Here is a 576716-nt window from a genome sequence, read left to right on the forward strand (position 1 = left end):
AGCCCAGGGCAGCGTCTACAGCCTGGAGGCAGTTCCTGGGTCCGCCAGCAGAGGTCTCCAGAGCAGAGGGCTAGAGGGCTTGGGGGCAGGGCAGGTTGCACACAGCGCTCTACCACAGGTGTCCACATGCATGGGTGGTCTTTACTCATGCATAGGTGTGTCTGTGCTTGTGTGTACCCTTGTGAGTGGGTACAAAATGAATGTCTCTGTGTTCGTGGGCGTGAATCTACAAACAAGACCATGACTGCTGGTCTGTGTTGCACGTGTAGGCGCTCTGCCGGAGCCCCGTGAGTAAGCGTGTGCCTTGGGTGCCGGGATAACTTATGCATAGCCATGCATGCTTGAGCTTGTGAGCAAAAAGGAAAAAAATAAGTAACGCGAGCTAGGTGTGGTATGCACACCTGTAATCATAGCACCGTGAAGGAAGAAGCAGGATTGCCCAGGAGTTCCAGAAGCCTGTCTGGTCGACAAAGCTAGTCCCTCCCTGAAAACGGAGGAGAAGCTGGGTGTCGTATGGTGGTGCACACCTTTAGTCCCAGCATCCAGGAGGCAGAGGCAGGCAGATCTCTGAGTTTGGGTCAAGGTTATATTGTGAGACCCTAAAAGTGTTGGGGGGGACAACAAACAGAAGTGGTAAGTCAAAGGAGGATTTTGACGTCTCAGCACCGCCCCGAGTTTGTCTGCTAAAACCCCTTTGTCAGTGGGTGCTTCTGATGGCCAAGGTTCTGGGCCTATTCTGATTCCATTTACAATGTGTAGGCCTTGTTCTTTGGGGGAGAAAGGTAGGCAGGAAGAAGGTAGGTGACTGGTGGTGGCTGGTGGTGGCTGGTGGTGGCTGGCTTGCCCATAGAGGACAGAGGGCCGCGACTGTCGGGCAAAGCCAGGGCCAGAGACCAGCTCTGCCCGGCTGCTGGAAGCCCCAGGTGCAGGCAGCCATTTCTTCACTGGGGCTGAGGGGACAGATCAGCCCATGCCTGGTCAGGGGGCTGTGTTAGTTCCCAGTGTTTCTATAACAAACTTCACACAGAGAGGCTTAACAACATCACAAAGGTCTCAGCAAACAGCCCCTGGGACCAGCTCCCAAGGGCAGCATCCCAGAACTCAGCTTAAGGGTCGTCGGGGCTGCCTGTACTGAAGCAAAGGGCCCCTTGCCTTTTCCAGTTTTAGGGCCTTCCTGCTGTGTGTGCTGCGGCCCCTTCTGCCTTCAAGGCAGTGCCTTCAGATCTCTCACTGCTCCCACGGGCTTCTCCTCGCTTGCTGCCCTCTCTCTTCTGAGGACTGTTGTGACAACAGAGACAGACCCCCACATAATCCTGACAATCTTCCTGTCTGTGGAATCTTAATGTGATTACACCTGCAAAGCCCCTGCCTGTGTGATGACCTGTGCCCAGGTTCTGGGCACTGGGATATGCACATCTTTCTCAGGTAGGGTACATTTTTCTGAGTATCAGAAAGAATGGCAGGCAGAAGAGGGTAACACTTTTTTTTTCTTTTTTTAGTTAATAGGTATTGAACCCAAAGCCTGATACATGCTAGGCAAGAGCTCTACCGCCTAGCCTTTATTTTGAGATAGTCTCGCTAAGTTAGTTGCCTAAGCTAGGCTTGAACTCACCTCTTGTAGCCCAGGCTGGCCTTGAATTTGCAATCCAACTACCTCAGCCTTCTAAGTAGCTGGGATTACAGGCCTATACTAAGAGGCCCTGCTAGGATTGAGGAAGGACATTCTTTTTAGATTTAGTTTTTAAATGTTTAGTTATATGTCTGTGTGTCTGTCTGTGTTGGGACATGTGCACGTGACTGAAGTTGACCACAGACACCAGAAGAGGACATCAGACCCCTGGAGCTGGCGTTACATGTGATTATGAACTACCTGAAATGAGTGCTGGGAATCCAACTCAAGATCTCCACAAAAGCAGTCTTGGCTCTTAGCCACTGAGCCATCTCTCCAGCCCCACAGCATCCCTAACCCTCCCACAGTTTTACTGAGACTCACATGAGGATACACTCCCCTTATGAGGACACTCTCCCTTGCTGAGAACCCTTTGACCCTGGCCATGCTATGCAGGGAGCTGAACTGCTCCAGCTCTAGGAACCAGCTCTGACTGGTGAAGGGCCACCCCTCATCTTGCTCTCCAGCAGCCAGGACCAGGAAAAGGAACTCTTTATCACTGGGTATTGATCGCTGGGCCCCTCTTCCTCCTTTGTCCCTACCAACCCACTCCATACTCCGCCCCTAGTAGGGTCTGGGTCTGTATCCATGCCCTTTGGAGGCTTTTCATCAGCTCTCCTTTGGTCTTTCTGGCCACCTTTTGACGACGGGGCTGTACCCTGCCAGCTTCGGCCCTCTTCACGTGGGCAAAACCACACCCATGGGCTCTCCCACGGAAAGCCCAACCACACAGCCCAGCATGAGGAAGGGGGACAGTCATGACAGCATAGGTCAGCACTGGGGGGCCAAGGAGACTCCCAGCGTCCCAGACGCCTTCCAAAGCCCAGTCGGCACCACATCTGGAAGCAGGCTGGAAATTCCAACCAGTCTCCCCTGCTAGGAAATGTGTCAAATCCTCCCAGAGATTTCATGGAAGCAGGAAACCCTGGAGAGGGGGGGTTGACTCCACAGGACCCCAAGAGCGTCGGAGAGATCCAGATGTCACCAGGAGTCCACAGTCCTCAGCTCTGCCCTCAGCTTTACTCCCTGCTTGCCCCCAAAGAAAATTAAAGCCGCCTGGAGCAAATGACAGAGCCCGTGTCTCCCTGGGACCCACAAGTCCCTGTGTGCGTGTGAAATCCTGAATTCTTCATAGATACTGAGTTATTTTTTCCTGGAGAGAAAAATGTTGACATGCCTTTGGAGGGTCATCCGCCCAGAAAATCCCCTGATACATGAAGAAGGCATGGTCTCTCTTTGACACACACACACACATCTCCCAGAGGCCCCCGGCTTATCCTCCTCAACATACTGGTGTCCTCGGGGTCTTCTCATCACTCCTCGCCCAGCTCATCCATTTCTCAAAACTGGGGTCACTCAGCAGGACTGGCCACTGGCTCCTTCTTCATGTCCAGCAAGTGTAACTCTCCAGTGACTGCCGTAGCCACAGATCAAATGGCTGCAACCAGCCTCGTTCTCCTCTAGTTCTGGAAGCTGGAAGTTCAAATTCAATGTCATTGGGCTAAAGTCAGACATCTACAGATTGGAACTCCCTGAAGGCTCAGGAAAGTTCACTTCCTTGCTTTTTTTTAGTGTCTAATAGATGCTTATATCCCCTGACCTGTAGCCCTTTCCTCCACCTTCCAAGAGCATCTTCCATCTCTGCTCCCTTCATAACATTGCCTTCTCTAGTTCTACCTTGTCCTCTGTCCCTCTTATAAGATCACTTGTGATTAGATTAGACCTGCCTCAAACATCACCACCTTAATCTATGACTTAATCACACCCATGAAGTCCCTGTTGCTATATGAAGATAGCACATTCACAAGTTGTAAGGTTGGGATTCACTGTCCAGCCTTCTGTAGCAGAGACCTCTCCCTTGTTAGCATACAAAAGAGTTCCATACTAGCTTGAAATGGAGTATAGCAAAGGTTTATTTATCTGGGGATAAACTCACAGAAAGAGTAGCAGTCTGCAGTCCTCTGCGTGAGCTGGGAACTGGAACTGAATCCAGCAGCCAAGGGGCCGCTCATACACTTTTCATCTGCATTTACAGTACATGAGACCACGCCCAAAGTGGGCTGGTATCTTAAAGGTTATTGACTGAATGAGTTCCCACAGCACCTCCCCCTTTTGTCTAAATACGAGAGTTCTAAGCCAAATACAAAACTATATACAATAAGAACAAATATCAAGTATTGTCCAAAGAAAAGAAGAGGCAAAAACATACATAAAAATTAGAATTAAAACCAGCATGAACAACATCAAACAAGAAACATATGCTAAATGTTTCAATAGTTATTCTAGCCTAAGGAGTCTAAGTCTTATACGAAAAATGGCTTGACTAAGTCATGAGAGGAAAGTAACTAAGACTATCTAATCTTCAACCCCATCAAAGACCTGAGAAGAGAAATGATATTACTTGAGTGAACAGGAAGTATAATCAAGCAACTTCCAAAAGGTGCAAGAAATGACAGAGACAACCAGCTACCTGGGCAATCACCCAAAGTCTTATTTGCAATGTTGGGGCAACCAACTTTGGCCTAGAGTAACCGACAGACCATTTTCAGAGGCAGGAAAACTTAAAAATCCATCTTACCCTGTCTTGGGAAGGTTTGGCAGTCATTTTGCTTCTATCCTGCTTGTCCAGTCTGGGCACTGTGCATTTTATCAGTGGTCAAGGCATGGGCAGTTCTTTGCCCAAAGGTCAGTTTTGCCAAGAAGAAAACAAACTCCACATGGAATGACTCTGGTGCCCAACATTCTCTCGGGAATAGATCAGTGTTGCCAGGAGCAATCATGTCTCACGTCAACAGAGTCCTAAGTTATTTAAATGCCATGTTTTACAGTTCTTTGAAGTGTTTGAAGATTATATAACTAACTGAAACATTCTCTGAATATCTAGAAAACCCAACTAATATGATTACAAGTTTGACTATCATATATACTATCTCTTAATCTGTAATTTTAAATTATACATTACATTTTAAATGATCTGCACAAATACAAACCTTAAACAAGAACAGAAATACATATACTCAGTGTAACAAAATCAACCTTAAATTTTTATCGATAGACCAAGATCCATACCAATGCAAAGTATTCATCTCTATATCATATACCCCTTATTTCCATTAACCATTTGTAACCCTTTTAAAATGAAAATAAACTTTGTTAAACAATCATTTTGGGAATTGGGCATAGTTTTCTCCAAACTGCTTTCTGGTGTTTGTTGGAAAAAATATTTTTAGGGTTCACATAGATCTTTCAGAGGGTCTTTTTTTCCATCAAACCACATTAGCCTGGCAGGAATCCAAAAGTTCTCATCTTCTATGGAAACAAAAGCAGAAACTCTTTTCCAAAGAAACATATCCTTAGACCAAAATTTTGAAGATAAGATATCTTTATGTTTATTTAACTTAGCAGACCCTAGAATCAAATGTCTCTCTGAAGTCAAAAAATTCAAAGAAAATCCAATAATATACATAATCCAGACTGTGTGTATAATCCATCCTTGCATGACTTATTTTTCTTTACTTCTATTATCTATGACTGTCTGTATTCTTTTATATTACTTTTACTGTCTTTTTAAGGACTTTGTTTTATTTTTAAAACTATTTCATTTCTTTAACTATCTATACTATTTTTCTTCTCTCTCCCAAGCCTACATAATTTATTCAACACTGTAACCCATTCAGAGGTCTTTTTCATCTGAACCTGTCTTTATTGCATATCTGTATCATATTCTGACCAGGAGCATCTTTTTTTTTTAATGCTAAGTGGGCATGGCTAGGACCAATTCTAAGGTCCTGCCTGCTTGCTTTGCCCACTCCAACATGGCAGAGGTATATTCATTGCCTCGGTGAGCCACACTCACTGTCCCGACTCCAGGGATGCAGTGGGTCTATGTCTCCATTAAGCAATTTGTAACACGGTGCTCACAGACCCCATTTAAATGCTCTGTAACAGGACCAGCACGAACCAGGAAGCTGGATCTTCAAGTGTGGCTCTTCTGCTTGCAGCCAGCAAACAGAGCCTATCTGAGAAAAAATATGTCTACCAAGAACCTGTACTTGGCTCCCATTTTTTGTGGGTCTAGAAGCCCTCTTTTTCTCTTAAACATTTTTTTTAGGTCTTAAATGGACTCATGCCCCAGACAGTGGGCACACCAATTTGTTGGAGTACAAAAGAGTTCCACACTAGACCAAAATGGAGTGTAGCAAAGGTTTATTTATCTGGGGATAAACTCACAGAAAGAGTAGCGATCTACAGTCTTCTGTGTGCTCTTGGAACTGGAACTGAATCCAGCAGCCAAGAGGCCCGTGCATGCTTTTCATCTGCATTTATAGTACATGAGACCACACCCAAAGTGGGTCGGTGTCTTAAAGGCTATTGGCTGAACGAGTCCCCACAGCACTCTCTGGCCATCAGTTTTTTCACTTGTTGCTTCAGGGTAGGTCTTCCAGTTCTGACACATCTCTCTCCTTATTGGATTTCTAGTTAATTAGGCATGGCCTCTCCACTCTGCTCAGAGTGGTTTCTGAAATTCACATTGCCTCCTTTCCATTATTAGAAGCAAGGCTTCTCTACCCTGCATGCAGTACCGGGAGGCCATGCCCACTGTAGGGCTCTCGGCCTACACATGAGCAACATCCTCTACTCAAGAAGAGTTTACTGGAACCCCTGTGTAGTTTAGGATCTTAGTTCTAACTTTCTCCAGGGCTGGGCCTCCCTCGCCCATCCATTGTTTGGGAAGAAGAATCTTAGACCCTCTGGTGGATGAGATTGGAGAGGTTGGGAAGACAGATGTTCAGGAGAGGGAAGGGAAAGGTGTAGGCTTCCCTCATAACACTGTTCCCAGTGCCTTGGTCTCTTGGAGTTCAGCCATCCAGGGCAGCCTGACCTCCTCAACACTGTGCTGACATTGCTTCCTAGGGTTCCCAAGAGCTCTTGGAAGCCAGATGAGATGCTAAGGTGCCCAAAGGGCTGGAGGAGGTGATGCTGCACTTTAAACCTAGAGACAATAGAACATGGAGGTCATTGGGCAGGCCTGTGAGGCGATGCAGCCATGGCTTAGACCATGCTGTTCCTACTGCCCACTCTGCTATCTTTGACTCAGACGTTACAGCCTGCAGAAAGTGTTCCATCAAGTCCAAGGGAACTAAAGCTCCTCCACAATGTTCCCAGAACAGTGAACTAGTGGAAGTTTCTGTGCTGCCAGACATTCCCAAGTAACCACACAGGCTTATATTAAGTACAATGCTCAGTCAATAGCTCAGGCTTGTTATTAGCTAACTCTTGCATTTAAAATTAACCCATACTTTTTAACTACACTTTGTCATGTGGCTTGATATCTTTTCTCAGTATGGCGTGCCCATCTTGCTTTTCTCTGTGTCTGCCCGTGACTCCAGACTCTGCCCTTCTTCCCATCATTCTCAGTTGGCTTTCCCACCTAACTTTATCCTGCCCAGCTACTGACCAGAAGACCCGGCTCTGACTGACTTCTCCAACAATGGCTGCTGCCTCCCAGCTCGCTGTCTGCTGCAGCCCCTCCAGTGTCCATATTCCTCACCCCAGGACCTTTGTGTCTCCTGCCGATTTTCTTGGGTCCTCTCTCCACCCTCGGTTTCCATTTGGCTCCAGTTCGCCCTTCAGTTTCAGATTGTTTCTAAAGAGGAGCAGCCTTTGTTCCTCAGCCTAAATCAAAAATCCTCTCCACCCAGCTCAAGACTCCCCAGGACACCCTACCTGATCAGGCAGCGATGGTATGCTGGCTAGTTTTATGCCTACTTGACACCAACTAGAGTTATCTGAAAGGAGGGAGCCTCAATTGAAAAAAAAATGCCTCCATAAGATCCAGCTGTAAGGCATTTCTTAATTAGTGATTGATGGGAGGGCCCAGCCCATGGTGGGTGGTGCCATCCCTGAGCTGTTGGTCCTGGGTGAAAGCAGGCTGAGCAAGCCATGGGGAGCAAGTTAGTATACAGTACTCCTCCATGACCTCTGCATCAGCTCCTGCCCTGTTCGTGTTCCTGTCCTGACTTCCTTCAAAAATGGACTATGATGTGCAAATGTCAACCAAATAAGCCCCTCCCTCCCCAACTTGCTTTTGGTCATGGTGTTTCATTCCAGCAGTATAACCCTAAGTGGGAAGTACTCTAGAAGTCTTTTGTTTTTATTAATATTTATTTTTAATGAAATCTTCTTATGGACTAGGGATGCAAAGTCATTGGTAGAATACTTGCTCAGCATTCAGGAAGCTTTGGGTTCAATTCCCAGCACCACATAAACCAGGCTTGGTGGCACACATCTGTAATCCCAGCACTTGGAAGGTAGAGACAAGATGATCAAAAGTTCAAGGCCATTGTCAGCTTCATGATATATGACATTCTGTCTATAAATATTTAGTTAATAAACCTCCCAGGTGGTGCTGGAATTTAGACAGCTTTGGAAACCACTAGAATAAATGATGGAGGGGTTTTATTTTCATCAAAGCCAACTTGTATCTTCCAACTGAAGGTGCAACTTGAAAGTAGTTAGCTGCCTGTGGCCACAATAGTCATAGCAAGCAATGTGAGGGCTGGCATTCCTCCAGATGGTCCCAGTGACGGGGGAGACACAATAACCTAGTCCCCTCCATGAAATTGGTTCTCCATTCCTCCCAAAGCCAGACCAACAGGCAACTGGATACTGGATGAAACTGTGGATCCCACCAGAGGAGGGGACTTTGAGAGCCAAAGAAATCCAGCCACCCCCTCCACCCAGCTCAGGTTTCTGCCAAATTCTGTATCCTTCCCTCTCGATGGGGACACTTCATTAGGCCTAGGGAAGCTTCTGGTTGTTGAATTTCTGCGAATTAAGCCCAAGACTGATAGCTGAGATGGGGGTGGCTCCGGCTGATCCCCTGAGGCCTGGAACGGAGCCTCTCTGGAGCAATAGGAATGCATGAGGACAGTGAAGATACAGACAGGGCCAGTGTGGCCCTTGGTGCGGTGTCCCCCTGTGATTTGTTGGAGATGGGACTAACCCTGCCTTTAGTGACCGGGCCTTGATCCCCACAGGAAGGTGCCAGCAAGGATAACTGAGGAAGAGGAAGGGCATAAAATGACAGCCCTGTCTTCCACCAAGGACTCAGGGCTGTTGACGTGGGAGAGACAGGCCTGCACGGCCTTGGTCTGGCGCTGGTCCAAGGTGAGGAGGAAATGGTTTTCACTGAAAAACAAAGTTGAAAAAACAGTTTGCTGAAGGGTAATGAAAGAGGGAAAGGGGAAAAAGGGAGGGGGAGACGAGCTCAAACTGTCTGCTCATCAGAATCACCTGGGCAGCTGTTAAAAACACAGATTCCAGAGCCCAGGCCAAGTCAGTAAAATGTTATTCTTGGTAGCCAGGCTCTCTCTTCCTTACAGTTTAAAGACATAGACTCAACCAGGTTGGAAGACCTGGGTGCCGGGTGTGCCAAGGCAAAAGGATGGCAAGGGCTCACAGTCCTTAAGGAAATACCAAACCAAAGAGACCCAACCGACTCCGGGAAAAACTCCTAAAAGCCACTCACTGCACTCCTGCCAGTCTGGGGCTCCCCTAACTGTGACACTGCACCTCCTTTCATTCACATTTGTGTCCTCAGAGAAGGGTCTCAGGACTCTGCTAAAAAGCCCCCTCTTGTTCCTGCCTCCTCAGCCCCTGGCTGCCTGTGGGAGGCTCGGGCATTCTGACCCTAGCAGGTCTCCTAAGAGGACTTTGCACTGTGGTTAGTTAGGGACCTGGACTACCCAGGTGGCGCGTCTTTGTAACAGGGAGGCGGGGTAGGAGAGAACAACAGGTGGAGAGAGGCAGAGATCAAGGAAAGGGGGACCGCAGAACAGAAGACACAGGCCAGGGTGACACTGAAGAGGCAAGGATAGGCTTTCCCCCAGAACCTTCCAGAAGGACCAGCCCTGCAGCCACACTGATTTTAGCCCAACAACACTGACTTGGACACACAGCTTCCAAAGAGAGTACAAGCATGCTGTTTCAGCCACCTGCCTTACAGACTTGGGCAGCAGACTTCAGCAGGCTCCACACTACCCGCGTCACCCACCAGCTCACATCAGGAACTCCAGGGTCCCCACTCCCCCACCACCCAGCCTTCCTCTGAGCCTCCCTAGACCCCTCTTGCACGTTTTCAATGTTCCTCGCTGCTCCCGTCTGTCTGGACGACCAATCCACTGTGTCCCTCTTTTCTCTTTGGTCTCATTTTGGGAGTGGCCCCACGGTCAGGATTCTGTTCTCACCCACTACATTAAAAGTGAGGCCTGGTGCCCCACACCTAACACCCAGCGATAGGAGGCTCTCTCCACATTCTTCGTTTTTGCAAGCACAGGTCCCACTCTCTTGATGAGACCCAGGGCACCCTCACCCATAACTCACCCCTCCAGGAAGTTCTCCCTGCCTGCCATGCCATTTCCCGAGTGCTTTGCACACAGTAGGTATTCAGCAAACATCTGGGGTCCAGGTGCCAGCTGATGGGCTTTTAGGAAGTGGTTGGATTCCAAGGGCTCTGCTGTCAGGAATGGATTAAGCCACTGGTGGTTCCTGATTGGATGGCACTATGAAAAGGTGGCTGAAGCTATGAAGGTGGAGCCTGGTTGGAGGGAGCTGGTCAGTGCACCCTTCGCCCCAGTGGGTTCATTCCCACAAGGCTATTTCCTTGCTTCTTTCAAACCTCCATTCAAATGTCATGCCATTTGCAAGTCACCTCCCCCTTAGAAGGCTCTCTTGTCCCTGGTCCCTCTGTCTGCCCCGAGGGGAGCTGCTGAGCTTTCCTACCCAGCATCCTGTGTTTCTGTCACCCTGCTCTGTCTCACCAGAACGAGGCAACAGCAGAGCAACTCAGCACGGACTAACGCCTCTAAGACCAAAGAAATGCTTCCTCCATTTAGATGGTCTCTCGGGCGTTTATCACAGCAGCAAGTCTGACTGACACACTGAAAACACTTTTATTATAGTTTTAAGTATGGCTATGGGAGGTGGGATACGTACAAGTGAGTGCAGATGAACAGAGAGGCCAGAAGAGGATGTTGGATCCCCTGGAGCTGCTGACGTGGGTGCAGCAACCAAACTCAGGTCTTCTGAAAGAGCTGTGCACTCTTAGTGTCTGAACCCTTTCTTCAGTACCCCAAATCTTTCTTCTTCCTCCTCCTCTTCCTCTTCTTCTTCTATAGTTCCCTTTATTTTTATTTTATGGGTGTGCATGTCTATCACCATGAATGTGCAATACCTGTGGGGGCCAGAAGACAGCATTAGATCGCCTGGGACTGGAATTACACAGTTATTAGCTACCCTCTGGGTGCTGGGACTCAAACCCAGTATTCTTAACTCCTAAACCATCTCTACAGTCCCCCAACTCTCTAATTCTTATTATACTGTTTACAAAAAAAATCAGGACTTGGCATGTGTATGTTTGTATGTGCATGCAGATATGCACATAACGTTATCCAGATTTTACTTAAATATGTGGGTATATGCTAACAATGGATGTCTCCATTGAGTGTGACGATCATGGGTGTGTTGTTAAAGATTCGTTTCATCTTCAGTTGTGTGTGTGGGTATGCTCACATGTGATCTGCCCAGTATGGTTGCTGGGAACCAAATTCAGGTCCTCTGAAAGAGCAACAAGTGTTCTTAAGCCCTGAGTCATCTCTCCAGCCCCGGTTGTGGGATTTTTGTTTTATTTCATTGCACTTCTTTTAGTTCTTTTAATCTTATTTATTTGTTTACTCACTTATTCTCTATTGGGGTGTGTACGTGTGTGTGTGAGAGAGAGAGAGAGAGAGAGAGAGAGAGAGAGAGAGAGAGAGAGAGAGGGAGGGAGAGAGAGAGAGAGGGAGGGAGGGAGGGAGGGAGGGAGAGAGAGAGAAAGAGAGAGGGAGGGAGGGAGGGAGAGAGAGAGAGAGAGAGAGAGACAGAGGGAGGGAGGGAGGGAGGGAGAGAGAGAGAGAGAGAGAGAGAGAGAGAGAGAGAGAGCACTCCTGGTGATGTTGAGCATACCGTGTCACACATGTGGAAACACAGGACAGTTAGTTCTGTGCAATGAGTTCCCTTTTTTAACTTTTATATGGGTTCCAGGGTCAAACTGAGGTCACCAAGCTTTCAGAGCGAATGCCTTCACCCAGTCCCCACCATTGCCTTTTAAAAACTCCATTACTTTCTAACTGCTGGATGTTGTATCATCTATTTAATGAATACCTCTTGTTGGACACTTGGGCTGCTCCCAGTCTTTCAGATTTATAGGTAACAGCGAGGAACAATCTTACAGCTAACTCTTTCCTGGTCTTCCGTCTCTACTCTTGGACTAGATTCCAGAAGTGGACTCCACTGGGCTTCCTGTCCATCCCAAAGTAGGCCCTGAGCTAGCCAACAGATTCTAGAGGCCTTGGCATTGAGCCTTCCCCACCACGCTCCAGGGGCTCCCCTCTTGCAAAGGAGGAGGGCCTGCTTGTCCGTCCTGGCTGCCCGACTAGCTTAGCCCCGAAATAACCACACAGAAATTGTACTATTAAATCACTTCCTTATTGGCTAACTCTTACATCTTAGTTTAACCTATTTCTATTAATCTGTATATCTCCATGTGGCAGTGGCTTATTGGCAAAGATTCAGTGTGCCTTACTCTGGCTGCGGCTGCATGGCGGCTCCCTGACTCTTTCCTTCTCCCTCCCAGCATTCCATTTACTTTTCCCCACCTCTGCTTCCTGCATGGTCACCCCACCTATACTTCCTGCCTGGCTACCAGCTAATCAGCAGTTCATTAAACAAATACAAGAAACAAATGTTTACAGGGTTAAACCATTGACCCACAGCACTTACCCCCTTTTTTTTAAAGAACAAGAACTCTGAATCTAATATTCTTTGTTTAGCTTTTCTCCTGACTATTATCCATAACAACTTGTAACCAACTTTGGTGTAGGAGGTCCTTCTGTCTTTGTGTTGCTTTCATTGGTTAATAAAGAAACTGCTTTGGGCCTGTTGATAGGGCAGACCTTAGGTAGGCAGGGAAGACAGAACTGAATGCTGGGAGAAAGAAGGGTGGAGTTAGAGAGATGCAATGGCAGCCACAGGCAGAGTCAGACATGCAGAATCTTTGCCAGTAAGCCACTGCCACGTGGTGATATACAGATTAATAGAAATTGGTTAAATCAATATGTAAGAATTAACTAATAAGAAACTAGAGCGAATGGGCCAAGCAGTGGTTTAATTAATACAATTTCTGTGTGGTTATTTCGGGGCTAAGCTAGCTGGGTGGCCAGAACAAGCAGCCCCTCCATGCAAATGTTGATTGCAAGTTGTTATGGATAATGGTCAGAAGAAAAGCTAAACAAAGGATATTAGATTCAGAGTTCCTTTTTTTAAAAAAAAAATAAAAAAGAGGGGGAAGTACTGTGGGACAATGGTCTGTATCCTGTCAATTATATTTTAAATAAACGCTGATTGGCCAGTAGCCAGGCAGAAAGTATAGGCGGAACAACCAGACAGGAAGTAGAGGTGGGTCAATGAGAACAGGAGAATTCTGGGAAGAAGGAAGTCCTAGTCTGCAGTTGTGACTCAGCCACAAAAGAAGCAAGATGTGACTGCCTCGCCAAATAAGGTACCAAGCCACGTAGCTAACATAGACAAGAATTACGGGATAATATAAGTTATAAGAGTTAATAAGAAGCCTGAGCTAACGGGCCAATCAGTTTATAACTAATGTAGACCTCTATGTGATTTCTTTGGGACTTAACGACTGTGGGAACCAGGCAGGACAGAAAACCTCAGACAACACCCCCCCTCCTGCCGAGTCACCACAGGTTCTCCTCCCCTAAAGCTGTCCTATCTCTTGTCCTCCCCACCCTTCAGCCTTCATACTCCCCCATGGAGGCTAAACCGCATCTCCTAGCTAGACAGGAGGCCACTTGTCTTATGGGAAGGAATCCCCATTAGATAGACTCTGAAAAGAGAACATTTATTTATTTATTGACTGTCTTTCTGGGTAGACAAGTCCTAGGCTGGGGGCATTACCTGGGTTGAGAGTCTCTAGAAAACAGAGGCAGGTCATGTGACACAGAGCAACCACTCCAAGGACTCACTCTATACAAGACAGAGGGGACCCCCTATTCCCACCCCAGGCCCAGCTCATCTCTAGCTCCAGCCTCATGAATAATCCCATACCCCTCTGAGGTACAGGGACTTTTAGGGATGCTACTTTCTCCTTAGGAGACTGAAGCTGTAAAGAAGGTGCTTCCCTTCAGAGGAGTTGAGTGCCTAGAGATACTCTAGGCTGGCTTTGTGACTGCAGCCCTGGCCACCTAGAGGCATCCACAAGGGCTTTGGTGCCCATCTCTGGGGACTGCTCAGGCCTCTGCTTGAGCACATGCAGTTCTCCATCTCGGGGGCTTCAGCCCTCGTTTAAGGCTCAGAGGACAAATTCCTTTGAGACCTCTCGGTGACCGAAGGACTCCTGTCCTCAGCCAGCCAGAGCTCTCCTCCCAAGGCCACCTGCCCACATTTGCCCACAGTGTGGGCCAAGTGTCCTCAAGGTGGAGCTTGGGTCCCCAGGGCAGCTCTGTAAATGTGTGGGTACCTGGGGCCTCTCCCCTAAGACACAGACTCTGTGTTTTCACACTGGGTGGCTCCCCTGGCTCTCTTTCAGAGCTGTCTTCCTGCCTCACCTCTTCACTGATGTGGGGCAAAGTCTCTTAAGCCCCATAATTAAGCAAGCCCAAAATAGTGATCTAGAGGGGAACAGGCAAAGGACAAGGCCGCTTCTTCAGGTAGGTGCTTCCGGGAGGCTTGACGAGGTTCCAGACAAGGACAAGCTGCTCGGGGCTTTCCTGACAACCCCTATCCTGAGGGGCCCTGGTACTTGCTGCCAGGGCTAGGCCTCTGGCCTGGTGGCTTGTGAGGGTTTGTGGCTGGAACAAGCAAAGCCACCATCCTCAGCTCTCTGACCACTTCCTCCTCCACAGGGCTCTGGTAACTGAACAGGAAGTGCCTGTACTCCCCTCCTCTTCCACACATCCCTGCCTTGTTTCCATCTCCTGCCAGCCCAGTGCACTTGGGAGGGTAGGAGAAGCCTTCTGTACCACTGTGCGCTGTCCAGCCACAGAGGCAGGAGGTAAACCTCCCTCTTCCTCCACAGGGGCCTCAGGGAACCTTCTCAGACCAGGGTGGGCGGTGAGCCCACTGACAGCCTGCTCCGTTCTAACCACGGATGATTTCTGACTGTTTAGCTATGAATAACGGCAAGCTTGCGAGTAGACAACAAAATTCTTTCTCTTTTTAAGCCAAGAGCAAGCCCACCCCTTTAATTCGAGGGGCCCAAACTCTTGAAGCACAGCCCTGAAGTCTCTTCTCTCATAGTCCAGTCAGTCAGTAAGTTTATCTACTGGATCCCAACATTGCCCAGACCCCAGACTCCTCACCTCTTCGGCTGCCATGTCTAACCTGGCTTACTGTGTTAGATCCCATTGTTCCTTGCTCAGGGGATTAGTAGGTTTGGGGTAGAGAGAGCCCGACAGAGTTGAGTTGGGAGGTGATGGCAGAAGGCCAGTCCACAGCTAAATTACACCCGGATCCCATATGCTAAAGATCTTCCTGCCTAGAATTGGTCTCCTGACTACCAACAAGGAGAGAAAGGGCTGGAGAACTGGCTCGGCAGTTAAGAGCATTGGCTGTTCTTCCTGAGGACTGGAGAAAGCACCCACGTCAGGCAGCTCACAATCACCTGAAACTCCAGTTCCAAAGGATCCAACACCCTCTTCTGGCCTCCATGGGCACCGACATACACATGGCATACACTCACACAGACATACAAACACATAAATAAAAAGATAATTCTTTAAATAAGAGAAGAAAAGCAGTCCCCCAGTCACAATGAAATACAAATTCTTCTGAACCCCTTTACAAGGGATCACCCACCTCCAACAGTGGTTTTCGTTTTTTAATCTCCTGTTCTAATGTAGGATTTCTAAAGTCTACCATCCTTGGGAACTCCTCTTTGACACAAGGACTTTGAGCCTGGATTGAAAACGAGGCACAAAGCTGTCAGGAAACCCCTCTGATGAACTAAGAGCTCCCCTCTGCAGCCAGCTTTGAATCTGCTAGAGCGGTCTCCAACAGAAGACCGGAAAGGCTGGGAGAGCTAGGACCCAGCCCCCACGGGACACATCATTAACAAGCGGAGTCCCTCAATGGCTCAGAACAGGCCGACTTTCTGTGAAATCCCGGGAAGAACTGGGTGAAATGGACAGAAATAGTTTTCCTAGCAGGCTTCTGCGTGTGCGCAAGCCCACGTGTGATTGCATACCCTTCCCTGCTCCACTTCCTCCAATCCAGAGAAGGCAGTGCTTAAACCCAGCCAGTCCCTACCGACCACTGAGCCCAACTCTACCCCCAGGGAAGGTGACAGTATAATATTTTTGTTATTAAAATATAATTATGTCATATTCTCCATTTCCATTCCTCTCTCCCTTCCATGTAACCCCTGCTCTCTTATTCTATAATTGGTGTGTGTGCATTCCTAAATATATAAATATAGCCTGATCATTATCTATAATACATCTATAATATCTAATGTTACATAAACGTGTGTGTTTTTATGTGTGTGTGTGCGCGCGCACGCACGCGCATGTGTGCGTGTGTTTTCAAGGCTAACTATTTGGTATTGGCTGAGCAGTTGGTGTACTCTTCCCGAGGAAGACTCCTATCAATCTCTCAGCATTCCCAGTTGCCTGTGGCTCTGTCCAGCCAGGGTGTCATCTTGCAGTGCCTTCCATGGGCAGTTCTTGGGCAGTGACTCAAAGCTGGCGTTTGCTTACCCTTGTTCACCAGGACACCACCCTCAGCCCAGACTCCTAAATAGGTGAATCTCAAAAGCAAAGCTAGAAAGAGGCAGGCCAGCATGCCTAAAAGAGGGCTCGAGGGTCAGCGTACTGTCGGTGCTAAGTCTAGCCACCCAGTAGGTCCACCACAGAAAGGGTGTCAGATACCAGGTCATACAGCCCAGCCCAGGCCCTCTGAGGAAGGGACAGGGGCCAAAAGCATGTACTGCCTGGGTGTGGAAACCAGTGGCATTTTTCACTGCTAATTAACCCTGAGGCTAGCCAGGACCACTTCCTTGCTGGGGAGGGAGTGTCCCAAACCTCAGGGACCCCTAGTACCTAACAGGTTTTTTTTCCCTTTGGCCATCTTCCATGAGCCTCCCTTTCTTGGCTGCTCCTTTTGTAGACTGGGAAGGGGAGTGTTAATGAAGACGGAGGATCTCTTCTGGACCCAGACCAATTTGCTTGCCCTTCCCTCAACACCGAAAGCCCCCCACCCTATACCACCAGCCCATCCCTGCTTGTAGCCTGACTCAACCCATAAATTACCTAGGGAATAGTCGCTGACTCAGCCAGGAAGCCCAGTGTCCCCAGCCCCAACCCTAGGCCTCAACCCCACAGCTGGCTCTCATTCCCAGAGTGCAGGCCCCTCCTCTCAGGAAATTCCTGGAAAATATTGGGCTTCTTGGAGGGGAGATCTCCTTAGCACAGCGCCAGCATGGACCGAAGCCACTAGGGCCCATCCATCATTCTGCTATCTTCTTCCTCCTCCCCCAGTCTGCAGGTTTGTGTGGGACTGAATGCGGACGTGTGAGTCTCCACAAGTGCCAGACACACGGGCCTGAAGGGACTGGGAATACAGCAAGGCATGGGGTATCTCAGCATGCTTTGCAGGAGTAAATGACTGGTCCAGGGCAAGGGAAGATGTTGAAACCTGGCAGGTGACAAGGTGGGAAGGGTCCTCCAGGCCCCAAGGCAACATGAGCAAGGTTCGGGAACACAGACTAGTGTGTGTAGGAGCAGGAAGGGAGTGATGAGTCACCAGGAGAAAGTGGCAAGGGAGGGCTGACGATTCAGGGGGACAGGACAGTGCCGGGGTGAACCAACAGGGGAAACAGCGTTCTGCCAGCATCCTCAGATCATCTACTTAGACCTGGGGACAGAGCGCAACCTCTGTATCACCACACTCAGCCACATGACAGGGACAATGCTCTGCCTTCTAGGAGTCCAGACAGAGGCTAGGACTCCTCTGGGAGTCCCCAAACTGAAAAGAGAACAAGTCACTTTTTATGGACACTTCATACCCTGAAGGACCAGATTCCCAGATCATTCCTACCTCCCTTCAGCCTTGGGGCTCCTTGAATCCCTTCCTTAGAAACCCCACATGTTTCGTGAGGAAAGCCAAGTCCAGGTCTCAGAGACACTCCCCTTAGAAAATAGGTCTTTAAACTATGCAAATGCCCAGGCCAGCTTTCCCCTTAGGGATGCTCTAATCACAGACGAGGGGTTCCCTGAGGAGGGGCTGGAAGTCGCTCTGCCCCAGGCCAGGGTGCTGACAACAGGGCATAGATTTGCTGTCTTCTGGGAATAGTGGTTTTCCAGTGTCTTGACCAGGTCAAAGAAGACAAAGACACAGCCCTCTAGACATGCCAAAAGGAGATGGGGAGAGGAGGAGGAGCACTGGTTTGAAATGCCATGAAAACAGGTTTCCCAGTGTGTCCTCAGCTCTGAAACCAGGGCACTGCTTGACAGATGGTGTCACGGTAAAGCCTTTCTCATGCCCAACCCGGTATCAAAGCCTTTAAACCACTTCATGGATGTTCCTAGGTTACCTGTAACCAGCCAGCTCCACCCAGCTCTGAAAGGGCAGCTTCCTCTCTGGTCACTGAGACATGCCAGCTCCCAGCAGAGTTCCTCCTCTGTAAAATAAAGAGGGAAGAATGGAGCCAGAGAAAGCCAGACAGGCCTACCCTAAGATTTAGCCTCCTTCCTATTCTACATGAAGCCCTGTTCTGTCCCTGGGGCCTGAGGTGAGGAAGGGTAGGACGGTCAGACACTTCCCACTGTATTGGGGTAGGTCAGGATAGCGCGTCAACCCCAGGCTGCTCTGGGAAGCAGGGTGGAGACATCCTGTCTCATTGTTACTGCTCCCCTTCATTTCCAGAAATCTATCCTACCATTAAGAAGAGTTGATGGTGGACACCAGGACTGCCAGGAAGGGGGTCAAAGAGTTGCCAAGAGGCAGCAGGGGACTCCTGACTGGGCTGGTTCAGCTCTGAGACAAAATTCTGCCAGGAAGATCTGATGGATGGAACTGGGTTCACCAAGCTCGTGCTAGGCCAGGCCACACCCCTGTGGGCACAGGTATTGGGAGAGAAAGGCCTGGCCCTGGCTGGATTTTCCATGGGTCTTTTGCATCGTGGAATCAAGGAAGACTGAAGGTTCTATGTTTAATACGGGACACTGTTTTAGTGGCTATGCCCTCTGTTTTAATGGCTAGCCTTCTACTAACTCCAGTGACATAGGAATACTTACAATTATTATTGTCCAATAAAGCAATATCCAAAGCCATTCTCTACTTAGCCTGAGGGATGGCCACTGTTTAACAGGTGGTCTCCATACTGCTAAATGAGTCTCCTCCTGAAGATTCCCAGGGGACACTGTAAACATCCCCAGCTTCCAGATCCAGCTCAGTTTTGATTTATTATTTCTCAAACTTATTTGATTACACAATCCCTTCATCACAGGACACATCGTTATGAAAATGTCCCATACATTTTGGGAAATGCTGCATCCAAGCTTACACACACACACACACATACACACACACACATGTCTGCAGATCCTTTTTTCTGAGGCAGTCTGCTTCGAGTATCCAACAGTGCGTTTCCACTTGGAAGGAGTCAGTTGCTAGAACTAAGCCAGAGAGCCACTGTCATCTGTAAGCTGACATTGCCCCTGAGAGTCATGAGCTGGGGCCTGTACTCAGTGCAGTAAAATGAGGAGGTGACGATGTGGTGAGGATGGACCCCTCAGAAACAGGATCCGTGCCCTTCTAAAAGTAACCCAAAGAAGCTCTCCTGTTCCTTCTGTCATCTGAAGATCAACAGGAAGGTGTTGTCTGTGAGGGAGAGGGGAAGCCTGCACCAGCCCCCAGATCTGTTGGCACCTTGACACCAGACTCCCCAGCTTTCAGACATGTGAGTAATACATCCCATTGTTTATGAATTACCCCATCTGAAGTATTAATTTATAAGCCATCTCACGTGGATCCCGTTGGATATACTAAGAAAAAGGAAAAGGTGGGTAAAATTGGAAGGAAATTTAGAAATAGAAATAGTGAAATTTGAAGTTGCAATGCAGCAAGTGACCTGAGTGGGACCTAGTGTCTGAAGAGTCACCCAGAGCATCACTCTCAGGGGGATCGGGCCAGAATTTCTAATGTCTCATTAGCTAAAGACCCAGGAAGCTCAGGCTGCATGCTGAGGGCTCTAGTTTCTGACTGTCCTTCCTCAGCACCATGAGTTTAAGAGAACTAGCTCCCAACAGCAGGAAGCTTTCAGATTCAGGGAAGAGGCAAATCATGGCCAGCACACAATCACCAAGGAAAGCTGTCTGCTCCTCAGTGCAGAAGTAAATAGTCCTGTATGAGAGCGGTGGGAGGGCTGAAGAGAGCCATTTAGGGAAGGGAGGGGGCGGGAGGGAGCTGGCGCTGCCTCGGGGCCATCAGGAATGTCAGCAAGATACGGCCCAAGGCCCAGCTAGTTCTTCTGTAAGAACCTTGCATTTCTGTTTTTGTTTTGTTTTGTTTTGTTTTTTTAAATTTATTTATTTATTTATTATGTATACAATATTCTGTCTGTATGCCTGAAGGCCAGAAGAGGGCGCCAGACCTCTTTACAGGTGGTTGTGAGCCACCATGTGGTTGCTGGGAACTGAACTCAGGACCTTTGGAAGAGCAGGCAATGCTCTTAACCACTGAGCCATCTCTCCAGCCCTTGTTTTGTTTTTTAACCTCTTGAAATTGTTTTTTTCTAGACTGAAAAGATGGATTGTCAGGTAAGAGGCCTTGAGGCTCTTTCCTGAGGACTGGAGTTCAGATCCTGATTCATGAATGCCGGTAACTCCAGTTGCAAGGGATCTGGTGCCCTCTTCCAGCCTCTGTGGGCATCTGCACATGCATGTGCAGATACACTCAAACGTGCATGCACATGTGCTCTTGCACATAAAAAAAGAAAAGGAAAGAAAAGTAAACGTTGGACTTTATGGTTTTCTGCAGTCCCCGCTGATCTCTGTCGATGGCTGGTTGTGTGGTCTCAGACACATCCTTTGTTCTCATTGAGCCTCTGCTTTTTCATTTGATAGCGATGAATCTGTACTTGTCTTCCTATCAGCTGATGGAAGGATCATGTGTGAAGCTGCCATGTCAGACATGTTGAATCTTTCCTGGTAAGCCACGGCCTCATGGTGGCATACAGATTAATGGAAATGGGTTGAATCAAGATGTGAGAGTGAGCCAATAAGAGGCTAGAACTAATGGGCCAGGCAGTGATTTAATTAATACAGATTTCCATGTGGTTATTTCAGATGTACGCTAGCCAGGTAGGACAGAACAAGGAGCCCACGCCTCCACTATAAATTTCCAATTGCTGCTCATTATTTTAGACATGCTATAGTCTGCCTTTTGAGATTCAAACTCCAGGAACACTAAGTCTGTTTTGTAACATGCCAGACACTAAAGGGTAGTGCTTGGGATTTTCAGAGTCCGTGGGCTGCTTCTAGCTCCCCCCAGCCTCACTCCTGTCGTAAGCCAGTGTTCGGGTGACCATTCACATTATCTAAGCACACCTCAACATCCTAGCTGAAGGAGGTCGGAACAGAGCTATGTAGCAGAAGAAAAAAATCAAGGGAAAATACTACTTTGAACGTTTTCAAATATTCTCCCAGCAGTCAATCTACCACCGTAGATTGTAGGTAGTGCTGTGTCTACTGTGAGGATTCTGATTCTTCCATCCGACCTTGGGCGACCTCTGGGAGCTAGCCCTAGCCCTCGCCAAACGCCAAACCTTGGCCTCTCTCCTGAGGCTATACCGCTCAGAAGCATCGGGAGCGTGGTTCTTCCCCCTCGCCAGTCCTCAGTTTCCCTTCCCTTGCTATCTGCCCTTGTCTTCCCCTTCCTCTCGTCCAGCGCAGGGTCTAGGCTGGCCTTGCCTGGGCCCAGATAACAGCTGAACAATGGCTGCTGTAACTGAGAGCAAGGGAGGCCGTGGGAACCGCCAACGTTCTGGAGTGAGGGGCCGGAAAAGGGGAGGAGGAAATGGGCAGCTGGACGGGCTGGGTGTCCACCCCCCAGCCCTGCCCTGGAAGCCCCGTATCCGAAGCTGGTGGAAACGGGCCTGTTTCCCTTGGATGGCCCCTGCTGGGCCTCTCATTCTTTCAACAGCTATTTACTGGACACCTACTAGGTACTGGGCTCCAGGCCAGGAACAACCTTGCCCCTGGGGACAGTCCCTTCAACTCTGCAAAAACATTCCCACTGTTGGCCCTGGACTCACCCCACAGCGTGCTGCTGCGGTGGCGAGGCCGAGGTCCACAATGCCTCCTGACAACTCAGAATGGAGGCTCAGTGAGCTGCCCTGACTTCTGCAAGCTTTCACAGTAGGGCGGGCTTTGTCCCTCTCTGTCCCCAAGTAAAATCCCCTAGACAGCTTTCCCTAACAGCAGTTAACAGAGGTTAATTTGCCTCCCTCTCTCCCGCTCCCTCCCCCATCCCTCACATGTTTAGGTCTCCAGAGTGCTGGAACAGCCACCTTTACCCTGAACGGCTGTTCTGGAAGCTTCACTGCCTATCAGCTAAGCACCACTACCATCAAGCGTGCTCCCTAGCTATCACAGAGGTTCCAAATCCATTGTGCTGGTTACTCAACTTTCCTCTGGACGGCCACTGGGACCATTTTACCATCTTCGCTGAAGGGGGATGAAACTGCAAAGCCCACGCTTTTGAATCCAGCTCCGTGAGCTGGCAGTTGGTCTTTGCCGGACTCGGGTCTCTTGCTGCTTATCTGTGTTTCACAGGATGTGTAAATCAGACTCCACAAACTCCCGGTTTCCTCCTGGAAGAGGCAACCCAAGAAAGTGACAGGGCTCTCATTTCTCTGCTATGTCCCTAGAGGAGCTGTTTCAAATAACAAGGTTACTTTGAGTCATCACCAGGCCCTGTCTGGAAATCAGTTGGTCACAGAGAAAGGCTGCCAGAGGCCTCTCCAGATTGTACGTGTCTCACCCAGGCCGCACGCACATACAGAATACACACGTTCATTCTTTACTACTGTTTTGTTTTATTGAGACAAGGTTTCATAGACCCCAGGTTGACCCCGAATGGAGCCAAGGATGACCTTGAACTTCTGATCTTCCTGCCTCCTGAGTGCTGGGATTTCAGGTGTGTGACATCATGCCTGGTTTATCAGACAGGGCATTGAATCTTGGGACTCTTGTACACAAGGCAAGCACTCTACCAGCCGAGTTACATTTCTAGCCCCGTAAAAGACACTGTTTATATGCTTACTACAAACAGTCTGTATACTTCATATATGCATGCTAAATACAGATGTATACATCCATGTTCTCCAAACATGCCTGCTATATGTCTCATACACATGATTCATACCATCTTTATTCCACATGAACATTCCCTTTGTACATTACTATGTACTATACAGACTGCATTCATAAATACACATGGCAATAAGAAGGGCTCAGTGGTTAAGTACCGTCCTTCTTCCTCCAGAGGACCAGGGTTCAATTCTAAAATCCCACATGGAGACTCACAGCCATCTACAGCTCCAGTTCCAGGAAGCCCAATACTCTTCTGTATTAAGGGCAGCAGGCAAGCTCGTGATAAACACAGGAACATGCAGGCGAAACACCCATACACATAAAATAAACCATTTCTAAAAACTGCCCACATATTTTGCAAAAATACTCTAGCTTCCCGAGTAAAATTCTCCTCAAGGATTGTTGTTCTAAACCAGATAGGGTCCCAGCTCTCAGAAGGTAGAGGTGAGAGAATCGAGAGGTCAAGGCCAGCCAGTTAAGATGTGCCCTTACATCTCAAAACTCAAAACGCAGAAGCAGGCAAATCTTTGTGAGTCTGAGGTCAGGCCTACATAGTGAATTCTAGACCAGCTAGGGCTACAAAAGGAAACCCTATCAGGAAAAGAAAAGAGAGAAGGGCACTAGAGAGTGGTTAAGAACATTTGTGCCAGCTGGGCAGTGGTGGCGCACGCCTTTAATTTCAGCACACAGGAGGCAGAGGCAGGCAGATCTCTGTGAGTTCGAGGCCAGCCAGGTCTACATAGTGAGTTCCAGGACAGCCAGGACTGTTACACTGAGAAACCCTGTCTCAAAAAAACAAACAACAACAAAGGAACACTTGTTGCCACTTCAGAGGAGCTGATTTTGATTCCCAGTACCCGCGGGGAGGCTCAGAACCACCTGTAACTCCAGGTCCAGGGAATTTAACGCCTTCTTCTGGCATCCATCTTGGGACACCAGGTATGCATGTGCTACACAACACAGATATACATGCTTCTTGGAAAGCATCCATACACTTCAAATAAAAACAATAATTTAAAACATTTTTAAAGAGTTTAAGGCCATCCTCAGCTACAAGGCAGGCACAAGGCCAGCCTGGGGTAGTTATGACCGTGGGCTACACCTCACCGGTTCTCCTAGTCTGTTCTCTACTTACTCAACAATACTGACATGTTTTTTTTCTGTTTCCGAAACAAACAAACGAAAACAACTAACTTCCCTCATTATTATCTATAAATAAATGCAGCTGGGCACAAATCTCTCAAAATGCCAGAAAAACAAATGGACCAAGAGTTCTGATTTGGGGGTTCCTACCCGCCCCCACCCCCACTTCCCTCCCGGAAAGTCGCTTGTGCTTCTGTTTGCATGCGACCGGGCGTCAAATGCCTGGGGACACCTGTCTCCCATTAGATGTCTGGCCCTGGGGAACACACATAAGATTTGTCACAGTAATGAGAGAGCCATCCATTTCTCAGAGAAAGCTGGTCCTCTGCCCACTGTTAGAGAGCACAGGATATCACGGGAGGGTGTAATGACGTTGGGGGGGAGCGAGACCCAGCATGCATCGCTAATTGATCACAGCATCTGTCTCTCAGAGCTTGGTCTTGGCTTTGTGGTCTTCTGCAGGACTCCCAGCCTTGCCAGCTACTCAAGGCAGGCAAGGGAGATGGGAACTGTGTGACCCGAGAAGCCCTGTGTCCTCATTCTATGAATGAAAACACCATGGCCTGAGAGGTGAGATTTTTGTGAGGTCACACTCCAAGCTGCTCAGCCAAAAGGAGACCCTCATAGCGGCTCTTGTCCTCTGTGAACTCCATAGATAAAGCCTCTGCAAGGTCAGGAGCTCCCTATGAGAACAAGAGAAGGAGACAAGGGAAGCCAGGCAAGCCTGAAATTCCCCAGACATGGGGACCCCTTATAGACGCCTTGGCCATCTTCACTAGGTCAAACTGAGGACCCCTGCTATCTTCATACATAGTCTTTCTGCCCCTCAATCCCTAGGGACTCTGGCCTTCAGGATCATGGTGGGATTGGGGAGGCCTTCCAAGAGCTCGTGCATTTTCTGCTGAGGTGTCACTTTTACCTTCCCCCATCTCTCCTCCTCCCCCAAAGCCTCCCCAGCCTTACTAATCTACCAAGTGCCTCTCCTCGTTCTTAGAGCCTCACAAGCAGATGTCTGTCCCTATGCTGACCCTTACTGGTCCCTTAAATGGTCATCAGGTTTAATCCCACGCTGAAACCAGAAGGGAATTTTAGGACCAGGTCTTCATGCCTATTGTGCCTCTTCCAAGCTCCCGCTCTCCACTTTCTCCTCTGCCTCCTACACTGGCAACACTATGCCTGCCTCTAAAGCACAACTCACCTCCGTCTATGGCACCCAAACTGCGTTCCTCTACGTCTCTCGCAATCATGTTCTACTTGGTATTGACACAAGAGCAAGTTTTTAATCGTCTTCATGAGATTGTTCTTAAGAACCAGTCCCCTTTTCTAGGAAGAGGCTCAACCCATACCCAGCACCCCTGGGAGGCCCTGTCTTGGGGCCAGCTGGACACATTGTACCACCCGTGCCTCTGCTCGCAGCCTGTGGTGGGCATCGGGGCTGCCAGGAACATTCCTCTCCAGGGGTGGGAAGGACACAGCTGCCGTGAGAGCTGCCAGGCTGTAGAGGAGAGGGTGACCGAGGAACTGTAAGGCTCAGCCTCTGAGTCACCTCACACCCAGACAGATGCGTGCTTCGGACAGACAGACAGATGTGTGCTCACTCGGAGTCACACAGACTCCCCCACTCAGTTAAACACTACACAATGGCGCCTGCCCACCCACCTGCGCCAAGCAGCATGGTCAAAGGCCACCACTGGATTATTTCAAGTGATCAAGGCAGAGCAGGAGCAGCTCAGTCTCCAAGCACAAGAGGGTTTTTCTTTGTGTCCTGATATTCCTATCGCAGCTCAAACTCAGCAGAGCAAAAATGGAATTGTCCTCATGGGCATCGTCTTTAGGAAATGGCCTTGGGCAGGGGCTGTAGCTCATTGGTAGAGTACGTAATACATATGAAGTTCTAAAAGAGAAAAAAGGTTTCCAACAATCTGTTCAGGACCCAGAACCGAGAGTGCATAGCTCAATCAAGCCCATTCCCATGCAACCCCAGGATGGGAAAACATTGGATCTGAACCTAAGAAGTCTGGGTTCTCAGGCCCAGCTTACCTTTGACTTTGAGGCTACCTGATCTCCAGGTAACAGGGCAATGCCATGGTGCTTCCAGCCTTAAAAATGCAAAAGGAGAGCCAGGTGGTGGTACTGCACACCTTTAATCCCAGCACTCATGAGTCAGAAGCAAGCGGATCTCTGGGAGTTCAAGACTAGTCTGGTCTACAGAGCAAGTTCCAGGAGAGCCAAGAATATCTACGGCTTCACAGAGAAGCCCTGTCTCAAAACAAAACAAAACAAAAAACAAGAAAAGAAAAGAAAGAAAGAAAGAAAGAAAGAAAGAAAGAGGAATAAAAACAAACAAACAAACAAAAACAAAAGAAGAATTGGAGGGGAGGGTGCTTATGACTGAGAACCTCACAGACACCTCTTAGAGATTTGCTAGAGAGAGGACAGATGGGTGGGGTGTGTATCAGGTTCTTCTCTCTTTGCTATCACAAAATACCCAGTAATTCGAACATACAATCCATCATGGCAGAGAAGGCAGGCAGCAGGAACACGAGGCAGCCAATCACATTGCCTCCGTGGTCGGGAAACAGGATGAGACAGAGTGTTCAGCGCATGCGTTCCCTTTATTGGTTCTCATACTCCTGCCCACACGCGGGTCAATCTTGACACGTCCATTAATCCAATCTAGAATTCCCTCACAGACACGCCCAGAGGTTTGCAGTCTTCTAGGTGATCCTAGATCCTGTCATTGATAACCAATATAAATCACCACAGAGTGAATGGAGGAGAGAGATGAAGGAATAGGGGTGATGTCAGGGCAGCAACAGCCCATTCAGGAAGCCGGGGCACAGGAAAAGGGAGCGAGCCTTCCACCATTCCTTTCAGAGGACCCTTCCTGTGTCCAGCCCACCCTGAACCATCATTCCAGTGAGCCATCTCATCAGGATTTCCAATCCCTGCCTGAGAAGCAGCCCCCGGGGCTGGTTATGGTGATTCATGACACAATATAATACATGGATTCATCTAAAGCGAAACCCCGTGAGATGCATCTGGCGCAGAGGCTTAAGCAACCATTGCTGTTGAGCTATTGTCCTGAGACCTGTTCCAGGGACTCTCACTTTTGTATTTCCAGGAATCTGTTCCCATCCGAGGCTGAGACTAAACTGATTTCCAAAATATGTCATGACTTAAGCAAGTCATTTCTTGCCTCTAAAATTTTTGAAAGACACATTGGCTTTTTTTATGATTAGAAAAAGATGGTTTCTGTGTATATTAGTCTTTTCCACCTTCTCCCCTATCCACTCCCAAACTCGATGATTCCGGACAAGGCTATGGCAGCTCAGATCTGTGGGTGGAGCTCTGACCTACCCTCAGCAAGCGACTCTGCTGGCCTCACACAGACTCACTCATCTACAGGGATGGTCCGTAGGAAGCTAATGGGTTCGAAGGGTCGTATCCTGGGTCTGATATTTGGAAACCACCGCTGTGTGGTTGCTTGCCACGCAAGCAGCTAGGGCTGGTTTCCAGCAGGGTAGTCAGGGCTGTTGCAGTCACAGGAACAGCACGAGCAGATAAGGCCAGTGTGCAAGCTCTTTTCCAGCCCTCAGCTTCTTCAGGTTTACCAATATCCAAAGCAAGACATGAAGCCATTTTTTTTTTGAGATAGGATATCAGTATGATATCTTGTCACTCACAATTTTTCTGTCTCCATTTGAGTTCTGGGATGCCAGGTGTACATTAACCAAGGAGAAAAAGGAGAAAAACAAATATTCGTGCTTGATGGGAAGGGCTAAAAGTCACACAGAGAAGGTGATTTTGCAGGAACAGAGGAAACACAACTACTGTTTTTTGTTTGTTTGTTTGAGACAGGGTCTCTTTGTGGAGCCCTGGTTGTCCTGGAATTTCCACTAGACCAGGTTGGTCACGAACTCACAGAGATCTGTTGTAGAACATTATTTTAAGACGTGTTACATTTGTTTATGCTGTGGAACAGTTGTTCAATGCTGTAAAGATGCGTTGCGTTCTTTTATATAGCATTTGTTTAACTCTGTGAAGCTGTGTTACTTTGCCTGCCTAAAACACCTGATTGGTCTAATAAAGAACTGAGCTACCAATAGCTGGGCAGGAGAAAGGATGAGCAGGGCTGCTAGGCAGAGAGAATAAATAGAAGGAGAAAAAGAAGGAGCAAGAGAGATGAGGGAGTGAGAAAAGAAGGGGCCAGCCACACAGCCACACAAGAGTGAAAGTCAGATTACAAAAGTAAGAAGGAGAAAGGCCAGAAGCAAAAGGTAGACGGGATGATTTAAGACAACTGGCTAGAAAGAAGCCAAGCTAAGGCTGGAGAATTATAAGAAAAATAAGCCTTCGTGTGATTTTTTTTTGGGGGGGAACTGGGTGGTGGATCTCCCAAACAACGACAGAGATCTGCATGCCTCTGCCTCCTGAATTCTGGGATTAAAGGCCTATGCCACACCACCATCCCGCACACAGCCACTGTTTTTGCTAAAAGTCACACATACTGAGTGCTGGGATTAAAGGCGTGCGCCACCACCGCCCGGCTAAAATTTTTTTTATTTTGTTTTGTTTTTCGAGACAGGGTTTCTTTGTAGCTTTGGTGCCTGTCCTGGAACTAGCTCTTATAGACCAGGCTGGCCTCGAACTCCCAGAGATTTGCCTGCCTCTGCCTCCTGAGTGCTGGGATTAAAGGCGTGCGCCACCACCGCCCGGCTAAAGCTCGCTTACTGAATCTTAGTGCTAGAGATTCAAGCTCAGTTCCCTCATATGACGTTGGATATAACTTTAATTTTCTGTTATTTCTCACACACACACACACACACACACACACACACACACACACACACACACACACACACCATTGAATATTGGAGAACAAACCCAAGGAAGAGGCAAGTACTCTAACATTTAGCTCCCCTCCCTGGGCCCTGATGCTTTTGAACCAGGTTTGGAGGGGACGGTAAAACCCAACTCATCCAGCACTCTAAAGTAAAGAGGTCTTTTCAGCTGGGATCATCTTGTTTCCTTTTGCTTCTCTTTGACAGAACACAAATGAGACTTTATGCACATGGCCAGCCTTCAAAATCTAGAAAACACTGCTCCTAAGGTTTGGGTTTTTTTTGTTTTGTTTCTTTCTTTCTTTGTTTTCTTCTCTGGTTTAGATATTCAAATATTCTCTGTTTCCATATTCTATGATTTATAGCCCCTGGCCTGATCATGCCCTCCAGACGCACAGCTTTGTACCAGCCCTTTCAGAGGCCATACTAACAGCTATGCCAGTTGGCTCCCTCTGTGCTCCCCCAAATCTCTCACCCCTGTATGACTTCGCCTGTGCTCCCCTGAATCTCTCGGCCCTGTATGATTTCATCCGTGTTCCCCCAAATCTCTCACCCCTGTATGATTTCATCCGTGTTCCCCCAAATCTCTCAGCCCTGTATGATTTCATCTGTGCTCCCCTGAATCTCTCAGCCCTGTATGACGATTCCAAGGCACTGTGAACCCTTCAAAAGCATCATTCGGTACAAATCACATGTTCATGTTGGTGTGAAATGAGATACACTGGAATCTGGCCAGACAAGAGCTCATTAAGGAAGCCCCCCCCCCACACACACCTGTCATGTCCATAGACTTTTGAAATGCACCTTTTACCTTAAATTTTTTAAAACTTAATTCAAATTTAATCAATACAGAACAGTATATTCCCCTTTGGTAAATATTTTAATTTTTCCATGTAAATATATGTTATAGGCCACAGTTTCTTAAGCTATATATCCAAACTCCTTATAGGATCATGTAACTGGATGTGGGAAAAATTCATACCTTCTTGGTGGGAAGAGCTAAAATTGTTTTCAATATACATCAACCAAAAATGAATCCGGAATTAAACACATAGTGGAGCAAAGGTATTTCTGGCAGTGTCCGTCTCACTCCAGCCTAGGTTCTGAATATAATCTTTGCATTGCGCATGTCCTCAGGCCACTCCTAGCTGATCAGCACAGTCCCACACACCTCGGTACAGATTCAAGACGAGGGCATGTTGAGAGTTGCAGTGTTTTTACCGTGCACGCAGGTTTTCTGCTCTTACAGAGACATAATGGTCTAATTATAAAACACACACTCTCGATATTCTCTCCCCATCATTCCTCAGTGTGTATCAAATTAGCCCACGTCTGGATTGGATTATGATAGAATGTTGATCTTAAAACTTGATGCCTGAGTTGCTGACACAAGTTTTATTTTTAAAACAATGTCCAATGAATTTTAGTTTGGGGATTTGGGCCAGAAATTCCAAAATATCCCCAAACATACCTCTGCCATTTTATGGTCCGAAATTACACAAGGTGGTGTTCTTAGCACTGACAATTTACAATGGAAACATCAGTGAACTCTGAAACACATCGAAGACGCTCTCTATCCTGCAGTATAAAACATTCAGTTCAAAAGAAACGTGTCAACACATCCCTATCATGACTAAGTAGATCTTCCTTTCTCTTTAATAAGTGATAAGATTATAAGTATACCAAAGAGTCATTGTAAAATTCGTTTTTTCTTTTTTTTCAGAAATAATTTTTTATTGATTTTATTGAGCTATACATTTTTCTCTGCTCCCCTCCCTGCCTCTCCCCTCCCCTTTAACCCTCTCCTATGGTCCCCATGCTCCCAATATACTCAGGAGATCTTGTCTTTTTCTATTTCCCATGTAGATAAGATTCATGTATGTCTCTCTTAGGGTCCTCGTTGTTGTCTAGGTTCTCTGGGATTGTGAATTGCAGACTGGTTTTGCTTTGTGTCTAAAAGCCACTTATGAGTGAGCACATATGATATTTGTCTTTCTGGATCTGGGTTACCTCACTCAATATGATGTTTTCTAGATCCATCCATTTGCCTGCAAATTTCAAGATGTCTTTTTTTTTTTTTTGCTGTGTAGTACTCCATTGTGTAAATGTACCACATTTTTCTTAACCATTCTTCGGTCGAGAGGCCTTTAGGTTGTTTCCAGGTTCTGGCTATGACAAACAATGCTGCTATGAACATAGTTGAGCACATGTCCTTGTGGCACGATTGAGCATCCTTTGGATATATACCCAAAAGTGGTATTGCTGGGTCTTGAGGAAGGTTGTTTCCTAATTTTCTGAGAAATCTCCATACTGATGCCTAAAAGGACTGTACCAATTTGCACTCCCATCAGCAATGCAGGTGTGTTCCCTTTTCCCCACATCCTCTCCAGCATAAGTTGTCATCATTATTTTTGATCTTGGCCATTGTTACAGGTATAAGATGGAATCTCAGAGTTGTTTTGATTTGCATTTCTCTGATGGCTAAGGATGTTGAGCATTTCCTTAAGTGTCTTTCAGCCAGTAAAATCCATTTCTTTATGATTTATTTTCAGTAAAGGTCTAGTTTGCATACCTAGTTTATTAAAAAACCAAGATCATGCAAAAAGATCATTAATGATGAGTGGAAATTATATATTTGCTCTGTTATATACAGCAAAGCTACTAAGTTTCATACATTTATTTACTACTACCTGCACTAAGGTCACCAAGGTATTGAACATTTTCAATACTCTAGCAAGATCTCTCATCCTCCTCTTCACGACTACCTGTCCATCCCTTTAGGCAACGGTTCTGACCTAGATTGCCTTTCCTGGTTTTATAACGTTATATAAATGGAATCTTGCATACACTCTTTATATAGTTCCCATCGTTTTTTTTTGGGGGGGGGGATTGTTTGTTTGCTTGCTTGCTTTTTGTTTTGTTTTAAGGTTTGTCCATGTTAGCATGTGACCTGGTAGCTCATTCTTTTTTCGTGCTGTGTAAATTTCCATCTTATAAAGAGAAACAATTTGTTTAGTCATCCTCTTGTTGGCAAATGTTTAGAAATGCAGATTAAAATCACAATGCAACTCCTCTCCCCACTCACCAGAAGAGCTGAAACGAAACAAGTTGACAATATTAAGTGTTGGCAAGGCTGTAGCAACTGGGGCTCTCATTAGCTGGGTGTGGGTGTGTGCAATGGAGCAATCATTGATTGGCAGCCTCGACTCGCAATGAACATACACAATCCTTTGGACTCAGCGATTCCATCTCTACCCCAGAGAAAGGCAGTTTATGTCAGTCAAAGGACATGTGCCAGAACGTTCTTGGCAGCTTTATTGATAACTCCACCACGGTGTGAACAAGTCTCCATTGTGTGACTGCTTCAGTCTTTCGCGGAGTGGTGTCAGCCCTAAACGAGGTGGAGGCAGAGTGTCCTCGTGCACACGCCTTGCGTGAACTCACTATCATTTCCCTAGTGTCAGTTCCAAGAAGCGACTGACTCCGTGTCACAGGTTACAGGTTTCACTACACACGGCTGAGCTGCCGCCAGCCGGCTGACATCACCTCCTCTCCTGCTTCTCACCTGTGCCTGGAGCAGGGAGCTTTCCTAAACCCCCAAGCCACCCTGTTTAAACATGTCCTGTCCCCTCCCTGGAACCCAGACAGCCCAGGCTTTCCTAGATAGCAGTGAAGGGAAGATATGGTGTCTATGCTGGACAGCACAGTGGTCACCGCTCCCGGGATCAGGCCGCTGGGTCGGCAAGGCCGCTTTCCTTCTGCTGCTGACGCCAAGCTTATCGGAGCAGCCATGAGCAGAGCAGCTGTGTGCTGGTGCTGGCAGCTTCTGTCTCTACGGTGTCCCCACAAGCCAGGCACAGGAAGTATGACCGAGGCATGCAAGTGAGCAGCTGCAGTGGCGTGGAGGTGCTGATGCAGGCCTGACCAGAGGATGTGTTCCAGGGTTGGAGCATCAGCCAGCACTTCCTCTTCGCAGGCTTTGGTTCTCTCAGTTGGTCACCCAGCCTCTTTCAGTTTTCCTTCCTCAGCACCCAGAGCTTGTCCTCACATCCCTGTGATGTTCAGGCAGGCAGTGGTGGGGTGGGGTAGGACCAGCCCAGTGTCCAAGGCTTTCCCCCCTCTCTGAAATGAGGGCAGGGAATGTGTGACATGGTGGTGGAAAAGGACTCCAAGAAGTCCTCTGTCCTAACAAGAGTTTCCCAATTTTACAGTGGCATTGTATGTCCCCATTGTACCCCCGCCTTTGTGCTGGATATTGCTCCACCAATGCTGGCGGCAGGCAGAGTGGCCAGAGGGAGGGAAGTTATGAGCAGGAAAGGGGAAGAAAGGAATCAGGAAGGCTGCCTCCCCAACTTCCCAGCCCAGCTGCCATGGGGTGGGTCAGGCCATCTGTGTCAGCTCTTCTAATATAGCCAGGCCTTTCTCCATGCCAGGAAAGACCCAAGACTCAGTATCTTCCAAGTTCTCTGCTCTCAAGTGTCCGACCCCTGCCATTAGCGCGCACACACACACACACGCACACACACACAAGCATACACATATACACACACACATGCACACACATATACACATACATACAAACACACACATATACACATACATACAAACACACTCACATACACACACATATATACACATGTACAAACACACACATACATACACACACATACACACATGCACACACACGCATGCATGTACACAGGGTGAGGGGAACAAACCTGGGCAATGGCTGGACAGTGAGCCGAGGCCTGATCACAGGACAGACCTTGAGTAGAAGAACTCAGTTACTGATTGACCCAATAGTTGGAGAAAAAAAAATGAGTCGAAGTCATGGCTGACAGTTCTGTGAGATGGGACAGATGACTGGCTCCTGGAGCCTAGAATGCAAGGCGGAGCGGGAGAAAGAGGAGAGCATCCAAGGAGCAGACTACCAAGGCTGCTGCTCGGCTCTGGTTCCTTGTTCCCCCTCCTCTCATCCACTCAGAGATCCTCTCCTTTACCAGCTTCATTCCCTTGGGTCAGGTGATGCCCTGGGTCAGAGCAGGGCGAGATATGGGATGGGAGCCTGAGAGGATAACCTCCAGACAGTAGGGCCAGGAGCCCTCTCTGAGGAGGAGGACAGCGGTGAGCATTGGTGGCTCTCCCAGACACCTAGGGTATGTACCTGGTCACCACAGCAGCTACTGCACCACCTGGCTCAGAGAGAAGGCCAGCTAAGAACCAGTCTTCATCCTCACATGCAACCCAGCTAGGAAGGATCAGACCTTTGCTTGATGATGGAACACAGAGGCCCAGAGAACACAGCGGCTGGGCCTGAACCCTGGACAATCTCAGGGGTCTTGAACGTGGGCCACCCACTTGTGCCTGACCTCAGTTCACATTACTTGTGGGGCTGTGTAAACTGGCATTTCTACACAGAGAATCCACCGAGTCACGGAGTCTCAAAGGCCAGGCAAACTAAGCCTGCTCCTTGTTGCTCACCTGTATCCCACAGGTAAGTGACTGACCAGTCTGGGGAATGTGACAGCAATTCTCAGCTTGAAAAAGGACAGAGAACTGGAGCAGCCGTCCCCAGTGTCCGTCCCCTCCAGGGCTTGCCGGAGTGCGTGGTGGACTTGAGGTGTCAGCTGCTTTGGTGTCTGGATGGAAAGTCTATCTTTCCTTATCTGGGACTAGAGAGAGGTAAGCAAAGCCTCAGTCTCCCACAGGGATGGTGGGGCTAGGATCAAACCCACAAACTGCAAGAGGACGATTTAAGCACTCAGTGACCATTAAGAAAATGGCACCCTAAGTCAAGGCAAATAAACGAAGGAAGAAAAATATTCCTTCTCAGTGAGCAAACATCAGAAAGGCCCTTCAGGGTGGGCCTAGCCTGGGGCCTCTCCACCACTACCCATGCTGACCCTGCTTCAGCTAGGCTTTCTTTCCCCAGATCAGGCTGCCTGCTCCCTTCCCATGGCCTTTCTGGCCCCCCATTCTCCCTCAGGCCACCAGTCACCAAGAGCTGTTTCCAGGGTGACGAAGAGAGCAGAGGAAGGCTGGGCCAGGGGGCTGAAGCCTCTGAAACGCTGAACTAGGGCAGAGCTGGGGCAGCATCTCAATGAAGCTGCTGACAGATTCCAGGCCCCCAGCCAGCTGCAGTGCAAGACCTACAAGGGGGACCTTCGCCCCTCCCTGCTCCAAAGCAGCTGAGGCCCAGCAACTCCAGAGGCCTGCCACAGAGAAATCTGGAGCCTCCATTCAATGCCGGGCTGTCCTTGCACTCTGCTAGGGGCCAGCAGCCGCCACAGAAGCCACTGACTGTCTCCAGCCTGGAGGGAGCTGGCCATCTTGTATCTCCTCACTCCAATTCTGGCTGCTCACCCCAGTATGCCTTGGGTTCTGGGGTCCTCAGTTCTGCCTGCTCTTGAGAGTCATCTGGGCTTTAAAAGCAGCCCTATTCTGGGCCTTGCCCTGACTCCTAACAGTCTGCAATGGGCAGCCAAGGTGGGGTGGGGAGTCATGACTATTAGCTTCTAGAAGGAACCTCCTCTCCAGGAAAGGGCCTGAGATTCCTTCACTAGCTTCACTAGCTTCACTAGGCTTCATTCACTAGCTCCTTGCTGAGTCACTGGATACATTGACGTTATCAAAAGCCTTTCAAACAAAGAAACTCTTCTCCTGTGAAAACTGCTCAGGGGTGGGAGGGTACGCACACGCGCAATGCTATTCCTAGTTTATAACCGGAACTCTGAGCGGCGACAGAATTTTCCTTCCATCATCCTCACGGCCAATATCAGTGGGGACTCAGAGTTGGGGTTCTCTCCATATGTACCCCATCACACCCTGACTCAGAGACTGGAGCTTGGGCTCAGGGGCCTGCTGTGTCCATGCCCCGCCAGCTCGCCTCTTGTTCTCCCTGAAGCCAACCCTGCTGTGGGCAGGCCTCTCCTGCTTCCTTCCCATCTAGGCTCCCATTACCTCAGCCCCCGAAGGCATCCTGCTTTCCCGTTCCAAATCCTAAACCCGCACTGACAATCAAGGCCAGCACATGGCTTCCCCTAGCTTGAAGAAGTGGGTCGTTTCTTTCTGGCTGATGGAGGCTGGAAGACCAATAACTGCCTTCCAGGGGTCGGTGATTCATGCTTCCCAACAAAGACCTTCTCTCTTGGTGCCCATCTTGGTTTGAAAAGCTCTAATTTGAGGTCACAGTATCCCTGCATCCCCTAGAGCCAGTGACACCTGAGTCCTGGGGGACAGCCGGATGCGAAGCACCCCTGAGTTCTCAGAACCTGTACCAAGGCGTGTGGGAAAGTCGCATAGAGTATGTTCGCTTTTCTCTAGCTAAATCTAATTAAGATGAAACTGGAGCTTTTCTGAGGAACATCCAATGTCATTGGGCATTTCTTAGAAAAACTAAATCTCTGCTATATTCCTCAGCCAGACCTGCCTACCTTATACCCTTTCTCTCCGGACTCTTGTTTCAGCAACAAAACCCACGCCTTGGCATGAGGTGGATGGGAAGGCTTCTGTTTCCCAGTGACCTGAATAATAAGCCAGAATGGCCACCCCACCCCCACGACAGAGTCTCCACTGCCACCTCACCTGACCGTGCTTCCTTACATTCCAAACAAAAGGCAGCCCCAGCAGTGGTCAGAACAGGAGGGGTGAGAGAGACCAGTTCAGAAACGGGAGTGGACAAGGCCAATCTCACAGGCAGAATTTGGTACTGCGAGAAGGATGCTAGGAACCAGGCAAGGGTCATCCTATGTAATGGAAGGCCTGGGAGGCCCACATCCCGGAACCCAGAAAAGTTGACATCTCAGCTTGGCAGAGTAATTATGAACATGCTAGATAATTTTCATTTCACCATGCTGATAATTCTAGGATGTCTGTCATTCTCTCCGTTTTCCAGATGATTTAACGGAGGCACAGAAACACTAGCTAGCTTGCTGAGAATTACACGGTGATTGATACCTGGGAGAGTTAGGATTTGAACTCAGGCAATCTGGCTCCAGGCTCCCTTCACCACCACACCACACTTGAGCACACAGAGGAGTCCAGGACTCCACCACTGCATGTGCAGATGACCATGGCTGCATACACGCAAAGTCAGTAGCTTGATGCATCACCTATGACCTCATGAATCCACATTGGGCAGACCCTGGCGAGAGGGGTTAGTTTCTGCTCTGCAAGATGGTGACTGTGGCTACTTATCTGCGGATAGGAGGAGCCATTTGCAAGACGGTTCACATGGTTAGCAAGTGAGGACTGACTGGGAGCACAGGCAGACCCGAGAGCTGGAGGCCTCTTCCTCTGCACACGGGCCTCTGGACCTCCGGGCGCCCATCCCTCCACCAGCTGGGGCTGATCACTTGGACTTCCTCTCAGCATGGTGTCTGCATGCCAAGGGGGAGCAATCCTACAAGACAGGAAGTGGAAGCTGACGGTCTCTAAAAGCCCAGGTCTGCACACACCATCGCTTCTCCCAATTTATTAGTCAACGCAACCATATACCTCAGACTCTGCGGGACAGGATATGAGCCCCATCTTCAGATAGAAGGAATACTAGAATATCTTCCCACCCACTCACCTCCTCCAGACACCCTCCCTGAATAGTGAAGAATCTTAAGACACCCTTGTCCCATGGCACCTCTTCTCAGGCCAGGACAAGCACAGACCTTCTTCCTAGACCCTATCTCCAGTGTCCCCAGATTTTTTTTTTCTGAGACAGGGTTTCTCTGTACTGTAACTCACTTAGTAGACCAGGCTGGCCTTGAACTCACTGAGATATCTCTGCCTCTGCCTCCCGAGCACTGGGATTAAAGATGTGCGTCACCACAGCCCAGTTATAGTTGGATTTCTTAACCCTGAAAGTTCTTGGGACCTCCTTGACACCTTCTCAAAGCAGACTCCCAATTCCAACCATCTTAACCACAAGCTGAGGAGCTCACACAAGGCCTTCAGATTTCTATATAAAAGGTTTGTTTTGGCAAAGTTTTAAATGTATGGGGAACAACCACAAAGATGGCGTGGAGTGTTCCCACATTCTCTGCACCTGCTTCTCCCCTTAGTGTCTCCTCTCACCGGCAGCACACATTTGCCACAGTCTGAACACACACACACACACACTCACTTCATTGAGGCAGTCTCATATAGTTGCCATTCATTTAATTCTGATTTCTGCCGTGTTCTGCAAGGCATCCTGGCATATCTGACCACCTACATGATTTTTAAAATTTGCATAAAAATTCACTCCCTATGCTATAGAATACTGTTTTTTAAAAAATATACTTCTCTTTGTTTGAGTGTATTGAAGGAAGAGTATGTGCTTGTCATAGCTCAAGTGTGCAGGGTAGGAGCCAGTTCCACCATGTCGGTCCTGGGTCTGACATGAACTCAGGTCATCAGGTAGAGGCATTATTTTCTGTCCTGCCAGCCAGCTCCCAAATAACCACACAGAGACTTGTTTAAATAAAATACTCAGCTGGTAGCTTGGCTTGTTACTAAGTAGCTCTTACAACTTAAATTAACCACATTTCTTATCTATGTCCCATCTACCATGTGGCTCAGTCCCTTTCCTCAGCACAGCATCTTGCCTCTCCCCATGTCTCCTGGCAACTCTGCCCTTCTTCATCCCAGGGTTCTCTCCCTGTCTGCAAGTCCTGCCGTTATAACCCCTTCTGTCTAGTTATTGGCCATTTGACTCTTTATTAAACCAATGAGAGCAACACATCTTCAGAATGTACAAAAAGATTATTCCACAACAATCATGCCTCATGACAAACATTTTGACCAGCTGAGCCATCTCTAGAGTCCAGTGCTGTGGGTTTTGATAAATGTTAACAAGCATGAACAAATATCCATAAAGTGTTCAATGTCCAACTCAAAGTAACTACACCATCCTCAGACAATCCCTAACCTTCCCCCTTTCCTCCCATATGTTTAAACTTTTATTTCAAATCCCTTTTGTGCATGTATTCTCATGTGATCTTTAAAGCATTCTCAACTGTTGGAAAAAGCAAAGAGGTCTGAAGCAGAAAAATTCTTTTATATGCGCTCATTGGTTTAATAAAGAGTCAACCAGCCAAGAGTGAGGCAAGAAGAGATTTTGCGGGAGACTCAGGCTGAGAGAATGTTGGGAAGAAGGAGGGCAGAGTCACCAGTCAGATTCAAAGCAAGGAGAATCTGCTGTCTGAAGAAAGGTACCGCCACACGGTAGAGTGTAGATAAGAAATATGGGTTAATTTAAGTTGTAAGAGCTAGTTAGTAGCAAGCCTAAGCTATCGGCCAAGCATTTATAATTAATAATAAGTCTCTGTGTGGTTATTTGTGGAGCCAGAGATCCTGAAGAAAAACACCACCTACAGAGGTCCACTCCAAAGAGGAGACTGTTCTTCAGAAGAGCAGCAGGCTTGCTCTGACCTCTTAGCTAGTAGAACCTAGACCAAGCTTGATACAACACCTGAGCTTTCATTCTGGATCTGACACATGTTCACTGAGTGGCTCTGAGTTAATCACTTCCCTTGGCTAGTCAGCTGGTTCTCATATACATGAGAGACAAGGTGATTCATAAGGCCATGTTTATGTCTAGCTGATATGTCTGGCGTTTGGCATGAAGCTGATTTATCGCCAAGGAGATTTGATGGGGCTGACCGGAAGAGATGACTGGAGGAGCTGGGCCCAATCAGACTTCAGAGAAGCAGGTCTAAGCCAGGTCAATGGCAGGTCGCCCAGGAATCAGAGTGGATGCACTCAAGCGGGCAGCTCCTAAACCTACGTCAAGTATGACAAATCCACAAAAATTTGATGCCTCGTTCTGCACTGCAGTCCCAAACCTAATGGGCTATGACCTGCAACTTGTGAGAAGCAGAATGAAGAACAGCACACAGGAACTCGTGCGTACCATGTATCGTTATCTGTCTGTGCTCTGATTTAGAGGCCAGAATGTAAAATGTGTAGGTCAAAGGAGACTGGAAGCTGCCAGCCAGCAGAAACCTTTTGACATTCATACCTTATTTATACTGACCATAATTCCCATGTATATAATTGTTTTGTTTTATATTATACCTAGTTTCTAGCCACTTTGCATGTAAACCAACTAACTAAGGCCCAGAGAGGTAGAATGGTGAATCCATGGTTTCCCCAACTGATGAGAGAGGGACAGGGTTATGAAACTACTCACGGCAGCAGGAGTCTCCTGCCTTTGGTCCTATACGGAACCAAAACACTTGCCTGGTTCACACAGTCCACACATCACAGCCAATGGGAGATGATCCAGTGCGAAGTTGCCAAGGCCCCTGACCCAGGCTGACTCCACTGAGGCAAGGCAGGATGAGGGGCTGCTCACACTCATGGGTACTTTAAGCAGAGCCAGGCTCCTCTGTATTTGTCCATGAGAACAGCAATGAGCTGGCGAGAGAAGAAGAACAGTCACTGGCCTCCGCGGCGGCCCCAGGTGGTACCCATACTACATAGAACCAATGCCTCCCTGCTAAGATAGTCAGGCTAGGGCTCTGAGTACCAGTAAGTCCTCCTGTAACATCCTGTCTTCTGTCTCCCGCCTTCTATTTTCTCTAGGTCTCCTGGAGGCCACATTTTGCTGCTTATTTCTGCCCCCTGCTCTGAATACCCACAATCCTGGGTTGTTTGGCTCACAAACACACTAATCATTTGTCCTCAATTACCTGGGTATAAAAAAGCCCACACAGGAGGAACCTACTTCTCCCTGGGACACACAGACCACCAGTCCCTGTCTACAAGCCTTCCCCCAGCACTGTGTCTGTTCATCCAAGGATGCCCGTGCGGAACATCTGCAGCAGTAGGAAGAAGGACGGGGAAAATGAAGGGCAGGAATTTAACCACAGCCTAGGTTTTCTCATCAGACTCTTCCTGCTGCTGCCCAGTGGTGATCCAGGCACCGTTCAAGCACCACCAAGTGTCCTGGAAGAACCCTGTGGCAGTCCTGGTGGGAACCTGCCTGTAAGCCCGTTGGGTTCATCACCCTGGAAAGAGCCCCAGACATTCACTGAAATGCTACCAACCAGAAAAGCCAACCCTGACTACCTTCCTCAGCTTGGTCCCAGCAGCCCTTCTCATCTTTCCTGGGTGCTCTACCCCCCTCTAACAGCCTGTTCTCCCATGGCCCCCCAACTAGAATGCAGCAAAGCAATCTTCATGCTGTTTGGGATGTTTCTCGCCCACTGAAAATCACCCCTGTACACATTTTTGGAGATTAAATGCTGTTGGGTGTGCTGGCGCAATCTTTGATCCCAGCACTCACGAGGCAGAGGCAGGAGGATCTCTGAGCTTCGGGCCAGCCTGATCTACATAGTGAGTTCCAGAACACGAAGAAACACTGTGTGTGTGTGTGTGTGTGTGTGTGTGTGTGTGTGTGTGTGTAATCCTTGGGTCCTAAAATTTCCAGAAGTAGCCAACCCACGACTTGCCCAGCACTCTTTGAGCATGCTCTCCCACTGAGTTCTAAACTATTGTCCAGATTCAATCAATGGTGGCTGCACCAGACTCAGGCAAGCATAGCCCAGGCATTCTCCTTGGCCAGCCCAACTGAGGCTGATGGCAGTTCCCTCAACGCTGGGAATTGAGGCACTCTGGCCACAAGACATTGAGTCTTCAGGGGCTCTCAGCTAACCCCTGTGCTCAAAAGCTGGTGTGTGTGTGTGTGTGTAGAGCTCAGCACGTACTGTTCATATGCTTCTTACTATCTCGGAGTTGCCCCTCATTAGAGCAGGGGCGGGGGGGGGGGTCAAAGCTTCACCCAAGACTATTCACGTGACAAAGCTGGGACCCCAGAATAATTAGCTTCCTGCCTCCTTCCCTCTTGCCTGCAGTTGGACTTATGCACGTTACCACTTTGTTATCCCTAGCTCTCTGCAGAGCAGTCCCGATTCCCTCCATTTAGGAAGGACCAAACTTCTGTGGTCCTCCGTAAGGCCAGAGGCCTGAGACCTGAAAGTCAACATGGTGGGGCTCCCAGAGTGGACCCTCAGATTGGAGAGATTGATCCTGGCATGAGAAGAGTTCAGCGAACAGACACATTAAGCCTCAGAATGAACAGCTGTAGAAACGGACCGGGTCCAGAACCTCCTAAGAAAACGCCGCCGATCAGGGAATGAGCTGAAGAGACCCATGGATGGAGACAGAAAATCATAGCAAAAAGGGGGTCTGCACACTGCCAGACAAGGACAGGCAGAGGTCGTAGGCAGAAGACACGAAGGCCCAGGGTGGCAGAAGACGCTGAATCGTCCTCTGTTCTCCATGCGGCACTGAGGGGCTTTCTTCGCGGCCGTGGGAAAGTGGTGGGCGAGCGCGCACCCCGACCGCCCTGTGGACGGTAATTAGCCGGATTAGGGCGGGAGCTGCGCGGCCCCGGAGGGCCAGGCCCCAGGAACAAAAGGCCCCTTTGCCCGCTCAAACATGGGTCATGAGGTCACCAGGCAGGGTCCCCTAGGAACAGGGCAAGGGGTTGGATGCCCGCAGAATAGGTCTCTGTGCACCTGGTGGGGAGCGCACTGGCTGGGAACTCCTTAGGAGGTTGTGGCCCAGTTTAGGGTTCAGACTTGGGGGTTGGGGGGAGAAGAGAAGAGAAGAGAAACACAAATATAGAGAACAGAGGGCAGGGCCCTAAACCTCTTTAGTGATAGTCATCGCGATGTCTGTGATTTGGCTAACAACTTTCCACAGAGTGCCCAAACCACAAAAGCCACCCCATTAAGGATCTCGGAAAGGCTCTTGCCGTGCCAGACACCTGTAATTCCAGCGCTCCAGAACAGGAAGCAAGAGGACTGGGCATTCCAGACCAGCCTAGGTTACACAGGGAGACTCCGTTTCAACGTGATGCTGTCATATCCATGGGTTTGACAGACGCTCAGAGGGGTGCAAAGGGGTCTTGTGGAGAAGAGTCTCACATATCCACTGGCAAACAGTAGGCATCCAAGTATGTGGTGGGTGGGTGACCAGGTTGGCAGGAACTGGAAATGACAGAGATACCCAGTGCCCTTGACTTACCCTCCTTGTCACCCCACATAGCCATGAAGCTTGGGCAATAGAGACTCCCAGCCTCTATGAGGTCTATTTCCTTCCAGGGCAAGGCTGTATCAGTGTTGATTTACTCACCGGGGGTAGTGCAGGGACACCAGAGTCAGTAGATGAGGGGAAGCGGTGAGAAATGGGGCTAATTTTTATTCTATTCCCCATGGCCCAGGAGAGCAGTTCTCCCAAAGCTCCAAGTCTGCAGCCATTGGGAGAGCACCACCCCACCCCCACCCCACACCACACCACCCCCCAGGCAGGGGTCAGAAGAGAAAGAGCCCGGAATTTCCCCCACCACCAGCTCTCTGGAACTATATAGAGGACAACAGAGTTTGTGGGTGCTCACCCCTACAGCTGCCCACAAGTCTCTCCTCACAGGAGATGGCATCAGGGACCGACACACCTGTCCACAGCAGCAGGGAGGTGATGGCTATGGGAGAGGTGGGCAGGCGGCTATGGTGTGTGGCGTGGAGGGTTGTAAGGACTTGGGCCACATGGGCCACACTGGCCAGGTCTGTGCTTTCCCGGTGAAAGAAGAAATCTGGCCTTTCAGGTGCAATTTCCAAGCAGGAAAGAATGGTGTAGGCCACATCAACCTAGGCAAAGTCCAGTTCTGCTTCCTTCTACGTTCTGAGAATGCCCAGGGCCCTCCCCATAAATCTCTCTCAACCTTGTCAGTGAGGGAGAATAGGGTGTTGAAATGGGTCATGTTGGATGCCAAGCCCTGGACAGGATTCCTGTGTCTTGGCTGAGGTTATCCCAATGCAGAGGCTCTTGGATCTGCAGGCCAGCCAGGGCTCAGGCAGACAGATTCCAGGCCAGCAGGATCTAGGTGTAACTAGGCTCATAGTCGGGGGACAGAGATTCTGACTGACACCCAACTCAGCTGAGGAAGCTCGGTGAACCGTGGAATGAGTTCTTTCTCCAGGGAGAGCATCATTGGCTTGGCGGCAGGCTTATCCTCTTCCTACCCTTCCTCACACACTACCCTCCTCTCTCCTCCTCCTCTGGCTCCTCTGGGCTATCTGAAATGATTTTTTAAAAGGCAAAATGGTATTTTTCAGTGGGACCTGCCAAGGTATTCCACTGAGCAAACACGCCTCTTGCAACAGATTAAGGCAAGAGGGTTCCTGGGGCCTGGGGAGAGCAGAAGGCCGTCTTGGAGTGGGGATGTGAGAGAGGCGGACAGGCAGGTAGACAGACAGAGAGAACAGGTAAGAGGAGAGACAGACAAGGGAGGCAGAGAGGGAACTGTGTCTGGAGGACACTTTCCAGGGGCTAGCATGGTGACGGTGATGACAGACTGCCAAGTCAGGCTGCTGCCGCCACAGGACCAGCGCTATCTTCTTTTCAGACCTAAACTTCTCCCCTGGTAGCTGTTTCCTCTGGCTCAGTGGTTCTCGACCTTCCTAACGCTGTGACCCTTTAATATGGTTCCTCGTGTTGTGGTGACCCCCCCCCAACCACAAAATTATTTCCGTTGCTAATTTCTAACTGTAATTTTGCTACTGTTATGAGTCATAATACAAATATCTTGTGTTTTCTGATGGTCTTAGTCGACCCCTTTGAAAGGGTCATTTCACCCCCAAAAGGGTGGTGACTTTGGGGGTTGGACTTTGGGGCCTGAGAACTGCTGCTCTAGCTAGAAAGGGGGACAGGCCTGGGTGGGAAGGAGCTCTCAGTCTCCTGACCTGGCTGGGGGAGGGAGGGACGTGGACTTTGGACTAGTAGCTAAGAGGTGATGGTGACCAAGATGTCAGAGCACCCTCCCTTCTAGGAGCCTGGAGGCCAGGGAGAGGGCTTAGCTCTAGCTGGCCTCCTCCAGAGAGGAAGAAGTTCTCACCTCATACTCCCATACCCCCACACCTTCACTCCCACCTGCCCCCCATCCTCTCCATCCCTATCTCCCCTTAGGAAGGAGGAGGATTGGATAACTCAGCCTGAACTCTGTGAAGGAGTCTGTGACAGATGCAGGAAAAGCTGAGCCTCTGCAGCCGCAGCTGGTGTGGCCTTGGGGACTCCCCACCTCTCCAAGGCTTCCCTATTCCTCCCTTCTCTGTAGCCCTGGACACTCTCCAAAACAGCCAGATCTCTAGACATGGTAAATGCTTGCTTTCTGTCCCCCCTGTAACCCACTAAGGTGGGGACAGGAGTTCTCCACAGAATGTCCTCCGGGAATGTGGTCAGGAGTTGCTTCTGCCCCTGACCAAATTTCTAAACTCCGAGGCCCGAACTAGAACACATCAACAGGAGTCACCCCCCGTTTCCCTCCCCGCTCCCCCACTTTATTTTGCAAACAGACAGCAGGTAGCTCAAGTTCCCAGTCTGGAAGGTCCAGGCTGGAGCCTAGCTCTTTCCTCCTCCTGAAAGGAACAATTTTATTCCATGACTCATGAACCCTGAACCCTTACCCAAACCTCCAGCTTGAAGGAAAATCACTCAGAGTGACTCCTTTTCCCCACTCCAACTTTCACTTCATCTTCTGGGTCATAGGTATGTTCATGAGTCTCCTGGCTTAGAGATCTCAGGGGACAATGTGGACACCCAAGGAGGACCCCAGAGTGCACGGAAGGCAAACTAACTGAACTCCAGCAAGCCCTTCAGGTCATCCCCCACAACGGAGACCTGGGGAAGAGGAGTACAGACTCCTAGCAGAGCTGCCAATGCCCTTCAGTTGGTACAACTCCTGCCTAGCATGCATAAAGCCCTGTTTTCAGTTCCTCTCTGGTTTAAACAGGATGCAGTGTGCTTGGCTTTCATTTTAGCACTCAGGGGGCAGAGGCAGGAGAATCAGAAGCTCAAGGCCATCTTCAGCTACTAGCAAGTTCAAGGACAGCTGGGCTACAGGAGACCCTGTCCAGCAGTGGACTGGAGAAATGACTCTTGGTTAAGAGTCTTTTACCGGGCCAGAGTTCACTTTCCAGTACCCATGTAGTATGTCTTCCAACTGCCTGTAACTCTAGCTCCACGGGATCTGACCTCCTCCGAGGACACTGCATTCATAAGCACAAGCTACCTGCCAAAAGACTCACACATATATAAACGTAATAATCCCAGCACTTGGGAGGGAGAGGCAGAAGCAGGAAGAGTTCTGTGTGTTTGGGGCTAGCCTGGTCTACAAAGTGAGGTCCAGGACAGCTAGAGGGCTACACAGTGAGACATTATTTCAAAACTAACAAATCATACTTATAGTGCATGTCTCTTTAACCCCAGCACACCTCTAAACAGAGATAGGAGCAGAGACAGGAGAATACCCATCATTTGCAGCTGGATAGCCTGGGGTAACACAGCAGAATGTAACAAGAGAGACCCTGTCTCAAAGTAGGACCCACACATAATGTTGTCTTCTGACCCTCACAAATGCAGCACACTCTTGGAGGGAGAGAGAGAGAGAGAGAGAGAGAGAGAGAGAGAGAGAGAGAGAGAGAGAGAGAGAGAGAGAACAGATGGTCGCAGGGATTCAGTCCAGGACTGGCTACTCCCATGCTGACTCTTCCCAAATGTCAGTCATCTCTGGGCATATTAAAGGAAGTTTTATTTTGTGTCCATGTTGTTTTATATAATATTGGGAATTGAAACCAAGTTCTCGAACATGTCAGACAAACACACTGTCACTGATTTATATTCCCATAACCCTCTTCCTCACCCCCATTTTTTAAATGTTTGAGACAGGGCCTCACTTAAGTTACCCAGGCTGGTCTTCAAGTAACTCTATAGTTCAGATAGGCCTTGAATTTGCATCCTCCTGCCTCAACTTCATAGGTAGCTAGGAGTACAGGTGCATGCTTCCAGGCCTGACTTATATTCATTTCTTATCCATCTTCTGGCCACCCACATCCAAAGCCTTTGGGTCTTGCTGAAGAATCAGAGTCCTGAGCTCCCCTCTCCCTGCCCCAGGGAGACTCTACAAAATGTGGCCCCAGAACAAGCATTTTGAGTAGAGTTGAACATGATTGTGGAAGCACTCTCGGGTCTCCTTCCCATGCTAAACCCTCCTAGCCGGGCCAACACCTGGCAAAAACAAACAACAACAACAACTAAGCCAACAACTCTCCCTGCCAGAAACCTCACTCTCCCAACTTTCTTCCCGTGGGCGAAGACCCTGCTCCTATAAATGGCCTTGTCAGAGAGGATTTCTCAGAAGAGAAAGACAAGCTAGCTTATAGCAAAATTGCATTGGGGGCACTGGGTGAGGACACAGGCTGAACTTCCCAGACAAAGAACAAGGCTTAATCATATTGCCCAAGGGCTATGATCCAGCTCTGCCCAAAGCCTTGAAGAGACTGAGAAATAAGCCATTTGTTCCTCTCTGGCGTGGGAAGAGCCCTGGTTGGAGAGGCAGCCTGGTTAGAGTGTAAGTCCCTACTTAGGCCTCATCAGCTGTATGACCTTGAACACTGACTCCGTCTTCTCTAAGGCTCACTAGCCCTCATCCCCCCCCCCCATACACACATACAGGGAGCATTCCTCACGCAGCTGCTGTGAAGAGTAGCTGCAATAATGTGAGGGATGCTCTAGGCTGCTTGTTGAATGTGTGGATGTCTAAGTGAAAAAGCGTGGAAGGAGCCTGGGGAGATGGCTCGCCAGTTAAGAGTGCTCGATGCTTTTGCAGAGGACCCCAGTTTGGCTCCCGGCACCCACACGGCAGTTCGCTATAGTCCCAGTAGAGATCCAGTGTCCTCTTCTGGCCTCCAAGGGCACCAGGTATGCATGTAAGACACAAACATGTGGGCACTCACACATACCACAAAATAAAAATTTAAAAAGCAGATGAATGGATGGGTGGGTGGGTGGCTGGATGAGGGGGTGGAGGGGGTGGATGGGTGGGGGTGAGAGTAGAGAGGTGGGAGGTTGGGGGACAGGCCATTTCACCTTTCTTGCAAGCAATCAGCGTGTGTCTCTGAATCGATTCTCTGACATCTAGCAGACGTCCCAATTTGGGGTACACATCATATCTCCTAGTGAAAACGTCATTTCTTCCCCTGTTGCTCTCTTAGCCACCATGCTGATGTCAAGGCATTCTTGTCTGGGACCAGGATTCCCCCGTGCAGAGTACACATCTATCAGAACACAGCAGCAAACTACTGGCTGAGCTCAGGACACCTTTCCGGCCAGCATCGAGGCACAGACCTGTTGCTGGGCCTTGTAGAGGAAAGTCAGCTGTATGGGTGAGGCGCAGATCTTGGGTCTTAGGATTCAGAGTCCAGGAAGAAAAAGATAGGAGACACTTAGCAGGTGGTCATTGCTAAGCATGAGAAAGCACTCCTAAAGGGGAGACCTCTCCGTCCTCAAGACCAGGTGGATTTGGAGTATCAGAGTTGGAAGAGAAGCATGCGAGGAGAGGACGCCACCTATGCAAGGGCAGAAAGGGTGGAATGGAATGATTTTGGTTATTGGTTTCTGGTTTTCGAGACCAGGTTTCTCTGTGTAGCCCTGGCTGTTCTAGAACTCACTGTAGTCCAGGCTGGCCTGGCACTTGGAGACCCACTGCCTCTGCCTCCTGAGTGCTGGGATTAAATGTGCGCTCCAGCACTGCCCAGCGAATGGAGTGATTACATCTGGTAGGAGTTACAGGGCAGGGAAAGCGGATGAGAAGAGGCATGTCTTGGGGAGGTTATGGCAAAAGGTGGGGAATGTAAAACCAAGATTTTCTAGATGAGAACTCAGAGACAGGGTCCAAGGTCCACGTCCGGTCTCTCACACTCCCTTCAAGTCTCTAACCACAGTCTCGTTCTGATCCCCCTCTCCCCTTTCCCAGCAGACATTGCTGAGCTTTAGGCTGAGTGGAAGGGATTATTCACTGGGTCTCCAAAACTTAAGAGCATCAATCATGGTGGGCTGTGCTTTTTGGCAGCTGTCAATATTCATAAAGTTGTATAAACCATCACTAGTTAGAAAGGAAAAATGGAGAAACACAGACCTTGGACACCCCAGTCTGGACTCTACTAGAATCTGTGTTAAGGGTGAGATACTCCCAGACCCCAGACACAGGCAGTTTCTTTGGCCACAGATTCCCTTACTTCCTGCAGTCTGCAAGCGGCAGGGCTCTCCCCTCCTCTGCATTTTCCCCAGCTACTCCAAGCCGCACAGCTCGCCGCCAGCCCGCCAGCCAGCGGGTCTTATTTCAATGGAATGTTGGCATCAAACTCGAGATCGGAAATGAACTCATTATCTGATTATTTTTATTTATGAAAATATAACTGCTCTGGGAGAGAGGCCTTTCTTGAAAAGTTCTCTGAGTGGATGAGTAATTCTCTCCCTTTCGCCGGCATACAGATACGCACACATCAAGAACTTCAGCTGTTCAGAGCCCTCTTTGTACATGCACATGGGTACTCCTACACACACACACACAGATGCACATGTGCACGCGCACGCACACACACACACACACACACACACACACACACACATACAGAGGTACGGGGGAGAAAACAGCTGCATGCTCCAGCAAGAGGCTATCATCAAATGTACAGATATCATGTGGAGATGTGTTCCGGCACACAATAACCTCCTCTGAGGTCAAGGACTTTGTCTCATTTATCCACTGTGGAAACCCCAGTGGTACATAATAGGCAATTAGTAAATACTTGCAGAATGAATGAACAAATAGCTAAGTAATAGATGCTTATGTACACAGAGACATTATTCAGACACGCACTACAGACATGCACGCCCAGCCTCTCTCCCTTCCAGGAACAAAGCCAGAGGATCCCTAATTCCACAGCCCGGAGTCTTCACACCATTAACACAGCTGTTATGAATTTAGAATGAACCATGCGGAATCTTCCAGTAAAGATGTCCACTGTCAGTTGCTAGGAGGCCAAGGTAGTGTTTCCCCTGACCCACTAAACTTTCCCTACAACTTCAAAGTCAACACAGAGCCTCCCAACCTAAGATCAAATAGTGAGTCTTACCAAGAAAGCCTGGGGGGGGGGTGTTACTAAAGGCAAACTATTTTTCCAGGAATGTTCTCAAGAGCTGCCCCCTCATACCCATGCATGCATGTCTTGTTATGGGGTCTTAGGCAATATCAGCCTCCCCCCGCCCCAGACTCAGGCTCACTCCCCTACTCATCCAGCTCACAGTTATGACCCAGGCTTTTCATGGCTTATGACTTTCTCCCTGGGAGCAGACGGAGCCAGATGCAGAGCAAGAGGCCAGGCATGGGAGAGCAGCCTATAAAAGAGTTACCTGGAGGCTAATCTGCTTGCAGAGCTCCCATCTAATCCAGGACAGCACCTCTGGCTATCCCTAAGTGCCTCCCCTATAAGGGTCAACCTGCTGTGACTAAGGTGACATCCCTGTCGGCCACATGACTTCGGACAGGTCATATGACTTCAGATAGGAGTCACGTGACTTCAGACAGGTCAGTGGCTCTGGAGCTCCAGATGCCTTCATACCTTGGACAGTTTCGTCTTTCTGTCTAGGATGCTTCCCCATCCTAGACCCCACTGCTCTCTGACCCTCTTTCCATCCCAGAAATGATGAAAGAAGTCACAGCTTCTCCTAGCGCATCTCAAGCCCTGTCTCGTGGCCCCTTAAAAAGACGCAAGTGCTCTGGCCTTGCCACCCAGTTCTTTACCTCCAACAATGTGAAGTTGCTACCTGACCCACCAGAAGCTGTATCTGGTGGATACTGAGGACAGGGCCAACTTGTTTTGCTAAAGCCATCTAGTCCCGAGCCAAGCCAGCAAGAAGGATTCTGTTCCACGAATCCTGTACCCTAGAGAAACAAACGTGCATGTCCGGAAGTAGGTGTGGACACACGTGTTTTTATCATGAGGCTCAAACGGGAGCAACCCAAATACCTGTGCACAGTGGGTGGTTAAGCCAACTGCGATGCTCTCATATACTCGAACATGGTGATTAAAACAACAAAATACATCATCGTGAGTCTCCAAGGCATTGTGTTGGATAAAATAAACCACACACAAAGCACCATCTGATACCATTTGTATGAAGGTCAACAACCTATGATGGTAAAAGTCAGACTCTCGGGTGGTCTTCTCTGGAGAGGAGCACGGGGTGGGGGGGTGGTCTTGAAACATGTATTGCCTTAGTCTGTGGTTACACGGGCAGAGTCACATGAATGACAACCGAGCCAGATGTGAAGCGATATTCAATAAGCTCAATTGTGTGTAAATTATCATGAGGAGTGGACCCAAGTCACAGAGGATCTAAGCAAACAGAAAAGAGTCAAGGGGAAGAAGAACAGGGAAGGGAAAAGAGCTAGAGAAGTAAGATCCGGAGCAGGTCAGCCTAGAAGAGCTGAGTGGCTTCACCGGGGAGCAGCCAGAAGTACATGGACCTAGTCAAATCCCTTCAGTGGCTCTCCTGCACAGGGCTGACATCTCGGGATTAGGGGCCATAGTGGTAACCTCTTCAGTGCACACTGTCTGTACCACCCCTCCCTTCATTCTCCCTACCTACAGTTATAGAACAAAGAAAAGACTGAACCCCATATCTGTCTTTTTTGTTCCAAGTGATAGCCAAACTTAATTTGCCCAAATGAGCTTGAATAAAAAAAAAGGTAAAGAAGAGTTTGAGAGTCTGATGTGGCTGGTGGAGAACTTGCCTGGGATGCACAAAGACTTGGGTTTGATTTCCAGCACCACATAAACCAGGCATGGGGGAGTATGCTGTAACTTCAGCACTCGGGAGGTGGAGACAAGAAAATAAACTGGCTGAGTAGTGGTGGCTCACACCTTTAATCCCAGCACTTGAGAGGCAGAGGCAGGAGGATCTCTGTGAATTCAAGGCCAGGATAGGCTTCAAAGCTACAGAGAAACCCTGTCTTGAGAAACAAACAAAAGCGAAAGAAAGAAAAAGAAAGGAAGGAAGAGAGAAAGGAAAGAAAGAAAGAAAGAAAGAAAGAAAGAAAGAAAGAAAGAAAGAAAGAAAGAAAGAAGCTAGACAAGGTGCAGCAGTTAAGAGCACTTGCTGTTCTTGCGAGCACCTGAGTGTGCAGTTAGCAACCATCTCTAACTCCACATGCCGAGGATCAGACTCCCTCTTCTAGCCTCCTCAAGCACTGCACACACATGGAACAAAGACATACATGCAGACAAGATACTCACTCACATAAGATAAAGATTGTTAAAAATGTTTAAGAAGTTCAAGATCATCCTCAGCTTCATAGTGAGTTTGAAGCCAGCCTGAGCTATCCAAGACCCTGCTAACTATAGTTGATAGATGATAGATAGATAGATAGATAGATAGATAGATAGATAGATAGATAGATAGATAGATGATAGTAGATAGATAATAGATAGATAGATAGATAGATAGATAGATAGATAGATAGATAGATAGATAGATAGATAGATAGATAGATAGATAGACCGATCAACATAAGGAGGGAATGTGTGTTTTGTTTCAAACTAGACTCCTGGGAAATCTGCAATTAGAGAATATTCTGGAAAACTGAAGGGAGCCCGCCATTCTCTGAGCTCTGAGGAAGGTAGTTTGTGGGCTATAAATGGAAGAACAAATGTCTAGGTGTTAGTCTCCTGTGCACACTGTTTGCTTACTTTGGAGTTCTCTGACCGGCTGCTCCTCATCCCGACCTGCTCTTGTTCAGCATCCCTGACCCATTCCATCATAATCTAGGCTTCTCACTGTCCCTCGACTTCCTTGCTTTGGTCCTTGAGTCTGAGTAACCTTTCTACAACAATATGGAGAGACCAATGCCTGTCCTTGCTAGATTTTTTTTTTAAGAATCAGAGAAAGTGAAGTCAAACTTGAGGCATTGCCTTCAAGTATCCAGGCGGTCAACTCTAAATCTGATCACACTGTTCATCCTAAAGTGTGGCCATGGCTAACAGTAGGCTACCAGCTCATAACCAGAAACCTGGAGTCCAATGGAGGGCGGAATTACCACGCTCTCTGTACCTGTATGAATTTGCCAAGCTATGGGAGACCGCGAACACATCTTCCACATGGTCATCCCTGAAATGATGGAGGACACTGAAGCCAACGTCAGGCTTGTCCTCCCCTCCTCCCTGGACAGGCCCTGTTCCAGCTAGGCTGGTCTATCTCATGAAGCCTTCAGTAAGCCACTCCCATGCCTGCCTCTCCCCGCCCAGCATAGACCTTTGTTACATACAACCAACCCCGGTGCCAGGTGAGTCAGTTTCCCCAAGGAGCTGCCCATCTTTGCTCATTCCCCAGGTGAAGAAATCTGGGTTGGGAAATCAGCTGGCGTCCCTGAAAGAGCACAGCTGGTAATCAGTGGCGTCAAGATTTGAACCCAGCAGCCACCTGCTCTACCAACTCCTAGCTGGTCCTGCTCTGTAGCCTGCCGTAGCGGCTCCCACTCTCTGCGGTATTGACCTAGATACAAGCGGAGGGCCTGGAGACCTGAGCTCATGATCCCAGACCCTTCCCTGCCTGAGGAGACTCTCAAGCCCCTAACAGCCCCTCTGTCCCCTCATCCACACCATCCAAATGGGCTGGCATAGGATGAGGCCTTCATTGCTGCTCACACAAGTTCTTGTGGGTATTAAAATCACCATAGGCTCTACACATGGCCCAGTCTGGAGCTAGCCACATGTATGAGGGAAGGTAAGCATTCACGGCACATGCTCCAAAGAGAGCCATGGGACCAAGGGAGCTAATGTCACAGCCCCGCCTCTTTGCAGCAGTAGCCAACTCTGAGGACACCGAAGGTCACAGCTCCTGCTCCGCTGACTCACTCTGAACTCCCACCCTGCCATTCCCACTACATGCTTCTACCGTACCCTTGAGTGTACCCTAGCAGAGTCTCTGGATCTCAGACACAAGTTTTCTTTCCCCCTTTAGACTGCAAGTTCCCTAGGAACCACAGCCAGGTCTCTCTGGAGGCCCCTGTCACAGGCTGCTTCCCCATCAGGCCTTTAAACCACCCTGAAATGAATGGGATTTGGTTTAAAGGCTTCAATGTTACAACTTTAATATTTGGCTTTCATAGAGGAGGAGAAGGAACAGTATGAGGGCGCGGCTGCGGAATGGAGACAAATGTATGCCAACCACTGTGCAATGATATGCAGATGTGCACGCTGGATTTGTGCAAAGGAGCCCCGTGACTTCACTGTTCTGGTTCTGGTGGGCTTTGCCCTCTGAGGAAGTCTGCCTCCTGGAGACTTTACAACCTCATGTGGCAACAACCGGGAGACGCCACCGCGCGGCATCCTGGCGCCAGTAGAAACCGTTGGGGAGCCATGTCTTCTGGATACTCTGCGAAGTTGCTCCCGCCCGCCAGGTCAGAGGATCCAAGACCGAGGCTGAGGACAGAGGCCTGCCTTGAATGAGGAGTTGGGCATAGTCAGAGCTGGGGACTTCTGAGTTCTAGAGACATAGTTCTTGGGCAAAGTAAAGACCATTCCTCGGCTCCTTCTAGGTTTTCAGATCGTTCCTGTAGCCGGCACTGCCAGCACTATCCCATGCTGCCCACCAGTCCTGTACCCCAAGAGGGCAATGGGCCCCAACAGCCAGAATAGCCAGGGGCTTTCCCACTGATGACCACCACATGTGGGGCACCCTATCTGTCCAGGTACTTCAGCCTGTTGTATCATCTCATCCCCAGCAGGTCTAGGCAGTACTGGTAGGAGTCCCACTTAATTATGAAGATAGAGAGGCCACGGTCACTCAGCATCATGGCACTGGACTCCAGGTTTCAGCCTGACTGGTCATGGTGGCTCAAGTCCTTCTAAGGCCAAGGACTCTAGAGGCTGAGGCAAATGAATGGCTGTGATGGGCTATGTAGTGATTTCCAGGTCAAACTGAGCTGTAGAGTGAGACCCTGTCTCAAAAATCAAAGAAGCTGGGCCATGATGGCTCTAGAGGTAAAAGCACTGTCACCAAACCTGACAGCCCAAGTTTAATTCCCAGGACCCACAAGGTAGGAGAACCGATTCTTCTCGGTTTGTCCCCTGGCCTCTCTCTCTATATATATATAGTATCTGTGCATGTGCGCGCACACACACACACACACACACAGAAGCTACTTTAAAAACCACACCAAACCTGTCACACTTCAAATAAGGCCCTCTTTACTAATTCTTGCCTCTCATGAGTCCCTTAACAGACACTAGACACACAGTCCCAATGGCAGCCCACCAGGGAGGGAGCCAAGTTCGGTGCAGGGACTGGGGACCCCTCCATGTGAGATCAGTTGGCAAGCATGAAAGGGCCCATCCTCTAGCCTAGACTCTCCACTAAATCCAGGCATCAGAGCCTCATTCCTTTGGAACAAGCTATTGCTTTCTGTGCGCTCCTATATTAAAACAGAAATGCTACTGTAAGACAAGAGACCCAGGTCAGCAGGGGGCTCCTGGTGCCTGCAGACAGCACGGTAACATGTCCACAGAGAGGTCTGGGGCTTAGCAGGCGAACCAAGTCATCATTCAGCAATCTTGTGGCTTGAAATGACGTTGTGGGAGACAAAGATCTTCCCAGGGTACCTTGTGCTCTTTCCAGCCAGTCCTACCTCACTTTTCACACCCAAGAGAGACCAGATGAATATGAGTTATTCTATAGCTTTCTATAGGTGGATGGTCCTAAGGCGGGGACACAAACCAGGATCTTTATCCCACTGTGCTGTCAAGGAAACGAAAGTTCAAGGAGATTGTAGTTCAGAACTGAGAATGGATCCGGATGAAACCAGTTCACTTGTAGATGAAGGCTACTTCTTCAGAGTCATGCATGGTAGGTAGAAGGAGGAGAGAGGGAGGACAGGAGCCAAGTGGAAAGCCCCGGCGCCTGGGAATCTTCAAGCGGCTTTGCAAGGCAGTCTACCAACGGGGTTCCCACAGTGGCAGGTGGGCACCAAGCAGGCCAGGCCGGGTAGGGCTGGCACCAACGCGAGAAGGGGTAGAGATGCCAGCTCTCACCAGCCAGCCGGCCTGCCAGCTGGGGAAGCTTAATTAGAATTCCTCAGCCCTCCAACCCATTTCCTTCCTGGCATACAGGACAGCTAATGGCTTCTGTCGCCTGCTGCCAGGGTGAGATAGGCCGGGGCTGGCTGCTCCAGGCTGAGTTGGGGGTGGGAGTGACCTCGAATGAGCCCAGAATCATTCTTCTCCCCTATCTTGGAGTAGGGGAGCAGCCCCTACTGTGACATAGTGTTTCCCCAGGTCAACAGCCCACCTGCCTGCCTGTCTGTCCAGCCCCCTCACCCCTGCCAGGGCCCAGGGGTTGTTGAGTGTGGACAGACAGACACAGGCTGTGGGAAGCACCAGTGATTAATGGGTGATGAAAAGCAGACTCCGGCAGGATGGGGGTGGAGTCAGAGGAGCAGAGAGAGGCTGTCTGTTTCAGACTTGGTTCAGCTCTGAGCCCAGAATTGGGGGTGGGGGCCACAGCTGAAGGCAATGCCTGGCCCTGGCCTCCGAGTCCCAGCCTGAAAAAAAGATTCCACTGTGGACATGAACCAGCACAACTCAGATTCAGCCCTCAGGGGAACCCTGGGAGGAAGCAGCTTTGCTCCCAACCCCCAGGGACATGTAGTTACCCTTAAATACCCTCTTTACCTTTAAATGCCTCTTCCAGTGGTAAAAGGCTAGAAGAGCAGCCATACATACCCCCACCCTTCATCCTTCTCACAAGGGACCAGACGCCCGCCCCTCTCAACCTTCACTCTCCAAATACATGACAACTCTCAGGGTTTACTGGCAACCCTAAACTCTGTCCCTGGGATCTACCTAGCCCAGCCTTCACCTTGGAAACCAGGGAAAGCGTAAATAAAGTTAATCCCCCGCCTGAGAGAGACTTTGACAGCAAAAACTGTATCTGAGACTATATTTAGGCTAGGGATAGACAGTCAAGACGACAGAAACCAAAGGCAAGAGCTGGACCTGCATAGGGGTGCTGATGGGCCCTACTGGGGATCCCTGAAGCCTTACCTTCCTCTCCTGTACCTAGACATGTCCCAGTGTGTAGGACACTAGCGTCAGCCCAGGGTAACCCTTTGTACTATGAGAGTCTTCCAGGGCTTTCTCCCCAGGTCCAACCCAAGGGTCTTGGGGTCATGCCAGAGTCCTAAAAGAAGGAACCAGCTACAGATAGAAGAAGTGGCTTTGGGGGGGGGGGGCGACAGAGGCACAAGCTGACTCGACAATTTGCTTATGACTGACCAGGCCTGCCTCTCGTGAGAACAAAAAGTATTGTCTGCTTGTCAAAAAAACTAAATAAATGTCCCTGAGCGGTAGTACAGACCACAATCCCAGCACTCAGGAGGCCGGGGTAGGAAGTGTAGTGACAGGCTAGCCTGGGGTACTTAGCAAAAGCCTATCAGAACGAAAACAAAACAAAACAAAGCCTGGGGTGATCAAGGCAGAGGGTGAGGCCTGCCATCTTCTTGCCTGCCAGGCAGTTCTGTGTGCCTGTTGGCTCGTGTGTCTCTGGAACCGTCTATCTGGAGACAACCACGCCACCTCCCCCGGAGGAAAACTGCAGGGGGAGGTGCCAAGTGCAGCCAACACAAACTCTCTTTCTGAATCCGCACCCTGCTCGGAGCTGCGGGGGGGGGGAGAGAAACTCTTCACCATCTGGGATGTGTTAGAGAGTTCCAGAAAGGGTTTGACACGGGAATGAGAAAACCTTTATTAGAGCCTTCCAATCAGGAAAACAGAGACATAAACTGCTCCCTTGCAAATAATCCTGGATTCCCAGGAGGCACCTGACCACGTACCCAGCAGTTTGTTAAGGACGCAGGCACACAATTTTTTAAATTATTTTTCGTGTGTGTGAGAGGGCAGGGGTGGGGGCGGGGGAATCCACAACACTTGTGAAGAGGTCAGAGGACAACCTGTGTAAGTCAGTTTTCTCCTCCCACCACACCATTCCAGGGATCAAACTTCAAGAGTCAGCCAAGGCAGCATCGGCCTTTTCCCTCTGAGCATCTTCCCTGGCCCAAGCTCAGGATTATAAACATCACCTGTCCTGCCCAATCAGAGAACTCTTTGAGCCAAGGTGGAGGAGGGGTGAACTTTACTGAGCTTTGGATCACAGTTCCTGTCTCTTGCCTTCACAGAGCCCAGACTTGTCATCTGAGAGGAAGGGGGAGGCTGAGGTCACTACCCTTCTCCTGTTTCTATTCCGAGCCCTGCACTCCCCCCTACCCCCAGGGACATAGCTGGGTTGGGGCAGACTTGTACCCTGTAGGCTGTGGTCTGGGAGCAGCTGCAGGGTGGTTCTTAAAAAGGGGGACTCTGAGGTGCTGAGGGCCTCACACCTTGGGGCAGGGGACAAGGCACCCTTGCCTAGAGCCAGTGGTCGTGGCTCATCTGTGGTAGAGTGTTGGTGATACAACGCATGCTGGAGGCAGCTGGGCTCAGACAGAGAAGCACAGAACTCTTCTAGGGGACAGTGAGAAAGTGGGAGAATGCTCCGCTTCTGTGGCTATACAGCAAATCGCCTACAAGTTAGCCGCTTAAAACACCTGTTCACTATCCCCAGCTCTGCAGATCAGTAGTCCAGGTGGGCCCAGCTGGGCTGTCAGCTCGGATGTCCAAACAATCGAAGATTCAGCTGGCTGGGCTGGTTTCTAGAAACTCCGAGCTAAACGGTTCTCGCCTGTGGCAAAATTCAGTTCCTTTGGCTATAGGACCAAAGGTCACAGCCTTCTGCTGCCTCTCTGAGGTTCTTTCCTCCATGTGGACCCCGGTCTTCACCAGCAGACATCTAAGCTGGCAACCGATGATGTCATGTCCTGATGTTACCTGGAGACCTCTGCTTCCAAGAGGTTGATGGGAAGAGATTCTCCATCCTTTCATGAGATCACAGTTGCTAATCTGTAACCTTAATTACATCTTGGGATTTGTTTTGCCTTCTGAGAGTCCCTGAATGAGTCTGAGATCTCAGCCTCGTCTGGGAGCTGCTGAGAAGTCTTGGGAATCTGGTTAGAATTCCTCCTCAGAGGGAACCAGAGCGCTGTCATGGCTGCAGCACTGGGGCAAGACTGTGACTGCCTTTCCTCCCCGCCACCCGGGGAAGGGCCTGGCTCTGGGCTTTCTGTGACTCCAGAAGGAACCCTGCCTCAGCACCCGGGGCCTTGGCCTCCCATGTATCATGTCTTTCTTTCCGAGTGGTGGTATGTCAATCCCCAAGCTCCTGCCTGGGCTCTGCCCTTTCGTTGCTCTCCCTCGACACCTTACAGCTCTGTGCCTTCTCCCTTCCCACTGCTGGCATCTGTTACCTACCAATTCTCTGCCCTTACCTGCTCTCTCCCTTACCCTAGTGGGCACCTGCCAGGTCACGTGTCCCAGGCGCTATGGTGACAACTGGGATGGAGTCTCTCTTGCTGTTCTATTCCCAACGCCCGGTTCAGTGCCAGGAGTCTAGCAGACATTCTAACAGACTTACTCTGTGGTTTCTCTGGGTTATCTGTGGGGTCCATCGACCCCCTGACCCAAACCTGAATATTTGTCACCACTGACCTCTAAGGGTGGAAAGTCTCGGTCCTCCCCCTCAGACTAGGAACAAAGCAAAGCTTGCATGTGCAGTCCAGTGGGATGAGATGTTGCCACATACCCTGCCTGTCCCCAGTGAGCATCTCACCTGCAGAGATACCACACACCACACAGAGAGGGACCCTGTGTTCTCCTTGGCCTGTGTCTAGGAAGGCAAGAGCTACCACCCACAGCTTGCGTCCCTTTGACATACCTGGGACACCTTCAACTGACCTCTATGGATTTGGTCTGCTGGTCTTGATCCATCCCTGAATTTCGGCCTGTGTTCTCTCCCCCAGTGACCCACCCTCTTCCTCTTGGGAGGCCAGCCGAAGACAGTGAGGTTTGAAGAACATCCTAATCCCGCTCCAAAGCACTGAGAGAGCGAGAGAGAGAATGACTAAAAGCCCTGGAATGTAGAGCCTGTTGCTTCCTGCTGGGCATTCTGAATGAAACATGTAACCCACAGCTGCAGTTGAGACAAGAAGCTGCTCCCCGCCAAGGGATGCCACCGGACTCCAAGCAGAGCTACGAGCAAAGCGAGCAAGCTCTTGACTTGGAACTAAGCCAAAATGCCGTCCCGCCCGCTCACCATTGAGGAACCAGATCCGACACACCAAGCGCATGTTTCTGCTGGTCTTATCTAAATGCTCCCCAGCTCCCAACAGCCTGGCTCTTTAGGTGGTTGAGAGGCAAAGAGAGAGACACTCTCACATGCTCACCAGCCTCAAAGAGCATTTCCAGATCTCCCTCTCTGTCATCTCAGGGGCTGCAACTCAGCAAGGTCTAGGGGTGTGGGGTGCAGGAGAGACTTTCAAGGGGAGTAGAAGGCTGGCAGCTGGGAAATTCCTGAAGGAACTTCCTGCTTGAAGGGAGGGTACATTAACATGCTTCCAGCGTCTCTGGGCAAAGTCGAGATACACACTGGTCTTGAAGGTATAGTCCCATGAACTTGGATAGATATATACCCCATCTGCATCAAGTACAGAATATTTCCAGAATGCCCCAGAAGGTTCCATGGAGTCCCTTCCTACAGGGATCATCCATCTAATTAAATAGCCCCATGTACAAATTTCTCTTGCCATCAAATAACTCTGCCTAGCTTGAATCTTATTCACGTGGGACTGGGGACCGTCTATGGCTCCTGTGCCTGAGTGAGTCCCCTGCCTCTGCAACCCTGGGACACTGCCTCCTGTTCATTATGACTTCCTTCCAGAAAAGCAGCCACAGCATCCCCAGGTCCCTGCCTGGGCTCTGTCCTTCCTTCACGTTCCCTGGACACGGTGAGTCTAAGTGACCTTGTGGCCATTGTCACTCACCTACTTCCTTCCTGGGCAGACACATTCTAAGAGCCCTTAGCACCTGCTCTGCCCCAGATCTATATATGCTGTCCACTTCTTGTCCATTTGAATGATAAGGGAGTTAGTTAAATCAGAAGTTCACTGTCACATGACCAGGGCATGGGCACATCAGCTCAGGAGCACTAAGCTAGGGGAAGGAGGAGTGGGGAGAAGAGATTCATTCATCTAATTAGAATTCTTATCAAATGTCTCCTATATACCAAGCTCTGTCCTCGGCATTTATGGGGGAAGGGAGCATTGCATACACATGGAGGTCACAGTATAACACTTTGGAAATTGGTTCTTTCCTTCCGCCTTGTTTAAGGCAGGGTCTCTCTATGTTTATATGGAGTTGCCTACCCTAGGCTAGCTGGCCACTGGCTGACTCTCCTGTGACCACCTCCCATCTCGCTGTAGGAATGCTGGGATTGCAGATGTATATAGATGTTCATAGCAAGCACTTTTACTCTCTAAGTCATGACCTAAGCCCAGCACTTGCTTCTTAATAATCTACTATTTGATGTTTAAGACACACTTGGGCAAGCAAGATGGTTCAGTGGGTAAAAGCACAAATAGGCAGGCCTGGCAACCTTTGTTTAGTCCCCCAATCTCACAAGGTGGCAAGAGAGAATGAATTCCCAAAAGAGTTGTCCTCTGAGCTCCATATGTATCATACACCCACACCCCCCGACACACACACACACACACACACAAACACAAGCGTGCATGTGCGCGCTAAATTCAATATTTTAAAATTAGCAGTAAACATGCATTTTTCTCTCATGACTTGCTGAGTGGCTGAGCAGTTCATCTACAGATCTCACTGGAGGCAGACAAAGTCTTTCATTTGGACCCGAGCAGCAGCTGCAGCTATCTAGAAACTTGGCTGGGCTCATGGAGTCAAGATGGCCCACCCTTAAGTTTGGCATGCTGGCCAGGACTCTGGAAAGTCAGGCTGAGCCTAGATGAAAGGTTAGGTTACTGCGGCTCCTTCTCCTCACTAGATATTCTCTGTAATAGGAGACTGCTTGTTCGTCCCGGCCACCCAGAACAAAATAATCACACAGAAACTGTATTAATTAAATCACTGCTTGGCCCATTAGCTGTAGCTTCTTATTGGCTAACTCTTACAGATTAATTTAACCCATTTCTATTAATCTGTGTATCTCCACCTGGCTGTGGATTACCAGGTAAAGTTCCAGTATCTGTCTCTGGCTGGGCCACATAGCATCTCTCTGACTCCACCCTCTTTCTCCCAGCATTCAGCTTAGTTTTCCCCACCTAGCTCTGTTCCCTTATAGCTCTGCTATAGGCCCAAAGAAGTTTCTTTATTCATTAACCAATAAAAGTAACACATAGACAGAATGACCTCCCACACGAATTCTCGGTCTCTTTTCTGTGTGGATTTCTCCAGGAAAGTAACCAGACGCCTCCTGGCTCCAAAAGTGTCACTGGGATGGCCCTATGGGTTGCATTCTGTTAGGTCAGGTGAACAAGCCCAAATCAATTGAGAGGTTGGGGGAAGGGCATCAAGAGTTGAGTGGCTGTTATCTTTGGAGACTAGTTATCACTCCCTCCCACCTTTTTTCCCTTTTGGTTTCCTGAAGCAGGGTCTTATATAGCACAGGCTGACTTCGAACTTGATACATAGCCAAAGCTGACCTTGAACCCCCCTATCCCTCCAGCCTTCATCTCCTCAGTAGTGGGATTATAGATGTGTACCACCACACCCATCTCTACTTTTTTAAGAACTGGTGTTTGCTGGGTAACCCAGGCTAGCCCCAAGTTTTCCAAGTACTTGGCTAATAGGTGTGTGCCATATGCCTTATAATATGCCAAGTTCCTTCTTAAATAGAGTATACTTTAACTAAATGCCATTTCCCATGAATTCACCTACATAGCAGCCACAGGGTTTTTTTGTTTGTTTGTTTTTGAGGTCAGGTTTCATGTAGTCCAGACTGGCTTCAAACTCACAGACATCCCCCTGTCTTCGTGTTCTGCAAGCTATAATACTGTAATCCCTACACCTGGCTCTTTCTGAGGTTTACACAAATTTTATCATTTAGTTCTGGGTTTTATTTTTGACCCTGAGCTTTTTTCTGTTTTGGACATGTTTTTCCATTTGTGGAGGCTGAAAATGAGAAACAGATTCGTTTTTAAACCCCCACAAGTCCTTGACTCTGTTAGAATTTCTATAAATTTTATTTGAAAGTTAGTTTCTTTTTAAATTCATTCTTCTCCATCCTTGTCACATGCAACTCAGTCATACAACTGACACTTCCAAAAGCTCATCTTAAAGTCCCGTTAGTCAAGTCGGGCATGGTGCACACTTGTGATGCCAAGTACTCAGGAGGCTGAGGCAGGAAGGTCAGGAGTTTAAGGCCAGCAAAACCATCTCCTTAGCCTAAACCATTAATTCCTCGGGTACCTTTCCTATGATCCACATCACTTCCAGTGACAAGTCAGTTCACCTTTCTCCTACAAATCCACAGAATCAACTAAGCATGGCTCATAGGGGCTCACAGAGACTGATCGACAATCAGGGCACCTACATAGGTGTGACCTAGGTCCTCTTCATACATGCTATAACTGTGTAGTGATGTCCTTGTGGGACTCCGAACAGAGGGAATGAGTGCCGTTTCTGACTCTTTTGTCTGCTTTGGGGACCCTTTTCCTCCTACTGTGCCTTGTGCAGCCTTAATATGAGGGAGGTGCCTAGTCTTGTTGCAGCTTGATACTCGATAGGCTGTGTTTGGCTGATAGCCCTGGGAGGCAGGCCCCTTTCTGAAGGGACATGAAGCAGGAGAGGACCTGGAGTCTCGAGAGGGGAGGTGGGTTGGAAGGACTGGGAGGAGAGGAGAAACTGCAGTGGAGATGTAACATATGAGAGAAAAATAAAAAAGCAAGCAACAGAAAAAAACTTCCTTTACCATTTAATTAATGCTCCCCCACTGTACCCTACTTCTAATAACATCTCCCCCATTTTCCTCTAAGTCCTGTCAGCAGGCTCCTTGAAGACCATCAGGTTCCCAAGAGTAGTAACAGACACTCAAAGCCCCGAGAATGTCTACTCATATCCAGGCCCGAAGCCATAATTAGGTTTTGTTATGGGGCAGTTTACTTCCAGGTCTGCATCAATGTCTGAGGCGTCCTAACAGACCAACCCAAGCAGTGGGCTTAGAACAATGGCGACCGTTTCTCTTGGGTATGGATTTGGGTGACTGGGCTAGCACCATGGTTCTCCTTGGGGCCTTGAGTTTGCAGTTCATCAGGGACAGAGGAAGCTGCAGGGCTTCATCCCCACACAATAGAGGCTCCAACAAAGATAACACAGGCAACTCAGGCTGGGTGGTGGCCAAGGCCACTCAGGTGTCTCCCTAAGATTCTGGGTAGCTGGCTTTCTTTCATGGCAACTGAAAAATCCCAGCATGATTGTCCTAAAAGGAGCACTGGAAGCTACATGAGTTTTTCCAGTTGAGACTTAAAAGTCACTAAGTCATTTGCTATATTCGGGGAATGTCGTGTGCTCCCAAATCCCGATCCAGGTTGAAAAGGAGAGGAGAGACATGCTTGCTTGCTTTCTTTCCTTTTTTTTTTAAATCATGTATCGTGTGTGTGTGTGTGTGTGTGTGTGTGTGTGTGTGTGTGTGCGTGCGTGTGAGTGCCCACAAATCCCAGAATAAGACATGGATAACCTGGATCTGGACTAACAGGCAGTTGTGAGCCGTGAAGCATGGATACCGAGAATCAAACCTGGGGTCTTCCCTCCAGGCCTAGACCTAATTTCTTGATGGTCGGAGAGCCAAAGAATAATGTAAATGTTTTAAAGTCCATAAGAAGCCAGGTATGATGGTGCACACCTTTAATTCCAAAACTCACTCTCTCTCTCTCTCTCTCTCTCTCTCTCTCTCTCTCTCTCTCTCTCTGAGTTCAAAGCTGGCCTGGTCTAAATAGTGAGTTTGAGGCCAGCCAAGGTTTCACGGTGAGAACATGTCTTTAAAGCCCTAAATAAACAAATAAATAAGAAGCCATACGAGGTTAAAATGTCCAGGCCACAGAGTTAGAAAGGGACAAAGTTGAGATTTGAACCCAGATGTACCTTGCTAGACTCATCTCCTTAAATCCGCTCTCAGTTCACAGTGCTGGGCTGGGCTGGCACCACTGATTCCGTCCTTCCAGATCCCCACACGGCCTTCCGCAGCGACAGAGGCAGACAGCCTACCCGATGTCCCCTGACGTGACACAGTCATGACTTATGTATTCAGCTACCCCACTGAAAGCAGCACAGCTCACAAGAGGAGAGAGTCGTGCTCTGGGTACGGTGTGGCTGCCTGGCTGTGGAAGCAGCTGGTGAGCCTTCCTCTTCTTCCTACAGTCACCAGTCCCTCGGGGGTGATCCCCACGTCACTGTCACCATTGCCTGCAGGCACTATCTTGTCAACTCACCCCTAGGATTTTTGCTTGTACTTTCCCAACTAGTTTTGTCCCCGTGTAAGAGGAAAAAGTATCCACGGGACCTTTCAGGACAGTCTGTCTGTCAGGCTGGGGGTGAAGCTCAGTGTGGAGTGTGTACCAGGTCCGTGTGAGGCCATGGGCTCAATCCCAGCACTGGCGTGGAATTGTGCTCAGGAGATGTTTCCTCCAAAACCCAAAAGTTGTCCACTAGATGGTTCAGAGCACTTGGGAGGCTGAGGCAGAAGGATCAAAGCCAATCTCTACAAGAGACCCTATCTCAAAAAACCTGGACCAATACTTCATATTACGATGGCACTTTGAGACAGGCGACAAATGGTCCAGGAAACACGTGTGGGCAGGCAGGACCATTGCAATGACCATGTAGCCTGTGTGCTGCACAGAGGGACCTGACCACAGACGGGACTGGAGGGAAGCCTGAAACCCAGCCTCACATTCCATCCACCCAGCATTGTGTCCTGACGAGAGGCTCTGTCTGCCACAGGGAAAGCGCAGCTTTTTCTAATTTGCCTACCCAGAAAGGGGGCTCCTTTCTCTAACGTGATGAAGACACCGTATTCTGAGCAGCAGCAGGGGAGGGCTGGAAGGTAACAAAATAATATTTTAACCTACTTCATAACCCAAGCCATAGAAGTCAACCTGACAAACCATAATAACAGATTTATTAAATTTCTAGGGGTAAAAAAATTGAACAATTGATCCCCTGGGAAGGCAAAGCCATGGCTGGTCCGAGGAGTTAAATACCTCTCCTCACTAGAACATTCCCACTAAAGCAAACAGGCCAGCATTTCCCAGGCTCCACCTCAGGTCAACATTCCAGTCTGGAGAGGAAGATCTTGGGGGGTGGAGTACTCATAATACCACAGCACACCGGCCCGTAAAGGCCAGGCAGTGTGTGCTAGGAACAAGAGGCCCTGCCTGGAGCAAGGTGGAAGTGAAGACCTACACCTGAGGTTGTCCTCTCCTTCACATATGTGCCATGGTACATATAGACACACACACACGCATGTGCATGAACACACACAATACTGCAAGCCAATGTGACTTTGCCTCACTTTGATCTCCTCACAGCCTCTGCACGGTGCCACAGAGGAGAAGGACTGATGTCCTGTCTTTTGTCTTCAGTGACAGTTCTCCTAAGGGAAGAATAGTATTCTGAGTCTCTGTGAGTGCTAACAATGCTGGTACCCAAGAGCTTTGGAGACTGGTAGCTGTCTTGTGTTGCTGTATCTGGAGGGACCCAGGGATGTCCTTTGTGGATGGTTACATCAGGCTGGCCTCTCAGGAGGTTGTGGGGAAACCATCTACGATCTATTGGCCTTCCTGGAGACACAAATCCTAAACATGGCATGGGACTTCTGTAGGCAGCTCTTGGAGGCCTGCATGGCTCACAGTCGGGACCTTTCCTGTGGGGGCCACCCTGACACCCGTAAGGAGTTCTTTCAGGGGCTTGCCCCGGAGTTCTCTTGCTATTCAGTCCTGGTCTTTGCCTTCTCCAGGAGTCCTCTCTGCTCACTCCTGCAGTCCTTTCTGATCACCCCTGCAGAGCTCTCTCCCTCCTGGGAGCTACAAGTGTCATTTAATTAATTATTTCTTCCTCTTCCTCTTCTTCTTCCTCCTCCTCTTCTTCAGCTTCCTCTTTCTCATTTCTTTTGTTTTGTTTTTGAGACAAGGCTTCACTATGTATCCCTGGTTGTTCTGGAACTCATGTTGTAGAACAGGCTGGCCTTGAGCTCACAGAAGTCTTGCCTGCTTCTGCCTCCAGAGCGCTGGAATTGAAGGCATGCTGGGTTAATTATATCTAATTCTAGTCTTTGTTAGTCTCCTTAAATCATGTTGAAACCACAGTGTAGGGGAAACTATCCCTAGTTGTTTTTTAAAATTACACTTACTTATATTTTATTCTCTGTGTGTGTGTGTGTGTGTGTGTGTGTGTGTGTGTGTGTGTGTCTGTCTGTCTGTCTATCTGTCTGTCTGTAAGACAGAACAATTTCCAGGAGCTAGCTCTCTCCTTCCACCATGTGGATCCCAGGGCTCAAGCTCAGATCATCAGGTTTGGCAGCGGTCACCTTTACCCACCCGGTCATCTCCCAACCCAACAAGCTACTTTTCAGCACTTAATGTGTGAGATTTTTTGAAGTCTAGAGAAGAGGGCCTAGAGAAATGACTCCGCACTTGGGCATGCTTGCTGCTTTTCCAGGTTGCCAGCACCTACATTGGGTAGTTCACAATTGCCTGTAACTCTAGCTCCTAGCTTGCCGCTTCTCCTCAAGGGAAGAACATATGTACAGTAGTGTTTTTATAAAGGGGCGGGGCACCTCCATCTCCATCTCTCTCTCTTGGTTCTTAAGGACGAGTCCTGTTCTAGGCATCTCTTTGGCTTGCCTTTCTCTTTTACTTAGATATGGAATGAAGCCAGGCGATTGTGGTGCACACCTTTAATCTCCGCACGTGGGAGGCAGAGGCAGACAGAGCTCTGAGTTCGAGGCCAGCTTGGTTTACAGAACAAGTTCCAGGATAGCCAGGGCTACACAGAGGAAAGCCTGTCTCGAAAACAAAACAAAACAAAAGAAATGGAATGGAATGAGTAGGGTGGATAAAACCAAGTGGATGTACAATTAACTAAAAAGCACACCCAGCAAGGTAGTGAACCCTAAAAATATGGTGCAGTATTACTTAGGTCAGCCTCTGGGCACACCTGTGAGGGGTCAGGTTAACTGAGGTGAGGAGAGGGCCTAACAGTGGGCAGCACCATTCCTTAGACTTGGATCTTAGGATGCATAAAAAAGGAGAAAATAGCTACACAAGGGCATTTATTACTCTCTGTTTCCAGAGTGTAGATGCAGAGTAGCCAATTGCCCCAGGCTCCTGCCTCCAGGAGCTCCCCAGCACAGCCCACCCCACCTCTGGACAAACCCTTCCTTCCTTAAGTTGTACTGTCAGGGTATTCTATCAGGGCCTCAGGAGAAGTCACCAAGACAACACCCAACGTTGTGACGTCAAACACGTTCATGTTTTTAACTTAGGGACAGGGGCATGGGCTGGTAATCGAAGAATGGGGAGGGGGGGATATTTAAAGGGATAAATCAGACAAGTGAGGGTGTTTGTGGAGAAGATCCCACAGGCTGTGCAGCCTGACCCAAATGGCAAGCTTCAAGTCAGTGAAAGACCCTGTCTCAAGGGACTAAGACAAAGGGTGATAACGGAAGACACTAATGTCCTCTGGCTTCCATGTGGGCATGTGCAAGTGCACACACATATGAACATACACACACGTATGTACATACACACACACACACGGTACTGTACAGTCCTTGGAGCTCAGGCACCTGCCCTCCCAAAGAAAAAAAAAAACAACAGTGAGATCCCATGTTAGAACAGCTAAACTCAAAACCACCGACAACACCAAGTGCTGACAAGGATGTGGAGTAACTGGATCACCTCGTACGCTTTCCGTGCAGTATAAAGATGCACAGATCACCGATGCTTAAGAAAAGAAGCCAGCCACTTTCTCTTAAAACGAAGGCACTCATAAAAAGATCTGTACAAAACAATCGCAGCCGCTTTCCTTCCAACAGCACAACGTAGAAGCACTCTGGATGTCCGCTAACGGGCGAACAGATAACGCTACGAATACACACTGTGTATGGATTCCCCAAACACTGCTGAGAAATCAGAGCTAAAACAGGACACACTGTGTGACTCCATTGATCTTCAAATCCAAAGCCAGCTGAAGTTTAAGGGATGTGTCAACATTCAGAACAGCAGAGCCTGGAGGGGGGGGGAGCGCAGGAGAGCAGGGAGTGGAAAGAGGATTCAGGGAACCTTCTGGACTGATGGGATTGTTCCGAATGTCAGTATGATACAGGCGACACAGAGCACACATGTGCACACGCTGTGCGTTAGAGGGCCTTTAAGAAGGTTCTGCAGGTAGACATTTGCTGCAGATCTAAAGACTGTAGCCCAGGAGTCACATGGTAGAAAGCAAAAGCAGACTTCCACAAACGGTCTTCTGACATCCACGTGTGCGATGTGCAACGAGGCAAGTGTGGGCCAGTGTATATGTGCGCACACAAAAGGATGATAAATGTAAATACTTTTTTTAAAAAATTAAATCTATACATTATGTTCACTATTCCACACTAAGTTTTAAAAATAATACCTGTGGGGCTTAAAGGGCACCCCAACACCGACTAAATCGGGGAGTCCTCTGGGTGAGGCCCAGGAATATGCACTCTGAACAAGGCTCCAGCTTTAGAGAAAGCATCAGCCCTAAGGTCCTGGTCCCCAGGGGTGACACCCTCCCGCCCTTCCCCCACCCCGGTCCGGACCGCTTCCAACTGGACAGGCTTGGCATGCCCCCACCCCTCTCCACCCCAAGCTCCCAACCCCTCCGCCCAGTCGCCCCTAGCAACCAAGAAAGGACTTGCAAATCCTCAAAGTGCAGCCGCCCAGAGAGGGGCGGCGCGGTGTCAGCGAGACAAGGACACATCCAAACTGTGGGGTAATTGCCGGGCTCCTAATGCGCGGCTCATTGTGCGGCGGCGCAGAGCCGGCGGCCGTGCTCCCAAGCCCCGGCCTTTCAGGCTCGCAGGGGGCCGGGCGGCCGCGCTCCCGCGCTCTGCGGCGCATAATTAATCGGCCTTCAGAGTCGGGGACAAAGGCGCCCATTCACCCCGCCGCTCCAACCCTCCCCGGGATATTGTTATTGCGAAAAAACTGCAGCCAGCTGGGCCGCAGGGCAACGTCAGCGCTGTGGGAGAACCGGGGCGAGGAGACCCGAAGTTGAGTTCTCTCTTCTCCCGAGTCCCTCGAGGGACCAGGGTGGCCGGGAGCTGGGATGAGCAGGACCCAGAGTCTCTTCTGCCGGCTGCAAGACGCCTGAAAGCCTCGTGATTTCCGTCGGACCCCCAGGAGCTGAAGCCATGGAAATGCGAATGGCTTTTAGCAGAGCATAGATGGACGTTGCCAGCCCAGGCTAGGGCCCTACCGGGATCAGGCCCTCCCCAACAGCAAGAAGAATGGGTCTAAGGGATCAACAGTTAAAGTCAGGACCTCAAAGGAGTGTGGGGGACTTGCCTGGGCCTCACTGTACCCTTACCAAATCTAGCTCCAAAGTGGGAGTCTGATACATGAGGCTCGGTGGATAACGGGGCTTGCTATTGAGTATTGAGCCTGGAGACCACAATCCCTGTAACCCACATTAAGCACGGAAGAAGAGATGCATGCATCTCCGCATCTCCCCCGCAAGCACTTCCCCACCCATCCACCTACCCCATGGTAAAGGTATAAAATCATTTTTAAAACAAAATAAGGTGGAGGTCTAGACATCTGTATTTTCTTATTTGTTCTTCAAGCCCTACAGCCGACGACGACGACGGCTCAGTGCTCTACAGTTCAGGGGTGAAGAGACAGTCAACAGAGGTGAATTGACTTGGCCTGGATCGCAGAGCTGAAAGTGGACCCCGGGCGTTCTGATTGTGAGCAAAAGCAGAGGAGGGTAGAAGCTGCTGGAGGAGAAGGCTGTGGCCTTCTGAACCCTAAGCCTTCCCCGGTTGCTCAGTAGTGGGCTGGGTGTCTCAGTCCCTCACTGAAATTGCTCTAGCTGATCAGAAGACTGGCATGTTCTGTTCATGGGGTCACTGGGGGTTCTCCTACCCGCTTCATCAGAGGTGCCTTGGAGATGAGGCCCAAAGGCTTCATGGTTTTGTGTCAAGCAAGGTCACTACCCACCAACCTCAGTCATGGCTGATGGTGACACCAGCCTCTCACTGTTCACAGGGCCAGGCCTGTGTGTTCCATTCCTCTTCAAAGTCCAGTGCCCCCCGCCCCGCAGGCCTAACAGAGGCCCGGGTTCCAGGCTGGCAGGGCTGGCCTTCACCTTTACTGCTGAACCCAAAACATTAGGCACCCATCCAATCCTCCCCAAAGCAGCAACAGCTGTGAAGAACCACCATGGTTTTCCAAAACCTCAGCATTCTGAATACCTCCCAGAACAAGCAGGGGTTTTCCAAAACCCTGCCTGCCCAGACCAGTCCATTTCCCTGAGACGTTCTGTCCCTCGGCTCTGGAAAATGTTCCCTTTGCCTAAGACTTCTAGTCTTGAGCAGGACCACAGGACAACAAGCCAGACCACCACAGAGCCCCATCCTCCTGGCCAAATAGAGACGGGAAGCCTTCCTTGTTTGCCGAGGGACCTAGTCTTGCCTCCAAGGCACAGAGGGTGCCTGACCAGACTCACTCTGCATCCAGCATACCATGCCGGACACTGGAAAGCCAATGTCATATGACAGCCACCTCTGTGGGTGGGAAAATGCACAGAAAATTCTAGAACAAAGTGGAGGAAAACAAAGTGAAACAGAGTTCAGCCAAGGCCCAGCCAAAGCCTCTAAGGAAGCAGACTAGCTGTCCAGTAAAAAAAGCTAACTCAAACACGGCTTCTAAGGCCAACACAGTTTTGAGGAGACTTGGGGCCTAGGCAGGTCCCAGTGGCCAGGACACCAGCAGAACATCACCCAGAGTGATAAATAAAGAAGCTTTATTAATCGTCTGGAATAACCACGGGAGGCTGGAGTAAGGCTTGGCAGAAAAGAAAGCAAGCGAGCGATGTTACAGGATGGCATTGAAAAATCTCCCCTGACGTAATTAAAGCCGAAAGGTCAAGGTGCCTAGCCCTTTTCTCAGATGGTTTCAGAAATGCAGAGGGTGACTCTGGGGGAAGGCTACACTGCGATCCCTAACGCTAGCCTTCCAGTCTTCCGTAGCAGCTGGGCACACATGCACACCACAGTATCAGCATTCCCACGCCCAGGCTGCCTGCAGCCCCGTGCCCTAACACACTCCCGCTCAGAAGCACCTCCCACTGTCTTCCGTGGAAGCATTCTGTGAACTCCAAATTGCTTTGACAATCCTCAAAGGAATGCCCTGCGTTCCCGGCCTCTGAATCTCAATTCAGCCAACATCATGCGGGGATGCCGAGCACTGCCCAGACCTGGACCCAGACATTTGCCCAGGGTTAGTGCTGAGAGAGGAGGAAGGAGGAGAGAGAAATGATCAGAGATAAAAGCAAGTGTGGTGGTGTAGACCTCTAATCCCAGGACTCGGGGTGCGAGGGCAGAGAGGGCAGAATTTAAAGGATAGCTTTGGCTACATAGCAAGTTAGAGGCCAGCCTGAGCTACAAGAGAACTTTTCTCAAAAAGAAAAGAAAAAGACAGCGGAGCCCACACAGGTTTTCCAGCCCTACACACTCATGTTGGAACTGGAGGGTCTTTCCGTTTGCCAAGGCTAGTTAGTGGACGGGCAGTCAGGCCCACTTACAGGACCACCAAGCCTGAATCAACAGGTTTCTTAGCTCTCAACAACGCACGTCTTCATCCTTGCCTCATTCTCTCAGCGTTTCAAGTTTACGATTATCTTCTCCTCGATGATATCAAAGATAGAAGAAACACGGCCCTCCTGCCTTCGCCTGGCCATCCTCACAGTTTGGGAGAAACGCTGACCCACGAGGAACCCTCACTGGACTCCAATTCCATGAGGAAAGGAACCACGTTGTTATCTAACCTCTGGCACTTAGCATAGCCGTTGACACACAGCTGGCGCTCGGGCAGAGTCCTAAGCTGGGCTGAGGTGAGCAGCTGTCCTCACCAGGGCGCACTGAGCTGGCTGTTTGAACGTGGATGATCCACGGTGGAGTCAGCAGGAGTGAAGCCTGACATTAACTCCCATCCTCAGAGCAGGTCCTTCTGCTACGGCTTAGAGAAAGACTATGGCCAGCATACCGTGCCCCATGTCGGGATGGGGTCCTCTCCTGGGCATAGGGACACCCCTGGAAGAGCAGCTCTGCTCAAGTACATTGTAGGTAGGGGCGAGACCTTCTGGAAGAGAGTTCTAGGTTGAAGTCACGGTCCCTCCATCACCACCCATCACTGCCAGCCCCCAGAGCTTGAGCAGTGAATGTCTGCTGTCAATCAACCATCCAAGTTAGGGCATCTTATGATGGTGACTTGCGAGAACAAAAGTTCTTCCCTTGACCTCGGATTTGGGACTGAGCACTCAAAACTTTCTCCTTCCCAGCCTCTGTCCTACCTCTCTGCCCCCTAAGGGACAGTCACTACCTGGGCCTCTGGGGCAGCTTGGCACGTGGCTGGCACTTTTACCCTTTGCTTCCAACATTAAAAAAGCCAGGCGTGCTGGCTGAGAATTCTTTCTCCTCCCCTTGCCCTTTTCCTTCCTCCTCTTCATTCTGCCCCACCCCATCCTCTAGCTCCAAGAGCTTCCCAAGTGACGATGTGCGGATCCAAATCAAACCTTTATCCTCAGGCCCCTGCTGGATCCCTTCTGGATGACAGCCTGCCTTCCTCCCCCAGCTTCTCTAGCCAGCTGCCTTCCTCATCCTCACCACCACCCCCGCCGTTCCTATTTATGAGCAGCTTTCTAAATACAGCCAAAACTTCCCCTTTCTGCCCAGAGGGCCTACGAAGTAGCTGCAGAAGTCCGGCACCTCGGCAAAGGTTTTCTTGCCAAGTTTGCCTAAGTCCCATGCCCTTCAGCTTAGGCGCTGTTTCCCCACCCAGACTCCAGAAGAAACTATGCCCTCCTAAAGTGGAGAGAGGCGTATGCGCAGTCCCCCTACCCTCTGTCCACTTTGTCCTGAGAGGAGAGGGTAAAATTTACAAACCAACTCGCTGAGGGTCCAGGATGACTGGGCTGTGTAGAAAAGCAGTTCAAAACTTAGCCTGGCTTCTGCCTGGCCCTGTCCCCACGTTGGGAGGCCCTGGATGGTTACCAGACCCTTCAAAAGTCCCCTTATTTCTCAAATGAAGGGTTAGTTTAGTAGATTTTCCAATCTCTGATTCCCTTACTCAGCCATTTCTCCCCAGGGTGCTCTTGTCCAGTGACTGGAGATCGCTGAGCCCGGGATTACTCTACTACCTCAGGGTAGTCACCATTCCAGCCCAGGTCTCCTGCGCTGTGCCCAGGGCTCTTTCTGTGATACTTTCCTCAGGAAAACAGTTCTCTCCAGCCTGGTCACAGAGTCAGGGGAGAATCCTCCTGGGGAGACTTGATAAGCATCCCCGGCTGTCTTAGGTATACTTCACATCAAAGAAACATCTAGGAGGTGACCAGGTTACTCTGACTGAGCAGTCTGAGTGAAGGCCACTGCGAAAGCTACCAGAGGCAGAAAGGCTCCCGGTGTTGTCAGCCAATGGCAACAACATCCATCCACCTTCTCTGCTCAGCAAGGGTTTGGGGCTATGCAAAGAGCCTTAGTTTAAGATACATGTCTGTCATGAGAGGTGAGGTGGGTCTGGGCTGTATATTTGCCACCTAACCATGGAGGCCCAGAGGCCGTGCTCTAAGGATGTGATCCAAGGCCAGCCTTCAGGCTGTGGCCAGCAGGGAGGGCTTCACACAGACTGAGAAAGGAAAAATAGAGAAGAGAAACCAGAGAGGGGCGAAGTGCTGCGAAGGAGATAAGGACAAGAGAAAGGAGAAGAGCTAGAGTCGAGAGTCACGTGAACAGCATGTGCACTGCAAACCTCTCCATCCTATCCCACAGCCTCTTCTCCATTAATCATTCCCTAGGCCAGGAAAAAAAAAAAACACTCTGCTAGCAGGGCACAGAGTACAGGACACAACACCCCTCAGGGTCCAGGACAGACAATCTAAAGGAGACGTTGCCACCTTTGAGCCTGAGAGCTCTATGTGTCCCCTCTAAGCCAAGAGCCCCCATATATAGAGACACAGAGATGCGACCAGCTCCCCCTCTCCTCAGTACACCAGAACCATGGTCTCTTGCAGATATAGAAGCAAAATAACTTGGTCATCCCTATGCTAAAGGGAATGTTAAATCGGGTTCCAGAGACACTGGAATCAGGGGACCCAAATGCAGCTGTGGCTGAGCCCTGTGACCCTCCCTGGGAGACATCTCTCCCCTACCTCTAGCTTCAGCTGCCTTCTGCAATGACATACCGGCAGGAAAGGCAGGCTGTAGACTCCGCTGCCAGCCAGCTCCATACCTGTTCTCTGTACCTGTACAGTGCATCGAACAGACAGAAGGGACCACAGAAGACCCGCCCCCAAAGTGTTGCATTCATTCCGACGACACAGGGCTGCCCTTGACAAACGAAAAATAGATACAACCTCGACAGAAAATGCGTGCAGAGTGTAGCTCAGGGGCAGAGCACTTGATTAGCATGCACAAGGCCCTGAATTTCATCCTCTGCACCACAAGGAGGGAGGAAGAGGCAGAGAGAGAACTGAGCAAAGGGTGTGAACGAGCAATTATCAGAGCTGTAGGGGTGTGTGCAGCTAGGAGGATATGGAGTAAGTTCACCCAAGAGGCCTCCGTCAGTGTGGAGTGGGGGCATCCGGGATGCTGGTTCTGAGTCTAGGGGGCTTTTATTTTCCTCTCCTCAGAAGATGTTTGGCAATGTCCGAATTCATTTCTAGTAGTCTCCATGGGGGAAAAGATACTTGGTACCAAGCTTGATGACCTGAGTTCAAATCCATAAGATAAAAGGAGAGAACTTGTTCCCAAAAGTTGTCCTCTGACCTACACACACACACACACACCACACACACACCACACACACACATACACACCACACACACACACACCACACACACCACACACCACACACACACCACACACACACCACACACACACACCACACACACACACACCACACACACCACACACACACACCACACACACACACACCACACACACACACCACACACACACACACCACACACACACACCACACACACACACACACACACCACACACCACACACACACCACACACACACACCACACACACACACACACCACACACACACACCTTGGCGCTGTATGTGTATACATACAAACTAAACTTTTTGTTGTTGTTTTGGTTTTGGTTTGGTTTGTTTGATCTTTGTTTTGTTTTCAGACAGGGTCTCTCTATGTATCCCTGACTTTCTGGGAACTTGCTATGTAGACCAGGCTGGTCTCAAACTCAGAGATCCTCCTGCCTCTGCCTCCGAATTACTGGGATTAGAGGCGTGCACTGACATACCCGGCCAAAAGGATTTTTAAGAAGCTAGAGTTCTTGCCCGGCGCCTGATAAAAGTGCATCAGGAGCCGAGCCAGGATTAATGTAAACAAACAAAATGGAAGAGCAACAGCGGCAGGTGTGTAAGCGGCCACCGTGCATGTGATTGTCATCTTTGGATCCATGGCCTCTCGTCTCAAGTCATCTCAGCTTCTTGTGTGGAGCCTCGGCCCAGAGGGACCCCAGTTTTACCCAGAGAGGGAGGAACGGTTTTGGTACGCAGCTCAGCAGCTGCCTCGGCAAGCGGATGGAGGGCAGGACCGAATGAGATGTACTCAGGGAGAAAAAGGGTGGGCGAGAGTGACTGGGGCCAGGGGAAGAGGAAGAGAAAGGGTGCTGCAAGTTTCAGTGTTTCACAATGAGACAAAAATACCAGACAGCCTTGGGGCCATGGGGAGAAGTTCAAGTTGAGCAACAGCTGTACTGCTGCTTCTGATCCATGGAAAATTCTCTTTTCATTAGACCCCCCCCCCCCCCGCTCTAGTGAAGCCAGACCCTTCATTACCACCACAGTGGTGAGAAAAGGACATTTGTCCCGTGCCACCAGGCCCTCTGCCCTCCCACACACCCAGGCCAATACTCCACCCTGACTAAGCTTCTCGGGATTACCAATTATTGTACTTACTGACCCCCCCACACTCTGGCCTCACTGGACCCCGAAACAATTTACACATGAAACGATCACTATAATGATGTATATATTATGGCCCAGGATATGGAAAGAAGCCATCTCTCTCAAATGACAGCCCACAAGGTCCACCAAGAGTCTTAAAGGTAACCTCAAATTCGCCTGTAGTTTTCTGGCAACCGAGATGAGAAAAAGTTGGGCATCTATCATAAAAGTCTTGGAGTCCTCACATCAGAATTCCTTGCCCACAATTCATCAGCAGATTTGGTTTTTTGATGGAATCCAGAGCCTAAAATGTCTTCTGCCTGGTGTCTGAGGAAAGGACCAACTGGACAAAAACGTCCCAAAGTGTACACCACTTGGGGACCTCCTCTTCCCAAGTCACAAGGGAGAGGCGGATAAAAATAAAGATTCTGTGATGACCAAGACCGCTCCGTTTCCTGACCCTCTGACTAGTTGGGGATAAGTATCTGGAAGAATGGATGGAATGCGTGGCCTTTAAGTGACCCCCCTTGAACTTTATTTCCCTCAACTGAGCTTTTGATACAACTCAAGCAGCAGGAGGCAGATGGAGGTTGTAACTGCTGGCGTGGTCGGGCTTCAGGATACTGGCATGAGGCAGGGTGGAGCCGCGGGATCCTGGCACCTGCCGAAGTGAATTCATGAATTGAGCTAGTCACAGACTCCCTGAAAGGCTCTGGTGAAGTGGTTGGGAGAAACAGAAAGAAGACTGAGACCCAGTGGGGGCTTTGGGTCCATACCCAGCTCTGAGGCTCCACCTCACTTTGGGTTGTCATGAGACACCCTCATTTTACTGTGTGACCAGACACTATGTCACGGTCTCCAGCTATTAGCCCAATACTACGATTGTGTTCATTGTGTGTGTGTGTGTGTCTGAGAGAGAGAGAGAGAGAGAGAATCATAAGGTTTTTGTTTTTGTTTGTTTTTTTAATATTTATTTATTTGTTTATTATGTATACAGTATTCTTCCTGCAGGCCTCATTACAGATGGTTGTGAGCCACTATGTGATTGCTGGGAATTGAACTCAGGACTTTTGGAAGAGCAGGCAATGCTCTTAATCGCTGAGCCATCTCTCCAGCCCCAAATCATAAGGTTTTGATAGCAGTTATGGAGGCAGACAAGTCTAAAATCTGCAGGGCTAATATCTGTTTCAGTATAGAGTAGCAGGCTGCTGCAGAACAGAACCAGGAAGAGCTGTCAATCAAAGGCTCTCAGATGGGGGAATTCTCTTATTCGGGGTTAACCTTCTGTTCTATTCAGTCCCCCCACTGATTGGATAAGCCCCACCCACATTTTGTAGAATAATCTGCTTGTAAAGGTTTAAATGTTAATCCTATTTAAAAAAAACACCTTTATAGAAACAGCCAAGATATTTGACCAAATAACTCGGTACCTAGTGACCCAGTCAAGTTGACAGATAAAATTGGACATCACAGGAATCCTATAAGAAAGTAGCTGTGATCAAAGCTGGATAAATATCCAAGGCCAATGAGCAAGTGAGCAAGAGCACTACCGTGCTGCTTAGTCATCCGCTCATTCCAGAAACATTACTCACACACCTGTGACGAGACTCCTGCTTCTTTCTGCTGTGTAACAAGCCACTCCTAAACCTAATGGCTTAAAAGAACAAGGCTTTATTTGTTTATAATTTTATAGGTCCATAATTGGGGAAGGGCTCGGCTTGTCTTCTGTCTCAGGCAGCTTCAGTTAGCTTGAAAAGTGCACACAAGCCATAGCAAATCGTCTAGTGACCACACTGTGTGCTGGGTGATCGTTCACTCACGAATCCAGACCTTAATCTCTTTCCAGATCAGTGGCTGTCGTCCTTGAGAATGTTCCAGGGCAGGGATGAGAAGAGGCAAGGTTCATCAGAACTATGGTCAGCCATAGTTTGATGTCATATTTTGTTTTGTTGGGGGTTGGTGTTGGTTTTTCAAGGGTTTCTCGTGTCACTCTGGCTGTCTTGGAACTCCTTCTGTAGACCAGGGTGGTCTCAGACTCACAGAGATCCTCCTGCCTCTTCCTCCAGAGTGCTGGGATCAAAGGTGTGCACCACCACTGCCCGGTCCTGATGTCACGTTATTAATAGCAAGCCATATTCCCACAATCATGGAGGAATAGAACTATATGAGACATTTGTATCAATATGTGTGGTTCACTGGGGGCCCCAATACAGCTATCTACCACAAGATACAAGGGACTCCATCCTTCCTCCTGTTCCCCAAGAATCTGGACTCCGAGTGAAGATCAGTATTACTCATGCATCAAGCAAGTCCTTATGACTTACTGACATGTTCTGATGGCTCCCACTTTGTTTTGTTGTTGCTGTTTTGTTTTTGGTTTTTGAGACAGAGTTTCTCTGTGTAGCTCTGCTGTCCTGGAACTCCCTCTGTAGACCAGGCTGGCTTCAAACTCAGAGATCTGCCTGCCTCTGCCTCTCCAATGCTGGGATTAAAGGCATGCACCCCCATACACAGCTTAATTTAATTTTATTATTATTGTTGTTTATAGTATGTGCATATGGTGGGAGTATGGTTCATGTCATGACACATCACATGTCTTGAGGTCAGAGGACAATATCAGTTCCCTAGTTCCACCTGTGCATGGAGTTCAGGTACTGAACTCGCATCATCAGGAAGCAAGGACTTGACCTGCTGAGCTCGCTCACGGGCCTTAGAATAACTGTCCAAAGAAAATGTTGCTACTTGTACACATTTGTGGGAGAAGATGCCTAAAGACTGAGAATTCTGAGCCCTGCTTTGAAAAAAAAAGAAAAAGAAAGAAAGAAAGAAAGAAAGAGGAAATTGGATTCTGCTTCCTAGTGGGAGGAGGCAGAAGTGAGAGGAAGTTCAGGAAAGAGAAGAGAGGCACAGATTTCTAGAAACTTCCTCATTGCTCCCTCCTCAGTGTCTATGCCTACCCTTCTTCTGCCCACAGTTTTCTCCTTCCATGCCTCCCTCTTCCCCCACTTTAGAAGCGGGGCTTTGGCTTGCCCACGTGCATCACACTTCATGAGGCCCTTCTCTCTCCTTCCATATTGCAGGCCCCAGCCTCAGGGATGCTGGGCAGGCTGCTAAGGGAGAACAGAGGAGTCTGACACACTCTCCACACTGCAGGACAAGGACCTCGGAAGGCACAGCTCAGCTTAGAGCCCACTGTAGCAGGCTGCTAAGGGAGAACAGAGGAGTCTGACATACTCTCCACACTGCAGGACAAGGACCTCGGAAGGCACAGCTCAGCTTAGAGCCCACTGTAGCAGGCTGCTAAGGGAGAACAGAGGAGTCTGACACACTCTCCACACGGTAGGACTAGGACCTCGGAAGGCACAGCTCAGCTTAGAGCCCACTGTAGCAGGCTAGCCCGGGCTGGTGAGGCCACAGACTAGGTGCTCCCAGCGCCCACACCGACCCACGCCCTCAGGCCACCCTTGACTCCCCTGCATGTTTCAGCATGGACAGCCCTGGCCTCATTCTTTCCTCCTCTCAGAACCTCTGGGCCTCTTCGCCTGGGATCCACAGCTTCCCATCCTCAGAAGTCTGTGAGGAAAACCCAAAGCTCCATGAATTTGGATAAGGGCGCTGGGGAGCAGGGGAGCTGTGGGTGCTCATTTTCACTAGCCTTTAACTGAAGTCTGCACTTCCTTTCCAGGGTAGGGAAGATCTCCAGTAGTATCAGACACTGAGACTCTGTCACCAGAAGCCATCGGGTTTAGATCACTTTAGACTGGCTGCAGATCTTTGAAGATGTAACACATACGCATCACCATTGCAAAGCAACCACCTGTTAGTGCCGCTAAGGTGAGGGGAAACGGCTCCATCGGTAATGGCGCATGAGCCTGATAACCAGGGTCAGATCCCTGCAGTCTTCCTAAAAGCTGGGTGTGGCTGCTCAAATCTGAAATCTCAGCACTCCTCTGATGAGATGGGAACCAGAGAACCACCTGGAAGTCTGTGGGCCTTTGCCCTGGAGAACAAAGAGCAGCCACAGAAACTAGAGAGTCCCTGCCGCAGACAGGCAGTGGTGGCGCATGCCTTTAATCCCAGCAGGGGCAGAGGCAGGTAGGTGGATCTCTGTGAGTTCGAGGCCAGCCTGGTCTACAAGAGCTAGTTCCAGGACAGGCTCCAAAGCTACAGAGAAACCCTGTCTCAAAAAACCAGAGAGAGAGAGAGAGAGAGAGAGAGAGAGAGAGAGAGAGAGAGAGAGAGAGAGAGAGAGAGAGAGAGAGAGACCTTGCCACAAGAAGGTGGATAAAGAATGAGGAAGGATGAGGACTGACTCTCAAAGGCCAGCCTCTGACAGCAAGTCTAATGACCTGAGTTTAATTCCTGGGAGCCATATGATGGAAGGAGAGGACCAGGTCCCTCAAGCTGTCCACTAACTCCAGAGAGTGTCACGGCACACATACATGTAGGCAGAGACTGCCTGTTCATTTCCTGGCCACCCTGACACGAATAATCACACAGAAACTATATTAACTCCAACACTGTTTAGCCAATGACTCTAGCGAATTCCTAGCTAGCTCTTACATCTTAAATTAACCCATTTCTATCAATCTGTGTCTTGCCACGAGGCTGTGGCCTACTGGTAAGATTCCTAAGGTTCCAGTGTGTCCTTCTCCTTCAGCAGCTACATGGCATCTCCCTGACTCCGTCTACTTTCTCTCTATATCTCTGTTCAGATTTCCCGCCTGGCTTTACTCTGATAAACTAATGGCTGAAACAGCTTTATTCATTAATCAATAAAAGCAACACATATAGAGAAGGACTTCTCACCTCTCTCTCTCTCTCTCTCTCTCTCTCTCTCTCTCTCTCTCTCTCTCTCTCTCACACACACACACACACACACACACATGCTAAATTAAAAATAAACGAATTGTAAAGTATTAATCAAAACGCACCTCAGGGGACAGGGGCTGGAGAGATGGCTCAGCAGGTAAGTGCATGGCTGCTCTTGCAGATGACATGGGTTCAATTCCTAGCACCTACACAGTGGCTCACAAACACCTGCAATGCTAGTCCCAGGGGATTCCATGGCCTCTTCTAGGCTCCACAAGCACTGTATGCGTGTAGTATGTAGACATACATGCAGGAAAAAACACCCAGACACATATGAAAATAAAGACAAGCCTTTTAAGAAGTACCGCAGCTACTCTCAGAGCTGGCTCCCGTTTGGAGGTCTGCGCGTCATTGTCATAGTCCTGACTTGGGTCTGCATATTTGAAACTACTCGGCAAAGGACCCACAACTTTCCCCAATGCCATACAGCCCAGGGTACACAGAGGTCAAATGCTAGGATTCTCACCCTCAGTATGAAAAACCACGCACGCGTGCGCGCGCGCGCACACACACACACACACACACACACCAGAAGTGCCCTTTGGTACTTCTAGCTTTGCATTTCTGATGTTCGCCTGATGGACGACAAGCCTTGGGAGCCGAGAACTGTTACATAATGCTGCCTCAGCACAAATATGCGTTCAGTTCCCTATAACCCTATCTCTTGGTTTTTGTAAACCAGGCCAAGCTGCTTCCAGAGCTTCTAGGAGTGACCCTGACCACTGCTTGGGTCCATGGAGTTAGGATTATGTGAATCCACCTGGTAGAGGCCATGGGCCTCAGTGTGAGCCAAACCCAGCTTGAGCCTCAGGAGACACAGACAACCAGTACACACCAAATGGGGGTGATCTGGCTTGGCTGTCTCTGGCTGGAACACAGCTTGAGCCTCTCCAGTTCTCCATGAACCCCCTAATCTCACTTAGGTGTGGGGAACCTGTGAGGAATATTGCCTGGATTAAGCAGATGCATAGAATAGTTGTATAGATTTTTAGCAAGTAATAAATAGCCTTTAATGTAAATATCTCCATGTAATATTCTGAATATACTGAAAAAATATATCACGTGGAGTCTTTCGGAAGCCTTGTTTCCACTCTAAGCTAAAGCGATAGATTACCTTAAAACTTCATTCTAGGAACCAAAAGGGCAAAGGTGAAGGTATCAACAGACACAGTCACTGCAGCAGAAGCAAAGCTCACATTTGGCAGCATTTATTGAGCACACACATACACAGAAACTCTGCTAAGTCCTTCCCTCCTAGAACAGCACAGGAAGAAGTGTCACTAAGCCCATTTATGAATGAGCAAACCAACGCTCTTGTCTCCTGCATATTGTAGCATCTGGCTTCAGGGCTGACTCCAGAACATACCCTGACCCACAAGGTCATGGGGTAAGACCCAAGGACATTGGGCCTGTTCCCATTCCTCAGGTACACTCCTGGCCCTCAGGAGGCTGTGGGTGGGGCTTAGCCATGGAGAACAGTGGGATGTCAGGGGAGTTTGGCTTCCTGTTCTCCTTGAAGCCCTGCTTGTGCTTTGCATAGTCAGGTTTGGGTTTTGGTGTGAACTAGGAGACCGCACTTTGAAAGAGAAGCGTGAGGCCCTCATAGAGAGGTGCTTCGGATGGTCATGGCTTGAGAGGGTGAGAGAGGCTCCCAGAGCCCCATCCCCAGGAGAATGAGAGCCAGGCCCTCACAGCGTTCTCCACAGGAGGCCTCCATGTGGGCACCAAGAACCCTGGATTGCCCAAGCCCACCTACAGTTGTGCAGAGGAAGGCTGTGTCTGGGTGACCAGCCCCTGGGACATTCCTAACCCCAGCTAAAGGGGACGCCTCCTGGGGCCTCCACGGCTGCACTGGGGCCTGGCCAACAGCTGTCCCACCCACCCAGTCGGTTCCTAGGAGACATGCAGCTTTGATGCGCCTGTCAAAGCATTCTTGTTCTGACAGCTGTTTCCCAGGAGGGCAGTTACTGCCACAGTCACCTCCCACATCTGGCTATGGGACTGAGACTAGGTGTCCAGCCCATCAGCAGACAGACACACTTAGCCCACAGGGACAGTGGAGGACCTCATCCCATTGGGACTAAAAGGGGTCACTTCCATCCCCATTTATAGATGAGGCCAGGCAACTGGCTACACGACCTCAAGGATTTTAACCCAGGTCTGGATTCTCCTCCTCGACTCAGGCCACCTCCGCTTGCACAGACCCTATCAGTTCAGAAAAGTATTTAAGTATTTCAAGCCGGGCTGTGGTGGCACACACCTTTAATCCCAGCACTCGGGAGGCAGAGGCAGGCGGATCTCTGTGAGTTCGAGGCCAGCCTGGTCTACAAAGAGCTAGTTCCAGGACAGGAACCAAAAGCTACGGAGAAACCCTGTCTCGAAAATCAAAAAAAAAAAGGTATTTCAGGGGCACCCCAGTACTCTAAAGGATGGAGAAGGGCAGTTAGAGTCTACCCAGAGTTCCTTGATCTGTCCCTCTCAGAGGAGAGGACTCTGTGTGACAGTTACTGCATCCCTGACATTTATTCTTAAGATGCCAGTGACACCCAGCCCCCACCCTGACCCCCAGGGGCAAAACCACACACCAGGTGAGTCCAGCTGATTCTAAAATGACTTTAGTCCCAGCACCTGTGAAGCTGAAACAATAAGTTCAAGGCTAGCCTGGGTTACCTAGTAAATGTGAGGCCAGCCTGGGCTAGGTGAGACCATGTCCAAAACAAAACAACAAGACGTATGATGTGTCCCCTGGACATTTGCAGAGGTCCAGGAGAAGAGGCAGCATTAGCCTGCCCTCCTACAGTCCCAGTTTCTAAAGAAAGATGGGGTAAGATGATCACACCTGCGCTCAGGACACGGGAGCGTGTGTGCAAAGTCATGAAAAACCCTGGAGCCAGAGAAAATCACTCAAGCCTGGGGCCATCCGTGAAGGCTTGGTGGGGAGGGATTCGTTCAGATACAGGTGTCCTGGGAAGGACATATGTGTGGGGGAAGGCTCAAGAGCAGTAAATGGTGCTCGTGGTGGGGGATGGGCTTGCCAGTTTCCCCAGAGGCACTTGGTAAAGCCGCGGCTTTGACTAGACCCTGACAGAGGAGACTCACAGGCAGGGCTGAAGACCGCCTGACCTTTAACAAGGAACAAGCCCAGGGTAGGCAAGCTTGCTGCTGTCTGATGTTTCTACGAGCCCATGAGGGCTTAGGGCCAAAGTCCCCATCAAGGGAACTCTTCCGGGCTTGCAGAGCTTCCAAAGGCCCCGGAGCCTAGAAAACTTTGTCCTGAGAGCCCAGCTCCCCAACTCTACCCTCAACCTGAATTTCTTGCTGCCTAGGTGTACTTTTTACTCAAAGTGGGTTTCCAGAGTGACAGACCCCTACTGGGGCGGGGGGGGGGGGGGGGGTGACAGCAGAGGAATGTGGGAGACTGGCTGCCCACAGGGAGCCTCTGAGAGAATTCGCCAGCAGGGGGCGCTGTGGATTCAGGCACACAGCCCAGCCTGGGGGAGAGAGGCGAGCTACGGCCACGTGGTGAGGCCTCAAGGCTGCTAGCCTCTCTCTACCCCAGCAGGTGCTCAGCAGGGTGTCCACCTCTCCACAGCTTCCCAGGCTCACCCATCCCTACCTTCCCTCCCCCCACCATCCAAAGAAGGAGAAGCAAGTGTGGTGCCCACTTGGCAGATGGTCAGTGAGTGCAAAAAAATAATGGGGGACACCACAGCCTGCAGAGAAGCAGCTTAACCAGCATGCCTCCAGGCCCACGTGGCCGGGGCAACCTTTCAGCCTTGTTGGCAAGCCATGGAAGTGACAGCCTACCCTGTCCTCAGGCTGACACTGCACGCTACAGGATAACGTGGACAACCCCACGTCCTGATTGGAAGTGCTGGCCAAGGGGAAGAAGTGCTTGCCCAGGCCCAAGTCTGGTGGAGCAGGGTGTGACCAGCACAGCGGGAAGAGGGTGACAGGGCACTAACCTATCTGCACTCTCTCCCAGCTGCTAGCATTGATGCCAAAGAGCCATGGATGCTACCATGGTGTTATTGGCACCCCTGTGGCTTCTGGGTACCATGTCTGTCTGGTACCCCTCTGAGAAGCAGATGTGACTACGAGCCCATTTGACAGATGAGGAAACGAAGGCTCAATTAAAGTGGCCTTGGAGGCCTGCTCTGAGGGTCCCAGTAGGGAAGTGGCCTGCCTGGCACTTGCCTGTTCACCACCACGTTCTTGGTGGGCCTAAGGGTTTAGGTGAGGAGACAGTGGAGCCTGTGGTCTGTGGCCAAAGTCAAGGCAGAGTTTGTGGCTACGGAGGGTGCCACTGAGGATGGAAGGGAGAGGGTGGGACTTCCTGGAGACTGAAGAAAGGAGCCTAGCAGGCCAGCTGACTGTCTCTACACAGAGACCCTCCCTTGGGACGGGATGCATGCTTCTCCAGCAGCCTGAACAAAGGCAAAGAACCAGTCACACCGGCCATTTCCATGGTGCACCTGGCTTGCCTGTGGCCAGCAGCATCAAAGTCCAGCTAGAGAGGAAGGCAGGAGTACCACGTGCCTGGGAAAGTGAAGTCTGGAGATGAGTGGATTCCACTGGCCCTTCTTGGTAGACACGGACCTGGGGAGGACAGAGGCCTGGGCCTGGGGAGGACAGAGGGGTGGACCTGGGGAGGACAGAGGGCTGGGCCTGGGGAGGACAGAGGGGTGGACCTGGGGAGGACAGAGGGGTGGACCTGGGGAGGACAGAGGGCTGGGCCTGGGGAGGACAGAGGGCTGGGCCTGGGGAGGACAGAGGCCTGGGCCTGGGGAGGACAGAGGGCTGGGCCTGGCTGCACACACCTATTTTTTCCTTCCTCGGGAGGCTGAAGCAAGGGGATCTTGAGTTGAAGGACAGCCTGGGCTATATGAAACCCTGCTTCAGAAGATCAATGGACAAAACCAACACAACCAAAAGGGAGCTATGGGTTCTTGCCTGACATGTTCAGGGTAGTGGGTTTAATCCCCAGTGTGGTAGGGGAAACAAAGAAAATGGGGATGAGAAAGAAGGACAAAGCCACTAGACATTAAACTGTCTGAAGAAATGGGTAACTGGCCTGTAATCCCAACTCTGGGGAGGCTGACACACTGAGACTGCAAATTCCAGGCAAGCTTGGACTATTCGGTGAGACACTGTCTTCCCCCCCAGTATATGGCTAATTGTGTGGCAGATGGAAGATGGGGCAAGAGTAACAGCTGCTAGCTTGAGTAATGGAAGAATGTGACTTTGAACCAAGACCTAGCATCCAAGTAGAGGAATGAGCTGGAAAGAGATTGCCAAATGCAGTCTGGAAGACGCGAATAAAATATGTGCGGATTTTGAAAGCAGTGGTGAGCATTGAACACAGGGATGAAGAGGGCTGGGCTGGTGAGGGTGGCACATTGGATGTAAAGGTGCTCGCTGCCAAGCCTAGCGACCTGAGTTCGATCCCCAGAACCCACCTTGGAAAGAAGGAAAGAGCCAACTCCCACAGGTTGTCCTCTGACCTCCACACAACCACCATGGTGTGTGCGCTCACACACACCCATACACACACACATACACACATGCACAATAAGACAAATATTTGTTTGTTTCCTAAGTGGGGTGGGGGGAATGAATTCAAAAGACCAGGTAAAGCCATGGCGAACTCTCTCCAACAAAGACAATCAGGGTTGAGTGGAATTTGAACTGGGTCTGCAACCAAGGGAGGAAGTACAACGGTAGCGACCCCCAGGAGACCTGGCTAGGCTGTGTTGACAAAATCTGAAGGTGTCTACCTCTCCAGCATCATGAATGAGAATTCAACTCAGGGCAGAAAGGGGACCCAAGAGCTCTGAGACCAGGCCTACTCAGCTGGCCTTAACCCAACTAAGGAGTAGGCTCTTTGTCCTCTGAAACTCCTCCTGCCACCCTCTTCCTGTGCCCCAGGACTCAACCTCTGTATCATCGCAGTGCTTGCTTAGCAGCGGCTCTGTGTGACAAGCAAGCACTGAAGTTGGGGAGGCTACAGTGAGTGGGGCCAATGTCCCAGGAGAGACAGGAGGAGGGCCAGGGTGCTGGGCACAGCCGAAGGCTCCAAGGGTCTGGCATGGACGCACCAGGCTTCTCTTGGGCTCTGTTTCTCAACTGATGGTGAAGATGCGACCTTAGTGTTAGGCTCTCTTGATTTTGTGGTTTTCTTTCTTTTTTTTGTCTCAGGAACAATTTCTTTTGGTCAGATAACTAGAGGAAAAGTGGACGCTGCTTAAAAGCCTATACTTGAGGAGCTGTCTCACGGGGTCCCAGAGGACAGCTTGGTGGGCTGCTGTTTCTCCCTGCCTGTCCACTCATGTTCCCTCTGCCTCCTTGCAAAGGGGCCAGCCTTTCATGAAGCTCAAAGGACAGGGAAGACGGCTGCGGACCCGCCCTTCTCTCTTGCCTCTGCAGTCGAGCCCCATGAGCTCCTGGTCACTCCAATCCCTGCTCTACTGAGCCTCTGGCACCTTCCATATGGCACTGGCCACAGGTCAGCATTGAGAATAATAACAAGCGGAAGGAGGAAAGAGATCTTGCAGGGCTGAGCTCAGCTCCCCAGAGGCTGCCAGGTACACATGGGCAGAAAAGGCAACAGTGGGTCCCCGGCAGGGTGATTGTGCAAAGGTGCACAAAGGCCAGTACAGTGCCACAGTCTGGGCCTACGTGAGCTGGGAGGCCCTGTGACTACATCCCAGAAGCTCCAGGGCTACCAGGCCAGCAATAGGCAGAACTTAGAGAGCCCAGGCCCAGACCAAAAGGTATGGAATTCAGGGCTTCCATCCAACAATGCAAGTGGGCATCCTTCCTAGGAGATTTCTGGTTGAGGAAAGAAAGGGAGCAAGCTTGGGTCAGGGTGGAAAAGGGCCCACTGTGCTAACTTCCATCTTGGTAGCATATCCCTGTAGGTAGACTGGGGACCCATACAGCAAAACCAGCAGTAAGAAGCCGAGCCTCCTGAGGCCCTGGGGAGCTGCCCTGGTGACCTGCCCTGGTGACCTCTGGCAAGAGCCTTATAGGCCAGTGCTCCGGGACGTGCCAGGGCATTAGGCTACAGAGTCGAGAAGGAGAAGACAGAGGTGGGTGATGTCACCCAGGAATGAAGCAAGCAAGGCCACTGATAACATCGCCAGCCAGGCTCACTGTGGGCAAGGTGACTCATCGGAGACAGCCGCAGCCACCGGGCTATTGTTGCTGTGCCCAAGCAGTGGAACTGGGAGGGGTGGCTCCCGCAGCCGGGACAGGTCCCCACTGAGGCCTCTGTTTAGTGAGACCTCAGAACACAGTGTCCCCAGCCTCCAGCACCCTACCACCTCAGGAAACAACCCTCCCCACAGCGGTTGCCATTATCTTGGTCCCCAGCATTTGGTGGGTGTCTGTGGGGTGTGCTCGGTGATTTCCCTACCCACCCGCTCAGCACAACAGGTACCAGAGATCGCTAACAGCACGCCAGTGGCTCTCCCTGGGTTGGACAACTGTCTTTGGAGACAACACCGGATGGCAAACTGCTAACCACGACCGCGTGGCACCCTCGTGGAGGGTACAGCCTGTTCCTCCTGCTGAAGACACCCGAAGCCTGCCTCCAATCCATATACTCACGCCACCTCTGAGCCTGCTGAGGCCAAAGCTCTGTCCTCCCCCACCTGTGGGGGTACCACAACCAGGAGAAGACACTGCTCATCCTTGAGGTCTCTGGTGTCAGATCACATGACTCTACGCGGTGGCCCTGTTCCTTCTCTTTTCTACAGTACTTCTTGTTCCCCTCAGCTGCCTAGAATTATCTCTTTGGCTTGCCTTTAGTAACTTCGCCCTCCCACTGAACTTTCCCCCACTCAGCCTTCTTCCACGGCCTGACTTTCTTCATTCATTCCTTTACCCATCCCATGAAAGAACGCCTGAGTTTCTGCTGGATGCTCTTCTAAGCAAGGGACCAGACAGACGCAGGCCTCTGAAGGTCACGTTCTAGCTGGGGCATGAAAAATAAGCAGATTAACTGGATGCAGAAACTAAGTAGGCTGTCCCCGGGGCCCAGGCAGGTGATCCCCGCTATCTGGGAAGCCGAGGCAAGAGAGTGGAAAATTCAGGTGGTGCCAGGCCTATAGAGTGAGTTCAAGGTCAGTCTGGGCAACCTATCGAGAATAAACTTGTATACAAGTACGATGGCTCCCAGCTTTAATCCCTGTGCTTGCGAGGCAGAGGCCCCCTGATGTCTGCATGTTGGAAACAGACAAATCTGAATCACAATTTCCAGGTTAGCCGGGGATATACAGTGAGACCCTGCCTCCAAAGGAAAAGCAACAACAACAACAACAAATAAACAAACAAACATAATGAGTTTCCAATGAGAGAATATTGCTTAATGGCAGAGTGCTCCCTGGCCTGGCACAAGAGAGACCCTGAATGCGGTTCCCAGTACTGAAGAGAGCAAACCGGACCAAGCACGGTAGGTTATGGTAAAAAGCCAGGGAGAGGCCGGAGGAGGAAGGGCCTGCTGCAGCTGGGGTTTTCTGAGGCGAGCCCTGGAGGTAGTGATGGAGGAGCTTTCCCAGCAAAGCCCCGCCCACCAGGTTCCCTTGCCAAGGAACATTATCCACCCAGCGAGGTACTGCCAGGAGCCCATGGCATGGCCTGGGGCACTCGCTTCCTTCTTAAGAAACAGGCAGCCTCTGAAGACTGCTCCAGGATGTATGAACTCGACCACCCCTCCACACATCCCAGCTAGCAGGAGGGCGAGTGGGCGGGCAGGCGGGAAGGCCTGCTCTGCCACCATACGCGGCATCACCTCAGGCAGGTTCCCTGGCCTCACTGAAATGGCTTCCTCACCCATAAAGGACAGGGTGGCATAGAGGCTCGAGTGAAGGTGTGGCTATGAGATTATCCAGCCCACAGTGGGTGCTAAGCTGTCTTTCCTAGGTTAGCCCTTGGGGGAGGGTGGTCATGATGGGGTTGGGTAACAATGAGCCTGCTGGTCATCCAAAGTCTCAGTCACTGCAACCTGGTGCCCTGCCACTACCCGCCAGGGTCGGGCCACCAGGGGCGGGGGTGGGGTGAGGAGGCACTCCCCATGACATCAGCAGGGTTGGAGTCAGGCCGGAGATGCGTGAGGCCCTGGAACTGTCCTACCACAGCCCAGTTCTGACTTCCTCCCAGCAGGGCACTTAGCACGCAGCTTCTCTTCCTTCCTTCTGCATTTGGAGAGAGCTACCCACCCTTTGAGGTTTGGCTCCCAGGATCCAGGTCGAGAAGGTAGTAGCAGTATGCCCAGGTGTTGGTGGCAGACAGTGACAGCCACGGTACGGTCATCTGGTGTCACCTGTGCCGTGGGGATTCTCAGATCCTTCACACTGGAGGGACCCAGGCTTTCAAGTTGTATACAGCTGCAGGCTTCTAGATAGCAGTAGAGAAACCTGGCAGGGCAGAGGCTTGGAGTGGGGTACAAGCTGGGGCTATGGAAGTAGACCGAGGCTGGGTGGAGATTTGTAAGTGGTTCCTGTCCCACGGAAGATTGGAGATGGAGTTCCCACTCCTGCAGCATCAGGACCCTATGGGGTGCTAGAGCCTCCATGGGGCCCCCTGTGTCCTGGAGATTGGTGGGCTGGGCCTGCTAGGCCAGAGCTGTCAGGTCAATACTGGCCCCTTCTGAGGCAAGGACCCTTAGCAATGGTGACCTGCCTTTGCTGATCACAGTAGACTTGAAGAAATTCACAGAGCTCTGCAGAAACAAACGACATGGAGAGACGTGTGCCTGCCTCGGGTCCTACAGGGCTGGCACCGAACCTGAACCCTGTTTCCAAAGTCGCCCCTTAAAGCCAGGAAGCCCGAAATAGAAACTGCGCTGGGGGTGGGTTCCAACCTGGCGTGGGCTGGAGCGGGTCCACTGGATTTCTAGGCATGAGCAAGTCTGGCCAACATGAATGTCCATATTGGGCACAGAGTAGGCAAGAGAGGCCCCACTGAGGGCTGAGTGTGGAAGCTGGCCCATGGGGAAGTGGTTTTGATATGAGAAGGTGAAAGAACCATGCTTCCCCCCCACCCCAAGACAAAGACTGATAAACAGCTGGGTGCCCTCTGTGCGGCACAGAGAGGTAAAGGTGGAAGTTCAGAGGCAGGAAGGTGCCCTCACCGCTTCCTCCACCTCTCTGTCCTTGGCAGGGCAGCATGCAGGGTGGTGTACCTGAGTCTAAGGTCTAGGGGCTGCCTGGCCAGAGCCGTTGTCTGTTCACATGTGCATGCTGGGAAGTGCAGGAAGGGCAGGAGGAGGGGCTGCTGCATGTGTGTGCGCGCATGTGTGGCCAGGATCTTCTTTTACCCCCACCTGTACCACAGCCTCAAAGGACAGGACGCTCTGTCTCTGGTCTACACTAGGGGCTCCAAACCACATGCGAAGAGGCTGGGGGGGCACCACCACAGGATTCATAGCTTGGCACCAACATGTGTGTACCGGGCGGCATGCAGGTTGGTCACACTTCCCTTCTTCTGTCCTGTCTAAAGTTTAGCCAGGGCATTGGGGAGGGAAAGCCCTCATTTCTATATTGGGGGCTCTCCCTTCTTGTCTCCTGTCTAGACAGCAGCAGATGCTGGAAAATCTTCCATGGCCCAACGAGATTCTAGGCACCTGGAGACACCAGGGAACAGCAACGCCCCCTGCACTTGGGTCCTATTTATGTGAGATACAGTCTAACCAGGCAGAGATAAGAGCAGCAGCAGTCAGCAGTAGCCCCAGGTGGTCCTCCGTGCAGCCCCATCTCAATACCCTAGCGGAGGGAGCCACACAGGGTCTGGAGACCTTTCCCTCCCTCACCGGCTCCTGAGGGCCCCAGGGGTCTCCCAGCACCGAAGTCACCCTCCTGGTTCCTCCTCTAAAACTGACTTAAGGAACAATCTCTAAACAAGATATCTAAGCCACACCGATCAACTGCAGCCCATGTTTTTTCCTTCTTGACTTCCTTCATCTCAGCCCTTACTTCCTGCCCATCGACTGTTTCTCTTAATATGAACTCTGGGAACAACAGAGATGGTCATAGTCTCTGCTATGATCCCTGGCTTCCGGAATGGCACCTGGGTCAAAGGATCTGAGAGCTGGAGGATGGACGGACGGACGGACAGATGGATGGATGGATCGGTGGGCGGATGGATGTGTGGAACAGCAAACAGGTAATCATCTATAAAACCAGACTGGAGGATGGGAGCAGAACCCAGGCCGAACAAGGCATCATTCTGGTGCAGAAATTGTTGTCCCAACATTTATTCACCTTCACACACCGTACCTCTGGGAGGTGAGAATTGTCATTATCATTTTACAGATAAGAAGCCTAAGGATCACAGAGGTCACCTAGGTGACTGGGCTGTCCCAGCCCTCCTCCCCTCTCTGTGAGGAAGACTCTTTTTCCCATCCCCACTACAAAGCTCAGGGCTGCCCTGTGACTTGCTGTGACCAACAGAATATGGTAAAAGTGACGCCAGCCACTCAGTTTGCAGGGTGTAAAACCAAGCCCCCACACAAATATACACACACCACATACACATGCACACTCATACACTCACACACCCAAATAGATACATACACCACCCACATTCACACACACACATGCTCACATACACACCCAAATAGATACATACACCACCCACATTCACACACACATGCTCACATTCACACACTCATATACATACTTATACACACCATATACTCAAACACACACATACACACATGCTCACACACACTACACACACAAATATTCACAGGCATGCTCACATACACACACCATGTACTCACACATTTTGAGGCAGGGTCTCCCTACATGCCCCACTGTTTAGCTCACTCTTTAGCCTAGGCAGGTTTCCTAACTCAGCCTCCCCAAGAGCTTGTAGTTAAAGGCCTGGCCCAGTGACTGTCTTAGATGCAAAAACATGGCCATCCTCTGGGACCACCACAGTGACATCCAGCTGCTGGGGTGGCCGAGCCACACTGACTCCTGGCCTGGCCTGTTCTCATCTTCCACACCTTCTACCTGCTCCCTCCACCCTTAGCTGAGGAAGAACAGAAGACAGACAGTGAGACTGGGAACAGGTGTCCCTCGGGGCCTGCCCTCCCCTGCCCCATCAGACGTTCTGAGGCACACTGCCATGTACAGACAGGATGAGCTGTCCCCCTAACCCTACCTAAGTGCTAGGACCACGGGCAGATGAGCTCCTAAGTTTATACTTTCTTATTTCCCTTATTTTATTTATCTGTTTGTTTATTTTGGAGACAGGGTCTTCATATATTCTAGATTGGCCTCAAATGTAGCTGAGTATGACCTTGTACTTTTTTTTTTTAAGATCTCTTGATTTTGGTGGGAGTAGTGACACATGCCTTTAATTGCAGTGCTTGGTAGACAGAGGCAGGAGGATTTCACGAGTTCGAGGCCAGCCTGGTCTACATAAGTGAGTTTCAGGACAGCCAGAACTACATAGTAAGACTCTCTCTCAGATTTTAAATAAATAAATAAATATATAGATAAAATGAATAAATCTTTATGTGTATGAGTTTTTGCTTGAACGTTTGTCCGCACACCACGTGTGTGCCTTGCAGCTGTGGAGGTCAGAAGAAGCTTCAGACCCCTGGAACTGTAGTTACGAATGTTGTAAACTCCTTTGGGGGTGCTGGGAATTGAACCTGGATCCTCTGGAAGAGCAGCCAGTGCTCTTAACCACTGAGCCATCTCTCCGGCCCACTGTTGCTTTAAAAAAAATATTAATTGTGCATATGTGTGTTTTGTTGCTGCGTTTGTTGTTTTTGAGACAAGGTCTGGATATGTAGCCTTGGATGGCCTGGAACTCATAGAGATCTGCCTGCCTCTATGTCCTGCATGCTGGAATAAAAGACACCACCTGGCTTGTGCGTGAGTATGTGCATGCATCAGTGTGTGTATGGGGGGGGGGAGAGAAAAAAGAGAGAGACAGAAAGAGAGAAAGAGAGAGACAGAGAGAAAGAGAGAGACAGAAAGAGAGAGAGAGAGAGAGAGGAGAACGATTTGCAAGACTTGGCTCCTTCTACCGCGTGAGTTCCAGGGAGCAAGCTCAGATGATCCGGCTTGGCAGCGAATGCTTTTACACACGGAGCCATCTCTGCAGTCCCAGCCCTGAACTGACCGTTCGCCTCCACAGTCCCAAGAGCACTCATGTGCCACTATCCCTGGTTTAACTGACTCTGGGGTTCGAACCCAGGTCTTTATGGCATAGTAGGCAAACTCTTCGCCAACTGAACTACATCCCTAGCCCTCTAGCTACTAAGTCTGTGGCAGCTAAATTATACAGCAGGTGATGGCTGACGCAGGCCTTAGGAACTCAGCACGGGTGACGGAGCAGGCCTCATCTGAAGCTCTCTGCTCCAGCTCCCACATCCCTTTCACCAGCCCCCAGGTCTGCTCATGACTGAGTTCTTCCCCTGGGGGCTTAGTAAGTCTGAGGTTGAGCTAAGGCTAACTGTGGCTGGACTTTGACAAATAAGGATCATGAATACACGGAAGCAGCCACATCTTGATGTGGGTGGATCAGAGCTGAGGATAGGTCCACCTCTGTCCAGGCTGAGCCTCGGCCCAGCGGGGTTCCTGAGCATCTGTTTTCTACCCTGACTCAGTGAATGAAGCCAGTCAGCCCCCAGCCTTCTCCTCTGCTGACCCCACAGGCCATAGGAGTCAGACAGAGTGTGGGCCCTTTTGATGGAATGAAGGGGATTCTGGGTATAGAACCAAGCTGGGGTGCTCTCTTCCCCTCTGAACCAACAGGAGAAGGCTGCTCAAGGCCTCCCTCGGTGAGGGAATCTGATTGTCCTCGCCTAACGTGGTTCTGCTCCTGTGGGCAGCTATGGGTTTGGGTGGTGGTTCTCCTGTTTCCATCTCAGGCCTCAGAGGTCTTGACAAGACAAGAAACGGGAGATCTCTATGAAAGTCCTTGGATAATAAAGACAGCATATTTTCTCAGAGAACAGTAAGTTCAGAGCAAGGGCTGCTTCAAGACAGGTTGGCTCTGGAGCTGAGCATCATCAAGGACCCAGGTCATTTCCTCTTTCTCTTCCCTCAGCTGGCTGTCTTATCCGTGGCTGCGAGATGGCTGCCACCACGCCAGACATCACACCACAGCACAGCAATGTTCACAAGCAAAACAAACAAACAGCAGGAGGAATCTTGCCATCTGTCCCACTGTAAGATGAAGGAAATGTTTTTTTCCCAGAAGCACCCACGAAACTGACCTGACTAGACGTTGGCTAGAACGGTGCCACATCTCTGGTACTGTGACTGCTTCAGCAATGACCGTCAGCTGGGGAGGGGGACAGACACCTGGAACGATGACGAAGATACATGGACGCACAGGAGAAGCCAGTGGGTGGGAGCTGGGCACTGGGGGAAGCCCCTGGCAGTGTGCTTTGCAGATCAGAGAGCCGCACAGAAGACAGGCTTCCGCACAGTGAGCCCTGGTCCATTTGCTTCCAAACAGCCTACTCACAGGGACGGTACTCTCCTGAGAGAAGTACACCCCAGAAATATATAAAAGCCTGCAACTGAAGCAGAGATGGCTCTCTCTCTCTCTCTGACCGTGGACTTGGTTCTTAGGAGCATAGGTGTTGGAAGATTTGTTTACAGATTTGTTGCTGTTGTTTCGCTTTGAAACAAGGTCTGTCTGTCTCACTTTGTAGCTGGACTTCACTCTGTGGCCCAGAATGGCCCAGAATTCACTATGTAGCTCAGGCCGGCCTGGAACGTCACAATTTTCCTGCCTCAGCCTTCTACACGCTGGGATTTTGGGAATTCGTTATTGTGCCTGACTTTGCCCAGATATGAATTCTGGCACTATTCCTTTCTGCTCTTTTTAGACATGGCGTCTTGTTTTGTAGTCCAAGTTAGCCTTGAGTTCAAGATCTGTTCATCTCTGTGTCTTGAGTGCTGGCATTACAAGAAATTCCTTATTCTCTACCACCCTTTCTTTGTATCAAACAAAATGTTTAAAATACTCAACCAATGTCCAGTGGTGGTAGCGCACACCTTTAATCCCAGCACTCGAAAGCAGAGGCAGGCAGATCTCTGTGAGTTCAAGGCCAACCTGATCTACAGAGTGAGTTAGAACAGCTAGGGCTACATACAGAGACCCTGTCTTAGGATGGGGTGGGGGGGACAGAAGGAAAGAAGGGGGAGGGAAGGAAGAAAGAGAGAAGGGAGGGGATTAGGGAGTAGGGGAGGGAGGGAGGGAGGGAAGGAGGAAGGAAAAGGCTAAGACCAACTCAGTCTAGCATTTGAGGCTTGTTTCCCAGCTCAGTTTCCCAACCTACAGAGCAGGAATGAGTGGCCTGGGGCAGGGCTGGCGATCTGCTTACGCCCATTGTGGAATTATCAGTCAGGATCCAACAGGCTTCTTGCTCCAGGCCCAGGTCCTTCTACATCACCATGCTGTCCCCAGAAGCTGAAGTCATGAGGAGAGATAGGGAGGGCCAGGCAGGCCTGGACAAGGGACTGGGGCCTGGGTACCTCTGCCTGATCCCCCAAGGGTGTATTCCTTCAACTCTCATTCCAGAAAGTCCATTAAAGCCAGCAAAGAGGGCCAAGAATTGGTCCCTGCGGCTAGGGGTGGGAGAGCAGTTACCTAGGACCCGCAGGCCTGGATTCTAGCACCAACACAGAGTAGAAGTTGCTTTCATTCCCATTCTCCCTCCCCCTTCCTCCCTCCTTCCTTCTCTCTCTCTTCCTTCCCTTTCCTTTCTCCTTCCCTCCGTCCCTGTTTTGAGACAGGTCTTACTGAGTAGCCCACGCCCACTGGAGCTCAAACTCCCCTGCATTAGCCTGCCAAGTGTTGGTATCTCACGTCTGTACCACCATGTCCAGTGTCAGACTATGTTTATGTATCCTAAATGCAGCTCTCTCTATCCTTTTAAATATACATATATATGTATAAATCTGGTATAAATATATATGTAATAGAAAAATAAAGCAGAAAAGATGGAGGGAAGGAAGGATGGAGGGAGGGATGATGGATGACAGGTGCCATCTGTTGTTGTGGAATATTATTTTAAGTGGGTGAAGATGTGTTATATTTGTTTATGCTGCAGAATATTACTTTAACTGTGTAAAGGTGTGCTGTATTTGTTTATGCTGCATTTGTTTAACTATGTAAAGATGTGTTGCGTCTGTTTCACCTTGCCTGCCTAAGGTACCTGATTGGTCTAATAAAAAGCTGAATGGCCAATAGCTAGGCAGGAAAGGAATGGGTGGGACTGACAGACAAAGAGAACAAATAAATAAGAGGAGAAATCTCAGAGATGAAGGAAAGAAGGAGAGAAAGAGGGAACTGGCCAGAGCCAGAAGCCAGGCAGATGCCAACCAGCCAGATGTGAGAAGCAGGGGAGGTAAGATATATAGAAAGTAAGAAAGGTAATAAAGCCCCGAGGCGAAAGGTGGATAAAGAGAAACAGGTTGAGTTAAAAGAGATTGCCAGAAAAGAGCTAAACTAAGGTCAAACATCCAAAACTAATAATAAGTCTCCATGTCGTGATTTGGGAACTGGTTGGTGGCCCAAAAGAAAAAGCCTGGTACAATCTGTAGGAAAGGACTTTGAAGGAGACAGAAGGACAGAGACAGGATCTATGGGAGTGTGTGGTTCTCTCAGGAAGCCTGGAGCACAGAGAAGGCCCAGCAGAGGGAAAGGTCTGTTGATGGAGTTCTGTCCCAGAAAGGCTGTCTGTCCTGTCCCCACTGAAGCATCTCCCTAGAGTAGATTTCAAACCTGGAAAGTCCCAATTCCCAGTCTGATACTTGGTGTACTATAGAAAAGAAAGAAAGAAAGAAAGAAAGAAAGAAAGAAAGAAAGAAAGAAAGAAAGAAAGAAAGAAAGAAAAACAGGCTGGGAGGTGGTGGTGCATGCCTTTAATCCCAGCACTCAAGATGCAGAAGCAGGCAGATCTCTGAGTTCAAGGTCAGTCTGGTCTATAAAGTGAGTTTCAGGACAGCCACAGCTACAAAGAGAAACCCTGTCTTAAAAAAATCAAAGAAAGAAAACAAAACCAAAGCAAAGCACTGGTTGATGGGATGGATGGACTCGGTCACCACTTGATCCTTGATGAAAGTATTAGTCACTCCTGTCTTCTCCCCAGACACCTTCCTCCAACTCAACAGATAACTCTACAGACTGTCATGCACGGCTGTGCAGGCTGCCTGCTGCCCACTGCCATCTGCGGTCATGTGACCAGTGCCTCCTGACGTGGGGCATGCGATGCTTTTCCAAACATTGTTTCTTCCTCTTCAGAGCTTGGGGATGGTAATGCCACATCAGTGATGGTAATGCCACCCAACACCAGGGGCTCTTCCCAACTTTATTCTCTGGTTCCTAACGCCCATCCTTTGCTTCTTTCTAGCCTGGGCTTGAGATGACTTTAGGCCAACGGGATGGTTCTCTGTTCCTAGACTTGGGTTCAGAGCTTTAGTATGATCCCGGGTGAGTCCTAGGACTTTGCTGCATCTCGGTTTCCTCCCGAGAGAAATGAGTTAGGGGAGAGAGCAGTTGATCATTGCTTGCCTAGCATGCTGGGAGCCCTGGGTTCCATCCCCAGCGCCAGGTCCCTGTCCTCCTGTGTCTTTCAGCCACAGAGCAGCCTGCCTCCCCGGGGAAAGCATGGAGATCTTTAGGATGTGGAGTCAGTCCAGGGTAAGATGCGGTTCGTGCGATGATGCCACGGGTAGCATGAAGGAGGCAGAGCCAGAGATAGGAAGAGACCAAACTGTCCTCGAAGACACGGTGAAACTGTCAAGCAGATGCCGTTTTCTCCTTCCTGCTCTCATTTTCAAAGGAAATGGAGCTCATTGTTGGAAGGGGTCAGGTTAGGGAGCAGTCGAGCGAGCATTGAGGGTTCAAGACTGGGGGGCCATGAGAATTCCAGGCATCTGTACTTCCGCCCCATCTGCCTTCTCTCCCCGCTCCCCAGCCCAGAGGACTGTCCCATCTCCCTACTACTTGGTGGGGGTATCAGAACCCTGCTCATGTATATGCACACATGTGTGTGCATGCATCTGTTTTAGTGTCCTTCCAAAAGTCTGCCTCTGTCTTAGTCCTTCTCATAGGGTTTAGCCCAAAGTCATACAGTCAAGATCTATGCATGATGGGGAAGCTCTGTCAACCATCACATCTAGTTAAGGCATGGCTACCTGGAGCTCCTCTCTCTCTCTCTCTCTCTCTCTCTCTCTCTCTCTCTCTCTCTCTCTTCTCGCTCTCTGCTCTGCTCCCGCTGGACAGATAGAAAGTCGGACCTCCTACTCTTGTAGCATGAGTTTCCCCTTATAACCATTAAAATATAATTGTTATTCTTGAGCTGGCCTGGTTATTTATCGTACCAACCTAATTCGCAACATATGCAGTCCCACTGAATTACATGACCGAGTGGATTCAGGTGGGACCAGCCTGCATCCCACCCGTGCTCAGTTCTAGCTGGATGATCTCAACCAATTGCTGCACTCAGCTTCTCCGTTTTTATACAGAGCATAAAGAAAACGCCACACACAGATGCCCGGGGAATGCAGAGGCACCCTCTAGGCTCTAGCCCTAACTGCTCCTCGGACCTTGCTTCTCAAGTTTCAGAGACAGAGAGGGGCCTGAACAGAGCCAGAGGCACAGCAGGACTATGTCTGTACTAGTCTGACTGAGGGCTTCTGGGGCGGGATGGAGCAGCACAGAGGCTACGTGCCCCCCACCTGTCTCAGTTAGGCTTCCTATTGCTGTCATGAGACACATGACCAAAAGCAGCGTGGGGAGGCAAGGGTTTATTTCACCCAACTTCATATAACAGTTAGTTCATCATCAAAAGCAGTGAGGGCAGGAACCTAAGCAGGGCAGGAACCTGGAGGCAGGAGCTGATGTGGAAGCCATGGAGGAGTGCAGCTTACTGGCTTGCTCCTCATGGCTTGTTTAACCTGCTTTCTTATAGCACCCAGGACCACCAGCCCAGCAGTGGTACCATCCACAACAGGCTAGGCCCTCCCCTCCTCCATCAGTCAGTAATTAAGAAAATGGCTTTGCCTACAGCCAGATTGGGGGGGGGGTGCTGTTGTTTTGGTTTTTTGAGACAGGGTTGTTGGTTTTGGGGTGGCGTTTTTTTTTTTTTGTTTTTTTTTTTTCTGTTTTGTTTTTATTTTTCTGAGACACGGTTCTCTGTATAATAGTCCTAGCTGCTCTGGAACTAGCTCTTGTAGACCAGGCTGGCCTGGAACTCACAGAGATCCACCTGCCTCTGCCTCTCGAGTGCTGGGATTAAAGGCGTGCGCCACTACTTAACCTACAGCCAGATCTTATGGAGGCATTTTCTCAATGGGACCCCCTTCTTTCTGCTGACTCCAGCTTGTGTCCAGGTGACATAAAATTAGCCAGCACACCACCAGAGCGAGCTTCAGGCTGGCCTTTCTAGTGAGAGCCATGGACGGTTCTTCCGTAGAGGAGGGCCCAAAGGATATAACGTACCTGGATCCCGTGCCTGCCGCTTCTCTGCTCCCACGTGGATTCTAAAGGTGGCTGTCATTCTACAGGGAGGGGCTTCTGAGATACAGCTCAGCTATAGCAAGAATCATCCATCCGGAGACCAGCAAAGACCAAGGACCCAGGTGACTAGGGACTCTGGGACAAGCTGGATCTCCTCTGTGACATTTGACCAGGAAGTGGAGTCTCTGCTGGCCCTAAGGGCTGTTGTAAGGGTTCACAGGTATGAGACATGGTGCACAGGCTGAGGCCTGGAAGGCTCCAGAGCTGGGTGACCTTCAGGGCACCCCAGTCTGGGAGATAGACTTGCAGATGTGAGCAATAAGGGAGAGGAGCTGGGGCTTCCCTGTCAGATCTGTAGATTAGCAAAGTCCTGTTCTGGCCCACCCTGATGAGCTGGGCCCAGAGGCTCCTCTGTCTGCATGGCAGAGACAGCTGTGTTGGCGGAGACAGGTTCCCTCTACAGGTAGGCTCGCTGGGCTCTCTCCAGCAGCTGGGCACCTGAGCAGGTGTGGAGGCTGACCCTTCTAAAAATAGAGCCCCACAGCCTGGGAGTCGGTCAGGTGTGTCTGCCTCGCAACCTCCCCAGCACAAAAAAAGCCAGACAGGTCCAATGGACACTGACTAGGCCCTGCTGATGGTTAGCCCCCCCCCCCATCCAAACTCCCATAAACAGCCCCAAAGTCTCTTAAGACCTCTGGTCTGGGACACCAGCCTCCCGAGGTCAAGCTTAATGGCTTCCTTTGCCACTGTGTCTTCCTTGTCTACGGAAGTCCTGGCCTGTGGAATGCTCAGGAAGTGAGTGTTCCTATCAAGCCGTGCAAGTAATGAGTGCGAGAATCTCTGCTGGTAAAGACATTTCAGTTTAACCAGCAGGAGCTGTGGCTGTAGCTCCGTTGGTAGAGCTCTTGCCTAACAGGCGCAAAGCCCTGGGTTCGATCCCCGGCACTACACAAAGCCGGGTGCAGCAGCTCATGTCTGTCATCCCAGAACTTGGAAGGTAGGAGCAGGAGGAACAGAAATTCAGCGTTATCCTTGGCTACATGGAGAAGTTGAGGCCTGCTTGGGATACGTGAAACTCCATCTCAAGAAATCAAAATAGACTTAATCAACAACAGTATGTAGGTATATTTAAAAAGCATGTCATGGAGGCTGGCAAAGGCACTGGCTCTGAAACCTGACCCAGGAGAACCAACTCCTGGAAGCTGTCCTCTGCCCCCCACATGCCGCGGTGGCACCGGTACACAAACACACAGCAAAGAAATAAAATTTTCAAAAATTATCTCATATGTTCACGAAAATGCTGCATTTGTAAAGTGTCGGCTCTCCAAAAGTGTGTTCAAATAAAATAAAAATTAAAAAAAACAGAATGTTTGTCCATGTCTGACATCTACGTACATGGCAACTGCCTGGATCCCAATGTCCTCATTCCCCATGGAGCGGCTCCTGAGACACGGAGTATGTCGGCAACAACTGTAACCCCAGAACTGGAGAGGTGAAGAAGACGGAGGGAGCACAAGGCAAGGTCATCCTCAGCTACACTGACTTCTAGGTCAGGCCGAGGTCACATGAGACCCTGTCTCAAGAAAGAAGAGGAAAGAAAAGAAGGAGGGAAAAGGAAAAAGGGACGGAGAGAGGGAGAGAGGGAGGAAGGGAAGGAGGGAGGGAGGGAGGGAGGGAGGGAGGGAGGGAGGGAGGGAGGAAAAGAGAAAAGGCTAAAGAGATGGCCCAGCAGTTAAGTGCACTGGCTGCTCCTACAGAGGAATTTGGTTCTTAGCACCCACACTAGATGGCTCACAACCTCCTGTAACTTGAGCTCCAAGGGATCTGACGCCACCTTCTGGCCTCCATGGGCATTGGCATTCATGTGCACATACCCACACACAGGCAATCATGCATATGCACAACAAAGAGTGCTCCTGGGTCTCTGCTCCTACTGTATTGCAAGTCCAGGGATGCCCTGTGATTCAGTAAGGAATCAACACTTGGGTTCATGCAGCAAGCACAAAGTACAGCTCAATGGAAAAAAAAGTGAATTAGAATCTAAGCACCACAACCCTGGCACACGATCTGTGTTCTGCATCTCCATGCAGTGCTCAGAACTCTATGAAGCCCTACCTAGGGCACTGGGCTGCCCCTCAAACCCAGCATGCAAACAGCTCAGGGAGGGGGGAATACCCAGGAAGCAGGTTGTGGGGAGCAGCAGCTCTGAGCCTTGTGGGAGGTAAGAGGGTATAATGGAAAAATTAAAAATGCTGCAAGATCCCCAGTGGCAGTAGGCAGCAGAAGTGCTGTAGGTCCCCAAGCGATGGTAGCCGGCCATGTGGCAGCAGGCAGCAGGCCCTGAGAGCAGCCAGTCCCAGACAGAGATGGCTGCCCGTCCTCGAGTGGTGGCTGGTCACAGGCAAGGAGACACGTGGCGGGCGGGCAAGAGACAGACATGGATAGGGACAACATGCAGAGTGAGGTTAAATATTTATTCGGGGGGTTATGGAGGGGAAGGAAAAGGGGAGAATGGGGGAGAGAGAGAGAAACAAAGAGAGGGGGAGAGAGAGAGAAGAAAGGGACAGAAGTGGGGAAAGGGGAGAAGTTGGTAGAGAGGCAGAAGTTGCCTCTCCAGAGGAAGACAGAAAAGAGAGAGAGCTCAGGCTGGAAGCTGAAGATCAGCCTGCCTCAGCGGATGGGGGAGGGAGTGGGCATGGTTTGTCTCTTAAAGAGATAGGACAATCATTACAGAGGGGACCCCCATTTTTATTTTTATTTATTAAAATGGTTTATTTTTTCATGTATTGGTATTTTGCCTGCATGTATGTCTGTCTGTGTGAGGGTATCAGATCCTCTGGAATTGGAGTTACAGACAGTTCTGAGCTGCCGTATGGAAATTGAACCTGGGTCCTCTGGAAGATCAGCCAGCGCCCTTAACTGCTGAGCCATCTCTCCATCCCTGGCACCCCCATTTTTGACAGGAAAACCCCCTGAGCCAGAAGCACTGTGCTGGGAGTAAGAGGTCACAAGTCACCCCGACAAGCTTTTCTCTAGCCTGCCGGTGGCTGTAACAGTGGGAACCTAGGGACACCTGAGCTCATGGCCCATGGGCAGGGGTGGCCAGGAAGACACCTTGGAAGAGAGGAACTGCAAACGCAAAAGGCCACAGAACCTGCTGGAAAGGGAACGGAGACATGGAGGCACAGCCAAATACATTGTTTTCTGTTTTGTTTCATTTTTCTATTGTTTTTAATTTCAGGACTGACAAAGGGGCCATATCTGTGATGGGACCTCATGAAACCCACTAAGGGGCAGAGGGGAGGACTGGGCATCAGGAATGAGGAGGGTATGCCATGACAAGGGAACCAATCAACAGGTCAGGCCCCAATCCCATCCTGACTGGACGCCTTGAGAATGGTGACGATGAGGGGAGGGAGCCAGCAGGCAGCCACTCGCCTTACCAAAGCAGCTTAAACATCCCACTCACAGTACATCATTAAGGGAAGCCGAGGCAGGAACTCAAGCAGGACAGGAACCTGGAGGCAGGAGCTAAAGCAGAGACCATGGATGGATGCTGCCTACTGGCTTACTCTTCAGGGCTCCCTCAGCTCACTTTCTCATACAAAACCCACGACCATCTATATAGGGGGAGCCCTCCTGTATCAATCATTAATCAAGAAAATTCCCCACAGACTTGAATACAGGCCAATCTGATGGAGGTATTTCCTCTACTGAGGGTCCCTCTTCTGTGACAACTCCAGCTTGTGTTAAAGCTAACCGGCACAGCATGTTTGGTGTTTGTGTGTGGTATACGTAGGTATATGTGCACTTGTGCGTATGTGTGAGAACAGGCACAAGCATGCCATAGCGTGTGTGTAGAAGCCAGACGACAGCCCCAGCTGTCCATCCTCACCTCAAGGCTAGCCAGTATGGGGACTCCCAGTGACTCTCCCATCTCCACAGAGGCCTACTGGGATTACAGACCTCTGGGAGGCTATGCCCAGCTTTATGTGGGTTCTGAGGATCAAAGCTCAGAGTCAGGATTGCATGGCAAATGCTTTAACTCACTGAGCCATCTCTTCTGCCCTCCCCGCCTGCCTCCTGGCCAGCATGAGGTGAACATGTCTGTTCTGCCAAGTTCTCCCCACCATGACAGACTGAAATCTCTGAGACCATGAGCTTAAATAAATCCTTCCTGACGCTGTTTTTCGTTTTGTTTTTCATGCATTTGTCAAAGCAAGGGAACTCTGGCCAAGACAGGAAGAGGTAAAATGTACCTCGGGTTTATCTGTATGACACACAACTGGGCCTCCGGAAATGTTTGTTGACTAGGTGAAAACAGAGCCGTAAGGCAGGTAAGAACCAGCCTGAGAGGTTGACACGGCCCAGATGTTAGAATTCAGGCATCTGTATTGGCCTGAACTTGGGTATATGTCCTTAGCTGCAGCCACTAGGAGCCCCTCCTATGCACATTCACTATGTTCCCTTTTAAAGGGGCCCTGCCCACTTCCCATCTCTCTCTTTCTCCCTCTGTCTCCATCTGTCTCTCTCGCTCTCTCCTCTCTCCGGCCGCTCCTGTCCCCAGAGGCTAGTCTACCCTCTCCCTTTCCCTCTTTTTTTACTCACTTTCCCCCAATAAAAAACCTCTCCACCTGAGCTCCTTGCACAGCTAGCATCATCTTTCTCTCACGTGTCACCACCAGAGACTGAGGTTCCAGTCAGGGCGGGGAGTCCCCACACCCCTGTGCTTGCTCCAGCACTAAGGCACGACTGACACCTGACAGCAATGGTGAGGGCTGTGGAGTGTGAGTGAGGACTTCAGCCCATGCTGGGGGCCCCCCCGGGCTCCTGCTCCCCACCCGCCACACCTTGGGGAAACACAATTACTTTTCTAGACTTGGGGGCTAAGAAGTGCCAGGGCAGGCCTTCTGCCAACTCAGCAGGGGACTTTGGATATATGGGCAGTGGTCACCCTGCCACACCCTCTGCCAGAGCTGTGTACCAGCCTGGGCATAACAGGACAGGTAGTTATATCATTTGTTCAGCGAGGACCAACACACCTATATCATATTTACTCTGTGAAAAAAAAACAAACAAAAAACCTTTCCTAAACAATTTTTTTTTCCGTTTGATTATTGTAATGAGCCTATGAGAGAAACAGTGTTCCTGTGCCCATTTTATAGTTTTGGAAACTGAGACCCAAAGATAGATGAGCTAAGTTCCTCACTGGGTAGTCAGGCTTCAAGCCCAGGCTGCCTGCTGCAGGCCATATTCCCACTCTCAGCTCTTATACTATATACCTCTCTTTTTCCTCCTTTCCCCTCCTCTTCCTGTCTCCTGCTCCTCCTCTCCCCGCTCCTCCGAGACAAGGCCTTACCGTGTAGCCCAGTCTGACCTGACACTTATTCTGTGACCTGCCTTAGCCTCCTGAGTGCGGGGATTGCGGGCATGTACATCTACCTGCCATGTTCCAGTGTGTGTGGTATGTGTATGTGTGTGGTGTGTGTGATGTGCCTATGTGTGTTGTTATCTATGTATGGATAGTGTATTGTGTGAAATGTGCGTCATATACAGCGAGTGTGGAGACTGCGTGTGATGTGTGTGGGGTACGGTAGATGTGTATATTGTGTGTGATGTGTAGTTTATGTGTATGTTACATGTGTACAGGGTAGGTGTATATGTGTGTGGTGTGAATGTGTGATGTATAATAATATGTGTGTGATATGTGTGTGTTGTGTAGGACGTGTGTATGGCATATATGTTAGAGTGAACTGTATGTGTGTGGGATATGTTTATAATGTATGTGTATGTGGTATATGTGTGTAGGGTGGGGTGTATGTGTGAGTATGCTCACCTATGTGTACTCATGTAGAGATCACCTATGTGTACTCATGTAGAGGTCACCTATGTGTATTCATGTAGAGGTCACCTATGTGTACTCATGTAGAGGTCACCTATGTGTATTCATGTAGAGGTCACCTATGTGTACTCATGTAGAGGTCACCTATGTGTATTCATGTAGAGGTCACCTATGTGTACTCATGTAGAGGTCACCTATGTGTACTCATGTAGAGGTCAGAAGTCAACATTGTTTTCTTCTATGGACCTTGTCCTGGCTAGTTTATATCAACTTGACACAAGCTGGAGTCAAGGAAAGGAGGAACCCTCAGCTGAGAAACTGTCTCCATAAGATCCAAATGTTGGCAAGCCTAGAGAGTATTTTCTTAATTAATGAATGGTGGGGGAAGGCCCATTGTGGGTGATGCCATCCCTGGGCCGATAGTCCTGGGTTCTATAAGAAAGCAGGCTGAGCAAGCCAGTAAGCAGCTCCCTCATGGCCTCTGCATCAGCTCCTGCCTCCAGGACCCTGCCCTGTGTGAGTTCCTGTCTTGACTTCCTTCAGTGATGAACCGTGATAGGGAAGTGTAAGCCAAACAAACCCTTTCCTCCCTAAGCTGCTTTTGGTCATGGTGTTTCCTCAACGGCAGTAGTGACCCTGACTGAGACAGATCTATCTCTGCCTTATTTTTTGAGGCAGGTCGATCCTGGGGCTTGCTGCTTTGGTAGGACTCACTGGCCGGCAAGCCGCAGACCTGCCTGTGATGTCGGCCAAAGGATGCTGTACAAACTCCCCATAGATCTCCCTCGTCAGGGTTTCTGATTCCAAGACTCAGCAGGAAAACTTTAGGGCTCCTTCTTGGCAGGACCTGCCAGCCCCTCCTCCTCACTCTGCTTAACTCAGAATTAAGCAGACTACTGCTTTGCCCAAGTTCCGGTGAGCTCTGGGAGGAAGGAGCCGTGTAGGGTCTAAGGACAGGGGACTGACCCGGCCTTAACAATCTGAACTGGAAACACCATGTATGTACGGGCTGGTGAGAGGGTTCACTAGGTAAGGGAAACTCGGTGCAGAGCCTGAGGCCCTGGGTTGGATCCCCCGGACCCACAAGTTGGAGGGAGAGAACTGACTCCCTCAAGCTGCTCTCTGACCTCCACACCCACACCGGGACATGAGCGCCCACACACACTCTCACAAGCTCACACCCAGCTGTGTTCTGACGACATGAAACGTCCCCGCATGGGGCTGGGGCAGTGAGGAAGAAGAATGGGGCTGGGTGAGAACAGGGTGTGTGGAATTCAGCCTTCCGGGTCACCCACTCAACTATGCTGTTCTATGCTCGAGGATCAATGGCTGAGAGAGAGAGAGAGAGCTGTGGATCCCTCCCCAGAACAGACAGTGATCTCCCATCTACCTCCCAACACACACTCCCAGACTCCTCTTCACCCAAGTCCTGTAGAAAGAGCATCTAGGCTAGCAAGATGGCGTCCCGGGTAAGGGTGTTCGCCACCAAGCCTGACGGCCTGGCTGTGGTCTCCAAGACCCACACAGTAGAAGAACACAAGTGACCCCCAAAAGTTGTCACTGACTTTCATGTGCATGACGTGGCACTTATGTATCCACACAAACAACGTGTGCGAACAAACAACAGATTAATAATAATAATAACAACAACAACAACAATAAGGCTATCCAAGGTTCCCAGTCTTGGACCTTCCCTCAGCTCTGTAGTCTGGACAGGACCTGGCAGTCAGTCTCAGAGTCTCTCCAGCCTGGGAAGCCCGACTCCGCCCCACCACCACGATGCATGCTGGGTCAGTGCTCGCTGATGCACGGCTCTCTTTGTATATATAGCTCCACACACCTTGAGCAGTCAATTCCCGTCACTATTTCCAGGGCGGCAGACTCGTCCGCCTTTGAGTTTCCTCGTTTTTACCCCCGTGCTGTTGACTCTGCCCTAGACAACCCACGCCCACTCCCCCACCACCATAACATCAGCTATCCACACATTGGATGGATCCACAGCTATCCATCACCGGTCACCAGCCAGGCCCTGAGTGCCGTACTTTATACGCACGGATACATGAAGAAATACCAATGACACCCGCTGTTTAGATGGAAACCGAAACTGAGGGAAGCTGTTCTACCATCTGCTACTTTCCCAGGGTCACTTTGGGCATTCCTTCCCAAGGACTCCCCTTCTAACACCCGCCCCCAACACACACACACACACACACACACACACACACACACACACACACACACACACACTGTAGGCAGGCATAACCTTTTTTCTTCCGGCCACTGTCCGCTAAGGTATGTCTGTGTACTCCATCCTCAGAGACAGACTTTTGCCTTTCTTTCTATGGCACAAACTTGTGAGAGCTGGCCTGAGTCACCAACCACCCTGGACCCAGCTCTGAGCTAGCAAGCTGAGTCCACAAGTAACTCGAAGGGGGGAGGGCAGGACGGGAGAGCCTTCTTCCTTTACTACCCTCTCCCACATACACATCCCCAGCCGAGGTCTGTCTCTTCATCCACGCACAACCGGGCCACACGTCTCTGCTCTTGCCTTGCTCTAGGGTTGAACCCTGCAAACTATGAAGGGGAACCCACACTGAGCTCAGTCTGGGAGGAGCTGGAATCAGCAGTAACCTCATCCAATCACCTCCCCAGCTCAAAGTGGGTTCAGCCTGGCCCAGCACCTGGTCACCTGTAGGCTTTGGGCATGTGTGTGTGTGTGTGTGTGTGTGTGTGTGTGTGTGTGTGTGTGTGTGACAGGGGAGGCACACAGAGGAGGAACAGGAGAAGAGCCAATCGGGATCCTTCTCCAGCAACACATGATTTAATGACCATGGAGTTAAAAATAGTGGCCGAGAGCAGGCAACAGACAAGGGAGCATTCTGGAAGCCCTGGGGACAGCAGAGCCTCCTCCTGACTCCCATCTTCCCAAGAGAGATGGGTTGGGGATTCGGTCGAGCGTCACACACTCACCCTACATTCCTGGGTGGCCCTAGTAATAGGTTTTGTGCGTCACAGCCTGTAGTGTGTCACAGCACGAAGCGCGGACTTCAGACCCCATCAGAATCCAGCAGAGGATGACTGAGTAGCTGTCTCATTGCCACACCACTGTCCAGAGTGAGGGACTGAGGTTCGGGGCGATGTGTCTGGCTCAAGGTCTCGCAGAGACAGCTAGGACACCATGGGCTCTACACATTGTGCTATGCTGTGTCAATGGGATGAGATGCCACAGGCTGGAATATGTTTTATTTCTTGCTGTTATAGCAGCAGTGGGGAGCGGAGTGTCTAGGAATAAGGAGTGGAAAGAGGGTGGCGACAAAAATCCAGGAAGGCTGAGGCACGGGCAGGGAGCCCAGTCCTCCCCTCCTCCCGTGAAAAATCCGGTCAGGTGTAGCGGGTGTGGCCAGGTTCAGCACCCAGTGCCCTAATTAGCTCCTGGTGACAGATTCTGGTTTGTGTGTTATCACCTGGAGCCTCTTATCTTTATCAGAACCAAAGGTTGACTGGAGGAGGCCCTGGCCAGGCCTCAAAACAACTCTGGTTCTACAGAGCAGAGCATTTATGACTGCGGTGAATGAATCTCTTTCTCCAGACGCAGCTCCCTCCCAGAGGCCTCTGCGATCACTCCCTGAGAGGACAACACCTCTCTCTCTCTCTGTTCTCTGTTTGTTGTTGTTATTTTTGTTTTTCAAAATAGGGTTTCTCAGTAGCTATGTATGGATCCAGTCCAGGAACTCACTCTGTAGATCAGGCTGGCCTCGAACTCACAGAGATCCACCTGCCTCTACCTCCCTCCCCAGTGCTGGGATTAAAACGTGTGCCAACACTGCCCAGCCACACCACTCTTTCTTATCTGGTCCCTGGAGAACCGCAGGACCTAGGTTAAGCGGCTGGGGCAAGGCTCCTGATGGCCACTTTCAGCACCCCACAACTGTGCCCTCAGCCAGGGACTTACAAACTACCCCTCCGTGTTTGCTCTACAGCCTCTCTCACTGGGACAAAGGTTCTGGGTCTTATCAACGGAGAGGGAAAACATTGATCTGACCATCTCTGTTCTCGCCCTGACCCCCCGATGGCCACTACTTTCCTGGGGACAGGATTCTATGCCTGACCAGAGGTGAGGTAGGAAGGAGATTGTCCTGAATGAAGTACTGTCCTCTCAGATTCCTGTTCGGTCTCTTGGGGGAGTAGCCCCTGAGTTTGTAGCACAGAGAATTCCCGAGTCCTCCTTGCTCAGCCATGGTCTCCAGCATCAAACCTATGGCAAGTCCCTGCACACCAGATCTCAGCTGCACCACCCACAGGTTACTTGAACTTTGAACTGTGGTGAGACCCTTATTCCTCTGAGACTTGGCTCCTGGGCCAAGTGATCTACCTAGGAAAGGAACCCGACCTAGGACAGGATCCCGACCCAGGACAGAACTCTTTTGTGTTTCACACTCACTGGGGCCCCACCATACCCTGGGCATCTGGTACAGAGACCACCTGGGGAGGTAGGGGTGCCTCACAGGGCTGTCCTAAAAACCTCAGCGAAGGCAGGCTCCTACTTGATAGCAGTGTAAGTGTGTGTCGGTGTGCTTATGTGTGCATGTGCACAGATGTATGTGTGCCCGTGCCCACGATACCCTCCTGAGACATCCATCGTATAGAACGACACTGTCTGTAGGCCAGGCGGTTGCCTTTATGGCCAAGCATAAAAGGTAATCATTGACCGCACGAATGCTGCCCTGCGCGTCACAACCACCCAACCTCGACCCTGCCAGGCCCTGGATTACTTTACAGTCACATAAAAGGAGCCTCCAGACTGTTCCCTAAGGACTTTGGCCCTCAAGTGGGGAGCAGTTCCCTGGAGACAACCTTTTCTTATATTTACTTGACCATAGAGGAAACCCATGCCTTTTATAAAACCCTGGGATTTTCTCTGCACAGCCCACTGAGCCAAACAGCCTATCTACATCTGTCCACCACCTGCTTCTTCCGTTAGGACCCTCCAGAAGCCCAGACCTACTCAGCAGGGCCCTCCCCACCCTAGAGCTCGGGCAGAGCTGGCAAGGGTGGTTTTCTTCACATGGTGTGTCTACTAGAGTCCTTGCTAACCTGTGTAGCAGGCACCAACATAACTGCCCATTTTACAGACAGAAAAGCCTGGGATCAGAGAGGTCAACTGACTTGCCCCCACCCACACAGCTTCGAAAGAGTCAACCCCCACAACAGCATGGTCTCCAGACTCATCTATGAGAATTGCAGTCATTGAAAAACAACTCTTTTTTTAAATTTTTTATTTTATGTGCATTGGTGTTTTGCCTGTATGTATGTCTGCATGAAGATATCAAATTTTAGAGTTATAGACAGTTGTAAGCTGCCATGTGGGTGCTGGGAATTGAACCCAGGTTCTCTGCAAGTACAGTCAGTGCTCTTAACCACTGAGCCATCTCTTCAGTCCCTGAAAAACAGCTCTTAGCTACTATGTTTACTTGTACTCGTAAAGCTCATGTCCTGTGATCAGAAGTCTGCGTGTCTCATAGCAGTCAATGTCAACACCCAAACCAACTCAACACTCTTACCAAGTCTCAGACCAAACGGGGGCCTCTGGGCTAAGCTTGGAAGGGAAGAGCAGCAGGTAACATGTTAGGAAACCCCATGCCCACAGAAGAAACAACTGAAGCAATCACAACAGGCACAAAATGGCAGGGAATGCTTGGCACAGGTTCAGCCCCGGGTACTGGTGTAGTCAGACACTTTCAGCAGAGGCTAAAGTTACCCACCCGATAGTGCTAGGCCTTGTCTAGATGGTAGCTGGGAGTCATAGAGGGTTCATGAGCAGGAGCATGGCTTAACCAGAGCCGAGTTTCAGAAACTTCTCTCTAACCACAGAGAAGAGTGGGGTTTGCAATCTTAGTCTTTCCCAAGCTTTGTAAAGCAGACCCTGTGGGGAGAGGCACATGGGACAGAGGGTCAGTTGGGGTCATTTCCCCTCTGGATCTAAGCACCCACACTGTGTTTATCAACTGCCCAACCCTGGGTGGGTTCTGTCACCTCGGTGGCCTGGGTATCTCAAGTGACAATAGTCCACAGCCTACAGCTACCCGGCCTCCTATAAGAAGGGAGAAGTGCCTGCCTCAGCATCCAGCACACAGCAGACACCGAGTAGTGGTGGCCTTCCTACCTGCTAAGAGACACCACGGTCTTTGCTCTGCTTGAAGGCTCAGCCCAACCCTTCGTATTCATTCTGAGCCCAATACTCTCACTGCTTCCTCCTCTGGGCTTGCTGAGGCCTGGATTCCCGCAGGCGCTAAGAACTTAGCACACCGTGTGACAGGGGCTTGCCCAGGTATCTGTCGCCCCCATCACCTGTGTGCCTCCATTCCACACACTAGGTCTGGGTAAAATGTTGTGTCTTGGCTTAAAGAGACCTAACAAACGACATAGCATCGGAAGACAGCTAGCCCCGTCACGCGTCACGTGCAAAAGTTCTCAAACTCCCATCACCCCATGAGGGATGGGTGGCAGACAGGAGGAGGAAGTTTACAGTACAGCTACGAACATTTCAGGGGTGGGATGCAGTTCAACTCAATGGTAGGGTGCTTGCTTAGCATACTTAAGGCCCTGGGTTCCATCCCCAGCTCTGCAAAACATTTATAATAAAAAATCCCAAATATTCTAGAGGCTTAAAACAGCAGAGAAACCGATGCCATGGTGCATACCTGTAATCCTTGCATTCGGGAGCCAGAGGCAGGAAAATCTGTATGGGCCCAGTCTATGTCACACAGTTGAGTTCCAGGCTAGCAAGGGATACATAGCAAGACAAGACAAAACAGAGTAAGTCGCCAGGCTGTGGTGGCACACATGTTTAATCCCAGTACTTGGGAGAAAGAGGCAGGCAGATCTCTGAGTTCGAGGCCAGCCTGGTCTACAGAATGAGTTCCAGGACAGTCAGAGCTACACAGAGAAACCCTGTCTCAAAACAAAGAAACAAAACCCCATAACAAAGAACAGAGCATTGCAAATCCCTGGAAGATTCTGAACTCTACTGTCCTCACTAGGAGACACTGGTGAAGAAACACAGTGGCTTCTCTGCTCATGACTGCCATGGCAGCAAGGTGAAAGGGATACCCATGCCTTAGCCCTTCCGGCTGCTACTTCCTGCAAGTGGCAAGCATCCATTCAACTCAAGTTCTCTGGCTCAAACCATGTGACCATGCTTACCTCAAGACTCCAGTCAAGTGCAGCTGTCGGCATGAAGACCACCACCTCCAGCTAGCTACTCCCACTGGGACCTCAAAGCCTTCTTTGTGGCAAGGAGTTGGCTCCACCCTTCCAAGGGACACCCATCTCCTATATCTAGAAATGTGTCCCACATCAGAGTCTGGGCCTTTCCTTTCCAGAAAATCTGAATGTGTAGAGGACTCCAGCCTTGACCCTGGCGAGGCACAAAGATCACAGCCAGATTTTGCATCCGACACTGAGACATTACAGGCCTTACCATGATGAGTGAAATGCGGGTGTGTGTGTGTGTGTGTGTGTGTGTGTGTGAAAGAATCAGGAATCGCTGGCTGGCTCCGGGTTGGAATGGGACTTATTGCTAGGTAAGTCCACGCTCTCAGCGCTGGGATCACACACGTGAGTTTGTCACAGGGAGAGTATACATGTGGTGTGTATTCCTTAGGTATTTTACCTGATTTTTTCCATCTTCATCTGTAATGGGGATTTTGCAGGCTCTGAAGGGAGTCAATGGCTACGTCTGGGGGTGGGGTGAGGAGTGGAGCACACCAGAGAGAGGTTCAGACGAACTCGGAGTGGCACTTGAGAGAGCAGCCCCTGCTGTCACCAAGGACAGAGCTCTGTCTAGTCTAGGATTCCAAGTCTAAAAAAAGCCTTCCATGGGGCTGGGAATGTAGCTGGGTTCAGAGAGAGCTTATGTAACTAAACAAAGCCGTGTGTTCAGTCTCAGCACCGAGTAAGCCAGGAAGGATGGTGCTCACCTGTGACCCCAGCCCTAGGGAGGCTAAAATTCACTGTCATTGCCTGCTCTGCCAGTCAAGCTCAGGTCAGTCTGGCTACCTGAGTTTCACACTAGGTAAAGGTAGAGAGAATGAACTCTAAATTTGTCTTCCAGCCTCCAAACATAACACACACACAGCATACAGAGACAAACGCACAATGACAAAGAAAACAGAGGGCTCGCCACTCCACAAATGTGTGCTTAGCCCAGCTCCCTGGGAATTCCAGCACACTGGAATGGCCTCAGCCAGGGCATTCTTCGTTTGGCTCTCTGCTCGGGGTGAGGAAGGAGAGGACCTTGGATGCCATTAAGCAAAGGGTTAGGGGGTGATGGAGAAAGAAACAGGCAGAGGTTCAGACAGGAAGTTGGAGAGGGACCAGAAAGACTCGGGCAAACCGAGAGGGCAGACACTGTCAATGAGGGGAGGGGCTGAGCACCAGTGAGAAGAAGGGACATAGACTGGAGTCTCCTGCTTACCCATTTGCTCTCCATGCCTCAGTTTCCCTCGGGTTTAAAGGGGTTAATGAGAGCCCGAAAGCCACAAGGCTGCTGTAGGCAGGAGTGAGCTTGTGAGGGAAGCTAGTACAGGCTTGACCCCAAGGTACTGTGTAGACAGAGCCCTACCCTGGCAGCTAAGCCAGTGGCCGGGCTTCCCCTGGCCCTGGGGTGGGGTGTAGCCTGTGAGCAACCTTTACTGCCTTAGCCTCTGGTGATCTAATGGGGGCAGACTGGCCCAGGAGATCTGCTCCCAGACAGTAGAGTCCAAGAAGAGCCTGTCTGGACTTCCGAGTCTCGCTCTCCTCCTGCCTGGCTCTCAGGACTTCCTGCACAAGAAGAGAAGCAAAAACAAAAACAAAGAAAGCAAACAAAACCCTTTAGGAGCTCACAGGTTAACTGGCTCACTAGTCAGAAAACAAGAGAAAGCAGTGGGTTTGGAGAATAAGGAGTAAGTGGAGGCAGGAAGGAACAGGAGCCTGCGCACTGTAGAGTTGGGGTGGGGTACCACACACTAGAGCAGAGGCCTGGAAGGCTGACTGCGAAGCAGGTGAGCTATGGAAAGGAACAGTGGCTGAGCTGCACGCGGCGGCTGGGGAACCGTGATAAGGATAAACAGAAGTGCCAGGGGGCCATGTCTGGTCGGCCGTGGGCGGGACAGTTAGAGCACCCAGGTAGTTTTGCAGGCTAGGATGTAAGACAAACACGGGGGATTCAGAATGCTGATTTCACAGCACTCCCGCCACCCAAGTGCACACAAACGCCCCCTCTCAAGAAGGTCCTAGCTCCTCCAACCAACACGCCAGGGACAGTTCCCCTCCACCACTCCCAGGCCCTGATGGTGTTGACAAAGAAGCCCTTCCTCCCCCCTGGAACTGAACTGTAAAACTGGAAATGAGTCATACTGTTCTTCCTTCCTGCTCTTCCTCTCTGCTTTGCTTGCAGATACCCCTACATTTCCATTCTCTCAACCAAACACCCCATCTTTTAAAATCCATAAACTTATGTATAAGAGGCCAGCAGCATAAACGTCCCAATCCAGGCTAGGGATACTAAGGAGCTTGCCAAGGGCCCTGGATGTGGGGACTGCATATGTGGGTAGGCAGTCTGGGACACAGCAGGCAGCTGACCTGTGAGCGTGCTAAGATCAGTAGGAGCCTGAGCCAAGTCTGCCTGGGAGGTTATGGGTGAGGTGGAGCTTCTGGGGGCACTTTTGGGCATTTATCAAGCGCTCTGCTACTGAAGAGGGCTGTGTGAGTGGCGTGTGTATATGGGCCCCAGGTGTGTCGTCATGAACATCTGAGCACTTACGTGTGGTATGGAGGAGGTTACCATGTATGGTGGAGTGTCCCTGGGAAGGGAAGGGGTTGGAGAAACAGGGATGGGGGTCTGTAGCTGGACAGCCTGCCTTGGCCTTTGATAACACAGGATGTGAGCGGGCTGTTCTTGGAATGAGCCCACCATTACGCCCTCCAATTCATTTCCCTCAGCAAGGCCAGAGTATCCGTTCGCTAAGGTTGGAAGATATGTCACTTTCCCAGGGAACTGCAGTGGATAGGGAAGCTCATCTCATATCCTGAGGTCCTTACAACACCCCCCTTGAAGTCCGTGGGTTATCTCCAGGAGGTACTGACAGGCAGCCAACCCAAGCTTGAACGCGTCTACAGATGAAATGGAAATTCTAAAAACCCATAGCAGGCCTGGAGGAGCCAGAGAGGGGTTTAAGGAAGTTCAGTGGGGGCCTGACAGTGTCTGTCTGTGGGATGTGTGATTTCTTTCACCCCTTGGCCCGAGGAAGAACACAAGAAGCCCTCTAAGGATAAAGGCCCAGGGTAACAAGGGACCAGAATACAGCATCACCTTGTTTCTGGGAGCTCCACTCAAGAGGTGTGGGGTAGAAATTGGGTCTGTCTTCTTTCCCTCTTCAGTGCTGGCCTCCTATCTGTCAGTGCCCCTCAGAGGGCCATCTTTTGCCTCAGTCCCAGGGACTGGCAACAATTGAGTCACCCTCCATCATGAACTCTGGAGGGAGCTCTCCCCAGGGTTCTCTAGCCTTCCAAATATGGCTGGCTGCCTTCTCCTGGGAAGAAAGTACCCCTGTACCCGGGGTCCTTGGAACAAAGCCAGCCACTCCCTAGGTTCAAGTATCCCTGGGTGCCAACGTTGCCCGGAAGGTGGTAACTCCAGTGTCAAGTCTGAATTATGAATTCTGGGAGTGGTCTTACCTCGGGGGGCGCTGTCTTCCCCTGTACCGCCATCCATAAAGGGCATTTGTGCCCAGGCGACACCCTCCCACCTGGGGCTGCTGCTAACACAGCGTGGCAGTGAGAGGCGACAGACGTGCCTGTGTGCGCCTGGCTGAGGTGCAGAGGAAGCACGGCTCGGGCAGAAGTGTTAACGGGCCTCCTTCCCTCACACACTGAGCCAGCTCCTCCAGGTTCATCCCTTCTCCCCAGAAATGCCTCTTCCTCCAAGCCCCAGCACGCTCCCTCCATGTCCCTGGCTGCAGATCTGTCCTCCTTTGACAAACATCCCACTCAACCCCTGGGTTTATGGCTTTTCCGCGCGCCTTCCTTCATGTGGTTGGGAACTGGTGCTGTGGTCCTGGCAGGGTGGAGGAGTCTGGGCTAGGAATGGGGGCTGGACCTGGTCAGGAAGCCAGAAGGAGAAGAGGGCCAGGAGACAATGTGGAGAGGCACATTTGCTGGGCCAAGCTGTGTGCAAGGACAGGCGGGGGTGGCCAGGTGGGGATCCCAGAAGGGTAGAGAGGACACAGGAGCACATTCCGGAAGGGGCAACAAGTAGCAAGACATGAAGCTGGGGCCACCAGGGGTTGGTTTGTTTGCTTACTTTGAGACAGGAACTCACATATTCCAGGTTGTGCAGGCATTCACTTTTATTTATTTTTTATTTTATTTTTTTTAGTTTTAGCTATTTACTTCTCTTATGCATAGAGTGTTTTGCCTACATGGACATTTATATGTGCAAGGCATGCGCCCCTAGTGCCCATGGAGGTCAGAAAAAGTTGATGAATCTGCTGAGCTAAAGTATGGATGGTTGATAGCCACCATGTGTGTGCTGGGAAACCAAACCCTGGTCCTCTGGAAGAGCAACAAGTGATCTTAACCACTGAGCCACCACTCCCGTCCTGGAACTCACTAGTATAGCTGATGATCACCTTGAACTTCTGACCCTACTGCCTCCGTCTCCCAAGCACTGGGATTATAGGCATGGACCACCGTGCCTGCTTTTATTGGGTGCTGGGAATCAAACACAAGACTCCACCCAAAGGCTGAAGAGTTACATCTTCAGCCCTTCGGTTTCTTTTGAAATGTCATATTTGTTAAGTACTGACTGTCTCATGAATTCCTTATCTCATTTCCACAAATAAAATAGATAAAATAAAAATAAAAAATACTGGGACCCAGAAAAGTGAGGCAGGCCATGCTCATGGTAGAACTGGTTGGTGGTAGAACAAGCTCTCAGGCCTGGGCGGATGGCTGAGAAAGCTGCACAGTGCTGGAGAAAAGCCCCCACAGTGTTCATTCCTGCCAGGCACCGCAGAGTGTTCACATCTGGGCCACTGACTTCTGGCTTAGTGTTCCAGGAAGGTTGATAAAAGCTCATTTATCCCAGAACTATCTGCGGTATCTGTGATACCCCAGGCTCCAGGGTCCCTGGGAGCCGTTAGTCTCTCAAGTATCCACATCTTCCATAAACTAATGTCTCCCACACAGGGTACCACACGTTCAACGGGCATAGAAGTCACTGAATAGAATATGCACTCTAGGGCTGGGAATGTAGCTCAGTTAGTAGGATGCCTAGCCCTGGGTTTGATCCTCAGTATCACATAAACCAGGCTTGGTGGTGCATGCCTGAAATCCCAGCACTCTGAAGGTGAAGACAGGAGTGCAAAAAGTTCAAAGCCAGCCTCAACTACATAGCAAGTTAGAGGCTAGCCTGGGCTCTACAGGAGACACTGTCTCAAAAATAAGTAGATAAACCAACCATACTCTACATATGTTACTTACTTAGTCATGTGAACATTGCTCTGTCAGGATTCCAAGTGTAGTGGCTACCCGAGGGACCAGGACTGTAATGTAAACCATGCTCACTGTAAAAGAGCATTTTTATTTCAAGAGTTCAGGGACGACTTTGCAGACAAAGATGCTGAGGTAACTTTTGGGCCAAGTTTCAGAGTAAAATGTGAACAGTAGGAACAACCAGGGCCCCTGGGGCTCCTTGTTTGATAGGTCAGGGCAGTCCCTTAGTCCCAGGAAGAAGCCCCCCTCCCCCGTTGAGGTGGTACCTGGTAGGAGGAGCCACAGGAGCTTAAACCCAGGCTGGATAGCCAAGGCTAGGTAGTGAGAAGCAGAAGTGGGGAGAAGAGGAAGGTCTTGGCAGAAGCTGAGGCAGGAGGATCAGCTTATGGTCAAGACCAGGCTAGTCTACATATAAAGTTCAAGGCTAGTCAGGCAAAATAGCAAGACCCTTCTCAAAAAGGTAGAAGAGAAAAGAGGATAGAAGAGAGAAGGGGGGTGGGGGAGAGAAGGCCTCTGTCTGGTGGGAGTGGGTTGAGGCTTGGAGCGCCAGAGACTAAGAAGCCAGGAGATGTTCTGGGAGAAACTCAGCTGGTCTGCCAACAGAGCAAGGACAATTCCAGGAACAAAGCAGCCCCTGGATTCACCTGCCAGCCATTTCTTGTTTCTCAAGCTGCTTAAAAGTCAAACAGGGTCAGGCCAATATTTGCAAGTCTGCTGTGGACGGAACCAGCTTTGTATGGAAAGATAAGAGGAGCCCCATTTTGCTTCCCTGACTGTCCTGGGCCAAACGTTTTTGCTCCTAAGGGAAGGAGGCAAAGGAGGGACCCTTCGGGACCACCCTCTGCGTGTTCTGAGCAGTCCTTTGTCTTTCCAAGTTCGGAGCTTTCGTTTATTTATATATTTATAGCCTTGAGAACCTTCTCAAGGGAATCTGAGGGCTCCCATTTTTACTCAGAGAAGTCGACGCAATTCAGAGGTGAAGCAGCCTCTCTAATCAGCCTCTCTAATCAGTGGGACCTGATCCTGGTGGTGGTGGTGGGGCTCGAGGTGGGGAGGGGAGAGGAGAAGGTGTGGGCTTGGCGGGGGAACATCCTCCTGCCTGCCTTTATTGTTCACAGAACCGAAAAAGTGAAGAGAGCTTTCCTTCCTGTCTTTAAGAAAACAACAGAATCAAAACAAACAGAGAAGGGGAACTCCCCTCCCGCAGTCTTTGCCAGAAATAAAAGGAAGGACTCCTGCTGCTCGCGACCTGTGCTACCTCACGCTGGGACAGAGGCGACTAATCCAGCACCCACAGTCAACCCCAGGGCTCCAGTGTCCCCTGCATACTGAGTCGTAGTTTATATCCAAGAGAGGACACAAACACACAGCCGGCAACTTTGTACGTCCAGGGGCCAGGAGGAAACGGAAATATACAAGTCCAAGATCTGAAAGCAACCGCTTTGCAAATAATCCCCAGTTATCACTCAGGGCACCCGGGCCCCACCTCATTTCTCACGCCTGAACTACCAACACTTAATGAAGTCAGGAGAGGGGAATCACCTCCCAATCTACCTGTCCTGGACTTGCCTATATGTTGCCTTGGTGATCTTGTCAACAAAGTCTAGAATAGCCAGGGGGGGGGGAATCCTGGTAATGTAAAATACCCCATCTTACCTAGATCTCTCCTACTTGTGTCTTTTAGCTTGTGTCTTTTAGCTTGTGATAATTGGTTGTCTAAGACAACGAGTAGCCGAAATAATCTCTGCCCCTTAGGACACAGGGCTGAGGCCTTAAAGGCCAGCAGTGTCGCCCCTGCTAAACCCACAGTGGCAGCGTTTCCACCCGACAGGTTCACTGGGTCAGCCTGTGCTTTCAGGCCATTTGCACACGCCGAAGGCTTTGGTTCAGTTGAACAATTTGTCTGTGGTCTGGGTTCTCTGTGAGTGGGGAGCTGGGAGAACGGTTATTCTCCACTGGGGTTAATAATCTCAGAAAACACTAGGTGAGTCCTGCATTATGTGCTCGGGCCTGCACCTGCTCTTCTGAGAACTGTCAGGTGTCTCCCAGGCTCTGAGAGCCCTGGCGGTGTGGAGGGAGCAGTCTAGAGGGGAACTCGGAGGCAGCCGCTGGACCAGGGAGAGGCGCCCTGTGATGTTGCTATGGTTGAGCAATTGCTCTCCCCTCCGGCCTCCCAGGCAGGGACTGGCTTGTTCTTATCCCAGTCCTGCACTTAAGTGTGGCTGGACTGACGTCAGCTGAGCAGATGGTGGGGGGAGGCCAAGAGGGGCTGCTCTCTGGAGACCAGGCCAGAGCAGAGCTAAGGCTGGGTCTTCTGAGCTCCTGCACGTTTCCCCCGTGGCCTCCCTATCGCCTGACTGCATTGCCATCAGTTCTCATTTAATATTTAAGGGTCATCTTCCTCTGAACCAAAGCACAGGCCAGACTGCCCCGCCCTCCCTCCGAAGTGTTTGCTGGCTTCCCATGGCTCAGCGGGTAAAACTCTGGCTCCTTGGCCCAAGGGATGAAGAGTATAACTGTTCCTTTCTTGACTCTCAACCCCTGTCCCGCATCTGGAATGAGCACAGTGGCTGGAGGGCAGAAGTGTTGGGAGAGTTTACCCAGCACATTGCTGCTTCCCCAAAGGCCCGGTTCCAATGGTCACTGTAGGTACTTATGCCTTTCTCTTTTCTCCTCCCTGAGTATTGTGACTCTAGAACTGTGCATATACACGGCAAACCATCCCAAAAGCTGATAATCTCCTCTTCAGCCCTAGCCTTAGACTCAGAATAGCCCAAGCTGGCCTCCAGCTCACAGAGATCCATCTGTCTCTTCCTGGGATTAAAGGTGTTCACTACCCACTGAGCCTGACTTTACTTTTTTTGAGATAGGTTTCACACTAAATTTCCCAGGCTGGTCTTGAATCCTCCTGCCTCGGCCTCCCAGGTAGCCCAGGCCTGGCTAAGACCTCTAGAAAACCTCCCGACCCCTCAGGCCCCTCAGCGTCCTCCCTGCACACAGGGCAGATAAGGCTCGTCCATGCTCTATTGTAGAGGAGTTATCTATTCACACAGCTGGCTCTCTGGAGCCTGAGCCTCCCAACCGCCCCATCTCTGGAGTCTGGCTCAGCCTACCCCAGTAAGCTTTTGACGAATGAATTTGGTCTGTAACTTCTAGCCAATTCTCTCTGCCCTTTCACCAAAAGCAGATTCTTTCTGGATCAGTGGGAAAGAAATAGAGGACTGGGGTGTTTGTGACACCCGCTAGGGTCTAATAGGAGTCACCAGGAGTACCCACAACGACTCATTAGTAGATTGTGTGCTAAGTCATGGTCCTGTCCCCTCTTGTGGCTCATGAAAATGCGTGGGGCCTTGACAATGGTAATACTTTATTGTCGTTCTTGTTTGGTTTTTCGAGACAGGGTTTCTCTATGCAGCTTTGGAACCTGTCCTGGAACTTGCTCTGTGGAACAGGCTGGCCTTGAACTCACAGAGATCCGCCTGCCCCTGCCTCCTGGCTGCTGGGATTAAAGGCATGTGCCACCACCTCCCTGCGACAATGGGAATGTTTTGAAGAAGTCTGCAGTAGGGCTATATTTCAGAGGTAGGGCCCTTGCCTCGCATACATGAGATCCTAGGTTCCACCACCAGCAACAAGCAAACAAAGAAATAAATACATGAATAAATATAAAATAAAATAAATATAAAAAGGAAATCTGTCCAAACCTCCCATTATCTGCCTCTCTCCCTCATCCATGTGGTCACCCACTGCCCCCCTCAAGTCCTCACCTCCACTAAAGGGGCTTCGGGCACCACCCTAAGAAGAGCCTGGGACTGGGGCCCAGAACGAATCCTGGCTAGCCGTCCACCTCCAACTGGGGAGTTGGCGCAGGCCACTGGGTTTCAGGTTTCAGCTCTCAAGAGTGTTTTCCTGTCTAGGGCACTTTCTATTTTTCAATGCTTTTCCTATCACAGCCAAATAACAGAAAAAGGAAAGGGCTCGGGGGAGGGGGAAGAGGGAGGGCAGGACAAATTGGGAGATGGGAAGAGTCCGCTTGGGAAAAGCTGGAGGCTAGATTGCCGGGTCCCAGAACCACGCCCCCTTCCCTTCCGTGGATGACTCACACCTCCTCTCCTTCCAGGGCTGACTCATTGTTTTTCTCCAAACAGCAGGTCTTTCAGGACCAGGCTCTTTCTTAAAGACCAGCCCAGGAGTAGGCTGGGTGCAATCCTGGACTACAACAGCTGGGCCTGACCCCAGAGCCACTGAGTTATCTCTGCCTGCAGCCACTTCATGGCGACAGCCACTTGTTCCCTCAAGGGACCAAACCCAAGCGCACGCGTGAGAAGAGAGGGGACGTGAGCAAGGTGGTTTCCTCGGAGCAGTCACTCTAACTAAACTCAGTCCTCTCAAAGATGGGGGCGGGGCAAGTCAGCAAGCCCCAGACTCCCAGTCCATGAAATGTTGGACTAGTAAGTTTCTTAGAGGTATACTTCAAATCAATAACTTCATCTTTATGAAAGCCTGTGTCAGTCATGGAATTTTTTTGCATGTATGGCGTGCATGCAAGCATGTGTGTATTGCTCACATCAAGCCTTGAGCTCTGCACCCTTGACTCTAAGGATGTGTTCTTTTTTTTTTTTTTTTTTGAGACGAGATCTCATGCGGACAATGGCCTTTACTTCCTAATCCTCCTGATTCCACCTCCTAGTGTGCTGGGTTTACAGGTAGACACGGGTAGACATCACCGCCCCCGTTTTAATGACACTTTTTTTTTAAGAGCTGCATGTAACTTTTGTTAATGTGAATAAGAAGGTGTGTGTCGGGGGGCCTATGTTAAATAAAACCCACCCAGGACCCCAGGCCAGGATCAGAAGGGATATTCAGCTGTGCGAGTTGGATGAGGAGGTTCCCCCCAGGTCCCAGCAGGCCCAGCTCCTTCCCTCAGCACCCTTGAGTGAGAGTATTGATGGTTCCCAGCAGGATCTGCCCAGAGCCCCTAAACCCCTTTTCTCATGGAAGCTGTGCTGGGCAATCCTCTAGTGAGCTAGGCGCCAGCGTCCAGCTGGCAAGCTGCCCACCTGGGCCATCGCTGAAGAGGCTTTGGGTTTCCATCCAGAGCTTTTGAAATGTCAAAACGATGGGCCTGTGGGGGATCATGTGGTGGGGGAGGGTAGCTGGGCTGCAATCCCCCAACGGTGAGGTCATCTGAATTGGTGATCCAAATTGCTAATTTGGGGGGCAGGAGATACAGCTCAACAGGAGAGCACTGGCCTTGCATGCCCAAGGCCCTGAGTCCGATCCCTAGGACCATCTAAGAAATGGAGGGGAACCGTTAGTGGAATCAACCAAATAGCTGATTTCTCGGGCTTGAGTTGCAGGTTTGAATTGGGCTTGATACTCTGGACTAGAAGTTTCTGGCATGTTAGCTCCTATCTCTAACCATCTGTTTCCTTATCAGTATCAAGAGAAGAATCCTTGCCTTGCGTTTGGGAACGAAACAAGGCGCTATAGACGTCGCCAAGTGGCTCCGTCAACTTCAGCAGGCTCTCCTGCCTCCATCCCCAGCCTTATTCAACCTGTTCTGTCCCTCAGACATCTTCCCTCAGGCCTTGTACAGGTCCCGCCGTGGAGTTTGTGTCCCCTCACCATCGCCTGACTCCATTCCCAGTGGCCCAGTGGCTGTTCCCACCTAACTTGTCATTCTGACAGCCCGGCTTCTCAGCCACTTTGTGCTGGCCACTCCATGGTGCTGTACTACGGACGTTAGTAAAGTTCACCTCGGTGTTTATTTTATACCTACTACATTTTGGTTTTATGGGTGTTTCTCCAGAATGTATGTCTGCACCCACCATATGCATGCCTGGTATCTTAAGAAGCCAGAGAAAACACCAGATTCCCTGAAACTAGAATTAGAGACCGTTGTGAGCCACCATGTAGGTGTTGAGAACCAAATCGAGGTCCTCTATGAAAAACAGCCAGTGCTCTCAATTGCTGAGCCATCCCTTCTGTTCCAAGACCTATTTTTAAACTTTATTTTTGAGGTAAGGTCTTACTCTGTAGCCTTGACTTCCAAGACCTATTTTTAAACTTTATTTTTGAGGTAAGGTCTTACTCTGTAGCCCTGACTTCCAAGACCTATTTTTAAACTTTATTTTTGAGGTAAGGTCTTACTCTGTAGCCCTGACTGTTCTGGAACTTGCTATGTAGAACTAGGCTGGCTTTTAAACTCAAAGAGATCTGCCGGCCACTGCCTTTCCAGTTCTGGGATTAAAGGTATATACTGCCATACCGTGTGTGTGTGTGTGTGTGTGTGTGTGTGTGTGTGTGTGTGTGTGTGTGTGTTTGTGTGTGTGTGCCTGAGAGGGCCATAAGCCTTCCAGTGTGAGACCTAAGACCTGTGTGAGAACACTAGGTACCCTTAACTACTGAGCCATCTCGCCAGTCCCAACAGTGGCCAATTTAGAGCCCAAGAGATTAGGATGGTGTCTGGGCCTCTCCATTGACTAGCAGTGGATCCCCCACAAGTCCTGAGTCATCTCACACCTCCCGGGGGGGGGGGGGGATGAGGTAAATGATGCAAAGGAAGCCAGCAGTACAGGCCAGGAGCTGGGAGGGTCCATTTGGTGAGCCCAGCCTTCACTCACGAGAGACAGAGCTCAAATTGGCCTCAGGAAAAGAGGAATTCCTTCAAAGCATCCAGTAGCTCCCTCCAGGCAATGAAGAACGTACCACCAACCCACATGCCATGAGGGCCATAATGTGCCCTTGTGCTGTCTGTGACAGCTCTGTGTGACCCGAGAGGAGGGTGACTTTGAAGGGAGCTTCCCGAAAATCCCTCCTAACCTGCTGCAGACTCAAGCCAGTTCTACAAACCTGCCTAGGCTTCTTTCCGTTTCTTTTCTGTACAGTGGAGGGGCCTGTCCAATGGCCTTCAGGCTTCCCTGAGGATACAATGAGGGAGCAGATGTGCACACCAGTGTCACTAGTGTCAAACCAGACGACCCAACGGAAGCTTGCTGTTTGCTGTCCTCTAGCCACTCCGGTTTACAGACGGGCGTTCTTGTTTTAAAGTGTACACGTGCTGCAGTGGCTTTAAAAGGCACCTACGGCCCACAGTCTAACTCAGCAAATATCAAATCTACCCTTGGTTTTGCTTTGGGGCAAGAAAGGAGGCTGAGGAAGGAATGGCAGCAAACAGGGCTCCCCAGTCCTTCCCTGGCAGCTTGTCAGAGGGAATCCTGTTCCTAAGGAAGGGCTGAGTCCTAAATTTTAAGACCTTCCAGAAGACAACCACCTGAGAACTCTACCTGAAGCCCCTAAAGCAGGCTCAAGTGGAGTGCGGGCTATGTGGGAACAGGGAGAGCAGAAGCTCCTACTGTCCCAAGACAACTTCTGGAAGTCCCGGAGAGAGGCCACTTCCGGGGCCACAGAGGTCCCTTGGAAAGGGTGGCAGTGCAGATCTCCCGGGCCCGAGCCCTCTGGAAGCAGGGCAGTATGCTCTATCGGAATACGCAGAGAAGGCCTGGGCTGCCCCAGATCCAAGCAGGCTCACCAGTCCTTGATTCCCAAACAAGCAATGTAGAAGGGTGCTTCATGATTGGAGACCACTGGCCTTGGGGCCCAGGAGAGGTAGTGAGAGGCCCTGGCCAGGGCTTGTCCGCGGGATGCGCATATTCATTCTCTCTCTCTCTCTCTCTCTCTCTCTCTCTCTCTCTCTCTCTCTCTCTCTCTCTCTCTCTCCCTCCCTCCCTCCCTCCCTCCCTGCCTAACAGCTTGGCCGCCTAACAAAAGGACAGTCCTTAAAAGGCCTATAGGGTTGTTAAAAGCTTCCGGCAATGGTTTAATTGGGGGCGATTTAAAGTGTCCTCCTGAGGAAGGCTGGCCCTTCAAAGGCCAGGCAGGCCTGGGTCTCCTGTCCTCAGTGCCCACTGCTCCGCCAGTGCTGGGTCTGCCCCAGCCTGTCCCTCCCCCGGACTCCCTGCAGACCTGGCAAGTTGGTGGACAGACCCTTTGGCCAGCCTGTCTGAGGGGATTCCGTCTTGGCCCCTGGCCCAACAGCACCATTTGTTCACACAGTTTGGCCTCGTGGCCGGGTCTGGAACGGGAGAGAGGGAGAGAAGGCTAGGCTAGACACACACAGGAGTTGGGGGCCACTCAAAACGCCTTGGCAGTCTTCTCTCTTACTACCCCCCACCCCCGCTTTCCTCCTCCCTCCCCCACTGTCTGGAACTTCATGGCCACTGCTGAGTTGGGGTGGGGGGTACCTATCTATAACAAAATGCTAGCACTTAGCCTTCCAGACACGACATCGGCTAAGCACAGCAACTGAATGGTACTGATGACTCAGAAGTGAGCAGACGGGGACCAGGCCCGTGCAGAGGGAGATAACAGAGAAGAGGCAGGCAAAAGCCTTAGGGTGTGAGGCGGGAAGTGGGGCTGGGTAGTGGAGGGGCGGGCAGGGCTTCTGGAGGCACAAAAGGTCCAGCTCTGCTGGGATCACAGGGCGACCCTGACATTAACAGCAGTACCAAAGGCAGCTTCATCAACAGGCTTTGGTCACTCAACCAAGTTGGGGTCCGGAGAGAGGAGTGGGGAGACTTTGCACTCGGTCTAGAAGTGTCCTTCTGTAAGCCCAGGGACACGTGTCTGTCCCAGAGCTCAAACACATCTGACCTGCGGGAGCTGTCTGAGGAACTGCCACTTTCTCTTCCCTCCAGCTCTCCCAAACCCTTCTCCCTCAGGGTGTCTGCTCCCCAGTCAAGCCCTGCCCTTGCCTGTCTCCCTGTGGGTTTTTGCATAGAGTGAGATGCCCATTGAAAAGGGGCTGGGGGCCAAGAGTCTCTGGGCCATGCTTGCAGGGTTGAGTGTGGGGGTGTGCCCTGACCGTGATTTTGAGCAACTGCTGTCTCAGCTCAGCTGCTCACACGTATGATATACAGCCACTCTCAAACCAGTATAGCAACAGAGGGGTGCACAGAGCCCCTATGGAGAGAGGTCTCTGTCAGACACCAGAAACAGACCCCCTCAACTATGGCAAATCTGCCCATCCGAGCCTCCATGGGCACAGAGGCCCTCTGGCAGGGAATCCAGCTCTATTGGTCACCTCCATATGTAAGCCTGTCCCTCTAGTGCAGGTACAGGATGCCACTGAGCCCCCCAATCTACTGTCCCACCTCCATCCATCATCTGCTTCCTTCATCACCCACTCTACATTCATCCGTTCACTCCAGAAGCGACCACCTCTCCCTGCGTGCCCAAAATGAAGAGGGTTTCCTGGATGAAGGTCTTTCAGCTTTAAGACCTGACAAGTAGGCCGGCGGAATTTCCCAGGAAATGTGGGGAAGCCCCAGGCAGAGCCTGGAGAGTTAGTTACCTTGTGATTGCTCCAGACCGCTCTCCTTTGCTATTGGTTCCCTGAAACAGTGGCCAAAGGCCACCACTAAATGCCTCTTTGGGTGGGAATGCTGGGGTTGCACCCAGGGAGCCTGGAGGGGTCACAGGAGTTAGGGGAAGGATCAGGGAAGTGACAGTGTTAACAACTCCAGCTTTGCACAGCTTGCTGTCCCTGCCTCTTTGCTCTTTATCGCCCTTATGCTATCTGGGCTGCTGGAGAAGCACCCCCTCCTCACCCACTCCAGCTCTGTCAGGACACAGATAAGCTGAGGCCCCCCTCTCACCCAAGCCAGGGAAGAAAGGAGGTGAGCTTTGGCCTGGCTCCTCTCCCAACCCTGTACCTCTCCACTTGACCCGGGGCCATGCATCCTTCAGAGAGTAGCCACTGTAATCCATAGCCACCGTTCACCACTGCCGTGAGGGTTCTGTGCCCACATGACGGATGACAAGACAGAGACTGGAAAATGAATGGCCTATGATCATCGGGCCAGAGGCATAGAAGGTAGACTCTGAAAGGGACCTCAGGGGGCATGCCAGAGGAACCTTGTGGAGGTTATGCTCCAGGTCCAGCCTGGCAGCCCATAAATGCAAACCCTACTGATCCTGGACCAGCTGTCCATCTCCATTGGAGCCCAAAGCTTTGGGTCCCTCTTACCCCTTCTTCTGTCTAGCTGTCTCAGACGGCTACGTTCACCACAGAGATCCCCTTACCATCCCTGTCCCTAGCCTTATGTTGTCTCTTCCTGCCTCTGCTAGTCTCTCCTCAGGAAAAGGTTACTTCCCTTCTCCCTTGCTGAAGGGATCCTACTAACCCTCCAAGGGGGTGTATGGCTCCTCCTCCAGGAAATCTCATCAAACATGCCAGTAAGGAATGCTCTCCTTCAGGCCCCCCACTCACTGTACTCCCGGCTCTTGGGCCCTGGGTTTCATTACAACTCAGCCATCGTAGGCAGTTGGTACTTTATGACAGGTCATTCCTGGTCCCCTTACACAGCTCTAGCAAGGCACAGGAATGGAGACATAGTTCAGGGCTTATGAACGCTTGTTCTTGCAGAAACCAGGTCCGGTTCCCAGCACCCACATGATGGTTCACAACCATCTGTAACCCCAGTTCCAGGGGACCTCTTCTGACATGGGCACCAACTACATGTATGGTGCATGTCCGTACATGCAGACAGAACACACATAGTAAAATAAGTAAAAGTGTTTTTAAGAAGAAAGAAAGAAACAGAGGCAGAGAGGGGTCAGGCCCAAGGTTACAGCTGGAAATGGACAGGCAGGATTTAGGCTCTGGACTCAGCATTCAGTGTGAACTCTTAGATAGCAATAGCTTGCCTGGTGGCATCTGCCATTCCCTTTGGGCCCCTCCCTGGGTCACTATGCCCTTTTATTCCCTGTCTTTTTTTAAATTTATTTAATTTTATTTTATAAGCATTGATGTTTTGCTATGGTGGGTGTTTGGTCCCCTGGAAATGGAGTTGCAGATAGTTGTGAGCAGCCATGTGGGTGCTGGGAATTGAACCCAGGTCCTCTGGAAGAGCAGTCAGCAGTCAGTGCTCTTAACTGCTGAGCCATCTCTTCAGCTCCTTATTCCCTGTCTTGTCCACACTGGACAAGAGTCCTCTGAGCAGGGAGCCCACATAAGGCCTGACTTCCTGCAGAGGATCCTTCGTGAGACAAGCTTCACAGATAGCTCCAAGTAGCCCTCCCCACCCCCAGTACCCCCCACACACACACCCTGCAGAGCCTTGCTAGGAGGGGCACAGGGAAGGGCAGAATTCTGTTTCTTTTGATCCTTAGCCTGATTTCTTAGGTGTCTCTGGCTTCTTTTTGCCTCTGTGAATCTGGGCCAGAACTGAGCTTGGGGTGTGGTCAGAACAGGGCTGAGGGCTTAAGGTCTGGGAAGCTACAGGAACCCCCAGAGCCCATCCCCCCTTCTTAAAGACCAGTTTTATACCCACCTCCTCCAAGGAGCCCCATCTGCCTCCCTTCCAAGGCTTGGCTCACCCTTTCCCATCTAGGAGTGTTCTGAGTCCCTGCGCCCACGCTAAGCACCTCCCTGCAACCCCTATCAGGCTCGGGAATTACACAGTCCTAGCTGTGCTGCTGTGTCCTGTGCTCACTGCTGTGTGTACCTGCGTGGGGACTCGCTGATTGCAACAGGGTGTGTTTGGGGACTCAGTGTGTCCCAGCACCTATCAGGAGGCATATAATTCCCACTCATCTCCCAGGACCCTCTCTCTCTTCACTGATTGGGCTCTGACCCTCAGCCTACACTGTCCACCTCCCCACGTCCCCACCCTGCTGACCCTATGGTCCTGACCTGTTGACCGTCCTTACAAACACTGCCTCTCTTGTTCTGGTTCAGCCTTGGAAACCTGGTCACCTTTGCTCCCCCCACCCCACTCCCCAGGGCGGGAAAAGTTAGCTGTTTTTTGTTTTTTGTTTTCCTTCACATTAACCCTGCAGCCCAGTTTGGGACCTGAGCAAACAGACTTGTTAATAACCATTTGATTACCCGAATTAAAATCAGCTCCACAGAGCAGGCCACCATCTGAGTGGAAATAACATCGCTATCTTTCTTCTTTCATCCTTGCGCCTTTTATGACTCTGCCCTCGCGGATCTGCTTTCAGCTCTGCGCCTTTCACAGTGACTGCCCTTTCGGAGCTGATACTGTCTCTAAGCAGCTTGCTATCTCAGTCTCCCGTCTAGAAAGTACTTCCTTATACACTCGCATCTCATTCAAATCTCATGACAATCCTTCAAGCTACGAATACATTTCCTCACGGTGAAGATGAAGGGGAGGCTGTGTGACTTGCCCGAAGTCTTAGGGCCTGGAAGGAGATAGCAGCTTTGGAACCCTCATGCCTAAATGGATATCACTCCCGGTCACTGGCCACCACAAGAGCCCCTGGGTTAGGAGACCCAGGGGACTCCTTCTACTGTCTCCAAACCCTTAATTACCACAGAAAGAGCCACACCAGGAACCCTAGGACCATGGGTGCCTCCCACCCAGGCAACACCCCCAACCTAGCCAGGAGGGGCAAAGAAATCTGTGAACATTGTTCCCCTGGCCTGTGGTTACTGATTTGACAACAGCCCTGTCCTCCCCAGCCAGCCAGAGAGTTAATGATTAAAGAGGGGATTAAACATTAACCACCTGTCGGTCTGTGGCGTAATGTCTCAGTTTGTACCTGAGCCTACCTAAAAATACCTGCCCCAGCTGTGGGCCAGCCCCACACTGGGCCTCTAAGCCCCTGTGCCTGGCCACCTCCTCCCTAGGCACGCCATCTGGGGCCCTGGACTTGCCTTTGGTCCCTGGCCATCCCATGCTCTCTCTCTGCACCCTGTTTACACCCTACAGCTCCATAGTAACACCACAGGCACTCCTAGTAGGCTTTCTGGAAGAAGCACCAGCTGCTACTTGTTCCTGGGAGGGGATGACTTAAATTCCTGTGTGTGGGACCTTGCTTATCAGCATTCTTTATCTCCTCTTGACCCCTCTGATCTCAAGGATGCTTCACTTCCCAGGCCTCAGCAACCCCAGCCTATAGCAACTGCACTTGTATTTCACTGAAGAATCGCAGAAAAGCCCTTCTTGACCTTTCTTCTGGAAGTTGGGACCTGAGTGGCCGCCTCCAGGAAGCCCTTCAGATCAGCTCAGATCAGTTCAGATCAGTGCTGTAGTCTCATTCCCCAGGTTTTCAGGCCTGAGAGACTCAGGGCTGCTCAGCTCCAGGAAGCCACATCTGTTAGAATGGTCCTCTGAAGTTCAACTGTGTGGTCCTGGGACCCTCCACAGTTAGGAGCAAAAACGCTGGACCTGAGGCCAGTCCATGGCTCAGCTTCCTGGCAGCAGGAACTGCAGGAGAGGGGGTGCACTCAGTCTTTTTCTAGAAAACTGCCTTCTTATTCAAGTCCTAATATCACAGATTAGCTCTTACTTCTGCTCCCTGGGGAACCCAAAAGGAACCACACAGTCTCAACCACCTGCCCAACATCTTGGTGAACTGCCCTATGCTACAAACCTAGTTATTGATGTTCAAACTCCTTTGAAGCTGGGGTGACCGAGGCAGGTCCAGCCAGTAAGGGGCAGAAGCTGGTCTGTCAGACTAGAAATCTGTAGGACATTTCAAATATGGAGGACCTGTTTCTCTCACAGCTGCTACAACCAGACTTGACTATTCCCAGGCCCTCATTTCCTAGACCACCCCTGTGTGGAAGATACCAGCTCTCCAGAGGTTGTGCTCCTGGCCTCAGTACCAAGCATGTGGTTCCAGGAGAGGCCATGTGGAGACCCGGGGACTGCAGATGGAGGTCCCAACTTCCTTGGCAGAAAGGTTTGTGACTTTCAGACCCTTCATTAACTCCTCACAGAAGCTTCTGAAAGGACCCTGGGACTCAGTGGGTTAAGAGGCTCAGCAGTTAAGGGGCCCTACTATTCCAGGGGATCTGAGTTCGGTTTCCAGCACTCACGCTCAGGTAGGCTCACAGCTGCCTGTAGCTCTGCGGAGATGAGGTTCCACAACACCTCTGGCCTCTGTGGAGATACGCACTCATGCAGGCATGCACGCATGCAGGCACGTACACACACACACCAGTGCACACAATCAACAATGAAAATAACACATCTTTAAAAGGACCTTTGAGCCGGGTCTCAGCACTCGGGAGGCAGAGACAGGTGGATTGAGTTTGAGGCCTGACTGGTCTACAGCAAGTTCCAGGACTACAGGGTAACCCTGTTTTGAAAAACAAAACAAAAACAAACAAACAAAATGAACCTTTGGTCTCCTTCCTACAAGAAGAGCACAGCAGCCCAGGACCAACAATGCAGTGGGGAATGCCTCAGTGGCCCCCAACCCTACCCCTGAGTCACTCTAAGCAGTGATGGAATTGAAGAGAGGTTTCCAGTTAGCACGGATGAGCCCTCCTTTTGGGGTCACAGTCTTTTGTCTCAGACACCCCAACTCTACTCCCAGTTTATCTTTGCAGCTTCCAGTTGCTCCTCTCTGCTCCGGGAGAGGAATATATGTTGTGAAGTACTTGTTTAACTAGGCAAAGATGTTTAAACTGTAAAGATAGGCTGCATTTGCATTTATTAAATAGAATTAACATAGGTTCAGAGAGGCGGAGTTATCAACTAGTTGACAGGAAGTAGCGGGGAGGAGCTAAGTGTGGTGGTATTATTATTATTATTATTTGGGGTTTTTTTTCGAGACAAGATTTCTCTGTGTAGCACTGGAACCTGTCCTGGAACTCGCTCTGTAGACCATGCTGGTCTCAAACTCACAGAGATCTGCCTGCCTCTGCCTCCTGAGTCCTGGGATTAAAGGCATGCGCCACCACCACCAGGTTTAGTGTGGGTTTTTAGTTGCGGTGGTGTGGAAGGAGAGAGGCTTCTGGGGACGCCAACTAAGAGAGAAAGTTAGCCAGTTGCTACTCTCACTCTGAGCTTACAAGTTTTCAACTAGCCTTTGAATCTTGAGTTTTATTAGAATGATAGAGATTCAATGAAAGCTGCCTCTAGGGGCAGCAACAAAGCCATTGTCTGGGGGAACAGAACTCCCCCCAGGCTAGGGCCTCAGAAGTCCTGCTGCTAGAGGTAAGGAAGGTAAAACAGCACATCCCTGGACTTCTGTCTCCAGCATCCTACCTACCTTACCCTTGGCAGTGACCCCAAGGTTTCCCAGAGCTCAGGAAATATGTGTCCGCTATAAACGGGGTTCCTACCCTACCTCCACCTCACTCACTTACCTCCTCCCCACTCACTTCTACCAAGTCACAAGTCCAGGTGGCTAAGGCCAAGTAGTGAGGTTCACAATACCTGAGGGTTTCCATGGGTTTTTTTTGGGGGGGGGGTGTTTTTGGGTTTTCTTTTTTGTTTTGTTTTTTTTCTTTTTTTTTTTTTTTGAGACAGAGTTTCTCTGTTTAACAGTCCTGGCTGGAACTCACTTTGTAGACCAGGTTGGCCTCGAACTCACAGAGATTCTCCTACTTCTCCCTCCCAAGTGCTGGGATCAAAGTCATGCACCACCACCGCCTGGCAGTGGCGTTTGTTTTATCAGAGATGTTCAACCAGACTTTGTGTACATTTACACACACAGGCTTCATTGAAAGTTCCCCATTTCCCTAAAAGAAGTAACAGATTAATGAGTCCCGGGGACATGAAGGCATTGGGCCCCATGACAGGATCCGGGCCTGAGATGATGCAGGAACAGAAGGAACAGGACATTGGTTCAGTAGGTCAGTGGGGAATGAGGGAGAAACAGCAGCGTTTAGCCTGCGTTGGAGCAACCTTGGGCCTTGGCTGCCGTCTGATGACAAGGATCCCTGTTCTGGACATTCATTTGGTTGCAGGCTACTGCCTGGCCAGACTAGAAGTAGCAGGCATGGAGTTTTCAAAGGTCAGAGAATGGTGAGGTCCAGCTCTAGGGGGCCAAGTACAGGAAGTAAAAATGAAGGTGATAGCAGAGCCAGAGGAGAAAGGACCCAGGGCCTACAAGGCCACGGTCTGGAGCTCATGAGGTCAACGGAGACACTGGAGGGCCCGTGCTAGCTGCCATCTGAGGTATGGAGTCTCAGCTTACTCTCTGTAGAACTGAGGATAAGAGTCTAGGCAAGCAGAGCTCTGACCTGGCCATGTACTCCTCACTTGGTAACCTGGGCCACACTCCTCCCTCTCTGGGCCTTGGTTTCCTCTCTAGTAAGTGGGGATCAGGCCCTCTCAGGCCAGAAAACAGGTACCCCCCTGGCCCAGCCTCTCTTCCCTGTAGCTCAGGAATCTTCTATGTGTACTGCAAGCTCAAACCCGAGCATCCTAGGCTTGGCCTCACCTGAGCAATCGGTCTTATCCGTCTCTGGTTTGTATATTCTGGCAGGGCCAGCTCTTCCCTGTCCCTTGGGTCCTTGCTCCTGCCTTCTTTTTTTTTTTCCCTCAGTAAGATCCCCATTGTAGGAACCTTGTCCCTCAGCAAGACCAGCTTCATGGACACACTTCCTGTGCAGGCTCACGGGGTCCCAGGATAAGACAAGCACAGTGGTTGGTTAAATGCTCGGTTGAGGCCATTCTAAAAGGTTTCTTTACTGCGATGCTGAGTCTGAAACCACAGCCTTGCACGTGGTAAGCAAGTGATCTACCACTGAGCTACACCCCACCCCCTTCTGAAATTGAAAACCTGTGCACGAAGCCCCTGTTACTTTATAGATCTTTATTCAAACTCTTTAGTTGAATTTTTTTGTTTTCTACACAGGGGTTTTATATATATATATATTTTTTTTTCTTGCTAGATTTATTCCTGACTTTCTTTCTATGTATTTTGAGATAGGGTCTTATTCTGTAGCCCTGGCTGTCCCGGTAATCGCTCTGTAGACCAGCCTGGGTCAAGCTGGCCTTGAACTCTCAGAGATCTGCCTGCCTCTGTTTGCTGAGTGCTGAGATTAAAGGTGTCTTCTAATTTTCTATTTAGTTCTCTATTTAGTCCACATCCTCTCTCCAAGAACTCCTCCTCAGCCACACCTCCCCTGTGGTGTCTTCATAGGTGCGTTCAGGAAATGTGGCTCTGGGTGGCCAGTCTGACAGCCCATGGCAGAGAACCTCCCACCCCCACTCCCCACCTCCTGCACATCACAGGCCCAGGTTTATGTCACTTGGGACAAAGGCACAGAACTGCCAGAGGTGTGGAGAAGAGAAGCAGGCTTTCTCAGGAGACAGGGGTTCTGCTGCCAGGATGCCCAGAACAAGAGACCAAGTGCTGGCCAGGAAGGTCTTCACCACAGGGCAAGCACATTTAGTGCCTCAGTTTCACTCTCTTTAGGACCTTTGCCAGAAAGACTACATTGTAGCTAACTCTGGGGCCAAAGAAGCAGAAGCTGGGCGCCTCTGTACCCCAACTCTCACCTGCAGCATGCTAATCTCAAAGCACCTCTCCCTTTGTGTAATCCCAAGTGAAGCGTCTCTCTTCCACACTCACTGAAGAGAAGATGCCCGTCTGCCCCATCTTCCATGGCTCCAGGTTGAGTGCTGTCTCCAGGGATCATGTCAATGGTCTGTGTGCTCCCCTCCCCCACAGCCTGGACAATTACTTCAGCCTCTCTCCACTAACACTTGACTGTAGAAGCTGACTGCAGGCTGGCAAGGGAATCCAGGCCTGCAGGGGCTCTGATCCCATAGATCCCAGGGAACAGAGGGAGGCCTTGGGCTGCTGGACCACTCTCTGGGGATGGGAGTCAAGTTGGAATGAGCAAATGCAGTCCTAACTGGCCTTGGGATTTCTTCTCCCAGTTGCTTCTTCTTCTTTTTTTTTGGAGGGAGATAGTTTGAGACAGAGTTTTTCTGTATATCGTTGGCAGTCCTGGAACTTGCTCTGTAGACCACGCTGGCCTCGAAATCAGAGATCTGCCTGCCTCTGCCTCCCGAATGCTGGGATCAAAAGTGTGCACCACCACGGCCCTGCTGTCTGGTTGCTTCTTTAACTACATCCCTGTCAATGCCTGGTACTTGCCTCTCCACGGGCCTTTGCAATTGAAATATCCTTACCCTCTTTTCCAAGTAACTCTATTCACCCTCGAAATTCTGACTATAGGACATTTCTGTCTGACACTGAGTGCCCCTCTCTGCTCTCTGAATAGGTACTTGGCACCAAGACTCTGCCTCCAACCTTAACTCAAGACTCCTTCAGGGTAGGTAGTGCTGTCTACCGCTGGAGCCTGTCATAAGGCCTGGAGTTGGAATCCAGTCTGTGGATGGGAGGGTACATCAAGGCTGAGGTAAATGGTGGGGGGGGGTGGCACAGAGAGCCCACTGCAGTCCAAGCTGGGGCTAGATTAGATAAGTGGCCAGCAGGAAAGTCTGCCCACAGAGGGAGGTGATGTCCCAGGCCTCAGTTGCCTAGCTCAGATACATCCCTCAGGGAGCCAGGTGCCAACCAACCCACCAGTCGAAGGCTGCAGGGCTGAGGGGTTCGGAACTTGTGGGGTTTGTTTCCATGCTTGTCACGCTAGCAGCCCCCCAATCCACTCCCTCCCAAGCGCCCCCACCACCACCATCAGGCCAACTGGCTCTGTTCAGCTGCAGAAACGGCCTAACCGTCTCTCTGGAACCCAAACAGGAAGCTGAGGAGAAGAGGGCCAACGGCTGGGGATCTTTGAGCCTCCTCCAGGAAACTGTGGGAGACGGGAGGGAAAAAGATGGGCCCTGCTCTCCTGCCTTAGTGCTGGGAGCCCACCAGAGTCTCTCTCACTTCCTTAATTCTCCTCCAGTGGCCATTCCCACCCCAATTCCCTGGTGGCAGAAACCAGATAGGGCCCTAAAGGAGAAAATCCAGAGGGACTCCTACTCCTGAGCCATGATTATCATTGACTGGTTCTCTAGCACAGGCTGGCCTTGAGCTCACTGTGTAGCTGAAGACCATCTTCAACTTTCTTCTGGCCTCCACCTTCCAAGTGTTGGGATTCTGGTGTGTTGTTATTATTATTTAAATAGATGGGTTTTCCAGAGTCTTCTGTTCTGGAGAAATAGCAAAAATAGCAGAGATGCCACATTCCCCAGGGCTTCCTGGGCGATCAGCATCACTGCAGAGTGGTCCACAGGTTGCAGCAGATAAGGCCACATTGACACACTCTCACCTACAATTCATAACTTATATTAGGGCTCACTGTTAATGTGGTGTATTCTGAGGTCATTATAGGACCACCATACAGATAGTTTCCTGCCCTAACAACCCTCTGACCTCACTGACTTGTCCCTGGCCCTGCCCTCAGGCAACAGCTGATATTTGATGGTCTCCACTGTCCTTTTCCAGAAAGCTCTCCAGCCAGTACTGTGAGCAGCCTTTTTCAACCCACTTCTTTCACTTGTTAATTAATATACAGGAAGCTGAGGCTGGAGAGGTGACTCAGTGGCTGAGGGCAATTGTTGCTCCTACAGAGGACCCAGGTTCTATTCCCAGCACACACAGGGCAGCTCACAAGCATCTATAACTTCAGTACCAAGAGACCCAACACTCTCTTCTGAACTACGAAGGCAACAAGTGCACATGTGGTATATTTATAGACATGCAAGCAAAACACTCATGCACATAAAATAATAAAGTAATATAAAAATATGCATAGAACTTCATGTCCTTTCAAAGCTTATGGCTGAATAAGAGTTCATTGTATGGATGTACAGTGGTGAATTTGAAGTCTTGGAGAACATTTTGGCTGTTTCTAAGTTTGACAAAAAAGTTATTTGCCAAAAAAAAAAAAGAACCAAAAAACAAAATTACAAACAAATAAACAAAAACTAAGCATATGTGTAAAGTTTGGTAATGGGTATGTTCTCCATCCATTTGAGCAATGCCAAAGAGGACCACAAGAACATGTTTCCTTGTATAAGAAATTGACAAATTACCTCCCAAAGTAGTTATCCGCCTTGTGTTCCTACTAGCAAAGGATGAGAATTCCTTTATATCCTGGCCAGCCTTTGATGTGACTGTGGTCTGGATTTGGGCCATTCTAATAGGTGTGGAGTATCTGTCATGGTGTCTTTTTTTTTAATCCTTAAAAAAATGTGTATGTAGCTAGATACTGTGTTTCATGTCTTTAACACGAGGCAGAGGCATGCAGATCTCTTTGAGTTCAAGGCCAGCCTGGTCTACGTGCCAAGTTTCAGGCCAGTCAGGGTTACATAGTAAAAACCCTGTCTCAAAAATAGATAGATAGATAGATGATAGATGGGTGGATGGGTGGATGGATGGATGAGTGTCTATGCTGAGTGTGTGTCTGTGCACATGAGTGCAAGTGTCTGAGGAGGCCAGAAGAGGGCATCAGCTCACCTGGAGCTGGAGTTGTAAGTGTTGCTAGGCTCCTGACATGGGTCCCAGGACTTGAACTCGCATCCTTTGCAAGAGCTACCTGTATACCCTCTTAATTGCTGAGCTATCTACCCAGCACCTTATTATTCTTAATATTTGTGGTGCTGGGGTTGGAACCCAGGGCACTGGAGATAAGCACTTTATACTGAGGTTATACCCCACACATATCCCAGTCCCGTTGCGCTACACCCCAACACCCCAAACTTGCTGGTTTACCCTGCAACACCCCAGCCCTGCTATTTCACCCCTCTCTAGCCCTGCTGGTTTATCCCACAGTACCCCAGCCCTGCTATATTACCCTACATATATCCCAGCCCTGCTGTTATTGATTTATTTATTTTTTTTGACCTAGGATCTCATGTGGCCCACGCTGGCCTTGTACAACACACTGTGTAGCCAAGAATAACCTTAAACTTTTCATCCTCCTACCTGCTCCTTCGGAATGCTGGAAATACAGGTGTGTGCATCACCACACCATGTATGTGGTGCTGGGGACGGAACCTGAGGAGTGTGGGAATTATGGGTGTGCACACACCACACCATGTATGTGGCTCTGGGGACGGAACTCGAGGAGTGTGGGAATTATGAGTGTGCACACACCACACCATGTATGTGGCTCTGGGGATGGAACCTGAGGAGTGTGGGAATTATGGGTGTGCACACACCACACCATGTATGTGGCTCTGGGGATGGAACTCGAGGAGTGTGGGAATTATGGGTGTGCACACATCACACCATGTATGTGGCTCTGGGGACGGAACTCGAGGAGTGTGGGAATTACACAGGTGTGCACACACCACACCATGTATGTCACACTGGGGATGGAACCCAGGGCTTTGGGTCCTGTCGACTCACGGAGCACTACTCACTGACCGAGCTACACCTCCAGCCCCGGTGCTTCATTTCTGAGTTGATGATTCCAGAGCTACATTTAATGTTACTCGAGTCATTCCTTCCTGGAACACTCTGGAAGCTGAACGCTCTAGGACTCAGGCCTGTGCCATTCTCAGCTCGTCTTCAGCTTGATGGTCACCTTCCTGATCTGGGCCTCAGACGCTCAGCTTATGAAGTGGCATGGAGGTTGGCAGTCTGTCCACGTGGGCCGAGAGCAGTGCCTTGGCACAGTCGTCAGCCACAGCCACGGACACCAGAGCCTAGAGGCTGCTTCACCACGCTAGCCCAGCAGTGACTGCCAACTGGGGGGGTAGGCAAACAGAACTGAGGAGAGAATTGAGTGCTGCAGCTGAAGGCTGTAATCTTCCACACACTCAGAAGGTTGAGGCAGGAGGATCTAAATGAGTATGAAGCCAGCCTGGACTTGCAAGCTACAAGAGCGTGATCCTGTCCCCAAAACACAAAACCAAACAAACCACTGAAAGATCGGAGGGGAGAAAAGGGCTCAGCTCCCCAGGCTCTCCCCAGCTTGCTGGTGGAGGGACCCCTGACCTTACATCTGCCATAGAGATGTAGGCAGGTTCCTATGAGGACAGGACTTGGCATCGGGCACCTGGCCACTGTCCTCGGGCACGACTGGGCCACGGGCTCAGGAAGCACGGACAACGGGCAGGGCTCAGACCAGGGGCAGATCTGAGGCAGAAGAAGGGAGCCTGGCTCTTGCCCCATAGCAAAGGAATCAAAACTCCTAGAGACCCAGCTCACTTAGGGGAGATGGCCCCAGAGCCTAAAACCTGTGTTAGGTCCCTCAGAGACCATCCCAGTGAGAACTAAGGCACAACAGTTAGGTGGGACTGTTCCCCAGAGTGCCAACTCCTTCAAACCCCTTCCAAGGTCTCCAGCCTCTGGCCCCCAGGAAGTCCCCGTCTTCAAGAGCAAGAACTGACGAAACCACACCCCCTCCTCACCAGCTCCCGGTACCAGTACCCGCTTCCTTTCTGACTACAGACAAAGAGCGGCATGAGTCCGATAACATCTGTTGACGTTTAAAAACAGTAATAATATACGCACGCGGTAAAAGAGTGAAACAAGAGAGAAAGGTTTTGAGTAAAAGGAAATAGCTCTCTCCTGCTTGCCTAGCCGCACGTTGGAGGGGACCAGTTAACAGTGTCTGGTGTAGCCTGCTGGAGAAGACAGGTGCCCACCCCAGCAAATGCGTGTGCACATGTCTGTTAGATGCAGGTTGCCTGGCCCAGAGCATCAACGCCCCGCTGGAGCAGGCTGTTCTTCCTTCACTCTTTCACCTCCACCTCAACACTCTCCACTCTGCACACAACACAGACAACCCTACCACCATTTCCTAGTCAACTGGAAACCATTTCACGGCCCGGCTATGGCAGCTGGGCCCTGCAATTAGGCCTCTGTTGAGGGACCTGAGAGAGAGTTTTAAACGTTCGCTTACCTCTTTCCTAATCACCCTGGGGCACTACCAGGCCAGAATCTGGTTGGCCCACCTCAGAGCCCAGAAATCTGAGCACAATTAAAGCAAGACAGGCAGAGAGGCCTCAAGGCACAGGGGCCCAGTGGCCTTGGGCAAAGAGCCTGCTCTACTGAACTCCGATTCTGCCTTTGCAGCTTGGGGTGAGCCACGAGATTTCACACAGAATAGTTTAATGAATGGGCTACCTAGACCTTTCTGGAACTTACTGGCTGTTTGATGAGACAAAATCTGCACACCTGGGTTTCCAGGGAATGGTGAAGGCGGGGGTGGGGTGGGAGGGCGGGGGGTGGGGGGCAGAGATGAAAGCCAGGGAAGCAGGGGCCTAGGGAGACTGAGAAGCTTGCCCAAGGTCACACAGCTTGTAATTGGGAAACCCAGGCTGGAAGGAGTCAGTCAGTCGGGCTCCTAGGCTGCATTCTGGAATGTTGGGTGGCCAGTCCAGGGAAAGCAGAGCACGCACGAGTGTCCAGGGAGGGCTAGACCAAATTGGGAAGGAGGACAGCAGGTGAACAGGCGCTAGAACAAGGCATGTACCCCCACACCCCTCTAAACGCCCCTGCTCTCCCCGCTCCCCCAGACACTAGACAGAGTGAGGAGCTCTCAAGTTCCTGTAGACTTTCTCTCCCAGAGAGCCTGAGGCCAGGAGGAGTTCTGTGGGGTCCAACCATGTGTGAGAAGTGACCATGAGGCTTGTGGGAGTGTAGCTGCACGGAACTGGGGGAAGGTCCTGCCGTTACTGAATAACATTGTGTGCCAGTTAGGTATATTTTACACATTTTATCTAATCTTCGAAGCCAAGGGAGGGTAGCCATTCTAGTTCACAGACCATAGTCTGCTTCTTCCACCAAAAGGCCTGGAATGCCAGGGAACAGAGGAAGAAGACAGTGTGACCCTGAGTCCCCGGGACCTCCCTCTCTAGCATCGCTGAAGGATGCTTCCCCGGAGCTTCAGAGCAAGCCAGGTTCAGACGCCTCTCCCCAGCTTCTCCGTTTCTGCTGCTGTGTCCAGGGGGGCCACAGCTGTCTCCTAACTCCTCGTCACTTTCCGGCTCTTTGGCTTTCACTCATTTACCTCCTCGGTTTAGGAGTTCATGTGGCAGAGAGAATTCGATCTTTTCTCCTTCCCTCTCATGCACAGGAGGAACCTCAGCCTTCTCCGTGGCCACGGTGCTAACGCAGTTTCTGGAAGGACTTCAAGGTACTGGAAACCTTTGGCCTTCCTAAAGCCCCCAGATGGAGCCTTGGCTGCTGGTGTCTGGGTCAGAACCCAGCATTCCTGGGGCCTAGAAGCCCACCTTCATCTCCTACTTCACCCCCACAATGCCCTGCCATAGGATGGCTGAAGTTGAACTCAAGCAAAATGCCTCTCTGGGTAGAAAAAAATACACGGTCCTCATCTCTTGCCCTTAGACCAAGCTGGTGGGAAACAAGAACCCTGACTTCCTATAAATGGACTGGTCTACGTGGCTGACCTTGTTACCTCTGGGATTTTTCCTGAGACTGAAGAAGAGGAAGAGGATGGGGCTGGGTGCTATTGGCCTAGTGATGATGTTAGAGAGAGGAGACTGGGCTATGGCTGATGGAATCCCAGAAACCTTCCTGTAAGAGCCAGGAGGTTGCTGCTGTGGGAGACGCTGGCGCCGAACTGAAAACACCTGGCCTGAATCGGACCGCAGAGGGGTGGAGAGGCGGCAACCATTCCTTTAGCAGCTTGGTAAGCATCTGCTTTTCGCCAGGCTGTTTGGAGAATTTGGAGGAGGGCTGGGGGCGGAGGTGCGAGGTAGAGCACCTTGTACAGCATGTGCCAGGTCCTGGGTTCCGGCCCCAGCACAGCGGAATGAACGGAGCACACAGTAAAGGAGATCCGCCATTCTACTGCTTGCACATAATTCTCCTGCAGAGCTGACCTTTTAGAGGCAGCAGACTTAAAAGACAAGTATATAAAGTATGTCATGTGTTAGGGATGAAGGTGTTGGAGGGGGAGTAAAAGCAGGAAGGAGAAAGGGTGAGAGAGGGCAGGGGTAGCAGGAGGTATATAGAGCCAAGGATGGGGGCTTGATTTGGACGCCAGGTGCAGAAACAGAACGTGCCCCTAAGCAGCACGGGAGAGATGACAGAAACAGAGTTTAAGGGGATTCTCCCGCAACCCTGGGCAGGGAAGGAAGGGGGGCTGGGTGGTGTGACTGTCCAGGAGCAACAGTCTGTGGCTTACAGACCTTTCCAGGGTGGTCTGCTGGGCAAATCACCTTAACTGGGTATTCCCAGTAGCGCCTAGACCAGCGGTTCTCAACCTATGGGTCGCAACCCCCACAGGATCGCATATCAAACATTTATGTTGTGATTCATAACCATAGCAAAATTATAGCAAATGAAGTAGCAAGCAAATTATAGCAATGAAGTAGCAAGGAAATAATTTTATGATGAGTGGTCCCCACACACAACAGGGCCCATAACGCTCTTGGAAACTGTGAGGAAGGACACTGGCTAGTCTCATTTTGCACTTGAGGAGACAGGCTCAGCGATGCCCAGGAACTGCTTAAAATGAGACTTCTCTTTACATGCCATTCAGGTGTGTTCTGTTCCATGCCCCCCCTTCACCCCCAGTGCAGGGGATCAGTCAAACCTAGACCTTGTGTATGGCAGCCAAACGCTAGCTCTACCATCGAGCTGTATAACCACTCTCCCGCTCTTGTTGTGAATAAGAGATCTCAGTTAATTCTATCCAATCGGTTATTAGATTAGTAGTTCAAAGTCGCAGAGATAGCCACAGGCTCTGAGTGTATAGAAGCCAGCCAGCCAGTCAACTAACCAGGTGGGTAAGCATCAGGGAAGGCAGGCCTGGGTGGGACTTCCTGCCTTCATGGGCCTGGAGGTCTGAGGACACAGGGCTTGGACACGGAGGCTGCCAGCTGCTTGCACAACCATGGCCATGGTTAACCCCTCTCCATGGGGATCTTGCACGTAATAGCAGGAAATGCATTATTAGGGTTGGTGTGAAGATGACATGCCCGTATGAGGACACCTCCAGGGACTGGGCTTGGCAGAGCCTGGCCATTATTATAAACTGTGGCCATTATTATTAAAAGGCACAGCTGGAGAACAAGGGACAATTGTGCAAGGCCAGATGTCGAGCCGGGCATTCAGAGGTGCCTGAGGGGTTCAGAGCAGAGAGCAGGCCTCCAGGGCTGCTGTAGCCCACATACAGAACGGGTGTGGGGGTGTGGGGTGTGCAGTGCGGGGCGGGGAGGAGGAACACGGAGTTTGAGAGAGAAAGGGAGAGTTGGCCCTGAGGTCAACAACACAGGTGCAAACAGATGAGGTCCCCACTGCTCCAGGAAGGCCAATGAGATGGTGGGCTCCAATGTTGGGCCAAGGGAACCTCAGAGGCTTTAAAGGGAGGACCACTGTGGGATGAGGCAGGCAGTGGGCAGCAATTGTTGGCGATGCATGGCCCACAGCAGGCCAAGAGAAGGCAACAGTGATCACAGTCCTCAGGCCAGTGTCAAGAGCTGTAATCCAAGCAAGGACTGCAGAGTTCCTGTGACCCTTGGCCTGGGCCCGCGTGCCCAGCCCAGCCCGCGGGTCCTTGGGCTGTGGGAACAAGAGAACAGGAAGCGCCTGGCTATCCGGGGCTGCCTGCTGGAGGGCAGCAGGGACAGAAAAGACTCAACATCTCCCCTCCTTTTCCTCCCCAGGCGACTGGCAGTTACACCACTGTGGTTTGTTGGCCCCAGGGAGCATTTGCATTACATAACGCCGGACACAACCGCTCCTAAAATGTGAACATTCTCACACACAACCACAAGACCCAGTCACTTGACTCACGCATGCCACCACTACACACTCATGTATGTGTCTCCACACACCCTAGGTCACGCTGGAAGGGCCGCCCCTCAAAGATCAGTGAGGCATCTTCCTAGTCTTTTGTCTCCCAGGCTCCAGGAGCCCTGAGCCCAGTGGGACTGACCCAGGCCTGTCCTGGTGCTCCCGAGTCAGGGAGGTAGGGAAAGAGCAAGAGACTCCAGGGTGGAGACCTTGTCCTGTAAACTTCAGAATATATAGGCCAGGCCAACAGGGAGATGAAGGGGGAGGGAATATGGAGGAGGAGTGTGGAGGCACAGAGAACAGGAGAATCGCTATGATGGCGGGGACTTTGTATGGGGTGTGTGTGTGTATGTATGTATATGTGTGTATGTGTGTGTATGTATGTGTGTGTTATGTGTGCATGTATGTGTGTGTATGTATATGCATGTGTATAATGTGTATATATGTGTTATGTGTGTATGTATGTGTTATGTGTGCATGTATGTATATGTGTGTATATGTGTGTATGTATGTATGTGTGTATGTGTGTGTTATGTGTGTATGTGTGTAAGTATGTATGTGTTATGTGTGTATGTATGTATACATGTATATGTGTGTATGTGTGTATGTATGTGTGTGTATGTATGTATTGTGTTATGTGTGTATGTGTGTATATGTGTATGTGTGCATGTATGTATGTGTGTATGTATGTATGTGTATGTGTTATGTGTGTATGTATGTGTCTGTATATGCGTGTATGTGTGTATGTATGTATATGTGTGTGTGTATTGTGTTATGTGTGTGTATGTATGTGTGTAAGTATTGTGTTATGTGTGTGTATGTGTGTATGTGTGTGTGCGTATGTATGTGTGTGTTTAACTTTTTTGAGACATGGTCTCATACAGTCCAGGCTGGTCTAGAACTTGCTATGTAGTTGAGAACGAATGTGAACTTCTGATTCTCCTGCTTGCCTTCAGCGAGCTGGGCTGACAGGCGTGGGCCTTGTGTGTGGAGATCACTCTGCTATTGCACTCCATACCCAGACCAGGCTTTGAGCTTTCAAATGCACATGCCTGTGCCACTCCACAGACACGTAAGAAGCACCATGAGAACTGGCATTGTATAGCCAGGACTTGTGATATGAAGTGCTTGCCCCAGGACCTGAGATTCAGCTGCTCAGGCTGTACCACTTAGAAAGGAAAAACCACTGGAGCTGGGGCAGTGAGCATCCGTCACCAGGGTTATCCCCCTAGGCATGGTACAGCAGTGACAGGGGGCTGACAGAGAGCTCATTTGTGGCCCTGAACGTGCGTGTATGTATGTGTGTGTATGTATTGTGTGTGTGTATATGTGTATATGGTGTGTATGTGTGTATATGTGTACTATGTGTTTATGTATGTGTGCATGTGCATGTACATGTTTGTATGTGTACGTGTGTGTAAATGTGTGTATGTGTGTGTATATAAGTATGAGGAAATGGGGGCTGCAGAGATGGTTAAGAGTACTTACCGCTCGCTCTTGCAGAGGACTTCAGTTCCTAGCAGCCATTACGAGAGGTTTATACCTACCTCTAACTCCAACTCCAGGGGTATCCAAACCCTCTTCTAGCCTCAGAGGGCACCTGCAGCTGTCCAGGCCAATGCAGGGAGGCCTGCCCTACAGAGGAGAGGGGCTGGAGTTGGAGAGCAGACAGGAAGAAAAGGACTAGAGGGAAGAGATGGAGGAGAGTACCGGGGGCCTCTGAGGATGCCTCCATCATGGGTGTCACACATTTGGAGACGGAGTTGGGTAGAGGAGTTGGTGTGAGGAGCTGTGGGGGAGGAAGGTCCAAGGCTGCTGGGTAGAGCCCAGGCTAGCCCCTTCACCAGACAGCATGGTCTTTGGGATGGAATGGTGGCACACGGTATTCTGAATTCTCTGTGACGGAGGGGGGAAGGCTGGAATGCTCCCGGATAGCGGGAGAAGCCAGAGGCCTTCTGTCAGCCCCCTGTCACATGTCCCAGGGCATGCTGTGACAAAGGACAGTGTCTAAGGGAAGGGTAACAAGCTACCTTCCATCTTGCTGTTTGTGTCTATTTTATTTTTTTTATGTTTGCAGTGCTGGGCTTGAAATCAGGGCGCCAGACATGCCAAGCCAGCTCTCTTCCACCAGCCCACGCCCCAGCCTCCACGGTGAGTGCATGTTTTGTTATGTTTCTAGGCAGGCTCGCATGCAGATTAGGCAGGTGTTGAATTGGCTACGTAGTCAAGGCTGACATTGAACTATACACCGTCCTGCGTCACTGCCTTAGCCCACATTTGGTTTCACTGTACTTACCTCAGGAAAGCCCTGCAAGGAGTGACCTTTGGTGTCAAGCCTCTGGCACATATGCATGCTCACCTGCAAAAGAAAGTGCTGTGTGTGTGTGTGTGTGTGTGTGTGCAATTTGAAAAAAAACATAATTTGAAAAAATAACTTAAAAACGTAATTTGAAAAAATTAAAAATAAATAAGTAATCAGGTACATGAGTTTGGGGGATATATCATGGGTCCTTCGTGACACCCCTCAAATTGGAGGTTGCAAAATAAGAATAAAACAACCCAAGGCTCCTTTTCTGTAAGTTGGTTCTCTGGGCAGTGCTTGAGCTGACACTCTTTTGAGAAAGGCCACATCTCGGTTAGGGTTTCTATTGCTGCCATGAAACACCATAACCAAAACAAGTAGGGGCGGAGAGGGTTTGCTCAGCTTACACTTCCACAGCGCTGTTCATCACTGAAGGAAGTCAGGACAGGAACCTGGAGGCAAGAGCTGGTGTAGAGGCCATGAGGGTGCTGCTTACCGGCTTGTTCCCCATGGCTTGCTCAGCCTGCTCTCTTATAGAACCCAGGACCACCAGCCCAGGGATGGCACCACCCACAGTCAGTTGGGCCTTCCCCCATCAATCACTAATTAAGAAAATACCCTACAGTTTTGCCTGTTACCTCATTTTATGGAAGCATTTTCTTCTCCCAGATGTGTCAAGTTGACATAAAACCAGCCAACATAGGCCCTGACGTTTACAGTTATAAACCCGAGGCAGCAAACGCAGAACTTTCCTGCTTGGATGGAGAGGACAGGAGACTCACACAGTCGCCAGGAACAGACTTGGCCCAGGACACATCGCTAAGCACACTGCTTAGTGGCTGAGAAGGGAACTTGGCTAAACATTTCACACTTAAAATCCAGTTTTGACCCTCAAGGGGATTTGGAGCCATTGGGACTGCATCCCCCTCCCCTGTTCATTATGAGGACGCCAAGGTTGGAAGTTCCACAGGTAGGGAGCAGCAGTGTGGCCAATCCAGGTCTGTGCCAGCCTGCTGTGAGCCGAGGCCTCTCCACAGCACTGCTGGGGCCTACTCCAGTTCTGCAGCAGGGCACAGCGCACGCTCCGCCCATGGGCTCACTGATCACTTCAGTCAACCTCCCTGACCCCTGTAACCCCCTGGTCAGGACACAGAAACTAGTTAGAAGAGAGACGTGACGGGGGGATCCTGGGTGGAGCGAGGGATGAGTATGACTGAGATATATTGTACACGTGCATGAAATGTTCAAAGAGTAGAAAATTGACAATGACCGTTTTGAGTTGTGAGAGTTTCCTAAAAGAACAAACATTAAATGAATTCTGGACCGGGGTTAGGATAGAATTTCTAAAATTTCTGAAGAGCCTTAAATGTGTTTCTGTCACTCTTTGTCATCAAAGTGCTGCTCTCAGAATTAATGACTATAAAATCCAAATATCTTCAGTGTTTGTGTCCTGCACTATCTACTATTCGGCCAGTATTTGTCAAGAAACAAACACATCCGCAGCATGTAAATTTGTCTTTAGTAAGCTGTAAAATACATGTACGTGAAAGACTTGTCTTCAAATGAATTCCTTGCCAGCGGTGGTGGCATATGTCTTTAATTCCAGGTGGAGCGGTACAAGCTGGGGGCCAGCCTGACCTCCATAGCAACAGCTGGGGCTATATAGTGAGAACGTGCCTCCAAAAATAGGAACACTGAGGAGCCACCCCTTGAGCTGAGCAGCCTGCTGGGTGGGCAGAGAGACACCTGGAATTCAAGGTCATCTCTGCTATAATCGAGTTCAGCCTGTGCTACCCTTTCTCAACAAAGAAAAGAAAGTCCTAGTGAAGCAGGTCACAGCGCTTGGGAATGACACCTGGGGGCCGGAGGGTCTTCCGGGACAGCCAAAAGAGGCAGAGTTGGGTCAGCTGACTTTTGAGGACAAAGCGGGGGGGGGGGGGGGGGGGGGGCGGTCCTGAAGACAGCTCGGCAGCTCCTCAGAACATTCCCTACCCTTTGAAATGGAATAGTGACCCAGGCCCAGTTCTGGCTGCCGGGAGAGCCATTAGCATCTGTAAAGCCTCGATGGAGGGTTGTGGTACAGAATCGCTATAAAGGGGTGCTACTAGAATTTCCAAGGCCTTCCTGGAGACCCTGGGCTTGAGGCCCCGTGGGGGTGGGGTAGGGAGGAGGTAGGGGGTTGTGGGGGAGCCGAGCTGACACACTAGGAGCAGTTGGCTTTTCCTTCCGGACCACAGACACCCCTAAGCACCTATTAGTTCACTAATCCTTAGAGCAGCTATGGAGCAGCACAATTCTCAGCTGGAAAAACTGGTGCTCAGTTTGAGTCCTCGACCCAAGGAGTCATTGGCAGCACCTGGGACCCTTCTCCCTTGTGGCAGTAGAGTCCCAGCTGTTTCCACCTGGAGAAACATTCTGGGCTCTGGGATGGTAGGTCCAAAGGAGGCGTGGCATACAGAGGCGGGGAACTGAGGGCAATTTCTGTATTTGTGTTTTGAAAATTTATTTTATTATTTTTATATGTAAGTGCTTATGTGCATGTGTGTCTGTGCACCACACGTAGATGGGCCCTTGGAAGCCAGAAGGGGCTTTGGGCCCCCTGGAACTGGAGAATTTCAGGTGGTGGCAAGCTGCCATGTGGTTGCTGGGAGTTGAACCCCGGTCCTCTGGAAGTGCGGCCAGTCCTCCTGACCACTGAGCCATCTCTCCAGCCCTGTATTTGTTTAAAATGGACTAGTTAATCCTTTTGCTTTGAGATTTTTTGCTGTTGGCCAGGCTGGTCTGACAGGTGTGAGCCACCATGCCTGATTAGTTTTGGTTCTGCTGTCCTGCAGGGAGACAGGACTACCAGCTTGTGCCACACCTGGCTTGAGTATGTTTTTCTGGGGCTGTGAGATGGAAAGCAAAGTCCGTCAGCTTGCATGTACACTTTTTCCCCCCTTCAAGACACGGTTTCTCTACGTAGCCCTGGCTGTCCTGGCATTAGCTCTGTAGACCAGGCTGGCCTTGAACTCACAGAGATCCGCCTGCCTCTGCCTCCCGAGTGCTGGGACTAAAGGTGTGCGCCACCACACCTGGGTTAGCCTATGGTCATTTAAGAAAATTATTACTACTACTATTATTCTAAGTCATTTATGTGTGTGAGTATTTTGCCTGCATGCATATATGTACATCATGTATCTCTCTGTGTTTATGAAGGCCAGAAGAGGGGGGTCATCAGATTCCCTGGACTCGAACTCATTAGTTCATAGATTTTTGAAGTGCTTCTTTTCCTTCCTTCCTTCCTTCCTTTCTTCCTTCCTTCCTTCCTTCCTTCCTTCCTTCCTTCCTTCCTTCCTTCCTTTCTTTCTTTCTTTCTTTTTCTTTAAAAAAAGGACAGGATCTCATGTAGCCAAACTCACTATGTAGCTTAGGATGATCACCTTAAGTATCTGATTGCCCTGTCCCTGCCTTGCAGAGGTAAGTGCCAGCCACCATACCAGTGGTGCTGGGGATCAAACCCAGGGCTAGCCAAGCACTCTACCATGTGAACTACATTCTTAGGCCCCTGATTCTATCTTTTGGCTATTAGGAATAAATTTCAAAAGTTCCCTTTTGGGGCTGGAGAGATGGCTCAGCAGTTAAGAGCACTGGCTGCTCTTCCAGAGGATCCTGGTTCAATTCCCAGCACCCACATGGCAGCTCACAACTGTTTGTGACTCCAGTTCCAGGGATCTGACACCCTCACACCAATGCACATAAAATAAAGTTAAATAAATTATTTTTTAAAAAAGTTCTTTCTGGGGTTGGAGAGATGGCTCAGCGGTCAAGAGCACTGGCTTCAAGTCCCAGTATCCACATGGCAGCTCACAACTGTCTGTCGCTCCAGTTCCAGGGGATTGAACCCCCGTACACAGACATACATGCAAACAAAACACCAACATACATAAAATAAAAATAAATAATTAAAAAAATTTATTTCTTGCCTCCCTCTCTTTCTTAGACTGGGTCTTGCTTGGCCTAGGACTCACTTTATGGCCAAGACTAGCCTTGAACTTAGGGCAATCCTTTTGCCTTAGCTTCCTGAGTGCAAGGATTAGGCTAAGTACCACCATGCCTGGCTTTTCTTTTGGTGTTTCAAGACAGGGTATCTCCCAGCTCGGTCTGGCCCTGAACTTGCTGTGTGGCTGGGGATGCCCTTGAGTCCCTGGCCTCCTGTCGCTCCTTCTTAAGACCAGCTGGAGTGAGTTCCAGGCTAGTCAGGAGAACCTGCTCAATAAAACAATTCATAAAGTATCTATTTTGGCTAGGCATGGAACTTGCGGTGGAGTGCTAGCCTTACATGTCCTAGACTTCAGCGACTTCCACCAAACAGCCGAAACAGACAACAAACAAAAAGAAAAAATTCTGATATATTACTTTGAAAATGGTGTGGTAGTTCCCCCAAACCTAAACGTGGGTCTGGGGTGTGGCTCAGTGGTAGAGCCTGAGGCCTAGCCTGTAGGAGGCTCTGGGTTTGATCACCTATGGGCCAGTAATTCTAGTCATAGGTGCCTACTCCCCAGGGCTGAAATCATACATTACCACCAGACTTGGACCTGATTATTCCCTAGCAGTGCCTTTTAACACCGCCAGGCGTCCACCGACTCTAGTTAAACAGACTGCGGTATATCCATACAATGGACTACGTCTCAACCATGAAAAGGAATGAAGTGTGGATGGCTGATACACCACGGGCAAACCCTGAAACCTCATCTGTCCACTCCCTGCAGGCAGCAGCAATCAGTTTACCCTTCACCAGACAGTGCGAACTCTCTGTGGGACAAAGGCGACGTCCTGCCCCTCTGTCGGTCCGCCCAATGGGGACTCTGCCATCTGGTGAATCACGGCAGGCTTGGCCTCACCCTCAGTGGGGTCACCTACAGCAGTATCTTGCATCTATTAACAACAGGTGGCTTTGGATTTCTGTTGGGTTCCACCCACCTCTGGGGCAGGCATGCTGATCTGAGCTTAAGGTAGGTGTAAAGTCCCGGGACAGCGACCTCACTATCCTGAGGTCTCAAGGGAGTTCTAGGTCAGGGAGAGACATACCAGATAGGAATATCAATGTACTTATGCCCTTACCTGTTTTTCTTCTTTTTGAGACAAGGTCTCTCTCTATGTCCTGAATCTCAGTATATAGACCAGTCTGGTCTCAAACTGAAAGCCTGTGCCTGCCTGCCTCCTCAGTGTTGAGTGTAGGGATTAAAACTGAAAGCCAACCCCATCTAGCCTGCGTGTCTCCCTTGAAGTGGACACTCTGCCTACGGTGTTAGATGGTGGCCATGGGTAGGGCAGCAGCTTTCCAGTTACCTCGAGCCGTAAGTGTGGGAGTCTTAGCATGGTTGGGAGCACTGGCCTAACACCGACCAGACCCTGGGGTTCAGCACCAATACAGCCAAGCAACAACAGCAAAGTAAGTTATTCTGAGTCTCTTTTGGAGACTTGAAGGTGACCCACCCTGCAATGGCTGCTGGAATTTACTCGGACCAGGCCCAGTTCTCCTCTCTATAAACAGGCCTTGAGCCCAGAAGAGGGGACACAGGCTGCCCACAGCTGGCTTGGCCTCCTGCAGAGGGTCACTGGGAATTCTGTGTTTCATCAAATATTGCTGGGCTACAGAGTTTTATTTGAAAATAATTTTAATTAGCCGGAAACTAGGAGTTTAATAAATGGAAAACAGAGAACTTTCCAAGGCCACAGCTGGGAAACACTCGCTTTTTTTAAAAAAAAAAATTCCGCCCAGCTTCCCAGGCCAGCTAAAGCACCCTGACCGGGGGACCCCAAGTGCCAGACAAATCCACAAGAAAAACAAAGCTTATTTTTAGAGAAATATTTTAAACTCGGTTTCAATGATCTCAGGAGTTTCCTTCCCCATCCGTCTCGGGTCCTTACATCTTCTCTCTATTTTGGGGCGACTTCCCCGGGTGAAGAATGAAGATCTGACAGAAGTTATTTCTGCCCAGATGGAAATCAGAGGCCCCTCCCTCAGCCCCCGAGAATGAACTGTTGCTAAAAATGTCCCTGCAGACAGCAAGGGGCCCATGAGGCCTGCCCTTGGCAGGTGTGCCCAGCAGTGAAGGTGGCCTGGGAGGCTGTGGTCACTCTCCCACCGGGCCTGCTCTTGCCCCCGCCCAGCAGGAAGTGGATAGCAGCCTGGCAGTTATTTCCGGGTTTTGAAAGCAGTTTTAAAATTGAAAGAGGTTTGCTAAGAAGGCCTGCTTTTTCTTTATAGGTGTTGGTAACCCCCCGCCCCACACGACACACCCCGTACCCCTGTTGACACAACCGTACCCAAACACAAGCTGTGCGTGCCTCCTCACACACTGGAGGCCCCCACCCCACCCCCACAGCTACAGCCACACACCGTACACGCCCAAACCCACAGTCACTCACACACAGCAGGGCACAAGGACACACCCACCAGGGCCACTGACACTCGCAGGCACCCACCTGTTCACACGCACAGCCGTGACCCTAACACAGAAACACACCCCCACAGACTCCCACACCCTCAAACCCTAAATAATACACAGCATAAACCCAAACCCACACTCCCCTACTACATGCAACCGGTACATCACAAGATGCACCCATACTCACCAACACCCACAGACTCTTAGACTCTGCAAGAGTCAGAATCCCTTGCTTGCATCAGCTTTGTGCAGAACCACACACCCACCAGCCCTTTCTGAACCCATTACACACATAGACACAGAACACCCGGGGCTAACAGACACAAACCCACCTCCCACGTGGACACACAACTTCACACACCTCCCTTCACAGATGCCTTGCCAAGCACACCCATGAATGCTCTTTCACGTCCCAGCTCCTTTCGTCGTAAATTAGAAACAGGGTACCTCACTGCCTGCTCGGGCGCCATGTTCCCACTCTGCCTCAACTTCCTTTTGCCTTCTTTCCCTCCCTCTCCGGCTTGCTAGTAGCTCAGATTGCAAACTGCACTGTCTTAAATCCCAGCAGAGGCAGGAGGGACTCTGTGAGTTGGATGCTAGCCTGGCCTACAGAGTGAGGTCCAGGACAGCTAGGGTTACACCGAGAAACCTTCTCTGGAAAAACAACATTAAAAACAAAACAAGACAAAAAACAACAACAAAAACCCTGCGAGTGTCTAGAGCTCACTACATCCTCCAGAATAGTAAATACAATGAAATGAGATTACAGCTGGGCGTTGTGGGGCACACCTGTAGTCCTGTATCAGCTGGAGGCTGAGGCAGGAGGATCTGCAGTTACAAAGACAAACAAACAAGCAAGCAAACAAAAAGAGCTTGACAGGCCCTGGCCCAACAACGGGTCAGCCTGAAAGGGCTGCAGAGACCCAACTTCCGGTTTTAAAAAAACTGGGGGCGAGTCACATCCGCTGCCTTCATTTGTCACCCGAAGCTGGAGGACAGTCTGCAGGTGGTTTTCCTCCCAGCAAGCTTTCAGTAGACACCCACTCGAGGGCTTTCCTAAGACCCTGAAGCAGGCTCTAACGGCAAGTACCCTCCCTCAGGAGCAAGCCCGGCAGCCAAGAGCCTGGCCCACCATCTTTCCTGCATCAAGGGCTTTCAGGCCTGCTCCCAGTCCTCCACCTCCTCACACAGGTCAGTCAGCTGTGCTCTGTCTTCTACACGTCTGGCAGGAGACCCAGGCAGCGGGACCTGTGCCTGCACCGCATCCTCTTCTCAAACAGTTTGTAAGATGGGGCACACTAGTCGGATCGTTCTAAATCACCCCCGTCTCCAGTCAGTTGTAAGGCCTCCTTGAAGCAGTGGGTTCTGAGCCCACAGCTGCCTGGACGGATTCTAATGAGACTCAGCCTGGAGGGAGCCTCCACTCTCTCAGCTCCACAGTGCAGCCTCCGATGCAGCCTCCCCCCCCCCCCCCCCCCCCCCCGTGGCTCGTTCCTACTTCGCCCTCACTTGCAAGTTTTACTTTTAGATCCTGGATGTACAAAACAACAAAAAACCAACAAACTGTCCTAAGTGTGATGGAGGAGAAGGCTATTTGCTGTTTATTCTGGTTGCTGCAGGACAGTGACCCAGAGTCTCCATTGATGTGTGGGCGAGAAAAACTCTCAATGACCACCTACCTCCCAAGCTTTCCACGCTCTGGACGCATCGAAAACACAAAAAACTTCAGGGCCTAGCAGTTGGGTTTTCAAACAGAGCCGTTTTTAAAAAAAATGACTGTGGCTCACCCCAAAGAGAAGTCCAACATTCCAGCTGATCAAAAGTACTTGTCTAGAAAAATAAGTTTGGGAATGAAGTGGGAACACGGTCTTTGAAATGCAGCCGGGCCTAAATAGCTCCACAGTGGGGCCCTTTCCTCCCCAGTGCACATTCTTTATGGCCAAGAGGCCAAAGAGCTGCAGGGGCTTCACTCAACCCCAGGCCTTCTTGGCCTCCGGCTCCCTCCGCCCCCAAGGCCCAACATCTGGGAGAACTTTGAACTGTTCCCCACTCAGGCAGCAAGAACCAAAAAAAAAAAAAAAAAAAAAAAAAAATCGCTCCAGTGAACACCAACTCCATCTTCCTTAACTGGAAACATCTGCCCCACACGGCGCATCCCTCAGACACCCCCACCATTCCTCTCAGCTGAGTCGCAGGAGACCCTGGCCAAGGCAGGGGCAGCCAGAGCGGGGCACGGATCGACTGATAGAGCCCAGCTGTTATCGATAAGAAAGCAACTATGGCTGGATCTCCCGGCTCCTTCGGAAAAGTTGTCCGAACTGTGTGTATGCAGGAGGGGGAGAAAAACCCAATCGTTTTAGGAGTTTAAAAAGTGATTGTTTTAAAATGAACAGGGTAAAAACAAAAAAACAAAAGCTCCAAAACCACAAGTGACTTTTGAGAACCAGGCAAATGAAGGCAGCCCTGTGTCCCTTTGGTAGAAGCCTGGGTGACTTTGCTTTCTGGCCTCCTCAATCTCCCTTTTGCATAAATAGCCTGAACACGCTCATTCCCAGAGGAAGTTGTCTGTGTAAACAAGGCATCACCCAGATAGAAGTTTAACCCGCTTCATCTTCCGTCCTCCCTCTCTGAACAAGGACGTAACCCAGCTTTCCAAAGTCCAAGCAAAACCCCAGATTCCCAACCTGGTCCAAATCTCCATGTCCAGCTCCTATCAAGGCTACAGGCCCTGGTCAGGCATTGCGGAGAAAAATCGGACCTTTTAGCTGCCAGAGCAGCCATGTGACCCGCTGGGTGACTCACAGGCCGGCCACACCCCTTGCGGTCTCCCGCCAGGCCCTGCCACCAGCCAGTCAGCCAACACTGGGATGCATCTTATTACCAGAGGGAACAGCCAACAAATGCCCTTGACAGCCAAATTAGCCTTTCAGCTGAAAGGCTTTGCTATAAAGTAAATACAGGTACAAGTGGATACAGGCTCTGCTGAGATGGGCCAGCTCCTCACATCCTCTCCCCACACCCCTCCCCAGACCTGGCGAGGCCACGGGAAGCCAGGAGAGGAGACCTACTAGGGTTTAAAGAGAACACTCCTTTTATGCACAGGAATACTTTTTTCCCAGAAAATTTTATTGGGGGAAACTACAAAACATTTACAGTACAATGTTTACAGTCACAATCTGTAGTGAACTGATTCCCCAGAATATATTACAAACTCAAGTTGACTCATCTTGTTACATTCAAAAACCTACTTCTGTCAGAGTAGTCCAGAGTCCGCACAGGGTGTCCACTGTACCTACATACGAACTAAGCGCCTGCTCATTCATTCGCCATCCAGGAAGGCCTAGGAGACGTTCCTACCTTTTTACATTGAAAACTAATAGTACAAGTTTTGGGCTGTCGTGAAACAAGGCATATTCATGTTCTGCAGACCATTTCACCGCTAGGATGACCCTCTTCACTTTATAGCTAGATAAAAAGAGTGGTAAAAAACTTTTCCTTTTGTGCAGGTGAACCCATCCGACATTCAAAAATTCTCTCAAACACTAACGAAATACTTATTTGGTTGAGGAAGATTTAAGGCAAGTTCGGGCCCTACGAAGGCACTGAGACCGTTTCCCCATTATTGCTACATGTCTTCATACTCAATGTCACAGTAGAACGGGTGGAATCCTCACTGGTGTAGAAAGCGGGACTGGCAAAGCATGCCACATGTGAGCCTGGCTGCCGACTATGTGGTCATTCTTTCTTTTCTCTGTAAAGCTGGATGGGCCACAACCATTATACATTCTAAGAAAAACTCAAAATGTTCTCAAACTACTTCCACAGCATCAAGATAGATAGATTTCCGTAAAGAAATCATGCAATCTTTTGAAATTTACGTAAACAAGGAAAGAAATTAATGAAATAAATATTACATACAATCTCTTAAATTAAGATTTTCTTACTCATTTACAATAAAATAACCAAGTGAAGTTACAAAAGGCATATATTACTGTGAAAAGAACATACACTCCACATTTTGCCGATTAATAATGGCAATTATAATTTAACATAATAAAAGAATATATATCTATTGCTTTTCATCATACTCGATAAATACAGTATGAACAACACCCTCAATGTATACTTTTCACAAGATAATAAATAAGTTAAATAGTTTTTTTCATATTGAGTTGTGGTGCAGTGGTGCGAATCAACTCAAGACAGGTAAAAATGAAGCACTTACTTCCCAACAATTACGAACTGAGCTCTGCTCGAGGCTTCCAGAGAGCAGAGGAAATGGTTCTAAGCGAAACACCCACCAAGTGGTGGCAACGAGACCAGTATCAAACTTTGGAATGCAAGGGTCCCCCCCACCCCCAAACACATATAACTTTTTAAAAAACAAACATGAAAAACAACCGCGACAAACGGGGCTGAAGGCTACTCGTTTCAAGGCATGTTCCTGGCATTACACAGAGTCTAGACTCTTAGAGTTGAGGGAGGTGGCAGTGGGCTGGCTCGCACTGGTCTGAGACAAACATTAGGAACCCCTTCCAAGGTAAGAGTCCTCACATCTGGACTGTAACTAAGGCTTTCAAGTGAAAGAAGAGACGGAATGTGGTTTTAGCTGCTGGTGCTGGGCTGATGTTTTGTTTTTTGTAACTAGAGTTTCAAACTCAGAATCTGAGACCTAAACAAGTGTTTGGTATCTTTTGTTCTATCGCATCACAACCGCCTGTTGTGAATATTTTGTTCATCCATACAAAAAGTTCGTTGGCTTCTATTTCAACAAGAACGAAACTTTGTAATAATAATAATAAAATAAAAAAACCAAAACAAGAAAACCGAAAGGAGAGGGGGCAGGGCCCCTCCCAGCAGAGTTCGAGTCCAAGTGCTCAGCCGGGACCTGCAAGTCGGGCCTGCGGGGCAGTGTCACCCCTACCCGGGGCTCCCTGCAGCGCCTCTCCCAACCCCTCGCGGGCGCCCCCTTGCCTCAATCGTCGGAGATGGAGAGGCGGCTGAAGATGGGCAGGCGGCGGCCGGGGTCCAGGCTGGGGGACTCGGAGCCGCTGAGACTGCCGGAGCTCAGCGAGCCGCTCAGGTAGCTGTCGCGGTCCGACAGCGAGTCCGGGGGGCTGGGGGGCGCGTCAAACACGGGCGACTCGGACAGACGGCGCGGCAGCTGGAAGCCAAAGGGCGGCGAGGAGGGCGCGGGGGCCGCGGGGGGTTGCGCAGAGGGCGGCGCGGGCCCCGCCAGGCCCTGCTGCTGGCTGCGGTAGTAGGCGGCGGCTGCGGCGGCGAAGTTGTGGGTCTGGATGGCAAGCGGCGTGATGAGGCTGCTCAGCTCCGGGCCGAAGGCGAAGGCGTTGTTGGCACACGAGCTGGCCGAACAGGTGGCGCACGGGGCTCCGGGGGGCAGCAGGTCCTCGGCGTTCCCGGGCCCGTAGAGCAGCGCGGCTGCTGCAGCAGCCGCCGCCGAGGCGCAGCACGTCGGGGCGCCCGAGGGCGTAGATGCCGCCGACGTGGAGGAGCAGGAAGAGGCAGAGGAGGAACAGGAGGAGGCCGAGGAGCAGGAGGGCGGCGGCGGAGTGCGCGATGTAGGGCTGTCGAGCAGCAGCGGCGACTCCAGACCTCCCGGTGGCTGGTGGTGACCCGAAGGGAAGCCCGAGAAACTGAGGCTGTGATGCAGCTTGGGCCGCGGCTCCCGGGCAAAGCCCAGGTGCAGGGCATCGCGCGCGCCAAACGCTCGCAGGTCCCCAGAGGCGCCCCCCGATGGCGCGGGCCGCCGCTCGTCTGCGTTGTGGATGAAATGGCAGCGCGGGCCGTAGGGGCAGAAGCCGATGGTGTGGAAGGTGCGGCACAGCTCCGTCTTATACTTGGGGTGCCGAGTGAGGCTGCGGAGCTCGTGGAAGCCGTGCGCGAACTGGCACTTCTCGCCGTACTTGCACGTGCCGCTCTCCTCGAAGGGGCGACACAGCTCGGTCTTGTAGCGCGTAGAGTTGATCTGGGAGCCACTACCCCCCTTCTGCTGCTGCTGCAGGTGCAGGAGGTGCTGGCTGCGATCGCCGTTCTCGCTGAACGAGCGGTCCCGGAATTTGCTCTCCTTATTCACCAGCGCCGTGCCGCCGCTGCCCCCTGAAGGCTCCTTGAGCTGGCCATAGGAGGCCGGGCCACCCGCGCCTGCGGGACCGCAGCTGCCGCCGTTAGGGGCGCCTGGGAACTTGGGCGAGCAGCTGCCCGGGCTGGGAGCGGGGTGAGCGAGCGCGTGGAGGTTGCTGGCCGAGTGGCGTCGCAGGAAGCCCGGCGTGAAGCTCGAGCTGTTGGCAGCAGCCACGGGCGTCCCCACCGCCTTCTTGTCCAGCATGTTGTTCAGATTGAGGCTGGCCAGGGATTTTTCCGTCTGCCAAAGGGAGGGGAGTGGGGAAGGGATGAAGATCGGAAGGGAAGAGTTGGGGAGGACTACAGGGTGAACACCTAGTCCCAAGTGCCCACCTTCTTTTCTCCTGCCGATTTCAATTCAGCCTCCACCGTTACACTCGCAAAAAGCAGGCCGGCGAGAGCGGAGGACGCCCACCCGGGCCGCGCCGGGTCTAGCCATGTGATCCTGGGCCCGTGGCCACGGGGTGGGCGGCGCAAACACTGTCCGGGAAGTCCCGGGAGCGTGGCCGCAGTCGGCTCGGGAGGAGCGCCGCAGCTCCAGCCGCTACTCCTTCCCTCCCAGCTCTCCACGCCCACAGTCGCAAGCACACACGGCTGCTAACTCCAGGACTTCCCTCCACCCGAAAAGTCAACTTGGAAGGGTTCTTCCGCCCCAACCGGGCCCGGCAGCCAAGTCTCGGAACTCTTAAGGGTTCCAGGCAACCCGTCATCCTTCCCCGCTGTCTTACCTTGCATAAGAAGTCGATATCGTAGAAAGCGGACAGGAGTGTGGTCGACATTTTTTCTGGGTCCTGTAATGGTCGGAAACTGCAAGCGGGGAGGGATGGGAGGAGCCCTCGGTGCGGTGCGGCCCGGCTCGAACGGAGACGATTAACGGGCGAGAGGCGGGGAGAGACGGAAAGTTTGCTTGCGGGGCCGTGCAGAAGGAGGCGGGAGGAGGCCGCGGTGCGGAGTGGGGGGGCAGAGGAGAAGCGAGAGCGCAGCTCGGCGCCCCGGCCCGCCCCCCGCACGAGCCGACGGCAGCTCGCGGACTGGTGGAACTCCGAGAGCTGCGAGCGCGCGCCCTATATAGAGCCCGGGAGCCGCGAGGCGGCGGAGCAAAGCACACCGGGGGAGGGGACTGAACGCTGACCCGCCGGGGTCTCCAGGCAACGCCGCCCGCCGGCTTGCGGGCGTCAGGCGCCTTCTCGGCCTCTCATTGGTCGCCGCCAATTTTCCCCCACTGGGGGGTAAGGGGCGGAGCTGGCAGCCCGGGCGTCCGGGCGGTGTTGAGAATGCGGCCCCCTTTGGGTGCTGCTGGGGTGGCGCTGGCGGGAAGATCCCGCTCTCCACCGCCTCTGGGTCTATAACGTTTGAAAGCGCTTTCACGTTCTGTCTGTGACCGCCAGTCCTATCCTGGACGTACCTTTTCCCGCCGGATCCTGCTAGGCGGACTGGGACAGTTTTTTCTTTCCCACCCTTGGTTTTGCACGCGCGCGGGAATTGCAAAATATAACAGTATTGCAATGATGCGTGTTGCCAGACTGATTGGCAAAGGGTGCTTGGGACTAGAGGGCGGGGGGGGGGGGAGGACGACACGGGCTCGCGGCCTGTCCCGTAGGTGGCAGCTAGAACCCAGCTGCACGTGGAGACACAGTAGGGGTGGGGGCGGGAACGGCCAGCCTGGAGGAGCACTGGCCCGTTTCTCCGCCCTTCTCCCCGCCCAGGCTTAGTAAACAGGGCTTGAGCGCTGGGGCCTGCGGGGCAGGGTTGAGTGTCTAAGGACAAGGCGCTGGCTTTGCTAATCACATCACAAGACCTTGAGCCTGGGCCAAAGGCGCGGAGTGGCGCGGTGTGTCCGGGGCGGGAGAACCCGCTCGGGGAACTAAAGGGAAGTCGGGGGAGCAGTATGGACATGGAGGAAGTCACTTCCTTCACCTTTGTCTGCCGGTTGGCTTGGCCTCCCCAATCCTCTCTGGTGGGGGTGCAGCTCCTGGCCAAGGCTTCCCGCCCTGCACAGCCTTAGCCTGTCGAGTCCTGCAACCTTCTCTCTTGGGCTGTGGGAGGCACCGCATCAAATCTAAGCTCTGTGCTTGCTGCAGGAGGCGGTGGTTGCTGAACCGCCACTAGGGTTTGTGTGTGTGTGCGCGCGCGCGCGGGCCGGGGGAGGAGGGTCCTAGTCTGTTGTTTTTGGTGTAACCCCCACTAGCTTCCAGTAGAAAAATGAGCTTTCCCAAAAGTCGTCCGGCTCTTTCTGAGAGGGGGCAGACACCCCCACCTAGCGCCCAGTGAGGCTAAAGCCACCCACAGCTTTTCTCTGCCGACCGATCTGGAGTCAGGTCTTTTTCCTCTACACTGACTCCATACTGGCTGCCAATAGCTGGAGCTGGGCCCATGATTTCACCCAGCTGGCAGCTCAGGCTGCCCTGGGTGGAAGGCCCAGCAGCTGCCAGGGAAGGACGCTTGATCTACACCCTTCCCACGTTGCTCTTCCTGTCTGCTTGCACTCTGTCCAGTATGCACCTGGGCTGTATCAGTTAACCTGCAAGGGAAGGAGGTAGGACCTGTCACTCAACAGGCTCCCGAGTTCAGCGTGCATTTGCCAATATGGAGGCGCCTGCTGCCCCTGTAGTTACAGCCCAGGGCAAAGCTGGAGGGCTTCAGGGTCAAAAATTAGTGCCGAGTGGGTATAGCTCCTATAAGCCCAGCACCTGGGAGGCTGAGTTGCATTTTAGGCCAGCCTAGCACAGCTCAATGGGAGACCGTACCTCAATAAAGGACAAACAAAAAAATATGGATCGGAGCTGAGGTGCTAACCCCGGTAAGTCACGTGGTCTGTTTGGTACTTGGGTTTTCTTACTTTTAACACGAAGATAAAATTCATCCTTTACACATCCCTCTGTCACTTCTGTCCGGGCACAAAATACCCAAGAAGGTGTCCAAAAGGTAGATAAAGCCCACACCATCTTACATAGTCAAGCAAACTGGCTTTTGGCTGTGGCCTGAGCAGAGGGACTGAGGGTCACCCAAATCTTAGGACCCTAGAACTTGGAGTCAAAAGTAAGTAGTAACTTCAAGAAAGATGGCTGCTTCACTGTTCCCATCAGTGTTGCTTGGTCCCCTAGACAGGGCTGGGTACCTGTGGCCTAAATGACCCCAAACATGTTCTCTGTGACTAAGGTTTTCCAGGTTCCTCTCAAGAAAGCGTGGAGTAACCATACACCTAGCTGCTGCTAGAAGGATTTCAGATACAAACACGTGGAAACATCCATCCCTCCTGCCCCCACTCCACCCCCCAAGGCTGGTCATAGCCAGTCAAGATCCAAATCTGGGGTAATTCCCAGCCAGCAGCAGCGAGAACACCCACTGTAGACTTGGTAGGATGCACTTGGAGATAAGGTAACCATGTTCTGGTACAGCGTGCAGCGTGCCTGCTTGTGTGAGATAGATTTATTGTTATGTAACTGCTTTTATTTCATTCGAGATGGGAGGGGAGAGGGACGGTTGGTTTTGCTAGTGAGTTGGCCTTTGTTGGGCCCTGATCAGAATTAATGTCCCACAGTTATCATCCCATGACACCACCAGCCCCTCTCACCAAGTAGATCTTATAGTAAAAAAAGTAGTATAAAGCTGGGCGTGGTGGTGTGTGTCTGTAATCTTGGCACTCGGAAGGCAGAGGCAGGAGGGTTAACACAAGTGTTGAGGCCAGCTTGGGGTAAACAGCTAACCCCTGGCTCTGAAAAGCAAAACCCAAAACAAACTAAAAAACACGAGGTGTTTAATTTCTCAAGGCTGGCTAGACTGGTGCCTAACTAGGTAATTACTACAGGGTCATACAAATACCTGGTGCTGAATGTTTGCAAAACCACCTAGGGGGTTTCTGGTCTTCCACAGAGATGCTAGAGACACTGTCCTGTCTTTCCTCTTCCTAAAGACAAGTTCTCTACCTTTTGTTTTTTTTAAATGGTGCTGGATGGTATTCTTTTCAAGGACCAATTCCATTCGAAATCTCAGCTTTCCTGCAGAAGGGAAGGGCCTAGTAAATGCCTCTCTAGTCTGCATTGGATTCCCTTTCCCCGTAACCCTAAGTGACCATTCATCTGGGAGCGGATTTATAGCCCCTACAAGTTTCTAACTATTGCTGGCATGGTCTTTGTAGGTAACTAGGAATGTGGATCAGGCTACAGCACATCCAATTTGATGGGACCTGTCTGTGGTGAAAGTATGCATTACCAGTGGTAAGCCAGGCCAGCAATGCTATGGCTCGGTGGATAAAGGCTCTTGCTATGCAAGCCTGAACCTGAGTTGGATTTCTGGAACCCATGTAAAGGTGGAAGGAGAGAACTGACTCTGACTTCCACAGACATGCATGCTGTGGCATGGGTGCCCGACCATCATGCACAGTGCTGATAATAGTTTAAAATAAGTTTTAAGATAGTAAGCTAAAGAAGTAGACTAGCTGCATAATGTGTGCAAGGGTGCCACCTGCTGGTTATCTGGGGAAGCCTCTTGGCTGGGCTTGGAACTGAGGAAAACCCTTAAGGTTTCTAGATGGAATCACTGAAGTGGATTAAATGTGTTTATTAACATCTGAAATAAGAGTCATTTCATTGCATCCACCAATCACAGCACAGTAAACAGTGTAGGCGTCAAACTAATCAAGCAACTGTTCAGGCTTCTCTTTTGCCCAAACTCCTTCAAATAGCTGATGGCAACAACCAGGTTTCCTAGCATTCACAGGCGTTTCTGGGAAAGACAGGAGGGACTTGTGCACGTAGATAATAAAGCACAAGTATTTGCCTGGGGTGGATTCTTAGTTCTTCCAGAACCCAACACTTGGGACATATTTCTCCATTGCTAAAATGGAAGAAAGTTTAGAAATATGGCCAAATAGGCTGTTTGGTAAGTATTCCAGCTCCTATACAGAGCCCAAACCAAAACAGACAAAAGAGCAGTGTGTGTGCGTGTGTGCGTGTGTGTGTGTCTGTCTGTACGTGGGGTGGGGGAACTTGTGTGTGCTAAAACTCACAGTCAGTGTATGGAAAATATACTCTGGCTGGACTGGCAGTTCTTCATGATAGAAAAGGTTAATTCAGGCCTGCAGGTGGCCTGCACCTGGGAACAGAGTAAATATTCAACATAGCAGCCTCACTTCCTAGAGGAGCTATAAACTGGGCTGCCCTGATGAGTGTAAAGACAAAGCACTCTGCAGGAAGAAGCTTAGGCTCCCACAAGTGGGGGAGGCACAAAAGGAAAGAGTTTCAATTTCTGTCCAACATGTTTCTTGTAGAGCAGAGCTGGGAGAGAATCCACTCCCTGGCCCAGCCAGCCGTCTCTCAGCATGCTGCTTCTGTTCTTGGGGCCATCAACTGTCTCCATTCCCTAGGACAGTCTTCGGCTCTGAGAACTTCCTTTCCTTCCAGGAAGGCCAGCAGCCTCAGGACAGCTGAAGTCCTTTCCTCCTGAATGCGCAGTCTTGTGTACTCCACTGTCTTCAAAAATTCAGCCGAGAGTGGAAGTTCTCTGAAGAGCTGAGAGACGAGGTGACGCTGCTCTGATGCTATAGTTTGCAGGTGACAGAGCTTCTGGGAGTGAGGGGCCGGCCAGCCAGACTGACAGAGGAGATGGAAGAGTTGCCTACATAGGTATTTCACGAAGGTCAGCGTCTCAGCCCAAAAGTTGACTTCTGATTTTTCGAATATGTAGTCATCTTCTCCCTACATCAAATGAAAACCACCCACAGTGAGCCTTATAGGGAGTGCTGCCAAGCCCCAGGCACACCACATAAGGCCTTGCTAGATGTGAGATCTGTGTCTCCTCCAAAGCTGACAGAGGGCCCACTCGAGCCTGTCAACACTGTGCCCACCGCCTGAGCTCTCAAGGTCACCCTTCCACTTTCATTCTTTGTACTTCTCTACCAGAGAGGAATGTCTCACTCCAGACGTAACATGACCTTTGATAAAGATGTGTAAGTAGCTTGAAGCCAACATATTTTGGGGAACTAATGGTGAAAAGAGGACCTTGCCAAGGAAGCGGATCTTAGATTTTAAGGTGTACTGAGAAATCAGAGAGGGAGCAAGGGAAATCTCGGCAGCAGACCAAAGACATACTGAGAACATGCATGACACCAGTCTTCTGAGAGCAAATTTCCAGGGTTTTCAAGGTTATTTTCTCAAAACCACTTCACTACATGGCCACATTTCCTATAAACAGACTGGGGTTTGAACTCTGTCTGCTCAGGATGCCGAGGGAGTGAGCAGAATCGCATGAGTGGGCACAGATTTCTGTCTCCCAATGCCCGTGTTGCCTCTGCTGGTCTTCAGTTTCCAGATGAGTTCCCTGTCACACGGGAAGAGGAGTCAAGCACCATGTTTCCTGGAAGGACCCTAATTCTTGGGAAATGCTTACACCCAGAGCTGTGAGGACTGTTGCCCATGCTAAGATCAAATGATACGCATTTCTCAGTTTTATTTCCAATATTGAAGGTGTATTTTTTTAAAGTGCCCTTCCCCACTATCTGAAAGCTTGTCATGGAAACCTCCAAAGTAAGCCTCAGTGAGTGTGTGCTGTGTGCCTCCCCCAGGAGGTTTTCTCAGTGAGTGTGTGCTGTGTGCCTCCCCCAGGAGGTTTTCTCAGTGAGTGTGTGCTGTGTGTCTCCCCCGGGAGGTTTTCTCAGTGAGTGTGTGCTGTGTGCCTCCCCCGGGAGGTTTTCTCAGTGAGTGTGTGTGTGTGCCTCCCCCGGGAGGTTTTCTCAGTGAGTGTGTGCTGTGTGCCTCCCCCGGGAGGTTTTCTCAGTGAGTGTGTGTGTGCTGTGTGCCTCCCCCAGGAGGTTTTCTCAGTGAGTGTGTGCTGTGTGCCTCCCCCAGGAGGTTTTCTCAGTGAGTGTGTGTGTGCTGTGTGCCTCCCCCAGGAGGTTTTCTCAGTGAGTGTGTGCTGTGTGTCTCCCCCGGGAGGTTTTCTCAGTGAGTGTGTGCTGTGTGCCTCCCCCAGGAGGTTTTCTCAGTGAGTGTGTGCTGTGTGCATTCCCCAGGAGGTTTTCTCAGTGAGTGTGTGCTGTGTGCCTCCCCCAGGAGGTTTTCTTAGTGAGTGTGTGCTGTGTGCATCCCCCAGGAGGTTTTCTCCTAGTCAGTTTCTACTCTGAATTAGAGCGGCCCAAACACTTTTACCATCAGAGACTGTTGGTGCTACATCCAGAGGCCCAGGACACTGCCTGCCTCCCAGCTCCCTGAGTAGCTGGGGTTACCTGATGTGGGCTCTGCACAAGGTCCTGTGGGTCATCATCCTCTCCTAGCATCCATCCCAGGAGAATGGGCAGTGCTGGTACCAGCTGGTCCCACTGCCGGAGCAAGTCACACAGAACAGCTAAGGCCAAGGCCAGAGCAATGGAGGCATTCACTTGGCAGAAGGCAAATTCTGTAGAGAAAGGAGGGAGGCAATCAATGAATGTAGCTCAGGAAGCCTGGAGGACTCGGGACATGAAGAGTCTCAGATCAAATCCCGGTCACCACACTGGGAGTGGTGGTGGTGGTGGCACTGATCATTGAGGGCTCCTAATCCTCTCTTGGGTCCTTCTCTCTATACTGCTAGAATGAGTCCTAAGCCTGAATCCCAGCACGCTATCCTATTCTAGAGCAGCCCCATCCATAGGACTAGACTTTTGTCTTAGCCCCTCCAGCACAAGTGGAAAGAGAGGGAGCTGTCATTTTAAGAGTGGCATCACACGCCCCTCACCTGTTTTACATGGTCCATGCATTAGAGACAGTGGCTGTGTGCCAATAAAGTGTTATCTATACACGCTGCCATTCAAATTCCATATGTAAAAACTTAGTCTTTCCCCCTTCCAACTTTCTTCCTCCTCAATACATGGCCCAGTGCTAGGATTCCAAACATGTGCACCATGTCTGGTTTGTAGTCAAGGATCTCCTTGTATTTTTGATCTTTTCTGCCTTCACCTCCCAAGCATTGGGACCGTGGGTGTGTGCTACTATGTCCACCCAATGTTACGTGATACTGGGGCTAAGTGCTCTAGCAAGCATTCTATCAACTGAGCTAATCCCCAGCTCTCAACCCTATGCGCCTCACAGGCCACCCAGGAGGTGGTGCACTGGGTTTGGGTCCTAATTTTTTGTGCTTTACAAGTTGTCTTCCACTGAGCAATGGCCTCAGCTTAGGGTCTTGCTGACATTTTGTTGCCTTTTTATGGCTAGTAATTCCCTCTCTGCCCTCTGACTTCTTGAGGGTGAGATGCTGAAAGAGCAAGCGTAGGAAGAGGAAGTAGGTGTCCTGGGGAAACCCTGCTCACTTGACTGTGTAGCCTTAGACCTAAATGTGGAGTTGCAAGCAGGTTCGGGGTATTGACACTTCTACCACTAATTCAACCCTTCTCACTCCAATAGCAGGTAGCCTGAACCTCAAGACTTAAGTTTCTCAACTCAGAGAGTAGGTCTTTTTGGAATCCTCCTGTACTGGCACCCCCTCCCCTCCGCCATTTAATGATGCATTTCTATTGAACCCTCCTATTTCCCAAATCTACAGTCCCAGCTCCAGCCCAGATATCCCTGGCCATCTGATACCCAGATGAACCTGCTCAGTACACAAGAAGGAGGTTGAAGTCTGGAATAGAAGGCCGAGCCCCCAGGGTGTTGCTATGGGAAGGTCTACGGCACATCTAGGCCTATCCAGAGTTTGGTCTCCAATCTTTTCAGGAGCTATGCTTTTTTTTTTTTTGGTGGTGCCAGGGCCTCTCAGCTACACCCTCAGTCCCCCGAAGTTTGAGGACTGGGTGTCACTACTTCTGCTTCACATGTAACTCCAAGTGGCTCTCAAGAATGCAGAATTGCCAATAATTTCATGTTCGTCTGAAGCAGTGGAGAGCACCGGGCACATTCCAGGAGCAGGGGTGTTTCTATGTGAGACAAGCAGTCAGCGACTGTCCACTGGAGCAGACACAGGGCTGATCCCCTTGCTCTCAGATGCTCGCCACACTTCAGCCATGCTGGTCTCCGCATTCTTACTCATTTAAAAAGGCACAGGTGTGGGGTCAGCATCAGGCTGGCTGATCCTGAGACCTTCCAGAAAAGTTTACCTTCTGCCTGAGCTTCCTCCCTTTTTTTTTTTTTTTTGTTTTTTTTAATTTTAAGGCAAGGACTGAAAATGCTACAGGAAAGGTAAAAAGTTCTTCCACCAGGCCAGGTGTGCTGGAACACACCTTTAATTCCAGCACTTTGGAAGCAGAGCTCCACAAGTTCAAGGCCAGCCTGGTCTACCTACATAGTGGTCCAGGTCAGCCAGGGACACACTAAACAACATTCGCTTAACAGTAAAATCAGTGCCTGCAGCACAGATGACAGACACATCTGTTGGGTGTGACTGGACATGCCACCAGGAGGGCCATGTTGCCACACTGGTCCCACGTGACAACAGAATGACTCCCTCTGTGCCATCAATCATCCTTAGGAAGGGGTCGGAGAATGCTAGGATGACAGGCACAAAAAGAATGTGTGTGGAATGACTGGAGATTATCACAACCCTGTGCACTACGGAGGAAGCCAGGAAGGCGGGATGTTGGGATTAGATGGAGTGGGTCTCCTGCTTCTGAGCCAGGTACAACCTACACATTCCCTGGCTAGCTGACTTACCTGGTCCTAGACTAAACTTAGCCAGATGAGCCCAGATCTCTGCTGGCCAGGCTGCCTCTCAAAGGGAGAAGGGGATTTTCCACTTAGCACTCAAGTCAATCAAGGAAATGAGAAAGCCGGCAGCCAAGCAACAAGTGTGGTCAGGAGTCTGCTCTGAACTCAGCAGACCCAAAGGAGCTTGAAAAAACAGAAACTAAAGACTAATCCAAGAACTCTCCTCTTTGGATTTCAAAACTTAAAACAAAGCTATGGGAATCAAGGCAATGCGGGGGGGGGGGGGGGCAATGCAGGCTGTGTGCGCCTGTGCTACTGCTGGGCACCGAACTCGAGGCTTCATGCGTGTTAAGCAATCACCATCAGTGAACTACAGCTCTAGCTTGGTAGTGTGTTTCGGACAAAATGACAGACACATGAATTAGTGAAACTCAAGTGCAGAATCAGGGTCTGGGGATGTAGGCCAGCTGATATAGGGCTGCCTACTATATCGAGTCCTGAATTTAATTCCTAGTACTTTATAAACCAGGTGCATGTCTGTAATACCAGCATTCTGGAGATGATGGTAGGAAGATTAGGAATTTATGGTGAGTTCAAGGCTAGCTGGTTAACCAAGATGCTGCCAAAAAACAAAACACCCCAAAACGAGAGGGCTTGAGTGAAGGCTCAGCAGTTGACACTTGATGCTTTTTCAGAGGATCCGATTTCAGTTCAGTTCCCAGACTCATGTTGGGCAGGGCACAACCACCTGTCACTCAAGCTCCAGGGGATCCAGCGTCCCCTTCTGACCTCTGAAAGTACCTGCAGGTACACACACACACACACACACACACACACACACACACACAATTTAAAAACAAAAGACATATTACCAAATCAAACAAAACCAATAAACCCCACAGAGATTACTTCTAAATGACCAGGGTGAGTGCGGAGAACAATAAAAAGACAGGTATATTTTTAGTCAAATAAAAAGACAGGTATATTTTTAGTCAAGGTATAGAGAAAAAAAAAAAAGAAAGGACCCCCTCCAGTTTGCTGGTAGGACTGTTGAATGGTGCGGTTCCACTGGAAAACAAACTTTCAGTTTCTCACAGGACTGAGCACAAGACCCTGTCTACTCCTGGGCCTATCAAGAGAAATTAAGAAAGAGCTTGTGTTCCAACAAGCATCTGATGAGCATTCATAATGGCCTTGCTCACAGTGCCAAAGAGTAGAGAGAAACACCTGCCACCTGAAGTAGACACATCCAATACAGTCTGTCTGCAGCAGACCAGGTGGGCAGATCCCAGGAGTCATAGGAGACGGAGATAGAAGAGGTTAGCGTAGAGGAAATCATCTTCTAAACCAAGAAGAAACTAGTGGCCCTACCCCTGTGAGCTCTTTCTACCCAAAAGTGGAGAAGTCCTATGTCAGAAGGAACATCATACCACCATTATTTGACATTTAAAAAATACTTGGGGAAAAAAAAACTTTTCAAATACTAGAATTTTGATTTTGCCTTCTTTTCCACCTGTTTCCAAAGGAAACACATGGCCTAGGCTCCCAAAGTTCTTGCAGTCTTTACCTCTCCACAGTGTGAGCTGTGCAGGTGAGGACCTGGTACTACAGATAAAGAAACAAATTATCTTCTCAAACACTGTCACCCTCTCTCTCTTCTTTTGTTTCTTCTCTTCCTCTTCTTTATCCTTCCTAAGACAAACTTTCTCTATGTAATAGCTCTGGCTGTCCTGGAACTCACTCTGTAGACCAGAATTGCCTTGAACTCAGAGATCAGTCTGCCTCTGCCTTCCAAGTGCTGGTATTAAAGGTGTGCACCACCACTGCCAGGCTCAGCCTGAATTTTTAAGATTAAATGTCACTTATGAATTTGCAAAGCCACTCTAGCCCACAGTGTCACTGTCTAGCCCTTGACCCTTGACTGACACACACGCGCACACACACACACACACACACACACACACACACACACACACACACACTAATATACTATAAATAAATGTTTAAAAAAAAGGACTTAGAAACTCTGTTCAAAATGTTAAGTATCTATGATTTCAAAGTTTTTGGGAATTACTGCTCTCCATTTGGGACTGAACCCAGAGCCTGTGGATGTTGATGCTGGCCAAATGACCCCACCACTAAGCCACATTCTCAGCCCTAGGAATTTTCTATCTTGAAACTGAATTTATGCTCAAGCCCTCTCTTAGCAGCCTTATCTGTTCCACATCACCCTTATTCCCCAGCAGCTGCCCTGGAAATACAATTCCCCTCCCAAAGGCCTGGTACCCACCTGCTGACATGGCCCTAGACTGCTGGAAATGGGGAGCAAAACTTGAAGAAGGCCTGGGAGAGGGAAGAGAAGCAAAAAGGACACAAAAACCTCTTAAGAACAGGCATGAAGAAATGTCAGTTCAGAGAGAAGTCAAGTGAGCAGGAAAAAGGCACAGGATGGACACATGTACTGATCTTTAAATTTTCACAAACTGTGTGTGTGTACATGTGTAGGCCAGAGGACAATCTGCAGGAGTTGGTGTTCTCCTTTCCCCAGGAGTGGGTTCTAACTCAAGGTCACCAAAGCTTAGTGCTCCAACTTCCTGCCTCAGCTTCCTGAGTACTTGTAATACAGGTGTATGTTGTCACCCTACTTGAAGGATGGGCTTGTAAGAAGGGTTCCGATTTTGCATCCAGTAAAGGTTCCCCTTTCTCCTATCACTGTCTAGAAGAAGCAGGTTGTTTCTGACCTTGCTGTGAATATCATTAGCAAAAACCATCAGTACAAAGTTAAACTGACTATAACAATACCACACAACAGTCACAATAACCAGAAGTCATTTTGTTAGTGTCAACGAAAGCTGCAAATAGGAGAACCCAGGGCACTGAGACTTGGTAGAAATAAACACAAAAAATAAGTCAGACACAGTCTGCAAGTGGGAGTGGAAAAGCTTTTCTTGACTACAAATCCTGACAAGATAAGATATTCCCCTATTAAATTTACACAGAGGAGTCGCTACTCAAGAAAGGAAACCATGAGACTTGGTCTGCCTCTGGAAAACTCATCATGAAGTTATGATGAGAGTCATTTCTTGAAATTACCTAAAAAATAATCCATGTTGTATAATTCAGATTACATTTTTTTTTTTTTTACAAAGTCACAGTGTCCTTCGGGTCAATGATGTGGTCAAACACACTGATGTTGCTCAGGAATGTGTGTAGGCCTGTGAGAGGGAGGAGGCTGGCCGCTGTGTGTCCAGTTATCACTCTGGAAGAGGCAGCCTGGCCTACACCAGCGCCTTCCTGTCTTGGCATTCAGGCCTGCTGGGCTCTAAGAGGTGCTATGCTTTGGGGCTCTCCAAAGCTCTTTCCCTCCAGTGACATCTCATCTTTTGTCCTGGTCTCTGTCACAACAACAGAAGCCCTGGGAACCCTTTCAGATTTGCCCCAGCTCTGTTCCACTGGTGCGGCTTTGCTTCATCCTTGCTACTCTTGCCCTAGAAACAATGCTGGATTCTCACCAGCCTCCTGGTTTCCAGTTCACCCTCCTTTAATCAAAGCAATTCCCCTTTCTGCTGCTGAGAATGACCTGTCAAAGCAGCCCTGACCTAGCCCAAGCCTGTGATCTCTGCACTTGGGAGGCTGAGGCAAGAGGACCAGGCGTTCAAGGTCAACTAGGACTATGTGAGACTGTCTCAAAAACAACTGATTAACCTCAAACCTAAACCAAACAAGTCCAAACCATCCCACAAACAAATGCAGCCCTGCCCGACCAAATTGTGCCTCCTTCCACGGCTCCTCTGTTAAAGGAGTATGTTCACAGGTCTCTGGGCTGCTGCTCAGCTCCTTCCCTGTCTCAGTCAACCCTTCTCTAGTCACCTTATACCTTCTCAGCCTCCCCCTCTGCTTACTGTCATCTCCCTGGAGCTCTTACTCAGTCATCTAAGGAGACTGGAGTACCTTGCCTTTATTCTTTTTAATATTTATTTATTATGTATACAATGTTCTGTCTGTGTGTATGCCTGCAGGCCAGAAGAGGGCACCAGACCTCATTACAGATGGTTGTGAGCCACCATGTGGTTGCTGGGAATTGAACTCAGGACCTTTGGAAGAGCAGGCAATGCTCTTAACTGCTGAGCCATCTCTCCAGCCTTTATTCTTTTAGGTTCTTCCCTGAAGTAGCAATCAGGGTAATGTTCTGACTCCCAGTGTTTAGGGGTGAAGAGGGGTACATTCCTGCTGTGCCTTGTCAGAGGTGACTTAGGGAGAATAGCCATGAAAAAAGACCTCCACTATCTCAAAACAGTTAAAATATATAATTGCCATATGATCTGAAACTTACTCCCAAGTACATACCCCAAAGAACTGGGCCTTGAACAACAACATGTAGATGGACAATCAAAAAACTTTCTTTACAACTGCTAGAGGGAGGTATCAACTCAATGCCCAGGCATTCACAAATGAATAGAGAAACAAAATATGGCATATCTATATAACGGAATATTACTTAGCCACAAAAAGAAAGAGCTTGGTTCAGCCTACAAAATGAATGTGCCTTATAAACATTATGAATAAAGACAAGTACAAGGGTGTATTATAGGGTCCATTATATGAAGTATCTGGAGAAGGAAGGTTCCCAGAGACAGGAAGCAGTCTGCTAGCCTTTAGGGGATGCCTAATAGCTGTTTTTCTTTAGGGGAGTGATAAAATGTCCTGGAACTGGATAGTGGTGATGGCTGCATAACACTGCAAATGTATTAAATGTCACACTGAACTGTATACTTTCAAATGGCTAATTTTAGGCTGGCGAGATACTGGATAAAGATGCTTGACTGACAACCTGAATTTGATCTCCAGATACCATATAAAAGTTGTCCTCTTGTCTCCACATGCAAACTATTGCACGTGCACGCTCCACCCTCAATAACAAATAAAGATTTTAAAATGTTTAATCAAAGTTATATTTTACATTTATTTTCTTATGTATTGGATCCTCTGGAACTGGAGTTTTGGATGGTTATGAGTCACTATGTGGGTGCTGGTAACTGAACTCAGGGCCTCTGCCAGAATAGCAAGTGCTCTTAATCACTTAGCCATCTCTCCAGCTCCTAAAATGGTTATACTCTGATGTTATATAATTTTCATCTCAATCATAAACAAACAAACACATACATAAATAAAAGGAGCATCAGGAAAATGTAGCAGGGAGCATAGCCAGAAAACAGGAGAGCAGTCAAGAAAAATGGGAGCTTAAGAAAGTGTCTGTTAGGGCTGGAGAGATGGCCCAGAGGTTAAGAGTATTGCCTGCTCTTCCAAAGGTCATGAGTTCAATTCCCAGCAACCACATGGTGGCTCACAACCATCTGTAATGGGGTCTGTTGCCCTCTTCTGGCCTGCAGGCATACACACAGACAAAATATTGCATACATTTTATATATATATATATATTTTTTTTTTAAATAAAGTGTCTGTTCTCAGTGAGTTGGAGGCCAGCCCGGTCTAAAAGCAAGTTCCTAGACAGCCAGGACTGTTACACAGAAAAACCCTGTCTTGAAAGACCAAAGCAAACAAATAAACAAACAAATAAAATAAAGTACCTGTTCAATGAGCACTGTTCCTTAGGACATAGTCCCTGACCCTAAGAAGGGCACAGATACAGGATTAAAAAGAGTGAGGCTTAGAAGCATAGCTCAGTGGTGGGGTGTGCTTAGCAGGCATGACAGCCTGGATTCCATCCTTACAACATCCAAAGAGAGAAATGAAAATTGGGTGGGGCAGTGGGGAGGCTAGTCCTCTTCCCTGTTGGTCAGGGCCTGGGAGCAGACTAGGACAAGGTATAGGGCAGGAGCACTAGAGTGTGTGCAAGCCATGGAAGGCTGGCACAGTCCCTAAGCAAGGCTGCTTCCCTGCCCTCATCCCAGTCGGCAATAAAGCCAGGGTTTTCCCATCTGAAATCCCCTGCATGGCCAGCCTTGGACAGAAGTGCTGAAATCCCCTTGTGGCGAGTCTCAGATGAAGTGTACCCCCAGGACTGGAGCTGGGATAGCAGGGATGGAATCATAAAGCTCCAGGAGCAATCTCTTGCCCCAAGTTATGCACGCTCACTTATCTGATTTCTATTTCATTGCCCTAGTCTGCTTTATAGTTGCTTTTCATGAAAGTTTTTAAGGAAGAGTATTCATTGACATCACACAGAAAAAAATGCCAAATACAGTCATATTACTGAGAGTATTCTTGGAAGAGAAGGCAGCCTTAAAGCTGTCTAGCATCCCGTCTCTTTTCCCTTAGAGCCATTTGCTGCTCTTGATCCCAGCCCTCTCTGTCAGCTCAGCTGTCCAGCGGCCCTCGTCTGAACAACACTGAAGAACTGTATACTCCCCAGAGATGCGGTAGAGTTTCTAGAGAGCCAGCCTACAGTGGGAGTGAAGGAAGGGAGCCTTTCTATTTTTTTTTAAAAAAGATTTATTTATTTATTGTGTATATAGTATTGTCTGCACGCATGCCTGCAGGCCAGAAGAAAATACCAGATCTCATTACAGATGGTTATAAGCCACCATGTGATTGCTGGGAATTGAACTCAGGACCTTTAGAAAAGCAAGCAGTGCTCTTAACCACTGAGCCGTCTCTCCAGCCCGGGAGCCTTTCTATTGGTGTTCTTAGGAGTCCATTGTTAAACTGCCTTTCCACTTCCCAGTTCATTCTGCATCCAGAAATGTCTCAAGCTTAGGAAAATTTCTTTCTTTCTTTCTTTCTTTCTTTCTTTCTTTCTTTCTTTCTTTCTTTCTTTCTTTCTCTCTTTCTTGAAACAGGATTTCTCTGTGTAGCCTTGGTTGTCCTGGAATTGCTCTGTAGACCAGGCTGGTCTTGAACTCACAAAGATCCGCCTGACTCTGCCTCCGGAGTGTTGAGATTAAAGGCCTAGGCCACCACTACCCAGCTTGAAATAGTGACTCTTATTAGCCTATATTATTAGATGGCTTTGGAAGGTTCAGAGATTAGGGCACTTGCTTAGCATGTGTGAGGTCCTGGTTTTGATCTCCAGGGCGAGGGGAAGTCATTAAGAAAACACTTCTTCTCAGTCAAAATCTGTTCTGGGAAAAGGTTGGTTTGCTACTTTCTGTGTCTCCCCTTCCTCCTGGCAGAAGCTGATGTAGACTGTACTCCAACTCTCCAGTTGGAGCGATACCTTCTTCTCTTGCTTCTGATTCGGATACCCTGGTACTCTCCTTTGGTCACTTCCGGGCAGCACCTGCCTGTCTCTCCCTTTGCAGTCCACCCTAAGCACTTTCTATTCTTGTGGACCTGAGCAGCGGACCAGGCCTTCTGCTGCAGGTTAGCCATACTCAGTGCCCTTAACATTCAGAAAGACGTCCCTGCTGGCCTTTGCTTTCACAGCCTTCAACTCAACTACAATTTCTGTGCTCCCAGTAACCACTATGGTATTTGGATTATTCTGGTTTATGATTCCAGAGGCTTTGCGGCTACAATAGTAGGGACAGCATGTCAGCAGGTGGCCAGAACAGGAGGCTGGTGGATCACATTTTGCGGGCACATCAGGAAAAAAAGAGGGAACAGCAGTGGATGAGTCTATGAACTTGTGAAGCCCACCCCCCATGATGTCCTTCCTTGTTCTAAAAGTTCCATAACCTCCCAAACAGCATCACCAACTGGAATCAAATGTTTAAATATATGAGGCTATGATGGGGAGATACATATTTAAATTTATACACTTGTTCAAACCACCATATTTGGCTCCTTGTCCCCATGGGGTTGAGGCCATCTCATGATACAAAATGATGTTAGTGCAACTTTAAAAGTCCCTAAACTGCGAGGGGTGCACCCACACACTGAGACAATGGGGATGTTCTATCGGGAACTCACCAAGGCCAGCTGGCCTGGGTCTGAAAAGGCCTGGGATAAAACCGGACTCGCTGAATATAGCAGACAATGAAGACTACTGAGAACTCAAGATCAATGGCAATGGGTTTTTGATCCTACTGCACGTACTTGGCTTGTGGGAGCCTAGGCAGTTTGGATGTTCACCTTATTAGACCTGGATGGAGGCGGGTGGTCCTTGGACTTCCCACAGGGCAGGGAACCCTGATCGCTCTTTGGGCTGACTAGGGAGGGGGACTTGATTGGGGGAGGGGGAGGGAAATGGGAGGCGGTGGCGGGGAAGAGACAGAAATCTTTAATAAATAAATAAATTTTAAAAAAAGTCCCTAAAGCCTTTAACAGCTTCAACGCTGTTCAAAAGTTCAGTCTCTCTCAAGTCTCAAGATAACCTCTTTGACTGTAACCACAATAAAACAAAATACAAATTATGTACTGCCAACATAGAATGGCACAGAATATACATTCCATTCCAAAAGGGAGGAAATTGGCATAGTAAGGAAATACTAGGCCTAAGCAAGACTAAAACCCAGCAGGGCAAACACCAAATCTTGCAGCTTCATGTCCAGTATCTGGACTTTGGTTTTAAAGGGCCTAGATGGCTCTGCCCCTCCACCTTTGCTGCCTGGAACATACATTTTTTCTTTTGGGCTGGTTCCATCCACACATGCAGCTCTGGTATCTTCAGCATCTTGGCATCTTCACTGCAACCCAGGCTTCACCGTCACAGTTCTGTGCAGTGTCCTCTCCTGGTCTTGTGGGGACTCTAGCCCTGTCACACATTGCTTGGCCTCAGTGGCTCTTGAAACCATACAGGAAGAACCTACAACTCCCTCCTTGTATCTTTCAAGCCTCCAGAGACAGTAACACAGGGACAGCACTGCACGTGTGATCGCCGGCTTGGGTGAGCCTTCGCCTCCTTGAATCACACTAGTAGAAGCTTTGTGTGCAGTCTTGCTAAACCAGAAAACTCCGTAGGTTCTTTGCCATAAATTGGAGGCTTTAACTGGGTGGGACCTTGCCCTTGGGGAACCTTCCTTATTGTTTCAGTAGAGTATAGAGGCCTCTTCTTACCTCATCTTAACAACCACGGACTATCAGCATACAATTTCACTATACATTAGCTCCCTAGTGCTCTTTCCTCTGCAAGCTGTATTCTGTACCTTTTCCTGTCCCACTTACCTACTCATTTTAGACCTGCCTAAGAGTAATCAGTAATAACCATGCCACAGACTCAACATTATATCATCCTGAAATTTAATCCAGCAAATAAATTAGTCCATTACATTTAAATTTTGCCCAAGCAAGTTCTTAGTATATGGGCAGAAAGCAACCAGAATCTTTGCCGAATAACCACATGGATGGCCTCTAGGCCAGTTGCTAATAGACCTTGTTTCTTTCTGAAACCTCATCAGCTGGGCCTCTGCTGTCTGCATCACTCTTAGCACTTCTACTAGGCTGGACTATTCAGCTCTGGTTACAGCTTTCAACTGTTGTTCTAGGCAGATGTTCTAAAATCTTACACATTCCTCAAAACAAAAAACAAAACAAACAAAACCCCATCATGGTCAAGTTCTCCACAGCAATAACCCCTTTCTCTGGCACCAGCTTCTGTAATGCTTTACTGCTGCTGTGATACAGCATCATGACCACAGCAGCCTATAGAAGGGAAGAACTGATTTTGGTTTATGGTTACAGAGGGTTGGAGTCCAAAAGGGCCTCCATAGGCTCATGTATTTTAATACCCGGTCCCCTGGTGGTGGTGGTGTTTGGGGGAGAGTATAACTTTTTTTAAGAGAGAGAGAGAGAGGCCTTCCTGGAAGCACATCCCCACTTGCAGTTTGTTTTCTCTGTTGTGTACTGACAAGCTGTGATCAGCCAGCCCTCTGCTCCTCTGTGCAGGTTTAGCTCTAACGTACTCCTCTCCTCTGTACAGCTTCTCTCCTCTACCTTCTCTCCGTGACAAAGGTTTGTCCAGCAAACTCAACATGAACCAGGATCCCAGGTTCTACGTGATGCAGAAATGGGGGCTTCCCACACACACTCCTTCCTCCTGGCTACACAGGGCCTGGGACTTGCTTTCTTCAGTTATTCTGGCTTCCTATTCCCATAGGGCCAGATCACAAAGGTTTTCCTTAATACGCTGCTTTGCTTAGAGGATTGGTAGATTTTTAAAATAAAATATACTACTACTACTACTGCTACAACTGCTTGGCCCATAGAGAAACGGAGAAGGAGCAGAGCATGTGGCCTTTCTCCCACTCACTCATAAGCTGGGTACTGAGCAGCGGGAAGTGCCACATTCCTCTCTGAAAACATGTTTGGGTTTAATGTAGGTACAGTTAATTTATATACACATATAAGTATCCTACCTTTTGTTCAAGGTGCCTATTTGCTCTGTACAGAGACCATTATAAATACAGAAAAGTGTTCATTGTTAAATGTGGCATGCTAAATGGCTTTGCTTCCTGGCAAAGCTCCAAACCATAATTATTAGGGGACTACAGCTGCTGAGAAATTCTTGGGTTACAGGAGGCTTTGATCCCATCCTCTCTTCTTCTCCCAACATGAATGAATTCCTACAGGTGTGGTTGCTGCTCAATGCTGGCACATTGGAGGTGCGGGTCAGGCCTGAATTTAACTGCAAGGTGACCAGGCACTTCTCACTTAGACCTCAACTATCAAGAGAAGGAAAGTTCTGCACTTCCTTTTTGCCTTGCTGAGACCCTGTAATTAAGAAGATATCCAAGATGAGTCTTACTTACGGAAGCTGGAATGCTGTGGTCTCTCACCTTCAGACCCCCCACACGCAGTGGGCATCCTTTTCACCTTCAGACCCCACACGCAGTGGGCATCTTTCTCACCTTCAGACCTCCCACACAGTAGGAAGTTTCTCACCTTCAGACCTCCCACACACAGTAGGAAGTTTCTCACCTTCAGATCCCACACACACAGTAGGAAGTTTCTCACCTTCAGATCCCATACACACAGTAGGAAGTTTCTTACCTTCAGACCCCCCCCCCACATACAGTGGGCAGCTTCCAGTGAAGTCTCTGCCCTAATGAGCTCTGTAGGGCTTTATTCAGGAGAAGGCCAAGGGCTTCCAATGGGTGAGGTGGTTATTTCATTCCAATCAAAGAGAGAGAACTGCTGTCAGATTCTCTAGGTAACATATCTGTTTGGTAAGCATGGTCCTCAAATTCACCCCAATGACTCCTTCAGAGGGTCAAAAAGACACCTTGCTGTCATCACAAACATCAAGTTACTACTAAAATACAGCAAGAAACTGAAGAGCAGATTAGTCTTTCAGTCCTTTAAACTCTTTCCTGCCTAAAAGAGACAGGAACAAGCACCCATAAGTCCCTAAATCCCCAAGAGACCTCCAAATTAATGTGCTAGGGATCCCTAACTTAGCAAATAAACAGGATTTTACAACAAATAGAAAATTGATGATTTTTTAGCATCAAGAAAATACTATGTAGCATTTGTTCACGAGTGGAACCCTAATCGACTTTTAAAGCAGATATTCTGTGAGGTTTATGGTGACACTGACGCCCATAGAATGATGCTGACGAGTTCAGACAGAAGTCACTTCTGATCCTAGGTCAGCATCCTCTCTGGGAGACAGCACTGCTCTGGAGAGCTCTCCTTTCCACATGGGAACCACAGAGGAGACAGCTCTGTGCACAGAGAGGATGGGCAGCAGAGTTCACGACAGTAAGTGGAAGGAAGCCAGCAGGTTCTAATGCACAAGGGTTTTCCAGAGTAGACTACCTGGGTTTTGGAGGAGCCAGAACAGGGAAGCAGAAGACTGAGGAATCTACCATAATCAGGAGAGGAACAGACTTCCTTAGTAACCTGGGCCTAGGAGGATTCTAAGGATTCTTCTCTGATCAGGGCAACTTAGTGCGAATCTCCCCTACCCATCACAGTCTATTTTATGCCTTCCTCCATCACAGTCTATGGCACCCCCTCCTCCCCATATCACAGTCTATGGCACCCCCTCCTCCCCCTCACAGTCTATGGCACCCCCTCCTCCCCATATCACAGTCTATGGCACCCCCTCCTCCCCCTCACAGTCTATGGCACCCCTCCTCCCCCTCACAGTCTATGGCACCCCCTCCTCCCCCTCACAGTCTATGCCACCCCCTCCTCCCCCTCACAGTCTATGGCACCCCCTACTCCCCCTCACAGTCTATGCCACCCCCTCCTCCCCCTCACAGTCTATGGCACCCCCTCCTTCCCATATCACAGTCTATGGCACCCCCTCCTCCCCCTCACAGTCTATGGCACCCCCTCCTCCCCCTCACAGTCTATGGCACCCCCTCCTCCCCATATCACAGTCTATGGCACCCCCTCCTCCCCCTCACAGTCTATGGCACCCCTCCTCCCCCTCACAGTCTATGGCACCCCCTCCTCCCCCTCACAGTCTATGCCACCCCCTCCTCCCCCTCACAGTCTATGGCACCCCCTACTCCCCCTCACAGTCTATGCCACCCCCTCCTCCCCCTCACAGTCTATGGCACCCCCTCCTTCCCATATCACAGTCTATGGCACCCCCTCCTCCCCCTCACAGTCTATGGCACCCCCTCCTCCCCCTCACAGTCTATGGCACCCCCTCCTCCCCCTCACAGTCTATGGCACCCCCTCCTTCCCATATCACAGTCTATGGCACCCCCTCCTCCCCCTCACAGTCTATGGCACCCCCTCCTCCCCCTCACAGTCTATGGCACCCCCTCCTCCCCCTCACAGTCTATGGCACCCCCTCCTCCCCCTCACAGTCTATGGCACCCCCTCCTTCCCATATCACAGTCTATGGCACCCCCTCCTCCCCCTCACAGTCTATGGCACCCCCTCCTCCCCCTCACAGTCTATGGCACCCCCTCCTCCCCCTCACAGTCTATGGCACCCCCTCCTCCCCCTCACAGTCTATGGCACCCCCTCCTCCCCATATCACAGTCTATGGCACCCTCTTCTCCCCCTCACAGTCTATGGCACCCCCTCCTCCCCCTCACAGTCTATGGCACCCCCTCCTCCCCCTCACAGTCTATGGCACCCCCTCCTCCCCCTCACAGTCTATGGCACCCCCTCCTCCCCCTCACAGTCTATGCCACCCCCTCCTCCTCAGTGGCATCTGTTGTAGGAGGATGCACATGAGCTTGCCCTGGATATAGGAGCCTTTCCTCCCTGCTCAAGGTGAAGGTCAATGATTCACATGGCTAAAAATGAACTGAAGGCCACCAATCAGAAACAGCAACTTGCTTTCTAAAAGTTAAATTCCCCTGTTAACACAAAACCTTACTTAGTAATTGTAACTGGCACTCAAGTATATATACACTTTAATTGCCAGTGAGAGCAAAATGAAGAAAGTTAAGAGGTCAGGGTGGGGAAAGTCACAGAGAAACAGAGGCCCCCAGGCAGGAATGGGGGAGGTTCTGGGGCCTTGACAATGTCTTAGTGTTCTGATACCACTATGGGCCTTTACTCGGAAGCTTCCAGAGAGAAGGGGAGCTGGGTTAAATATAGGACACTGAGCTTCTTCATCTGAATTTTAGGTAAACAATGAATTATGACTGTTTAAATATGCCCAAATAATGCCAGGGACATACTTTTCACTAGATGGTTACCCGATTTTCAAGTTTAACTGTGTGTTTTGTATTTTTATTCAACAAACCTGGCAGTCCTCCATTAAAGATGCAAACACTCTGAGCTACAGTCACAATGACCAGGGCAGTCCTGACTCTGAGGGTCAGAGATGATGTTTATGAGAGAGTGGAGCCTTTTACTAAGACTTTTTGCTAAACTGTGGTGAAATCAAGAGTTGGGATGGGGTTGGGATGGGTTACAAACCTCCCACCATGGTCCTCTCTGTCAGCTCTTGGTCTCTGAGACTCTTCTCTTCAGCTGAGACTATTCTGCCTCTGTCCCTGCCAAGAGGTTACAGAAACTAAATCAAACTCCACAGGCCTTCCACTGGAGGGAACATGGCCTGTGGGAAGCTTCCAGAAGGTTCTGGAGGTTCCATGGTAAGAAGTAAGGTTGTGGGAGCACAAAGAAATCCTCAACACTAAAACAAAATATTGTCCCTAAGTCTTAGCATGTTCAAAAAGGAATTTTAAATTCAGTTTAGCCATCACACAGCTTCCTGAGCAGAATGACTAAGCTGACTTCACCAGTCAGAGAAAGAAGGGAAGAGGCTGCTCCATTAAACATGGCAAGTTCACTTGGCACTTGCTGAGGCCTCACAGTGATAGTGGCAGAGATCACCACAATTTGTTAAGTGGTCAAAAAAGGCTGGCTTGAGACTAAAACAAAGACTTGATACTTTGAGACCATGAGTCCCAAAGTCCAGGGAGTCTTCATTCATGGCTGCCGGCTAGGGAAACCTAGCAAGATTACACATCACAATTAGCTATAACTACTCAACCCTGTGCTGACTGCAGACTGAATGCACACCTTAACTATATGTGTGTTCACATACTCCTTGCTAGGTCCCTGCAGTTGGAGGGGACTGAAATGTATAATATAGCTTCCTAGATGTACAAATCCTGGCTATCCAGGAACTTGCTCTGTTGACCAGGCTGGCCTTGAACTCACAGAGACACACCTGCCTCTGCCTCCCAAGTACTAGGCCCAGCTTACTTTTCTTTAATTAAAAAAAAAAGAATTGTATTTTATTTATTTTGTGAGCATATGTGGATATGTGTGTACAAGTGTGTATATGTGCCATATGCATGTGTGTGAAAGTTGGAGGGAGCTTGTGGGAATCCGTTCTGTCCTTCTATCATTTGGGTCCCAGGATCAAATTCAGCTTGTCAGGTTTCTATCATTTGGGTCCCAGGATCAAATCCAGCTTGTCAGGTTTGTCGGCAAATGCCTTTACCCACTGAGCTACCTCACTGGCTCCTATTCCTTCTTTATTTGAGACTTGTTATTTAGCCCAGGCCATCCTTGAACTTGTGACCATTCTCCTGCTTGAGTGTTGGAATTACAGGCATGTACCACAATGCTCAGCATGTTCTGCTCCTTTCCCCAAGCTGCATTATCTCATGGTGCCTTTGCATGCTAATTCATATGCATCTACCCCATCATGTTTACCTTCTGCCATGGATGAAGGGATTAAAATTTATTTAATTCTTTGGTGTACACTTGGGTTGTTTTATCTAAACAATATTAAAGGACATAAACTCACAGATATGTCCTTACACATGTATGCAGCTATCTCTTTATTTCTATAGATAAATTGCTAAACGTTTGAGTCCCGGCTCAGTTGGCTTATACAATGTAAATTCCCAGAAATACTATTACATGGCCTTTAGAAATAAGCCCATCTTCAGTTCACCTGGGTCTGGCTATGCTTGCTCCTGCACAACTGTAGCAATCTGGGAGAACACAATCTTTTCATGTTGTGCCAGTGACACACGGGGAACTAGCAGGGCACTGCTGTTCTAGTTGGATGAGAACTTTCTATCATTTGTATTGCTCATATCTAGTTCTTCTACAAGGAGATTCATTTTACTGTCTATCTTTCTCCTTTAGAGGATGTATGTATGTGTAAAGGTCAGAGATTGATGTCAGATGTCTTCCTCTATTGCTCTCCACCTTTTTAATAATGTGATGTGTGTGTGTGTGTGTGTGCGCGCGCGCGCGCATACGTGTGGGCATATGCATGCCTTGGTGAATGTGTGGAGGTCCAAGGACAACTTACAGGAGTGAATTCCCTCCTTCTACAATGTGTGTCCCAGGGATTAAACTCAGGCAGTTAAGCTTGGTGGCAAGTGCCTTTACCTGCTGACATCTTGACAGACCCACCTTAGTTTTTGAGGCAGAATCTCTCATCTCTCAGTGAACCTGGAGCTCACCAACTGGCCACAAAGGCCCTTGATGTGGGAATCCCCTTTGTGTGCTGTGATTACCATTAATGAATAAAGAAACTGCTTTGGACCTATAGCAGGGCAGAACTTAGGTAGACAGGGAAAACTAAACTGAATGCTGTTAGAAAGAAGGGCAGAGTCAGAGAGATGCCAGGGAGCAGTGGCCAGAGTCAGACATGCTGGAAACTTTGCAGGTAAGCCACTGCCACGTGGCAATACACAGATTAATGGAGATGGGTTAAATTCATATGTAAGAGTTAGCCAATAAGGAGCTAGAGCTAATGGGTCGAGCAGTGATTTAAATAATATGATTTCTGTGTGATATTTCGGGGCTGAGCAGCCAGGAACTAACTAGTGGCTTCCTCTAACAGATCCTGGGATCCACCTACCTCCACCTCTTCAGGGCTGGTATTACAGGTGGATACTGCCATGCCTGTCTTTTTACCTGAGTTCTGGGGATCTGAATTCAGGCTCTCATGCCTACACAGCAAACGCATTATTGACTGAGCCATCTACCTACTCTCTTAATGAATCTCTATCTTTTTCATTTATTAACTTTTTAAAGATGACATCTTTGTATATTTTGTGTAACAACTGTCTGATAGATCACAAGTGTTTCCCCTAAGAAGAGCTCCATGTATTTAAACCTCATTGTTTGAGATGAGGTCCTACCCTCTTGCCCAGATTAGCTTTAAACTCCTGGGGCTCAGGTAGTCTTTCAGCCTAAGAATCCCAAGAACTGGTATAGGTTCCTTATACTGTGTCTGCTCACCTATTTCAATATTGATGGTATTTTCATCTATTTGGGGTCAAAGGAATCTTTAATTTTGTGTATGTACTCGCATGCCACAGCACATGTGTGGAGGTCAGAGATCAGAGGGCCTTGGGGGCTGGTCCTCATCTTCCACAGTGCTTTTGCCTTGCTGCCTGCCACTGTGGATGGCAGCCTAGCTGGCCCATGAACTTCTGGGGAGTCTCTTGTAAGGAGCGGCGGGCTGCGTTCCTGCCACTGGCTCCTGGGAGATATGAATAATTTGCATTGGTATGGATTTTCAGGTCAATTTTGTTATATGTATATGTATTTCTGATCTTGATTGAGGTATTGTGGTTGTGCAGTTCATTTAAAAAATGTAATGTATAATTAGGAAATATAGGTTGTTAATGGATAATCATCGATAATAGTCCAGCTTGTAGTCATGTTAGTTAGATTTTCTGGATATATAGAGATATATTTCAATTAGATAGACATTCTTCATATCTTTCAAAGACTACAGAATATGGCATTTTAAATGTTTTAATAACTTAAGATTTTTCATGACAATGAGACACGTCTGCTCCTGGCAGCACCAATCTACTTCGAGAGGAAGATGGGCATTGAAGAGGCTCCTTATGGAGTTTGATAGCCATTTGGGCAAGAAACTGCTCTTGCCTAGACTGTTGCATAAACTGGACACAGAGAAACCACAGAGAGAGGACTGCTAAACTTGCCTAAAGGTGAGATGGTCTTTCGGGGTTCCTGAATTATGAAAGAGTCTGTGAGACATTCTGCAGGACATAGCAGAAAGTGACTGAACTGTCTTTAAAATTTCCTGCTTCATGGAAGAGTCTGCTGGATACTATGGGCCTGAAGGCCAAAGATAGATGCCCCAACCGTACAGAGTAACTTTGGGTGACTGTCCAGGCAGTGAGATGTCTCTGTCATTTCTAGAGTTTTGAAAGATGCTTATTTCTTGTTTAATTAGGTAATATTATATCCTTCTGGAGTCTGATGGAATTAAAGAATAGATAGATAGTTATAGTTATAGTTTCCCATTGTTATTATAAAAGATAAAATAGACACAAATATTCTAACTGTAATTCTTGCTTTATAACTGTTTTGTTATATGTAATTTTACTATGTTAAAATGAAAGCCTTTCTTTTTTGTTTAAACAGAAAAAGGGGAAATGATGTAGGTGGGTCTTCTTTCTATGTGTTTCTTTCATTGGCTAATTAATAAAGAAACTGCTTAGCCTGATAGGTCAGAACATAGGTGGGTGGAGTAGAGAGAACAGAATGCTGGGAAGAAGGGAAGTGAGGCAGATGCTATAGCTCTCCTCTCCAAGATGGACACAGGTACGATCCTTCCGGTAAGCCACCACCTTGTGGTGCTACACAGATTAATAGAAATGGGTTAATCAAGATGTGAGAGTTAGCAAATAAGAGGCTAGAGCTAATGGCCAAGCAGTGTTTAAAAGAATACAGTTTCCATGTAATTATTTTGGGTAAAGCTAGCTGGTGGCCGGGAGCTGGGTGGCAGGAACACAGCCCGCCGCTCCTTACTATAGTCTCTTGTCTCGGCTTGGTATCTCACCACAGGAGCATGTGCTACCTTGCCTGTGTCCAGGGTTCCAGGGATGTGAACTCAGGTCCTCATGTTTGTGTGGCACACACTTTATTCACTGAGTCATCTCCCAGCCCCTAATTTTTGTTTTGTTTTTGGAATAGTATATTTAGCAGGTTTTCTTAACTATCTGACGGTACTCAGCTATATTTAGGTTCTTGTTCACTCACTCTGGGTGCTGGAGAATGAGCCAGGGCTTCAGGTGTGCCGGGCAAACACTCCACCACTAAGCCATACTCTCTATTTCTTATCTTTACTCAGGTTCTCAGTGCGCTTGCAATTTCCTCAGAAGGTAACGAAGGAAGAATCCAACTTTATGAACTGAAAGCTACAATATAAATTGTGCCAATGTCCTGTGGCGGTTTAAATGGGTGTTATTTATAGAGTGCTTCAGTGTTCAGTCTACAGCTCTCACCACGGCCTGCTCCTCTCTAGAGCACCTACCCATGGCAGAACACAAAGCAGATGAATATCGTTCCAGACTTACAAAAGTACACATTTATTTATAATATCTACTACTGTTACATCTTAAAGTGGGATCATTCCACATGTTGCCAGTCCCCTTTCCCTTCTAAATGACTAGTGTTTCTCAGAAATGTCAATGGTATTTTACCTTTTTGTTTTGAGACAGGGTTTCATTCCTGTAGTCCACCCTGGCCTTGAACTCTTGGTCCTCCTACCTCAGTCTCACACACGTACATGATTTGTTTTGTTTTGGAGAGAGTGACAGCCATCTCACGACACCATGTAAAACCTTAGAGCGAATGCCCTTCCTTTAGTATCTTCCTGATATGGACCTCCCACCATTACCAACTTCAACTACCAGAATTAAAAGAAGTTCAGCTGAGTGTGGCGGCTCATGTCTCTAATCCCAGTACTGGGAAAGGTGAGGCAAGAGGTTCACCATGAGTCTGACGGCAGCCTGGATTATGCAGTGAGTTCCAAGCTACTGGGGCTACAGGGTGAGGTTGTGTCTTGAAGAACAAAGCAAAAGGCTGGAGAGATGACTCAGCGTAAGGGCAATGGCTGCTCTCTCAGAGGACCCAGGTTCAGTTTTAGCACCCACACAGCGTACCTCAGTTACAGGGGATCCCGAACCCTCTTCTGGCCACCACAGGAACCAGGCATGCAATGCAGTGAACTTAAATACATGCAGGCAAAAATACCCATACACATTAAAAAAAAAAGAGAGAAAGAAACTTTTAAAATCAGAAACAAAAACCAAAATAAGGGCTGACAACTTGAGTTTGGTTGCCAGGACCCATAGGTTGGAAGGTGAAAACACACCTGCAGGATGCTCTCTGACCTCCTAGAGTGTGCCCTTGCACACTCTACTCTCTCTAACATATGCATGGATATGCACACACAATAAGCGTAATAAAAATTAAAACAAAGTAACGACAAAGATCTCAGGAGACAATGAAGATTTTAAGAGATGCTTGTTGTGGCTGAGTTTTCTGAGCCCAGAAATATATATGTATACTGTCACTGGTCACGCTTCAGCAATTCTCTGAGTATTGCAAGCTCAGACTGAGTCAGTGTGATACCGTAACCTTGCGGCTTTTTAGCCCTGCTTGCCACTGTCACCCCTAGCATGGAGGACCTCACAAATAGTAGTGGTGTCTCCTGGCATTCAAACTTCTCTTGGAAGCTAGTAAAGCGATGCCTCACACCTTTCATCCTACTTAGTGTAAGAGTCCTCATTGTTGTCTAGGTTCTCTGGGATTGTGGTTTGTAGGCTGGCTTTCTTTGCTTTATGTTTAAAAACCACCTATGAGTGAGTACATGTGATAGTTATCTTTCTGTGTTTGGGTCACCTCACTCAAAATAATGTTTTCTAGCTTCATCCATTTTCCTGCAAAAGTCAAGTTGTCATTATTTTTTTCTGCGGTGTAGTACTTCATTGTGTAAATGTACCACATTTTCTTTATCCATTTTTTGATTGAGGGGCATTTAGGTTGTTTCCAGGGTCTGACTATGACAAACAAACCTGCTATGATCATAGTTGAGTACATGTCCTTGTGGGACGATTGAACATCCTTTGGATATATACCCAGAAGTGGGATTACTGGGTCTTAAGGAAGGTTGTTTCCTAATTTTCTGAGAAATCGCCACACTGACATCCAAAGGGGTTGTACCAGCTTGTATTCCCACCAGCAATGCAGAAGTGTTCCCTTTTCCTCACAACCTCTCCAGTATAAGTTGTCATCAGTGTTTTCAGTGTTTCTGATCTTGGCCATTCTTACCAGTGTAAGATGGAATCTTAGAGTTGTTTTGATTTGCATTTTCTGATGACTAAGGATGTTGAACATTTCCTTACATGTCTTTCAGCCATTTTAGATTTCTCTGTTGAGAGTTCTCTGTTTAGGTCTATACTCCATTTTTTTTTATTGGATTATGTGTTCTTTTGGTGTCCAATTTCTTGAGTTCTTTGTATATTTTGTAGATCAGATTTCTGTCTGATGTGGGGTTAGTGAAGATCTTTTCCCATTCTGTAGGCTGTCGTTTTCTCTTGTTGACCATGTCCATTGCTTTACAGAAGCTTTTCAGTTTCAGGAGGTCCCATTTATTAATTGTTTCTCTCAGTGTCTGTGGTGATGGGGTTATACTTAGGAAGTGGTTCACTGTGTCAATGCGTTCAAGTGTACTTCCCACTTTCTCTTCTATAAGGTTCAGTATAGCTGGCTTTATGTTGAGGTTTTGATCCATTTGGACTTGAGTTTTGTGCATGGTGATAGGTATGGGTCTATTTTCATTCTTGTACATGTTGATATCCAATTATGCCAGCACCACTTGTTAAATATGCTTTCTTTTTCCTTTTGATATTTTTTGCTTCTTTGTCAAAAATCAGGTGGTGGATTAATATCTGAATCTTCTATTCGGTTCCATTGGTCCTCCTGTCTGTTCTTATGCCAATACCAGGCTGTTTTCAGTACTGTAGCTGAGTTTGAAGTCAGGGATTGTGATACCTCCAGAAATTCTTTTATTGTACAGGATTGTTTTGGCTATCCTGAGTTTTTTGCTTTTCCATATGAGGTTGAGTCTTTGAAGAATTTTGCTGGGATTTTGATGAGCATTGAGTTGAATCTGTTACTTTCTCTTTTAAAATTTTTTTTATTTTTCATATGTGGGTATTTGCCTGTGTACATGTCTATGTACCATATATGCCCGGTACCAGAGGAGGCCAGAAGAGGGAATCAGTACCTCCTGGATATAGGTGTTTTGAGAATTGAACCCAGGTCTTCTGAAGAACAGCAACGGTCTTGACCACTGCGCCATCTCTCCAGCCTTATTTACTTTCTATAAGCATTGTAAAGGGCAATACATCGCTCTGTGATCTATGAAGTCATACTGCAATCACCATCTTATGCCTACCATCTGAAACATAATCTCTTCTTTCTGCTGCTGTTTACCTGGAATAGTTCTGGGCATCCCTTTGTTTCCAGAGACTGTGTTATTTAAGGATCATCTCTTTATCAAAATGACTGAAAGGTACATGTGTTCCCTTTAGAAAGATTAAGTCTAGGTAATGTGCCCAGCACATTTATTTGTACACTTTGCAGTTAAGTATGATTATGTGGGGCTGGAGTAATGGCTCAGCAATTAAGAGCACTAGCTGCTCTTCCAGAGGATTTGAGTTCAATTCCCAGCAACCACATGGCAGTTCACAACTGCCTCTAACTCCAGTCCAGGGCATCTGACATTCTCACACAGACATACATGCAGGCAAAATATCAATGCACATAAAAGAAAAATAAATAAGTCATTTAAAAAAAGTATCACTATGTTATTAAGTGGTAGCTGATAAAGTAAGTGAAGTGTACCACAGAACTCTGGGAGAATCCCCACAAGGGGAAAAATCATGCTCTCTGATGTTCTTTCTTTTCATGTGCAATGACTGTCATGATGAAGGTTTCCAGCAGCCATACTGGTCCAGGGAAGGGGATGCTACATGCCAGAAGAGTGAGGCGAAGACAGAGAAGGTGTGGGTTCCTCCTTTCAGAAAGCTGTCACTCGGCCCTGACTTCCTCATAGTGAATCATTATTTGGTTTGTCAATTACATGCAGATATCAGGATTACTAAATACTCTATTAGATTTTGCCTTTTAAAAAGTGCTGTACCTGATGGTCCATGCCTGTTGAAATAGGAGCGGCGGGGCTGCGTCCCTGGCACCTGGCCGCCCCCACGGCTAGCTTTACCCAAAATAATTACACGGAAACTGTATTCTTTTAAACACCGCTTGGCCCATTTCTATCTAGCCTCTTCTAGGTTAGCTCTCGCACCTGGACTAGCCTATTTCTAATAATCTGCTGTAGCCCACGAGCTGGCTTACCAGGAATGATCTTAACCTGCATATGCCTGGGGTAGAAGAATCATGGCGACTCTCTGACTCAGCTTTTTTCTCCCAGCCTTCCGTTCTGTTTACTCCACCCACCTAAGGGTGGGCCTATCAAATGGGCCTATCAGTTTCTTTATTGCTTAACCAATGAAATCAACAGATTGATATATGACACTCCCACATCACATGCCTGTAATTCAAGTTGTTCAGGAAGCTGAGGTAGAGGGATCAACCACAAGTTTAAGGCCTGCTTGGTCTACAGTGAGTGCCAACTAAGTTTAAGACCTTGTCTCAAGATGAAAAGTAAAAAGAATCCTGGAGTAGAGCTCAGTGGTGGAGCCCTTGTTAAGAATGCATGAGAACCCATATTTGATCCTCGATAAGAACAATAAAAGTCCCCAACCAGTAGGGGGGCAAACGTTATTGTCATTCTTTCCATCATTTTCCTAAAGTCTAAATTCTCTTATCCAATGTAATAGCAGTTACTTTAAAGGGCTGGAGAGATGGCTCAATGGTTAAGAGCTCATACTGCTCTAGCATAGGACTTCGGTTTGGTTCCTGGCCTGCATCAGCTGCTCACAGCTGCCTGTAATCCAGTTCCAAGGGATCTGGTACCTCTTCTGCCTCCATATGTATTTACCCATGTGCTCGTGCACACGCACACAGGTGAGTACATACACACACACCATACACACACATTCTTTCTCTCAAAAATATTTTTAAAGGCATAGCAAATCTGATAAACACTTATTTTCTAAGATCACTACTCCACTGTTTTTGAGACAGGGTCTGGTATAGCCAAGGCTGACTTTGAATTCCCTATGTAGCAAAACCGATCCTCTTATCTCTACTTTACAAGGGCTGGAATTACAGGCATTCTCCACTACATCGAACCTGGAGCATCTTCTTAGGGTCTTGCCACATTCTTTCTACCGCATGAAAAGAACCTTTACATTGCTGTTCTCTCCTTCTGGTCACCAATGCTAGAGTGTTATCTGAGGTTGGAAAGGCAGCATGTGGGCTCTGGGGACATGGCTCAGTTGGTGCAGTTTTGCCACATAAGCCTGAGAACAGAGTTTGGATCCCTGGCACCCATATAGAATGCTGGGTGCAGTAGCATCTGCCTGAAATCCTAGAGCTGGGAGGCAGACATGAGGCTTCCTGGCTAGCCAGTCTAGCTGAATGGGGGAGCTCCAGTTTCAGTGAGGGACCCTGTCTCAAAAAACAAGGTGGAGCATGACTGAGGAAGATACGCAGTGTCTGCTCCCCATAGGCACATATACACACGGTACCACCCCCTCAAAAGACAGAAAGAGTGTTGGCCATGGTGCACACACCTTTAATCCCAGAGGCAGCTGGATCTCCTTTAGTTTGAGATCCCAACCAGTAGGGATCTACATCAGAAGTTCCAGACCAGCCGGGACTACAAAGAGAGACCTTGTCCAAGAAAACAACAAACAAACAAACAAAACCCAAACAAGCAAACACACAAAGAGCAGTCCTGGGTTGGCACCTCCTCTCCCAGTTTTCTTCTCCTTCCTGCCTGCTCCCTACTCACCCTCCCTTCACCTCTGCTCCTGCTGACGGAGACGAACTCTAGTGAGCTACATCTGCCATATATTGATTCTGAGCATGCCTTGCATTATAAACAGCATTCTTGTCTCCTCAAATCTCCCAGCCCATCAAGTCCACCACTGTAAAACACTAATAGTGAGTTTAATTCCCTGTTTTCCATGGGGAGAGACAGCCCCATCTGAGGCAAATCCTGTGACCAGCTCCTTTTCTCCCCAGATGGCTGGCCTTGAATCTAGCAGGCTGTGTCATTGGGCATCTTGCCTACTGGGTACTTACTTTAAAAAAATGTCTGTGGTTTCTGGGGAATGGATGTTGTGAAATGGAGTAAAAAGAACTTGAAGTCTGAAACTAGTGAACTTTTCCCTACCCCTCACATGTGAGTAATGACTTGCTGATGGAAGCGGCTTTTTCAAAGATGAAAAACAACTAAGATTTATGGACAGGTCTGTTAAGAAAAAAAAAAAAAAGAAGGCCATCACTGCTTGTAGCCAGGGTAGAAAGGTCAGGCTATTCCCAGATCTGCTCTAGGTTGGTAGCTAGGGTGGGCAGGCAGGGAATGGGAAGAGAGAAGACAAGAGACTAGGGTGGGTGCAGAATGTAGGCAGGCTGGCCTGTTGGGAGACTTCCTGTGGACACTGAGTTTTATGCCAGTGTGAACATAACCCCTACATACAGCACAGGGTGGCCAGTGAAAGCCCGTGCTCTCTTCAGGGCCACGCTGCACACAGTCTGCGGGGAGATGGGTATGGCTGACTGGATGGATGGAGAAGGAGGGGCATCTTCTCAGAAAGAGAATTCTGCTTCTGAGGGTTCTGTCCTCTCACTGTGTCACCAGAAGAATATCCCCGCCAATTTCTCAGAGTCAAATCAAATTTTTGGCCAGAAGCTACTCATGTTTGGGTCTACCACTTACTTCTAACTCCTGGAGGAGAGAGAGGGAAATGATGGACTAAGGTGCTGGGTGCAGTGTCACACTGCACGTGACAACCTCCTGAGCCTTCTGGGTGTAGAGTCAATGATTTCAAGTGTGGACTTTATAACTACATCTTCAAAGGATGAAAATAGAGTGTGGACTATCAAACAGGCCCCCACCACTCCACAGGCTCGAGCAGCCAGAGGAACTACATCATCAGGGCCTGGTGGCAAGGCTTGTAACACCAGGGAGCTTCACTCTCTGATATGACAGGGCCGAGTACCTGGAGAGCCTGGCCAACCCTGCCTTCAAGGCTCATTCTGGCTTACAAGGGGCCACTGGATTTACTGGGAGGCTAGGCAGGAAACCTGACCACCTTGACTCCAGACTCATCTTCCTCTCCAAAACCAGAGCACTGCAGAAGCCAGGACATGAGTAGCTGTATGTAGCCATTCTATGTGCCAATGTGCCAGCTAACTTCCTGGTGCTGGAAGCTTCTGTCCTTAAAAAGCTCTTGCTTTGGGTGAGTTGATGAGAAACACCAGAATTGAAGGCGGGGTGACCAAAGAAGACAGAGTGCTGAGGTCTGAAAGGCCATGTGGAAAAGGAGGTCCAAGGAGCTGGATGGGCCTTAAGATCCCAAAACAATTACTTATTCAGGCTGACCCAGCATAGCCCAGGGCAGTACTCACACAGGAATGAAGTGGGTACAGGCAATAGGAATCTATAAGAAACTGGGACTCTTATTTGCCCCTTCTTGGGTCTTTCCAAAGTATGACTCTGCCATGTCCCTCCCACGCCACCACCTAATTCATTCTGTTTATAATCAGTTCTAACTACATGGTGACGTGACTGCAAGGCTTGTGTGCTTGTCTTCTAACCAAGCCTTTGCATTCTAGGTGGTGGGTGGGGCCTGAGAAGTGGAACCATATTCACATTTATAAAGATGCTGATAATTTTCCAGTCAAAATTCTTAATTATTTCCCTTTCTCGTAAGCTTGGCTGTGTGAGTTACTAAGAGAAAAGACAGCATGGATGCAAGTGAGGTAAAATCTGCTGTCTGCGAATGGCTCCCAATTGCCGAGGCCAGGGGCTCAGTATTATGCATGTCTGAGGCCCCAGCTGCGAGTCTATGTGCAGCTGTCTCTCCTCAGAACCAGACCGCTGTGAGGACACGGGGTCCCACGTGAGAAGTGGGCATCTATCTTCTAAGCTCACCTCCCCATCACAGGGAGAAACAGACATTTTAGCTGAGCATGCGGGCAGTGAGCTCAGTCTGACAACCCTGGGCCTCTAGCTGAGACCAGTAGAGCGCGAGCTGGTCCATGACTGATGTGGGGTGGGGGTGACGTAACTCCTACAATGGCCCGCCCTTCCTAGTCACCAGACTGTGCCTATGCAAGTGGGGCGGGACCTCCCACCTTGGACCAAAGAGGGGCAGCACATATTGACACTCCAGCAGTAGGAAAGAAGGTGTGGGTCCCTTGATGACAGGACCACCACAGCAGTTGCTGGGTCACCTGTGTTAGGGAGAGAATCCCCTGACTCGGTCTCTGTGTTGCAGACACCAGATCCACACCTACTAAAACACCAGTTAAGTGGTTTCATACTTGAAACTGCAGTTCATTTCTTTCTTTTTTTAAAAAATATTTATTTATTATATATACAATATGCTGTCTGTGTGTATGCCTGAAGGCCAGAAGAGGGCACCAGACCTCATTACAGATGGTTGTGAGCCACCATGTGGTTGCTGGGAATTGAACTCAGGACCTTTGGAAGAGCAGGCAATACTCTTAACCTCTGAGCCATCTCTCCAGCCCCCTGCAGTCCATTTCGACATGGCTCATTGGCTCTACTCTCATGCTCTCGCTACCTCTGCTGGAGATGTGCGAGGCAGGCAAGATCAAAGTGGAAAAGAGGAGCAGAGAGAAGAGAAGGTCAGGCTTTTGATTCTCACCACGTAGCTCTAGCTGGTCTGGAATTCAGAGATTCGCCTGCCTCTGTTTCCCAAGTGCTGGGAATAAACATGTGCCACCACACCCAGCTTAGAAATTCACTTTGGCAAGCTCCATCAGTACACTCAAGGTATCTCGCCCTTTTAGACATGCAGGACACTAGCTGCTTCGGAGAGCTGGCTAAAGCCCAGCCCCTGGACACCTATCCTCTCCAGTGACCATACATAGAGACACATCCAAACTGCTGTCCTGTGCTCTTTACAACACGGTACTGCCCGAATGCACACGTACTCCCAGCATGGGTCCATGCTTCCTCCCCAAGCAATCACAGCTACAGGCACTTTCCATTCTGTTCTGCTTTGAAGAGCTCTCGTCAGTCAAAAAAGGGCATAAGGAGCAAGAAAGTCCACAGCAGGACATCTGAGAAGAGGATCTGGAGGGTTTTATGGGTAGGACAAGTGTTTTCCAGAGCGCAGACGGCACTCTTTACTCTCACTCAGATAATGGTAGGATGCTAAAGAGTAAGGGGCTTCAGTATGGCCTATGCAGGGTCCACTCCTGGGCTTAGCTCTTGCCTCGCCAACCCTCAGGCTACACTGTGTTGCAACAGCACGGCCTGGACAACTGTATGGTAGTTAGTGTTGGGAGAAGGTATCTGGGGCTGAACCAGTGCAGGGGGCCAAGGACACGTATCTGCTCCATGCAATGTTCAGGGATTGAGGAGAAATCGAGGAAAAGCTGCTCACCAGCAGGCTCCTTAGTCACCTAGCCAAACCAGGAGTGAATGAGACCAAAGCCTATCTCCTTCACCATAATTCCCTCACTCGGCTGAGGTTCACAGAGAAAAGGCTTGGGAGATGGCATAGTCAGTAAGTGCTTCTTACACAAACATGAGAATCTCCAGTTTGATCCCCAGAACTTACGTGAAAAAGCTGAGCATAGCAGCACACAGCTATGATCCTGGCACTGGGGGCTTGAGAGAGACAAATCCCTGGGGCTCACTCCTAGTCTAGCCTAGTCAAGTAAGTCCCATGCTTGTGAAAGACTGTGTGAAAAGTAAGTGTAGATGCTCCTGTGTCTGCAAACGAATGAACACACGTGCACAGGAGCAGAAGCTTGCTCCAGTGAACACAGAAATGCTGCATCCTCTGTAGCCCTAACGCGGCAAGTGAAGGCTCCCACATAGAAGGGAAGCCAGACAAGGAGGGATGAGCCACAAGAAGTGACCACCAGGCACAGATACCCTTTGCTAACTGGGACAGTGAGACCCTACCAGCCGCGGCAGCACCAGATGGCTTAAGCCCTAGACTGTGTGGGCTTATCGCCACCCACAGAGGTCAGTCACCTCAGGGTCAGTGAGATTGGCTGTCAGGAACATATGAGTGGAGGCAAAATAATGCAAAAACGGCCCTCATTTCCTCGAAAGGAGCTTGTTGTCGTCTCTCTGGGGCTTAGTCATTGGGAGGCCATGGAAACAATCCTATCACCCCAGTAACAAGGCTCAGCCAGAGTACTCACAGGCACCTGCAACCTGTTCCCAGGTATAAAGACGCGAGTGTTAGTTTGTACCTGTTTTGTATAGCATGGGAACCAGCTGCTGGTGACGCACTGATTGAACACAAGTGTGCGTCAGGAGCCCAGGCTCCCTGAGAACAGTGACAGATGGGACAGGCAATGTGGTCTGTAGTCACTGGAGCTCCACTGTGAGAGTCTTCTACAGGTGATTCAGGGAAGTGGTGGAGCCTCCAGCTGACCTTGACCAGATGTCTGTGACTTGAAGAAATGAATGAGGACACAGAGAGCATTACTTGCCTGGCAAACTGTAATTCCTACTTTCCTGTGTCTCCTCCCCCAGAGTCCCCTGACAACAGAAGGGAACACCCTGATGGCAATGGAGCAGGTCAGAGCTGGCCTTGGGGTGGGGCTATGCGAAGGGAGATGCTGGCTTCATAGAGCACTCTTCTTCCACCAGAGCTGCTGGAGTTCCACCAAACTCTCTTGCAGGCAGCATTTCCTTCCCTGCATCTCAGCTCACTTGTGCTAGGAGTCTGCACTGGCCTCAGAGGTCACACCAACATATTTCTGTCCCTTTTTCCACGAGAATACAGGTGTCTGGGAGGTAGAGTGAAGTGCTTCCCTGGGCTCTGTAAGGTGTGATATGGCCTTTAGATCCCTTATCTGTAGAGCACAGCTAAAACCTTCCATCCCTGTGTGACTCCCTCCCTCTAGGAAGAGACTGGGAGGACAGGGACCCATCAGTCTTTGGTTAAAGACCTCCTCCCATCTCTCAAATGCTAATTCTCCCCTTTGTCTCAGCTCTAGGTCCCCAATCTACTTTCTTAGCATATACCTTTAGTGTCTTTTATCACACATGATAATGGTATTTGGACATGGTGACACACACCTAAAATCCCAGCATTCTGGAGGAGGAGGGAAGAGAATCAAGAGTTCAAGGCCTTCCTGGGCTATACAGAGAACTTGAGGCCAGTCTGGATTACAAGAAAAATATCTCAAAACAGCAGAAACAAAGAAAATAAACCAACCATGGTCATTTAGAAAACTTCTAACGTCCCCTGAGCTCTCGGCTTCTACTTCCTAGACCTGTAGTCTGGTCTGGATCCCTCCCCCTGCCTCAGAAGAGGGTTTGAAAGGGCAAAGCTTCAGTCACCACAGGGTCCTGGCTTCAAGTCTGACTCTAGCTGTCATGGTCACAGGGCTCTGGACACACTATTTTACCACTCAAAACTTCTCTTGGCTTTTGAATGAAGACAAGCATAAATGCTCTCCCAGTGTGCAAGGCATCCAGAGGTAGAGACGGCTCAGGAAGAGGGGACTTGAGGGAGATGTTCTTCAATCACAGCAGCTGCCACTGCAGTCCCTCTAGGAGGATATGTGTGCCCTTAGTCCCTAAGCTGGGCCTTCCCAGGATGTGTGGTCATAAATTAAACTTTTACTCAAGAACTTCCATCCTGGTGCTGAAGAGAGGCCGTAGTGTTTAAATGCACTGGGTGTTTTTATCCAGGATATTATTTATCTATTTATAAATAAATATTTACTTTAAAATTTTATTTTATTCTTATCTATATGGATTTTTTAAAAAAGACTTATTTATTTATTATGTATACAACATTCTGCCTCGATGTATGCCCGCACGCCAGAGGAGGGCGCCAGATCTCAGTACAGATGGTTGTGAGCCACCATGTGGTTGCTGGGAACTGAACTCAGGACCTCCGGAAGAGCAGTCAGTGCTCTTAACCTCTGAGCCATCTCTCCAGCCCTCTATATGGATTTTTGCCTGTGTGTATATCTGTACACCGTGTGTATGTAGCACTCTTAGAAGCTAGCAGAGGGTGTCTGGATCTCCTGGAATGGAGTTACAGTGTAGGTACTGGGAACTGAACCCTGGTCCTCTGGAAGAGCACTTAAGCCCTGAGCCATCTCTCCATCCTCATAAATAAATCTTAAAAATCTATCCTGCTTGAGAAAGGAGGGGATGACAAGGGCGAGAACAAGTGAATCTAGATCTGCCGTAGGCCTGGATGGAACAGATTCTCAACCAGTTAGTGTTTTTAGGAAGCAGTAGAGCCTAACGTAGCTTACAGAATCTGCTAGGATTGGGCTCTCCCACTTCAACACAACTTTTTTTCTCTTTCCTTTTTCTTTCTTGAGATAGGATTTCTCTACATAGCTTGTTCTAGAAGTCACTGTGCAGATCAGGCTGATCTCAAACTCAGAGTCCCATAGAACAATTTTTTAATAACTTAGAATCCAAAAGGCTTTAGATCCATCCCTCCCACATCAGGCCAGTTTTGAAAACGCCAAATCCTTAGTTTTGAACTATTTTGACTCATTCACTCATTTATTCAACTGATTATACCGTGATTTTTAGTAGATGCCAGGTTCTAAAAATCATGAAGGGAAAAACAATAACAAAGAATCAGGACCAATAAGATTGCTTCGTGGGTAAAGTACCTGCTGCCATGCTTGATGACTTGAGTTTGATCCCGTTAAAAACGGACTCCTGCAAAGTTCTCTGACCTCCACCATGTATGCTATGGCATGCTTGTGTACACACCCACAGACAAAATAAAACATAAAAAAGCACTACTCTTTGGGAAGTGTTGTTCTGCTGGAGGGAGTCAAAATACCAAGAACTACAGACTGTAGAGAACGAGGGCGGTGGGGTGAAGTGCACAGCACAGTCTGGGCAGCCAGTTAGCCAGCCTGCTGTGGAGTTGATGTTGAGGCTGAGGCAGGAATGGGATCAGTGGGTAGGCAGGTACAGGAAGGAGGGAAGTCCAGTTCAGGACGAGCAGCCTGTGCAGAGCTGTGGTGACCAGAACAGGAGAGAGAGGCAAGAGAGGCATGGGGGCAGGAGGGCTTTTGGCATTGCTTGGGGGGCTTGGGTCTTAGAATATGGGAAGTGGCTAAGGGAGCAGCAGCATGGATGGCTCTGCCATGGTGAGGGGCACCGTGGACAGTGTGGGAGAGGAGCAGGCCCAAAGCTCAGGCTAATGGATCTGAAGAAGTCTAAGGGGAGAAGGTGGGGAGAGAACAGCACATGAAGTAAGACTGAGGATTCGGGCTTTGCGAGTGCTTGCTGAACGGTGGCCATGGTTGACCTAAGGGTTTCTTGCTTTGCACGTGAGGGTGGAGGCCAGGTGTATTGGATTTCATATAAACTGGATTATAGATGGTAGTGAGTCTCCTGGCTTGGATGCTGGGAACCGAATTCAGATCCTCTTTGGGTGTAATATGCGCTCTTAACCTACGAGCCGCCTCTCCAGCCCCTGGTCCCTCCCTGAAAAAGACTGATGGATCACACACGGGACTAAACTCGCAAGGGTTTTTAGAGACAGTGCACCTGAGCAGAGTAGGAATAACCTACGGGAAGGCAGAGGGAGGAGGGAAGAGATGCTTGGAGACCTCTTCTGGGCCCAACCCTGCAAAATGCCTGTGAGCTGGCAGGAAGGACACAAACAGGCCGACTAGTGTGCAGCCTTCAAAGGTTCTGGAGGTGGAGCTGCCTGTGACTCAGCATAAATCTCCAGAGGCCAGAGGCCCTGCTGACTGAGCTATCTCACCATGGACCCACTGTAAAATGTCACAGTGACCTAGTACTGTATCTCTTCACTCAGGCCTTCTTCCCTGATTGCTCAAGGGTTGGAACATATGAGGAGTGTTAAACCTTAGTTTATGCTGGCTCCCTGGCTTTATGTGGGTGACAATGGTGCACATATGTGTGTGTTAGGATGGTGATGGGAGAAGAGCATTTTGGGAGGAGTTGAGCAAGTGTTTTCCCCTCCTTCGTTGCCCAGGGCTACAGGGCTGTCTGGACTTGCTCTTTATAATGTCACCTGCCTATGTTCCAGTCTCAAACATTTACTTCTCATAGTTTCTGTATCTCACTTACGCTTCCATTCACTCTTCTGTTTCTCTGCCAAGGCTCACTATGATTCTAGTTTTATGTCATGCACAGGAGGCTCCTTCAGGGTCTCTCCTCTACCATCCCAGGCTAGTTCTCTGCTCCACAGTCTGAGGCCCGGGCCTCAGAGGTAGGCGGAAAGGGCTCAGGACATGGCTGGCAAATGCAGACAGCGAGTGAAGGAGGGGCTGCTACAGCTTGCATGCATCAGGACTGAAAGGGACTCGCTAGCTGCTTCTACTAGGGATGCCTGGCTCAGCTGCTGGTTTTAGAGTGCCGTTCTCAATCTCCACAGCAACTAAGGATTGACCGGGTGGAAGATCAAGCCATCAGTGAAACCTGAGCACTCACAGGAGACAACAGCTGGAGCTGGTGCACATCTAGAAGCCCAGTGCTCAGGAAGGAGACGCGGGGATCAAGAATGCAAGGTTAGCTTTTATAATTGGAGATCAGTCTGGGCTATAGGAGATCTCAAACAAACAAACAATCTCTATGCCTGGACAGAGCAACCCACAGCACGTAGGAAAAGGAAATGAAGGAAGAAAAGGAGCTAGGGTTATGGAGCTAGGGTTATTTGGGACGACACAATGACAGAGGTCGTAGGGTTCTTATGTGATTCTTGGTGGATTAGGAGGGTTAGACCAGGACCAGAGCTCCAAGAGGTAGAGATAAAAGTTGTTACATCTGTCTGTTTATATATTCTTTGTCCTCTCCTCTGAGACAGGGTTTCTCTGTGTGTAACACTGGCTTTCCTATAACTTGCTCTGTAGATCAGGCTGGCCTCAAACTCACAGAGATCTGCCTGTCTCTGTCTCCTGAATGCTGGGATTAAAGGCGTGCGTCACCACTAGCTAGAACTTGTTTTGTATGTCAGGCTGGCCTGCTGCCTCCTGAGCACTAGTGTGAAAGGCATGTGTCTCCATACCTGGCTCCTTCTTAAATCTTTTCTGTTTTTCTCATAAGTAAATTTCTACTTAGAAGTTGGCCTTCTTGAGCTCAAATACCGGATCCCTTGTTAAATACCTTTTCTTTCTTATCCTTTATCAAGGCAAATAGACTGCTGGTCATCAGAATTAACATTTTCTCAAAATCTCACATGTGGGTATAGAGAAAGCCCATCCCGACCAGGATCAAAGCCTGCCTAAAGCTGAGAGGGTAAACAGTGAACCAGTACAGCAGAGAAGGGCTCAGGAGGCCAGCCCTTGTGTGCTCCTGACCCATAGCCTCTCCAGCTTTTAGGAACCCTTGTTCTCACCCAGAATGCCATTTCCTAACTGGAGAACCACACAAACTTGTATTTTAAGCTGAAGTATTGTCCAGGTGTTTATTCCCATATGGAATCCCATGTTCAAAAGTCCAGTACAGAACACAAAACAGGTAAGTAGGCTGCTATGGTGGGGACCTGCAAAGTCGGCTCTATGTATCTTCTGCCAATGAACTAGAGCTCTTTCCCATGCATTTCAAGTCCTAATCAAGTCAGCAGAAGGGTAGGACCTCGTACCCCGCCATATAGACTACTCTAACTGTAAACTTCATTCCTCTTTGTGTTTGTTTTACAAGACAAGGTTTCTCTGTATAGTGCTAGTTGTCCTTGAACTCACGGAGACCCACCTGCCCCCGCTGGGACTAAAGGTCTGCACTACCATTACCCAGCTCATCCTTCTATTCTTAAGTCCCATGCAGGCCATTTCTTCTGTGTCCATTTATAGGCTGGGCATGACACAGAGGGGAAGGTGGAGGCTACAGGACCTCCCTTAAGTTTATTCCTGTGAGCCTGAAGGAGCTCCAGGCACTGCTACTGGCAACTGTGATGGAGTGACGCACAACAGCAGAAACCAGCAGGCAAAAGGTGACGATACCGTTACCGTCCCCATGAGAACTATTTGAGCACAGGGTTCTGTGTCCTTGCTCTTGTGTGCACTCTCCCACTCTCTCGCCCCCTCCCCCTTTCAATCGTGTATGGGTGTTTGGCCTGCATGTATGTCTGTGCACCTTGTAGAGGCCAGAAGAGGGTGTTGGAGTACCTGGAACTAAAGTTACAAATGGTTTTGAGCTGACATATGGGTTCTGGTAATTGAAGGTCCTCTGGAAGAGTCAGTGCTCTTAACCACTAAGCCACCTCTACCAGCATGCTGAGTTATTTCCTTTTGGTCTTTCAGAATCATTAATCAACTGTTTTCAAGACGTATTTATTTACTATGTATACAGTGTTCTTCTTGCACACCAGGAGAGGATACCAGATCTCATTATAGATGGTTGTGAGCCACCATGCGGTTGCTTGGAATTGAATTCAGGACCTCTGGAAGAACAGCCAGTGTTCTTAACCTCCGAGCCATCTCTCCAGTCCCTCATAACCAAGTCTTACTACAAATCAACACATAAGCCCACTGTATGAAAGACATCAGAAGGTGCTGTGGTATGAGAAAGTAGATTTAATGCTTGTCCCTTCTGTAAGTTCAAGGCCATGTCAGGTGGACCAATGGTCAGCCTTGTGAAGAAGTAGCAGGGCTTCCGATAGTTGAACTGTGCTGTGGAACTTTGTTCCCAATGAATGTAAGGTCCCATCCTGCTCTCCTGTTTCTACAGCTTAAGAATACTTTGTCCCCTATCACAATGCCTTGTGGCTTCTGAGTGTTTTGAGGTTAGTGGTAGTTCAGACTTGCTCTGTATCAGTCCAGAGGCACAGGCAGGAATCTCCCTTGGATGCCTTGAAACCTTGAATTCATCCCATGTTTTCTTTCTCTCCACTTCCTACAAGCAGCAACCCCCAATTCTTTTGAGTTCCCTAGATCTCACAAGTCAATCTTTTTCTATCCGCCCATCACCACCAAGGGCATTTTGTGAGAACTGTCTGGGCTGAGTCCCTCATTCATCTACAGTCCTGTTCCGTCTCATACACTTCCACATGTGCCTGTAACGGCACTTTCCTGTTGAAAACGCCCCGGAGACCTGACTGCCACCCTATTACTCAAAGTCATTCCTGCCCTTTCTAGACTGGTCCCTGCTCCTCTCTTGTCCCTCCTCAGTCTGGCTCTGCCTAGGGATGTCCATTTGCAACTCCAACCTTCCCAGACCCCTTCAGCTCCAGGTTTGGGCTCAGTGTTTCCTTCTGTGTCCAATGTTCTGCTCCCATTGGTATAACATGTGTCTCTTCCGTTGGATAGCTGCCTTCTCAAGATCATTCTGAGACCCAGCAGTAAGGATGAATGCAATGGGTGCTGTGAGAGAAAAGCTCTTCTGCATGCACCCAGCCCACATTCACTAGCAAGAGGCACGGGTGGCTCCTGGTTTCTTTCTTTCCTTAGAGGAAAAGTGAGAAATTATTTTATTACCATATATAGACAGGGTCTTTAAGCCCAGGTTGGCCTTGAACTCCCTATGTAACAGGATGAACTTAAACTTCTGATCCTCTTGCCTCTTCCTCCTGAGTGCTGGGATTTTAGTGTATGCCACCATGCCTGGTTTATATGGTGCTAGTGAGCAAACCCTGGGCCTTATGCATACTATGCAAGCATTCTATTGGCTGATCTGCATCTACAGCCCCTTGTTCTGCTTTTTTCTTTTAAATTGTGTGTGTGTGTGTGTCCATGAAGAGCAGAAGGCATCAGATCCCCCAGAGATGTAACGCACCCAATAGCGGTGCTTGAAACTGTAAGAGCAGTATGTACTCTTAACTGCTGAGCTATATTTCCAGGCCCTCCTGTGCTGTTTTTGAAACAAAGTCTTTTGTAGTCCAGGCCAACTTTGAACTTCCTATATAGCTGAGGCTGGCTTTGAACCCCTGATCCTCTTGCCTCTATCTCACAAATGCTAGGATTATAGACATGTGTTGCCATGGCTATAATAATTCTGACTCCTTCAAGAAGACCTTATGTAGTCATATCACTTAATCACTTTATTTTATTGTGGCATTATAGGTGCTGATTTGGGAAGCAAAATAAATGACATGCATTTTTATGAAATCCCAGATTTCATAAAATGACTGGGAACAGCTAACTAAATTAATTAAAGCTTAAGAAAATCAACCTGAGTTGGCATACACCAGTGTTTACAAATACTTGGGAGGTGGAGGCAGGAAAGGTCAGGGCCAGCCTGGGAATCATGACACCATGTCTCAAACAATCCAAAACAGAGAAGAAGAAAAAAAATCCAGCTGTTTAGTGGCTCTACATGTTATGAACCAGGCAGAAGAGACAAAATATAAGGGTGCTCCTTGGTCTGAATAAGGCCATCATGTAGTGACACTCCACATAGGATGCAATGCTGCTAAGATCTTTGAGTTATATGAATTTGACTCTTTCGTATACAGTATTCATTCAAAACTTTTAAGGAGGGATGTGGCAAGGCACTGTAATCTAATTTAAGGGAAAAAAGCCATCATAGAAACTGAATTCATTCATTTCCTCCACTCAGATTTTGGTAACTTAGGCTGGCCAAAAATGACCTTGAACTTCTGATCCTCCTGCCTCCATCTCCCAAGTGCTGGGACTATAAGCATGCACTACCATATATCTGGTTCATGGTGGCAATGGAACCCAGGACTTTGCACAATCTAGGTGAGCATTCTAGCCAACTGAGCCCAACTCCAGTCATCCTTCTCCCCCCCCCCCCCCCCCATATATCCCAGGTTGGCTTCAAACTTGATATGGGATTGAGAATGACCCTCAACTTCTGATCCTCCTGCCTGCACTCACAATGACAAGGGTAACCATTGCCATTTTCTGTAGTACTGGGGAACAAACCCGGGGTTTCATGTATGCTAGATAAGCTCTCTATTACCTGAGCTGCACCCATATCCCAGACATTTTTGGGGGGATATTTTATGTGTTATGAGTGTTTTGTCTGCATGCATGCATGAGCACCAAGTGCATGTCTACAGAGGTCGGACCAGGGAGTCAGGTACCCTGGAACTGGAGTTATAGATGGCTGTGAGCCACCACATGGGTGCTGGGAGTTGAACTTGGGTCTTCTACAATAGCAGCAGGTGCTCTTAATTGCTGAGTCATCTCTCCAGCCCCATAAATCAATCAAATGACCTATCAGTATTTATTATATTGGATTTTTTCAGTTGTAAAACTAGATTGTGAAATAAAACACATTTTATTTCAAAATATTTTCAGGAAGGATGCAAGTCTGGCAGTCCTCTTACATTTGCATACATAAGCTTCTCTTCTGAACATCCAGGGTATTAGTTAGCTCCAAGAGTTGTGTCTTGGCTACTTAATAGTTATCTATTTCCTAAGAGGGCAATATTCTCTTATAAAAGCATAGAACAGGTAACAAATCTAAGAAATCTAGTATCAACTTTACTGTACAGATGATAATACATTGTGGTATACCTTTTTCTCTGACCTTAAATTGTCCAATAATATATATACATGTATATATACACACAGATATGTACATACACATACACACACACACACACATATAACACATATATTCTATTTCCAAATACTCTCTCTCTAGTCTCTCTAGCCATAGCTGATCTGGCACTCACCATGTAAGCAGAACAGCTCTGACTGTCAGCAATCCTGCTTCTGCCTCCCAAGTGCATGAGCCACTATACTCAGCTTTTAAATCTTTTTTTTTCTTTTTTTTTAATACTTATTTATTTATTATGTATACAATGTTCTGTCTGTGTGTATGTCTGAAAGTCAGAAGAGGGCACCAGATCTCATTACAGATGGTTGAGCCACCATGTGGTTGCTGGGAATTGAACTCAGGACCTTTGGTAGAGCAGGCAATGCTCTTAACCACTTAGCCATCTCTCCAGCCCCCTAAATCTTTTTTATTGATCAAGATGAGGAACACAAAATTTGGTAAGTAGGCTTCCTTAAGGGGACTTATACAGGAGATTAAGATGCAGAAAGGATTAATATATAAAATTAGGATCTCTCTTTCTTATGAATTCAAGCTAGACGAATATGATAATATGTTTGTATTATAAATGAACTTGGAAAACTGAAAGAAAAAAAAAAGGAGAGCAAAGACTAAAAATTTAAAGGTAAGAGAAAACCGCTATCTGAATTCACTGCGAAATTCTTGTTTGCTCTCAGGCAGAGCAGGTCCCAGGAGAACACTGGCTATTAAACCTCCAAATATGCTGTGTACTTGCTGGACATTGCAAGCATCCCCCTAGGAGAAACTGTGTGTGAGATGGTGAGAGGGCTACCAATCCTCATGACCTGGGTTTGATCCCCAGGACCCACAGTGGAAGGAGAACCGACTCCTCCAAGTTATCTTCCATACACCCCACCCACCCCTGCTATGTAAGAAGAAAGACAAGCTTCATGGGAAAGGAGTGAAGCTGCAGGGAGGGATCATTCACATGGACGTGGTCTGCAGGTCGGTACTGGTGCGCAGAGTACTGGTGTACACCACTGTCGCTCCTCTTGGTGCTTCACTGAGAGGCCAAGTTGGTCCTGGCTAAACTGCCTTGGAGTGGCATAATGCAAGACTGTGCAAAAACTAGCTCCTTCCCTACATGCAAAGGAAAGTACACACAGTATAGCAGAGATCTCACTTCTCCAAAAGCTTGAATACTCCAGGAACCCTCCTGAGTACAGGCCAGCACAGTGCTTCAGAGAACAGCCCTTGCCATGGGGATACAGTTACAGATACTGGATGGCTCTGTCCTCTCCTGTTCAGCTGTCCCTGCACAGCTGTGACTCTCTGCCTCAGAATGACATTCATGCTTCTCATCAGGATGACTGGCCCAGAAATCTTCCTGCAACCCAGGCTGAAGCATTCCACATCCATAAAAATAGTCACTGTCCCAGATAATCAGCTCATTCAGAAGTATACAACCTTGCTTCCATCCTAACTTGCTTCCCATCTCTTACAGCTAGCAGACCATGTCCAACACTCAAGAGGAGTTCCCTTTGCTTCTTTTTTTTTAAATTTATTTATTTATTATGTATACAACATTCTGCCTTGATGTATGCCCGCACGCCAGAGCAGAGCGTACATCTCAGTACAGATGGTTGTGAGCCACCATGTGGTTGCTGGGAATTGAACTCAGGACCTCTGGAAGAGCAGCCAGTGCTCTTAACCTCTGAGCCATCTCTCCAGCCCCCTCCCTTTGCTTCTGTAACACTGAGATGACTTCAGGCCAGGGCTATAATGGTTATATAGTGAGTGAGTTTAGCACTGCCCATCCAGACCTCTTTATTTCTGCCTTACTCCTGTCTCTTGGGCTAATGTGGTTACCAAATAAGGAAGAAAGGCTCAGAAAGGCAAAACTTAAGTTACACATATGAAAACTCATGTAGGAACAAAATGACGGACCAGTGATTCCTGGCTTCTGTAACTATACAGATAATAAGATTTGGCCTTGTTTAAAACAGAGAACTGCAGCCAAGAAAGGATACTGCGTATTAAATTTCTACATTTGAAAACAACTTTCTCTAGGAGTTCTAAGTAGAGTCCGCAGAATATAGCTGGCAGATCAAATTTGGGAAGTGCCCTGCTTTTGTTCATTTTATTAGAATATAACTGTGCTCATTTGCCTATGGTTTCGGCAGGTTTCTCGTTACAATGATAATGTTGAGGAAGAGGCTGAATGGTTAGGCAAAACTTAAAATATTTACTATATGGCATCTTACAGATAAGCTTGCCAATCCTGGTCCTGGAGCAATAAAGTAAGAGACAAGGTCAAGAACAAGGTACCTGTTGACTGGCAAGTGTTTCCTTGTGACATGGCTGTTGTCACGATTTCTGTGGCTGCCTCTCTGACAGTTTGTTCCTCACTCTGCAGAAGGGTAAGGACACACCTCCAGAGAGAAAGTGTGTCCTGCAATTCTGTGAAGAAAACGAAAAGGCATTCATGTCATCTCCAGCATCTGACAAGCATGTAGTAACACTGCTTTAACCACGGGTGGGGGGAGGATGTTTGTGAAGAAGCAACAGCCATTCTTTTTTGGGAGGGGGTGTCACTGTAAGACAGGAAGACCTGAGCGTCAGAGCAACACTGGAACAGAGAGGACCCTGCTGGGGAAGCTTGGAAACTTTGTGTGTGTGTGTGTGTGTGTGTGAGGAAGAAGGGCAAGGTTTCCAGAAAGAGCAGACTATTCTACAAGATCCCAGGCAATTCTCTCCAGCGGCATGATTTATGCAGCAAGAATGTTTTTCACATTGTCAATCAGTACTCAGAAGGCATCTCTGTGATATCGAGGCCAGCTTGGCCTACATATAGAGTTCCAGGACAGCCAGGGCTATGTATTGAGACCCTGTTTGGGGGTGGGGTGGGATTGAAGGTTGGTGGCACATACTAGTAATCCCAGTCTTGGTTATGAAGTGAGTTGAGGGACAGCTTGAGCTACATGGTGAGACCTTATCTCAAAAAAAGAGTTCTTTTGCAGAAAGTAGTTCAGTGTGATTTGAGACAGTGAGAACTCACCAATTCTGAAAAGCAAAGTATCCATTAATACCATATCTAGGGGCAAGAATCAAAAGTAGGGAGGGCCCATGAAAAAGGGTCCATGTTACATGTCTCTGGGGCCTATTTTCTGCTGCCATTGCCATTGGCATGGGTTCTGCTAGTGACCATATGGAAATGCTATGGACAACAGGCAGAATCTGCTCTGCGGAGCGTCAAGGGCCATGAGATCTAGAATCCAGTCACAAATGAAGTTGGGCAGCTGCAGGGAGACACTGAAATGGGCTCCAGGGACAGAAAATAGGAGGGTGGAGAGAGGCAGGCAGTGTGAGCGCAGGCTGTGGAGCGTCCGTCTCATTAGAGGGCAAGGGCAGCACAGCACCCAGTGTGCCTTGAGAAGAGTCTGAGCCGAGGCCTCACCCTCTTTGCCGACGGCACCATCTGGAGTTCAGCTCTTCCCTGCTCCCAGATCATGCTTACTCCTCCTCAAAGACTCTATGTTCTTTTAATTTTTGAGACAGGGCTTCTAGCAGCCCACTGTACAGTCCTAGATTAGCCTCGAACTCCTGACACCTCCTGCTTCCACCTCCAAAGGCTGCCATTCCAGGTGTGCACTGCCAAAGAATCCATCTTGAGTTTTCCCATAACAAGGTCACTTGAACCTCTAAAGAATTTCCCTCTTCCATTTCAGGCTGGCCTGGAGTCTCTGGTGGCTTTTCTTCATGAGCTTCTGGGCCACTGGCCATCACTTGTATCTTTCCTTGTTTGTCATGCCATCCCTAGCACCAGCCACTAACACAAACCAAGACTCAATCCCACAAAAGAATTTCAGGTTGTTTTACAAGTCTTACTTGTTGTGAGTGACAACGTTACCAAATTTGTTCAGGAAAATATGCCCCTGTGCAGCAAAATGGTACTGACCTTACTGAGAGTGCATGAGACAGAAGAGGAAACACAGCACCTTTGAGAGATGGTTTACTGTGCTGTCTAAGCCAGTTTTACCAGCAGCAGCCGCTCAAGTAGCTAGGACTGCAGGCACAAACCACTGTGCCTGACCTAACTTAAAGTTTATTAGCCTTTTCTCCTATTGCTCTGGCTTCAATGATTAAACTGTAACCACAGGAGGGTCGCCGGTGATGTCACTTAGAAGAAAGAAGTAAAAGAACAGCAAGGAAAACTGCTCCCCAGACAGAGGCTGCACAGGTGGGCACTTCACAGGTGTAACTTCAATTTCAGTGTCCATCTAAAAACTGATTCTCCCCCTAACCCTGGAAATCTGTCACCATAACAATACTGAAAGTTCCTTGTGGGGCTGGGCCCTTGCCTGATTCTTGAGGGCCAAGCTTGAATGTAGTAAAGAGAAACAGAAAGTGACTTGTGGTCAGGAAGAGACAGGAAATGAGCACCCAGTGGTAATAAGACCACATGCAGAGGAGGACAGGTCTGTGCTGGAGTCTGGCTCTCTGCCCCTGGTTCTCCTTTAATTAAACCCTATGTTTATCAATTGAAACAAACTCCAAAGCAACACAATAAAAACATTAAATACACCCCCACCCCACCCATTGTCTTTGTCTTCAGAAGTTTTCCTCAGATTTCATTTTCTTTAGCATCTCTGGCATGAAGCTAAACCTAGCTACTGCTCTCCAGGCATAAGAGTGGCAGTGAGGGGAGGAACCAGTTTAGAAGCCAGCTCAGAGCTGCACATCCATTTGACTTTGGAATAGCACCTTTCATGTCCCAGGACTGATTTCAAGTCCAGTTCAGTAGTAAAGGGAACCATGGCCCCCTGGTGACATCAAAAAGAAGCCTGGCCCTTCTTAACCTCAGCAGCATGTTGTCCTGGGGAGCACTTCCCTACATCTTTTAAGGAAGTCCTGGCTTCTTGGAAGAGGAGAAGGTTGGGCTGAGTCTTGAAAAGCCAACAAGTCAGTCAGACAGAGTTTATTTCTAGATAGCTGCTTCCTACTGATGACAAACAGGCCAGAGGAAGGAGTGGCAGATGACAAGGCAGTAAGGTGGGCCAGGGATGAAACAGAAAAACACAAAGGAGTACAGAAAGGGCCTAGATTTAGGATTAAATTAGTGTTAAAGGATGTGTAGATTTAGCCTGGAGACAGTGGGAACCCACTCCAAGCTCCGCATCAGTGGAGCATGGAGGTCTACACTGATAATCCCAGTACTTGGGAGGCAAGACAGGGAATTTCTCAAGTTTGAGGTTCTCCTGGGCTATACAGTGACACTGTCTCAAATGAGAGTTTTTAATAATAGACTACCAAAAGGGTCAAATTTAAAAATAGGAAAGACTGCAAAGCTCATGGGTGTTCTGAAAAAATGTGCATGGGATGGCTTGGATGATAAGATTGAAGGGAACGAAGGCAAGCAGCTGTTGGTAAAGAGCCAGAATATGAACGAAGAGGACAGAACATCCTGGAAACATGTCAAAGTGTCACACATGCTGCCTCTGACAGTGTCCTTTCTGTTAGTCTGGAATATCCTCCTGGGTTAGCTGACCTGGGTGCAGTGGGCACCCCGCTTAGCACACTTACCGAGAATGGGCCGGGGACTAGTGAGGAACAGGGGTGCCGTGCATGTGAGGGCAGCAGCAGCAGCCAGTCTAGATGCAGTAGGAAGATGGTCTTCACAGGACCGGACAACCAGCTGGACCCACTGCCTCAGCTCAGAGGCTAGGGAATCCTTGTTCTGAGAACACAAAAGGAGATCATGAGTGATCCTCTACCTGCAGCCCCAGGAAACACCAGTGGCTCAGGGCTCTCTCTAAGCAAAGCCCCACTGGTTTTGATAATAAAAGCTTTATAGGTACATAATTCACAGACTTTTTCTAAAACTTTGGCACTTATATATATATCTGTGAAACACCTGTGATACTCTGACTTGTATGTGCTTTGGGTGATGTTTGGGTCAACAGATCAAGGGTTCTAATCTTTTATCTATTCCTTTTCATGGTCAAATAATATTCTACTCTGAGTTTTGACACTTGGTTCATTTTTAGCTTTTGTACTCATGTCTCACTTTCCCTGTAATGGAGATTCTCATTCCATGTGAACTACTTCCTGGTATGCTTTGGAGGTTTCCTCGAAGGGCATGCTGAAATCCAGCTGCTGCTGTGACATGTTATATGGGGCAAGGCGTTCTGAGCAGTGAGGAGAGTGGGACATCATGACATTAATGGATAAACGCTGTTATCTCCAGGCTGGGTGGCTCCTCATAGGAGTAACTCTGCCACACAAGCCAATTCTTCTGTTTGTCTGTCTGCCCCCTTTCTTCATGCCTTCTCACCTCGTGCCACACTCTGCCATGTCTGCAGCTATCAGGCAGTGAGAAGGCCTTCTCTGGAAAGCCTCAGAACGGGGAGAAGGAATGTCTTGTTCATGAAGCCCACCATCAGAGAACCAGAGGCAGTCTCCAAAACACTCCATCGAGGAGCTGAACCTCTCTGACTGCACCCAGAGAGCGCTGGGGCAGTGGCTCCGGAGATCTAAACTGAGGTTCTCAGCTGTTGATGCCAAAGCACAGTTCCCCCACAGAGCCCTGGCAATGTGTCCCTCCACGAAGGTCCACCGTTCTCTGGATTTTGCTCTCCTTAGAAAATACTTCCAGTTTCATGAGATAATACTTCAAGCTCCAAACAGCTACGCTGGAGGCAACTGGGGAAGAGCAGCCGCACGGTTTCTTCTGCTGTCCAGACGGCTCGCTGCCTTAAGACGGGTTTCCAGTGTTCTGCTGTGGCTGCTTGTTTCCTGAGACAGTTGTCTCTCTATGTAGCTGGGCTCACAACTGGGGCCCGTATGCCTCAGCCTTAGAAGTGCTGGGATTACAGGGGTGGGCTTTTGTTTGGTTGTAGTGCTAGGGAGGGAACCCAGGGCCTTGTGCATGCTAAGCAAATGCTCTTTTTTTTTACTTTACTGAGCTACAGTCCCAGACCTATTTATCTTTTAAGAAAATCCTGTCTTTCCATATTTCTCTTTACTTCCAAACACTGTTTTCTTCTATTTATTTTTAAAATTTTTATATCTCTGAGTGGCCTGTGACCTAAGTTTAGTCCTCCGTCATGCCTCTGAACGACAGAGCCAAGGAATCTGCTTCCTTGCTTGCTAATGCTAACATTGGGGCTTTTACCCTGACCCAGCCTTGGTCAATCTGATTTTTTTTTAATTATTTATTTATGTATCAGTGTTCTATCTACATGTATGCCTGCATACCAGAAGAAGGCATCAGAACTGTTGTGAGCTGTCATGTGGTTGCTGGGAACTGAACTTAGGACCTCTGGAAGAGCAGCCAGTGCTTTTAACCACTGAGCCATCTCTTCATCTCTCCAGGCAATCTGATCTTTAAAACTCGGGTTTCCAGAGTCTGCCAGTGACTCAGCACTCTCTTTCTCACACTAGTGAGCACTCAGATCTGTTCCTCTCTGCATCTGCAGCATCTCTGTCTCCACTAGCACAGTGAGGAAAGGTTTAATTGTACTGCAGATTGGCCATTGTTCGCCCACTACCTTGAGATGGTGCTGTCTTTCTTTTTTAAAAATCAAATGTGTTCTTTAAGAGTTTATACAAGCATATAGTGTATTCTTTTTTTTTTGATTATTTTTTTTTATTGATAAAAGAATAAAGGAAAAAAAAAACAAATTTCCACCTCCTCCCAGCCTCCCCTTTCCCTCCCCCTCCTCCCACTCTTCTCCCCCTCCTCCCACTCTTCTCCCCCTCCTCCCACCCCTCTCCCCTTCCCCCCACTCCTCTCCCCTGACTGCTCATATAGTGTATTCTTATTGCTGTTATTCTTCTCCCCTCTCCTCTCCCCTCTATCCCATAACCATGTTTTATTTGTGCCCCTGGGTTTCATTAGGACCATCTGTCTGCTGGAGTCTGGCAGGTTCACTAGTGCTTACATAACTTAAAATGATTGTTCTCTCAGAACTAGTAGCCTATGATTCAAGGGGCAGAGTCCCTCCCCTATCCATGACTGACTGTCAGGAGGACCTATGTTGTGCAGGCCTAGAATAAGTGACACTGATGTGTCCTGTCTAGAGGATGGGATTTCACTGCCCTTTTCCTCATCTCTCAGCTCTTAAATTCTTTTTTGTCTCCTCTTCCACAGTGTTTCCTGAGCCTAGGTACACATACACCCAGGTATGTATGTATGTATGTATGTATGTATGTATGTATGTATGTCTCACAGCATTTTCCCAGGAAGCTTATTTAGTTCCATTTCACCTTCAAAGGGCATGTGGGACAGGAAGGGCATACGTGGGACTTGGTTCAGATACAGCTCATTCATACGGCAGGCAGGGTATTTCAGCCTGTGCAATACATGATCATACTTAGCTCATTAAGTTGTAATCCTAAAGATTCTTGATTTGACAGCTTATTCCCCCCCACCTTTAAAAGATTTATTTATTTATTATATATAGTGTTCTACCAGAAGAGGGCACAAGATCTCATTACAGATGGCTGTGAGCCATCATGTGGTTGCTGGGAATTGAACTCAGAACCTCTGGAAGAGCAGCCAGTGCTCTAACCACTGAGTCATCTCTCCAGCCTGACAGCTTATTCCCTCTTAAACAGAGTCTAGCTACAGAAATGGGAGAAAGCAATGGGCATATATGTGCTGGGGAGGGCTTCACCCTCAGAGGCTCTAGTCAAAAATGCCTAAAACGAGAGAAAAGGAAGCATGTGTTCTGAGATTTTGCAAGAGATTCCCAAAGTAAAACTCCAGTACAAGTAACATTTCTGTTGAGTTCCTGTGGTTCTGCCCGAGACGCTCCCTTTCACTGCCAGCCTCTGGGTAAGAAGCCAGGCATCAGCACAGGGACAGAGTCAGCCTCACCTCCTCACATGTCTGCACGTGGTACGCAATGACTTTGGAGGCAAGCTTCAGAGCGACACTCTGGATTTCAGATCTGGAAAATAAAAGAAAATTAAAATACACACACACACACACACACACACACCCTCACAGATCCTCAACAGTTACCACATACACAAGCCAAGTTAAACATCCGAGATAAGACAGGCTCTTGTGTAACCCAAACTAGCCTCAAACTCACTATGTAGGCAAGGCTGACTTTGAATTTCTGATCCTCTGACCTCCACCTCCTTTGTGCTGGGATTACAGTTATGTGGCTACCACACTGGCTTTTGTGGTGCTGGGAATCAAGTTCAGGGCTTTGTTGATGCTAGATTAACAACTAATCAACCTATATTTAACATACTTTACGCACAAACGTTTACAGATATAGTCTGTAACTTTTGCAGATGTAAATTCTTTATCTGACTGCACAACTTCTTGTATCCTTTGGTTACTAGTGAGAAAACTTGATGCTCTTCTACTGGAGTTTAGAATACAGCTCCCAGGCTGAAGCTGAGAAAGAAACTCAGTATCTGAGCCCTCAAGGGAAGACAGTGAGCAGGCTCTCTCATGGGGACTTGAAGGGGTATACAGTCCACCAAGACTGCACAGGAGCACGGGGACAAACCTGTCATTGGAAGCAATATCCATAGTCCAGATCAGGAACTCCTTTGTGGAGAGGTGAACACAGCATTCTGTCTGGGGAAGCCATTCACTGGGGTTCATATGATAGAGAATCTTCAGGACCTGAGTCAAATCCAAGAAAACAAGGTAAAGAAATACACTGGGAAAAGTCTTGTGGTACTACTGTTTATAACAACAAGGAGTGGAATCTATTTTCAAAAGGTCCCAGAAGATACTGATTTCTTATTTCCTCCGTAACATCTTTGAGAAACTGAGGGAGGGCAGAGCAATGACAAGCTTGAGGGTCCCTGGTTCCTGACACCAGCACAAGAAGCCTATATGGTCTCACACACGCTAGACTGAACCAGATTCCCTTTCTCTTTGCACTTCTTAGCTTTGGGACAGAAAATCACTAAATGCTCTGAACTCACTCTGTAGCCCAGAGAGGCCCCAGCCTCCTGAGATGCCAAGCCTGGAAATCTTTCATTTTGACCAGGCTTTCCAGGTAGCCATCTGCCTGGAATTAGGTGTATCAGTTAAGTTAACCTCTGAGATGTGTCCCAGCCAATGGAGGCCAGGGTGACATCAGTTGTTTCTCATGACCATTCTCCATGGTCTTTCACTGCACTTGGAGCTTCCTGGTTTGACTGGTCTAGCTAGTCAGCTTTCCCCAGGGATCTCATCTTTACCCAAGTGCTGGCATTATAGGTGAGCTGCCATGACTAGCTGGCATTTACATGGGTTCTCATGTTTGTGTGGCGAGCACCAAACCAATGTGGGACACAGAGGGGTGTCAATGCAGCAGAGATTCTACCCGGCAGAAACATCCTGGGTGGTTTTCCTTCATCGCCAACAGCAGGAACTCTTCTCCCATACTACATAGCAAGGGATGTGGTCCCTTCTCTTCCAGTTCGGAGGATGTTGCCCTTTCCAGCAGGGTTTCCAGGGTTAACAAGCGCACTTCAGAAAAGGAAGACTCCAGAAGCCGAGGGAAAGAGAGAGGAACAGGAACCGCCTGTCCTTCAGCCTCAGCCAGCGATGCCCACACTTCAGGGATGGCGAGTTTGGTAAGGCTCTGCAGGTACTGAGGCAGGCCTGGCACCTTGAAGGTCCAGGGGAACCCTGTAACTAGCTCTGATCCCAAGACAATTCTTCTCACATCATCCCAGAGGCCAAGACTCTCCAAAGCTAGAAAGCAAGCAAAAAAGACAAAATAAACAAACAAACAAAAACAGGGAGAAAAAAGTAATATTTTCATTTGGTTTTCCAGGCAAGGATACAGGAAAGTGGGAGGCATCACAGAAAATGAACTCCTGCGCCCCTTCTGGACACTCAATAAATGCAGACCAGTGACCTGCTCTGGAAAGTGCCCAAGGAAAAGTCCAAGCTTCCTGCAGGACTCGGGTCCCTGAAAAGCACCAGAGGCTCGTGGCGCATGCTGTGGTGACCTGATGTTCACAAGACAGCACACTTCATTGTCAGCACAACTAACAATGTCAGTTTGTCAAACGATTTTTCTAGAACTCCACTCACTGGCCTAATTCTGCTCTCCCGATGACAGTCCTGTAGGCATCTGCCCACCATTATTTTACTCTCTCTGTTTTCTTCATCGTTATGGACTTCTCTTCCTGTTCCAGCTGTACTGCTATAGGCAGATCTCCCCCTCTCTGAACTTGGATCACAGAGTAGTCTTATGCTCTGCATTATCTATCCAGTAGGGCCATTATCCTCCCTTGATCTGGACAACAGGCTACTAGACTTCCTGTTGGATCCTGATGCAGTCAGTAGAAAGCTTCCCTCCTCTTATTTGACTATGGAGAGGGGAGCTGTCTTGTACTTGGAACTTATGGTCAACTTGTTTTCTTTATTGGGTTTAATCCCTCTTAAACCTTGTCTACCTGTTAAGTTTTATGTTCAAATCCCAGCACCCACATGGCGGCTCACAACTGTCTGTAACTCCAGTTCTACGGGGTCCAACACCCTCACACAGAATATATACAGGCAAAGCACCAGTGTATGGTAATAAATATTTTTTAAAAATTTTATGTGATGCATGTTTTGTCTGAGTATTCATGCACTACATGTGCCAGAAAAGGGTGCTGGATTTTCTGGAAGTGGAGTTATAGATGGCTGTGAGCCACCATGTAGGTTCTGAACCCAGGTCTTCTTTAGGAACAGCCAGCACTCTTAACTACCAAGCTGTCTCTTCAGTCCCTACCTATTGTTTCTTGAGAAAAGGTCTCAACTAGCCTTGAATTCACTGTTTACCCAAGGATGACTTGCTGTGTAGACCAGGCTGTATTTGTTTGTATAACAGTTCTGGCTGTCCTGGAACTCGCTATGTAGACCAGGTTGTATTTGTTTGCATTTTTATTTTTTATTTCTTATTTTTATTATTCTTTTTAAATTTTCCATTGGGGGGACACTACAAGGGTAAAGGGTGGATATAGAGAGGCTGGGAAATGAGTGGGATTGGGGTGCATGGTGTGAAATTCCCAAAGAATCAATAAAAAATTATGTTAATAAAAAAACCCTGAAAAGCCTATTGTCCTAAAATTTCTAGTGACTCATAGGAGTCAGTTGTTGAGTATTTATGCATTATGTTCTGTTGGGTTATTATAAAATACTGTATACCTATTATTTAACATTATAAATAAGAATTGCTTTCAAAATTGACACTGTTGGATGTTTCTCTATCCATTTAACAACTTATGAATTGATGTGGGAGTTCCTTCTGTATATGTGTCTTGCTTTTCTGGGTTGATGAATAAAGCTGTTTTGGCCAATGGCTTAGCAAAGTAAAGCCAGGTGGGAAATCTAAACACACACACACACACACACACACACACACACACACACACAAAGAGAGAGAGAATACGTGGAGTCAAGGTGATGCCATGTAGCTACACAAGAAGCAAGAAGTAACAAACCACGAGTCTCATGGTGTAATATAAAATAATAAAAATGGGTTAATTTAAGATATGAGTTAGTTAATATGAAGTGTGAGTTAACAGGCTAAAGACTATGTGGTTACTACTAAGCCTCAGAGTGGTTATTTCATAAGTGGCTTTGGGAACAGGCGGGCCGAGAGAAACCAATGCAGAGGACCAGTGGGGTGGAGAATATTTGTAGTTACAATGAATATTGTTCTGTTTTTACAGAGGAGTCAAGAGAAGAGACGTTAGGTAATGTGTTGGTTAGTCTTATGTCACTTGACACAGGCTACAGTCACTGGGAAGGAGGAACCACAAGTGAGAAAATGCATCTGTAAAATCTGGCTTAATAATTTCTTAATTAGCCGGGTGGAGGTGGCGCACGCCTTTAATCCCAGCATTCGGGAGGCAGAGGCAGGCGGATCTCTGTGAGTTCGAGGACAGCCTAGTCTAGAAGACCTAGTTCCAGGACAGGAACCAAAAGCTACAGAGAAACCCTGTCTCAAAAAAAAAAATATTTTCTTAATTAGGGCCCACCCACTGAGGGTGGTGCCATGCCTGGGTTGGTGGTCCTCAAAGAAACCAGGCTGAGCAACCCATGAGGAGCAAGCCAGGAAGCAGCACTCCTCTATAGCCTCAGCCTCCAGGTTCCTGTACTGTTTGAACTCCTGTCCTGACTCCCTTCAATGATGAACAGTGATGTGGAAGTGTAACTCAAATAAACACAGCAATAGTAACCCAACTAAGACAGATAAAGAGAGCATAAAAGCTGGAAGAAAAGATCAAAAAGAATGCAATAGTTATTACTGAGAAAAGTTTTAAAATGCCATTCAGGAGCTGTAGAGATGGCTCAATGGTTAAAGCACTTGCTGTTCTTGCAGAGACCTGAGTCCAGTTTTCAGCACTCACATCACATCCCCTGGAGGTGGATCTGACACCTTCTTTTAGCTTCTGCAGGCAACACGTATGCTGACACAGACACACAGACACAGACATAAATTTTAAAAAAGATAAACTAACTCTTTGTTGAAAAGAAGCTCTGCTGGGAGAGCTAGGTGAGAACAGATGGAAGGAGATCTAGGACCGTCCAAGGCTCTGTTTCACGTCTGTACCATGAGGCACAAAGGCATCAAGCTATGCTCAAGCCACACTTTTCCCAGACTGTGGGTTAGAATAGAATACTATGTTGTGCAACAACTGTGACACAAAGGGATACACCAGAGCTAAGTTTTCCTTTCAAGCTTCATTTCACTTATTATCACAATGGGGGTGGAAATGCATGGCACATCCTCGGAGCCAGAGGACAACCGTGTGGAGTTGATTCTTGCCTTTCACATTTATGTGGGTTCCTGAGATTGGACTCAGGTTTGAGTGACAGGCACCTTTATCATCTCTGGCCCCAGCAGAATAGCTGAATAGCTGAAACATAAGTGTGCCTCCCCTGGAGGGATCAGTCTTATTCTATTTTTAGCTAATTAAACAATTAATGAATTAATTTCTGAGACATGGTCTCAGGTAGTCCATCCTGGCCTTGAATTTGCTACACATTTTAAGATGGCCCTGAACTGCTGATCCTCCAAATCCTCTGATGCTGGGGTTGCAGGCTGGCAGCACCACACCTGGGCTACACGGTGCTAGAGCTTGAGGGGGCTTTAGGCATGCCAGACAAACATTCTATAAACTGAGGTTTAGTTCAAGCACTAGGTTTTGGAGACAGATTATCCCTAAAAGGTCCTGGTTGGCCTAGACCTTGGTATGTGTGCATTTATGGCAATTTTCCGCTTCAGCCTCCCAGTTGCTAAGATCACATGTGTGAGCCACCATGCCTGGTCAAGCCACAGACCCAGTTCTCACTGAGGAAGTCACACCTCTAGCCCTTATAGGTGCTGCTGCAGCTGCTGCTGCTCCAGACATTTTGAAAACCACAGCCCGTGCGCGCACACACACATGGATCCTAGCAGGTTTGGATTCAGCTGGTTTCAGGTTGTACAGGTTACTGCCTTGTCAAGATGCTGACAGGTGGTCCTGTGTTGTGTCCCAGCTGAGAGGCACACTCGGGAGAACTCTCCCAGGGTTGGCTGGGTTATGAATTGTGTAGACAGGAATTACAGCTCTCAGCAAAGTGCAGCTGATGCTAGCTTGGTACTTCCCAGAAGGGAAGAGGAAAGGCATTCATTGTGGTGTATTTTCTCTTTAGGGAAGTCACAAAGGAAGGTGTTACTAAGAATTCAGAAGACTGAGTGAGCATGATCAAATGCTGCTGCTGGCAGGCACTGGGGCAGTGGGGCCTTCTACAGTGTAGACACTGGCTTGCCACATACACTTTTTTTCTTGGCCTCCTAGGATTCAGATGTAGCAGTGAGTTAAAAAGACCAGCCTCGGCTTGCATGGAGGTCCTGTGGGTGGAAACTATAGAAATCGCCCCCACTGTGCTCCAGAACTGAGTGGGGGTGGCTCAAGGAGGAAAAGGAGGCTGGAGGGAGGAGTGTCCAAGTTTTTAATAAGAGCAATTGCAGAGATAACACAGAATTCCTTCCCTACAGTGGTTCTCAGCCTGTGTCTTCACCGTCTGAGCAGGTCTCAGGTCCCAGGCTGGGGAATTCAGTCTTACCTTGCACCCAGAACAATGATGCCTAAAATTAGCCTAGAACCTCAAATCTGCCATTCCTAACTAGCCGAGAAAGGGATGCTGATGCTGACCAGGCTGCTGATAGGTAATTTAGCAGCAGCATCTTAAGCAAGTTTGAAGGAAGAGCTAATCTTAGCTGTAGGCTTGTAGACGATCAAAAGGCCTGAGCCACTCATACAGATTTATCAAAATGCCCCTGAGACAGGTGTCCCTATGCTGCCCAGGTTGGCCTCAAACTCCTTGTTCAGTTTCTCAAGTAGCCACGACTATAGTTGTACACCACTGCACAGGCCTCAAAGCTGCTTTTCACAAGTCAGTATAAAGCCAAATATAGTACTACACATCTGTAACCTCAGTATTTGGGAAGCTGAGACAAGATCATGACTTCAAGGTCAGCCTGAGCTACATGGGAACAACTTGTCTTAAATGTATGTGTGGATATTATATATGTGCCACATGCACACACACGTGTTACACACACGCACACACGCGCGCGCACACACACCCCTCACTTGGTAGAGTGTATGGTACTATGTATGAAGCCCCACATTCAAGCCTTCTACCTGAAACCCAAATTGAAGACACATATTAGTTTTAACAAGGGTATTCTGAAAAAACTGGCTGATATCACTGCCACATAATTATGGATACAATGGGGTTACGATATAAAGATATTTAATTTGAGGGGGTAAGAGATGAAGAGAGTGAAGGAAGGACAGGAGAAAGGGAGGAGGGAGAGAATGAGAATATATACAATTAAAGGTGAGACCCAACTCTCTAAGTCTCCTCAAATTTTAGTTGCTTACCCTAAAGCTTCTGATCCAGTAAGACCCTGCAAACTGTTTTCTAGCAATTTCCCATGCACTGATGATGCTGTGGTATGGCAGGGACCACATGCACTTTATCTCAGCCCATCTGAGGTCATCTGCTCTTCTTGGTGTCAACACTTGCCCTGTTCAAAGGAATTCTGGTGTCTAAATGATGTCGCTCTGGCAGTGTTTCCCCATCAGGAGTCAACCCTTGCTCTAGTTCTCAGCCACAGAGCTCCATAACATACATAGTTCCTGGTCTTCACTGTAATACCATTCAACAAAATTCCCAATAGTCCTGTGCTGAGTTGTCAAAATGACAAAGGCAAAGAAGGAAAAGCTGGACAGGCCTGGAGTGAGGTTTTCTTGGTCCTGGCAGAGATGGTTACTGGGGAGTCATAGCAGCCTACTGGCAAGCTGCAATCCAGAGGCATGGATGGGAAAGGATCCTCCTCTTCCAGACAGAAAAACACCAGCCAATAGAACTGAGTGGCCAATGAGCAGATCACAATGAAACTCACTATGACACTTTGGGGCCTCACCTGCCACTGAGACTCAGGCTCTTAATCTATCCAACCTTACATATGCTGCTCCCACAACCTCAAATGAGTGATTCTCTTTCAAATTTTGCAAAGGCCCCGAATTCTCTGACGCTACTAGGTTGATACAAGTCTGTAGATATGTTGAGGGTATGACTGTTGGGAGGGTGGTGCATGAGGCCCTGCATTCGATCCCCAGTACTATATAAACTGGGTGTGGTAGTCTACTCCTGTACTCTCAGTACTGGAGAGATGGAGGCAGAAGGATCATTAAATCCAAAGTCACTTGGCTACATAGTGGGTTCAAGTGCATCCTGGGATACACAAGACCACCCTCCCCCATACACACACACATAAAAAGGTGGCAGACATAATTGTCCTAAGCTTTCTCCCAGCATCCCTTAAAGGAGGGGCTAAGAAAGTCTCAATGTGCAGTGGGATGTCCTACCTTCTCTCAGGTCAGCAAGGTCTACAATCTGGGCCAAATGAAGTTCTTCTGTGAAATGACTCTAAAAATAATCAGCTGATAATTTGTACTCTGTGAATGTTAATGTCTTGTTATGCAACTTCTCAGTAAAAAAAAAATGATACTTGTACAGAACAGGAAACCATAGGAACTACAACAACAACAAAATCAACTGATTTATTAATTCTTGGCTTCTCCTTATCAAAGGGAAATTCCATCCTCCTTTCTAACCCTGCCTCTCCCAGTAAACTGTGATCCTGACCCCAGAGGCCCTTCCAGTCACAGATATGGAAAAGGACCTGGGAGAGGACTTGGAGATAGGCTTCCTTGAACTGGTCCTGCTGTTATTTTCTTGTTCAATTTTGTTTCTAGTTCTCTGACCCTTCAAAGACATATACAGAGGTATGCCCCCATCACATCCATGGCCCTCTGATAATATTGCCTTTCCCTCATGTTCTGGCTGCTTTTTTTTTTTTTTAAATCAACTTGTCACAAGCTAGAGTCAACAGAGAGAAGGGAACCTCAACTGAAAAAAAAATGTCTCCATAAGATCCAGTCTAGGCAAGCCTTTAGGGCATTTTCTTAATTAGCAATTGATGGAGGAAGGTCCAGCCCATTGTGGGTGGGGCCATTCCTGAGCTGGTGGTCCTGGATTCTATAAGAAAGCAGACAGAGCAAGCCTTGGGGAGCAGGTCAGTAGGCAGCACTGCTCCATGGCTTCTGCATCAGCTCCTGGCTCCAGGTTCCTGCCCTGACTTCCTCTATTAATGGCAGCAATATGGAAGTGTAAGCCAAATGAACCCTTTCTCGCCAACTTGCTTTTGGTCATGGTGTTTCACTGCAGCAATAGGATACTTTGGTTGTCCATATGTTCTCAGAATAATGGATCTCCCTTTCATGCCCCAGAACACCATGTTTTAGGCTGGCATGAAACTCACTATGTAGCTGAGGAAAACCTTGAACTTCATACCCTCCTGCCTACATTTCAAGCATTACAGACTTGTGCAAGAGAGCCAGATCAGAGGCAGGAAAGTTTAAGCAAAGGGCTCTTATGTGCTTCCGGGACACAGGATGCCTTCTAAGTATGCTATTTGAAGAACATTGTTAAGCCATGAACTAAGAACACAGCCCTTCAAACTTGGGAATCAGAAGAGTCCACAAAAGATGAGTGCATAACAGCTATCCCATGGGAAGGGCTCAACATTTTTAACTTCTTTCCTCCACCTCTATCCCACCTAGCCTTTGCCCAATACAGGGGGCAAATAAGGAAATATTGTGGATAAACACAGGACAAACTTACAAACACAAACTTGCAGTTATTTCCCAACATAGACTGCTTCTGCTTCTTCAAAGAACTGCCTTGTAGGTGTGAGACTGGAAGGAACTTGCTTCATCCTAATACCCTAACACTTGCTACCCCTTTAACTGAACCTGTTTCCCAAAGAGGATCTGAGGCTTCTCTGACATCTTGCGGCAACAGTAGATAGCATAAAAGCACTCTGAGGATCACAACTGGGTGGAAGGACTCTTCTCAGGACCTGGGCCCAATCTCACCATCTCAGTCCCTTGCTAGTGTTACAAGACAGTATGGAGGCTGTATCTGAGCTCTGACATATGTACCTAAAGAGACAGAAGCAAAGACCAAAGAGGTCTCTAACAGCCCTGGACCACAGACAAACTGCAGGAGGTGTGGTCTGCACTGAGGGGCTCCCAGTTGGCAAGTTCAGCAGAATCTGATTGGGCTGTAAAGTCCAAAATGGAGAGGAATTAAGGGACTTCTACCAGGTAAGCCACAGGTGAGCCTATGGGAAAGTACACCCAGTGTTACTGTTTGAATGTCCCCACCAAAGCTCACAGTGATATTTAATCTCCACACAAGGCAGTAAGAGGATGGAATTTAACTGGGTGGTGGCAAACATCAGAGGAAGCTACAAGATTGAGGCTCTGATCCAGAAAGACAGTGGTTTTATAAAAAGAGCAGAGACACCTGGGCTAGGAAGCCCACTTTGCTGTGGATGACGGTGCAGTAGCCTTTGCCAGATGCCAACACCATGCTCTTCCACTTCTAAAACTGTGAGTAAAACAAACTATCTTCTTTCTTATTTGTCTATGATGTTTCTAGCAACAGAAAATGATCTAAGACATCAAACATCTGCTTAGAAGCCCCGCCCCCACATGATAACCATCCCTTTTTTGCTATCAATTTTGTTTCCAGACAGCTGCGTTTTCAGTGTTAGCTTTTTTCTCTTTATGACTTTTCAATAAGTTTTCACAATTTTTTATGACTTCCACCTGATTTTCTGAGGGTACTGCCTTTATCTTATAGTTGAAGAAATACAAGAAGAGGTATCAAAATGAGGCAGAGGGAGTGACTTTGTATCTGCACTTGAAGGATTATTGCAAGAGTCATCATCAACCACAAACAACCAGAAACTGGAAAATGTATGACATTCTTATTTTATACACTGGGCAGGGCATATCCTCAAGGGGGACCAAAGCCCCAGCACAGAGGCTGTATGATGAGATTAAGGTTGGGAGGGTCAGGCTGCAGACAGTGGGATATATTTCTGGAGAGGAATTGCTCACAGAGTTAAGAGGCCCTGGTGATCAGCACAGTTGCATGTCAAGAGGTCTTGGGATCTGGCTCCACACCTCTGTATACAGAAAGAGAATCTGCATAGGATGAGGAGAGTAAGGACAAGAAAGCCACAGAGGCTGAACCATCCAATCCCTTATGCTCTAAAAGGCTCACTTAGTTTTCACTACACACATAGCAGGGCACTGCCATACGGTGGAGCTGCCTGCTTTGAACTAAAGACCCCTTTTCAGACTAAACTTCGCAGGACAATGTTAAAACCAAGCCTCAGAAGACCCCAAGTGGCCTGCGCAACATGACTGTGCTGAAACAAACTCACACATATCAAATGAGCAACACAAATCCAACATCTCACAGCACTTTCTGTATCTAATAGTAACCATTAGCCAAAGAAGTAGGAAAGTGTGACCCAAGATGAGAGTGAACATTAACAAAAAAAGAAACAAATACAGAAATAATAAGTAATGAGAAGCATGATCATGAAAATAACTCATATAAAATATGTTACTCACGGTAAAGATGAGAAAAAAGCTAAACATAAATACAGAAGATATAAAAAATACAAATAAAACTTGGATAGATAAAACCTCAAGGGATCTATCCTCACCCCCACATGCTAATCATGAGCTCAGAAAGGCTGCAAGACAAAAAAATCCATAATGAAAGACACACATGGTGTGGATGTTAAAACTATAAAACATCACTAACAAGACAAACAAAACAAAACAAACAATACTCTGATTTCTATTTTGAGACAGAGTCTCGTGCAGTTCTGGATAGCTTCAAACTCACTATGTAGCTGAAGATGAGCCCTATCGCCCGAGGGTAGAGGTTACAGGTGTGTGCCACATGACCATGTGTAGTCCCCCAGGTTGGAGACTTTTAAGTAAATGGAAAGTCCTTCTCAGTTCATGGATCTGAAAATACTACTGCTATGACAATACTTCTCGAAACAATCCAAACACTCAATGTAATCCCTACGAAGGTCCAGTGGGCTTTTCTTTCCCATTCTTTTAATATATTGATAAAACTGATCTAAAATTCATATAAAAAAGTGAGGAACCAGAGTAGCAAAAACAATTTGGAAGACTCATTGGCATTTCAAAAGTTACTACATATAAGTGGTAATCAAGACAGTGTGTTTCTGGCAGATGGCCAGCCATACAGAGCAATGGAAAAGAATTAAAAACCCAGAAAGAGGCAGAAGAGATGGCTCAGCAATTCAGACCTCTTGCTGCTCTTCCATAAGACCTGAATTCAGTTCCTGCACCCATTTGGTCTGCTCACAACTGCCTGTCAGTCTAGCTGCAGGGGATAAACTTCTTCTCTAGTCTCCAAGGGCATCTCACACACACACACACACACACACACACACACACACACACACACACACACACATCAAGACTTCAAAATGAAACTCATAATTTATGAGTTGTCTTCTTTTGACAAGGAAGCAGAAGTGATATAGTGGAGAATTAGTTCTTTTTAAAACATAAACATGAATAGTCACATACAAAAGATGTGGTAGTTCTGTATCCCATACTAAATTAAAACAAATTAAAACAAAAAAGAAATAAACAAACAAACAAACAAAAAACCCCTCTGGGATTGGAGAGATGGCTTAGCAGTCAGAGCACTGACTGCTCTTATGGAGGACTTGGGTTCAATTCCCAGCACCCACAACTATCTGTAACTCCAGTTCCAGGGCATCTGACACCTTCACACCAATGCACATGAAATAAATTTACGTAAATTAAAAAAAATTAACTCTGAATGGATCATAGACCTATGGAGCTTTCAGAAGAAAATGGGCAAAATCTCTGCGATGTTAGGCAATAGGTCTTAGGTATGATGTTAAACACAAGGCAACAAAGCAGACTTTATCAAAGCACAAACCTTTGTCCATCAAAAAATGCCATCAAAAAAGTGAAAAAACCAAACCAAACCAAACCAAATTAAAAAAAACAAAACCCAAAACCAAACCCCTTGCAGAACAGAAAAAAGATATTTGCAAATGTGTATAGTTTACAAGAAATTAAAATCAAGACCATCATAGAGAACTTTCCTGACAAGAATAAGTTTAATTATTCTAATTTAGAAGTGGGCAAAGGAGGGCTGGAGAGACGGTTAAATGATGCTCTTCTAGGACTCAAGTTCAGCCCCAGCACCCACATCAGGTGGCTCCCAACCACCTGTAACTCCCGATTCCAGGAAATCTGACATCCTCTTTTGGTCCCTGTGGAGAACCATGAATATATGTGGAGATACAGACACACATAAATAAAAATAAATCTTAAAAAATTGGGTAAAAGGTCTGAGTAGACATTTCTCTAGAGAAAAAAATGACCAATGAGCATCAGGCAAAGTGATGTATCATCAAGAAGGAAAGTCAAATCTCACACAGTAAATGCCATTCCCCACACAGCATGGTGACTGCAACCAAGCAATAACAAGTACTGGAGAAAAAGTGGAGAACTGGAGACCTCAGGTGTTGCTGGCAGGACCCCCTTCTTGAAGATGTTCAGCAATTCCTTAAGAAGTTGGCATACAGACCCACAACAACTGTACTCCAATGCTCAATTTACTCAGAACAACAACAACAAAGCCCATGAATATTTATAGCAGCATTATTTATAAAAGATAAAATGTAGAAGCAAACCAAATGTACATCAGTTGATAAATGACTAAAAAAATGTGATATCTACACTGTAGGATATTATTTAGCTATAAAATAAAAGAAAGTGCATTAGGTCACAACATGGATAAAGTTTGAAAACATTAAGTAAAACAATCCAGACATGAAAGGACACAAAGGTATGATTTCCACTCATGCAAAATATCTAGAACAGATGTATTTATTTATTATGTATATCGTGTTCTGCCTGCATGAATGTCTGTACACCAGAAGAGGCAACCAGGTCTCATTACAGATGGCTGTGAGCCACCATGTGGTTGCTGGGAATTGAACTCAGGACCTCTGGAAGAGCAGTCAGTGCTCTTAACCTTTAAGCCACTTCTTTAGCCCTAAAACAGACTTAAAAAAGAAAAAAAAACCTATATGTACTGTAATTTAATAGGGCCAACTAGTTCCTGGTGATTGGTAATGAAGGGCTGGAGAGGGGAGAGGCAGAAACATGTAAAAGGACAGAAACCACAGAGTCCTGAGATCATCCTGCACATCTGAACAGTTCTTTCTCTGGGGGCAGAAGTGCAAGTCGGAAAGTTTCAGGACGCGGTTCTGTCACAGAAAAGACCCTCACGCCAGGTGTCACACTATGACCAGCATTTAACTTGGGTCACTGAAATGGCAGTGGACCCCTTGCAGTGACCAGCTGCACGCTGCACGGCCGAGCAACTCACTCCACAGGGACAGTCTCCATCTTCCTACTAGACAACATGGAACTGCAGATCTAAGAGTGGCCTTTGTATACACTACTGACTTGGGTCAACACAGCAAGCATCACTTTCATCTACTCATCCAGTACTGCCCTGTGTAAGAAAGAGCTGCTTCGTTAGAGTGCACTGTTCCCTGGGACCAGAGTCGAGTGTCTGGAGAAAATCAACTTATCTACTACTACTGACGGCAAAAACCTGAAAAATGTCCTTAAACTTTCACAGGTGCAAGCCCAGAAATCTGAAGTTCCCACAAGACTCTAAAACCTGTTCTCAATCCCCCTCCCCTCCCACTCCAGCTGAGAGGCTCACAGCAGCTGTGTCACATTAGACAGGTCCACATGCGGCTCTACTAAAAGCATATACCCGAAGGACAGTGCAAATCATATTCAATTTGTTCACATGGAATTGGTTACATTTAACCTAATTAGAGTGGATAACCAAAGCAGGTGTTTGTACGTTGCCATTGTTTTTATTCTACGTAACTAACTGGTCAGCTACATTTCCTAGGAACTAAGCTGAGGAAGTTCTTAGGTCATAAAAATCATGGACTGTATTTCTTCACATCATGCATAGAGTGTTCACGTTCTGAGCAATCAAAACACAAGCATTGTTGAATACGCTGCAGACTTCACCATTTGACTGCCCTGACACCTAAGCTGCCCCCGGGGGAGGGGAGGGGGGCTGTTAGCATCCAGTTTCTCATCTACAAACCTGAGCTGTAATACGGAGTGCCCGTATCCTTATCTAACACCCGTCCACAAAGCACACCGCTAGGCAGTTAGACCACTTAGGATTCTGATTTCACTCCTGTGAGCTGGTCACTCTTACGGCATTTAGGAAAAAGATAGTAATAATGATAAAGATTCCAGTTGAAGGAGTGTTTATTGTACTTGGCAGAGTGATGTGATCTGACCTGTAAATCCCAGCTAACAAAGAAACCACAGAAACAGTCCCAGGCAGGTCCCGCCCGCCCAGAGCGGCAAGTGCTCTCTTTCTAGTGATATACCCGAGTTCCAGCCGTGCTTTCAGACGGCTCCACACTTTCTTACACTATAAAAACTGTGATTTAGAACTGCAGCATTGAGAATGAAGCCTGGGGCTGGATCCAGAAAGGGTGCTCCAGGGCTCCTGTGGGGGGATGGAGAGCCCAGGCTCTGACACCTTAGGACACACATGAGTTCTCTACACCTCAGTGTGCTCACGTGTACAATGAAGGAACACTAGCACTTCCCCCATTCAAGTACATGGAATGCTGGGCACAGTGCTTGCCCAAGAGCTAATAAGCAGTCAACAAAAGTTGGAAAAGGGAGAGGAAACTGAAAATGATGTTTTCTAAAACTAAGAGCAGAAGAGGCATCCAGGAAGCATCCCAGGGGCAGGGAAGCTGCCTCCAGAGACCCAGACACAAAGGAGCACAAAGCTAGGCCTGGGCACACAGACCCGTAGTCCTTATTACTCGGGAAGTAGAGTCAGGAAGATGCAAAGTTCAAGGTCAGCCCAGGAACCTTAGCAAGGCCCTGTCTGAAAATGAGCATAGAGTGCTGAGGACACAGCTCAATGGTAGAGTGTGGGCTTAGCAAGTGCAAGGACCTGGTTTCCATCCCCAGCATCACAAAACAGTGTAGGAAGGACAGGTTCTTTAGCTAAAACTGTGATCAGTTCTTCATTAACCATCACCTCCAAGATCCATATTTCAATATATTGATGTACATATGAATACAGGTAAGTATAAAACGATCTTCACAAAGTCAGTAAGATGGGGTTGACTTGCGTAAATTACTAAGATAGAAATAAGGAAGGAGTGTCCTACAACTCCACCATCCTAAACTATTTTTAGCACCGCTGCTTTCCACTCTGTCTCCCACAGCCCCAATGTTGGTTATTATGATGATCACACAAAGCATCCCTGATAGCTGGTCAATGAATTTTCCGTACTGCTGGGCTTGTTAGATGCATTTGTAATTCCAGCACTTGGGAGGTAGAGGCAGGTAGATCTATGTGATTTAAAGTTCAGGCTGCTCAACATTGCAAGTCCTAGGTTTGCCAGGACTACAATAGCGAGATCCTGACTCAACAAAAAGTAAATGCAGGCTGGCAAGATGGTTCAGCAGGTAGAGGCACCTTCCACCAAGCCTGATAACTTGAGGTCAATCCCAGGGTCCATGTGGTTGGAAGAGGGAACCAAAGCTGGAAAGCTGTCCTTTGACCAGGCTCTGACCATGCTGTGGTACAGGAGTACATATGCACACACACACCCCAAACAAAAGCATAAAGAAAACATTTAAGAAGTACACCACCCCAAGAATCTTCAGGTCTATTCTTTATAAGAACTTGTCTCCTTAAGAGTGCTGAGAATCCAATAAGAGCACAGAGGGAAAAAAAAGCTCATGTTGTTTTAAACCCACATAACTCCACTCTGTTGTTTTTTTTTTTTTTTTTTTTTTGAGACAGGGTTTCTCTGTGGCTTTAGAGCCTGTCCTGGAGCTAGCTCTTGTAGACCAGGCTGGTCTCGAACTCACAGAGATCTGCCTGCCTCTGCCTCCCGAGTGCTGGGATTAAAGGCGTGCGCCACCACCGCCTGGCCTCCACTCTGTTTTATAACACACAGTAACTTCCTTTGCTTATAGTCAAATGGCTCCTTGGATTTTGGCCTTTGGGGCTCTCTGTGACTTTGTTTCTGCCTTGCCAGCTTCACTTCTGGTAATACTTGCTTAGCTTTGAACCTCAAACTTCAAATACCACAAGTCTTTGAAGACGATGTGGACTCTGTTGGTAATATCCACTTCTTTGTTCACCTTCTGAGTCCCTGTGATTTGTCAAAATCTGGCTGTGACCTCCCCTACAAAGTTCCCAACTCCAAGAAGAAACCACCTCTCTGTGGTGTTTCCTTCTTGGTCCAAGGCACAGTCACAGTCCACACTAGCTCTAGATACATGTGCTCAACATACATCTGACACTAGCATCTCTCATGAATACAAGTAAACCACCACCACAACAACAACGATAAAACCCTTCGTTCAAGTGGTAGAGACAGCTGTGACCAAGTAGATTCCTGAAGCCTGAGCAGGTATGTGAGCATTTCTCCTTAAATGTTACCACTGGGAGGACTGAGTGTGAGGGAGGAGCTCAGCCTTGCAAGTACAGGCTGCATGCAGGTTTCCAGATGATGACGGTGAACACATGGAACCCACAGGGGCCAGTGAGTACTGGCTGAGTACTTGCTGTTGCATGAAGCATATTCTCTGCATGAGAGGTAAGCACACATATTCAGTGATAGCTTTGATTTTCTTACTTCCCCCCCTATTGAGTAGTAGTTTTTGTTTTTTTAAATTTCTTGAGACAAGATCTCACTATTTAGCCTTGGCTGGTTTGGAACTTGCTGTGTACACCAGGCTGGCCTCAAACCCATTCTCCAGTATTGGTTTCCCAGATACTGAATTATAGCTGTGAGACGTTATACTCGTTTAGTAATTGAATCTTTTTTTGTTGTGCTGGGATTGAGTTCAGGGCCTTTGCACATGCCAGGCATATAATGTGTCATTGGCTATACCCCAGCTCCTCACATTTTGACTAAGGAGTGGAAAAAACTAAGGAAATTTTTTGCTTCTCTTTTTTCTTTCTTTTTTGAGACAGTTTCTTTGTTGCTTTGAGTCTGTCCTGGAACTTGCTCTCTAGACAAGGCTGGCCTTGAACTTACAGAGATTCACCTGCCTCTGCCCCGAGCATGAGGATTAAAGGTGTGTGCCACTACCACCAGGCTCATGAAATTAATTTCAGCAATAAATTTCAAATTTTAATGATTTCAAAGTATTACCTTTCCAACAAATAATCAGTATAAAAATCTGAGAAATTTTCTAGTTTTAATATTTGAACTCTAATTAATTAATTAATCAATTGTTGATTAATTGTGCATGTGTGTGTGGGCATGAGTGTGCCATGGTGAGTATGTGGAGGTCAGAAGACAACTTTCAGAGGTTGGTTCTCTTCTTCCACCAAGTGGGTTCTGGTGATTAGTTTCAAGTTGTCAGGGTGGGCAGCGAGTGCCCTTACATTTTGAACCATTCACTAGTCCTGCTCATTTAAGTATTTCAAAGACAGTGTTGTGATATGTAACCCAGGCTGGACTTAAATTTGTAGGCCTCTTATCTTAGCCTTCCTAATGGCAGAACTCTCTGAAGTTGGCTGTACATTTTATACTAATAGAACATCTCAATTTGGAGCAGCTTACATGCATCAAATGCTCAAGCACTAGTTTCTGTGTTTCAAAATGCTAGTTTCTGCCTCCCTGGGCAATGCAAGTACAATACATTTAGAGCTATGGCTGCCATGTTAGAGAAAGGGTAGAAAGCTCTGTTCCCACCATATCTTACTTTATAAAGAAAGGATGCTAAGAGGAGCAATATGTATGTATGAGAAATGCTGCTGAGTTACTAAAGATAGTATGTGATTATACTTAATTGGAGTATATGTTATAATTAATGCTAAGAGTTTGGAGAACAGAATTACTTAAAAAAAAAACCCTCAAATCCATCTTTATAGAGTCAATAAACAAAGGATGAGAAAGAAGTTGGGGAGGCAAAGGTACATTACAACATCCAAGGACAGACCCTTTCATACCAGACTAAACACAACACACATCTGGGTGAGGTGGTTTCATATGCCCTTGGCTCCCACAGTGCACTTTAAGGCAGTTTGAGAACAGGATTCCATATGGACAGAGCTTGACCAATGATTTCCAAAACACAACATTGCCTGTATCCTGGTGAAGAGGTTAGTAATAAGGCCTTTAGACACATCTGTAGACACAGATATGGAATTTGGATGAAATACAGAATGGTAACAATCTAGGACAGCTTACTTGGTAGCATGATCTACATTCTTTTCATAACCTTTGGACCCCAGTTAACTTGAGTGTAAACCAAAGCAGATTCAGCACATAGGTTTGGTACAGCCAGAATGACCATATTTTATTGTACAAACCTGGATACTTTCAAGATTATAAAGGGACAACATTAATATCTATGTTGTGATGAGAGGCACACACTGGGACTTTGGGGTTTTTTTGAGACAGGATCTCTGTAGCTCAGGCTAGTTTAGAATTCAAGCAGCTGAGTCAAGCTTTGAACTCCTCATCTTCCTGTCTCTACCTCTCCAGTGCTGGGATTACAGGTATTCCTGGCTAAACCAGGATGTGGTCCCTGTTAACTGGTATGATGCTATACTACTGGATGTGGAGAGGATTCTGTGTTCTGATTACTTCTGTGTGAATCTAGGGGCTTTGTGGGCTAATATACATCAATCTGGGTGAGGTTGCTTTACCCCCCCCCCCACAAAACACTTTAAATTAGTTTGAATTTGGGAACAGAGCTCCATATGGGCATAGCTAGACTTTGACAGCCTGAACATATTTACTGAAGGCAACAAATCATTGATAAGCTAAACCCAACATAGGAAAGACCTGGCCTACTTGTACTCAGAATCTCCTTGGACAGGCCTAATCAATTAGGAGAGGCTTATTTTAATCAGTTGTAGGCTCATTATCCTGCAATCTACTTTGGATTGGTGAAAATCTGTTTCAGTCTGTGGTCTGGAACTCATGTACTGAACTTCCCGAGGCCTCTTATATAAACATATCAAATTATTTTTATTTGGGATGTCCTTCTCTAATTCACTTTGTGAATCATAATTAAAATAGAACAACTGTATGTGGATCTATAATCAGATACACACATGAACTAGAGACATGTATGAAGTCAGAGCCTGAGGGAAGAACTTTTACACAAAGTGGTGGCGGGCAGATTAAGAACAGGGACTTAATATCCACCAATAACTGAGCCAGCTCAGATATCTCTACAGCATGGAACAGAATGAACTATGAAAAATGTCATAGTTTTCAGAGAAAATTATAAAAAATTATAAAATATCAAAAGGCCAAGGTCTTCAAACATTAGGGTATCTGAGTAGAGTCTTCTCTGAATGGCCAAATAGAACATATTTACTGGTAAAATTTCAGGCACACAAGGGCAGATTTCCTTGAGATGCTTCTAGGAAGGGGCCACATGGATTCTGTTGGTCAGTCTCATTCCCTGAGCTGGGGGTGAGCAAGTGTGCGGGAGAGCTGCCCAAAACTCTCACCTGAGATGTTCTAAGAGAGGATGTGAGTCATACCTGGTTGCTGGCCTTTTGCAGGTCTGTCCAGGCAGCTTGTCAGCAGGAAGAGAACATCAATGTACACAGCTCTGGTCACCAAGCATGGATTCTGCCTGCAAAGGTAAAGAGTAGACAATAAGAGCTCCCAAGGTCCCAATGAGGAGCAGAAGGAGGGAGAACATGAGCAAGGAAGTCAGGACCACGAGGGGTGCACCCACCCACTGAGACAGTGGAGCTGATCTATTGGGAGCTCACCAAGGCCAGCTGGACTGTGACTGAAAAAGCATGGGATAAAACCGGACTCTCTGAACATGGCGAACAATGAGGGCTGATGAGAAGCCAAGGACAATGGCATGGGGTTTTGATCCTACTTAATGTACTGGCTTTGTGGGAGCCTAGCCAGTTTGGATGTTCACCTTCCTAGATATGGACGGAGGGGGGAGGACCTTGGACTTTCCACAGGGCAGGGAACCCTGACTTCTCTTTGGACTGGAGAGGGAGGAGGAGAGGAGTAGGGGGAGGAGGAGAAGGGTGGGAGGAGGGGGAGAAGGGTGGGAGGAGGGGGAAGGAAATGGGAGGCTAGGAGGAGGCGGATACTTGTTTTTTTCCTTTTCTCAATAACACCCCCCCCCCAAAAAAAGAGTAGACAATAAACTGCCAAGGCCGTAGGAAAGAAACAAAGAGGTGTTTTCTACTAGGCATGTCATGAGGTGTAGGCAGCTGCATTACACTAACAATGATGGACCACTGTGGGTAGGAAGAAAATTGGCAATTTGTAACAAAATGAGTCCAGGAGCCTGTGGCAGAGGCAAAGTCTATGCCTCAGTCGGTGTTCTATTGCTGTGAAGAGACACCATGGTCAAGGCAATTACAAAAGAACACATTTAACTAGGGACTTGCTTACAGTTTCAGAGGCCCAGTCCATTATGGTCATGGCAAGGAATATGGAAGCTCTCATACAGGGGCAGTATATGAGACTTTTATGTCCTGATCAGTAGGGGGAGAGAGAGAGAGAGAGAGAGAGAGAGAGAGAGAGAGAGAGAGAGACAGAGAGAGACAGAGAGAGAGAGACAGAGAGACAGAGAGACAGAGACAGAGAGAGAGAGAGACAGAGAGAGAGAGAGAAGAGAGACAGACAGACAGATACTGGGCCCATTATGGGCTTGTAAAACCTCAAAACCCACCCCCATTGACACACTTCCTCCAATGAAGCTGCATCTACTCCATCAATGCCAGGGAAACTGTTCTAATCCTTCACAAAAGGGCCATTCCCTAATGACTAATCATTCAAATATACGAGCCTATGGGGCCATTCCTATTCAAACCACCACAGTATGTGTGAGGACAAAGCAGATAGAGCTATGCCATGCTCCTGGTAAAACTCGGATTTCAACTTCTATCCTGCCAAGTTGAAAACAGGGAGAGGGGGGTGTGAAGATCTAGTATTGTCCTCTTACCTGGAGAAAAGGGGGTGGTGGTGGTCACTGGTTATGAAATTCAGGGATTTAACATTCAGGTGAAGCAAACTGCAATCACATATGAAAATGACACCTACTGACTGCCAAGAGGCACTGAGCACCACACAGATGAACACATATAGAGCTGGTGCTCTTCTCTTAGTACATGAGATTGTCTTTCTTCTTTCTGTGACTGGCTCATTTGAACCTTGGATCCATGTGGCAGAAAGAGCAAGAGACAGCTTAGACTTCCTTTTGAGGACAGTGCTTAAGGCACCACGCTCTGAGCCCCAGTTCAGATGGACTGCAAACAGGCCCGGATTCGGTGTGCTAAGAACTTGGCATGTGTAAAATCAGTAGGCATAGTGGGGTCTGAATGCTGGTTTTGTTACTTGTTATCTCTGGGTACTGAGCAGGCTCTTGGCACTGAACTCACTATCTCTCTGTGAGTCACGAGCATCAAGATGTCAGAGTGAACTGGAAATGACATTCAGTGCCTGGCAAGTACAGACATCTCAAGAGGGCTTAACCCTGGTCCCTTCTACTGACCTACGACTAGGGATGGCCCTGAAGTGGTGGAGTGCTAACCTTCAGGTCTTTTTTTTTTTTTTTTTTTTTTTTGGTTTTTTTCGAGACAGGGTTTCTCTGTGGTTTTGGAGCCTGTCCTGGAACTAGCCCTTGTAGACCAGGCTGGTCTCGAACTCACAGAGATCCACCTGCCTCTGCCTCCCAAGTGCTGGGATTAAAGGCGTGCGCCACCACCGCCCGGCTCCTTCAGGTCTTTTGTACATGTGCGGTGTTACCAACTCCCTATAGTCTGTTTCTACCTTCATCCTGAACTGGCCATATCCTAAAGCTGGCAGATGCTAACATGAAAAAAAAACCCAACAACCCAAAACAACCCTGTCACCACTTGTGGTACAATACACCTGTAATATTCATTTTTAATTTGTAAGTATTGTGCTGGTGTGATGTGGGGAGATCAGGACAACTCTCACCTTCCCTGTGTGGGTTTCAGACATCACACTCAGGCCATCAGGCTTGGAAGCCAGTGCCTTTACCTACTCAGCCATCTCCCCAGTTCCCTTATTATTCAAATTTTTAAAAAATATTCTAGGTCTCTTTTATATCCATTAGCCATAAAAGAAAATGCCTGTAGTATTGAGAAGAATCAATTATAAGGTATATCAAAGTCTATTGTGACTAACTAAAATACATATTTATCAAGAATGCTATGCTTGACAAAGATTTAAAAATGTGCATATATTTAAATTTATGGTAAATTTTTAGTATTTTGTTTTAGTTGTTTATATTGAGCTATACATTTTTTCCTCTCTCCTCACTTCTTACCCTCTCCTATGGTCGCTATGCTCCCAATTTACTCAGGAGATCTTGTCTTTTCTACTTCCCATGTACATAAGATCCATGTATGTCTCTCTTAGGGTCCTCTTTGTTGTCTAGGTTCTCTGGGATTGTGAATCATAAGCTGCTTTTTTTTAACGTCTAAAAGCCACGTATGAGTAAGTACATATGGTATTTGTCTTTCTGGGTCTTGGTTACCTCACTCAATATGATGTTTTCTAGATCCATCCATTTGCTCACAAATTTCAAGATGTCATTTTTTCTGCTGTGTAGTACTCCATTGTGTAAATGTACCACATTTTCCTTATTCATTCTTCAGTCAAGGGGCATTTAGGTTGTTTCCACATTCTGGCTACAACAAAAAAATGCCGCTATGAACATAGCTGAGCATATGTCTTTGTGGTATGATCGAGCATTCTTTGGGTATATACCCAGAAGTCATATTGCTGGGACTTGAGATAGGTTGTTTCCTAATTTTCTGAGAAATTGCCATATTGAAATCCAAAGGGGTTGTACCAGCTTGCATTCCCACCAGCAATGCAGAAGTGTTCCCTTCACCCCACATCCTCTCCAACATAAGCTCTCCTCAGTGTTTTTGATCTTGGCCATTCTTACAGGTGTAAGATGAAATCTCAAAGTTGTTTTGATTTACATTATTTGGATTATTTGTTCTTTTGATGACGAGTTTCTTGAGGTTTTTTTTTTTTTTTTTTTTTTTTGTATATTTTGGAAATCAGCCCTCTGTCCTATGTGGGGTTGGTGAAGATATTTTCCCATTCTGTAGGCTGCCATTTTGTCTTCTTGACCATATCTTTTACTTTACAGAAGCTTCTCAGTTTCAGGAGGTCCCATTTATTAATTGTTTCTCTCAGTGTCTGTGCTACTGGGGTTATATTTAGGAGGTGGTTTCCTGTGACAATGTGTTCAAGTGTACTTCCCACTTTCTCTTCTATGAGGTTCATTAAGTGTGGTTGGTTTTATGTTGAGGTCTTACATCCATTTGGACTTGAGTTTTATGCATAGTAACAAATATGGATCTATGTTCATTCTTCTCCAGGTTGAAATCCAGTTATTCAACAGCCAGCACCACTTGTTGAATATGCTTTCTTTTTCCCATTTTATATTTTTTGATTCTTTGTCAAAAATCAGATGTTTGTGTGTGAATTGATATCTGGGTTGTTGATTTGGTTCCATTGGTCCTCCTGTCTGTTTTCATTCCAATACCAGGCTGTTTTCAGTACTGTAGCTCTGTAGTAGAGTTTAAAGTCAGAGATTGTGATGCCTCCAGAAGTTCCTTTATTGTACAGGATTGTTTTGGCTATCCTGGGTTTTTTGTTTTTCTATATGAAGTTGAGTATTGTTCTTTTGAGGTCTGTGAAGAATTTTGCTGGACATGGCATTGAATTTGTAGATTGCTTTTGGTAAGATTGCCATTTTTTACTACGTTAATTCTACCTACCCAAGAGCATGGGGGATCTTTCCATTCTCTGGTATCTTCTTCAATATCTTTCTTCAAAGATTTAAAGTTCTTGTCATACAGCTCTTTCACTTATTTGATAAGAGTTACTCCAAGATATTTTATGTAATTTGTGGCTATTGTGAAGGGTGATGTTTCTCTGATTTCTCTCTCAGCCCATTTATCATCTGTGTAAAGGGCTTCTGATTTTTTTTTTTTGAGTTAATCTTGTATCCTGCTACATTGCTGAAAGTGTTTATGAGTTGTAGAAGTTCCTTGGTAGAAGTTTTGGGGTCCCTTATATAAACTATCATATCATCAGCAAAAGTGAGAGTTTGACTTTTTTTTTCCGATTTGTATCTCCTTAATCTCCTTGTGTTGTCTTATTGCTTTAGCTAGGACCTCAAGAACTATATTGAATAAATAAGGAGAGAGTGGACAACCTTGTCTTGTTCCTGATGTCAGTAGAGTCACTATGAGTTTATACCATCTAATTTGTAGTTAAGTTGTGAAAGTATATGCTCTAGCTAGAACCTCATGTACTATATTGAATAGATATGGAGAGTGGACAAACTTGTCTTGTTCCTGATTTCAGTGGGATAGCTTTGAGTTTCTCTCCATTTAGTTTGATGTTGGTAATTTGCTTGCTGTATATTGCCTTTATTATGTTTAGGTATGTCCCTTATATTCCTCCTCTCTCCAAGACCTTTATCGTGAAGGGATGTTGTATTTTGTTGAAGGCTTTTTCAGCATCTAATGAGATGATCATGTGGGTTTTTTTTTCAGTTTGTTTATATGGTGAATTACACTGACAGACTTTCGTATGTTGACCATCTCTGCACCGTTGAGATGAAGCTGACTTGATCATGGTGATGATTTTTCTGATGTGTTCTTGGATTTAGTTTGCCAGTATTTTATTGAGTATTTTTGCATCAATGTTCAAGAGTGAGATTGATCTGTAATTCTCCTTATTAATATTGTCTTTATGTGGTTTGGGTATCAGGTTAATTGTAGCCTCATAAAAAGAGTTTGGTAACATTTCCTCTGTTTCTATTGTGTGGAACAATTTGAGGAGTATTGGTATTAGTTCTTCTTTGAAAATCTTGTAGAATTCTGGGCTGGGGCTGGAGAGATGGCTCAGAGGTTAAAGATGCTGACTGTTCTTCCAGAGGTCCTGAATTCAAGTCCCAGCAACCACATGGTGGCTCACAACCATCTACAATGAGATATGGTGCCCTTTTCTGGCCTGCAGTCATACATGGGGGCAGCACATTGTATTGTATACATAATAAATAAAATCTTTAAAAAAAAAAAAAGAAAGAATTCTGGGCTGAAACCATCTGGCCCTGAGCTTTTTGTGGTTGGGAAACTTTTGATGACTGTTTCTATTTCTTTAGCTGTTATAGGTCTATTTAATTTGCTTACCTGGTCTTGATTTAATTTTGGTATGTGATATTTATCTAAAAAATTGTCCATTTCCTTTAAGTTTTCCAATTTCGTGGAGTACAGTTTTTTGAAATATTACCTAATGATTCTCTGGATTTCCTTCCTGTCTGTTATGTCCCCCCTTTTAATTCTGATTTTGTTAATTTGGATATTATTTTGTTAAATTATATTTTGTTAATTTGCCTTTTGGTTAGTTTGTTAATTGCCTTTCTAGTACTTTTGTTAATTTTGTTAAATTGCTTTTTGGTTAGTTTGTTAATTTGCCTTTTGGTTAGTTTGGATAAAGGTTTGTCTATTTTGTTGATTTTCTCAAAGAACCAACTCTTTGTTTCATTGATTCTTTGTATCGTTTTCTTTGTTTCTATTCTGTTGATTTCAGCTCTCAATTTGATTATTTCCAGCTGTCTAGTAATCCTGGGTAAATTTGCTTCTTTTTGTTCTAGAGTTTTCAAATGTTCAAATGTTTCAAATGTGTGGGATTTTTCCAGCTTCTTCATGTAGGCATTTAGTGCTATGAATTTTCCTCTTAACACTGCTTTCATTATGTCCCGTGAATTTGGGTATGTTGTGTGGTCATTTTCATTGAATTTTAGGAAGTCTTTGATTTCCTCCTTTATTTCTTCTTTGAACCATTGATGAGTCAAGTGAGCACTGTTTAACTTCCATGTGTTTGTGTGCTTTCTGAAATTAGTGTTGCTGTTGAATTCTAATTTTAAGCCATGGTGATCTGATAAGATACATGGGAATATTCCAATTTTTTTTTTTTTGAGGTTTGCTTTGTTACCTAGATGTGGTCAATTTTTGAGAAGGTTCCATGAGGTGCTGAGAAGATGGTATATTCTTTTATGTTTAGATGGAATGTTCTATAGATGTCTGTTAAGTCCATTTGATTTATAACATCTGTTAGCTCCCTTATTTCTCTGTTAATTTTCTGTCTGACAGACCTGTCCAGCGGTGAGAGTGGGGTGTTGAGGTCTCCCCCTATTAGTGTTTGTAGTTTAATGTGTGACTTAAGCTTTGGTAGTGTTTCTTTTACATATGATGGTGCCCTTGTATTTGGGGCATAGATGTTCAGTACTGAGATTTCCTCTTGGTGGATTTTTCCTGAAACTATTATGAAATGTCTTTCTTGTATCTTTTGATTGATTTTAGTTTGAAGTTTATTTTTTTAGGTATTAGGATAGCTACACCAGCTCGTTTCTTAGGCCCATTTGATTGGAAAATTTTCCCCAACCCTTTATTCTGAAGCGATGTCTATCTTTGAGATTGAGGTGTGTTTCTTGTATGCAGCAGAAGGATGGATTCTGTTTTCTTATCCAATCTGTTAAACTATGTCTTTTTATAGGTGAGTTGAATTCATTTATATTAAGGGATATTAATGACCAGTGATTGCTAGTTCCTGTTATTTTAGTTTTCATTGCTGGTGATGTTATTCTGTGTGTTTTTCCCTTCTTTGGGCTTTGCTGCTGTAAGATCATCTATTGTCGTATTTTTGAGGATGTAGCTAACTTCCTTGGGTTAGAGTTTTCTTTCTAGTACTTTGTGTGGTGCTGGGTTTGTGGAAAGGTATTGGTCTTGTTTTGTCCATCTATGGTGATTGACAGTTTTGTTGGGTATTATTCTTTAAGTCATTTTCTTCTGTTTCATCTATCTTTGATTGTTCAAGTCTTGCTGTTGTAGGGTCAATAATTTTTGTTGGTGTTGTGTTGTTCTTTGTCATGTTGAGTGCATTATTACCTTGTTTACCCATCTTTTCCTCTGACTGATGTAGTTGGGACTATGTCTCTGGTGATCAATCTTCCAGGTGCCAGTGAATCTAAGATGGTTACTCCTCGTGTTGCAGTCAGGGCCATGGTTCCAGTCACTCTGTGTTCCCAGAGGTCGCTCAGCACTCTGCTCAATGCTCCCGGGGTTGTTAGGGCCTGCTCCCATGGAGGTTGCATACTCCCTCAGCAGTGGCTCCCTCGTACCTGCCTCTGTGGAGGTCACTGCCTCAGGCCTGTTCCCACAGATGTCCCTGGCTTGAGCCTGCTCCCAAAGAGGTCTCTAGCTTTGGCCTGGTTCAGCAGAGGGCTCTGGCTCGGGTCTGCTCCCTCAGAGGTCCCTGACTCGCACCCAGTCCCGCAGAGGTCTTTGGCTGGAATCTGATCCCTCAGCGGTGACTACTTTGAACCTCGTATTTACGTTTTCTTATGCTTCCATGTGCCATTCCTCCCACCTGGAAAGTCTCTTATTCAGTCTCCACACTCATAATGGATTTATTCCCACTGTATGTTAACTCATACTTTTACTCCTTGGTATCTTTAGTGACAAACCACTCCCTTGGTGACTTGACCTCAGTCTGAAATGGCGATCCTGTCTCCCGAAATCTCAGAATGAGACTGTCTTATCTAAATTTTTTATTTAATATTATCAGTGTGTGTGCTTGTGCTCATGTGTGTGCCATACACACATGTCGTATTACACACATGGAGGTCAGAGGTCAACTGTGTAGCGTTGGCTCGCTCTTTCCCCTTTTGTGGGTTCTGGGGATTGAACTCTGGTCACCAGGCTTGCATAATAACCTTTACCCGCTGAGCCATCCCTCTGGTTCTCCACCATGTATTTTGAGGTCAGGTACTCCCTGAACCTGGGTGAGACCTACTGACCAGCAGGCTACAGAGATGCTCCTGTCCCTACACTTCCATAACACTGAGATTACAGGCATGTACTGCTACACCCAGACTGTACATGAGTTCTGGGATCTGAAGGCAGATCCTTACACTTGGGAGGCAAGTGCTCTGCCAACTAGCTGAACTTTCACCCCAGTCCCTTGTTTTTCTTCCCTAATCCTGCCCATCATTTGCCTTTATCTTGTTTTCCTCAGGTTTCTCAATCATAACTCTTTGTTGTACTCCTTCTCTCTACAATTGTGTCACTGTTTAACAGCTGGGGTCTACCCTGCCAAAAGGCTATTCAGGGAAGTAAGTCAGAAAAGAACACGCAGGAGGCCAGCCCAGGGGGGGCGGGGAATCAATGAACCACCAGATGTCTCCCACAGGGCTGAGTAATGGCCCCAGTAGCTTTGTGCTAGAGCTAAGCAGAAGAGACAAAAGGGGGTACACTCACGCCTTTAATCCCAGCACTTGGGAGGCATAGACAGAGTTGGATCTCTCTGAGTTCGAGGCCAGCCTGGTCTACAAGAGTTCTAGGACAGGCTCTAAAGCTACAGAGAAACCCAGTCTCAAAAAACAAAACAAAACAAACAAAAAGAGACAAAAAGGATGGCATTAGGCCTCTGAGAAGTTTGCCTACTTATGCGAGGATAACAAAGAAATCCTGGGTTAAGACCTCAGGAATGAAGAGGAGAAACATACTAGAGCAGACTGGAGAAATGGCAGGGCCTATATGAATGTGGGTGCCCTTTGTTGCTGTTTTATTTGGTTTTGTCTTTTGGGGCAGTACTGAGGATTGAACCTAGGACTTCAAGCATGAGAGCCAAGTGCTCTACCACTGAGCTACAGTCTCAGTTTTCATAAATGCACTTACTTGGGCAGGGTAAGATGGGAAGAATTCAGATGGACATAGTTGACCAGACGACATTTCGAGACTTGTCTACAAATGTCAAAAGGATTTGTTTAGATTGTAGAGAAGCTGGCATGTGCTGGGAAAGCAGATGAGTTGCATCCAAGGGGGGCTCCTTAATGTCCTAAGCTACCATTAGCTACCATGTTGCAGAGTCACAGCCTCCTGCCTCAGTGTTTTCTGGACACAGCCATAAAGACAAACGTGGTACACTGATTTGTTCAAACTTAGTGTGTAATAGGCTTTTACAATAAAATTTTTAGCTAAGTTGTTATGATGATGATGATATAGATGATGATTGATAGGGTGTCATATAGCCCAGGCTGGCCTTGAACTTCCTATATATCAGAGAATGACCTTGAGCTCCTGATCCTCCTGTTTCCACCTTCCAAATGTAGAGATCATAGACCTGTGCCACTTTAACACCTGCCTTTTTTTGTTTGTTTGTTTTTTTAAAGCCAAGGTTCAGTGTTCAGTATGTAGCCCAGGCTGGCCTTGGAACCTGCTATGCAGTCCAGGCTAGTCTAGGACTTGCAGTGATACTCCTGCCCAAGTTTCCCAGCGTTGTACGCTGCAGCTAACATCCTTTTAAACATTCCTAAACGAACAGAACCCCTGCATGCTTCCTCAGCAGACACAAACTGCCAACTGTGCTGGCTTCCTGGGACACTGCAAAGACAGACCACTCTGGCTACTCCATAACTGTGAGGCTCTAGGCCAGCTTGTTGCAATCAAAATTATGGAGGATCCTCCACATTCTGCCACTTTAGATCCTAGGAACAGAGACTCCGGGTCAGAACAGAGCTCATGCTGGCTCTCAGGGACTCAGAGAGTGAGTGAATCTGGCCTGCAGCTCACCATTTACAGCTCCGCTCTCCAGGACAGCCACAGAACAGACCCATGTGGAGTGAGAGAACTGGGCTTTCTGTCAGCCTTCTCAGTCAGGAAAATACTTTCCTCTCTTTCTCACTTGCTCTGACTTGGAGACAGTACATGTGAGCTCAGGGTGAGCCAGAGGTTTGTTCTTGGTCTGTCAAGTCTCTTTGATGATGGGAATAAAACCCCAAGAGACAGAAGCCAGCTGGACAGGAAACAAGCCACAGAGTTTTGGGGGGCTTGGGATTTTTTTCTACCTCCAAATGGAAAAATTCTGGCATGGGCATAGTCTAATGAAGATTTATAGTGTTTGAAAAACTCAGACTGGCCAGGGTCTAGCAGATGGGCTCGGAACCAGCAGAGCAGCGGTGCTGGAAAGTGCAGACAGAGTCAGGCCCGACTACATTTATATATAAGAAATAGAATGAAGGGCTCTTTTGAAAACCTTGTTTTTCTTCCACCACTCTTTAAAAAAAAATCATTTATCTCTTGACAAACACCCACCCAAGATCCTGATGAGTATGTCTTTGCCTTGGGAAATTTCTGAACTCCATTAAACTTTCTGCCCTCTGTCCTGGAAAGTGGGGGTTGGGGAGGGAAGGCAGGACATGTCCACAATGGCCCCAGTGTCTAGAGGATGGCAGGAGCTCTTGGGAAGCCTGTGATAAATTATTTACTTCTCCTGGCCCTTCCGGAATCCCAGAGGCTGCTGATCTGCTTTAACTGAGGTCTATTCATTCAGAAAACATTTACTCAGAAGCTACATGCAGCCAGGAATAGTGACAGGGTCTGGAAAGATGAAGATGACACAGATACTGCCTGCCCTCAAGGAACTTAGAGTCCTGAACAGTGTTCTTCAAACTGCCGAGTATATATATATGGCCCACTTCATCAGTTATGAAATAAACCAGTGGATCATGACCAGTGAAAAAGACAGGATGGAGACAGGATGAAGACAGGACGAGGCAGGGAGAGAAGAAAATGAACTCTAAGGGTGTCACAGTGGTTTCAGTACCTTGTTTGTTACAGGAACAAACAGTACCTTGTTTGTTTCTAGAACGTTCTTGCCCAGAATGATTGATCTTATATATCTTCTTTTTTCTTCTTCCAAGACAGAGTTTTTCTGTGAAGACCTGGCTGAATTGAACTCGCGCTATAGATCAGGCTAGTCTTAAACTCACAGAGATCTGCCTGCCTCTGTTTCCAAGTGCTAGGATTAAAGGTGTGTGCCACAACTCCTGGCTAAGCTTATTTATCGTTAAATGAGATATAATTAATGCAATGCAATAATTTTAAGTAAAATATTGAATATTGTTCCTAGCCCTTAAATTCCTTTTCTACATAATGATATACCTTACATTGCACTGAAAGGTCACAGATATGGAGAAAGCTATCCTTCTTGAAATCAAATCTGCTAAGTCTTAAGGAACTTTAATTTACTTCCTCAACCCTATGTGCGTATGTTGAGACAGGGCCTTGGTATTTAGCTCTGGCTGGCCTGGAACTTGCTACAGCCCTCCTGCTTCTGCCTCCCATAATTAGTTGCAAGTATTTGGAGGTAAGGGTACAAATTATTCACAATTTCAAGCCACATTAGAATTCACAAGCCAGTGTGTGTCTAGTGTATCTGTGTATATCCATGTACACAGACTCACATATATAACCACTGGCCATATGTATACATTTTTGGTTTTATTTCTTTCCGGTATGTTTGTGTGTTAGTTTTGACTATTTAAAACAAAATACTTTAAGTCTACTAGTTTAATGGGAGAAACATGACCCTCATATTAGAGTATGGCAGTGCCATGAAAGAGAGATCAACAGACAAATGAAGGCTGCTAAAGGAGACAAACCTGTCTGCCCGGTGAGGAGTCTGGGCAGCAGGCCATGGCAATGACCCCAGAAGAGGAAGCAGCGGTACATCTGAAGACTTGAGCACACGGCAGCTATAGAGAACGTGGTGTTGAGAAATGAGAAAGAGAGGGGAACAGAAGCAAGTTGTGCAGAATGAACAGGGGCCCCACAGTGAGAGCTCCAAAGCCCTAAAGGGCTGAAGATCCTGTGGGTCCCCTCAGCTCAAATCACAACAGAGGGCTTGAAGTTCACTTAGTACTCTGACCCCACAGGGGCTCTCTTGAAGAGGCAATCCACTTAGGATACACAACAGCAATCTCCTTCAGAAGAACCCACAGTTATGTCCAGAGGGCTGGAACAACCGTCCCGGTTCAAGCTCCTGGCATCATTAAAGTTTCTAAGTCAGGAAATCTGATCTGGATTTCAACAAAATCTGGGTCTGGTCACTTTAGTTCCAAAGGACCTACTCCCTAAACTCTGGGTGGAGCCAAGGCTAACCTCTCTTGAGCATTGTAGGGGCATTCAGCAGAGGGAGAGATGAAAAAGAGGACCAAGTTTTGACCTTACAGAATATATGGTTTTTGTGGGGAAGGAGAAAAAAAAAACAATGAAAAATAATGCCATGAAGGAGGAGGGGGCTGGAGACATGGAAGGACTTGAAAACAGGTCCAGCTGACAGGTGGGATTGATGAGATCTTGAGTCTCAGCTAGGGCTCATCAGTGTCTGGGTTTGTGGCTCCAAAGAAGGACACAAGGAGGAGAAAACGCTTCTAACTAGAGCCAGCAGTGAGCAAAAGCAGCACGGGCCTCTAGCAGGCCCACACAGAGGCAGTGGGTGGTCAGGGAAGAGGGACAAGGCTACCAGATTAGAGAAGCAGCAAGGTGAGCAGGGGCAGGTGCGAAAAAAAGGAAAGGCAGGGAATGGCAGAGAAGCACCATCTATGTCTGTACACACTGTTATGACCGGGCTCTTGACCCCTTGCCTGCTGTGCTGGGCCCTTTATTTGAAAGGCCCCTCAAAGCCTACCCTCTGGTTTCTTGACTAGCCTCCTGGGAGCCATAGCTGGCTTGTTCAAGGCATTCTGCTGACAGTCCTCGGGTTTCCCAGAGGTCCCTCTTGGCAATCCCAGCAGCAAAGCACTGTTGTGGAGGCAGTCCACAGAGCTAGCTAGTGTTTGCCTACAGAGCCCCTGTGGCTAGAACTTAGGAGGTCTTCCTTTGATGCAGGCCACATTAAGCCATGTAAATGTGGAAGTGTAAATTAAATAAAGAGAAGCTCCCTCTCCCATTCTGATTTCCATTTTTACCACAGACTGGCCAACTAATCAGCATATGGCATTCTTGGAGAAACAAATGGAGATTTGTGTAAGCCATGATGCCAAATGATCATGAATTGCAGAATATGTAATTTTAAACAAGCTATTTCCCTCCACTGTACCAGCTAGGATTCAGATCTGCAGGCGAGCCAGCTGGCAGCAACATGTAGGGTTGGCAGGCTCCCCAGTCCCTGAGATTACCTTGCCTTCATGAGGGGGTGGTGCTGGTGGGCTGAGTAATTATGACAGACTAAAACCACCAGTGCCTGCATAGACACCCCAAAAGGAGAAACTGCCATGTAGTCCTCCTTCTTGGGCTCTTCAAGTCAAGTCTTTCCCCAGTCTCTGCATTGGTATGGATCACCTTCCAGAGAATTTGCAGAAAGACCGTATGTTGGACATATCTGGTAAAGGAACAAAAGCCCCAGCCATGTGCTACTCCTCCAAGGGCTCCTCCTGGGGAAGAAGCTTTGCTCCTAAGAGAGAGGGTCCATGAGGGCTGAAACCTTTACCCTTTGACCAGGATGAGGCCCACCCATAGTCTATGGAAAGCACTGGGGTCCCCTCTCAGGGCAGGCCTGAAATCACAGGCTGCTCTGCTTCCCTTTACTGCCACCCCAGGGGAATCCACAACCCCAGACCATGACTTCCCCTGCTGCCTGAACGAAAGCTCACCTGGCCTTTTCAGTGGGCCCTTAGGGACTCTCAGAGACTCTCATGTTTTTCCATCTTTCTATTAGGCATCTTTTTCTTATTAATGCACTACTATTCAAGCTGTGTGCAGAGAATGATGAAAAAGAGACCTTGTGTGGGGTTTGGGATTTGTTCAAAGCCTGGGAAAGTATTTTAGAGTGTGTGTTTTATTCCTTTTATGAGAGATGCATGTTTCCCTCCCTCTGTGACTTGTTTAAAAGTAAAGTTTAATATGCTGCCAGAAAAATTGCTGGTTAATAATTTAATAAGCTATGGGCTAGGGATTATGGGAGAAAAGTAGTATCTAAGCAAACCTTTGTTGTAGTTTGGACTTGGAGGCTGCAAAGCACTGACCACACTACAGAATGCTAACAGAGTCTCTTTGATTCTTCCAACTTACTTTCCAGGAGCACAACAAGGATAAAGAAGCAAGGAGAATGGGAACTCCTGGATGCTGATTGACAAGTTCGCTTTACAAACTAAGGCCAGGTGAACTTGGCAAGGCATATGCTTGGACCTCAATCCCAGCAATACAAGCAACAGAATAACAGTATAATGCATTTTATGAAAGGGTTATCTTTAAAAACATTCTTATTTAATTTTATCTTCTTACTAAGAATCATAGACATTATTTTTCCATTTTTCAGAGTCAATAACACTATGTTCATAGAGCTCAAGTGACCTCCCCAAGATCAAGGCAAAGCTAAAAATAGAGTCAAGGTTTTCCAGACAAACACATTGTATTTATGTGTCCCAAACACAACTACTAAACAGAGACAGTGTGCCAAGCATAAAGGACACGTTGGTGTGTACCCACACACACTGGGGTTGGTGTCTTTCCAGCATGGCTGACAATGCTAACAGAGCCCAAGATGCCTGATCATAGGTCTCTCCCTCTTGTGCTTGGCCCTTTGACACTGCAAAGCCATTACTACCAGGTTTTCTCCAGCCTCCTCCATTTTCTACCTCTTCTCCTCTTCTTCCTCCCTCCCTCCCTCTTTCTTTCTTTCTTTCTTTCTTTCTTTCTTTCTTTCTTTCTTTCTTTCTTTCTTTCTTTCTTTCTTTCTTTCTTTCTTTCTTTCGAGACAAGTCTCACTGTATTCCTGGCTGGCCTGGAAAACCCACAGAGGTCTGTCTGCTTCTGTCTCTCAAGCCTGAAACCTCACATCTTTAGCACTTTCAACTCTGAAGACAGAAGTGGAACCTCTGGATGGTACAGGCCACAGTGGTGGGCTTCAGGGACACATGGCAGTGCCCCCCCTAACTTCAGCACAGCCTTTTTTTTTTTTTTTAACGCTGAGGTTTCCTGCTAAACTAGTGCCTTAAGAAGCAGCCCCTCTCCAGAACACAGGGATGTGGCTCTTTAGGCTCAAATAGGAATGCTTCTCTGAGCCTGCATGGGAAGGTGTTTCTAGAGGCTTGTAGTCCAGTGTAACCACTAAAGAGGCCTGAGCACAACAGGTAGCTGAGGGCAAGGAGAAGTAAGTCAGTGAGGGTCTCTTCCAGGCTCCTCCCTCAGCCCACTAGCAGAAACCAGTCCCTTTCCTACAAGCCTTCCTGAAAGAGGGCTAAACCCTGGGCACACAGGGCAAATGTACCAGGGCTTAATCAGCTCAATACTGGGGCAGGGAGGGAAATAGTGCCGTAAAGACTGTGGTCAAGCTAACTGACTCCAGAGGAACTACCTCTAAAAGGTCACTGCTACAAAACACTGGACACTGGGTGCTCAGGAGAATGAACTTCCTCTGCTTGATAAAGAGGTAGCAGACTGTGGCTGCTGGCCTCTCAGGAAGAGGTCTGGAACAGTGGCCTTTGATGGCAAAGGCTAGGGCTGGGTCATATAGGGAAGGCAGTTTCTGCAAGGATGATCAGGCAGCAGTGGCAGCTAGGGTGAGAAGCAAAACAGAACCTGCTACGTTCACCCCTACCTGGAGCCATATTCTGGGGACCACACATGTCTGTTAGGAAGGCTGCCCATTTTCTTGTCAATTATCTCCTCTGCACTTTTATTTTGATTAGATCACTGTTTTCAAACAGCGAGTTAGGGTACCTCGCAGTCCCTTCTGGGCTTCCAATGGGAGGGAAGCCATGCAGGTGGTCTCCATGCCCCACCCCAGCTGAAACTGTTTACCGTCTCTGCTACACGAGCTTCAGCAGCATTGAGTTTCCACAAAAGCTTCTGCGTGAGGGAGGAATTTCACCAGATGAGACCATCTTTACATTCCCTTTCCTAGCATAAACTCCATGGTTCTGTGATTCTCTTAACAAAAGCACAAAGATAAAAGCCATGCCATTCCCACTTCTAGTGACCCAGGGGACTGGCAGGCTGCTGCTGGGGAGCTTTTGGAATTTTGAATTTCAAGTATGTACAGACAGAGGCCTATCACCAGTGTCTGCCTGAGGCCAGCAGTTATATCTTAAAGTCCTGGACCAAATGCGAATTCCTTTGGTTGTGCTTTAAGGGCCATCACATCTGGTCCCTTATCCAGCGTTGCAGAGCACCTCCTGAGGCTCTGTCTCCCACTGCTCACAAAACGTGTCGCTACGGTGTGCATGTTCTTTTTCTATCACCTCTGCTGTTTTTAAACCACACCCCAGCTCTAAAGGTACTCTCAGACCTCTCCGAGAAAATCTCCCGACTGTGCAAATTCACCTTTTCTTTGGGACTTTCATACTTACTGTCTCCACTGCCATTTGAGCTCCACTATTGGCTAATAGTATTTGTAGGCACTGGACTGCATTATAACTAGACCACGACAGCCAAGGTCTACTGAGGTTCTATCCCATATGCCTAAAGTACTTATCACAGTGCTGTGCACTGTGCTAAGATGCCTTGGTACCTGGGAAGCAGACATTCTTCACTTACTCGACAAAGGTTAGTCTGTATCTGTATAACCCCTCCGGTTCTCCAGTCAAAGAAAATTAGCCTATCAAACAATTAACCCTCTCTCAGCCTGTTCAGAGTCTTTTCCTCTTGGAACCCTTCCTTGACCCCTGTACCCCACAAGCTAGCATTTATTTCTCTTGTTTCTGCTCCACTGTGACTCATTTCAGCCCTTAGTAAAGTCTTACTTGCTTATGTTTAATCTGTTCTTGTCTTGGTCAGGCTTTTTTTTTTTTGAAGATTTTTTTTTCATTTATGTATATAGGTGCTTTGCCTATATGAATGTCTATGACATGTATGCCTGGTGCCTATAAAGGTCAGAAGAGGGCATCAGATCCCTTAGGATTGGCATTATAGATAGTTACTGCCAGGAAGGTGCTAGAAACCAAATCCAGGTCCTCTGCAAGACAGCAAGTTGTCTTAAATTCACTGAGCCATCTTTCTATTATCCCCAAATGGTTTTTGATACAGGGACAATATTTTACACCTTAAGTTTATATTTTGACTTTTGAGACAGGGTCTTACTGTGCAGCCTAGTCTAACCCTGAGCTTGCAGCAATCCTGCTCCAGCCTCCTGTGTGCTGGAATTACAAGGCCACGCCACCACACCCTAGTAATAAGCACTCATTTTAGACTCTCCAGCATGCTGCTACATTGTTCTATACTGTCTGTGAACTGGAATTGGCTTTAATTAAACGGAAATGGCTCAGTGAAGGTGGTGGTTTATCCAAAAGACAGAACATATTACATGCTAATATGTAATACTAATATTAGCAACTAATATTAGGGAAAAAATTACCCCACTACACTAGAGCTTTACATAGTATTATGGGAAGGCAAGTTGGAACATGACAATATTGTCCAAACTTTCCACCAACAGCCCTCCACCCCTCGGGCCAACAGCTACAAGTGGAGGAAGATAGAAGAGCTTTCTAGCCAGCTAATCCTAGCTTCAGGTTCGAGTTGTCGATTTCTGTATATAAAAAGCAGGAGGCATCAGCAGTTGGACACTGGATGCCTGGTTACAATTGTGTGAAAGGACTATCCTATACTTTCCTGGACTGCAAGGCTCAGGTGAGCACACTAATCACATATGACTGCTGTTACCCTGACTCACTTGCAGAAGCCAAGCTTTCAGCAAAAACCACTTCCTATACCTTCAAACTTCACCTCTCAGACAGCTTGTTCCTTTTTGCATTTGTAAAAGAAGTATTTAATGAAAAAGATGTTTTGCATCTTCTTCTACTGTTTGTGTTGAAATGTAACTTCACAGTTCTTTCTTGTTTGAAAAATACAAACAGGATCTCAACTCAAGGTATCATTGCCTTAAACATTCCTGAGATGTTTGAAAGAAGTTTGTGTCTAAAATACACCAATTCCACTCCTTTCTCTATTCAGTTCTTCACCAGGCTGCAGGTGACTTCAAATAGGCTTGAGTGAGAGGAGTAAAAAGGCCCTAATGATGGTCTCTTCTCCCCACAAAATCTCAGAGCTGATAGGAAAGCAGTGATCATTGTCTCATTCTCTCCTCTCTGCCTCTCAAATGTAGAAAAGGACTACTGGGAAAACCTTATATACAAAAGAAGGGAGAGAAGAGAAGAAAAAGGAGAGGAAGGGAAGGAAAAAGAAAAAAGGAAAGAAAAGGAAAGCAACAGCCTGAAAAGAGATCACCTCCCAGCACACACTGGGCACTGCAGAGACACTGCCAGCTGTGCCTGCACACTTGCTATGTGACTACCCAGCCCTGTTGAGACTTGTGTCCCTTCAAGTCTTAGCAGGGACCACAAATGATAGCCTTGCAGAGCCCCAGGATCACTGGAACACAACAACCCCTCGGCTGCACTCCTGTCGGTGGCAGGGAGGTGGGAAAGCAAGCTGCATGGCTGAGGGATGAAGCCACACTGTTTCTTAGGTCACTGCAAAAGAAGGAGCTGTTTCCTGCAGAGAGCGGCGGTCTGGTAAAAAAGATAGGAGACTGTGGAAGGGCCCGGGACAGAGCCAAAGGAGGGTCAGAGCCAAGCCCTAAAAGTGTAGTCTCTCATGTGGATAAATTTGCTGCTTAGAAAAGAAATACTGTCTTCAACTGTTGTAAAGCGAAATGATATTCTAGAGCAGAATTCTGCAGCTGGCCACAGAGCCCTGGGGAAGAACTGGGAATGCCACACGTGAGCAAGCCCAGCCGTCTCTGTCTCTACAGCACACTTACTTACATAGGTCATCAAGGGTCCAGCACTTATGTTAGTGGGACCAGTTAACAAGAGTACACAGGGGTGGGAGGAGCCCTCCAAGGAAGCTGACTAGGAAGTGTATCAATCTTACAGTTCATAGTTTGCAAGTCAAAGTTGGCTTGAGGTACCAATTACCAAAATTGGTCACTAGAGTAGCTTTTCAGGATACAGGTTCTCCTGTCCCCACTCCCTTCAGTAACACTGCTTTACTTAAAAACTCACCCCAAGGCTGTTTTCTTAATAACCCTATTCTTGTACCCCAAGAGCCTGTCAGGCTGGCACTTTACAGAACCACAAACACTCAACTGCTGTCAAGGAATACCGCCTTCTCATGGTGTTCTGGTGCCACACAGACCCTGATATTGGGAGAGAAGGCAGGCCTGATGCCTGTGGTAGTCTTGGGTCTGCTACTACAACTCTAAGCTTCTACCATGACTTTGAGAATGAGGTCATGAGGCAGGAATATTTTCAACTGGGGATCGTGTAATTACAGTAGTTGATGCCTTAGTCTTTATCACTTAAGTATGAATTATGTCCCATGGCCAATCAGTGGTCTCATCTGGAACTGGTCTATTATTTTGGCTCCCAGGTCCCACTGTGAGCTTGTGAATATGAGTCTCCATTCTAACAAGTGATTGATGTGCATGCTTCCCTTCTGAGAAGCTTACTCTAGACAATGCTTATATCCCTAAGTTCCCAACAAACAAACAGTGTATGGACAGATGGAGACAGTATGGCCTGGAAAAAGCCTGACAAGGACTTGGAAGCTGAGTCCTCAACAAATGTTAGTAGTTGCCATCGGGGTCTGCTCCTGGTCAGCTGTGTGAATGGATGGAATGCCCTGACTTCTGTGGGCTGCAGTTCTGCACATGCATGCGGCTGGTGAGTGAAGTCGCACCAACATCAGGGGTTTTCCGCATCTAAAATTCCAAGCCCACAAGTCTGCCTGAAAAGACTGTTTTGTTTCTGTAACTGTGGTTTTAATAAATAGCTGCAGTGTTTAAAACAGTTGGCATATGGCTAGCCCAAGGAAGGCTCGTAAATGAAGTGATCCAAATACAGTCTATACTACTTTAGCCACCTTGAAACATGAAAATGTGACGTGAGTTTCTAGGACAACAACCACAGAAGGGTACCAGGCTTAAATGGAGTCAGGAGGGCAACGGTATGGAATATTCTCCAAGGGTGGGGACTGACACTGATTCTAGCACTCCAGCCTGAGAATCAGGAACTATTGTTTGGAATGTAAACTGACTACCAATCAATCTGGCATTTGAGAAGTGTCAAGACCAAGAGTCACAGACTACTGTGGGGGATCTAATGGGAGAAGTGGCCAGCTGAGGACAGTTGTGAAATATGCAAATCATGTCAAAGCGATAGTGTGCCACTGCCATCCCACATCTTAGCAGTGGGCCACCTACAGCTAGAAGGTGGATGTGAGTCTGAGGCCAGCCTAGCTACAGAGCAAGACTGCCTCAAAGCTAAATTAAAACAATCATCACTCCTCTAGGGAGAGAGGGAGAGAGGAAAAGAGGGAGAGAGAGGAAAGAGAGAAAATGAGAGAAAGAATAAGCAAGAAGGGGGGGGAGGTTGAGCCTACAAGTGAGCACATATAAAGCGCTTAGACTGTCAACAGGACAGCTGTTATTTTGGTACATGGTGCCTCTGGCAAAGAGTGTGTAACACATCCAGGTCCTAGTGGCACCTTTGGAAAGCCCAGGAAAGGCTCCTTACTAAGCAGAAACAAAAGGTTAAAATGTGTTGGTTTATGTGTTATCCCATTAAAAGTAAAAATGGAAAAACATATGTATACTTACTTTACTTATCTTTGAACTTACACCAACTAAACTGGAGTCACACACAGGGTGTGTCTCCAAGAAAAATTGATTTTCTAATACAAGAGAGTTTTGAGATGAACTTATGGAATTAAATGTACCAATTGCTTCATCCAGAGTGTGGCACAAAGTAGGCATTCCAGATTTAAGTTTTAAAAAATCTTTAACCTTTGGTGAAGGTCTCTCTGACTGCTGGTGGGAGGAAGGACTCCCTGTATAGCAGTGTCACTGAAACCTTTAGATACTGTGGTAGCTCTCAGGAAATTCACTCTACTTCTACAGGGCAAACCTAAGGCTAGTATTACAGAACAACCACACACACACACACACACACACACACACACACACACACACACACAGATTTTTCACTAGAACATTATTTGTGACATTAAAAAGTGGAGCAATGTAATAGCCAGAACCTGGAAACAACCTAGATGCCCTTCAATGGAAGAACAGATGAAGAAAGTATGGAATATATACATATTAGAGTACTACTCAGCAGTAAAAAACAATGACTTCTTGAATTTTGCATGCAAATGGATGGAAATAGAAAACACTATCCTGAGTGAGGTAAGCCAGATCCAAAAAGAGAAGCATGGGATGTACTCACTCATATTTGGTTTCTAGCCATAAATAAGGACATTGAGCCTATAATTTGTGATCCTAGAGAAGCTAAATAAGAAGGTGAACCCAAAGAAAAACATATAGTCATCCTCCTGGATATTAACCTTCATCAGGTGATGAAAGGAGACAGAGACAGAGACCCACATTGGAGCACCGGACTGAAATCTCAAGGTCCAAATCAGGAGAAGAAGAAGAGAGAGAGCACGAGCAAGGAACTCAGGACCGCGAGGGGTGCACCCACACACTGAGACAATGGGGATGTTCTTTCGGGAACTCACCAAGGCCAGCTGGACTGGGTCTGAAAAAGCATGGGATAAAACCGGGCTCACTGAACATAGCGGACAATGAGGACTGCTGAGAAGTCAAGAACAATGGCACTGGGTTTTGATCCTACTGCACATACTGGCTTTGTAGGAGCCTAGGCAGTTTGGATGTTCACCTTACTAGACCTGGAAGGAGGTGGGAGGTCCTTTGCTCTTTGGGCTGATGAGAGAGGGGGAGTTGATTGGAGGAGGGGGAGGGATATGGGAGGCGGTGGCAGGGAAGAGACAGAAATCTTTAATAAATAAATAATAATAATAAAAAAAGTGGAGCAATGAGCTGGGTGGTGATAGCACACACCTTTAATCCCAGCACTCGGGAGGCAGAAGCAAGCGGATCTCTTTGAGTTCGAAGCCAGCCTACAAGAGCTAGTTCCAGGACAGGCACCAAAGCTACATACAGAGAAACCTTGTCTTGAAAAAACAAAAAGAAAAAAAAAGAAAAGTGGAGCAATGAAGCCAGTCATCGTGGCGTATGCCTTTAATTCCAGCACACCTGGGAGACAGACAGGCAAATCTTGGTGAGTTTTAGGCTAGCCAGGGCTACAGTGAGACTCTGTCTCAAAAAACTAGCCAAACTAACAAAAACCCAAACACACACACACACACACACACACACACACACACACACACACACACACACAGACAGATGCTTACATATATTTTTTAACAAATGATATTTTTAAAGATTTTTTTCCTAATTCAAAAATGGGCAAAATTATTATTTTTTTTATAAAGATGTGTGGTGGTAAAGCTAAAACAGTCAAAAAACTTAACAACAACATAAATTAATACCCAAGTCTCTGCTTTCATTATGTGTGTGTGTGTGTGTGTGTGTGTGTGCATATATTTAGAAGAACTGCAAGATTTTATACTAATTCTATTTTTAATTTTTAAATTTTAAGTGTGATACTATTTCCACAGCAGACATAAAAAGTTTTTAATAATAATAATAATAGCAAACACTTTCATATCGTCAAGTGAAAGGAGGAAGCTGTAACTTTTATACTTAACAAAATCTTAGCTATGGAACAAAAATAGGAAAAATGTTGAAGTAACCGCATAAAACTGTTAACCAATAACAGTGGTTTCCACTGGACTGTGGTAAGAGTAACTTTCTTTTTTATATTATTTTTGAAATTTGTGCTAGACTATTTTTCCTTGATACGCACTGACAGCTAAGGAAAACCATGAGAAGTTTAGTAGAAAATGCATTTCCTTTTGACTATTATATCACCCATAGTGTCTAACGGTTTGCACAGCCTACCAAGTTTTCCTTATCTTTTTTTGATTTAGTTTTGTTATGCTTCTTGAAAAAGTTTCACTGTGTAGCTCAGACTGGCCTGAAATTTTCAACAACTCGCTTGTCTCAGACCCACCTAGGATTAACAGATGTGTACCAGCACACATGGCTGATTTCATCGTTTTCTAAAAGGAACACCCAATACACATTTATTCTTTTATGACTGAAGCAAACACAAGATAACAAACCACTTCTGAAAATTTTTAAGCCCAATATAATTGTAATCCCAAATTACAACCAAAGTAAATAAGCCTTTTCCTCTTAGTCCTGCTTGAAAGAGCTTTTCAAAGCCCTTCCTGTTTGGGCGGGCCCATGAGTCGGCTAGCACAGCAGACCTGGAGCCTGCAGACAGCAAGGGCGGTCAGCAGGGCCACCCTCAGGACTAGACTAGATCCTCTTGAGGAACCCCTAGACCAACTTTCCAGGCCAGAGGCTCACTCTAATTCTCATTTGGTTCCTGACCCGGGTTGGCTGAGTTTTCTACCAGGAGTTAGTAACTATCGCCTTCACACTGAGAGAAAGATCACAGTGAACTGGCTGAGGAGGGAAGGCTAAGGGAAAGGGAGAAGGAAAGGATGCAAAAGCTTAATGACCCGATTTCCATAAAGGCTCTGACACCCTGGAATGAAAAGCGGCTTGTAAGAGCAAAAGCCTGATTCAAGTCACATTGCCAGCTGGCCATTTATCACCTAAAACTCCCCCAGCAACTCCATGGGTACTGCTCAACCAGCTCACAGAAATAAATCCTTATTAATCTTGCAAAGTCAAAACATGAATATGCAACAAAAGTCTTTATGTGTTTCTCGATTTTAGACTCCAAATTTAAAAATTCAATTGATTGTCCATAGCTTCAATAAACTGTGTTAGAAACCCTTTGGAACAAAAAGATAAATAGCACATCCCCTAAGATTCTTGTGCTTACTGGACTGAATGAACTCAATGAGGAAAAGGTGCTGCTGCTAGAAATTAAAGCAACATTTTCTGCCCAGCAACAGTACTTTCCATAGGCTACACTAGAAAGCTACAGAGAGGCCTCAGTGAGCCCGGGGCACATTTATCTTTCAAGTGTAAATGACCAGGAATAAAGGGGCCTCTTTAGCAGTTGGATTTGGAATACTCTGCACTGTAACATCTCGATGGCAAAGGCAGGGAGAAAGGAAGAAAGATCTGCTTTGAGGTGACTACCATGACCCCAGATGGGTTCATCTGAGCATGCAGTTGACTGGTACAGACAAATACCTCCTATAGCACGAGGCCCTCAGAGATAAGGCAGGCATGGGCCAGGTGAAGGTTTCATTACCTACATGGAGTTCTATGGCCTCAACTCAGGGCCGGTGGGCAATACTCCATGATGTGGATAACACAGAACAGCTCGTGCAAAGCTCTGGAATGTACTATGCTTAGGCAACAGGATTTCCTTCCAAACTCGATTCTAGGCTCTGAACACACCCCGATTAATACTTGTAAAAAAGTATGTTGGGAAATAAGAGGCAGTCTGGTGTTAGGAACCATCCACAGACCACCCACTGAGTGGAAAGTTCACACTTGGATAATAGAGAGTTGACTGTACTGGAGACAGAAGAGTGGCTTTTCTGTACTCTGGGCAGGGAGGTGGAAACCCAGTGAGCTCATGTGATTCATGGCATTTTCTAGGCTAAGGAAATCGGAACTCAAACCCAGAGAAGGGGGTGGAAGGGCTGATGACAATGACAAGAGACAGGGACCAAGAGGCATACCTCCTAAGGCAGGAAGGGCTTCTCTAGCTAAAGAGTAGGTGGGCAGAAGTACCACTTTACCAGCTGTCTTCAGGCCCTGAGTGAACTGAAGCCCACTAAGGGCTGACCTGTTCCTCCATCTTTTCTCATGCAGCAAGAAGGAATGGACTCAGAAAGCAGCTCCAATGAGCCTAAGCAAAAGGGGCAGAGCTCCTCCCTTACAGCAGCTTCAGAGCCAAGGCTAGAGACTGGAGAAGTTATGACTAGAAGAGGGTTTCAGAAGAATGATTTCCAGGGAACCTCTACTTCCTGACCCCCAGAAATAATAGCTAGGAAGATCTGACCTGTTTCTTGGGGAAAAGCTAAGGGGCAAATGTGAGCCCCCCCCCAAGTCTCTGTTTTTCCAGGAAGTGTAACTTAGAGAAGCTAAGGGCAACAAGACTGCACAGAAGGTAAATGGTATCAGGCGTAGAGAAACCAACCATTTAGCAGCTTGCCATATTGGCACTTCAGATAGAGAACACCCCCCCAGTATCCCTGCCCACAGTTCTAAGTATAGACTGAACAGTCATCAGATACTTTCTTTCCTTCAGAGCTTTCAGTGTGTCTGCCTGATTTCCTCTGCCTCACGGAGAATAATCCCATCATTTCACATGGCCACCTTTCTGTCTATGCTGCATCACCTAGGCCTGGAATTCTCCCTGACTTAGCCATTGGCAAAATTCTACCATCTCTGAGTGAGCTTGCTGTTAACCCTCACTCCACTCTCTTCTGGGCCATGCCTATACTGCTTACATTTGTATTATACTTATGGCTATCACATTTAAAATACTGAATGAAAACATGCTTTACTCATCTTTCGAACCTCCTAGAAGCCAGGTCTAGCTCTTTTCTACGTATACACTCTTCTGTGTGATTGATGGTGGCCTGTTGCTCACCAATGCTTTGCTTAGGGTGACTGGGACCCTCACAAAGCCCATTATTTGACTTCCCACACAGAGTGGGGATTCCAACAAAAATGAACAGAAGCACAACATTTACCAAACAAAAAGGGAGTAGGTGTTACATTAGATGACAAAATATCAACTCAAAACCCGAGGCAGCAAGCTATGGCATGACATATGGTAAGGGAGCACACTGGCCTCTTCTTAACGACCTTTGCCAGAGATAATTCATTCAGAGGCCCTTGCAGGGACACTGTCTTACCAGGATCTGGGGACCTAAATGAAGATTTGAACACTGTGTTAGAATATTCTTTACATATAACAAAATGAAAGGTTCTTTTTATTCTTTTATCTTTTATGTTCTAAGTTTCAGAATAAATACTGGTAGGAATGACAAAAGAAAAAAAAGAAGAGTACCCCTCTGCTTTGTTGAAATATGCCATCCTTCTATCCATCTAACCAAGGCACCTTTCATTTCCCGTCAGCGTCTGCTCAAGTCGCCCAAGGATCTTTAGCCATGAAGCTGCCATGGCTCCTAAGGGTTTATACAATGTAGACCAGTCAACCGCTGGCGTCTGTAGTTACGAAATCTATACAGGTACTGGTTGAGGAGAAGAAACTTCAGACTGTTGAAGCCCGACCCCATCACTCAGCAATTTTAGAAAAATTGTCAAGAAAGTATTTTCTTTACCACAGTGCAAAGGTCTAAAATATTCTAATAAGTCTGAGGAACCCAAATGAGTGGCTTAGAACTCCTCACAACTGGAAACAGCAGTCTCAAACACACCGCTAACCGGATGATGCCTCATCACGTGGGGCTTTTACATACCTCGTGGCTAGCCAGAGTTTGGCTTTGGTACAAACAATGACGTCACTTAGTTCCTGCTGAAAATCTGCATTTGTTCTGTGTCTGGAGTCTGTAACGTAGGCTTGTAACAAATGAAAAACCTGAACCGGAAAAGAGAAAAGGCAATACTTTGCTGTGAAAATGTTTTCCACAAATGCTCAGGTCCTCCCTCTTAGATTTCCTCAAAACAGTTTCTTCAAAGGAAACAGACACCTGCAGAATGAGGTTCCAGTCTGCACAGGAAAACAAGCTGAAACTGCAGGGTGGGAGGACACAGCAGTGGAGAGAAGTCCAGGGCCCGGCCAAACCCATGCTCTGGGTCTTTCCCACAACTCCCCAGATGGGGATCAGTGTGACCACACAATCATTTGCTTCAAGAGCATCTCCCTTAGAAACAACCTATACAGTGAGTTGAGCAAAGAAGCGCAATTATCGTTATGTCAGCTGTCCCACATGAAAATAAACTCCAGGGCTTCGGACAGGAAGGGACTATGAGTCTACGTGGTTTAGACGTAAATCTCGGTTCATTAGGCACAGCACAGCACACCTGTGAGGAAGCGGGCAGTGGCGTCTGTAAAAGATCTCTCAGACTTTCCCTCGGCAGTCAGACGTGTGCACACACTTGACATCTTCATGGCAATTATCTACCAGAATGAAAAATTACAGGGCAGATCCTGGCGTCTGTCTAGAGTTTATATTTAGGATGGTGGCACTGGATCACCACACAAGCAAACCTGACCATGGCAAATGTGTGCGGACTCCTCCTCAGCAATGGCCCACATCACCTCCGCGAGGAGCACAAATCTTTGGGGCAAAATGAATGAGACAGAGGGTAGATAAGGTTCTCTGACCTGAAAGGATCATGGTAGACAACTTCTTTGATTGGCTCTACCATCTACATAAGAAGATGAGGAGGATGACAAAAACAAGTTACCAATAAACACATAAAGAATTTTAAAATCACCAGGCGTTGGTGGTACACGCCTTTAATCCCAGCACTGGGGGGGAGGGGAGGCAGAGGCGGGCGGATCTTTGTGAGTTCAAGGCCAGCCTGGTCTACAAGAGCTAGTTCGGGGACTGGCTTCAAAGCTACAGAGAAACCCTGTCTCGAAACCATCGCCCCCCAAAAAAAAGAAAAAAAAAGAATTTAAAAATCTATTTTAGTATTTTTTTCTGTTGAATCCTCTGCCATTAGTGCTGGGATTACAGACACACTAGCTGTCATCTCTGGCTTTATGTGGGCTCCTGGGGTAGCCCGCACGCAAGCATAGCTCAGTCTCCCAGTCTGCGCCTTTATGTGAGCTCCTGGGGTAGTCCTCATGTAAGTATACCTCCTCTCCCAGTCTGCGCTTTTATGTGGGCTCCTGGGGTAGTCCGCACGCAAGTATAGCCCCTCTCCCAGTCTGCGCTTTTATGTGGGCTACTGGGGTAGTCCGCACGCAAGCATAGCTCAGTCTCCCAGTCTGCACCTTTATGTGAGCTCTTGGGGTAGTCCACACACAAGCATAGCGCCATCTCCCAGTCTGAGCCCGTCTTCCAAGTACTGGGATTACAAGCACAAGCCACAAGGCCCTTGAGATAAGAGCCCAGGCTGATCTCAAATTCCCTACGTAGCTAAGGCTGGGCTGGAACAGGATCCGATCCTCCTGCCTCTGCCTCCTGATGGAATTACAGGTGTAGGCCACCATGCCCAATGTAGCTTTTCTGGGAAGCAGGAGTATACTGGAGTGTATGAACACTGAGGAACTTTCTCTAACAAAGGACCTGTTCTCTCTGATATACCAGGTCAGATGCTGTTCTCTCACCACAGCCTGCAGGGACCAAACCACCCGGCACAGAGCCTGGAGAACTGGGCTGGCTGGGGCTTCTGTTCCTATGTGGTGACTGCCAGAGGGAAAAATACCTCCCTCGGCCTCAATCCCCACTGTCCCGAAAGAGCTGGCAAAGTCACTGGGCCTTGCTTTCTTTTCTCCACAGCTGCACTAAACCAACCACCAGGGCTTTCATGTGTCACAGTGCGGTAATTAATCAGCAGACACCAGCAAAACACACGACTGTGGAATTTACTTGTCAAGAGAGCCGTGAGGTTTCAAATGCTTCTCATTTAGAAGCAATCACTTCAGAAATAACCCCCGGTGGATGTTTAAGCTCTGGCCTATATTTGCTCACCTTACTTGGCAAAAACAACACTGTTTTTGAAACGCTTGGTAGCTCTGGCTTATGAATGTCAGCCTACGGGACCATCAATTCTGTCACCCTGGGCACAAACCAGACAACAATTGTGATCCTAGTTACTCACCAAGGACAGAGAGTGATCTGTCTACAACTGACAAGTGGACACAGAGGTGCATGTAGGCAAACCTGGTAGAAAGAAGCAAGTGGAAGAGGCAGCACAATACAAACTGAGCATATGTCAGAGCAGGGCAGGGCAGGCAAAGAAAAGGGTGATAAGACGATGAAGGAGAGGTAAGGCTTACAAGCAAGTGTGAAATAGATTGGTGTTTCGGAGAAATATTAATGAAAATATTTGAATACACAACCATCTTCACATGTCATTTGTAACACTGGGCTCAAGAAAAAAACAGGCAATAATTAGGTGTGAAGTTCAGATAGAAGGCCAGGAAACTCAGGAAAGAGCCACTGGTCCCTCAGACAAGGCCTCTCCTCTCTCCACACTTTGCCTAAGTGCTGGTGGAGAGTATGGCTGACTCCAGGCCTGGGATAACCTGCGAACAGCTGTAACCAAGCACAGAGAAGCTAGAGCTTCAGCCAGACAGAAGAACCCAGCAGAGAGCTGGGAGTGCCTACAAGTGCAGAGCCAGCGGGGGTACAAGTCTGCGACCTCTCAAAGCCAGGGGCAGAAGGGCATCCCCACAGGTCTGAGAGTGAGATGGGGGGGCTGGATGAGCTTGGACTTGACACCTCATTTACTGAATGTGGAGTGGGGGACATCTATGTGATGCTTTCTCTAGCTAGCATCTGTTATACAAAACAACAATTCTTTTTGAGACGGAAGGGAACTTTGCTCCCTACTGTGGATTTAGAGGTGTCAACGATGAAAGGAAAAAGAGAAGAAAGCGTTGCTGCCAGAAGAGAATTATGCCCAATGGCTCAGCTGGCAGAGAGCCTTGCCACATGAACATGGAGAGTTCAGGACCCAAGCTTAAGCGGAAGTAGAGAAGCGACTGTGCACAGTTGTTCCTTGACCTTCACACGAATGCTGGGGTACCTCTGCACCCCAACATCACATATTAAAAACAAACAACAAAACAAAACAGGATAGTTATGCCTCAGTCAGGAAGAGGCAGGCCTAATCTAAGTAGGCAGCAGCATGCCCTGGCTACCACAAGCAGGGGCTGGTCAGTCCTGCCCTAGGGAGGGGTGGTCCTTGAGGGGCTGTACTGCATGAAGGGCAGGGGGGTCCTGTATTTCTTGCACTGAAAAACTAAGCCTTAATGAGATACCACATTGAGAACCTGGAAGCAGTTAGGGTCTCCCTCTACCCAGACTCTATACATAGAGAGATTGGGGGTGGGGTGCAGGCATCTGTAGGAAGTGTGGGGTTCATCTGGGAAGTCCAGAATCTTAGAAGCAGCTGCACAGCACAAATGTAGTGCATTCTGAATAAATGTTGTGGGTCTAAGAAGAGTCATGAGGCAATTCCCTGAAAAAGCCTCCCACAGCATCAGGAAAGTCTGTCTGGTTTCTGCTGCAGAACTAAAACAGTGACCTGGGTGGGACAAGATCAAGATGATCGATGGCTGTTCAGGGAGGTGATGCGAAGACAGGTTTCTTCTTCACAAGTGTGGCTTTCAGGCCAGTTTCCCCCTTTAAAATCAACAGCAGCTGAGCTCCAGGAGCCAACAGGCCCAGCAGTCACAGGGCAGGCTTAGGCAGGCCTTGAAAAAGACCAACTCTTAATAGGAAAAGAGACACTCCAAAGGTCAGACCTAAAGGGGGTGAGTGGATTATGACCATCAATGATCCTAAACTCTGATGATCAAATGCTAATTGATTCGTTTTTGCAGCTGGATTCTGCTAAAAACAAAATGAAAAAATAAATAAATCCAGTCTTTTTCCCTTGCAGCATATAGACTGGACGAGGACTTCATTCCTTGTTCCATTCGGCCGAGCACACCCGCCTGCATCTGCCTTCCTGCTTGTCTTCCTCCTGCATTGCTGTAACCCCAGCTAAGTCAGTGACACATTTTTCCAAGCTCCATGTTTACACAGGATTTTATTTCGACTGGTAAAACATCTGTATTTTTTTAGGGACTTAAATAAATGATCTATGCTGGGAATGTACAGTGTAGGGTGATGTCAGACCCTGCTCCCCCCTTTCTTGACTCACTGGTCAGAACAGGCAAACATTGTTTCAGCCTGTAGCTGGGAATGTGAATATTTATCCTGTCAACTTAATTCATACAAACAGAACTAAAGGCAGGCAGGCAGAAGTATTTTATGGCTTTAAGTCAGACTGAAAAGGGGGCTTAGGAGGGGGATGGCTGAGGAAAGAATCGAAACTTTCTAATTCACAGAAACATGCCTCATCACACAACTGCTGGAAGTGGATATAACAAACAAAGGCAGTCATGCACATGTGTGTGCATGCATGTGTGAGTGTGTGCACGCACTTGCATGCATGTATATGAGCGTGTGCATGCAGGCATGCGTGAGTGCATGCATGCATGTGTTGGGAAGGCCAGGGAGAAAAATCCCAGTAACACCTGTCAGTTCCAATCAGTGCAGCCAGGGTTGCAGGATTGGCTCTATGCTTCAGGCACACTGGCTGGAGCCCCAGGTAGACGGCAGCTTCTCAGGAGCACCCTTCTTGTTGCTAGGCTTGTGGGCACATGCATTTATCTACACCACTTGAACACAGAGAGCCCAACAAAGAAGTGGTTCTTGTTGCCAGTCACACAGACCTTGGAGGAGTATGGGCTCTAAACAGCACCTTAATGACACTTGAATTCCTCAGCTGGGTCATTCCTTGGAAGAAGGGCTTGTGCCACCCACAAGAATCCCATAATGGTCTCTCTATTTAGAGCGCTGAGCAAGAAGCATTTCAAGCGGCTGCTCCCCCAAACCTCAGCCTGTTTATGAGATGAGAGAACACATCCCTGAAAAGGTCTTGGTAAGCAGTGTTGTTGCTGTGTGGAAGAGGACTAATCAGGTGAAGTTACTTCTTACCTGAGCAGCCTGGGAGCGTATCACTGGGAATACACCACGTGTGTGGAAGGACCAAAACATATAACCCTCCCAAAAGAGTAGGTGGAAAGCCACTGTGTCCTGCCTTTCTAGAACTCTCCCATCATGCTGGTCAAAAGCACAAAGACCTTGCACCTGAATGATGTCTTTCCTCCAATACTTATTTTGACATACAGCTGTCAGTTTTCCCAAAGACAAGCCCTAAGAGTAATGCTCACAAGTTCAAAACCCTCTTCAAGGACTTACTGGGTCCTGAGAGCTCAACCTCCCTTTTACTTCATAAGCCTATTCTGTGTCCATAAAAAATGAGCTCCCACTTCTTACAACCTAACAAAGGCTACTTGGTCAAGCCTGGCCCTTCCCAGGTTTCCTTCTACTCTCTCCAACTGGGCTATAGGCATTCTACTCAAACCATAGTGTCAACTTCAAACATTTCTGGGCTTGCATACTGAGCTTGTAACCCCTTCCTAAGACCCTCATTTCTTTTTAGTGCCCAACAGTCCTGTTCACTGGCATCCTCCAAAGGGAGCAGTGCTGAGGACTGAATACAGGGCAACCACATGCATGCTAGGAAAGCTCTTTGTTACTAAGCCACATGTCTAGCCCTCTGAACCTGGCATCAGTTATCAATCTGTTTTTACCTAAAATAGAGACCCTTGAAGCAAAGAACTGGGTCTCATTCTTCCCCACAGCTCCTCGGGGTCCCAAGAATAGGATTTTTGTCTGGAGAAAAAAGACTCACTAAACAGAGGGGCTTATTGATTAGGAACTCTACCATACTCACTTAGGAAGGGAGTAGGAACTGAATTTGAGTTTGTATTTGTTTTGCAAAGTCATGGTGGTACTACAGATTTTATAATACCATTAGGAACCTGGTTCCCAGAAGCAGTGTCAAGGACCCTGAATTAGGTAAGGGCAACGTTTAGACAGTAATATTGAAGCTAGTCAATCTTTATCTGTTCAAACTAAAAAAACTTTTAGCTTTTATTGCTGAGAAACTATGTGTAAAAATTTAAACATTACAGATAATTTGTTTGCAAAGCCAGTCTCTTTAAGTCCTTCTCCCCACTTTATGACAAAAATCTTACTCTGTAGTCCAGGCTAGCATGGTACTTACTATGTAGCTCAGGCTGGCTTCAAATTGTAGCAAGCCAGATTATTGGCATGAATCATGATGCCTGGCCAGGAGAACATTTAAATTTTCTGTATAATTGGATCCTTAAAGACTTGAGACCAATAATAAAGTCTGTAATTTAGCAAAATGTATCAAAATCCAACCAGAGCAGTGGCTGGAGAGATGACTCAGCAATTAAGAGCACTGCTGCTCTTCCAGAGGACAGAGTTTCAAACCCCAGCACCCATGTGGCAGCTCATTACTTGTAACTCCAGACCCAAGGGATCCTGTGTCCTCTTCTAGAATCCTTGGGGACCAGACATGCATATGGTACACATACATACATGCAGGCAAAACACTCATACATAAAAATAAATAAGCAAATAAATACCTGCCGACCAAATACAACTAGTTAATAATGAATTATTGCTGATAATTCCACCCACCCAAAGATTCTTATATTACTTGTTTATATCTGAAAAATTCTATAATACAGAGCTTAAAATACTTAGGGACGAATAAGAGAAAGCATGTAGGAGGCAAAGGGAGCCAGGACTTCATAGTGAGACTTTGTTTCAAAAAAGCTGGCAGGACTAGATTTTCAAACTTCCTTAATTCACACACTATCAGTACCTCAATAATTTTTTCACAGTGCCCTCTAGGCCAAAAGAAATATCTAATGCTTTTAATTCATTAAGTGAGTAGGTCCAAATGACCCGATTAACTCTGTGGCTGTTTGAAAAATAATACACATAGGGTAAAAAGACTTTTGTGTATAACTTCCCACGCCCTGGACTCCTCTTGTTGCTGTTCCATGTTAATTTCTTGTGACACTTACTTTCTTTCACAACAACTACCCAATGTCAATTTTACAAAGACATGACAGCATCAAGAGCAGCGTGTCACAAGCCAATGTTCTAACTGTCACTTTGACCTAGTAGTTCACATGTCTGACAGATGTGCAGTATCATCGCACTTCTCCCCCAGTTTTAAATCATCCAATGCTTTAGCATACCCCTTTGGGAACTGTAAATGTTAGCAACGAATATAAACAATGTACAGATGAAATACAAATAGCCAATAAACATATGAGAAACTGTTTACTTTCACCAAGGTTTTGACAGAAGGCTGTGGGTCTCATTGTCCCCATTGCTCTACTCTTACTCGTCCATCTGCCCTCTCACCATGCTCCACCTCTTAGGCCCAAACAATGCATTTTTAAACCAAAGTGATTTGACAAAGTTTTTGCAAAGACAAAACACAATTAATAACTAAGAAAACATGAATTTACCAATGAGTTAGAAATTGACCACTAAAGTCACGTTTTTATACATATACCACGTTACACTTTATAATGGGAACTAGGCAAAGTAACTCCACACCAAGTTTGGCAGTGGCTATTAAACTGGAAAATATGGACTTTTTTCAGTCTTACAATGTACTATGGAGGACGAGAGCTGGTCACTCATCCTCATCAACTTAATCACCACTGCTGGACTTATCCTTCAACTTTTTAGTTTTTAGTACCCAGTGGCACTTGAAGAGCAAGCAGGTCAAGGAAAGGCACCAAGGGGAAAGGTGGGTAGCAGCATTCTTTGTTTTTGTTTTGGTTTTTCGAGACAGGGTTTCTCTGTAGGTTTGGAGCCTGTCCTGGAACTAGCTCTTGTAGACCAGGCTGGCTTCGAACTCACAGAGGTCTACCTGCGTCTGCTCCCGAGTGCTGGGATTAAAGGCGTGCACCACCTTGCCCGGCTGGGTAGCAGCATTCTTGAGTGCTCCAGTGACATACCCATACTGTTGGCAAGCACGGCTAACAGAGAGCCGCTACGTTAACATAAAACTTTCTGGACTTTAAAGCAGCTGCAACATTTCCCTTGTAAAAAGAGTTTGAATCAGAGAAAACAATTTGGCATTTAGTATCTGGTCTTCGGGCTGATTAGTCCAACCTCCCCAGTTAGGGGCTTGGACAAAACACCTTAAGACCTCCCTTAAGGCCCTTCAAGCCTGCACCCTAGGTCAGAGCCAGGGCCAGCCTCTGGAGGCTGCTGAAACCCATGTTCTATGGTAACAGAAAATGAAGATGGAATTCCTTTTCTCATGCTGTCAGTTGCAGCTTATTTCAAAGGCCATCAAAGTAAACAAAAGGGAGAGGCTGGTCTCTAAGTCAAAAAGAGACGACTGTTTATGAAGTGACTGTTTATATTTTCACATGGAGAAAGGGAAAACACGATTGCTCTAAGTCCCTAGGAACGGAGAAGTGGGCAGCTTCCCTTTCACCCTCCCCCAGTTTGTTTGTTCCTTTGACACTCAGCACCTCCAACAGAGGGAACATCTGTGGCATTCATTTTTGGGAATGCTACAATTCTAGCCAATGACTGGAGCCTGTGCAATACGCCAGACAGTGTCTCATGTGGCCGTGGAGCCCTTTTAGTGATTGCTGTGCCTCCTCAACCCCACCAGCCTGTGCACTATCTAACACCATGCAAGCAGGCCTCAGTAAGCTCTCTCCAAAGCCTGAGCCCAGGTTCCCTGGAGAACACTTCAGAGAATGGTGATTCCATGAGATATCACTGAAGGAAAGAACCCATGAAACAGATCCTTCCTTATGAGCCTTCTTTGATCCCGAGTAACCAAATTTGTCTGAGATGACAATGAGCTCTGGATGATAGGCATGCATGTAAATGGATTTCAATCCACCACTAGGCAGAGTTTGTGATAACGAGACCTTATCCACCTTCCTGTCTTTTCTACTTGCTCATTAAGGCTTAGTCCATCAACTCCCTCTGTGAAGCTATCTAACAATGCCAGGCCATGATCACCTCATCCTTTAGTCCCATATAATATACTATCTGAATCATTCATTTGGCACCTAAAAATGTTGCCTTGATTACTATTTATCCTTTTATGCAAATCATGTCCAACAGGCTCTTCTTGGAGTGAGAAAGTTGTTGATTTGGTTTTCAAATTCAAGGCAGTTTCTGTGAGATACTCAGCACGCACAAGGTTAACGTAATTGTGTAAGTAGCAGGACTGCTTGCAACACGGTGGTACAAATCTGTAATCCCAGGCAGAAGAAATGTCAACCTGTGGTACAAAATAAACCAAACAAACAAACAAAAACCCAAACAAAAGTAGAACAAAGAATCTGCACATGGGAGAGAAGAGGGTGAGGCCTCAGAACCAGAATATGCTGCGTGATGGGTGGCCAACCAGCCTGTCTTCCTGGCTTGTTGACATGACATTTACATCAGACCCATTTGAAGGAAGTTTGCAATCTCCCCTCTAAATCTTTCAACTTCTGAAACTATTCTCTTGCCATTATCTGTTGAACGAACAGCTCACAGAGCAAAGACTACTGAGAAAGTATCCCCTCCCCAAGCATCAGCTGTTCTGACCCCCCCATCCCGGTATTGCTGGGAGGCTATGAGGACCAACTTGGGAAAGGTTTAAAGTTAGTATGGATTTTTACATAGACGAGCCCTCTCAGACATTATTGGGACAGACTGTAATAGGACAAAAAGACATCTTTCTTTGTTCACATCAGATTCCTACTGAGAAACTTTTGGCTTTGGATCAGTGATTCTAAATCTGCCATGAACATCTGGCACTGTCTAAGGCATTTTTGGTTGTCACAACCTAAAAACTACCAGTACCTAGAGGCTCAGGTCAGAAAAGCTGGAAAATGCTTTACAAAACACACTACATCCTTTCATAACAAAGAAGTATCCAGGTCAAAATGGAGGCAGCACTAAAGTGAGACGCTTTGGGGAACTGTCAAATCGCAAGCTCCAGGCAAGGCTGGTGACCTAAGAAGACTGTACGTCTTTGAATTTCACTTTCCTCGATGCTCATGTCATGGGGTAAAACAAGGTCTAGGGTAGTTGCTGTGAAAAGTGCTTGGTGATTACATGTAGTAGGAGCTGGTGGGCTGCATTCCTGCCACCCAGCTCCCGGCCGCCTGGCTAGCCTATGCCCCAAAATAATGACACACAAACTGTATTCATATAAACACTGCTTGGCCCATTTCTATTAATGTGTGTAGCACCACGAGGTGCGCTTACCAGGAAGATTCTAGCCTACGTCCATCCTGGGTCAGAGCTTCATCGCGTCTGCCTCAGAGAGGAGAGCTATGGTGTCTGAGCTCACTTCCTCTTCCTCCCAGCATTCTGTTCTGTTTACTCCACCCACCTATGTTTTAACCTATCAGGCCAAGCAGTTTCTTTATTAATTAACCAATGAAAGCAACAGACTGATATGATACTCCCACATCAATTACACTTTGACAACTGGGTCTTCCCAATCAACGAATGGCGTGCAGTTTTAATATTTCTAGGCAATTTATGACTCCTCTTGAAATAAGAATAGAGAGGAACCTGGCCATCTGTGGGCACTGATTCTGTTGTTCTACTTGCCTACACTCCTCAGCAGGTGTTTGGAGTTGGCCACCAGACTTCTTGCCCTTCCCAGGACTGCTTCTTGGCAGTGCTTTCCTTATGGACTCTGGTAATTTTCCTAGATAGTGTGCTTTTCACCAATCATCTTACCATAGCCCCATCAGGTGTATGGCAGAGATACATAATAATGGTCATCTTATCACAGCCCCTGTCAAGTACATGGCAAAGATACATAAAGATACATAATAATAGTCACCTTACCATGGCTACTGTCCCGCATAAGGCAAAGATGCATAATAAAGACCATCCCCCAGTTACTTTAAGAAGTATATTGTTGTAAGTTTGATTTTTTTGAGGGGGGGTCATAGCTAAATTTTCCATGTTTCTTACTTACAATATACATGCATTTTATGGCACCATGAGAGGTGAAGCCAGTTGCACACACATGCATGTGTATGCATGCAGGCATTCCTCTAACACTGTCTGATTTCATTCATATGAAGTATTCAACAGTGGTCAACTCATAGTTACACAAAGAAGAATGTGCATGCCTGGGGCTGAGAGGAAGGAGAAACAGAAGCTGTTTAATGAGTACAAAGTTTTAAGTCTGCAAGTTAGAAATGTCCTGAAAACTGGATGTACAACAGTGCAAATATATTTAATACAGCTCACAAGTGCTTAAAATAGCACACTTTATGTGTGCTTTATCACAGTTTTAAAAAAAAAGTATTCCTGCCATGCTCACAATAGAGCGCCTGCAGTGTCAACATCCTCAGAGAAACTACAGGAAACCAAAAGGGCCATGATGGTTGAAACAGGATGGACAAGAGGAAGAAGAACAAAGGGTGACACCGCCATGAAGCTCTGCTCCGCAGAGCCAGGGATGATGGAGGATGAGGAGACTCCTCGGCCAACGCTCCACATCTCCACATCTCAGAACCGAGAGCCTGACTGCTTTTCAGCACCCCCACGTCTGTCGTCCACTTGCCAGTCAGTCATGTCTCAGTGGTCAGGGCATGTGGTACGACGAAGTCAAGCAGAGCACTGAGACCTTTCAGAACTAGATGTGGTGGGAGAGACAAAGTATGGCTTCACTATCCACCCAGCAAGAACAAACACCAGAAGACAAGTACTTCTGCTCTGGAAGGAGCTCTCTTTGAGGTCTCTGGCCAACCCCACTTTGTGGAAAAGGAAAAGCAGGGAGAGGAAGGGAGAAAGGAAGGATGAAAAAAGGAAATAAATAATTGTAACAGATGGAGACAAGAAAGGAAAACAAGAGCAAAGAAGAGGACTCTCTCACTCTAAATCACAGGAAAACTGTTTTATGCCTTCTATAGAAAATTTTGTGATTTAAAATAACACACACAAAGCAAATAAAAGCCACTACATTCACATCAACAATGGTCAATACTATAATTCTATATTTAGTATTATTTTTCAAACATGCTTTGAATTCTCTGATTACAAAAGTTTTCATCCACCCAAAGGTTGATGAGAACCCTTGCTAGTTTTTCAAAGGACCTAAATTCTGTTCCAGAACCCATATCAAGCAGCTCACAACTGCCTGTAAACTCCAGCTCCAAGGGACCTGACACTTTCCACTGGTCTCCACAGACACATGGCATGTACTCACACATATACATAAATGATTTTGGGAGAGGGAGCATTTCAAGAAGGTCTCTCTGTAGTCCTGGCTGTCTTGGAACTTGCTCTGTAGACCAGGCTAGTCTCAAGCTCAGGGTTCCACCTATTTCTGCCTCAAGTGCTATGGTTAAAAGTGTCCACCATCAAGCCCAGCTTAAAATTTTTTTTAATGTAAACTACACACTTACTTTACATAATCAAATAATTGGTACTATAAGCTTGCACTAGTCAATCTTAGCAACCCCATTTTGGCTCTAGGACCCTCATTTTGGATTCTTTTAATTACTCAGAAAAAGAAAGACAACTAGCACTGGGTGAAGATCATAAAGAATGGCATCCATAGGAGAGTAAGTTTCATGTGATGCTGAGACACTGGGGTGTCTAAGTGGATGCTAAGGTGCGGTCTCTTGCTTTCTAAACTCACCACTGTCCAAGCTGTTTTGCTATTACCATGAAGGAGAAAGCCCACAGACCAAATTTTAAGGAAAACTATGATTAAAAAGCAAAAGTTCTCCATTGCACACCCCCCACCGCAGACTGTGTACTGACGCTTTCCAGAAAGCGTGTGGGAACTGCTGTGGTCAGCGAGCCATCTGCAAATCACTTCCTTCTCAAATGCTTGCTGGGCCATCTACCTTACTTGTCTTGTCATGTGTGCTTTCTCTGTGCACAGTTCAAAGTCCTCTGACATTTTTGACCCCCTCCTCCATTTCTCCTGGTTCCACAGCTCCTTCTTGGGTGATAATGTTTCCTCCATTTACATGTGCTGAAATCTACCTTCCCCATCTCTCCAGCCTTTCAACACCCACCCTCTCTCTAGCTCACCTCTAGGGCAGATGCTCCCTACTCAACTCTAGGTCTTCAGTCCTGGAATGGAAGTAATACCATCAAGATGAGGATGTCATGGGATCAAGAGTTTATGTGCTCCACTGACCTCCTTGATCCTTAGAAGATGTGTCACACACAATTATAGTTATCACTGCTATCTCTGCTCATTTCTACAATTCTTTCTTCAGGCCCCTTGATCTTGACCATGAAATAGTGTGTTACTGAACTGCTTCCTGTACCCCTGCTTTGGGCACTCCTGCCAGCTGCCCTTTAGAACTTGAAGTTTTCCCCTGCATCTGCCAAGTGGATACCAGGAGCTATTCAAAAGCTTCCTCCTTACTCTTGGCTCTCTGCCTGCTTTCCACACGAATGATCTGGAGCACCCTCCCTAAGGTGGAGCAGGTTTGGAGTGGAAAATAAGTAATGAAATGAAATCCGGGAAAACTTTTTGTTCAGCAACTGTTGAAATGTGGAACTGCAGGCTTTTCTTGCTGCTCTTTGTGGCCCTTTCATCACAAAGGGCTACTGCCTATTTATTCACACTCGCGGTCACTCCGGACAAAGACTTGCTCAAGGACTGGACACAAGTACCACCTGTCTCGGACAGTAACTCAGTTTTGTACAGTCCCTTATTTCCCTCTTCACCTCACCTGTTTTCTACACTTGCATGACAAGAATTACTTAGGCTGCTTCTTTAGGAAGTAGATTCTGGGGTCTGACTTGAGTCTGACACAATCAAAATCTCCAGAAGAGAAAATTTGGGAAACTGACAGCCTATCAAGTCTTTCAGTTTTTGTCAGTGTTCTAATACCATAGAGGTCCAAAATATCTTAGCAAATAGCCTCAATACTTAGGCCACAAACATTCCACCTATTCTAAGTCTAGAATTACAATTAATTTTGGCCTGAAACAGTATTATTATTGCAATAACATTATTAATTAATATCAATCAAATAATAAAATAATATTGTAATTAAATTACAATAAATTAGATAATCTAATTTTTCTATTGAGAGTCTGTTGGTTAAATCCAGTCATGCTTCAGGCCCTAGGAATGACTTTATACCGCATTATTATCCTACCCGTGCTATACAAGCAAAGCACCATGCATGTCTTTGGAACTCACACCACCCTTACAGACTTGGGGGCTATAGAGGTTGCTCAGCAGTTCAGAGTTGCTCTTCTAGAGGACTCAAGTTTTGTTTTCAGCACCCATTTTGGGTGATTCACAATTGGCTGTACACTTCTGGTTTCACGAACACACACATACACACTGATACAGACACGTATACATAAATAAAAACAAAACTTTAAAAATCCATTAATGATTGAATTAAATCAAGCACCATCCAATTAAAAGGAAAAAACCTCTAAAATTCCAACATTGTGTGTGTGTTGAAGATCTTATCCAATGTCTCTAGAATGCTAAGTAAGTGCTCTATCATTGACCAATATCCTTAGACCTTGGCTCAATATCGTAAAGTCCCCCTCACAATGAGCTAATGAAAATGAAAACAAAAACTTGGGGCTTCTATCTTGGCCTGAAAGAAGGTGACTGCTACTTAGCAATCTGGTGAGATTTCTAGAAACTTCTACTTGGTTCAACTGCCCAAATTTCCCAGAATCAAGCTCCTTTTGTCCCTCATGGACTGTTATTTGACCCAGTTCTCTCTCCACTACCATTCTGGGAAGAGTTCAGAATTAATGAATGGTATCAGACAATTCATTACAAAATCCAAGAGGCGGGTGCTTCTATGCCCTTCTCAGAAATGAATAGAAGTTTTACATTAAGCACTACAAATGTACAAGGATGCGTACTTAAAAATATGCTTATTAAAAATATAAAGTCCATCATGGATTAAGCTATAAATGCAATAGGAAAACTTATAGATCCTTTTGTAAGACATAAAATACCATCTTTATGTAAATATCCAAAAACATAAAATTAAACAAAAAATGGGAAGCAAACTTATTGTAGCATACTGAAAATAAAATTTCAGAGGTGTATCACAACTATGTTTAATGTTACATGTTTTTCAAAAGGATGAAACAATTCTTCATAAAACAAAAGGTTTCAAATGTAAATAATGAATAGTTCTCATGATGAGATTAACCTCTGAAACTCAGTAGATTGCAAAATCAATGCATAGATGAAGTTATTTATCAACTCAACTTCCCATCAAACTTAGCATGATGTCGGCTAACAATAACAAGTTAATGTTTTCCAGTAATCTTCACTGTGCTATTTAATTGCCAGCACTCAGGCCAAGGTAAATGCAACAGTAACAAAAAAAGCTAACATCACCATCAAAGAACAAGATTAATGAACAATACATTTCTGCTTTGAAGTAAACGCTGAGACTCACGCCCACACCATAGACCTTTAGAGCCACTGAGATTTCAATTGTGCCAAACAATCTACACAGTGATTTGAAGGTAGATTCTAAAAAAATATTCCCTTTGTTTTAATTCACCATGTGCTTCATTCCTTGGGGGAAAGCTTTAAATAACACCCTCTCTATACAAAGTAGGTCACCCCCAAATCACAGAACACACTGAGCGAAACCCTGACTGCTACTTCTAAATAAAGTTTGACCTACAACTGACCCAATGTGACGTGTATGCACAACATGATGAGTCTTTACATATTCACTGTATCAACGGCTGTATTAACATACTGAGCTCTGTAATGTGACATGTTCTACCATACCTGTTGGAACGCCAGGCTGAAAGGCAGGAGTGCCGCGACACCATCGGACCTTAACTAGGTCCTGGCTGCCAAGAGCACAGACGACAGTGGTGCTCATGGGTCTGTCAAGGAGTCTACTCTACACTGAAAACGATCCAGGAAGAAAGTGTTCCACTGACTGCGCCTTCAAGTTCACTGGCTCTTTTGTGAATTCACTCTTGACTATATCAGCTCCTTGACAAACACAGTCAATTAGTATTCTGGTTTCTCTCATTCTCAACCCTTACCAAATTACCTGCCTGTTTGCCATCATTTCCCTTTTCCAGTGTGCTAAGAAATCACTTGCCATTTTCAGACTGTTTATGTGTTAATTTTTCCAGAGGTTTAAATGTCTAGCCTCCCACTCCAAGTTAGGGATGGAGTATAAAACCCAAGCCCATCACCTACGTACAACTCATCTTTCCCTGATGATTGAGATAAATGGACCTGAAGTATTGAGTTTTGTTACCACCCATTCAAACATATCTCCCATTGTCTAGTTGCTTGTTGGTTACCTTCTCACAATATAAAATCTCTTGAAAGTGCTCAACTAAAAAGTGTGTGTTGATCAGTACAGATTTCTAAAACACCAACCCAGAGTTCTAGATATAAAGTAATCAGGAAATAATTTCTCTCTCTCTCTTTTTGAGACAGGGTTTCTCTGTAGCTTTGGAGCCTGTCCTGGAACTCACTTGGTAGACCAGGCTGGCCTTGAACTCTTGGAAATTCACCTGTCTCTGCCCCCGCCCCCTAATGCTGGGATTAAAGGTGTGTGCCATCATCACCCGACTGGGAAATAATTTCTAATGCACAAGAACTCTAGTCAAAAAAGTTCCAAAGGAGCTGATAACTTGCTGCTTCATCCAGTCAGTAATGAGAACGCAAACAGGGGTTGAGGTAGTTCAGTGTTTCGGCGAGGCTCGGTCCCAGCCCAAACCACAGACCCACCCAGAAGGCTTCCAAGTGACTATCAAGTAGGGTTTCTTTCTTGAACCTGAGGATGGTTGAAAGAAGAATCCTTTGTAACCAACACCACCGATGAAGGCAAATTTTTATGGAATCCCAGTGTGAGAATCACCTACACATGAACACCAAAACAGAACACCAAAACAAAACCAAATTCCTAAAGCAGCAAAACTCAGGTTAACAAGTTCCTCATTTAGACAACATTAGGCTTTCTAAGGAATGATGTTAGAGCTAAAGGGAAGCTTCCACAGCCAGTTCTGGACTTTCTACCCATGGAAAGTAGGCAGCACAGCATAAAGGCTGACCCTCCATCCCAGGAAAGCTAGCGCTCACAGGGTGGAGTGAGTGCCGTCACATCTGGGGAGTCCACTAGCGTTCACAGGGTGGAGTGAGTGTCACAGGGTGGAGTGAGTGTCATCACAGCTGGGGAGTCTACTCTGCGCTGCTCTTTAGGAAAGGAAAGAAGCCATCTAATCTGCATTTTGAGGGATCAGTGATCACCCCAATGTGACAAAAGGAGAGCATCAGTTTATGAAACACTTAAATGTTCCACTGTGTTGGCCTGGAAATACCAACACCCAAATCTTCTACCTGAAAAACAAGGAAGAATTTCCACAGCTTTTGATCACTCTAAAACACCATGCTAAGTATTGAGTATTTAAGATTAAAGGCTAACGGCATACGCAAAAGAACCATGACTTCACATTATTTTAAATGTAGTAGATAACATACAGTAATTTATTTATATTTATTTTTTGTGTCTTTCACATCATGCCTCCTGATCCCACCCACTTCCCTCCAAAATAAAATATAAAATTTAAGAGAAAGTAAAAAAGAAAGCTGTAATGACACAATGAATGAGTCATGCAGTAAGCCCCTTTATCAATACATTTTTAGATGCAGGCATTTATCACAAAGAATCATTGGTCTGGTTCGAGGCCCCTGATCTCTGCTGCACCATCGACACTGGGCCCTCACTGGGATTCCTCCCAGACATCCTATTGCTGCCCTGTGTTGTGGAGATCCCGCAGCTCTGGTTGCATAAGACTGACACCCCCCACCCTGCTCCAGCAGATCACAGATGAGGTGGTTGTTGGGATGGGCCAACATACAACCCTGGTTCTGGGTCTGGGTAGTTGCAAGTTTGGTCAGCCTGCAATTCTCTTATGTCTTTGCTGCCAGGGTGAGCTCTCCAGCATTTCCCTGGCTAGTTCACTCCTTGCAGCACTGAGCAAGGGGTAGGCCCAGTTCTCTGGCTTCGACTTTCACATCCTCAGGATGGCTTCTCCCACACCTACACCTTTAGGACGCCGCTACTGTGTTGCCTAAGCGAGGTGTAGGGGTGTAGGGGCCAGTCTTCAGAGTGCTGCAGCTAATGAGGGGCAGGGCCAGCTCTCCCACTCAGGACCAGCTTTTCCACCTGCCTCAAGCATTGATGGGCTGGGGGATGGGGTGCTCCCCCCACCATGCCACCTCAAGATAGATGAGTAAGGGGGACAGTTCTGTTATGCTCACAACTTCAGGGCTGGTTCACCCACACCTCTGCCAACAGGGTTGGCTCTATTGTAGTTCCCAGGCAAGGTACTGAGCCTGTTCTCCTGAGTGCTGCAGCTGATGGGTGTTAGGGACAGCTCTCCCACTCTTATGACCTCCAGGCCAGATCTTCCAGCTGCCCCAGACACTGACGGGGGGGCATCTCTTTCCCACCCATGCCACCACAAGACAGATGAGGAGTCGGGACACATCTCCCAATCTCATATATTCGGGGTTGGCTCACCCACACCTCCATCAACAGGGTCAGTTCCACAGTCCTGCCCAGGCGAGGTGCAAGGTCTGCTCTCCTGAGTGACAACATACAGTTTAAAGAATGATGACTCAAGAATAAGAACAAGGAACTAGAGAGGTGGCTTGGAGGTTTAGAGCACTTGTTGCTTCTACAGAGGACCTGGTTTTGACTTCCAGTACCATATGGTGGCTCATATCCACTTAACGTCTTCTTCTGACCTTTATAGATACCTGGCGTACACATGGTTCACAGGCACACATACTAGCAAAACATTCACTCACAATAAATAAATAAATCTTTAAAGAAGTTAAAAAATATTAAAAAGAAAAAGATCAAAAGCCAAACAGTTCCAGAAAACCTATGAAAATTACGAATTTAAAAAGACTTGGGGTGGCCGGATGGTGTCATATATCTTTAATCCCAGAACTCACAGAGGTCGATCTCTGTGAGCTCAAAGCCATCCTGGTCTACAGAGTGAGTTCCAGGACAGCCATGGCTATACAAAGAAATCCTATTTCAAAAAACAAAAAACAAAAACAACAGCTCAAAGCCATCCTGGTCTACAGAGTGAGTTCCAGGACAGCCATGGCTATACAAAGAAACCCTATTTCAAAAAACAAAAAAACAAAAACAACAACATAAAAGAATAAAATGATTTTGGGTTTGGAAATATATCTCAGGGGTAGAGGGGTATGGTTTCCTAAAACCCTAAAGGTCCTAGGTTTGTTCTCTAGGATTGCAATATTTTTCCTTTTCAAAACATTCTTCTAGACACAAATTACTTAAAGAAAATATGAGCAATTTTAATTACTAATTAGTGATTAAATTAAAATGTATTAGTAATTAAATTAAAATTTAATTACAAATTAGTAATTACTTAGAGAAAATAATACATTTTTGATGTGCCTTACATTAAATATATAAAGTAATTTGGGAAAGTAACCTTTTTTAAGTTTAATTTTCATGAAAGTAAAACTCTTATTTTTTGCAGATAAAATAAACAAGTATAAAATGTTTTATTGAATTCACTAATTAATAAGGGAACCAGTAAGATCAACACAAGGTTGATACAACACTGGAGAAGAGTGTAATTCACTATTATCACTACAACTAAAGAAATGAGAACTATGGGCTAAGGTAGTGGAGGAATAGCACTTGCCCACCACAAATAAAGACTCCAGGCTTGATCCTCAGAATTTGGGAAAGAGGAAGGAATAAAATTAACTCAGTGACTGGAAAAGGCATTTGACAGAGTTCAACTCACCCTTGTTTCCATTTTGTTTTGTTTTATTTGCCAATATGATAGGACTAGAGTGTAAATGGAGGTTTCTCTGTCCCGCCCTGTACCATAGCCACTTCCAAATAACCACTCAGAGGCTTATATTAATTATTAATGCTCGACCAATACCTCAGGCTTATTACTAGCTAACTCTTCTATCTGTTTTGCCACATGGCTCAAGGTTTGCTACCTCATTTTCTACACGACCTGCTTGTTTGGCAGTTGGCTGGCATCTCTCTTGACTCTGCCTTTCTGTCTCTGAGTTCTCAGTTTGGTTGTTCCGCCTAACCCTATCCTACCTGGCTTTTGGTCAAATAGTTTGTATTAATTAATGAGGAATACATATTCACAGAGTGCCGAAAGATCATCCCACAGCACTAACGTTGACCAGGAAGAGGAACCTCAAAATACTTCCATCAGATTGCTTGTACCCAAGTCTATAAGACATTATTTTGATTAATAATTGAAGTGGGAGGGGCTTGTCTACTGTGGGTGATGCTACCTCCAGGGAGGTGGTCTTGGGTTGCATAAGAAAGCAAACTGAGTAAGTCAGGAGGAGCAAGCCAGTAAGCAACATTCCTCCATGGTCTCTGCTCTAGTTCCCACCTCCAGGTTCCTGTCTTGACTTTCCTTCATGAAAGAGAGGACTATAAGCTGTAAGGTCAAATAACTTTTTCCTCCCCAAGTTGCTTTTGGTCATGGTGTTTGTCATAGCAATAGTAATCTAACTGAGATTAAGTATCTGTTTATAATGAAAACTTTTCAACCTGACAAAAGCAGGTAAGAAAAACATGTAGCCATACATTGAAGATTGAATGCTTTTCCTCTATGATTAGGAAACACCAACTGTTCATTCTTTCCACTCCTACTCAACAACATACTAAAAGACCTAGACAAAATAAGAAAGCAGTAAGACAAAAGCAGGAAATAAAGGGTATAGTAATTATAAAGAAACAAAGTGCCTTTATTTATAGATGGCACAGTTATCTAGGGAGTAAGACAATCTATTTAAAAAGGACACTAGGTCTAGTGAGCTTAGCAGGGCCCCAGAACAATGTCAGCATTTGGAAATTAACTATACTCCCTATATAATCAATGGACACGTGAGAGTTAAATGTAAAACACAGTACTATTTCTAATAAAACACAAAACCATTAATCATTATGGGATAAACCTAACAAAATAAGTATGTATAAAACTCAAGGATTCTTTTAGCCAGTAATTAGCAAAGCTGTCCTGTGAAGAGGTAGAGAGTAAATACAATACAAACTTTGTGTATAATGGTCTCTCTTACAAGCATAAGCAGTTATAGAAAATATGTAAAAAGGAGGCACAGCTGTGTTCAATAAAGCTTTATTCAAAATAGAATGCAGGCCTGATCTGACTGCCATACTATAGATGACAACCTTGTTTAGTGCTGAATAAAAGTACAAGACCAGTGAGGTTACTTGGAAATTTGTAGGCTTTTGGGAAGTGGAGATGGCAATTAGTTTCTGCCCCAGAGTAATAAACATAAAGAGTTAAGATCTGCTGAATATTAAACTGTTTTATGTCTAACTCAGAAATCCTAACATTTTTGTTACAATGCCTGTAGATGCTCACGCTTTCAAGTGTTCTTTGAACTGATCATGAAATCTTTCTGGTTCCTTTATTAACCAATGAATTAAATAAAACTTATACATATTCATTTTATATTTGTCCAAGTGATGATTTTATTTGTCCATGTATTTGTTTACGTATTTCTTTTCTTTGAGACAGGGTTTCTCTGTAACCATCCTGGCTGTCCTGGAACTAACTCTTGCAGACCAGGCCGGCCTTGAACTCACAGAGATCTGCCTGCCTCTGTGTTCTGAGTGCTGGGATTAAAGGTGAGAGCCATCATGCCTGCTCATATATTTATTTTTTAATTCCCTTTGGTATAAATAATTTTTATAAAGGCAGTTTAAATTAATCATCATCACATCACCATTATTTATTTATTTACCAAGAATTTACATCAAGTTTTTAGCTAAGTTGTTGAAATACAAATACGTAAATTTTATTACTGAAAAAAATCTCAATGTGTTTCTTCATCAGGAACTTCAACTGAACCTAGAACTTTTTCACACCTCGATTAGAAAGGAAACAAAACAAAACCAAACCTCATAAAAAAATAAACTAGAAGTTGACTGGCTGCCGAGTCAGCAAGGACTTTTTACAGAGACCTGTACAGCACTGCATGGGGGATGGGGGTAATGTCTGACAAGAGATTAAATAGCTGGGTCTCACTTTGTGCAGGTCACCAACTTGTTAACTCATCATACTATAAAGGGGTGGCTGGGAAGGGGACCAAGTTGTGGCGATCATGTCATCATTATTATGAAAGATAACTGCCAGCCACTGTATTGGGATTTGCATATATAGTAACTCTACTTTTTAATTAAAAGATTTTTTTATATATGTATATGTCTGTGTGAGTGTATGCCATGTGCATGCTCATGGAGACCAGCAAAGGGCTGAAGTTACAGGCAGTTGGGAGCTGCATGACATGGGTTCTAGGAACCAAACTCAAGTCCTCTAGAAGAGCAGCAAGCCATCTTTCCAGTCCCATAGCATCTCTTTCAATGTCAAGTCTAGGCCTAATTAGACCAAAACACACCATTTTCTATTCACAAGGCAATCTACTGTGCTACAAATAAAACAATAAAGACAGTGCTAATCTCAAACTAAAACCAAATAGGAAGGAAGTACTCATAATAAAGCATGGCTTTCCCCCCATGCTTTTCAATTTTAAAAATGGTAAAAACATGTTACCTGTCTGCTTTATTCTTTATCCTTCCAATTATTAGAAGACAACAAAAAAATCTACCTTACATAAAATCTTTCGAGAAGACTATTCATGTGAAGCTCCAATGAGCTACAACAGAATTTTATGCAAAGATAATTTTGTAACCATTTTTTTATTTCCAACACACAAAGCCCCAAAGTGGGCACTGAAAATATGTACCCCAAACAATATAATACTTAACATTCTGACCTCCCTCTGCTGGGCAGTAAAGCTCTTGAACGTCTATTTTTGGAAACTGCGGCATCCCTTTAATCCTGTTACAGAACTGCTGACCGGGAAGACAGCAAAGGAAACAGGATGAGAACTCCAGAAGGAGGAAGAAAACAAAGCATAAGCAAGCAAATCATTTAACAAGAGAATTTTGTGAGATCTGTGCCAGTGTTCACAGCTCAACTCCCAAAACACCACCCCTGTGCAAGCCACTTCCCCATGCAAGCCACTTCAGAGCACACTGGCCCCTGAAGCCAGGTCAGCACTGGTGCAGCCCCAGAGTCACCACTGACAGCTTGGTTTAAACTGTACACTCACAGCATGGGTTAGATTGTACCAGTAGAAAGCACTAGCAAGAGCCAACATTTACAGCTTGGTTTAAACTGTAGCTGTAGAAAACACATCGGCCCTTCTCTGTGTCTGTTGTCTATCTTTTCATAAAAGAAATCCTTTGGTATGAGGAGACACCACAGAGAAAGCACATGTCTTTGTGTGCCTCTCCCCGACCGTCAGGGTTGTGTGCCTCTCCCCGACCGTCAGGGTACATACACTATAGTGAATAGTCTTTTTTTTTAAAATTTATTTATTTATTAAAGATTTCTGTCTCCAACCCTCCACCGCCTCCCATCTCCCCCCTCCCCCAACCAAGCCCCCCCCCCCCACTCAGCCCGAAAAGCAATCAGGGTTCCCTGTCCTGTGGGAAGTCCAAGGAACCCCCACCTCCATCCAGGTCTAGTAAGTTGAGCATCCAAACTGCCTAGGCTCCCACAAAGCCAGTAAGTGCAGTAGGATCAGAAACCCATATAGTGAATAGTCTTGAACTCACCCTCCCCAGGCAGCTGAAACAACCCAAGTTTTTAAAAAGTACTATCACTTGCTTTTTGAAGATGGTCTCCAGTTCACTCAAGTCATTTTTAAAGTTTTCTTTGATTTTATAGTTAAAAATATACAGAACTAATATCTCTTTCTAAATTAGATTTGGTGCTAGAGATTTACTGGCTGTCCTCAGACAACACATGATAAAGACTGGTATTCCAAATATTCAGCGTCATTTCTGAGGTCCACATGTTAAATACGTGCAGCCTGATTCAGTATTATTTTGAATCAACACAACTTAACCTCGCTTGAAGTCAAGAGTTAGGATTCTGCTGGTTCTTTTTTGGCTGAGACTCAAGTGCTGCATTAGAATGAAGCCAGATGTTGGCAATTATGAACACCCAGAAGGTCTGGAAATTGCAATCATACTTACTCTATCTATTTCTACTCTGAGGTGCAAGGACTAGAATGTAGTGTTGGCCAGAAAGACTTTGCTCTGTAGTGACGGTAAGCATGATTGATAGCTATATTTATACTATATATATTATATATACATATATAATATATTATATACATACACACACATATATATAACAAAACTCACTGTTAAATAAAATTAACAAATTTTAGGTTTCTTACTCCTTAAGTGAAAGGTTACAGATACACAGGAAAGTAAAATAGAATGAACTATGTAGTATTGCACCAGAATCAAAGAGATCAGTATAACTTCACGTAGCTTAATACAGATACAGACTGTTAGAGAATTATGTGTGAGTGCATATGAATAGATTAATATATTGATGTGGGTTTCCTAATTCTGTTTAAAGAGCATATCTAGAAATAATGGTACTCCAGTAGCAAAGAGTACACACAGTATTGTGATTTTGGTGTCTAATATCATTTACCAATAAAAGGAATCAGGGCTCCTTGGAGAGATGACTAATTCTGGATCTAGGTCAGCCTAAAATATCTTGGAAGGCCAGAAAAGAAAAAGCAACTGACCAAATTAGAAATTTGGAAGTACATCAAAGTGACATGTTGTGGAAAATGTCTTTACATTGTGTGAAGGTATGTCACTAGCTAGGTAGGAGGTATAGGCGGGGCTTCTGGACAAAAAAAGCTCTAGGAAGAAGAAAGGCCGAGTCACCAGCTGATGCAGAGGGGATAGATATGCAGGAGGAGAGGTAAAATCCATGAGTCACATAGCAACACATGGATGAATATAAATGGGTTAATTTCAGTTATAAGAGCTAGTGGACAAGCCTAAGCTATAGGCTGAACTTTCATAATTAATAATGAGTTTCCATGTTGTTTTTTGTGAGCTGTCGGCCCCAAAAGAAAAGTCACTCTATAGGAACACAGGAACCAACCTGAGCTTACAATAGCTGAAGCCAGAATCATCCGGTAAAAAATGATGTAATACTAGATTAAAACTTAAATTAAAAGATAAATACTGATGAGTCTATACTTATGTAAATAAATGGTTAAAAATATCAGTTAACTGGAGAAGACACAGATTTCCCACTTAGAATTACACAGTTATGAAGATATCCACCTCCGAGAAACAAAAATTAACTTCTTTTCTTCCACCCCTAAGTATAGGCTGCATTTTCTAGCACCCTTTTAAAGAGTGGGAGTGTGAGAAGGAGAGGGACTTGGCAAACATCACCTCTAAACAATGGGGTTAGGCTAACAGCAGCAGTGACAAGCCAGGACGGCAGCATGTGAAGCTTTGGAGATGACAGAATGCAAATGGCAGCCATTTTGTGGCCTCCTTTCCAAACACTAAACCCTAGCGTAGCCACAAAACAAAACACCGGGGCTGTGGTGCTGGTGCACGCCTTTAATTCCAGCAGTGGGGAGGCAGAGGCAGGGGAGTCTCTGTGAGTTCGAGGCCAGCCTGGTCTACAGAATGAATTCCAGGACAGCCAAAAATATACAGAGAAACTCTGTCTCGAAGAAAGAAAGAAACAAACAAATACCACCAACACCCCCCCCAAAAAAAACAGACAAACTCAAATGGAGGAACTTTCTGATCAGTAGTTTATATTAAGCTCATTAAAAACACGAAAAATACTTGAAAAACTCTGATAGGCTAGAGGAGGCTAAGGGGATATGACAACTAGATGTAATGCGCAACCTGGCTGGAATTCTGAGACGGAAAAGGGACAGTAGATAAAGACTAGAGAAGGAGTCCACGGTTTCCAGCTTAGTTTACAGCAATGTGCCGATTACTTGATTAGTGTGACAAATACCACTATAATACAGGACCGTAGCAGTGGGGAAAACTGGTAACGGTGTATGAAAACCTTTGGTAGTCTTCACAATTTTGTAGTAAACTACCCTAAACAAAAAAGTTTACCAAAAAGGAGATGGTTACTATTGGATTAAATATAGAAATAAAATCAGATCTATGCTATCTAAAAGGACAACTAAAACTGTAATTTAATAAGAGAAAAGGAATGAACATTATATATATGTGCATATATATACATATATATGTATGTCTGTATGTATGTATTTAATAAACTTAGGCAGAAGAGAATTGTTTTAGCAATATCAACATTAGATAAAAAGGCATAAGCATAAAAAATCATGAAAATTTCAGACATTAAGAACACTGCTTAAATTTTACACATTGCTAAAGTGTATAGAACTAAAAGAACTACAAAATCAATATTGCTTATAATTTTCAACTCACATTGCTATCAGACAGGTGAAAAAGTAAATGTATATTATTGTAGAATATTCTTCAAAATACACAATTCACAATCCTATCATCATACCTCAAAATGGCATCAATAACCTCAAAAAAAGGAATGTTATCAGAGATGTCCTCCAGACATACATTTAATATATTAAGAAAAATTCACAAAAAATGTCTATGTAATGTTTAAAGTTCTAAAAAAAAAAAAGCGGTAATGCATTAAAGAAAAACAGAACAGGATAGTCCCAAACACGTAGATCTGGACGAGAAGGAAGTACTACAAAGCAGCAATGGGTTGGAGCCCAGACTTCTAATAGTTTCAGTGAAGCCCAGTGCTGTGGTCCCCACCAATTCTTGAGAGGTAAGGTTCTAGACTGTTGCAGTGCACAGCAACTGTCACTGAGGGGGGAAAAAGCAGCGAACAGGCTATTCTCACTTTCCTGATATGAATTTAAAAAATTTTGACGAGACTCACTGTGACTAAGCAACTGGTATCTAAGATTTAACTTCTGAAGTGGACAGACAGCTTAGAATTGTGTGTGTGTGTGTGTGTTCACTTTGTGTTCCTTTTCTTTGGGAGAAGAGTAAAAATCCAGGAAACAACATACAGAAAAAGTGAGGATGGGGAAGAATATCAAAACACAATACAGGCCGGGCGGCAGTGGCGCACGCCTTTAATCCCAGCACTCGGGAGGCAGAGGCAGGGGGGATCTCTGTGAGTTCGAGGCCAGCCTGGTCTACAAGAGCTAGTTCCAGGACAGAAACCAAAAAGCTACGGAGAAACCCTGTCTCGAAAAATCAAAACAACAACAACAACAACAACAACAACAAAACACCACAATACACACTGATCCACAGTAGGCAACTCCACAATCTTGAAGAGGCGTCTGCAAAAATCAGCACCATCTTTCTGAGAGGAGGTACAGAGGCCTGAGGAGGAACAGGGAGCATGAGACTGTGTTTGGGATTCGGTTGGCATGATAAATAACCAGGCCAGCTCAAGAATAATGGTTATTAGGGAAAAACTCACGCTACAAGAGTGGGAGGTCCGACTTTCTATCTGTCCAGCAGGATCCGCTGAGGGGGGGGGAGAGGAAGGAGGAGGAGGAAGAGGAGGAGGAAGAGGAGGAGGAGGAGGGGAGGGAGGCAGGGATGTGCGCAATAACTGACAAATTCTAAATGAGTTATTAGGAATGTATTTCAAAGCCTTACTTTCTGGCTGAAAGACACTTAAGGAAATGTTCAACATCCTTAGTCATTAGAGAAATGCAAATCAAAATAACTCTGAGATTCCATCTTACACCTGTAAGAATGGCCAAGATCAAAAGCACTGATGACAACTTATGCTGTACAGGTTGTGGGGAAAAGGGAACATTCCTGCTTTGCTGGCGGGAATGCAAGCTGGTACAGCCCCTTTGGATGTCAGTGTGGCTATTTCTCAGGAAATTAGGAAATTACTTTCTTCAAGACCCAGTAATACCACTTTTGGATGCTCAATCGTGCCACAAGGACATGTGCTCAACTATGTTCATAGCAGCTTTTTTTGTCATAGCCAGAACCTGGAAACAACTGAAATGCCCCTTGACCGAAGAATGGATAAGGAAAATATGGTACATGTACAAAATGGAGTACTACACAGCAGAAAAAAAATAACGACAGCTTGAATTTTGCAGGAAAATGGATGGAGCTAGAAAACACCATTTTGAGTGAGGTAACCCAGACACAGAAAGACAATTATCATATGTACTCACTCATAAGTGGTTTTTAAACATAAAGCAAAGAGAGCCAGCCTACAAACCACAATCCCAGGGAACTTAGACAACTAAGAGAGACTTACATAGATATAATCTACACGGGAAGTAGAAAGTAGAAAAAGACAAGATCTCCTGAGTAAATTGGGAGCATGGGGACCTTGGGGGAGGACTGAAGTGGGGAGGGGAGAGGCAGGGGAGCAGAGAAAAATGTAGAGCTCAATAAAAATCAGTAAAAGAAAATAAAGCCTTATTTTCATATATCTTAACATTTTTCAAGAATCAAGTTATAAACTTACTGGATTTATGGGCATTTGCATATATAAGGTCCATATAACATTTAAGAGACTTTTTAAATAAAATTAACTATGATTACTATTTCCATCATGCATTTTTGGCACCAGTATCTAGATCCACTAGTCTCCTTTTGAGGTACAAAATCTGTGAATCTAGAGACGGTTTAGTTCAACTGGCTACGTTTTTCAGCAGAACCCTATTCTTAGTGAAGATTTACCCACATAGTTCCTACCTTCTACCAAGGAGAAAGAGGCTCAATAAGATGGGCAGTAATCATACCCAGTAACACAGGTTTCAAGCAGAAGAGAGAAAATTCTGTGATTTCCCCCAAAGCTCTCCCTGGTAAAGAGAACCTAGAAATGTATTGTGTTCCCTGAGTCTGGGGAGGTTAAATGTAGGTTTCAAGAAAATACAGTTCAAGTGGGTCAGAGGCAGGCTAGGGCAGGCCATGAAGTAAACTCGAAACAGCTAAGATTTGAAAGGGACTGTTCTAAATTTGCTACTCAAGGCAGAGATCATTGTAGCCCGCTGAGCCCCAGCCTGTTCCTAGGACAGGAGTGAGGTTTCCATGATCATGAGTATTTAAGAGAGCTATATCTCATTCTTTTTGTTTTTTTGGTTCTCTTCTCTCCACCCCACCCCCACAGGATTTCTCTGTAGCTTTGGAGCCTGTGCTGGGATTAAAGGTGTGCTCCACCACTGCCTGGCTGCTATATCCCATTTTGTCCCACAGGATGATAAAGGGAATCCACAGGTACCATGGAGCAAAGGTTTTCAATAAAAGGCAGATAACCAGGTCAAGGGGACACAGAAGAGTGTTTGTTTCCATAGCTATGTGCTTTAGAACAGGAAATAAGCTCCATTTCCTTGAATCTTTCTTTAGGCCAGGGCCTCATTTGATTGCAAGCCTCTAGGGCAATGGCTCTCAACCCATGGGTTGTGACCCCTTGGGGGGGGGGGGTGTCACATATATCCTGTATCAGATATTTACATTATCATTCATAACAGTAGCAAAATTACAGTTATAAAGTAGCAATGAAATAATTTTATGTTTGGGGGATAGCAAAAGGGTATTAAAGGGTCATAACATTAGGAAGGTTAAGAACCACTGCTCTAGGGTTACTGCCAAATTATCTCAGCATCCTCAACCACAGTGCTTTCAAAAGGTCAGTCAATTCCTTAGTAACTGAAATAAAGTGGGTATCTTAAATAAACAAGTACACACACTATGCAATCCCCAAAATACAACACCAACAGAGGCAATGAGGTATTAATTTTTGTTTGTCAGACTGGCACCCTCTAAAAACAAACAATATATAATAATTTTATTGGGTGGGGAAACACCCCCCCCCAAATCTCCATCACATAACGGGCCCATGACTATTTGACAGGAATCCTAGGAAATGACAGAGCCCTACACTGTATACAGTGTGCTGTTTTCTTCTGATGGGTTTTTGAAGTATGCTCAGAATTATCTAGGGTAATAAAATGTCTCAAACAATAACAAAGAAACTACTAGGAGGGACTGGAAAGACGAGGATGTAAAACAAACTAAGAAAAGTACTAGATTATTCTATCTAGGCAGATCCTATATCTCTTTTCACTTTATAAACTTCAACCTCCCCCTCTCCCTTGGAATGTTCAAAGCGTTCTTTGTCTGAGACAGTGTAACAGTGTTCCTTTGTAGAGTCATTGAGTTTCTGATGGAGTCTGAGGGAAAGGATGTAATTCCAAACAAACCAGGTGTGCAGGATAACATGCTGACTGGAAGGAGCTATGCTAGGGAACCTGAGGGAACTGCAGCTCTTGTGAGGGTGGGGGGACAGCGGCTGATCAAGGACTCTCTGAAGCACAGTCAAACCTCACAACTGACATACACTTGTGCACACGCTCAGCATACGAATAGAAATGTTCACATGGTCTACAATTATTTCAATATACAGTATTAGCTTTCCTAAAATAGCTTTCTTTAGCTCAAAATCTCTTATGTCATTTTTAGTCTTTCATATATATGCTGACCTATACCTTTAATCCAATCACCCCTGAAAGCAACCAGTGGCTAAGCACATGGCAAATACTCTCTTACATTGGTTTATCCCAAGCCCCATCACCCACGAAGCCTATGCATTCACTCCAGCCCATGCTGGCCTTAGCTCACGCCTATGACTATGACATTCCTTTGGCACATATCATATGCTGCCACATACTATGATATAACTGCTTGCAATGTTGACAGCTCACTTTTTCAGGGATGATCACCAGGTCCCTTCTTGAGAGTGGAGACCATGTTATAAACAAACTGTTCTTTGTGTTCTCCATGGTACTGGGTTTATGCTTAAAAACTACTCAATAAATAGTCACAAATAAAAGCAGAGACATTATCCAGTTCACTCTCCATCTCTCTCACAGGCCCAGATGTACAAAGTCCATGGACAGGCTACACTAGAGGAAGAGGAAGTGATGGAATAGTGACTGTTCTCTTTTCTCGAACTCAGCAGACAGGCCTGACTCATAGTGATCCTAGAGGACAGGGCTTCAGAGAGGATCCCTGAATCTAGAGCGTGGGGATTCACTTCAGGGGCTTCTAAAATGTGGCATTCTTCCTTCCCTTGCTCACCCATTATGCCCACTCTGATGGCCTTCTCTATGGAAAAGGTGGTCTCAGGCACACATCTGGTACCCGCCTCCAGCTCAGGCAGTACCACTTCAACAGTGACTGCTCTAATCCTTGCTTTAGTGCCGCCATCTGTTTCTCTCATTCCGACTCCTCTAGTCCACCTGCTTTTGTGGGATGGTGTAGGAGGTTCTTCTGTCTATGTGTTTCTTTCATTGGTTGAATAAAGAAACTGCCTTGGCCTTTTGATAGGGCAGCACTTAGGTAGGCGGAGTAGACAGAACTGAATGCTGGGAAGAAGGGCAGACAGAGAGCCGCCATGGAGCTGCCGGAGACAGACAAGTCAAATCTTTCCCAGTAGGCCACTGCCACGTCGTAATATACAGATTAACAAAAATGGGTTAAATCAAGATGTGAGAGTTAGCCAATAAGAGGCTAGAGATAATGGGCCAGGCAGTGATTTAATTAATACAATTTCTGTGGGATTATTTCGGAGGTTAAGCTAGCCAGGCGGCTGGGACGAAAAGCAGGCCTTCTCTCCTTGCAACAGTGGGACACAACAATTAAGAGCTTCCAAGAAACTACATAATTTACCTACAATACTGACCATAAATTATAGTGAGTATTAAGCTATTATTTGTTATTGTCTCTCTCCTAAGTCCCCTACTATAAGAATATTAGCTCCATGAAAGCTGATCTGTTTTTGTGTCTGCTGCATTTTGAGACAGGGTCTTATGTAGCCCATGTTGCCTTTGAACTCATTTTGTAGTTACGATGACCCTGGACGTCTGATCCTGCTGTCTCTAGCTTCCATGTGCTGGGATTACAGGTTTATTCAGTGCTGGGGACTGACTCCAACGGCTTTGGGCATACTAGGAAAACGCTCTGCCAACTCAGCCACATCACTGTCCCTGAGAGCTCATGTTCATGAGCAATGGACCCTCTTTCCTCTATGTATTCCATGTACCTACTTGAGACAAAGCTGATGTCTATCAAAAGCACTTGAACAACCCAACAGTAAATGTCAATTTCCCATGGTGGGACCTGGAAGACCCCACAATGATTCATTTTTCTCTGAGAATATTCTTTTCCTCATCCACAGAAGTAGTACACTATAATAGAGTATAATCTGACAATGGTAATATATATTAAACATACACATGTATAAAACAGTAGAACCAAGTATAGTGTATATAGCATAGTAGAGTCTAATACTGGAAGTTAAAAAGCTTCACATGAGTGTAGAACTGAATCCATGATCTCCTTGCTACCATTTATACTTACACAACTTGGGGAACATCTCACTCTTTTACCCTCATTTTTTCTCATCAGTAGGACAGGAATTACATAAACTTTCCAGAAGGACCTCTGTAGGTACTCAATAAGTGGCAACCCATCCAATATATATAACATACACAGCAAGCAGGAAAAATACAGAGGTATATTCTCTACTTTTCACTCTTCCTGGCCCCATTCTAATCCCAAACAGTAAAAATCCCATGGGGAAACATGACGTGTCTATCCCGTAAATTCAACATATCCTTGACTTATATCTGGCCTTCCTTCAGAACATTGCAAAGCTATGGGAGGGCATTGCTGTGGGGGACAATGACCATGTATGACAGCCAATGGGCCTGGCTGGAGCTGGGAGATAGTTCCCAACATGTGGAGAAGGCTCTCCAACAAGTAACACACACCAAATAAAAACTTCTGAATCTTTCCAAGGAAGGGATTAATTTATCTCTGAAAGTAGCATTTTAATTAAAAATAGCTTTTCTGGGTTTATATCAAGAAAGCAATGTATCACCAAAGGTAAGTTTTAACAAGGTCCAAGGCTTTCTTTAACTTCTAAAAAGAGCCCAGCGTCACCCAGTGCCTTTCTTATCAATGCCCCCAGGTTAAAACAGATGCTGCCATTCCCAAGTGCAGGTGACCACTTGGAGTCTCCAGCCCTTTGCTCATTCATGCTCCCCGAGACTGTGACACGTGTACAGGCAACACGTGGAGGCAGCACTGCCACAGCCCTGGCTGGACTGGGAACTACTCCGTCACCTTCGCTCTCCTCTCACGGGAGCACAGGTGCCCCAGAGGGAAGAACAAGCTAACAACTAGTCATAAATGAGCGCTTTCAGTGAAGTCCGACTCAGTCTGGGAACAAACACTGACAATTAGTCCACTTAAAACTTACAACATCAGCATCATCTCATGCTTTCGTTTTTTCATTGGAAATTGTATTTTCTGAGCATAAAATAAACAACAACGGCCACAGGTCACCGAAAGAGATCCATCAAGTACTATCCCGTTTCTGGACAATTTCAACATTTTAGGTCTCACAATTCGTACTGCTGAGAAACATGGAAAAATATTAAAATTCTTAAGGTACATATTGTCTAGTATGTGTATACTTTTAAAAGATGGAAATAACTCAAATTATATTTATTATAAATACTGATGCACAATATTAGTGAAAGGCTGTTCCTACTCTGGATTTTCTACTCCCTTCTATTTTGGGGTCTGGGGAAAGCACTGAAGGATGCACGTTTGGTCCCTACTCCTTAAACATTGTCTGCTTTATACAATTAGCTAGACTGGTTCACCTTTAATTCTTTCTGGGTTCCTGCTTTTCTTTTCAAGAAAGTGATTCCAGGATCATCCTCTATTTCAGTGCTCATGCTGTCTTTGAGCCCGTTCTGCTGCTCCCATCTGTGTGGAGATCCTAACTCAAGCAGAAAGGGCCTCATTCATGCCCACAACCAGCTGTCTGTCTGTCTTCCACCTCAGTGTCACTCAGTCCTCTGTTCCTACCCACAGGGAGTGCACTGAGCTTTGGAAGTAGAGCTCCCCACAGTGGGAAGGAAGAACCCCAGGGGCAAACTACTCCTCACACGCCAGCAGCACCTAAAACAGCGTAGGCATGCGGTGTTTGCTTTATTAAACTCCATCCTCACCACTTCCTTGTGCCCAACATTTCCTAGACCCATCATTCCTATGCTGCTCAAGTCCAAGGCTTAGGGATGACAGAGGGTGTGACTACTGCAGCTTAGTTATAGAAAAGAGAAAAGAGAAAGCGATGAGCGGAGGGAATAAAGTATAGCGCTTCTTTCCCATCGAATCTTCTCTGGGTTTTAGGACTTTCCCTGACAACCTCTAAAACACAGGTGGCCTCACTCTGCTTCCAATGTTGGGGAATCACAACACACTGAATTTAAGAAGACCAACCAACTGGTAATAGATAAAACCAGAAAAGAGACGGGTTCTTAATTTAAGTTCCTACTTGTGAAAAGCTGTTACTCTCATCAACTATCAGGCAGGAGGAACGTTATAAAGAGAAAGAACGTGGGCTTTAGAGTAAGACAAATCTCTACAGCTGATTACCTCTGGGGCTTCATACAAGTCACCCATTCTGGGCTTAGATCAACTGGGTAGGAGGGAGGGAGTGAGGAGGGAATGAAGGGCACCTGTCTCGCTACTCTGCAGACTTGCTAAGAACATGAACACAACCGCAAATGCTCTGAAGGCTACTTGTCCTTTCATGGGGACCTAAGCTGTCCACCTAGGCCATCTCTGGTTAGTGTGTGGCAGCAAACAAGTAGGCAGCACTATTACTGAACTCCACAGACAGGAAAGAGACGTTTTCTACCTCAGAATTCTCAGAGTGGAGAAATCAAGTCTCCGGATTGGAAAGAAAAATAAAAAATTGAAGTGTTTAACATGTTCCGCTGCTAAAACAGGAAGAAGTGTGTTGATTACAATCAGCAGAAGGCGCAGTTTGTGTTCTCACACCAAGGGATATGTAGCACTTGAGTGATTATTTAGATTAAAGAAAAAACTTGCCTGGAATATTCAGAAAAATACCCAAATGGTTTTCTCATTTTCCAACAAGCTACATTATCCAGCCTATTTACTTTACAAAGGAGCTTTACAATAATAAGAACAAGGCTCATCTTTTGTATTATACCATCAGAAACATGAACAAAAGACATGATGGATGATGAACAAACCCAAAACTCAAGCTCTCCCCTCAGATGCTGTAGACTTCTCTATGGAACACCAAAATGTTAGTTAAATACACAAGGATCAGAACAACCCTTTCTTTCCTCAGGGTTGCTGGCCAAACTCAGTCTTAACAAGAGAACTTTCTGAACTGCACTGCAACTTCTTAGGGGTGATAAGTAACCTAGTAATAACATTAAGTTCCTAACATGAAGAGTTTTGGCAATAAAAACAGACAGTTAATTCTACTTAAAAGACGGGTGGCCCTGCCAGTGTTGTTCCCAAATGAGGTAATGTCCATGGCACTTATCTGGCCTTTATTGAGATTTAATGTCATTTACTCTGGGCTCTTTAGAACCTGCTGTACAATCTCACCTTTCCGTATGGGTGCCATTTCCTTCCACTTCAGCACTGCCATTCTGAACCTCTGGTTCTGAAATGATTAGGAAATGAACCCACATGTTCTTATTCTGCATGCCCTATAATTTGAGTCTTTCCCAGTCTCAGAAACCCAGGGATCAGCACATTTTTGTTTTTAAGGTATACTAAAGAAATACTCTGGGGTTTGATATGTTTATGTAAACATCTTCAAAGAAGTCAAAATGTATAATTCAAGAAAATGTTCAGTGAAAGAATTTGTTTTCTGATTACAAAATGATTTCCTGCTCTTGAAAAACTAACAGTTTTGTATTTACTTAGCTGGTTCTGAAGGTCCCATGGAGACTATCAGTCCTCTCAGTCCCTAACCTCTCTTTTCCGAGTTCAAGCAAGCATCTGCTGATTTTAAAGATAGTTTTATGTGTAGAAGAACTTACAGAGAGATTCCTCTCTGACTTAACTCCTCAGATGCTCTCCCCGAAGAGACAATGAAACAGTCCAAACAGAGCAGAAGACTGCACACACCTTTTCAACACGAGTGAAACAACTCTGACCAATACAGGAGTCTGTTAGACCAGCACAGTATCCACATCCAATTATGACTCCTCACCCCCAACCCACCCACAGGAAGCCTTTCATCAACACTCAGGAACAAGAACAGCTGGACAAGCCCAGAATTGGGAGTGTTTTTTGTTTTTCCATAGAGTTTTATATGACAGTCAACAAAGTAACCCTGAGAATATGGAAGGTAGCCCACATACAGAGTGGAGATCATGTCTGGTTGCTGGGCAGACCGGTGCAACATAGGGACTGCTGTGGTGGCAGGAGGCTCCAATTAGAGGCCCACACCAGTGCAAGTGGAGAAAGGAAGGAAAAACGACCCCACCCACACTACTTCTGCAAGAACTCATCAGCCTAGAGCTGCAATCTTTTATGCTTTGGGCATTCTGTCTAACTCCCTAGAGGGTACACTTTCAAGATTCTCTTCTGCTACTTTCCTTGTCATTAGTCTGTTTCCTTTGAAACAGAGGCAGAGTTAGGGGAAAAGAGACCTAGCTGTTTGACTAATCCAATGATGATCTCTGGACCTCTGAGGTTTGTCTCCAAGGCTAAGATAATCTGTGCCTGTCTTTAACACAGGAACCAAGTGAGGACTGGAAGGTGTAAGTGCTTGAGACTTTATAGTAAGAGTCACATGGGACTGGAAAGATGGTTCTGCAGGGAAAAGTGCCGCTACACAAACGTGAGGACCTGGTTTGAACACCCAGTCCCAAGGTAAACCCAGAGGCACAGCCTGTGGTGAAGAAGGGAATAACCCCCAAAGCAAAAAAAAAAACAAAAAAAAAAACAAAAACCAAAAAAACCAAGAGACTCTTCAAACAAGGAGGAAGGTGAGAACTGATATCTGAGGCTGTCCCGATTGCCACCTGGGTGCTATAGCATCACCCCTACCCTCAAATGCTTCTCCCCTACCCCCTCCCAAAAAACAGCAAAACCCTGTAATGCACACAACAGGGAGCAGATGATCTGAGGTGACTCTGAAGGGGTGTGTGTGTGTGTGTGTGTGTGTGTGTGCGCGCAAGCATGCACGAGTGGGCACTTAGGCAATCTTCTTAGAAGGCTCACAGTTTTCCATTGCTGTGATAAAATATCATGACCAGCTAACAGTCCCAGAGAGTTACGAGACCTCGATGGTGGAGTGACGCCATGGTGGTAGGAGCAGGAAGTCTCATAGCCTGCCATGAGTGACTACAGCTTCTAAATCTTCCCAAACAGTACCATCACCTGAGGACTACGCGTTCTAACACCCAAGACTCAGTACCATCACCTGAGGACTACGCGTTCTAACACCCAAGACTCAGTACCATCAACTGAGGACCACGCGTTCTAACACCCAAGACTCAGTACCATCACCTGAGGACCACGCGTTCTAACACCCAAGACTCAGAACCATCAACTGAGGACCACGCGTTCTAACACCCAAGACTCAGAACCATCAACTGAGGACCACGCGTTCTAACACCCAAGACTCAGAACCATCAACTGAGGACCACGCGTTCTAACACCCAAGACTCTAGAGGACACTTCTCATTCAAACCATCACAACCTTGAAGAAGAAATGGCTCGGAATGTTCTGTAGGCATACTTGATGGAAAAAGCATGTTGCAGAATTGAATGCACAAGATAATCCGCCAAATCAATGTACACTAATTCATACTTGAGCTATATGGTAATTAAGAAGTAGAAATAAATAAGCCCTACAAACAAATAAACTTAAAAGTTTGTGTATCAAGTTTTCACCTGCTAAGAATACACGAGAAACCAAAGTTCATCCTGCGGTGGTCTATGAAAGCCACAGAGTCACTGTACTTACTTGCAGAAGTGTCCCATGGATATGGTTTTGTCGGAAACACCGGTTAGTGCTGTTGGGAAGTGAGTCTAGTAGAGCACGGACGGTGCTTGGTATTTGGTCTATTGTAATGAAGGGGACCAGTGCACGAGCTGCCATTTCACGGGAATGGTAGATAGGCGAGCAACCACACCTGAGGAGAAATGAAAACGTAACAGCATTAATGCTTGTTTCCACATCTGTATCTTTATATATGTTTATTATTTACAGAATCAGTACTTCATTTCAAATGACTGTTCTTATTCTTTCCTTATTCAAACGATGTTTTTTTTTGTATCTATGTTAGTTTCACAGGTCACATTGCTTTTGTTAAAAATAACACTGGCATATATAATCCTATCACAGGGGAAGATAATAGCAGAAAACTGGTTTATTCATCAATGATGAACAAAGTTTAACTGGATACCTGTGAAGGGTAGAAAGTAGTGTGGTAAGTGCCGTGAGCAGCAAGACTCTCTCTGAGCAGCCTATATGCTGTTTAGAGGGATAAGATGCACTTTCGGAATGATGAGCAAACCTGAGGCAGTATAGGGACAATGATAAACCAATGATCTCCATGCTACCAGCAGTGAGAAGAGAATGGCTGAGTCAGGAAAGTATGGTTCTAGTTGGGCAAGAAAAACAAAAGGCTGTCCTAGCCAAGCCAAGCCCAGCAGTATATAAATCACACAGAGAAAAATGCTCAAGGGACAGGTGGATGTGTCTGGATGACAGGGGCTAATGAGTGACTGGACATTAAGGTTAAAGAATTGCTGGGCCGGGCCACAGTGAGGAGCATCACAAATGGTAGGCAACATAGTATGAAGCTCCAGTCACAAAGACAAGATATAAATGCCAAGGCTCTAAATCCTCACCACTGGGCTGATTAACATCTAAAGAGTGGGGATAAAAGCAAGGAACAGCCATGGACAAGTGGCATTTTGTGATGTTAACAGAGAACTGGAAAGGCAGGGCATCTATAGGCCTCTTAGCCTTGTAAACACTTAGCTCCTGAGAAGCCACACCACTGTGGGGAGTATGACTGCGAAGCTGAAAGCTTTTAAAGACACAACACAGACTGTAAGAGAAGTCCAATCTGGTAAAGTCTCAGCATAGGAAGTACTTTGCTTGAATTCTCTAGACTTCATAAAATTTTACCCACTTACAAAAGTAATCCAATTTCAGAGGTGTCATAGATGCCAAGGTAACAAGATCAGAAGACAGTAGGTTCTACTTGGCAAAGAGAGGACCTCTTAACTTTCCCCCAAAACAAGGAAATTTGCATATGGTCTTTTGGGGCCATAGCCATGTAGGTATAGGATGCAGGGGGCAGAATCATAGGAATAAATGTTTTTAGTATTTCAGAAGTACCACCAAAGTGAACCTTAATATGTGAATAAAAACAGAAAAAATTTCTAGGGTCAGAGAATTCGCTCACTTAAGGCACTCACCGCACATGCCTGGTAACCTGAGTTTGATACTGGGAACTCGTGTGTAACTTACACACACCCACACACCACTGCCCCTGCAATGCCATTTCTGTAGAAACAAAATGACTTTAAATTTCACTGGGGAACTGGATGACAATGGAGAAGAGAGAAAAACACATAAGAGAAAAACTTAGCGCCTGATACAGACTGGAGAAGTGTTGTCAGGTAGCAGAGTGGAAGGCAGCCAAGGCTACAGCAGGTAGCCAGAGAACGCCTCTGGACTTTAACTAGGTCCTGACAACTCACCCATTTTCTCACTTGTTTTTCCTTTAAAATGATTAAATGTTTAATCTGTAATTGGCAAACATAGTAAAATGTTTGTTTTGGCCCATGGGGGCAGAAAACTTCATTCAACAAAGAAAAGAAAATATTCTGAAACTGGTTTGCAACCTAATTAGCAAATTATTTCATTCTGCACAGCCACTTTCTGAAGGTTCCCAGTTCGTCCTCTACCCAGCCCCAACTTGTACTATGTGGTATAGTGTTTTATGTCACCAAAGGGCTCTTGTAGATAAATGTTTCCTTTCAAATACAAATAACCCCAACATGATTATAGATATTTAGTTTTCAATTAGGAGCAACCTTACACAAAAGAATGGCCTGCCTTCTGCAAATGATGATTTCCCAAAGGAATCTGCCGTCTATACAGGGGAAAGAATAGAAAGTGGAAAAGTTCCAAAATGTTCTGTTTCCATACCCCACTTTAGGTACTTATTAAACCCATACAACCAGGTAAACAAGCAAAACTGAAACTATCCTCAGAAAGCAACGTGCATTTACCAGGCATGCTAGTGCATACTTTTAACCCCAGCAATCTAGGGGAAGGCAGGCGGATCACTATGTAGAGTCAACTTGCTACATAACAAGCTCCAAGGCTTGATCCCTGAGATTCACATGGTGTAAGAAGAGAACCAACTCCCACAACTTACCCTCTGACTTCCACACACGTGCTGAGGCATGCATGTACCCAAACCCATACACATACACACAATAAATATATGCAATTTTAAAAAAGCAATGCCATTTCTAAAGATAGCAACTTGTAAAGTAAAATTAAATGATATTCATTAGAAAGTAATAACCAATGTAATTTCACACTTATCTAATGGTAAGTATATAAGCAGGACGTTGGATTACAGTTAGATTCACACATATGTACCTGTGTATACACACATAATACACAAACACTAAGCAAATATACACTTGCAAGTTTGCCTTGACAGTTGTTGGGGACAAGGAACTTAGAGGTGTTTAAGATAGAAAATTACACAGATGGGTTATCATTTTGCTTGGAACACTAAATTTTGTGACTGAAATATGTCACAGAAACTGCCCCTCGCTAAACATGCTCATGAATGCCAGGCAATAGTGGTCTGCTTTCCATACAGCTTGGCTCTATGCTCTTGGGAAATGGTAGCCAATAATGACCCAGACCTTCCAGGGTATCTCCGAAGGCTAGGGGAGGAGCAGTAGGTTCAGTTACAGAGTTAAAACAAAGCCTGCTCTGCACGTAGGATTTGCCAGCTTAACTACTACTTCATTTGTAATGCTTTGGAATTTGCTTTGACCCTGGACCACTGGGAATCTTCTCTGCATCTGAATTTTAATATGGTATGAGCTCTTTTGTCAAACCTTGCTGCACTGCCTCTGGTCAGGACCATTTGCTTTTATTCCTGTGCAGTTATTAAAGTGCATAGTCAGCTCTGTGCATCACATTTTCCCTTCCCACAACAAACCCTGGCCACTACCTTGTCTACTACACTGAAATGACACGGAGAGCATACAAGGCAGGAGTTAAGAACATGTCACCTCAGTGTGGATTCAAGTACTATCGCTTCGTGGTGTGGGTTTTAGGCTTAGCCAGTTTCTAAGGTTTGACTTACTTGCTAAGGCTACTGTGACGCAAGTGGGACAATAAGTGTAAAGCACAGTGCCCACCACACAGGTGGTCAGCCATCATAGTCTGATAGGTAGAGTCATGAGGACTCAGCCTCAGTGAACAAGCACACTCTCTGTTCTCTCCAGGGCTCTCTGTCCCAGCACAGGAAGCAGCCTTGCTGACAGCAAGCACACTTCATGTGCTCACAGAGGCCCACCCTTCACTTTCCACGCACATAAGTTGTAGAGAAGAGGGGGCACTGAGGTTTTCCTGGGCCAGCTGACTCTCCGCTCTCACACTTTTATTCTCCTGGCCCAGGGCTCCAATTCCTGTTCTGTTTACCCCAATGTTATTATACCAAAGATTTTTGCTCTCTCTTGTATATTGTTCTAAATCTTGCCTTCAGAGAAATAATCCTGTGTGGGTATGTGTGCATATATAAAAGAAAAACAGTACCCAATAAGTTTGAAGATCTAGATATTTTTGAATCACATTCTCAGGGAGTTCAGTGGTGGTCGAAGTTACCAGATTCTCTGCTTGTTCTTTCCTGACCCTCCTAAACCTGTTATTAATTCATCAAAAGATCTACTGCCATCTGAACTGGCCCTTTTTCTAGCCCACTCACACTGCTAGCTAGAACTTATAATTGCACTTACTCATACCTTCAATTCAGCTCATCATGAGTTTCTCCATTCAAATATATCAAATATAAATGGACATGACTTTTGGAGTTAAATTGAAAAAAATCATTTCTTGTGTTAATGAGAGAAATAAGAGCAGTAGACTCTTGCTCAACTAAAAAGTGCACATTGTCAGGTCTGATTGACTAAAACAAAACAAAACAATTATTATGTGTCTGCAGGCAAAATGTTCAGTTTAATTGTATCTATTGGGCAGCTCTTTGAAAATTAACTGAGATTGATTGATATAACAAAACCTTATGAAGAAATAAGCAGTAATAAACCACAATAGAACATTAGAGAACTGTAATGTGACTACTTGGGACCAGGCCACCATAGGCCCAAGCCTGGCCTTAAAAGACATGTGACTATGTGATCCCTCCACTCTGGTGCTCACTTACCAGTCTTTACCCAGTCTTATATGCCCCGGGCTGCTAATTTTAAGTTAAAATGGCAGCTGTACATCTCTACAGCAACACCCAGTCATATCGCGTGGCAAGGACACAGGACCACAGAGGTAATGGTGATGGCTGCCTGCATGCATACCATTCCTTTTGGTGTTAAGCAATGAAGTGAACAAATTTCCCCAAGGTAAATGGTCTGGTAGTTACATCCAAAAAGCTCTTGGAACACTACACTTCCGTTATCTGAAATTACAATTATTTCTTCAATAATGAAGGGATGCATGGCTTTTAAATGTTAATCCCTGATTCCTTGCTCTTATCAAAATATAGACAAAATACAATCTTCATATTTCATCTGAAATTTCATTTAAATAGTTTATCATCTTTTTGCCAGTAAATGCAATTTAAAACAAATATTTTGAGATTCCATCCAAGTGTTTTAGACAGCTGGGAAGGAGATTTTTCTCTGGAATACTGAGAACAGTCTCTCTCAGTAAAAGCTCTTTCCCAGTGTAGGAAGAAGGCTTTACAGCAATGGCCACACAAAGACACTGGAAAACCCCAGCCTAGAGATTTAAGGAAAAGAACTAATTTCAGTCCTTACCAAAAATAAAAATGAAGTGCTGTAAATATATAAAGATCTAACATGAACCATTTCCCTTGCCAGCCCTTCTGGAAGTTTAGTCTCCAAACCAGAGCACAGAGCTGCTCCTTGGTCTGGAGTCTCCACCCACACCAGCTGGAAAAGTATTTCCAGCTCTGCCTTGGAGGCTCACAGGCTGGGGTGAGGTCTGCAGCCCAGCTGAGGGTACAGACTCTGCAGATGGAATAAAAGCCTTTCACAACTCTCTGCTGTCTCTACAGGAGACTAGAAGAAAGATGCCTTTAGACTCTTTGGTGGGGTATGAACACAGCACCTGGGCTTAGGGTGTCTTCCTTTCTTGCAGGTAGGGAGGGGACAGGTGTAGAAGTCAGCTAATAGGCTGGTTCTCCTTGTGGTGTGTTACTGCCTGAAATTCTAGCTCTCAAAGTGATTTAATATACTTGGAACTCGCACCATCAATCTTGGAGACTGGTTCCGTGTTCATAGCAAATGACTTTTCAGGTCACAGAAGATTGAGTGATCCATTAAAGAAACCATAGAAAGGTACTAAGAGTTCACACTCTATTCTTTAATCCTACCATGTACCTGGGGAAAGGTTTAGAAAGAACTGTGTTTATTCCTACTTAAAAAAAAATAAGATTTCAAATATTCAAAAACCTAAATGTCCTCTATTGGCAAATTAAAACGATTCTGATATACAAAGTACCCTAAAACTAGTCCACCATCTGCTAGAGAAATCAGGGAAATAATTAATAAATCATAGAGAAATAAACTTTTCTGTCCAACTTAACTTTTTGAGAGCCTATTAATAATATCTGAAAAGTTATTATGAGTGGTGATTATGAATTTTATAATGTTAAAATTTGCTGGGTGATGTATGTGTACATTTATTTATTTATTATTTATTTATTTATTGGTTTTTAGACAGTTTCTCTGTAGCTTTGGAGCCTGACCTGGAACTTACTTTGTAGACCAGGCTGCCTCAAACTCAGAGATCCACCTGCCTCTGCTTCCCTAGTGCTGGGATTAAAGGCGTGCGTGACCACTGCCTGGGAGAATATTCTTAATAATGGTGATTACACAACATTTTAAAGTTCATTTCTTGCTTTTTAAAACTAATAACTTATTAATTTATACTTGCTATGTTTATTTAATACAATGGAAAATTGTTAGACAAAAGCAAATTTGAGTGATTTTCTTATTAGAATTCAAAATGAGTGGTAAAGCAGTAGAGACAGCTCTCGGTGTCAACAGCCCAGAAACTGCTAATGAATGAATATACAATAAGTGATAGTTCTAGAAATTTTGCAAAGAAATGAGCACCTTAAAGATAAGGAACACGCCTGCCATCAGAGCTGATGATGACCAACTGACTGTAATCATGGAAGATGACTCACAACTACATCAGAATCTGCCAAAGAATTCAACTCGGACCATTCAATGTTTGTCCAGCATTTGAAGAAAACTGGCAAAGTGAGACTAAGTGAATGCTCTATGAGCTGACCAAAAATTAAAAAAAGTAAAGCAATGCTGTTATTTTGTGCAATAACAATGAATCTGTGATGAAAAGTGGAATGCACATAACAACCAGTGACATCCAGCTCGGTGGTTGGCCCATAAAGCTGCTCCAAGTACTTAGACAAGGACAACATGCGCAGAAAAAGTCATGGTCACTGACGGGTGCTCTGAGGCCAGCCTGATCGACCACAGCAATCCGCACCCCAGCGAAACCCTCCCATCTGAGAAATGTGTCAGAAAGTAGAGGAGATGTTCCGGAAACTGCAACCACTGCAGCCGGCACTGCCAATTCTTCTCCAACAGTCGCTGGCCGCATACCACACAACTAGTGCTTCAAAGGTTGAGTAAATTTGCTAAAAAGTTTTGCCTCATCTGCCATATTCACCTGACTTCTTGCCAACCAGATACCACTTCTTCATGCATCTTGACAACCTTTTACACTTCCACAGGCAGCAAGATGTAGAAAGAGCTTTCCAAGAGCTCATCAGATCCTGAAGCCAAAGTTTTTATGCTACAGGATAAGCAAACTTCTTGTCTAAGACTGTTGACCATAGTAGCTCCTATTTTGATTAATAAGCCTAGTTGTAATGACGTAAAACTCAGTCTGAGACTAAAAATCTTTTTGCACCAAACTAATAAAATTAACAAAACTTGTGAGCTGAGTGGTCCACAAATGACAGTTTAAATATTTTTAAATGTAAACAGCTTGATTAATTTCCCTTATGACAAGAATTTGCAAAAATACAAGGAAAGCAAAAAGTTGGAGGCAGGTAATCTAGGTACTTTCAAATATTCTCTCTCCCCCTCGTGTGTGTGTGTGTGTGTGTGTGTGTGCGCGCGCACGCAAATGTATGGGGTTTATGCACACGTGTGGAGTAGGTCCATTTACATCTGGGTGAATGTACATATAGAAGCTGGAAGTCAACATCAGGTGCTGTCTACTTTGTTTTAGTTTTTTTGTCTGGTTTGGAGGGTTGATTTTTTTGAGACAGGATTTCTCTGTGTAGCTTTGGAGCCTGTCCTGGAACTCGCTCTGTAGAACACACTGGACTTGAACTCACAGAGATTCACCTTCCTCTGCCTCCCGAGTGCTGGGATTAAAGGCTTGCACCACCACCGCACAACAGTCTACTTCATTTTTTGAAAAAGCATCTCTCATTAGACCCCCAGACTCATCATTTCAGCTACACTAGCTGGCCAGCAATCCCCGGGTATCCATCTGTCACTGCTTCCCCAACACTGGGATTACAAGGGCACATGGCAATGCCCATGATCAAACCCAGGTCCTCACGCTTCCAGGGCCAATGTTATACGGACTAAGATATCTCCCAGCCCCCTCTCCTATTTTTAGTACTCAGATAAGCCTTCAAACAACATGATATGAATGTATGTGTTTTTCACTACAGATAGATTAGTGGGAACATGTACAGAACAATGAGTCACCAAATGAATATAACCACAGCCAAATAGAATGCCCTGTGCCAGTTTCCTTCTGTTGTGATTATGGGTGTGGAATCCTTAAGAAGCAATTTATCCCACTAATTCCAATGGTTGGAACTCACATTTACAGATCTCATTCACAATAAACTGGCAGCATAAATGTATTTCCTCCTGTTCAAACTACTGTTGCAAAAAAAAAAAAAACCAAAAACCAAAACCTAAAGGTTTCTAATGTACTGCCCTTAAGGAAAGCACATCAGTCGCAGGACTTTGACCCAAAGTCACTCACAAACTGCAGACTTTGTAGCCCAGGCCAAACAATGGTTTATGAAGAACATATATCAAAATGGGGCAGGCCACACAAAGGATGTGACGATGGCCTCTGCTGTCCTCTGTTATTATTAATCACCTCGGTTCAAATCATCTAACCACTCACAGCACTGTATTTGCTCATGTACATAAACCAGTTCTGAAAATGTTCAAGAATGGAAAACTTTAACCTTTATAGTGACATGTACGGATACACTCAAGTCTGGGCATTAGCAGAGCTTTAAGGGCTCAGGAAAAGGAAGCACACACACTTAAGTGACCATTTTAATGAAGAGAAACAACTATAATGCTTCTTTGGTGACATAAATAAGATGACAATGAAAAGATGCAAATTAAAATATTAATATCTGTACCAGCTATGGGGCCAAAGGCAAGTTGCATAATATCCCTTCATGCTCTCTGCATCTGATCTTCTTCTGAAGAGGCAGCGCTTTGTATCTTTGTCTCCCTCCTCCCCCACTTAGGCATCTCTCTCTCTCTCTCTGTTCCTCTATTTCTCTCTCTTTCTCTCTTCCCCCCCATACTCCTACCCTCCCAATATCCACTAAATAAACTCTCCATAGCCCCTCAAGATAATAACATCCCTTCACATCCTCATCTGTAAAAGATACTAAGAATAATTTCTTAAGGGCCATCCAATAAAAAATCCTATAAATCAACAGGCATTTAAACATTATGGTTGGATACTATCTTTTTTTTTTAAGTTCAACATTATCTTTAGGATCTCTCTTGACTTGTTCCATTGCTTAATCTCCTAACAATATTGATGCTGATAATAAAATTTTTATGCCTAACACTGACCACACTCAACCTTTCTATAGTCAGAGCCAGTTTCCCTTAGCTCAGACCTCTGTCGGAGTTGGAAACAAATGACCAGTGTTTCCTACAGAGGAAAGCCCTTCATCAACTCTACTGGAATCCTCTCATTAAAGCACCCCTCACTCTTCCCAAGGCCACAGCAACCCCATGACCTTTACTCATCTAGAGTCTTTTAGAATCTGGTGATTATTTTGCCTCTACAGAAAGCTACATGAATCTTCAAACTACACCAACTAAACGCCTGGTGCTCCTGCTGGAAGAGAGAAAGTGGAGCATTTCTTTTAATATGATTATTGCTCTCTGAGACTGCAGCTTGTTTTTGCTAAAGCTAATTAATGCCCCCAAATAACCTTCCTTTTATTTCCTAGCAACAATTCAAACTGAAATCATTAAGAATGAATCTTTAAAAACCAACTACATGGAAAGGTTTGAAAAGTTCCAAAAAGTTGCATGATTTTGGCCTAGAAAAATAGTATGCAACAGGAACAGTCTCATCTCCACAAAAATGTTCCTTCTGAATTAAATAAACTGAGTCACATCTCCACAGACCTATAGTACTGCTAACAGACTACTGCTAGCCCTTTAAAAACACCCTAGGAAAAGTTTTATATGTTTGTTTGCATCCAAACCTATGCTTAGAATATAGTAGCACAGCAGCCAGAAAGTACTTCCTTTGGCATAATTACTCTTTCTTGCTCCAATTTAACTTCGTTTTTCTAGTTCTACATGCCAGGGAAATAAATTAATTTATGCCTAAAAAACTAGTCCAGAATATATTTAGAAGAAAAAAAAAAACAACTTAAAAAAGTTGAAGATGTGAAGATGCTCACCATGTTGAGTTACTCGAGAAACTAAAAGTACATTATATGGTGGTATGAAAATGTGTTCATGTAACCTAATGTCATACACGATGAGTCAACACCAGTGAAGGTGATATGAGTTATTAATATATTTAGTAATAATGATCTACCACTACACATTTGAGAAATACTAAATGAAAATGACTGTGTTTACTGAGGCCAGGGAGATGGCCCAGTGGTTAAGAACACTGTCTGCTCTTTCAGAGGACCCAAGTGGATTTCCAGCACCAACATGACAGCTTGCAATCATCTGTAACTCCAGTTTTAGGAATCTATCGTTTTCTCTGATCACCAAGAACACTAGGCATACATGTGATGTAAAATATACAAGCAGGGAAAACATTCATACATATGGAATAAAGACAAATAAGTTTTAAAAGGGGAACAAAAACAGAAAAAAAAACCCCAAAAGCTGAGCAGGTGAGGTATGCACCTTGCCCACTATTACACTTGGCTGGTGGGAATGTAAAATGGTTCAGGAACTATGGAAAACAAGTTTTCAGCTTCTTAAAGTTAAAGCAACCACATAGCCCTCCCATTTCACTCTCATGTATTTAATCTAGAGAAGAAATGAAAGCTAATATCCATACAAAGACTTGTACATGAATGGGACTTCCTAGCAACTTATAGCTAAATTTTTAGATAAAATAAATGTCTATCAAGAGTTAAAGAAGTAAACAAATTGTGGTGGATCAGTATAAGAGAATCCCACTTTACTTAATAACATGGCTGAATCTCAGAATATGCAGGTGGATGCCGAGTTCTCTGGCAAAAAGGACGGCAGCAGAGAAGGACCTGCTGGACTTTCCCTGGGGCTGGGCAGGATAGTGAGTGTCAAAGACTCAGACCTTCCCCCTGGCCACCAGGGAGAAACACACGTACAATGAGTCAGGAGTCTATGGAAGCAGGATCTCGCTTTATTGCATCAGGCAGGAACTTACATAGGGCTGAGAGGGGGTGGGAATCTTGGGATGAATTGAGGCAGAGTAAGTAATAAGGGCCAATAATATCCTGCCACATTAGCAGTGGCTGGGCAGAGGTGGGTTTAGGTCAGTCTGCCCTGCGTCACTCACTCATATGGGGAAGTCATGGCTTCCAGGTCTCCAAACTCAAGCTAGGCTCAGGAAGTTACAGTGGGCCTCATGCCCAGGCCTAATGAGGCCCAGCAGGTGGAATGCCAAAGAAAATAGAATGTATGCAGTATGATTCCCATTTTATAAAATTCTAGAAAATGTAAGTTAATCTATAGTGACAGAGAACAAAGCTGACCACTGTCAGATGTCTGGGGGGGGGGGGTGTTGTGTAAGGATTACAAAGGATGATAGATATGTTCACTAACTTTATAGTAGTGGTAGCTTTATAGGTATATAAATTATCAAATTGCACACTCTGAACATGTGCAGTTTACCAGTCAGGTATTAATTTGTTTTTAAAGAACATCTTCATTAGCCTTTAATCCCAGTACTTGGGAGGCAGAGGCAGGTGGATTTCTTTGAGTTCAAGACCAGGTTGGTCTACAGAGTGAGTTCCAAGATAGCCAGAGTTACATACTGAGACTCTGTCTCAAACAACAAACTTAAAGGAAAAGTTTCTTGTTTCCCTTCTCTTAAGTGTTTTTCCCCCCAGATTAAACAAGCCTAGTCAATTTTTCAACTTTCTGACCCAAATTAACTTTTCCTTGTGATCAGTTTTTTAAAAAATAAATATTAAAGGCTAACAATCATATAAGAACTAGGACTATGTTCTCAATATTGCACAGAGGAATTCAGCAAAATCAACTTAACAAATTCACAAAGGAAGGAAACGGATCAGCCAAGATTCAAAATTAAACTGTCTAGCTTTACTCTACAGCATGTATCAACTGCAAAGTGAGTGTGTCTCAGTTTCTGACACAGGTCTTGAACCTGAGAAACTTGTCTTAGCCTCAAACTTGTGGATCGCCTGTCTTACTCTCCCTAATGGCCTTACAATTACATGTCAGCCTACAGTATCCAAGGTATTTTTACCACCTCAGTACTGAATAATGATTATACAAATGAAAATTAATTAAATTGTTATTTTAAAATATACATTATAAACTATTCAATTAAGTAGTTTCAATTTTGTTGGGACAACTATAATAAACTCATCTGCATATATGATATTTTCTATGTGATTATTAAGGTAAAACAGATGTTTCTCTCCACTTTGAATTTATTAAGTCTTCTTTCTAATACCTTGAACAATCAAAAACTCGACTCATATCATAGTGAAAAAGTACTTTTCAGTTCCTAATAATTCAAATCATTCTAAATTCTGGGAAAATTGAACCAAGACCAGCATCCTATTAATACATCCTAAATGAATGCATAGTGAATGCAGATTGCTGTGTACAGTTCAAACAGAACTGATTACACATGCGCATGGCCTGGCCCCAATAAAAAGTGTATTAGTATTACAAGCATACAGCCACAGTGGTGGTATCTTTGTTCAGAAGCATGCTATATCCCTTCATCACTGAAGCATCCTAATACTTAATTATGATGCTACTAATTATCAGGGGCATCATATTACCTACAAGTCATTTCCTGACTGTGACCTTGGGTTAATACATTAATTTCGTGGTGATTGTGTTTTAAGATGGGGACATGTCAATAAAGAATATTGGCCATAACTTCTAAAATATCCAACAATCTAAATATCTGAGACCATAGAGTACTAGAAAAAGAAAATCACTGCTAATTCCCATTGCTAGTTTCAATAAGGATATTATATATATATATATATATATATATATATATATATATGTGCATAAGTAGCATTAAATAAGTCTTCAAAGACAGCATACAATCAATGTAAACAAAAAATAAGAAAGCTCTTAAATATCACTATTTCTACTCCAGCTGAATTAAATAAAGGTGGCTTCAAAGCAGTATTATTTATTTGCTAGCTTTCCTCTTTGTCTATCAAAAATAAACAAAATAAAATTAGTGGAGAATGTTTGATTCATTCTTCAATTCTGTCAGAGACACAACCTCTAAATTCAGATAAAAATAAAATACTAAGTATGAAACCCAATACTGCTTAGCTTTGGGTACAAAGGTCTACCAATCTAACAAATAGAACATTTCAAAAGAAAACAAAACAACCTGGATTGCTTCCGTTCATTTTCATGATCTCATCAATGATTTCTATGACTTTGACTATATTTGCTGGTGGAATCTGGCGTCACGCGCCTACAATCTGCATTACCAGTTCACACAAGGTACAGAAATGCTCTTCACTCCCTCCCTCAGATACTTCAAAACACTTCATTTACTATCCCAGAAGTTATCCTGACAAAACCACTAGTCAAAAGGAAAGCAAAGGAATCCACTTTTCAAAAAAAATCATGTATATCAGACTTTCTTAAACAACCATGCTATATCTAGCAAAATCTTTGCTTCATAAAGAATATATTTTTGAGCCTATGCAGTGGTACATACATGTAATACATAATATAATTCTAGTACTCAATAAGTGGTGGCAGGAAGCTTACAAATTTTAGGTCACCTAGGTCACCTGAATACATAGCAAGTTTCAGGTCAGCCTGGGCTATATAGTAAGACCCTGCTTCAAAAACAAAACAAAACATATCCCTCCCTATTCTTAGTAGTGAGAAGGCCAGAACTTATTTCTACTGAATTTTACTCAAAGTGTGTATGTGTGTGTGTGTCCTTAACTTATTCCTAAGTCTTTAATGTCCAGCCTCTTTTTCAAAAAGTTCTAAATTAAAATATAGGAAAGGGACTGTTGACATCCTAGTTGCCTTCAAACGATGACAGGGATGAAGGATACAAGATGTGTTTTTTGTTTTGTTTTGTTTTGTTTGTTCGAGACAGGGTTTCTATTTTTAACAGCCCTGGTTGTCTTGAAATTCACTCTGTAGACAAGACCGGCCTCGAACCCACAGAGATCTGCCTGCCTCTGCCTCCTGAGTGCTGGGTTTAAAAGCGTGTGCCACCATCGCTCAACTGAGGGATTTCTTTGTTATAGTTTAAAATACCAGGTTTTCACCAGGCATTATTGTTTCAGGCTAACCAAGGCTATATAGAGAGGCCCTGTCTCAAAGGGAGAAAAAAAAAGAGTTTTCATGGTTGAAAAGTGTTTCGTTATTTAATATGAGTATATTCTTCTATCCCTTCCTCCCTTCCTAAAAGTCATATTGTAGTTATACCACCAGATAAGATGTTTATAGGGTTTGAGAATTTCTTTGGTCTGAAAAATATGGCAGTCCACTGCTGAGAAGCTGAGAGGGCCGGTTTAGCCAGTTTGCAGTTGTCTTTTTAACAAAGACGGAAGCTAACAAGACAACATAAGGTAAGATTCAGATTCAAATTTCATTCATCTGGCCTGGGTCTGAAAAAGCATGGGATAAAACCAGACTCGCTGAACATAGCGGACAATGAGGACTACTGAGAACTCAAGAACAATGGCAATGGGTTTTTGACCCTACTGCACGTACTGGCTTTGTGGGAGCCTAGGCTGTTTGGATGTTCACCTTACTAGACCTGGAAGGAGGTGGGTGGTCCTTGGACTTCCCACAGGGCAGGGAACCCAGTCTGCTCTTCCAGAGAGTTGATTGGGGGAGGGGGAGGTGGGGAAGAGATAGAAATCTTTAATAAATAAATAAATAATGAAAAAAATAAATATAAAAAAAATTTCATTCATTAATAGTAAAGAAATGTATGTTTGGCCACTTAATTGTTGCCAGATTCCACATATGGCTAATTTAATCATGAAGACTGTTCCATAATCAGAGCAATGAACACTCCTCTTCCAGCCATGAAGACAGAGTACACTGGAGAGAATTGACTTCTCTCCCCTGGTTTAAATGATACTTTTAAAAACAAAACAGGCTCTTTCAATCCCAAACTTCTTCATACACCTAATGTGATAGCAGCAAAATGCTCTTACTTCTTGGGTTCCATAAAGTGTTCAATATCCATAGCCCTATAGTTCTTAAAAGGCTAGTCATTTCCTTCTATGCAACAGTAATCACATTAAAATTAAGGCAGATCAGCAGTCCTATCACACTGTATTTCCTATGGTGCTAGACTACTATTAAAGCAGGCACTGTTATGGTGAAATGCCCCAAACATAACATTTATCAGTTAGCCATCTCATTACATAGTTCTACCTAGCCTGGAACTTACCATATAGATTAGGCTGACATCAAACTCAGAGATCTGCCTGTCTTTGACTCCCAAGTGCTGGGACATAAGGCATGCGTCACTATACCTAACCATTTTTAAATGCATGGATCAATATTGTCAAGTATATTTATCAGGTAGTTTATTTTGATTCAACTAGCCTTTGGCCTCAATGACTGGACATCCAATTAGCCAGTGCTTTATATTCACAGCTTCAGATATAAATTCCAGTTTATTGCCAGGCAACTTCCTGGCTAAGTATTCAGAACCAAGGTTCATATAGTACACTGGGGTCTGTCTCCTTGAGGTGAGGAACTAACCATCCAAATCAAGCATTCATCCTTTTCAGAGGGAAGATAGCAACTTTGATCTTCTCTTCCTTCCAATTAAGCCTTTCTGAAAAGAAGAGATCCACTATTCTCTGACCTTCAGGAGTTTTACAAACTTCAGACTGCAGTTCAGAGCTCAGACAAGAAGCTATCCAAGAAAAACATGCCTTGAATGAACAGGATATAAACAAAGCTGTAAGGAGGTAATTAACAGTAGAGACTTGACTCCCTCACTTGCAGCTCTGATAACAATCTGGCATTTTATCAGCAGGGTCTTTTATCTGCAAAGATTCGGTGTGTTCTGCTGACTGGAACTATTTGGGGAGGGACAAAGACAAAGCTTTCATCTTGGAAAGGAAACAGAGTTACATCTCTGAAGAGTAAGGAAGAATCAAAGCTATAAAGAGGCCTCCATTGATTTCTCTGACAGAGGAGAGGTAAGTGGGAAAGAGGATGTCACTGAAAGCATGGTAACCAGTTCTGGTGGGGTAGAGTTCTGGTGGGCCTCCACCAGGTCACAAGTGTGAAGATGACAACATGCTTTCTTGTTCCTCATTCTGCATCTTCTGCCAATTGTCTTCCTGTTAAAATCAAAGAAGCATAACCTATCTCACACTGTGGCTAATGACATAAGTGTATTCTGTCTCTCACTGGTTTTAAATGGATCAAAACTACATACTAAATGAAGGTCTGTTGTGAACCCTCAAGGCTCAGCTCAAGATGAAGGGTGTACCCAAGAATATAAGGTGGCCGGCCTGAGGGTACTGTTTAAGAACACTAACATAATTTCCCATACATGTCCACCACCCTCAGAGTAGATCAGTCGCTGATAGGTCTGCATCAGATTAGCAGCACCCTAAGGAAGAGGGAGGGCTACAGGAACAGCAGTTAGGAGCAGAGTGTTCTCTTACTGTCCTCTAACTCAGTTCACTCATGGACTGGTTGTGGGACTCAGAGAAAAACAGAGCTTTGAATCCCCTATCTTACCTAGAACTCAAGAATATTTATCTAAAGTTTAGTCAGGGTAACCACCCATTTTAGAATCCACAGCCCGAGGTGTCTAAACCAGAGCATAATTGTCCAACAACACTAGTGACCTTTGTCAGACTGTGCAATCCCACAGCATCCTCTAGGTTTGTGTACAGTTCCCCTGTAACACCAGTGCTTTAGAAAGCTGCTCTGTGGGCCACAATGCAGAATTCTCTCAATTGATGGGATCCTAAAACTGCTACTTTAGGGACATGCTCAATCAGGAAGCACACTGCAAACCCCTCTCTAGCCAGACTCCACCCCAGACTCCTGCCTGGGACACAGGATCTTACTAAGTAGCTCCAGCTAGCCTGAAATGCACTATATAGACTAGGCTGGCCTCAAACTCATAGAGATCCTGTCTCCCAAATACTGGGATTAAAGACATGCACCATCACACCCTGTAAGAGTTCCATTTCTTTAGGTTTCTCTTCATTAAAGTTATATAGGTTATAATTAGTAAATTAATTTTTTTTTGCACTTTTGGTCATTTTGTCCATGCCCAAATGAATCTATACCTTAAATTTTGGTTTTGTAGGAAATAATGACTCTTACGGGGAAAATGAATAAACAGCCAATAAGAAACAAGCTAATACCTCTCATCCATCACCCACAAGGACAGCTCAAGGGCCTCCCTTAGTGTTTTAAACATATTTTCTGCCCACTATTTGTAAATTACTTTCTTGTCTCTGTGACACATCTTTCAGTAACAACTCAGCTTTTTCATGGCTATTTGGATATATTTCCATGGTTTGGACCAAAACAGACAACCTTTTCCAGGATGGCTACAGTGATCAAAATTAAGTAGGTTTTCTCATGTGGCAGTACCTTCAAGACACACAGCAGCCTCTGATAACACTCTGGATGTTATGTGGATAACATGGGATGACCTTCTGGGGGCACCAAACTATGGTTTTGTGATTATTCAAGCTGAACGAACTTTAGCCAGTGGAGGCCAGAAGTGGAACTCAGCACATATAAAACTTAAAACTGGAGAAATGGCTCAGTGACAAAAGAGCACTGGCTGCTCTTCCAGAGGTCCTGAGTTCTATTCTCAGCAACCACATGGTGGCTCACAGCCATCTATAGTGTAGTCTGATGCCCTTTCTGACATAAAGTTGTACGTGTAGATAGAGCACTCATACATACAATAAACAAATCTTTTTAAAAAAGCCCATAAAACTGACAAGAAAGAGGGATTTTAACCCATTTCACAGACTTTAGTCCACTTTAACCCATTTCACCAGCTGCTACTGTCAGGGCCCCTCAAGATTGTTCCCTGAGGTCCCTAGATGCACTTTGGAGCAATGAAACTCAGTTAAGCAACCTACTCATCCATACTGGCTTTTTCTTGAGTAGGTTTAGGATTGTTAGACAAGAAAACATGGGCAACTAAAGACATTTTAATATGTACCGATTACCATGTTCTCTAAGACAGTAAAGATAGAGAAGTAAATTAGTACATATGGAGAGAGTACTTTGTAAACTTCAAATCCTCAGGGAAATGCACTGGTACTATGGTTTTCTTTCACTCTCAGCAACTCCAAAATCTCTCCAAATTATATAAAATTTTAACTGTGGAAACTCAACGTGACACACTAGAGTCAGAGAGGAAATGTTGCTAATAGTTTTGAAAGCATGCATGAATAGCAGCCCACAAATAATCTCATTAGGATTGTATGCATCTCAGCTCAAGCCACACTTGTTCTTTACCATGACATCTGCAAGTATGCAGTGACCCTAAGCTCCTATAACAAGGAAAATTTCTTTTGTAAGAAAGTCTTAGTATTTCTCAAGAATCTCAGTGCTTCAGCTGAGCCAGTTTGATTTAGCAATCTGTCACGAGCACGTGGGTTCAACTGCAAACGTTTCCTCCTTTAGTGCTGATTTCAGATTGAAAAGTGAGACCACTGCCAATGCCATGCCCCAAAGGAGAACCATCCAAGAAAACAAGGCAAGCCCAAACACCTGCTAGATAAAACTGTAGGTTACCTTTGGCACAATGAGAGCCAGCTAGTCCTGTTTCACAGAGAGAGCATCAGAAATAGGTAGGTGGGAGAGCCTGTTGCTGGGTGAGGAACTATTAAACCTAAGGCAAATGGGCTCTGGAGCCAGGCCACCTGGGCTCCAACCCAAGCCTAGCCCACACCAGCCATATGACCTAGGGTGTGTTTCCATGACTCCTCTTTAGATGATAGTAATAGCAACAGCAAACTCACACTGCTGTTTTGATGATTAAATGGGATAATATGCAGAAGGACCTATAATAGTGCCTACTCTACCATAAACATCTGCTAATTATCATTTATCTCTAATTAGAATGGAAAAAAATCAGAACAAAAAGAGACAAGAAGCATTATAGTAACTCATCATGTCCAGCTCTCCATCGAATTTTAGTGCCTCGGTGTTCTCGGTAATTCCTGTTGAGTAAATGAATAAATGAACCAACCCTGACTCCTCAAACAGCCATGTACATACTGTCGATACATTAGCCTTATTTCTCCTGGACCCTGTCACAGGAGCTGCTGCTTGCTACTGCAAACTGTTATTAATCAATGTAACGAAAAAGAGCAAATCATTTCAAACTTACTGGAAGGCTTTCAGAAGCCAGGGATTTGTTTTGGAGCAATGCTCCTGTCAGTGAGCAAGTGCGAACACAGTCAGATCCCTGAGTCCACATTCTGTTATGTTGCTTGTGGAGAAGGTGGAGTGTGGAGAAGGTGTAGTGTGACAGCAGAAAGGATGCTTAGCCCACAGTGAGCAGAGGCAATTGAAAACATGGAATCACAGATCAAGGCTGACTCCTTAGTGTAGGCATGTGCAACCCCAGGGAGTGCGAGGGAGTGGAAAAGGCAGGCTGAGGGCAGGACACGGAGGTGGGCAGTGTTTGAAGAGCAGCAGGAAGAAGGTGAAGTGGGAAGGAAGTCGAAGAGGAGAAACAATGGCTCAAGGAAGCTGCTGTGGCCAGTGTTGTGGAGGAGGGAGTCTGCAAGAGCACTGGTTCAGGATAAAAGCAGACACCACTGCAGAGCATTCAGCGGCTTTGGAAACGAGACACAGGCTCAGTGCAGTGATGGTGAGGAGCTAGGCTGCAGCTGTCCAAGAAGTGAATGGGGCAGGACATGAAGTAGGGGACTCTGAACACAGAACTTTTCCTGAGAATCAGATCATTGAAGATGAGCAGCTTTGGGCGGGGAGGGGGCTGTCTCTATGGAGAGGTCTCTAATATCTCTTGTAAGCCCAAGGTGATGAAAGCGGAGCTACTGGGCCGAATAAGTAAGCGCAGTAGTGGATGTATGGAGCAGTGGTGAAGAGTGCTGTGCCTGTTTGAAAGGAGGGGGAGAGAGGCGCCAGAGCCAATGGAGGATAGAGGGAAGGGCAAGCAGAAACATGCAAGTTGTAAGTAAGGCCCAGTGCACCTTGTGCGCCAATGTGACTAATGCAGCCCCTTTGACCAGACTGTAGGTACGGCTGTCCCTGCTTCCCATGCTCAGAGTTACCTGTGGCCTGAAAGTACTACCTGGAAAATTTCAGGAATAAACAATCCGTAGGTTTTGATTTGGATATCATTTTAAGTAAAATGATGAAATCTCATGTCACCCCATACTGTCCAGCTCAAAACATGAACCATCCTTTGCTGAGCCTATCCCTAGTGCATATTACGCACCTGTGAGTAACTTAGCTATTTCACTTACTGGACTGCTACCATGAAACAGTGGTTGGGTTCAAGTCTTACTGCCCAAAGCATAGAAGTAGTGATAAAGCTGGCAATTCTGACTTGCCAAGGAGCAATCACAACACCAACACTGTAGGTGAAAAGGTATCCATTAGGAAAAGAGAAAAACTGGGCTGCAAACCTCAGATTCATGGTAAAGATGAGTCTTCTATTCATGAAACTGTACCAGGGATGTGTGTGTATGGGGGGGGGGGGGATTAATGGAGGCTTTGAGGTTGCACAACAAATGTAAAAGTAATGTCTTATGGGAACAAATACAGTGTGGGGTTCAATACTAACTGTGGCTTCAGGTATCTGCTGAAGGTCTAGAAAGATAGCTCTCAGTATAGCAGGAGGCAACTGTAGTAAGGTAAGAGTCAAGGTCCAAATGGCCGGGGGAGAATGAGCCAGGGAAAGATAATCAGTCATCTCCCTATACTACTATATTTAATTTTTACTTGCTATTCTGTTTCCTAACTCATACTTTTGGTCTGAAGAGAAAAAAAGTACAGTTTTGATCTAAAATGTCCATTACTACAATGGTAAATGAGCGCACATTAGCAGCATGGAGCTCAATACAGTGAAGACCTACAAGTTAGCATTAAAAATATCTGTGAACATCTTGGAAAACTTTTGAGAAAATATTTAAGACCAGAGAAATAAAAGTTTCATACGGAAAAAAATTCAAGTATTTTTAAATGTATAGTGTTACTGTTTTTAAAAATGTAGCCTCTGGGACAAATACTATCTTTACTAAAGTTGTCACAGATCTGTGATAGCAGTTTCTCCTGTTAAAACTGCAAACCACTGTCTTTGTGCATCTTCTGGGTCACCCTTAGTCAAGCAGAAGCAATGCTCTACAATCACTTCCAGGTTATAAATCTAGAGCTACCAGTGCCCTCCCCAGCTGGGCCCCACAGCCTGCAGAGTACCACGGCCTCACTTCCCAAAATAGCAGATTGAATTTCCCTGAGAGTTTCCTGCCCTGCTACTGGGGAAAGCTTGCTAGACTTATACAGCTCACTAGTCTCAGACCTTAGGGCATGTATCACATAACAAAGTAGTTAATGTACACAATGTCAGAGTGACAAGCCTGCACTTTATCTCACTGGCCCTACAGCAGGCTCTTCAAGAATGAAGACCCCTTTCTTTTGAGCTTACCCACAACTCAACACAAGCTAGATATACAACAAACGTTTAGCAAGTACTTGGCTAATCAATCAACTGGTTGGAATCTAGCTCTTCAAGCAAATGACAGCAATAGGCCATGGATTATCATCACTGTCAGAATTTTCACCTAAGAATGAGACTGTTTGCAGATCTAATCACTTGTTCTAACATGACCTGAACTGGCCTGTTGAAGTAACAGATAACACTGAAGAAAAGCTGGTCCTTACAAGCTTTGTTTTTCTAGCTTGCTTTGTCAATGCATTCCATAAGAGGTGAACTCCTCATTCCTGTTGCTCAAAACATACTTGGAAAAATGTCTTAAAGAGATCTGGCACCCCAGACTGAGCTAGCCAGACCCTGCTCTAGGAACTGGGAGGAAAAAAAAAAACCAATGAGGTTTTTTTTGTTTATTTATTTTAATCCAGAACTTGAAGGGGGGGCACACAACAGAGAAAACATGACTTCATTCCACATGCTTAACTTCAACTACCCTGGGTGGAATCTGGAAACTCAGAAGAGCATGAGCACAGCTCTCAACAGAGCTGGATGAGGCCATAGAGAGGCCATAGAAAGAGGGAGGCCTCCCTCCACCAAGCGAATTAGCATAGCACCAGGACCTCTCCCCCATCTCTGCTCCAAGACCTCCCTCCCTATAAAAAGCCTAAATGACTGGCATTAGAGACTCAGGAAATTATTTCACATGTACATGTCTGCATCACAATTAGCTCAGTGGGCTAACCCCAGCACAGAGAACAGTGGGTGCCAGGAAAAGACAAAAGAAAAATGAACTGCTGAAAAGTCCCTGAGCAGAAGTGACCCCTGTCCTTTGCCGTGTTGTCCAAAGTATGATCTGGAGTCCATAGTCTCACCCGTAAAACAAAAGACAGAGTTCTAGACTGACAGGGTAACAGGTCCCTCATCACCCCAACTGTCAGCAGGTTAGGGTGCTGGGGTCTCTGTCCCTGTGACCCTGTGAAATTCAGTGGAAACCACAGGAGGGTCAGGGAGAGGGAATTCTTCATTTGCTGTTCCAGCAAGGCCCAATTTTCAGATGTTTTCATGTGCAATGGGCAAGACTTGGGGACTACAGTACTCTCTCCCCGGGACATCTCTGTTCAAACAAGATCCATTGAGAACTGCGGACAGCAAACAGCTCCTTATTCCAGTCACTTCAGAAGAGCCACCTCTGACTTCTCAAGACTAACATGTTCTTTATACTTGTCAGAAAACAAATGGAACTTAAGTCAACATCTGGAATGGAAGAAAATACAGCAACCACAAAAAAAAAAGATAATTAAATCAAGAAGAGTACTTTTCAGACATAACATCACACAGGCCAAGCGTGTTCTCAGAACCATCCAGAACAAAGTTACAGAAGTTACTTAGAAGCTAAATTTAAGTGGATTAATTCCTGGAGGGCATCATTTAGGAATAGACCACCACAACTCTGTGGGTCATGCCAAAATGGCTCTCCCATTTTTTTCTTTGTAAGACTAGGGAATTCATAAAAAGTGTACAAATAGGTGTGAGACATTTAGATCAAGGCTCATTGTTCCACTCACCACCCACTTTGGAACTGTGGCTGAGATATTCAGTGTTCTGAAATAAGACATCTCAAATAGATGCCTTGACAGTCATCCTACCCAACCTCAGACACATCACAGAGACCCTTTGGGAAGCATATCCAACATAGGATCAGTTCTCCTCAAGCACTTTCATTGCTGGGCAGCCCGGTATTAGAAAATCTAGTCATGTGTTTGATGGAGAACACTGTCTTTCACAAAACTCTTCTTTGTCTTCAGAGTTGTACCCTCTCCTACTTCCCCACTGGGAGGGAAAATAACAAATTGCTTTCTACAATACGGCAGCCTCTTGAGTATCTAAAGACAATTACCTCGTTGCCTCTACCCAGCCTTCCCAATCTGACTGCTTCCAGATGTCCTGCTTCCTCCACGCTGTGTCACTGCCCCAGATAAACACTAGTCTATCAGTGACCCTCCTGAAACGAGGATCCCAGAGCACAAGACTCAACAGAATGGCCACGGAGTTCAGGAAGACTACAGCAAAGCTCTGCTCTCCACAACAGCAGTGCCGTCACATTGCCCCCAGGCTCACAGAAGACCCCTCCCCGTCTCCTACATAAAATGATGGGAAAAGAGACACTCTTAATTTTATACAGATATGATTTTGATTTAAAAAATCCAAATATGGTATATATCTCTAGTCTCAACCTACCAAAAACAGTTTCCTAAAGTCATATGGAACATATATTTTACAAAGTCCTTATTGTATGCAAGTCAGAGGACCAGCTGCAGGAGTCAGTTTTCTCCTTTTACCATGAGGATCCCAAGGATCGAACTCAGGTCGGCTGTTAGGCTCAGTGGCAAGGGCCTTTACCTGTTGAGCCAACTTGCCAACCTGTACTTTCAATCAAGGAGAGAGAGAGAGAGAGAGAGAGAGAGAGAGAGAGAGAGAGAGAGAGAGAGAGAGAGACACTATTATGACATTCAACTATTTGCTCAGTTCCAAGCATTAAAAAAATACACACTATAAATAAAATCCAAGCTCTGAGTTCACAGCTTCTCAGTGGCTCCCATTCCCCAAGACATACAGAGGTAGAGGGTATGGATTGAGTTTGTATTTGCTACTCTCATTTCTGAAGATTTTTGTATTTTTATTCCTTTGCCTCTGTTATATACAAAGTGGCAATTGAGTCTATTTTCATTTAAGTAATTCCAGGGCTGAATAAAGCTGCATACCCACCAGCATGGTAACACCACCCAAACACTGAGGTGACTCATACATGACTAATACTCTTGGGGAATCCTTCCTAGTTCTCAGCAACTAAAGCACAGAGAACTGCTAAGTGATACACTTAAGAGTCAGTCAGAAACAACTACTATCAGTACAAATATGTGGTCACAGAAAAATATGCTTTCTCCTTGCTTTTGGAGAGTCTTTTGAAGGCTGCTGGAACATTTCCATGACCCATGGCCCCCAAACTGCTGGCATGATTCTGAGCTGACCTTTGGAACCTGAGTGTCTCAATTATTTGAGTCCTAGGACATGCTCTTACTCACAGAACACAATGCCTAGTACCTGACCTTCATCTGGCTTCAGGGCTTTCCTTCCCATTTACTGGCAGAGACATGTCAAAGCAAGTGGTAAAAAAAAAAAAAGCTTGCTCTTTCAGAGAGTCCATGTTCCCACCCCCAGGGGACACATGTTTGAGGTGGAACATTCATGGGGATGCATGTGTACTACACATGTTTGAGGTGGAACATTCATGGGGATGCATGTGTACTACACATGTTTGAGGTGGTACATTCATGGGGATGCATGTGTACTACACATGTTTGAGGTGGTACATTCATGGGGATGCATGTGTACTACACATGTTTGAGGTGGAACATTCATGGGGATGCATGTGTACTACACATGTTTGAGGTGGAACATTCATGGGGATGCATGTGTACTACACATGTTTGAGGTGGAACATTCATGGGGATGCATGTGTACTACACATGTTTGAGGTGGTACATTCATGGGGATGCATGTGTACTACACATGTTTGAGGTGGTACATTCATGGGGATGCATGTGTACTACACATGTTTGAGGTGGAACATTCATGGGGATGCATGTGTACTACACATGTTTGAGGTGGTACATTCATGGGGATGCATGTGTACTACACATGTTTGAGGTGGAACATTCATGGGGATGCATGTGTACTACACAGTGTGCACATGGACTGAAGACACACCGTTGCTCTGCAAATCAAATATGTACACTTAATATACACCAAATTTAAAAAGGGGTTTGTTTTGTTTTGTTTTGAAGACAGAGTTTCTCTATGTAGTCTTGGTTGTCCTAGAGCTCTGTATGTAGACCAAGCTAGCCTCAAACTCACAGAGATTCTCCTCTGCCTCCCAAGTGCTAAACCTAGGAGGTTATTTTGTAAGGAGGACAATTAACCCCACTGGACTGAGGCTCTCCTACCTGGGTTCTGGGTTCTGGCTGTATTAGTCTGGGGGGCTTTCCCTTGCATGTTTGGCTTCATTATAACTATGAGCTTCAAGAGAAAGACAGTGCCTTGCCACATCTTCTATCCTGATCCATTCAGGCTTCTCTCCAATGACCCTAAACCCTGCAGCAGGGTACTGAAAGGCACTTTCACGGGGCCCCTCTAAAGGATGACCAAAAAGGAATTCATAATCCAGAAAGGTCACAGGCTCATGAGGCCAGAGAGGACCAAGGTAATACTCAGTCCAAGAACTCAATTTGACTGAAACTTGTTTGAAAAGGAAACAAAAAGTCAGAGAGGTGAATCACAATATAAGCAAATGCCAAAGCTCATATTAGAACAGAGGGCTCCTCAAAGGCCAGGTAAAACATGAAACCCCTCAGCTGAGGCTCCTTTCTATATAAGCCATGACCATGGCTAAAACATGTGGTTCTAATCTTACAGGGCTGGAAGTCCTTGAACACCCCAGAATACACAGATCTACTCACCACAAACTTTTGACTCCAAGCTAGTTTCATTTTTATTTTACTCAGTTTAATTTGGTGCCTAGATTTGTACTAGGTAGAAGAAAGTACCACAAAACAACAATGCCTGAGCTTGTCTGCCTAGAAGATTACAGTCCATGCTGAGGAGCAAACACTGAGCACGACAGTCCAGGCTAACAGTGACAATGGCAGGAGGAGAGCGCACTGCACTTGGAAAGAGGAGCGACCAGGAGCTGAGAGCATGAGAGAGGGAGCAGCAGAGACTTCTGCCTTGGTGGGGCTAGAACCACCCTGCTTATCTGTTTTGTCTCCATAAAGTAAATGTTGCCCTCTACTTATCTAAAAGGATTCTGAGAAGTCAGAGCAGATACAAATAAGATGGGCACAGCATGTGGTTAACCCCCGAGCTCAATTCCTAGCACCGTATAACTTGGCATACTGGTACATGCCTATTATCCGGGTGCTTGGAAAGAAGTGGAGACAAGATGATGAGAAGTTCAAGGTTGTCTTGGGCTGCATACTAAGTTCAGGAAAGTCTGGGCTGCATAAGAATCCATCTCAAAACAAAAATAAATACAAATACAAACAAACAAAATCCAAAACACAAAAGCAGCAGTGTACTGCATACTTAAAGACGAGTTCCTGGCACCAGAATCAAGTGAAAAAGAAACTCATTACTGTTTCCTGTAAGATCTACAACACTCCAGCATAGAAGACAAGTGCTTTACTTCCTAACCTGGAGAAGGTGCAATGTAATCATCTGCATTATGTAATACTCAAGGGAAACAAGATCAGAGTCAATATTATTTCCCAGTGTCACAAGCTTAAAAGGACCAACTCTCAGTTTTTCTATCTCCATCTTCTTCTTTGGTAAAACTGATAGAGTCCTAAGGTCCCATGAAAGCCTTTTAAAAACACGAAACACAAGCTTCCCTAATCTTTGTTGACTACATGCTCATATCTCAACATAAAAATGTCCCCCACATAGGTTCTATGCATGACTTCTACAGGTCTATATTTGTTTGGTTTTGTTACTGGTGCTTAGTATTTGTAAGAGAAAGAAAACAAACAGAGATCACTTTCAAAAATGAGGGCAATGAGTAAATGCATTGGGGAAGATGGGAACTAAAATTAGACTAAGATGAAAGAAGGGGAAGCTGTGGGGGTGGGGAGTGGGGGATGTTTTACAAAGGCCCTCAAAACAATGAGGTGATTCCTCCCAGGTTAGAGAGGTGCTGGGCTCTCATGTTTTTAGCAGGAGGAGGCACTATGCACTCAGAGAGAGTACCACACATCAGTCCAGTGCAGGAAAACTGCTCCGTGTCAGTGTCACAGAACCAAGTCTCCTCAGCCTGGGCCTCCGCTCTGTTCAGGACTCCACAGTCAGCATTCTAGGGTATATGAGGTTTCCTGAGATTTTCCAGCGGAAGCTTGAACTTGCCTGTGAAAGGGAATCCAAAGACTGTTAGTCTCAAAGGAGAACTCTGGCCTCTAGAAAGCCCAGACCACTAGACACTGGGAGCTGCATTCAGAAAGCTACTTGGAGTTCTTTCAAAACATTAATAATCTGCCTGTGCTACTGCAACTGAAGAGAGGATAGATAGTGTGAAATGAAAGGTGTCACATTAATGTGGGAAGGGCTGTGTATCTGGATGGAGAACAGAAAAATACACAAGACCTTAAAAACTGTAAACAAGATGCTTGGGCTAATATGAGCATTTCTGTTCCAAGACAGTATAACAGTCTTAACTATGCCCACATATAACATGGAAAATCCAAATTAGTAACTTCTAAGATTCATGCTGACAGAGAAATAAGCTTAGATAGACTCTTTCTTTAAAAATCTCTTAGATTTGTTTATTATATATATATGTATGTATTATGTGTGTGCATCATATGGATGCCTGGTGCCTATGGAGCTCAAATAGGGTGCTAGATTCCCTGGACCTGGAATTATAGGCAGTTGTGAGCCATCATATGGATTCTGGGAAACAAACCTTGGTCTGCTTTGATAGCAAGCATTCTTAACTGCTGAACCATCTTCCCAGTGCTTGGGTAGATTCTTAAATATACAGGGCTGGGATACCGCTCAATGGTAGAGTGCTTGCCAGGCATGAGCAAGGCCCTGAGTTTGATCCCCAGCACTGCAAAACCAAATAACATAAACGAAACCAACCAAACTAACCCAAACCATGTTCTAACCTGGTGCCACATCCTTGCATTTTGGGCCCTAGAACCCTAACTAGGTGCAACATGGGAATGAGGAAAGGACAGACAGCACATAGACACAGATCAGGTAGTCTAAGCTCTGTAATAGCACACTGGAAAGCTCAGTATGTTAAATATATATATTTGTTTTTTCAAGATAGAGTTTCTCCGTAGCTTTGGAGCCTGTCCTGGAACTAACAGAGATCCACCTCCCTCTGCCTCCCGAGTGCTGGGATTAAAGGCGTGCGCCACTACTGCCCGGCCTATTATATATAGTTTTATATACATATACAGCCATACGTCTATGTATAATATATACTATATATAGTTGAACAGTGAGATGAGAGTGTTGGAAGAGGCAGGGTTACTGCATACAGATAAACAAGAAGGCAGCATTACTATATACAACTGAAGGAGGAGGCAGGTTTAGCTATCTTGGTAGGAGCAGTCATTGTAGGGAAGCAATGTGGGTGATGGGGAGCAGCTGTGAACATTTTCTGCAGAATTTATCACCATCCTGACAGGGGTGAGCTGAAGGCTTTGCCATCCCTCTAAATCTTACCCAGAGAAAGCTTTTGCCATTCCCATGGGCCTGAGATACTTGTGTCACTGACCGCCACACCCATGCCAACCACACACCCTTACCAAGGACTTCACTGCTTCCTACAACCTGGTTTCAGAGTAATGTTTAAATCTTCTAGATTAATGTAATCTTTGACTATTTCTCAATACCATGTCTATACTCAGACGATAAATAAACAGGGCCATTAGAAAGGATATTTTCAATGCAGCAACTTTCTGCTTCTAGGAGCAGCAGACCACAGACAGTAAAAGCCTCTGCAAAGCAAATGCTCTCAGCAGATGATGAGGGTCCATGGCCCAGCTGGTTTTCTAATGCTCACTGTTGACTCTCTGCCCCCTTCTCCTTGTGTTGACTTTCTGAAACAGTACTTAGCCCCTACCTGCCTGCTACAAGTGTTCATAGAGAGAATACTCTTAAAAGTAAAATTTACCACCCAAATTTCTAAAATGAATCACCAAATATTGGATGAGGTGGTTGGTAACTGTATCAGGAAACAGAAACCAGTCTGAGTGAGTCACCTCTATGATGAAAGATAACACAGCCACAGCCTCGGCCTGGTGACAAACAAATGGCCAAAGCAATGGCAAATTCACATGTCAGAATCTTGTGTTTAATGGTTTCTCACATGCGCACGTCAGCTACATGAAACCAGGAAGCATAGGCCAGAGTGCCACACAAACGTTAAACACATACTCTCGAGTCTCATGTTCTTGTACTGCATGTCCAAGTCCATTTCAATTTTTTAGTAGATACATTAAAGGCACCAACTTGTCAAGAAGTAAGAAGAAAGCAAAAACTGTTAATAATACAACAGTTGGGAAATACAAATGCTTTGTGGAGGCTGGCATGTTAAGGTGCTTAATCCAAAATAAAAGTGGTCAAGAAGGTGACAGACACCGCAGAAGAGGTAACAGAGCCTTTGGTGACGTCCCTCAAGCACGAACACCTGTAGTTGGTGTGTATCCACATGTACTCTAAGCTTTGGGATCTTTCTTAGGCACCTCAAGTTTGGAAGAGAAAGTAAGTGGGATCATGGGCAATGTGGCATTGCCACAGGCATGCCAGGTTCTGGATGCTCTGATTCCTCCAGAGTAAAGAGCTATATATCCTGATAGTCTTTTAAACTACAGGACAGGGAATACATGCTAGGATTAAGCCTGCTCCATCATACACGTGTTGGCTGGCCCAGTATAGAACAATGCAAACCACAGGCAGCTTTTTCAAAAGAATAGCTCTTATCAACACCACATACCCATCAGCAGGTCTCCAAGGGAAACACTGCCAACACAGTAGGTGCCAAGACAGTAAGCTCCCAGGCCCACCGTATAAGCACCTTGCTCTAAAGCACTAGAGAACAGTCAGGAGCAATGGCAGAAAGTCTCACCATACCGTAGGTTTCACACAATGGCTTTTTAAGACAATATGCGGATTATAATTCTCCAAATAAGAACAAGATAAAGCATTTCCTCCAAGTTTCCTATACCATGACACTACCTGATGATGAAAGGAACAAACGGTGCCAAGCTGAGTGCAGACGACGTGCCATCCATCGGAGATGGGTAGAGTCTCTCCAGCACCAAGAGTAAGAGGAACATACTGGGATGGCGATCAGGTTCTCCCGCCTCACTGAAAAGAAGTTATTATACACGAAAGGTTTAAGACTGAAGAAGTCAGGTACCACTCAAACACATTTTGTCACTTTTTTCTCCTTCACTTTAATGTGCACATGTGAACTCTTTGGCAAAGCAAGGCTTCTGCACGCATCCTCTTCCAAAGCCAATCTTTCTTGAGCTGGCTGTGCTGTCTAGAGCAGGAAATGTGAAGCTTGCCATGTCTGGTGGGTTTGAGAAAGCATGAATAGGCCATTACTTACCAGAACCAGAAAATCCTATCTGCACCAACTAGCAGTTAGAGAAAACGTATCACAACAAAAGTAAATCACTGATAAAATTACATCTTCCCATTACAGACAAGTTACATGCATTCACACCAGCACAAAGACTGATAAAGAAAAAAAAAATGATACATGTTCTGAGATGCCCATAGAAAAAAGTCTACTGTCAGCTACAGAGTAAGACTGAAAGGAAATGAGAACATTCCTCTCCATCTCAGGCAGTTCCTAAAACTCATTGGTCATTTTTACTCAGGTAGACTCACATCTGAACACAGGTGACCTGATTAATTAGCAAACTGCTACAGTTTCACAGTGGTGAGTTGAAACAGGCCAGTAACACAAAACAGTAAGAATCTATTAAATAAATTTAGTATCTAGAAAGAGATCTTAAAAAATAACAGGAAGAAATAATTTGTGTGTGTGTGAAAGAGGTCAACCTTGGATGTCAATCCTCAGGAACTGCCCAGCTTAGTCCTTTCAAAACTTAAAATAAAAAGATATTTATTATTATTGTGCATATGATGGGAGAAGACACAATGCCATGGCACACGGTCAGAGGATGACTTGTATGGGGGTGGGGCACACAAGACACGCCCTCAGGCTGGAGAGGATGACTTGTATGGGGGTGGGGCACACAAGACACGCCCTCAGGCTGGAGAGGATGACTTGTATGGGGGTGGGGCACACAAGACACGCCCTCAGGCTTGAGCCATCTTGTCGACGCCACCCTGTCTTTCAAGAGAGGGTCTCTCTCTGGGTTTTGGGGTTCACCCAACAGGTTAGTCCTTTTCTGTGTGCATCTCCAGGACTAGAGTTACAAGTGCACATGCCACTACATCAAACTTTTTATATGGGTACTGGTGATTAAACTTTGGGCTTGTAGGGCAAGCACATTATGGAAAAATAAATGTTTTTAACCTAAAATTAAAGAAACTTTATGTGCATTTCTCTATGTATACATGCATGTGTCTATGTGCATGAGTCTATGTATATAACCATGAAGACTAGAAGAGGGTATCAGATTCCCAGGGGCTGGAGTGAAAGGTGTTTGTGAGCTGCCTTGACATAGGTGCTGGGAGCACGGGTCTTAAAAGCACAGCAAGTGCTTGTAACCACTAAGCCATGTCTCCAGGTGATCTGATGCCCACTTCTAGCCTCTGTGGGCACCCATGTGCATGTACAGACTAACACGCAGACAGACACATAAAAGAAAATAAAACTTCAAAGAATGTTGTACTTTAGGAGATATTAAGTATACATGGTGATAATTTCATATAATGACACTTCTGACCCTCTTTTATGCCCTCCTTCCAGGTTTGTTTTAGGTGACCGGTGAGTTTTATTACAATTGCTGAGAGAAGCATGGGCGAGGGGTTATCCACAGGACTTTGGGTACTTACTGGTGGCTACTCCACCACCTACAGACCCTCAGGGAGGAGTGGAGCTTTGTGAGCCCCTTCACTTTGCTTGGTGTTGCGGTTTTTGTTTTTAATTTTTAAACTTACATTTGCTGTAAGACTGTGCCTCCTAGACATGTCAGAAGCTACACCCAAAAAGTTTTGCCAACATGGCTGCCTAAACAAAACCAAACAAGGAAACCAATAGACATGCTCATGTGGGAGGGGAGAAGTTCCTGAATATAGGCAGTTGTGGAAATGCTGGGAGTGGGGCAAAGTCTTGCCCAGGAAAGAGCACACCAACTGGTCATCCAGTATTGACTGGTCAGTCCTGAACACACACATATACAAGTAACATATGGACTGAGCAGGTTATATTTATGAATCAAGGAACACACACACACACACACACACACACACACACACACACACACACAAATATACCAACAATTAAAAAAAAAAAGGCCAGGAATTTGAAAGAGAGCAAGGGAGGTATATGAGAGGGTTTGGAGGGAGAAAAGAAAAAAAGAAAATAATGTAATTATATTATAATCTTTAAAAATTAAAAAATTATATTTATTTGTCTCTCCTTCTGGGTGTGTGTACATACATGTGTTTTTGTGTACACACATGCCAAAGCACACTGTCAGGAGACAATTTTCAGGGGCTGGCTCTTTCCTTCCACAACACAGGTCTTGGAAACCAAGCTCAAGTTGTCAGGTTTACTAGCTAGTGTCTGAGCCCACTAATCAATCATTCCATCTACTCCAGTGTTTGCTTGTTTTTAACTTTAGTATCTTATTTTATGTGAACCAGAGTTTTGTCTGCTTGTGTGTCTGTGTACCTCATTGTACCTGCTGCCTACAGATGCCAGAAGGCACTGGATCCCCTGGACCTGGATTTATGGACAGCTGGGAGTTACCATGTGGGTGTGAGGAAGTGAGCCTAGGTCCTCTGGAAGATCAGTGTTCTTAATTGCTGAGTCATTTCTCCACAGCTCCTCCACTCCCAGGATTTTTTTAAATTAATTAATTAATTGCTGAGCCATTGCTCCATAGCTCCTCCTCTCCCAGGATTTTTTTTTTTTTTTGAGAAAAGTCTGTCTGTGTACCTCAGATTAGCCTTAAACTGATGGCAACCCTCCAGCGTCCATCTTCTGAGGGCTGGGATTGCAGGCACGAGCCATCCTGTCCAACCATCGTGACTAGACAGATCTTCACACCGTGACTGTACTTCATCCAATCTGTCCTTGCCTTACCTGTCCACTGTATTGGCTACAGTTTCCAACTGCTTGAGGAGAAATGGATATAATTCCGGAAAGCGAGAGAAAAACTCTCTTCCTGTCATTCTGCGGAAGAAGAAACAAAGGAGAAGTGTTTACATTTGATATCCTTGGATTTGATAAGAAAGCTCACACCTTCCCCCTTTGAAGGAAAACAGTAAGGTCATGTCTGGCTATTTAATGAAAACCTCCAACATCTTACATTTGATAGTCAACACAAATGAGACACGGATTTCTCTCCATAATTAAGATGACATATACTTACAAATATTTGATATTAACTTCAGTCAGAGAAGAGATATGTAATGTGAACATAAAGTCTGCACAACTGATTTGAGTAGAGCACAGTCAACACCTGACAGACTGACTCGGCTCCAGCGATAAGGAGAGGCCTAGAACAAGGTTTCCCAACTTTGGAGCCATGTGATTGTGGACCAAGCAATTCTTCAGGACCGGAGGATGTAATAGTCTCTGAGGTTTCTACCCACTAGATGCCAGTAGCACAGTATCCTTCTCTCTAATTGTCACAATGACAATGTCTCCAGATACTGCCATATGTATGTGATAAGACACAATGATAAATGAGTGAGAACCACTGCTCTGGAGGATGGCGGCAACAGGAAGGATGGGCTTGGTGCATAAGTGTCTACAGGGACTGCTCCAGCAGATACCTATAAGGATCATCTTTCCCATACTTACAGAAACTACTCTTGAACTCAGAAAAGGAGATAACAATAGTTTTTCAGACGGCACACACAGTAGGCCAAAAAGCTCATACTTAGTAAATAAAGCATTTAGGAAAGAGGCTTGCCTGTTAAAGAAATTAGAAAAGGCCTAACTATAAAGAAACACTCATAACCTGCTCACTGTTTCAACCCTAGACATATGCTCCTATTAATGAACACTCATATCACATTTGGTTAAACTGAAGCATTTTGCAGGCAGCAAACTGCTCAGATCTTGTGTTGCCAGTCGGCTCACACATACACGCAAACTGGCTACCACCAAGACTCATGATTTCCCATAAAGCTCTGTCTCCAGCCAGCTTCTGCCTCCCCGAGTAACCACTGATTTGATTTCGATTACCACAGTTTAGTTTCATCTATTTTAAACTTTCACAAAAATGTAGTGGTACATTTTATAACTTTTCTGTCTGGCTTTTCACATTTGGCATAAAGTTGCTGAGATTTTCCCACAACACTGGCTGCACTGGTTTGACTCTTCTCCTCAGCAGAATTGCACCATGTAAATACAGATGTTTGTAACTCATTCTGTGCGCAGACACGGTACCTTTCATTAGTGAGGTAGGGGGCATTCTGAACACAACTGCTATCCTGACATTCTCAAACAAGGTTGTTCTTGATCATATGTCTTCATTTCTCTGGGTTAACATCTGAGAATAAATGTGAAATCTGCTTATCATTTAGGAAACACACAGTTTCCCAAACAGCTCCATGACTTTATACTCCAACAACAGAAAAGCAAAGTTTTGGAGGATCTCTACCACTTACAGTGCTTGCTGATGGCTTTTATCTTGTTTTTCCATTTAGTGAAACCTGGGGTATCTGTGATTTTGATTTGCATACCTGGATGACTGATGGTGCTGAGCAGTCTTCCTGTGCTTGGGCATCGTGTGGCCTTCTATTCAAACCCTTTTACCCATTCTGAAAATACGCTGTTTCCTTTGTCATACAAACAACATATACACGTCTCTGCTGAGTCAGCCTTCTTTCTTAATAATGTCTTTAGATGAGAACATTTTAAAATATTTAAGTCCAGTAATTTATCAGTTTCCTTTCTGTGACTCATGTATTTATACAACTGAGAAATCTCTTCCTCTTCAGAGTAACAACTGTTTTCTGAATGTGCTATGGCTCGGCCTTTCACACAAAGCCTATGATCTAAATCCATCTCTGATACATTTCTGCATTCAGGCTTGCTCTCTTCTTTTGTTCTCCCTCCCTTCCTTTATTTCCTTCCACCATGTGGGTCCCAGGGATTGAACTCAGGTCTTCAGGTTTATCAGTAAGTGCCTTTACCTAGGGAGGCGTCTTACCTGCCCTATCACATTTTTAGTAAGATGCTCCTTAATTACAAAGATGGAGATGCATTTTACACAAGGGCTAAAACATTTAATATTACAAAGATTAAACTCCTAATCTGTACAAATGCAATATAATTCTAATAAAAACTCTGTGTCCCTGTCTCTCTACCAGCCCCCCTCCATTGTTCCTGTCTGTCTGTCTCTGTCCCCCTTTCTGTGTCCCTGTCTGTCTGCTTCTGCTCACCCCCCCCATGTGTGTAAGTGATGAGATGGAGATTCTAAAATATATATGACACACCACAGGCTACAATAAAGTACAAGGTTGGGAACTCATCCCTCGGGTTGCAAGACATATCAGAATAGCTTAGCTACACAGCAAATTTAGGGCCAGCTTGGTCTACACATGACAGACACTTCCACAACAAAAATGAATTCCAGAAAACCAAATAAGTAAATCAATAATAATATGGTAATTCATTAAAACTGAATTTTAGCCTTTTGATATATACAAAATAAAATTCTACTGTATCTAAAGCCTAAAAACAGCGAAAAGGAAAAGTGAAAGAATAAGTTTTTTACAGTCTTGGCTTTTGAGGAATTTCCCCATAAGGTCTCCATGTCATCAGTCCTGACAAATTAGGACTAAATTCATGCATTTCGTCTAATACATCATTTACTTAATTTAAATTGCTGTCAACAAAATGGATGCAAGCTTCAGTATTAATAGTGGCTGCAGCCCCTAGCACCTGACACCTAATCAGCATCGCATGTCTGGTAAACCAAGGGCTGTGTGGTTTTCTATACTGCCTTTCCATCTAGCCTTTGGCAGTAATCCAGAAATAAAGGCTGGTGCTGGGGCTAGGGGTATGATACGGTAAACACCTTCGATCCTAGAACTTGGAAAACTGAGGCAGGAGGATTGCCAGGCAGTGGTGGCATACAACTTTAATCCTGGCACTCGAGAGGCAGAGGCCAGTGGATCTCTGTGTTGGAGGCCAGCCTGATCTACAAAGCAAGTTCCAGGGCAGCCAAAACTACCCAGAAAAAACCCTGTTTCAAAAAAAAAAAAAACAAAAACCAAAACAAAAAAACAAACAAAAAAAAAAACAAGAAAAGAAAGAAAAAATCTAAATGTAACCAAGTTTGTACTTCTAATGCCATTTTATTAGAAATATGGAGGACCAATAGAAAAAGCTAAACAATATTGCAAGAGCACTCAGATTTTGGAAACTGCATAGGAAAACAGCCAGTTTCTACTAATAAACCAATAGCTACAAAATAATATAAAGTGTTACAAAATAAGAGGCTTTTGAGACTAAAAAAAATTCAAAGAAATGAGCTAAAGTAGACGAATTGCAATATGTAGAAGCTGCTTGGTTCCCAGTTCTAATAAATTAAATACAGAAAAACTTGTAAAACATTAAGGGAAGTTTGTATACTGAGGAATTAACTTTGCTAGATGTGGTAATAACACAGTGGTATTTCTTCTAAAATTCCTTTAGTCATGTACTCCAAGTGGATTTATAGGGAAAATGACACGGTGTTTACAAGCTCCAGGAAAGTAAGAAATGGAGGAATTAAGAAAGACAAAATGATAAATGCTGACAACAGTTAAAGCTGAGTAATGGATGCAATGGGACAATTCCTGTTTAAATACATTGAAATTTTCAATAGTAAAATGTTTTAAATTCAAGACAAGAATACAAGTCACAAATGGGACTACACAATTGTAACCAGAACATATGAAGAACTGCCGGAAACCAGTAAGTAAAGGGCAACAAGTCAACACAAGAGGGACAGAACTATTAAAACCGCCACAGGAGGAAATGTCAATACGCTTGCCCATACATACCTCTCCACTTAACTACCATACAAGAAGCAGCATATTCACTCCGCAGAGGAACTAGTCAGTCATTCCTAGTGGTCTAATATCTCTTAGGTGAGTTACAAAGGCAAGCAGTCTCACTTATACAAACCATATGACTGTGATCTAGAAATTGTCCTGATAGATAACTGGGCTCTGTTGTCCACAATGCTGCCAGATAAAAGGGCCGCTGAACTTCTACTCTATGATTAAAGGCATTATTTTAATTGAATCGAAGCTAATTGTTCCAAACAGCAAATTACCTCATTCAGTTATCTTAGAAAATATTTACTAGCCACTCTGTCCTGGAGGTATATAGTACATTACCTCAAAGCTAAACATTTTGTGAACATTTTAACTAATTGTTTTGTTTCTCAGAGCTGAGTAATTTGTTTTATTATATCGTTTTTAAAATACAGAGTTGTTTCTCATTATGGGAGGAGGAGTTGGCTCCAGGACCCCTGCAGATAGGAGAACTTATAAATACTCACACAGTGGCATAGCATCCTTCAAGTCATTTTTATAACACTTGACATACCCACACAATATAAATGCTTTGTACATGCTGTTTTACTTCACTGCCCAGCGAATATTGGTAAGAATAGAAGTCTGACCATGTTCAGAACATATGTAGTGTGTCTTCCAAATATTATTATTCCATGGTTGGCTGGGTTCACAGATGAAGATCTCAAACACAGAGGGTTCACTATTTTCTTATTGCTGCTATCATTCTAGATGCTACAGGCCTATAAGCATCTGTGTGTTTATCAGGTATTAGGAAAACAAAAGTTATTTTCTAAGGAGATATTTGACTCTGACAAATGACAAAACAGATGTCCTGATCTAAAATTCTTAATAGCCTTATTTTAAGAAAACACATCTCTCCTGTAGCTCACCTAAAAGGCCAGGGTTCCAGTGGCTGCGACACAGAAGACCTGAGCTATATGTCCTGCCAGGAAGTATTCTCACAACTTAGCATGAACCAAACGTTCATGCCAGGCGGCTATAATGTGGAAGTGTAAGCTGAAATAAATCCTTTGCTCTCCAAGTTGTTTTCTGGTCATCGTGTCTCATTACAGCCATAGAAACCATAGTAAGACACAGGGTTGTTTTTACAACCATTTGCTCTTATGAGAATTGACTCAGTGTCCCATTACTTTATTCCCTTCAAATGTGGTACCCCAATGACCTCCCAATTAGAAGATCCACCTGTCAACAACTCCATTCATGAACTGTTAGGGGGGCTGGCAAGATGATTCAGTAAGTCAAGGTGCTGCTGCCAAGCCAGTGACTGAATTCAATCACAAGGACCTATACAGTAGGAGAGAAACCAAGCTCCTCTGCATACTGCCATCTGACCTCCAAACATGGCATACCATGGCACAAATGCTACACACAGGCTTTAAGACAAAGAGAAAACATATCCACACCAAAGAACTGGGTGAGGTATATTTCCTTGGTTCTATACTACAATCCACGCCGCCCCCATCATATCATACAGCAGGTCGTCCATGCACCTTCCTGTTCGCCTCTTTCTCCTGCCAGAATATACTCTTTCCCCAGGCAGAGGCTAAAGCTATCTTCTTTTTCCCGTTGTATCTCAGACACTAAGTATGATGCCCAGTTTGGAGCTGGCATCCAATAAACAGCGGCAGGGGCTGGGACTGCAGCTCAGTTCTAAAGCATTTCTTGCCTAGCATGTGAGGCTCTGAGTTCCGTCTCTAGCAAGTTGAAAAAAAAAAAGCTGATCATCTCAAAACAAGTAAGATCCACAAGAAATAGGCACTGAGTGCAAGAAGCAAAGGACTAGACAGACAAAGGAAAAAGGAATCAGGAGCAAGACAGCAAGAAAGCAACCCCACCAAGTCTTCCCTGGCAATCCAGAAATGGCACTGTTAGCAAACTGAGACACCCTGTGAGGACTTGATATTTCTTAAGCACAGATAAGGCTTATCTCATTGGCTTACAAGCAGTTCAATTCTAGTTCACCCAACAAGCAAACAACAGGCTGATGCTAGCTCTACAGAAGGTATAAGAAGCCCTCAGGGTAAATTCTTCAGACAGACAGGGTATTTCAAACTTTTTTTTATCTATGTACTCAAAACTAGCCCTGCAGCCTTTTTAGATAACAGAAAGGATGGAGGCGGGGGAGCTGAACCACCGTCAGCACACCCTCCTAGAGAGGGAAAAGAGCCCTGAGTGGTGAGTGGGATAAACAGGCAGACTTGGCAGAAACAAACAAGCCAGGGTAAAGACAGCACACCAGCTTTCCCTCAGCTGTGCAAGACAAATGCTAATCTTGGTCTCAGCAGGTAAGGGCATGTCAGCCAACCACGGAAACACCTTTGGGTAAAACTTCCCCAAACTATGAACACAGGATGCCAAATATGGCACTCCACAGTACACTTCACAGGCGTATTCTGGCCTGACTACTCTGAGAAACTAGTCACAGGGACAGCTACTGAAAGCTCGTATTCCAACATTTACTGTGACAAATGAAATCTACGTTGGGGACAATATATACATATAGTAAAAAGGACTGCTCAGAGACAAGATGATTTGTGAAATATGGCCACCTTTATTCACTACAGAAATCCTTCCCCTCAGCCACGTTTAACTCAAAAAACTCCACGACTCTGTTCTTGTTTGTAGTTATAATGAAGCTTCAATCATTTAACTTGTCTTCAAGTTCAGTATGTGGTGGGATTCTTGTGTATATGCACATGAATAACGTTTTTAATTTTAATTTTTATTATTAATCTGTGTGTGCATGAGCATATGCACACAAGAGTGTATGCTGTGTGTATGTATGCATATGACTACATGCATGCCACTGTATGGAGGTCAGAAGACAACTCAAGTGTTTGTCCTTGCCTTCCACTTTGCTTGAGACAGGGTCTTTTTTGTTTGTAGCTAATATGTCAGACTAGGTGGCCCATGATCTTCCAGGCTATTCTGCCTCCATTTCCTACCTCACCATAAGAGTGCTGGGATTATACATATACTTTAATGTGACCAGCTTCATGCACAAATGAGCCACCCTCCAACCCTTAAATCTTTAACTGTTAATCTGTTGTCTATCAATTCAACTCACAACTCAGACAAAGAATGTACAAGTGCAAGCCATTCATTTTGTCCCCACCTGTAGGCCCTTGGATTAACACAGAAGTCACATGCAGAACGCTACATCTCTAGAGTTATGGCAAAAGGAATCAGGTGGGTACTTCTCACCTGACCTGTGCAGTGTTGACTCCACAGAGCCTGGCCAACATTGGAAGAAAGCAGGTAGGCAGCAGGAGGTTTTCTAAACTGATGGGAGTATCTGCTTGGTGCTGATTGGCTTTATTTTAAAAATGTTATTAAAATTATGCTAGCCTAACTTCTTTTACTTTAAAGATTAAAGAGTATTTATTTTACTTATGCTTATCAGTGTTTGCATGCATGAGTTTAAGCGTACTGCGTACATAAACCAGCCGAAGGGGGCCAGAAGAGGGTACTGAATCCCCTGGACAAGAGTTGCAGGTATTTGTGATCTTCCACGTGGGTGCTGGGAACCAAACCCAGGTTCTCTGAAGCAAGGGCTTTTAACTAGTGTGAGCCATTTCTACAGCCCCTATCTTACTTTTTGTTTTGTTTAGATAGGGCCCACTATGTAGCCCTAAACTTACTATGTAGACCAAGCTAGCATCAAATTCACAGAGACTTGTCAGTCTCTGCCTCACAGTGCTAAGATTCAAGTCTTCATACCACACACCTGCCTAGCCTAACTTTCTTTGTGGAGGAAAACTCAGATAATAAAATACCACAGAAAAATCTAAACCATAAACTCAACCCTCCACATTAGTCACCAATCTGAAGTGCCGATCTGTCCATCTCTCTCTTCTCCTTATGTATTACTCTATGATCTACTTGCTTGCACTTACAGATATGTCAAGGGTAAGTTCGCCAGGTATGCTGACACACTTGTGTAATTCCAGCATATGGGAGATGGAGGCAGGGGAATGGTGAGTGGAAGGCCAGTCCTGGCTACAGAGTAAACCTTGTCTCAAACAATACAAACACTCAGTTCCAAGTTCAACTGAAGCCACCTAAAAACAGCGGCGTCTGTGAGAGTGTTCTGGGACTCTCCCAGAGTTCAGAAGTTCCTTCAGGGCACTAACCAGGAAACTAACATGAAAGGACATTATCCCCTTGGCTCGGTCATGTGGACAGTGGTTTTTCTTCCAATCATGTTTGTATGTTACTTGGTATGTCTGCACATTCCATCTAATCACGGTAATGCTGCAGCTCTAGCCCTTGAGTTCTGGGAAAGCAACCAAGCTTAGATCACTTGGTCTACTTTGAATCCAGTCCAATATTTAACAGCTTTAAAAATCTTGGTCTGAGGTTAAGAGCTCCTGCTGTTCTCCAAGAGGACTTGTGATCAGTTCCCAGCACCCAATTTACAACTGTCTGTAATTACAGCTGACCTAAGAGGGCACACACACAAGGCATATACTCACGCAGACATATACACATAGATAAAAACTTAAATTATAAACTTCAGTGAGAACATGTATTACACTTATTGAGGGCCTGAATTTAGTTTCCAGTACCCACATCAACCACACACAAGCACGTACAACTATAGAATCAGGAAATCCCAGATGCTCCTGACTTCCTTGGGTACCTTTACACCCCCCCCCCCCCCACGGCTCAGTGGGTAAAAGCACTCGCTGTGCAAGCTTGATGTCTCGAGTTTGATCCCCAGTACCCACATAAAAAGCTGGATGCAGAAGTGCTTATCTGTAATCCCAGCACTTATACCATGAAATGCAAGACAGAGACTGGAAGCTGTGGGTCAGTTAGCCAGGAGTACACACTGCAGAAATAAGACAGACCAGCCTCAGAATTTGGGAAGTAAGAACTGACTCCACAAAACTGTCTCCCACGCATCCATGTTTCCCACAAACATTTCACTGAAATCAAGCTTCAGTCTCTTTTAAAAACTCTGCCCTTAAGATCTGCCACACAGAGGAAAAGTTAAAATGCCAGGAGTCTATGCGTTGGAGCTTTAACAAAGGCAACCCTATGCAAATAATAATGCAATGAAAACGAAGTTATTCCACAAGAGTCCCTCTACATGCAGCTCATATCACTCTCAATCATCGCAGAACGGCGGTCAATAGCCTAATGCACAAGGGACTAAAAGGAAAAGCGAGCAAGGGCAAGCAGAAGCATGCAGGCCTGAGGAGCTGCATAGTAAACAGCAGCAAAGGCGGAGGCTGTGCCCAGTTTTGAAAAACAGGTCTTATTCAGAGGCCATGGAGCAAACACCATAAACTCTGTTGTTATATGCAAATAAATGTTGAAAGCAAAAACCTGGAGGTTTGCAGTTGATGTTTCAAATGGGAACCCAATAAACTATCAAAATGGGGCTGCTCCCTACATTCTGGCTAATAAAACCAGCCCAGAGGAGAGAAATTCAGCTAAGAGGCTGTCTGCTTGCCATAGTGATTGCTGATAAAACAGCAAGCTCATTTTAAGAAAAACAATGTCCCCAAATGGAAACAGGCCTACAAAGAAGACAAAGCACACACATGAATTAAAAGGACATGATCAAATATAAACTAATAAAACACAAATAACTCATTAAAAAGAAATCTGGATTTGGAACCCCACCAGACCATCTCTGACTCTATTCTTAGAAGCTTCTCCTCAGCCCTAACTGGGCTGGCAGCAGCATCTCCTGCAGTGGTCAAGGTCAGCACACCAATGAGTGACAATAGAAAGAGATAAACCTGCTGTCCTGGCTGGTGCAAGCCCACAATCCCAGCAGCCAAGAGGTTGAGGCGGATGGATCACCAAACTTGAGAACATCATGGTCTACCTATGTCTTGTTGAAACAACCACAAAGAAAAAAAGAAGGCTGCCATCAGTATTTCCAGAGTCAGTCTAAAATCCAAGCCCGCGGGCAGGATGGGGGTGACAGAAGACCCGTGCTGCAAGTAGAGAGGCCTGGGTGCGACCCTAGGCACTCCCAGAACAAACCCTCAAGCCACTGTGAACCCTCTACCAAAGTGCTAACAGGAATCACATCTCCCCCTTCTTGTCCTCTGAAAATGAACAGTTCCCAAGCTGCCACAGTGCCCATTAGAATACTCTATCCAGAGAGGGGGAGGGTGGTCATCCCTTGGAAAGCCACTGGTCCAGGAGAGGGCTTGGAAACACATTTCTCATTCACTGCCAGGAAGTGAGTCAGTATGCCTCTCTTAAATTCCTCTATGTGCGAGTTTCCATCTCAGCAGCTTATATGGCCTTTTTTTTTTTTTTAACATAAGGAATTGTTTCTTAGAAAATGTTTCTTGGGCTGGTGAGATGGCTCAGCAGGCAAAGGCACTTCGCCAAGCCCGGCAATCCAAACTCAGTCCCTAGGACCCACATGGTGTAAGGACAGAACCAACACCCATGAGTTGGGCCTCCACATGTACACAACAGCACCTAAGTATCTACACACACACACACACACACACACAAATGTAAAAAAAAATTTAAAAAGAAAATGTTTCTGGTTGAAGTCCATGACCTCAGAAGTCTCAGAATCATGTAGGACTTTGACTTCATGGTCATTTTGTAAGGGATCTATGATAGACTGTTCACAGAGATGAGCCACAGCCTCCTTCCCCTGGGTGTACGCTTCTCCTTTCTTTCAAAATGTAGGTGTACTTCTCACTCCTTGCCTCCAGAATGCCTTGTAACTTGCTGTGATCAAAGGAGGTCGTGGAGATGGCACTGTGCTAGTCTGGGCTTAGGCTTTTAAGAGGCAAGGCAACTTCTGTATTCACTCTTTTGATGCTCTAACTACCCTGCTGGAGAAATCCCATCAGTCTAGTCATCTGTGCTCCTGGTTCTAGTTGAGATCATTTCAGATGATGTTACATGGTACAAAAGAAATATCTGAAAAATTCTACCAAGGAACATCTACAACTCATAAACACGTTCAGCAATATAGCAGGTTACAAGATTAACTCAAAAAATCAGTAGCCCTCCTGTACACAGATGATAAAGGGGCTGGGGAAGAAATCAGAGAAACAACACCCTTCACAACAGCCACAAATAGCATAAAATATCTCAGAGTAACTCTACCTAAACAAATGAAAGACTTGTATGACAAGAACTTTACATCTTTGAAGAAAGAAATTGAAGAAGACACCATAAAGTGGAAAGATCTCCCATGCTCTAGGGTAGGCAGAATTAACATAGTAAAAATGGCAATCGTACCAAAAGCAATCTACAGATTCAACACAATGCCCATCAAAATCCCAGCAAAATTCTTCAAAGACCTCGAAAGAACAGTACTCAACTTCATTTGGAAAAGCAAAAAACCCAGGATAGCCAAACCAATCCTGTACAATAAAGGAACTTATGGAGGCATCAAAATCCTTGACTTCAAACTCTACTACAGAGCTACAGTACTGAAAACAGCCTGGTATTCGCATAAGAACAGACAGGAGGACCAATGGAACTGAATAGAAGACTTGAATAACAATCCACACTTCTTCAAACACCTGATATTTGATAAAGAAGCAAAAAATATTAAGTGGAAAAAAGAAAGCATATTTAACAAGTGGTGCTGGCATAACTGGATATCAACATGTAGAAGAATGAAAATAGATCCATATCTATCACCGTGCACAAAACTCAAGTCCAAATGGATCAAAACCTCAACATAAAGCCAGCCACACTGAACCTTATAGAAGAGAAAGTGGGAAGCACACTTGAACGCATTGGCACAGGAGACCACTTCCTAAATATAACCCCAGTAGCACAGACACTGAGAGAAACAGTTAATAAGTGGGACCTCCTGAAGCTGAAAAGCTCTGTAAAGCGAAAGACACAGTCAACAAGACAAAACGACAGCCTACAGAATGGGAAAAGATCTTCACTAACCCCACATCAGACAGAGGTCTGATCTCCAAAATATACAAAGAACTCAAGAAATTGGACACCAAAAGAACACATAATCCAATTTAAAAATATGGAGTATAGACCTAAACAGAGAACTCTCAACAGAGGAATCTAAAATGGCTGAAAGAGACTTAAGGAAATGTTCAACATCCTCAATCATCAGAGAAATGCAAATCAAAACAACTCTGAGATTCCATCTTACACCTGTAAGAATGGCCAAAATCAAAAGCACTGATGACAACTTATACTGGAGAGGTTGCGGGGAAGAAAGAACACTTCTGCATTGCTGGTGGGAATGCAAGCTAGTACAACCCCTTTGGATGTCAGTGTGGCAATTTCTTAGAAAATTAGGAAACAACCTTCCTTAAGACCCAGTAATACCACTTCTGGGTATATATCCAAAGGATGTTCAATTGTGCCACAAGAACATGTGCTCAACTATGTTCATAGCAGGGTCTTTTTTGGTCATAGCCAGAACCTGGAAACAACCGAAATGCCCTTCAATCGAATAATGGATAAGAAAAATGTGGTACATTTACACAATGGAGTACTACACAGCAGAAAAAAATAACGACAGCTTGAATTTTGTGGGAAAATGGGTGGAGCTAGAAAACACCATTTTGAATGAGGTAACCCAGACACAGAAAGCCAATTATCACATGTACTCACTCATAAGTGCTTTTTTAAACAAAAACAAAGAAAACCAGCCTACAAGCCACAATCCCAGAGAACTTAGACAACAATATGGACACTAAGAGAGACTTACATAGTTATAATCTACATGGGAAGTAAGTAGAAAGTAGCAAAAGACAAAATCTCCTGAGTAAATTGGGAGCATGGGGACCTTGGGGAAGGGTTGAAGAGGGGAGGGGAGAGGCAGGGAGGGGAGCAGAGGAAAATGTAGAGCTCAATAAATATCAATAAAAAAAATAAATAAAAAAGAATTATCTGGCTGAATCCAGCTAGCCCTTAACGTTGTGGGAAATTATAAACTGTTAGTTTAGACACTAAATTTCATGGTGGTTTTTTCTACAGAAAAGTGTTATAATTAAAGCACTGAGTTACACTGAAGGAAGAATCAGTAACAAGGAACATACAAGCTACTTTATTATGTCGAATTACTATGTTCTTGAGGCTAGAAATCTGCAATTAGTACTGATGATGTCAGCAGAGTCCCTTTGGAGGCTCCCTGAGAGAATTCCACCTTCATCTCTTGCACCTTCTGGTGATGGCCAACATTTCCTGGCTTGTGGTTACATGATTATGGCTCTGTGGCCACACGGTTTTCTCCTTTCTGTCTTTAAACTTCAGGTATGAAACATACTACACCTCAGCAGATCACCTGCTGGGCTTGCATAGTCAAAAGAGTCTGTTCAAAGAATCATGTGTTTAACCTAGTTCCAGCTGTTCCCCTCTGAAAACCAGACTTGGAGAAAGGATCATATTTCTAAAGATACCTAGAAAGGAAGCCCACACACCCAGTGAGGAGGTTCTTGCTTACCTTGGGCTTACTCCTCACAATGACACAGTCTTCAACAACCAAAACACCAGCCCAGCTCCACACCCTCGGTACATACAGTAGACTGAAATATACAGTTTTGAACAAAAGGAAAAATCACCCATTCACAGGGGGGAAAATACAACAAACTGCCCCCAGGAAAGACCAATGTGTGGACTTGCTAGACAAAGACTTTAAAATGACTGTCTTAAAAATGTTTGAAGAATTAAAAAATAGACATGGAGAAAGTCAAGAAAATAATGTATTAACAAAAACCTACCACTCCAGAGAGAAAAACCTAAATAAATAAGCGAAGAAATTCTAGCGCTGAAAAGGAGAATAACAAAGTGGAAGTTTCACTGAGGGAAAAAGAATACTCAAGGTGGACAGAGGAAAACCAAGAGACTGTACCTGCGCAACAGAACAAAAAGTTCAGAAATGCTGCCGGAGCCCAGAAGTGGTGCGGGACACCACTGAGACCACCATAAACACCATCAGTTTCTAAAGGAAAAGGAGAAAGGGGCAGAGACAGGGTCTAAGGAATATTATGTGAAGTCCTATTTGAAGGAAGATGAGGATCAGCATAAAAGAAGCTCAGCAAACTCTGCCAAGAGACATCCGAGAAAGCCATACCCCTAAACATGTTATCATCAAAATGAAGACAGCAGGAAGTAGTGAAAGGAAGCAGGCCTCCACCACACAGGAGTCTGAGTAAGAAAACTGCCAGCAGACTTCTCGTCGGACGCTCTAGAAGCCAGACTGATGGCCAAAAAATAACCCATGAACCAGGAATCATATACTTAGTAGAACTCTAACTTAAAAGTTAGGGAGAACTAGGGTGGTGACATCTGCCTGTACTTGCACCACACCTGGGACACAAAGGAAAGAGGGTCTTGAGTTCAAGGCCAGTCGAGGCTGTCTACCAAGATCCCCCTCCCCTCTGTACTAACACACACACACACACACACACACACACACACGGAGAAATGAAGGCATCCTAAAACAAACAAAAAAACAGAAGCAAAATGAGCTTACTACCCTGGACCTGCAGGAATCGCTGAGATGCCCTGTAGCTGAAGTGGAAAGGGCATACAGAAAAACATGAGGTCATGTGAAGAAATGACCAGGGTCAGGTAGCAAGGAGTATGGGCAATTAAGAAAGCATTAGTGAACTTTAAAAATTCAGTTTTCCTTTTTAAATAACCCCAAGAACTTAATTTTTGCAATTTGAGTTTTCTTCACTTTAGAATGAGATGTCTAACAGGTACACAATTTTGGTTCCTTTTACAATCCAAAGACTTTAAAAATTTATACTTCTTTTTTTTTTAAGATTATAACTACAGGGGCTGGAGAGATGGCTCAGCGGTTAAGAGCACTGATTGCTCTTCCAGAGGACCCGGGTTCGATTCCCAGCACCCACATGGCAGCTCACAACTGTCTGAAAATGCAGTTCCATGAGATCTGACACCTTCACACCAACAAATAAAATAAAGTTAAAAATAGCCTGTATCAGACATTCAGGGCCTTCTAGCCTCCCGACTGCGGGAAGACCCTGTCATGACAGAATTAAAAAAAAAAAAAAAAAAAGATTATAACTACATCATTCCCTCCCTTGCCTTTCCTTCTTCCAATCGCTCCCAGATTGTCTGCCATGACCCCATTGTCAGCTCTCTTTCAAATTCACAGCCTCTTTTTCCTTAACAGTTGTTATAAATACAACTGGTTCAGCCCGTATGTGACTTCTATGTTTTCCTAGCTGACCATTTGGTATTAAATAACCAATTCAAGTGCTCTCCCCCAAGGAAGACTATTTCCTCTGTTCTCAGCATCCCTTTGTTGCCTGCAGCTCTTTTTATGACTTCTCTTTATTATCCAAGTAATTTCAGTAACTAATTCTCCTCTTATAAAACAGGCAAAGTCACCATGTAGCCAAGGATGATTTGAATCTCTGACCCTCCTCTCTCCACCTCCCAAATGCTGGGAATACAGTTATGCCACAACCCCAGTTCATGAGAGGCTAGTTTTGAACCCAGATTTATGCACTCAAGGGAAGCACTTGATTAGCTGAGCTACATCTCAGCACGTGAGACTAGTGTGTTAAACAAGAAAAAGCTGTCAGGTGTAATCCTAGCACGCAAGAGGATCTTTGAGTTTGAGGCCAGCCTTGTCTACATAATGAAACCTAGGACAGCCAGACCTACATAGTGAGACTCTGTCTTGAAAAAACCAAAAACAAAGAAAATAAAATACTATTACTTTAAAGTCAATATTATTAAAACTTTGGTTTGTAACTTCACGTTTTGTTTTCTAGACAATTAGGCTACTATGAAAAAAAACAATAGTTTTTTTAAACAATAATAGTTCTTTAAAAACTTATGATTTTGAACAGAGTATATGTGGCACTTCAGTATCACATAACATCAGTAACTAAAGGCAGATGGAATGAGCTCACAGATGCAGTACTGTATATTACTCAAGTGATGGGGATTCAAATTAGAAGATAATGTTAGAATATTAAGTGTAACATGAATGGTAACTACAAAGTTTTTAAAGAATATCAAATATAACAAAGCAAATGAGGAAACGGTTTTAAAATTTACAGTATAACAGACAGACAAACAGGGTTAGAAATATGGCTCAGCAGTTAAGAGCACCTGCAACTCTTACTGAGGATGTGGGTTCAGTTCCTAGCACCCATATGGTTGCTTACAATCTCCTATAACTCTAGTTTCAGGGGATCCTATGCCCTCTCTGGTCTCCATGGGTACCAAACATGCAAAGTGATACACACACACACACACACACACATTCAGACAAAACATTCATGTACATAAAATAAATCTTTAGAAAAATAAACAAGTATAAATTTAAGTTCTCAGTCCCCAAAATCAACTAAACACAAGAGACATTAGTGTAAGAAATGAGGGAAAATAAAGCTGTATGTTACGTAGGAAATAGTCAAATGACACATGTAAGTCCTTTCTTATTAGCAATCACCTTAAATGTAAATGGATTATATTCTCCAACTAATAAGACAAGACACTAACAGAACAGACTTTAAAAAAACATGATCCCATAATATGCTGTCTAGGAGACTTGCTTTAGAGTAGAGATAGATAAGCTTAAAGTGAAAGAATGAAAAACTGTATTCCACATAAACAATAAAAATAGGTGGCTATAAATAAAACAGTACCTGGTCACTGAGACAGCTCAGGGGCTGTTTACTGCCAAGCCTGGTGACCAAGTTCAATCACCTCCCACAAGTCATCCTCTAAATTTCATACATATTCCATGGCATCTTTGTGCGCACATGCACTAAGACACTTAAAACAGAGAGGGAGGGAGGGAGCTGTGCTCACATTCCCCACAATGCAAAGCTCAAACATGCCCCTTTAGGTATTGGTCCAGGACTCTACCCCATGGGATGGCACCACCTAGATTCAGGATACATCTTCCCACCTCAATCAAACCTCTCTGGAAATGTCCCACAGCCATGCTCTATAGTATTTGCAGGGGTGGCTACTCCTATGAAGCTGTGGTGTGTGTACGGAAAGAACATGGCCCCACCGCAGGCATGGCTGACTGTGCTGTTGCAAACATGGCACACTCCACTGGGAACCCCAGAGATGCACACATCTTCAGTCATCACCGCCTTAAGACTCAAGATTCTGTTTTATATTTTAAGAAAATTTGGGGATGTGGTATGAATCTGAGCATGGTAGATTTAAAAAAAACAACTCTGTTATATATTTGTAAAGAAAAATCAATGAAATGGTCTCTACTAGGAGTTGGGGTGGGGAGTGTTTAATGCACTCTCCTTTCAGAGGGTAGGGAGAATTTTGGAGAGGGACTGCAGCAGTAATGATGTGACAGTGTGAAGGTGCTCACTGTCTCTGAGATGTCTACTTAAACACAGAAGAGATGGCAAAATCTGTTCTGTGCATGTATCACAACAAAACGTATTATTATATTGAAACGACCACAGCAGTTCCACAGTGGAAGAGGGCTGGTGATCCTCAGGTTGGTCTCCTTTTGCAACATCACCATGGGCTTCGGGGAGAGTCCAGACTTTGCAGTATTTGTAAGATACCGCAAATAAGAGACTAAGAACCACTATCTCTGCTCCCGCCCCTTACTTCCCGCAATGCCCAGATTTCCAGCCTCTCTGGCCTAAGCAGAACACACCATCTACCAATCCCCACAGTTCCTTCCCTCACAAGCTTTAGCTTCTGTATGATGCAAACAGTTAATGCTCTTTTATTGAAGCATGCTTAAAAATGATCTCCTCACTAGAATGTCGGCTCCATGAGACCTGAAACTTTCTTGTTTCCTCTCTAATCCCAGGATCCAGAACAGGATATAAAATGTCGCAGGCACTTGGCAAATACTGTCCTCCTTACTGTTCCCTTGGCAATCCACTCTACAAACCCTGCCTCAACTAACTGAGCTGTCCTGTCAATCAAAGGACCCTAGTCCCATCACCCTAACTCTGGATACACAAAGATCAACCCATGCACAGGCACTGAACATGAACTTCTGCTGTACACTATTTCATTTAGCACACTTAAAAAAATTTTTAAGTCATCACCCAGCAATTTCCAGTTCATTCAGTAAGAAATAATAGATTTGCATACAACTCAGTATTTCTATCATCTCTAACATTCTGTTACCTTTTAAGTTCCTATCCTAAATTATACAAATATTTTCATTGAGGTCAATATTAATTTGCTAATTCAAACCATGCAAGGGAAGGGCAGGTACCACCATAATCCCAGAACTCAAGGCCCATGCTAGACCTAAGAACTGGCCCTGATGAATATCTAATTGAATTATTAGTCATTAGGAATTAAGTGAGCCTTCTAAGATGGAGACACAAGTCGGGTGCAAGTGCAGGACTAGGTGTCCCAGCTTCCTATTAGGCTGGTGCCTCTAGCCCATGGCAGGCAGCTGCTTAGCCAACCAAGGACAAACTGTGACCCAGACAGGTCAGTTTTCAAAGGGCTTCATGTCCCTGTGGTTTGGTCAGACAACAATCTCTTTACACTGTCAGTCAGCCCAGTACAGTCGGATAAAAGTTCCCACCTGAGCTTCTTCCTTCCACACTCAGCCAGGGCCACCCAATGAATCTAAACAGGGTACATAAAGCAGGGAAACTAGCAATCAGGATAATCTGTGAAAATCTACTTATCTATTCTTACAAAACATTCCCAGAGATTACTGGCCATTATCACAGATAATTCCATCTGGTCCAGTGAATGTCCCGTCTCTCCTGTATTCAAATTAAGAAAAATTTACCAAAGCACTAAAATACCTCTGACCTCCCTTGTCTCCCCCAAAATGTTCAACTTTCATGCAAATTAAATCAGAAAAGGGGAGGGAGCATGGAGTTGTTCTTAACCAGGTTCTATGCTCCATTTTCCCCAGTAGATTTCAAGCCAAGGTTTATTCACAAAGAAAAACCAAACTAAAAATCAATCGGATACCAGGTAAATGCTCCTCTACTCCAACGCTGTCCATACCTAGTAGGATGGGTATCCACTGACAGAATTTCCCAACAACTAAGTAAAGGAAGTTTCAGAATACTCATTATATAGTTTGCTTTCCTTTGCTTAAGCAGGTCTCTGCTTATAGTGCCTACCTTAGACATCTGCTAAGTGTATTCCCAACCAATACCAGCCTGCAAGTACTCAGAAAAAGATAATCTTCCAGAGGTTGGGAGATCTACTACCACGGGAAAAGCCATTGCTTGACTGATTTCAAAAAAAGAATATTTTTGGACAACTTAGCCATTTATTTTTTGAGCAGCAAGAAAAATAATCTGGAATAAGTATAGCTCATTGTTGTTATTATTATTATAATATAAAAACAAACAACAACAACAACAAAAAAAAAACCTAACCCCTAGTTCCTGGGACTGGCAGCGGGAAGCAGGTTGGTTTCTGTTTAAATGCAAATGAAATGCATTAAATTAGACATTCTGAGATGAAAGGCTTGTGTTTGCTCTTCTCATGAATGCTGAGTCTTTAAAGTGCTCTAAAGTCAGGCGGCCACCTCTGGGAACCCTAACATCATCCACCTGGTCCCAAAGCAGACTGCCCATTGAGATCACACAGAGCCTGGCTTGGAACATTCTTTATCTAATTGGAGTCATTCCACTCCCGTTCCCTTCCATGCCTGATTCCCCGAACAACCAGACCCCAAGCCCCTCAAAGGCTGAGTGAGGCACTGTTTGCTCTTCAGTCACAGACCACAGCACCCGGGAGAGGAGACAGGCAAACCATGCATTTCCTACAGTTTTTACATAAGAGAAAGAATAAATCAAGTCTCTTTTCTCTTCCTCTAATTTTTCTCTTAGCTACAACTAACATTTGCTCATTTAAAAAAAGGCAAGAAATACACAGTAAAACGTACCAAATCCTGCCCATTATAGAGCTCTTATACACACATAAACCATGCCACGCTGTACATATGCTATGTTCTGCTGTTCTGAAGGAATGATAAACACAGCCCAGTTGAACAATACTGTTTGTCAAATTATTTTAATTGATGTTTAAATGCTATCCTTGCTTTTGTACACTGGCTTTTATACATTCAGTGGCAGAATAAAAAAGGTATTATTTTCCTTGCCATTAATTCAAATACAGTTTTATTTTTAAATTTGGTTAGTAATTATAGCCAAATATAGAAAAAACAGGAATGAAATTATATAGTTTCAGAATTTTAAAGGCATTGTTCCATTAGTTTTTTAAATTAAAAAAACATTTTTTCATGTGTTCTATCTGTCGGTATGTCTGTTCACCATGTGCATGCCTGATGCCCACACTGGCCAGAAGAGAGCATGGATCCAGATCCTATAGAACCAGAGTTATGACTGGTTATGAGAAACCATGTAGGTGCTGGGAGCCAAGCTCGGGCCCTCTGCATAAACAAGTGCTCTTAACTGCTAAGCCATCATCTCTCTAGCCCCACTCCATTAATTTCTGTGGTTACTGTTTGTTGTGCAATGCTTCATTAACAGTGTGTAAATTTTTAGCAGTTTCTCTCTTATCAACTCTAGGCACCAGGACCCTGGTGTGCACTTTCATTCACTGTGTTGGGACTCATGCTTCTCAGTCTTGAGAAATTTCCTCGTGCTGTCTGTCTCAACATTCTGTCCTTACTTTACTTTCCTTTCTGAACTCTTAAATTCAATGTTGAGTCAACTGAAATAATTATCTGATTTTCATCTCTCCCATGTCCCACCCCCTCAACCTCCTTTCTAGTTCAACCTCTACTTCACTGGCCTTCTGTCCGCACACTAAAATGTCACACGGATGATCTTGTTTTTAATTTCCTACAACACTTTCTTATGTGCACAGTGATGCTTTAAAACTCTCATTCTGGGCAGGGCATGGTAGCAGACCTGTAATCCCAGCATTCAGAAGGCCAAGGCAAAAGAAACATGAGCTCAGGCCATTCTGGCTCAAAAAAAGGAGGGACGACGCAAAGAAAAATTCAGCTCTCTTCCGGGCTCTGATCTCTATATCTGCTCCCAATAAACTCCACTCTTAATTTCAACTTTTCTTTCACTAATGACTATAAATTTTAAGTGTATTTCTTGGTATGGTTATAGTACATTTTTCTCCTCCTAACATATCTAACATGGTCTTTCCCCTCCCTCCCACCTTCCCTCCTCCCTCTCCACATCTCAAAACAAACAATAATTCTGTCAGAAACAGAAACACTAAGTGCTATAATGTATCAAACACAAGCCAAAAAGCAGGCCACCTAGAGAAAGACCCAAGTGAAGACCACTCAAATAAGCAGTATGGTGTAAGGGCATTTATTAAAAGTTAAGTTCTATTCTAGTTTAGACTTGTCAACACAAATATCTACTACATGACTCTAAAGGACACCTATTCAAAACACAAAATTAAAAGTTTTCTTTCTTTTTCACTCCGAGCCCAAGTCAGACATGATTTCAAAGCAACGGAGGAGCAGCAGTAGGAGGGAGGCAAGGCGTTCTTTCAGAGACCCGGTTTTCACATATCGTACTTACGGTCGCAAGTCTGACCTCACTGTGGTTAGTCTTTCTGACTTCACGACCTTGTTTCTGAGCCCGTCACGTGCACTCACTGCAGGCTGGCAGAGGAGCTGCACGTATGTCAAGAGTACTGTGCAGTCTACTTAACCTTTTCAACAGACTCATAGACACCAGTTTAGTGAGTCATTACCTAACCTTGCAAAGACACTGCCCACTAAATAGCCAGCCTACATATAGAAATACTCTAATGATTCTTAAAAACCTGTAAAACTCACAAATGTTAGCAAAATATCCATCCTCATTAAATAATTATATTTAAAACAAAATGCTGTGAGTTTAGGCAAATCTAATAATATGCCGCAAAACTAAGGCATTTCAAATATCATATTTGTCTATATTAAAGCCTATTCTAATGGTAATTTTTATAAGTAATGTGAAAATTTTATTTCAGAGAAGGATGCTACTACACCAGGAAATAAAATCTGAACCCATGTTTCCTAAATTTTTTATTCTCTGTTGAGACAATAATGAGGAAACATAATGTGGAAAAGGAGCAAAGCCTAAGCTCCAGCCAGTATGGAGGAGTAACTGCTCACTGACAGCATAGGCTGGGCTGATCCCTCATCCTTGCTGACTGCCCTCCCATCTCTTTTCTGTAAGATGGGAATAGTCATGCCTGCTTAGTGGAGTTACTGTGAGAACAGAGATAACACATCCACAAATCTAACTTTGTTCCTTCTCCACAGATTACAAACCATTGCTCTTTGGCCTTGGATCCTGCCACCCAGTCCTCTTCCCCTCCCTCCCTACTTTGAAGAGGAGATGAAAGGAAGAAAACAGATATTAGTATAAATTATCATGAAGGCCAACATACCAGAGTCCAAAAGACCAGAGAATACAACGTACTTGTTCTTGCAGTACAGATAGCTTTTCAAAATACATAAAACACAGGCATGGAAAATATGGTTAAAATTTAAGTTTATCATAAAAATTTACAAAGAATTCTGTAAAAGTTAACACCTATAATTTTCAGGGATCAAACACTAAATTGTTTCATTAAACACTGAATGTATTAAGTGCCAAAGACCAAAAAAAGGGAAGCTACAAAATGAGATAATATATAGTTGGCACGTATAGAGAAACACACACACACATACACACACACACACACACACACACACACACACACACACACACACATACACACAGTGGTCTATGCACTTTTCTGTCCATGCATTACCAGAAAACAGTGTTTCCTTTTGATGGTTTCATTCTAGTAGTACAAACAGACACTCCTATGCATGAACATACATACAAAAATGTGCAAATACTGCAATGAGTACTTTATCCTTGGAAAAGAAAACTATACTTACATTATTTCATAATTACAATGGACTGACCACTGGCTGAGTTTACATTGAAATAACTTAATGTATCACTCTTAACAATTTTCCAAAAAAATCTGTAATTTGTCAGAAAATAACAAAGATGGACATAAATAAAAAGTTAAAGAAGTTTTCCCATGGCACCTACTTTATTTTAAATTGTTCCACAAGCCAGAAGAGGATTCTGGGGTGCACCAGCAATGTTGTTTACAAAGCTGTCACAGGGAAGCGCCCACAGGTATTTCCTAACACATTTTTCCCTTCTGTCTAATTCAAATTGCTATTGCTTCACCTTTTCCCTCCTTAAGTCTAATTTTGTTCTTTTTATGTACTTCCTTTCTCTCCTTTTCTACAAAGAAAGAAGACTGCTACAAAACCTATCCCGTTCTTTCTGGAATTTATATGTACCAAATTTAATCTTCAAGCATAGTTTTTTTTATTAAAAAATAAGAAAGTGGTGACAGGATGTAAATAACACACACACATGCACACACATGCGTGTACACACACATACACATACACCGCTTTGCTGTGCAGGACCATTCTCTTAACAAAAACCCAGGAGAAGGATGGTCCAGGCTTATTTATAGAAACGACAGGGACATGAGAGGATGAAATGAAAATACTGTTGAAAAAGCTACTTAGCATCCTCTGGCCTATTTAATAAGGTTACCCAAGTTCACTGGATTGTTGCAAGATAAAGAGGAATAAAAGAGTCATCACTAAAATACTGTTTCAGTCCAAAGACAAGTCATGTATGTTTTGACCTAAAAGACATGACTCACAAGAAGGCCAGGGTTCCTTTTCTTTCCATCCTTGAAACTGTGAGTAAAACCCAAACAATGTGAGGGTGCCCGTATCTTGAATGGTGGTTTCAGTTCTGCTATCTATTAGATGAATGATGTAAGTCACCCAACTTCTGAATCCAGTTTCCTCATCTATTTCCTCATCTTGTTAACACTGGGATCGAATGAGGTGAGACATCAGAAAGGAGAGAGAGAGAGAGAGAGAGAGAGAGAGAGAGAGAGAGAGAGAGAGAGAGAGAGAGAGAGAGAGAGAGAGAAATGTATAAAAATTAAGTAGCATATTTTAGACTGGGGGTATATATGTATGATAGAATACTTAGCAGAATGAAAGGTTCTATTATGCTGGTTCTCAATTTAAAAAAGCAAATAACTGCTGGTGTATGAAATCCTGAAGCCTGAGTTCCAAAAGTCTATACTGTTGTAACCGACAAAACCACTCAAGTAATCATACTGATCTTCCAGTCTTTAGCTTTTATTTCCAATCCAGTTACAGTATGTCTCCATTCAGCAGCTAAAATGATCATCTAAAACAAACCTACGCTTCTTAAACCTGCACTTTAAAATACTTGCTTGCTCCCATGTCCTCAAGCTACCTGGCAAGGTCCCCCATTCATCCCAAGCTTCTCCTCTTCATTTTGCATATTTTTACCCCAAGCTTCCCAACTTTCTTTCCCAACCAAATGTTATAGCTCATTTTTTTGCTCTGAGATGCTCTCCTTGATCCCCTCCTATGAACTCAGATGGCAGCCTGTGCCCCATGTGTTTTCACAGCAACACTTAATCTTCATATGCCAAATACAATGAAGGAGACAAAGTCTCACCCCCAGACATTGATGGCCCACTAAGAGAAACAAGACCAGACACAAACAGTCAAAATAATAAGGCTAGAGTCATGGTGCACAGAGGCAAGAAGATTGAGGGTTCAAAGCCAGCCTGGTCAACAAAAGCCCCTGACTCAAGAAACCATCAGAGTTAAAATATCTTAGGATTGCTTATCACTGTTTCCTATGAGCTTCCCATTAAGTCAAGCTCCAAGAAAAGAACAAACAAAACTAATGAATGAATACACAACAGTGTCAAAAGGTGCTATGTAATGTGAAAGACTGCCCACTGTGTACACAGGCCTACAATGCCTTATTAAAGGCCCCAGTCTGGTATAAATAAGCTTCCAGATGCCTACGGCATGCTGTGTCAGTCATACTAGCCCATTGACTATTTAGACTTGGTTTTGCATTTGGCACAAGCAGTCATTTTACCAGTAATTTTCAGATCAGATGAGTTAAGCACTACAGCCTTCAAAGTCCCAACTTGGCAAAATATGCATCTTCCTCAAACTCAAAACACAAAATTAAAAGAAAGCCAGTTCCTTATATGGTATGAATTCTAGGATGCTGGCTCCATGCTATCTATAAAAGGTTATACTGGAAAAGTCAATAACTAGCATGAACAGGAACCTTGTCAGATCACTGTCAGGACATAATCCCACCTAAGTTATCACCTGCTGAAGTCAATTCAAGTCAAGAAAGTAAACATTTAATGAATATTCACTTGCCTTCGGTCCAAGAAAAGTCTTAGAAATAATCTTTCCCTTAATTAAAAATAAAAATAACCCAGAACGCTGAAATAAGATCTGAGGAACACTGGTCAGCCAGTCAGTGCAAGAAAGAATTGGCAGTGCCCAGGGGAAAAGTGCTCCAGTGTGTGACTGTAACACCATTCTGCTCATGTAAAGATTTGGAAACTAGATGTTCTGGGCAGAGTTAGGTCTAACTTTTCCACTACTGTGCTGACAAGCAAAAAAATAAACCTGGTACAAAGGTACTCAGTGGTTTTGAAAACAGTTCACTCTTACAGACTACAAATACATCAAGCCCTGGCCCTGAGACACAAAACCCATCAATCAACCACGGACAAGCATTAACTATTATGCTAAATGCTCCAGAGAACATTCTCACATAGAAGAGAACTCTAGGCCTCAAGGAATTTTAAATCAGGTTTACAAAACAAGACAAAAAGGAATAGAAAACAGAAACAAAAGAAAAACCAACAGAGAGAGAGAGAGAGAGAGAGAGAGAGAGAGAGAGAGAGAGAGAGAGAGAGAGAGAGAGAGAGAGAGAAGAGAGGGGGGGGTACGTTCTTGCTCTGGAGGCCTGAACAGTAGGCAGGAGGCCAAAGAGGAGCTTTCCAGGATTTCACATGAGTGAGGATATGGGAGGCTGACGGGGCGAAAAAGAGAAGACACTGCTCAGATGCGCTTGTCTTCAGGACAGCTGGGGTTCACCTCTCCTAGTACTGCTGGAAGTCAGGGAGACTGCTGAGCACAGACGCCTCAGGCTTGCCTGGAACAATGGAGAGGGAGGGTGAGCTGGATGTGGGAGGTCTGAGATGCCAAGCTAATGAATCCCAACTCTTCTTTCTCAAATTCTGAGAAACTGCCTGAACTTTTGGCCTAGGAATAAACATCATAAACTGTGTTTAGGTCTGTCTGAAAATGTTTCAAGTAAGTATACGGTGCCTACACAAAAGTGCAGAGGAAATTTTTTAAATTACATTTTATTTAAGGCTGGGAAGAAAGATGGCGCACACCTCTAATCCCAGCACTTGGGAGGCAGGGCAGCCTGATCTACAGTGAGAGTATCTCAAAAAAATGATATTTTGAACTTTTAAAGAAATAAATATTATTTTAGTGTGTCTGTGTATGTGCATGCGTATGTCATAGGATGTGTGGGAATCAAAGAAAAATTGGTTCTCTTTCTACCATGTAGGTCACAGGGATCAAACAAGGCATCAGACTTGGTGGCAAGTGCCTTTACTCACTGAGCCATCTCAATGGCCAAATGGAGTTTTTGAAACAAACAATCAAACAAACACCACACTCTTAGTTGGAAATGCACATATTTTCGGGGGTATTTTAAAAAGCCTGTAGGGGCTGGAGAGATGGCTCAGCAGTTAAGAGCACTGGTTCAATTCTCTGCACCCACATGGCAGTTCACAACTGTCTGTAACTCCAGTTTTCTGGGATCTGATAGCTTCACACCAATGCATTTAAAATAAAAAGTTAAATTAGAAAAAAAAGCCCTGTCACTGAGACTGTTTTAGACCCCTGGAGTCCACTCTGCTTTGCGCACTACAGACTGCACTATGTACCTTGAAGGAGGAGCTGTTAGTCATCAGTCTGCATGGTGTAAGTTCACAGTAATCAAGTCTTTGTTCAGAAATTTAATTACAGGCTTGAACCCTGGATGAATGCAAAATAAAAACACTGGAGGGGACTTTGCACATCCGTCAACTAAACAGTCTCAAAGGGTCCCTAACCCCATCCTCCCTGGGCACATTTGCAGCAGCCATTTCTTCCCTGGTAGCTGCAGCATGGTGATCTTCTCTAACTGCTGCTCGCTCCTCTGCCCTGGTCTCTGGCGGCCCTGCAGCCCCAATTAAGGCTTAAGAATGCGTCAAGGTGATTTCAGCCCTTTTCTATCTCTTACAGGCGTCTGCCTCAACACAGGCCACACAGCCCTATGAGTGAGCTAGTTTGTACTGGTTCAGGTAACCTCAGAGCCTTCCTATCTTTGCTCCCCACAAGGTTCTGCAGGAGAACAGAGCTCAAAACCAAGCTGTAGTCTACTTTCCCACTTACCAAACCATTTTATCTGACAAGTACCCGAAGAAGGATGCTCGAACAGGGTTATCCTGGTATTACTTACAGTCTGCTGACTATCAGAGACAGCAATGCTTAAAAGCTATAAACTAGAATCCAACAAACTGCAAAACAACAGCTAAAGATACTAGATTTAGAAAATGCTCTGGGTAAAAAGCAAGAGAAAACTGATTTGGTAAAGGCCTGCTTTCTGAACCTGGAGATAGGATCTCCAGCTAAAAACACAGACAGAAAACCATTTCAGTTTCAAACAGAAACAGAAGCTACAAACTTCAGACACTCAGGTTCCTGGAGGAGAGTAATATGTAAATGTAATTCATAGGACTTGCTAAGACAGCACTTAATTAAAAGGAGAAAAGAAAACGCTCAGGTCATTCTGGATGCAAGTCTGTAGTTTCTCTTCCTTTCTGCCCTTCTTTCATTCACTAAACACTGTGCCTGCACGCAGTGGCTGCAAAGAGGCTTTCAGTACTCATTCCCCTCAGTCCTGGGAAGACTCCAGATCAATCCACAAGGCAGTCCGCCAGAAGCTGAAGCCACAAGGCAGCCCACCAGAAGCTGAAGCCACAAGGCAGCCCACCAGAAGCTGAAGCCACAAGGCAGTCCGCCAGAAGTTGCTCCGGTTGGAACCCGGCCTTATACATAAAATGCTCTTCCAGTTCAGAATGCAAAGGTGACTCTCCCACAGAGAACTGATTATTTGGATAGAGACACGTGGTAAATACTCCCTAAGGAAGGAGCAAATGAAAAAGGTCAAAGGCAAAAAGCCTGGGAAGGAGCTGCAGTTTCAAAGCAGCGGGGTGGGACACACACCACTCCATTAAAGAAAAGCTCCGACTTCTCTGGGGTGAATACCATGACATCTGTTCTCTTGTCATAACAGCAACTAAGTTGATCTAGGAAAATATTCTGTTCTAGAGCTGTTGGTGCATAATCACACAATTCCCCTTGAGCCCTGGTTTCCTTCTGCTCATCTGCTCTCCCTTACCTGATCACACAGAGGGATCATAAAGAGCAAAGCAACAGGTATAAAGGGACCAGCCCTCAAAACAGATCAAAGCAAACAGCCCGTGGAGTGCTTTGGAAATCTTGGCTGGCAGCTCTTGTAAATAAAAGTGCTTCTAAAGCAGAAAGCATTCAACTACCGTATTTATATAGGGCGTGATTGACAGGTCAGTTATTAACTTCATAAAAACACAGGCAATGTTAACTAGCAAGAATGTTTGTTCTAGCTGTTCTATCTGAAGGAAAATGAAATCCAAGATAGAATGGCTTGCTCTCTGTTTCTTTTAAGTATTTATTTTAGAACCATGCAGTATAAAAGAATGTTTTTTCAAGTCAGTGAACTTAAGCTATTTTGCTTACTGTTCTGGAATTTAAGTATGTTGTTATAATTCTTTAGAAAACAAATGTTACATTTACTAAAGGCAAATTCCAATGGTGCACCATGATCTTTTGAAGCCCTCAAAAGATTTTTATTCTTTTGAATTACTAAAACTAAAGAGATTTTACATTAATTAACCTCTCTTCCAGTAACTAAAGTAGACCAAGTTAGAGAATCAAGGGGCAAAAAGTCCTCCTCTTATGCTCGGGACACAGGCATGTGCTCCTTGAATTACTTAGGAAGCAGGTCTACATAGGATCTGTAGGAGGAAGTCAGAATAAATACATATGTATTTTATTAATATTATATTAAGGTTTTAAACTTTATTCTTAAAATACTTTATCACATGTTATCATTTACTGAAATATTACAAGGTAACATTTTTTTTTTAATTCTTAGAAAATATCAGCAGCAGTACATAGATGTTCAGTCAGGAGATCCTCAAAAACTAAAATCCAATTTCGCATGCAATCTTTTTTCCTCTCTTGAAGCTTAATACAGTTAACACCCCTACCCATTCCAGCAGGTCCAACCAAAATGTCATGTTTCTCCAACTTAAAGTGTAACTTTTTGGTAGCAGCCCTAAATATCTAGATAGCGAGGGAATCTAAACACACTTGCATTTGTTCAATCTATTCCACATTAACTTATAAAATATTTTTACATAACAAAGAAATAAACAAGAAAAAGTTACAGGGGAAGAAAAACAAGTTTTGTTTTTTAGAATCAATAATGACTACTTTTAAGGCTGGAGTCATATAAAGTTGGCATTTCCTAGTCAAATAACTGCTTATGAAACAGTCTGTGTTTCTGGGAGGATTTGTTTATGTGTACTTAATATCCTCAGGCCTCGAAGTTTTTTTCCATGTAAACATAAGTTTTGTTAAATACCTCCTAAATTTAATTTAAAAGGCTATTTGTTATCAAATGTTTCACTCTTAGAAAAGGCTGTCATCATAAGAGCAGCATACAAACCCCAAAAACAAACCCCAAATCCCTGGGAAACCCATCCTTGCTCATCAGTTCACTTCATGTACCACAGCCCTGAAATCCCCAGCATCCATCAGTTCACTTCATGTACCACAGCCCTGCGTCCCCAGCAACCATCAGTACACTTCATGTACCACAGCCCTGCGTCCCCAGCAACCATCAGTACACTTCATGTACCACAGCCCTGAAATCCCCAGCATCCATCAGTACACTTCATGTACCACAGCCCTGCGTCCCCAGCATCCATCAGTACACTTCATGTACCACAGCCCTGCGTCCCCAGCAACCATCAGTTCACTTCATGTACCACAGCCCTGCGTCCCCAGCAACCATCAGTTCACTTCATGTACCACAGCCCTGCGTCCCCAGCAACCATCAGTTCACTTCATGTACCACAGCCCTGCGTCCCCAGCATCCATCAGTACACTTCATGTACCACAGCCCTGCGTCCCCAGCATCCATCAGTTCACTTCATGTACCACAGCCCTGAAATCCCCCTGCGTCCCCAGCATCCATCAGTACACTTCATGTACCACAGCCCTGAAATCCCCCTGCGTCCCCAGCATCCATCAGTACACTTCATGTACCACAGCCCTGAAATCCCCCTGCGTCCCCAGCATCCATCAGTACACTTCATGTACCACAGCCCTGCGTCCCCAGCATCCATCAGTACACTTCATGTACCACAGCCCTGCGTCCCCAGCACTGACAAACAGCAGCCTTTCAGAACACAGAATTCTTATGAAATAAATACTCAGCCTCAGAGCATGCCCTGGCTCCTCTACTACCGCCCCCTCCTCCCTCCCCTGCAGGACTATATTTTCAAACTAGAATATTTGTTTTGACAGACTTTTGCTTGCTTAATTCTCTGGCAAAGGCTCTCTTGTGCACTCCTCGCCAGTAATGAACATTTTGCCAAAAATATGCAACTCTTGGCAGGACAAGTATAGGGGTGTAAAAAACGCAGCTGGCAGAGCCTTCCAGAATTGAAGATAAAAGCAGGTACAGTGGATAGAGAATCCTTTCCCTAACATATTATAATTTTCTCTGTTTCCGTGCTTCTCCTATCATGAGGGGAATTTTCACCTGCCAGTTTTACATACTTTCTCTGCACTATATAAAGCAACAGAAATGATTCCTCCAACCTTGCTTTCTGATTCAAGAACCACTTTTCCAAATGAAAAACTTAAGTTAGCTAATCCTTCTCTGAGAGCAAATCTCCCAAACAATTTCTTAATAACAGTTTGTCAGGAAAATTAAAATCCACTGAACTTGTTTAATCCAGAGGATACTTTCATTATTTCTCCAAATACATTTAAGGATTTAACACTCAAAACTTAACAAAGCAAAGAGTTCCACCTTCCCACACTACGTCCCAAGGGTTGGGCAGAGTCAGCAGACTTCTCAAATAGAGCGGAGGGGTGGGTGGGGAGGTTAAACATCTCCTCACAAGCACCCAGAGTCCTGGGACGAGCAACCCAGGAACACATGTTCTCCATGGGAAGACTCAAGCACTTTCAGAAAAACAAAAGTCACTGATTTTGAAATACACAAGCACACATGCCTCATCTCTAAATCTGAGTACTGAAACAGTCTATCTCTGTTGGAAGATTTTACTGTACACATCATTTAACCTCTGACGCCTCTGGACACTATTCTCAGTCCTTTGGTGATTCCATTCACTGGGGTATGAAATGCCATCTACACAACGGAACACCCCTTTGTCTAGACCTTACTCCTAGGCTCCAGACCCTGTGTTTATAACTGCAGAGTGGATATGCTCCAGCAGATCTCACTCTTGCTTCTCAAGACTTAGGTCAAAAGTGAACTTTGAGGTCTAGGGATGTCGTTCAGTTGGTACACTGCCTGCCTAGCATGCATAAAGTCCTGAATTTAATTCTCAGTTCTAAACAAACAGGGTGTGGTAGCTCACACCTATAATCCCAGCACTTCAGTGGTGAGAAGGGAAGACGGGAAGTCTGAGACACAGAAAGCCATGGCAGGGATGGGCAGGAGGGCAGGCAAAGGAGGAGAGGAGGAAGAAAGGAGGGAGGGAGGGAAAGAATGAAAGAGACAGGAAGGAAGAAAGCAGCCAGGAAGGCTAATCTGCGGGTCCTCAATGCTCACCTCTAAAATGACGCCATTAGACTCAGAAACTTTCCAAGATTAGAAGCCTGCTTGCCCCACAATTTGGCTTCGCTTGCCTTACCTTCTACTCCTTTCCCAAGCTCAGATTAACTTTGGCTGACCATCTCCATCACACCCTGCTTCCAGAGCCCTCCCACCGCAGCCCTGGAGCAGAGCACTCGGCTGAGGCATGCAGTTTGGAGAACACCTACTCTATTTGACTCTGAGAGTCTTTTTTTTTTTTTAAGATTTCTTTATTTTCAATTTTTGTATATGAGAGTGCCTGAATGCATGTATGTGTGCCAAATCTGTGCCTAGTACCTGCAGAAGCCTGAACAGGAGCTTGGATTGCCTGGAACTGGAGGAAGCCATCAAGGTGTTTATGGAACCAAACATGCTGTCTGCAAGAAGAGCAAATGCTCTTCCCCAGTCACCGCTCCAGCCCAACACTAAGATTCTTGAAGCTAAAAACTTAAGCTTATTTTTCTTCCAGCACTCAGCACATAGCCAACAAAGTCCACTGAATAAATGAACCTAACACCAGTTAAATGTTCTCCACCAGGCGCTCTTTCAGTGTTGGGCAGACAGTTTTAATGCAAACATACAAAACCCCTAGGAGTTATTTCCCCATTTGATATATGAAGCTCCTGAAGCAGGAGGAATGGAAACGCTTCATTATTCCTCTAGTATAACCTGCTGCTCTTATCTCCAGCAGAGCAAACATGAATGATTTTACTTTACCTCTCAGGAAAGGACATGATTAAACCACTGGCCAAACTCCGCCGCTTTTAGAAATAGTGTATATTAGTCAACAAAAGAGCTTTGCTCTAATGGAAAAATAACTACGTTAGGGCTCACTGCTGAGTCTGCACAGCAGCTCTGCTTCACACCAGATATGAAACATGTAGCAAATTAATCATGAAAACTCCCAAGTATGTCATCTAGAACTGGGCAATACGTATCCTACTGGGAATGCCTAGAAACACATGAGATAAGGTAAAGAAACTCTCCAGGCTTTTTATAAAGCTGGATATACTAATGTTATTTCAACCAGGAACAATACAAGGAGATGATACTTACCACTGCATACAGGAAGTACCATGATTGGTCACTGTATACTTTTATTTTGATTTTTCTTTTCAAATAACTGGAAAAGTTTCCACAGTGCATAGCTGTTTCTGCTGAATGCTGGAATTATCTCTAGTAAACTAAACCAATTATATACCACACTGTTTATGGCTTTCAGTATAAAATTAGAAAATTAAAGAATACTGAGTATTAATAAAAGGTTGAGAATAGTTTGAAACATTTCAAAAACAAAACAATGACCAGCACAAGGAATTAAACTTCCCACCCTGCAGAAACTATTCTCGTCTGCCACCAGTGGAATCTTCTATAATGCAGCCAGTGCTCCTAGCCCTACAGACTAAGAGCAGCTCAGCAGATAACCCAGTGAACCTCCATAGCAAACAGACTGGAAGAAATTAGAAGGCCGCTGAGCTAAGGCAGACGAGGCTGCTGTTTTGGTTTACTGGTTAACTGTTATGCTTGGAATGGAAGAGAGCTGCAATGTGAGGCTTGAAGTACGTGGAAAGGGCGCCCAAGTCTTTAGTAGAAATACTGAGCACAGCATCTGTCACTAGTTAAAATAAGTGCAGATCTTTATCCGGGATATTTTTTGTTGTTTACATTTTAAATAAATGAAAATAGAATGTCACATGCTGACTAATCATGAGTCACCAATTCAGCTTTTTGAGAATGCTTGGAAATCCCAGGTGTAAAGAAAGGAGTAACAGTGCTGTTAATCCAAACCACATGGCAGTTAAAGGAACAAGGATCTGGCTTTGTTTACGGCTTCTTATGGTAGTATTAAGCATAGGTTCTAACAAATATTAATGAATACAACCCTGTATGGAAAAGTGAAATCCAGGGATATAATTTGGATCTTTTAAGGAATTTCTACTGAATAACTTAGTCCACTTGACTGAAAAAGCAACAAAACTCACCATTTTTAAAAGGCCCTGGCAGAAAGTCTTCCTGGTAAACTATGGTAAAGGCTTTCTCAGAGACTGACTGAGATGCTCAGCCCTGAGGCGGCTGCTTTCCTCTCCCTACTCAAGCAGCATCTACAAAGCGCACCGGACACGGAGAGCCACAGTGACTTCCTGTCCTTGGCATTTCTTTCAGGACACAGGGACAATATGCCATGTCCGAGGCATAAAAGGGGGATGTGGCTCAGGTGGCAGAACACCTGGAAAGCATTCTGGAGGCTTGAGGTCTGGTCCCGATTATTGCATAAACCAGAGCGTTGGCACACATGTCTGTAATGGACACACTCCAGAAGAGGAAGCAGGGAGATCAGGAGCTTAAGGTCCTCGGCCTCAGCCAGGTCCTGGCCAACCCCAGCTATACGATATCCTATCTTAATTTGTCAACAACAGAAAAAGAAAAGAATTGAAGCAAAGACAAGAACTACTCAGACAGTGTGTTATTTGTTCAACAGTTTAAAACGTAACTACTATCTCTCTTTTTAACCCACCACAAAAACAAAAAGCCTCCCCACTGAGTAAATAAAACAAATAAACAAGCAAACAACAACGTGGAATTCATTTCACACTGGTCCACTGGCACTCCATTGGAGAAAACTGGTTTAGGTATCACATGCAAAATAGCTTCTTTGTTAAGGGTGGGACCCCCACGTCTTCCCAGCTCTCAGTGCTGGACCTCAGCTGGCTTGAACCACAGCAGGTCTTAAAGAGAAAGCATCAACAAAAGCCATACATAAGCACTAAAATGAGAGTTTCTGAACACCAAGCACCAGCCCCTCACTCCTCACAAACACTACAGAGCAGGACATCATTATCCCATTTTCAGAAGATGCTAGGCTGCAAAAACCAGCTCAGTGCACCCAAAACCATGCAAGGTAAATCTAGTCTTACCTATCTCAACATGTTTCTCTTCTACCTGTGACAAGAGGCAGATTCTGAACAAGTTATGGGGTACAAGGATCATGGAACCCGAAGCTGGTATGCCACTGTCATGTCAGGGAAGACTTCCCAGAGACGAAAAAGATTGGAGCTGAATCTTCAGGATGGAAAGCTTTGCTTAAGAAAAGAAGGAGCCAAGAGATGGTGGTGTATGCCTTTAATCCCAGCACTTGGAAGGCAGAGGCAGGCGAATTTCTGTGAGTTTGAAGTCAACCTGATCTATAAAAGCTAATTCCAGGACAGGCACCAAAGCTACAGAGAAACTCTATCTCGGGTGGGGGGGGGGGGAGACGACAAAACAAACACCAAAGCTGGGGAATGGACCCTCAAAGGAAAATGTAATATATTTAAAAAAAACAATGAGAGCTCAGCTTGATTAGTCTATGCATTTGTTGGGTGGAAGACGGCAGCCTGGGAGTTTAATAAATATTTGTGGGTTTGAATAATAGGAGATAAGGTAAAAAGGTCAGGTGCAAATTAATAGAGGGTCCTGAAAGCAAAGCTAAAGAAAATACAATTAACCAACAAATAATGTGGGCAAGCGGTTCAGCCTCCCTACTAATAAAAGCAATGGAAATTGAAACAACATGGTCATTTCCCCCCACATTCCCTTACACATACATTAAAAAAAAAACAATGACAGCCACTATTGGAAAGATTTATACATGCTGATAAATGTGTAAATTGATACGATCTTATTTAAAGGAGGCTTGCCTACCATTTTCATGAGATGTTTGTATTCTTTAACCCAGTATTTGCTCTTCAGATCATTTATTCCAAAGAAATAATCCCAGAAAACATGGGAAAAGTTAAAAACTCGCACAAGAATATTCCTCATAATGTGAAAAATTTAGATGGTTTGTAAATGCTCTGTGAATGATAGGCAGCTGGTTTAAACAAAACGAAAACAGCTTTTTAAAAAAGGCAGAGTGGGGAGCAATTTGAGAAACATAAACCTTAGAGGGTTAGCAAAAGAGAGCTAAAAAATGACAATTCCTATAGGAAAAACACATGGAAAATGACTTTTCAAGATCAAGTTCTTTAAAACAGCTGACAACTCCAAACAATCCAAAGACAAGTAGAATGCAGAGTCCTAGGAATTACACTCAGGTGATGTGAGCGAAAGAAAGGCATGGTACATATGCAAACACTTTACATATATGTACTATGCTGAATTAATATTTTTAAAACTGGGAGAGAAGAAATATTTTATAGTAATAGAATTATTTGTAATGTATGGTTGTGCAAGCCTTAATCCCTGTACTCAGGAGGGGAAATCAAGAGCATCAAGAGTTCAGGTATTTCTTGGCTACACAGGAAGTTTAAAGCCAGACTAGACTAAAGGAGAACATTTCTCAAAAAAAAAAAATAAATAAATAAAAGCACATCAGGAATTTCCTTCAGCACTGATGAAAAGGTAAAGTATATGATGCTGGTAAAAAACGCTTTAAAGCTGGCAAGATGGCTCAGCTTAAAGGCTCTTTGTCATGTGTGCCTGACATTCTGAGTTCCATCCTCAGAATTCACAATGGAGAAACCAACTCCTCTATATGTGCAGGGAACAAAAAATATTGTTAACATCATTTATTTTTCCCCAAGAAAGAATACAGACACTGACAACCACAGACTCTAAGTATAAAGAGCACATCCAGAGGCCCAGGGATGCACTTCAGATGTAGCGCACTGGCCTGGTATGCACCATGCCCCGGACTGAATCCACGACCACCGCACTCCTCACATCTCCCCTTAAAAAGGAATGCATATCAGAGCGCACGTTGTCCCTCTAAAAAGGAGCAAAATCTCTTAAGATTTGGTTGAGCACTAAGTACTTCTTTCACACAGAGATTCCAGTATGTACATCATAGAAAGAATACTTAAGAATCATTAGATGCTTCCCTCTTGGGTTATCTTAAAACAAGATTATAACTTGATTCCTACTTAGCAACCATCTTCTCTCTCTTAAAACTATCTTCATTTCATATTAACACTTATCTCTTCCTTAACCACTTTGCCTGGGTTTTATTTGGGTTTGTTTCACTACAAGCACATCTTATGTTGCCCAAGAATAGGCTGTTCTGGTATTTTTCTTAGGTCTAGCACTAAGTTCACCGCACAGTTGATGCTTCTTCACACATATTCATTGATGGTATCAGATCATGTGTACAAAGTTACTCCAGATTAAGACAAACAGCTACAGTGACATTTTTTTAATATTTATTTATTATGTATACAATATTTCTGTCTGCGTGTATTCCTGCAGGCCAGAAGAGGGCACCAGACCTAATTACAGATGGTTGTGAGCCACCATATGGTTTCCGGGAATTGAACTCAGGACCTTTGGAAGAGCAGGTGACGCTCTTAACCACTGAGCCATCTCTCCAGCCCCCCAGCTACAGTGACTTTTAAACATTTATAATGAACAACATTACACACACACACACACATACACACATCTCTGAAAATCATCAAACTTCAATGGGAATAGGGGCAAAAAGGAGTTTTCAGAGAAAGGAACACCACAGAAAAGGCAACAGGTTCCAACCAGCTGGGCAGTATGTTTTGTTTTTTTGTTTTTCGAGACAGGGTTTCTCTGTGGCTTTGGAGCCTGTCCTGGAACTAGCTCTGTAGACCAGGCTGGTCTCGAACTCACAGAGATCCGCCTGCCTCTGCCTCCCGAGTGCTGGGATTAAAGGCGTGCGCCACCACTGCCCGGCTGCTTTTTTTGTTTTGTTTTGTTTTGTTTTTTTGTTTAGCTGGGCAGTATGTAAGGGCAGTTTTGAAGGCAGCCAGGGAGGAAAACAGGAAATAAAAACAAATATTTAAAAATGTTCAGTTCATATTTGGAGAGGTGGTGGTTTTCTCACATAACAAGTAGAAATGCTTCTCAAGGATGTTATAAATGGTGGCATTGCAGGCACCCTACAGAAATCAGTTATTTCACTATTGAACCATTATATTTTTATACCGATAAAAAGTAAAACCCAACAGTGATGGTTTATTGTTGAAGGCCGCTTATGTCGTTCCCAGCTGCTCAGCCTCAAAATAATCACACAGAAACTATATTATTTAAATCACTGCTTGGCCCATTAGCTCTAGCCTCCTATCTGCTAATTCTTATATCTTAATTTAACCCATCTTCATTAATCTGTGCATCACCACAAGGTCGTGGCCTACCAGCAAAGTTTCAGCACATCTGTCTCCAGCGGAGGCTCCATGGCTTCTCCCTAACTCTGCCTCCTTTCTCCCAGCACTCAGTTGAGCTTTTCCCACCTACCTAAGTTCTGTCCTATCATCAGGCCAAAGCAGTTTATTTATTAACCAATAAAAGCAACACACAGACAGAAGGACCTCCCACATCAATGGTTAGTGTTAAATGCCAACTTGACAGGATCTAGAACCACTGAGGATTCAAGCCAAGCCTCAGGGCAGGCCTGTGGGAGATGATCTTAGTTTGGCTTATTGACACAGGAAGACCCACTTAACTGTGGGTGAGGCTTCCCTGGTGGCCTCCTGAACTGTGGAAACAAAGAAGGAAGACTGAGGAACACCACAGCTTCATCTTCTCTGTTTCCTGGTTGGGGATACGATGTGACAGCAACATCAGACTCCCGCTGCCCTGACGCTCCTGCCATGATGGACTTGATACCTTGAACTGTGAACTAAAATAAACTTTTTCTCCCTTAAGTTGCTTTGGTCAGAGCATTTAATCACAACAACAGGAAAAGACACTAAGACACCAACCTCTGGTAAATAAGGAAAATGGGAAAGCACCATTCAAAAATGAATCATTGACACGTAAGAGAAAGCTTAACCAAAGCATAAAGGAGATAAAGATGATGGCTTACACTGGATTTTTGTCTTAGTAAAAACAATGTACTTCCTACCTGTGCAGACAGTGATGCTGTATTTCTTTGTGTTATCACTTCACTTCCAAATGTAAGCCTAAGAGATAACGCCAATGCTGCTCCGTACTCACTCCTTATGCTGGAGGATAGGGAAGTAAGTGATAAAGAATAATAGCACTCACGTGAGGAAGAGATGGAGAAAGGAAAGGTTTTGAAGGATATAAGCTTAAAGACTGAGTAAGTTTTCTGCTAGAGGTGAATTTGTGCAGTGGGGTTAAAGTGAGGAAACCTGAGGCATGGGCATACAAACTGATCCTAGGAGGACGAGCAAAGGCCAGAGCACTTAGACCTTCCCACCTGCTCACAGTTAGCATTAGGAATCGGTCCAAGTTGGGTCACAGTGTCCCTTTATTTTTCCTCAGATTCAGACCATATTTTACAAGTGTCTGAACCCCCTTTCCATTCTCAGATCCATGAATGAATGATGAAGGGGAAAATACTGGATCACTGGACACCAATTCCACAGAAATGGTACCACAGCAGAGGGTCTGAACTATGATGAGAGCTGAGAAAGGAACTCAACTGAATAAAGGGCACAAGTGACAACTCTGGCTGTCTAAGTCAGTTCAGATGAAGATGTCACAGAATTGGGCCCATAGAGAGGAAAATTCTAGCCCCCCAAGATTTAGCAGCTAGATCAGACCCATCCAACGAAGCAAATCTGATCCTGTCTTCTGTTAAGTCCAGCTGGTTTGCCCTGACAGCTTCATGCCCTATTTCTATAGAAACAGTTTGTACAGAGCAAAACAGTTCAGCATTTAGAGGAGAGAAAAAAACTTAGCTGACAGAGAAAAGGAGATTATTCAGAACAAATGGCCTAATTGGAGCTCAGAGGCCAAAGAAGTCAAATTAAAATACCAAATTCAATTTAAACAAAACAGGGATTTGGGACCCAGAAATAAAAATAAATCAAGTACCAATTCTAATAAACTTAGATTATTTAACTTCACACAGTTTTGCTTTTCAATAAAATAATCAACATTGTAACCAAATTTCAAATTCCAAAGTGAATCAGAGTTTGCAATTAGCTTTAACAGACCAGCTACTATCTTTCTTACTTTTCTATTGTTACACTAAGATGCCATAATCAAGGGAACTTATAGAAGAAACAGTTTATTGGAGACTTACAGAGGGCAAGATCATGACTGTCACTGCACGGAGCATGGCAGCAGGCAGATACAGCAACGGAACACTAGCTGAGAGGTTGCATCCTGATCCACAAGCACGAGGCAGAGACGGAGCTAACTGAAAGCAATGTGGGCTTTTGAAATGTCAAAGTGAAACACCTCCTCCAACAAGGCCACACCTCCTTATCCTTCCCAAACAGCTGCATCAACTGGGGAGCAAGGATTCAAATATACGAGCTTATGGGGGCCTTTCTCATTCAAATCATCGTAGATATGATGTCAGGAGACAATCACATTTTGCAGAATAGCATGTTCAGTCTTAGAAAAGTGATTGCATTGTAGTCACAATCTCTCTTTTAATGTTCCCCAAAACATTGTTCATCTGAAAAAAAATGTACACTTTATTTCTGGAAGTTAAATAAGAGATGTACTTTGTCCCTCAAAGATACATATTCTAGAAGTTTAGCCCTCAATGTAAGAGTTCGGACATGACAGAACCAGTAAGAGAAAGTAATTAGGTTGCAGGCAGACTCCACAATCACGAACAGACTACGCTATCTTGAAGGATTGACGGAATCTCAACAGAACAGGTTGTTACACAGCAAGGCCACCCATTTACTTGGCCCTGCTCTATGTAGTTGCTCTCCTTTCTGTTTCTCTGCCGTATTGTAAATATAGCCAGAGGGACACCTCCAGAATGCCAGGACCATTATTTTGACCACTTCCAGCCACCAGAATCATGAGCTAACTTTATATATGACCTAGCATTAGGTAGTCGGATATAGCAACACAAAATGGATTAAGACTGGATGACAGTGTTTTTTAAATGCAAGCTGATTATAAAAATGATGTATATAAAACCATACTAACTACAAGAACAGTAGCACCACTTCCTATCTCTTTATAATTATATATGGAAAAAATACAAAGGGAAAATAAATTTTCCTAATGGCTAAAATGAAATATTGCATATATTATCTTCTAATATTAAAGGCATTATTCTTTATAAAAAACATTTTCAAAGCTTTTGAGATGGCCTACAACAGCAGTTCTCAATCATGGGCCATGACCCATTTGGGGTTTAATGGTCCTTTCACAGGGGATGCCTAAGAACAGAGTAAGTATCAGATATTTATATTATGCTTCATAACAGTAGCATGAAGTTATGAAGTTGCAATGGAAATAATGTTGTGGTTGGGGTCACCATAACATAAAGAACTGTTTTAAAGGGTCGCAGCATTAGGAGAGTTGAGGACATTGGCCTAGAAGAATGTAGCATTAGACATTCTCAATTGCTTAATAGACGTTCATTCCCCTCCCTCATCTTTCCTATGAATAAAACTTAACTTCGGTCAGAAAGTCACCCTTCTCCGAGCAGTTACATGTGTCAAGGAAGGCCCAAAGCATATCTACTTCACACAGGTCAGTACTTTTCCCTGACCCTGTCTGCTCCCTCTTCTTCCTCACACCCACACAAACCCCCAGCCTGATGATCAGGCCGCAGCTTCCTGATTAGCTCTCCAAACAGGCTACTCTAATTGTCTTCCCCAGCAACAATCAAGACTGTGGGAAATGCAAAGGATCTCCTGATAAAATGGCCGGAGACCCTAAACAAAATAGAAAGCTCTTTCTTTCAAAGAAGTATTTTAATTTCTATGGAGGTTTTTAAAGTCTATAACCATGAAATGTTCACAGATTCACTGCTGACCATCAACCATACTTAGGAGACCATGTTAAATTTAACCTCACAATTTGAGATAATTTATGGTACATTTAACTACAACTAAAACTAAGTCTTTCTGTGGCTGCCAAGATAATCTGAACTAAGTAGCTCTCTGTTTTATTCCACATTCTACTGTTGTGAAAACATACCATGACCAGAGTAACTCAGATTTAAAACAAACAAACAAACATTTAATTGGGGCTGGCTTACAGTTCAGAGGTTTAGTCCATTGTCATCATGGTGGGAACTATGGCAGCATGTAGGCAGACGTGGTGTTAGAGAAGGAGCTAAAAGGTCTAGGTGGCAGGAAGAGGATGACACTGGGCCTGCCTTGAGCCTCTGAAACCCAAAGGCCACTCCCCAGTGACACACTTCCTCCAAAAAGACCAAAATGCCCAATAATGGCACTCACTATGAGCCTATGGAGGCCATTTTTATTCACACAACCATACTTTCATATCTGGTGATGTGCACAGCATCAGAAATATGCCTTTTACTTTCCTTAGTCAGGAATATCACCAAAATCATGGCTACTGAAACACCGATAGTAGATGTTCCTTGAAATCCTGAAAGAAACTCAAGGTTAAATAAATAATTTAGAGCAGTACCACATGCAATATCCCACTCTTGAAGATTCACAAAACAATTATAGCACTTAAGGGTCCTAAGATGTCCCATCACAAACTCCTATTTAATGCATCATTTTTATCTAGCAAAAAAGACTGAAAAAATGAAAAAGAAAAAAAAAAGAACCAAATATTTTTCTATGTACCTTTTAAACTCTTGGAAAAGCTCATCTTTATTGAAGTATAATGTACACTCCCCACGGGTACAGATACTGATTATTAATTCAGGAGCGGCAAAAAGAAAGAATGCTCAAAGGATCACACTAAGCGGAATGGACTGCAGCTCATGAACAAACCATCTAAGGAGCCCTGCACTGTGCTCTCTAGGTCCACCAGCCAGTGACATGGCATTCATTCATTTCTCAATGATTCATAAAAAGAAAAAAGATGTTATGTCATAGAATCCTCAGATACAGGAACTTCTGAGCAATTCCTAATGCTGTATAAAATGCAAACACACCTAGAACAGGTGGCCAACCAATCCTTCCTTGTTCTAGATATGGATGATGAAAATGTACATCACACCCTTTCTGTTCCTGGCTGTTTTGCCATCAGTCCTCAGGCATGTGCAGTGTTGTTTCTAACCTCCATCCTTATATGTACCCTATAATACCACATAATACCTCATGCAATCCCCTCTTTACAGACCCAACCCTACCCTTTCTTTCAAGTCAAGAACAAAGCTGAACTGTTAGTTGGGATGACTTCATTTCCTCTGGTCCCTATCCCTGACAACCAATACTAAGAGTCTGATAATCATATTTATTGAACAAGTTCAAAGTTGGGCTTACCTCTAAGAAGTAAAATCCTGGAAATCTAAGATCATGTCATGAACTACTTTTGTACACACTAGAGTGCCAAGGTGTATAGCAAGGATTCAATGGAAATTTTTATTATATTTTCAAAGATCAATGTGTTAACAAGTAATTCTAACAACAAGTGTCCAACAACAATTCCTAGAATTTCAAACTATTTAGAACTAAAATAAATAGTTCCAAGGACTAAGTTTTGAATGAAAAAAAAAATACTATCCTTGTTTGAATGAAACTGTTCCCTCGATCTTTAACCTCTTTGCCTCCATCTTCTCACTGGGAAAGCAGCCTGTGGTATCTCCCCAGGGCAGAGAGTGGAGAGCAAGTCCAGCCCGCAAAGCCCCGACAGATGAAGACTTTTATCTCGCAGTTCTAGCAGCGGTGCTGACGTCTCGGATTATGCAATCTTGGTATTATGTTATATCAGTCTGGCTCATATAAAATTTAAGCTACAAAAATACCAAAGATAAGAAAAAATATTTACTCATGCTTTTCTAGGATGCAGAAAAAGGATGCTGCACTGCCAAAATTCCACAGAACATGCTCAAACGAAGACAACAATGCCTTAGTTATTAGGAAGGCAATGGCCTGAAGCAGTACTTAAGAACAAAGATTACTTGGTTCATGCAAGAGTCAATATTTAAGAACACAATGACTAATTCCCTCTTAAGTTCATGAACATATTACTTTTCAAGAATGTTGTTGTTGTTAAGAATTTTATAGTTTTCTTACCTAAAATTCATGAACCCAGTGAACAGAAACTAGAAACATGGAGCTCTTCAGTGGCCGAAGGGCTAGTACAGACTTAGCTCTGTTGTAGGAAGTATTCAACAACAGAAACACAAGATACTCATTTTTTCCTAACTCCAAAATAAAACTGAATGGTCTACAAATGTCTGTGGGAAATGAGTGGACAATGCCTCCAAATCAAAACATGTGGCTGTTAACTTTTAAATCAGTGTTTAAAACCCTATGGCAGGTAAAGCGTCTCCTTGGAAGATTAAAATTCATACTCTATATGAGAGCCACTGAATCCAATTCTGGTGTATGGTTACTAATAGGGTAAACTGAAAGATTAAAAATGTAGTTAAGCTTAATGTGAGCTAAAAATAATGACTGAATTTGACTTCCAGTGCTACTGTGATGTCAAGCAAGCCGCTTCACTCTTCTTACTTCAATTGTCACGGCTGAGAAGTGTGAACAGAACTGAGCCCCTCTCAGGGTCTCCAGGGGTAACGCCAAGTGATGATGATGGCTATAATGAGTCTGATTTAATTAAAGACATGAATAAAGAACACAACCATGAACTCTGAAAAACATTTAGTTAAGTCTAAAAGAAATCACATTATAGGAAAGAATTTTTATAAGCCCCCAAATTCCCATCCCATAGCGCCAAACTATTATCAAATCTAAAAGTTCTATAGGATTAACTGTAGAAACGGCAAATGTCCTAGTAGAAACTCTGACACTTTACTGGGGCAACTCAAACTGAAAACTAAGACTTGTACTTTCCTGGTTCTGAAGCTTGACCCTGAAATCCTTGAAGCCTGCTCTCTCATTACTTTAGGGGTGTGAAAAGAGCAGGGGCTGGAGAGAACAAGTAACCTTCGCCACGTCAAGAAGGGTACAACCCACTCCATCGTCCACACAAAGACTCACACCAGTCACCTCAAGGTCGACTTTTCCTTGGCTTCTTTTCGCTTTCCCTAAAAAATACAGGCTATCATTTCAGAGAGGAGAGGTTTCCAGTCCATACGCAGACAGAGGGGAAGAGTCTCCACAGCTTGAAGGTGTCAAAGTTAAAGCAAGACGACAAAACTGTGACTGTCTACCAATGGAGGGTGTGTGTTGGGGAAAGGCAGCTGGAATGTGCCTTGCACTCTAGTTGGGTCACATTCTGGGTGTGTGACAGTGTAGGTAAATGCCCACACTGGAAAAGGTGGCATTCTCACCTGATACCAGGCTCTCATTAACACTAAACTGGATACATAGAAAGGGCACCGAGGAATGCCAGCTTTTCTCAGAAATTCGCCTGTCCTTTAACAGAGACTCTCACAGCAAGCACATATCCTATTCTTTAGGGTGTGGAGTACTGGTTTGTTTGCCTGTGCAAGCATGGTGTAGAGTTCAGGGGACAACTCTACACTCGGTCTTTCCTTCTGCCTCCATCGCAGTTCGGGAGACTGAATGAGCTTTTCAAGCTTATGTGACACCTCCCTCCCACCCCTTCTTTCTTTTAAGACAAGATGCCCTGTGACCAAGGCTGGCTTCTAACTTAAGGATGAACTTGTGCTTCCAACCTTGCTGCCTCTAACTTCCAAGTGTGGGATTTCCCAGTGTGGTAGGAGACTGGACAGGGCACTGGGCAGGCTGCTCAGGCCCCTGCCGACTGAGCTCTGGCTCTGGCTCTGGCCCTGACATGGAATACTTCTGATTCCTGTCAGAGTGAGAACACAACAGAAGCTCATTTAGTGGAGAAAATGGGAATCCTTTTGGTCTATAAGATGGTGATATAATTGTAGCCACAGTCAAAGAAAATTCTGGTTTTCAGTCTGGCCAAATAAGTACTTGCTGCAATTCTACTACACAGTTCAAATCAAATAAGTCATTCTGAATTCTAATAATTACATTTTCAAAAACACAAAGGCCCACACACCCTACAGCTCTCATTTTTAGTTCTGAATATCTGATTCTTTCCTCAACAATGGGGTGGGTAACCACAGAAACTTGTGGAATCTATTTTCCTAGAAAACATGAAAAGCAGGAGAAAAAGCCATTCTGTCTGGAAACTGCTTCACAGTCTTCCTGTAAGCACGGGGCTGGGGAAGACACTGGCATGTCTACACACCAAGACAGTAAGACAAATAAATAAATGGTTCTGTCATTTATAGCCTAGAAAGTAAAGTCATTGTAACACCTGCAAACATAGTCACTGGAAATCATTTCACTTGGATCAAATAATGCTTTTCCAGACACATTTTCTTCTAAAATCATACGAAATCTTCCTATACTGTTTCCTTGGGTGTGATCTTCACTGAGAGGAGCAAGCCTTTCCCTTTTTAGATTGACTTTCTCTCACGTACCCCAAGTCTACTCATCTACTATACTTTTTTATGACCACAGAATTTCACTATCCTGGAATGAGTGGCTAGGAGTCTTGAAATTTAAATTTATTTTTATGTTATGTGTCTAGGTAAATGCCTGCATGTGTTTGTGCAACATGTGCATGCATTACCCCGTGGAGGCCAGAAGAGGGCGCTATTTCCCCTGGAGAGTATTCCACTTTATTTTTCCATTTACGAATATCTAGAGAATTCACTATCTGTATCATGTTGTGCAGGCAATTATAGTACAGTGTTTTCTATTTCACCTGATTCAAAAGTATAGGTCCTTGTCTCCCCAGCTGATTGTGAGCTCCTTGATTATGGGCACGTTACAGACCCTCAACGTTCCTCTCCCTGTTAATACTGAGTTCACAGCACTGAGACAGGAAGTGCAAAAGCTGCCCCTCTTCACTGAGCACATGGATGTCATATGGTCAAAGGAAAGCTCTTCAGACTGCTATATACTGATCGGCCATAGAGCTCGAACCCACCTACTTGAAGGCTAATTCACATAGGGATTAAATTAGGAAAAGAACAAAAGCCACATATATTTTGCTCCTGCTGGTAGAAATGAGGGGTCATCAAGGCAAACCTCTCCATGTAGATGGGGGTTGTTTTAGAAAGCACAGCCTGCGGATCACAGAACCTTGCAGTCGGGCCACATTATAAGTTTGATAGATGACAAGAAGCACAAAGGGAAAAAGCTTTAGAAAATCTTAGTATAGTAATATTATTTAAGAACATAGAATTAGGGGGCTGGAGAGATGCCTCAGTGATTAAGGGGATTGGCTGCTCTTCCAGAGGACCTGGATTTGATTACCAGTGCCCACATGGCAGCTAACCACCATCTGTAAGTTAAAGTCAAAAGGACCTCACGCCCTCTTCTGGCCTCCACAGGTAATGCACGTACATGTTGCACAGACACATGCAGTTGTTTGCCCAGACACATAACATAAAAATAAATTTAAATTTAAGGACTCCTAGCCACTCATTCCAGGATAGTGAAACTCTGTAGTCATAAAAAATTATGTATATAAACATGAATGCTCCTCACATCTTTATTTGAAACAATCTAAAGCCAAAACCAATACAAGATATTCTTCAAATACATGGCTGAAACACACAAATAAAACTTATTAATTCTTTGGGCAGGCGGTGGTGGTATATGCCTCTAATCCCAGCACTGAGGGGTGGGGAGGCAGAGGCAGGCAGATCTCTGTGAGTTCGAGGTCTACAAGAGCTAGTTATAGGCAGGCTCCAAGCTACAGAGAAACCTTGTTTCAAAAAAACAAAAACAAAAACAAATGAACAAACAAAAAACCAATTTATTATATATACTTATATATAATATCTTTAAGCTTATTTTTTAATAAACTTATTAAATTCCTCATAATGTAAACACCTAAAACAAGGCCAATTGGCTCAAAGGAACATTTGTTTTAATATATTTAACAGAGGAGACAGGGACCCCCTATCACTTCTTTATATATGAAAGTCCATTTTTTTCCACCCTACTATGTGGCAGGTCTATGCACTAGGAATACAGCACTTACCCAAGGCTGCAATTCTAGGGACTTATGGAATGCTGGAGCTCAGTATTTTAGGACCTTGGGGCTACTCCAAGAACCCTCATTTTATAGGGGAGAAACTCAAGACACAGAGAGGCAAGCTAACTTGTTTCAGTCAATTATTGCAGCCAGTTGGGATAAAGGCAAGAGAAACCAGTTTTCTTATTCCTTTGATTAGCATCAAAATTTTGGTTTATTTATTAAGCAAGTATGTCTGAGAGTCTCCTACAGGTAAGACAGTAAGGCACCAGATACACAAAAAATATCAAGACACTGATCCTGCAGTTTTCTCAAAATTCAACATCTAAAAGCAAAACTGCGGGACAAGAAGGATGACAGGGGCAGTAACAAAAGAAAAGAGCACAGGGGTCTCTGGAGGGCTCCCAATACTGTCATAGGAGAAGTCCAACGGTTGGCTCTGGGCTGACGACGACCCCATGAGGACATGAGCCTGGGTCTTATCATTCCTGAGATGACAGTGAGCTAACTAATGCAGAGCGGCTCGAGGAGTCTGTCAAGGTCATCTCTAGGGGCAACAGAATACCTAGAAACCAAGTGGTTTACTCCAAGAGACATAATTTTCACAGCAGAGGTAAAAGACAGATGTTCTTTTTGGTCTTTTCCTGTCAACTCATTCCTGACCAAGAGCATACATTTACAAGGCCTCTAGGCAGACAGTGAAGTTGTGAAAGCAAGTATTACCATCCTGAGAGATGCCATCAGGTGAGGTTAGTTATTTGATGCCAAAAAAGGAGACAATGTAAAAATCATCACTTCCAGCACTCATAAAGGGTCCCATTATTATATATGCAAAAAAGATGGAAAAGGCCCTGCTCTTGGAGACCTAATATTGTCTAAGACAGAGCAAATAAGCATTTCAACAAACAGTGATACAATTGACTACTGCACAAAGGCAGAGCACTCGCTGCAAATCTGAGTCAGGAAAGGCTTTAGAGAGCAAGTCCAATTACAGCTATGCCAGACTTTCCAGTCCAGAGAAAGCAGAAGCCTGTATAAGGACAGCGCAGACAAACCCTCAGGTTATCAAAGTAAAGGCTCTTAACAAAAGTGGTCATCAATTTAAATACATAATCAATTTCCTACTTCCTTCATTTTCCTTTTCAATTGTACTTGAAACCACCCTGAAACTACTCCACTTCCCTCTTTCTAGGAAAGTTGTGATTTTCTAACTTTTCCCATTCAGAGAGAATGAATGTATACTAGTGTTTCCATCAGTATAGCTTTGGCAAAATGATTAAAATTATATGTATCACCACTCTATTCTTCCACCCTCTTTCAATCTAAATGAAATAAATATCATTTTCTACTGCACACAGTAAAATGTATAAGTAATGTCCAAGAATAGCTTCACAACAACTATAAAAAGAATTCAAGCTATTTATTTTTGCTTTTCCAATACAAAGTCTCATATAGCCCAGGTTGGCCTCAAACTAACTATGTAGCCCAGAGTGACTTTCAGCTCCAGATGTTCCTACCTACATTCCAAGTACTGAGGTTACAGGCTTGTACCCTCAGGCTCAGTTTATATCACTGTTAATCATGGTTTTATGAGCAGACTGAATTAGGTGAAACCTTAGGACACTGTAGAATTATTACAAAGTACACAAAACTGAAGAGAAACAGCATCAGTCATTTTATATTACTAAATGGGCAAATTACTTTAAGAAAAGTAAAAATTAAAATCATCATTACAAACGAGTAATATTTTATTTTTAAAGATGAAACAGTTTTTAAAAACAAAATAAGAACTAGAGAGATGATTTAAGCAATTAAAACCAGTTGCAGTTCAACTGTGATAACCGGAGTTTATGTGTAACTCCAGCTGCAATGAATCTGATGCCCTCTCTGGTCTCTGTGGGCACTAAACATACATACACTCACACAGATAGATGTACATGGATAAATTCAAAAATAAAATATAGTAGTCTAGTATTTTCATCAAATTCTTGGGAAATTCATACATATACCCAATTACCTTCCTTTTTAATATTTGGTAAATAAATAGCTTTTTTTTTCTTTTTGAGACATGGTCTACTTCTGTAGCCCAGGCTAGCCTCAAGTTCATCCTATGTTCTTACAATGTTCCTATCTCAGCAACTCAAGCACTGCTATTGTGGTGTCACAGGATCGTGTACACGCTAATTCCTAAGACTTAGTGCCAGCGCAAGAACACATTCTGTAAGGCAATTAGCCTAAAACAAATGTGGAGTATAGCAACCTTTTAGGTGGGAGGGAGAACCTCAAGACAAACCAAACTGGATCCTAAATGATGCTACAAGAGCAACTGAGCACGCAACAACAGTGACATCTAGTGTTAGCAACTGCAAGCCAACTGGACTAGCTTCAAATCCTCCCCTGTGCTCCTACTCGGAGCTTCTCTTCTTCAGAAACATACACAACTTGTATATCACTTTGAAACTACCCATAATCAAATGGTTTCCTAGGTTCAACAAGAATAACATGTTATGTGAAAATATCTCAGACAGTAAATTCCAACAAGCCAAAAGCACTGTTTCTTCTAAGTGACTGAGTCTCTCTACCTGCTTCACATACTAAGTACAATGAAAAGGGACTCAGGGACATGCATTGATCAGAATTCAAAAATGGTTACATTTCTACCTGGACAAGCGAACATAATGTGCTGAACACTAATATATATGTATATATATATATGTATATACATATATATACGCACACGGGGGGGAGAGAGAGAGAGGGAGAGGGAGAGGGAGAGGGAGAGAGAGAGAGAGAGAGAGAGAGAGAGAGAGAGAGAGAGAGAGAGATTGATTAACTGGGAACATTTCAGAAATATTTGAAGAAGATAAAAATCTCTGCTGTTGCACTGAGGTCAGTCTTTATTTCTGCCCTTTCACCCTGCTCTGTCTCTGCACTTTCCAGACCTGCATACTGAGTAGCTGATCGGCCCTAGGACTTGGTGGCATGCTTTATGTCATTATAGAACTTTTACAATTTTAGGTCACTGACGAATCTGTGGATCTGGCAGTCACTGTAGCCTGGACAGTGCTGTATAAAGCTGAGGCTGGATTGAGCTTACCTGTTTGTTTTGGAAAGTTCATCCTTTCCCCTTTTAACTCCAAAAATTCTTGTGATCAAGGAACTAAAGAGAAGTGTGGATGAATTTCTCACCTAATGTAAAAATAAACATAAAATAATATTTAAGAAATACTCATGGCATGAAATAAACATTAACAATGTTTAAAGTAGATATTAAAAAATCATTACCTAACTGGCAGAGTGAAACTAAAGAAAATAAGGTTTGCGCTCATAAAATAAAGCAAATGAGAAAAAAAACCCTTTCTGATAATTCTCTCAATGACTTACTCTTAAACTGACCCAGCTGTACAATCCGACCATACGCATATAACACACCTGCTCTTTCTTCCTTTCTAACATAGCCTTTTCTAATGCTATCAATTGTTTCACCATATGTTTATATGCGTCTAAAGAATGAAGCAGACTTCTTTCCCCACATCCTGATGATGAACACTCCAGGAAACCTGAACTCCTTCTTTTTCCTGTGAAAAAAAACTTTTGATTTAACTTTATAGAATCCATGTAATTAAAACAACCAAGACGCCAGTCAATACTCAAGATGCTGTTTATTAATCTTACAATGCCAGTAACCCACTCAAGTAATTTTAACTTTGAAATTATTTTATGATAACCGATTAATAAAAATGAAGCAAGACACCCAGTCATGGCAACAGCACAAGCCTGTAATCCCAGCATTTAGAAGGCCAAAGCAGGAAAATCATGGGTTGCAGGCCAGTCAGGGCTATATAATGAGGCAGTCTCAAAAAGGAAGAAAAAAAAACAGACTAGAGAGATTGCTCAGCAGTTAAGAGGATTAATTGGCTGTTCTTGCAGAGGACCCATGTTCAATTCCCAGAATCCACATGGTGGCTCACAACCATACACAATTCCAGTTTTAGGAGATCCAACGCCCTCTTTTAACCTCTTCGGGAACCAGGCATGCATACGGTGCACATATATGCATTCTGGCAAACATTCTCATGGGAAAAAATAAGAGAAATCTTTTTAATAAAGGAAAATTATTAAGAATAAACTATAATTGTTTCTCCACCATACTAACAGAGACTATCTTTACTAAACAATGCATGTCAAGATGCTTCAGAATCATGTAAAAATATTGACTATCCTAACTTCATCAGCCTTCCTCAATTATCTTGTCAAATCTACACTGAATTATACCAGAATCCTGAGAACATTCAGAATCAGAAATTAAAAACTGCTATGACAGAATCTATATTCTAATTGGGCAGGTAGAATCATCATCATAATATATGTCAACTAGTAATATAAGCTGAAAGGTCGTAAAAACTAAGAATGTGAGCCAGCCAGATGGCTCAACAGGTAAAGGTACTTGTCACTAAGCCTGAAGACCTAAGTCACATACCTGGGACCTATATGGTAGAAGGAAAAACTGACTCACAATCTTGTAACTGACTGTCATACATGAGCTGTACATCTATACATGCATGAGCACACAGTGCAATAAATTTTTAAAAAGAAATTAATAATAAGAGATTTAGAAAACAACTTTCTAAAGCCATTGCAGGAATGGCCACAAACCCAAATGCCCAGGAACAGTGGCAACAAAGACGTCAGTGCACCATGTCTAAGGCAGTTACTATTAGGCTGGCTAGTGGCCACGAGGGAATATAAAGCCACTATACTATTGCCAGATCTTCTGTTTTGTTTTTTTTTTTTCAAGAGAAGCCAGAAACCCTGATTTTTATGTGAAATCTCACTATTTGGAAATGCTGGCAACAAATTAAAGAAAAGTGAGGAACTGTCATAAGAGCCAAATGAAACACAGCAGCAGACTATATCTGTCCTAAGGGCACCCACTGCAACCTCTCCTCTAAAAGCCCAAAGAGCCAGTTCATCTATGATAGCCTTGAAAATGAACTTTATGGATATATAAATGCCATTCACAGTTTAACCCCCAAACTGGGCAGTGATCTACTGATATCCAATCAATAGTCAGCAAATAACGGAGCCCTGTCACAGCCCTGCCTAATGTCTCCAAGCAGCAATGTATCCATCTTGTTCTGTCATCATCACTGTCTCTGCCCCAACTCAGATCTGGATTATCTCAATGTTTGTTAATATCCTTTTTTAAAAAATTCTAATGGGCAGTTTTGACTTGTATTTTCCCTAATGACAAAATGCTAGTAAACATTTTTCGTATGTCTACTGATCATTTGAATGTCCTCTTTGGAGAAATGTATTCAGATTCACTATGCTCCCTTTAAATGGGGAGTCTTTTTCTTGCTGAGTTTTAAATATTCTTTATTTAAAACCCGGGCAAGTTGCCCGTGCTCTGCAAGTGTTCTACCACCAGTCCATAATCCCAGCTGCCACTCTGTTGCTGTTTAAGACGGGATCTGGCTATCCTCTTCCCTCGGCTTCTCGAGTATTGGGATTATAGATATGCACCTGCCGCAGTTTGCCCCGACAAGAGGAAGCTGAGGAAAGAAGAGCTTACTCTGGTGTAGTTACACCGTGGGACAGAAGGTAGGCGGCAGGACTGGGAACCGGCTGCTCACATTGTGTACACAGTCAGGAGGCAGAGAGGGAGTAGGAAGGGAGTGGGGCAATAAAGTTTCCAGACCTGATCCCAGTGAGCATGTCTTCAAAGGCATAGAGCACCCTGAGAAGTTTCACAGCCTTCCCAACAGCACCACCAGGTGGAGACCACGTGTTCCAACACCTGAACCTATGGGGACGCTTCAGATTGACCCCACAAAGACGGTAGAGAGAAGCAGGGAAAGATATATGAAAAGCCCTTGTGGAAACTCACTATTTTGGAAGCTAATTTTTTAAATACAGTAATAACTGTTTAAAAGGAACTTGAGCACAGTTACCCTGTATGGGAAGACAGTGCTTCTCCCAGAATACATGAGTTACTAAGATCTCAGTGCCAGGCATGAGCTTTCTCCCAATATGTAATTGGTCAGGGAGGTCCCAGAAGCCCTCAAAACAACAGAAGACAGTGCTACTGCTCTTGGTTGTTCACTAGAACTAGAAGATAAGACTCCACTGCTAAATATACAGCACATGATGGATAAAGGAAACCACAGATGTTGAAAGATGCATTAAGATACTAAGAATTTTTCTGCTTCTAAATCAGTATTAGTAATCATTTTGGAAATGCAAATCAAAACCAGAATGGGAAAGTCTGGAGAGATAGGTCAGTAGTTAAAAGTTTTGCTGCTCTTGCAAAGGAGCTGGGTTCCGTTTCCATCTCCCATATTGTGGCTCACAACCATCTGTAACTCCACTTCTCGGGCCTCTAATAACCTATTCTGACCTCCACAGGCATCACACATATTATGTGGTACCCATATATATGTTCAGGCAAAACACTAATACACAGAAAAAAATAAATAAGTCTGAATATTTTTTTATTTCAAAAACCAGAATAGAATTCTATTTCACACTTATTAGGATGGGCTGTCATTAACAACAGGAAAATAATAAATGTTGGTGATGAAGTAAGGAAAGTGGAGCTCTTGTTGTGGCCGATGTGAAGGTAAATGGCTGTCACTGTAGGAAACAGGTTCCTAAAATGGGAAGCAGAATTACCATGTGACAGACCCAAACAAGCTGAGAGCAGGAATTCAGAGAACTGGACTATAAGTATTTATTGTGGCATCATTCATAATTAAAAGCTTGGAAACAATCCTAACGTCTATCATCTTATCAATAGAATAAGGGAAAGTCCTGAAACACACCAAATGCAAAGGGACATATATTATAGACTCCACTTATGTGATGGGTTAGGCCAGACAAATCCAGAGAAGAAAGCATAGCTGAATGCACAAGGGATGATGAGCCAGTGAATGGGTAAAGACTCTTCTGCTTGTGAGGAAAAAATTCAGAAAACATGCACTAGTGATAACACCAATGTATCTGGTGCCACTGAGTTGTGTACACTTCAAAATGGCTGAAGTGGTAAATTAAAAAGCATGATAATGGATCATTTAAAGAAAAGAAGTAACAACTTAGTACATGGTGTTATATAAAACAACCTGTAGATAGTGTTGAGTCACCACATACAGCAAAGAAAAATGGGAAGCAGTAACAGCCCAGACAGAGATAAATAGAAGCACACTATTAATAAGTTCTTACATTTTATATGGCATAAGACATACAGATGTCAAAGCAACCACAAAATAAAAGTTTTTATTAATGATAAATCCACAAAGGAGATAAAATGGAACCCTGTGGTAGTTGAATAAAATCGACCCCACTGGCCCACAGGGAGTGGCACTATTAGGGGATGTGGCCTGTTGGAGTAGGTGTGGTGGCCTTGTTTGAGGGAGTGTGTCACTGTGGGGCTGGGCTTTGAGGTCTCTTAAGCTCAGGTATGCTCAGTGTGGCTCACTATCTCCTGCTGCCTGTAAATCAAGATGTAGAACTCTCAGCTCCTTCTCCAGTACCACATCTGCCTGCATGCTGCCATGCTTCTCGTCATGATATAATGGACTGAACCTCTGAAACTGTAAGCCAGCCCCAATTAAATGTTCTTCTTTATAGGAAAAACATGGTGTCACTTTACAACAATAGAAACTGTAAATAAATGTAGTCTGATCAAAACACTTATCCCCTGAAGAAATTAGTTGATAAAATGCAACATATATATTTTATCATCAGGGAAAGGTTAGCTTATCAAAAACCTGTTATTCAAAAGCATAATTAGCTCAGTGGGCACAGATGGCAAGAATACTCACTGCCCAGACAGGTGACGTGAATCCCAGAATTGCAGCCTTAGCTCCATCAGCAACATAAGGAATAATGTTTTCTCCCAGGCGTGTATCTCTGAACAGGGCTCTGAGGATGTTTAAAGCATGAACCTAGAATGAGAAGTTCAAGATCAGTGGTGGATTTAAAATTATGGTCACTCTAAAACTGTACACAAATAACCAGAAGTGAACTGTTTTTGAATGGAATAACACAGTTAAGAGAATACACTTATGAACTGAAAATCTAGATAAAGATATTATGAAATGGAACAATACAATAAAGTTTCATCCATTGAACATATGTAGACTTCTGTATCTAGTAAATAAGAACAGGTAGGTTGTTTCCAAACATACATGGAACATTTAATTAATTTTAAAAAATGATCCCAAACCCACCCACAAACAGAATCTCAATAAACAGCAACTATTACTATCTTATAGACTGTGCTCTGATCACACTGTAATTGGAAAGAAATATTGTTTTAATGCTTTTAAAATAAATACATGTTAAAACACTGGTCAAGGGGCTGGAGAAATGGCTCAAAGATTAAGAGCACTAGCTGTTCTTGCAGAAAAACCCCAGTTCTGTACCCACAAGGTGGCCCAAAACCACTGTAATTCCAGTTCCATGGGATCTGACAGCCTGTTCTGACCTCCATAAGAACCAGGTATATATATTGAACATATACATGCATGTAGTCAAAACATGCACACACATAAATAATTAAAAATTTTAAGCAATGATCAAGACTTTTTAACATTTATAGTTGAATACTACCAAGTCGTCTAGACATTGACACTGTACAATGCACTTTAACTGATTATTAAGGAAAGAAATATAAGTTTGGCAGTAGTGTGCCTAATAATGCCTTTAATCCCAGAACTCGGGAGGCAGAAGCAGGCAGATCTCTGAGTTCGAGGCCAAAAAGAAAACCAAACCAAACAAACAAAAACTTTAAATGTACATTTTCAATGACCATATTTAAAAATACTAAAACAAACAAACAAAAACTTTAAGTGTACATTTTCAATAACCATATTTAAAAATACTAAAACAAACAAACAAAAATAAATGCTGGGTGTCCACTTAACATGTTAGAAAACTAACACTCAAACATAAAACAGATTTATGTTAAACAGCAAAAATACAGCTAAGATCATTAAACCTCTGTGGTGCCGGGCGATGGTGGCACCACAGCACTCGGGAGGCAGAGGCAGGCGGATCTCTGTGAGTTCGAGACCAGCCTGGTCTACAGAGCTAGTTCCAGGACAGGCTCCAAAGCCACAGAGAAACCCTGTCTCGAAAAACCAAAAAAAAAAAAAACCTCTGTGGTGCTGGAGACCAGACCTAAGCCTTCACATCCTAGTTAAAGTGCTGAGCCACTGAGCTGACTTTTAAAATCAGATTTCTTACAACCCTAGCAAGGCAGAAAGAAGAAGAGACAGTAAGCAATACTACTGATGCCAAAGAACCTGGTTACTTAGCAAAGTTCCTGTCAATTTGAGTCTTTTTCAAAGTCTCTGCCTAAAAAAATATAAGTAGTTATATTTCTCACATTTCATTGAAAAATGTCTTGATATAGGCTTTTTTGAAAAATGATTAATGTTAGTTATTTTTCCCAAAGAATTCTCTTACAGTAACTGGCCACTATGTATATGTTAATAAACACAATACTTTCTCCCAGTTGGTCCACTTTATGGCCATGGCACCTGATACCACCTATAATTTAAAACCAAGTAAACATACTTTTCTTTTCTATAAACTTTAGCTCTGTCCCCTAACTGAGCATGGGCCTTCCACAGTAACATCCTACTAAGAAGTATTTGCCAAGGACATCTAGAAGACAAGGCGCACATAGTATTTACTGCCTAGTGGTGGAGTGCAGCTGTGAGGCATGCTGACCCAAAGACATATACACAGTGACTAGAAGAAACTAAAACATCACTTAAAATTAAAATGTAAACATACTAAAATAAGACATCACATTTTAAAGGATTCAACTGTTCAACTACAAAGTTTACGTCAACTCAAAGAAGCACATATGAAATTCAAGTATGATTACATACTCAGTTTCAAATTTTTAGATGCAATTAGTAACATTAGGAAATATCTTGTCAGCTAAATGTTTTCAACACAGTTTAAAAATCATTCATGTTTGAAAGTGTAAGTCACAAAAAAATCCCACACCAGTTTGGAATTACGGAAGGAGCTCCCGCAGCACACATTCACCAATACAAGCAAGCTTATTTTATGGATAGGAAAGACCAAAAAAGCAAAACTAACAGCGTACCTCCTAAACACTTCACATTAACCTACCTTCAGCAGCTGTGTATCTTTAGCAGATACCTTTAAGAAATAAATATACAGCAGAGACTTAACTACTCTGCCTTCAAGCAGTATAAGAGCATTTTCAGCATACCTGGGGGACTGTGCCCTTTGAGGTGTCTACAGATAAAGCCAAAGAGATCAGCTCTTTCATTGTTATTTTCAACAAATCCATTTTTCCTTTCTTTGGTTCAGAAGCCAACAATGCCTGTGGGGGGAAATACCAAAATCAATGAGCTTTGATTTTGCATACACCTATTTATCAGCTTTGAAATTAACCCCCAAACTGAAAATACCCTCTATAAAAACAAGACTACTGGGTTAAGTTAATGAAGTCAGGCTGCTTTAACCAGGTAGCTTAACTTCTCTTCCTTGCTCATGTATGAAATTAGGTTAAGGTGAAATCATGTCAACTCCACAGACCCTTCTGCTTGCTTTTCATTGATCTAATCATAAGCAACTGATGAATAAATGACTCTGATAAGCCACTTTGTAAGAAACAAAATCAGGTAAAACAGCACTTTCAGAAATAAATTGATCAAATAAGAAATTTTTTTCTTTATTTAAACATTTACAAAAACATTCTGGATTAGATTTCTTCTAAAGGTTTTCCGGCCCTCTAGATATTGATCAACAATTTAATTCTTCACAGAAGAGTCTACTGAAAGTTGAATCATACCACAGCATTTAAAACTCCACAGGACAAAGACACATTCCAAACTCCAAAGAGATCTTACACTTGGATTTCAAAGGAGCCACTTACTTACTTTGTGACAAGCATCCAATAAACAAAATAATGAACTATCAGCCCACTTAAGGCAATATAATAGAAAAAAATGAAGTACTGATATATGCGGCAACATGAATGAATTCTGAAAATATACTGCTAAGTGAAAGAAGCCAGACATAAAAGACAACATTATATGATTCCATTTACATGAAAGGTCCAGAACAGACAAATTCACAGAAACAGAAGATTAGTGGTTGCCTAATTAGTGCTCTGAGAGCAGCAGAGGTGGGTGGAATGGGGAGTGAGTAGTAAGTGCTAATGGCTGGGGTTAGGAGATATTCTCAAATTAGATTGTGCTAATAGTTATCAAGCTCTGAGAATATAATGCAAATCACTGCATTGTACACATTAAATGCATGAACTGTTGTCACAAGTGAATTCTATCTCAACAAAGTTGCCAAAGAAAAGACACTTCAGCTACATTCTTGAGCTCGCCCCCTCCACATCTACATCTTGTAAAATGTAGCACCTGGCTCCCTAGAGCCAGAGTCGCAACTATTCTTCATTTTATAAATCTGTGACAAGCTATGCAATGAGTATAGAAGAAAAACATATAAACAGACTTAAATTCATCACAATATATCTATGTCAGAAAACATACTATACGAATGTCTAAAAAGGTCTGTTAATACAAAGGGTAAACTTATACACTAAAATGGTAGTTTTTCACCACAGTTAACTTTAAATTGAAGTTGTCAGCAGAACAAAGAGTATTACTTTATTGGTACATCATCCTAAGAAAAATAGAACCCTGTTTGAGCAGATTTTTCTGGCAATTAAAACTTTATTCCACTAAAATAAATAACAAAGCTATACTCAATTACTGAGAGGTATTCTTCCCAGAAACATGACTCAAACTTGCCTCAAGAACCGGACAAAAGTATAGCGATGCAGCCTGCTGAGTTCAGGCTTAGGAAATGGACTCAGTGGTCACTCTCTAACTATGATCAAATGGTAGCACACGGTGAATATCCCAGCTGGAATAAGCACATAGCATAAACACGGGGCAGCACCCTCCATTACCTGAAATTTGTCCTCAGAAAAGAAGACCACATAAACACAGAAGGTCAGAAGGAATTGCAAGTAGGAAGCTAAAGCACACCTAGCTATGCAGGAGGTATGGCAGGACGTATGGACAGAGAGGGCTCTGGGAAGAACAAAGGGGAGCCACCAGCTGGACACAGTGGAAACCGGACATGCAGGAGGAGAGGTAAAAGCCACAAGCCACATGAAAGCACAGAAAGTAATTTAAATGGATTAATTTAAGCTATAGGGGCTATTTAGAAACAAGCCTAAACTAAGGCTGAGCTTTCATAATTAATAAGAAGTCTCCATGTCATTATTTGGGAGTTGGTGGGACAAAGAAAGACTTATACAAAAGAGGCTAAGAACATGTAAAAAGCTCATTCCTCAGGGCTACCCAGTGACCTCAGTCAATCACTTCTGCAATTGGTGCCCCATGGGCATCAAAAAAAGTCATAAGGAGACTAGGAAGAAGAGAAAGAAATAAGGGCTGGAGAGGTAGTTCATTAGTTAAAAGCAGTGGCGGCTCTTCTAGAGGACCCAAGTTCAATTCCCAGCACCCACATGGTAGCTAACAAGTGTCTCTAACTCCAAGATCTGACACCCTCACACAGACATACACACAGGCAAAACACCAATGCAAATAAAACAAGGATAAACAAATTAAAGAGACATACAGAGAGAAATAAAAGAAAGAGACAAACTATAGGAGACTAAGAAGGAAGGCTACTTTATCTGCTTCCACTGTGTTTATTACACTGCTCAATTTGTGGATCTTCTTACTATACATAAGGGTGTATCTGATTTTGTACTGAGAGGGTATTGGTGCTTATTCTTTGGGATAATGAAGTGACAGTCTCTTATTCTCTATCCCGCAGAAAAGAACTATTTATCCGTCAGCAGCACTAACAGCATATGGGACATGAACATGTTGTAAGGTATAATTATTTTAAAAATCAAGTGTTCAGCATGTTTTCATCTGTGTTCAGGAACTGTACTCACATATGGTCTCACATGAAGATGCGGTCAAGAGTCAGATGGACTGGGCTTAAGCTCTAGCAAGGTTTACATCCCTGAGACCTCTGGCAAGTCACTTCCTCAGTCCCGAATCTCTTCACTTAGGATATGTTCATATGATAACTGTACCTATCTCATAGAGTTTAGGCATGGTTTAAATGAAGTAACAGATGTGATATAACCATCACAACTGTAAATTACTATTAAGATTATGATTTTTATGATGGCTATATTATAGAACTCAAATATGAATACTTCCTAGAAATAAGCTGTACCACAGTGATTTCTGACTACTGAATTACAGATGGAAATCTATACTACCCTCTGTTTATATTACAAGACTGACCTCCTGCTCCTAGAACAGAGCTGACACAGAACAGACTGTCCGAGATGCCAGTCAATAAAGGTGCTTGCCACCAAATGTTAACAAGCTAAATTCAATCTGTGGGATCACATGATGGAAAGAGAAACCCAACTCCAGCAAGCTGTCCTCTGATCTCTACATGTGAACCATAGCATGTGTATGCCTGTGCACATACGTACACATTAATAAACGAATGGAATAACAATTAAAAATAACCAAGTCACAAATGCTGTGGTACTGGAAATACAGAAACATCCTAATACACTATGTTCACTCACATATTGAGAAGATGAAAATACAGTTTCAAGAAACAAAGAGACCAGTGCGGTGGTCTCTGGTGAGTACCTGTATGTAGAAAGGGATCCCAGCACTGCGCCTGGTGGCACAGAGTTTGGAAGAGGGATCGCTGCTTTTAATTTCCTCCAAAACACTCCACAACCACTGCTCCGGCAGCTTTTGCAGACTCACATCAGAGCACCTAAAAGGTACAAACAAGCAAATGTTTGGGATTATCAGGCTCTAACAGGTAAAAGCACAAACTAATGACGCTCATTAGCACTGTCAGAAATAATGAACATTTCATTTTGTGAAGACTCAATTTACAAAGTGTCTTACTTGACTTCTCAACCTATTATTATATACCTGTTTTAACAGTTACTGTCGATGTCAGCCTGCTGAGATCCTGAGTCACCCAAGAGACAAGCCTCTGGGCATACCTGGGAAGGACCACCATCAGCGGAGGTAAGCCCATCAGCTGTGGGCGGACTTACTAAGGAGAGAGGGAGCTTGGCATTCACCCTCTTCTTTCTGGCTCTGGATCCAGCTCCCTTGAGCTTCCAATGCCTGGATTTCTTGTGAGGACTGTACTGTGACCCAAAATAAACCATCTCCCTGAAGTTGCATTTTCAGGGTGTTTGATCATAGCAATGAGAAAGTAACTAAGACCCCTCTTTACTATCTGTCTTGACTTAAAGCCACTAAAGGTACTACTTCCTACAACTAATGTGTGTAAAGTATGATCTACAAACACTTGATCACACAGGCCTGCCTCAATACTCACAAGGGTATGAAGGGGGCTCACAAAGCTCATACGGATATTCATACTGTAAGACTTAAGGTTTCCAATACAAACATCACACATAGTATAGTTTTCTGTAATTGATTTTTAATTATAGAGATTACACAAGTCAAAGTAAATGAATGAATTTAAACTTACATTTTAATAATTTCTTTCATCTTACTTAAAATGTGGTTTTTCGCAAATAGTATTTTTTCAAACCTGTAGAGTATTAAGAATGAAATTTATCTAGGAAGAGGCAAAACATGCTTAAAAAACTGACTATATTAGAGGATGTTCTTAAAATTGAGTGTGTGTATATATGTATGCATGTATGCACAAGTGTGTGTATATATGTGTGCATGTATGCACAAGTGTGTGTTGTGTATGTAGATGTGTGTGTGTGTAAACAGGCAAGACCGCCATGGCATAGGGGCCAGAGGCAACTCTCAGGAGCTCCTTCTCTCTTGCTTCCTTGTAGGATCTGAGGACACTTTCAAGTCAATGTTTAAGAGACCCATTGAACATCACACTTTACTGTATTAACATTAGCTCAAGTAGCAGCATACTCAATGAAGGGAAACAGGCACCTTGGAAAGAGGACATCCTGACTAAGGGAAGTGGTACTAGAGGTTAGCTGGGGGTCTTAATGCACCACACAAAAAAATCCTACTGCTAAGCGAGATCCCCAGTTGTTTTCTGGTTTTTATTTTGAGAAAAAGGTTTCAGAAGTTGCCCACACAGGCCTCGAATGTGGCAATCCCTGACTTAGCCTTCCCAAGTAGGAATTAAGGACCAGGATCTGCTTAACTGAAATTAGCACATTAAGTAAACAGATATCAAGCTGTGAAAAATGCTTTTACTTTAAATAGAAGAAAACAATCATCAGAAAAATAATTGGCTGTAATTTAGAGCAAGATTTGCACCTTAGGAACACAGTTGGGATTTTTCTTCATTCTGTTGTAAAACAGTGAACTTGCATTTCTAACTACACACTCCAGAACAACTGAAATTTATGTAAATGTTTCACATTGACTTAAATATAGAACTAATACCACTCAAACATGGACCGCAGAATTTCAGCCCTGAAAATTAGAGTCAAATCCCCCACACTCAGCAGGGATTTTATTTTATTTTTCGTTTTTTCGAGACAGGGTTTCTCTGTGGTTTTGGAGCCTGTCCTGGAACTAGCTCTTGTAGACCAGGCTGGTCTCGAACTTACAGAGATCCGCCTGCCTATGCCTCCCGAGTGCTGGGATTAAAGGCGTGCGCCACCACCGCCTGGCTTAAATACTTTATTTTTTTTTTTTCAGCAGGGATTTTAAACATTTCCTCATAGAATGGATTAAAATCCACCCCTCTATCCTTGCTTTTCCCCGCCTGTGTCCCACAGCCACCAAAGCCAACTCTCAAAAATTTAAACCACTGGCTGGGGATGTAGTTCAGTTGGCACATTCAAGGCTGTAGGTTCAATCCCCAGTACTGAGGTAGAAGAAAATCTTAATCAGGAGACTAAGTAAGAGCCACAGGCTTAACAACAACTTCTAAAGTGACAACCTTGTTTAGACCCTGACTAGAACAGATAAAAATGCAAGAATGATATTGCCAAGTGATATAAAAAAATTATAAATGCTCTAGATATAGTTGACACCGAGGATGTAACCATGCCAGACATGAGGAAAAGTGTCCACATTTGTAGAGACACATATAGAAAGGTCCGAGAGTAAAATTCACAAACCAAGATTAATATTTTAATACTTCAACAGCTACCATGCAAAGGTATAAAGCATTTGTGGCAAATTCTGATAACTGTTGGATCTGAGTAATGAATAAAGGCAATAGGAACTCTTATTCTCTAATTAACATGTTTGTGTATATATATGCATATTTATATTTTAAGGACCAAAGCTGCTCCCGACTCTATCATTTTAAAGATAAATTTCCTATGTTTGTACTGGGGATAGAACCCAGGGCCTTGCATGTGCCTGGTAACTACTCTTCCAATAAACTCCATTCCCAGTCAGTCACAGGTAGTAATTTCCTTAGCTTATATTTACATTTCCAACTCTGTGGTTTGAGAGCTGCCTCAGCAGTTAAGAACAGGTATTACTCTTGTAAGAGGACCCAAGTTCAGTTCCCAGCACCCATGTTGGGCAACCAAAAATCCTCCAGCTCTAGAGGACTCAACACCATCTTCTGACCTCCAAAGGCATCTGCACTCTCATGCACATGCTGTTACACACAGCAACAGAAATAAGCAGAAATAAATTAATAAATAACCTAACTTGGTATAATCTTTCATTTCCCAATCAAAAATTGAACTCGATTGTTCAAAACAATTATTTAAGTGCTAATGATACAGTCATAGATTAGACTGCTACATTCTTTGAGTCTTTTTTCACTATTAAAAATAGGAAGTATATATATATATATATACACACACACACACATACAAACGCACATACATACATACACATATGGGTTAATTTAGCTCACAATTAGTAGTAGATAAGGGAATTTTTTAAAAACTAAAGCAAAAGGCATTTTATGTGTGTGATTCAAAAACATGTTGGAATTACAGAAGTTAGGAAAGTCACCCAGAATAACTTGATCTAGATTGTCTATGAATATCATTTCCTTGCATTTTCTGCTCTACTAAAGAACTGTCTTAAAGACAAGGTTGCAGCCTGTGGCAAGTCAGGTCTCTAGTTAGACTTCACTAAGCAAGAGAGTCAGGGAGAAATGAATGCAGGACATGACAGGAACCTGTGTTCCTATCAAGTGCGTTGAGATAGCACACTAGACACTAGCTCAACAAGGCTTCTCAACACAGCCTCTCCTATACCCTTCCCGGGCTAGCAAATGAAGGCCACAGCAGCCAGGCAGGTCTGGGATCAGTAGGCCACCTCAGCAGGTGTCACCCTTTCATGTAAACTGGCTACCAATCAAATCTTGATTTAAATTATCATATTCTCCTTAAGTTTGAAAGGTTATATATGACCTGGAGCTAACATTCCTATTTTAACTTCACCAATTTATACACAGATGTTGTTTTAATAAGGTTCTTCTCTTTGCTGGCTTCTACACTAGCATACAACACACACACACACACACACCAAATATACACACACCCATATTTCCAACTAAGCATCTTTTTATAGTCTCCACACATACTCCTGTTCATCAGCACTGACGAACTTTCTAAGTTAATGGAGTTATATTACTAGGTCCAGGGTACAGAGGGCTGGAGGTGTCGTGGGAGGAATGGGATGCAAGCTAGACACTGAAGGCTGTTCAGAAGAATGGTGGAAAGCCTAAATAGCAGAAAGCAGGAGATGCCAGAAAACAAGCTTTAACCAAGGTCCCAAAGACAATTCCCTCATTTAGATTCTTGGCTATCTGAAATGTAAACACTTAGCCAGACCTATTTATTCCCTTGGGTATTGCATACTGAGGACCAAATGTTCCTTATTAATTTGGGGATTTCCAAAATAGGGCTAGAAGAATGTTCTACAAGATTACAGCTGGGCAAAGTATCTTCAAAAGAACCTTCTGTGCCCACTGAAGACCCAGCAACCTCAGAACAAGCTCCGAGAAATGCTCGGGGCGTTCACTCCTGCCACCCAGTCCAGACCTTGTTCTGCTCTGGGATTCCCCAGCATCAAACCAGTTTTTCTGAATTCTTTAATTGTCTGGTTTTCAGTCTAGCATTTGCTGTTGAATTCTATTTCTTTGATTCCCTTGCTTCCTAGCTCTGCTCCTCTTGTGGACCAGACCTCCCACCCCAAAGTCACATACAAAACTTTGGCTCAACAATGTAACTCTCACTTTCTTTATTCAGATCAAACACACTGCATTCCAAACAAAACCTTAAAGCCTTATTTAAATTATCATACTGGAAATATATTTGCCTGCTACATAGAGACCAGCCTGGTCTACAGAGCTAGTTCCAGGACAGGCTCCAAAACCACAGAGAAACCCTGTCTCGAAAAACCAAAAAAAAAAAAAAAAGAAAGAAAAGAAAACATTTATTGCATGCCTATTATGCATCTATCTAGTCAATGTCACGCTCCACACATCTGATCTTGCATCATCCTTGGAACAAACAAATGCAAGAGAAAATATTCTTTCCTCTGACAGATGGAAGTGCAAACACAGAGGTCAAGGACACCAACTAGGAAGTCAGGGTGGACAAATATCCAAGTTGGTGTCTAGAAACACCAATTATGGAGCCAAGTTCCTGGGGTTAGCTCCCTTCTGGGCTATGTAAAAGCTATGAGACCTAGGACAAGTCACAGATGCTTAACTTCCCAGTTTTCTCCTCCAGCACATGAATGCGGCTATACAGGAGTTTAGCTTTGGAACATGTTTAATAAACTCCCCAGAGGCATTTCATAAAAATATTATCTGATTATAAGAAATTTAAGGTTATTTTTAAGAGTTTCAGTGAAATTTCTGACTTACATTTTGAAAAGGCATCCTCCCACACTCACACAACACCCGCAAACACCCAAAACGTACACCTAGAAGCCCTAAAAACAGCTAAGGAAGAACAAGCTAACCACAGGAAATAAGAAGTGAAAAAGCTGACACAGGAACGAGGCTTATATAGTATGGCAGATTTGGAACCAGCAGCCGTGGCCATGAAATCAGCTCTGTGGGGAAAGCAGTCTTTTTTCCAGAAGGGAATTTCAAAGGCTATCTCTCCCATGAGAGAAGGCTTGAATAAGGGTGACTTCTAGAGCTGGGGCTACAACCAAGAAAAGCCATAGCACCCTTACCAGACTGTCTACTGAATTGGTAGTTAAATCTATGATATCCAGGGTAATTAGGAAGAGATAGACCAAAATGACACCATCTGATCTACCTCCTCAGAGGAATGAATCCAAATAAACACACAATTAATCAAAAGGTTCCTAATTATAGCCAGCAAACCAAACCTCACAACACAAAGAATTTTATATTAAGGACAGCTAAAAATAATTAGAACCTACTAAATCAAACTAATTTTATAGGGCAGACTGACAAAGACCTTAAAATAATTTCACTTTAGTATATTAAAGAAATAATGAAGGAATGATTTCTTCTTAAGAAGGACAGGAGAGCCGGGCGGTGGTGGTGCATGCCTTTAACCCAGCACTCGGGAGGCAGAGGCAGGAGGATCTCTGTGAGTTCGAGGCCAGCCTTGTCTACAGAGCTAGTTCCAGGACAGGAACCAAAAAGCTACGGAGAAATCCTGTCTCAAAAAATCAAAAAAAAAAAAAAAAAAAAAAAAAGAACGACAGGAGAGCTGGGATGTAGCTCAATGGTAGAGTGCTCACCTAGCACGGGCCAGACCCTGGGTTCAATAGCTGTACTGCAAAGGAGAAAAACACAAAAGGAATATTTACCTGCCAGGCATGATATACACCTGTAATCCCAGCACTTAGGAGGTAAAGGCAGAAAGATCATGAGTTCAAGACCAGCTCTGGCTACATAGGAAGTTGGAGGCCACCCTTGGCTACATGAAACTCTGTCAGACTTTTTCAAGTGCAAGAAATTACGAAAAACAAACAGTGCTGAAAAAAGAAAACAGGCTTAAATAAAAATAAAAACACCAAACACATTCTGTATTAAAGTATAATTTCCAAAAGAGATGGTATCAATGCTAAAAAATTAAACTTAAAATTTTAAAAACGTCAATTATATCAAAAATAAGTTTTTCACCCAGGTGATGGTGGTGCATACCTTTAATCCCAGCACTCAGGAGGCAGGGCAGATCTTTGAGTTTAAGGCCATCCTTGGTTCACAGAGTGTGTTCCAAGACAGTCAGGGCTACACGTAGAAATCCTGTCTCAAAAAACAAGCAAGCAAACAAACAAACAAACCAAGTTTCTCATTATCAATAATAAAAGACAAAATAGTATATTTAAAATACCGAAGGATAACTACCTGTTGTTGGAATTCTATACCATATTAAATTATATTAAAAAATTGAAGCGAAATCTAGATTGAGACACATCAGAAAGATCTTTGCTGGGTGGACTAGATGTCTCAGTGGGACCTACACAGTGCAGAGAGAACAGACTCCTTCAAGTTGTCCTCTAGCCCTTACACACTCACAAGTGGCACACACACATATATACAGTTAGTCAGTGAGTAAGTTAAATGTAATGATAATAATAATAAAGACTACCTGGGATTCTGAATAAAGGAAATCCTGAAAGATGTACTTCAGCAAAGTTAAACAAATCTAAGTGGTGCTAACAGGATGTCCACAAAACAAAGCCCCGCTCTGCTCCAGGAGCCTGCCCTACCAGACTGCCACATTTTACTAACGAGTTAGAAAGAGCTCCTCTGCACCCTCCCTTCTAAAAACTGCCCTATCTGAGCTGTCAACAGCATGGACATTTGACTTGGAAATGATCCAGACTCTGGGCAGGTTTCCCATCTCTGCCGTCCTCCAAACCTCAGCCACCTCTTTTGGAATTCAAGTCCGACTGTAACCTCCCAAACGGATGCTCTAGTTTTACTGTTACCATTTATTCTCAACACAACATTCAGCACAACCCTTTCAAAAGACAATCAACCAGGTGCCGTACAATCCTAGCACTTGAGGCTGAGGCAGAAGGATCCTGACTTTGAGGTTACCCTGGACTATGTACTAAGACCCAATTTGAAAAAAAGAAACAATCCACAAGGCCAGATCCACCCTCAGTCATGTCTTGAGTTTATTTACAAACTGTCACTGTGCAACCCTGGCTCCCCACAGCTTGTTTATAACAAGCTAGTTATACATAGTTTACCCACGTTCCTTAATTTAAATTAGCCAACTGCTGTCTCTCAGACTTTTACACTTTTTGTAAATTGGGTAAAAAAATTAATAAAAATAAAACACTAAAACTTCAGCTTAATAAGAAAGCACTACTTCAAGGGAGCTGACTTTATGCTACATTACATTTTTGGTTTGATTCGCTGGTACTAAAGATACTATCAGCTCCTGTTACTTGTTTCAGTGGATTTCACTCCCAAACAAATGAACTAAAAACCATGAAGAAGTAGCTGGTGTATATACACTATACCCTGGAACCAACTTCTAAAGCTGTTCACTCAGAAAGTGCTCTGGGTGCACTGTTTCAAGGAAATTTCCTAAATATAACAAAACAGAAATCATCTTCCCACTCGTGCTTTATTCAGACTGATTTGGTCATTGAACATACGTCATCAGAGTTAAAATGCTAAAGTAGTGCTAATGGACTGGATGGCATAGGCAGAAAGCATCCTGGCAATCAGAAGATCCTACAGAAAACTCAGCTTGGCCTGGCATGAAATGAACTGTGTCTCATCCATTCTGGAGGTACTCCGACTCCCCTGGGGAACCAGGGAGACCCAGTCTTGTTAATATACCATTTTTTTATATTAGCTGAACCATTCACAATGGCCTGAAGAAACTTCCACCTGCAAGCATAAAGCTTTCACATTGAAACAGGAAACACATGAAAGCTAATGTATGACACAAATTCCCAGAAATGTACCAAGACACAACTGCCAAGAAATTAATCATGTACAACCTCGCTAGTTTACCAAACACCTTTATTTACCAAATAATTCACTCGCCAGGCTACTAAGGGCTTTTAGTACAGAAAGGAAGTCCTTCCCTTTGCTCATCAGAACAGGAAAAAGTGAAAACTGTCAGGTTTAAAACAGCTCTAAAGAATAATTGATTCAGTTAAGGTATGGTGTCCAGACAAATCAGCATCAGTAAAGTAAAGCTATCTGTATGGGCTGATGGCCAATACATTCGCACACTGCCACACACCTTCACTTTGTTTCCTTCAGTTTCATTTGACAATCACTTAGATAACGGTATAAAATGCCAACAGAAGCTCTGAGGACAAACTGGAATTTGATATAAATTAGTGGTAGTGTTAGTTTCAGTTAAGCATCGCTGGCCACTCAAAGCTGGCTATTGAGAAGACAACACTTTTGGATGGCTAAAACACTATGCAAAGGCACAAGAGTTGCAGTCATGTTTTAGGCCAGTACCAGGTACCCTCTCCTGGACGCCTACACAACAGATTTACTCCAAATGTGTTTCACAGGAAACTAAAAAATATGCATCTCCATACACGTTTAGTCCATTATCTGGGTTTACAAAGCCTTACATATTTGGATAATCACATTAAATTTCACTTTAGCCCATTTTGCTCTTGGATACCTAAGGACTTACATATTAGTTCTTCTCAGAACTCTGCTGCTTCTAGTCATTCGGGTCCTTTCAAATACTACTCGAGTCTAAAGAGAAAAAAAGGAGGGGGGCTTTCTCTGTCACCAAACTTTATCAAATCAAAAGCACACTGCTAAGTGGGGCTTGGCAGTGCACACCTGTAATCCCAGTACTTGGAAGGGGGGAAGGGGAGATCATAAGTTTAAGGTTATCCTCAACTAAAAGGTGCGCTTAAACTTGGGCTATAGGAGGCTCTGTCTCAAAACAACAAAGAAAAGCAAGCAGGTAGCTCAGTGGGTAAACAGACAGCCTGTGTTTGATCCTCAGCTCTCAAAGTGGAAGGAGAGGACTGACTCCCCAAAGCTGTGTTCTGACCTCTACATGTGCTAGAGTGCATACACACTGCTATTTGATAGAATGTTATAGCTTCATAAGTGTGCTTTAAAACACAAACTGCAGCCAGGCGGTCGTGGCACACGCCTTTAATTCCAGCACTCAGGAGGCAGAGGCAGGCGAATCTCTGGGAATTCAGACAGCCTGGTCTACAAGAACTAGTTCCAGAGCAGGCTCCAAAGCTACAGTAAAACCCTGTCTCAAAAAATAAATAAAATAAAATACAAGCTGCACACTATCACGGACATATTCTCTCCTGTCCATTTTTGTACTTTCAAGTATCTACAACAGGGCTCAGCACCCTGGTGGGAGCTCAATAAATATCTGCAGTTAAATGACCAGCTCTGCTGGGCGTGGCGTTCTAACAAAGCAGGCTGGCCCAGAAAGAGATAAGAGGATACAGTAACTATTAAAGAGGGAATGCACAAGTGTTTCTCAGGGGTGAGAGTTGCCACCCATGGGAAGCCTATCAACAGCAAACCTATTAGCCTAAATCTTGCCCCAAGGATGAGCTTTTCCCAGGATTCAAGAACAAAAACCCAAATGAAGTTCAGACTGAAGACTAGTACTTGTTTCTGGAGTGTGAAGTGATTGCACATGTAAAAATAGGGTAGGAACTATGTTTCAGCATTTCTGAACTTTAGCAACAGGTAACAATGTAACTTTTTCCTTTTCTTGCAAGGCTCTTTAGGAGACCTTCTCCAGGCAATAACTTCAAATGTTCCCTGTTTGTCTAATTTCCTAAATATATGTCTCTGCCCAGAGTATCTAACCCTCCCTATTTTCACAGCACTAGATGTTTTCCCCAGTCCTGCGTCTCCACCTCTGCCTCCTCTCCTAACCTCTGGACCTGTACCCCAACTGTCTGTCTGCTATCCCTCTAGGCAGCTTCCCAACAGCACCCCAAACATCATGGCCTGTCTCCTATCGAGGACTTCTCTTGCTTTCTATTGTTGCTCCCAATGATTCCTTCTATCACCTGGGACACAGCTGATCTTCCTCTTGGTCTTTAATTTCTGCCTAGTGACTCCATACTTTACTTACTAATCCCAAACATTAAGTTGCTAGGTTGAAAGTTCAAGAGCAGCGGTTCTCAGTCTTCCTAACGCTGCAGCCCTTTTACAGTGCCTCATGGTGTAGTGACCCCAACCATAAAATTATTTTATTGCTCCTCCATAACTGTAATTTTGCTTTTATGAATCATAAATATCTGATATGCAACCTCCGGGTCCTTGGAACTCTAAAGGGGCCATGACCCACAGGTTGAGAATTGCTGCTCTAGTGGGATAAGAACATGTCAGTTGCTAAAGTAACATGATGTCTGGAGTTCAACACCCAGATCCCACGTAAAAAAGCTAGGTGCTCTTATATTCCCAGCATTGGGAATGTAGAAAGAGGAAGATCTTTGGGACTTGCTGGCCACCCAGCATAGCCTACCTGGTGAGCTCTAAGTCATTAAGAAACTTTCTCAAAGAACAAGGTAGATGGTTCCTGAAATGACATCCTGTAGCTTCCACATGAGCCCATAAACACACTCAAATAAAACTTCCTTGGTAGCAAACCCCACATCTTACCACTGTTTCTCCTCTACTAGTGTCTCCTGTCACAATTCCTTACATACTGTAACTTACATACTGAACTGCTAGTCCCTAAGAAATACCCACCACAGCTGGGCAGCAGTGGAGCACGCCTTTAATCCCAGCACTCGGGAGGCAGAGGCAGGAGGATCTCTGCGATTGCAAGGCCAGCCTGCTCTACAGAGCTTCAGGGTAGTCAGGCTCCACAGAGAGACTTTACGAAAGAGATATTCTTTACTCCTTTAGTGACTGTTACACACAGACAGTCTCACCCTAAATATATGAAGTACCTAAAGCCTCTGATGAGAACAACCCCCAACACCTCAGCACAGCCTCATAGAAGCCTTCACACCTGGATTAGGCCCTACCAATGTTCTTTAAGTTCCCAGGAATGCAGCCTAGAACACTCTATTTTCAGTAGTCCAGAGAGTTTGCCCTGTATAGCATCTGGCATGCTGATGCAGCAGAAACTTTCTGCTGAATGATTGCATACAAATAAACCAAACCGAGCTGGTGGCCGCTGCTGCGCAGTACCATGTCTTCTGGTACACCCGCAAACTAAAAAGGGTGTGTAGGGAAGAGAGGCTGTAACCTTAAGATTTCTCAACACAAAGTCATAGTAGCTATAAGATGAAACACCCTCAAGTTTTGGCTCCTCAAGTCCACTCCCCAGCAAGGAAAGCCAGCTTTATAAGGAAGTGATTTCAAAACACCAGGATGACTGGTGTTTGCTAAGAGAAGATACTGCCAGGTAAAGGGAAGACTCCCAAGAACAATGCAGCAAGTTCTGGTTGTTTGTTTTGGTTCCTCATCACAGTCTGGGGTCAGGAAGGAAAAGGGAAAGGATCCCGAAATGAAGAACTGCTTCTTGCCAACACTCTGCAGTCACCAACCACAGACTAGGGGAATTCCATTATCCTGCTTCTGTCAGCAAATGTCCCCAATTAAAGAGGACACACCATCTTTGTCTGAAGACTCTTTTGCTTTGACTACTTTACCAATGTAGTGAGCCTCAAGAATATCATACAATTTTAAGTTATTAAGGGTTCAAGTCTCATCAAAAAAGAGTTCCTTAAACTACATATTATTAATCTACATACACCTACGAAATCAGTTTAACAGTACTAAAGGGAACTTACAAAAATATATCCAATTGCAGGGCTGTGGAGATGGCTAAGCAGGATGAACTAACTCATAGAACAAAGGAGGCATTAACCAGCTCCCACAGTTGTCCCCTGATCCTCACATATATACATAGTGTGCGCACACCCACACATACACATTACTCACAAAAATAAAAATAATTCTTAAAATGCATCCAGTTCCCTATCATCTTTCACCATAAAACCCCCCAGACTTTCCCAAGCAATCAGAAGGCAGCACTGCACACGGTGAGTGGGATGCTCAGGCTGAAAGGAGCTGGAGTCCTTTTCTTGAAAAGGGACACAACGTCTCAGACAGGTTAGGTATTTTACTGTTCTTAGCAAGCTAGCAGTGGAACTCACTTAAATTATACCTTCATATAGTTTTTAAATTTTTTTATTTAAAGCACATTTTTTTCATCTATTTTACATAGCAACCAGCCCCCCCCCCCTTCACACTTACTCTCCCCACCCACTCCTCATCCATCTCCATTCAGAAAGCACCAGGTCTCCCTTGGGCTGGCACAAAGCATGGCACATCACATTGAGGCAGAACCCAGCTCCTCCCCTTACATCGAGACAGGGCCAGATAATGCAGCATGGGAAACAGGTTAGCAAAAGCCAGCTCACTGTTAGAAGCCTTACGAAAAGACACAACTGTCACACACATATAGAGGGCCTAGGTCAGTCCCATTTTGGCTCTCTGACAGTTGGTCCAGTGTTCATGAGATCCCATGAGCTCAGGTCACCTGTCTCTGTGGGTTCCCCCATCGTGACCCCCTGGCTGGTCCAATCCCTCCTCCCTTTCTTTTGCAAGACTCTCAGAGCTCCGCGCAGGGCTTGTCTGTGGATCTCTGCCTCTGCTTCCATCAGTTCCTGGACGGAGTATGACGACAACTAGGGAAAAACCTTTATATTTTGTCTGTACTTCAAACCAAGAGGACAGAATCAAAGCACTGTGATTTGTCTTCTTCATCACAATCACGAAGAGGCCAGAAGGAAGTTTGTCGTTGCTATTTTCCTCTTCCAGTGGTCAGCCTGAGCCCATACCAAATGGATCAGGGAGCGGGCGGCTACCCTTCAATGAACACTACTTGCCTAGCATGCCCACACTCAAGAGTCAATAAACCACTGAAAATAATAAGTTTTAACATTTTTAAAATTAGAAAAGTAGCAGAAATGTACAAGGCAGGCTCCAGATGATGTTCAGGACTGGAGCAAATTGCTATTCCATAAACAGGTTAGTCCAACTTCTATACAGAGTTATCTCACTCCTAGTGGATAAGTTCTTTAAGATAAGAAAAAAAACAAACCCACAATACAAGATTACATCTGCCATAGACTCCACTAATTGGTCATTGGACTATTTTGTAGCAACACATCAGATTCCCTGAGTACAAAGGAACTTTCCAAACGCTTCTTCCATCCACCTATGTAGTGCCATGGTTATTTTCTTGGTGAGTCTGAATTAGTTATATTACTTGTTAGGCGCCGTTAACTGAGATACTTATCTTCATTTCCTGAAACCCTTTCCAGAAAAATTTATTTAGAAAATTTTCTCCTATCTCCAACTATTTCATAAGTGAAAACTTTATCCATTCTTTCTTCTGGTTTTATGTTTTTAAAATTTAATGGCTCTGACAGGTTGTGCAAGAAGACTGTATGCACAGAGGCAGTCTCTGAAAGGGAGCATGCCTCTGAAATATGGAGAAACTTTAAATCTGAAGAAGGATGTGCATAAATGAGAGCAGTGGGGAAATGACATTATCAAGAGAGGCTCCCTCCCCGCCCGCCCTCACCAACACCACTGCAGGTGGAGACGGCAGACACTGCGCTAAACCTTAGCTGAGAGCAGGGGCAACAACGAGGAAACAAGCGGAGAAGCCACAGGAAGAATACGGACGCTACATGAAAGGTGGTGGGAGGACGTGCCCACAGAGTACTCAGCACAGAATGTGTCCTTGAGACCAAGAAGAAAGAAGATTAAATCATAAAACATTAGTTTGAAAACTCTACGTTACAGAACACTCACTGAGAGCAAGGTTCTTCTGTTCTTATATCTAAATGAAAACATATTAAAAAGACTTTGAAAACCAGTATTAAAATTTCCAAAATAGGGGATGGGCTGACCTTACAGGAGTAGACTTAAAAACAATTCAGGGGCTGGAGAAATGGAGACCAGTGGTCAAGATCACGTTGCTCTTTCTGAGGGCTCAGGTTTGGTTCCTAGCACCACAAGGAAGCGCTCTAGCACTCCTGATGCCCTCTTCTGGCCTTGGTGGGTATTGCATGCACCAGGTACACTTTCATACAGGCAAAAACGCTCACGTAAAATAGATATGAAAAATAAAAATTCAAAGGTCACTAACAATATAGTAACCACAGTGACGTAGAAAATTAACATTAAGACATTCCAGCTTTCACAAAATCCTTTCAATCTACTATAAAAATGGAAAGAAGGAATCAGCAGGCTGGCACAGACCTACATTCCAGCACAAGAATCTGAGTCTTGGGCCAGCATTGTCTACATTGTGAGTTTTATGGCAGCCAGACCTACAAAGTGCTGACTATTCATATGGTTCAGACTCCCCCAATTCATAGGGCTCTTCAGGATTATAGCACCTCAGAATAAGCTTAGAACCCACACTGGTTTTTGTTTTTGTTTTGTTTTGTTTTTTTGAGACAGGGTTTCTTTATGTAGCTGGAACTAGCTCTGAAGACCAGGCTGGCCTCGAACTCACAGAAATCCACCCGCCTAATCCTTCTAAGTGCTGGGATTAAATGTCTGTGCAACTACCTCCTAGCTATAACCTATTCTTAATTTAATTATGCATATTTCAAATAAAATCCATAGGACATTGAGTGAGCAGTAAGTATGTGATTCAAAAATATCTGTTGGGCTGGAGAGATGGTTTAGTGGTTAAGAGCACCTGCTATTCTTCCAGAGGTCCTGAGTTCAATTCCCAGCAACCACATGTGGCTCACAACCATACATAATGAGATCTGGTACCTCTTTTGGCCTGCAGAGATACATGCAGACAAAATGCTGTATGCATATAAATAAATAGACAGACAGATAGATAGATAAGTCTTTAAAGAAAAGAATATCTGTCCAATGAAACACGAATAAAAGATCAGACAATATAATGTTAATCAGAGAAGAATGAACCTCTCCCCAATATATTACACTTACCATTTATTTTTTTGTACAACTATGTAAAGATACATTCTTTTGTTCTCCAGAAAAAGGAGAACTTAGTTTTTACTATACATTCCAATTGTTCATAAAAGATTTTCACTTAGATTTGCACCAAAGGAACTATAATTCATTGATAAAGATTAAATATATAAATTACTAGTGTTTTATACCTAAAACTGCTAGCTCTCAGCAGTTTATTCAGGGGGTCAATAATGTGAATATGTTATAATTACTACAGCAGATAATTGTAGAATGCCCATCCTTCAGTAGTCAGAGCAACTCCCATATGAAGAGTAAGATACCACGAAGTGCTCACAAGGTAATTTCTACACTTACAATTCTGTTCAACAATTTTTTTTAATTTTTTTTAAATATTTATTTATTTATTATGTATACAATATTCTGTCTGTGTGTGCCTGCAGGCCAGAAGAAGGCACCAGACCTCATTACAGATGGTTGTGAGCCACCATGTGGTTGCTGGGAATTGAACTCAGGACCTTTGGAAGAGCAGGCAATGCTCTTAATCTCTGAGCCACCTCTCCAGCCCTCTGTTCAACAATTTACCCCCACAGTTAAGCTTTAAATGTGAAGAAATCAAAGTCCCCAACTGCACTCTCTAGTTTAGGAATCTTTAAATTAGAACAGCAACTTCAAATATAAAGGACAAGGAGAGTCCCATTTATGATTTTCACCAGAAATTTGAATTTATCCATGATTTAAATATACTTAAGCCCCCCCAATTAAATACTGAGGTTGCTAACAATTGTAAGTGTAGGGCAGAATTATAAGTGGAGAAGGCACTTCTGTGAGTACCTCATGTAAGACAGTTATAGCTTCAGCTTATTTTGTTGTTTGGGTTTGGTGGAGGGCCTTGCTATGTAAATTCTCCTGCCTCAGCCTCCAGAATACTAAAATTACAGGCATACACAATCATATTTAGCGGTAATGGTGTTTTACAAAGAAAGTATGAATATTCATCAAATCCCAAACAGAAATTGCTACATGAGAAAATCAGATTACAGAACACTAACTCCACATTTGTTTGTGTTATACATATAAATATTATTTTTAAAAATTTCCCAGAAAAAAGGAATAGTATATTCCCCATTCTTGTTTATCCTGATAATTGTTTAATAGTAAAATCAGTTTACATTTGAAGACATTTTGAATAATCCTATTAAAAACCAATTTAAAGAATGTAGCTCATGTTTAACTCTTCAGTTATTTGTCCATTAATCACTTTAAGTGCTTTCTTCCTTAACACAGCTGCAGTGCAAGCGGTAGTCAGCAGCTGGCCTTGATTCCTATGGGTCTTTAGGAATGCCCAGATTTTTTTCTTGCAAACTTCTTCAATGCTGTATGCCTAAACAAGTTTTTCATCACTTAAGTGCTTATTAAATTAACCCTTCCACCTAAAAAAGCCCAAAGGAAACAGATTTTCTTTTAAAAATGAAAACCAAACAAACAAAAGCAACACACATGATACAGATATTCTGTGCAAAATAGTCGGATTTGAAATGTTCCCAAAGGGACAGAAAACCCCTGCACCCAGAGGCATCAGATGAGAATGCCCACCATGGGTATGAACCAACAATGACAGCCGTGAGGGGGCTTTAAAACAGATTTGAGTGGCCAATACACCAGGCACTTTCCCCACCTCCCTGCTTCATCTCTTGGGGATGGCTTCTACTGCGCAAGTACACAATAGTTCTGAAATTGACACGAAGATGTGGTGTTTCATTCATGCTCGGCCTCACACAACGTTTCTGTCCTTGGTTCTCTGTTCTGCCCATTCCCACTCTTCCCTGAAGACTTCAGTCCTACCAGCAGTGACGATTATGGAAACAGTACCCAGACCTGTCTGTTTCAGCCACGTTACCTTACCTCGTCATACACTACTGCAACTGCTAAACTGAGGATAGCCACCAGGACAACCCATCATTTCCTGACACTCAGTACAGGCAAAACAGACAAACAAAAGTTCCTCTGACTTTGATAACATCAATCCCATTTTCCTGGTCACTAGGACCTAAAACCAGAGGAGCCATCACTGATTCCCTGGTAACCACTACCACTTGCATTCAATTGCCACTGTGTCACCAAAAAGTAGACTACACTTGGTCTGTCCTAAAGACTCTTTATAACCAAAAGCATGTGACTGAAGCCACACTATGAGACTTGCCAGACTACTAGGGCCAGAAAAGATCATATCGCTTCTGCCTAGAGTTTGCTACTATTTAAGAAGTTCTGCTACCCCAAAACTGCCATGTTTAGTAAGAGATCACTTGTAGTCCCAACTGTCAGATCCAAAGTAAACTTCAATTCCGCAAACTCCAAAAGGTGCTGGAATACATGGCTGGCTAGTCAGAGGTCGGAGTCTGCCACAGCCTGTCTGGCAGCTTTCTCTAAGCTCAACAATATAGAAACTACCTCCCTCCCCAGCAAGGCTTCCAGATTTCTACCTGCCCTTATCTGGAAAATGTCCCTGGGTCTGAAAGACTCGCCTTATCTAAAAGACTTCTCTAAACCAGATGCTTGATTCATCTTTGGTTTGACCCTTGGAACAGATCCCTGTTACAAAGACTTGTGCTAAGAAGCTCTACCATAGGACCCTACTTCCACATACTAAGCTTTGTGACAGGAGCGTGCATTTAATGCAAATTAGGGTTTGTCCTCAGGCTCCCTAATCCTTATTATACTCTGGAATAAAATTGAGCTGATTCGCCAAAGTCTGTCTCCCAGGGGGCTGTTTCTGCTTATGCTCATGGGCTGCATACAAAGCTTTCTGTCGCCCCTTCTGACCATCAATCCGAAAGGGAAAGTGGACCCCCATAAAAAGGCAGTCCAAATATCCAGAAATGAGGAGGACTTCTGGCTATTAGATAAACCAGTAACTTGTGAAACTGGTTCTTATCACCAAAAGGAGTCGTTTCCGGTACCCCTGACAAAAGGGACACATGGCTCTCCAATTAACATATACCCGCGGTGTCAATAAGCATATCAGGTCCATGTTAGCCTCCAGATTTACCCAGTCTCTACTCACAAGTATTTGTTACACATTTCAAAGTCCATACTGGTATCCTAGACCTTCTTCCCTCCTCCTGGACCCAGAACTCTCCAGCTCAGCAGCTACTCTCTGTTCACAGCTCCTGCTAGGCTCACGGTGCTGTTTCTATTCCCCATGCCCTGCTCTTCCTGCCTCCCTCCCAGACAGCCCTGACCATGTCCAGTCTGCTGGCCATGCCATGTTCAGTCTACTTCTTTCTCTCTCTCTGCTCTGGATTCTTCCAGACACCTCTGGATATTTTCCACCTCTCATTCACAATAAAAACCATCCTTGTAACCATAAAAAAGGAGTGATCATGTTGTCAGTTACACATCTGGTACGGAACACTCAGGAGGTACACAAACAGACCCCCTTCCGAGGGGACCAGCCTCCCTAACCAAATCAAGCTGTTGATTTGAGTCTGCAGAGGTATGGATGCAGAGGTTCCTGCTGTTTCTGCCACCCATCATATTCAACTCCAAATTTTGAGTCCGACTTTTCAGCCATTTCTTCCCACCACCTGTTCTCTTTTGGTACTCAAGTAAGTGTCACCTTGGAGCTGCCTGCTCTGCCTCTGGTGGCTCCTGGAGCCTACTATTGTTAACAGGGTAGGTCAGGCAGCTTTTCTCACCCTACTGGGTAACCATCACATGGAAAAAGACACTCTCCTTGGTGATTTGGGACATCTCTCTCTAGCAAATTTTTATCTCTTGCTATTCCCCTCTCGCAGACAGCCCTGGTCTTGTCCAGTCTGTGCTGCCCATGGTCAGTCTACCTCTTTATCTCTGTGTGAGACTCTTCCAGATGCTCAGGCTGTTCTCTCTCATATCTACAATAAAATCTTCCCGGACTTTACACCAGTCATGTCGTTAGTTTATATGCCAACTAGGTCCAGTCTTCTAGCTATCCCACTGCCCAAGGTGCCAGAAATGTGACCACAGCCAGAAGGAACGCCCTCGCCCACTACTTCATCTGCCAGCTAGTGGCAAATTAATCAGTAACTGTCCAAAGGAAAACTACCTAGCTTAGCCTTGCCCTGATTCCATCTCATAAAGTCAAGAAATGTAACAGAATTGGGGGAGGAGGAGGGAAATGGGAGGCGGTGGCGGGGAAGAGACAGAAATCTTTAATAAATAAATAAATTAAAAAAAAAAAAAGAAATGTAACAGAATGTCTATTGCTTTCCTTTTGGTCATTCAGTATGTCATGTGTGGAGTTGTCCACATGAGGACAAATGTTAGGTGAAATACCCATCTCTGCTCATCTCAGAGCCCCATCACCTCAGGCTTAGATCACCAAAACTGAAATCTAGGTACTCCCTAATAGTCATTAAAATCTATTGAGCCCAATGTTTGCAGCAATTCTTCTGACCAGTAGAGGCCTGGAACATACTTCCTGTTGATATTCTGAGTTTTACCCTTGCTTATTTCCTTGTTTGGAGACTATAACAAAGGAAACATACATCCTTTACTCTGGAGGAAAGAAGGCCACTCCTTGGAGTGAGGATGCAGCTTCAGGAAGGACATCCATGGAACCATGAAGGAGGATGCAGACACTGTCTAGTCAGACAGAATAGCTGAACCAATCCTACCCATCAATGGGGTTAGACTGTCCTCATACTTCACAAGCTCTTGAACAATAGAAATTGTGTCTCGTGGTGAGGTATTATATTTTCCAAGCCAAGCACAATACAAACTACACAGCTAACATTCATTTGAAATGCAAATGGGAGTATTTGCATTATGAGAAAAGAATACTCATATCATGTCTACAATAGAAACAAAGGATTGAAAAGATAAAGCATTTTCTTTTTTTTAAGGATATACTTATGTATGTATATGAGGGCTACCTGCAAGTATATCTGCATCCTGCATATCAAAAGAGGGCATCAGATTCTATTACATTATAGATGGCTGGGAGACACCATGTAGTTGCTGGGAATTGAACTCAGGATCTCTGGAAGAGCAGCCAGTGCTCTTAACCACTGAGTCAGTCAGCTCTCCAGCCCAGAAAAGAAAAAATATTTTTCAAGGTCACACTTTACAGATCTCAAGAGATGGCTCAGCATCTAAGAGACCTCACTGCACTTACAGAAAACCAGAATGTGGTTCCTAGAACCTAAATCAGGCTGTTCACGAACACCTGTAACTCCAGATTGAGAGTGTAAAGTTCTTCTCTAGCCTCCACAGGCACCTGAACTCCTGTCCACAGACACACACTCTCTCCTCTCTCTCTCTCTCTCTCTCTCTCTCTCTCTCTCTCTCTCTCTCTCCCTCTGTCTCTCTCTCTGTTTCTCTCTGTGTCTCTCTCTGTCTTTCTCTGTCTCTCTCTCTCTGTCTCTCTCTCTCTCTGTCTCTCTCTGTCTCTCTGTCTCTGTCTCTCTGTCTCTGTCTCTCTGTCTCTCTCCCTGTCTCTGTCTCTGTCTCTCTCTCTCTCTGTCTCTCTCTCTCTCACACACACACACACACTTAAAAATAAAATATAATGTTTTTAAAGATCATTAGTTTTAATATCAGGAACATTTTTAAAGTATCACTTAAAGATAGTCTATGTGACCTACAACAAACAAGACATTTTAGAAATGTTTTCACCAGCAGTGGGAGGCAAAGCATCACAGATATCAAGACTGAAAATCGCTCAGCAGCCAAAATAAAATGTTTGCTGAAGCTACAAGACTGGCAACATCCAGGCAATAGAAATGTTTTCCTGAAAAATAAACTGCCTTTCATTTACAGAATGTCACAAATACTTAGTCATTAAGTAAGTGAAGGTTTCCTTACAAACCATTTAGAGAAAATCTATTATATGAATGAGTGAAATTTCTGGCACCCATAAAGTTAAAAATATACATTTAATTAAATACATGAGATCTATCTACATCTCTGGTTAAGATTAATTTATATCTACTTATTGTTATTTCAAGACTTTTCTATAAAACTATAAAGAAAAAGACAAAATCCTTGTTTTTCCCTGAAACAAAGAAATCCAGGACTATTTGATTCCAAACATCAAGTTATTTTCAAACAGACAAAACATTCATTTCACCCATGGAAAGAAGCAGTAATCTCAGGCTTATTTTTGGCAAATCTTTGAGTGCACTTTGGTGAGGAAGCAGTGCCGGCTGGACACCTCACACCGCCATCTGCAGTCAATCACATGACGGAACCATGAAAGTCATCTCTTGAGTTCTGTAACCAGCCAGTCTTCATTCTTTCCAACGTAGAAAAGACACAAACAACATCTACTCCATGCATACGGTCTAGAATCTGCTCTTTAAAAAACCTACACAAAAAGGATATTTGTTTTACCTGTTTAATATTTCAGTGAGTTTCACAAAACCAGTATAAGCCAGTTCAAATGCTCCTCTGTGTCTTGATTGTAAAAGGTGTTGTTTAAAGTAATCTCCTATTTCTTTTACCTTTAAGAAAATGAAAATAATATTCAATTTATGCTTAATTTACAGATGCATTAGCACATATCAGCAATATAATTTGGAACCTGTACCTGGGTATCCACCTAACACTGACTTATATGTTATTTTCTGAGACAGGATCTCAGAGAGCTGAGACTGGCCTTGAACTTGCTACATTGTAGTCAGGAATAACACTGAATTCTTGTTCTTCACACCCCCAGTGGGGATTACAAATGTGTGCTACCACACATGCCTTAAGCTTTTTATAGCATCTCATTAACTATTCATAATGAATTCCATGAAATAAACACCATTGTGTTAGTTTAACACTATAGTCTCCAATAGAAAACTTGGGCACAGAAAGGCTATATAATTTAATCTAAGGTCATACAGCAAGTAAGCAGGAAGGAAACCAGGGAGTCATCGATCTTTAATTGCTACACTAGAATGCCTCCTTATGCCAGATCTGCAAATTTCACAGTACAATCTGTTAGCTCATGCCATTCATTCAACATCAACAACAACAAAAAAATCACAAAGAGTAACAAACTCACATTCGTGATTCTAAATATTTGTTCTTCAAATATTTTGCATTTATTATGGTAAAATACACGTAAGAAAATTTACCATGCCATCCATTTTACAGTGTACAGTTCAATGACCGGAAGCACATCTGCACTTCTGAGCACTAACATTATCCATCTTCATCTTAAACTGAGAGCCATGTCCATTCACATTACATTCTAGAGCCTCACCAAGGTTACAGGTGAGGCTTAGTAAAAGGCCTCACAAGTCAATAAGCAGTACTTTAATTCAACCATGGAAACTGCCAGGATGCCATGCCCTCATTTCCTGACATGTTGTCTTTCTCTTAGGTAAGATTAAACAAACACAAAGCACGTCAATTAATTTAAAACAAAACATAACTGACAATTAGTCACATTGCTCTGAACAAAGAGAGCTGGCAAACTAGTTAATCCAACTTGGTTTATGTCATTTGGTGACAGGTTTGGTGGTTGCTGACTTTAGAAACTTCAGCCTTTATATAAACTCTGGACAGAAGCAGTAATCAGCTATCTGTTCACTGTGCATCTAGACCACAGCATTGTAAACAGGGAAGTTGCCCAACAGGACCTCAGATCTGCTTCCCAGAAACACCTTCACCTCAGCAGTGACAGGGTTAGTGTTCTGCATACATCAGAGTCACGACAGTGAGCAGTAAATGAGCAACCATGTTCAATGGCTTCATTTTCCTCTTCTGTATACTGGGGCACTAAAGGCACTTACTCACCTCATGGGTGGTTGTGTTTAAATGAGCTAATGACAAGTTCAGAACAGGCTAATTCTCTATAACCTAATTCAGTTCCCCATGAGCTCTCTGTTCCATCTAGAGGGAAAGCATCTACACTCGGTGTATCTGTTATAAAGAGTGCACAGACAGAAATGGAGACCAACAAAGAACCACACAAGCAGTGCATGATGAATTTTTACAAACTCTATTTCAGACTAACACGCTATATCCTTCAGGTAAAGCTTTTTACAAGCATCATTGCTATCATTACGGAAGTAAGAGGTTACTAAGAAGATACTTCAGAGCAGAGAAAACAAAGACAACAGAGTCTCTTAGTTAATTCTTTCCTCTAAAGTGTTTCAGATATTGTGACATCGTTCAATAAAGACGAACGCTATTCAAGAAGGCTTTCTGAGGACTTGCAACAGCTCACTATCGTCTCCTTAAACAGAGGTCATTATTTTCATTGCTTCCTTTATACCAACTTTTTTCAAAGGACTAAACTGAACAGCATGTAATAAAACTAAAGTGTCCAAAAGTATGTCTGCGGGTGGTCTTTCCCACGTGGACCCTCAGCCCTAGGTAATCCCAATCTTAGCAGTCAGAATGTGGGTGGTCTTTCCCACGTGGACCCTCAGCCCTAGGTAATCCCAATCTTAGCAGTCAGAATGTGGGTGGTCTTTCTCACGTGGACCCTCAGCCCTAGGTAATCCCAATCTTAGCAGTCAGAATGTGGGTGGTCTTTCCCACGTGGACCCTCAGCCCTAGGTAATCCCAATCTTAGCAGTCAGAATGTGGGTGGTCTTTCCCACGTGGACCCTCAGCCCTAGGTAATCCCAATCTTAGCAGTCAGAATGAGACTCTAAGGACAAGAGTGCTATGTAGACAATTTTTCTTTATTTTATTTCACATTTAATCTCCAAACAAACTTGTGAATTTTTGCCCTTGCAGGAATATAAAAAATCATTGTCAAGTGTTTTTGACATCCTGTCCAATGCTGTGGCACTTACAAGGCAGACAAAGATGAAAACAGGATGTGTGACCTCAGTAGGCTTTCAGTTTAGATCTGCAGAGAAACCTAGCATGACGGGTTATAACGAGAGCTGCACAGCACTCACTATCTTTCAAGAAAGGCCCATCCTCACAAAATTAGACTAGAGTTCATGCTCACATCTCGCACAGGGTGTATGTGGCTAGGTAGACCAAAAGAGAAGAGGATATCCAGACACTTGAATGGATCCAGATCTAACATATGTAAGCTACGTTGGCAGATCCAGATGAATGACTTAGAGGCTTTATACTACACAGCAGTGAAAAACAGGCATGAAGAGGAGGGATGAACCCAGTTCCTGAAGGTGGGATAATGTAAGCAGCAGCTGGACAGAAGCAATCTACTGACACCCTCTCAGTGGATAACCAGACTACAAAGAACTGAGACGACTCAGACCATTCAGAAAATGAGTAACAATAGTAAGAAGCAGAAACGGAACTTTAAAACCTTACATTGTTTATTTGTGTGTACGTATGGGTGCAGGGTGCCTACAGAGGTCAGAGGACAGGCATGGGTCCCAGGGATCAATCTTGGTGAAAGAATTTACACATGGAGCCATTTCACTAGCCCAGAAAATTTCCATTTAGTCTTTAAAGGGAAACCTCAATTGTTTCATTAGAAACCACCAAGTTTCTGAAGTTCAAAGAGTTTCTTTACAGAGTGTATTTTTTAAAAAACAAACTTTAACATAAAAAAATAGATTCTCCCAAGATGTTTTATTATCATTTTTAGCTGAGCCAGAATCTCATTCTACTGTTCAGGCTGGGTTGGAACCCACTACACAGCTGAGGCTGGCCTTGAATCCCTGAAGATCTTTTTGCCTCAGCCTCCCAAGTACTAGGATTACAGCCACGAGCTAACACACAGCTCAGGATATTTAAAAGAAAATTAAGGTAAAAGTGAATAAAAAAAATAAGATACTGATTTTTAATTTTAAAATTAAACATGTCACTATCTTTTAAGTTTAACATATCCTACTTAGACGTTTTATAAAACTCTAAGCAAACTGGCACCTTTTATGGATTTATAGGTCACAAATATACAGGGAAACAGCTACATGCCATGTCTCCAGCATTTAAAGTTTACCATCAGATAAATTAGCAGTCTATAAATCTCTCCTTTTGGTTTGACTTTGCACTATAAAATAGGAGCCCTTAATTCAAACTCTGACTTGAAAACAAAACTATTTCTTATAACCCTGGGGATGTCTACAGTCAGGAGACTCTAATTCCATTTTGGTTACATGGCATGCTTCACATTTAAACCCTAAACAATAATTAATGTTTAAAACCATTCCTTCTTTATTTTAATGATTTCTAACAGAATTTCCTCAAATTGTCCCTCTATATAACTACAACGGTTTTCTGGTGTGCAGACACTGTCTGACCAGGAAGTTTAGCTTTTGCTTTTTTGCAGCTTCTCAACATGAGCCACTTTAACTTTGCCCTTCAGGCCTGAGTTTTCAAAGTTAATCTGGCTTTGTTTCATTGGTATATTAACTAAGCTCTCTGAGGGCAGAGAACCACATATAAGTCTTATTTATGTTCCCACAATATCCATGTAGTAAGACAGTCAATAAATAGGCAACTAAACGACGATGTGTTCACTTCTAAAGTTCTGCAAAGCCTAAGAGTTTTAACTTTCGTGCTGGAGAGATGGCTCAGAGGTTACGAGCACTGGTGTTCTGCCATAGGTCCTGAGGCCAATTTCCGGCAACCACATGGTAGTTCACCACCATCTATAGTAAGATCTGGTGCCCTCTTCTAGCAAGCAGGCATATACGTAGGCAGAATACTATATACATAATAAATAAATAAATCTTTTTGTTTGTTTGTTTTTTGAGACAAGGTTTCTCTGTAGCTTTGGTGTCTGTCATATAACTAGCTCTTGTAGCCCAGGCTGGCCTTGAACTCACAGAGATCCACCTGCCTCTGCCTCCTGAGTGCTGGGATTAAAGGGGTGCATCACCAATGCCCAGCCATAATAAATAAATTTTTTTGTAAAAAAAAGTTATAATTTCCACTCATTATAGTTCAATATACTTATTTGTAATATCTAAAATCTAAATATAAACAAATAAAACAAAAAGGCAATTGCTTTATGACTTATGAATATTAATAAATGTAAATTCCATTTGTAACCCATTACAAAAAATAAATAACAAGAGAGGAAATGCACCAACATGATTAGCATTACGAATCACTCAAGCAACAGCAAAATCTAAAGCAGGCACTTTCTAGTAGTTGGCAATATGTTTGTTCACGTGATTTCTGTGGCAGTAAGGGGTGTGAGATGAAGCAGGTATGAAAATTTACCCAGAAGACTCTCTTTAGAAATATTAGATGAACTCTCCAATGAAATTGATATTCAACATAGAAGCTGTTTTAAAATCAGTATCAGCCATCGCACTGGAAAGAGGTCCAACAAAATATCAAGTAGAAGTCTATCAGCAAAACGTCAGGCTAGAAACCCAGACACATACCAGTGAGTCAGGAAACAGTGAGATAAGGCTGTGTGCACTGCTCACCATTGAAGGGTCTCGACTTACAGCCCTCAAAGCAGCTTTCTCTCTGCCTCTAGGAAAGAAGCACTGTGAAAGAACCTTTCATTGTGCGATTACAGGGCAGGGGGAAGTCAGACCTGCCGCCGGGTGAACAGTTTCTTCTTGAAGAACTGCTTCACAAGAAGTGCTCTACGGGAAGGATTAGATATTAAACTTAAAAAAAAAAGTTATCTTTCATTGCTCTTTCAGCAGAGAAAACTGGCTTGAGTAATGGAGAAGGAGAAAATTTAGCTTAAAGAAAACTTAAATTAGCTGCTCAGAAAAAAGAGAGCACTGTGCCAGGGGAAGCCATGATGGAAAGAAAGGAGAGAACTGGGCTCCTGTCTGAGGGAGGCCAGAGACAACCTTTGTGATCTTTGGACAAGCAGGGCCTTCTGTTTCCTTTATCTAAGAGAGCTGGAGAGCATCACGGGGATGATGTGCCCATGAACCAAGCCCTGGAAACTCAGAACTAAAAACAAGCACCACTTTGCTATCATATAGCAAGACAGGTCACCAAACAGCCTGCTGTAAATCATTTTCATGTGTGTGCTATTTAAGTGGCCACCCTTTAACAAAGGCCATAAAATCAGAGTGATGTCAAAGCACTGGGCAGGAAAGGTGAGAGAGGAGACTAGATGTATCAGCACTACATGTATTAGCTACAGAGGTGAGTCTGGTGTCGTCACATTCATCTGACATAACTCTCAAACTGATGTTTTTGTTACCAGCTACAGCAAATGTAGCTTTGCCAGGGCAACTATGTCCTTGGAGGTATGGATTTACCTTAGGTATGGCCAGGCACCCTGATGTAAACTATGTTCCTCTGTCATTTTCATTTGTCATTCTTAAAAGAATCAAATACATGGGACCATTTTTGACTCACAGAAGCAAGAGTTCAGAACTGGCTGTCTTTCCAGCACGTGGAAGGCCAGCCTGGGCTACATGACAAGTAAATGGGATGAAGAAGAGCTAGCTCGCAATTAAGAGCACTGCTATTCTTGCAAAAGGATCCCAGGGTTCAGTTTCCAGCATCCACATGGTGGCTCAAACCATCTGTAATTCCAGTTCTGAGGATCTGATCTGATGTCTTCTTCTGGCCTCCATGGGCGCTAAGAGCACAACTGATGCCCATCTATATGATAGCATACATTTATAATAAACAAACCTAAAATATTTAAATTAAAAAAAAAACTTTAAAGAAGCAATCTTTTGTGTGTGTGTGTGGGGGGGGGGGCTAAATGTTCCTAATAAGGTGTTTGTTTAAAAGTCAACAAAACCAAGAGTAAAGCTTTCCAGAGACAGTTTCTGATAGCACACAGCAACTATATGTGCCCTGATCCATCATCAAGCCAGTAATGTCTTCTCATACAGCTACATGTGAGCTTATCATGTAAAAAGCACACTGGAAAACTGTGTGGTTTATCCAAATGGAGAGTAATGTTTTTTCTTAATGGGCAGGAGTCTACTTATCCATACAAATAGCTACTGAAGAATTCTTTAGTTTATACAACTATTTATTTGTTAAATCAGTTTCTTTTTTTAAAACACCAAACATCTCTTTTACGTTAGGTCCCAATTTTAACACAGCTGTTCCACATAAATTCATTACAATACAAACTTTTGATGTAATGGAAAGGGTGTTAAGGCAAATAATTTTCATGGGGCACTTTTAAGCCTTTCTCAGTTACAGTAAAAAGCAAAATGTATTTTCTTCAATTTGTCCTTGAAAAGAGAAGCTGACGAGGGAAATAGCACATGCTTATTTCATAACAAGATGGTGGGTTCACCCAGTGAAATGGCTGATCATAACTGGGTTCCTCAGCAAAAATACAGGCATTGGGCCAACTGCGAGTCAGAGTAATGGCTCCAAGTAACTCCAGAACACCAAGGCCTATTTGATCTGGAAGAGACTGAGGAACATGCCGCCCACAATGTGCTGCTCGCCTTTGCCCTGTGCTTTTCCAAGGCCTTCTTGCAACATCACTGGCCCAGCTGTTAGCCAGATGCAAGCACATGAACCAGAGTGTGAGAATAAAAACATTAGCATTATTTCCATGGAGCTAGTCGCATGGTTATTGTAGAAATAACCAGCATTAGCATACTACAGCATTTGTTTTGTTCTTGAATGTTGTAATACCCTACGGGGGGAAATTATCTTTATTTGAAAAAGGTTAAAAATGAAAGTGCATGCTATATATCTTTGCTTGGGAAACTGTGGGAAATGGATTTGTTGAAACCATACGGAAAGGAAGAAGGAATCAATTAAAAACAAAAATCTAATAAATCTACAATATTTCCAAATGAAATGCTTGTGGTGAGCTAGCTTCTTGTAAACACAGCACTAGGTCCCTGAACAGCCCCAGATGCTGAGCTAACTTGTGGTCTAAGGCGAAAGTCTGTCAAACGCATTAAGGACTGCAACTTTAGTACTGAAGGGAGGGCAACAGGAGAGCACGACCAACCAATGTTACATTTCATTCCTTTGAAATTTTTAAGAGACGGGGGCAGGGAGTGTCTTACTAAATAGATAATTTCAGCTAGAATTCAAGTTTACATATGTTAAAAAGAGAAATAAAAAACTATAACAATGTTGGAGTCAAAAGTGAGGCAAATCTATAATTACTGATATAGTTCTTAAAATGCCATTATTTTAAAAATATACTAGGTCTAATACCCTAAAATTACTTTTTCAGTTGGCATCTGTAAAATCTTTAAGGTCCAAACCTGTTTTTAAAAGTTGATCTACAATAACGGCCTCCGCCTTAGCCACAAACAAGCCCTGGTGGAGCGGCCATCCACCTTACCTGCTGCACTGTTAATAACCCACTACAGGATTCTGGGACAGGCCGCATGGGGAGAAGCTGGCAGAGGGTGCCGAGAAGTAGAGCGACTTCCTTCATACTCCTCCAGCAGCACACCAGGACCATCTGAGCAGTGACGTCACATGTTCTTCCTTCTGTGCCTTAAGGAACAAAACAAACACTATTGGAACACTAGCTAGAATTCCTCACATCCCAGCTTTCTTAGGACACACTTACTCATAATTTCTCCAGGAATGATCTGTTTGAACAAACCAATTTGTCATATGTTCTGTTTATTCAGAGAAAACAAAACAAAACATGCTAACATTTGTAAAGAACACGCTATGAGAATGAAGCATGCTAATTTTTTAATTTGTTACTTTCAAATAAACTTAAAATGAAACACAATACTGCCTCAAAACTTAGGACTAATATTTGAATATATTAATAAAACAAACTTTCCATCTCTTTGGCACCCATAAAGTATTACATGGTTGAACATTTAAAAAAAAAGTACTTCTTGTTTACTTTAGTGAGAATGGTTATTTTATCAGTTAAGGAACGGATAAAAATTTTGTTGTTTTGCCTTTGCTTTTTTATATACAGTATCTCCTTATGTAGCTCAGACTTCTCAAACTCACAACCTTCCTTACCTAGCATCCTGAGATCCCGAGTACTAGAATTACAGCCTGGTCTCCAAGAGCTAGTTCTAGGACAGGCTCCAAAATTACAGAGAAACTCTGTCTCCAAAAAACAGAAAAAGAAGTACAGCACGGGCATCTATACTGAGAGAGAGAGAGAGAGAGAGAGAGAGAGAGAGAGAGAGAGAAGGAAGATGGGTGGATGGATAGTAGGTAGGTAGGAAAAGGAAGGAAGGAAGGAAGGAAGGAAGGAAGGAAGGAAGGAAGGAAGGAAGGAAGGAAGGAAGGAAGGAAGGCAGGAAGGCAGGAAGGCAGGAAGGCAGGAAGGCAGGCAGATGGATGAGCGGATGGACAGACAGGTAGATGTAATAGATGGGTGGGTGGATACATAGCAGATACAGATAGAAAAGCAAGAACAAGTGCTCTTAACCACTTAGCTACTTCTCCAGTCCCTAACACAGAACATTTAAGATGTCTTTTTGTGTTTTAATGCACATGGGTGTTTTGCTTTGCCTGCTTGTGTATCACCACATGCATGACTGGTGCCCACAAAGGCCAATAAAAGGGGGGGAAAAAACCACTGGATCCTCTGGAATTAGAGTTACAGACAGTTGTGAGCTAGCATGTAGGTACTAGGATTGCACCCAGACCCTTCAAAAGAACAGACAGGGCTCTTAACTGCTCTCTTTCAAGCCCCAAGACAAAACTTTTAAAATCAAAAGCAAATAATAATTATCTTTCAAAGTATGTTCAAATAACATGGCAAATGAGCTAAATGTCTTCCTACCTAACTTTATTTTATGTGCATTGGTATCAAGGTATCAGATCCCCTGGAACTGGAGTTACAGACAGTTGTGAGCTGCCATGTGGGTGCTGGGAATTGAACCCAGGTCCTCTGGAAGAACTGCCAGTGCTCTTAACCCACTGAGCCATCTCTCTAGCCCCAAATGTCCTCCTACTTATTCTCTTATCCAAGTTCTAGGTGTATTTTATTACTAACATAAAAAAATTCTATTAATGTAAAAAAAGAAGTTAACAAAATTGTTTATTCTATCTTGCTTTTAAAAAGAAAGCTCTCTGCGCTAAAAGAATAAATGCACGTATAAATACACAGTATGGATAGAGTGGCTTATACACAAAATGGGAGCTGGGAAGAACTGGGGAGGATATGGAGCATGGCTTTACACTGTTTTAAATTGACATTTCAGTATTACAGTGAAAACCTATAACTGTCATTTTAAAAATACAAATTGCAAACAGAATTTTTTGCAAGTCGATAACTCCACCTAGTGGAGAACATAGCCACAGGGCAAATCACTAAGAAATTACTTCTTGTGATCACATTCTGCTTGATAATAAGGTTTCCTTTATTTATGCTGACTTAAGAACTCCTGGAGAAGACACCGTGACTGTGCAGCAGGGAGGAGGGGAGGCCGCCCACGCCCAGGCCCATCACCACCATGTGTCCCTGCTCTCCCGGCTGGGCTGTTAAAGAGTTTTATGCTCAAAAGGTTTGTTGTAGCATCGTTTACGTTGAACTAAGACATACCATTTTCTGAGAAAGCTCTTATAAAGTAGTTTCAAAACCTAAATTAAAAAGAAAAATCTTTGTTTTCCAGACATGTTCTGTAAATCCGAACTCTTTTAGAATCTGAACTGGAAAGGGCATTATTCTGGGGTCGGAAAGATGGCTCAGCAGTTAAGAGTCTGGGTTTAAGAATCCACATCTGGCAACTCACAACGGCCTATGAACTTCAGCTCCAGAAGGATCTGACACCTTTGGCCTTCACAGACACCTGCACTTAGGTATGCAAACACACACACACACACACACTTTAAAATAAAACAATTTTTTAAAAAGACGGCCTATATATTTTACATTACTGATATACTTGTGGCCAGTGAACAGTAGTTAAGGTTCACTGGTACAACACTTGCCAGCTTGCCTTACAAAGCTTTGAGTTCAAGCCTCAGAAACACACACACACACAAACAAAACACAACAGCCCACTGATTACAGTATCAAGTATTTCGTGTATCTTACCTTTGCTTTCTGCGAAGCTATCAATATCTGAGACACTGGCACTCAAATCTTCCAAATCAAAGCTACCACGTTCTTTCAGTATCTTGGCTTGGTTGAAGTAAGCATTAGTATCCCGTGGCTGAATCTCATTGAGAATGACTTGCAAGCGGCTTGCTGACTCTGAAGAAAAGATAAGTATGTATGAGCGCCAAGTTCCAGGTCATGCAGATTTCCCTCAACTAACTCAAAGTTGCTGTAGTTTCCAACAGCGACAATCCCTGAGCTCACAGGATGGCCAGTATGAAGTTTCTTATATAGGGTCTTCATGATATTAGAGTGTGTTCTTAAGATATGACATGACAACAATGCAGTTCAAACATCCACCGTTCAAAGACTGTGATCGCTGTTTTCCTTAGAGTTACAGAACTTTATCATGTGAGAGAAGTAAAGTTTAACTTCCTAGCCTACAATATAAGTTACTAAGACTGAAAGATAAAAATATGTGTTGTGGGGGCTGGAGAGATGGCTCAGTGGTTAAGAGCATTGCCTGCTCTTCCAAAGGTCCTGAGTTCAATTCCCAGCAACCACATGGTGGCTCACAACCATCTGTAAAGAGGTCTGGTGCCCTCTTCTGGCCTTCAGGCATACAGACAGAATATTGTATACAAAATAAATAAATATTTTAAAAAATATGTGTTGTGATAGCTTCAAGAAAAATCAACATCACACAATCTTTTATAACATAAGCATAGAAAAATTCCATATTTGGTTTAGAAAAGCAAAAGATCCAGCCTTCTCAACATGATGCACAGTGCCAATGTTTCATTAAGTATCTTTTAGTAAACTACAGGTACTCACTGTGAATCACCAATGCCTAGAACAAACCTGGCTCAATACAGAGGTTCAGGGAATTGGGCCAAATGAATGGGAAGATGGATGGGTAGCTAGAAGTCACCCAAGCTCTAATTTTTAACAAGTACCAACAGGTGCCAGGTGGTGGTGGTGGTGCATGCCTTTAATCCCAGCACTCGGGAGGCAGAGGAAGGTGGATCTCTGTAAGTTGAGGCCAGCCTGGTCTACAAGAGCTAGTTCCAGGACAGGCTCCAAAAGCTACAGAGAAACCTTGTCTCAAAAAACAAAAAATAAAAATAAAAAAAAAATTAAAATACCAACAGGTAACCAATCACATGGAACAAACAGAAACATCTAATAGGAGATATACATGGCATACATCTATTCAGACAAGTGTGGGAAATATAGAGGCTCAAACCTGTGTTCACAGGCATTCAATCAACACATTATGCTCACTGATGCTTCCCTGAAATTCTGCCAAAAAAGCTAATTTTAATAGTCAGGAAAAAATAACACTACCCCCAACTCCCCACCCCAAAAGCCAAGAGAAGAAGAGAAAGAGAAGCAATCAGAACAAAATTTTAGCAATCCTATCTATCTAACTATGGCTCTTTGCAAGGGAGTTCAGCATATATGACCTATAAAATAAGAAAGAAGTATAAAACATATATAATATTTATATAAAATATAAAAAATTCTTTCCCCTCAGGAGCTGGGGGCAGAATTCAGGAAAAGTCTGTGAGATAAGAGTCTGTTGATCTAAGATCAACCTTTTTAAATTTAAAATCTTTTTTATTCTTTTAAAATTTTTTCATTCAGTCAATTTTGATCATATTCTTTCCCCCTCCCAAATCCGTCCAGTTCCTCCCCACCTACTCTTAAATAATAATAACAACAATAAAACCTCTTATGCATAGTCACAAGATCTACCTACATTAAGGAACTGAAACATTCAAGATTGCTCATTTAGAATCTACCAGTATTTGCCTGAGCGAAATATTCAAGATGTACTATCTAAGTAGGAAAACCAAAGTATCAAAATTCGGTATTTAGATTAACATGCGCTGAAGTAATGAACTGTCTTGGTATCACGGATCCTCACTAAATTTCTTCACAAGGCAGGAAAGCACAGGCGCCACTCCTGCACAATATGGTCCATGAAGGAGAGCTCCAGGGGAGAAAAGCGTTAAGAAACAGGTGGATAGAAAGCAGGTGCAAACCACTGCAGGACACGGGAGAGCACTGATGCATCAACATGGGACAGAACAAGAGCTAGACTATGTGCCATTCAAATGATAAATTACATGACTAGAAAAAGTCACTTGAACTTTGTTAGAAGGAAATGGAAGAGGTAAGAATGAAGGGAAATCCACGGGGATCTAAGATAACCTAAGAAAACAGAAAATGACCTGGAGAGGACAAGAGGATGCAGAGAAAAAGGAAAGAGATTTAAGAGGTTGTAAGAGTAAGCCTGAAAGAAAAGAGAAATGCACTGGGTGTGAGAAGGGAGACCGCCGAGCGGTCCTAACCCCTGGTTTGCATGCAGGACATGCCAAGTAGTCCTGACCCCTGGTTTGCATGCAGGACATGCCAAGTAGTCCTGACCCCTGGCGTGCATGCAGATTCATGGTAGGAAAATGAGCAAAGATGCAGAGACTGGGAAGGCAAAAGCAGATAAAAGTTCTTGAGTTCAATTCTGAATAACTATTTCCTTTCATTCATTCCCATCAATTGGTCTTGGTTCATTTCAGATTCCCAGTAAGTGGTCTTCTCTGCCCACTTCGCATATCTGTACTACCTGCTCTGAAAAACAATACTGTAAAACCCAACCTATCTTCTTCATCACCTGGGTCTCTGGAGTTTGGGGTCATTTTATATATACACTGCTTGTAACTCTCTTTTTTCTTTTGTCTTTATATAATTTTATTTAGTAGGCACTGGTTATACAACATGATAGGACTAATGATGAATATAATTTCACAGTATACTCTGATCATATTCTTTACATTGCCCTCCCTTGTCCTCCTCACTCCCACTGATCCCCTTCTTTGTCCCTCTTCTTTTTCTTTCTAACTCAGAGAATAACATTAAGTCTGCCTGTGGGAAGATGGGTGAGTATGCTCACAGGAGCGAAGGCACCTTACCACTCACTGCAGCACTGTGTAAAACTCTCTCCTGCTGGGGGCTGTTTGTAATAGTTAGAAACTGCTGACCTGAGTCAGTGTCCATAGGGATGAGGCCTTCCGGGGAGGAGCTCTGGATGACAGGAGACACCACAGCAGAAAGCCGGTACGACAGCAGCAAAAGCCTCTCCACCACGAGCCTCCACTCACTCACCAACTGCAGGTCACTGCAACAACACAGGAGAGACGTGATATTAAAAGCAAAATACTCACTTTAGAAATGAAATTAACATTAAAAAAGAGCTGCAAGAATTTATGGCTTAAAACTGTGTGGTATATGAAATATTAGGGACTTTAAAATATACATATATGGGTAGATAATTAAATCTAATTTTCAATCTTTTTAAAGCAACATAACATTCATTTCCAAAAACAGACTCCAGTAAAAAGCTAACTGCCAGACACAAGTGTATTTCTTTTTTTGTTTGTTTGTTTATTTATTATGTACAATATTCTGTCTGTATGCCTGAAGGCCAGAAGAGGGCGCCAGACCTCTTTACAGATGGTTGTGAGCCACCATGTGGTTGCTGGGAATTGAACTCAGGACCTTTGGAAGAGCAAGCAATGCTCTTAACCACTGAGCCATCTCTCCAGCCCCCACAAGTGTATTTCTAAAACAAGATATAGCTGTGGGTATTCTTACTGTAGAGGCAACTTCTGAAAAGCTCTTGTTATACAGTGGACTCTTCCATACATTGGAAATGAGGATGCGGCCTGAAGCAAGGAGTCCTCAGCCTGAGATATCTCATCCTCAAGACTTTCCATCAAGCATTTAATAACTAGAAAAAAAGCAAAGAGAAACTGAAATAGCCTCAGTTATACATAGAACACATTTATAATTTATTTATAGAAAAAGAACACACCCATCTCAACTAACTGTTACACTATGGGCAGTGGTTCTCAACCTTTCTAATGCTACAACCCTTTAATACAGCTCCTCACTGTGTGGTGACCCGCAACCATAAAATTATTTCATTGCTAGTTCATAACTGTACTTTTGCTACTGTTATGATCATGATGTAAATATCTGTGTTTTCCAATGGTCCTGGGCTACCCCTGTGAAAAGGTCATCCGACCCCCAAAGGGGTCAAGCCCCAAGGTTGAGAACCATATACTAGAGGTCTGTGAGTACAATGTACAAATGTGCATATGTACAGCTGGAAGACAGGTCAATGCTGGATACCTTCCCCGATCACTCTCCACCTTATTTTCTGAAGAAAGATCTTTCACTAAGCCTATGGCTCACTAATGCAGCAAGGCTGGCTTGCTGGCTGGCCAGCTTCGAGATGCTCCCTGTGTCTGCCTCCCCAGGCTGGAATGACAAATGCACATTGCCACACCTGGCTTTTTCCATAGACACTGACGATCCCAACTCAGATCCTCCCGTGTGCAGAGCAAGCGCTCTACCAACTGAGTCATCCTTCCAGCCCCTAAGTCAGAAGTTTGAATCAAAGATTTCAGGGATATCAGAGCCTGTTAGCAATTTCTAGTTAAGACACTGTTTAAAAAAATGGAATGCAAGCCAGGTGGTGGCACACGCCTTTAATTCCAGGACACAGGAGGCAGGCGGATCTCTGTTAATTCAAGGCCAGTCTGGTCTACAAGAGCTAGTTCCAGGACAGGCCCCAAAGCTATAGAGAAACCACGTTGGGGGGGTGAGGGGGGATAGAATGCGTTCACTTAACCGCCAGTTTAATGATACTCACTCTGAACCAATCCTTTTAGATACCCTCTAGCTGGGTGTCAAACTCCAGGACCATGTAGCATGGACTATTTGGCCAAAAATGATATTTAGTAACAGTGTAATCAAGATACAATTCAGACACCAATCAATTCACACATTTTAAGTGCACAAGTTGAGCAAAGTAAGACGGCTCAGTGACCAGAGCAGCGTCCAACCACACATGACGGCCTGGGCTGGAGCCCCAGGGCCCAAGGGGTGGAAGAAGAGAACTGGCTCCCAAAGGTGTCCTCCGACACTCACACCGTTACACATGCGCACATGCACAAATACAATAAAAATCAAGAGTGTACAAGTCATTTTTTCTCTATACAAACATAAGCACTATTCTAGAACATATTTGCTGTCTGCTGACACATACACAAAACTAAAACAGAAACCTTCACTCAGAAGCAACAGTCACTCCTCTCACGGTAGCTCTACTCTTGCTCTGGACTGACTTATTTTGTCCATACAGATATGCCTATTCTTAGCCAGGTGTGGTGATATATACCTGTCTGTAGTTCTAGAACATGGGAAACTGAGGTAGGGAGATCAGGAGTTCAGGACCAGCCTGGCTACATAGCAAGTTAGAGGTTGGCCTGGGCTATATGAGATCCTGTCTCAAAAAAAACCAAAAAGAAATTTTTTTTTTTTTGCTTATTCTAGACAATCATAAATAGAAAAAAGTAACACGAGACTGGCTTCTCACTTGTCATAAATTTTCAAAGTTCATCAAAGCTGCATCAATAATTCATTCTTTTATATTGCTGGACAGGAGTCCACTACCCACGCATAACACATTTTTACCTACCCAGCAACTGATGTGCACATGGCTTATTTCAACTTTTAGAAAAGTATGAATAATATTTCTATGAACATTCTTGTACAATTGTTTTAATTTCTCTGGATATTTACAGGCTAAATGTTTTTGTGCATACCCTCGACCGCAGCAGTGCATATTCTGTTTTCTCCACAGCCTCAACAACATTTCTAATTTCGGGGTTTCTACTTAGATATCACACTTGGAATGAAGACTTTTCTCTCTGTGATTTTGGTCTGCATTTCCCTCTAAGCTGATGGTGTTGTATTGTTTCCTGTCCTTGCTGTTCACTTGCCTAGCATGCACAAAGTCCTGGGCTCAATGCCTGGTACTGCACTGGGTAAGGCAGGAGGAGCAGAAGCTCAAGCTTACCGTTGACTACAAAGCAAGTTTCAGGCTGACCTAGGCCACAAGAGATCCTATTTAAAAAAGAGAGAGTAGAAAGTGGGGGAGGCTGGAGAATTGGCTCAGTGTTATACAAGCAGGAAGCTCTCAGTTGGAATCACCAGCATGGATATAAAAGTTTGACATGACGGCACACATATGTAACCCCAGTGGAGAGGTAAATTCAGAAACAGGCAGAATCTGCAAGTTCCCTTGCCAGTCAGTCAAGCAGAAATGGCAAGCTCTAGGTTCAATGAAGAGAGTCTGTCTCAAAAATTAAGGTGAGAGCTAGAGATAGCTCAATGTTATCTTGCCATGCAAGCATGTGAGCCTGAGTTCAAATCCAAGAGCTGGGTGTGGTCAGATGCCTACAACCCTAGCACTGTGGAAGACGGACATGAGGATCTTTGGGGCTTGCTGGCCACTAGTGCAGTTCCAGGTTCAGTGGGAAGCAAACACAGAGGGAGAGGACAGGAGAGCAGATCTTCTCCTCTGGCCTCCACCAGTGCAGTTCCAGGTTCAGTGGGAAGCAAACACAGAGGGAGAGGACAGGAGAGCAGATCTTCTCCTCTGGCCTCCACCAGTGCAGTTCCAGGTTCAGTGGGAAGCAAACACAGAGGGAGAGGACAGGAGAGCAGATCTTCTCCTCTGGCCTCCATGTGCATGCACACATGTATGCACACACCGCACATGGACACTCACAAGCAGCATTTAAGTTTTAATGTTTTTAAAAATAACAAAATAAAAAGGTGAAGAAGTGATTGAGGAAAATATCCCAACATCAAAGTAACTGCTCTGTACAGATACAAGGAGATGATTTGTCTGTGGTCACAATGAAAGTAAAATGAAAAAAGAAAAGATGCGTTCTTCAAAATGTTTCCATTAATGCACATTTGTGCATCTAATTATTTAGCATATGTCTTCTGTTTAGCAACAGGTGGGTGTGGTGACACACACCTTTAATCCCAGCACTCGGGAGGCAGAGGCAGATGGATCTCAGTTAGAGGCCAGCCTGGTCTACATGCCTAGTTCCAGGACAGTTAAGGTTGTTAAATAGAGGGAAAAGAGAAAACAGAAGAAATAGGTGTTAAAGAAGAATAAACTATTAATTTGCATAAATGGTACTCATGTTCTTATATGCTGGAAACTTTTAAAAACAAGAAAATATTGAACCATTGGATACTCTAACCAAAAAGAAACTAATATTTGATAAATGACAGTGAAAGATCATTTTCTCAATACAAACCCACTAATGTGTTCCTTTCTAGCACAGCAGCCTTCTCTCCAGCCTCACATGTGAGCAGCCATGCTGACGAGGCAGAAAGGGAGGCTGGCAGGGCATCTTGCCATATCAGCAAGTTCAGCAGGTAGGAGGCAGTCACACAGTCGTATGGCTTTGTGCTGGTGCTGAGCTCCAATGCTGCCTGGAACAGGTCTTGCAGCTTCTCAGGATCCTAGAGCAGAGCACAGTCTCAATCACCATGGCAGAGAGGAACTTAAAGGAACAGTGTATTTAAGTTCATACCCACCATCTGGCTGTGACTCGGTATCACCATTAATGACTATGAACTGCTTTTCTCCATGAACATAGGCTACTTTTCCTACAGTACTCGGTGATGACCATTAATCACTTCAGCGATGAAGACCCTGAATATAATTTCAATTGGGAAACTCAATAGGCAAACAGATACTGCTTTCCTGTGAACTCTGCTAGGCCCCAGGCAGACCACCTTCTATTCAGAGCACAAGTTTCATTAGCTTTGTTTCTCAGTTTACGTCTTATCTGAACACCACATTACTGTTCTTTCCCCTTTTCCCTTTTCATAGAACTGGCTGCTCAAATGACAGAGACAAAGAAAGGCTCCTCATGGTATAACTCCATACAAACTGGAGAAGAAGGGGTCAATCAGACTCAGAAGTCTGGCAGCCAAGCTCCTACACCCGTGCCTTACTTAGACTCCACTCCTCGCTCTGCTAAAGAACACAGAGCAAGGGAAAAGTCCCTGTGACAACTAGGGAAGGACACTGGGTTAACAATGGGAGACATGGACCCCAGGCCCAGTCCCACAGCTGTCAAGCCACATGGTCATCAAACCATTCTGGACATCAGTGTTTAGCTACTTAATATTACTGTGATTCTTTTTGGATTGTTCTATAACTATCTAATGAGAGGAGTTAGAAACTCACTTTTGGATTGATTATTAGTACGCTGACAATGATGTCTAACAATTTCAAAACAGTAGATAGCAAATGTATTGCTTTGCATGTCAGTTTGTTTTTAATCTAAATTATTTTCTACTTGACATTTAATTTTCTATAACCTAAAAAAACTTTTAGTGGTCAAAAAAGTGAAATCTAAATAATCATCAGAAAGTACTAAATAGGTGGCGGGGAAGAGACAGAAATCTTTAATAAATAAATAAATAACAGAAAGTACTAAATAAACATCTAAGTCATCTTTCTACCTAAGAATAAAATCTTAAACTACACTATCTATAAATCAGTAAGAAAATAAACAGTCTTAAAACAGACCACTTAGCCGGGCAGTGGTGGTGACGCCTGTAATCCCAGCACTCAGGGGCAGAGGTACTTGGATTTCTGTGAGTTCAAGGCCAGCCTGGTCTACAAAGTGCGTTCCAAGACAGCTAAGCCTATTACACAGAGAAACCCTGTCTAAAAAAACTTAAAAAAAAAAAAAACTGAGAATACTTTTATCCCATTTAGTGCAAAATATTAATACAAGGAAACCTAAAGATGACTCAGCCTAAAACACCTGAATCAGATCCTGGAACTCATATGGTGGAAAAAGATAAACAACTTCTGCAGGTTGTCCTCTGACCTACCACCACACACACACACACACACACACACACACACATACACACACACCACACACACACACCACACACACACACCACACACACACACCACACCACACACACACACACACCACCACCACACACACACAGACACACTACCACACACACACCACACACACACACACCACCACACACACACACACACTCACACACACAACACACCCACACACACCCACACAGACACACCACACACACAGACACACACACACAGACACACACACACAGACACACACACCACACACACAGACACACACCACACAGACACACAGACACAGACACACACACACACCACACACACACAGACACAGACACACACACACACACAGACACACACCACACACACACACACAGACACAGACACACACACACACAGAGACACACACACACACACACACACAGACACACACACACACACACACACACACACACACACAGACACACACACACACAGACACACACACACACAGACACACACACACAGACACACACACCACACACACAGGCACACACCACACAGACACACAGACACACACACACACAGACACACACACACAGACACACACACCACACACACAGGCACACACCACACAGACACACAGACACAGACACAGACACACACACATACACACACACACACACAGACACACACACACACCACACACACACAGACACAGACACACACACACAGACACACACACACAGACACACACACCACACACACAGGCACACACCACACAGACACACACACAGACACACACACATACACACACACAGACACACACACAGACACACACACACAGACACACACACACACACCGCCCCAGTAGCACACATGCACAAATAAATGTAATTCAAAAATTTAAAATATTAATGTACCATAAATACACAAGATTTGCAGCTCCACAGAAAGATGGGTAGTAAACCAATGAGTAGAAAAGACACATATCAGAAAGACATACCATCAAGGACATGTATTATATACACAGTGTACTCGAGAGGTTCAGCTAGCACTCAAAGAATACTTAAATGTTAACTTATACTGTTCAAAAGAATGACGTACTACATAAAATACAGGACTTTGGAAATACATAGCCAATATTTTAAAATCTTTGTTTAAAGAGGAGGTGGTCGATTCTTTTATTTAAATTACATTTATTTATTTGGGAGTAGTGACCTGAAATGGACTTGCACACTATGGTGCTCAAATGAAAGTCAGAGGACAACTTAAAGAACTGATCCTCTTCCTCTACCAGGGAGAGGTCAGAGACCAAACCCAGATCACAAGGCTGGTGACTGGCACCTTTACCTTCTGAGCCACCTTGCCTGCCTCATTTGAAAATCATAAATGTTTATGACAATGGCCAGATACTATATCTAAAATCCTAACTTAAACCACATGGGGCAGAAATGTCTTAAATACCATGTGTCTCTATGAGTACACGTTTATGGAATTAAAGATGCGGAGGTCATCTCAGGGCCTTCACAGGTATGAAGAACCAGTTCTTCCTACAGTTTACCTTCTTACTTTATATCCTTTCTGTAGGAGGTTCTTCTCTATTTGTGTTGCTTTCATTGGTTGAATAAAGAAGCTGGCTTGGCCTTTTGACAGGGCAGCCCTTAAGTGGGCAGAGTAGACAGAACAGGATGCTGGGAAAAAGGGAAGTGTGATAGACGCCATGATTCTCCTGCCCAAGATGGATGCTGGTTAGACTCATGCTGGTAAGCCACAGTCAAGTGGCGATACACATTAATAGAAATGGGTTAATTAAGACGTGAGAATTAGCCAGTAAGAGGCTAGAGCTAATGGGCCAGGCAGTGTTTAAATGAATACAATTTGTGTGTTGTTATTTCGGGGTATAAGCTAGCCGGGCGGCGGGACACAGCCTGCCACTCCCCTTACAACACCTTTCAAAAGTTATCCGAAAGGAATGAGGCATAGCTAATCTATATGATAGAAAGCTATATGTGATAAACAGTAAGGGAAGCTGTACTAATAAAAGAAAGTCTATTTTTTAACTCTATAGGGCACAAGAGTTTAGCAGAGGATAGCAAAGAACCTTCTGCTCACTAAGGCACCCAGAAGACTACAGATACAGCCAGATCCTGGGCAGCCATTCCTAACCTGGACACAAGTCAGAGCAGTGACACCCTGAGACCCTGTGATGCCATACCAAAGACACAGAAACAACAATATGGTGCTCTCTTGGTAGACTCTGCTCCTCTGAATCCCGCACCTATAAGATGGTGTACGGCTGTACAGCATACCCTAAATATAACCTAACAGCTGTAGCCCCTCAGCCCCTTGGCCTCTGAAAATGCTAACGGAAGGCAAAGCTCTACCCTCACTGTGGTCCTGGTGACCCCACATTCCCAGAACAAGTTAAAGAGGACAGTGCCTGACTGGGTGTCCCTGCAGACCTACCCTATACCATGCCTTTACCCCTAATCCCATCTTCATTTCCTACCCCAAGGCAGGAAAAGCAGTGTCGGCGAGAGAGCTGGGGCCAAGCGCCTCTGCAGAGAACTGCTGCTAGCCTCAAATAGTCTGAGGTTTCAGTCTCGGTTTAGCTACTGCTTAGAGGAAGACCAGAAACACATTCTCTACCTCATGTACGCTCAGCTTCTCAGTCTATAATCAGGAAGATTATCTTTAAAACCTCAAAATTACCGTAAGTGATATGTTTTGAACAAATATTACAAGTCCAAGGGAACTATGGAGACCACATAACTGAAATCTACCAATAATCTTGTAAACAACACAACCTACTGCCTCCTACGCCTCCCTTTCCACCAAAGCAGTTCTAAAAAGTATAGCTCAGTGATGTGGATTTTTACCATTTCCCACTCCTGCTAGACCAAACAGACAGAAACTGAAAGAAATACTCAAATGACCTAAGGAAGCAAAGAAAGACCCAGGACAATCCTGACTGCTTTACCTAAGTTAAAATAAGATTTCTACATACATGCACATTAACATAGGTAAAGTCCAAATACCTGAAACTGTCCAGCTGTTACTGACGGCAGCTTCATCAGAAGGTCAAATGCTAAGGTTTTCACTTCTTCAAAAGTACTAGTAAAACATTCTATCAGTATTTGGAAACGGCCAGCATCAATGTCATGACTCAGCTGATACACTGGTTGGATGGTACCTTAAATTTTTAAATAAATGAAAACCATTTAAAAGTAAATAAAAAAAAATCAACTGCTCAAAGCTATCTTGGTCAGATATTTATATAAGATCAGTACAAAATTCATACTTCCTGCTTTACCCACAATAAAATTTCATTTCATCCTTTACATAGCATACACTATACAATAGCATAAACTCCATCTCTTCAAATGACAAAGGAAGTACTACAGATTTACAAATATAAAACACATTCTTAAGACTTAAAAATATTTTATTCCCTTTCAAAGGGTATGAAAGATCTCTCAGTTACTTTGAAAATAAAAATGAACAAATAAACTTAGGAACCCATTTTTAAAAATCTTCATGCGCTAGAAAGATGACTCAGTAGTTAAGAGCATTACTGCTCTTATAGAAGACCCAGGTTCAGTTTCCAGCACCACATGGTATCTCACCCCCTTCTGTACCTCCAGTTCAGAGAGTCCAATGCTGTCTTCTGGCCTTGGTGGGCACCAGAAAGACAGAAGACAGACAGACAGACAGACATACACACACACACACACACACACACATTCATATACACACAACATACATACAGGTGAACATTCATAAACATATAATAAAAATAAATCTTTTAAAAAACTTACTGACCTAAGATCCAAAGTCTTGGAGTCAGCAGACAGAATGACAAGCAATGACATCCTATATGATCTTTTTATTTTGACCCATCCCAAATTCCTGGGATAAATTCCACATGGTTGTAGCACACATTTTTGTTATTGTTGTTGTTTGTTTCTTGTTCTTGTTTCAAGTTTCAAAACTGGGTTTCTCTCTGTAACAGCCCAGGCTGTCCTGGAACTTGTTTTGCAAACCAGGCTGGCCTCAAACTCACAAAGATCCACCTGCCTCTGCCTCCCAAATGCTGGAATTAAAAGTGTGCATCACCACCACTCGGCTGCATACATTTTTTAAGTTATTTTTTTTTATTTTATGTGTATGAGTGTTTTGCCTAAATATATACATGTGTATCACATGTTTCCAGTGCCCACAGAAATCAAAAGAGAGCATAGATTCCCTGGAACTAGAGTCATGGATGGTTTTGAGTTTCCATGTGGGAACCAAGAATAGAACCTGGGTCTTCTACAAAAGCAGGAAGTACTCTTAACCATCTTACCCATCTCTCCAGCCCTGTGTTCAATATTTTTAATATGCTGCTAAATTTTGTTTGCTGGAGTATTTTCTTGAGGTTTTCTAAATCTATATTCATAAGAGAAACTGGTCTATCATTTTCTTACAGAGTCCTTATTTTTATTTCATTTTATTTTATTTTTGCATTTATGTGCCACTGTGCACACGCAGAAGTCAGAGGATGATCTGCGGGAGTCGGTTCTCTCCTTCTACCTACATAGGCAGGCTGGGCAGCAAGCCACTGAGCCGTCTTGCTGACCCTTCTACAAGCCTTATTTGCTTTTCTTTGAGTTCACAGAATGAAGGTCACCCCTCCTCTTTAGTTTTGTGAAAGACTATGAGAAGGGATAACTATAAATATTTGGTGGAATTTATCAGTCACTTGTCCCAGACTTTGCTTTGTTAGAATACTTTTTGATTTTGTATTTGTTTTGGGACAAGGTTTTGACGAGGTAAAGCAGGTTGGCTTCTAATATGAGATCCCCCTGCCTCAGTCCTTTAAGTGCGGGGATTAAACGCATGTATTATCATACCCAGAGGCTAGGAGGAGGTTTTGATCTGTTTCAATTTTTTTTCTAAGTATAGAATTATTCTTTTTCTCATAGTTTTTCTTTTTCTGGAATCAACTTGCATGTTTCGTGTAGATATTTAATCTGTTGTCATGCAATGGTTCTTGTACTATAGTGTGTGATTTCTGAAGGTATAGGAATCTCTAGGCAAATGGCATATATGAGAAACCACATTTTAACCACAAAGGCTCTTTCATCTTTTTATTAAATAGAAGATAAAAGATAGTGGTTTTCATTTTAAACTTAACAGATGAAGCCCTTTCTTATAACAGCACAAACAAATGTGAGGTACGGGAAGTCTTGGTGCAGGAAGTCAAGAGGATCCATGCAACGTGACAATATGCTGAGCAGGCAGTGACTGACAAAAAGAGGAGACAGTTTCTTTCCCATCTGCCCTTTTCTAGCAACTTTAATTATGTACAAATGAGACCTATGTATTAAGAAGGGATCTATCAAAAGACAACAAAATACTGGCCAAGGGTTATGTTTCCCATACATTGGTGAAGCTTACCTTCTGAGACAGCAAACACTTCTGCTACCGATCCCAATATGCTTAAAGCTGAAAACCTTGTTGAGTAGGAAGATCCAGGAAACAATGCTTCAAAAAGAATGTCGCAAACAGATGACATGAAATTCTAAAATTAAAAGCAAACTACAGTTACGAATAATGAAGTTAACGGGCAGTTAGGTGCTGCCCTTCAGGAGGATTGCTTTTGTTACATTTACTACAGAGAAAAGACTCTTTAGAAGCTGCTTCATTATTCAGTTTGACACCTGCTAGAGTTTGGACAGTTTATCTCCTAAAGACTCATCTGCTTCAAGTTTGACCCCCAGTGGGACAGTATAAATTTAAGAGGCAAGGCCTGGTGGGAGGTAATTAGGTCTAGGGACTCCACCCACAGGAACTGATTCTGCTGTCAGGAGTGAATCAGGTTACTGGTAAGCTACAAGTTCCCATGGGAAAGGCTGTTTCACCACACTCCTTAGCACGTGCTCCTTCCATACTGTGCCCACCACTCTCCTATCTCATGACATGGGCAGAGAACCCTCACCTCTGCTTCCTATCTCATGACATGGGCAGAGAACCCTCACCTCTGCTGTTTGATCTTTCCAGCCACTAATTCCTCTCCATAACCCATCCTTTCCAAAGTACCCTCCCTCAGGCATTTGATACAGCAACGTAACACGGACAGCCCTAAAGGCATAAACTACACCAGGACATTAATTAAACCTGTCTTTACTGATTCAACAATAAAAAAAATCAATCATAGTTTTAGAAAAACAACAAGATCTGTTCAGGCCCTGTCTGTGCCAGGGCTTCATGAATTCCTTACTGCTCCAGACAGAAGCCGTCAGGCATCAGAGGTATGTGGCTTTCCAAAGTTTTAGAGTAAAAAAGAAATAGTCAATACAGACTGCTAAAGGAACTGTGACAGTTCATAAAAAGATCTAATTGCTACGCGGCAGAGGGTGGCCTTCAGTTTCTGATCCTCCTGCTTCCACTTTGTAAGTGCTGAGACAACAGTCGTGTGCCACCACACCCCGTTTGTGGACCCCACACCCAGGCTGGGATCCAAACATGGCTTACAGACACTAAGAGAGCACTCTATCACTGAACTCCATCCCCAGCCTAGCTAACTTAGGGTTCCTAGTAAGATTTCCAAATACCATAACCAACCACAGGAACGCTCTACTGAGCATTTCCCACACTCAGGTCTTACTCAACTTCTGCATTCCACGTGCCATATTTACTTATAAGTGAATTCACTTCTAAGTCCTCCCCAATCTCTCTCATCTACCAGCCCCCACTTAGGTGAGCCCATAAAAAGGACTACTAGGGTGTTTCCAGTCAGGAGCAAATCTAGACCTGGGTACTGGCTTTACTTCTAGCAGCTGAGGTCACTCAACTTTTCTAAGTTTCAGTTTCTCACTTGTTATGGGGTAAGAGTGCTTAACCACAGTCTGTTATAAAAGATTAAATGAAAACATAGGTACATGGTGTTTGATAAGTTTCAAAGTACTCTAGACATTAGGATTGGTTACTTAGACAAGAAATCATCTCTACCACTCTAAAAGATATCTTTATCAACTAAGCCTCCCCTTCTTCCTCAGCACTTGGTCTGTAATTGGCACTGGGCCTATCACACACTGCATGGTACCCACTGGTATGATGACGGTAAAACAGGGCAAAGTTCACAACCTCCAAAAGCCACAGACTGTTAACAGTTATAAGAAATGATCATAACCACAAGATTGACTTCGATTAAGTCTCTAATGTTCAAGAAACATACATCTGTCAGACATGGTACACATGACTATACTCATAGCTCTCAGAACTAAGACAGGAGGACCACAGTTTAAGGCTAGCCTGGGCTACAGAGCGAGACTTTGTCTCAAGAGAGGGAAAAAGGAGTATCTAAGAGAAAACTAAAACACAAGCTTTTGTGAAAATTTAGAATCTCAATCCACACAATAGGCATTTATGTTCCTAGGGGCTTAAGCGTCATTTCATGGATGTCATGCCACTCCTTTCATTAAGAGGCAAAGGAGCGATTTCCTCAAATCCAGCAATGATCAAGAGAGGCTAATAAACATCATGTCACTCACACACACAGGGCAGGGCTCCATATGCGCTCTCAACCACTTTTAAAGACTTTTTATTTTTATTATTTTATTTATTATGTATGTATCCGAACATGCGCAGTAAATGCCACTGTGCCCATGTGGAAATCAGAAGACAATTTTCAGGAGTAGGATTTCTGCACATGGATTCTAGGTATGGAACTTAAGAGATGAGGCCTAGCAGCAAGCCCCTGTACCTGATGAGCCATCTCCTCAGCCCCCAGTGAGTGTTTACAAAGGGTTTTCTCATTTAACCCTCAAAACCAACTTGTTCGGGGTTTTAGTTTGTTGGTTGGTTTTAGTGGTTTTGATGTTTATTTGTATGGTTTGATTGTTTGATTTTTGAGACAGAGTTCACTATATGGCTCTGGATGACATACAAAACAGGAGGGTGGGAAGATGGGTCAATTGGTACTGTGCTTGTTCTACAAACATGAGCACCTGAGCTGGATCCCTAACACCAAAGCCCAGGGTTGCAATGGACACACACCTGTGATCTCAGTCCTAGATCACAGACAAGAGGGTGCTTGGGGCTTGCTACCAAGCAGCTGCTGAAAAAACAGCTCAAGGGTGTGAGAGACCTGTCTCAAAGAGTAAGGGAGAGACTGGTCACATCTGCCTCTGCCCTCCACATGCACACGAATAGTCTGTGTCTGTCACACACACACGAATATTCTGTGTCTGTCACACACACACGAATAGTCTGTGTCTGTCGCACACACACAAGCTGCCAATCTGAGTCACAGTCTCAGCTGTCTTCTGCCCCGTGAAGAGGTGGACTTTAGAGGTGGCAACTAAACAAATGTCAAAGAAATAAGTAAACTGGCCCCTCAAAAAATAAGCTACTCAGAGGTGAGCCCCGTTACGTCACTCTGTCACAGTTCAGGTATTGCACTGGTTCCACAACCGCAGCTCCTTCCAGTAGGGTACCCAGTCCCAGAAGAAATACGTAACATCCATCGTGACGAGGAAAGACACAAAGTCCTAATTCAGCAAGAGATTTCTGTCTGTTACCCTCTAGTGCTTCCTCACAGTCCTGTGTGGCCGGCACATGACCTACCTTATACTGCTGCAAAGAGACAGGAGGCTGCTCTCTGCTGGACCGGTTCTCTGAGTCAAGTGTGGATTTCCTTTGCTCCAACTTATAAAGTACCTGAGAACTTTCTTGTATCCTGCAAAACAACTTTTAAGGAGAAAAAGACATTTAAAAAATAAAAACTATGTGAATCACACAGTAAACCTAGGCCAGCAGGAATAATTTAAGGTGCATGCAGTGCCTGCAATTTCAAATCATGAAATCTGCAGTCTCTTTTTGCCATAAAATTAACATTTTATAGTTTTACCAAAAACAACCTATTGCTATAACCATAATCAAACCGGTTTTCCCATTTCCTTTAAACTGGCTGAAGCTGAGATGATGCAGTCATTTCTGTACCTTACCAGTCCTCACCAGAGATGCGCTACACAAATGATTCAAGGTGAGCTACCATGAAATCACCAGTCCGGAGGTGCTCACAAGTGCAAGAGCTGCCGTCCCCCCATCTTCAAATCACCCACGCTCCAAGAACCCCAATGCTGGACTTTTTTTTCTTTCAAAAAACAAGAGTTTGAGCTGGTGAGATAGTTCAGTAATGATGTCTGCCACCAAGCCTGATGACCTAAGTCTATTCCCAGGATTCACACAGCAGATGAGGAGAACCAACTCCTGCAAACTGTCTTCTGACCTCCATAAGTGCACCCCTATATAAACCTGTCCCCTAAGTAAATGAATAAAATGTTTTAAAATTATACTTGTAAAGAGGTCAGGGTCAATTTTTTTTTAAAACACCCAAATGAAAGAACTTTCTGTCTTGGATTTTAAAACCCTTTTTTTCTGTTTGTTTTTGAAAATGTGGTTTCTCTATGTAGCTCTGGTTGTCTTGGAACTAGCTCTATAGATCAAGCTAGCCTTGAACTCACAGAGATTTAGCTGGCTCTGTCTCCCAAGTGCTAAAATTAAAGGTGTGCACCAGCACCGCCTGGCCCTGTGTGGTATTTTAATCCCACATGTAAATTTGCTGAACTCAGGACAAGACACTGAAACCATGAAGAAACATGGCAGCCCAACCACAACCATTTCACACTTGCCCCAAATCTGGGACCTGTTAAAACAGCAATTTCTGAGCAATTGCACTTTCCCATTCTGATACAAGATTGTACCTTTTTAAGGAGCGAGCAAATCTGCTGCCGCACCCCTGGAGACTGGCTGTTGAGATTGTATGTGATAAAGAACTGAACCCACTGCATTTCTTCTGGAGAGACCACTTCTGTGCTCCGGTTACTTTCACAAAGTAAGCCTAGTGTATCTATCCGCACCTGAAATACATCAAACCATAAAAAGTTAATTTTCCCAAGAACTAGGAAAAGCCCAAACTATTTCAAATGTGTGATATTTGTATAAGCTACCAAAGAAAAAAGTAAACTTCATGTTGCCTACATATACCTCAGAAAGGCTTCTCAATCCAAAACACCTCGTAATTAGTTACTTCTTATAAAACTGTCATTCCATGTATAAACAGAGCCTTACACACATTCACAAGCCAAAGCCTTACTTATGTAGCTTTTAGCTCCACCCCTCTCATCTTCTCAGAGCTACCTCACTCCAGGCCTTCACAGCTCACATCCAGTTCACACTAGCTGGTCTCCTGGCTTCCTTTGCTCCTATTCCAGAACTTCATCTCTGACTGTACTGATAAGCAATGAACACACCCATTCTATTGGTAACTGGGAATCAATGAAGTCATTAGTCTAGCTCTAGAGCTCTCCCAATCTGAGCTTCGCTTCCATTCTGTGTGCTGTTCTAACACTCCATTTCCGAAGCAGTCATAGTGGACACTGCTGGGCTCCTCTAAATCTTTCAGGTAAAGCCCCTTACTAGACATACCGACTCTACGCTGTCTCTCAGAGCTGCAGGTTCTTCACATAACTTGTCCATGTTCCCAACCAGACACTGCATAGACTGAGTACAAAGATGCCACTCTCTACTATCAAAATGGACCCCCTAGAACTTAGGGGCCGCTAGCAGGACTACTAACAGAATGAGGTTAGCAGGGACTAATGTGTGCAACACGAGTTTCCTTACTTGGCAGTGTTGGTGAATTAAGCCTTGCTTTATCCTTGCACCGCACACAAGGTTCTCCCAGGCAGGAGTTGCAGACTGAAGATGTCCATGAGCTCTAGCTGTTCGCAGACATGCCATCAAAGCTCCCAGAGCCCCTCTGCGATTGCAAGCCCCTAAGAGAGAAAAGATTGTTCTTATCTTAAAAGCACAAGGACAAAGATCATTCCTGTGCTATGCAATGACTATGGCATGCCAACTTTTTATGTTCCAATTAACATTAAATTTTAAACTAATTCTAGAACCAATTAAAGTACTTATTCTAAAACAGAAATGACTGAAAATAACTGTTCATGCCAATAATTTCAAGTAAACGTAATTATCTTATTAATAAAAAGAAATCAAACCTTATTCTCTAATACTTTTACTTTTGGTCTTGAATCTTAAAAAAAAAGTCCACCATTATGTGAATTAGAAGAAAAAAATCAAGTGGAGAAAAGTAGACAATTACACAAGAACAGTAGAAACATTGTACTAGTTCAAAGACTGTAACTTCCTTGAACACAAACATTGATCCACAACATGTATTTTGGAGTTGTTCTCATTTATAAAGAACATAAAACGTGGCCACAAAGGCTTCCTGATTTCAGTAGAACATCGGCCTCTAGCAAGGCTGTACTCTGATACAGCACAGGAAGCTGAGGCTCGCAGAACACCTTACACAGAATAAACACAAGCTAACTGCAGGACAGCTTCATAAGGAACAACTGTAAAAGATTATTAAATAACACATTATTTTTGTATACAAAATTAAAATTCCCTCTCAGAGCCAAGTTAAGACATTTTTTTGAGATTTCCATACTCAGGGTTATCACCTCACGTTCTTTTTTAATCTAGCTATCTATGCATTTAGAGAGTTTCATACAGTCACGGCCTACCTGGAACTTCGATGTATACAAAACTGGCCTTGAACCGGAAGCAATCCTCCTGTCTCTGTCTCCCAAATGCATGAATTGGAGACATATACCACCCCATATGGTTACACGTTCATTATAAACCATGGTTCTTTTAGCACTTCTAAGCTTCAGTGGGATATTCCCCCTATTCTAAATGACTATATAGTTCTTTATTAAGTTGTGAAAAACTCACCTGTTTTTATTAAGCCAGACTAAAGCATTTTTAATTGCTATTTCAATCATTTGTATAAAATTATACATATTAAAGAAAAGTATATAAAATACATACACCATTTCTCTAGTTTGAGATCAAAATAATAAATTAAAACCTTGTAACTAGGGGCTGGAGCAGATGTCTGTGAAGTTGAGAGCACTGGCTGCTCTCCCAGAGGGCCCAGGTTCAATTCCCAGTACCCACGTGGCAGCTCACAACTCTCTGGAACTCCATTCCAAAAGATCCAATGCCTGTTCTGACCGCCAAAGGCACTAGGCACACCTGTGTTGCTCATATAGACACTAGACAGGTAAGCACACCAACTCATACACATAAAAATCAATCTTTTAAAAATATGAAACAAAATTTTATAACTGGAATCCCTCTTTGGCTTGGTGAAACTACTTCAGCCAAAAACACCACTAAGGTATTGAAAGTCTAATCTGTTTCAATCTGAAGTGGCTATCATTAACAGCATTCTTGACCACTTATAGAATGGGAGACGGGGGATATTTAAACTAGGAGATAACAAGCATCTGCACAGGGACCTACACTTACGTCTCCTAAATAGAACTACTAAAACAAAATATTTCTCACCAGTTTCAGTGTCAATAGATGCCTGAAGAATCTTTACCATGTACTGCAGGCTTTCAGGGCTGTAATTCAGTAACCTTGGCAAGTAATAATCGATCACGTAAGACTTCTGATCCAAGTTTCCTCCACACAGTATAGAAAGGAGAGGAGAAACCCAAGTCTCATGCCACTCATCCATCCAAGTACTGGTGGCAGTCTGGGACTTCAAATGGCTCTTATGATTCTTAAACATGGTTTCCAAAAGGTCACTTGCATAAGGTACCAATGACTGGTCTCCCATCACCTCTAAGATCTGAGATGGAATTGTTTTATCTATTGACAAAATATGCTCAATTCCAATACTCTCAACCAAACAGCCAAGACATGCGTACTTCCCTTTAATATGCCATTCTAACTGGAGAAGACTCTTAGTCAATTCCAGGAAGAAAGGGTCGGTCACTAAATCTGCCCCTTCTGTAGTGATCCGGTGCATTTGCAGAAGATTTCTGAATATGATTTTGGTTTGGTGTCTCAGAGCATCCAATGGATGTTCCCAGTGTGTATAGACGTATTCCAAAAGTCTCCTAGCTATGCTGGAACCCCCGTTCAGAGAGTCCTTTAGGCTTGGGGAACTTGATCCAAGGATATGTATGGCTGAATTGGTCCAAGATGCCAAGATTCTAGATAGGAACATTTCTAGTGTTGACTCCTTAATCCTGAAGAAAAATAAAACATGACATATAGTATTATAAACTGCTTGGTAGAAGAAATTACACAGACATCATAAGTTTTAAAAACAAAGAATGAACAGAAAATTCAATGAAATTTACAACAACAGAATTACAGATGAAGGTCAAACTGAAAGTCAAACTTTCAGATGGATTTTTACACCTTACAAAAAACAAAAAATGAATATGAAAAAACTTGTAGGAAAAAAGGAACTATTCACTATCTTTACTGTGATGATGGTTTCGTGGGTATTTTAAATTGTGGGGGGAGGGGTACAGAGTCCAGTGAGTGTGAGGATGCACGCACAGAGGCCACAGAAGATGCCAGGTGTCTTCTTCCGTCTTGCTTCAGCGTCTCTTACTGAACTACAAGCTAGCCATTTCAGCTAAGACAGCTGATCAGAGAGCTCCCCGGATTTACCGGTCCTCACTAATGCTGAGGTTAAAGGCACATGAGCTGCTTGAGATCTGAACTCAGGTCCACATGCACAACAAGTCTCCTACCCACTGAGCCTGAGGTCTTGGGTATATGCTGTTTTAGGATGATGAAAATCCATTCTGAGACAAGGTCTCACTCCAGCTCATCTTGCTGTCTCTGCCTCCCGAGTGCACCACCACGGCCATCCAGGAAGATGGAAGAGGCTGAGGCTGACTGTGGTGATGGTTGTACAGTTCATAAACACACGAAAAGAAACACGATTGTGCACTTGACATTTGCGAATTTATAGTACATGAACTATACCTCCAATTTGCAAAAATTATTTTAGAGCTTTTGGCTTACTTTAATAGCAATTCTGATAGGCTGTATTCATGGTCTGACTTTAAAATTTTATTATTTATTTATTTAGTGTGCGTTTGCATGCAGGTATGCTAAGATCGTAGGAAAACTTTCGGAAGTCAGTCTTCTCCTTCTACCATGTATGATCAATGAATCAAAGTCAGACCATCAGACTTGGTGGCAAGCACTTTTAACAGCTAAGCCATCTCACCAGACTCTTGTTTTGACATATTAAGTACTTGATCATTTCAGCCACAATGGCAAAACAACAAAGGAACTCAGCTCTGTGACTACCTTACTATAACATGCTCCTAAGAGAGCATTTAGTGTCTAAACTTCACTTTACTCATCCAACAAATTAAGTTTTTATACTATCTATGTGTAAAAAGTATTGGTTACCTAGAATTCATGAAACTCATGAATCCTAAAGCATTATACACTCAGGCATTGTTATAGGATTTTTCTGTGGTTTGGTTTGGCTTGGTACAGCTCCAGGAACTGAAAATAGGGTCATGTGTTGTACCATCCCTAAACGCAAATTTTTAAGCTTTTAAAAACTGGAAAGATAGCTCAGTAGTTAAAAGCACATACTGTTCTTTCAGAGGTCCAAAGTTCAGTTCCAAACACCAATGTCAGGCAGATCCCAACCACCTCTAACTCTAGTACCAAGGAATCCACTGCCCTCCTCCAGCCTCCATGGTACTTCATACACATGCAAATATCCATCACACATATGCACATTATTAAATAAAAATAAAATCTTTTTTTAATGCTAGCATAAGTTGGGTGTAGTAGTGTATACTTGCTATGGAAGGAGAGGCAGGAAGATCAGGGGTTCAAAACCAGCCTTGGCCACAAAGTAAGTTCAAAGTAACATAAGAATAACTCAAAACAACAAACAAAAAAGCAAGCATTAGAAATGTTCAGTAGGATAGCCTATAGGAATAATCCCTATGACTGTCGTTCTCATTTCATATCTATTCTATTCTCGCTCATCAATTTTAATTTAGAATTCATCCTTCCACATTTAACTGAACTGAGTTTGCTGGGTTAGTTGTATCCTGTTAGTTGTATCCTTCAAATGTCTTATAAACAAACAAAATATGAGATAACAAAACAAAAACTCACTGTGAACTCAAGGAAAACAAAACACGCACAGTATCCAAGAGCAAAGCCTCCCCACTTGGGCCCATGCTCCCATCCTGCCAGTCCAACATAGCAAGTGTTCCCTGACACAGGAATAAGAGAGTTGACGCCGGCACGTCGGCACAGCAAAGGCTCCTGCAGCTGTTCATGAACCACTCAGGGATGCTGGTAGGGTCAACTGACTGCAGAAGCAGGCTGCTGATCTAGAAACAACAGAGGCAATAATATATAAGTCTCTCAAATGCCAACCTACAAATCTCTTTGCCAAAATATTCTAGGAAAAGTAATGATGAAACAGCCACAAACATTAAAATTATTACACTAACTTTAAAAGAAAGAAAAATTAAACCTAAGCACATAAATCTGTCTGCTGAGATGAAAGTACTGGTGGAGCATAAAGGTCAACACCTGCAGATGAACAAAAGGATGCTTTTAGGGGAGTTCTGGAAAAAAAATCAGTTGTATACAATAATAATTATTTTGCGTGATCTCAGAATACAGAGATGTTTAATTAGATGAACTGAGTTTCTAGATAATATACTGAGAGGAGGGAAGAATGCTAGCAGACAATACAAAGACACTTTCCTTAGGGACCAAATTCACTAAAAATTGACCCAAACATGCCTCTTATATTACATGATAAAGTATGATTAAGTATATTATAAAGTCTATTCTTAATAAAAAAAAAGACTATCGGAAAATTATTGCCATGTATTTAAACACTAGTCACTGCATAACTGTGATGTTATAAATATCTCTTACCACAGACACACAGAACCAAAAAGTCGGCCCTACAAGAAAGGAGGAAAGTCAACAAAATGCTAATAGTAATTATCTCTGCAAAACTGATTTACAGATAGCTGTTATTACTCTGTCATCATCCTGCCACCACTTCATTTGCATATTCAGAATTATCATTATAAGAGAAAAGAGCCATTGGAAAAATTCCAACTATGCCACATAAACTTTTAAAAATTTAGCTAATACATTTTAGAAACCGAGGGATAGTGAAATGGCTTAGTGAGTAGAAACATGTCAAGTCTAAGAACCTCAGTTTGATCCCCAGGATCCAAGTGACAAAAAAGGGAGAATCACCTACCATAAGTTGTCAACTGACCACTACACATACACTGTGACATGTGTGCCTAGACACACATCACAAACAAATAACTGTAAAATAGTAACAAATAAAATATTTAAATTAAAACAAACTGATGTCTATCTAATTCTCATTGAAGGGAATTTCTAAAAAGGAGAAGCGCTCACCAGCTCAGGAAGCTTTTCAGATGGATGGAGCATGGTCTTCACAAAAAGAATAACAGCTAATCCCGATGTGCTCTGAATAGTCTGCAGCAGGTCGTCTATGGGAGGAAGAAGCAACCATCATGTAGCAAAGCATGGGCAATCTGGTGCAGCAGAAAGAGCGAGTGCTCTGGGTCAGACAGACTCAGAGTTCCACTCAACCATTTCCCAGGTAACTAGATCCAGACAGGTTACTTAACTTCCCGGGAACTCAGCTTTCGTTTCAAAGAAAAAAATAACTCCTACCAGACAAGTTGTCATAAAGTTTAAATGAGAATGAAGAAAAGGAAGTTAAGCCCAGCACATATTTAGTGAATGAGCTTCCTTCCTCTCTTGTCCAACATCTTACACTCATCCTCGACATCCAAGCTACTAGAACAAGTAACAGTGGCCCCTGCCCTCCCCAACACTGATGCCTGAATTCCCACTCCATGGACAATTTTCCTGAAAGCGTTCTGAAGGTCTGTATGAAAAAATCTACATCAATGTCAACCAGAAACCCTTCTGACACAGTACTTAGTGATCACACAATTTTAATTCGCTACCCTCTCTTCATTTGCATATACATCAGTCTCCAGTAATGTGAATTACTCAGCTCAGACTAAGAAGTATGACAAACACCTTAACTATTAAATATCCACTCTTTCCTTCCTCTCTGGGAACAAAACTGACTTTGGGTAGCCATATGCTTAGCAAAAAGCAGGATTCTTGCTTCCACAATACTCCTTGAAACTAAAGACAGCCACTGCAGGGGTTCAAGCCAATGAGCTACAGGAAGAAGTCCTTTGGATCTATTAGTTTTCTGATTATGATGCAAGACCCTGGGGATAGGAAGATGGCTCGGTGGTTAAGAGCACTGGCTGCTCTTTTAGAGGTCCTGAGTTCAATTTCCAGCAACCACATAGTGGCTCACAACCGTCTATAATAGTATCAGATGCCCTCTTCTGCCATTCAGGGACACATGCAGAGCACTCAGACATACAGATAAAGAAAGAGATGCAAGGCCCTTCTTGCCTTGAACAAACACGTGATGCCTGCAGCTACAGCAGACAGATGCCAAACAGGAGGCAGCAGGACCACGGGCAGGCAGCAACATGATAAAAATGCCCCAGCAGAAACGCAGAGCTGCCTCTGACATGGGTGGCAGCAATTCTGGGTCATCTGCCTCTAAACTTCGGGATCAATTTTTGTTACTCGCAGCTAAACACTTTACTAACACAACAAGCTTTGAATTATCTACGAATGGCGCTGATGGAGTGCCATCAACTTTTCAGAAAGTAATGTCTCATTAAACTTGTGTCTCAGCCTGGAGAGATGACTCAACAGTCTACCATGTTACTGCATTTAAATTTAATAATGGAAATACTCTCATGAGGAGAAATTTATTTTCTTCTGTTTAGCTTCTTAGTGGTAAAGTTCTCATGGATAGAAGAGATATAGGGAGGAATTAGGTTTATAAACAACTATTGTCATTATTTGAATATAATACCACTAAGAATTCAACTCATCTTTCTAAGCCTTTCTTAACTTTGGTAACTACTTCTGGAGAATTTTCTTCTATAACTTAAAGTCTGTGGTGGTGTTGTGGGAATTCATTCAAATAGCCTTTTGGATACCAGCCCATTAGGGCGTGGTCTGAGGTACTAGAGCTCAGACATCAAGCACGCTCATCCCTTTTTCCCTTTCGTATGGCTGGTGATAAAAGTTGGGTTTGCAGCTCCCAGCGTCCACAGAGCAGAGGAATGCAGCGGCTTTCTTATTGTGAGTGTTCCCCAATAAACATCTGTTAGCCTTTATTATAGGCTCTCATGGACCTTCTGAATTATGCTACATTCTGACGACCAATGTGGGGCTGGAACACACAACCCTGAAATTAAGAGTCTCAGGCTCTGCCAACTGAGCTGGCAAGGTTCAGGATAACTTAACATCTGTGGCTTTCCAACAATGAGAGCATTGGTATTTCTCCTTTGTTCACAATAAACATGCTCACATATATAAACACATGCAAACTGGGAAAAGTTCAACCTCCCTTGCTGAACTCATACATGTGAAAAACAAAAAGCAAGCAAACAAACAAACAAACAAAACCATTAAAATCATGTAGTTCAGGTCATTTCCCCATAGGTTAAAGTCCCACATCTCAATTACAAATATAGGAAAAGCTTCTGGCATGCAGTTACGCCCATCATTTTGTACACTGTCACACTTACCATCATTTAAAAACTTGGTGAAAACGCTCAGCAAGCCACACATAGTTTGCCAGATGGGAGAGGCAGAATCATTCCCAAGATCACTCTGCAGACTTTGTACTTTCTGTACTAATGTCATTGAAACTCTAATACCCACCAACAAGTCATTCATTAACTGTGTTTGAACAATATGATTTCCAGAAAATTTTCTACAAAGAAGAAAAAAAAAGGATTTCAAAAGGAAACTCAAATACAAATGTCACCACTTCTATCCTCTCCAAAACTAGCACATTCCTGCAACCAAGGGCCAAAATCAATTTGGGATAAGCATTCCAGTTACATAGACACTAATTGTAAACTCCTAAATACTCTTACAGCAATAGGCTCCTCTTTCTCAGCAAGATTAACCTTACTCCCTATTTTAGGGCAAAGATAAGAAATTTTTAAAAAGAAAAAATGAGACAATTTACAGGCACAAACACTCAATATAGGCATACTTTTCCACCTGCCTTCAACATGCTGTCCTAGATTTTCTCCTCAGACATGACTAGATTGTTCTCTTCACCCTAATCTATTTACCCATCTAACTAGTTCACTCTTCCCTCTCATGCCCCGCCCCTTCTCTCTGGTGTGAAGGTCCAACCCAAAGCTTCAGGTGCACTAAATAGATCCTCTGACATTGAGACATTCCCTGCCCATCCTACTCTATGTCAAAGCTCCCCAAGATTCAGTCCCACATAGTTCTCTATTCTCATCTAATTCTCTCCCTTGATACTTTAAATTATATTCTATACGTTAACTATTGCCCAGATCTCTTCCATTACAAACTTGTATTTCTAACTTCCTACTCACAATCTTCATTTGGTTATCTAATAGGTATCTCAAGATAGGTGAATTAACATGCTGTCCTAGATTTTCTCTGACTCCAAAGCTGCGCTACCTCCTGGGATCTCTATTTCTAAAGCCATGGTAATCATGCTGGCCTCCTGTCTTCTCTATCCCATCTGCAAGGAAATCTTGGTTCTGTTTCCAAAATGTATCTGGACCCAAACCATGACCACAGCCACTGTCTAACCTGAGCCATCCGTCCTCATGCCTCTTTTGGGTTACAATAGCTTTCACCTGCTCTCCCATTCTCCCACCTTCAGCCTCATTCTTCTCTATTTTCAAAAGGGGAAAACAGAAAATCCTATTAAAATTCAAACCAGGGAAAACTGTAACTTCCTCAAAACAAACAAAATTAGCATAGGACCCAGCTAGCCCATTCTTAGGTATATATCTCCAATAAATAAAAGCAGAGACAAGTGTGTGAGGTACCTGGGAGGCTGAAGCAGAAGAGCTGCTCAATATAACTCTGAGACCAGTCTAAGCTACAGCTGAGATTCTAGCCAACTGAGGCCACAGAGCAAGACCTTATTCAAAAAAACAAACAAATGAGGGGGGAGGAAGAAAAGAAAACAGAAACTAAAACAGGCTCTTGTGTATACCAATACTTACAGCAGCATTATAGAGCAGCCAAAGGGTAGAAAGAGCCAAAAAAAAAAAAAGGTCAACAAATAGACAAAATGTGCCCTATATACACAGTGGAATATTTGACTATAAAAAAATTAAAATTCTGATATACATTACTACATGAGAGATCCTAAAAACATTCCAAATGAAGTAAGTGTGATATAAAAGGATAAAATATCGTCAGGCTGGACATGATGATATATGCCTGTAATCTCAGCACTCAGGAGACTAAAGCAGGAAAATCAAGAACTCATTGCCTATCTGGGCTGTAGAATGAAACTGTATTTCTGTCACCACAAATATATATAAACAATGAATCTACATGCATGTACAAATATATATAAAGAATATGCATATATCACATGATTCCATTCATATGAAGTATCAAAGATGAGCAAACTCAAAGACAGAAAGTAGAATGGAAGTGACCAGGGTTTGCATCTTTTTAAGACAGTGAATTTTCTTTTGCATACACTGAACTTGAAGCACCTATAAAATTGTCAAGTCAAAGTATCTGGGAACCAACTGACTATATGAATCTACTAAGGAAGAAGAGCTAAGTGAAAATCCTAAATATAATATAGACAGTGACTGACAACAAAGAAATAGTAAGAAGAAATAAAAATGGAGGAATGGACCCTGGTCCGTGAGATGAGCCGAGAAGTCTAAAAAGGAGACAAAGGAGCTCCTCTTAAAGGAGAGAACCACAGGTTAAAGTGGGCATACAGTTAATACTTCTACTCCATTCCAGAACTTTCCTAAACTAGCAGCCATGATTTAAAATATAAAAAGGCATAAACAGATACATAAGGAACAAGGTGATAATGGCAGTATTTTAGAAGCTGTCAAGCACATAACTACCAGTAACTGACTTAGAATGAGGAAAGACAGACACTAAATCAGAGAGGAACCTGGAGACCATGGGCACTTTAGTGCTGGCTTTGATGTGGACGTAAATGCAGGGCAGAAAACAGGCAAAGAGACTACACGTCTTAGAAAGAATAAGCACTCTAAAGCAAACCTCTAAGACAGCGGACAGCTAGTTCACCTGTGCAGAATGTAAAGCAAGGCATGTCAGCTGGGATTAGTGGCCAGGAGAATTTCAGTTTAAGCGCAGTCTGAGCTACGTGGTAAGAAACAAACTGTAACAACTGGCCAGTATCTGTCAGGAAAACAGTGCAAATAGATAAGGTAGCTATGCTGTATTGCAGAAAGGAGAAATAGGTAAACATGTGCCCGGTGGCTGTAAAACCCAAGATCTCAGCTTTATACGGCCACTCAGCAGTAAGAATAGTAAAGCAAAGTCTAGATGTTGATGCTACTATAAATCTACTCCCCAAGGAGCAAGAGCACGGCTTAAAGGATTCCCCAAGAAACAGACCAAACCTGCAGCCAACCCCACCAATGTGCACAGATTCACATAATGTTTAATAACCTTTTCCTGAATATTTGACCAGCCAATATCACTAGACTTCTGAGGAAGGTTTATTGCCAAAAATACAGTCAACAAACACAGCAAACAGGAGGAAAAAAGAAACTGAGAAAAGACAGATACTATGTAAATCGAAGAAAACTTAAAAAAAAAAAAAAACAAAGGTAACTATTAGTAATATCTTCAGAAAGATAATAAGAAAAAAATTTCACCCATGAAAATATCAAACACTCAAGGATAGAGGAAACAACTTTTTTCTTTCTCAATAGTTCTCATAATAATGATCTTTTAAAAATTATTATTTGAGCATGGTGATACATACATGTAATCTCAGCACCTGAGAGGCTACAGCAGGAAGATTACAAGTTTGAGGTTAGCCTGGTTTATGAAGTAAGTCCCTGTCTCAAAAAAATCAATTAAAAATTACACACATCAATTCTAAAAAAAATTTAAATAATCATGCTAAATGCTCAATGTCGGAAACAGCACATTCTGAGACCATTAAGAAAGTTTCCTCTGTACGAGACAAGCCCCAAAGTGCACACACATATGCACAAGCACGCAGACATACAGCACTTGCCTGTTTTCTTCCAGGATTTCAATTAAACTCTTGTGCAGAAAATGAAGCACTGAAGAAAAAAAAAAAAGAATATAATGACAAACCAGAAGTCCAAACTGGGTTCCAGCTTCAGTACAGGAACATTTTCAAACGTCATTGAGAAGCAGAAACTTCAAAGTAGCATGGTGTACTTTAGTTATGTGAGATACTCTAATTCTCCCAAGAAATGGGAAGTAGTCAGCTTCAAAACCACTCCAGAAACTGTCACCCCTCAGAGCAAAAGAAAATATCAAGACTTACCATTTTCAAGTAGACTGACAACACTTGCTCTACCTGCAGGTAGGAAAATAACAATGCTAAGGAATTTTTGCCAAAATGAACATTTTAAAAAGTGATGTAATGACAGACATTAGCCAGGAAAAGTACTGGCTTACCCAAGTTAAAGTTCTCCATGCAGGAAGATATATTGTCGATTACTTTTCTATAAGAATATAAGTCAGCAGTATTTAATTCTTCTTGAAGGTGAGAAGTAAAACTGTGTATAGCCTCAGTCAGAAAAAACTTAGGTAGGCCATTCAGTGAGCTGTAAAAAAGAAGCGAAGAATGAAAAGCTTGTATCACTGGCTTAAGTATGGAGGGAGAAGAAATATACAAATGTTAAACACTGAACCATACCTTCAAAATACAGCACTGAAATTATAACCTTATACTGCCATCACCAAAATTCCCTATCTACCATTTCTCATCTGTCTCCCTGGTTCCATTTTGCTGTTTCTGATCCCCCAGACTTCTCTCAACAGAGTAGCCAGAGCAATAGTGATGTGGGAAGTCCTTCTGTATATGTATTGCTTTTATTGGTTGATGAATAAAGCTGTTTCAGCTATTGGCTTAGCAGAGTAAAGCCAGGTGAGAAATTCGAACAGAGATATAGAGAAAGAGTAGATGGAGTGAAGGAGATGCCACGTAAGCTGCCAAAGGAGTAAGATGCCAGAACCTTACCGGTAAGCCACAGACTCAAGGCGATATGTAGAGTAATAGAAATGGGTTAAATTAAGTTATAAGAGCTAGCTAGAAATACATCTGAGCTATTGGCCAAACAGTTTTGCAATTAATATAGTTTCTGTGTGATTATTCGGGTCTGGGTGACCAGGAAATGAATATTCAGTCTCAGCTTACACAATAGTACTAAAGTACCATGTAGTCACCAATTTACTATGAGAATGGTTTCAGAACCAACCAGGTAAAAAAACTGGGGGATAGTCGACCTCCTGTATAACATACAGAGCATATTCTCCCACATACTTTAAACCACCTCTAACTTTTTTGCAATGTACAATGCAATGTGGATGCTATATTAACAGTTGTTTCTCTGTGGTTTAAGGGACGATAATAAGGAAAACAAGTTTGTACATGTTCAGTACATGACCTGAGTTTGCCAAATGCAGAATGCAGAGACGTAAAGAACTGACCTGTGATCCTCTAACAAGTTCCACAAACAGCGGCACTAATAAGCATAGCTCACAGTAAACTACAAGGCGTTTCAAAACCTGCCTCTCTCCCTCACCATTAGCTCTCTGACTTCATCTCAATCTTTGATCACTTAGCTCTGACTATATGACTTTTCTTTGTTCTGAGAGCTTTTCAAAATCTTTTCACTTATTTCCTCCATCTAAAACACATTTCCTTCAAATACCAAATAATTATCATCGCAAATCTTGTAGGTCAATCTCAGATATCACATACTGTAAGTGAAGGAAGAGGCGAGACGTGACCAACCACACAGTAAGCACGGTCGTGCCAGTGCTCCTTTCTCCACTCTTTCTCCACGGCTCTTGAGCCGTCTGCTATCCTGTCCATGGTGCTGGCTGTCCTGTTTCCCTTAGCATCTAAGACTCCACGAGTATAAGCTGTTACATTCATTCTAACCTCAATTTCTAGAAATGTGCTTGAAACACAGTAAGTCTTAACAAAAATGTCCTTACTATAATCAATCAAAACATACATTTTTTAATTTGAAAAGTTCACTACTTTCTAGAAGAAAGAATCTAAAAACTGTAATATTCTGAAAAAGAAAATTTAGTAGAAAGGTAGCTTATTCTGTATTTGAATCATATTATTAAAATAGTAAAAGAAGAGTGGTATTGGTATAACAAATACACACAAGTGTAAAATGATCAAACCTAGTTTATATAAAAATACATAATGATAAGGAGTATTCTAAATATGAAGGGAAATGCATGAGCCATCTGGGGATAACAGAGATCCTAGGTGAAACTAGATCCCTACCTCACCCAATACTCAAAACTTGATTGTAGATGGATTTAAAAACTGAACAAAAAAAGTAAGACAGATAAATAAACAATCTTGAATTAGAGAAAACATAAATAGGCATGGCAAAAAGTTTAGAAATCTATATAAGGAAAAGAATTACTAAGATCAAGGTCTTTTGATTTTTACAAAGACAATATATGATGCAGAAAATGAAAAATAAAGGAATATATTTGGCACATAATCTATATAAAGCACTTACAAATCAAGAAAAGATTATAAAACAATAAAAAGATATATAGTAATTTAAAAGGTAATCAAACTCCACACATTGCAAAAATGTTCAACCATGAGTTGGCAATGTGGTTCAATGGGAGGGTATCTGCTTAACATACAGGAGCCTCATGGGGTCAAAACCCAGCAACAAGGAAAGTTCAATATTAATAGTCTGGGATAAACAAATGATAATAAAATAGAATTTCTCATCTTTACATTTTAAAAATGTAAAAACTGGTATTATCCAGTGCTGGAGAGACACAATGAAATAAGTAGTGTCATTCACAGCTGGAGAAGCGTAAATAAATAGCTTAGGAGAAAAACAGTCAACAACATCTACAAAATAGGCCTTTTGGTCTAGAAATCCCACTCTAGTAATTCTTGCAATCACACACATTCTGTGTATTACAAAAAATACCACTGCAGCATCGCTGAAACAATGAAGCCTACAACATCGGATATTCATAAGTGGCAAGGAGATTAAATAAACCAAATAATATGTATCGTGATATGGAGTACATACACAGTCATAAATGCAAACAAAACACTCACAAAACAAAAATAAATGAACACATTTTAAAAGGGCTATTTTGATATAGAAATTTCCCTAAGATGTTCTATTTGCTTGTTTGTTTGCTTACACATGGGTACCCCAGCACACATATGGACATCAAACTTGTAAGAGTTGGTTCTCTTTCTACCACGTAGAGGCAAAGATAAAACTCAGGCTATCAGGCTTGATGAGAATTACCCTGGCCCCCAGAGCCATGTCACTAACCTTCCAAGATATTCTTTAATAAACAAATTAACTACAGAGTATTGTGTAGAATATAATCCCATTTGCGTAAAAATATTAAAACCAAAACATAGTATACATGTTAAACCCAAAGAAAAGGTTTCAAAAACCAAAATCCAAAGTTAAAGTGACAACCCTTTCCTAATGAAACAAGGCAGAAATGGCAGAATTCAAGCTTCACTTAATTTTTTAGACTTCTGTATTACTTAACTTTATATGAAGCATATAATCCTGTACTATCTGTTAGAAAGATGGGGACAGGGAAAAAAAAGCAAGATGATAGATTTAAGCATCCATGTAAAAGAACTGACCCAGAAACCAGTGAGCTGGGGCCCAAAGAAAAAATGTGCACTTGTTTTTTTTTAATCCTATAACCTAAGGCTTTTTGCTTTCTAAAAACCTCAGACAGATACATAGAGAGTATAAACGAAACTTGTAGGGGGCTGGAGAGATGGCTCAGAGGTTAAGAGCATTGCCTGCTCTTCCAAAGGTCCTAAGTTCAATTCCCAGCAACCACATGATGGTTTGCAACCATCTGTAATAAGATCTGGTGCCATCTTCTGGCCTGCATGCATACATACAGACAGAACACTATATACATAATAAATAAATCTTTTACAAAAAAGAAAAAAAAAAGAAATTTGTAGTAATATACTTTAGTTTAATTTTACCAAAACAGTGTTCACTTTGCTTTTTTTTTCTCTTTCTTTCTTTAAGTGCTGGGGATGGAAGCCAGGTTTCACCTGACTAGGTAGGTAAGCACTACTACTGAAGTATTACCTCCAGTTCCTGGCTATTTCTTGTAGCACTCAACTTATACTCTTTTCTTTTCCTTACCTTATCAAAACTTTCTTCAAGGGATTCTTCAGAGTCAAGGAAAAATAAATGCCTGCTAAAATATCCAAACAACTTTGAATAGCAGGATCACACACACCATTTTTATCTACCTTCTCCAGAAAAGGCACAATCTGTAATTTAAAAAAAAAAATCAAAGTAATTCTAATATCAAATACATCAAACTAAGATGATTACAAATATTCTTTTAAGTCATCTTCCTTTTCTTTGAAAGGAAAAAGGAGAGTGACTTTGAACTTTTGATACTCCCACATCTACCTCTTGAGAGTTGAGACTACAGGCATGTGCCACCATGTCTGATTTATGCGGTGCTGAGGAGCAAATCGGGGCAAGCACTCTACCAATGGAGCTACATTCTCTGACTGATTCTGCTGGTCAGTAGTCCTCATCAACTTAGACCATGAAACCCAATATGGACAAGTTCAACAGAGCCACCATATACGGGCTGCCCCCCCCACATGCCCCAGGGCAATACAGTGAGTAATATATTTAACTGATTTCAAAGTGTGTATGTGTGAAAAATCTAAATGCTGAAATACAAATAAGAACAATCTATATTTTAAATTAACTTTCAAATGTGTCTGCCGAAATTAAAGATTCAAAATTAATAGTAATTTAAAAAAAAAATTGCCAGGTAGTGGTGGCACACACTTTTAATTCCAGCACTTGGGAACAGAGGCAGGCAGACTTCTGAGAGTTTGAGGCCAGTCTGGTCTACAGAGTGAGTTCCAGGACAGCCAGGGCTACACAGTGAAACCCTGTCTCAGGAAAACCAAAGAAATAAAAATTTTAACAAACTGCACACAATTATCTCCTATCTACTTATAATCACAATGATGGTGGAAGCTTATTTACTATTTCTATTGCTGCTCACACATTACACAATGAACAGAAAAAGGAAAAACTATCATTTGGTGATAAATTGGCATTAAATAACTAAAGCCAAAAACTGTCAGTTAATTTTTAAAATCCATAATAGCATAATATTTAAGACACATCATGAACAAAAACTCCACTTTACCTGTTTAACAGAATGGATTTGGGACACTCCATCAGTGAGCTGTACACAATGTAACAACAAAGAGGCTAGATTTTCCCCTTCCGCATCAGCAAAAGCTAAGGAACAGGAACAAAACTTTCAATAATGTAGCTACATATGGATTAATTATTCCTTCATTATATACATGCTACAAAACTGCTAAGGATATAAACCAGGGCCAGTGAGTGGCTGACCACCCAGTCTGACCCTAAGTTGGAGTCCCCAGAACCCATGCAGCGGAGGGAGAAGAGCCAACTCCTCAGAGTTGTCCTCTGACCCCTACACCTGGGTCAGGGCTTGTGTGTGTCCACATATGCACATGCTGTCTTAGTTTGCTTTCTACTGCTCTGACAAATACCATGGCCAAAAGCAACCTGGGGAGGAAAGAGTTTATTTTATCTTTCAACTCCCAGGTCACAGTCTATCACTAGCAGAAGTCGGGACAGGAGCTCAAGGCGGAGACCTGGAGGTAGGAACCTAAACACAGACCATGGAGGCAACGCTGTTCACTGGTTGTTCCATGCAGATTACTCAGCTTGCTTTTATTATACAACCCAAGACCACCTGTCCAAGGGTGATATTGCCTACAATGGGCTGGGAATCATTAATCAGGAAATTCACACACACACACACACACACACACACACACACACCGATTTGCCTACAGGCTAACCTGATGGAGATATTTTCTGATGGAACTTCTCTCTTCCCAGGTAACTCTAGCTCAAATTGGCAAAAAAAAAAAGGTAAACAGCAAGTGAGAGTGTGCACATTCGTGCATGTGCGCGTACACACAAAGATTAATAAATAATAAAGTAAAAATAGATACAGAGGCCTGCCATTAAGAGCACTGGCTGTGTTTCCAGAGAACCCAGGTTCAGTTCCCAGCATCCACATGGCAGTTTACTACCCTCTCTAACTACAGTTCCTGGGGATTTGATGCCCTCTTATGATCTCTGTGGGCTTCAGGCATACACATACCCGGTGCACATACACACATACATTTTTTTTAAAAGTACAGAAACCAAAATAGCAAGCAGAACTCAGTCTAAGCACAAATAATATTTAACAAAACTATTTTTTATCCAAAATTGAATGCAAAAAATGAAAAAAATTAAACAGAAAGAATTTCAGCCTTATATTCTAGAGGTTCCCAGAGATTTAAATACCCTGCTGGTAAACTTGTAAATCCATTCACTAAACTAATGAAACTTAAAAATCACCTACATCTCAAAATTTCCAGGTCCTGATGACTGACAGTCAATGCAGCAACCTGCATTTCTCTTTTCTTCTTCACACCCATTTTAGACAGGACAAACAGTAGTCTCTGAAAGAAAGAAGAGTTTAAGATGTTAGTCCAGTGGAGGGTTTCTCCTGCAACACTGACATTTAGGCCACATGACCGCTGAGGATGTTGTCCTGTGCACTCTAGGATGCTTAGCTTCCGGGCTCTATCCCATTAGATGCCAGGAGCATCTTACTTCCAACAAGTTACGACAGCCAACAGATGTCTCCAACAGTGCCACTATCGGAGGGCACAACTGCCCCAGGCTGACAACCATTGAGCTGAGGATATCTGGTTTACAAAAAAAAAAAACAAAAAACCTGTGTGCTTGTTTGTTTAGTGTTTTTACTGCTGTTGTTTGAAAAGGAATCTCACTATGCAGTGCTAAAATAGCTGCTGCTTTGAAGGAGAAATTTCTTTTGTCCCACTGAAGGATTAGAAGGTTGACAAAAGCTTCAAATTCCAGCTTAAGTCAAAGAAGACATCTGTGGTCCAATGAAGAATGGGCTACCCTCAGATTCTCTCCCAGGCAGAAACTGACTCAATATAATTTCACCTATAGGCCTGACTCAGCTTACTAACTGCCTCCCCACCCTCACCACCTCTGAAGAATTCATTCTTGTCAATCATCAAAGTAATCTTTTAAAAACACTAACAAAGTCTAAACACGCACTTACTTATAATCTCAAGGGTTTCCAATGGCACTAAATACAATTTAATTATTAATATCCAAATTTGGGTGTTGGTATTCAAAGCCTGAAAACCCAGCTTCCCGTTTTTCATTTCAAAGCTATATGCTCTGCCACCTTAAGAGCACTCACAACTCCTGATGCTCTTGTTATCAATCACCCATGAGCTTTCCAGATCTGTCCACTAATGCTGTCCCACGTATAAGGCAAGACATACTTCTTTTTTTTTGTTTGTTTGTTTTTGTTTTGTTTTTCGAGACAGGGTTTCTCTGTGGCTTTGGAGCCTGTCCTGGAACTAGCTCTTGTAGACCAAGCTGGTCTCGAACTCACAGAGATCCGCCTGCCTCTGCCTCCCGAGTGCTGGGATTAAAGGCGTGCGCCACCACCACCCGGCTCAAGACATACTTCTTATTATCCAAGTGTGTGACTGAATACCACCTGAGAAGCTTTCTGTCACTTGACCTACAATGTCATCACTGATACACACCCCTTCCATCATTTTTTACAGCACCTATTACTACCTGAAACTACATGTACTTGCACATCTGTGTATTGTCTGTTTTCCCTATTAGCAAACTCCAAGAAAGTGGCAGTTTTAATGGTGAGTCCAGTGTTTTAATTCTCAATTCTTTCACCATTCAGGCATGTAAACATTTATAAACATTTGTTGGACAAAACCAAGGAATGAACATCTGCTAGAGACATTCTGGGAGGGGCAAATACCTTTAATGGCGAAAAGGTGGACCACCTATGACCTAAACGTTCACGCTACGGCTATATGTCAGGCTGATCCTGATATTAAAGAATTCATAGTACATTTGGACAAAAAGTCAACACAGTAAAGTGAGCAGTCCACCAAAAGGTTAAGAATGAACACTACTAGCAGACAACAAGGGAAGAATTTGAAGTTCTTATTTAAATTTAGAAAGAAGTTTCCTAAACGAGCAGCCAGGGTACAAAGTGAGAAGGTACTGCGGAAGGAAATTGGAGATATTTTGGGTAAATGACAAGTCTGCAGCAGTATTTGATCCCGGAGTCCTGAGGACTGCACAGAAAATAGAGTAGGTGATTCCGCGTGTTCTATGGATAAACGTGTGTTCTGGTGAACTGGGCATCCCCAATGCGGGAAATACCCCTGTGCAGCCTGGTGACTTTCTGCTCGTAGGTACCATTTGCTGCTTCCCTCCCATCTACATCTTTCAGATTCCCACGTGGAGTCCGAAGAATGACAGGCGGAAAAGTGGTTAAAGGCCTGTCTCCATGGAGACCTAAGCGACCATCGCCCACAGGCTGGCACCCTCAGGAAGCCCTGCAGGCTGGCCCGGCCGCGCTATGTTGAGTCGGTCCCATGCGCCCGCGCGCCTGGCAGGCAGCACACTCGCGAGCCAAACCTCGTGCCCTGGGACGTCTGCAAAGAGTCGCCGCCTCTGGACGAGTTCCGGAAGCCCGTCTAGTCTACGGCGTCCCGGGAGCTCGTAACGTGGTTCGCGATCCACAACCGGAGGTCGCGGCACCGGGAAACAAACCGGGATCTGGCAATGAAATATCGCGACAGTAGCCGGATGCCGCTCCGCCAATTAGAAGTGCGGAAGGTCTGTGATGTCATCAGAGAGGGCGTTCGTTAGCGAGTAGGTTCGGATAGACCGCGACAGCAGAGTTTTGGATCAGTGTTCCTGTGATCGGGCCACTGTTCGCCACACACGCCTTACCTTCTTCTGGCTGCAGCCTCCACACCCCTAGGTGTCAGTACCACATTCCTGTCTCAATCCAGACTTTCTACACTCACTGTGCCCAGAGACAGGGCAAAAACTACCCGCGACAACTGTTGAGCCCTGCAGTGAACTGAAGCCACAAGCAACGACTTGAACTCCACCATCCGAGCCTTGAAAGCTGCCTTAGAGTGTATCTTTTACACAGCTCACAAACTGTCACTCAGTCTAGTCCTTAAAAATGAGTAAAAAAGGGGCTGGAGAGATGGCTCAGAGGTTAAGAGCATTGCCTGCTCTTCCAAAGGTCCTGAGTTCAATTCCCAGCAACCACATGGTGGCTCACAACCATCTGTAATGGGGTCTGGTGCCCTCTTCTGGCCTGCAGGCATACACACCGAATATTGTATGCATAAAAAATAAATAAATATCTAAAAAAATGAGTAAAAACTGGAGACCTATCACGGCAGTAGGAGCTGGGGCAGGGGACAAGATTAGAAATCAGACAAGATGCTATCTTGTTGAGGGGAGAATAATGAAAAAGAGGTTCACCGAGGGGAATGTTTAAGCTTTTAAATTTTTTCTCAATTTTATATTAATGTGCTTAGTTTTGCTTTATGATTTTGCCACATGCATCACTAAACAATAGCTTGTTTGTTTTTGTGCATATTATCCACCGATTTGCATATTTTAGCATTGCTTTTGGGGTCACCCACCTAAAATGGGTGATGGTAATTCTTTGATTCACTGTTAACATATAATATGCCGTACTACATGTATGCATTCATGCTAGTTGGTGCCTCTGGACGTTTGCTCTGGAGGAGTCCCGATTGGGGGGGAGGGGGGAAGCAGACATGGCCATGGATAGTGAAGTGTGTGAACTGAAGCTGCATAAGAGTTTAGGGCAGAGGAGGAAGTGCAACGGACCAGGATGCCAGCCTGGACTCTGAGATGCATAACAAGTACAGGTGAAAAGGAACTAGCATTAGCTTTGGTATGCATCATATGTGCATGTCAGTAGGGAGCCAGAGGCCTCTTCTGCCAGAGGCAGGAACAGTAGGAAAAAGGCTCATCCTGGCAGACACAAAGAGTTTTGCAAGTTCTTGAGAAATGCTGAAAATGTCAGCCAACAATCCAATAGTCCAGCATGAGCTGAGTGAGCTAAGACTGTCGTTTTGGACCAAGTCAGTGGCCCTGCCCTTTTGGTGTGCCTGGGGATTTCCTAACAATAATAAATTACTGATACAGTCTAAGGTTCCTGAAATGATATGGTCTACAGGTCTGGGTTGTGTTCATTTTCTCTGCCAGTTAAAGCATTAAAAAGCAGAAGAAATCTGGAGCACAGCAGATAGCAGCAGAGAACCCCCCCCCCCAAACACAGCAGAGTCAGCAATTGAAGAAGATCTCTGCTCCCGGATCAAAATAAGTAATGGGAATTCCTGGGAGCAGTTAGATACTGCAAGCCATGGATAACGAGGTTTGCTGAAGCAGCCAAGCCCCATCTGTGCCAACACCAGGGGTACCCAGTGTTTGGAATGGACTGAGACTGAGCAGAGGGTCTTCAAAGCCATGAAAAAGGCCCTGGTGCCTGCCCCAGCCTGGCCTTCCCAAACATTACTAACCTGTCCCACTTGTGCATGGGTGAAGCCAGAGGCGTTGTCCCAGGGATCCTCCTACAAACCCTGGGGCCCTGGGGAAGATTTGTGGCTTATCTGTCCAAGAAACTTGATCTGGTCACAGCTGGATGGTCAACATTTATAAAGGCTCTTACTGCCACCACCTTGCTGGTAAGAGAACCTGACAGATTAACTTTAGGACACAAACTGTCCCTGCTAACTCTACACTCTGTTGAGGCCCTTTTGAGAGGAATACCCAAGAGACGGGTGTCTAACGCCCAAGTGACCCCATAGCAAGCCCTGCTCCTGGATCAACCCCGCATTTGGTCCCCGCCACTCTCCTACCAGACAACTCCTCAGATCCCCGGCATGGCTCTCCTGAAGTTACTGACCTGATTTGATTGATATACCTTTGGTAACACCAGACGATGTATTGTTCACAGATGGGAGCAGTTTGACTGAATGTGTCTCTTCCCGCTCACTGGAAAGCCACACCTCCGTGCTATGTTTATGATAATGAACACTATGTTATTCCCAGGGATAGGCCTATAATAGAGAGGAGGAGACAAAGCTCATTGGGCTCCAGTTCTGCTCCCAATCATAGAAGAGGCAGGAATAGCTGGTACAACTGCCATGGGCCCTACAGGGAACCAAGGAACCAAGACTTTAAGGAACTCAAGTTCCAGACCAACCTAGACCTAGATCATTTGGAGAATTCTGTTTCCAGGGCGGAGAGCCAAGTTGACTCTTTCACAAAAGTAGTTCTACAGAACTGAAGACTTTGCATGGTCTTAGGAGAAAATTGTTGTTTCCATGCCAACCAGTCTGGGAAACCATGCTCAGAGAAAACCTCAAAGGGGGAATAAAGGGAAACACAGATCAGATAATTGGTGTCAGTCTTTCTTACCTGGTTCCCACGGCTGACCACCTTTCTATCAGCATTAGCTGGACTGTTGATTCTTATTCTGATCAGGCTAATGATTGAACCCTGCATTCTCACAACATCACAAAGAATAAACTGAATTAAGCTACTGGTCCTTAGGACCATCTATGCCCCTAGAACGTAACATATGACTCATGCCCATAGAGCCAGTGCGGAATGTGACATGGTAAGACAGTACTGAGGTTCTTCCATCTTGTATTCTTTTTTTTTTAATTGATAAAAAAAATCCGCCTCCTCCCAGCCTCCCATTTCCCTCCCCCTCCTCCCACTCCTCTCCCCCTCCGTATCCAGTCTGAAGAGCAGTCAGGGTTCCCTGCCCTGTGGAAAGTCCAAGGTCCTCCCCACTCCATCCAGGTCTAGGAAAGTGAGCATCCAAACTGGCTCGGCTCCCACAAAGCCGGAACATGAAGTAGGATCAAAACCCAGTGCCATTGTCCTTGGCTTCTCATCAGCCCTCATTGTCCACCATGTTCAGAGAGTCTGGTTTTATCCCATGCTTTTTCAGTCCCAATCCAGCTGGCCTTGGTGAGCTCCCAATAGATCAGCCCCATTGTCTCAGTAGGTGGGTGCACCCCTCACGGTCCTGACTTCCTTGCTCATGTTCTCCCTCCTGCTCCTCATTGGGACCTTGGGAGCTCATTCCGGTGTTCCAATGTGGGTCTCTGTCTCTATCTCCATCCATCGCCAGATGAAGGTTCTATGGTGATATGCAAGACATTCATCAGTATGGCTATAGGATAGGGCCATTTCAGGTTCCCTATCCTCAGCTGCCCAAGGAACTAACTGGGGACATCGCCCTGGGCACCTGGGAGCCCCTCTAGGTTCAAGTCTCTTGCCAACCCTAAGATGGCTCCCTTATTAAGATATATACTTCCCTGTTCCCATATCCACCCTTCCTTTATCCCAACCATCCCATTTCCCCAAGTTCCCCCCATCCTCCCCTTCTCACTTTTCTCTCCCCATCTCCCCTTACCCCCATCCCACCCCACCCCTTCATCTTGTATTCTTGCTGAGGCCATTTCAGTCTTATCGAGAATTTGATCTCCTTGATGGAGAATCCCATGGAAAATTATCAGCTCTATTCTAGAAACCCAGGGTAAAGATGCGCTAGCTAGCTTGTCTTAGCTTCTGATAAACTGCCTGCCTCTGCAGAACACCCTCCAGTGAACTGCTCAGCAAAGCCCCCTTCAGCTGCTGAGCGGATGCCAAAACATGGATTTTGCCTTCAAAAACCCCATGCTCTGGACACTCGGGCTGCACTTCAGTCTGGAATGCCTGCGTGTAGTCCCAGATGGCTAGAAAAAACTTTCAGTTGACTGTAAACAGTGTTTGAGTGGTCATCTCTGGTGGGCTCCCTGTAATGCACATACATAACCAAAACAAATGCTTCTTGAAATATTAATCAAAAGCTCTGAGACTTCGTTTTCTTAATTCTGATAAGCGTAGTGTTTATCATTTTACTTTGCAGTGTTGAGGCTTGAACGTATTTAGGGGTATTTATAATATTAAATAAAAATACACAATGTAGATTACTTCTGATTTTATCCTATTTCTGCTATGTCATTTAAGTTTGTTTTAATTTATACTTTAATATATAAAATAATAACTTTGCCAGGCAAGGTGGCACATGCTTGAAATCCCAGCACTCGGGAAGCAAAGACAAGAGAAATGATGCAAGTCTCTGAAGCCAGCCTGGTCTACACAGGAGGTTATTCTGGGCTATACAGAGCTATGTAGCAAGACTCTGTCTCAGAAAAAGAGAGAGGAAGAGAAGACCTGGAGGTTTCTGCTCTTCGCAGAGTACCTCTCTAGCATGCATGAGACCCTAGATTCCATCTCTAGAAAACAAATTTCCTTTCATTAAAGAAAGGAGGTGTTGTTTTTTTTTAAAAAAAGCAGTATGTTTTCAGATACAATTAATTTTCTGCATTCATAAGGACATTTGAATAATGAAAATCCAGCCTTTACAGACCACAAGAAAAGGCTTCAGTTGCTTGCACAGTTGCTGCCGGTATGTACAGCCAACCTCGAGAAGCAGCACAACTGTCCGGGCAAAGGCAATGATCTCTTACAAATGCTTTTTTTATACAGAAAGCATAAGAAACCTCCCAGTTTCCTAGTCCCCACCCTAGCCACGCCCTCAGATTATAATATACAATAATGTGCCAACAATGCAAGGTAACGTATATGCATGGTCTCTGTAAAGCCTTTTTGAATAGTTTTATATCTAAGATGAAATCTAAAGTACTATAAACTATATATAGGATGTTATTTTATGTTTATAACATAAATTTATCCCAAAGTCATAAAAAGTTTTTCTGTTACTTATCAATGCTTAAAACACACATTTAATTGTTTCTCTGTGGGTCAGAAATTGAGGAGCAATGTGGCTGGGTACTTTGAACTGGGACTCTCTCGTTAGGTTACAGTTATGTTGGCTGGGGCTGCAGTCTCCTGAAGGGTTGGCTTCCAAGGATCTGCTTCCTGACAGGTGCTTACAGAAGACCAGTTCCCTTACCACACAAGCCTGTCCCCAGGACACCAATATTAAAACACAGTGGCTGGCCTTCCTCTGAATGAACAAGAGAAATCCTGGTAGAAGCTTCAGTAACCTTTGCACAGCCCATCACTTGGAATGCATCCTATTGGTTTAAAAGACAACCCAGATTCTGTGTAGGAAGGTCTATATAAAGGCACAGCAGCAGGTGACCAATATCAGGAGAGGGTCATATTATGAAGCTGGCTGTCATGGTACTATAAAGCACCCGCAGATACCCCGTGGCATATGAAGTACATTAATTATCATTAACTAAGTGATGATTTGAGGAAGAGACCTGGCCAGTCATCCTCATCAGCTTAGACCAATAAACCCAATATGGACAAGTTCAACAGAACCGCCATATACAGGCTGCCCATGCATGCTTCAGCATTGCCAGGGCATAAATCTCAACCTGTGGGTCATGACCTCTTTGGGGTCACATATCAGATGTTTACATTACAATTAATAACTGTAGCAAAACTACAGTTACAAAGTAGCAATGAAATAATTTTTGTCGTTGAGGGGTCCCAACACGAGGAGCTGTATTACAAGGTCGCAGCATTAGGAAGTTTGAGAACCATTAAGTTAGGATTTTCCCAATACTGAAACCATATTTAAGTCCCTGGCGACTGAGCAGTGCCAAGCATAACTAGCTCCACAAATGTTTGCTGAGGTAAAACAGGGCCAGAGAGTTCCCTCCAGTTTTAGTACGCAGCGACTCAGTCTTCACCACTAGGTGGCAGCAAACTACAGAATTATCGCCACCTTTTAGGTAGGCTTTCAGCCAGCATGACTATTCAAGTTGAAGACACTGGTCCTTGTGAGAGAATTCCTTTCCTGACAAGGTGTAAATAACATCTGCCTGACCCCTCCTCATAAGGTCCCAATGACAAACGAAAGTCCCATTCCACCCGAGTTCAGTTTGGGAACCAATAACTCGCAACACATTTAGTGCGCTTTTTTTTTTTTTTTTTTTTTTGGGTCATGGTGTTTTATCACAGCAATAGAAACCCTAAGTAAGGCAATACAGGTAAGAGGCTACTTGCTGAAGTGCAGACGAGCCCAGAGCTGCTACACTGGGAAGTCTGCACCCAGCATGGTTGATGGCTTTTCCATGGCCGCATTGACAGAGCGCCCCCTTCTGGGGCTTACCCCAGCCTCCATAGTGCAGCATCTTCTAAGACCCATACAGTTAGGGCAGAATTGCATACACATGGCTGGGAGGAGAACTGGACTCGGAGATGAGGGTCCAGTGAGCTGCCCTACCTCCTTGAGAATATCAGCAGTCAACAAGCCAGCTTGTGACAGACTCCTCCGAGCAGACAGGGCTAATCTGCTAACAATGGCACTTGCCTTCCTCAGAGTCTGCATTCCATAACACTGGGTTTTAGGAGAGTGATATCATAACATAGTGTGGCTTCACTGTCACTGCTGTGTAGCTCTGTGTTGTTTGAACGGAATATTTTTTTCTAGAAATAGGCTTCACTGTGTAACCCACTCTGAAATTCTTAATCCTCCTTCTGCCTCCCACATATTGAGACTGTAGGCAGTCATTATAACATTATAATGTAAAATTCAACACTGATACTGTAAATTATATAAAACCTACTTGAAAGTATGTAAGAATAAGATGTCAACTCAGTTTAAATAATGTACTCATTGCCTGACCTGGTGGCCCACTCCCTTTAATTCACTCGGGAGCCAAAGGCAGGCGAATATCTAAGTTTGAGGCCAATCGGGTCTACAGAGCAACTTCCAGGACAGCCAGACCTAAACAGGGAACCCCTGTCTTGAAAAATAAGAGAGAGAGAGAGAGAGAGAGAGAGAGAGAGAGAGAGAGAGAGAGAGAGAGAATATATATTATGAAAAATCACTATAAAAATAAATTTTCTTCAAGAAATTTTTGTTTGTTTTTCTGCAGGATTTCTCTGTAGCTTTGAAGCCTGGTCTGGAACTAGCTCTTGTAGACCAGGCTGGCCCCCAACTCAAAAAGATCCGCCTGCCTCTGCCTCCCAAGTGCTGGCATTAAAGGCAGGAAAATATTTTTTTAAAGTAATGCACATAGTTACTTAGACTTTTTACTTAAGCAAATATTTAAACTTTATAAGAAAACTTAGTAATAAAGCAAATAGCTGAAAATAATATAGCCTGAAATTATTCAAACAGGAGATTACATATGCAAGTCACTTACAAGTTCATAAAATATGGAGGCTGTAAATAAGATTCAGAAAGTAATGTGTTTGGAACAGCAGTTTATCAGACTAGAAAAAGCTTAAGTCAATTATTTCTCTTCTTAAGCTTCAATTTGTAACACTGACTTAGAGAATATATCTTTGTCCTTTTCTAAAATAAAAAGTAAAACCCCACAGAGTCTTATGTAGCCCCGGCTGGCCCTGAGGTCACTATGTAACTGAGGATGGTCTTGAACTCCTGCTCCCCCCGTCCCTGCCTCCCAAATACTAGGATTTACAGACACACGCCACCATGCCTGCCTGAATGAACTGATCTCTTCAGACTTTCTTCAGGTGCTAGAGAGAAGCTCAGCCGTTAAGAGAGCTTGCTGCTCTTACGAGAACCAGAGTTTGGTTCCCAGCACCCACATTAGTCAATAACTCTGTAACCTACAAGATAAATTATGACATCCTCTGGCCTCCTCTGGCACCTGTTGTAGGAGCTGCAGGTTGCATTCCGCCACCCAGCTCCCGCCACCGGCTAGCTTTACCCGAAATAACAACACACAAACTGTATTCATTTAAACACTGCTTGGCCCATTATGTCTATCCTCTTCTCGGCTAACTCTCGCACCTGGACTAGCCCATTTCTAATAATGTGTGTAGCACCCCAAGGTGCGCTTACCGGGAAGATTCTAGCCTATGTCCATCCTGGGTCGGAGTTTCATTGCGTCTGCCCTGGAGAGCAGCTCCTCACATCTGCCCCAGAGAGGAGAGCTATGGAGTCTGAGCTCACTTCCTCTTCCTCCCAGCATTCTGTTCTGTTTACTCCGCCTACCTAATTTTCTACCTATCAGGGCCAAGCAGTTTCTTTATTTTTTTAACCAATGACCTTCCTCCATCAGGCACCCACATACACTTAGCATACAAATACACACAAGCATACACAGCAACTAAATATATATATATATGTGTGTGTGTGTGTGTGTGTGTGTGCATATTAATGTATTCATCTGTTTGTTTGTTTGTTTAAGGTCTCACCCCAGTTAACCTGAAATTCACTGTGTAGACCAGGCCTCAAACTCACAGATATCCACCTGCCTCTACCATCTAGGTGTTGGGATTAAAGGAATGCACCACCACTGACCAGTAAGACCTGTTTATATAAAGTTTAATTGAAATGCTTCAAATTACCGAAAAAGAATTTTAAAATTATTTTTTACTTTGATTGTATTATTGTCTTAAGGATAAGAAAGGTTATGAAACACATACAGATTTAAAATGTATAGCTCTACCCATGGAAAACATCGCCTACCCATTTGCAATCACAATTCTCAGTCCTTCCACTAGGAGAGACTAGTCCACACTATTCCATTTATGAAACAGAGTCACGCGAGATTCCCAGAAGGACTCAAATCCACATCAATAGTACAGTGACTAATTAATAACAGGTAGTAAGTGAAAGGCACAGAGATCTTTACACTCCAGCAGGGCTAGGTGGAGAGCACAAAACAGCTCTCTGGGACATTTTTTACCGATGTGTGTGGGTGTTTTGCCTCCATGTATGTCTGTACACCACATGTGTCCCTGGTGCCTATGGAGGAGAGAAGAAGGCACCAAATCCCCTGAAACTGGAATTATGGACAGCTGTAAGCCAACACATGGGTACGGGGAATCGAACCCAGGTCCTCTGGAAAAGCCTCCAGGGCTCCTAACTGCTGAGCCATCTCTCTGCCCCATAGGAATCTGCTAACATGGTTAATTAACATTTTTTGATGATGCTAGGCAAGATTCGATCCTCCTCTTAGGGCATTTGTGGGGAGAGCTGGAAGCCCTGAATGAAGTCCTAAGTGAGCGTGCTTTGTTCTCGAGTCGGCCATATTAAGTCCAGTAACCTCAGACCCATGGGGAAATGGCAAATTTCCCTGACCCACGATGAGGCTCAGAGGATGGGAAAACCTTCCTTTGGTCCATGTACAGATGCTGATAATGTGTACAGAATATCTTCTCCATAGCTTTCTCTCCCTGCACGTTGATAACCTGAAGACTGCTCCTACCGAGAATAGCTAAGCCTGACTCCTTGGTCAGCTCTATGCACTAACTACAGCTCCGTTCAGCTATAGGTAATAAACCCACTGAACTTCGGAGGTGAAGAGGCCTCTCCATCCGGGAGTCCAGGTCACCTGATCCTGGTTTTTCTTTGTCTGTCCTTTCTTCCCTCCCTCATGGCCCTAGTAAAGGCCGTCCTTGGAGTCATCTGAGCATGACAGACACCCCCGGAAGAAAGCCTACAAAGTAGGGCCATTTTACTTTATATTCAAACATTTTACAAAAACCCTCTCCTCTTCGAGCACGTGGGGACTGTACGCTAAGTGGCTCCTGACACCGTTCCTGCGACAACATTAATGTTATTAAACTAGTTTGAGAGCTCATGCTGATACCTGCCCACTTTGCCTGGGTCTAGCTGGGACTGAGTGGGACTCTATCTGCCCAAGTGAGCGGAGTCTGAGATAGGAGAGCCCAGGGGAAGAAAGACGGGGTAGAAGACAGTAACAGCTGGCACTAATGGAGCATTTACCGTGAGCATCGCCCCAAGCCCCTTACAGATGTCATCTCCTTCCTCACACAAACCCTGGAGCCACTTACTGTCTCATTCTGCGGGTCAGAAAAGTGTTTGTCCAAGTATTAAGGAAAGGATCGAATAATTAAAAAGAATAAACAAATCCTAACACACTTGTAATCCCAGTGCTGGGACAGGTGGATCCCTGGGGCTCATTGACCAGAAGGCCAGGCCAATTTTGACCTTGTCTCAAAGAAGAAAAAAAGGCAGATGGCACCTGAGGAAAAATGGCACCCATTGTTGTCTTCTGACTTTCCCACACATGTGCATGTGCAGACATACATGCACACAGCCACACACACACACCCTAGCATGAAACTCTAGTACTGGGTAGTAAAAGGTTGGCCTGACATCATAAAAATCCTGCAAAGTCATACACAGTGGTTCACATACTTGGGAGTAAAGCCTAAAGATGAGGATTCACGATCATTGTCAATTAGACAGAGTCCAACGTAACTGGGGCTACATGAGACCCTGTCTCCAATAAATAAGTCATTAGCTACATAAGTAAATATGTAGCTGACAAGATGGCTTGGTGGGTAAGGGCTTTTGCTGTCATGCCTGACAAACTGAGTATCTAGGTGAAGATATGGGTCAGTGGAGCAAGTGGCTGCTATGTAGGGATCCTGACATATTCCACACTAGTGTACGCCACACTCTGATTTTCTGAAAGCAAACAAAGCTATTTGCAGCAGCGACACTTCCCTATGATGCGAAACAATGGCGCAATTACCATGGTGTGGGAATTAATGGTACTAAATGGGTAATTTGGGTTTCATGTTCAATCCTGGCAGAGAGGACCCAGGGTCAGACAGATGGGCTCTCCCGGTGTCACCTCTGCCATCTGATGGCCAAACGACAATATAACTCCAACAACCGGGCACTGATACTGTCATCATGTGAGCTGTGCACGACCCTGGGGTCGGGGGAACGACTTGAGTGTGAGATCCGACTTGTAAGGCCTAAGATGACAAAATAAAATGTCAAATATACAAATAAAGGTCAAATGTGTTCCACGATATTTCAGCTCAGAGTGAGAACTGTGGGAGAGCCCCTTCATTTCATTCCTTCAACAAATATTTATTAAATACTGTCTTAGTCGGTTTCCCAGGAAACAGACTTCAGGCAGAGATGCGTGTAAGGGAGAGTTGGCTGGGGAATACTCTTGGGGACAATCCTTGTAAGGGCTTGAGAGAAGAACAGGCTGGAAAGACTTGAACTGGGATGAACTTGCAACAGAGGTCTGGGCCAATCCTACGAGGAGTCGCGGAGTTGGCGGGGCAAGCCAACTGGGCCTTGACATTTCTGAATCCGGTAGTCATTAGACGAGCCACGAGCTACCACAGACCACATGACTGCATGTGGTGGAGCAGGCACTTTGTTCCTAAGTGGTAGACCTGCCCCACAGCATCCCCTATAGACACCTACATCTGTCAGAGCCCTAACCCGAACCAGGTCTAGAGGTATAGAGTGGGGTAATATAACATCTCTGCCTCCAAGACATCCAGAAGCACAGAGAAAAGAAACACACAGGGTTTTCAAAATCCCAAAGCAACTGCAGTGTGCTTTTTTGTTTTGTTTGGTTTTGTTTTTTGAGACAGGGTTTCTCTGTAACTTTGGAGCCTGTCCTGGAACGAGCTCTTGTAGATTGGCTGGCCTTGAACTCGCGGAGATCTGCCTACTTCTGCCTCAGGTCTGGGATTAAAGGAGTGCTCTACCACCTCCTGGCTCAGAAAAGTATTCTTTAAGGTTTAGTGGCAAAGAAAAATCTTTGCTTTTCATTAAGACAATAGAGAATGCTGGATGTAAGAGGAGTAAGGCATGAGTTTCTCCCTGCTGGTATGAAAAGTGAAGAAAAGATTCTCTCAGAAATAGTTCTACAGCTATTTACCCAGAGCACTGGGAGTTGCCGTCTGTCTTCATCTATAGTAGAGCCTGGCTTCTTTTTCATTTTGTTTTGTTTTTCAAGACTAGATGTCTCTGTGTATCCCTGGCTGGCCTGGAACTCACTCTGTAGACCAGTCTGGCCTCAAACTCACAGAGATCCACCTGCCTCTGCCTCCTGAGTGCTGGGATTAAAGGTGTGTGCTGCCACCACCCAGGCAGCCTGGCTCCCTTTATTCCCTTTGGCTCCACCAATGACGGGGCATTGCTTATATCCTGGAGCTCCAAACACTGTGCTCTGTTGGGAAGGAGGACTGCCTATAGGCAGGTGTCATTCTGTGGCTCCAAGGCTGGTGGTGATAGACTGTTCTCCCCATAAGTAGCACTGTGTTGCCACTTGGAAAGCTGGCTCCTTGTATCTGCTCAAGTGGATCCGGGGAGGTTTTGTGGTTCCTCTTCTCTGTTCTCTAATCTGGCTGGTGGTCTCAGCCATTCTTTCATCTTCATCCCTTTCTTCTTCCTCTTCTCCCACTGACATAAACTTAGTTCCTCTCGAGGGAAAAGCAATCAGATTATCACCCTTTGCCGCCAACACAACAATGAACTCCGTAATTTTAGATATAAGCTTAAATACTTGAAATACACATTTTTTTCTGCAAGACAATTTTCAGGAAAACCTTTGGGAACTTAAAAACCCTCCCCCAAATTGTATTTCTTAGGGCTGGATGTAACCTGTGCCTTTAATTCCAGCATTCAGGAAGCAGAGGCAAGGAGATCTTGGCAATGAGTTCCAGGCCAGCCTGATCTAAATAGCAAACCTAGACCAGCCAAGGTGACATAGTCTGTATATAAAAGAAAGAAAGAAAGAAAGAAAGGAAGGAAGGAAGGAAGGAAGGAAGGAAGGAAGGAAGGAAGGAAGGAAGGAAGGACAAGGCATTTCCTGTCCCCTAATCTGTCTGTAGGCTTTGTTCTCTAAGGTAGGAGAGATGGCTACCCAGAGGACTTGGCGTGGCCGCGGAAGCCGATGACATCCTGAAATCCCTGTCTTCAGAGCTTCCTATCTGAATCGCCTGCCTGAGGATGGCTCTCCATTCGCCTCTCCCTTACCGGTGCTTCCTCCCAAATTCTCTGTACTAACCTGAGCCATAAGTGAGAGAAGATGCTGGAAGGCTTTCTTTCTCTATTCCCTCCGGCTGATGACTCACCTAGTTTTAGCCGGTTCCACATTTGCTGTTGCGCCTAATTTGTGACACTGGAAATAGCCTCCCGCTGGAGCGTCTCAGCCTCAGTACAGATGACATTTTTTTCTTTCTTTTCTCTTATTGAAAATAGATTTTTTTGCCGGGCGATGGTGGCGCACGCCTTTAATCCCAGCACTCGGGAGGCAGAGGCAGGCGGATCTCTGTGAGTTCGAGACCAGCCAGGACAGGCTCCAAAGCCACAGAGAAACCCTGTCTCGAAAAACCAAAAAAAAAAAAAAAAAAAAAAGAAAGAAAATGGATTTTTTTTTCCATACAATATATAATCACAGTTTCCCCTCCCCTATTCCTCCCAGTTCCTCCCCACCTTACATCCCACCTGGATCCACACCCTTTCTGTCTCTCCTTAGAAAACAAACAGGCATATAAGAAATAATAATGAAATAAGATAAATTAAAAACGAACAAATCAGAATATGACAAAACAACCAAACAAGAAAAAAGAGCCAAAGAGAAAGCACCAAAAATGCACATAAATACATAAATACACACACTCATATACTCAGGAAACCATGATTCCTGCCTGTGGAAGCTATCCTGTTCATTAGAGGATTTCTCTGGGTATCTCTAGCCTCTACCTACCACCTGACAATCAATAGCACCCACCAGTCATGTCAGTCAAAAGAGAGAAAGAAGAGAAGAGAGAGAAAGTAAAGAAAAGGTCTCGAACACCCATATAAAAGAGTAAGAATAAATAAATATATATGTATTTTTAAAAAAATGCTTCCACTGGGAATGAGGAGATGGCTCCCTTGATAAAGTGCTTGTCATACAAGCATGGACTGAGCTTGGCTCCCTAGAAGCCACGTTTAAAAAAAAAAAAGGCACAGTATCATTGGCTAGCAAAGAAACAGGAAAATTAAGGTGGAAAGTGATCAAAGAAGATGCCTGACAATCAGCCTTTGGCCTCTGTTGACACATATACACACATGTGCACACACACAAGCATATACATGTATATGCTAAAACACTCATACCCAAACCTCCAGATTTGTCACATCGGAGCCTAAGGCAAAAGGAAAAACGTGTGTCCAGGATGCATTTACCAAAATGTCTTCTCATTTTTTGAAACAAAAGAAGACGGAATTCACTTTATTCAGAGGTAAAATTTGAAGGGGTTAAAAAAAAAATCCATGTGCAGTTAAAGAAAACCTAGCACAAGATACAGCTGCAGGACCCCCTTCCAAAGCTGTACGAAGAATTTCAAAACAATGACGGCACTTAAGTAAACACGGGGCCTTCTAAGTGTGGGGTCCTCCTGAACTTGAGGCTGCCTGTGTACAATGTGAGCTACCACGTCTTTTTACTTGCCTGTGTCAACGTCATAAGTCTGCCTGCTGAGGGGTACAAGAGCCTCAGAGGTCCTGGGAACCCAGAGGCAGACTGACAACAGCCCTCATTGCACAACAGGAACGCCTTACTGAAAATGGTGTTCATCTCAGGAAAACTGGGCTAATTTTTATTATTTAAAAAAAATATTGTGTTAATTTTTGACCTGATTATTGAGGGTTTTGTTACCCTCTGCAATTCTGCACCTGACAGAGCCCTCACTCGCTTTACCCTAACCTGAGGGACACTGTCAGTTTTCCCACTGGTTCAGCGCAATGGTCCTCAAACTTTGACCTTTATCAGAAACTGCTGGAGGACTTGTTAAAACTGACTGCTGAGCCACCTCCCAGGTTCTGTTCAAGAGGTCCGGAAGAGGGATTCTGGAAGCTATGTGTGTTGTTGCTGTTGTTTAGGTTTGATTTTGTTTTGCTTTTTTGTGGCACAGGAGCGCAAACCATGGTCTTGCGCATGCGCTACATCCCCAGGCTGAGAATGTGTGTTTCTGACAAGTGTGTACAATGATGCTAAAGCTGCTGGCTCGTGCACACTAAAAACTGCATATTTAGAACATCCTTCTGTCGGGCCAGTACAGATAGTTTTGAAAAATACATGACATTTCTGTGCTTAGAACTTTTTCATGGAGCCGGGCATGGCGGCACATGCCTTTAATCCTAGCAGGCAGTTGGATTGCTGAAGTCCAGGCCAGCCTGGTCTATAGAGCAAGTTCCAGGAGAGCCAGGGCTACACAGAGAAACCCTGTCTCAAAATAAACACACATGTACGTATGTACACACACACACACACACACACCCTTAACGGATCCCCATGGTATACCGATGCTACTTAGGATCTTTGGCTACCTCCCCAGCCTCCTCTTTTTTTTTAATATTTATTTATTTGTTTGTTTGTTTGTTTGTTTATTATGTATACAATATTCTGTCTGTGTGTATGTCTGCAGGCCAGAAGAGGGCACCAGACCTCATTACAGATGGTTGTGAGCCACCATGTGGTTGCTGGGAATTGAACTCAGAACCTTTGGAAGAGCAGGCAATGCTCTTAACCACTGAGCCATCTCTCCAGCTCCCATCCCCCCAGCCTCCTCTTGATGAACATGTATACAATAAAAACTTGAGGCTGATTGATTCTTCCAGTGTTTTGAGACTTAAGTCATTTGGCACTGCCCTGAGGAATCTTTCTTTTAAGAACTTTTATTTGCATATATTAACTATAAGTAATAATGGGTTTCGTTATAGCATTTTCATACATGTATATAAGGCATTTATTCTTATGTACATGATTTTTCCTTTATGTATGCCTGTACTCTTCCAGAATACTCAGGTTTGATTCCTGGTACCCACTTTGTAGCTCACAAGCATCTGTGACTCCAGTTCCAGGGAGACAAATGTCTCCTTCTAGACTCTGTAGAAATGGAAGCACCATGTGCCACACAGACATATATGCAGACCAAAGACCCTTACACTTAAATTAAAAATAAATAAATCTTTTTTAAAAGTTAAACATATGTACATAAAAGAAAAAAATGAGATGGAGTCGCTGTGTTGCTGCCCAGGCGCATGTCAGACTTCTGAGCTCCAGCAAGAATCTTGCTTTTGTCTCCCCAGTACCTGCATTGTAAGCACGGCCTACCACTGAGCCACGCTCCCAGCCCTAGCAAAATTCTTCCATAATTTCTGTTATGTTGAAACTGTTTCAATAAATCAGTTAAGTTTGCTACTTTAAAACTCAACTGAAGAAACGCTTTCTACTATAAAAGAATAACACCAAACTTCAAAGTATGGGGCTATACTGTGAAGCTGTTTAAAATTGGTTCAGATGGTTGGCTCCTGATGTCATGGAAAAGGGATGGAAAAAGGAAAGTCAGAGGACAGAGTGATCTGCAATCTGTCATGGAAAATATTAGACATCTTACAGGATGAAGTAAACCCAAATTCTGGAATAAAAATATTGTCCATCAAGTGTAAAGGAAGCCACATGGCAGCAGCCTTGGATCCCAAGTTCCCCGAGAGAAATATATTCCAAGCATATTTCCGTATAGTAATTTCTGTCATAGGTCTTGGATGCTTTCCAATAGTTTTAAAATATACGCGTTCTTGGGGCTAGGGAAACAATTGAGTGGGTAAAATAACTTGCTACAAAAGCATGATTATCCAAGTTCAAATCCCCAGCACAAATATAAAAAAGCTGGGCATGGCTCCATGCGTACCAATACTGTCAGGGGGACCAAGTGGGCAGAGACAGGAGTATCACTGGGGTTTTCACTGCCGGCCTAGCTCCAATGAGACAGAGTGATAGAAAAGAGCAGCAATATTTCTGCTGGCTTCCACATATGCACAGACATGCTCGTCACTCCTCCCCCACACACACTTCTACACCACATACATGTTCCACACACATATGCACACTTGCCCCCACACCCACACACTCACAAATATCTTTAAATATACACATTAAAAATTTTATTGACTTATTTTACATGTATGAGTGTTTCGCCTGCATGTACGATGTGTACCATGTACATGCCTGGTGCCCACAGAGGTCAACAGAAGACATCAGATCCTGTGGAACTGAGGTTAGAACTTGAATATGTCCTTCTCGTTTATGATCACGACGGTGTGTTTATGTTTATGGAAAAAAGACTGTGGTGGACACATGTATCATGTTTCAAGGAAGGACTTGTCATCTTGGCCTTCTTGGATGCTGTGACCAGATTTCTCCAGCTGTCACTCCCATTAGGCCCTCTCTAAACTGTTGCCATGGCCCACACACACCCTTCCTGCGATACCTACATCTAACCGTTGAAGTACCCGTGGCATCCAGGGTAAAGGTCTGGTTCCTCCAGGTCTCTAGGGGGCAACAATGACTGTGGTCCAATATGCTTTAAGACTCCCTGAATTCCCAGACTTGGTGGCACATGCTTTAATCCCAGCATTGGAAGGCAGAGGCTAGCAGATCTCTCTCTCTCTCTCTCTCTCTCTCTCTCTCTCTCTCTCTCTCTCTCTCTCTCTCCCCTGTCATTCCCAGCAGAGGAAACAACTCGTGCAGAGGCCAAATCAGAAGCAGATCAGCAGGTCCGAGGAGGAACAAGCCTTTAGGTCTGGCAAGAACTTCTTGTTGCTCAGACTTTCCATAGATCATTCTCTGTTTGAAATACTCCTGCTTCTCATTTTTTTACCCAGATTAACTCCCGGTCTTCACGTCTGTGTTGAGATGCTGCTCCCTTCAGGAAATTCAGATTTGCAAAGTCTGAGCTTGAGGAGTCTGACAGAGCTAGGGGATGGTCCGCATTCTAGCCATTTCTCTGCCTACCATAACACTTATCACACCATGTTTTAATTGCCAATTACTTGTCCATGCTTTCCCCTGACTCAGTCATAACCTCCTTAACGGCAGGGCTTAGTCACTGCTGGTCACCAGCTATCAACACCGTGTTCAAAGAAAACAGAGGCCTAAGGTTTTAATTCAAAGATAGAGCATTTGCCTAGCATGTATGAAGCCCTGGACTCCATCCTAACCCTGGAAAAAAAGAAACTTACTGAGCGTAACAGGTCTGGTTTGCGGTGGGAGTTTAGAGGGCAGAACTCTCAAATCATGTTTATCCGGTATTGTTATTATGTACTCTCCATTTTCAGGTGCCAAGAATAACACAAAATGGAACACAGAATCCATGAAGGTTGAGTTTGCGGCTCATTTGGTAGATTGCTTGTACAGCATGCATGAAGCTCTGGGTTCTGATCCCGACACCACAGAGACTAGGTATGGCTGTACATACTTTTAACATACTTGGGAGACAGTCAGGAGGATCAGGAGATCAAGGTCATCCTCTACTACATGGCTAGCCTGGGCTACATAGCGGCCTCCTTCCCTTCCCTCTCCCCTCCCTCTCCCCTCCTCTCTCTCTCTCTCTCTATCTCTCTCTCTCTCTCTCTCTCTCTCTCTCTCTCTCTCTCTCTCTCTCTCTCTCTCTCTCAGTGGTAGACAAATTCCTAAAACGAAATACGCAGGAGGATCAGGGAGGAGGCATTTCTTTACCAGGGAGGGAAACCAGCGAAAACCGTACTCAGAATGTTGTATCTGAGCAAAGATCCAAAGGAAATGATAAACTCACCTGTAATCACAATACAAATAAGATATTGGTAGCTTTTTGGACAGCACTTTTAAAAAATTTCCCTGCCATGGGCTGGATAGATGGCTTAGCAGTTAAAACACTGGTTGTTCTTACAAAGGACCAGAATTCAGTTCTCAGCACCCTCATGGCTGCTCACGACCGGCTGGAACTCCAGGTTCAGGAGTTTCTGTCAGATACTCTCTTTCTTCCTCAGGCAATACATACACATGCATATGCAGTCATGTACACACGCGTGCACATGCGCACACACATGCACCCACAAAATAATTAAACATTCTTTAAAAACAGCCTCGCCAACCTGGGTCAATATTGTGTTAGTCATTGCCTCACCACTGTGGCTAAATTCCTGACCTACACTACTGAAGGAAGGGAAAACTTGTTCGGGGTCATGATTTCAGAGATTCTGGTCCATCGTAGCTGCCTCCATTTTGTGCGGGTTCATGATGTGGCACAACATTATGGCGGCAGGAGTATGTGGAGGAGCTTGTTCACCCCATGGTGAACAAGATGTAAGAGAGAGAAGGAGAGTAAGGACTATGTATAGCCATCAGAGGTTTCCTGTAGTGAGACCATAGTTCTTACTTTTCAGACCTCCTGAAAGAGCACTGCTTGCTGAGAATCAAGCAGTCAGCATATGAACCTTAAAGGGACATTCTGCATTCCAGCTACATCACATATCAGGGCTATTTTCTCCCTGCTGTTCTGGGCGATGTCATGGAAGGATTTCTGCTAAGTGCTATTATTTTTTGTTATCTCCTTAGGTCTATCGAAACGTCTCAGGATGCACAAACTGACTGTCATTTCACAGATTTATATAACAATCAAACTTTTTGTTTCTAAAGTATTTTGAAATCTGAACTAACACAAATAAAATCTGTCAGTACAAATATTTTCATCTGTTGTTAACCAGCAGGTCTGAGCAAGAACGATTAATTTGGACACCTGATAAAATGAGATGAGATCAGGCTGGGGAATGCAGCTCAGTGGTTGAGAGCTTGCCTGCCATGTATGAGGCCTGGGTTCAATCTGCAATGCCACAGAAACTTTCAAGGAGGAATTTAAGTCTGTGACAGAATGACCTGCTTGGCAAATTTTATTTATTTATTTATTTAAACTGTGGATTCTGACAAAATGACATCAAGAATGTTTACGGCAGTTCTTAGAAGGTCTTCAGGTAATGCAGAGTCCTCTGACAGGGGTTAAGTCGTGGCAGGATTCTCCTCCTTCAAAGCAGGAGAAGGAGAGTGGCTGTGGTAACAGCATTTTATAAAGACTGGGTGACTTGCTCCGAACTGATGAGTGTCTTCTATTCACGGAAGAGTCTGCAGAGCTCATCTCTTCCACGGGAATTTCCTCTCCAGAGCCACTCAGAAGCTGGCACGATATGTCTGAACCTGCAGAAGTGGGAGCTAAATAAACTTCTTCTTAAAAACATTATCCAGCCTTGTGTATCTTGTTACAGTAAAGAAAAATGAACAAATATACCATGCATGTGGGATTCTAGTGTTTACTGCGACTTTCTATAAATAAAAAGGGATGTGAACGTAGAATCCTAGGAAAGGGACCACAGATGCGCTCAGAGATGACCTCTTGTATAAAATGCATGAGGCCTTATGTTTGATCTGTAAAAACAGATTTGGGGGGGGGAGAGAGAGAGAGAGAGAGAGAGAGAGAGAGAGAGAGAGAGAGAGAGAATCCTGACAAACTGTTTAGGTTGACAGTTCATATACCAGACTTTCATGCTTATAAATATATATTAATTTTTTTAACTTGAAAAATATACAGTCACTGAGGCTGGAGATGGTTCAACAGTTAAGAGCATTAACTGCTCTTCTGGAGGAGCCAGGTTCCTACAAAATTCCCAGTACTTACAAAACAGCTCACAACTGGTTATAACTCCAGTTCCAAGGGATGTGGTGCCCACTTCTGCCTCCTTGGCAGGCTTGCAAAAATGCATGGGCATACACGTAGGTAAGATACTCATACCCACAGAATAAAATAATATTTTAAGCATACAGTTATAGAATAATATAGCAACACGTTTCACCCAAGTACAAATTGTCTAGGAAGAAAACCTCGTCTTTATTGTTCATCTTATTTTTACAGTCTAAGTTTGGAAAACAAAAGAACCCTTAAACGTGTTTTGAATTTGTTAGCCTTCGGAGAATTTTAGACAAATCTAATGATCTTCCCCTTTCCCTGTTTTCCCCTTTGTGTTCTGTTTTCCTTTTCTCTCTTGGTTATGTGGCTATTATGTGAACGCAGGACCTTGTGCATGCTGAGCAGACGCCCCATCTTGGAGCTACACCTCTAACCCTTAGCTGTCACGTTTAAAAAAGGAAACCAACTTTCCTTTATTCCAGATAGAAAAGAAAGTTTAAGAAATTGAAGATCAAAATCTATCTGCTCGGCTACTTTTCTCTACAATGATTAATTTATATAACTATAACAAATTTGAGGAGGCAGAAATATCCTAATAGTACAGCTATGAATAGCTAGACAAATATTCTAAATCTATAGGCATATTTAGTGAGTCTTGGAGGTTTAAGCAATAGGAGTCACTTAAATGTATGTTTAGTATCAGTGTTCTCTATTTTCTTCTTGGAAACTGATTTTTTTTTTGAGATGGAGGAAACTGATTTAGAATCCAAGCGTTATCTAATTGCTTAATCGTTCATCTGAACATTATACTTCAGCAAACCATAAATCCTTACGATTTACAACACTGTACAGAGCTCATGACATTGAACCCTTTATAAGCAGATGTCCCTTATCATTTTATGTGGTTGAAGACAGTTTTAAATACATCATCAGGGACCTAAAGCAAGTTGTAGAAACAGTTTGGGATTGGTTGAATTCATAAAACCAATGTAAGAAGTTTGACTCATAAGATATTTGACCCCAACCTTGAACAAACTAAAGAACTATGCTGACATTACTTTTATATAACAAAGTAATTTTTACAGAGATTCAATCAAGACAAAAATAATCTTCTTTTATCTTAGAGTAAAAGCCCCTTCCCTCTTTCTCTAGCTGTTAGATGGGCTATTATGCAAATATACTTTGTAGTGTCAACAAGAAGAAACACAGCTTAATAACCACTTTCTTTCTTTTAGATACTTTTGACTGCTTATCTGGCCCGTGTTCTTACAGGGAGCCTGCAACTAAATACTTCTTTAAAAGCAATTAATCTCTAAAGTCTCCCAAGAGAAGAAAAACAAGAAGAAAAAGAAAAGGGGAAAAAAGTGAGGTATTCAGGTTCAAAAAATGCAAAATTGTTTTGAAAAAGGCTAATTATGTTCCCTTTGCAAGGAGAAGGAAGAGTTTTAGAAATAGAAAAAATAAATACTCCGCACACACATACATACACAAAAGAAGGCGACGTGCGGTTGCTTTCGACATCGTTTGAGTCCTTGACAATTTTATCAAGCCATACAATTACAATGTCAGTTCTTATTAATCTCTCAGTACAAAAACGAAGCAGGGCTTGTTTCTGAGGTTAAAGAAAAGTTTTCGTTCTTTTAGACAAGCAAGACAACAATGCTCTCATGAGAGTTTCTTCATCCTTTTGTTCCAATCCACATCCTGAATGAACAATTTTGTTCATGTCAACATTGCCTCAAATTGGCAACGGTGTTTCAAATTCTCCCCGGTAAAATTGTGACATTTGGAAAGCTAAGGGTACATGCTATCACACATAGGGAACATGACCACGAAGGAGGTAGGTTTTAGCCTGGAATGGGCATGACTGTGAGATGTCTGAGATCCCAATGGCCTGTGAGGAAGGCACTTATTTGGCTTGGTGTCTTGGAAGTCTGGCTCAAGATCAACTGTTGCTGATCCAAAGCTGGAGAAAGTCTTCCAGTTCAGGGCAGCTGGAACAAAACAGAGATGTTCTGGAGAAAACAAAGACAGAGGCTGGGAGATGAACCCTCGCAAGGGCTTTAAAGGTGACTCACAGAGATACTTATTCAAACTCTGCCTACAGATTTTGCTAGACTCATGTCTTTCTCTCCCACAAAACCTTGCTCTTATAAATACTTAAAATGCCGATTGGCCAGAAACAGGTGTGAAAGAGCTGGAAAAAAACTTTACCAAATAATAACATCATTTGTTAGTGTTTTTTGTTGAGAGAAATGATTTAGAAGCAGGAAGATTTCTTTCGGCTCATGATTTCGGGGAGGTTGGCTTCATCCCTGTGGGCCTGAGGTGAGGTGAGCTATCATGGTGGAAGGAGAACTGCTCATGCCAGGGTGGTAGAGCGGGACGTGGATAAAGAAAAGAGAGAGAGAAAATGAGACTCTGAGGGCAAAATCTATCCTGGAAGGTATACCCCCATGACCCACTTCCTCCTAGTACAGGAGGGGTTGACAGTGCTGCTCAAGCTCTATAGACTAACAAAACTCTAACGCAAGGTTTCAAAAACCCTGTTTTGAGTTGTTAGTCAGGGTTGTCCAAGAGACTCCCCAAATGTAGGCTATTTCTGTTGTCTTTGATTGCCTCGCAGAGGAAAGAGGGAAGGTAAGTCCTTATTGTTGAATACACCATGTACCTTGGACATAGAACCTAGAGAAGCTGAGCTGGTTCTATCCTGAAAGCCTCCCCTCCTGAGGACCAGCTTTTATGGTTCCTGAAGGTATGCAAGCTTCCAAGAGCCATGTACTGACTGGTTTTGTGTGTCAACTTGACACAGCTAGAGTCATGAAAGAGGAAGGAGCCTCAGTTGAAGGAAATGCTTCCATGAGATATAACATTTTCTCAATTGGTGCTCAGTGGTGAAGGGTCCAGCCCATTGAGGGTGATGCCACCTGGGTCCTATAAGAAAGCAGGTTGATCAAGCTATGGGAAGCAGGCCAGAAAGCAGCACCCCTCCTTGGCTTCTACATCAACTCCAGCCTCCAGAATCCTGCCCTGTTTGAGTTCCTATCCTTTCTTCCTTCAATCATGAACAGTAATGTGGAAGTGTAAGGCAAATAAACCCTTTCCTCCCCAACTTGCTTTTTGGACATGGTGTTTTGTTGTGGCAACAGAAACCCTACTTAAGACAAGCGGGAATCATCCAATAGTCCTACCCAGCTATGACACATATGAAATAAAAAATGGCAAGGATGGTACAATATTCCTAAGGGTCCAAAAGTGACGTGCATATCTTGACAGTCACCATTAGCTCTCTACTTGGACTTAAGGCCTCTTCAGCAAAAGGAAAATCATTCCTGGTACTGGAAACAGCCAACTCCTAGGAGCTAGTGATGTCATGAATCTTAAAACAGAGCATACCACTGCCACTTTATTAAACTAGAAACGCCTTTAATCCCAGCACTTGGGAGGCAGAGGCAGGCGGATCTCTGTGAGTTCGAGGCCAGCCTGGTCTACAAGAGCTAGTTCCAGGACAGGAACCAAAGCTCGGAAAATAAAAAAAAAACTAGAATAATCCCTGCTATATCCTAAATAATTGTCTTTATATATACAAATAAGTACCCTCATAGAGAAGTGGCTCCTTGAAAGACAGAGGTCATTACAAAAAAACCACACTGATCAAAATGCAGAGGGCATATGAACACAAGGTGCCCAGACCCAACTGATACAGCGATGACACAACTCCTGCATCTAACACTCGGGGATCATAGCAGAAGACGGGGTGGCAAGACTGTAAAATGCGGAAGAACAGGAAGTTTGCTATGCGACTTTGACTATTAGAATGTTAGAGAAGCTACAAGCATGAAGTCTAATCAACATGGCCTCTTGAACAAGACCCAGACAAGGATAACACCAATAGACACGCTAACAGGAGAGGAAGAAATGGCATGGGGCCTCAACACAGAACAAAGAACTATAGCTAACCAAAACATGCTGGGAGCAGAAGAAAAAGCCCTCCCCAGGAAACCCTCAGATTTGTTATCCAGTACCGAGTGGTCAGCCCTGAAATCTTAAGCATTTAGGAAACTTTATAATGATTAGCAGGTTGCATTTATATATTCAGGAATGTGTGTGGTGTTTAAAACGACAAAGAAATAGAAATAGAACCTATAAATTTGAAAAAGAGCAAGAAGGGTACAGGGAAAGAGTTGGAAAAAAGAAAGGAAAGTGGGGGGAACAATGTAATTATATTTTAATTTTTAAAATGTATGTTTTGTTTGTTTGGGTTTTTGCTTTGTTTTGTATGTTTGTTTATTTGTTTTTTGAAATAGGGTTTCTCTGGGTAGCCCTGCCTGTCCTAGAACTCATTCCGTAGACCAGGTGGCCTTGAACTCACAGATCTGCCTGTCTCTCAAGTGCTAGGATTAAAGGCTTGAACCACTACTGCCCAGCTAAACATATAAAAGCATCCCTCAAGAAGAGAAGTGAGGATAGGCCCCATAATATGGACCCAGAATCCCAGCCAGTGAGGAGGTGAGGCAGGAGTTTATGATTAGCGCAGTCAACATTTCATGATTCTGTCTCAAACAAAATAGAAAACAAAGTAGCACAGATAATTCTACGATTAGATATCGCAGACATTCTTACTAGAGGACTAGAGGGCTGCCCAAGCTGGGACTGATAAAGAGGCAGTAGTTAATCCCATTCGCCAGGAAAAGATGGAGGTTTGAGCTTTTTTGTATATGTGGTTTGTGCTGTGATTTTTGTTTTATTTGTGCTTGTCAAAATTGTGAAATAATATTTTCATTTGTTTTGTTGTGTTGGCTTTGGTTTCATTTTTATTCAAGGAACATGGGGATCTTGTCTGGTATTACTGTTCTGCCCAATATCACACTCAGGGGCTGCCTCTGTAGTTTTGGACTAACATAATGACCTTCTTAAAATAGGTTTTTTTTCTTTGAACATTTCATACATATATACAGTATATTTTGAGCAAGCACTCCAGCATTTCTCAACCTAGGGGTCATGACTGCCAAAGGGGTCACATATCAGATATTTACATTTCATAACAGTAGCAAAATTGCAATTATGAAGTAGCAGCGAAAATAACTTTATGGTTGATGGTCACAACAATTAAAGGGTTGTAGCATTAGAAAGGTTGAGAACCACGGATATACAGCTTCCCTCTTCTCTTCAATTCTTCATGGACTGCCTCAACACTCTCTCCCAATGCTGTATCGCCTTCTTTCCCCTCCTCCTCTCCTGCCTCCTCCTTTCAATAACCCACGGAGTCCAATTAGTGCTGTTGATATGTGGATAAATGTTTGAAAATTCACTGGTGTGCGGTCATCTTGCCAGGGACCACAACCCTGAGGGAGAGGGACTCTCAGGAGCTCCAAACCCAGTGTCTCCTCAGCTAAGGATCAGAGTTCCCCCAGTCCCTTCCCCATTCGTGGAATTTTGACAGGCTTGATCTCATGCAGGTCTTGAGCAAGTAACTATGGCTGCCGTGAGTTCATGAATGCAAGGGCCGTATCACTGACAGAGGACAGTACTTCTCAGTACCTGCCCCATCCTCTGGCTCCTACAGCCTTCCCACCTCCCTTTCCAAGATGTCCCTGAGCCTTTCACAGGGAGGCTTGCTGCAGACATTTAGGACTGACCAAGCACTTACTCAAAAAAATATTGACGCTTGGTCTTCACACACATGTATACACATATCAACATGTGTGCAAACACACACACATGAATGTGTGCAAGCACACACATGAACATGTGTACTCACACACACGAATGTGTGCAAACACATGAATATGTGCAAACACTCACACACGTGAACATCTGCAAACACATACATGAATGTGTGCAAACATACACTCATGAACCCGTGCAAACGCACATGTGTACAAACACACATGAATATGTGCATTCACACACACACACGTGTATACTCACACACACATGAACATGTGCAAACACTCGCTTTCTCTTTATAATCAGTAAGGAGTCTCTGCACCAACCTCTGCCCAGCTGCAAAAGCTCCAGACTCTCTGACTGAGGTCAAGTGCAGCACTATCTGTGTGATTCAACATAAATCCTTAGAAGGCAAGGGGGCAGCATGGCTGTTGAGCAAAACAGCAGTAGCAGGTTCCTTCCCCTACAGCCTCCCCCATCATGATCAGATTTCAAGAGCTGTCTTCCTCATTCTTAACTGAGGATGCTTGTACCAAACGACGCCATTGTTGCAACTCGGGTAAGACTTGAGGACGGCAGGTAGCTGAAGGTTGTGTTCAAAGTCACCCTAGTGAGGTTGTGCTAGTTTAAGCTATATAAGGCTTTGTCTCAAACAAACAAATAAAAGAGCTGGTGGGATTTTTTTCCCCCTGCATTGGTAGCACACACCTATAATCCCAACATGTGTGGAGGAGGAGATTTAATAAAATAGGATCCTTTCTCCTGATAGATTTGTCTAGCCTGTTCACACCACAACATAATATTTTCATATACAAGGTTCATGCTCAAGTGCTGCACAATTGAATCACAAAAATCACAAAAAAAGAAGTAACATTGATATAAAGGCAAATAAAAGCTTTTCCACATAATACCCTAACAGTAACAACAGGATGTTAAATATATTAGTGTAGAACCTTACAATAGACAATGAGACATAAAAATGTTTCCAAATAATATTTCATGACAAGGGAAACACTTGTAATAATGTGTAAAAGCAAGACAAAATTTGAATTTATTCTAATCTCATACTGAGAGGAGGCTTGATATACGTGTAGAAAAAGGGACTGAGAGGCAGGGGAGATGGCACAGTTGGGAGAGTGCTTGCTCTGCCACTATGAGGACTTGGTTTCCGACCCCTGGCATCCACAAAAGAGAGCTGCACAGGCCTTAATCCCAGACGTGGGCAGGCAGAGGCAGGGGCATGTCTAATCAAATCGGTAAGTTCCAGGGATACCACCTCAAAAACTAAGGTGGAGAATGAAGAAGGCATTGATGCTTAGCCTCCACATACATGTATACACGCACATACACACATGAACATGTGCAGACAGTCACACACACAGGATTTATGAATGTGCAACTTAAGGTAATTGTAGTTTTTTCTTTGTTCTCTATCTCTTTTTACATGTCCCAATAAAAATATATTTATATTGTTTTTATAAACAGGAAATGACTTTTTTTTGAGGACATCTCTGTGTAGTCCTGGCTGTCCTGAAACTCGATCTGTAGACCAGGCTGACCTTGAACTCATAGAAATCCTTCTTCATCTGCCTCCCAAGTGCTGGGATTTAAGTCCTGCTTCCCCACTGCCAGGCTAAAAGTTTTATTACCAATTTAGTATGTAACATAGTCTTAGCACTGATGGTTGCAAAGATGAGCTCTGAGTGGGCCGTGTCCCGACCAGTTCCCGGCCGCCTGGCTAATCCCCGAATAATTACACGGAAACTGTATTCATTTAAACACTGCCTGGCCCATTATATCTAGCCTCTTCTGGCTAACTCTCACATCTTGATTAACCCATAACTAGTAATCTGTGTATCACCACGGGGTTGTGGCTTACCAGGAAGATTCTAACCTATGTCCATCTCAGGCTGGAGCTTCATGGCATCTGCCTGACTCTGCTTTCTTTTTCCTAGCATTCTGTTCTGTCTACTCTGCCTATCTAAGCTGCTCTCCTATCAAAGGCCAAGGCAGTTTCTTTATTTGACCAATGAAAGTAACACATAGACAGAAGGCCCTCCTACTCCAACTGATGCTCCAAATATGAGGTGATGGATCTTTTTAACTGTTATTTCAAAATGTGGTTGCCAAACCATCTCAAGTTACTTCAGAGAGAACCCAGCCTCTTGTTTTCAAGACAGTGACTCTCCTGTGTTCCTCTGTGGTCCTCTCTCTCTCTCTCTATCTGCTTTGCCACCAAGCTTTCCCCATTGGGCATCAGCTACTTTTCAGATAATCTTTCCTGCGCCTTGACTCATGGGACCAAACACCTTTTCATTTAACTTACCAAGTCACTAGGAGCCTCTGTTGTTTATTCCACAGGAGAAACTTTAGACAGATATTCCCAGTGGTGTTGTGATGGATCTTGATCGGTACTGCCCCCACCCTGCCAGCGGTTAGCCATTAGGCTTGAGACTCTCAATGGAAGCTACATGTCAGAACTTATGGCTGCCAGGATGGTCTAATCTTCTTTACATACATGATTATGACCATTACTTGATCATGCATACACTCATGGCATGCATGCCTGCCGAGTCTGTGTCTGCCTCAAATACTGTAATAACAGGGTCCTTCTGATTAAATGTTGTTCAGATCCTTTTTATTTATTGTTGATATTTACTGAGCTCTACATTTTTCTCTGCTCCCCTCCCTGCATCTCCTCTCCCTCCTTCAATCCTCCCCCAAGGTCCCCATGCTCCCAATTTACTCAGGAGATCTTGTCTTTTTCTAATTTCTACTTCCCATGTAGATTAGATCTATGTAAATATCTCTTAGTATCCTCATTTTTGTCTAAGTTTTCTGGGATTGTGGTTTATAGGCTGGCTTTCTTTGCTTTATGTTTAAAAACCACCTATGAGTGAGTGAGTATATGTGATAATTGTCTTTCTGTGTCTGGGTCACCTCACTCAAAATAATGTTTTCTAACTCCATCCATTTTCCTGCAAAATTCAAGATGTCGTTATTTTTTTCTGCTGTGTAGTATTCCATTGTGTAAATGTACCACATTTTCCTTATCCATTCTTCGGTTGAGGGGCATTTAGGTTGTTTCCAGGTTCTGGCTATGACAAACAAAGCTGCTATGAACATAGTTGAGCACATGTCCTTGTGGCATGATTGAGTACCCTTTGGATATATACCTCAAAGTGGTATTACTGGGTCTTGAGGAAGGTTGTTTTCTAACTTTCTGAGAAATCGCCACACTGACATCCAAAGGGGCTTTACCAGCTTGCATTCTCACCAACAATGCAGAAGTATTCCATTTTCCCCACAACCTCTCCAGCATAAGTTGTCATCTGTGTTTTTGATCTTGGCCGTTCTTACAGGTATAAGATGGAATCTTAGAGTTGTTTTGATTTGCATTTCTCTGATGACTAAGGATGTTGAACATTTCCTTAATTGTCTTTCAGCCGTTTTAGATTCCTCTGTTGAGAGCTCTCTGTTTAGGTCTGTACTCCATTTTTTTTATTGGATTATGTGTTCTTTTGGTGTCCAATTTCTTGAGTTCTTTGTATATTTTGGAGATCAGCCCGCTGTCTGATGTGGGGTTAGTGATCTAGTTCAGATCTTATACCCTTACTTGTTAATATTTCCTCGTGCTTCTTAAAGATCCTGACCATTTTGCAGCAATTACACAACACAGGACAGTGTTCTTACAACATTCCTTCCTAATTGTTAGTCTTTGGGGACACTGTGGTCAATATCTGCTGTGTTTTTTGTTCCTTTTCTTCTCGCTTAAGCTGTCATGCTATGTAGCACAAAAGCAGAAAGGAAGACTTTTATAGTTGTCGGTTAGAATAAAAACCTCAGCAGTAGAATGGTCGCTTCTGCCAGCTAAGTACTGACCGAATGTGAACATCATCTGTTCACATTTAATACTTAAAATATTATTATAGTGTGTGTGTGCGTGCATGCGCGCACGTGTGTGCACATGTATGTATGTATCCTCAGAGGACGACAAATTTGTGGAGTTGTTTCTTTCGTTCTGCCTTTATGTGGGATCCAGGCGTCAAGCTTAGCTCACTGGAATTGGGCAACAAATACAAGGAAAGTGTCTTTCCCTGTGAGTCATCTTGCCAGACCCACATTGGACAGTTCTATGCCACTGGGGCACAATCTCTTATGTGGGGTTCATATGCAGTATCTTTTTTTTTAAAGATTTATTTATTTATTATGTATACAGTGTTCTGTCTCTATGTATGCTTGCTGACCAGAAGGGGCACCAGATTTCATTATAGATGGCTGTGAGCCACCATGTGGTTGCTAGGAATTGAACTCAGGACCTCTGGAAGAGCAGGCATCGCTCTTAACCTCTGAGCCATCTCTCCAGCCCCCATATGCAGTATCTTAAAATAAACAAACAAGACCCACAGAACAAACAACAAGGCACCTCCGTAAGTTCTGAACAAACCACTGCGGATGATTTCTCCATGTGATTAAACGCTTTGATAAAACACATGATAAGGAAGCTCCACGCACTTTGCTGGAAATAGTTGATGCTCAGGTTACCCGCTTTTCTCTCCCCTTTGTACTTACTTTCTCTGTGAGATCTTATGATTGCCCATTAAACTCTCATGAACCCTAAAAGCCCTGAGCTTAGCCTGTTACCCCTTAAGGATGCTGTCCACAGACTTGGTGATAATGGGGTAAAGTCAGAGAGTATTGTATCCATGGAAGCCCAAAGGATTGAGAAAGCCATCATGCCACAGGCCCTGGGGTATATTGCTATCCCTTAGGAACCATTTGTCTCCCAGAGCTCATGAGCTAGCAGCGTGGTACCCAGTGAGGTGGTGTTGGCATGGTGGGACCTTTAAGAGATGGGGTCTGCTGGAAAGGTCATTAGGTCATGGAGGCCCTTCCATCAGGAGTGAATTGGTACTGGCTCAAGAGAGGGGACGGTAGTGGTGCATGCCTTTAGTCTTGGTAGTTAGGAGGCAGAGGCAGGTGGATCTCTGAGTTAGAGGCCAGCCTGGTCTACAGAGAGTTCCAGGTCAGCCAGGACTACAAAGAGAAACCCTGCCTCAAATAAACAAAGATCCCTCCAGCGGGACTACTGCAGGTGGGTCTTGGGAGATGGATATCAAGTATTTTCCTTGGTTGCCTTCAAACTTATCTTTTGAGACAGTCTTTCACTGAACATGGGGCTCAGTGACTTAGCTAGGCTGGCCAACCAATGAGCTGCAGGAATGTGCCTCGGTGCCCCTGGAGCTTGGGTTATAGATGAGTACCACCCTGCCCTGCTTTTCCATGCCTGCTAGGGCTCCTAATCCAGGCCCTCCTGTTTGTGTGACAGCTACCTCACCGCTAAGCTGTCTCTCCAGACCACCCAAAATACCGTTGAGATGTAATTCATAGAACACACATCTCAACCATTTAAATGATACCTGTCCATGGCTTTTAGTACAGTCAGAGAGGAAGCCATCACACTTTCTAAAGCACCGCCATTGCTCTCTGCTCCCTTCATTCTGTAGAGCAGTGGTTCTCAACCTTCCTGACGCTGTGACCCTTTAATAAAGTCCCTCATGTTGTGGTGACCCCAACCATAAAATTATTCCATTACTACTTCATAACTATAATTTTGTGACTGGTATGAACTGTAATGAAATATCTGTCATGCAGGATGTCTGATATCTGATCCTTGTGTGGGGTGTGACTCACAGGTTGGGAACCATTGCCCTAGACTAACACACACATCTTTCTCAGACCAAGGTAACCAGTAAAATCTCCTTTCCGTCTCTGTGGAGTTACCCAGTCTGAGCATCCCATATTAATATGAATTGTAAAACATTTCATACTTTGTGACTGGATCCTTTCATTCAGTGTATTTTCAAAGGCATATTCAGTGCATAGCTTGATTTATTTTCCCCAAACCCCATCTCTTTCCTCAGTCTCACGTAGCCCAGGCTGGCCTCAGACTCATCATGGAGCTGACAATGATCCTTCTACCTCCAGCTCCCCAAGTGCTGAGATAACAGGCTTCCACTTCTGTTGTTGGAGGCTGCTTGTTTGTTCCCTGCGGCTCAGCCCTGAAGTAACCACACAGAAAATCACTGTTGGCCCATTAGCTCTAGCTTCTTATTGGCTAACTCTTACATCCTAATTTAACCCATTTCTATTAATCTGTTTATCACCATGTGGCTGTTGCCTACCACTGTGTAAAGTTCCTTCCGTCATCTGTCTCTGACAGGGAGGGCTATATGACTTCTCCAACTCTGCCTTCTTCTTCCCAGCATCCAGTTTAGTCGTCCGTGCCCCCCTCACCTAGCTCTCTTCTGCCCCGCTATAGGCTCAAGCCAGCTTTCTTTATTCATTAATGGTAATCACAGCATACACAGGGGAATCCCACGTCACGTTTCTCTTTAGTGTTGTATAATATTCCATTATCTCATGTGGGGTTTGGGGGCTTTTGTTTGTTTTTGTTTTGTTTTGTTTTATACACAGCAAGAAACATGATGCTACTGCACTTTTTCCTTCATAGCCAAGCAACTGCAGTTTGCCATGCTTCCAGGAAAGGGTGACTGTGAGTAAATATCGGCTGAGTCTCACAAGGATGGCAGTCATGTTTAGAAAGCTGCTATTTGGGAGTGAATTTATTCACTCAGCTCACTTAGTCCATTTAGTGTTTCTGACTCACAAACGGAAGTGATTCTATTTTGGCATCCTCTATCTTTTCTTGCTGGGTCTCTACTGACTTGCTGTGTTAAACTATGCAAGCTTACTTTAGCTGTTTGTTTAACTCCTGCGTGCTCTGTAAAATAAGCCCATCCAGGCTGCTTGTTTGCCAAGGCTGTTTGCAGACAATTTTTCATATGATATGCATCATCAGCTCCCACAGAAGGCAGAAGGAATTTGATGTGTGGGGGTTGTCTGGGATCCAGTCCAAAATTAGTGCTCATCTGGAAGAAATATGGACGCCCGATGCTTTCTTGCTGGTCTTTTATTTGTTTTCACTTAGTGCTTTCTCTCTAAGATACCTTGCAAATCTTTATCATTTAAGTGTGTGTCCACCCCCCCCCCCGTAAAAGGTTGGCTTTTTCTTTTGTAAAAAGATTGAAATGGGAAAAGTCATCTAATGCTTCTATTAGTTGACTGTATATCAAAGAGTAATTTGTCTGACCTAGTTTTGTGACCTGGGGAAGGTCTAACGTTCAGAATTCGTCCCTCCCTCTCCCCTTACCTCTCCTTCCCTCCTGCCCCCTCTCCTCCTCTCCCAAGACTGGCCTCTCTATGCCCCAGCTTAGGAGGTGAAATCCAACCAGATGTATCATTTATGTGCTGCTCATGGAATACGCTATGTGGGATATGCTAAAAAGGAAGCAAGAAAGAACACAGATCTTTCGCTTTCAAAAGCTCGCAGGCTGCTGCAACAGGGGAAAGTCAGGAAAATGTGCTCATGTCAAGAGCTGCAAACCTGGACATGCTGAGGGCAAAAACAAGAGCAGAGACTTCTGCTATGCGGGGCGACAGGCACGTTCTGAGAGGACAGACAGAACGTTTAAAGGAGGGACAGGAAACACCGTGTCAGAGTTCCCAGCTGGAGTCTTCAGAATAGGGGCGGGGACCACAGTCACCCGAGGTGCGAAGAGCAGCTGTGAAAACTCAGCTTGCCCAAGTAGGAGGGGGGCTTTGCAGGCTGCACACGGAATCTACTCTTGACTACATAAGCATCAGGAAGACAGTAAAAGCCTTTGGCAAATTGCATACTTAAACTAGTCTCTTGTTAGAAAGATGAAGGATTGGCAAGGAGAGTTCAGGCCCAGAGACCTGAAGACAAGAAGTGGTACACAGGTACAATCGAGGCAAAGGGAATGGGAAAGAGGTGACTAATGGCTACAACAGGCCTTGAAGTCTAGGTGTGGGGAAGGCGGTGGGAACACCTCTCGGGTTAGACCTCCTTACTCTGAGGGGCACCGGGAGGAGCCACATTTATAAACACCTCCTCCAGTGACGCCAGGTGGTCGGCTCCGGCCTCCGATTAGCTACTCCGGCCGCCAATCTCGGAGGAGGCGGCGCCGTACGGGCCGCTTTGGGCTCCGAGTGTGGCCGGCGCGGGCTGAGAGCCGGGGAGCCGGCCGAGTCGGGTAGCAGACGAAGCCGGGAGGGACGTCGGGCGCCACCGCAGAGGTAGGCAGGTGGGCAGGGTGCGGAATCTGGTGGCCTCGGGGACCCTGCCCTCGGAGACCGAGCTTTGGGGATCCCTCAAGCCGGGGACCACCGGTGGGACCTGCGAAGCGGCGGGGGTGGGGGATGCAACGCAGGACGCAGTGCGACCCGTCTCGGCCGGGGTCCCGAGTAGCCAGCTCGAGCCGGCAGGGGACGGCACTACGTACCCCGGGCTCCTGTGACGTTCTCGTAGAAAAGCCGGGCCCGGGCTTATGGCACCGCGGGGGTCGTCGGGCTGGCGGCTGCGGGGCAGCCCCGCGTCCCCGCGCACCGTGGGTCCCATCGACGATGCGGCAGTTCGGCCTGCGCTTCTGGAGAGCGGGGCAGTGAAGGAACACCAAGACCAAAGTTCTCCAGATTTTCATTTTTTTAACACCTTCACTTGTCCGACTGCCCGAAGCCAATGTCCTAAGGTGACATACTCTGAACTTAAGCCCCTCTTCCAGCCCCGAACCCCACGAGAAGTTGAGACATTTTGCTTTGCAAAAACTCTCCTCGTGCCGGGCTACCTGCTGGTCACTGGCTTCTTTGTGAAAGTTCCTGTGTTTGCAAGCCTGGACCTCAGGGCTGTGCGTGTGTCCCGGAGGAGTGTGGAGCAAGGAGCAGGCTGTTCTGGGCAGTGCCGCCAACGGGCAGGCGTGGCCCAAGTCGGGATAGGTGGTGGTAAAGTTCTTTAAACAAGGCATGCTTCAGTCTAGTTAAGAAAGACAGCTTTTCTGCATTGGTGGGGGGTGGGGATGATACAGCTCACTGCTCAGACTGTTTCTAGAAATTATGAGGAGTTTACGAGTTCATCCAGATTTCATCTGCGTGAGCTCGGTAGTAGAGTCTTCCTTCTTCCATCCCCTATCTCTCCCCCTCTCTCCCTCTTCTTTTAACGTCCCCCTCCTTTTCTTAGGACTTGGAAAAGAAACAGGAAGTCAGCGATTCAGAGAAAAGAGCATTCACTCCACAACTGTAAACAGTTTATTTTGTGTCAGTAAATATTTCCAAAGTCGCTGGAGGTCTTTGGAAGACCTCCACTTTTTCCTGCCCCCTGCAGAGAAGGTAGATCCCCTTAGCATTCAAAACTTAGATAGGACATTTTCAGAAGTGGATTATAGTCCCCAAAGCTGCCCACTTCTGTCACCACGGACGAGGAAACTTCAGAATTAGCATTTGTAGCTACTCAAGGTGGTTCCTTGGTATTCCAGATGTCTTCTACCTAGTCACAGGATTACAGATGACAAGGAGATCATGTATCTAGACCTCCGGCCATCACAAAACCAATCCTCAGTTTTCGGTTTCTTTTATTATGATAATTATTGGGGGACTGAAGATGTCAAATGCATTTTTGATAATCTTAAAGCTTTTCTACGTATAACCACTACAACTAAAGATGCATAGATGTATTCAACTTTTAATTTTTTTTATTTATTTTTCGTAGCAAACTTCTAGGTAAGAGATATGTACCATACTTTTCATAGTTGAGATTAACAGTTACTTCTCTGTTATTTGAGTTATTGGTGAGATTCCTGGCAAGGATAACTACTCATAATGAATAGTTAAATCTGCAACAGTGGTCTTAGTATATACCCACTCTTTCCTTTATTTGTTTGTATGCCAACTTTTTAATTGAGATACAATTCACAAACCATAAAATTGACCTTTTGGAAATGTAAATATAGCTCAGGGAATTTGGGTATATTTGCAAGGTTGTGCATTAATAATCCTTATCTAATTCTAGAATATTTTCTTCATCTCCCCCCCCCCTAAAAATCTCTAGGCCTCTTAATAGTCAGTCCCCATAGCCACCCCTTGCAGTCTAGGCAACCACTGACCTGCTCTCCTTTAACTGTTTTAACTTTTAACTGTTCTGGACATTCCCTAGGCTGTGTGCTGGAGTTGAGGACCATAGGTTAACTTGAAACAGCTGCGGAACTGTTTGAGTGGTTACAAAGCAGTTGTGACACTTTTGTAGCAGGAGTTCCACATCTGCACGTTCTCATCAGTCCTTGTTTATCTGCGTTCCTTTTCATTTCTGTATTATTTATAATGAACTAATTTGGGCTGAAGTGGAATGTCATCATGATTTTGATTTTTCACTTTTTGATATTTTTTTCTTGTAGTTAACGATGCTGAGAACTTTTGGTGTTTTTATTGACCATTTATGTATTTTCTTTGGATAAGTGTCTATTCTTATTGTGTGTGTGTGTATGCACATGTGAGTGTTTTCGAGTGTGTTCACGTGTGTGCGTGTGTATGAGTGTATGTGTGTGTATTTATACTAGTTAGTTTTCTATTTTTGTGATAATTACCATGACCAAAAACAATTTGGGGAGGAAAGGGTTTATTTCAGAGTACAGTTAATAGTCCATCATCAACATAAATCTGGGCAGGAACTCAAGCAGGGCAGGAACCTGGGGGGCAAGAACTAAAGCAGAGACCATGGTGAGCACAGCCTCCTGGCTTTCTCCTCATGCTGTGCTCAGCCTGCTTTCTTACACAGGTCAGGAACTGTCCACAGGTGACACAGCTCTGTATGGGCTGGACACACAGGTTTCTGTCAAGCTGACTAAACCACGTCACTATTAAACTGTAACCTCTCCTCTCTTGCTTATGTCAACTGTTAATAAAGACAATGCCCTACAGATTACCTACAGGCTGCTGGATGGAGACATTTGTCCTGATTGACTTTCCAGATAACTCTATCATCTGTCAACTTGACAAAACAAAACCAAAAAACAAACAAACAAAAAAAACAATTGACACCATATCAACTTGACATAAAACACATCACTTTTGAACCGTAACCTTTCCTTTCTTGTTGTCCCATAGATGCCACGTTAATATTAATATGACAATATAAAACATTCCAACTTTTAAAAGTCCTGCAACCTTTAAAATGTCAACATTTAAAATTCCAAAATCTCTTTCGAATATTCAAAGTCTCTCCAAAAAAATCCGAAGTAATTTAACTGTGGGTACCTGTAAAATAAAAAAAAGAAAAAGAAAAGATAACATATACTTTCTTACGTACCCAGAGGGAAGAACTAGAGCATAGTGACACTCCACTCAGAACCAGAGTCCAGCTGTTAAAGACCTTCTGTCCTCCAAAGGGCTTCAGTAGATTCTTAGCACAGGAAGCAGGTCTCCTGGCTTGAGGCCAGCTCCACTCCGCAGCTGCTGCTGTTCCTTGGTGTTTGCCCCTGAGTACTGGTATCTTCAATGTTCTGTTGCAACGTGAACCTTAGCTTCACCAATAATAGCCTAGGCTCTCTTCAGGGACTCCAACCCTGCTGCCTGGTGCCTCATCTCGTCTCCGCGAACACTTCCGGCTTCTACTGCAACTGGGGCTGCACCTTCAACAGTGACTTCTCCTGAACTCTCACAGTGCCAAGGGTCAGCTGCTCGCCATGACCCCTCCAAGCCTTCAAGAACCAGGACCACCTGGGTGACGTTTTACACATTACCAAGTTGAGATGCGGCCTTGGCCTTCTCTAGGCCACAGCTTCAGTGTGTTGCCCTGAGGAAATATTCCCATAAAGTTTTGGTGTGCTGCTCTCTTAACCACTGGTGATTTCTCAGCTTCAGCTAATCATCACTGATTGTCCAAGTAAAGCAAAGGTTTCAGTTTAGTGGCTCTGGTATCTTCCTAACCACAATTGATTCTTCAGCCCCAGCTGCCCAGATTCTTAATCCAAAGTATCAAATGACCCCAACGGAGTCTTTAAGGTGCTCTCAGGCTTCCTTGAGGAACTTCACAAGCCTGGCCTCCATTGACCTTACTTCTTTTAACATTCTTATCCTCCATGCCCCCTAGAACAGGTCCCTGGGCTATGAGGGCTCAGTAGCTTTTCCAGCCTAAAGTTCCAAACTCCCTCCACAGTGCTTAGAAAACAACATGACCAGATGGGTCGTAGCAATAGTCCATCCTCCGGTACAAATCTTTGTCTTAGTTAGGGTCTGCTTCTGTTGCTGTGAGAAAACACCACCATCAAGAGCAATTTGGAGAGATAAGGGTTTGTTTCAGCCTGCAGCCCTCAGATCACACATTCCATCAACGAGGAAAGTCAGGGCAGGAATCCAAGGCAGGAGCTTGGAGGGAGGACTGAGGCAAAGGCCATTGAGGAATTCTGCTTCTCAGCTTGCTCCTCATGGCTTCCTCAGCCTGGTTTCTTATACAGCTCAGGACCCCAACCCCCCATGGCTTGGGCCCACCCTTGTCAATCATCAGTCCAGAAAATACCTTAACGGACTTGCCTACAGACAATCTGAAGGAGAAACATTTTCTCGTTTGAGGGTTGAATCAGGTTTTCCTGGTTATACAGCAAACTCTTTGCCCAGTAAGCCGTCTTCTCAAGTCCCTAATTTTGCCTACATTCTAAATTAGATTGTTCTTTTTTGTTTTGTTTTCAAGACAAGGTCTCAGTATGTAGCCCTGGCTGTCTTGGAACTCACTTTGTAGACTAGGCTGGCCTCAAACTCACAGAGATCCTCCTGCTTCTGCCTCCTGGGTGTGGGACTTCTTTAAGCCTAGCAGGTTGTCTTTTTTATAAATTGAGTTGTTTGAATCATTTACATATCCCCGACACAAGTCTCTTATCAGATACTTGACTTTCAAATCTTTTCCTGCTCTTTTGTAGGCTTTTGCAAGTTCCTCATAGTGCCCTAAGAGCGGTGGTTCTCACCCTGTGGGTTGTGACCCCTCTAAGGGTCACAACCAGATACCCTGCATATCAGATATTTACATTATGATTCATAACAGTAGCAAAATTACAGTTATGAGGCAACAACGAGATAATTTTATGGTGGGGGGGGGTTAACACACCTTGAGGAACTGTATTAATAAAGGGTCATAGCATTAGGAAGGTTGAGAACCACTGCCTTCCAAGCTCTTAATTCTTAAATTTTGATGAGGTTTCATTTATCTGTTTTCTGGTTTTTAGAGCTTTGATACATCTGCTAATTTGTGTGGATCTGGGATGAGGATGGGGAGTAAACTCATTCTACTGAATATGATTATCTGGTGGTATCACATCGTCTGTTGAAGGTACTATTACCTTCCATGTTGAATGGTCTTGGTACTCTTGTTAGAAATGAATTCATTGTCAGCATAAACTTGTATTTCTGGGCCCAACTTTATCTGCTGATACCTTTCTTCACTCATCTTGGGCACTGTGGCTTTGTAGTGAGCTCGAAGGTTGAGTATATGACCCCTTAAACTTTTCAAGATTGTCTGATTATCCTTGGTCCTTAAACTTTCTAGGTGAATTTTAGGATCAACTTCCAATTTCTGGCAAAAAAAAAATCAGTTGAAATATTCACAGTTATTGCATTGCTTACCCAAGTTTTGCCATCTGAACAGATTGCAGCCCATGAACCTACCATTTCTTCACTGATTTAGGCTTCATGTCTTTCCTTGAGCGTGTCTAGTTTTCAAAGTACAAATCCTTGTTTTGTAAATAGTGTAAGCTTATTCCTAAGTGTTTTATTCATTGCCTTGCTCTCATGAATATTTTATTTACTTTAGGGTTTTTTTTTGCTGGTGTATAGAACTTGATTTTTACATATTGATGTTGTTTCTTGAAATCTTACTAGTTCTAATAGACTGCATGTGAGTGCATGTGCGCATGCGTGCATTTTTCTTAGAATTTTCTATGTACATGATCACATCCTCTGCAAATCGTTTTGATTCCTTTTTAAATCTAGAAACTTGCTATTTTATTTTTGCCTTGGCTACATCTCCTAGTGTAGAGCAGGAGTAGTGAGAGCAGGCAGCTTTGTCTCTTGTTGGTTTAGAGGGAAGCCTGAGTGTGTATGTTCCCGGCTGCCGGCTTTAGGAGCCGTCCCTTCCCAAGGATGAAGGACTTCCTTTCCCTTGCTGATGTATTGAATGCCTTTCTTATGAAGAGATGTTAGGTTTTGTCAGACTTGTTTCTGTGTTGCTGTTGAGATGATCTTTTTTTTTTGTCCTTTATTCTATTCGTATGACACATTGCCTTGGCTTATTTTCATTTGTTGGAGAGCATTTATGTACTATTTATGCTATTTTTAAAACTACAGGCTAGGAATTTAAGTTATTGGCAAAGCACTTGACTACCCTGTACATACAGAGTTCAGATCCCAGCAAATCAAGGTGACCAAGACAAATACCTTATACACTGGTACATAAATGTTATTTTAACTATAGAGGAAAACTTACCTGACATGAAAGAGATTATATTGCTTGAGATAGAACAATGTCTCTATTTTTCTGCATAGTTGTTTGAATGGTTTAAGAATTAAGAATGTCAGTAGGCAGTCGTGGTGCACGCCTTTAATCCCAGTACTCAGGAGGCAGAGGCGGGTGGATCTCTGTGAGTTCAAGGCAGCCTGATCTACAGCGCAAGCTCCAGGACGGCTGGGCTACACAGAGAAACCCTGGCTTTAGAAAACAACAAAAACAAAGCAGCAATAACAAAAAGAATTAAGGATGTATATTTTATTAGTTCTTAAAAATTTTTAAATATTACATCTATTATCTTTCCCTATAGCCCCTCTACAGCTAATAGATAGATAGATAGATGAAGTAACAGTAAAACGCTGAAGTTTGTGATCAAGATGAAACATTAAAATAGTAAATGAAAATGTTCACAAAAGTAATATTTTTTTAATATTTATTTATTTATTATGTATACAATATTCTGTCTGTGTGTATGCCTGCAGGCCAGCAGAGGGCACCAGACCCCATTATAGATGGTTGTGAGCCACCATGTGGTTGCTGGGAATTGAACTCAGGACCTTTGGAAGAGCAGGCAATGCTCTTAACCTCTGAGCCATCTCTCCAGCCCCCAAAAGTAATATTTTTTAAAAAAGCAGCAACAACAACAAAACCCAGAAATAAGTAGGGTCAGGATTCTATAAAAATAGGTGAATTCTTGAATGGATAAGGACAATGTGGTACATTTACACAATAGAGTACTACACAGCAGAAAAAAAACTAATGACATCTTGAAATTTGCAAGCAAATGGATGGATCTAGAAAACATCATTTTGAGTGAGGTAACCCAGACCCAGAAAGACAAATATCACTTGTACTCACTCATAAGTGGCTTTTAGACATAAAGCAAAGAAAACCAGCCTACAAATCACAATCCCAGAGAACCTAGACAACAAAGAGGACCCTAAGAGAGACATACATGGATTTAATCTACATGGGAAGTAGAAAAAGACAAGATCTCCTGAGTAAATTGGGAGCATGGGGACCATGGGAGAGGATTGAAAGGGAGGGAGAGGCAGGGAGGGGAGCAGAGAAAAATGTAGACCTCAACAAAATCAATAAAAGATCAAATTAAAAATATCCATCATCAGGCGTGTTTTAATATTACAAAAATAAAGAAGGTTTATTTTAAAAAAATAGGAGAATTCTTGCCAGCTCTTCAGTGATGTTTCTGCTGTCTATGGCCAGGATATAGGGGTGTCTGAAAGATCTGCAGTGGTTAGGGGCGAGTGTAACAAAAGATTGCTGCCTTTGTAGAACAATTCTTTTCTATTCGTTTGTTTCTAATTATGGAGTGATAATTCCAGTATTAAAGGGGAAAGTGTCTTAAGCATAAATCACTTATTTTTGTGTTTAAGGAAAAGTGAGTCTTTAGGAGCTCGCACGGTTTTTGTTTGGTGGTCTGTTTGCTTTTGAGATGGTCTAACTATGTAGTCTTGGCTTACCTGGAACCTGGACCTTCTGTGTAGCCCAGGAGAGCCTTGGATGTACCGTAATCTTCCTGCCTCAACCTGCTAACTGCTAGGATTATAGAGGAAGCTTCTACCATGCAGTTTTTAAAAAATTGGTGTATGTTTAAGAAATGGGATATATTACAGTAAATTTTGGGGGGACATTTTGTCTTATTTTTTTTCTTTTAGAAAACAAAAGAATACTATTATGCACTTTAACCACTGAATCTTCGGAGTTCTGAGAATTTATCATCTTGTGTTCTCTTCCACTGGGCCCTGGTTCCTTCTGAAAATCCATTCCTAACACCGATTTCATTAATTCATAGAAAAGATCACTCAGAAATAGAATTAGAACAACAGCACATTAACAGACATTTAAAACTATTTTCATGAATCTCAGAGCCAGAAGTGACCATGCTTCTGAAATCAAGTAGCCCGACTTGCGAGTCAGACTCCCTAGCCTCGAGCTGCCTTCTCTCCAGGGACGCTTCCCCCTGCTGTTAACCTCTTTCAAAAGGGCAGTTAATATCCTAAAAACACTGAGTCCAGATTTACTACGTTGTAGATGACATCAAATGACATCTCTATCTATTTTCTCTTCTTACCGCAAATGAAAATGTGCTTCTCAGGCTTCTAATAACTTCGCTGGTCAAATTAGCCAGAGGCTTTCTGGCTTGAGAGACTTAGCCTGCACCCAGATGAGTCCAGATGGTACCAAGTGATTATTATAGTGCATATCTTTAGCACAGATATGGTATTTCCATAGGTTATCTTGTCATATTACCAATGCATAGTGGTACATCTGCATATTTGAAAGTGTGAATTATGACTTTTAAAGTCCTACCAATTGGGAAGAATTAAAAATACAGTAGTCTGGCCAGGCGCACGCCTTTAATCCCAGCACTCGGGAGGCGGAGGCAGGCGGATCTCTGGGAGTCCGAGGCCAGCCTGGTCTACAAGAGTTTGAAGTCAGGGATTGTGATGCCTCCAGAAGTTCTTTTACTGTACAGGATTGTTTTTTATTGATTTTTATTGAGCTCTACATTTTTCTTTGCTCCCCTCCCTGCCTCTCCCTTCCCCTTCAACCCTCTTCCAAAATCCCCATGCTCCCAATTTACTCATGAGATCTTGGCTTTTTCTACTTAGGTTGGATCTATGTGTGTCTCTCTTAGTGTCCTCATTGTTGTCTAGGTTCTCTGGAATTGTGATTTTGGGCTGGTTTTCTTTGCTTTATAGTTAATAAACCATTTATGAAGGGGAAAAAAAAAGAGCTAGTTCTGGGACAGGCACCAAAGCTACAGAGAAACCCTGTCTCGAAAAACCAAAAAAAAAAAAAAAATACAGTAGTCTGTCTGGGCTGTGCTATTGTGTAGTTCAAAGTTCTATTGGCAGCAGGATTATTTCATCTATCCCTCATATGTCCATAAAACTTGTGATTGTTAACATCCGCCTTTCTTTTAGCCTAGGTAAACTGAGTCAGAAAATTAAGCATCTGGGTGTGACTTCCAGCCCTGGCTTCTTGTCTGCCATTAAGTTCTACAAACTCTAGGAAGTGCTAGCCTTATCTTAGAATTTAAAACTTGTCTGTGGACGGCATTCAACTGAACATTGAGTCATTTCTTGTATTATCTTCAATGCTAATATGTGTGTGTTGTTTGACTGTTTGCTTTCTTTCTTTTTAGAAGAAACATGGCAGAGCCTTCTGAATCTGAAGGACCAGTAGATTGGAAAGAACGATGCGTAGCTCTGGAGTCTCAGCTCATGAAGTTTCGAGTCCAAGCAAGCAAGATCCGAGAGCTCTTAGCAGAGAAAGTAAGCTCCTCCCCTCAACTTTTGTTACTGTCAGTTCCTGGACCCTGTTTCTTATATATAAATAATCTCATTACTCCTGGGAGTCAAACATTTTAAAAAATAATGAATATAGTTAACTTTTATGAAGTATTTGAAGCTACATTTGACATACTCTTTAACCAAATATGGCACAAACAAAACAAAACACTTATTTGTAAATATTGCATGTTTGATGAATACAGAGTTCATTCATTACAGAGAGAAAGCTATAATTTATTTGACTTATTAAAGGAATTTAATAGCATTTTGGTCTGCTTTCTGTAGAAGGATATAATTTTAAGCCAGGTATGGTGCCGATAGCTTGTAAACGTAGCATTTAGGTAGGAGGCTCATAAGCTTAAGGCTAGCCTGAGCTACATGACAAGACCCTGTCTCAAGAAAGCAAAACAAAAAATTATTTTAAAGTAATAATAGAAGAAAACTGTCTACTGATAGTAAAATACATAATATATTTGAAAGTATGCACCTGCTTAGGAATTCCTACTAATTTTATGTTCCCAAATTATCATCTGGGCTAGAGTTGAATTCAGTATAGTCATAGTCTTCTATTCCTAGTTCTAGTATTGTAATTATAATTTTTGTCACAGAAATCATTTATATATATGTACATCTATATCAGTATCTATATCACAGTTACCTCTGTAAACAAATATCCCACATCTCTGAACCCTGGGAACTTGGATTCTAGACTTTGCCATCTGATATGATACCCTATTAGTTTCCTTTCTAATGCTCTAATGAATACCATGACCAAAAAGCAACTTGGGGAGGAAAGGGTTTATTTGACTTATATGTCTGGATCATAGTCTATCACTGAAGGAAGTCAGGGCAGGAACTCAAGCTGGAGCTGTGGCAAAATCCATAGAAGAATGCCACACTGGTTTGCTTTCAGCCTCATGTTCAGCTACCTTGCTTATATTTCCCAGGCCTACCTGCCCAGGATGGCACTGCCCACAGTTACCTTCAGCTCCCACATTAATCAAAGAGCATGAAAATACCCCCACAGACATGCCCACAGGCCAATCTGATGAGACATTTCCTTGATTCAAATTCCCTGTCTTAGACGTGTCTAGGCTGTGTCAAGCTGACCAGGACAGATCAGCACAGGTACCTACGTGCCACGTGTGACTATGGAACATTTCAATTAGGCTACTTCAAACTGAAATATATTGTGAATATACAATACACTGTGGGGATCAAAAATTTCATAAGAAAAGATAAAATAATTCAGCAATAAGTATTATATTGAGTGTGTGTACTGGCTGGTCTTGTGTGTCAACTTGACAAGCTAGAGTTATCAGAGAGGAAGGAGCCTGAATTGAGGAAATGTCTCTTGATATCTAGCTAGAAGGCATTTTCTCAATTAGTGATCAGTGGGGGAGGGCCCAGCCTATGGTAGGTGATGCCATCCCTGGGCTGCTGATGCTGGGTTTTTATAAAGAAGTTAGAGCTAGGGGCTGGAGAGATGGCTCAGTGGTTAAGAGCATTGCCTGCTCTTCCAAAGGTCATGAGTTCAAATCCCAGCAACCACATGGTGGCTCACAACCATCTGTAAAGAGGTCTGGCGTTCTCTTCTGGCCTTCAGGCATACAGACAGAATATTGTATACATAATAAATAAATAAATATTTAAAAAAAAAAAAGAAGTTAGAGCTAATGGCCAAGCAATGTTTAAAAAAGAAAAAAAGAAAGAGAGAGAGAGAGAACAAAAAAGAAAGAAAGAAAGAAAGAAAGAAAGAAAGAAAGAAAGAAAGAAAGAAAGAAAAAAAGAAAGAAAAAAAGAAAAAGAAAGAAAGCAGGCTGAGCAAGCCAGGAGAGGCAGAGCTAGTAAGCAATTTCCCTCAGTGGCCTCTGCATCAGCTCCTGCCTCCAGGATCTGTGGAGACCCAAAAATATGAGCCTATTTCCACAATGACCAAAGGTCAGAGAGTTGGAATTTACTTCCCTGTTATTCCTTCCCTGTTATTGTGTTTCTACCTCAAACAAAGGTTCCACCTAGATTTAGACCAGAAAGTTCTGCTTTTGCAAGGTTACCGTCAACAGGTGTGGCTAATAGTTTTATATTTCAGGAATAGAGAAGTAGATGTTTTTCTACTCCAAAGAAGTCAAGGATCCAGCTAAGTTCCAGTTCCTTTAAGGAGATAGCGTTGAATTCCACCCAGGGAGTGGTTTGCCTACAGAATGTTTTGGTCTAGGGTATGAACGTGACTTGTTTTGTTCTAGCAATAGAGTGTTTAACTGTGGATGTAACCCGCGGCCTTCAACTGGTCTGTTCATTTCCTTGTATCATGTTAATGCAGTTTTCTGTCTTACTCCTACCTTTTGGGGCCAGGGATATTTAAAACAATTGGACATTAAACACGCTGCGATTTCAGTATTCACTGGACACCCTCCCAGGACTATTCTATATGGTTTTTGTTTCATTATTTTTAAGTGTGTCTTCGTATACTTTACTATATTTCTAAATCTCACTGTCCCTACCCTGGCAAGAGGTATTTTTGTCAAGGCTATTTGCTAACAAGGATCCTGCCCTATTTGAGTTTTTATCCTAACTTCCTTCAGTGATGAACAGCAATGTGGAAGTGTAACCCAAATGAACCATTTCCTCCCCAACTTGCTTTTTGGTTCTGGTGTTTCCGCGAAGCAGCAGAAACTCTAAGACAGCATGTCAAAAGTATTTTGAATATTGAGTTAAATGAGCAATATTAATGTTAATTCTTCTTGTTTTTTTATTGTGTGTTCTAGAGAATTTAAAATCAGCATGTGGTTCTCATATTTCTAGATATTGTTATCTGGACAGATGCATGATTGATATCCCTGGTAAAGAACCAGAAGAATTTACAGGTGTTGTTTTAAACTCTAGTTCACATTCTTTTGGGATAGAAACGGGTACATGTGTCACTTCTCCATAAAAGCCTTGCATCTTTCTTTCCTGTTGGCCAGGAATCCTTTAGAAGTGTCCACCAAGACATTTTGTTTGAGCCTTTGTATATCTCATCCTTAGCTTCTTTTAGGTGGAGAAAGTTGAGTGACCCAGGCCAGGCTCTCAGAAATGAGTCCTCAATTGTAAGGTGGTCTATTGCTTAGTTTGAGGATAAGAATTAAAGCTTGAAAAGACTCCAGTTGAATGGCTATAGCTAAGGGAAGCTTAACTCAAAGATGATTGTCATTCATGGGGTGTTATTTTTTCTCATTTCAATATAAAAATCATGTCTCATGTTGAAAGGTGATTTATCTAATATTTTCTATGACCCCAACCACCGAGACACTGATTTTTATGTAGCTTTCTCAGTTATTTTCTTGTGACAACCTGCGTGGACACGTCCTAATTGTTGCCTTTGCTTTTTTGATTATTATCTGTATGTTCTTATATTTACTCTTTTTCAGTGAATGAGTATTAAAAGGAGCATTAGTTCAAAACTGCTGTGGTTTCTTCTTCTTTTTCTCCTTTCTGTAGTCTAATTTATTACTATCATTATTATTATTATTATTTTGGTCTTTGAACTTTTTTTTTAAGTTGCTTTTATCGAGCTATATATTTTTCTCCACTCCCCTCTGTTACTCTTTTTTTAAAGCTATAAGAAAGATATAAGGGAAGGGGGAGGCTGGTCCCACGAGGTCCCACTAGGGGTAGTGCTGGGTGGCCAGAGGCCTCAGTGGTTTCCTGGTGCCTCAGTGAGTCAGTCCCCTGAGGCCTGGGTGGGTCACCTTGGTGGGTGGGAGACCACACAGCAGGTGAGAGACAGAAAGAGAGAGTTTGGGTATAGAGTTTATTTAGTGGGTTATGGAGGAGAAAAGGAAAGGGGGAAGGGGAGAATGGAGAAGATGGGGGGTCAAGAGAGAAAGGGGAGAAGGGGGAAGAAGGGAAAGATGCACAGAGAGAAAGAGGGAGAGGGGAGAGGGGAGAGGAGAGAGAGGTGGAGAGAGAGAGAGAGAGAGAGAGAGAGAGAGAGAGAGAACATGCATGCAGAAGTTATCTCTTCAGGAGAGAGACAGGAGAGAGAGCAAGGCTGGAGGAAGCATGAGATCCAAGGGTAGGGGTTGGGAGAGGGTGGGTTTTGTCTCTTAAAGGGACGCGGGGTACCCAGGTGACAGACCAGGCCAATAGATCATAGCACTCTCCCTTCCTTTCCCTCCCTTTCTATCCTCTCTCCCATGATCCTCATGCTCCCAATTTACTCAGGAGATCTTGTCTTTTTCTACTTCCCATGTAGATCAGATCCATGTATGTCTCTCTTAGGGTCCTCATTGTTGTCTGGGTTCTCCAGGATTGTGAATTGTAGGCTGGTTTTTCTTTGCTTTATGTCTAAAAGCCACTTATGAGTGAGTACATATTTGTCTTTCTGGGTCTAGGTTACCTCACTCAATGTGATGTTTTCTAGGTCCATCCATAATGCCCGCAAATCTCAAGATGGATTTAGGTCTTTGGAAGACCTAAGAGATGGAGTCATTCAGATGTATTTTACATGTTGGGAAATGACGGTGTGTGCCAATTACTCATGGTTTCCTAGTCAATATGCTCAACACTAAAATGAGAGTAAAGACTTTCACAGTATTTCTTGTTACATTACGTTATGAAGTATTTTTCTCATGTTTAAAAAAATATCTTTGGTCCTGGGCGGTGGTGGCGCATGCCTTTAATCCCAGCACTCGGAGAGGCAGAGGCCAGCCTGGTCTACAAGAGCTAGTTCCAGGACAGGCTCTAAAACTACAGCGAAACCCTGCCTTGAAAAAAAAATCTTTGGTATCTACTTATAGTTTAATGAAAATGCCAGATATTCATGAAATTATAACGTGTTAAATATTTTATAGGTATAATGTACTAAATTCATCTAACAACTCTTGAAGTTATAAATTTTGTCTCCGTTTTATGAATTAAAAGGAAACTGATACTTAATATGGCCAGTTTGTATCCAAAGTAATTTATATATTTATTCTTCCCAATAATTTTATGAGGTAGATACTAATATTAGTTACTAATATTATCTATGTTGACATAGGGAAATAGGTCCAAAAAGTTTTTTAACTTGTATGAGTTCATACCAAAAGAAGCCAACATTTAAACCCACAGTAATTTGTCTGTCATTCTGTGTTGCTTCCTCTGGTCTGTCTGCCCACTCCTCTGGTCTGTCTTTTCTTCCATCATGTAGCAGAGAACTACATCACTGCGTGTTAGTTGTATGTGTGTTTGCAGTGATAATCATGTATGTAACAGTACATACTTTTCAAAGCAAGCCCGATTGCATTATCGGTAAGTGCCAGATTGAGTCAAACTTGCATTCCTGAGACAAGTCAGGTCCCACCTACAGCTTTGGCTTTGTTTTGAGATCAGTATACTCAGCTTCTCCCCATAGTTCGCCATGGGTGCAGCCCCAAGGCTGAAGATTCTTGAGAGAATACTAATTTGTTTCTTTAGCTCTTTGCCAGAAACTGTGGCCAACTTTCTCCTGGAACAGTTCTGGTTCTTAGCTTTGTTTTATTGGCTGTGGCACACAAACAGTCAGCTTTGTTAACAAACAGTTAACTGCGGTTCCCAAGGTTTGAAAACTATGGCCTAAAACTACTTTAAACCCCGTAGGAACTCTGTGGGGATAACTGTCGGTGTCTCTAAGCTATGGATTGTAATATTAGGGTTTAGAATGAACTATTGGTGTGTTCACTGTTATTATACAGGTAACAAATGGCAGAGTGGCCATTGAATCATGCGCCTTCCAGATTTATCATGATGCAACTAATAGAATATTTGGTGCAAAGAGATGACCCACTGTTGCCTTCTCTCATCTTCTCTATTCTTCTCTCCTGTTGCGTTGAGGGCCTTGCACTGTTATTCAGGAGCTCTGCCACAGAGCTAAGTCCCTAACTTTCTTGTATCTCTGTGAATAGATTTGTTAGTTGCAGGAAGACTTGAAGGTAATTACAGAGTAATACCAAATACCAAATTTATTCCTGAGTTTTTGTATGCTTGGTTTGTTTTTTTGAGATAGGGTTTCTCTGTGTAACAGGTCTGGCTGTCCTGGAACTCCTTTGTAGACCATGCTGACCTCAAATTCACAGAAATCCACCTGCCTCTGCCTCCCCGAATGCTGGGATTAAAGGCGTGTGCCACCACCACCTGGTGTATTTTTGATTTTTTTTAAAAGGAAATTACATGAGATGATGGCAGAGTATTTTTAATTAAATATGGATTTCAGATATGTAAGTGAATAGAATATGTGCGTTTTTTCTTAAAGAAAGACTTTTGTACTTATTTTTTAAATCACAATTTCCAGGTAGCTTGTAATATTGAGGCTTGTGAAGGAAAAGGGCCTTGTTGAAGTCTTGGGCAAATGTTGCTGCTGTAAATGGGAGAGGTCTTTAGAGGAATTTAAGGAATGGTGTTGGAAATATCCTTAGTATGCCAAATATAAACTCTTCAGGGAAGCTGGGATCTAAGTAGTCCCCTCCTTTACAAGTTAGTTTTCTGAGGCAGGGAGGGAAAAGGACAAGTTTCTTTTTAAGTTAAAGTGAAATGTTACTTTCCGTGAATCAGTTTCTCAGTTTAAGGCGAAAAGAGAAGATGAAGCCGTTTTTTCCTTTGGACATCACCATGGTAACTGACTCCTGTCCTGACCTGATGGAGCTTCCGCAGCTAGGATCTGCTGACTCTTGACCTTCCCTTCATGACTGTGATTCCCCTGAGGCAGTTTAGGACCTTCTCCGAGGACAGAACTGTCCCTGGACACCGGAGCCTGTGTTTTCTTCACACAAAATCCAGGACAGCCTTCCAGAAATCTACTTAAATAAGACATCTAACCACTTATTCTTTTAGGTTGTCTGATGCTGCACAGTGATGACTGGAAATTCCACACCTAACAGTGAGACCTTGTAGGCTATTTGAAATGTCACTTTTGGGGGTTGTTGGCTGAAGGCAATACTATAAGAAAAAAACAAAAATGTTTAATGATCGTCTTTCATGGGGTATCATGGGAAAACCTAGAAAATCCCCTGCTGAGAAATCGTGTCCACATGATTTAGTGCAGAGATCCTAAAGTATTCTACCTGAATTAATCTGTGGGACAACTTTGTTTGTTCACGGGGCCTATAACTAAGAGGGTCACTAAATATTTGTGTGGTAGTTTTAAGATCCAAGTTCAATGGCAAATTCTTGTCTGCTACTTGTTGCTAAGTTCACTGCAACTACAGACAACATTTTTTGAGTAATAAATCAAGCACAAGGTTGACTCCAGTTTATAAAACACTTATAAACTGGGGGACCAAGTGTTTAAGTGTCCAAGACAGTGAGAGACATTTCTCACTCAAACCAACACAGTTTACCAACGAAGAGTTCCTAGACTCAAAGAATAATGCAGTATAGGAATAAATGCCAATGCTTTCCAGTTACAATCTTTGTGGTTTTATGTTTGGACTGGTTTTCCTGCGGTTCTCTAGTACTCTACATTGTGTGGATAGTTCATGTGCAGCTATGGTTCAAGAAAAGAACACCAGAGAGTTGGAATATAAAGACCAAAGGCCAGTGGCATTACTGTCTAGAAGCATACTTCTGCACAAAGCAAATCATGCTAAACACAGTTTCCTATATTTTAGTTGGAACAATTCCCTCTTCACACCGTGACTGGGGAATCACGTATATGAAACGTCTTGGTTCTTAAACATCACTGACATTTCTAAAACGATCGCTTCATTCCCTTAGTTATCTTTCTTTTCTCTGAGATGATTTCCCTCTTTCTATGGCTGTTTCTTTTCTGAGATGCAAGCTTTTCTCACGTGTTAGCCGATCTTTGGTGGTCTGTTTACATTTAAGAATGGGACATCTGTGGACTTGTCTGGCAGCTGTGCATGCATGGCTGTTGCTGGCCCACTGTCAACTCTGTTTTCTGGTGAGTCGGTAGGAAGCTGCTGTGAGCTCGTAAGTGTGACAGCTGTTGGATGAATGCACTCCAAACAATTTGTTCAAGTTGTTAAGGGAAGAAAGTTTGAGTTTTTTTACAGAAAATAAATGCTTAGTTGATGGACATGGGTATATGGGAATAAGTGAGCTGTCTAAACATCTCCCACTAATGCCCCCTATTTCTCAGCATGGTGCATATTCCTCTCCAGGTCTTTGCAGGGTTCTAAGGAGTTGCTGGCCTTCAGGAGGAGCGGCTCGGGACCCTAAAAGCCTTGCTCTAGAAGGCAAGACTTAGAAGACAATAGAACAGAATTCTCTTCTAAGTCCATACACTGTAAAACTTAAATAGTTAGAATGTGTGTGGTATATGGGGTGTGTGTGTGTGTATGGTGTTTGCACACGTACAGCACATGCATGTATTATGGCACATGTGTAGAGGTCAGAAGACAACTCTCTTTCAACCATGCGAGACCTGGGGACAGACTTGACTGCAAAGTACACTTATCTACTGAGCCATCTTCCCCCAATTATGAGAGTTAAGGATATTTTTAACACATGCAAGACCCCATGTAACCTTTCTGAGGGATTTCAGGAGAATGTGTTCCATTCAAAGTAAGAAATAAGCTAAGGCTTGGGAAGGCAGGGTGTGGGAGCAGGTGATCCAGGGCAGAAGAAAGTGGAAGGGTCTTCCCAAGAAGACAGCTGGGCCTGGGCAGGAGGTAACGAACGGTTCACACTGGCATGTCAGAGGCGCTGGGTGTTGCTTCAGGGGAAATTTGTAGGAAGCCCAGATATGAGTGAACATCTTGAGTGGTAACTGAGACAGCGGTGGGAACTTGAAGTGTGTCTATTGGAAAGTTCTCTTTAAAAACTGTGTGAAGAAATAAGACAGTTAGTTCTAGGGGGACGTCCTGTAGTAAAGGTCCCTCCCTGTGGCTGATACGAGACTGAGCTTCCTATCGGTCACATGTGTGAGTGTATTGTGGGTGTCATACACAACAGCGGTAATAAGGACCCCTAAGTATGGTTGAAATAAGGGATGATATGAAGATGCAGAAAGAATAGGAGATGTGAAGTGTGTCTGGATTGATGGCAATGAGACAAAGGGGCTAATTTTCATTTTTCCATTAAGGGAACAAGTAGGACATCATTTTTAAAAAGGAAGGCTGTCAGAAATAGAAGTATGTGATTTAGAACATGAAGGCAAATATGAAAAGAATTGGCTAAAAGTGTCCACTGTATTAATAAATCTTTCCAAACTAGTTGATATATGTGTATATTTATAGCTTTGATAAATATATAAGTAAACAGAAAAGCCAAGTTGTGAAGTAAATGGATTTGTTTAATCATTTGACAGGGTATTGCCTTAGAACAGTGGTTTTTAACCTGTAGGTCATGACCTGTTTGGGGTCGACTGACCCTTTCACAGGGGTCGCCTAAGACCATTGGAAAACACAGATATGTACATTATGATTTGTAACAGGAACAAAATTACAATTATGAAGTAGCAATAAAAATAAATTTATGGTTGGGGTCAGCACAACATGAGGAGCTGTATTAAAGGGCCACAGCACCAGGAAGGTTGAGAATCACCGCCTTGGGAGTTATTTAAACACAATCGTTTGTGTTTAATTGTTTAGCCTTCTCAGAATATTTGAACAAAAATAAACCTTTTATGACATAGTTTTACATATCACACATAGTGCATGCACAGACAGGCAGGCGTGCGCGCGCGCGCGCACACACACACACACACACACACACACACACACACACACACACACAGAGTTTTTTCCCAGGACTGGGAATGGAACCATGGACCTTGCACTTGCTCTCCACTAAATTTCACTCCATTTCTTCCATATATGTTTTGATGTTGGCACACATGGTATTATGATTTGTACATTTTCTTGATTAATTATTCCATTTAATTGACCCTATTTATTATTCATAACACTTTAGTACAAAAATCTATATTATTTGATATTACTTTTATTATTCTTGGTAAGTCTTCCATCCTTTTTTTTCATCTTTGAAACATTTTGTTTGTTTGATACAGGCTTTCTCTATACCCTGACTGTCCTGGAACTCACTATGTAGACCAGGCTGGCCTCAAACTCACAGAGACTTGCCTGCCTCTGCTGAGTGTTGGGATTAAAATCATGTGCCACCATGCCTGGCCCATAATACTTAAGTATCTCCTTAGATATATTTGAAATTATTATATATATATACATATATATATGTATATATATATGCCTTGTCTTTCTTTATCTCCCTCTACTCTGGTCCCTTCTCACCCTGCGGCGGTTATGGAAAGTAAAGACTGGATTTCTAGTGACTATTGGTGTTTCTGGTGAGCTTCTTGCCATTTTAGTGAATACCTAACATAGCTGACTTGTAAAGAGAATGTCGTTTAGCTCTTTGTTATGGAAGTTCTAGTCTATTGCTGCTTCTTTTGCTGTCTGGCCTGGGTGAGGCACACATCATGGTTGGAGACTGTAGAAAAGCCAAATGGCTCATCTCGTGGCTGGAGAGCAAACAGAAGGAAGAGGACGTGACCAGGGTCCCCTCATTCCTTCCAAGGACATGCCCAAGTTGTCTAAAGACCTCCCTTAAGGCTCCACCTCCTGGAGTATTGACCTTCAGGTTTCTTTAGCACCACGCTGGAGAGCAAACATATATCCCGGACCTTTAGTGGACATTTAAGACCCAGACAGTAGCATCACTTAAACCTCTTAACTCCTTAGTTAAATTTCGACAGCTCCCAGCATAAACAATTCGTTGAGGAATTGGAGAGTGTCGAGGAGACTTGGGTGGGGGGGTTGGCCAATGATTATCCGAGAACCTGGTGTAGTAGAGGTTGGTGAGGGAAGGAGAGGGAACCTAGAGTAGTGGAGAGGATCTAAAGAGCTGCTGACCATTAGGATGGTCGGCAGCCACTTGTCTACGAGAAAGCGCTCTTCAGGAACTGAATGTATTTCTAGAACAAAGACTAGCTCTTGAAATTTAGGTGATGCTCTTGGGAATGAGAAAATGCTAAACGTTTAAGCCCATTCCAAACCACAGAATGAGAAAGACTGTAGCTGTCCTGTCTTGTCCTTGAGAGAACCAGAAGTGTTTCCAGTCTTACCGCAAAACTATTGGCTTTGAAAGGCTGTGTGGGGTGGGGATGGAGTGGAACAGAGTTTGGTAGAACCAAAATTGGGTAAGATGAGTAATACAACTGAAAATCTCTCTTTTGGAGAGTAATTCACCCACAGCAACTACTGGGCTGTCATGACTTTGCAAAAGCTGACTGTGCGTGCGCGTGTATGTGCGTGCGTGCATGTGTGCGTACATGTGTGTGTGTGCTCACATGCATGTGGATGACAGATCTTTATCACCTTCCATCTTTTTTTTTTTTTTGAACTGCCTCTTCATTCAACCTGAAGCTTACCAGTTCTGTTACTATCTGGCGAGCAAAGTCTGGGAAGCCTCCTCTCTGCACCTTCCCAGGCGCTCGAGTTACAGATATCCACAGACACACCCAGCCTTAACATGGGTGCTAGGGATTCGAACTCAGGTCCTCCCTCTTGCCGAGCACTTTACTCACCAAGCCATCTCCTCAGTATTTGCAAAGAAAGAAAAACTGCAGATTATCCCTCAAAGCTCTTTAGGGCTGCAGAGATGGTTCAGTGATCAAGAGCACGTATTCATCTGGCAGAGGATCCTGGTTTGGTTCTCGGCACCCACACATCAAGCAATTTATGTAACTCCAGTTTCATGGGATCCAACACCCTCTGGCCTCTGTGTGGACGCCTACCTGCATTTAGTGTGTTTAAACTCACACAGTCACACATACATATACATAACAAATAAATAATAAAATTCTTCTTAATAAAGAAAACACGTTTGACATTAACCTGCCATTGAATCATTAGTAGTATATCATGTACTTAGCCTGGAATGTATCCTAATGATTTAAATGGACATGTTTAAACTTTTAAAAAAATTTTTGTTTGAGAGGAGGAAAATAGACATTGGGTCCCACCCCTAACCAAAAAGCTATTTACAATTGATATCCACTGGCAAAGGGAAAGTAAGTTTTCTCCACCGGAGTGTTGGAGTGTTACAGGGTCAACTAACGACACCTCAGGGCAGGACCCATGCCCAGCAATAGTTGGCCAACAAAAAATGAATTCTACTTTTTTGGTTTTTGTTTTTTTGAGTTTTTTTGGTGGACTTTCTGTTTCATTTTGTTTTATTATGCCCCCCCCCCTTTTTTTGTCTTGTTGGTCTTTTGCTTGTTCATTTTGATTTTTGTCGTTTTGGTGTTTGGTTATTTGAGAACACAAAATTGGTTGAGTGGTTGGGGGTGGTTAGGATGTAGGAGAAGTTGGGAGAGGGGAAAGATCATGATGAAAATGAATTGGATGAGAAAATTTTTAAATAAAAATGTTCAAAAAGGGGGGAACAGCACACGCAGCTTTTAAAAATATATTTATTTGGGGCCTATGTGCATCCAGTTTATGGGATGGAGAGTTTGGGAAAGCTCGGTGATTCTCATGGTTGTACTTGAAGCTGAGACAATAGTTTCCTTTCAGTTCTCATGAGAGCTAAGAGAAAACAGCATTTCAAGAAGTTGTGTGTTGCCGGGCAATGGTGGCGCACGCCTTTAATCCCAGTACTTGGGAGGCAGAGGCAAGCCGATCTCTGTGAGTTCGAGGCCAGCCTGGTCTACAAAAGCTAGTTCCAGGACAGGCTCCAAAGCTACAGAGAAACCCTGTCTTGAAAAACAAAACAAAACAAAAACAAAAAAGAAAAGAAAAGAAAGAAAGAAAGAAAGTAAGTTGTGTGTTAAGATGAGAGTAGCTTTCATTGAAATGATGACCGGAGGTTATTAAAGGTACCATAGGGTCTGTACTACTCAGTAGAATAACTGTGGGTTTTAGTTACTTACTGCTGCTTAAAATGGAAAAAAAAATCTATTTCAAAACATAGTGGCTTTATCAATCTGGGTATTCTACAGTGTGTGTGTGTGTGTGTTTGTGTGTGTGTGTGTCTGTGTCTGTGTAGATAGATCACATGGTTCCTCTGAGACCAGAAGATTCATAACCTCTTGGAGCTTGATTAACAGAAAGTTATGAACCACCTAACAGGGTGTTAGGAACAACACTCGGCTCCTCTGGAAGAGCAATATGTGCTTAACCACTGAGTCATCTTTCCAGTCTTGTAACTATGATTTTTATCAATTAAAAACAATTATAGTGTCTTTAAAAGAGCAATCATTTATTCATATTTCTATTGGTTATCCTTAGACTGTGTTTTCCATTTAATGGGGTCGCCCATGTAACAGCATTCAGTTGGCAGATAAACACTTAGAACCAGGATCAGCAAGGATGCTGGCATGACAGCTGAGTCGGGGATGTTCAAGATACACGTACCTGACACCTTAGTTAAGAGTAGTGGAATAACTAGACGCTGTCCAAGATACGTCCCTCGCCTTGTCCTCTGTAGGAAGGTAGCCATGGTGACCAACGATTCTAAAACCAGATCACAGCCGCAGATCTCTTCAGTCTGGCCTGGGCAGATGTACTGTGTTCTAATGGAGTCAGTTGCCAGCAACCAGTGCTAAAGGGAGAAGGTACACATGAGCTAGGAGCCACTGGATCTTCTGGCTTCACCTTCTGAACCCAAGCCTGTTTCTGTCTGTTGAGAAACTGGGTTTCTTTTCATCTCTAAGTTCCCTCATTTGGTCTACCTGAAGGTCACTGTCTGAATGTCGAGAAGGCGACCCCATCTCTTGGGAAGTTAGTCCCTAAATGTATTCTGAGTCCATAGCACGGATCGGTAGGAGGACGAGTGGCTTGGGTGTGCTAGGTCACAGCTGATATTATCTGTTTTAAAAGTATGTCACTAAATTGTCTTCTTCCTCCAATACCTACACTTATTTCCACTTTTAAAAGTTTAATACTCATACAAATATGAACTTATTATTATTATTATTTTTTTTTTTTTGGTTTTTCGAGATAGAGTTTCTCTGTGGCTTTGGAGCCTGTCCTGGAACTAGCTCTGTAGACCAGGCTGGTCTCGAACTCACAGAGATCCACCTACCTCTGCCTCCCGAGTGCTGGGATTAAAGGCGTGCGCCACCATCGCCCGGCTTGAACTTATTATTATTACCTTACGTAGCTTAAAGTAATTCAGGATAATTTTCTTCCTTGTACACAATGAACTTCGTTTTTAGCTCCTTGTTGAATATTTCTTAGACTTTCCTTAGACTATTGTCTTGAACATTGATTTTACCTTTAAAAATAAAGCATGCAGTTTTAAAATTCTTATGTGTGGCACAGGGCATGACTGTCACGTGCCAGCGCGTTGCTTCTGTTAGTGACTCACTTGTTCCTCCTGTTCCTCCCCACGTCACTTCGAAGCCCCGTCTGCACACGTCATTGGTCACTTTTATTTTTACCCTCTTGTGCATTGAAATTTAATTTTTATGTTGCATGCTTTCTCTTCTCCTGGTCTCAGAATAGTTTACTTTTGTCTGCTTTTACTTATCCATTTGTGTTAATGAATCACCCCAAACTTAAAAACACTACAGACATTTATTATCTTGGAGCGATTGAAGTGTTCGAACCCTCTGGTGTAGCTGAGACAGCAGTTGGCCTAGGCCACGGTGAGCTGACAGTTGGGTGGGAGCCGGAGGATCTGCTTCCAAAATCGTTCACTCAAATGGTTGCTGGGAGGTTGGTGTTGGTAGGAGGCCTCAGCTGCTAAGCCTGGAGACTCCTCAGCAGGGCTCCTTGAGAACAGAGAAAGTGGTCCCAGGGAGTTCAAGGTGGAAGACAGGCTGTCTTTTGTGACATAGCCTGAGAAGTCACACTCCACCATCCCACAGGAACCTGTCGTCACAAGGGTTAGCCCATGTAGTGAAGGAAGGGCTAGACTACCACAAGGTGAGGACCTTTGAGGGCCGCAGGAGAGCTGGCTGCTAGCTACTGAGTTTTGAATTATTTCCTTACTCCTTTACTCTTAATTTCTCCCTACTTCTTTAAAAAGTTCTTGTCCTTCTAATAATTAGATTCTATTCCCACTTAATCTCTGACTACCCTAAAACATAGTCTGAGATTCCTCATGCAATAATATTCCAGATGTTTTCCTTGCTCTAAATTGGTCTTATGAACATTGATTTTTTTAAAAATTTAATTTTTTTATTTATTCTCTTATATATTACCTGATTTTCTTTCTATGATGTTTTAGAATTTAGTTAAATATTTGGTATTTAAACAGATATAATATATTAATATATATATTAAAATATAAAACCAATCCAAATAAGGATGAGAGATTTCCCGCACTGTTCTCATCAGTTTCCTTCCCATGTTCTAAGTCCAGAAGCCACTTCTATGCTGTCTGTCCCTTTGCTCATGCCAGGCCACTCAAGAATGCTAATGTCATTGTATATATTTGCAGTTTATCTATTGATGTTTTGTTAAGGATTTCTGATACCGTACTCATGAGGCTATTAGTCTGATCTTTGGTCATGATTATAATTGTCCTTATAAAGTGTACTTGGATTATCATCTTGGAAGAGGGTGGGTTTTTTTTTTCTCATTAGTTTGTAGTCATCCTTTTTCTATCCTTTTTAAAAAAGATTTTTCTTATTTGTTATGTATGCAGTGTTCTGGCTGCCTACATGCCGGCACAGCGGAAGAAGGCACCAGGTCTCATCACGGATGGTTGTGAGCTGCTGTGTGGTTGCTGGGAATTGAACTCAGGACCTCTGGAAGAGCAGCCAATGCTCTTAACCTCCGAGCCATCTCTCCAGCCCCTGTAGTCATCTTTAGTTGAATTCACTAGCAAACCTGGGTAGTCTTGGAGTCTTCCTTTTGTAAGGTTTTAAATATGCATTTTTTACATACATGGCCATTAGCTGACATTTCTCTTTGAATAATCTTTGCTATTTTATGTTCTTTAAAGAAATTACATGTTTTGTTCAAGTTGCTCAATTATTTTTGCTCATGATATTCTGTTATTTTCCTCCAAATTTCTGTGAGTCTACTTATGGGCCCTCCTTGAGTTCCTGACATTGATTATTTGTGTTTTTTTTAAAAAATATTGTTTCTTTCTCAATCTACCAAGAATTTATCAACTGTATTAGTTTTTTTTCAATGAGCAGTTCTTAACTTTATTATTTTTCCTTTTTCTATATTTCCTGCAATCTTTATCAAGTTTTCCCCCTTTAGGGTGACTTTGTTTTTTATAGCTAGTTAGTTTGCTCCGACTCTTGACTGTAGATAGTCATCTCACTGTGTGATTTCACAAAGACCACTGTGACCTCTTCATAATCAGTACATCATCTCTCTGGCCCCCATCTAGTGGAACCTCCACTTAGCATCCCTCTGGCCCCCATCTAGTGAGATCTCCACTTAGCATCCCTCTGGCCACCGTCCAGTGAGATCTCCACTTAGCATCCCTCTGGCCCCCGTCTAGTGGAATCTCCACTTAGCATCCCTCTGGCCCCCGTCTAGTGAGATCTCCACTTAGCATCCCTCTGGCCACCGTCCAGTGAGATCTCCACTTAGCATCCCTCTGGCCACCGTCCAGTGAGATCTCCACTTAGCATCCCTCTGGCCACCGTCTAGTGAGATCTCCACTTAGCATCCCTCTGGCCCCCGTCTAGTGAGATCTCCACTTAGCATCCCTCTGGCCACTGTCTAGTGAGATCTCCACTTAGCATCCCTCTGGCCACCGTCTAGTGAGATCTCCACTTAGCATCCCTCTGGCCACCGTCTAGTGAGATCTCCACTTAGCATCCCTCTGGCCCCCGTCTAGTGAGATCTCCACTTAGCATCCCTCTGGCCACCGTCTAGTGAGATCTCCACTTAGCATCCCTCTGGCCCCCGTCTAGTGAGATCTCCACTTAGCATCCCTCTGGCCACCGTTTAGTGAGATCTCCACTTAGCATCCCTCTGGCCCCCGTCTAGTGAGATCTCCACTTAGCATCCCTCTGGCCACTGTCTAGTGAGATCTACTCCACTTAGCATCCCTCTGGCCACCGTCTAGTGAGATCTACTCCACTTTGTCCTTTTTTCCTATGTCTATTATTCTTTTATGCTTCAATTCCACAAAGTATTTTAGCACCTTTTTATTTGTCTGCTTTCTCTGAAGAAGCAGAATTCCCTTTGATTGCTACAACCATCACAGTATGTTTTCCAGTGTAGAAACTTTTTACTCTTCCATTATACTCCTTTTAAATGGAATTAACTCTCCCTATCACTTAACACAATTCTATGACATAGATAGCTCCTTGGTGTTTGTGTATCTCATCTCATAAAAACAAATATGCAAGTTTTTCCTATATAAGTAAAAGTAAAATATTCATGACCTTTTAAAAACAAACTTTCCTGCTAACATGTCATTTGCATGTCATTCCTTATATAGTTTTTATTTGTTGCTTTTTTTTTTTGGTGGCTGAGGATCAAACCCAAACCTTTTTGCATCTTAGCTGAGCACACCCTCAGTTCCTGCTTTGTCTTTAAATATGTCATTGATATCTTTTCACATATATATTTAAAAGTTCTTATCGGAGAGGTTTTTCAACACACGGAAGTATGTCCTTATATATGTATCTTCTAGATTTAATGCTTATCAATTCAGGACCAAGCCATCCATCCATCTGTACACTGATCTGTAGTTCCCAGAGTTCTAGTTGAATGAATCCCACATATAATATTTCATACATCTATGCACATTTATAATGACATATCTATATATCTATATCCCTGGTTTTAGGCAGATCTCTTTCTTCCTCTCTCTGCCCCTCTTCCTCTGTGTGTGTGTGTGTGTGTGTTACTGAAGTTTAAACTTAGAGCCTATGCATACTAGATAAATGTCCTATCATTAAGCTATACCCTCAGGCCTGCCTGACACTTTGATTTTTGTCATCCACATTACAGCACTAGAAATGTTATCACCATGTTTTCAATTACTGAAACACCTTAAGCCCGTTCCCGTCGCATTTACCTCTTCTTTTACTTTTAGTCTTGCATTTTGTAATAGAGAAGGTTGTATGATCCCAATCTCATACACAGGAATTATAGAACCTGGTGACAAACTATTGGCGAAGTACTGTAGTAAGAGCTAAAACCCAGATCTCTTAAATGTAGTTTGCTCACTTGAAACTAAACCATCCCAATTTAAATTATTCATAAAAGCAATACATGTGTATGCTAGAAATATATTGCTATAAAATGTTCTCTGTAAAAGTTGAACACCTATTAAAATATTCAATATCATGCTAGATGTCTTTACTACTTAATTTTTATATAAATATACTAGAATAAGGGTTATTTCATCTTACAGATAAGGAGTGGAGACCTGCTGTATTAAAGAATTTGCCCATCCATCCTTAAACCACTCATAAATAGTGGAATCTTGGTTCTAATTTAGATCTTGCTTCCAAATTCAGGACTTCCCCCCCTTTCCTTTCTACTTTCCTCTTAATATTTTGTGGACTACTTTTGTGTTTTAATAAAAATAACAAAAGTGACCTGTGAAACTATGGTTTTAAAAATTCCTTGTATTCAGTGATACATACATATATCTCTTCATGCCTAGCAACGAATTTTGCCTACTTGTATATGAAAGCACTGTAAAGTGCTATGTGTTTGTGTGTAAGGGAGTGTGTGCATGTGTATAATACCCTTCTAGTAAGGGAGCGTATGCATGTGTATATTGCTTTTCTAGAATGGAAATGTTTTTGCAAGGTTACTATCAACTACTAGGTTTTTAGATTTCTACTGACGAACTGGCATGTGTAAGGTGTCGTGTCGTGAAGGATTTCACACATGAATTATTCCTTCCAGCACTTGTAATGTAGAGCCACAGGAACAGGAATAAATTTGTTTGGCAGCGGTAAACATAATATTGTAGATTTCTGTTCTTAGCGTTGTGACAAAATTCATGAGAGAAGAGCTCAAAGAAGGGTCTGGTTTGTCCAGTTTCAGAGGTTTCTGTCCATCAGAAAGCGTTGAGCAGCAGAGTCTCTCATTTCAGGATGGTCGGGAAGCATAGGAAAGGGAGTAAAGGAAGGAACCAGGGAGAAGATAGTGTTCTCCAAGACTCACCCCATCCCGCAGTAACTTACTTCCTCCAGCTTGGCCTGCTTCTTCCACCTGCCATTTACCAACTCCCAGCAATGCCATGGCAATGATGAATTCATCAGAGGCTTAATCCGTTCATTAGATCAGAGGCTTTGTGATCTGACCATCTCTGGAGATAGCTTCCCAGACACAAGCTTGCTTTACTATTATTCCAGTCATTTCTTAATCCAGTCCAATCAACAATCAGAATTAGGCACCACAGCCATTCTTGAAATACACATGATACTTACAAATCATGGTCATTTCATTAATAATTTATATGACTCAATATCTACTGTGTATGAAGACTTATGCTAGGTATATAATAATAGAGACTAGATTCTGCTCTTCCTGTTATCACTAGAAAGCAAATACTTCGAAATTAATCTTTATGGGTGTGGATTATGTATGTGGTGTGTGTGTGTGTGTGTGTGTGTGATGTATGTGTGCATGTGTAAGTGAAGATGGATGTATGTGTGCTACAGTAGTTGGGTGAAGGTGTCAGACCCTGCATCCGTGTTGTTTGAGGTGGAGTTTCTTGTCCACTTCAGTGTATACCAGGCTAGCCAGCCCATGAGCTTATGGACATTCTCCTGTCTGCCTCTCATGTCTCCAGGAGCGAGATCACAGGGGCACTGTGCCCAGCTTTACATGGATGTTGGGGACCTGAGCAAGGTCTTTACACTCGCATGGCAATACCCACTGAGCCATCTACCTAGCACAGACGCTAAGTAGCTCTCAAGAAAAAAATCGTAATTGATATTTATAAGTCTCTGCAGAAAATTTCTTTTCCTTTCACTAGCAACATTTGATTAGCAAGGTTTTGTGAATTTGTTTCGCCTTGAAATCTAATCACTGCCTTAGAGATGGGTTAAGGCAACAGACGTACAGAAATTCCTATGAAAAAGGATTGCAGTTAGCACAGAGGTGACAGTTGTCCGCATAGCCCCAGTGGAGCTTGCGATGTGTCTGGTAGTGGAGTAGGTGTTTTGGTAAGAAACTTCTAGAGATAGCTAAGAGATCTGTGCTTGCCCAATCGTTTATGGATAGCCTGTGTCTAGTTAAGCAAAAACTCATTAAATGCTTGAAACATTTTCACAAAAATTAAAGATGATCCAGGTCCAAAAGATGCACTTAAGATATATCTGTAAACATGTTCAAACATTTAAACCTTCTTGATAAATCTCAGTCCCTATAACACCCTGCCTTTTAGGAAATGCTGTCATTTGCATCCTTAAGTGACTCCATGCAATGACAACAGATATTCTGTACCTTTATTGTACAAGGAGCTATAATGTGAACTACCTGTGTCATTTGAATTTTTCTAATGGACACATGAATAAAATGAGAAAGAGGTGAAATAAATTTTAATGGCTTATTTGATTTAATGCAACATATCTCAAGTATTTCAACATTGGAATTAAGGTAAACTTTATTTGGAGACAGCCTACATTTTTATAGTGATTTCTAACGGTAGATGTTACTGGGTGAAGTGTGTATTCAATGCTTATGCTCCATCTTACATTGGACTTGCCATATTTCAAGTGGCCTTTCAGTAACACATTGTATTATTCACCAGTTTTTATTTTCCGAATCATTTGGAGGTTTTTTAAAAAAAAGCCCAGCAAAGCATAGAAAAATGCCTAAATGCCATCACGACTTTCTAACTGGGGGAGTAAGTCCGTTAAACATGGTGGTATATCTGAATAGCAGTGTTTATTACTTGATGTGGGTTATTAGCTATCGCCTCTTGATTGAGGTACCCAATGGGCTTTGTGTTAAACACATTTATTCCTTCATAATCCTCTGTATTTAACCCAACAACACCCACGTATTTCAGGCAGACTACCAGCTACTTATCACAGGATAAATTCCAAATTACATCTTGATCTTTAAACTCTTTATGGTTCCCGAGAAGCCCATTGAGCCTCTACACCGACTCTCTACTTAACACAATTCCTCCTTCCACACTCTCCTATTGGAGGCCTCTGTATGTTATGTGTAGCCCACATAAAAGGGCGGATATCCATCTCTTGTCAGCAAAAGATATTTTAAACTTGCAATGACAGAGTACCGGAATGTGAAAGGAAGTAGTAGCAGCTGTAGTTGCCATCCTTTTGATAGAAAAATTTGTCCGCTTTCCCCATCTGTACCCCTTTGTTTGTCTTCTCTTATTTTGTTACAGTGTTTGGATCTCTCTCTTTCTCTCTCTCTCTCTCTCTCTCTCTCTCTCTCTCTCTCTCTCTCTCATTCTCCAGGGCAGCCCTGAGAAGCGGAGAGTTGAAAGTTTACCATGAATATTCTGGGCATCCATACCAACTGTCTGGGAGAAGAGGGGCAGTGAGCACTGGTCCAATCACGCGCCACCCTAAACTTGGTCCAAATTTCACCTCGTAGCTGTGTGTTCAATACCTAGCACTCGTCCCTTAATTAGCACTAGATCTTTTAGCATTGTACTTTCCGTATTTATTTTGGGATTTGCATTTAATCAGTCTCTTATATACTTCCATCAATCTATAAGATGCCTCAGCCGTAATTTGAATATACCATCCATGGAGTTTGTAAGAATACATGCTTCTCTAATTTCATCTTGACTTTTGGCCAAAATGCCAAATACAGCATCAAAGTTTTACTTTTTATTGTTCTTAATATGTATTGACCAGTCATTTCCAATCTGTTGATGAACACCCCTGTGGTATATGAAGTTCTATATGGAAGAATGATAACAATAACAGTACCAATCTATGAACTACCAAACAACCCTTACAAAGTTACCAAGATATGTGCCAAGGACTGGATGGACCACAATGTCCTAAAAGCATCAAGACTTCTGACATTTCATCAACTTTTAAATACCAAGTGCCTTTTAGTATGTTAATTATAATTCCTATCCAAAGGATTACTTTTTTTATGAATTGATGACTTTGTGAGACTTAAAGCTGTTTCCCAAAAGGCAAATATAAAGATTTGTGTGTTTTCTGCCCTCTCTCACCTGTAGATGCAACAGTTGGAGAGGCAAGTTATCGATGCCGAACGCCAAGCAGAAAAGGCTTTTCAACAGGTAGAGTATCATTTAATCTTCACCTGTCTCTGTGCATATAAAGATTGTTTAGTATCATTTAATCTTCACCTGTCTCTGTGCATATAAAGATTGTTTAGTATCATTTAATCTTTACCTGTCTCTATGCATATAAAGATTGTTTAGCTCAAAGTAGTAGGACAGCTGGCAACCTTCCTGAATATCTCATCATTTTGACTGTTCATGAGCTCAATCCATAGAGTGGAAAAATTGAACTCTATTTTGTTCCTTTATATATTTTCCAAGAGGGAAAAAAAGGACTTTAAAATACTTTACTTTTAAAGTCAAATATAACTTTTAATAGAAATCCCATCTGTAATTAAATTTTATATATAAGTATGTTCATATCAGCTTTATGTATAATAATAAAGAGTTGAAAATTGATATGAATTCCATATTGTAGAAGAGCGAGTAAGTAAACTTAAAGTCAGGAACTGTTAAACAAATATTTCAAGTAATCTTACTGAAAATTAATAGAGAAAATGTTTAGAATTACATTAGGAAAATTATGTACAAAGCTATATATTTCATATATTAATATGTTTATTAAGAAAACCCAAATCCATGACTTTAAAACTAATCTGAGAGGAAACTAAAGTTTGCTTGAATTGTAGCATTAAGAAAGGTTATTTTGTTGGGCAGTGGTGGCACACACCTTTAATCCTAGCACTTGGGATTAGAGTTCTCTGTGAGTTCAAGGCCAGCTTGGCCTACAGAGTGATTTCCAGGACAGCCAGGGTGACACAGAGAAACCCTGTCTTGAAAAGTACAAAAAAAAAACCCCAACAACAACAAAAAACAAACAAACAAAAAAACGGAAGGAAGGAAGAAAAGAAAGAAAAGGTTTTTTCTTTATTCTTATTTTTTTCTAGAACTTTGGTTCTTTAGATGCTGATTTGTCGCTTAGCCCCTTCTAGGCTTTAAGAGCAGTGAGGGGATGTTTTGGATGGGCGCACCCACCCTAAATTTCTTCAGTCCATAGCTTCTCCTTTTATGAGAGCTCTCCATCGCACTCGCTCAGACTAACATTTCTAATGACTTCGACACAAAATTCTTTCTCTTTTTTTAAATTGATTTTTATTGAGCTCTACATTTTTCTCTGCTCCCTTCTCTGCCTCTCCCCTCCCCACTTCAGCCCTCCCCCAAGGTTCCCATGCTTCCAATTTACTCAGGAGATCTTGTCTTTTTCTACTTCCCATGTAGATTGGATCTATGTATGTCTCTCTTACTGTCCTCATTGTTGTCTAGGTTCTATGGGATTGTGAATTGTAGGCTGGTTTTCTTTGCTTTATGTTTGAAAACCACCTATGAGTGAGTACATGTGATAATTGTCTTTCTGTGTCTGGGTTACCTCACTCAAAATAATGTTTTCTAGCTCCATCCATTTTCCTGCAAAATTCAAGATGTCATTATTTTTTTTCTGCTGTGTAGTACTCCATTGTGTAAATGTACCACATTTTCCTTATCCATTCTTTGGTCGAGGGGCATTTAGGTTGTTTACAGGTTTTGGTTATGACAAACAATACTGCTATGAACATAATTGAGCACATGTCCTTGTGGCATGATTGAGCATCCTTTGGATATATACTCAAAAATGGTATTACTGGATCTTGAGGAAGGTTGTTTCCTAATTTTCTGAGAAATCGCCACACTGACATCCAAAGGGGCAGTACATATCTAAACAGAGAACTCTCAACAGAGGAATCTAAAATGGCTGAAAGACACTTCAGGAAATGTTCAACATCCTTAGTCATCAGAGAAATGCAAATCAAAACAACTCTGAGATTCCATCTTAGACCTGTAAGAATGGCCAAGATCAAAAACACGGATGACAACTTATGCTGGAGAGGTTGTGGGGGAAAGGGAGCACTTCTCTGCATTGCTGGTGGGAATGCAAGCTGATACAAAATTCTTTCTAAGAAGTGCATAGTGCAACAGTTGTCTTGTCCTTAGGCCTGCCGTCTTCTGTCCTTGGCTACCTTTGCTTGCTGGCTTCAGTGGTGCCAGGCAGTGTGTCCTCCTTTAAACCAGAGGCTAGACTTAGCAGATTGTGACAATGGGCCTCGAGACTTAGTCAAATTGCCACCACGGTATCATTGGTCAGCCTCTCCTCCACTCAGGCTAACTGGATTGTTCTGATATCAAATACCACATATCATACAGTTGTACCCATGCATAAAGTTGAGTAAAATCAAAGCAACTAATCTAAAAGACTTAAAAATCCCAGCCATGAAAAACAATCCCAACCATGGGGCTGGAAAGATGGCTCAGTGGTTAAGAGCACTGGCTGATCCTCCAAAGGACCTGGGTTCAATTCCCAGCACCCACATGGCAGCTCACAACTGTCTGTAACCCCAGTTCCAGGGGATCTGTCATTCTCACATAGACATACATGCAGGCAGAACACCAATGCAAATAAAATAAATCATTAAAAAAAAATCCTAACCGCCGGGCGGTGGTGGCGCACGCCTTTAATCCCAGCACTCGGGAGGCAGAGGCAGGCGGATCTCTGTGAGTTCGAGACCAGCCTGGTCTACAGAGCTAGTTCCAGAACAGAAACCAAAAAGCCACAGAGAAACCCTGTCTAGAAAAACCAAAAAAAAAAAAAAAAATTCCTAACCACAGTACAATTGCCATGCCAAAAATACTAGCAAAAGTTCCTTAGTTTGTCAGAGAGTTAGATACCATTCAAAATTCTCTCAGACATCTAATTGCTTCTGGTTTTGTTTTTCTTTAATATTTCTTTTATTTTGAATGTGTGTGTGTGTGTGTGTGTGTGAGAGAGAGAGAGAGAGAGAGAGAGAGAGAGAGAGAGAGAGAGAGAGAGAGAGAAAGAGAGAGAGAAGAGAGAGAGGAGAGAGAGAGAGAGCGAGCACACATGTGAATGCTAGTACCCACTGAGACCAGTGGTGTTGGTTCCTATCAGAGCTTGAGTTCCAGGCAGTTGTGGGTGCTGAAAACTGCACATGAGTCTTCTGGGAAAACAGTATCATCTATGAACTGTGGAACCCTTTCTCTAGCTCATGTTACTGTTTTTTGATTGCATTGAAGTTCATATAATATAAAATTAGTTATTTTTAAACAGACAAATTACAGTATTATATAAACAACATCTCTGTTTAACTCCAAATTATGCCCCATCATTTCCCAAGGAAACATGTTGCCACTGAGTGTTTAGTGTGGCTTTCCTCTCCTCAAGTCCTGGCAGTCACAGACCGCTTTCTGTCTTTGTGAATTTACCCACTCTGGATAAAACCGCAAGGTCCGGATATGTGATCCAGGCTGGCCTTAAATTATAACCCTCCTGCCTTAGCCTCCCACAGGTGTGTGCCACCACACCTACATTGGATATTTCTTATAATTATTCACATAATATGTGATCTTTGTGTCTGGCTTATTTTATTTAGTAGGATAATTTTGATCACCCATGTTACATATATACATATATAATATACATAATATATATATAACCACTTTTTGTTTATTCATCTATTGATGGACATTTCAGTTGTCTCTGCCTTTTGGTTAGCGTGACAAGTGTGCGTGCACATGTATTTGTTTGAGTATCTCTTTTTAGTTAATGTATATAATAGCATATATACTATATATACATTATATATATGATTTTCCTCTTTTTAAATGACTGACTTGTTCAAATTGGAGTCAGAACTAGACTGACGCATTTCATTTGTGTCGTAGACTTCAGTCTGTGTAGTCTTTTTCTTTTGTTTCGGTATTTGTTGAAGCCGTTGAGTTAGTTTATCCTCTCAAACTTTGTGCATTCTGCATTTGCTCAGCTCCCCTTGGTGCTGTGTGCATTCTGCATTTGCTGAGCTCCCCTTGGTGCTGTTCGCAGGCTCTTCCACGTCGTCATCTGCTGTCGAATACAGTCAAAGCTCGCGTTTTATTTCCCCACTTTCGTCTTTCCTTTTTCTCTTTCCAGTGCTGCCTCTTGGGTGGCATCGCACACTCCCATCTCTACTACTATCTCTAGCTGTCTTTTTCTGTGATGATTTGCATATGGACATATGTTCTTATTTTTCTTGGTTATACATTGGAATTCTAGATTGCCAGTTGACAAGTAATTCCTTTAGTAAATATCAGCCAAGAATTTCTTTTTTCTTTTTTTTTTTGGTTTTCGAGACAGGGTTTCTCTGTGTAACTGCCCTGGCTGTCCTGGAACTCACTCTGTAGACCAGGCTGACCTTGAACTCACAGAGATTCACACCCCGCCCCCCCCTTGCTGGGATTAAAGGCGTGTGCCACTGCAACCTGGCAAGATTCTCTTTCTTCTTTCTTCCTTTTTTTTCCTTCTTTCCTTTCTCTTTCTTTTTTCCTCTTTTTCTTTTCTTTCTTATTTCTTTCTTTTTTCCTCTTTTTCCTTCCTTCCTTCTTTCTTTCCTCCTTTCTTTTTCCAAGACAAGGCCTCTCTACGTATGTAGCCCTGGCTGTCCTGGATCACCCTCTGTAGACCAGGCTGGCCTCAAACTCACGGAGATCTGCCTGCCTCTGCCTCCTGAGTGCTGAGGTTCAAGGTGTGAAGTGAATGCGTGAGATTGCATCTCTACTGGTGGTGGATGAGAATTCTCAATGCCAGCGATGTATTTCTATTCATTTTGATTTTTAGCTATTCTTGCCCTCCTGGTTTGAGAAGAATGCTAATCTAAATTCTCTTCATTGGTTTAGTAAATAGATAAACATAAAACATAACTAATTCCACAAGTCAAATTCATCTTGACCAGAACCTAATCTCTTGATGTCTTATAATGATACTTGCCTAGAAAAAATAAATAAGTATATCTTGTGCATATGTCCCATTGAGACCCCAGGGCTCAAGGAGGTGAATATGGGATGTAGCATAGAGAGGTCAGTGTGAAACCATGGTGCATGCTCCGGTGGGTTCTACCTCGGTTCTTCTCCGGGGTTCTCGGAGAACAGTCATCCAGTTCACATTCACAGGAGGAGCGCTCGGTGTTTGTCGTCAGCAGTTTCCTTCTCCTCCCCTCCCTCTTCCCAGCGATGGTGGGAAGAGATGGGGAATACGAGACCTAAGGTTGGCTAGGAGAAGTCTGTACAGTCAAAAGGACATAAAAATGGAGTTCATGTTTCTCTCCCTTGGGGACAGACTTAAGGGTTTAACTGTGTTAAGATCCAACAGCTACCATTTTTTAATTTTTGACTGGAGGACTTTTTTGACTTGAGTATCAGGTTTGCCACTCATAGATGGCCGTCTCTGTAGGACAGAATTTGTAGCGGGGTAGGTAGAGAACACAAACGGCCAGGTTCATCGACCTTCATCTCCCGCTGCCCTGGCTGCTGCTTCCTCTCTGTGAACTGTGGCACTCTGTAGTAATAGGAGCGGCGGCGGGGCTGCGTCCCCAACCCCCCAGCCGCCTGCTCGGCTAGCTTATGCCCGAAATAACAACACACAAACTGTATTCATTTAATCACTGCTTGGCCCATTCTGCTCTAGCCCTTACTGGCTAATTCTGATATACCGATCAACCCATCTCTAATAATCTGTGAGCACCGGTCTTACCGGGAAGATTCTAGCCTAAATCCATCCTGGGTTGGAGCTGGGGTATGGCATCTCTCTGAGGCGTCTGCTCCGGAGAGGAGAGCTGTGGAGTCTGACCTCACTTCCTCTTCCTCCCAGCGTTCTGTTCTGTTTACTCCACCTACCTATGCTCTAACCAATAAAATGGGCCAAAGCAGTTCCTTTATTAGCCAATGACCTTCCTCCGTCAGCACTCTCATTCCCATGACATTTTGTAGAATTAAGTAGGTTGCCAGGAGTAAAATACTCGGAATATTTCCTAACATATAGGAGTAAGAGGAGCTAGCTATTGTGGAGATTGAAGCTGATCTAAGTGCCTGGCATGCAGCCAGCCTGCAGTGGATGGGCGGTAGCGGTGGTGGCGGAAGTGCAGTTAGCGGTAGTGCGGGTTTGTGCTGCTTCCCTATGGGTAGGATAATTTTTGTAAGAAAGACATTGGGAGTTGTGAGTGCCCGACCCCACCCCCCTCCAACTACCCACAGGCTCATTGAATTGTTGGAAGCTTTTACAGGACACTGAAAACATTTCACACTCATGGTTATGTACAGGGAAAGGAAATGAATTTAAAATCCATACGAGAAAAAAGGGCATCATAGGCAGTGTCCAGGAGCACCGAGGTCGAAGCTTCCGAAAGGTCACTTGCTTCCAGTGAAATTATGCAGGGATGTGTTCACTCCTCCCATCAACTATACATGGGCAAGATGTATAAAACATTGTCAGCTCCAAGACCCGCAAAGCTTGGTGTGCAGGAGCTTTAGTGGGGATCAGTTCTGTAGGTCTGAGACCTGAGACGTTTGGGGAACAGCTATAGTTAGTTACCTTTAGGGTGATCTGAGTGAGAATTACTCGCCTGTAGGCTCACGTCTTTGAACCCTTGGTTTCCAGTTGGTGGTGCTGTGTGTGGAGGCTTAGGAGGTGTGGCTTTGCTGGAGGAAGTACATCACTGGCAATGGCATTGAGACATTAAGACTCCACCCTACTCCCAGTTTGCTTTCTCTGCCTCATGCTTGCTGCTCCATGCTGCCCCGGCCCATGCCTGCCTGCTGCCACGCCTCTGTCATATGGTGATGGACTCTCATCCCTCTGGAATCATAAGCCCAAATAAATCTTCTTCCTATAAGTTGCCTAGGATATAGAGTTTTATAACAATGATAGAAGTAACTAAGACATATACCGAGCAAACTGTCAGCATCAATGATCTGATGTCCCCTACGATGTTAGAGAGTCAAGGCAGTCATGTTTATAAACAAGTTCCAAAGACTCAGCGGTTGTTACTTCCCTGCCTCAAACCAATCAGAGGCCATTCCTGTCTTGGGGAATCTGAGCAGCTCAAGTCTGCTTGAGCTAGTTCTTTGCTGCAGAACAGCTTAGGAATTTCAAGATCAAAGAAAGAAAACGATTCAAGGATATGCTGAGTGGGAGCAAATAGGAATTTACCCAGAAGGAAAAGAGCTCCTAAAAGTATAAAGTATTCCACACTGGAGGACCTGTGTGTAGATATTTGCGAGAGTTTATTTAAACCACTTTGAATTTGTTGTTTCTCTCTCTCTCTCTCTCTCTCTCTCTCTCTCTCTCTCTCTCTCTCTCTCGTGTGTGTGTGTTAAACGATTTACTTTTATTTTATATGCATTGGTGTTTTACCTGCATGTGTGTCTCTGTGAGGGTGTCGGGTCCCCTGAAACTGAAGTTACAGACAGTTGTGAGCTGCCATGTGGATGCTGGGAACTGACCCCGGGTCCTCTGGAAGAGCAGTCAGTGTTCTTAATGGCTGAGCCACCTCTCCAGCCACCGGGTCGGTGTTTGTTATTGGCCAGTTTCTGAGTAGCTAAAATTCTTGTCTGGTTAAGGTTAAATGAATGGAAAAAGAACTGGGCTGTTTTCCGTGTGCTTGTGGCAGGACATTTTCAAAGGGCTGCTTGTTTCTTCTGTAAGCGCTTAGCTTTTCCGTAGACATTTTATTCATGGTGATTACCAAGGAAGGCTGGGAGGCCTGTGAAACTTGGTCATAACACAACCAGCTGGCAGGCAAGATGCCTGGGACTATTTTGTGATTCTTTCCCTGAGACTTTGCACATTGGCCAATATTTTTCTTGCCTCAGAAAGTTGTTTATCCAAAAGTAATAGTCACTTTTAAAAGATTCAGACGACGGTGATACATCCAAGGATCTCTGTGGCATTTATGCATAACACAAGAACATGTTCTTTGACTTGAAGACATGGTCCTCGCTGTCCAGAGCTATAGAGCTTTCCTAAGTAAGGAAAGGGCAGTTTCACGTGGGAACCAAACGTGGCTGCCCTGACCTAATAAAAGGAGACTGAAGTATTTATCTAGCTATTCTATATCAATAAAAACTAGGGAGTCAGCTATGGGGGTAAAAAATCTGAATGATCAGAGAAATGGTGGAGAAGTGACCAGGGGCCTCTTCTGTCTCTCTAAGCTCCACCCTGCTACTTCCTGTGTCTCTCTGGGTCCTGAGCCCTCCAAAACCTTTATGGCTAATTTTAGTCAGCCAGTAGCTAGCTCCACCCTCTGATTCAAAATAAACTTTATTGTCAGTCTCAGGAGTGTCGGAGCATAATCAAAATATCCCATAATAGTAGACTATAGCTGAATGTCGGCCTCTGTTGTCACGTGCTTTTCGGGAGTCAGACCTTGCACTGCTTTGACAAATAGCGTGAGAGAAAGTGTTTGCAGGAGAAAGGTCATTTCTTGGCTCACTGTTTCAGTCTGCGGTCGGCTGGCTCCCACGATGAGGTATAGCATCATAGCAGAGAGTGCTGGTGACAGAGTGGAGATGCTTACCTTATAATGACAGCAAGAAAGGGTGTGGGCTGGGCAGAGGAGAGACAGAGAGAGAGAGACAGATGCACACCGAAAATATAAGAGTGCCACCAGGGAACAAGAGCTTCAATTTCATGCTCTCCAGTGATCCTTCCTTCAGCCACAGCCCACCTTTCATCAACAATGCCACCAGGTTTTGATTCCATCTGTGGATTGATCCATTACTGAAGTCAGGGCTCTCAGGATTCAGCCACATCTCAAGGGCTGAGTCCACAGGTCTAAGACCCAGCCTTCAACATATGAGCTCGTTGGGAGATACTTTATATCTAAACGGTAAGGTTACTTACTTATATTTTGCTCACATGTATATGGTGTGTGTGTGTGTGTGTGCGCACATGTGTGCCTACATGCTCATGTGCATATAGAAACCAAAGGTCAGTGTCAGGTGTCTTCCTCAATTACTCTCTTCCTTTAAGTTCTTCAAAAATGTGTTCTTTGGTGATTTCATAGATGAATACATGTAGTAAGGTCATATCCGCCCATGCCAACTTCCCACCTCCAGCTTTTCCTGGACCACCCTCAACAATTCCAGCTCCATCATGCCGTCTTTCCTCCCACCTTCTTTTTCTTCTTCCCCTCTGAGTCCAATTGGTTCCATTATGCACATGGGTGCAGGACAGCATCCTCTGGAATGTGAGCATCCATCCATGGGCCCCAGGACTGAAGCGCACTGACTCTCCCTCTCCTAGTGGCCATCAACGGCTGTTCGCTACTCAGCTAAAGGTGGGGCCTAGTGTAGCTCTCCGTTCTCCATGTTCGAGCGTTGACTGGCTTCATCTTGTGGCAGCAACCATGGCTGCTGTGGTAGGAGTTAATGAGTGAGGGCCCGGTTGTGTCCTGAGACATTTCCCAAGCCATCGTCCCGGACCTCTGCTCCTACACTCATTCCCCTGGACTCCGAATCTCGGTAGGAGGAAGGGGTGTCAGTAGAGATCCCGCTTAGCGCTGCACACTCTGCAGTTACTTCTCTGCACTCTGACTTCTCATGAGTCTGTTAACCTCAGACCACTGCATAAAGAGGCTTCTTTGACGAGGTCCACCTCCTGTTGTGAAAAAGATTCCGTTATTGAACCCAGAGCTCATGGATTTGCCTAGACTGGTGGGCACTGAGCTCCAGGAATCCACCTTTCTCCTCCTTCCCAGCACTGGGCGCTGCCACGCCCAGCTTTTACGTGGGTGCTGGGAATCCGAACTCAAGTCTTCATGCTTGCACAGCAGGCACTGACTGAGCCTCTCCGAGCCCACCGTCTTTCTTGAGGTTTACCTTCTATTACTTTATTCCCAGGGTGGGCCTGGCATACTGGTGTTGGGCTGTACTTTTTAATTCCCCGGCTGCAGACTGTCGTGTTTATAACTGGGAAACTGTTTGGAGTATTTCCTCTCTATGTTTCTCCTGCTAGACTATTGTCCATGGAAAATCTCTTAGGTAATCCTTTGTCTTTGGTGTGAATTTTTATAGCTCATCCAAAAAAGACCACTTTATGTTAAAAAAAAATCTAAACCTAAAGCCACTTAAATTATTATTCGAAGAGCAGAATATGTTTTCCTCCTCTGTTGAAACTGCTTTTGTTTTCAAAGCTTCCTGCTGTGTGTGTGTGTTGATTAGAACAGTTTTGGCATCTGAATCCAAGTTACATTTACACAACGAACCCACATGAAACCTGGTATTCATGGTTAAAAATAAAACCAAACACCTCCAGACTTCCTTCTAAAACACTCTTCAGTCAAACATGTCTGAATGTCAGCTGCCTGTAAGGACTCATTATGATCACTCTGATGTTATTGAAGTGATGGAAAGATTTGCTTTTGTTTGAACTGTCCTCTTCAATTTCTCAGATGCATTCGTTTTTCTTCTTTACGCCTGTCTGATCGCCAAGCTTCTGATAAAATTACTTCCTTCCCTATTAATACCATAGTGATATTTAGTTATAGAACATTGTATAGTGTTCTCAACACTTCACTTTCTGTCACGAACACTTCCCTTACTTCCCATGGAGTCTCGGGTGAGGCGTCCAGTGTTTTAGCTCTCTGCAGTGCACGGATTGGGTCTGTCATCTGCAGAGAGAAGAGCGTCAGTCAGAAGGTGGTAACCACTGAGTTAGGTAGATTCACACAGTCTTGCGTGATGAGCAGACTTGGCACATATGTCCTTTGGAGATTCCATATGTGTCTACATGCTTTGCAGAAGATGCAAGCAGGGTCTGTGTGGTTTAGACATTAAAAAATGAGCTGGGCAGTGGTGGCGCACTCCTTTAATCCCAGCACTTGGGAGGCAGGGACAGGCGGATTTCTGTGAGTTTGAGGCCATACTGGTCTACAGAGCTAGTTCCAGGACAGCTAGGGCTGTTACACAGAGAAAGTCTTGAGAAAACCAAAAAAAAAAGCCAAAACAAAACAAACAAAAAAAGATGAAGTGTGGCTCACCCGCCAACCTCACGGCTGTTCCTCACTAACTGTACACTTTATTGTTGAATTGATGTGTCTATGATTACACTTATTGTCTTTTTCCACTGAAGTGTAACTTGGATGCAGGAAGAGATGTTGATGGTCTGTTTTATTCACTGATGTCTTCCTGCTGGAACTGGAGAGCATTCATTAAGCAAATGAGACTAATATGTCCTCACCAAATGCTTTCCACTGCCTTCTGCTCATGGTTTCTGTTTGTTTGTTTTTATTAATTTTGTTATTTGGCCTTTAAATTTCTTTGGTTTTCTTTTCTACAGTTTTTTTTTAATTATTGACCCGCCCATCTAATTTGCATCTCATCTCACCATCTTATCTCACCATCTTCCCTTATATTCCTTTCTTGTCTAAATATGGGGGGTGGGGCTAGAAACTTCCGCTTCTATATGAACACTTGGCATACGTTGCTCTGGAAAGCGTGTGCCTTCCTCCCTATGTAAATGCGGTGGTCTGGTGACCTCTGGTACCAACCCTGAAGGTAGCACCGCTTGTCAAACAGTCTTCAGATTTTAAAGTCCTAATAATAGATTCTACCTTGCTGCTTAATATTTTCAGTTTGCGATACTCTTTAAGAACCTAATGTTAAAGTGAAATTCTAAGCTTAAAACTATGGTATTTCAGTATGGCATAATGTTATTATTTTACCCCCTGAATTTAGGTGCAAGTTATGGAGGAGAAACTAAAAGCAGCTAATATTCAAACAAGTGAGTCAGAGACTCGGCTATATAAGAAGTGTCAAGATCTGGAGTCTGTAATGCAGGAGAAGGATGACATCATTCATAACTTGGCGCTGCGGCTTGAAGAGCAGGTTAGGAGAACTGAATCATCAGTCGTATTTATGTGTGCTCCTTACTGTGCAGTTAAAGACCTAGCTGAGGTCTGTTTCTCTGGAGGGGAGCTCTTACTGCTAGGATTATGTCACATGTGTTGGTAAAAGGTACAAGTAAAGGCCCAGCAATACCACTTTTGGGTATATACCAAAGGATGCTCAATCCTACTACAGAGGACAAGTGCTCAACTTTGTTCATAGCAGCTTTGTTTGTCATAGTCAGAACCTGGAAACAACCTAAATGCCCCTCGACTGAAGAATGAATAAGGAAAATGTGGTACATTTAAACTACACAGCAGAAAAAAAATCATCAAAATCTTGAGATTTGTAGGCAAATAAATGGATCTAGAAAACATCATATTGAGTGAGGTAACCCAGACCCAGAAAGACAATTATGACATGTACTCATTCATAACTGGTTTTTAAACATAAAGCAAAGAAAACCAGCCTACAAATCACAATCCCAGAGAACCTAGACAACAATGAGGACCCTAAGAGAGACATACATGCATCTAACCTACATGGGAAGTAGAAAAAGGCAAGATGTCCTGAGTAAATTGGGAGCATGGGGATCATGGGAGAGGGTTGAAGGGGAGGGGAGAGGAAGGAAGGGGAGCAGAGAAAAATGTGTAGCTCAATAAAATCAATTTTTAAAAAAGGTACATGTAAAAATAGCATTCCCTTTATGTCTTGGGTGACTCAAGGCCTCAAGGCAAGATCTATTATTTTTTATTATGTGTATACGCACGTGTGTGTGTGTGTGTGTTGCTATGTGTAGAGGTTAGAGGAGAACTTGCAGGAGTTGGTTCTCTCCTTCCACCACGTGGTGATAGAACTCATGTCATCGGGCTTGGTGGCAGAGCCTTTACTCATGGGCCGTCTCTCTGGTCCCAGATCTATAGTAGTTTTGTAGATGTGTCAATGTTATTAACGTTCAGACTTTAGAGTTTACGTGTGATCTTTTTCATTTGGAAGTATTTTGTTTATAAAAGACATTTATGTCCCTAAAATATTTGCAGCCAAACTGGATATAGTGGGGCACGCCTGTAATCCCCGAATCTTGGAGACTGACGCCGGAGGATCATTAGTGTGAGGCCATAAGGAGTCTATCTAAAGAAAATGTTTACAGACAGTTGTACATATTTATGTTGTCACTAATCCTCCGTCTGCTCGGGAATGGACCATTCTCAGGCGGCTTATATGAGCATGTAGAGTACTTTAAGTCTCATGACAAAAATTCACTAGGAATTGGGTACAGTGGCTCATCCCTGTCATCCCAGGATTTGAGAGGGTGATGCAGGAGGATTGCCATGAGTTTGAGGCCAGTCTGGGCTGCAGAGTAATACCTTATCTCAAAAATCAACGCAAATGTATGTTAGTATTAAATGACTTCTTAAGTGGCCATTTAATATCATTTAAATGTGACTGCTGTGTTTGTCAGATGCTTTAAAATTTTCGTTTCTCTATGGGGTCGGTGTTTTAGTTTCTAGCAGGCCCAACCCCCATCCATTGTGATTTAGATGCTGCGCACATTCTCAGCCATTTTGTGACCAGAGCTGGGTTTTAATGTGAACTAGAATTTCTCTGTGTTTGTTTTTCTGGATGTTTTAAAACTAGTGTCTGAGAGAAAAAATAGCCCTGCTCCTAAGCAGTTTTGCCTTCTTCCCCTGCCTTAGTTGATCCAATTCTACTGGTCCAGAAATAATTCCTTTTGTTGATATATTTAGGGGATTCACTTTGTTGTGTGAGTGAGTACCAGAGAGAGAGAGAAGCGCTGCACGAATTAGCAGTGCTTTTGGTATTAGGTAGATACTTTCCTGTTGTTTCAACAAAACTCCTCACCAAAAATTTGAGGGTACAGCCCATCACCTTCTCCTTTTGTTCAGTCCAAGTCCCCAGTCCACGGAACTGTGCCTTCTGAATTTAAGGTGGGCTTTCCCATTGATTAACCCCGTCTAAAAAACCCCTCAGTCATGCCCAGAGGTTTGTGCCCATGGAGCTTTTGGGTCCCATGAAAGACGGTCTGGTATGTCGTCACATCTGCATGGGCCTTTGATTCCTTTCTCTGTCTGCTGAACAGTTCCTTCCTTCCTTCCTCTTTGTCTTTCTGCGCTAACAAGGTCTACCGTTTCAGGCTGGCCCTAGACTTCATGATCCTCCTGCCTTAGCCTCCAAGGACTAGGATTACAGGCATGGACCACTTTGCCTGACAATTTTGGGCTTTTAAAAATCTGTTTGGTGATTTGGAGGTAAATGTGTTGACCTGGAAACGGTTCTAAGTGGATTTGCTTTCCGTATCTGATGATGTGCTGTCTCCAAGCCGGGGAGCTTATGTCTGAACTAAATAAGTTGTTGATGTTATTTCAGAAACAAGTAAGAATGCAAGAAGCTAAAATAATAGAAGAAAAAGCAGCGAAGATCAAAGAATGGGTAACTGTTAAGTTAAATGAGGTATTTATTGCTGTACTTTTCCTTTATTATTTACTTGTTTTGATTAAAGTCTTCAGAATATACAGCTATGAGGAGACATAAAATTCTGATCAGTTGGTTATGGTCCTATATTAGGAAAACGTGGCATAGATTGCTTTCATTTTAAAACCTATTATACTTTAATATCATTGCATTTTTAAAGTTGAAATATTGGTAGACTCACGACGATGACTGTAAACAGCCATATCATAACGGGTTAATTTTAAATGGCTATGAGTATGTACATGTTATAAAGTTTATAGGTTTGGTATCTGAGCAGCACAGATTAAATGCTGAAATAGTTTTAAAATCATTTTACAGTTTGAAATGCATAGGGTTGAAACATTTAGCTCCGGACAAATCAATATTGATGACATGGTTGTTAAGGTTGATAATTAGTGCTGAAAAGTTCACAAGTTTGCAAATAGAGTAGTTATTTATTGCCATTTTATAAATTTTATAATTTTAGTGTATTTTAAAAATACACTAGACTAAAGAATATCATTTTGCTCTTTTAGCTGGAAGTGGAGAATCAGAATCTTCGTTTCATCAACCAAAACCAAACTGAAGAGATAAGAGCGATACAGTCAAAACTGCAAGGTACATAGAGTTTTTGCTATGATAGCTTAGCTGGATTTATTTGGCAGGATGGGAATTTAATATTATTTTGCTCGTGTTTTAAAGATCTAACTATGCATATCATGTAGGATGCTATTGTCAGTAAATGAAAAAGGATTTCTCCGGCTAACCAGAAGTCCTGTACCCAAGGGGTGTTGAACTGAGGAGTAAAAGGCAGAAAAAGATGAATAGTGATATATCAATTTATCAAAGTGGCTGTTATATAGGAAAACATGACTGCATAGTAATTTTGCCTCTCTTCCCTAAATGACAATCCATTTATGGTCCAAAGAATCCATTTTGCTGAAACTACATGTTAATGCTAACCTTGGAGTTCAGGGATCACAGGCAACCGGTGCCAGCCTCCAAAAGCATTTGGTCCTTCCAAGGGCATAGCAGCACGCCCCTGTTATCTTGTCAGAACAGAGATGGTAAGATGAAGCCGAATGGTAGGGGTGTTTGTGTTAGAGGTTTGTACTTCAGAATTCCAAGACTTACTCTCTGGCCTTAGCAAAGAATAGATCCTTTTAGTGGGATAAACCAATCAGAAAAAAGCTATACCTGCTTTGAGGGCTTCATGCATTCTGAACACACCCTTGAAGTTGGTGTTCATGAAGGCAGCTGCGGGGTGTTCTGTGGGTTCTCAGTTGCCTCCTCTGGTTGTTACAAATGCCACAAAACTCTCTGTTCACTCACGCGTTATCAGCTGGGATTACAGGTGTCAGCCACTGCACCTGGCAAGACAATTTGTTTAGAGCATGTTAATTCTTGCTTTCATTTCCTCCGTCTTAATGATAAAAGATAGGCACCGCCATAACTGATCTGAAAGTCTATATTGAGAATTAAGTCTTCCTATTTTCGTGATACTCACCTTCTCTGAAATAGATTGGATGTATCAATTCTAGTTCCAGAAGACTGTTAATTTTCCTGCTCTCCCTGGCTTACAATTCTAGTCTTCATTGGTGGTCTCTTGGGTTTTGTAACTCAGGGGTTCTGATCCTTGGAAAGTAGGCTTAGACTAAAACATAGATACCACACACACACACACACACACACACACACACACACACACACACTGTATGTATGTTAGATAATGTGTTTGCACATTATGTATATATTATATGTACATATATGATATATATTTATATATTATAAATATTGTATATACAAATATATGTACATATTACACACAGGTGTGTAGGGGTGTGTGTGTGTGTGTGTGTGTGTGTGTACATGTGGTTGTTTGTCAATGTCCATAGAAGACTGGTTCTAGAATCCCTATGGAAACCGTCTCTAAGGTTGTCCTAGGTCCTTAAATAAAACAGCCCAGGATTTACATATAATGTGTTATACACATTCTCCTGTAACTTTATATTGTCTCCAGATTACTACAATGACTAATAAAAGGCAAGTGTTGTCTAAGTATTTGTTAATTGTGTTTTTAGAGACTCATAGTAAAATATCTGTCCATATTCAGTAAAGTTTTTTTCAAACTATTTTTGAATCACAGTTGGTTAAATCCACAGATACAGAATCCATGGAATTGAGGACCAGCTGTACATAATCATTACTACACTATTCGAATCAGTCTGTGATAGATGAGCAACATACAAAATTTTAAAGATACCTCTGAAGGAATATGCTATAAACACTTCTCTTTATTATTAGTTGCTATTTAGCATAACACATGTCGCGTTCTGTTGCTTTAATTTCCTCAGGTATTTTTCTCTCTGGGACTTCCATGCCTTTGATCTTACAAGCAACAATGTAAAGAGTCCTAAAGATGGATTAAAGCAGTGGTTCTCAGTTTGTGGGTCATGACCCCTCTGGGGTTGCACATGAGATATCCTGCATATCAGATATTTATAGTATGATTCATAACAGTAGCAAAGTTATAGTTATGAAGTAGCAATGAAAATAATTTATGGCTGGGGGTTACCACAACACGAGGAACTGTATTCAAGGGTCACAGCGTTAGGAAGGTTGAGAACCACTAGATTAAAACCATGATTAGCAATCTGAGGGCTGAACTCAGAAGGTTTTACGCACTGCCCCCCTACCCCAACACACACACACACAAACAAACACAAACACACAAAACCCCACAGATTTTGGGCTCTTGTGTGAGGGTTTCCATTCACTATACTTAAGTAAAAGCTAAAATGCAGTCTTTTTCTTTTCTGGTGTTGAGTGATTTATTATAGTCCTTCTGTGCTTTTGTTCCGTGTCTAACAAACGACTATGAAAGGTTCCCCTCCTGTTCCAGGGGATCCGACACCCTCACACAGACAGACATGCAGGTAAAACACCAGTGTGCAAAAAATACAAATAAATACATTATTTTTTTTTTTGAAAAAAAAAAAAGCTCAGGCAGGCGGTGGTGGCTCATGCCTTTAATCCCAGCACTCAGGGGGCAGAGGCATGCGGATCTTTGGGAGTTCGAGGCCAGCCTGGTCTACAAGAGCTAGTTCCGGGATGGGCACCAAAGCTACAGAGAAACACTGTCTCGAAAAAAAAAAAAAACAAAAAAAAACAAAAAACAAAAAACTTATCTCCATTTTGCTTAATGACCTTGCAGAGCTCCAAGGCAAGAAGGTGTCCTGCGTGGCCACACCAAAGCTCTCAGAAGGACAGCGCCTGAGCGGTTTGACGTTTGGGTGCTTCTTGTCCCGAGCAAAGAGTCCTCCTCATGTAGTACGATCTGAAGAAATAAGCAAGATGGCATCCAAAGAACCCGAGTTCACTGAAGGAAAATGCATAGAAGGTACTTACAGATTATAGCAACCTACCTCGGCATTTTTTTAAAAGCGGAAACATCATTCACAACGATTAATCAGAGTTAAACTTGATTCTCCCCAGGGCCTCAGTATTTCAAGGGAATATTTCATAAGAGCCGCACAACACTGAACCTTCTGTCTCGTTATCTTGTGTCTTATGTAGATTTTTGCAAGGGGCACAGGGGAGCGGTTGATTTCCTCCCAACTTTAATGCTTTTGCCTGCAGCAGGTGGAAAAGATAGTTCAAATATAAAAGGTTATTCATAGCTTCTTGAAAATATTTTTTAAATTACCTAATATTGTATAACATGAAATTAATGCTGGCTTAACAGACACATAAAGAAATGAACACCTTTGGGGAGGCGTACTTTGATAACTGCTTTCTTTGTTACTTCAGAGAAGAAAATATTGCCTAGATAATCCGACCCAGGTCCTGCGTGAGGATTTCCACTCTTCGTTTTCGCAGCTTCCCTCCATGTTCTGCCTGGTGGTGCAGCCTGACCAGAACACCTCAAGGGCAATCTTTTTTGTTGGCTTTTCCCAATAGTTGTAAGGAAGGTTGAATTTGCAATTTAGCTACGCTGGTTTCCGGGTTTCTTCCAACGCACAAGGTGGAAGTTGCTGCCTGGCGTGGTTTTAGCATTCTGAAAACTACATCATGTTTTTCCAGGCAGAAGGCAGCTTTGTTACCTATTTCTTGCTGTTACCCGAATCTTGTTTACTTTGCTAAGAAGCCGTTTTCCACTTCGTCTCACTGTTGCAGCAGGCAGCTGAGTCTCACCGAGTTTGCCTGTGCCAAGCTCTGGTTCGTTTGAAAATGTGAGGGGCAAGCGGGGCACAACCTGAGGGCGTGTGTGTGCCGCCTCTCGTCAGTTGTGAATTCATATTTATGTTGTCCACGTTCCTTTTCTGTTGAGTCCGAGGTGCTGAGTCATTATTTAGGAAGCTGTTGGTGCATTCCATTTCCCGCAAGAGATGGAACCCATATCTAAAGACACTTAAGGGTTTCTCTTACCATTAAAATACATGTTGTAGCTGTACTTAAACCAAGAGCAGAGGAAAGTTTTTCTGTGAATTTACACATTTTATGTATTGAACTGTGGACACAAAGTTTGTCTCTTTTTTGTTCTTTTGAGACAGGGTTTCTCTATGTATCATTGGCTGTCATGGAACTCACTCTGTAGACCAGGCTGGCCTCAAACTCACAGATCCACTTGTCTTTGCTGCCTGAGTGCTGGGATTAAAGGCATGTGCCACCCCTAGCTGGCACAAAGTTTGTTTCTTAAATTATGACTTTGTTTTTATGTTTGGACTTAACATTATGATGATTTTGAAGGATAGTGGAAGAAGGGTTGTCATTTTTCTTCCCTTCTAAAATGTAATTAATGGTGTTTGGTTTTTGTTTGTTTGACGGCTTCTTTCTTTGATGCTCAAACTCAGCCCACTTCACACTCTGCTCTTTCTCTCTTTAGATTGTTGTCAATTTTGTTCTCCAACATACTTGTAAAAATCAATTTATTTTGATACAATTAAATTGAACTATAAAGATTCTATGCTTTTATAAATCCCACATTTTCCAAACTTGTTTAAAAAGGCATAAAACTAACCAAGAATAGTTTAAGTTCATAAATTCACATGAAATTGTCCGTCTCTAGAATGTAGTCATGACAGGCAGGGTAATGCATGCATGCAGCGTAGTTGCGTGAAGGCTTCATGATTAAAGGCCACCTGCCATTGTGATATATCTCCCTCTAGAGATGGAAATTGCAGAGAAGCCTACTGATAACCACGTGCAAGAAAACAGAAGCCAGAGAACGTTGCACGAGACCCCTTGCAGCTCAGAACAGAACCGGAAAACAAGAGCAAGCTTCGCAACGGATGGTGGTACATCCCAGAATTCCGGGGCTCCGGGGACTGATTGGAGTTCGGACGAGGAAGACGGAAGCAAGGACAGATCCAAGTCCAGATGCGCTTCCGCCCTTTCCAGCCACACGTCCGAGGAGGGCGTCCTCTGCGGAAGGATGGGCAGCGAAGCGTACCTCACCGCATCTGATGACAGCAGTTCTATATTCGAAGAAGAAACTTTCGGGATCTCCATGCCAGAGCACAAGAAACTGTATTCTTGGCAGCAGAAGGCACCATGGAAAGCTCAGAATAGCCTTGCAAAGGGGAATGCTCAGGGAGGTATAAAGGAGCAAGACAGTTCCTCGGATGAACTGAATAAGAAGTTTCAGTCCCAGAGACTGGATTACTCCTCCTCATCAAGCGAGGCCAACACCCCAAGCCCTATTTTGACCCCAGCGTTAACCCCAAAACATCCTAACTCACTGCCTGGGAAAGGAATGCAGTTAGTGCCTTCGGCCTACCTGCCACCCCCAAAGCTAAGGATCCCCAATGTTTTCAGTATAAGTGTGGCACTCACCAAAAGGCACCTGAGCCAGCCACAGTTATGTTCTGAGCGGATGTTTGGCACGAACAGGAATGCCATAAGCATGATCCGGCCGCTGAGACCTCAGGAGACGGATCTTGATGTCGTTGATGGTGACAGCATGGAAGTTGTGGAGAGCATGGACACGGGCTGCGACGACGGCTTGTTCTCCTGTGACTCCCTGGATTCTCCGTATGCCGACGACCAGGAAACCAGCGAGCCCACGAAGAAGGCGTCCTGCAGCAAGCCTCCCACACCTCCTCTGCACCGCTTTCCCTCCTGGGTAATTACGTTCCTGTGTGCCACACACACGGGGTTCTTCTCAGCCCTTGGGTTTCACACCCCCACCCCGTGTCTTTTCAAATATGGCATTGTTCTGAAAAGTTCCAGTTTTCAGAATATGGTTTCCTCTTCTCCTCCCCAACCGTGTTCTGAAAACAAACTGAGAAACAAGACAAATGGGAATTCAAAACTATAACTTAAGTTTCAGATAGGGGAATCGGAGGGCAAATGAGCTTTTCAATGTTAGACTTTGGAATTCGGTTTGTTCATACAGGCCCAAGCTAGAGCTAGTTCACTCCTACTTCCTCCAGGGGAAGCAAGGTCAGGGCCACTCTAAGTTGTACAATATGAAGATGCTTGTTTCCTATGGAGGCTACTTCTCAAGGGAGAGAGAAACGGTGCTGTGCATGCCAAGGAAGAGAAAGTGAACGGTTTTGAGTGCAGCAGTGTTCAGTTGCTGGAGGCCGCTTACAGGTAGAGACAGGATGGGGTGGGGAGAAGGGCTCCCTCTAACTGATAGTTTGGAGTGGACCCTGCAGCAGCTCTTCACTCTCTGGTCGCCGTTCTGAGGTTTGTTACTTGTTAAGAAGAGAGGTTTTGCTTTACTCCTCATGCACCTAGCATCCTCCCTCCGTCTAGCGGAGACTGAATTTTCTATGGAAACGTTGACTGTGGCTACAGAACCAACCTGTCAGTGGAGTGATATTTCTTAGGAATGTCTACCTTGCGTGATTTAAAAAAAATATACCTTTAAACTTTAGCACTTATTTATTAATAGGAGGGTGAGCACGCCATCGTGCCTGTGTGGAGGTCGGGGACAACACACAGCAGCTGGGATCTCTTGTCCTTTCAAACTCAGTTTGTCACATTTCCTACAAGCACCTTTCGCCCCTGGGCCATCTCACCAGCCCCAGTATTTTATATTGAAAATTAAGTGAATTAACCTGTTTTGTAGACTTGAATTTCCCTCCCCATATTGGCACAATTTAACCTCTGGCTTCAAAAGAAACATCTGGATTACCGCGTATTTTGGATTTGGGAGTCGTGTTCATTTTTTATGGTTAATTGATTTAGTAGCCGCTGCAACTGTAAGCAGATTTCGACAGCCATGGTCTCCCTAATAGATATTCAGACTTTGAGATGCGTCTGCTTTTTATTTACTTTCAAGAGAACATTTTTTTTTCATTCACTGTCCACATGAAACTGCCTCTTATTTATTGCTCAATTCTGCGTGACCCAAAAAAGTAGGCACAAATGGCGTGCGAATCCCTGGAATTCTAGTTATGTTGCCCTTAGGCAGTAGTAAGTTGAAATTTGGCTTCTTTTGTTACGTTGAGATTTTCAAAGACCGTGTTAAGCTTTCAAGTTCATTTTATTTGGCAATTTTACCATTTCGCTCTTGAAACTCTTTGGTCCTGGAAAAGTAGCATTGCTTTTCAAACGTTCTAGTGAATTGACCGTGGGTGAAGGGTCATAGGCATCTTCAGGTTTCCAGGAGATGTCCTAGCTGCCTCAGTCAGTAAGACGCTACTTTAAAACAAACCTATCCTGGTTGACTTGGAGTATTGTGCAGGATGTCATAGTCACTCAGGTGGGACAACCTGTGATCCAGCAATACCTCTGATGGCCTGCTCTTTATAAATCCGTGACCTGGCTTGGCTTGTCCTCTTATCTACAGTGACTCTCTTTCGGCTTTCCTTCCTGCTTCCTGCTGTCTCCTTCATGCTGAGCACGGACTCCAGCTGCCATGAAGCTCCTGCTTAGACTGCCTTAGCAGCGCAGGCTTTCTCACTGACCTCTGCAGTTAGTCTCCGAGTGCCAATCCCACATGCTCAAAGAAAGCGCTCCTTAGCTACTCTTTCTGGCACTCATCCATCTAACATGCCCCCATCATCAGTGATCTTGTGCCCATTACTGTGGACCCTGACAAGCCTGGAGGAAGAGCATGGCACCAGTTGACTGCTGTGTTCTGGATCAGGCAACTGTGTTCAAGTGTAGACCTTTTATAAAACATGTGGTCATCTATGGCACTGGGAGCCACTGGGTCCTTTTTCTCATTGGGCAGTGATGCTAATTTTACAGTACCCATTTCAGAAATCGTTTTTTTGGAGAAGAGGAAACATAATAAGCTACTTTGGAACAAGATAATAAATGCCAGTGTCATTCTCAAGTCCATTTCTTATTTGGTCCAAAGTCTATTTTCCTTTACTAAAATGCACGCTGAAGTAAGAAGGCAGTAACGTTCAATGCTCTGCTATGATTCTGAACGCAACTTTTTTTTCCTTTTCTTTTTCTTCTAACCGTGGTAGGATATTAAAAAGATATGTATGTAATCAATGGCTATAAACAGTTTTTGGCTTGATGTTACAGCTATTCAATGTTTCTTTCCCGTATAAAGTTCTGTAACCACATATAGAATGTTAGAATATTAGAAGTGGTGTTTGTCTATGGTCAATGATTATAAAAGAGCTTTCTCGTGACTGTTTTTATGTCTTCTAAAGAGGTCAAGATACCAACCCAATGTTCGGGGACAAAAATAAATAGAGTAATAACTAACAAATGGGAGGAATCCCTGCAAGTCACTCACAGTGCTGGGTTTTATTGGCACTGCTGTGTTTTGTGCTAACACTATATTTCTCCAGATAGTAATCTGAAAAACAGTTGAAAAGTGTTATGTTCCGTGTATTCATTTCTTGGCTGTAAGCCCCTGGTTCAATCTCTCTTTTATATTAGGAAAGCAGAATATATGCTGTAGCCAAGTCAGGCATTCGAATGTCTGAGGCCTTCCATGCGGAGAATGCTAATAAAAGTAAGTGCTTTGCGTGCAGTTGCGAGTGTGCCTCGAGGGTGTGTGCATGCCTAAGTTCAGAGCAGACTGGGGCGCAGCCACCGAGAGGCAGGTACATGCTGTTGCGAGTGCGCCTCGAGGGTGTGTGCATGCCTAAGTTCAGAGCAGACTGGGGCGCAGCCACCAAGAGGCAGGTGCATATGGCTCTGGGGTGATGAGCTCATCAAAGCCATCAGAATCACAGAAGCAGAACACAGGCGATGATTACCAGGGACTGGGAAACTGGGGAAGGGGAGATGCTCTTGGAGTTTCCAGAGGTCTGTGTCACAACATGGTGGATAAGCCCTACCATAGCAAATAACACACTGAAAATGGGTAAGCCGGGGGATTCAACTGTTTGTGACTTTAAAAAAAAAAAAACGTAATAAAAGGGGTTTTAAAGCTATATGATCTTGTATTGCTGTTTCACTAGGCAAGACCTTCCTAAATGTCTTTGGAATAATTGGATTATGTAAATGTTCAGGAAACAGTTGCCTGTTTGTCTTAAACTGGTGTTCATCGTATTCAGGGAAAGGCACAAGTACATTCAACCCTGATGGAGAAGGCGCTCTATTATGTTTTTACCCCAAGAAAGCAAAGCAGAGAGACATGGGCATTTCATCTGTTTAAAGTTACAAAAAATTATAAAACTATTGGTTTCTTTGTCTTTTCCCCATTTCCTTAAATAAATTACTATAAAAACAATTATTCCCACTAGAAAAAAATAAAGCCAACACTTGGTAGTTAGAGGCAGGAGAGGATCTAGAGCTAAAAGCTAGCCTCAGCTACATAGTGGGTTCAAGGCTAGCCTGAGTTACATGAGACTTTCCCTCAAAAACATAAAAAGAAAAAAATAATTCACACAGAAGTTTCTAGAATTCACGGACTTCCGGTGGTTCTCTCTGCCTCCACCTGACCTCCTAACTCACCTAGAGAGGGAACCTTGACATTCTGTCCTAGATCCCTTCTGTTCTTAGCATTATTCAGGAAAGTCTGTATTACCCATGGTCACTGGAGTCTCCTGGCAGGGCTTCAGAATGGTGGTGTCTTAACACCCAGTTAGAGGCAAGGCTCCTACCTGGAAGAACATCTTCCAAGGGACCAGTTACTGAATCAGTCAGAGGTCACTGGTGTTCAGTTCTTCACAGCTAGGCATGAGTGAGAGGCTAAAGAAATAAAAGCATGGTTCTCATGGTTCTTGCTGTCAGAGAGCTTGCAGTCTAGTGGGGGAGCTGCCAACATGAGGAAATAATGGCCCATGAGAAACAGAAGACCTGTAACTGTGTCTGGTGCCCATAACCCCAGCAATCAGGAGGCTGGGGTAGGAAGATCACTTGCTAGTTTGATGCTAGCCTAGGCTCCACAGTAAGACTCTAAAAATAAAGACGTGCAGATGTAAACCTAGAAATGTCATAATCCACAAAACCATGTGACTAACCCCCTGCGAATCTGATTTCTTTTTCATGCGTAGTCATAAGAAATAGGCCAGTGGACTAGATGGAAGGTTTTTCTCTAATGTTGTTTTCCGTTTCAGATTCTGCCGCCATGGTTTCCTACTCTGCATCAGGCCTTTATACATCCCTGATATACAAGAATATGACGACCCCGGTGTACACAACGTTGAAGGGGGTAATGAATGCACCTCTCGTTGTTAGACCTAGGGGTGTCTTCAGGGTGTACAGGGAAACTCCCTCAAGCTCCAGACCCCGCTTCTAAACATCTTACACAGCCTGCCGCCTTTGTAGAGTGAAACCTTGTTACATTAGTATGTCATAGACAAGAAGAGATGGAGAAGCCCCTGCCCCGAACTGTTAGCATTTTATTAATGATGCAATGGAAACTCCCAATTTAGAAAGGTTTGTGTTTCTGCCAGGGTCCCCTTTGCCAGAAGAACCTAATTAAAACAAGGGCTGTCAGATATTGACAGTCTTATGTTTTCAAGAATCTTTTATACTTGTCAAATTCCTAGCTAATTAGAATCTAAAGTTTTGAAGACAGATTGTCATGATGTCAAAATATACTATATCCTTTCTTTAAAAATAGACCGGTGACCGTTTTCTATAAAACATTGTATGTCTAAAGAGGACCGGGACTAGAGATGGATACAGGGGTGCTGTCCTGCTCTTTTTTTAGAAGGCGACACAGATAAGTAGCAGCCCTTTCCTGGATGATTCTTCTGGCTCAGAGGAAGAGGACAGTTCCAGGTCCAGCTCCCGGACGTCGGAATCAGACACACGCAGCCGCAGTGGGCCCAGCAGTCCCAGAGCCATGAAACGAGGTGAGGGGGAAAGCGCATGCGCAGAAGGCAACGTCGGCACATTCTGAATAGTGATTCAGGACTAATCTTAATGGGATTTCTGAGAATACGCTCTCCGAGCCGGAGCGAAATGAGCATTCGCCTAGGACTGAGACATTGGTGTTCTCGCGGTCATTTTCTGCTTCATTCTCTGTGACCTCACACAAACCACCAGTCTTTCATCTTACTGTTATTACTGCCAGTAGTGTATCATATTATTATAAAAGGAAATAATGGGCCCAAATGAAGTTTCTTTGTTAGTTTTTTTTTTAGTTACCTTGCTGCAAATTTGTGGTATAGACTTATTTACTATATTATTAAACGTCAGAAAACACACCTACACTTTGTGTTGCTTAATCTGATATTAAAGTGGAAAACACTACAACTTGACTTTGTGCGTACCTGTAACTTTCAACAAACTCTTAGAACCTGTGTGTGTGCGCATGTGTTCACGGCACACACGGGAAACCCCGAGGGCAGCGCAGTGTTGCTTCCCACTCTGAGATGAGGAATCCCATTGGTCAGGCTTTAGATGCCAGGCTAGCCCTTAGTTGCATTTCCTGCATTAGAAGTTCTCCACGGCCAGAGGGATGGAATAAATCTTGCAAAGGGCAGTTTACGATGTAGGAGTTAGCTGCCATCTTTAGGAGGACTCGCAGCTGCTGTTGGCCCACGCCAGGAAGAAAACTGACTCGGTTTATATCTTTGTTCTCCTAGGCGTGTCTGTCTCTTCCGTGGCGTCGGAGAGCGACTACGCCATTCCACCCGATGCCTATAGCGCGGACTCGGAGTGCTCCCAGCCTGAGCTGAAACTCCCTAAAACCAGCTCGTCCTCCAGTGAGAACGGGAAAAATGTAAATAGTGACTCGGACTTTGAAACATTAATGAATCTGTTAGTTTGACTTCCCAAAGGAAAACAAAACATCACTCTCAAATGTTTTCTTTTCATTAGGAACCGTTAGAAAAATCTGGCTATCTACTAAAAATGAGCGGGAAAGTCAAGACTTGGAAGCGGAGGTGGTTCGTTCTGAAAGGCGGTGAATTACTTTACTACAAGTCTCCGGTGAGTGGGCAGTGGCCGTTGAGATCTGAATGACTCTCACTTTGAAACAGACTCTCAGTATTTTCTTTCCCCGTAATACAAAATGAATTGCGGGTCCCAGAGGGATGTCTCAGCACTGGCAGAGGATCCTGGTTCCATTCCCAGCACCTACATGGTGGGCTCACCTGTAACTCCAGTCCCAGGGGATCTGAAGGCCCCTTCTGACTTGTACAGGCACATGATGTATAGACACCTGTGCTAGTAAAATAGCCATACACATAAAGTAAAATTAAGGTTACCATTTGAATTATGCATTAATGATGGAAAACAGTTCCTGTAGCTGCTGGTATAGCTAATCTGTGCTTGCCTTTCTCCTTTTGTGCAGAGCGATGTAATTCGGAAACCCCAGGGCCACATTGAACTTAGCGCATCCAGCAGTATCTTGAGGGGCGATAACAAGCAAACAGTCCAGGTGAACATCTTTTCCATTTGTCATTCTTTTGGTACCATGAGAAACACTTCTCCATTGAGATTGGATTGTTTGATGCATTTTTATTAATTTTAGAATCACTTTGATACTCAAAAGATTTTTTAGTTAAAACTGTACTTGGAACGAAGTATGGGTATTTCACACTGCGACCCTATACCTTTGCTTCCTGTGTTCTTCCATGTTTAATCTCCTGGGCATTTTCAGGTCTCAAAACGTCAAGCTGTTTTAGGGGAAGGTTATCCAGTAAATGAATTTCTGAGATGTTTGAAACATAATATTTTTCAGCCAAATTTGAAGGAAGCTTTTAATTAAATACTGGCTGGGAAGATGGACTCTGGCTAGGTCCACTCCTGACATAATACACTATCAAATTCAAGAATGTTTGTATTTTAGTATAGAATTGGACAGTGGCAGTTCTCCCGTGAACTTCAAAAAGGGAACTCTATTGGTGCCCAGAGGCACTGCACTGCCGAGTGCTATCAGAAGTGGCTGGTGCCCATCTTACCCATAGCCCCGTTCAATTTAAAACATGCTCTTGAGATAGCCTGAAATATCTAAATCCGGACACTTTGTTTCTGAAATGTTCAATAAGCATTATTTGTTTAATCTTGTTCCTGTGGTGGGTAGAGGACATTTGCTAGAAAGGCTCAGGAGTGATTCCCAGTAGACTGGAGATGCCTGGGGTTAAAATGGATGAATCGGGGAAAAGCTTCAACATATGACTGCCAAGAATCAATTGTAGAGCCCTGAAATATTTGGGAAATTGGCAACGTGGTTAATTTGAGACTGGACTATTGTGAGTTCTTAGTAACTGGTCACGTGTAGCACCAGGAATTGGTGTGGAAGTTCTTCTCATTTGTTTATAGTTCTTTATCTCGCTGCTCTCCCTGCAAGTCCCTCTTGCCCTGATAACTTTGTTTGTTTACCATCATCTCCAGTTTCTGTCCAACAGTCAAGAGCTCCTCACACTGTGAGGGGAAGAGGAAAGTGTGACGATTAAAGGTGTAAACCGTGACCCTAGATTTAATAGTGTGAACAGTGTCAGGCCCACGGGCAAATGATTAAAGGTGTAAACCGTGACCCTAGATTTAATAGTGTGAACAGTGTCAGGCCCACGGGCAAATGATTAAAGGTGTAAACCGTGACCCTAGATGTAATAGTGTGAACAGTGTCAGGCCCACGGGCAAATGATTAAAGATGTAAACCGTGACCCTAGATTTAATAGTGTGAACAGTGTCAGGCCCACGGGCAAATGATTTTAACTCAGTGGTCATCATTCTCACACAGTGGCTAAAGAATTCTACATTTCCTTGGAACCAGGGAGTCTATGTAATGTGTTTGCTTTCCTGTCAGTAATGACGTTTGACTGGACAAGGACTAAGTCACCATTAGTGCCTCTCCGGTTATTCCTTCTCCCATTCTAGCTGACCACAGAGAAACACACATATTATCTGACTGCAGATTCTCCCAATATATTGGAAGAATGGATTAAAGTGTTACAGAACGTTCTGCGAGTACAAGCTGCTAATCCACTTTGCCTACAGCCTGAGGGCAAACCAACAGCCAAGGGATTGCTCACCAAGGTAGGACTCTCGAATGTACAGCAGCATCCTAGGAAGCTGCTTTGGTAAGCTGCATGCATCATGAATAATGGGGTTCAGATAATAATATGCATTTAATATTTTGTCTTGGGGTGGGAAGGGTGTTTTTTAGTATACTGCCCAAAATGGGGGAAGAGGATCTCAGAGATGGAAAGAAAGATAAATATGGTCACGTGCAAAAATATAAATGAAAAAATTAGGTCATTGAAATTGTGAAACCCAGTTAATATCCTTAATATGCAGTAAGCTTGGGCTGATAAGGTGGCTTACCAGTTTGCTGCCAAGGCTGAAGACCTGAGTTTGATCCCTAAAACCCACATAGTGGGAGAGAACCAGCTCCCACCAGTTTCTCTGACCTTCATACATGTGCTGCAGCGCATGCACATACACACACACACATACACGCACACACACACATACACGTTAAATAGATAATTGCGTAAAAATATTAAACAAGCCTTTTCTTTTTGTTTTTTTTTCGAGACAGGGTTTACTCTGTTGCTTTGGAGCCTGTCCTGGAACTAGCTCTTGTAGACCAGGCTGGTCTCGAACTCACAGAGATCCGCCTGCCTCTGCCTCCCGAGTCCTGGGATTAAAGGTGTGCGCCAACACTACCCGGCTCTTAACAAGCCTTTTCTAACCAGTAACTAAAGAGTGGATACCAAAACCTGAAGGACACAATGGGAGAGGGGTAGATACAGTAGAGCTGAGAAGGAATAGAAAAGACCAGCAAGTAGAGCAGAAATCAGCTTGTCTAAGAATTTTTAATGCACAAATTGATATAAGGAATATCATTTTAAAAATCTGCTTAAAAGTAGGACTTTAAAGAAAATTGCAATCCAGCATTGAAATGCACTTACACAGTTTGCAAGAGTGTCACTCTGGAACGCAGTTTGCAAGAGTGTCACTCTGGAACACAGTTTGCCGGTGTCCTTGTTCAAATGTTAACTCACTAATTTTGGATGAACAGACGGATGAATATCAACTTTCTTTGTGAGTGTGTACAAGTGTGTTTGTACGTGTGCGTGTGCGTGTATACGCGTGTGCATGTATGTGGAAGTCAGAGGTCAACCTCAGTGTTTCTCAGGAGCCGTCCATCTTGTTTTTTCCTTCATTTAAAAAAATTTGTATTTATTTATATTACGTGTACTTGCGAGTGTGTGTCAGGGGAAGATGTCACTACAGCTGTGTGTGGGGGGAAGATGTCACTACAGCTGTGTGTGGGGTCAATGCCTTGTCACGTGCACCTGCGAGTGTGTGTCAGGGGAAGATGTCACTGCAGCTGTGTGTGGGGTCAGTGCATTGTCACGTGCACCTGTGAGTGTGTGTCAGGGGAAGATGTCAGTGCAGCTGTGTGTGTGGGGAAGATGTCACTACAGCTGTGTGTGGGGTCAATGCATTGTCACGTGCACCTGCGAGTGTGTGTCAGGGGAAGATGTCACTGCAGCTGTGTGTGGGGTCAGTGCATTGTCACGTGCACCTGCGAGTGTGTGTCAGGGGAAGATGTCACTGCAGCTGTGTGTGGGGTCAGTGCATTGTCACGTGCACCTGCGAGTGTGTGTCAGGGGAAGATGTCACTGCAGCTGTGTGTGGGGTCAGTGCATTGTCACGTGCACCTGCGAGTGTGTGTCAGGGGAAGATGTCACTGCAGCTGTGTGTGGGGTCAATGCCTTGTCACGTGCACCTGCGAGTGTGTGTCAGGGGAAGATGTCAGTGCAGCTGTGTGTGGGGTCAATGCCTTGTCACGTGCACCTGCGAGTGTGTGTCAGGGGAAGATGTCAGTGCAGCTGTGTGTGGGGTCAATGCCTTGTCACGTGCACCTGCGAGTGTGTGTCAGGGGAAGATGTCACTGCAGCTGTGTGTGGGGTCAATGCCTTGTCACGTGCACCTGCGAGTGTGTGTCAGGGGAAGATGTCACTGCAGCTGTGTGTGGGGTCAGTGCATTGTCACGTGCACCTGCGAGTGTGTGTCAGGGGAAGATGTCACTGCAGCTGTGTGTGGGGTCAATGCATTGTCACGTGCACCTGCGAGTGTGTGTCAGGGGAAGATGTCACTGCAGCTGTGTGTCAGGGGAAGATGTCACTGCAGCTGTGTGGGGGGGGAAGATGTCACTGCAGCTGTGTGTGGGGTCAGTGCATTGTCACGTGCACCTGCGAGTGTGTGTCAGGGGAAGATGTCACTGCAGCTGTGTGTCAGGGGAAGATGTCACTGCAGCTGTGTGTGGGGTCAATGCCTTGTCACGTGCACCTGCGAGTGTGTGTCAGGGGAAGATGTCACTGCAGCTGTGTGTCAGGGGAAGATGTCACTGCAGCTGTGTGTGGGGTCAATGCCTTGTCACGTGCACCTGCGAGTGTGTGTCAGGGGAAGATGTCACTGCAGCTGTGTGTGGGGTCAGTGCATTGTCACGTGCACCTGCGAGTGTGTGTCAGGGGAAGATGTCACTGCAGCTGTGTGTCAGGGGAAGATGTCACTGCAGCTGTGTGTGGGGTCAATGCCTTGTCACGTGCACCTGCGAGTGTGTGTCAGGGGAAGATGTCACTGCAGCTGTGTGTGGGGTCAATGCCTTGTCACGTGCACCTGCGAGTGTGTGTCAGGGGAAGATGTCAGTGCAGCTGTGTGTGGGGTCAATGCCTTGTCACGTGCACCTGCGAGTGTGTGTCAGGGGAAGATGTCACTGCAGCTGTGTGTGGGGTCAGTGCATTGTCACGTGCACCTGCGAGTGTGTGTCAGGGGAAGATGTCACTGCAGCTGTGTGTGGGGTCAATGCCTTGTCACGTGCACCTGCGAGTGTGTGTCAGGGGAAGATGTCACTGCAGCTGTGTGTGGGGTCAATGCCTTGTCACGTGCACCTGCGAGTGTGTGTCAGGGGAAGATGTCACTGCAGCTGTGTGTGGGGTCAGTGCATTGTCACGTGCACCTGCGAGTGTGTGTCAGGGGAAGATGTCACTACAGCTGTGTGTGGGGTCAGTGCATTGTCACGTGCACCTGCGAGTGTGTGTCAGGGGAAGATGTCACTGCAGCTGTGTGTCAGGGGAAGATGTCAGTGCAGCTGTGTGTGGGGTCAATGCCTTGTCACGTGCACCTGCGAGTGTGTGTCAGGGGAAGATGTCACTGCAGCTGTGTGTGGGGTCAGTGCATTGTCACGTGCACCTGCGAGTGTGTGTCAGGGGAAGATGTCAGTGCAGCTGTGTGGGGTCAGTGCATTGTCACGTGCACCTGCAAGTGTGTGTCAGGGGAAGATGTCACTGCAGCTGTGTGTGGGGTCAGTGCATTGTCACGTGCACCTGCGAGTGTGTGTCAGGGGAAGATGTCACTGCAGCTGTGTGTGGGGTCAATGCCTTGTCACGTGCACCTGCGAGTGTGTGTCAGGGGAAGATGTCACTGCAGCTGTGTGTGGGGTCAGTGCATTGTCACGTGCACCTGCGAGTGTGTGTCAGGGGAAGATGTCACTGCAGCTGTGTGTGGGGTCAGTGCATTGTCGCTTGCTTGTGGGAGACAGTTCTGTCCTTCCACCATGTGGGCTCTGGGATTGAATACAAAGCACTTGTCACCATCAGGCTTGGTGACAAGTGTCTTTACCCACCGAGCCATGTCACCAGTCCTCAACTTGTTCTTGAAGACAGGGTCCTCTCAGAGATTTACTGGGCTGCCTGGCCAGAGCCCTGAGGGGTCCTCTTCTGCAGCACTGGGATTAAAAGCACACCACCGTTCCTCACTTTTTCTGTGGGTGCTGGGATTTGAACTCAGGTCCACTTTACTGACTGAGCATGCTTCCTTAGCCCAAATACCAACTATTTTAAAAAGACACCATTTGGGGGCTGGTGTGATGATGGCTCAGCAGGTAAAGGCACTGAACACGTGGTAAACATCCCTACAGTAAAGTCTGCAAACTCAGATCACTTTCAAAGGACACATTCTTTGAACAAAGAGGATTAAATCAAATGGGATTTTTTTAAAAAATGTTTTATATTCATTTTAAAATTACATTTATTTATCTGGATGTGTGGGTGGAGGTCAGAGGACAATTTGTGCGAGACGGTTCTTTCTCCCACCATGCGGATATCAGAGACTGAATCTGAACCTAGAAGCAAACGTCTGAAGAGGATGCCACGGTAGATCGGTTAGTTCCATGTGGTTTTATTATGTTTGGGGAATGTTGTTAACTATTTGAGACTGGATACTAATTATTAACTTCTCAAGCATTTACTGAAAACAGCACCATTTCCCTCCTTTTCTGTAAGATTGCTTCAAATTAGCTGAGCTTTTAGCACTGCCCATTCCCATGAAATTAAAAATAGTTTTGTTCTACATATCAGCTCCAATAATAGTCCCTTACAATATACAGACACTAACAGAACGCTAGTGCAGTCGGTGCGTCTACTACGTTCATTACAATCAAACGGTCTGGCAGAAGTGTACGTGGAGTGACATCAGTGCGCAGAGTGACGTCCGCACGTAGAGTGACGTCACTGGCTTGGTGCAGCTCACAACTCTGGTTGCCTCGACAGCGACCTGTAAAGGACAGAGCCACTTACTGTTAAAAATGTTTGAAACATCCTGTTGGTCACTTTTGAGATGACACAGTAAAATATCTACAAATCCATGATGATATGCTTGCCTTCCATTTAAGAGGTGAAATATTACTACGCTGTCATTGATATCTAATGGGAACGTGGGCAGGTGGTATTCAGTAATATTTACAAAATCTGACCCACTGAGGTAACACTGGGCACCAGAAGTAAGAAAGAATTCACAAGCGTATTCAACAGAGACATGTGATGTGTGTGTGTGTGTGTTTGCGCGCGCGCGTGTGTAAGCTAAAAGTTTGTCAGGAGTCTTCCTCAATCGCTGTCCACCTCATTTATTTATTCATTTGTATATTTGTTGAGTTCTGTTCTATCACTGAGCCTGACAGACTTCTGGACTGATTGACCAGCAAGCTTTAGGGCTCTTCCTGTGTCTGCACTCCCAGCATCAGGCTTTTATGCCTCTCCTGGTCTTTCTCATGGGTACTATGGGATTGACCTTGGGTCCTCACGCTTGCGTTGACAAACACTTTGCTGAATCAATCAGCTCAGTCTTGTTTATTTCTTTTCTGGTAAAATATTTCATTACCACTCAAACATTTACTTTATTATCGGGAACTTCCTTGCATTGTGGAAAACATTCTTTTAAAAATGAATACAATGCTAGGCTAAACCCATTCACTCTATAATTCATAACTATGAGCTTTGCCCCTTGTTTCAGAGAAATCGTATAGTAAACTCTTGTGTTTAATAGAAAAGAAGATATCCTAAGTGGAAAATGCAATGTCTTATAAAACAGGTGGAAAATGGAATGTCTAATAAAAATATTTTAATTGGCACCCAAAAAAAAAAAAGAAAGAAAAGAAGGTCTTGGCTAACAGTTGCTTTTCTTCCGGGCTAAGTTTCTGTTTGGTTGCTTGCTGCTCATTTTATCGGGATGGTAATGTCAGCTTCTGCTCATATAGGGCGCACACACATATACCACTTTTCTTTCCACAACTGGCATTTTGTTTATTTATTGCGTGTATGTGAATTTAGGCAAATACATGGCACCACAAGCACGTGGAAGTCAGAGGGTATATTAGCTATGACTCTATTGCTATGATAAGACAACATGACCAAGGCAGCTTATAACAGAAAGCATCTGATTAGGGCTTGTCTAATGTTTCGGAGAGGTTGGTCCGTGATGATCGTGGAGGGCAGGAGGTGTGCACTATAGCAGTGGGTCACACCTCACCTGTTGTCACAGGAGGGGGTGTCGAATAGCCCTTCCTCAGGGTCACCTAAGACCATCAGAAAACAGGGCTACTTACATTCTGACTCCCAGCAGTAGCAAAATTACAGTTATGCAGCAACACAATATAATTTTATGGTTCAGGGTCACCACAGCATGAGGAAATGTATTAAAGGGAACATGGCATTGTTTCCAGTTCGTAAAGATATCTTACCTAAGAAACATTACCGACTAGCAAGATGGCTCATCGAGTGAAGGTGCTTGCCACACAAGCCTGGCAACCCGAGTTCAATCCCTGGAACCCGGGGAAAGGTGGGAGTTACCTCACAAAGTTGTCCTCTGACTTCCGCATGGACCTCATGACTGTGCATCCACACCCACCCACCATACACTCTCACACGCATTATAATAACTGGGAGCCGAGGAGGCAGCAGAAGAACCTACATTAATGGAGAGAGCTGGATGGGAAAGGAGGGCTTGGGGACTTGGCATCATTTAAGTAACTGTTAGAGCAATAAAAATGAGAGAAGACATCCAGAAAAAATTAATGTAGACTTTTAGAGCAAGGGAGCGGAACATCCAAAATGTAAGGATGTAGGGGCATGGATGAAAACTCCCGACGGTACTGTCATGGAGCCTGGGAGTGGAGCCCTTGAGCAGAAGGGTGGGGTCTGTGGGCCACGCTCAGAGAGCACAGTGGGGAGGAGGGGAAGTGGGAGGCATGAGTGGGGGGGGGTTATGGCTGTCTGTACTCGCCAGGACACCGAAAGAATCCAGCTGGGCTGACCGGGAGTCACAAGAGGATGGGAAGGCATATGCCTGTGTTATAAGCTGAGGGAAGAAGCTATGAGACCTGGGAGATTAAGAATAAGACCCTGACGTGAGTGGGCGGGAATCGGGGAAAGGCACGAGGAAGGGCTGGAAGGAAGTGAAGAGCGGTGTGGACGGGCGTCTGCATTCGAGGGTATGGAGTGGGGTCGCTTATACTGTCCTTGGTTTCCTTGGTCTCCCCAAGACAAAGGTGCTCCTGAGAGTGGGAAGGGCTGGGCGTAATCACTGAGCATGTGTGTAGCCAGAGACATTGGGTGTTTATCCGTGTTGCCGAGGGCTCACAGAGCTGTGCTGTTTAGAGTTCGTGTTAGTTCTTTCTCTCTGGTGTCTTCAATGCCCATATTAGAAGCAGAGACTTTACAGTGTGGGGACAGGAGCATGGTGACTTTTTCTGACATCATCATATATAAAATTTCAAATGTGAAATGTATTTGGAAGAATTTTTACAATAAACACCGATATCTCTACCTCCTGGATTCTACAATTAACGTTATACTTGTTTTTCTTCACGCGTACCAAGGTGATGGTTTGAAGGGTATATTTTATTAGAACATTTTGAATAACCCAAAGTAAAGGTTATAATACCCCTTCACAGATTCACCATCCACTCTCAGGTTGTTAACTATGGCTAAGACCATCTCAGAATACCCATCTACGATGGTGTTCTCCTTTCTCACACCCTCTTATTCAAGGCAAGTGGAGGTGAAGTCATTTTGAATGGATTTGTTAGGAGCATAGGAATGTGATTTGCTCATAGACCCTGGAGCAAGAATTGTTTTATGATCAAACACGGGATCCCAGGTTGGCAGAGAAGGGAGAAAAGCCAGACAGGGAGGGAGAAACTAGGAGATGCTTGGATCAGGGGACTCGAACCAGGAAGCAGGTCCGAGAACAGCAGTGTGAGAGGGGCTGGGAAACATGAAACTCAGCAGTTCATTGGAAATGGATGAGCACAGCTGAAGATGCTTCAGAGGCAGGAGCTTGAGGGCCGGTGAGCCATGCTGCCTGGGCCCGAGTGCTGGTTCTGCTACTCACCAGCCACGTGACCAGGAATAAGTTACTCACAGGCCCTGTGCCTCAGTGTCCTTATCTGTGGAAGGGGAGATAACCCTGAGGGTGTTGAAAACATGAACTATACTTCATTTCAACATGGAAAGTGCGTTCAGACAGGTCCTGACACATCAAAAGCACTTAAAATGCTAGGTACTGTCACCAGAGTCAGCGAGGCTGGTGACATTATAGGGATGAGATGACAAGGGAAGAGAGGAGACTGGGAACTTGTGTGCTGACATAGGCTCTCCAACTTTTAACAGCACTGATACGGAAGGCTTCTGTTACCAAGGCAAAGGCAAGAGTGAGTTTTTAAGTGATTTGGTTTGCCAAGCCTTTGAGGTCGTGGATTTATCTTGTATTTTTTGTTTTTGAGACAGGGTTTCTCTGTAGCTTTGGAGCCTGTCCTGGAACTATCTCTGTAGACCAGGCTGGCCTTGAACTCACAGAGATCCGCCTGCCTCTGCCTCCCGAGTGTTGGGATTCAAGGTGTGCATCACCACGTCCCGGCTTTGTCTAGTATTTTTGTCTGTATGATATGCTTCGTTAAAATGTTTTCAGAAGCAGAGTTTGAAGAGATCTAATGTAAGGTGTGTGTATAAAGCTGCTGTGTTTACATTCTAAAGTGCAGCTTTTACAGGACTTGGTGAGGCGCTCCACTTACTTTTAGTTTAGACGCAGCCATTGTTCTATTTTAAAAATAAATCATTTCCAAAATACATGACTTCTTTCGGAGCTGTTTAGAGAGAGCGGAAACAGTCCTGCAGAGCACTGTTGAAAAACCCAGGATATTCCTCTGGAAATATAGCTTTCCAAATTTAATTTAACTGAGGCATGCCTTGCCAAATAAAACTTTTTGTTGTTGTCTTTGTTTCAAAAGGAGCTTTCTAAATCCATAAAAACATTAGTGGCAGAGCTATTTGTTTAAACCATCGCTTCAAAAGCCAAAGGGCTAGCTGGTTTTGTGGGTTTCACAGAGTCCATGTGTTTGGCAGTTTATATAGGAGGAAGGAAGTATTTATTGCAGCTACTATTATGTTGTTTTTTTTATGTATTGTCTTATTTGGTCACATGATAACCCAGGGAGGGATACAATAATCTGGTGTTGTGGCAGGGTAAGTCACTTGCCTGAGGACAGAAGACTGTGAAGGAGAGAAAGAAAGTGCGCGCGTGCGTGTTTGCGTGTGTGTGTGTGTGTGTGTGTGTGTGTGTGTGTGTGTGTGTGTGTGCACGCTGCCAATGCCAGGGAAGTGGAACAGCAGGGTAGGTTCAAACAAGCACAAAATATTCTAAAGTGGGGTAATTGGGCTCTATCTTAGGCTTGCCCCTGGTGGGAATGGGTTTCTTCATGTTCTCGCATAATGGAGGAGCAGCGGTATGTGTCTGGTGTAGACTTTCAGTGACTGTACCCGGGCAGGACTAGTGCAGGCTGGAACTCACAGTCCAGCGCTAGCTACAAAAGCCACCGGGTCTGACCCCTTCATGATCCTCACCTCAGCAGATGATAGTGTCATCGGCAAAGACTGTGAGCTCTTACAGAAGGAGGCCCTGTCGTGTTCACATCGGCCTCTCCCGTTTAACCTCTGGCTCCACACAGTCAAGGGCTAGAGGCAGATTCTGTCTCTGCCACTTACTGTGGACCTGAGTGGACCCGGTCTCAGCCTCAGCCTACTGGAAGCCTTTGACAGCATTGCCTCATTCGCCTGCTTCCTTCTCGAGAAGGCGACACATTTTTGTTTTTTTTATTCACAAAATCACTAGGATTCTTCAGGTTTTGATAATTTCTTTGTTTGACCATTAAAGTGCCAACCCAGAGAGGCACTGGGTTATTGGAAATCTTTGAAATAAGGAATCTAAGAAATAAATCTAATTGTGAAATTGGCTCCTGATCCTAGTCCTAGAACAAGAATGTTTTCGACCTTCCTAGTGCTGTGACCCTCATGTTACAGTAACCTCCAACCACAAAATTATTTCCGTTGTGACTTCAGACCTGTGACTTTGCTACTGTTATGAATCGTAATGTAAATATCTGTGTTTTCCAATGGCCTTATGCGACCACTATGAAAAAGTCATTTGAACCCCCAAAGGGGTCTTGACCCACTGGTTGAGAACAGTCGGAAGCATCCGGAAGCATCGTCCGTGACACAGCAAACTCTCAGGAAGTGTTGTGTGGTGGGCCGGGCTGTGTGATTGCTGTCAGCCGCTGTCACAGGCAAGTCTTGGCAGTGTTAGAGAAGTCCGCTCAGAATATCCCTTCCGCCTTGAGCAAACTGCACACCCGCAGAGCGTCACAGAGAATGTGTAAACTGTACTGCAATTTTCCAGTCTTCCGGACTGCACTTTAATCCACTGAAATTTAATTTCAGGTAAAACACGGCTACTCTAAGAGAGTCTGGTGTACGCTTGTTGGGAAGATCTTGTATTATTTTCGCAGTCAAGAGGAGAAGGTATGTATGGTCTTAATATCCCAATGAATGAAAGAACTTTGCTTGTGGCAGCTTAAATGTATTCATTTTTGACTTTTCTGTTGCTAGGCAAAAACTTGGGGAATTTCTGCTGGTATATTTATAACTGGGGTAATAACTTCCCCTTGATTGTAAATTTTCGCTCAGTGATTTTCACCCACCACCCTTCCTAAGAACCGGAAGAGCAAAGCTTTCTTTTATTCCCCTCGGGCCTTCACTTTGCCATGCTCCCCAGTGTTCTGACAGATTAGATGAAGCTAGGACAGCAGGGGAGGAAAAGGAATCCAGGTCGTCGGGTCCTCGGATGCCCGGATACTGTTCATCTGTTTGTCCCTCTGTGTTCTGTCTTCTCGCGTCTACACTATTACCTCCAGGAACAAGAGCAATCTTCACTTTGAAAGTAGAAAGATGGGCCGTCTGTCAAAAGGGAAATGGCCCCCAGTCATTGTAGGCTCTCAGTAGTACCACTGTAATATCACCGTGACTACATGGAGTTAGCCACGCTGTGTGGGCCACATGTAAATGATGGTATTAGCTCCATGCAACAGCAGCCTGCAGCTGGTTAGTTTGTTAATGATACTAGACTTGGGCCAGTGACCATATGGGTCAGTTATATCCCTGGTCCCTTTTCACAGGCTGTGCTTTCAGGTCTACCAGCTGTAGTTAACCTATGGGCCATTGTTCCCTGCATTGCTTGTGGGACGGGGTTCCTCAAAAAAATGTACATTAGCTGGGTGTGGTGGCGCACACCTTTAATCCTAGCACTCGATAGGCAAGAGGCCAGCAGATCTCTGAGTTCAAGCCCAGCCTGGTCTACAAAGAGATGTCCAGGACAACTAGGGCTGTCACAGAGAAACCCCATCTCAAACAAAACAAAACAAAAATAGAAAAAGAAAAGAAAATTGAGGTTTTGATATGGAATTGGGGACACATGTTGGGGGAAACTGTTGGAAGGTTCAGTAAGAGAGTTATTTCCAGAGAAGTTAAGGGGCTAGAGAGGTCAGGGACGGATGTGTCCCTAGTGGCCTTCTCCTTCTGGATGTGTCCCACTCTCTCGAGTTTACAGAAGCTCTAGACACGTCACAGCAGCTGGGGACCAAGCCCCAACACATGGGCCCTTGGGGACGGTACTTCATATCCAAGCCAGAACATACAGTGAATCCCATGACGCAATAATAACTGATCTAAACATTGAGGTGACAAAGACTAGGATGTCATGGGGATGCTGTGCCCGGAGCGCCTGATTAGCAGAGTACTGTTCTGTTTTATAGCAGAATTCATTTTCTTCACATTTTTGAAAACCTGCTTTTTATTATCAATGTGACCTTTTGCCTGATTATTTTACTCTTTTCCTACCTTTTTTTTCCCAAAAGTGTAGATGAGTTTACATCTTTTTTCAGAAGTAAACTCTGTTTAGTTCTCAGAATAATAGCCGCTCTCTGTGAATTTATTACTCATTTACTGAGTACAGACTCGCACTGTGGGGCTGGGGAGCTAACACAGCAGTCAGCAGTACTGGGTGCCCTTCTAGAGGACCTGGCTTTGCTTACCAGCACCCACATGGAGACACTCATCACCTGTAGCTCCAGTTCCAGGGACACCCCTTCTGGCCTCTGCTGGCACCCACTGACACATGGTACACACAGAGACACACACACACACATGCACAGGAAATAGAAATAATTTCTAAAAAGTGTCAAAACCACATTCCGTGTGAACAATAACATGTTTAATTAAATCATCTTTACTATTACCCAGCTACCAGGTGGATTTTATTTTGCTTTCTGCGCACGATTCCAGTAAGATGTCACTTTTCATTGGCTTCTAGAGGAAGTGCAAGTGCAGCCGTGTGACTGTCTGTAACAATGTCCCAGGCAGAAGGAGCACCTACTGCAAAGGCCCTGAGGCAGGAGCATACCTGCTGTGTTTAGAAAAGGGGGGAGGTGTCCATGCAGCTAGACTGGAACCTCTTTGAAGAAGACCAGTGAGAGGCGAGGTGAGGGCTGTCCTTAGTAGGTCAAAGTGAAATGCTGAGTTTCTAAGGGAGACAAAATTTTACCTCTGTGTTGGTGGGGTTTTCAGTAGGCCTCAAAATTAAACCGACACAGGACAGATTATAAGAGAAAAGTATACAAGTGTATTGGATGTACAATGTGTAGGGCACACAAGGCTTTGTCGGGAAATGAAGACGCTATGAAGCTGGACAGCTAGGAAACTGGACAAAGAGCAGTAACTTGGGGAAACAGGGAAAGGCCCAGGGGACAGGTTGTTGTAGCTGACTGGGCAGAGAAGTGCCTACCAGGATAGGCGGGGCTGAACAGGAGTTTCTGTATAAGCTTCCCGTCTTGACGCTAAGATTGTTTTCAAGCTTGTTACCAAGAGCATCTTCCATATGGGGCTTTAATCTCCTGCCCTGAAGGAAAAAAAAAGGCGGGGAGACAGAGTGTCCCCCTTGCACCTGCGTTTTTGTTTCACTTTGAAAATAGCTATAGTTCAAAATAAACTTTAGGCCGAAGAGGTGTCTTTTGGCACGCCGTGTCCTGCCGCCTCCAGCTTTTACTGAGTGAGACGAGACACACTGGAGGGTTTTTCAACAGAGCCAGCACATTGTTTCCCCTGTCTCACAGGACACGAGGCGTCTATGTAGAAACAGACTGAAGGGAGTGAGGAAGATTCTAATTAGGAGACGGTTAGCCTAATCCGGTGCAGGGAGAGCTGTGGTCAGTGGTGGCTGTGGCACGCTCAGGAGAGACCATACCTTTCCAAAGACCTGTTGACAGAATTTATGTCAGGGAAAGAAAGGGGTCAGTGACGCTGTCAGTGGTTTTGGCCCCAACTTTTGGAAAGACGAAGTCGCCGAGTGCGGTGGGGCAGGCTGGGAGGAGCAGGTGGTTGAGGTGGACGTGTTGAAGGGAGTTTGAAACGCTGTTTGACATCTGAGCCCAGATCATGAGTCTGGAGTTAGGCATTCGGGAGTATCTAACATCTGCCGGGACTGAAGCCATGAGCTTGGATGAGATCACCCCCGTGGTGTGTAGGTGGTCAGGACAAAGAGTCCAAGCACGGAGCCCTGGAATGCATCATAAAATGGATGATAGCTCAAGTCTGTGTTTAGAGCAGGCTTTTTCAAAGAATTGCAGCCAGGCGGCATGGGATGAATGCCTGTAATCTCGGGATCCAGGGAGTCGATGCAGGGGGATAACTGCAGTGCCTGGATGTGTAGTGAGGCATTGCCTCAACACACTTCCCCCCCCTCCAAAAAATTCTTGCTATTGCAAACCTGGCCAGATGTTTAAGAAGTTATAAATCTGAAGAATGCTCTGTGATGTTCTTAACTAACATAAAAGTTTTTAAAACATGCTGAATAACCAGCGTGGAAGACATGTTTATGTTAGTCAGTAAACGAATAGGTAAAATTTAACAAAGCTACCTGTAGGACAGTTTTCTTACCCTTATATTGCAATGGAAGAGCCACTGTTTTTCTCCAGGACGCGTTCCACGCTTTGATGAGTAGCCTGAGAACATTAGACATTTATGAGGCCTGAGGTGACCGTCATGTCAACTGCCTGGTTAATTTTCCTGTGAACAATATGGAGCCTGTGTCTACACTTTACCTTTTGATCCGCTAGCCCTTACCAAACCTCTCGTCAGTTCAGTGAGGAACACTGAATCCCCGGGGTATTTTGGCTGA

The 576716-nt window shown here is 44.7% G+C and overlaps 3 protein-coding genes and 2 long non-coding RNA genes across 6 annotated transcripts in view; 2 read left to right on the forward strand and 3 right to left on the reverse strand.

The window, feature by feature from the left end:
* LOC142839604 (uncharacterized) overlaps window positions 1–18398 on the reverse strand; it is a 24706-nt gene extending 6308 nt beyond the window's left edge. The window contains exons 1-2 of the long non-coding RNA XR_012908786.1: window positions 18315–18398; window positions 10667–10904 (exon numbers count right to left, since the gene is read on the reverse strand). This is a non-coding gene — a long non-coding RNA (uncharacterized LOC142839604). The remainder of the gene's footprint in view (window positions 1–10666; window positions 10905–18314) is intronic.
* A 73713-nt stretch (window positions 18399–92111) lies between these two features.
* On the forward strand, window positions 92112–97039 carry LOC142839184 (uncharacterized). The gene is made up of 3 exons (XR_012908708.1): window positions 92112–92409; window positions 92912–93108; window positions 96016–97039. It is a non-coding gene; the product is annotated as an uncharacterized LOC142839184 (long non-coding RNA).
* Window positions 97040–158113: 61074 nt separating this feature from the next.
* On the reverse strand, window positions 158114–162215 carry Zfp36l2 (ZFP36 ring finger protein like 2). 2 transcript variants are annotated; one of them, XM_075955178.1, is made up of 2 exons: window positions 161878–162215; window positions 158114–161390 (listed from the first exon to the last, which is right to left on the reverse strand). In XM_075955178.1, exons 1-2 carry the CDS (start codon window positions 161926–161928, stop codon window positions 159984–159986), a joined length of 1458 nt encoding a protein of 485 aa, XP_075811293.1. In that variant the 5' UTR covers window positions 161929–162215; the 3' UTR covers window positions 158114–159983. The 2 variants fall into 2 exon arrangements, with proteins under 2 accessions (XP_075811293.1, XP_075811295.1); XM_075955180.1 differs by lacking the exon at window positions 161878–162215 and adding an exon at window positions 161483–161871.
* Window positions 162216–165694: 3479 nt separating this feature from the next.
* On the reverse strand, window positions 165695–468318 carry Thada (THADA armadillo repeat containing). The gene is made up of 38 exons (XM_075955218.1): window positions 468189–468318; window positions 466051–466150; window positions 464806–464900; window positions 463767–463897; window positions 460024–460172; window positions 459890–459922; window positions 459611–459659; window positions 456108–456295; window positions 453862–453956; window positions 452578–452798; window positions 449968–450659; window positions 448225–448376; window positions 447303–447458; window positions 446164–446286; window positions 442993–443116; window positions 440592–440746; window positions 435965–436172; window positions 432435–432570; window positions 431822–431958; window positions 428778–428936; window positions 426096–426253; window positions 418301–418410; window positions 396718–396850; window positions 393273–393386; window positions 390841–390963; window positions 386115–386206; window positions 335437–335526; window positions 332382–332513; window positions 302133–302301; window positions 264201–264319; window positions 237513–237607; window positions 218791–219164; window positions 217981–218099; window positions 217332–217404; window positions 214034–214187; window positions 210779–210910; window positions 168372–168541; window positions 165695–166845 (listed from the first exon to the last, which is right to left on the reverse strand). Exons 2-38 carry the CDS (start codon window positions 466124–466126, stop codon window positions 166465–166467), a joined length of 5817 nt encoding a protein of 1938 aa, XP_075811333.1. The 5' UTR covers window positions 466127–466150; window positions 468189–468318; the 3' UTR covers window positions 165695–166464.
* A 34246-nt stretch (window positions 468319–502564) lies between these two features.
* Plekhh2 (pleckstrin homology, MyTH4 and FERM domain containing H2) overlaps window positions 502565–576716 on the forward strand; it is a 108901-nt gene continuing 34749 nt past the window's right edge. The window contains exons 1-16 of the mRNA XM_075955211.1: window positions 502565–502721; window positions 512135–512264; window positions 534318–534380; window positions 545919–546068; window positions 548457–548540; window positions 549077–549158; window positions 551755–551940; window positions 553709–554664; window positions 557397–557472; window positions 559025–559119; window positions 559624–559768; window positions 560504–560640; window positions 560739–560849; window positions 561214–561300; window positions 562743–562901; window positions 572927–573007. Coding sequence (XP_075811326.1) covers window positions 512142–512264; window positions 534318–534380; window positions 545919–546068; window positions 548457–548540; window positions 549077–549158; window positions 551755–551940; window positions 553709–554664; window positions 557397–557472; window positions 559025–559119; window positions 559624–559768; window positions 560504–560640; window positions 560739–560849; window positions 561214–561300; window positions 562743–562901; window positions 572927–573007 — 2535 coding nt within the window. The 5' untranslated portion in view covers window positions 502565–502721; window positions 512135–512141. The remainder of the gene's footprint in view (window positions 502722–512134; window positions 512265–534317; window positions 534381–545918; window positions 546069–548456; window positions 548541–549076; window positions 549159–551754; window positions 551941–553708; window positions 554665–557396; window positions 557473–559024; window positions 559120–559623; window positions 559769–560503; window positions 560641–560738; window positions 560850–561213; window positions 561301–562742; window positions 562902–572926; window positions 573008–576716) is intronic.

The sequence above is a fragment of the Microtus pennsylvanicus genome, chromosome 21, assembly GCF_037038515.1.
Source record: "Microtus pennsylvanicus isolate mMicPen1 chromosome 21, mMicPen1.hap1, whole genome shotgun sequence".
NCBI lineage: Eukaryota > Metazoa > Chordata > Mammalia > Rodentia > Cricetidae > Microtus > Microtus pennsylvanicus.

Bases quoted from the DNA above. Each gene is read 5' to 3' on its own strand.
- Zfp36l2 (XM_075955178.1), bottom strand. From the start codon at position 161,928: ATGTCGACCACACTCCTGTCCGCTTTCTACGATATCGACTTCTTATGC. The intron at 161,391-161,877 runs GTAAGACAGCGG...TCCCTTTGGCAG, and splicing joins ATATCGACTTCTTATGCAAG to ACGGAAAAATCCCTGGCCAG.
- Thada (XM_075955218.1), bottom strand. From the start codon at position 466,126: ATGGGTGTGAAGAAGAAAAGAGAAATGCAGGTTGCTGCATTGACTGTC. The intron at 460,173-463,766 runs GTAAGGAAAAGA...TCTTTTTTACAG, and splicing joins TTGAAGAAAGTTTTGATAAG to CTCACTGAATGGCCTACCTA. The intron at 214,188-217,331 runs GTGAGGCTGACT...TTGTGTTCTCAG, and splicing joins ACGTGCAGACATGTGAGGAG to AACAAGGATTCCCTAGCCTC.